The sequence below is a fragment of the Cervus canadensis genome, chromosome 26 (genome assembly GCF_019320065.1).
Source record: "Cervus canadensis isolate Bull #8, Minnesota chromosome 26, ASM1932006v1, whole genome shotgun sequence".
Lineage (NCBI taxonomy): Eukaryota > Metazoa > Chordata > Mammalia > Artiodactyla > Cervidae > Cervus > Cervus canadensis.
In genome coordinates this window covers 2,214,430-2,663,628 of record NC_057411.1, presented here as the reverse complement: position 1 = coordinate 2,663,628, position 449,199 = coordinate 2,214,430, and the positions used below count along the sequence as shown (strand labels likewise).

General features: G+C 41.8%; 3 protein-coding genes and 1 long non-coding RNA gene across 26 annotated transcripts in view; 2 read left to right on the top strand and 2 right to left on the bottom strand.

Moving 5' to 3' along the window:
- Window positions 1-163,187: 163,187 nt before the first annotated feature.
- LNX1 (ligand of numb-protein X 1) lies at window positions 163,188-346,840 on the top strand. Of its 6 annotated transcripts, XM_043447586.1 has the most exons (13): window positions 163,188-163,488; window positions 205,695-205,790; window positions 218,490-218,687; window positions 237,868-238,360; window positions 307,256-307,494; window positions 307,984-308,136; window positions 314,970-315,172; window positions 317,580-317,951; window positions 333,362-333,496; window positions 337,001-337,178; window positions 338,189-338,417; window positions 345,683-345,841; window positions 346,242-346,840. In XM_043447586.1, exons 4-13 carry the CDS (start codon window positions 237,969-237,971, stop codon window positions 346,375-346,377), a joined length of 2,196 nt encoding a protein of 731 aa, XP_043303521.1. In that variant the 5' UTR covers window positions 163,188-163,488; window positions 205,695-205,790; window positions 218,490-218,687; window positions 237,868-237,968; the 3' UTR covers window positions 346,378-346,840. The 6 variants fall into 6 exon arrangements, with proteins under 6 accessions (XP_043303521.1, XP_043303522.1, XP_043303523.1 ...); XM_043447587.1 differs by lacking the exon at window positions 205,695-205,790; XM_043447588.1 differs by lacking the exon at window positions 218,490-218,687.
- LOC122427998 lies at window positions 224,150-239,556 on the bottom strand. The gene is made up of 2 exons (XR_006265626.1): window positions 239,481-239,556; window positions 224,150-224,430 (listed from the first exon to the last, which is right to left on the bottom strand). It is a non-coding gene; the product is annotated as an uncharacterized LOC122427998 (long non-coding RNA).
- Window positions 346,841-347,777: 937 nt separating the features above from the next.
- Window positions 347,778-414,091, bottom strand: FIP1L1 (factor interacting with PAPOLA and CPSF1). 18 transcript variants are annotated; one of them, XM_043447592.1, is made up of 18 exons: window positions 413,790-414,086; window positions 412,603-412,647; window positions 412,460-412,499; window positions 409,075-409,132; window positions 407,943-408,046; window positions 403,235-403,299; window positions 402,600-402,710; window positions 402,038-402,168; window positions 401,683-401,751; window positions 394,090-394,199; window positions 378,722-378,815; window positions 376,818-376,974; window positions 364,509-364,535; window positions 362,442-362,496; window positions 360,712-360,767; window positions 356,982-357,195; window positions 348,866-349,003; window positions 347,778-348,091 (listed from the first exon to the last, which is right to left on the bottom strand). In XM_043447592.1, exons 1-18 carry the CDS (start codon window positions 413,872-413,874, stop codon window positions 347,944-347,946), a joined length of 1,707 nt encoding a protein of 568 aa, XP_043303527.1. In that variant the 5' UTR covers window positions 413,875-414,086; the 3' UTR covers window positions 347,778-347,943. The 18 variants fall into 18 exon arrangements, with proteins under 18 accessions (XP_043303527.1, XP_043303529.1, XP_043303528.1 ...); XM_043447594.1 differs by having other exon boundaries at window positions 394,090-394,193; XM_043447593.1 differs by having other exon boundaries at window positions 402,600-402,707.
- Window positions 414,092-420,216: 6,125 nt separating this feature from the next.
- Window positions 420,217-449,199, top strand: part of SCFD2 (sec1 family domain containing 2) — a 393,415-nt gene continuing 364,432 nt past the window's right edge. Inside the window, exons 1-2 of the mRNA XM_043448486.1 lie at window positions 420,217-421,180; window positions 437,896-438,064. Of these exons, the coding sequence (XP_043304421.1) occupies window positions 420,343-421,180; window positions 437,896-438,064 (1,007 nt within the window). The 5' untranslated portion in view covers window positions 420,217-420,342. The remainder of the gene's footprint in view (window positions 421,181-437,895; window positions 438,065-449,199) is intronic.

Here is a 449,199-nt window from a genome sequence, read left to right as displayed (position 1 = left end):
TTGTGAAACTTCCATACTGTTTTCACAGTGGCTCATTAGTTTACATTCCCACCGACAGTGTATGAAGGTTCCCTTTTCTTCACTCTTTGCCAATGTTTGTTCTTTGAGTTCTTTTTGATGATGGCCATCTGACAGGTGTGAGGTGGTATCTCACTGTGATTTCGATTTGCATCTCCCAGATGATTAGCTATGTTGAGCATCTTTTCACATGCCTGTTGAGACAGCCGCTTTTGTTAAGGAAAGCACTATATGTACAAAGATAACTAGAATATGAGAAAATATGACAAGTTCTTAAGAGTCAATGTAAGATGAGTCTTCAAAGGAGGAAATGCTAGATACCTAGTTGGGGAGCAGTAGCAGAGGTGTGTTAATTAAGCATATTTCAGACATCATATTATTTTACCTTCATAGGAATCCCATTAGATCAGGAAACTAAGGCTTATTGATATGAAGTAACTTAATCAAGGCCACACAGTAAGCAAGCTGTAGGATAGGGATTTGAACTCCGAAAGCCTGGTTCTTAACTGCATGGCCATACTGCAGAAGGAGCAGCAGGGCTGGCCCACGGAAGATGAATGAGGTCATGTTTAGTAGGGTTGGGGGAGGGCATTCTTGCTTTGGAGGACAGGAGGAGAATAATGAAAGACATGTAGTAAGAATATTGTTAAAAGCATCCCTAGGGAGATCCATCTATCCATCCATCTGCCCATCTATTTATCTATCCAATAAATATTTTTTGAGAATCCACAGTGTACCAGGCACTGTGGAGGCTGACGGAAGCTGTAAGGGTACGAACAAAGATCCATGTCCTCATAAAGCTTACATTCTAGAATGAAAAGGCAGATGATAAAAATAAAGTATGTTAGAAGTCATAGAAATAGAAAAAATATGGCCTGGTGAGGGAGGGCTGGGCATTCAGGGTGAGGTGGAGTCAGTAACAGTTTACAAGCAGGTGGTGAGAGGTCGGCCCGCCCCTCTCTGCTCCCTCTGACTCTCCCTCCTCCTCCTTTCATCCTTCTGTTCATCCATCTATCGCACCAGACTCAGAAACCATGACATTCTTGAGGTGGCACCTCAGGACAAATTCTTCCTGCTGCGCTGACAACCCCAAGCTGCTGGAAGAATCTCCAAACCAGCCTGGGAGGCGTTGCAAGCTCAGATGGCTGTGATCCGGGCCCAGGGCTGAGCGTGGTCGCTGATGTTTCCTGCTCTCCAGGCCAAGCAAGGCTTGCTGCCTTCCTGTTTACCACACCCCACTCAGCCTCCTTCCACACCGGAGGGTCAGCTGCTAGGACAGGGTGGGGTGCAAGCCCTCCATGGGTCATGCAGCCAATAGTTTCGCTGCCCAGTGACCCTTCCTCAGAGGAGGCATCAACGGAATGCAGAGTGTGCCTCAGGGAGGGGCGTGCAGAATTCCGCTAGAGAAATACAACCCGTCCGCGGCACCCTGGCCTGGATTCTGCAGTAAACAGACGGGAGCAGCGTGCTGAGGGGATGTGTGCAGAGAGACACTGTCTCAGAGCAGAGACTGCCGCTTAGGGAGCCGCTGGGGAACTCAGAGTGAACCAGAGCAAAGCTGCTGCCGGGAAGGACATGGGGGGAACTCAGAGTGGGGGTCTTTTTAACTAACGACTCGGTAACGAGGGTGTGGAGTCACTTGGTCTCGGTCTAGACAAGCAGCGTGTGAGTGCCCAGAAGGTGAAAGCGAGAGAAGATGACCTCTTCAGTCCTTTGACAACTTGTGTGTCCCCCCCATTGGTGTATCACCCTCCCCGCTCCACCACACCAAACTAAAACACCTCCTTTTCTGACCTCTAACTAAGTAGTGGGTCAAATCACAGACATGTATCAACACAGCATCCTTGCTGGCACAGTTTTTTCCCAGTGGGCCCTGTTGACCCGTCCTCGTGTTTTCCAGCAAGATTTCATTATTTTCTCAGGGAGGGGGTGTAGGAGAGGGGCAGGGATGTCATGGGCTGGTTGAGACAATGTTAAGGTTGAAAACCAAGTGTTGAAAATTCATAGAAAACCCAGAAAGGGCCTTTTGTAATCAGATATTGTTTAATTTCAATGACCCGAAGACCCCTCAAACTGGTTCAAATGAAAAAAAGGGAGAGGGTGAGGTGAGGACATATCTCTCGAAGGGTAAGAAGGCATGTGACACTCCTGGGATAGGGGAGAGCCAGGCTTAGACAGCACCCGATTCAGGAAGCCGCGAGCTGTACACACTCTGAAGGCCTCTCCCTCCCCTCTCTGCAGCCGGCTTCCTTCTTTCCATGTCTGTGCAGACCCAGTTCTAGCATCACGCAGTGCCCGGGTGTCCAGGGCACTGACCAGGGTCTCTGGATTTCATTTCTAAATGCCTGTGGGGCAGAGTTGGCCCGTCTTAGTTCAGTTGTTTAACCTTTCTTTAATTGGATGGAGCCAGGGAGGACTGAAGTTATTTATTACAAAAATGGTCACAGAAATTCCCAGAAAGGAAAGGCAGGGCAGAGGTGGAGGAAGGGGGAAATTTTCTGAGAAAAGGGTTTAGTTGGGCACTTGTTCCAGGAAGTGTCTATTGCAGGAGCTTCACTAGAATGAAGCAAATTCAATACTATCAACTAGATCTCAGGCATGGCTACTGTGATGCTCACCCTGTTTTACAGAAGGTGAGTGTTTATTTAACCTCCCCTAATGATTATAGCAAAGAGTCAGGCATGACTGAGCAACTATCACTCAGTCACTCAATGATTATAGCTGGAGAAAGCAATGGCACCCCACTCCATTACTCTTGCCTGGAAGATCCCATGGATGGAGGAGCCTGGTAGGCTGCAGTCCATGGGGTCGCGAAGAGTCAGACACGACTGAGCGACTTCACTTTCACTTTTCACTTTCACGCATTGGAGAAGGAAATGGCAACCCACTCCAGTGTTCTTGCCTGGAGAATCCCAGGGACGGGGGAGCCTGGTGGGCTGCCGTCTATGGGGTCGCACAGAGTCAGACACGACTGAAGCGACTTAGCAGCAGTAGCAGCAGCAATGATTATAGCAGAAGCAGACCAACGAGGAGAGGGTAACCTCATGGTGTCAGGACCCATGGGCGGCAGCCTCTGAAAACTCTTCCAGGGACTCTCTCCTCCTCATCCTTCATGCCCCTGTGGAAACACTTCCTCTCAAATGTAGGCTGGACTTGGAGACTTCCTTCTATTAATAACAGTGCATGGCAGAGGTGATGGGATGTGGGTTCTGAGAGTGGGGTACAGAAGGAGTGTCTTCCATTTTGTTGGCTCTTTCTGTCTTTCACTCTCGGGGAAGCCGCTGCCATGCTGTGAGCTGCCCCATGGAGAGGCCCACAGGGCGAGGAACTGATGTCCTAGGTTAACTGCCAGCTGGGACCTGATGGCTGCCAACAACCACAGGAGTGAGCTTGGACACGGGTCCCACGTCAGTGAATCTCCGAGAGACAGCAGCCCTGGCCAGCACTGTGTTTGCAGACTTGAGAGAGCCTCGGAGCCAGGAGATCCAGATTTCTGACCCAGAGGGAGACCATAAATGTTTGTTACTTAAGCAACTATATTTTAGAATGGCTTATTCTAGACAAATAATAATCTAATACAGGGTACCAGGCTTCTTCCATCCCATTTCTCTGCCATCCTTCCCATCTACATGGTACAAGATGACTCACCAGCAGGAAGGGGGAAGAAAAACAGCAGGGCTCGCTTTTATTTTTCAGAGCGTAATTCAGAAGTTGCACACATCACTTCCGCTCACACCCCATTGGCCAGAATTTTGTTGCTACCAAGAAGGGTGGGTGGGGTGGCCTTGTGCCCAAGTGAAAATCAAAGATTATATTACAATGAAAGAGCAGGAGAAGGGACACTGGAGGACAATTAGCAGCCTCTGCCACAAACACCCACGCCCATGTTTGTTGGCTTTGTGTGATGAGATTCCAGCTGTATGTTTCTGGTCTACAGAAGCTGGGATACACAGAGCATCAGGAAGGCTGCAAGAAGGTGATAAAGAGAAGCCACCTCCATAGTCCCAGCACAGAGCCTGCAGGGCAGGTGACAAATGCACGTCCATTGGAGAAAGTCTTGCCCCAGAAACCTAGGCTCCATCTGTTGTTTCTTCAAGGTCATGCAACCAGTCAGCAGCAGAGTCATTCCATAAGCCGGGGCTTCTGTCTCCCAGCCCAGCTCTCTCTCTCTGCTCCTAAAGGACAGTTTTAAAGAACTGTTTTTGAGTTAGGACTACACGTGCGGTATGAACTTGAAGAGAGGATGACATGCAGCAGAAGGCTGCCCTTGCAGTCCTGGACGCGACTTTTCCTGCCAGACCAAAACGGCTTGGTTTCCAGCACCTGGTGAACGCTACGCCTGCTCTTCACATCTCCACGAGCTCACCCAGTACTGCGTCACGGCTGGGTGTTCCAAACATTCTAATTCAACTGATGCCAGGTGAGAAGAGAAGGGGGTTCGCCTTCACTGTGCACGCCCACAGAGAAATGAATATATAAGGGATGATCTCTCTGTGCATTTAGTTAAAATAGGTTGGGATTTCCCTTTAAAAAAGGCATCACACTCACAGTCTTTTTTCCTTCTAATTTTATCTCTATGGCAAAATAGAGTATCGGGACACAAGAAGTACCCAATAAAAGTTTGCTAAGTGAGATTACAGACTTAATTTTTTCCTAATAATTACTGAGTCATAGAGGCGACTACTGTCCCCCCAGCACTCCCTGTATCCATTCTCACACTTTTTATTTAGCAACAGAACTCCTGCGTTTCACTGGGCATGTTGGTGACCAGCCACAGACTGTATTCTTCAGCCTCACTTGTGGCCTTGTGACCATTTTGTGGCCTTTTGACCCATTTGGGCCGTGGGAATGTGAAAGCAAGTGACTATATAACATATACTAATGTTAGTATTACACTTAGTGATGTATTCTAATATTGCTAAGTTTGAGACATTCTTTAATCAATATGTTTTCCTTTCTTCTAAGACAGTGTGTGCGCTCAAGCATGTTTAATCTAATGTACAGACTGGTTTAAGAACTGGATGCTAACATTTCTCTAAGTTGATCCCTGAGTGCCAAGGTGAAGATTGGCTAGTCTGCTGCTCCTCCATGGATAATATCATTGATTTTACCACATTACACACATCTGTCTGCCTTGTCAAAATAGAGATTAGGGTTCTATGACTACACCAACTATCTACTCTGTGAAGGATAGGGTCTTTTAAGAGAAGGTGATCTCGTTACATTTTATGAGCCAAGAGTGTAAGAAATTCCATTTAGGTGATGAAAATGCTTATTGTTTAAAAGACCACCGATATGTCCTGATGGTTCCAAGCACATTGTGAGTATTCACAAAATATCCACTAAAAACGATGAACTAATTGGTCTCCTGTTACAGAGATAACTGATCCCCATTACACTTGGCCCTGCATTGACCACACTGAGGTTTCAGCCTGGGTACCTATTCATAGCTACCAGCCTCTTCGCATCATCTTCTGTGTACTTGTCATGTGTTGACTTTTCAATGACAAATTCTTGGCATATAGCCATGCTCTCTCTTCAAGGGTCCAAGATATATCCTTGGCATTTGCTTCACCCTCTGCTGACCTGGATTTTTCCTACAAATCTCCCATCACTCCTTTTATAATACTGTATCATCTTTCAATCACATAGAATCAATCTCTTTTGGACATCCTTATACTTACAAATATATATATATATACACATACATAAAGAGAGATGTGTGTATGTGTTTAATATATGAAGATGTATGGATGAATGAATTAAACATCAAAAATTCTACCTAGAAAGCAACATCTTTCCTTTCTCACCATTTCTCATCAGATACTCTGAAGACTTCAATTATTCTTCACTACCCACTGGTTAAAGTCTCAGGCAATCCTGAGCTTTTCGGGTCAATTTCGAATGTTAAATGTCCAGGCTTATCCATCAAACTCTGTACCCTCATCCAATGGGAATGTCTCCCCCTTTAGCTCTGACGTGCCTCAGGCAAGGAGACTGCAGTGGACGAGGACACAGCAATTTTTTCCCCTCCCTTCCTCACTAGACCTCCTTCTTTTCGAGGTGTTTAGCTCTGAGGGTCAGGATAGCCTGGGGCGGGAGAGGCCGGGTGAAATAGAGAACAAGGGCCAAGTTGTCACTGAGTCTATCATTAGGACCGTCTGTGTGCTGCGTGCCCCAAAGCTTGGGCTTCCCTGGTTTCTTGCATCCTCAGCAATGGAGATTTCACATTTCACACCTGAAATTCCTTTGAAGCAATGTCTGCTTTGACTGGCTGCAGTTGCCTCCTGCTCCCGCCTCTCTGGTTTCTGGTTGGTTCTCTGTTGGGGTCACCTCATCCTGCCACCAGCTCCCTTCCTCAGGTCCACATTTGGCTTGGGAAACATGAACGCATCCTCCTTTTCCCTGTCCCAAACCCGGCAAGCACTGACCTTTCTCAGGCAAGATGCTACTCCACCCCACATCAGCTTTTAGAGTTTTAGAGAATACCAGTCTCTACAAATTTCAAGGAGATTACCAGTGAGAATACCAGTCTCTACAAATTTCAGGGAACATAGGTTGTGGGGTGCTTGAAGGACCCCATCATAGAGTCCCCACCAGCCTTTTCACTTCGTGCTGAACAAGAGGAGGGCTGGGTTCACATGCTATCTCCACGATCCCTGCTGAGAACTGCCCATCTGGTTCATTTCTTACTTGGCACCTCACTGCAGGGGTCCCCATAACCCAGCCAAGTCCTCAAGGGGGACTTCTTGGTCAAGGAGGGCATCAGGGGGAGTGTTGGCAGCAGCCTGTGCCCAGCTGTGTGGTGCCAGGGGCAGAGCCTGCAGGTGTGTAGGAGTGGCCCCCATCTGCTCACTGAACCGGGCCAGCTGTTAGCACAACCCCCAGCAGACAAGCAGCGTGCCAGGCCCCGGGAGCCCTGTGTGGCCGGGCGAGGCTCACCCAGAGCTGTGGCTCCAGCCCCGGGGTGGCACAAACACAGCCCCGTAAGGAGGCCCCACTAAGCCCCCCAGGCTTTTTTCTGGTTTATGGTTCACCAGATTCCCATCAAATTGAACACATGTGCCATTGTTGATTTAGCTACCATTTATTGGTCAAGTTTAGTTTCGTTTTAACGTAAAGCACCTTGATTATTTCATCAATAGCTACTAACACCTCCTCTGGGTTGTGGCTGAGGTCCCACCCAGGTGAAATTCCGTGGCTCTCACTCATATAGTTTTTCATTTTTGTTGTAGTGTAGTTGACATAATGTTGTGTTAGTTTTGGGTGTACGGCAAAGTGAACCTCTGTGCCTCCTTTTAGATCTGGTTTCTGTTGGTGGCCGAGGTCAGGGCTGGGATGGTGGGGGCACTCGAGGCACATTTCTCTCTGTAGCCAAAATCCGTTTCAGGTCTCACTGAAGAGGAGGGGTAGGACTGGGGTTAAGGGCCCAGGCTCTGGAGCCAGACTGCCTGAGTTTGATTTCTGGCTCCATCGGTTACCAGTTGTGTAAGCTGGAACACGCAAGACCAATGCATGCATGCCTGCCAAGTTGTTTCAGTCGTGTCCGGCTCTTTGCCATCCTATGGACTGTAGCCCACCAGGCTCCCCTTTCCATGGATTCTCCAGGCAAGAATACCAGGGTGGGTTGCCATGCCCTCCTCCAGGGGATCTTCTAACCCAGGGATCCAACTCACATCTCTTAGATCTCCTGCATTGGCGGGTGGGTTCTTTACCATTGTGCTGCCTGGGAAGTGCATGAACCGATACAGATTCTCATTTCCTCTTCTGTTTAGTTAGGATAATAATCCATGATGTGTTCAGAACAGGGCCTGCCACAGAGAAGTTCTCAATAAATGTCAGCTGTCGTTATAAGCAGAGAATGCTTGCATACTTTAGTAATGGCCTACTTCCATTGCGTCATGCTGTGTTATAGTTCTGTATCAGCTTGCTTGGTCAACGGTGCCCAAAACTCAGCAAGTGGCTGTGTGGTGCATGTCAGTCTGACACGGATGCTGCCCTCGATCGCATCACATCCCAGCTGTGTCCCGTAAAGGCCTAGCAGCATAATTTCAGCGGTCCGCACTATCCCAGCTCAGACTGCTCTAACGGAACACCAAAACTGTATGGCTCAGAAAGACAATCATCCATGTAAAAGAAGTGAGCACGGTACCTGGCAAATAGGAATGCTGAATAAATTTGGTTATAAGCATTGTGGTCACTCTTAAAATGCTTGTTGTTGAAAGCGAGCGGTACAATGGTTTGCCATTACTGGCTCCTGCCTTCACGGTTTCTGATGTAATAGATCTGGGGTGGTGCCTGGAATTTGCATTTCTAACCAGTTACTGCTGCTGGTGGTCTGGGGACCACACTTTGAGAACCACTGGTTTAACCTCTCTCCACTCGTAACCGCCTCATCCACTTTCTTATTTCTTTCAAGGGAAATCAGGAATACACAGACTGGGCACTTTCACCTTGCCTTTAAGCACTGGGCTGAGCTTTTTAAAGACGGTGATGAGTAGATGAGCCTTTGAGCTCTGCGTGGGGACAGCAGAAGCTCTCACACTGCAGGAAAAGTAGTGCCAACTCCTAAACTTTGGGGGCAGGAGAGAGGGAGCCCGCACTATACCCTTCCTCCACTGACAGCCACATGTTCCCAGGCAGGAACGCTTGCCCAGTTTTGCCTGGACTTCAAAGGAGGGTCTGGTCGCCAAATGTCTGCACGTGCTGAGCAGTTGCTGGGCTGGGGGTCCCTGGAGTGGGCCAGTCCTACCTTGGCAGAGGCTGGCTCCAGCACTTCTAGGCTGTGCTGAGTCCCACGTGTGGTAGCAAAGATGCTGCGTTTCTCTTGTGTGACCTTCACAGCTGTGATCGCTCAAGCCCACGGGCAAGGCAGAGTTGTATTTGAAGCACTTTGGGGGGGCTCACAGACAAATATTTTTGGAATCATTGTGGTAAAAAGCCCAGCTGGGGAGGGTACTGGGATTGCGGAACCGTTCCCAGCTGGGGAGGGTACTGGGCTTGCAGAATGGTTCCCAATCACTGCTGTGGCTGTTTCAGCCCTGGAGCTGGGCTGAACAGGAGGAAGGTGCTGATTTTCTCTGTGGAGCTGGCCCAAACTTGACTTAACCACTCTACCTGATGGCTGGCTTGGAGGTGGTTGAGATGGTGACTGTTGAATGAGTGTCTGGGAGTCGTCTTATGATTTCCCCCAGGACTGGACCCTTGGCTGGTGCTTCCCTTAACACGGGTAGACATCAGCTCCAGGTGTCACCTTCCAGGTGACACAGGGGCGGCTTCCTGCTGGTGTGACACCTACACCGTCACCATGACCCCCGCCTGCCACCTCCACTCAGAAGAGTCCACACCAGGTGCTTGATGTTCTGTGGTCACTGTCTTGAAATTCTGAGTAAATTTTGAAAGGGTCCTGAATATTCATTTTGCACTGAGCCCTGCAAATTATACAGAGGTCCTGGGTGGCAGTGTCAGCCAGAAAGTAAGAACAGAGACATGAGAAGGAAATGGATTTCGATCAGAGCTCCTGCATCAAGTGAGCTTTCAGCTTTGCCCTCCTGAAATCCTGGGAACCACCAATGAGGATGGTCACTCACTCCAAGTCATTCCACTCAGCTCCAGAGGCTTGGAAACATCTGTGTTGAAATCTTGTTGGGAATAAATATTAGGGTGGTGGTTAGAATCAGGGAGAATTTTTCACTTTTCATGCATGCATGCTAAGTCTCTTCAGTCATGCCTGACTCTTTGCAACCCCATGAACCTTAGCCCACCAGGCTCCTCTGTCCATGTGATTTCCCAAGCAAGAATACTGGAGTCAGTAGCCATTTCCTTCTCCAGGCAATATTCCTGACCCAGGGATTGAACCCACATGTCTTAAGTCTCCTGCATTGGCATTGGAAGGCAGGTTCTTTACCATTAGTACCAAGGTCTTATTCTTTAACCAGTGTGCCTTGAAAGAAATCTGGCCAGATTGAGTCGATTCAGATGGAATTCCATCTGACAGATTCCTCCAATGATGGAGCAAGGAGAAGACAGACCACAGTCCAGGCTCACAATCTGTCTGATAATCATCTCTAGTGAAAGGAACTTACCTCTTCTCTAATAATATCAAAGAGAGTCTAGAAATTGAATTGTATTGGTCTAGCTTTATGCGTCACATGCCCACCCTTGAACAAATCACTATAGCTAAAGGGAATGAAAGGCTCTGATTGGCTAGGTCGGACTTCTGTGTCTATACAGGGTCAGAGGGGGGTCTCAGGGCCTCCATCCCAGATTTTGTCCTGCAGGGGAATCACAGCTTTTCTGGAGCACTGACCTGACCTCATACCTCCCACAGTTTCCCCCAGCACTGGGCCTAGGGCAGCTGCCTTTAGTGTTTGTGGCTTCCGATGATGGTCCTGACAATGAACACGGTTTCCCTTCATCTCTTCTGGATTCCCAAGAAGCTAGAGCCCCTTGTCACCCAGAAAGATCCCTCCTACTGAAATTGCCACTTCCTCTCCAAATCGCTTTCCTCAATTCAGGCAGAGTCAACCCAAAACAAATCAAACCAAACCCCCAAAGATATTTACAGACCTTGACTGTATTGGTTACCTCTGTTACTATACAATGCTGTGTAAGAAAACGCCCCAAACTCAGTGACTTAAAACAGCAATCACTTGTTCTCATGGATCTATCACTGAGCTTGGTTGATTAAGTTTGTTGTGTCTGGGAGGCTTTGCTTCAAGCTGTAGGTCCAGCCGGACTTCTCTGGGAAGCTCTGCTCCAAATGTGTTACTTTGGCCCTGGAATGAAAGGCGGCTCACTTCTACTCAGGGGAAATGCCTTTCAGGGATTTGGCAAAAATGGGAGAGGGCAAGTGGAGTTACTGAAGCTCTCCAAAGGCCCAGACTGAGAACTGTGTATGTTACATCTGTCCACATTCCATTGAGCAAGGCAAGATATATGGGCAAAGTCAAAGTTAAGAGGTGGGCAAGTATTCCCTGCCAGTATAAGGTGAAGAATTGGGGCTGATAATTCAATTTACCCCAATCATCCTATTACCTAAAGTATTCCATCTGTACTCTAGCCATAACCTAGGGCCATCTTTTCTCGTGCATGTGGCATCAACAAGATGTCAACTAACCAGGTACTGAGCAGATAGCAAGTGAAATTAAGTGGAAACATACACTCCATGGTCTAAAATCCCCAGAGTTTTACCATGTAAGCCAGTTTATTAAAATTTTCCTAGCGAGTATGTGAAAATGTTGATATCCTATTCCCTGATGGCATGACAAAGAGGTCTGGGCTCCAAGATTCTGCATTTTTATAAGCACCTCAGGTGAAACAAGGCCAATATTTTTCTTTTCTTAAAGTTTTATATATTTTACTTATTTTTGGCTGCTCTGGGTCTTTGTTGGCACACGTGGGCTTTCTCTAGGTGTGGTGGGCAGGGGCTGCTCCCTAGTTGTGGTGTGTGAGCTTCTCTTGTGGAGCACAGGCCGAGGGTGAGCAGGCTCAGTAAGTGTGGGGCATGTGGAATCTTCCTGGACCAGGGATCAAAACCACATCTCTGGCATTAGCAGGTGCATTCTTTACCAGTGGACCACCAGGGAAGTCCAGGGCCCATGTCTGAGATAAATTATCTTAATCCTTAACAATGCCATTAGGCTAATCAACACTAGGATGTTAACAAATTTGAGCAGATCTGCTGAAATTCTTTGTGATGGGTATTTAGTAAGCTTCTACACAAATGAACTCTTTTTTTAATCTCTCCCATCCTCTTAATTTCTTGGTATGTCACTACCTACCAGTTTGACAGGCAGCTTCTGGGTTCTAGATACTCATTCAGCACATCTTTCTTAGTGTCATCTTTGGAATCTGAAAACAAGCTTCTTGAGTTTGTGCATAACTATGAAAGTATCTTAATCAGCAAACTCCAGCCTTTGTGACTTCACTCAGATTTTTTTCTGGTAGTCACACCTCTCCCTGTTTCAATCTATGGGGTCGCATCACTGTTGGCCCACCCCCCCACTGCCCAACAGGCTACCCCTCATTCCAAGGGAAGGCACCCAAAGTCACCATGATTATTGTGAACAGCCGTGTATCCCAGTCTGAACCAAATCTCATTCTGCAATTTTGCTGGTAGGAAAAAAAAAAAAATGTCTGGAGCTGCTAGAGCTCATCTTGACCACCACAAAACTAAAACCTGCTGAAGGCTGAAGTTAGTCTAAAGGAAAGCAGAGCAAAGGGTTTCAGTGACAACTCTGAGCACCCGAATCCAACTGTTCCTGAAGGTGTTCCTCCTGGACCTTTCCATTATATAAGCCAATGCCTAGTCTGTGTTGTTTAAGCTAGTTGAGTTTGGTTTGTTTCACTTGCTACTGAAAGGGTCCTAAATGATATATCATAGTCTGGTACTGAGGCCAATAGGACCAAAGCAAAGGAACTGGCCAGAACTTAGCAAAGCCCAGAATTCACTTAGCTAGTCAGACACAGATACAAGTTTATTCCGATAAATCAGACCAGACTTGGGACCAAACCTTATCAGTAGTTACTGAGGTACTTTAAACCAAAATAGATTGAAAAATGAATACAATTATTAAATATATCTGTGTATTCTTAGCAAGGTCTAATTGCATTTTAAAAAACTACTCCATGGCAGAGGCATAAACTTATTTTATTAGTACTTTGCTTTATTGAGTTTTCACAAACTGTGTGTGTTTAAAACAAATTGAAGATTTGTGGCAACCCTGCGTTAGATGATGGTTAGCATTTTTTTTAGCAATAAAATATCTTTAATAATTTTGTGTACATCATATTTTTAGACATAATGCTATTGCCCACAGTATAGTATAAACACAACTTTTATATGCACTGGGAAATGAAAAAAATCATGTGACATACTTTATCGCAATAGTCTCTTTATTGTGGTGGTCTGGAACCGAACCCTCAATACCTCTGAGGTGTGCCTGTGTTTACAGCTGCTACAAGAGTTACAGTTTCTCTCTCCCAACTCCCCTTAGTGACATCTTCAGTGGCTTCTTCCCAGGTATTGCAAAAAAGGATCTCTCTGAAATCTTTTTTTTTTTTTTTCTGCTTGGCTGTGCTAAAAGGACAGAAGCCTCACTCTGGACAGCAGGAAATAATGCATCACTTTGAACAAGTTGTCTTTTTATTATAAATATGATGATATGGCTAGGTGGGACGGCTTCAAAGAGGCAGGATGTTACCTTAAACATTTACAATGCTGTGGTTAAAACAGTCTCCTTAAATTACCGTTTCAACCCATGGAGCTTGCATAAATATTTGGCTGTTGGTGACAGGCCTAATAAATCTGTTTAGCATGTCGCAGCAATATTTACTTACAAAGTAAAAGCATAAGCCCGCTTTGGCCAATAATTTTAAGAAGAGATGCTACTTTTTAGCACCTTGCGTAAATATTTGCAAGACCTATAAATCCGAGATAACCTTGCCTCTTTTCTAAAGCTATTTACTATTAATACTTCCTATCATGGGCCAGCCAAATGCCACTTTTAAACGTCTTTTGATTCACTTCGCAAAGCTTGACATTTACTTGAAATATATTAGAAAACATCAACTGATTCTTGGGCAATGGAGGAATTTCTAATGGCCTAAAGTTCTTCTTTAAAAAAATTAGTTTAATTGGAGTATAATTGATTTACAAGGTTGTGTTAGTTTCTGGCATACAGCAAAGTGAATCAGATATATATATATATATATATATATATATTTTAGATCTATTTTTTAGATTCTATTCCATATAAGTCACTGGGAGTACTGAATAGAGTTTCTGTGCTATCCAAGGGTTCTCATTATCTATTTTATGTATCGTCATATATATATGTCAATCCCAATCTTCCAATTTATTCCTCCTCCCTTTCCTCCTTGGTAACAATAAGTTTGTTTTCTATATCTGTGGCTCTACTTCTGTTTTATAAATAGATTCATTTGTACTATTTTTTTAGATTCCACACATAAGTGATATTATATGATATTTATTTTTCTCTGTCTGACTTGACTTGGTATGACAATCTCTAGGTCCATTCTTGTCGCAGTAAGTGGCATGATTTTATTCTTTTTTATGGCTGAGTAATATTCCACTGTACATATGTACCACTTCTTTATCCATCCCTCCACTGATGGACATCTAGGTTGCTTCCATGTCCTGGCTATTGTAAATAGTGCTGCAATGAACACTGGGGCACAAATATCTCTTCAAGTTATGGTTTTCTCCAGATATATGCCCAGGAGTGGGGTTTCTGGATCATATGGTAGCTCTAATTTTAGTTTTTAAAGAAATATCCATACTGTTCTCCATAATGGCTGCACCAATTTACATTCCCACCAACAGTGTAGGTGAGTTCCTTTTTTCCCACATCCTCTCCAGCATTTGTTTGCAGATTTCTTGAGGATAGCCATTTCAATTGGTATAAGGTGATGCCTTTTTGTAGTTTTATTTGCTTTTCTCTAATAATTAGTAGTGTTGAGCATCTTTTCATGTGTCTCTCGACCATCTGCATGTCCTCTTTGGAGAGATGTCTGTTTAGGCCCTCTGTGCTCCAACGGCCTAAAGTGCTGCATGATATTTCCAGGCTAGGGGGAGGGCCAAACTTCCTTTGTCTCTAAAGCTTGTGAATCAAAATATGCACATTTAGGGGAAACATCTTATTATGTCTCATCAGAAACTGAAGGACACTCTCTTTATTTGATCTTCCACAGTATAGGGATTGTAGAAAACTTGAAACGAAAGTAGAAAGGATGGTGGCTGGTTGGGCAACTGTTTACTCTGGAAAAACTGAGATGTAACCTCAGTGTTTTGGGCAAGGCTCTTACACAAACTGGAAAGGACTCTGGTCTTTCTCAAATAGAATGAAACACCATCTGAATTCTCTCTTGGTCTTTTCAAGAGTTGAGTTTCTTCCTGATTTTAAGAGATGGCTCCCCAGGGGAAAGACACCAACAGTGGCAAACATCTCTTTATGGAGGTCAAACAACAAAATAAACTCTTGATTGCCCAGCGCATCCCTGTGCTGTTTTTTTTTCCCCCATAGTTGAGTTTTTAAAAAAAACTTTAAGAGGTATTTCCTGTTTACTACATGGTAGAAAAACAGGCTGTGGACAACTCACTCCAAGCCCAGATACCAGAGAATTCCAAAGTGCTTGTCATTTGCGTATTAGTTACATTATCAGATTTGGCTTCCAGTGAGTGTTAACTAAGCAAGTGGTCACCATTTACAAGAAAATAGAATGACTGATTTAGGGAAAAAAAAAAAATTTCCAGGTATCATGTGAAAATTACTTTTTTCCCCAAACTCATAATGAGGCCTCCTGGTCTGAATCTTTCTGAGGAAAGAGAACAAAAGAAGTTTTCTTTGGTATTTACATTATCTAGGGGTGGAAGAAAAGGCTACAACCAAGACTTTGATGTTTCTGAGGAGGATGGGAGATGATTTGATATTTATCCCTTCTTAGTATGTGAATTTATACCAGATGGTCCATTTAAAATAGTTCCCGTTGTAAACCACTTTGCATTAAGCAGGGCCGACCAGAAAGCCCTCATTTCCTCTCTGGCGATAGCTGGTGTGAGACCAGCCTCCTAGGAGTGGCAGGACTGCCGCACTTGCGTCTGCTGCCAGGCTGCAGGAACTTGCCTGCCTTGCCATCCACTGATGCCAGACAGCCCAGAGTAACTCAATAAGAGAAGTCCTAGCCAGTGACCGCTGTCGGGGTCACGGCACTTTCTCCTCTCTCTGGGAGTGGTGGATGTGAACAGTACTTTCTCGATGAGTTTCATTTATTCCTGGGAGGATTGTGGACGGTGTCACAGAAGATTCAAGGAGTAGATGAGTCAGGCTGGGCTAGGTATTATAACAAGCATCGTCAGGATACAGTGCTAGGTTCTGCAGACACAAAGTGAAGAGAACAAAGTCCTTGTTCTCACAGAACTTCCATTTCAGTGCCGCTTTCAGGGTTACACTGAACCTCTAAAGTGAATAATCCTTTCCATCAAAGGTCAGTTCTAGACTCTTTCTACATCAGTGTCACTCTCTGTAAGGAATAGGCCTGGATGAATGGATGTTATTTACATATAGAAACAAAGGGAAAGAGAAGCAGAGAATTCAAGTAATTCTTCCTGCCCACTAGAAGAAATACCTTCCAGTTCCTCTCACTTGAGTCTCCTTCAAACATCTCAGCCTCTCCTGTGGTTTTCAATCCTTGCTGCACATTAAAGTCGCTGTGTGTGTGTTTGTGTGTGTGTGTGTACACTCAGGCAGATCCAACCCTTTGTGACCCCATGAACTGTAGCCCACCAGGCTCCTCTGTCCATGGAATTTTCCAGGCAAGAATACTGGAATGGGTTGCCATGTCTTCCTCCTGGGAATCTTCCAGACCCAGGGATTGAATCTATGTCTCTTGTGTCTGCTGCATTGGCAGGCAGATTCTTTACCCCTGCGCCACCTGGGAAGGCCTATTAAAGTCACTCTTCCTCCTGAAGCACCATCCACCACCGCCTGTCAAAACTTACTTCTCTGGGGACTTCTCTGGTGGGCCTGCACTCCGCTGTGCTAAGCCGCTCAGCCGTGTCTGACTCTTTGCGACCCCATGGACTGCAGCCCACCAGGCTCCTCTGTCCACGGAATTTTCCTGGCAAGAACACTGGAGTGGGTTGCCATTTCCTTCTCCACGGGATCTTCCCAACCCAGGGATTGAACCCGTGTCTCCTATGTCTTCTGCATTGCCAAGTGGATTCTCTACCACTAGTACCGCATGGGAGGCCCTGTGGGAGGTAGGGTATACAGTAACTCCGTATTTTCCACAGAAACTTTTTATGAACCTGAAACTGCTCTGAAAAATAAGGTCTGTGGATTTTCAAAAAGTCAATCATTTTATTTCTTCCCAGAAAAAAATCAGTGATTCATAAATACAAGACTCATCATGGAGACTGCCTCTCAAGCAAGTTTTGCCATCTCCTCTTTTCCCTCTTGAGGATAAAAATCAAGGTTGATATTCAGGCCACTAGATAAATAATATTTCTGGATTAAAGTATGACACTAAGAAATTATTTAACTAGCATTTCTTCTGAAATGTTAGTCCTGGACAACTGAGAATGCTGCCCTTTTGATAGCGCTCATTGGAAAGGAGAGGGTAATTTCACAGCTCATCTTTTAAGGACAGCCCATGGAGGGAACAAAAGTGCCAGGCATGAGAGTTACAAAGAAGGCCGTGTTCCCCTACAGGGCATTTCCCCAAGCAGCTGGGCAGAGTCCTGCAGACTTATTCTATGGTGAAAAACTTAAGTGTTTGGCATCCAAAAGTGAAGTCACACCCACCTAACTTTTGGTAAATGTGGGTTTAGTTAGGTTGGTTGCATTTCAAGATTAAGGGGAAAACTGGAGGATAAAGTTGTTTCCTTCTGATCACACCCTAGTGCGCACAGACAGAAATCAAATAGAAAAACCAGCTGTCATCAAGTAATGAAAGTATTGGGATAAAAAATAGACTGTGAGGCATTACAAAGAAATTCTACAAGGCTGAATTAGCTGCAGTCAGTCACTGGGGGTCTGCTGAATGCCTACGAGCATTTCTCTTCTGCTCTCTTCTGATTATTCCTGCCCTCACTGAGGTTAATTTAGGATCAAAGAATCTTTGAATCCACCCGAATGTTCAAGAACAGCCTGCCCTCGCATGGCCTGAGTAACCCCCATAGCCCCCGCACACTCAGCCACTCGTGTGTACCAACTCAGAGCCACCTTAGATGGAGAATTCTGACAACCACACACACACACACACACACACACACACACACAAACACACACACACACACACACACACACACACACACACACACTATATATATATATATATATATTTCCTCATCTTATTCTTTAAAGTTTGAAGGTTTTAAACTTTTTGGATGTGTTTCAGAGATAGAATCTTCATAATATAGGTACAGGTAGCAAGTAATTTAATAGTAAACCACTTAATAATTTATTAATAAGAAATAATAAATGAATGGGCTTCCCTGGAGGCTCACATGGTGAAGAATTTTCCTGCAATGCACGAGGCCCAAGTTTGATCCCTGTGTTGGGAAGATGCCCTGGAGAAGAGGCATCCTTCTCAAAATTCTCCAAGCCAGGCTTCAACAGTACGTGAACCATGAACTTCCAGATGTTCAAGCTGGATTTAGAAAAGGCAGAGAAACCAGAGATCAAGTTGCCAACATCCACTGGATCATTCAAATAGCAAAAGAGTTCCAGAAAAACATCTACTTCCACTTTATTAATTACACCAAAGCCTTTGACTGTGTCGATCACAACAAACTGGAAAATTCTTCAAGAGATAGAAGTACCAGACCACCTTGCCTGCCTCCAGAGAAATCTGTATGCAGCTCAAGAAGCAACAGTTATAACTGGACATGGAACAACAGACTGGTTCCAAATTGGGAAAGGAACATGTCAAGGCTATATGTTGTCACCCTGCTTATTTAACTTATATGCAGAGTACATCATGTGAAATGCCAGGGTGGATGAAGCACAAGCTGGGATCAAGATTGCTGGAAGAAATATCAATAACCTCAGATATGCAGATGACCCCACCCTTATGGCAGAAAGTGAAGAAGAACTAAAGAGCCTCTTGATGAAAGTGAAAGAGGAGAATGAAAAAGCTGGCTTAAAACTCAACATTCAGAAAAACCTAAGATCATGGCATCTGGTCCCATCACTTCGTGGCAAATAGATGGAGAAACAATGTAAACAGTGACAGACTTTATTTTCTTGGGCTCCAAAATCACTGCAGATGGTGACTGCAGCCATGAAATTAAAAGATGCTTGCTCCTTGGAAGAAAAGCTATGACCAACCTAGACAGCATATTAAAAAGCAGAGACATTACTTTGTCAACAAAGGGCCATCTAGTCAACTGGAAAACTATTGATTTTTCCAGTAGTCATGTATGGATGTGAGAGTTGAACTATAAAGAAAGCTGAGCACTGAAGAATTGATGGTTTTGAACTGTGATGTTGGAGAAGACTCTTGAGAGTCCCTTGGACTGCAAGGAGATCCAACCAGTCCATACTAAAGGAAATCAGTCCTGAATATTCATTGGAAGGACTGATGCTGAAGCTGAAACTCCAATACTTTGGCCACCTGATGTGAAGAACTGACTCATTTGAAAAGACCTTGATGTTGGGAAAGATTGAAGGCAGGATGAGAAGGGGATGACAGAGGATGAGGTGGTTGGATGACATCACCGACTTGATGGGCAAGAGTTTGAACAAGCTCCGGGAGTTGGTGATGGACAGGGAAGCCTGGCGTGCTGCAGTCCATGCAAAGAGCTGGGCATGACTGAGCGACTGAACTAAACTGAACCCACTCCAATATTCTTGCCTGGAGAGTCCCATGGAAAGGAATGAATGAATAACACTGTTCATTTTAGGAAACTGTGTCAGTGCCAGCCATGGTGCTTGGTGTTGGGACAAATCAGAGATAACACAGATGCAGATCAACATGCAGAGACTTGAGACCCAGGCAGGCAAAGGGGTGTATTCCCAAGTAACAATAATTTGAGGCAGACAGTGGTAAATGCCATGAAAGAATCTCAGATGACAAACAGCAGGAGCGCGGGACAGGGGGCCTTACTCCCAGCTGAGGGAATGGAGGAGGTTGTATTAGTGATCTTAGACATTGGTCTCGGAGGCCAGGATTGGGTCTGCAGACAGGGAGCATCCTAGATGCCATTTTATCAAACACCCAGGAGAGGAGAGCCTGCTTTCAAGAGCAGGAGGGGAAGAGGGGCCAGGAGGGGGAGGAAAATCAGGACTACCCAAAGGCATTGTGCCCTGAGTGGGCACTGCAGACAAGGAAATAACAAGGGCACTTCCAGGAGGAGTTGTGGGGAACATAAGAAGGGGATGGGAAGAGGGTGAATAGGTAGTCTCTGGTCAGAAGAAGAATTTTGTTTTTTCCTTTTTTTCCCTTTATTTTCTTTCAAGTTAGAAGTGTTCAGATTTCTGGCCACATGTGCAGGATGAGGCGAAGAAATGGGAAGGGAAGGGATTAGAAACACGAGGAGAGATGGGGAAGGGTGTGAGGAATGATCAAACGCTTGGACAAGAATGCTCGCAGCAGCTGTATGTGAAAGAGCCCCAAACTGGAAACCCTAATGCCCATCTATGGGGGAGTGGTTAGAGAAATTACAGCATATTCATTCATACAATGGAATGCTATCCAGCAAAGGAAAAATAAAATACTGGCATTTTATGAACGACATGGACTAATCTCACAGATATGGTGCTGAATTTGAGAAGCACAAAATTGAAATAGTACAGATGCCAAAGAGTTCCTATTGTGTGACTGCATTTATACGAAGCTCAAAATTAGGCATAACTAGTTTACTGACTATGCCAAAGCCTTTGACTGTGTGGATCACAATGAATTGTGGAAAATTCTTAAAGAGATGGGCATACCAGACCACCTGATCTGCCTCTTGAGAAACCTGTATGCTGGTCAGGAAGCAACAGTTAGAACTGGACATGGAACAGCAGACTGGTTCCAAATAGGAAAAGGAGTACGTCAAGGCTGTATATTGTCACCCTGCTTATTTAACTTATATGCAGAGTACATCATGAGAAACACTGGGCTGGAGGAAGCACAAGCTGGAATCAAAATTGCCGGGAGAAATATCAATAACCTCAGATATGCAGATGACACCACCCTTATGGCAGAAAGTGAAGAAGAACTAAAGAGACTCTTGATGAAAGTGAAAGAGGAGAGTGAAAAAGTTGGCTTAAAGCTCAACATTCAGAAAACTACGGTCATGGCATCTGGTCCCATCCATGGGAAATAGATGGGGAAACAGTGGAAACAGTGTCAGACTTTATTTTTTTGGGCTCCAAAATCATTGCAGATGGTGATTTCAGCCATGAAATTAAAAGACACTTACTCCTTAGAATGAAAGGTATGACCAAGCTAGATAGCATATTAAAAAGCAGTGACATTACTTTGCCAACAAAGGTCTGTCTAGTCAAGGCTATGGTTTTTCCAGTAGTCATGTATGGATGTGAGAGTTGGACAGTGAAGAAAGCTGAGCACCGAAAAATTGACGCTTTTGAACTGTGGTTTTGGAGAAGACTCTTGAGAGTCCCTTGGACTGCAAGGAGATCCAAGCAGTCCATCCTAAAGGAGATCAGTCCTGGGTGTTCATTGGAAGGACTGATGCTGAAGCTGAAACTCCAATACTTTGGCCACCTCATGCGAAGAGTTGACTCATTGGAAAAGTCCCTGATGCTGGGAGGGATTGGGGGAAGGAGGAGAAGGGGACAACAGAGGATGAGATGGTTGGATGGCATCACCGACTCGATGGACATAGGTTTGGGAGGACCCCAGGAGTTGGTGATGGCCGGGGGGAGGGGTCTGGCGTGCTGTGATTCATGGGGTCACAAAGAGTCAGACATGACTGAGTGACTGGACTGAACTGAACTGAGTCTATGGTGGACAGGGGTAGGATGGTGGTTACCCTTGAGGTGGATAATAGCTGGGAGGGGCCACAAAGGAGCCAGTGGGGGTGGGGCTGAAAATGTTTCTTTTCTTGACTGGGTGGGGGTATACACGTGTGTGCCTGTGGACAATTATGGTGAGCTACAAGTAAGACTTGTGCACTTGATGGAGTTTATTCCTCAATAGGAAGAGACAAGAAATTGGGGGCAAAGAGGTGAATGAGATAAAGCTAGGAGGAGACTGGGAGGGTGTAAGGACAGGGATTTTAAGGTAGAGTGAATTCAAATTGCTCTGTTGCCTCTAACTTCTTCATCCATCCGGGTATGAGCAGGTAATGCCTCACCTGGAGTGGTGGGGATGATGGAGATGGGAAGACAGGGACAGCTTCTGCAAGGGTATAGTCTACAAGAAGTGGCAACTGAGTACAGGACTTGGGGGGCATCTGAAGAAGAGGAGGGGGTCTCAGGTGCTCCCAAGGCCTAGAACATAGACGTGTGCCCTATATCATTGTGTCTGGTAGAAAGGCTTTGACCCACCTACCGGGCACTTATCCCACTGATGGGACATGACTGTACATCTAATTCATGGGCTCCATTCTGTCCGGTAGCAACCTTGCTTTAGCTGGTTCTAGCTGAGTTATCAGGAGCCTTCAGAGGATAAACAAACACGTCAGGGAATACTGTTTAGTTCAGCAGCAGCTCTCTTATCCTTTGTAAGACGGAGTGGGGTGGGGCTTGGAGTTGTCCCCCAAATCTGTTAAATGCAGTCACTTGCAATGCAGCTGATGCTGGTGTGAATTAAGGGGGCCTGAGTACGGCTTCACAATGGACGCACCACAGAGAGCCTGCGCCTGCCGATACCGACTGGGGAAGCCAGTTCAGAAGCCCTGGGCAGAAAGCAGAGGGAAGGAGAAGCATCGAACTCACCGTGGGTGCAAAGCTTCCCTTCCGCTGGGCAGCATCAGAAAAACCAGGGAAGCACAGTGTGCTCGGCCCTGCTCCGCCAGTGGTCTCACGTCCTTCCTAAGGCACCCGGAGTTCCACACAGAGGGAGTCCTTTCTTTAGCCAACAATGAGATTCAGAAATCCCATCCACCTGGGCAAGTTCAGGAGACTGGGCCATCAGGGATGCTGAGAACTGGGGCAGGGATGTTGCCCAGCTGGCATCTCCTGGACCCTGACCCTCCCTTCTCCTCCTGGGTGAGGATGTGGTTTCACTGGTGTTAAGTCCAGGTCAGATCCAGGAGAGCTTGATGCTTCTGAGTGCTGAGTGCTCAGTCGCTCTGTTGTGTCCGACACTTTGCATCCCCATGGACTGTAGCCCACCAGCATCCTCTGTCCACGGGACTTCCCAGGCAAGAGTACTGGAGCGGCTTGCCATTTCTTCCTCCAGGCTGATGTCTGTGATCGGCCCCACAAATGCAAGTTCGTTGGTTGTTAGTGTACGTTCTTCCTGGGGAGGGGCGAGCCCGAGGCTAACAGTGGCTGAGCAAGGCTTGGGCCCTTCCCTGGGCTCTGGCAGGGCCCCACCTGCAGTGATGCCGGCAGCTGTGGGCTCTAAGAGAACTCAGGAGCAAAGGAGGGACCTCATCCAGACGGCTGCACCTGCTGCTGCCTGGGGTGACCATCTCCCTGCCCTTTCCCTCTGTATCTTGCCTAAAGAAACAGGATTGTCCCACGAACGTGTGCACGCAACACGCGAGACTGTGTGAGAGCCCCTCAGGGAGCGTGTAACCCGCTGTGACTGCATCACGGGCTGTGGAAAGAGGTGGGCACAAAGGCATGTGGGGGGCCCAGGGAACCTACAAAGCAGGAGATCGCCTCGACCTTCTGAAAATGCATGGCTTAAAATACGTACCGCCTGATGTGGGCCCCAAAGACAACTCCAGGCCAAGGGGATGGTACTGAAAAGGGGCCCAGAGAACTGATGGGGATGCAGAGAGAGGAAGGAACACAGGAGGGGAGGAGACAGGAGAGGAGAGCTGTCAGCAGGGGCAGTCAGAGGAGGACAGCGTGAGAAAAGGACACTGGATCGGGGGTCTTAGAGGAAGCAGCTTAAACTTAGGATGAGAGAGAAAGGAAAGTATTCTCCCCTCAAAAGAGTTGGTAGGTACAAAGGCAGAGGGGTGGGCAAGTGGACAGTGTTCAGGCAGAGAAGGAGCAGAACTTTGTGCGCTGGGAGTCAGCTGTGTCTGGCAGAGTCCACCTGCCACTCCACGTGTTAATCAGGCAGCAATCAGCAGGGTAAGTCAAGTGTTTTATATTCACACACATCTCTCTATATATAATTCACAAGTAATTCTATATATGAATATAAGAGACTGTGGGCTAAGTAGAAGGTGGGAGGATTAAGGAAATATTTTTAAAGCAATAGAAACATATAACACAGCATCAACTCGATGGACATGAGTTTGAGCAAACTCAGGGAGACGGTGAAGGACAGCGAGGGACAGCCTGGTGTGTTGAAGCCCATGGGGTTGCAGAGTTGGACACGACCGAGCAACTGAATAACAATATACAGCAGAGGTGACTGCAAAGTCAGCATTGCACATCTCGTTAATGTAGCAACAGGTAAGACACGGCAGCTCTCAGCAATGCCCCCACAGTCACTGCTACAGGGGTGACCTCAGTCCCCTCCTTCAGCCTCCTCAAGGTCTCAGAGCAGCCCCATTGTCATGGAGGCTGGGCTGTGCGACAGGCATGTCTGGTTCAAGCTTGGCTCTGCCACTCTGAAGCCATGGGGCCACTGGCAAATTACTTGCTCTCCCCGAGCCTCGGTTTCCTCATCTGTAAGTGGGAATACCATAATATAATCAATCTAAGAGGGTGGTTGTAACTTTTATTGAATCTGGAGGAAGCAAGTCCAGTGTCGGAGAGCCCTCCGCAACTTTGAACTAGTTTTATTATCAAACATTACAAGTTAGAGGAGGCAACAGTGTCTCTGCCTCGGCCGCATGAGTGCTAAGATGTGTGGCTTACAAGGCCCCTTGTGGTGGAGAGGCCTAGTTGCCCACCCAAGATCTAGTCGCCCCTTCTTCCTTAGTAATTGACCCTGTATTTTGTTCAACATAGATTAAACACACACACACACACACACACACACACACACACACACCTATTTTGCTTGCTTCCCTTGCACCTGTGGCCCAACCAGTTCTGACCAAAGAGATGTAAGCACTAGGTGTCCCCTCCATGAAGCTCTTCAAATGAGCTGACTGAGAAAACACACACCACTTTGCCCTTCCTAATCTTCCTCCTTCTTCCTGCCTAAAATGTAGATGTGATGGCTGAAGCTTCAGCAGCCTGGTTGAACCATGTGGTGATCCAAGGATGGAAACCTGGAACTAAGGCTGGACAGAGAGACAAGGAGCAGAAGGGTCCCAAAGAGTGGTGTGTGTGTGTGTGTGTGTGTGTGAGAGTCACTCAGTTGTGTCTGACTCTTTGTGACCCCATGTTCTGTAGCTCACCAGACTCCTCTGTCCAAGGGATTCTCCAGGCAAAAATACTGGAGTGGGTTGCCATTTCCTTCTCCCCCAGACAATGATAGAGCAGCATGATAGTTTTAAGCTATCTATCTCTTAACTCTCATTACAAAATAAACAGCCTATCTCTTAACTCTCATTGCATGATAAACATATCTCATACATGATAAACACCTATACTGTTTGAGTAATGTATGTATAATACTCACCACTAGTGACATTTCCCTATGACTAAAAAACAGGATTAGGGGCTGGAGCTGCTGGAAGCTGAGATCCCTGGGCAGGCAACTGGTTTCTTCCATGCCCTCGCCTCTCTCTCTCTCTTGTTGTGGCTGCAGGGGGCTGAATGTCCATGTCCTAATCTCCAGAAACTGTGAATGTTACCTTATTTGGAAAAAGAGGTCTCTGCAGATGTAACTGGGGGCTTCCCTGGTGGCTCAGAGGGTAAAGCGTCTGCCTGCAATGCGGGAGACCTGGATTCAATCCCTGGGTCGGGAAGATCCCCTGGAAAAGAAAATGGCAGCCCACACCAGTACTCTTGCCTGGAAAATTCCATGGACAGAGGAGCCTTGTAGGCTACAGTCCATGGGGTCGCAAAGAGTTGGACAAAGATCTTAAGATGAGGTGATGATCCTGGATTATGTGGATAGGACCTCAGTCCAGTGACAAGTGTCCTTATAAGAGACACACAGAAGAGAAGACAGACGAGGACACAATGTGACCATCAAGACGGAGATTGGAGTGATGCAGCCAGTAGTCAAGGTAAGCTGTCAGCCACCAGAAGCTGGAAGAAGCAAAAAAGGCTGTTTCCTGGAGCCTCCAGAGGGAGTGTGGCCCTGCTGATGCCTTGGTTTGGATCTTCTGTGTTTCTCTTCAGAACCACAAGAGAATACATTTCTGTTGTCTTGACCAATCTGGCTCATGGTAATTGTTATGGCAGCCACAAGAAGCTCATACATACCCACTGGCACGCCGCACACAGGCTTGTATCATGTAGAGTGGGAGCCTCGAGTCCTCCGCGGTTCTTCAATAAATTCTTCTTGAGCTAAATGGGCATTGGAAACATGAAAGCCTGGCTGCTCTCCCCTCCTCAGGGAGGAAGGAGCAGGCCTACAGCTCTGACATTCCCCGCATACTGTCCTGCACAGACTCTGTAAACAACTGTATTCCAATGGCAGCTGCAACCCAATGGTACACAGAAGAGGAAAACGTTTGTACTATCCAGAGGACACAGCCTGATCCTCTTTGCTCTGAAACATCTCTGAGTTTAGAAATCTAAACACATATTCCAGTTTGTCAAGCTTCCTGAAGGACTGGGATCTATTACATGGTTGCATAATATAGTTAAGTGACCACACTGCCCAGGCCTCCCTCCACCCCACGTCGGGACCAAGGTTAGGAGAGGAAGTAGGCTGGAGAAGATGGGCTGGAGGATGGGAACCAGAAGGGCAGGAAGCATGGGCAAGCACACTCAAGATTCTAGAACCTTCCAACGGGCTGTGGAAGGCAAAGCTGTTGCACTACCCGCTACTTTCATCAGAACTGGAAAGCAACATAGGCTGGTGGTGACGTGCACAGTGAAACAAGGTTCTTCCTCTAACCTGCTGTGTATCCTGGACTAATTTGATCTGTAAGATTTGTCTTACCTGTCCATAAACTGGGGCTAGTAACTACATTTTCCTCTTGGAGTTGGTTGTGAGGATTAAGGGAGACAAAATGCATGTAAAGTGCTTTGGGCAGTACTTGGTGCTAGATAAGAATGTGTTAACAGAAACACTGTGTGTTTCAGAATCCATGATAATCAAGGCTTCTCCCAGTCACAGAAGATCATCAGCAAGGCATCCATTTCCTGTGGGTAAGGTGTTCAACCACAATTTTTCGAGGACTTCCCTTTGTATTTTGTTTGTTTGTTTGTTTTTATTTACTTATGTATTTTTATGGCCACACTGCACAGCAAATGGTATCTTAACTCCCTGACCAAGGATTGAATCCTCTCCCCCTGCAGGGGAAGTGCAGAGTCTTAAACTGGACCGCCAGGGAAGTCCCTCTTTTTTTGTTGTTAAACAGTGTTGACCCAAGCCTCATACCATAAAATTCCTCCACCCCTCATTCACGCCTGCAATTCCATTGCTAAAGGCTTTATTCCTATCGAATCCAGAGAGGTCAGCAAACTATTAAAAGCTAGAGAGTAAATATGCTACACTCTGTGGGTTACATGTGGTCTCTGTCACATATTCTTCCTTTTTTATTTTTAACTTGAGAGGACTACAGAGTCTGGATTTGGCCCAAGGGCCATGATTTGCCAAATCCAGCTAGATGAAGATTTAAAGAGCCTCGAAGTTTTCTGATGAGGTTAGTCATCTACATAAAGAGAGAAAGAGGTTTTCTGTCTTCTCTCCCTTTAGCAGGAGAGGAGGAGATGGCAATGCTGGCCCCCAAGGGGAAGGACTCATTGAAGGGATTAACTGACTAAAGGACATAAAGCAGACCTTGAGGACAGAGGCAGATCCTGGCACTGCCTGCTTTTGCCTGAGGCTGGCCTGTTTCAGAGTTTGCAGCCATCAGTGAAGAACAGGTGAGAACCAGCTAACATCTGTGCTTCAATATGGCTCGCATCCCACACTAAAAAGTGCTGTCATTGTCCAGCAATCTAACCTAGTAAAATGCTCAAAGTTAAAATGCCAAAACCTGATTTCATAAGTAATCCACTCCTGTTGATAGGTTCTCCTCATCCTTTCATTCGAAGCAGCAGAAGACAGAGCTACAATTTTAATTCTGACAGCAACAAAGAAGCCCCCCGGATGATAGAATGAGATCATAGATGCAATCTGCAGGGCCAGAAGACTCCCATCTGCACTTGGTGGAAAATTGGCTTGTGAAGATGCTGACCACTGGGCCAGGATCTAATGGATATGACTGCGCAGAAAAGAAAAGAAGCATGCTGAAGATTAAGTAAATTGAGCCTGGAAGGAATGTAGACTACTCTTTGATCAAAGGAGAAACTAGGAAAGATCAAGTTTTTCTTTATCCAAAAATGACCCAAAAAAATTATAAACATGCTCAACAAAGTTTGGAATGACAGTTCTTAATGGTTTCTGCTGAGGTGGATATTTCAAGGGATCTTTGCTCCCTACTGAAAGTTTATTCTTTCCCTGAGTTTCCATATATACCCAATGTATTAGTATGATTCTCTGGGGAAAAAGAACCAATGATACATATTGACCTAACCCTAACCCTAACCTAACCCTAACCCTAATCTTTTATAATATATAAAATAATCTATATATATATACATTAATCTATCTATATACATACATATATATATGAGAGAGATGGGTTGGTTGTAAGGACTTAGCTTACACAATTGTGGGGTCTGGCAAGTCTGAAATCTATAAGGTAGACCACAGGCTGGAAACACCAGGAAGAGTTCATATCATATCTGAAGTTCAAATGCAGTGTACAGGTAGAATTCATCCTTGGGAAACTTTAGCATTTCTCTCTTAAGCCCTTCAGCTGATTGGATGAGGCTCATACACCTTATGGAGGATAATCTACTTTACTGATTTAAATGTTAATCTCATCTAAAAAATACATTCACAGCAACCTCTAGATTGGTGTTTAACCAAATAGCTGGATAGCATGGCCTAACCAAGTTGAAAACATAGAATTAACTGTTATACCCAGAAAAAGTAGCATAGGTTTGCAATTTTCCCCTTTTGTTGGAAAGAAAAGCTTTCTCAGAAACCTCCCGGGAAGTCCTCATTTGCTTCACTGGATAGGGCTCTCATGTGACCACCTCGAGCTGCAAGGGAAGCCGGAAACATTGCTGCTCCAAACAGAACCAGGCTTCTGTTAACAAGAAAAAAGGAGATGAGACTGTCAAGTGGGTAACTTATAGTATCTGCTGCAAGGATAGTGTACAATTACTTTTATCTGGATTTCAAAGGATATTTCTTTTTTTAAATTAATTTTTATTAGAGTATAGTTGATTTACAATTTTGTATTAGATTCTGTTGTACAGCAAAGTGAATCAGTTATACACACACATATATCCTGGGGCTGTCCCAGGTGGTACAGTGGTAACGGATATGCCTGCCAACGTAGGGGATGTAAGAGATGCAGCTTCAATCCCTGGGTCAGGAAGATCCCCTGGAGAAAGGGATGGCTACCCACTTCAGTATTCTTGTCTGAAAAATTCCAGGGACAGACAGGCGTGATGGGCTACAGTCCATGGGGTCACAAAGAGTTAGACGCAACTTGGCATACTCACATACGCACACACTCTCACACACACACATATCTATTCTTCTTTAAGATACTATTTCCATTTAGGTCATTACAGAGTATCGAATAGACTTCCCTGTGCTATACAGAATGTTCTTGCTAGTTATCTATCTTCTATATAGTAGTGTGTATATATCAATCCCAACATACATCTGTGACTCTATTTCTGCCTTGTAAATAGGTTCATTTGTAATTTTTAGATTTCACAAATAAGTGAAATCATATGATATTTCTCTTTGACTTCAGTTAGTATAAGAAGTATTTTTTAGTTTCACGTTTTGTCATTTGTCTAATAAATATTATGTCTTCTACAGGATAAGTCTGTGATACCACATTGAATACCACAGTGTACTTGCTTTTAAGAAAATTAAGTCTATAGTGGTTTCAAACAATAAACCACTATTATGAGAGAGATGTGATAGAGGAGGGTACCCAATTAATTCTTTAGAGAGAAGTGAGTGGGAAACTGGGACAGTTTCAAAGAGGAGGTGACAGTAGAATAAATTCTTAAAGGATGACTAAGAGTTGGCTTTGGGGATGAGGAGGCAAAGCCTTGTGGTGGGAAGGCAGGTTATGTGAATCAGTCAGGGTCTCTGCAGGACAGCAGACACCTCTTCAAGTATTTACAACAGAAGAAATTTAAGGCAAGGGACTGGCTGTATGGTAGAGAGAGATGCTGAGAGCTAAACATGGGATGATGAGCCCATGCAGAAAATGGCATCAGCAAGAAGCCATTATCACCTCAGATGGAAAAGAGTCTGCCTGCAATGCATGAGACCCAGGTCCAATCCCTTGGTCTAGAAGATCCCCTGGAGAAGGGAATGGCAACCCACTCCAGTATTCTTGCCTGGAGAATCCCATGGACAGAGGAACCTGGCGGGCTACAGTCCATAGCATCGCAAAGAGTTGGATACGACTGAGCAACTAACACTAAACTAGAGGGAAAAGGAAGGGACCAGAAGCTGAAACCACACTGGGCCTATTTGGTAAGGGCCAGAACTGCAGAAGAGACATCGTTACTGCTGTGGAAGCCACCAAGGCAGCAAGGAGGGGAATACCCTGGCCTCTCCCCTCTTCCTATCCCCCCTGTTTCACCAGTGCCTCCCTCTGGCCTAACCCAACCAGCTGGCCATCTGAAACAATGTGGCCTGCGAGTGTCAGTCGTGGTGAATAAAAACAGAGCAAGGGGAGGACGGGGCTGGATTCCTGGGTGAAGCGAGGGACCAGAGATGAATCTTTGGGAATCTACGAGTTTCACTAATGTGCAATAGTGATAGTCAACATTTATAAGCATTTACCAAATGCTAGGAAGTGTGCTAAGTGCTTTATATGTATAAACCTATTTACTTGCTATAGGTTAGGTACATAAAGAGGAATGGCAGGAGCTGATGCTGCAATATGGAATTGACAGCAAGGGTCACACCACTAAGGGCTTATATACCATATCAAGATTTTAAAATTTAGTCCTGAAGTCACTGGGGAAATAATGAAGTTTCAAAGCAGGGGAATGATGTGATTTGGTTTGTATTTTTGAAAGATCATTTCATGACCGTGTCTAAGTTCAGACCATCAAAAATTCATCAAAGTAAATAATGGAGATGTGACTAAAGAGACTTGGGACTGTGACCAGCTTCTTTTCCTGCTTTCTCTGTTCATCTCCTTGGAGCAGACAACATCACTTCTGAACACTTGTGTCATCTGTTGACATGCTGGGAACTTCGTTTACTTTAGCTCAGCAAAACTGGAGCAGTAGACCTTTTAAAAGCAAAATATTTATTACTAATCTATACAATAACTATGACAGTTAATGTATTAGTGTATTACTCACTTCATTAACTCACTTCCGGAGGAATCTACCTCCTAGTAATGTTCTAGAGATAGTCTTGCTCTATCTACCAGTCCCTTAAAGTGTATGTGGTACTTATGATTTGGTTTTCAACTTTTAAAATAAATCAGTGTCATTTGTCATTGGGTGTGGAGGTGGCAGTTGGAGACAGAACTTCAGATTAGCTTGAAGTGTTGACACAGTGTTATCACAGAGCCAAGACTTATGGCCCTAGAAGAGACATTTAGAGTTTTTTTCTTCCAACAACCTCTTTTAGATGAGAGAAGTGAGCCCACACAAATAAAGCCACTAGCCCAAGCATTTTAAAGTGGTTAGTGGAGCTAGGGCTACAACCCAAACTCTCAGATCAACTCTTTTCACACTTGGCTTTATTGCTAAGGCATCTAGAGGTAATAAGAAGTTGCCATTTTCAGAAATACTGCTCAGGTGACCAGTTTCATCTCACATGGACTTGAGCAAAAAAAAAATAAATAAATAAAAGAGTTTATTGGCTCAGGAAACAGTTTAGGGGATATTTCAATTTCAGGCATGGGTCAGTCTACAGGCTTCCTCTTGTAGTTAGGACTCAGCCACTTTCTTTTCCTTTTTAAAAAAATTTTTTTTATTTTGTATTGGGGTAGGGCCAATTAACAAGGTTATGATAGTTTCAGGTGAGCTGCGAAGGGGCTCAGCTATAGACATTCATGTATCCGTTCTCCCCCACACTCCCCTCCCATCCAGGCAGCCACCTAACGCTGAGCAGGGTTCCTGGTGCTATACAGTAGGTTCTTGTTGCTTATCTATTTTAAATATAGCAGCATGTACAAGTCCATCCCAAACTCCCTAACTATCCCTTCCCTCATTCTTCCCCCCAGCAACCGTAAGTTTGTTCTCTAAATCTGTGAATCTGTTTCTGTTTTGTAAGTAAATTCATTTGTACCATTTATTTTTAGATTCCACATGTAAGGGATGTCATCTGATATTTCTCCTTCTCTGTCTGACTTCTCTCAGTATGACAGTCTCTAGGTCCATCCATGTTGCTGAAATGGCATTATTTCATTCTTTTTAACGTACCCAGCCACGTTCATCTGAGTAGGTTTCACTCAGACAGGCTCTTCCCATGATGGGGCAAGGAGACCAAAGTCCAGGCTTACAGCCTGTCTGCTCAGTATCCCTACTGAAAAGAACTTGTCTCTTTCCTAATAAAATCAGTGAAAGTCTAGGAACTAAATTTTATTGGTCTAGCTTGGGTCCTGTACCCATCCTTGAGCCAATCACTGTAGCCAAGGGGAATGAAATGCTCTGATTAGCTAGGTCTGACTCCCGTGTCTACATAGTGTCAGGGGGGTGCTCTCAGCACCTCTGTCCTCAAATTGCGGTTTGGAGAACGAGGGTAGTTAAATTCCCTGGAGAAGATTCATCAACCCAAGAAGAGAAAATAGGTGCTAGACAGGCACAAAACTGAGATGGACCCTAGACTCTTATGTCAAACAACAGAGTGGATTTCTAGATATTATTGGTGAAGTTTTTCCGTTGGCTATTACCCCGTTGTGGAAAATAATCCCCTTTAGGTAGAATGAATTTCTCAAGTGAATACACATGTCCTCCATGGAATTCAGGGAGTTGACTGTTTCTGCAGCTCTGAGTCTTTGGAAAGATGGTGATCCTAAATAGAGGACTCTGCCCGCCATCCCGACCCTACCCCATGGATTGATCACTTTTGAGAAACGCTCCGTTAACAAAGAGGCTCTTGCCTTGGGCCTCCTTTAGAGGCAGTCACTCCAACAAATTTAGCAAACTGAGTGTTTAACACAGTAAGGTGCTCAGGGGTGAGAAAGAAACTTGAGGTAAGGTGAGTGTGTCTGCTCAGAACTCCCTCCAAAGAAACAAGGTTCCAAATGAATCTGAGCATTCAGGTGAAGAAGCAGCATGCCTTTGGGCATCATTATCTATTGGGGGACTTTACTGGATTTTTCATGTTCTGTGACAAATTAGCAAAAGCAAACCAACTCTAGTAAGTAAAAATACATAAAACTTTATTCCACTGTAATTTAAGTCTCACTGAGTCTCTTCATTGCCTCTGTTCCTTTTGTCTAAAAAATGCTTAAAACATAGGCATGGAGCTTTGCTGAAGCATTATCTAAAGCCTCCACGTCTCCTCAGAGGGCAAACTGGAGAACTTTGTAAGTATGACTCCAAGACACAAACCTTCTTTTTTCCTAGTTAAAAATTTTTAAGTACATCAGTTCAGTTCAGTCGCTCAGTCGTGTCCGACTCTTTGTGACCCAATGGACTGCAGCACGCCAGGCTTCCCTGTCCATCACCAACTCCCAGAGCTTGCTCAAACTCATGTCCATTGAGTCGGTGATGCCATCCAGCCATCTCATCCTCTGCCGACCCCTTCTCCTCCTGCCTTCAATCTTTCCCAGCATCAGGGTCTTTTCCAATGAGTCAGTTCTTCTCATCAACTAGCCAAAGTATTGGAGCTTCAGCTTCAGCATCAGTCCTTCCAATGAACACCCAGGACTGATTTCCTTTAGGATGGACTGGATGGATCTCCTTGCAGTCCAAGGGACTCTCAAGAGTCTTCTCCAACACCACAGTTCAAAAGCATCAATTCTTCAGTGCTCAGCTTTCTTTATAGTCCAACTCTCACATCCATACACGACCACTGGAAAAACCATATAGCAAAACACTATTAAAAAGTTAAAGGACAAAAGACAAACTTTAAAGAAATATGTAACATATTAAAAGCTGATAAAGAATATCTTTTACATGTAAAGAGTTCTTATGAAGAAAAAGATGAATATTGTACCATGATAGAAAAATAGGTTAAGGGAATGAATAGCTGGTTAATAAAAAAATGGACAATACATATATGAAAAATAATTTGTTTTACTAGTAATTAAAGAAATGCAAATTAAAACAACAATTAGATGCCACTCTTACACAATCAAATTAGCAGAAGAAAAGAGTGATGCTCCGTGGAGTTAGCACAGGGAGATTATATGTGAGTGAAGACTGATGAAACCTGGCATGGAATGTGGGTGTTGGGAAAGTTGCAGTTTAGAATCAACCATTCTAAGAAGCCTTACAATATGCACACTTTTGACTTGACACCTCTAGGAATGTATCCTAAGGAAATGAGGAATTTGCACAAAGATTTAGGTTGTTTATAAGGATAAAATACTGGATATAACCACACTGTCCAACACAGGGGGGTTAATTAAACATATTATGACATGTTCATTTTAACTGGAAGAAATGAGAAAATTATTTTTAAAAAAGTTTAGTGTTATTTTCCATGTGGTTTTCTGTGGAAAGCTTTGGAAGAATATTTAAGAAAATGTTAACAGTGGTTTTCTTCTTTTTGGCCCATTTGTACTTTCTCATATATCTTAAGTAAACAGAAATGAAAATTGTAATATTAAAAAAGAAAGAAAAGACAGGAATGGTAAACTGCCTAGTTGAACAGGCACCTACCCTTAGGCAGCCCCCTCCTTGATGGGAGAGGGACAGATACTTCTGCCTCCTTTCGGGATGTCCTCACAAATCTGAAATACCCTCTGTCCTGCTCAGACAGGCTTCTGATTTCATGGCAGGGTGTCTATGCCCAGCTCCCCTGGGTTTGGGGGATCCCCTGAAGCAAGGATAAGCAAGCCTGGCTGATACCAGAGGCTTCTGATCTTTATGCCTTGACAAGCGATTCTAAGACTTAGTGAAGTCTTGCTCACAACGCAAACCCGAAGGAGAAGGGGCTTTTTACATACGACCGGGACAGTTTTCTTTTTACTTTAGAAATACAATGTTTCTTGGATTCCTGCTGTCACTGCATGCAGATATACATAAGCTGTTCCAAGAGAAAAAGGGAAATGGAAAGAAAGACAAAGAGAATTCAAGTCAGCCCAATTTGTCCCCAGGCCCTATCTTTTGTATGGTTTAAGTCTGCTAGTTCATATCTCTTTCTGGATTCTAAAACCCCTTGATAAGGTTCCCTTTGGGTATCTCTATGCTTTTCAGGGAAACAGATTCCGAGCTAGCCAGACCCTTTCATCTCTAGCTGATAAAGCTGTGTGTTTATTTAAATTCAGTCATATTGAATCCATCTCAACAATTACACATTAAGCCCCCCACCCACTGAACAATAGATGCTCCCTTTGCCCCTCCCATAGGCCTGGACTTCCAAGGAGTTTGGGAGATATGAATCAGAGCTCTGAGAGGGAATAATGGGCTTATTTCTAAGGTCCAGGAGTATATAGAACTGATACGTTTTCCAGTGCTCCCATCCTTCCCAATCCCTCACTTTAACCTCATGTCCTTTGATTTCATTTGGTTTTATTTCACTTTTCAGTTGTAGACTCTTCATGTTCTGATCGTGCCTCATCTGGATGAAATTGTAGGGTTACCCTCTCCCACCTGATGGATAATTTCCTGCACGGCACGTTGCAAGAGAATCTGGTGAACACTCCTTCCTCCAGCCCAGCCAAAACATTTCATAATTCTTTAGCCCTTCACTAGGGGATCCAGAAGCTGCCGTGACTCAGAAGAGAATGAGGGTTTCCATTGGTCTTATCTTTTTTTCCTTTTAGTTTAATTTCTAAATGTATATCTTGAGGTTTATCTGAAACTGTTGGGTCTCGTGGGTTGAAGTTGGCTCCAGAAATCAGGGGACAACATCCTTGTGACCGTCCCCTTCACTGCCATCTTTCTAAGTGACTGCAAAAAGGTCACTGAGAGTCGATATACTTTCTTTCCCATCTGTTTACAATAAGACCTCAGAGAGCCCCATCGGGTTGGATGAGCCTAGTTTATGGAGTGCTTAGAAACCCCTGAAGGACACTTGTGCTCCAAAAGCCTTTTTCATCATTAGCAGACATGCAGCTAGGAAAGAGAGAGTCTCCATAATGGGGTAATTAGTTCCTCTTAAAGTTCTGAAAGTCAACTTTGCAGTGGCGGTGTCACTCCACTCCCAGTTTCTCTGTTGAGCTTCCCTATATGTATTAAAAATCTTTGCTTATAAACAGTGTTTGTCTTTACCTTAGAAAAGTGAGACAAATTTCAGAGGAAGGGGAAAGGAATTCTGGGGGTGACTTTTATCTTATTATTAATTGTAGTAATGATTTCACAGGTGTGTACATATGTCAAATCTTATCGAAGTTGACACTTTAGTGTGCAGTTTATTATGTCAATTAGGCCTCAATAAAGCTGTTAAAACAAGGACAAAACAAAACAAAACACTATAACACTATATAACACTATAACATTCCCCGCTTCCACTGCCAAGAGTCTGCTGCATTGCCTTGCATTGTTACCAATAAATAGATGTTTAAGTGGAAAAAACAAAAAATGCCATAAAGAAATAGTGTTGACCTAGGCAAAACTTTCTTAAGTATTAACATTTTATTCAACTATTATTTTGCCTACTTTCAGAATCTAAGAGAATTTAAAGCAAACTGTTTTTGGGAAAAGAGATTTGAGAGTAACTTGCCATCAGAAAGAAGGCAAAGTGATAAAGTTCCACCAGAAATTATGAAAGACAAAGCCATATCCTGGAGACAGCTGTGAATCCACTCTCAAACAACCTTTAACATTTTCAGCCTTTCTCAGGCATCACCTTAATTGTTATCATATGGCTAACTTCTCTCCAGTTCTCGTGGCCTATGATTTAGGCAGTGATTGTTGGTCATTTTTTAAGGCTAAAATTTCCAACAGGCCTCTATGGATTGGGACAGGAAGCAGGTAAAGGGAAGAGTCAATGATCATTTAAATGGTGAAAAATTGCCTTTTCTCTTTCACTACCAAAAAGCACACTAAATTTGCTCCTCTATTTAGATCAAATGTTAAAACTGCTTGTGGATGGGGAACAATCAAAGGGGTTCTTGCAGTGACTGAATATTCAGGAGTTACATGGGATAACACTCACTGGAAGGGAATCAACAGCAGGGCTTTCTCTCCCACTAGGTCTTTTTCCAGGAATGGGGCTGGAAGTTATGAAGCAAGAACATTTCCCATCTGCTGATGGCCATCTTTGTCTTTCTGCAATATACTGTGGTCTATGTAACTTCCCTGGTGGCTCAGACAATGAAGAATCTGCCTGCAATGCAGGAGATCTTTGTTTGATCCCTGGGTCAGGAAGATCCCTTGGAGAAGGGAACAGCAATCCACTCCAGTATTCTTGCCTGGAGAATTCCATGGACAGAGGAGCCTGGTGGGCTGCAGTCCATGGGTCGCAAAGAGTTGGACACGACTGAGCGACTAACACACATGCTATATATGGGGCTTCCCAGCTGGCACTAGTGGTAAAGAACCCACCCACCAATGCAGGAGACATCAGTGACGTGGGTTCAATCTCCTGGAAGAGGCCATGGCAACCCACTCCCATATTCTTGCCTAGAAAATCTCATAGACAGAGGAGCCTGGCGGGCTACAGCCCATGGGGTTGCAAAGAGTCAGACACAACTGAAGTGACTTAGCACTCACACACGTGCTCTGTATGTGTTGTTTTTACCTAAATCTCACAGCTGTTGTGTTGTTGTTTTTTTAAGGTGGCAAGATTTTTTGATTAGGTTATTCCCTTAAAAATTTCTTCTTTTTTCATTATTTATATTTGACTCTGCTGGATCTTTGTTGCTGAGCGACAAAGTTGTGGAGAGCAAGTTGTGGAGAGCAAGGGCTACTCTCTAGTTGCAGTGTGAATGCTTCTCATTGCGGTGGCTTCCCCTGCCGCTGAGCATGGGCTCTAGGGTGTGTGGGCTTCGGCAGTCACTGCTCCCGGCCTCTAGGGCACAGGCTCAGTAGTTGTGGCACATGGGCTTAGTTGCTCCTCGGCATGTGGTGGCTTCTCGGATCAGGGATGGAACTGTGTCTCCTGCACTGGCAGGCAGACGCTTTACCGTTGAACCACCAGGGAAGCCCTAAAACCTCACACTTTGAAATAGGTGTAGCATTCCCATTTTCCAAAGAGGAATCTGAAGCACAGAAGTATGAATCTACTTGTGCAAGATCACATAACATGAATATTAATACTAATACTAAAAAAAAACACAGCATTTATTAGGAGCCAGGCAGTCTCTATACCAATGGCTTTACATATATTAACATGTTTATATTACTATGAGGTATGGAATACAGTTATTCTCACTAAAGACAAGAAAATATGAAGGGAATAGTAACTCTTCCACTCACACATTTAATAATCAATAGAGTCTGTTCTGCACTGAATAAAAAATTGTATGCCTTTCTAGTCTATTGGAGGTGCCCTGTGGGTGTTTGAGTGTGTGTTTGTATGTGACTTTTTTTGTATATATTATTGGGCAAGTAGGTTATGGAACATAATAAATTATTTTTATAGCCCAAATCCCCTATTTAGCTAAAATGATTAAGGTTACATTGGAGTTGACCTTTACTGCAGTTTCTGCTCTGCCAGGGCCACAGAATTGGCCATATGACACTAGCCACTTTCTATTCACAGCTTTCAGCTGCCCCGGGCACTAGGCCCGCTCCCTCTCCTGTGGGTTCTTCTCCCCGGAGAAGGGTAGTTAATGACAGCACTCGGCCCTTGGCCTCAGAAATGATCATGTACTCTCTACCTGGCCAACCTCAAACCTGTCCGCGGCCACAGCGACTGGCCCAGCAATGAGCATTTGACTAAGTAAGAACCAGTTAAGTATTTTCTCTTGAGTTGTTTATATATGTGCTCAGAGAGAAAACCTCTCTGTTTCTTCTGGGAATTTTCATTAAGAGTAACTATGCTTGAAGCTGTATGAGACCACGTTCCTCCTCATGGCGGAGGTTCAACCGTGATGGGAGGAGCTGAGGCCCAAATACCCGGAAAAGCAGAGACCAGAAGGAGACAGAGATGGAATGAGGGAGCAGATCACATCATTTGAGACTCAAAGGATCCTCAGGCCCTCTTGATTTCTGAATTCCCTAATTACATGAACTCATTTCCTTCATTATTTAAGGTAGCTTTATTTGAGCTTTTTTCATTTGTTAATGAAATGAAAGTGCTTAACAGTACTGTCACATACAGGAAATATTCTTTTTTCTTTTTCTTAAATATTAAAATTATGCCCCCCCAAAGTTACTTTTAATAATAATAAGCATTATACCTACAGCATTATGAAGGAAGGTATTTGCAATTCTTTAAATACTCATAGTGAGAATACTATTTTATTTATTTTTAGGTAAGTCCTACTGTGGAATGTAGTATCATTGTTGTTGTTGTTTAGTCCCTAACTCATGTCTGACTTATTTGCAACCCATAGACAGTAGCCCGTCAAGTTCTTCTCTCCATGGGATTTCCCAGACAAGAATACTGAAGTGGGTTGCCATTTCCTTCTCCAGGGGATCTCCCCACCCCAAGGATCAAACCTGCATTGGCAGATGCAGCCACCAGGAAAGCCCTGTAGTATCACTAGAGAGGAAAATAGGATCAAAGGATCAATATTACCCTCTCTCAAAATCAAAACAGAATCAAAAGAGCAGAGGCATGACTTAGATACAACTAGTGAAATGCATTGGACATGAGAATAAAAATAGACTCTGTGTTGAAATGATTGCTTTGAGCAACATGAAAGATTAACCGGGATCAGTAAAAATTGGGGCCACAGTCTAGAACTTCCCTCTAAACCAGAACGCGTTTGAAAATTTTCCAACAAAATCTATTCCAGTTTCAGAGACTAGGGACTTCAGGGCAGAGAAATTATCATAGAAAGAGACCTTTTTTTAAAATCCCCATATGTATCTGAAAGTCCTCCTTTAGAGGGTCATCCTTTTGATTAGCATTCACTCTTTCTCTAGTTTTTCTTGGAAAAAAACTTCTTTGCAGGGTAATATTATATCACTTTCATTTTAAGACTGTAACGTTATAGTAGTTAAGTGGTTCATTTTAGCCAAACAGCTTGGGGTCCTATCTGGGTTGCGCTGTTTGTTAGCTATGTGACTTTCCTGTTCTCTTTACCACTCCCACACCATACCTTATTTTACTCATCTGTAAAGTGGGGGTAATAATAAGTATACACATATACGCACCTGGAGCTTTATGGTGGGATTAAAGAAGATAACACATGAAAGGCTGTCAGCATGGCGCCCGGCACACAGGGTGTATTTGATAAATGTTAGCTATCCTCCTGAGAGTGAGGCATCCTAGCTGGGTGCAAACGGCACTAAGAAACCACCCAGGAGCACTGATGCTAAGCCTGCATCTCCAAATGCTGCCCAGGTGACTTCGGCCAAGCGTGTCTTGGGTTCTGCTGTCCCCCCCGCCCCCAGTGAGGGGCAATACTAATGCCTCTCAGGCTAGGCTTCCAGTGGTGGCAAACCTGAAAAGTGTTTTGAGGATAAAATGAAGTGACTGAAATGAAAGAGGTTTGGAAAGAGTAAATAGATTTTATAAATAATTGGGCGGGGGGAATGGTTTATTCATTCAGCTAATATTTACCAAGTGTCTACCAGGTGCCAAGGACCAAAAACAGTTTTATTTTCAAGTGAGTGGTAAATCTTACTCTGTGATGAAAGAAAGTCAGACAAGAGCTTAAAAGTCAGACAAAATTAAGGAAAATATAAGAAATGGGAGATGAGTGAAAGACCAATCTTGCCTTCTCCACATTTTTGCAGCAGGTTAACTCTGCAAGGTTTTCCTGAATCTTCCTCAGTGTGGCCAGCCCAGAGTCACCTTAATGTCTTCTGCTCTGCAAGCCAGTCCAGGCAAAGTTAAGTTGGGCCTGGAAGAGAAACTACAGCCACACAGCATGCCTACAGCTCTGAATTAATGCAACCTGCTCTCCAAAGAACAGAGTATATATATACACACAAATATATACATCTATATTACAGATAGAGGTTGTATACATTATATATATAATATAGAAGTATACAAATATATATTTAAGTATATTTGTATAGTATATATAGAAATATTTAATTGTAATAAAATGCACAAAAATTTACCATCTTAATTATTTTTAATGTGCAGCTCAGTGGTATTAAACAGTGGTATTAAATTCATAATGTCCGACCACCACCACCTTTCACCTCCAGAACACTTTTTATTTTGTAAAACTGAAACTCTACCCATTAAGCTACATTCCCCAACTCCTCTGTTTCCCCAGCCCCCCTGGCAACCCACATTCTGCTTTCTGTGTCTATAATTTGACTGTTTTCTGAGCCTCATATAAGAAATGTCTTGCAGTGTTTGTCTTTTTGTGATTGGCTTATTTCACACAAAGCTCTTTTGGAAAAGGTCTGAGATCCCTGTCCCTGGAGGTCTGTGACATGGCCACTTTCCCTTCCTATATTTGCAGGCCCACCAGTTTATGACAAGTTCTCTCGAGAGGTTGCAATGGTACCCCAGGATTCAGTAAGATTGGGGAAGGGGATACTCTGTGTTTCTTACAGTTTTTAATCCAAGCGGCAGTGTCTGATTCCTCAAATTTCACCTTTTTTGGCTTCTCTCCATTTTCCTTCACTTTCCACATAAACAAGGACTTGGGGGACAGGGTGGGTGGTGTATGAGCTGTGGCCCCTTGGACACTTTTGTCCAAGGAGTTTAATGAAGGCTTCTGAAGTCTGTAAAGCACAGTGAGAAAGAACAGCTGCTTGTTCACCCCGAGGCTCCATTAATAATGAGATGTGCCTTTGTCGTAAAGGTAAACACTCTGAAATGGGAATGTTACCAAGAGGCCCTGAGCGAGGCTTATCAGCAGGGGCAGAGGCCAAAGGTACAGGTCACCACCGATGCAGGGCCATCAGGCAGAGGAACGATGTCACTGTTACCTTGGGAACGGGCCCGGCTCCTGAACCTTGGAAAGAACACAGGGTCTGTGTGTCCTCGTCTGCTGCATCTGGGCTCCCAAGACACATTCTCAGCTAATCAGATCCCACCTCCTTGTACAACTGATAAGAAAGCCTGCATTTCAGAATTTACACTCCCAAATGGAGATTGCCCTCTAAAGTAGCCACACCATGGGGATGTCATCTTGCCTACCAGGGCCTCCAGCATTCCACGTGGAATGCTGCTTTGCACAGACCTACAAGCAAAGATGAAGTCCTCTGAGCTTTCTCAATGGTGTCAAGTCAAACTTTGGCTTGGATCTTGAGACAGATGGTGAAATAAGATAGAGGAAGCATATTATCCACACAGTTAAGTTATTTGGGGTGGAAAAACAAGGCATGAGTTCATATAAAACGATAAGTGATGTTTATTGTGACAGGCCAGGTACTGTTCTAAGTGTTCTAGATAGACCATTCTATTTAATTCTTACAATAACCCTGTGGGCTGAATCATGTCATCTCAATCTTACAGAATAGGAAACTGAGATACAGAGAAGAAAGTAATGTGCCCAAGTTTACACAGCCGCTGAGTGGTAGAGTCAGAGCTCAGGTCAGGTTCTTAACCAGCCTCTATGCTGACTCCGTGATTCGCTTGACTGAATTCTTCACTGGAATTGCTGACTTGAGAGGTTACCAAAGGGACTTCTGACTCAATCTCTTCTTCTTCCGCAGGTCCACAAGGCCTGGAGTTTCACTATTAGAGTTACTCCTCAGGCATTTGGTTTTGACAGAGGCTCCTATTAAAATGCACATGATTTGCTTTGGAGAACATTTATTCAGGTGTGTCTAATCAATTAAGAAGAGCAAGGAGACATAAATATGGAAAACAGAACCATGTGTTTTGATGGGACAAGAAGTAGTGAGAGAGCCTAATCCTAGAGTTCCTTGGGATGACAGTGTGGATACCCCGTCCATCCATCCATCCATCCATCCATCCATCCATCCATCCATCCATCCCTTCATCCATTCATTTAACAGATATTTATTGAAGGCCTGTGATTGAAGGAGTCTTTTGGGCCTAGAAAAGAGAACAACAGTCTCAAAGGCCCCTTGCTGAATCATCTAACTTCGGAGAAAACAAAGCATAACTTTAGTTCCATCCTGATGCTCCAGGCCAGCTGCATCTATCTGGGACTTATCACCCCCTGTCCGGAAACCTACCACCCCCTACACCCGCCCAGAAGACTTATCACCCCCTGCCCAACTACAAGTGTCATCTCAACAAAAGAATACTCAAAATATCCCCTGATTGACGTTTCCCTTATCGCTTCCACAAACCTCCCTATAAGTATGAAGCCTCCCTGATCCCTTTCGGCGCTCAGCCTGGTCATTAGGCCGACTGTCGCCCCTCCTTGCCTGAATAAAGGTAACCTACTTCTGTTGAGGTCGTCTTTCCTTTTCTGCCTCGCCGGAACCATGCCTTACATTTTTGGTGCCGAAACCCGGGAGGGGGCGAGGCACTCGTCTCACTCTCTCTCACTCTCCCTCCCTCTCACTGTTTTCCCCCTTTTCCCCGGAGTCTGGGAGCGCAAACATCCTCCGAGCTCACTTCTCTGCCAGGGCTCTTAAGTTCCCCTCGGGGACGCCTAGTGCCTTCGTGAGCGGTGCAAGTCTTGTGCTAAGGCTTTATTGATGATTTGCGTACCCCCAGGCCTCGGCTTTACCCCCTTTTCTCTCTCTCTCTGACGACCTCCAGAATAGGGACCTCTTGCCATTCGACCGCTCTACATGCAACACTCCACTCCAGCCGGCCCCTAGATTAAGGTAAGATCCGATCCGGACGGAGTTCTAGAGGCGCCCTAGAATTCAGTCCTCTCCGGGTCCCAGGGACCCCCGGCCCAGGGCCACTCTGTGGGCGACGGTGGGGGACGCTCCACCTCGACACAGAGCTCTCTTCTCATAACTCCTATTGTGACTGCGGGTGACGACTCGAGTTCCCAATAGGAGCCTCTGCTTGCCTTTCAATTATGGGGTCTGGCCACTCTGTCCCAAAAGATTCCCCTCTGGCCTGTGTTCTCAAAAATCTCAAACCACTCTCACTCACTGAACTCAAAGCTAACCGCTTAAAGCAACTCTGTACACAGATTTGGCCTCAATATCAATTAGACAATCAAGACCGCTGGCCTGAGGTCGGCACATTTGACTTTAACATTCTCCAAAATCTCACTGACTTCCTTAAACGGAATGGCAAGTGGTCGGAGATCCCCTATGCCCAAGCCTTTTGGGCTCTTCGGAGCAGGCCCTCCCTATGCCAGGCCTGCTCCACCCACGAAGTCCTTCTATGCACCTTGCCTCCCAAGCAAAAGGGCTCTTCTTCCTCAATTAACCGCAGACCGCAACTTTCTGCACCCCCAGAGTTCGACCCCGCGGACGAGCCCCCTCCCTACCCGCCACCCCGCCGCCCCTTCTCCTTCCCCTTCATCCAACTCACCTACTGGCACTGAAACCTCTCCTGACTCCCCCTCAGCCCGGCTACCCCATCTCCCCAACTCCCCCTCCCCCTTCCTTCCCCCCCTGCCACACGGTCACGTACCCAGCACATGTTTCCCCTAAGAGAGGTCGCAGGACCAGAGGGCCCCACCCGAGTCCATGTGCCATTTTCATTGTCAGATATGAGCCAGATAGAAGAAAAGTTAGGATCATTTTCTGAAAATCCTACCAGATACAGAAAAGAATTCCTGAGACTCTCCCAGGCCTATAACCTCACATGGAGTGACGTATATTATATCCTAAATGCCACTCTCACCCCAGATGAAAAAGACCGTATCTGGCAAGCGGCAAAAGCCCATGCTGATCATTTACATAACCAAGACCGGGACAGCCCAGTTGCTGATGAGGCGGTGCCTCAGTTAGATCCCCACTGGACTTACCAGCCCGGTGACCCAGGTATCAGGAGACTCAATCATATGATCACCTGCATTCTAGAAGGAATGCAGAAAAATACTCATATCCATGTCAATTATGATAGAGTCAGGGAAGTCACCCAAGGGGCAGACGAAAATCCAGCCTTATTCTTGGCACGCCTCACAGAGGCAGTCCAAAAATATACCAACCTAGATATCACTACCCCTGCTGGGTTACTGTACCTTCATGTTCAGTTCATCAGCCAATCTGCCCCTGACATCAGACGCAAGCTTCGCCAACTAGAAAAGGGCCCTGAGACCCCCCAGAGAGACCTTCTAGAAGTAGCCTTCAAGGTGTTCAATAATAGAGAGGAGGAGGCTAAGAGAGAAAAAGAACGTGAGAGAAAAGCTAAATATGCCCTTTTGGCAGCAGCAATTAAAGAAAAAAAAATCAGCCTGGCCCAAGTCATCCCAGAACGAGTCTTAAGACTCCCCCCGGACCCTGCTTCCGATGCAACCAGTCAGGACACTGGGCAAAGGCATGCCCAAACCCGCGGCCCCCGACAAAAGCATGCCCAACCTGTGGCCAATGGGGACACTGGAAGATGGACTGTCCCCGGGAGTGCCCTGGCACCCCTGGGGAGGTCCCCACCTCCCAGACCTGGAGAGTGGAATGTCCACAGGGACGCCCTGGCGCATCTGAGGAGATCCCCACTTCTCCCCGGAACCCCAGCCCAACTCTACAAGAATTGTTCCAATGATGGGGCCCGGGTTCCAGCCCCCCGGCCCATGTCTTGAACACGGGCTCGGAACTTAGGGTAGACGGGGTAGTGGCCGGAAAAAAGACCTCTTTTATAATAGACACTGGAGCCACTTTCTCTCTCTTAACTTCCTACTCTGGCCCAACTCAAGACTCAGAAATCACAATCAAGGGGGTCTCTGGAGTTCTCCTAAGGCCAAAAATCAGCCCTCCATTACTCTGTCAATTTAGAAAATCAACCCTTATACACTCATTCCTTATAATGCCTCAGTGCCCAATGGCACTTCTAGGGAGAGATGTGTTATCCAAATTGGGGGTCTTTATTACCATACCCCCCTCGATATAGTCTCTATATTCTGCATGCAAATGGCACCTGGACAGTCCCTATCCCTCACCCCTGACCTTCCCTTAGATCTACCTGCCTTAGACCCCCAAGTCTGGGACACTGATCACCCCTCAATAGCCAAACATCATCCCCCAGTCCACATTACCCTAAAAGACCCCTCGACTATAATCACCCAACAACAGTATTCTCTCACCCCAGAGGCCCACAAGGGACTTAAGCCTATCATAGACTGTCTTCTTCAAGCCTCTATCCTAATTCCTACCCATTCACCACACAACACCCCTATTCTGGCAGTAAAAAAGGGACCAAACTCTTGGAGACTGGTCCAGGACCTGAGAAAAATCAATGAGGCTATTATGCCGACATTCCCAGTAGTCCCTAACCCTTACACCCTTCTGTCTACCATATCCCCGACTGCAACCCACTTCACAGTATTAGATCTCAAAGACGCTTTTTTCACTATCCCCCTCCACCCCCTCTCCCAACCTCTTTTCGCCTTCACCTGGCAAGACCCCGAGACTCATGTTTCCCAACAGCTAACATGGACAGTTCTCCCCCAGGGGTTCAGAGACAGTCCTCACTTTTTTGGACAGGCTTTACAAAAGGACCTACAGACTCTCAACCTAGCCCCGAGTCATCTCCTCCAATACGTAGATGACCTCCTCCTTTGTAGCTCAACCCGAAAACTCTGCCTCCAACATACTGCCAAACTCCTTGAGGCCTTGGGATCCTGGGGTTATCGGGTATCCCAATCTAAGGCCCAAATAGTCCAGACAAAAGTCACCTACCTGGGACTTTCCATATCCCATCAACAAAGAACTATTCCCCCAGATAGAATCCAGGCCTTAATTAACTGTCCACTTCCAAAAACAAAAAGGGAACTCCTGTCTATCCTCGGCCTCCTAAATTTTTTCCGTATCTGGATCCCCAACTTCTCCCTCATTGCAAAGCCGCTCTATGAGGCAACTAAAGGATGTCTAGATGAGCCCCTCTTTAATCGTTCCTCGCTGGCCAATCCTCTTCACCAACTCACCCAGAGCCTCCTCCGAGTGCCAACTCTCCACCTGCCAGATCACACCAGACCATTCTTTCTCTTTGCACATTCCAACCAAGGACAGGCCCTGGGGCTTCTATGTCAGCGGGCTGGAGACAGCTGGGCTCCCACAGCCTATCTGTCAAAACAGCTGGACATGGTGACCAAGGGGTGGCCTCCCTGCATACAGGCCATGGCTGCTATCGCAGCCCTCGTACCCGAAGCAAATAAACTCTCTAGACATGCCCCTTTAACAGTCTGTTCTCCACACACCTTCCGAGACTTGCTGTCACATCGGGCTTTCCTCTCCCTTCCCCCTTCCAGGGTACAGGTCCTACATGCCTTTCTCCTCGACCCTCAGCTCTCATTCTCCCCCTGCTCTCCCCTTAACCCCGCCAGCTTATTACCCATGTCCTCTACAACAGACTCCCTCCTACATAGCTGCAGCCTAACAGTAGATCTTACCCAAAACCCCTTCCAACATGTAACAGATCAGCCCATCCTAGACCCAGACACCCCACACTGGTTCGTTGATGGCAGCTCTCAAAAATCCCCACCGTTTGCAGCAGGATATGCCATCATCCAGGGAGACCTTCGTCACAATCATAAAACACAGACAATTGAAGCTTCACCGCTGCCACCTCACACCACCTCCCAACAGGCAGAACTGATAGCTCTCACCAGAGCTTTAACTCTGGCTAAAAATCTAAAGGTTAACATCCACACAGACTCCAAATATGCCTATAACATACTTCACTCAAACATCCTAATATGGAGAGAAAGAGGTTTCCTAACCCAAAAGGGATCCCCTATTATTAATTCAGACCTGATTCACAAACTTCTAGAGGCAGCACTCTTACCAAACAAAGCCGCTGTCCTCCACTATAGGGGACATCAAAAGGGAAGTCTCATATCAGCCTACAACAATGTTGCAGACCAGAAGGCAAAAGAGATAGCACTGTCCCATCCTTCCCTCCAGTCCCCTGTCATCTTAGCTCTGACTCCACCCGACCCTCCCACCACCAGAGAAATCCTCTCTTATCTACACTCACTTTTCCATCCCTCATCCAAAACACTCCAGCAGTTCCTCCGTAACCACTTCCCCATATCCAATGCTGACCAACAATATTTAGATAACCTTACCCGCTCCTGTCAAACATGTCAACGTACTAACCCCAATTCCAACCTTAAACCGACATCCTTTCCAACCCATCAAATGCGAGGCAGCCTCCCAGCACAAGATTGGCAGATAGACTTTACTCATATGCCCCGGGTCCGGAGAGTCAGATACCTACTAGTCCTTATAGACACATTTTCGGGATGGGTAGAAGCATTTCCCACTACAAACAAAAGAGCCCACACCGTGGCCCAAATTCTCCTCACAGAAATTATCCCCAGGTTTGGGCTGCCTTCATCCCTACAGTCTGATAATGGCCCAGAATTTACATCCAAGGTCACCCAACAACTTGTCCAATTCTTACAGATACCCTGAAAATTTCACATTCCATACCGTCCCCAGTCCTCAGGAAAGGTAGAAAGGATGAATAGAATAATCAAAGAAACCCTTACCAAACTAACCCTCGAGGTACACCTAGATTGGACTAAACTTTTACCAATTGTTCTCCTCAGAATACGGGCTTTGCCCAGAAAGCCCCTGGGGCTGAGCCCCTTTGAGGTGATGTATGGACGGCCCATGCTCCCTCCTGGACTCCCCTCTGAACCTCCTCCCATACCAAGCTTCCTACACTCCCCTCTGCTGGCGCAACTCCGCAATGCCCTCTGGAGATACGTCAACCACAATCTGCCTGCCCCTGACCCCCAAGCCTCCCTGCCCCCTATACAAATTGGGGACATGGTCTATCTGTCTGATAATCCCCAGGGTGACCTAACCCCAAAGTGGCAGGGACCATTCAAAGTCATCCTCCTTACCCCAACTGCAGCTAAACTCGAAAAGGTCACCTCCTGGGTACACCTCTCTCGTCTAAAACGGGTCACCTCTAATCCTGCGCTGTCCTCCTTAAATGACACCTATCAGGTCTCCCTCACAGGACCCACCTCCTTAAAATTCACCCGGCGACAACCCCTGTCAACCATCGGAGAAGACACTGAATGACCTGGACTCTCTTCAACCTACAACTGTTCCTGACCCAACTACTACAAGACCTCTGGATCAGCGCCCCGACAGGAACCTCCTTCAAAGACCTGACTACACTGGTGTCTCAACTGTGGCTCCAGGGAACCTTCTACAACCTGACTCCAGACGAAATTGATTTCTTTACTCTCATTCTCTACATCATTCTACATCCTAATGAGCACTGTTCTTCCTCAGATTCAAACAACCACCAACTTGGGGCCTTCTGCCCCTCACCCTGACTGGCCTCTCCCTGTCTCTCTAACCATAACTGCACTCCTAATCTTAATCCTTGCTATAGGCCTAGTAACTGTCTCCCCTCAGGACTGGCCGCCTATCCTTCGTCTTTCCGTGGGTATCGCCTACGTTGCTAGCTGTGTTCTACTCCTAGGGTGCTATTTTCTCTGTACTGCCTAACCAACAGCCCCATGACTCCTCTGCTCCTTATCCTTGCTACACTCCCCAGCCTTCTAGCTACTCCCTGCCCCTGCTCAGACATTTATTCCTACGTACATTCCTCATGTTATAATACAGCTCCAAAACCATGCACCATGAACCTCGGGGGTGGGAAGTCCAAATCCCTACTCACTGTCAAAGTACAAAAGAGAGGGAGTTTCGTGAGTACCTGCCATAAGCCAAATGGAAGAAACATATGTTTCTATCCCATTACTCACTGGGGGTACTCAGACGGAGGTGGGGTACTAGATCAAAATCGAGAAAAGAAACAAGAACAAGTTATAAAGAACATAATTTCCCGGTTACAGGCGACCCCTGAGCCTTACAAACGCCTAGACCTCCTTTCCCAATTACGGCCTCTCCTAAAACCTCCCTCTGGCAACCAACACCTTACCCGCCTTCTCAACTCTTCCTTCCAATTCTTCCAGTACACACAACACACATCCCAGTGTTAGATATGCATGTCATTGTCTCCCTCACCACACATAGCAATTCCCTTACCCTCAACCTGGCTGTCACAGGGCAACTATACCTCCCCTTCCCAACAGAAAACTACACCACTCATTGGGCCAGTCTCTGACAATGTCCTACTCTCAGCCTCTTCAAACCTAACCTGTATTAACTACTCTAGTCCCAACTACACTGGTCTTACAAACTCGGCTCCCTCCTTCTGTTCCACTTGGGTTCTGTGGAACAGCACAAATAATTGCACCAATCCAGGAATCTTCATTCTCTGTGGGACCTATGCATATTCATGCCTCCCCTTAGACCCCCCTGGACCCTGCATCTTGGTCTTCCTGACCCCAGGCCTAACATTCCTCAAAGAGGAAGAGATAGAACAAATAGTTTACCCCCAAGGAAAACTTTCCCACAGAAAAAGACGAGCTGTCATAGCCCCCCTCCTGATTGGGACTGGCATAGCAGCAGCCCTAGGCACCGGGATTGGAGGCATCTCGACCTCTGCCCATTTCTATTACAAGCTGTCCCAAGAACTTAATGAAGACATAGAGCAGGTAGTAGAGTCCTTCGTTTCAATCCAAAAACAAATTAACTCATTAGCTTCTGTGGCCTTACAAAATAGGAGAGCCCTAGACCTTCTCACCGCAGAAAAGGGAGGGACCTGCCTTTTCCTAGGAGAGGACTGCTGCTATTTTGTTAATGAAACAGGCATAGTCCAGGGCCGAGTCAAAGAACTTAGAGACAGAATTGAACGCCGCACGAAAGAGTTACAAAACCTTTACATTCCCCAAAACCTGTTCCAACAGATACTCCCTTGGTTGCTCCCTTTCCTGGGACCATTGGTACTTATCATTCTATTCCTCTTATTTGGACCCTGTCTCTTTAATCTCTTTCAAAGGTTTCTCCAAGAACGGATTCGGGCCATCTCTCGAGATCAGGTCAAGACCATTCTTCTTCTTGAGAGCCTCACCTCAAGCTCAGAAAAAGGAGACTGTGGGCCCTAGGACGATCCTCCATTCCAGACCCAAAACCGTCGCCCCCATCCAGCAGGAAGTAGCCAGAGAGATACGGCGCCCTTTTTCCCTTTTTCTTATGATTTCAGGGTCTGGAATGAAGGAGTCTTTTGGGCCTAGAAAAGAGAACAACAGTCTCAAAGGCCCCTTGCTGAATCATCTAACTTCGGAGAAAACAAAGCATAACTTTAGTTCCATCCTGATGCTCCAGGCTGGTTGCATCTATCTGGGATTTATCACCCCCTGTCCGGAAACCTACCACCCCCTACACCCGCCCAGAAGACTTATCACCCCCTGCCCAACTACAAGTGTCATCTCCACAAAAGAATACTCAAAATATCCCACTTGATTGACATTTCCCTTATCGCTTCCACAAACCTCCCTATAAGTATGAAGCCTCCCTGATCCCTTTCGGCGCTCAGCCTGGTCATTAGGCCGACTGTCGCCCCTCCTTGCCTGAATAAAGGTAACCTACTTCTGTTGAGGTCGTCTTTCCTTTTCTGCCTCGCCGGAACTGTACCTTACAGTGATGTTCTAGGAATCATGCCAAAAGCTGAGACACAATGTTGAGCAAAAACAGACTGAACCCCTCTGAGAGTTTAGAGTCTGAAAAGGGAGAAGTAAAATTTGAATTGTGATAACATCTGGGAAAGAGAAATACAAGGTGCTGTGAGAACAGATAACAGAGGGCTGGAATGGAATGCTCTGAGGGCACTGGGTGTTGGGAGGAGGGAGAAAGAGATGCCAGATAAGAGGCAGGGAGGGGCTCAGCGTGGTTGATGGTGCTGAATGCTCAATACAGTGCATCTAGGTCTCCCAAGGTAACTGCCTAGATGTTTGGTGGTGGAGAGGTAAGTATGTGTGAAAACTGCTTTAACCCTGTGAAGGGAGTTATTGTGCCCATACAGAGTGTTATTTAGAGAGGAAGAAATAATGACTTGGAACACACACTCAGCCTTGACTCTTTACCTCCCTAACTTTACTTCTCCATCACTTCGACATCCTCCACCATAGTTGCCTCGTGGATAAAATGGTAAGGACAGACAGACAGACGCTTCTCTACGCTCCCTAGAGAGTCTGCATGTGGCTGTGACCGGAGCCCAGAGGACACTCTCCACCATCTGTCTATGGTGGTCCTGGGGTCTCTGTGGAGCCTGAGAGACACGGGGGACATCACAAGGCAGTGTGGTGGCCGAGGCATTTGGTGTCAGGGAGTCCGAGATGGGGAGTGGCAGGGAGAGCAGAGACGACTTTCTTCCCTCTGTTCTTGGAGGGAGGTAATCAGACAAAAAAGTTTCAGCACTGTATGTACTATAATCTGAAAGCTGGGCTCATTTAAGTGGGGCCAAACCAATTCATTTTGGAAGCATCCCAAAAGACAGGGTTCGTGAGGCAAATTCATAATGTAAGGAAGAATGCAGTCCAACCTCTTGCTAAGAGTACATGTTTCAAGCAGTCATTTAGTTATTAATAATGTTAATAATAATAATAGATAATGTTCACTGAGCATTTACTATACCCTCACATGGGCTTCTCAGGTGGTGCTAGTGATAAAGAACCTACCTGCCAATGCAGGAGATATAAGAGACGCGGGTTCAGTCCCTGAGTTGGGAAGATCCCCTGGAGGAGCTCATGGCAACCCACTCCAGTATTTTTGCCTGGAGAATCCCATGGACAGAGGAGCCTGGTGGGCTACAGTCCATAGGGTCGCAAAGAGTCAGACACGACTGAGCGACTTAGCAAGCACACACTCATGGCCTCACATTCACTTTCTCATCCCTTTCTCACATTAACTGTAAGAAACAGACTGTTGTTATTTAGTTACTAAGTTGTGTACAACTTTTCACCACCCCATGGACTGTAGCCCGCCAGGCTCCTCTGTTCACGGGGTTTTCCAGGCAAGAATACTGCAGTGGGTTGCCATTTTCTTCTCCAAGGGATCTTCCAAACTCAGGGATCAAATCCACATTTCCTACGTTGGCAGGTTCTTTACCACTGAGCCACCTGGGAAGCCCTAAGAAATAGATACTGTGCTGTTATTACATATTATTATACAATATTATGTATTTATTGTAATATTACCCCCATTTTACAGATGAGGACACAGTGGTCTAGAGATGTCATGTGACTTGCCCAAGGTCTTACTGCTATAAATGGTATACCCAAGGTTAGAATGGAGGTCTGACAGCAAAGTCCAGGCTTTTAAATACTACTCTCCACTGCCTTGTGAAAGATATTGATACCCAGATATTTACTGACCTGCAACTTGTTCATTAAGAAAGGCAGGTCTCTAAAGACTTTGAGGCCAACATTGTTAGATTTTACAGATGCATAAAATTTTTAAAGTATTTGGGAGTCAAAGAGGTGTCAAGTTTTTGCTTTGCTAAATGAACACATTCTTCTTTTATAAAAAAAAGCCTATTTCACCATTTTTCTTGAATAGTTTAAAAATCAAAACATTAAGAATTAAATAAACTTAGAATTTAAAAGTTGGATAAATATAACCCCATGAACAAACCACTGCACGGTTCTTACTTTTCTCCTTTTGCTTCAAAGCAATGAAAACAGAGTCCCAACCCATTGACCGGCACCAGGCTAAGAATTAATACTGGGAGTATCTATCCTTTGGCCACTTATTAGCAACACTTTGATTTTGAATATAGCTTGGAAAAAAATAGGATGGTATTTCTTAGAATCGTTTATAACTCAGACTTTCCACTAACTTCATCTGGTTTCTATCCTCCCCCACCATACAATTAGTCTGAATATTTGAGGTTTTCCTATTGTCTCCAGTAAGGTTCTTGGAGACAAGGTCAAACTAAGGGCAAGTCTCACAGGTCAGAGTATTGTTTTGAACCATATGGATGTGTCTCTATATAATTTTTAAAAACTAAAATCACTGAGTAACTGAAGCTTTTTTTGAGTGTTCAAACCACATAGGTGACTAGGTTTGGGGCCACAACTCAAGACCATATATTTTAAAGATGATCGGTGATTTAAAAATGGTAATTCATCACAGCACAAATCGGCAAACAGAATCCACTCCAGCCACGAGGAAGGCATGGATCTGACCGATGTTTGGGTGAGCCTGATTTGTTTGGGGCCAGTGACCTTCCCAGCTCTGGTATTTTTTCAGACCTTTTTTTTTGACCATTCAGCATCACACAGTTCTTAGTTTATGAGTCACAGGGTATCTCCAGAGCAATGCCTCCTTTTCTGGGGATGTACATGAAATTTCAACCCTGTAAGCTGTGTGCCATCAACTTACTTCATTATTCATTTCTTTGACACTTTGGAAATGATCTGTCAAAAGTGTGCAAAACACCTAAACAATTTTCCTTTAAAATAAAACAAAGCACATGAGGAAATATTACCTGGGTGAAATTTTTTAATATTAGAAATAAAATGCTGCGCTGGATATAAGAGTATCACCAATCTTAAACGCTAGTCTTCATATCTTCAAATCACCCAGATAATTTGGATGGTGCAAACATCATACTTGAGGATTTTAATCTTTCATTTTCCCCTCAGTTTGCAGAGTGATTCAGAGGACAAGTAAAAATAAAGATAAGGGCTCTGAGGTTTTTAGGAAAAATTTTCCATCAGTATAGCCTATGACTCTTGGAAATAGACATGTGGGTTCTACCACTTACTTTTATTTGACCTTGGGCAATATAAGCACTTAAGTTTCAGTTTCCACATTTATAGAAATGGGATGAAGCAAAACCCTATATGTAAAGCTCTTAGCACTATAACTAGTGCATAATGAAAGTTCAAAAATTAACAGAGATCCTCCTCGTTCAGCAAATATTCTAAGCACTCCCCTACATTTCCCAACTTCCCTTGATGTTAGTAGTAACAAAAGGAACTTGAGCATATTTTCACATTGTGTCTAGGCAATTAAAATCTGGTATGTATGCTCCTTTCTTCCCCCTGCCACAGTAATCTTGAAAGCCCATTTAAAAAATTTATTTTTAAAATTAAAGCACAGTTCTTGTACAATATTATATAAGTTACAGGTGTACAATATAGTGATTCACAATTTTTAAAAGTTACATTCCACTAATCAGTTCAGTTCAGTTTCTCAGTCATGTCCAACTCTTTGCAACCCCATGAACCACAGCACGCCAGGCCTCCCTGTCTATCACCAACTCCAGGAGTTTACTCAAACCCATGTCGATGATGTCATCCAACCATCTCATCCTCTATAGTCCCTTTCTCCTCCTGCCCTCAATCTTTCCCAGCATCAGGGTCTTTTCAAATGCGAAGAGTCAGCTCTTTGCATCAGGTGGCCAAAGTATTGGAGTTTCAGCTTCAACATCAGTCCTTCCAATGAACATCCAGGACTGATCTTTAGGATGGACTGGTTGGATCTCCTTGAAGTCCAAGGGACTTTCAAGAGTCTTCTCCAAAACCACAGTTCAAAAGCATCATTTCTTGCGCGTTCAGCTTTCTTTATAGTCCAACTCTCACATCCATACATGACCACTGGAAAAACCATAGTCTTGACTAGACAGACTTTTGTTGGCAAAGTAATGTCTCTGCTTTTTAACATGCTGTCTAGGTTGGTCATAACTTTCCTTTCAAGGAGTAAGCGTCTTAATTTCACGACTGCAATCACTATCTGTAGTGATTTTGGAGCCCAAAAAATTGAAGTTTGACACTGTTTCCACTGTTTCCCCATCTATCTGCCATGAAGTGATGGGACCGGATGCCATGATCTTAGTTTTCTGAATGTTGAGCTTTAAGCCAACTTTTTCACTCTCCTCTTTCACTTTCATCAAGAGTCTCTTTAGTTCCTCTTCACTTTCTGCCATAAGGGTGGTGTCATCTGCATATCTGAGGTTATTGGTATTTTTCCTGGCAATCTTGATTACAGCTTGTGCTTCCTCCAGCCCAGTGTTTCTCAAGATATACTCTGCATATAAGTTAAATAAGCAGGGTGACAATATACAGCCTTGACATACTCCTTTCCCAATTTGGAACCAGTCTGTTGTTCCATGTCCAGTTCTGACTGTTGCTTCCTGACCTGCATACAGGTTTCTCAAGAGGCAGGTCAGGTGGTCTGGTATTCCCATCTCTTTCAGAATTTTCCACAGTTTATTGTGATCCACAGAGTCAAAGGCTTTGGCCTAGTCAAGAAAGCAGAAATAGATGTTTTTCTGGAACTCTCTTGCTTTTTCGATGATCCAGCAGATGTTGGCAATTTGATCTCTGGTTCCTCTGCCTTTTCTAAAACCAGCTTGAACATCTGGAAGTTCACAGTCCACATATTGCTGAAGCCTGGCATGGAGAATTTTGAGCGTTACTTTACTAGCATGTGAGGTGAGTGCATTTGTGCGGTAGTTTGAGCATTCTTTGGCATTGTCTTTCTTTGGGATTGGAATGAACACTGACCTTTTCCAGCCCTGTGGCCACTGCTGAGTTTTCCAAATTTGCTGACATATTGAGTGCAGCACTTTCACAGCATCATCTTCTAGGATTTGAAATAGTTCAACTGGAATTCTATCACCTCCACTAGCTTTGTTCGTAGTGATGCTTCCTAAGGTCCACTTGACTTCACATTCTAGGCTGTCTGGCTCTAGGTGAGTGTGAGTGATCATAGTTATTACAAAATATTGGCTCTATTCCTCATGTTATACAGTATATAATTGCATTATTTTATACTTGATACTTTGTATTAATTCCCTCATTGTTGTATTGCCCCTCTTTGTTCCCTGCCCCACTGGTCACCACTAGTTTGTTGTCTATATCTGCTTCTTTTATGATATATTCACTAGTTTGCTGCCACATAGAAGTGATAACATACAGTATTCGTCTTGAAAGCCTCATGTTACCATGGTAGGATCGCAGGATAGACAGATCCTCCATCCATGAGTCACCACTTGAAGGAGAACTTCTGCTGAGCCATATCAGTTTTTATTGTAAAGACTCATCAAACCTTTTCATATAAAGGCCCTAAGGCTTTGAGGATTGTCTGTGGGTTTCTGTTTAGTTGCTAAGTTGAGTCTGACTTTTTCACGACCCCTTGGACTGTAACCCCCCAAGTACTTCAGTCCATGGGATTTCCCAGTAAGAATATTAGAGTGGGTTGCCATCTCCTTCTTCAGGGCATCTTCCCAAGCCAGGGATTGAACCAGTTGTTTACCATTTAGCCACCAAGGAAGCTCTGTCTGTGGATAGTTTACATTATTTACCTTTATTTACAATATATTTGCATTATATTAATTAACCTAGTGATTGAGATACATATGTCCTTACATTCATATGATCAAACCACATTGCATGTACCAGGACACCATGTGCATAGAGTGACCTCAGCTTCCTGGGATAGGAAACTCAAAGAAGCCTCCAGGTCATGCATAATTGGTCCCCTCCTGACCTGTGAGAGGAGAAGCTCAGTTTAAGAATATGAGTTCCAACCAGTAAGTTACCAAGTTCCTGGGAAGAATCTGCCTACCTGATGGCTATGATTTTGCCAGGATTTCCAAATTCTCTTCTTAAATGATCTCTAAGCATTTGTAACAACTAGCATATGTAACTTTTAAAAAGTTCAGTGTATTATTTTTTAGCCTAAATAGTAAATTTAAGACCTGAATGAAAGTTGAGTGTTTTAGGTTCCATAACAAAGTACCACAAACTTAGTGGCTGCTTAAACAACAGAAATTTGTATTCCGACATTTCTGGAGGCTGGAAGCCTAAGATCAAGGTGTCAGAGGATTGGTTTCTTCTGAGGCCTCTCTCTTCGGCTTGTAGACGGCCATCTTCTCCCTGTGTCTTCACATGGTTTTCCTTCTGTACATGGCTATGTCCAATTTTCCTCTTTTAATAAAAATGTACGGATGTGAGAGTTGGACCATATAGAAGGCTGAGCACTGAAGAATTGACACTTTCAAACTGTGGTATTGGAGAAGACTCTTGAGAGTCCCTTGGACTGCAAGGAGATCAAAAGAGATCACGCTAGTCAATCCTAAAGGAAGTTGACCCTGAATACTCATGAGAAGAGCTGATGCTGAAGCTGAAGCTCCAATACTTTGGCCACCTGATGGGAAGAGCCGACTCATTGGAAAAGACCCTGATGCTGGGGAAGATTGAAGGCAGGAGGAGAAGGGGACAACAGAGAATGAGATGGTTATAACATCACTGATTTTGGATAGCATCACCGACTCAATGGACTTGACTTTGGGCAAACTTGGGGAGATAGTGAAGGACAGGGAAGCCTGGCATGTTACAGTCCATGGGGATGCAAAGGGTTGGACACAACTTAGTGACTAAACAACAACAATAAGGATAACAGTCGTCTTCGATTAGGAACCACCTTAACAACTTCAGTTTAACTTAATTACCTCTTTGAAGACCCTATCTCCAAATCCAGTCACATTCTGAAGTACTGGGGCTTGCTTTGATGCATGAACTTGAGGAGAACATAATTCAACCATCACCCTGGGTAGCCAGGATTTCATTGAGAAATGAAGCCCAAACACAGATGTCTCCTGGGCTTTCAGCCTCCCATGTATGACTCTCAGACAAAGGACTCGTATGAAAAGTCAATGCACATGTTGTGACCCAACAGTGAGATTCTTGGACCCAATTACCAGGCAGCAGCAGCTGGTCAGAACACAATTTTCACTTGTGCTAATTTGGATAATCTCAAGATTGATCAAAGATCTATCTAGAGCCAGTCTTAAAAGTACACACTTCAAAAACTTGTTTAAGATAAAAATAGGAGTTGACTTTTCACTGGTTTCTCTGCCCCAAGTTAGGAAACAATAGCAGAGAATGAAAAAAAGCAAAGGAACAATCCGTTCCCACTTTGCTCTTTGGCTTTGATGATTTTGTTTACTTTGTGTTTATCAGTCAGCTGGAACTGGAAAACTGGACCAGCCTATTGATTGACTTAGTCTGAGTGGCTGGTTAATGTGCCTCCCTCAGGGGCACTTTCAATCCTGCCTAGGAGAGACTGTATTCACATAAATAAAATTTGGTCATAATCTTTTCCAATTTGAGGAAAATATGTCCTTTAAAATGGATTTTGCTCCACTTTTTGAATATGTAAAATGCCAATTTGAGGTTTCATATATGCTTTGGCATTGTATCACTGTTTCAAACTCATGTATGAGTGCAAAGACATAAAAAGGAAGTTAAACTGAGACTCTTGGAGCAGGAAGATGTGATTAATTGCTGGCCTTTTCAAGTCAAGTCACCACACAAAGCGAAGTAGTAAATTAATAATGCCTCAGATCATGAGTTATTAAAGACAGCTTTGCCTGAGAGGCAGATGATGACTTGTAAAGGCCTAGGCAGGCAGAATTTCCCGGACAGCCATTAGGATGTAAGACAATTGGAAAGAACATCCACCGTGACAGCACTCACTTTTACTGTAAGAAATGCAATAAACAAATCTCAGATCCCAGAGCTCATTCAGTTTAGATTGGAAAGAAACTTTTGACCTGTACCAGTTTTGGGCACCAACTCGATAGACACGAGTTTTCGTAGGCTCTGGGAGTTGGTGATGGACAGGGAAGCCTGGCATGCTGCAGTCCATGGGGTCTCAAAGTGTCAGACATGACTGAGCGACTGAACTGAATTGAACCTGGGCAGAGGGTGCCCTGATAGCTCAGCTGGTAAAGAATCTGTCTGCAGTGCAGGAGACCTGGTTCAATTCCTGGGTCAGGAAGATCTGGCCTGGAGAATTCCAAGGACTATATAGTCCATGGGGTCACAAAGAGTCGGACATGACTGAGCGAATTTCACTTCACTTCAACTTTGGTCAGGGATGGGGGACTATTTGGTGGTGGTATCAGAGGGTCTCCAACAGACGCCTTAGTGATCTGGGTCAACATGCCTAGTATTTGTTGATGGCCCAGACGTCTGTAAATGGGCACTGGAAAAAATAAAGGCAACCAGTCCATCAAGCCAGGGGGTGGGTTTGGTGGCAAGGGTCTGTGGCCCAGCCTTCAGCAGAGAGTGGGCTCGGCTGTGGTCTGTGGCACTTTTTGACAGCCACAGTCACCCAGTTCAGCCTCTTACTGGACTTATTTGAGGCAAATAGGTTCAGAGCACTGTGGGAAGAGTGCTATGCTCAGGGTCAGGGGGTCTGGATCCTAGTCCTGACTCTCATAAACGTATCCTGTGAGTGTTAGCTAGTCCCATCGCCTCCTGGGGCCTCTGTTTCTTCATTGGTATAAGAGTTGGAAGGTGGTTTTCAAATTTTTTTTAGCTCTCTTCCATTTTCTTCAACCCAAAGTTTAAGTAGAAGCCTAAGGAACTGAGCCTGTGGTTGCAACAGGAATGTAGGTGTCCTCTCCTTCCTCATGCCCACCCCACCTCAGGGATGTGCTGAAACCATGGCTTAAATCCGAAGTCTAAAGCAGTGCTCCTCAAATTTCAACCTGCGTTATCACCTAGCTCTTGTTCAAACACAAATTCTGACTCATCACTTTGGGGGTGGAGAGGGAGACGTGGGATTGGAGTTGAGATTCTGCATGTCAATCAACCCCCCACCCCTACCCCTGCCAGGGTGAGCTGATACTGCTGGCCCATGGACCCCACTTCGAGAAATGAGATCATCTCTGTTTAATTCTAAAAGTCTATGAAGTCCTCTGACCCCCAAATCAGTGCCCATAACTACCCAGGGTCCCCAACAGTGATGGGAGATACCCAGCACTGGTTCTCCGTCTCTTTCACTCTTAATGGAAATGTGTGGGAGTGCTTCTGGATGCCTTCAAAGGAGAGAACAGCATTTAGTAGTTTCAAGCTCAGGCAAAGCTAGATGCTCTGCAAAGCATAGAACTACTTCAGGTGGCAAAGAGTTATCCCATATCCTGCATAATGTCCCTTTCTTAAACTCGATAGCCACTTCCAAGCTGGCACTAGTGGTAAAGAACCCAAGACACAGATTCAATCTCTGGGTCAGAAAGATCCACTGGAGGAGGGCATGGCAAACCACTCCTGTATTCTTGCCTGAAGAATCTGATGGACAGAGAAGCCTGGTGGGCTACAGTCCATGGGGTCGCAAAGAGTCGGACATGACTGAAGCGACTTAGCATGAATGCATAGCCAGCAAAAAGCTTTCTCCCACATTCAACTTTTTATTTTGGAAAATACAGGTGTCCCTCAGTACCCATGGGGCATTGATTGTAGGAACCCTGTGGATACCAAAATCCATGATTGCTCAAGTCCCTTATATAAAATCCTGTAGTATTTGCATATAATCTACACAATCCTCCAATATACTTTAAATTCTCTATAGTGTAATACCTGATACAATATAAATGCTAGGTAAACAGTCACTAGGGCAATGAAAATTCAAGTTTTACTTTTTTGGAAATTTTTAGGGTTTTTCCCCTAATAATTTTGATCCATGGTTTGTTGAATTCACGGGTGTGGAACCCGTGGGCTGACTATACTCACAGGCTTCCCAGATGGCGCTAGTGGTAAAGAATCTGCCTGCCAGGGCAGGAGATGCAAGAGACGCAGTTTGATCCCTGGGTTGGGAAGTTCCCCTAGAGGAGGAAATGGCAACCCACTCCAGTATTCTTGCCTGGGAAATCCCATGGACAGAGGAGCCTGGTGGGCTACAGCCCAGGGTTGCAAACAGTCGGGCATGATTGAGCAGGCACACACGCACAACTGTATTCACACCTACAGAAAAGGCGCAGGAATAGCTCAAAAAAACCAGCTGGGTGCCTTTCACCTATATTCTACAACTGGTAATATTTTGGCACATTTGCTTTATTATTGTTACTGTATGTATATAAGAAAATCTCTTCCTGTCTCCTTGTCTGAATCATGTGACATTTCATTGCAGATATCCTAATATTGTTGTTCAGTTGCTAGTTGTATCCATTCTTTGTGATCCCATGGACAGCAGCACACCAGGCTTCCCTGACATTCACCATCTCCCAGAGCTTGCTCAAACTCATGTCTTTTGATAGTGACGCCATCCAACAATCTCATCCTCTGTCACCTCCTTGTCCTTTTGCCCTCAATCTTTCCCAGCATTAGGGTCTTTTTCAATGAGTTGGCTCTTCCCATCAGGTGGCCAAGGTATTGGAGCTTCAGCTTCAGTATCAGCCCTTCCAATGAATACTCAGGGTTGATTTCCTTTAGGACTGATTGTTTTTATCTCCTGGCAGTCCGAGGGACTCTCAAGAGTCTTCTCCAACACCACAGTTCAAAGTGCTTAATTCTTCAGTGCTCAGCCTTCTTTATGGTCCAACTCTCACATCTGTACCTGACTACTGGAAAAAAACATAGCTTTGATTAGATGAACCTTTGTAAAATAATGTCTCTGCTTTTCAATATGCTGTCTAGATTTGTTACAGCTTTTCTTCCAAGGAGCAAGCGTCTTTTGATTTCATGGCTGCAGTCACCATCTGCAGTGATTTTGGAGCCCAAGAAAATAAAGTGTGTCACCGTTTCCATTGTTTCCTCATCTATTTGCCATGATGTGATGGGACAGGATGCTATGATCTTAGTTTTTTGAATGTTGAGTTTTAAGCCAGCTTTTTCACTCTTCTTTTTCACATTCATTAACAACAGTCTCTTTAGTTTCTCTTAGCTTTCTGCCATAAGTGTGGTGTCATTTGTATATCTGAGGTTATTGATATTTCTCTCTGAAATCTTGATTCAGCTTGTGCTTCATCCAACCCAACATTTCTCATGATGTACTCTGCATATAAGTTAAATAAGCAGGGTGACAAAATATAGCCTTGACATATTCCTTTTCCAATTTGGAGCCAGTCAGTTGTTTGATGTCCAGTTCTAACTATTGCTTCTTGACCTGCATACAGGTTTCTCAGAAGGCAGATAAGGTGGTCTGGTATTCCCATCTCTTTAAGAATGTTCCAGTTTGTTGTGATCCACAGTCAAAGGCTTTAGCATAGTGAGTAAAGCAGAAGTAGATGCTTTTCTGGAATTTGCTAGCTTTTTCTATGATCAAACGAAGGTTGGCAATTTGATCTCTGGTTCCTCTGCCTTTTTAAAATCCAGCTTGTACATTTGCAAGTTCTTGGTTCACATACTGTTGAAGCCTAGCTTGGACTTTGAGCATGACCTTGCTAGTGTGTCAGATGAGTAAAACTGTGTGGAAGTTTGAACAGTCTTTGGCATTGTCCTCTTTGGGATTAGAATGAAAACTAACCTTTTCCAGTCCTATGGTCACTGCTGAGTTTTCCACATTTGCTGACATATTGAGTGCAGCACTTTCACAGCATCTTATTTTAGGACTTGAAATAGCTTAGCTGGAATTCCATCACCTCCAATAGCTTTGTTCGGAGTGATGCTTCCTAAGGCCCACTTGACTTCGTACTCCAGAATGTCTGACTTCAGGTGAGTGATCACACCATCATGGTTATCTGAGTCATTAAGATCTTTTTTGCATAGTTTTTCTGTGTGTTCTTTTCTGCTCTGTCAGGTCCATACCATTTCTGTCCTTTACTGAGCCCATGTTTGCATGAAATGGTCCCTTGGTATCTCTAATTTTCTTGAAGAGATCTCTAGTCTTTCCCATTCTATTGTTCTCCTCTATTTCTTTGCATTGATCACTGAGGAAGGCTTTCTTATCTCTCCTTGCTGTTCTTTGGAACTGTGCATTCAAATGGGTATGCCTTTCCTTTTCTCCTTTGCTTTTGGCTTCTCTTTTTTCCTCAGCTATTTGTAAGTGTCCTCAGACAACCGTTTTTACCTTTTTGCATTTCTTTCACTTGGGGATGGTTTTCATTACTGCCTCCTGTATAGTGTTATGAACCTCTGTCCATAGTTCTTCAGGCACTCTATCAGATCTAATCCCTTGAATCTATGTTTCACTTCCACTGTATAATTGTAAGGGTTTTGATTTAGGTCACACCTGAATGGCCTAGTGGTTTTCCCTACTTTCTGCAATTTAAGTCTAAATGTTGCTATAAGGAGTTCATGCTCTGAGCCACAGTCAGGGCCCAGTCTTGTTTTTGCTGACTGTATAGAGCTTCTCCATCTTCAGCTGCAAAGAATATAATCAATCTGATTTCAGTATTGACCGTCTTGTGATGTCCATGTGCAGTCATCTCTTGTGTTGTTGGAAGAGGGTGTTTGCTATGACCAGTGCATTCTCTTGGCAAAACACTTAGCCTTTGTCCTGCTTTATTTTGCACTCCAAGGCCAAACTTGCCTGTTATTCCAGGTATCTCTTGACTTCCTACTTTTGCATTCCAGTCCCCTATAATGAAAAGAACATCTTTTTTTTTGGTGTTAGTTCTAGAATGTCTTGTAAGTTTTCATAGAACCTTTCAAATTCAGCTTCTTTGGCATTACTGGTTGGGGCATAGACTTGGATTACTCTGTTACTGAATGTTTTGCCTTGGAAACAAACAAAGATCATTCTGTCAATTTTGAGATTTCACCCCAGTACTGCATTTCAGACTCTTTTATTGACTGTGAGGCCTACTCCATTTCTTCTAAGGGATTCTTGCCCACAGTAGTAGATATAATGGTCATCTGAATTAAATTTGCCCTTTCCCAACCATTTTAGTTCACTGATGCCTGAAATGTCGATGTTCACTCTTGCTGTCTCCTGTTTGACCACATGCAATTTACCTTGGTTCATGGACCTAATATTCCAGGTTCCAATGCAATATTGTTCTTTATAGCATCAGACTTTACTTTGGGACTTCCTAATACTTTCAATTCAGTTCAGTTCATTTCAGTCACTCAGTTGTGTCCGACCCTGTGACCCCATGAACTGCAGCAGACCAGGCCTCCCTATCCATCACCAACTTCCAGAGTCCACCCAAACCCATGTCCATCGAGTCAGTGATGCCATCCAACCATCTCATCTTCTGTCGTCCCCTTCTACTCCTGCCCTCTATCTTTCCCAGCATCAGGGTCTTTTCAAATGAGTCAGTTGTTCACCATCAAGTGGCCAAAGTATTGGAGTTTCAGCTTCAGCATCAGTCCTTCCAATGAACACCCAGGACTGATCTCCTTTAGGGTGGACTGGTTGGATCTCCTTGCAGTCCAAGAGACTCTCAAGAGTCTTCTCCAACACCACAGTTCAAAAGCATCAATTCCTCTGTGCTCAGCTTTCTTTATAGTCCAACTCTCACATCCATACATGACCACTGGAAAAACCATAACCTTGACTAGATGAAACTTTGTTGGCAAAGTAATGTCTCTGCTTTTTAATATGCTGTCTAGGTTGGTCATAACTTTCCTTTCAAGGAGTAAGCGTCTTTTAATTTCATGGCTGCAATCACCATCTGCAGTAATTCTGGAGCCCCCCAAAATAAAGTCAGCCACTGTTTCCACTGTTTCCCCATCTATTTGCCATGAAGTGATGGGACCAGATGCCATGATCTTAGTTTTCTGAATGTTGAGCTTTAAGCCAACTTTTTCACTCTCCTCTTTCACTTTCATCAAGAGGCTCTTTTGTTCTTCTTCACTTTCTGCCATAAGGGTGGTGTCATCTGCATATCTGAGGTTATTGATATTTTTCCCGGAAATCTTGATTCCAGCTTGTGCTTCTTCCAGCCCAGAGTTTCTCATGATGTACTCTGCATATAAGTTAAATAAGCAGGGTGACAATATACAGCCTTGACGTACTCCTTTCCCAATTTGGAACCAGTCTGTTGTTCCATGTCCAGTTCTAACTGCTGCTTCTTGACCTGCATACAGGTTTCTCAAGAGGCAGGTCAGGTGGTCTGGTATTCCCATCTCTTTCAGAATTTTCCACAGTTTATTGTGATCCACAGAGTCAAAGGCTTTGGCCTAGCCAAGAAAGCAGAAATAGATGTTTTTCTGAAACTCTCTTGCTTTTCCAATGATCCAGCGAATGTTGGCAATTTGATCTCTGGTTCCTCTTGTCTAAATAATTCACCTTGTTTTTTCTAATTACAAAGACATTTTCTTACATAACTAAAGATTATATATTCAGGAAATCTAACACTTATACAATTCTATGTCACATTAAAGCTTTATATATAGCCCATATTTATAAATTTCCCAAGTTGTACCAAAAATATTCTCTCTAGATTTTTTTTGAAATCCATAATATAATCAAAATCTTCTCCACAGGGCTTCCTAATACCCACTGGACATTCAGGTATATAAAAAAATAAATCTCTTTGTTTCTGAGCCTAGAATCTAACTTTATAAGTATGCATAAAGAAATTTTCCATAGTTTTAATAAATATTAAATTTTATACAAATGCATTTCCCGGGTAACAAAACAAAGAATATACTTTGTTTTGCCTGAAAGTTTAGGTAAAGTTGTCAACCAGTTTGATAAATCACATCACTGATGGCATGCCACTTGTGGTGTTTGGATTGCCAAAATGATCTGTATTTTGATCTGTATTTATCATAGGAGACCTCATAGGGACTCCACATGCAAGTGTGAGCATTTGACCATTTAATATGGCTTCCAGTTTTTTATGCCCACTTATTTACATACCATTTACATACTGAAATACACATTATTTTATTTGAAATTTTCTATTTCTCTTTCACTTACAGTTAGGGCATTGTGTTGACTTTCTGTAACTATTCATTATGAATAATGTTAATGTCTCAGTAGTGTGACTGTTTGGGACCCCATGGATTGTAAGCCCACCAGTCTCCTCTGTCCATGGGATTTCCCAGGCAAGAATACTGGAGTGGGTAGCCATTCCCTTCTAAAGGGAATCTTCCCGACCCAGGGATTGAACCTGAGTCTCCTGCACTGCAAGCAGATTCTTTACCATCTGAGCCACCAGGGAAGTCCCCAATATGGGTAGGTATAATAACAAATTTTATTTCTGAATAATAGAAGGGGTGTTACAAAGTATTCATTATAGAAAGGAGTTGTTGACTTCTGTGATTCAGAAAGACTGACCATATTGATTGCTGGTGAAGATGTGGATAGTTGGGATTCTCAAACAGCACTAGTAAGAATATAAAATGATACAGCCACTGTGGGAAACAGTATGTCAGTTTCTTTTTTTTTTTTTTGTCAGTTTCTTAAAAAGTTAAACATGTACCTACCATATGATTGGTCATTATCTTCCTAGAAATTTACTCAAAAGGAGTAAAAGCATTTGTTCATAAGAGGACCTCTACACAAATGTTCATAGCAGTTTTACTTGCATAGCCCAAACTAAAAATAATCCAACCAAGTATCCACCAACAAATGAATGGATAAACAAATTTCAGTATATCCACACAATGGAATACTACTAAACAATAAAAGGAATGAACACGATATACACAAAATCATGAGCAAATTTTAAAATAATTTTGCTGATTCGAAGCAACCAGGAAAAAAGAGTACACTTTGTATGATTATTGAAAATTCTAGAAAATAGGAGCTAATGTACGGGGACAGAAAAATCAATTAATGATGCCTAGGGGCAAAGGGTGGGTAGGAAGGGGCCAGAGGGAGAAAACTTGTACTGGTTACGTTCATTATGTTGCTCTTTCAAAATTGCATACATATGTCAAATCATATCAAATTGTTATACTTCAAGTATGTGAAAATGTAAATATGTCAGTTATACCAAAATACAGCTTTTAGAGGAAAACTGGGGTTGTTGTCAACATCTGCCCTATTAAATGCAGTCCGTGCAGCATCCTCCGCAACCTGGGCCTTTATTGCCTTTGTTTAGGTAACGACTCTTGGGTGATGGATCCCTAGTGGTCTAGGTTTATTATGATTATGGTGTTTTATTTGTCCCTCATCAGGATTGAATTAGGTGTGGGGATAAAATAGCCCCTCTGGACAATGAAATACAAGGGACAAGGGAAAGTGTAGGGCAGTAGAAGAGGGTGTCAGAGGATGAGATATCTGGATGGCATCACTGATGCAATGGACATGAACTTGGGCAACCTTCAGAAGATAGTGAGGGCAGGAGGACTGGTGTGCTACAGTCCATGGGGTTACAAAGAGTCGGATGCAACTGGGCAACTGAACAATGAACAACAATGTGTAGGGCAAGGTTCTGTGAAGGATTTACCTCCTTCAGAGACAGACTGAAAGAGGAGGACCCCTCTTTCTTCCTGGCATGGGTATATCCAGATGTAATACCTGGAACTTCTGCAGCCATCTTGTGACCATGAGGGGTCTTGGTGTATGAGGACACAGCTAACATATTGAGGAGGGCAAAAGAGAGACATAGAAAGAATCTGAGTCCTTGACAGTCTCTAGACTCTATATTATGTGGTGTAATGAGTTCCCCTATCACGTGAGACAACTGAGCTTAGCTTTGTTGTTACAAGCAGCCAAAGGCATCATACCTAACATATTCCTCATCTTTAAAGACAACTCAAGCACCACCTCCTCCAGGAAGTCTTCTCTGATACCTGCTCCCTTCTAGGCCTGGGCTGAGTTATATACCCCTACTCTGTGTTCTCAGGATATCCTTTTAATGGTCCTTTAAAAAAAAAAAAATTGCATGTAATTATCTATTTACAATTCTCTCCTGCATTGATTGAACTGGGAGCTCCCCAGGGCAGGACTGGGTTTCCACTTCACCAGAACATAGACGGTAAGTAAAAAATAGTAGGGATATAATAAACGCCAGAACAACTGAATTGAAACTCTCCTTTTCATGCACCAACAAATGAGAATCTCACTGCCCCCTAGTCATTACAACTTAATTAGATTTTTCATATCTGAGAATTCCTTTCTTCTATTCCTCAGGATTTTGTGGTTGCTCTTCTTGAGTATCTTTAGAAACTGGAGTTATTTTTGAGGTCTCCCTGGACTACAAAAGATCATCTTCCAGGTGTGCCCTTGCAGGCTGCAAGGGAGGGAGGAGAAGGGGGTTGCTCTTTCTCCACTTTTGGGGCACTGCCTCTTCAATTTCTCCAACTGTGGTCTTGGCTCTTTGGGGGAGTGTTGGCTTTTCTGTCCCTGAAGAACAGTGGACTGAAAGACTTGTGCCTTCACCTGCCTCTCCCTGCCTCCTCCCCCAGGTCCTAACCAGGATTATTTTGTTACAGCTGTCTTGGCTAAAGTTGGCCAGGATTTCTGAATTCCCTCTGTTAGATCCTTCTGTGTGTCCTGTGGGAGCCTCTCCAATAGCACAACTCCAATGACACTGACAGGTAATGTTTTTTTCTGTTTCCCAGATCATTACCAACGAAAAAGATGTAAACCCAGAGCTGGCCAAACCCTTGCCCCGGGGGTCCTGCTCAACATTTTTCTTCCCTTCCTTCCTTGAAACCTCAGGCTGGATGCAACACTATTCATCATTTCTTTGGCTACAAATTGTGCAAGAAGATGCATTGCATTTTCAAAAAAAAGAAAATGGAATAAACAGAAAATGGCATCTTCTCTCTCCTCTCTCCTCCCCATCCCCCTCCTTTCTTACATCTGTCCCCTCTCATTCACTCCCTCCCATCCCCAGCATTTCTTCCATATCTTCCCCAGATTAGTACTTAAGTGCATAGATTCTGGAATGAGATAACCTGGTTGTGGATCTTTGTTCCATAACTTCATAGCTCTACTGTCATCTGGATAGAGAAACTTAACCCTCTGTACTGTGATGTCCTCATTTAGAAAGTGGTGATAATTATGCTTAATAGGGTCATTTTAAGTATTAAAATGCAGTATGCACAGGGTTTACAAACACACCTAGTAAAAATAAATGCAATATAGGTGTTCGGGATTATTGCTACTACTACCACCATTGATATTACTACTAGGCAGCATTATTGAACATGCACTGTGTATCGTGTGCTTGATGTTTATTATACTAAACTTTAAAAACATGGTCCCTTTTAATCCTCACAACAGCCCTCACAGATGATTCCCCCAAACCCACAGTTTTTTTTTTCTTTTTTTTCAATTCAGCAAACATTTATTGAGACTTTACTTGACACTAGATCCCACGAGGGACAGAAGATGTAAATACCGTATGTGTGTGTGTGTATAGATATCTATATCTATATATCTATAAAGTGGAGAAAGAGAGAGAGAAACCCACAGTTTTTGAATCCTCTGTGACTGACTCTTTGCTAAGCTCTGTACACTTATTTTATCATTTAATTTTCATAACAATCCTATCAAGTAGCTACTGTCAAGGTCCAGCTGACACAGATGGCAAAACTAGGCTTAAATGAAAAGTCTTGCCAATGTCACACTGATTGTAAGTGGAGAAGCCAGGATTTGAATTCAGGTCTGTGTAAACTTGGAATTCTCAAACATTAATACACATCAGATCATCAGTTAGTTAGTCACTCAGTCACGTCCAACTCTGTGCAACCTCATGGTCTGCAGCCCACCAGGATCCTCTGTCCATGGAATTCTCCAGGCAAGAACACTGGAGTTGGTAGTCATTCTCTTCTCCAGGGGATTGTCCTGACCCAGGGAACGAATTCAGGTCTCCTGCATTGCAGGCAGATTCATTATACCACCTGAGCTACTGGGAAACCTCTAGATCCCCTGGGGGCTTATTAAAACACATATTTCTGGGCCCCACACCCAGAGTCTCCGGTTTAATAAGTTTGGGATAGGGCCTAAGACTTTGCATTTCTAAAAAGTTCCCAGGTGATGTTGACACTGATGGATGATCTGGGTCCATATTTTGAGATCAATTTTATTAGTGGTAGGCATTGCTTTATTCTTTGAATAGGCATAACCCTTTGGTTGATATCTTGAGTTTTGCTATAGCATCTTAACTAAGAGATATTTCTCATCATAGGAACAGAGGGGAACATATCATGTTCATCATTCCACTCATGATGTTCCAGAGACCTTCTGACTTCAGTCTTATTTATAAGCTAGTAGTTTTCTGTTAGCAGTGCTATCACCTACAGCTCATGCTCTGGTTTAGATTTATATTCTTTTATTCTTTCTCTTCTACAAAGAGGCCATTTAATCCAGAAGCTTTCCTTGCAAAGGAGCCATGAATCTGAGCATCAGAGATACTGATGTTGTAGATTTCAAATGCCAATATGTGAAGAAAATCAAGCACCAGGTTGAACGGGTGTGATGGTGAATTTTATATGTCATCTTGACTGGGCCACAGTGAGTGCCCTGATTGCACATTATTTCTGGATATGTCTGTGAAGTTGTTTCTGGATGAGTTAGCTTTTGAACAGTTGGACTCAGTGAAATAGATTGCCCTTCCTAATGTGGGTAGGCATCATCCAATCCACTGAGGACCTGCATAGAACAAAAGGTGAAGGAAGAAGGATTTTGTTCCCTTTTCCTATCTTATTGTTTCCCTGGGTCTCCAGCTTATAGACAATCATGGGACTTCTCTGCCCTTATAATCCAATGAGCCAGTTCCTCATAATCAATTTCTCTTTCTCTCTATATACAGGCTTGAGTGCAATGATGAGTTCCTTGCCAATGGGAAATACAGATCCTAATACTTCTTGGCATCTGGTGGCTTCACAATTAATCAAACTAGGGTGGTCATGATGATGTCTGAATGGAAGCAAGGGCTGTGGCATTGGATGGATTCTCCTGAGGGCACTGGATCATCTACAGAAAGCAAATGACAAGCTGAGGTCTTTTAAATCTTAGTTCAAGTAACGATCTGAGAGCAAGAAAGTATCCATGGCAGCTACAAAAGAACCCAGCATTTATTAGAGATATAGGTTCATATAGCTGAAAATCAAATAAAGTGTAATTGGGAGTGTTGCAGAGTTGCAACTTTAGTTGAATTCACAGCCTTACCAAGTTTCTCATGTAAAAGTCAGGGAATTGATTGGAAGAGAATGAGACACTGAATCCAGAAGGCAGTTGTTATGTTGGAACGAATGCTTTAGCACCCCCACGTCACTTTGGGGTTCCCTTGCTAGTGGAAGTAGCTTGTCCTCTTCTATTTAAGGAGATGAGCCTTCCTTGAAAAGCCCTGTGGTGACCTCACTCAGGACAGAAACCTTGCAAGGGTAGTTTCATTCTCCTAAAGACCCACCACAGTTACCCCTTGCTGTCATTAAAACAGTTCAGTTCAGTTAAATTGCTCAGTCATGTCTGACCCTTTGTGACCACATGGACTGCAGCATGCCAGGCTTCCCTGTCCATCACCAACTCCTGGAGTTTACTCAAACTCATGTCCATAGAGTCAGTGATGCCATCAACCATCTCATCCTCTGTCATCCCTTCTCTTCCCACCTTCAATCTTTCCCAGCACTAGGGTCTTTTCAAATGAGTCAGTTGTTCACCATCAAGTGGCCAAAGTATTGGAGTTTCAGCTTCAGCATCAGTCCTTCCAATGAATATTCAGGACTGATCTCCTTTAGGATGGACTGGTTGGATCTCCTTGCAGTCCAAGGGACTCTCAAGAGTCTTCTCCAACACCACAGTTCAAAAGCATCAATTCTTCAGCGCTCAGCTTTCTTCACAGTCCAACTCTCACATCCATACATGACCACTGGAAAAACCATAGCCTTGACTAGATGGACCTTTGTTGGCAAAGTAATGTCTCTGCTTTTTAATATGCTGTCTAGGTTGGTCATAACTTTCCATCCAAGGAGCAAGCATCTTTTAATTCATGGCTGCAGTCACCATCTGCAGTGATTTTGAAGCCCAAAAAAATAAAGTGTGTCACTGTTTCCATTGTTTCCCCATCTATTTGCTATGAAGTGATGGGACCAGATGTCATGCTCTTAGTTTTCTGAATGTTAAGCTTTAAGCCAACTTTTTCACTCTTCTCTTTCATTTTCATCAAGAGGCTCTTTAGTTCTTTGATTTCTGCCATAAAGGTGGTGTCATCTGCATATCTGAGGTTATTAAAACAGTAACTAGGATCAAATTTCAGTATACCCAGGGGTCCAGAACCTAGGAGGAGGAAAGAACATATATACATTAGAAGATTTCACTGATACCTAAAACCTGAAGAATATGTATGGTAGTGGATTTTCTTAAAATATAATGCTATGTCTTTTCTCTGGGACATAATCAAGAGTCTTTTTTTTTTTTTTTTTTAAGAAAAACAAACTTCATTTTATGGAAGAGTTATGGGGACCTTAGTGTTTATAGAATACATTATAAAGCTATAGTGTTTGAAAAAGAATGATACTAGTATATAAATGAACAGAATGATCAGTGAAATAAAACAGAACCCAGTAATTTGGGGGCTAGTGATCTGGGGAGAAAAAGGAAGAGAGAAAAAAGAGAAAGCAAGAAAAGGGGAGAAAGAGGAAGCTGAGGCCTACATTATTGCTTGCATAAAATAAATTCTATTTTGGTCTGTTATTTACAACAGATAGAAAATCCACAAAAGACTTGGAATAGAAATCGAATTTTATCCTCTGGAACAGTGAAAATCTCTCAAAGCATGACATAAGATGCAGGAGGTATAAAGAACAGATTTGTAAAGTTAACCACATAAATGTTTTAAATAGGAAAACGAATACACATAGCCAAGAGGCAAACAACAAATGGGAAAATATAACTACCACCCATATATCAAAGATTCATTTATTTAATTTACAACAAACTGCTAGAATCCAATAAGAAAAGAGTGAAAAACAAATGGAAAAAGGCGGGGGGGCAGAGAAAAACAAGCAGATCACACAAAAATAATTTTAAAAAGCTATTCACGATACAAATGGATGCTCAATTTTACAGAGTCAAGAATATGCATGAAAATAGCGCAAGGAAAACAGCAGAAAGATGTGCTGTGCTTAGTAGTGTCCGATTCTTTGCCACCCCAGGGACTGTAGCCCGCCAGGCCCCTCTGTCCATGGGGGTTCTCCAGCCAAGTATACTGGATTGGGTTGTCACTCCCTTTTCCAGGGGTTCTTCCCAACACGGGGATCGACCCAGATCTCCCACATTGCAGGCAGATTCTTTACTGTCTGAGACATCAGGGAAGTCCAGGTGTAGAAAAACGGGAATTGTCCTATACTCATGATGGAAATGGGGCTTCCCAGGTGGCGATACTGATAAAGAACCAGCCTGCCTATGCTGGAGACATAAGAGGCATGGGTTCGATCCCTGGGTCGGGAAGATCCCCTGGAAGAGGGCATGGCAGCTCACTCCAGGCAGCTTGCCTGGAGAATCCCATGGACAGAGGAGCCTGGTGGCCTACAATTCATAGGATTGCAAAGAAGTGGACATGACTAAAGTGACCTAGCATGCAGCACACTTGATGGATATACAAATTGATTCAGTCTTTGAAAGCATAGTTGGGCAAATCTATCAAAATTCAAAATGAGTATGTTGTTTGATCCAGTTCTAAAATATTTCTGCGAGATTTGCTCACACAGGTGGATGGGGTATTTGAACAAGATGCTCATTGCTGGCTTGTTTGTATTAGTGAGAAAAATGTTGGATGCAAGTAGAATGCCCATTATTAGAGAACTCATTAAGTAAATCACTTTACACCAATAATATGACACTGTAAAGCCACTTAAAACTAGGTGCTCAGTTGCTAAGTTGTGTCCAACCCTTTGCGACCCCATGGACTGTAGCCCACCAGGCTCAGGCTTTGTCCATGGGATTTCCTAGGGAAGAATACTGGAGTGGGTTGCCATTTCCTTCTCCATAAACAATGAGGTAGATCTATTCAATAGAAGCAACAACATGGAATTGAATATATTATTATGTCAAAAAGTAAATTTACTGAATGATATTTGTTTTATAATCTCATCTATGGTCCACCAAAAATATACATGTTAATATACAGAAACACTAGAGAAGGGACTGCAAACCACTTCAGTATTCTTGCCTTGAGAATCCGATGAACAGTATGAAAAAACAAAAAGATAGGACACTAAAAGATGAACTCCCTAGGTTGGTAGGTGCCCAACATGCTGCTGGAGAAGAATGGAGAAATAACTCCAGAAAGAATGAAGAGATGGAGCCAAAGCATAAGCAACGCTCAGCTGTGGATGTGACTGGTGATAGAAGCAAGGTCCGATGCTGTAAAGAACAATATTGCATAGGAACCTGGAATGTTAGGTCAATGAATCAAGGCAAATTGGAAGTGGTCAAACAGGAGATGGCAAGAGTGAACATTGACATTTTAGTAATCAGTGAACTAAAATAGACTGGAATGGGTGAATTTAATTCAGATGACCATTATATCTACTACTGTGAGCAAGAATCCCTTAGAAGAAATGGAGTAGCCATCACAGTCAACAACAGAGTCCAAAATGCAATCTTGGATGTAATCTCAAAGATGACAAAATGATCTCTGTTCGTTTCCAAGGCAAACCATTCTATATCACAGTAATCCAAGTCTAAGCCCCAACCAGTAAGGCTGAAGAAGCTGAAGTTGAATGGTTCTATGAAGACCTACAAGATCTTCTAGAACTAACACCCAAAAAAGATGTCCTTTCCATTATAGGGGACTGGAATGCACAAGTAGGAAGTCAAGAGATACCTGGAGCAACAGGCAAATTTGGCCTTGGAGTACAGAATGAAGCAGAGTACAGAATGAAGCAGGGTACAGGCTTTCAGAGTTTTGCCAAGACAATGCACTGGTCATAGCAAGCATCCTCTTCTAACAACACAAGAGAAGACTCCACACACGGACACCATCAGATGGTCAATACTGAAATCAGATTGATTATATTCTTTGCAGCCAAAGATGGAGAAGCTCTATACAGTCAGCAAAAACAAGACTAAGAGCTGACTGTGGCTCAGATCATGAACTCCTTATTGCCAAATTCAGACTTAAACTGAAGAAAGTACAGAAAACCACTAGACCATTCTGGTATGACCTAAATCAAATCCCTTGTGATTATACAGTGGAAGTGACAAATAGATTCAAGGGATTAGATCTGATAAACAGAGTGCATGATGAACTATGAATGGAGGTTCATGACATTGTACAGGAGGCAGTGATTGATCACTGGTCTTGAGACCATCCCCAAGAAAAAGAAATGCAAAAAGGCAAAATGGTTGTCTGAAGAGCCCTTACAAATAGCTATGAAAAGAAGAGAAGGGAAAAGCAAAGAAGAAAAGGAAAGATATTCCCATTTGAATGCAGAGTTCCAAAGAAGAGCAAGGAGAGATAAGAAAGCCTTCCTCAGTGATCAGTGCAAAGAAATAGAGGAAAACAATAGAATGGGAAAGACTAGAGATCTCTTCAAGAAAATTAGAGATATCAAGGGAAATTTTCATGCAAAGATGGGCTCAATAAAGGACAGAAATGGTATGGACCCAACAGAAGCAGAAGATATTAAGAAGCAATTTCAAGAATACAGAGAACTATACAAAAAAGTTCTTCACAACCCAGATAATTATGATGGTGTGCTCACTCATCTAGAGCCAGACATCCTGGAATGCAAAATCAAGTGGGCCTTAGGAAGCATCACTACGAACAAAGCTAGTGGAGGTGATGGAATTCCAGTTGAGCCATTTCAAATCCTAAAAGATGATGCTGTGAAAGTGCTGCACTCAATGTCAGCAAATTTGGAAAACTCTGCAGTGGCCACAGGACTGGAAAAGGTCAGTGTTCATTCCAATCCCAAAGAAAGGCAATGCCAAAAAATGCTCAAACTACCGCACAGTTGCACTCATCTCACATGTTAGTAAGGGAATGCTCAAAATTCTCCAAGCCAGGCTTCAACAGTATGTCAACCATTAACTTCCAGATGTCAAGCAAGGTAGAGGAACCAGAGATCAAATTGCCAACATCCATTGGATCATCCATAAAGCAAGAGAGTTTCAGAAATACATCTACTTCAGTTTTATTGACTATGCCAAAGCCTTTGACTGTGTGTATCACAATAAACTGTGGAAAATTCTGAAAGAGATGGGAATACCAGATCACCTGATCTGCCTCCTGAGAAATCTGTATGCAGGTCAAGAAGCAACAGTTAGAACTGGACATGAAACAACAGCCTGGTTCCAAATCTGGAAAGAGTACATCAAGGATGTATATTGTCACCCTGCTTATTTAACTTATATGCAGAGTACATCATGAGAAACTCTGGGCTGGAGGAAGCACAAGCTGGAATCAAGATTGCCAGGAGAAACATAATAAACTCAGATAGTCAGATGACACTACACTTATGGCAGAAAGGGAAGAACTAAAGAGCCTCTTGATGAAAGTGAAAGAGGAGAATGAAAAAGTTGGCTTAAAATTCAACATTCAGAAAACTAAGATCATGGCATCAGGTCCCATCACTTCATGGCAAACAGATGGGGAAACAGTAGAAACAATGACAGACTTTATTTTGGGGGGCTCCAAAATCACTGCAGATGGTGACTGCAGCCATGAAATTAAAAGACACTTGCTCCTTCCAAGAAAAGTTATGACCATCCTAGACAGCATATTAAAAAACAGAGACATTACTTTGCCAACAAAGGTCCATCTAGTCAAAACTTTGGTTTTTCCAGTGGTCATGTATGGATGTGAGAGTTGGACTACAAAGAAAGCTGAGCACCGAATAGCTGATGCTTTTGAACTGTGGTGTTGGAGAAGACTCTTGAGAGTCCCTTGGACTGCAAGGAGATCCAAGCAGTCCATCCTAAAGGAAATCAGCCTTGGATATTCCTTGGAAGGACTGATGTTGAAGCTGAAACTCCAATACCTTGGCCACCTGCTTCGAAGAACTGACTCATTTGAAAAGACCCTGATGCTGGGAAAGATCGAAGGTGGGAGGAGAAGGGGTCGACAGAAGATGAGATGGTTGGATGTCATCACTGACTCTATGGACATGAGTTTGACTAAACTGCGGGAGTTGGTGATGGACAGGGAGGGCTGATGTGCTGCCATTCATGGGGTCGCAAGGAGTCAGACACGACTGAGTGACTGAACTAATACATAGAAAAAGTCTGAAAGACACACTAAAACTTAACAGTTTTTACCTCTGCGGAGGGCGGGGGGTGCGGTATGGGGGAGGTTGTACTTGATAAGCAGTGTGGATGTTTACTTTTTGTGTTATACAATTCTCATTTTTGTGAGCATGTATCAGTTTTATATTTTAAAATGCATCCCTTTCTCTTTTTCTCACTCTTTGTTATAAAAAGAACTTTCCTTTCTCTTTCTTCTTTAGTGCTCCCTGCCTCAGAGAGACTTTCCTCTCCTCCACTCTGGATGTTTCCCAGAGGGATCCCTCTCCAGCTCCACCTGGGTAAGAGGACGCCAGGGGATAGAAGAAGACACTGACAGGTTGAGAGGTGGTGTTGCCTCCCTCTAAAGACATGATCTCGCCTACCTTACTCGACCTCTGGGAGCCTCAGTTGGGAAATGTGACCATTGGGAAGGTGTTTCCCAGGGTCTGTGTCATACTGATGGCCCCAGCAATGACCTGCAGGTCAGTGGTTTTCCAGACCCTGCCCTTGGCTCCCGGAGACCATCTCCTGCCTTACATGGGAAGCTTGCAGCATCTTTCACACTGAGGTGCTGCTGACAGTGACGGGTAACAGAGGGCTTTATCCCACCTCAGGTCTGTTCTATTTCGGGGCTGCTATCAGCCATTTCTCATCCCAGACTTGCCTCTGTTATCTAAATGGCCGCTTGGGGAAGGGGAAGCTGATGCTTCAGCCCTCAAGGAGGGCTGCTTCTGTCTAGGTTTGAAGTTGGTTTCTCTGAGTGAGCCTGTCACTCAAATGCCCGGTGGCTCCTGAGTTGCATCTACAGATATTGTTGGTTGAGTCACCTTGTATGTGAAGACTAGTCCCAGGCTTTACTGCCAACTCTCTAAATGTGACATAAACAACTCCATAAACATGACATTGTGTGAATGTGCGTGTGTGTGACTACCTTGTACTAAGCACTCCCTCTGTGCCTGCCAGCCTGCTTGGTGCTTTACATGGGCCCGTAACCTAGGGGCTAAGTGTTACTAAGCCCATTTCACAGATGAGGAAAGCTGAGACTCAGAGAGAGTGAGTTGTAAGTTCATCCATAAGAGATCCTTTAGTTTTAAGAAATTGAGTTAAAGAGTACCCACAAAACTTTATTCACCTTAATCAAGGCTGCCCCTTTCTTTTGTTTTTGGCAAGTACATAACAAGTCATCCAAAACACCCCAGGAACTACTGGAAGAGAATGAAATTCATTGCTGATCTTTTCTCAACTCCTCCCCCGCCCCTCAACCACCACCACCATTTGATTATTTCCATTTTCTTTCTTCACCAGATATTTGTTTAAAGAAATAAAAACCTTATGGTTAGCAGTATCTGCCAAGTTGTGGCGGCTGGGTGGGGGAGAAGAGGGCCAGCCCTGAGCGGTGGGGTACAAAGCGAATGCTTATGTGTCGTTAAAATACGGTCCATGCCTGTGTCAGACATGTGCACAATGCTCTGAATCAATTTTGTTGATTCGGGGACTTCTGGGAGAATAACAACCCTCTCTTGAAATACGGGGCCAAGAAACAGCTTCCCAGAGCTCATTTTCCAGTGACAAGTTCCACCTTATCTCAAGTGGCTCCACTCCTGAAATTATAAGCATATGTCCTACCGCCACTGAAAATAAATTTGTCGAGACAACAAACTGGTATGGAGAGAGGCAGTGTGCAAAACAGGAAACCACGGCAAGTGCCTCCGTACTTCAGGAGACAAATCACTTTGCAATTTTCACTCAGAACAACTTACAGAACTTAGTACTTTATTCCCCAGTCCTGTAAAAGCCTAATTGGTGCCCATATACTAGACTAATATTTTTTCCAGCCCTTTAAACTCGGCCGCAAGATTAGAATGGGGGAAAAAAGAATAATTGAGTTCTCCTTGGAATGAGATGACATCACCTGAAAAATGCCCAGATTTCACCTATAAACTGTTGGGATATTTCCTTGATTCTTTCATGGCTCCTCTCTTAGCCCCTCTCATCTTCACCAGGAAAACTCCATACAGCCTTTGCATATCCCTTCTGTATGATTTAAAAGCCCCAGTTGCTTCTTTGTGGACCTAAAGATTATTCTCTAGCCCCTGGTGTGTTTGGTAATATTCCCAGAAGAAGGTACACATAAGCTTTTTAAGAGGTCACAAGGAATTGCTTCATCATTCTTGAATGCGAGGACCTTTCTGGGAGAGAAGGAATTTTTGTCTGCCTTCTTCAGTCTGCATGCCCATTGCCTAAGACAAGGTCAGGTACATTCTTGGTGTTCAATAAATATTTATTAAAATCAAGGAATAAATTACAGTAGACATCTGCGGTTATTGCCTGCCTGCACTCATTCCTTTCTTCCTGGTAAGAGCACCTGGAGCTTTTCTGGGAAACCCTCATCTTTTCCATTCCCAGTGTGCCTGAGTGTGAACTCTAAAGGTGAATTATCCCCAGCTCCGGGGGTGGGCACTTGTCCCAGGCCTGAACCATGAACTACAGTGATTGGTTCAGAGATGGGCACATGATCTAACCTGAGTCCAATAAGAGTGAGCCTTGAGGATTTTATGGGAACTCTGGGGATAAGAGTTTTTGTTTTGTTTTCCCCCACCATAACTGCCATCTCTAAGGATACTGTGAGCCAGGAGTTTCAGCCTTCACCTCATAGAAAAGTCCTGCCTAGGAATCAATTTAATACAGAGAAATGCAGAGCCAAGAGAGGGAGAAAAGGATTAAGTTCTACAATCATTGTTTAATCCTTGAATCTAACTATATCTGGGCCCCTAAATCCCCTGGAGTTTTTAATCATATGACCCAATAAAGTCCCTCAAACCAGTTTCTAGAAATCTAATATTTTTAAAAATAAAATAAAGAACCAAACAAATTAAGGAAATTTTAAAAAGTGATTTTACCATTCGGTAACTATGGTTTCTATTAGAATGTGTCCACACTTGACTCATTGTAATCAAGAATCAGGCTGCTATTTCTAAGAGACACACCAAGATGCAACAACTTAAACAAGACAGCTTTTTTATTCCCCATGCTGAAATCTGGGAAGCAATCCAAGCAGGAACAGTGGTTTAACTAGAATTCTATTTTGTTACTTTGCCATCCTCAAAATGTAGCTTTCCTTTCATGTTGTCGTGGTCTGAGATGGCTGTTTGAGCTCCTACCATCATGTGTCTTCCCACCAGTGGAAAGAGAAAAAGGAGAAAGTGAAAAACATGTTCATCCCTTGGCACAGTGTGGACTTGGAGGAAGGTATAGGTGGGTGGATCAGAAGTGAAACTGAAAATAATTCCTCCCTCCCTCCTTCCTTCTCTGCTTCTATTTCCTTCCTCTCTCCCCGCTTTCCTTCTTCCTGCTTCTTTCTCTCCTCCTCTCTTCCTTCCTTCCTTTCCTTCTTCCCTCCTTCCACCTTCCCTCCTTCCCCATCTCCCTTCTTCCCTTCCTCTCCTTTCCTCCAAGGATTCACTGAGGACCCACTATGTACCAGCTACTGTGATGGGTACTAGAGAGACAACATTGAATGAGGTAGACTATTAAAAATGCCAGAGGTCCAATTTTAGGAGGTAGCAGCTCTCAGAGTGAGTTCTGGGACTTCCTTTTTACAAGATTGAGAAAACCCTGCCACCCCCAACTTCCAAAAGCCTGGAGATTTCCAATCTATCCTGTGTCTACCAAACCAGGAAAAGATCTCTTACCTCTGTTTGCACTTTGAATAGCATTATTCAAGTGTATATATTACTTTTCTCCATCCCATGTATATTATAAACCTTTGATGTTTGATCATGTTATTAAAGTCTTTCTTTTCCAAGGAATTTCAGGAAATCACAGAAAGGTGAAAAAGATATTTTTCTATAAAATGGAGACAGTAATGTTACCTGCTTCATAGATGTGTTGTGAAAATTAAATGAGATAATACATATAAAGTGCTTAGCATAATAAAGATTTAATAGTTTTCAGAATGATATTTATTATATTTTCTGACCAGAGAATGCTCTTTCTTTTTTCCCCTAATTCTATTTGGGGCACTTGGCAGTGAAAATGTTTAGATTTTTTTTTTTTTGGTAATGAATATATATGATTTTTAAAAACAATTTAATATTCAAGAAGGATGACTATTCTGTGTTTGTAAAAATGAAACATTCTCACTGTGAAGTATTTAAGCAATGGAGAAATGTCCATGCTTTATAATAACCCCAAACGATTATCATTAGGTGAATGATATTTCACATATTTCTAAGCAGATGTATCAACTACAATGTTTCTAGCTCCAAAAAGATGTGTATAAAATCTGATTCAAATGGGTTTAACTCATATGGAAACGTGTTAATTGCCATAATTGATGTTCAGAGACAGCAGTCCGATCCACTTCATTTTTCTGTGGCTCTACGCTCTGTGTGTGGGGGCATTAGCCTCAGGCTTCACTTGTGGTAAAAATGGCTCTAGACACTCTAGGCTCTGCACTCTCCCATACCAAGCCCAGAGGGAGAGAAGGAGCCTCCCGTGGTGAGTGTGACGTGTGTATTGTAAAAGCTAGGATACCTCTTTTCCCAGAAGTCCCCAGCAAACCTTCCCTCAAGCTACGTTGGCCTTACTTAGCTGGGTCGCGAGCCTAGATTCTGAGGCGGGACTATGCCACTTTCTGGTTGGCTTTGCCTGAGTTCCCTGGGATGAGGAGAAATGGGATTGTCCTGGGACGAGCCTCCACACTGCAGAGCTAGAGCTGGTTCAGAGTCCCCTGTGCGGGTTCAGTCCCTGGGTCAGGAAGATACCCCGGAGGAGGAAATGGCAACCAACTCCAGTAGTCTTTCCTGGAGAACTTCATGGACAGATGAACCTGGCAGGCTATACTACATTGGGTCGCAGAGAGTCAGACATGACTGAAGCGACTTAGCACGCATGCATGTAGGGCATACATTATCTGATGGAGATAGCTAAATGAAAATCAGGGCACTGTTTGGAAGGGAGAAGACAGGAGAGAAGAGACAAGATGCTTAAAAGAGACAAGATGACACAGACCTAGAGAGGAAGAAATCTTTCTACAGAAATATGAGAATACTGCACATGCTATTTTTAATAAAATAATAGATTTACTATGACTTGAATTTAACATTGGAAAAGTAAAACTAAATGAAAACTGAAGAAATCGCTGCCCTTCTGTTAAATGTATCTTCACCACAAAGGCTATTATTTCCTTAAAATTCCCTCTTGGGGAAATAAGGTTAAGAAAATAATTATGAAAGATTTTAAGATGTTGGAATCATTACTCTTTAAGAACAGTTTTCAATTTTAGAGAGTATTGAATGACTCAGGATATGAAAGATGAGTAAACCTTTTGTCTTACACTTCCTCCCATCTCCCCACCCCTCACCTCCCTGTGCTGACTCGTTACTGTTTTTTACAGTATCATAGATTGTAACATTCACATTCTGTTGTGGAAACATTACTCCCATAATGGTTTCATATCATCAGTTCGGTATTCAAGTGAATATTAGGTTCATGACCTGACTTTTTGCCCCCACCCTGTCCCTTTCCAGATACTTTGATTTGCCTCATCTCTAAATTGGCTGAGTTTAATCACTGAATAATTTTTTCAAGAAAAATCATAAGTGTGTCTTCTCTGAGTCCCTTCCTATGTCAGAATATTTGTCTGAGATTTTTATGCTAGAAATCATCTTGCGTGAGTAAATAATTCTTGAGTCACACTCTCCCTTAGAAGTTCTAGATGGTGCTTCATTCTATTCTGGCATTGAGTATTGATTATCACAGTTAAGTGCAGGCCTAACTGATTTCCTTCACTTTTAATGTCAGTATGCCAAAGGATTCTTTTTGTTTTTCCTTCAAGTCCTTGATGGTCAGTAAGCTAAAGAGGCTGTGTCTCAGTGTTGAGCATTCGGTTGTTCCTTTCCTGGATCCTGCTGTGCTGTTTCAGTCTTTGCGTCATTTCATCAGGTGTCAGGGTAATTTTCTTATTTTATATCTTTGCATATTTAGTCTGTCCTATTTGTGGGTTCTCTATTTTAAGAATAACAAACAGGTTTAAATTGCTTTGGGCTTTTCATATTTACTGTTTATCTCAAGCATTTTTTTCCGTCTGTAATTTTATTTTGAGCTGTATCTATTCAGCTTTTTGCTATTTTTATTTATTTATTAGTTCCATAATAATATTTTGGTCTTTAATTTCTTTCAACAGACCTTAAATCTCCATATTTTAAAAAGATCATTCTCTTGTTATTTTTCCCTTTGGGCCTCAGTATGTTGAATTCATATTGTTATTAACCTGTTTTATAATCTCATATACTCAGGTAGTTTTCTTCTTCCCAGATGTGGAGCTTTTGATGAAAATGCTCAAGGTTTTTGATAATTCAAGGCTTCTGGGAAGAGCACAGGGCTGGACTCTGCACTCTTCTGAAAGCTCCCCTTTCTCCCCTGTTCTCCTCTTTGAAGGGCTTCACTTCACTTGGCTTCACTTCGCTTCCTGGTTTGTGCCCATTCCCTTCTTTGCTTGCTGCTGCTGATTTCCTTTTCTTACTGGCTTTTATTATTTTTTTTCATATACTAGATATCAAGGGAGGATAACATTTTGTCTTCATTCTGCCTTCTTTCTTCAGAAGTTTGTATTATTTCTATTTACTGACACTTATTATAGAGTCAGAAAGAAGTGATCTCCATTGCTTAAGGATAAGTCAATGATGGGGCTTCCCTGCCAGTCTGGTGGCTGAGATCTCACCTTCCAGGGCAGGGGTGCAGGTTCCATCCCAGCCTGGGAACCAGGAGCCCACACGCCTCTCAGCCAAAACACTGAAACATGAAACAGAAACAGTACTGTACCAAACTCAATAAGGACTTTAAAAAATAAAAATAAAATAATAAAATAAAACTAAATCAATGAGATCATGTGAGGGTTATTAAACACTTTGAAGTCCTATGCAAATATTATTTTTAGAAGATGAGATCATAGAATCTTAAGTTAGAAAAGGCCTAGGATCTTGTGTTTTAATCCCACAGCCAACTCAGAAAGCCTCCTGCAGCATTTCTCATGATGACTTCTCCTGCTCTCTGTGATGGGAATTCACTGTTGGGAAAAGCCAAACAAATTCAGGGAATAGACAGCTCTCAGTGTGAGTAATTACCTCTGTGTATTAAGGCAAAATGTGCTTCCCTGAACTTCAGCCTAGAGACTCTAGCTCTGCTCTGTCAGCAGGTGGCAAAACGGGCATCATTTGAAGTTGTCACAAAGTGGAGACATCAGCAAACTAAAAAGAAAAAAAATAAGAAAGAAAGATTTAATGGGCTTGTATCTGAACAAGACAGATTACAATAATTTGTGTGAACTGTTTTCTACTTGTGCCCCCAAAACACACAGCAGAAAAAAAGGATTTTAACTGTAAAATGATTAACTTTGTAGCAAGTTTTTATCTGAATTTAACCGAATCGTACAAAATTTTGTTAAAGGCTCATAGTTGCTCCTATAAACGTTGGCAACCTTAAAAGAAGAAAGGCTGCTCCTGATATCCCTTATCACCTCTCTCTGTCTCTCAGTCTGCTGAATAAGCACTTGCTGAGTGAGAAACGCATTTCCCAGTGGGTCAAGCCCTTCTCAAGAGGAAGCAGCCTGAGGATCACTTCCTAACATACACACCCCTGCCAGGCAGTGCCAAATGACCCATTTGGAAATATTTTTTGGACAAACAACTGTTCCTGTAGTCAAATGTTTTAAAAATACTTCCAAAAGAATCTTTTCAACAATGCTGATTCTAATCTGTAACAGAAATGCATTTATATTTTACAGTGGTTTTTTTTTTTTTTGCAACAGTTCAAATTTCCCTTGAAAATGCTTAGGAGCTTTGGGCAGTCTTTTGTTCTCCTTTTTAGAGTAAACGTCTCTAAAGAATTTTTATGGCACTTCAGTACTGACACTTAGGCATTAAATGAGAGACTGATGGAGGGCGGTGTAGAGATCCACAGTGATACAGGTTAAGAGTCTCCCGAATCCCCACAGCGCCAGCCCTGCCTGCAGGAAAGTTCATGTGGTTTGTGAATTCTTTCCACAACCTCTCTATACGAGGTTGACACCTCTGAGCTTGAGATCCTTCTGTGGAGTTTCATTTTTATTTTTTAATTTTTTTTTTACTGAAACATAGTTGATTTACAATGTTGTGTTAGTTTCTGGTGTACAGTAAATTAATTCAGTTTACATATATATATGTATGTATGTATATATATCCCTTTTCATATTCTTTTCCATTATGGTTTATTTGAGTAAAGTTTCATGTACACACACCTTTAGGTAATTCTTGGCTAGTTCTACCTTATTCCTGCTTCACACGTTGGGAAATGAAGGTGCAGAGAGGTTCAAAGGCTTGCCCAAGGTTACTCATCTTGGAAGCAGAAGAACCCAAATGTGAAACTCAGTCTGATTCTAGAGCTTGTTCTCAGAACCTTCCCACCCCCGCTACTGTGCTGCTCCCCGACAATGAGGGTATTGAGTACCTACATCCGCAGCCCGGTAACTAGCTCAAATGACCATCCCCAGCGACCCTCTTGTGAGCAGCTCACGAGGTGCTATTATAGGAGATAAATAAAGTGGCAAAGGACGATGTCTGTGGGTGGCACATGATGCTGGCAGATTCTTACACAGGATCTCAGGGGCCTAATGGGCTTTCTATTTCCAGCAATGTGGTGGATTGCAATACACAGAGACCCCTGCTATGAGGACACCTGGAAATGCGATCTAAAATAGAGCTAGCATTCCTTTAAATGTCAAACTGGACTCAAAAGAGAGAAAAGGAAATCCCAGGGACCAAAAAAGAAATGAAAACTAGAAACCAGAGCACAATCTGCAAACTAAAGCTGGAGCTACCTGGAGGGATTTGATGATCTCACAAACCAAGGAGCTTGGGATATAGTGGTTCCTCTGGGACAGAAGGAAAACTCAATATCTCTTGTAAAGCTGTTACCCGTAGTGAAAGGGTAAAGAGAAAAGAAAAGACCCTCAAAAGATCAAAAGAAATGATAGGAAGGCTCACATTCCTTGGAGTGAGCTCTCAGTGGTGGAAAAGTTTGAAACCCTAGACCTGCCCTCTCTAGCCTTGGGGTTCAACAGTGAATTCCCCATGTGGTACCAGACACCCCTGGATGTTAAATTAGCATAGTGGCATTTCTCAGGTGCTCCCTAAGTTCCTGACAAGTGCAGAGGTGAGGCATTACTAGAGAGACATCCCCAAACCCGGAGCCCCAAGGTTCCCATGGATAAAACAGTAGATGAAATGAGTTCACAATCCAAGGTCTTTAAAAAACACACCAAACGTATGAGCCAATGCCAGCAGGCATAGCAATAGAAACATCCATCTTTCCAAAACCAGATATCAGATAGAAACTATAAAGTAAGAACATAGAGAGTGATTAAAGGTAAGAAAGGAGTAATGAGAAAACAGAAATAATCAAAAAACAAACAAACAAAACAAAAGTAAGCAGATTGCTTAGTTCAAACAGAACTCTGAACAAAGGAGCAAGGCTACATACTTAAGAGCAGCTGAAGGAAGAACCAGGGGAGCACTTGATCCAACTCTGTTTGACATCTGAAACAGATGGAAAAATTTCCAGAACACTGCACAGGGGAACAAGTGGTCCCAGGAAGGCAGTCTTGGGCCTTTTACTGGAAATAACAGACCAGAATAGCTCTTTTTGTATTGGACTGCCCTGTCATCAGCAAACCCTTTTTGTAAAGGGCCAGATAACAATTATTTTCAGCTTTGCCATCCATGCGTGTCACATAATTGTTTTCGCGTTTTTCTGCAGCCCTTGAAAATGCAAACATTGTCCTTAGCTCAAGGCCTCAGGTGGGTTTTGACCTGAGGGCTCTCATTTGCAGATCCTGTGCTGAGCCATAGTCTGCAGTTCTCGTGGGCATTTGCTACCATCACGTGCGTGGGGAGAGTCTGCCTGTGAATGAAACTGCTTGAAGGAAGGCCTTGCCGGGAAGAGGACAAAGAGAACACAGATTCCTGATGACAGGGTTTGAGTGTCTGGACCCACCATACACAAAGGTCCAACCAGGAATTCTTAGTTATGTGAATTAATGTTCTTTTTTTGTTTTTAAAGCCACTTTTTCTTGGTTTTATGCCACTTATAAACAAAAGAGCAACATGCACATTTAGCAATGCCCTTCAAGCTCATTTTAAGAGAATCTTGAAATCCTTTGTGTGTGATAGTCTGCTTGCCTTAACATTGTCTAAACAGAAATTGATTTCATTTGGGAATTACAGAAGACAAAATGAATGTGCCATTATTCTACAATCAGCTGCTGTGTGGAGGGAAAAAGAGAAGAGAGGAAAATAGTATTTTTGTATGTGTCCAGCACCATCCTGAGAGTTTTACAGGTTGTCTCATTAAAGCGTTACAATGACTTTTTCAACCCCATATCGCAAATGCCCTAGATCAGGGGTCATCAAAATCTTCCTGTAAAGGGCCAGAGAGTAAACACTTTTGGCTTTGTGGTCTACATACAGTCTACTGAGACAACTTAACCCTGTCGAGCAGAGCAAATGTAGTCACAGACAATATGTAAACAGAACAGGTATGCCTGTGTTCCAATAAAACATTATTTGCAAAAACAGGTGGTGGAAAGCAATCATCAATCAATAAAAATAAATAAACATTAAAAAGCAGGTGGTGGGCAGGATTTGGTCTGCGGGCTGTAGATTGTTGACATTTGTACAAGATGATCACTGCCCTCCTAGCAAATGAGCTTAACTCTATGAAAAGAGCACTTCCCCCAACACCATCCAGGGTACTTCTACTTCCTCCAATGTCACACTAAGAAATTTCTATTAAAATGTCAGCTTGGATAACCTGAATTGTTCTTCTGGAACTTAGCACTCATGACCTCTTAAAAATTAGTGATCTTCATGTTTCTGCTTGTTTGCCCTAACTCAACTGGAAGCTTTTTAAGGATATGGCTGTTTGTTCACTTATTGTCTAAGACAGGGTGAAAGGGAAAATGTTAGTCGCTCAGTCCTGTCTGACTCGCTGTGACCCCATGGGCTATAGTCTGCCAGGCTCCTCTGTCCATGAAATTCTCCAGACAGCAATACTGGAGTGATAGTCATTTCCTTTTCCAGGGGATCTTCCCAACCCCAGGATCGATCCCCTCCATTGCAGACAGATTCTTTAATGTCTGAGCCGCTGGGGAAGCCCCAAACAGGGTAGTCAGTAACTACAATCCTTGGGCTAAATCCTTCCTCTGAGCAAACTCCGGCCTGGGAATCCAGCCTGCCTCCCCCACTGCTTGTCTTTATAAATAAAGTTTTATTGACGCACACTAATTCGCTTTCATATTTGCTATTTTAGTGCTATAATGGCAGAACTGAGTAGCTGTGGCAGAGATCAAAGCCAGAATTACTTGCCATCCGAACTTTGCATAGAAAGTTTCCTGGTTCATCCTCTAGACAGAAGGTGAGGTTATAATTACCTTAATTGCTGGCTGAGTATTTTCTTAAGTAGGGAGTTGTCTTTGCTTGGGAAAATACCTTGGTGAGTGCTGGAGAACACCCAGCACATAGGTATTTGGAAGAACCCAGGCAGAAAGATGTACCATTCTATGTAAGAAAATGAGAAGAATTTTGGGTTTGGCTCCTAAAATAATGGAGGGCAAAAGCAGGGTGGGTGGTGGGAAAAGGATTGGAGAGAGAGGAGCTGGGAAGTTTTTGAGCGGTAGGAACATTACATGAGGGGATAACCAGGCCGATGAAAGATCTAAAACATGATTTTAAGTTGCTTACCCTGTTGTATGCAATGTCATCCTTCCTGTGGTCACTTGGTCTTTAGGAAAATGCCTTGTTTTCATGGTTGCTTTGGGGTGGGGTGGGTCAGAGAAGAAGCTGTATGCTATATAGCAGCTGATGCCAGAGCAGAATGAAGAACTAGCTACAAGATATAGAGCAAAGCAAAGTTTGGTAAAGTCAGGACATGAGAACTAACCATATAACCATGCAACTAACATGAGAACTAACTATAAGTCTATAAGAACTTCTCCTTGAATTTTAAGAACCCTTGGAAGTGCCTCAGGTGTCTTTAATCTATGGGATTGGGTTTGGAGCCATCTTAACTAGAATTTAAGGGCCCGGGTGACCCCAGCTGACAGCTGAGTTAGACCCTTACTCAACAAGTATGAGTAAAGCGTTTTCCTTGCTTCCAGGAGCTCACAGTCTGTGGGAAACAGATTTAGGAACACACGTGTAATAAGATCTCTGTTGGAAAGATGCTGTGAATGCATGAAGGGCAGAATGATCCACTTTGCCTCAGGTGTCAGGGAGGAATTCCTGCAGCAAGTGACCTTTGAGCTGGATCTTGAAGGATGAGAAAGGGTTAGTTGCTCAGAGAAGGAAAGGGAGGATCTCCCAGCCAGAGGGAACCAGGGGTGCCCAAATAGGAGTCAGGAAGTTTCCTGTGAGGGAGACTGTGCAGAGATGGGTCAGGCCCAGGTAATTTTGTTTACTTCTTTTTTTTCTCCATAATGTTTATTATACGAGGAACATGATCAATAAAATGAAAGATAAATTAAATAAAAATAAAAGATGTTCTCTGATGGGTTAGCATCTATTATTTAATTGGTCTATTATTTAATTGATGCTGGAAAATACTGAAGGTAGGAGGAGAAGGGGATGACAGAGGATGAGATGGTTGGATGGCATCACCGACTCATGGATGTGAGTTCGAGCAAGCTCTGGGAGTTAGTGATGGAAGCCTGGTGTGCTGCAGTCTATGGGATCGCAAAGAGTCGGACATGACTGAACAACTGAACTGAAATGATTTAACAGGAACTGGGAATTGATGAGGTGTCTCGGGCTTTCCAGGTGGCACTGGTGGTAAGGAATCCTCCTGACAATGCAGGAGACATAAGAGACCCGGGTTCGATCCCTGGGTCAGGAAGACCCCCTGGAGGAGGAAATGGCAGCACACTCCAGTGTTCTTGCCTGGAGACTCCTGTGGATGGAGGAGCCTGGCCGGGTACCGTCCATAGGCTCACACAGAGTTGGTGGGATAAAACAGACTGACAGCGTGTGTGCACGCGAGGCGTCCCTTTCTCATTGCTCTCTAGACTGTTTAATATTTGGTGGCGTTACAGCTGCTCTCACTGTGAACCTGTGTCTGGAGTGAACATCATGATCTATATCAAGGACTGGGGGATTTTAACTGATTTTTAAAGTTTTTTACTGATGTCCGGTTGATTTATAGTATTGTGTTAATTTCAGGCATACAGCACAGTGGTTCATTCTTCTTTATATTCTTTATATTCATATTCCTTATTTATATATGTTCCTTTTCAGATTCTTTTCCCTTATAGGTTACTATAAAATATTGAGAACAGTTCCCCATGCTATGCATCAGGTCCTTGTTGGTTATCTATTTTTCATACAGTAGTGTGGTCATGTGAAGACTGACCTTCCAGTTTATCCCTCCCACCAACCCCCTTTCCCTTCTGGTAACCTGTTTTCTGTATCTATGAGTCTCTGTTTTTGAAATAAGTTCATTTGTATCATATTTTTAGACTCCATGTATAAGTGATATCTTATGATATTTGTCTTTCTCTGTCTGGCTTACTTTACTTAGTATGATAATACCTAGGTCCAACCATGTTGCTACAAACAGCACTATTTAATTCATTTTATGGCATAGTAGCATTCCATTGTGTGTATGTACCACATCTTTATCCATTCCTCTGTTGATGGACATTTAGGTAGCTTCCATGTCTCGGCTACTGTAAACAGAGCTGCAATGAACACTGGGGTGCGTGTATCTTTCTAAATTATGATTTTCTCCAGACATGTCTAGGAGTGGGATTGCTGAATCATACGGTTGTTGTGGTTTAGTTGCTAAGCCATGGCCCATTCTTTGCAACCCCCTGGACTGCAGTGCAGATCATATGGTAGTTTATTTTTAATTTTTAAAGAAACTTCCATATAGTTCTCTGTAGCAGCTATACTAACTTACCTTCCCACCAACAGTGTAGGAGGACTTCCTTTTCTCCACATCCTCTAGCATTTATTGTTTACAGACTTTTTGATGATGACCATTCTGACTGGTGTGAGGTGATACCTCATTGTAGTTTTGATCTGTATTTCTCTAATAATTAGAGATGCTGAGCATCTTTTCATGTGATTTTTGGCAACCGGTATGTCTTCTTTGGGCTTTCCTAGTGGCTCAGTGGTAGAGAATCCACCTGCCAATGCAGGAGACGCAGGTTCTATCCCTGGGTAGGAAAAACCCCCTGAAGAAGAAAACGGCAACACACCCACTCCAGTATTGTTTCCTGGGAAATCCCATGGACACAGCAGCCTGGCAGGCTACAGTCCATAGGCTCACAGAGGGTCAAACACAATTTAGCAACTAAACAACAATAGACATCTCCTTTGGAGAAATGTGTATTTGTAATTGATTATTTATCTTGTCAAAGGTTATGTGTTTAAAAAAAAAAAAAGCTCAGGCTTGAATTTAAAACCTGACTTTGACCACTTCTTGACTGTAAAGTACAGTTTAGTTAACCTCTCAGTTTCCCTCCCCAAGGAGAGGGGTGATGATATCTGTGTGGCAGGATTATGGGGATGAGCAAATTACGTGACAGAAGTAAAATTGCCAGCCCAGTGGCTACCACATAGTTGCTGCTCCATAAATATGAGTTCCCTGCTTCCAATTAAATCTCTGTACATGATGCTTTGATAGTTATTTACAACATTCATATTTCCCAGTAGAGTAGCCACCAGCCGTCTGTGGCTATTGAGCACTTGGAACATGGCTCATGAGAACTGGATGTGTCATAAATGTAAAATACATACTAAGTTTCAAAGACTCAGTATGAACTTAAGAACAGAAAATACCCCATTAATACATTTGCATATTGATTACAGGTTTAAATGATATTTTGGATATATTAAGATAAAAGATATATTATTTTAAAAAATAATATATGGTACATATACACCATGGAATATTACTCAGCCGTTAAAAAGAATTCATTTGAACCAGTCCTAATGAGATGGATGAAACTGGAGCCCCTTATACAGAGTGAAGTAAGCCAGAAAGATAAAGAACATTACAGCATACTAACACATATATATGGAATTTAGAAAGATGGTAACGATAACCCTATATGCAAAACAGAAAAAGAGACACAGAAGTACAGAACGACTTTACTCTTGTGAGAAGTGAGAGAGTTCCGAAAGAACCACAATATACTATCGATGGAAACAGATCACCACCCATTGGAGCATAGCAATGTCAGCGCGAGTGCACTGGGAGACCCAAGAATCGGTGAGAGGGTAGGAATAGGAGGGAAGAGTGAAATCTATGCTGATTCATATCAATGTATACAAAACCCACTGAAATGTTGTATATAATTAGCTCCAACTAATAAAAAAATTTAAAAAAAAATCTCACCTCTTATTTTTTTAAACTGTATTCATTTATGTATTTATTTTTATTTTTGGCTGCACGTGTCTTTGTTGCTATGGGGCTTTCTCTAGTTGGGGCAAATGGGGGCTGTTCATTGTGATGCTCTGGCTTCTCTTTATGGCGGCTTCTCTAGCTGTGGAACACGGGCTCTAGAGCTCACGAGTTTCAGTAGTTCTGGGGTAGGGTCCTAGTTGTTCTGTGGCATGTGGGATCTTCCCGGACCAGGGATCGAACCCGTGTCCCCTGCATTGACAGGCAGATTCTTAACCACTGGACCACCAGAGACATCTCTCACCTGTCTCCTTTTAATTCTCTAACATAATAGAAAATTTCAAGTTAGATTCATGGTCACCTAATATTGCTGGTGGACAGTTACTCATCCAGAAGAGTGATGGAATTAAATTTCAAGGCTTCTCTAAAGCCCCTAGATGATCAATTAAATATTTCAATTTTTCATCTTTTGCTATAAATATCTATTGCCTTAAATTCAATGGGGTTTTGAAAGTAAAGTACTTAACCATTAGAGAATAGGCTAAATGACTTTGATAGAAAAAAACTCAGTGGTTAAACCTTTTCTGTTTTTGCATTTTTACCACCATCTGTGTCATCTGATGGAGAAGGAAATGGCAACCCACTCCAGTGTTCTTGCCTGGAGAATCCCAGGGATGGGATCGCACAGAGTCGGATTCTCTAATGCAAGGATGAAGGTTCAAGAACTGTCTCTCTGTCTCACTTCTGATGGATGGAATCCCGAGGCCCAGCTGCACGCAGTACTCTCTGTCCCTCCTGGATTGCACAGAGAATTCGTTTTCTTTTTATGTGCGACAGTGCCTTCACTTTTTGAACTCCCCATCTTTCTTAGAAACCACACAGGGATGTCCCTGGACTACGGGGGAGATTCTTTTGAACTCTAAATCAGCCGTAGGCCTTGGGCTTGACATCAAAATCATTTAAACACACAAATGAGGAAACCCAATACATGAGGTATGGTTTATATCTAAAATCCAGTACACTAGCTGTCTTTGGGATACAGAGAAAAGCTGAAGCATTTCTTCACACACTGTATCTCCTCTTTCTTGCTACCATCTGTTGATCCTTTTTGCTGGGGGAGGCAGGGGGTGAATGAGGCTCCCATTAAGCACTTAACGTGGGTGGAGGCAGAGAGACAAAGGAGAGGGGAGTCGTTTCCATCATGCTGCCACTTCGTTTTCAGGCTCCATTTCCTTTCCCATCCTTAATTCCTCCAACCTCTCTTCCAACCCTCATACCCTCCCACAATGGCTACTTCTTCCTCAGGACCCCCATGACCTCTGTGTCGCTGAAACCCACAGACAACCATAAAGGCCACATCACTTATCCACTGCTGGCCTGGGGTACCACATCTGTGGTGTCTCTCCCTATCCTCATCTCCCCACCAACACTCTCAAGTGGACTTTCTTCCGCCCTGCCCAGCAGTCTTCTGAACGGCTCCTTCAGAGGTCACTCATGACACATGTGATGCCACATCAATGGTCTTTCAGTCTGCATCTTTCTTAACCGCTCGTCAGCCTATCACTCCTTCCTCCTTGAGACCCTCTGCTCCTTGGCTCCCAGGACAGCCCTTACCCGTCTGCTCCTGGGTCTCTGGCCACTCCGTCTCTGTGTGCCCTGCAGGCTCGGTTTTTCCTGGGCTGCTGAGTGTCAGCCTCCTGAAACCTGGACATGAGCCCTGTTCCCTACAACAGCCCTTGTCATTCCAACAATCGTAACACTTCAGAGTTTCAACAACTAATGATTCTGATATTTTTCAAATTTACATCCTCAGCCCAGAAAACTTTTCTGAGCTCCAAACCCATATACCTAACCTCTTACTTGACATTTCAGCTTGAATGTCTCAAAGAGCTTCAAAATTAACAATGCCAAAATGAACCTCCAAGGCCTGGTTCTTCCTAACTCCTCTTTCAAGGAATAATAGTACTAATCATTTCTTGTGTGAGCCAGCAATCACTTTGAAAGTCTCTTTTTCCTTGGCCTTTCCTTCCCTTCCATTATATCATCCAATCCCGACACTCCTATATAGCTATAGTCTCTCAGATCCATTCACTTCTTTCCACCCTCCCTGCCAACCCTGGGGCCACAGTTCCCATCATTTCATGCTTGGGTGGCTTGGGTAGCCTCCAGTCTTCTTCCCATTCCTCCCCAAATACAGTAACCAGAGTCGCTCCGCATACTGAGTCTCAGGCCTGTTGAGTCTTCCACAGCCTTTTTCCTTCCTGAGTGTAGAAGTCCTGGGCACTCTGGGATGTGTGACCTGGGAGCTCTGATTTCTAAAAGCCTGAGGGTTTTATAGGAGTTCAGGGGAGGATAAAGTTACTTCTGGCAAGGGGTTGGGGGTCCTCACAGAGGAAGGGCTTGACTATGAAGGATGGTTAAGTCCCAATCATGTGGATATGAGAGAAGGTCAATTTAGAGAGTGGAAACATGCACATAAATAGGGAAGTGGAAAATGTAAGTACTGGCTCATTGATTCATTGAACAATGAATTATTGAGCATTCATCATGAGCATGGCTGGGAAGGGCTGGGAATGGTTTGATGAACAAACAGATATGGCCTCTGGCCTCACAAAACTGTTAAGAGGTGTTGTGTGGGGAGTGTTTGGGGCACAGGCACATGACGGGGGATCATGGAGTGTTAATGTGGAGGAGAGAACAAAGGCAGTGAGTAGGGGAGCCTTAAAGAGCCAACAAGGGTTTTTAGACTTTCAGTCAAGACCCATGACCTCAAGTCCTTACAGGAGATGCTCAGGAAATGGGAAGTGGTCTGGCTGTGAAGCAAGAGGACCAGTAGGTAAGGATTGGGGCAGACTGGAAATCCCAAATTCTATCCAGAGCCATGAGTGGTTACTCACCGCAGCTATTATTGCCATTCAGGGGTGCGGGCCCTGAGTCTCTGCTATCAAAAGAAGGAAACATGGGATTTTAGAGGGATTTTTGGTTTGTTACATTTTGATAAGTAGTTCAATTCACTTATTTTTCAAAATACATGAAGGTCAATCAAACGCTGTTGGCTGGATGCTGTTTGTGAGATGCTAGTTTGTGGGTTCTGCTCAAAGGAGATGGGAGACACTTAACACATTATTGACCAGGGGAGTTTTGCAGAAACTAATGCCTGTGGCCATTACTACATCTCCAGTCAAGAGTGTGTTAATATCCAGGAAGACTATTCATGTGTAAGATGGGGTGAAGGTGGGAACCTTAGGCTGAGAGCCCACGAGAAGTGGCCTAGGAGACAAAGAATGAGAGATTGCATTAGAACTAGGCAGTGAGAAAGAAGATGGGCCTATCCCAGAAAGGTTCAGTCTCAATAACCAAACCCCACGCAGGGTGCCAATGTCCCTTCTAGCTGGGGTGTGTGGCCATGTCAGTCGTTCAGACCGATGGAATGGCAGCATGCTGTTGGGTGGGGGTTCAGGAATAGTATTAAAGGAGTGTGCCTCTTTGTCCCTTCTCCCGCTTACCTTTCATCTTTCTGGGATGTGGGTGTGATAATGGCTGAAACTCTAGCAACTATCCGAAGCCAGAGTGAAAGATGACAGAGAAGAAAAATGGAAGGACCAGGGTCCACAGAGCCATCATCTCAGCCTGGGCCTGCTACCTCAGGATTTCTACTTGGAAGGAAAATAAATTTCCTCCCTTTAACTCCTGATATGTATTTTCTGTTATATACAGTTCAACATAATTGCAAACGAGAAATCACCTAACTAAATGTAGACAGCGGGGAGGGGGAGGCGGGGTGACAGGAGCTGGTTGTGGGTGTGAGATATTGGAACAACAGAAGCGGCAGGAAGCTTGGCACACATTAGGAAGGCTGTAAAGGGCACACTGACTGCTTGCAGTGTTTCAGGCATTGCTTTACACAAGTTAACTCCTTGGAAGTCTAACAACTGCTCTATAAAGATACAGTTCTGTAACCATATTACAGATGGGAAAACCAAGGCACAGAGGAACTAAGTAACTTACCCAAGATATCGCGGGTAGTAAGTGGTAGAACCATGGGTGTCCAAGTGTCAGACTCCAGAACCCACACCTAAAACCTCCCTGCGGTGCCACCTCCACAGGGCAGGTGGTCTATTCCTACCATCACTCCTAGAGCAACATCTTCTCCCTCCCTCTTACAGACTGCTGTCCAGCCACACTGCTTCATCCCTTCCTGCCTCAAATCACAGCTTTGTCCTAGCTGAACTCTCTGCCCACAAGGCCCTTCCCTCTGATCTCTTGATTGGCACTTTCTCCTAATTCTGATCTCAGCTCAAAGATCACCTCCTTAAAGAGCAGGCTTTGTATCAGTAGTTGGAGCACTCTTGCAATGCATGTTTCTTGTGTAGAATTATAAGCTGTGTCCACAGACACAGACATCTATGGTTATGTTTCTGCTTTTAAGCTAAAGACAGTGATCTATTTAAAGAAAAAACAAAAACAGAAACCTGGGACTTGAGTGCCAGACAGTCATCCATGCCCTCAAGAAATTCTCTGCCTAATGGTGAGGCACACAAGAACATCTACATGTCTGGTGCATAATCAGTGCTTAGGGACATGCCGGTGAGATGCAGACCAAGGGCAGAAAGAATGACTTCTGCAAAGGCTCCTGCAAATAATTGAGACAGAAAGTGTGAGAGCTGACTACTTGTCCCCAGTACTTTGCTGGATATATGACCACCCTAAACAGTGACTGCAATCCCCAAATCTGTTTTGCAGCAAACACGGCCATGTGACAATTACATGGAGCCTAAATGAAGATTACTAAGTGACACTTCTTAGAAGGGACCATCAGGGGAGGAGTAAGACTCTCTTTGGCCCCTTTTCCTTCCTGCGGGTTAAAATGTGGGTTCAAGAGCTGGATCTCAAAAAGCCATCTTGGCCAATGACGTGGAAGCCACATGATGAAGAAAATGGAGCAGTGATGAAGAACTTGAGTTTTGGAGACTTGAAAAAACATTCTTGTCATATGGGAAGGAGGGAAAATCAATGTTTAATAGTTTATATCACTATTATTTTTAGTTTTCTATTACTTGTAATCAAATCTAATCTTGAGTAGGGGAGTATTACATAGTAAATGAATCTGGAAAGATAAAGCCAAAACAATGATGTCATTTTAAGGAATATTAAGAAACTTCTACTTTATCCTGAAACAATGAAAAGAGAGTGAATTTTTTTAGTAGTAGGTAAGCAAGATAGGGTTCAGATTTTTCAAAAAGTTAGTTTTGGGAGTGAAAACATCTTTGGGAAGCATGAAAGGGAAGGGGCAAGCCTAGAGTCAGGGAGGGCAGTTAGGAGGCTGTTATAAGTAATGCAATGAAACGATAAACTTCTGAATTGCAGTAACAGACAGAGTGGGAGAAGGTGGACTGCAAGGAAACACGGGGCAGAGCCTCTGACTCTATCTGTCGTTACTCTGGCCAAGGAGAGGGGAGCACCTTTACTAACTTGCAGGTTTCTGACTTGAGCAGCTCCATCACTCATGAGTGGAAGATGTTACAAGGAGCAGCTCACCAGGCTGTAAAAGGGTCTCTAAGGATACAGAATCAAAGGGGCGGCAGAGTCTGGAAACAGCGTATGGTTAACTCAGTTTCAAGATTTCAAATCTGCAGAGTCAAAAGCATGCACCAAATAGGTTGGTTCCAGTTTTGGACAAACCAAGCCTTGTTGCTTGGTGTTAGGCCCATTTATTTAACCTCCCAGATCTTGAGTTCCCTTAACTAAAGGGACAAGATCACAAAGACCTCATTGGGTTCTGTGAAGAAAAAATGAAATTCCCAGTAGATGTCCAGATGTACTAAGTGGTCAGTACATGGTAGTTATTTTTATTTGCTGCTTGCTAATTATTCAGATCATCCATGTAGGAGTATTTTTCCTCCCCCGTGCTGTGGATTGAATGTTCATGTCCCACTCCACCCCCACAAAAGTCATGTGTTGAGAGGTGATTAGGTTTAATGTGGTCACAAGGGTGCAGCCCCTGTGATGGGATTGTGTATGTGTATGCTCATTCAGTCGTGTCCAAATCTTTGTGACCCCATGGACTGCAGCCTGCCAGGCTCCTCTGTCCATGGATTCTCCAGGCAAGAATACTGGAGTGGGTAGCCTTTCCCTTCTCCAGGGGATCTTCCCAATCCAGGGACTGAGCCCACATCTCCTGCATTGGCAGGTGGATTCTTTACCACTGAGCCACCAAAGAAGCCATGATGGGATTAGTGCCCTTAAAAGCAGAGGAAGAGACTTGAGACCTCTGTCTCTCCCTCCCTCCCCTCTCTCTGCCATGTGAGGATACAGCAAGAAGATAATCACCTGCAAACTAAAAAGAGGGCTCTCATCAGGAACATAATTGGCTGGCACCTTGAACTTGGCCTCTCCTGTCTCCAGAAATGAAACAAATAAATTTCTGTTGTTTAAGACACAGATTTTATCATAGCATCTTAGAACTAAGATACCTTACATAGTCTCTTGAAGGTTGTTAGTACACAACACATCATGTAGGACCTTCAGTTCAGTTCAGTTCAGTTCAGTCACTCAGTAGGACCTTCAGTCTCAGCTAACTCTCAGTATACAGCACATTCTCAATAAAAAGATAAGGAATAAAAGAGCCCAGTGTATCCTCATTGGTCGAAGGAGAACCTACTCAGGTTCACTCTCATCTTGATTCTCTTCCTGCCCTGAGATCTCTCTCAGCTTCTCCCAGACTGTACACTCCACCTAGAAGTTCCAGCAAAGCGTTTTTAAAATTAAATATTCCTAATAAAGATTTTGGTACGTTCCTTGATATCTTAGTGTGGTATACAAATGATTCCTTCTCTTTTATAAACCTTTCCCCCCCCCCTTTGGAAGAATCTCAGTTGATATTATTGAACTCCCCCCACCCCCCAAAAAAATCAACTTGGCATATGTAATATTAACCAGCTATGAGTCTGGAAGAAATTCAAAAACCAGACAGAAGTCTTTGATTTTTAAAGCATATTTAATCATGTTTTAAAGCAAAATGAAAGACCACAAATCTATTCAGACATTCCAAACAGTGAAGGAATAATTTTTATCAAAATCTGTAACCTTACTCACGCAGAAAGAAATGGTCCCTAAGCGGTGCTGACAACTCTGTCTGAGACGTGAATCTGAAAACACTGCACATTTTTTCAATTATATTTTGGAAGCATTGAGTGTGCTCAATGAAATTCCAGAATTAATCCACTCTGGTTTTGCAATAGACACTGACTCACCCAAACTCCTCCCCTCTTTCCTTTTGGCAAAGTCTCTCTTCTGCTACCCGCTTTAACACACACACACACACACACACACACACACACACACACACAAAATTAAGTTAGAACCAATGACTATGATACATCAAAATGTTCAGTTAACCCAAAGACTTTCATTTCTGTTTCCTGCCATTGTTTTTCTACCCCAGATGATGGGAAAACACCTCATTCACCACCTGTAATATCTCCTAGATGAGCTGAGATGCAAGGTACCCTCCCGTCTAAGGGCACAGGCTGCCTCTTCCTGCCCATAAATTTCATGGAGTGACAAGAGAGCTACTGATAACTACAAATGCTGAGATTGCAATGGGTTGACAATTACTGGGCAGTCATCAGAGAACAAATGATTCACATAGAAAGAGACACAGCCTTCCAATGAGATGGATCATTCTGATTCCAGTGCTGAAGAGGTAGAGAGTCCATGAAACAAATTAGCTTCAAAATTCATGGTTTTAGCTAATAATAGATAGCTATTTTTTTTAAATTAACTATTTTTGAGAAATAATTTACATATGTAAAATTTATCCTTTTAAAGTGTACAATTCAGTAGGCTTTAGTATATTCACAAATTTATATAACCATCACCATTATCTATCTCCAGAACATTTTTATTATCCCAAAAAGAAATGCCATATCCACTAGCACTCAAGCCCAATTCCTCCAGCCCTGGGCCATCACTCATTTACTTTCTGTCCCTGTGTGTGTGTGTGTGTGTGTGTGTGCACATGTGTGTGTGTGTGTGTGTTGGTTGCTCAGTTGTGTTCAACTCTTTGTGAGGCCACGGACTATAGCCTGCCAGGCTCCTCTTGTCCAGGCAAGGACACTGGAGTGGGTTGCCATAGCCTTCTCCATAGATTTGTCTGTTCTTAACACACATTTTGTAAAAATGGCTACATGTGGCCTTTGTGTCTGGCTTTTTTCACTTAATGTTTTTAAGGCTCTAGATGAGATTTTTTGATGATATGCTGAATTTCTATTCCAACAGTCTTCCAATATTGAATGACTCTCCATGTTGAAGTGCTGTATACGCATTGTCTCACATCATTCTTACAGCATGGGATGAGGCATATACCACTATATCTACTTTACAGACAAGGAATTGGGGTTTAGAGAGAAGTCAAGTAACTTGTCCAGGGCCAGACAGCTAATAAGCAACAGAGCAGGATTTCAATCCAGATCCATCTGACTCCAAAGCTGGTGACCATAACCTCCAGGCTCCAGGATTTTTAGAGATGTGTTCTGATTTGTCTGGCCTTTCCAGTCACTTCTTTTACACAGGAAAATGTAGATTGAGAAGATGCTCAAGAGTGAAGGCAGTTCTCTAGGGCCTGGACTGGGCGCAATGAGTCTGAAATGCAGCATAGCCAGTCAGTGAACTGAGTATCGGTGAATGATGGCTGGAAGTCTAAGGCCACAGGAATCCCAGAAACTTTAAGGAGATTGACTGCAGAGCTTCCAGCATACCAGAGCACCAAACAGCTTGGGGTGTCTGGTTGAAGCTTGGAATGCCATTAACATCCCTGTTTGGGTCTCCAGTCGGTAGGCTCATAAATCAGATTATTCACCAACAGGAATGGTCTTCTTGATGAATCTTGGAGAAACATAAAAGAAGCGTCATCTTGCCCATCACACTGCTATGATCCACAGCAAGGCTCAACTTAAGAATCTTCAGATGAGATTCAACTTATTTTTTTAATATTTATTTTTTAATTGAGATGTAGTTGATTTACAATCAGAGTTTATTTCTGAAGACTCTCCAAACAGTGACAAAATGTCCATGCAGAGATCTATCAAAGGCCATCAATTTTCTTGTTTCTCCCAGAAGAAATGACAAAAATTATAACTGAAACCCACAGCTCAATCTTTAACCTTCTTTCAATTTTTTGTTCCAACTCCTCCTTTGAAATTTCAAGAACCAAATGGCCAGGAATTATCAGCCTCACTTCTCCTTGTTTCCACCTCCTGACTTTGAGAGACCTTGACATCCATAAACTGTGACATGGTTCAGAATGGGCTGCATTTGAGCAAATTAGAGGGTGTGAGTAATTCTTCCTTAAAACACTGGCCCTTGTATGCATTTTGAATGCAGGTGTGGAGGAAACGGTCTTTCAGTGAAGATAGATTATTAGGTCCATTGTTAAAGCAAAGCCAACCACACTCAAATGCTGAACTCTTCCTCTTGGTGCAACTTTAAGTTTGAGTTAAATCTTAAAAAAAAATTTTTTTTAACGTATTTTGTATTGGAGTATAGCCAATTAACAATGTTGTGATAATTTCAGCAAAGGATAGTGATAGTGAACAGCAAAGCGACTCAGCCATATATACATATATCTGTTCTCCCCTCAAACTCCTCTCCCATCCAGGCTGCCGTATGATGAACAGAGTTCCCTGTGCTATACAGTAGGTCCTTGTTGGTTATCCATTTTAAACAACGCAGTGTGCACATTTTTCGTTCTTTTTTTTTTTTATTGTAGTGTAGTGGATTTATAGTATCGTGTTAGTTTCAGGTGTAGACATAGTGATTCCATACTTTTGCAGATTATAACCCCTTGGGTGTATGTTATCATTTTAGTAATGTCTGACTCTTTGTGACCCCGTGGACTGTAGCCCGCCAGGCTCCTCTGTCCATGGGATTCTCCAGGCAAGAATGCTGGAGTGGGTTGCCATGCCCTTCTCCAGGGGATGTTCCTGACCCAGGGATCGAACCCACATCTCTTACATCTCCTGCATTGGCAGGAAGGCTCTTTACCACTGGTGCCCCCTGGGAAGCCCTCATGCTCCCTCACAGGTTATTAAAAAACAACGGCTATAATTCCCTGTTGAATCCTTGTTGCTTATCTATTTTACATATTGTAGTTCGCTAATCCTACACTCCTAACTTCTCACTCGTCCTCCTTTAACGGGAAGTGAGAGGAGTATTCTCCCTCCACTCCAAAGGCGGGGCAACCGGCCGCCTGGGTCCTGCTGTCCTTCCACCGTTTCCAGCAGCGGGAGCCTTTGCCTGAAATGAGTCCTCTGACGTCACACCCGAGAGAGCTTGCTCTAGCTCGGCAGTCAGACAAGAGCACCTCGGCAACCCTACTCTGCAAATCACTTAACCTCTCTAAGCCTGTGTTTCCTCCCTGTGTTAGGCAGATTGAATGAGAACAAAATGCGTGAAGTTCTCAGCAGAGTGTCTGACATGTAGTGAGTCCCAGTAAACACTGGCTATTTTTTTTTAATATCAACTTCTCAGAGCTATTTGGAAGCACGTCCCAAGGAGATGTTACACTGTCCTTATTTTGGCCTGCGGAACACACACATGATTTAGAGAGGCCGGGAGGGAATAAAAATGTGAGCTAACCCTCCTAGATGCTTTCTGATATGAGCACTGAATCTCAAAGGCAAGGCTTAGAAATGGGAGTGTTTCTGTCACTGATCTGCTCCAGGAGGAAGGAATTAATGAGCAAGGAGCCCAAACAATGGAAGATTCTGAGGCAAGAGGTGAAGGCCTCACTTTAGACTGCGGGAGTGAGAAGAGGAGGGCGCAGGCCATGAGGGTAGAGACCGGGAGACAGCTTGGCCACTGCTAGCCATGGGCTCCCGGTTAGGGAGTTAGGGACAGGCACCCCTCCACCCAGGACCCATGATTTGGTGAGGGGAGCACAAGATGGATTCCAGTCCGCCAACCCTTCCTTTCCGTTCAGTCGCTCAGTCGTGTCCGACTCTTTGCGACCCCATGAATCACAGCACGCCAGGCCTCCCTGTCCATCACCAACTCCTGGAGTTTACTCAAACCCATGTCCATCGAGTCGGTGATGCCATCCAGCCATCTCATCCTCTGTCGTCCCCTCCTCCTCCTGCCCCCAATCCCTCCCAGCATCAGGGTCTTTTCCAATGAGTCAACTCTTCGCATGAGGTGGCCAAACTACTGGAGTTTCAGCTTCAGCATCAGTCCTACCAAAGAACACTCAGGACTGATCTCCTTTAGGATGGACTGGTTGGATCTCCTGTCCAACACCACAGTTCAAAAGCATCAGTTCTTTGGTGCTCAGCTGTCTTCACTGTCCCACTCTCACATCCATACATGACCACTGGAAAAACCATAGCCTCGACTAGATGGAACTTTGTTGGCAAAGTAATGTCTCTGCTTTTTAACATGCCGTCTAGGTTGGTCATAACTTTCCTTCCAAGGAGTAAGCGTCTTTTAATTTCATGGCTGCAATCACCATCTGCAATGATTTTGGAGCCCCCCAAAATAAAGTCTGACACTGTTTCCACTGTCTCCCCATCTATTTCCCGTGAAGTGATGGGACTAGATGCCATGATCTTAGTTTTCTGAATGTTGAGCTTTAAGCCAACTTTTTCATTCTCCTCTTTCACTTTCATCAAGAGGCTCTTAGTTCTTCTTCACTTTCTGCCTTAAGGGTGGTGGTGTCTGCATATCTAGGTTATTGATATTTCTCCCGGCAATTTTGATTCCAGCTTGTGCTTCATTCAGCCCAGCATTTCTCATGATGACTATGCATATAAGTTAAATAAGCAGTGTGACAAATTACAACCTTGACGTGCCCCTTTTCCTATTTGGAACTAGTCTGTTGTTCCATGTCCAGTTCTAACTATTGCTTCCTGAACTGCATACAGGTTTCTCAAGAGGCAGATCAGAAAAAAAAAAAAAAAAGAGGCAGATCATGTGGTCTGGTATTCCCATCTCTTTCAGAATTTTCCACAGTTTATTGTGATCCACACAGTCAAAGGCTTTGGCATAGTCAAGAAAGCAGAAATAGATGTTTTTCTGGAACTCTCTTGCTTTTTCGATGATCCAACAAATGTTGGCAATTTGATCTCTGGTTCCTCTGCCTTTTCTAAAACCAGCTTGAACATCTGGAAGTTCATGGTTCACGTATTGTTGAAGCCTGGCTTGGAGAATTTTGAGCATTACTTTACTAGCGTGTGAGATGAGTGCAATTGTGCGGTAGTTTGAGCATTCTTTGGCATTGCCTTTCTTTGGGATTGGAATGAAAACTGACCTTTTCCAGTCCTGTGGCCACTGCTGACTTTTCCAATTTTGCTGACATATTGAGCGCAGCACTTTCACAGCATCATCTTTTATGATTTGAAATAGCTCAACTGGAATTCCATCACCTCCACTAGCTTTGTTCGTAGTGATGCTTCCTAAGGCCCACTTGACTTCACATTCCAGGATGTCTGGCTCTAGGTGAGTGATCACACCATCGTGATTATCTGGGTTGTGAAGATCTTTTTTGTACAGTTCTTCTGTGTATTCTTGCCACCTCTTCTTAACATCTTCTGCTTCTGTTAGGTCCATACCATTTCTGTCCTTTATCAAACCCATCTTTGCATGAAATGTTCCCTTGGTATATCTAATTTTCTTGAAGAGACCTCTAGTCTTTCCCATTCTGTTGCTTTCTTCTATTTCTTTGCATTGATCACTGAGGAAGGCTTTCTTATCTCTTTGCTATTCTTTGGAACTCTGCATTCAAATGGGAATATCTTTCCTTTTCTCCTTTGCTTTTGGTTTCTCTTCTTTTCACAGCTATTTGTAAGGCCTCCTTAGACAGCCTTTTTGTTTTTTTGCATTTCTTTTCCATGGGGATGGTCTTGATCCCTGTCTCCTGTATAATATCATGAACCTCCATTCATAGTTCATCAGGCACTCTGTCTATCAGATCTAGTCCCTTAAATCTATTTCTCACTTCCACTGTATAATCATAAGGGATTTGATTTAAGTCATACCTGATTGGTCTAATGGTTTTCCCTACTTTCTTCAATTTAAGTCTGAATTTGGCAATAAGGAGTTCAGGATCTGAGCCACAGTCAGCTCCTGGTCTTGTTTTCGCTGGCTGTATAGAGCTTCTCCATCTTTGGCTGCAAAGAATATAATCAATCTGATTTCAGTGTTGACCATCTGGTGATGTCCATGTGTAAAGTCTTCTCTTGTGTTGTTGGAAGAGGGTGTTTGCTATGACCAATGTGCTCTCTTGGCAAAACTCCATTGGCCTTTGCCCTGCTTCATTCCGTACTCCAAGGCCAAACTTGCCTGTTACTCCAGGTGTTTCTTGACTTCCTACTTTTGCATTTCAGTCCCCTATAATGAAAAGGACATCTTTTTTGGGTGTTAGTTCTAAAAGGTCTTGTAGGTCTTCATAGAACCATTCAACTTCAGCTTCTTCAGCATTACTGGTCAGGGCATAGACTTGGATTACTGTGATATTAAATGGGTTACCTTGGAAACAAACAGAGATCATTCTGTCATTTTTGAGACTGCATCCAAGTACTGCATTTCAGACTCTTTCATTTCAGACCCTTCCTCTCTTGTCTCCTCAAATAAGTCCTTGACCAGGACCCAGACTTTGCAGCCTCAAGCAGTAGCTTAGGGCTGGGCATGGGTATCTGAGTTTGGATTTGGACCAAGAGTCCAGAACCATGAGGATAAGAGCAAGTAGGCTGCTATCTGTGGAGGGCAGGAGGGGGAGAAGGGAGGGTCTTAGCAAAGTGTTTCTCTATATGTAACAGAGCAGGACCCTATCAGGCCTTTCCCTGGACAGATTCCCACCCCTCCTCCCCACTCCATGTCCTCTGCCTGCATCTTTTTCATAGAAAAACTTTAGCTCCCTAGGCTGTCCCTGAGTTCCAAATAATAAATTTAATACAAGAAATGAGAAAATGCAAAAACAAAGGAAAACAGTCAAGAAGACAAAATAATAATAGTTTAGTCATTAAACAAAGTCAAGGATCTTTAGTTCCTCCTCAATGGCTATAGATAGTATTCTGAGCCATGTCCTTTGAGCTGTTTTGCAGATACTTAAATCCCCACCAGATGGGAGAAGTTAACTACACGCTGATCACGAGCACACACATCCCAGACCAGTTGGAGCCAGGAGGCTAATGATGATGTTGATTCTCGATTACCTCACCACCCCCCCAACCAGAAGAATGTCCACGAGCTGACCACGCACCCCAAAACCCTCTCCTCACCATGTCCTGGAAAACTTTTCCCTGAAAGCCATCAGGGAGTCCAGGTCTCTTAGACACTAGCTGCCTGAACTCCTAGCTTGATGCCCTATAATGAATGCTGCACTTTCCTTCCCCATAACCAGTGTCGGTAGACTGGCTTTACTGTGCTTGGGCAAGCAGACTCACGTTTGGTTGGGTAATGTATACTTTGCCAAATATGTGAATCACCTTACAGGTTGGGTTCTTCAGAAAATGAGGCTGAAATGAAGGTTGGAATTGTTGTGTTGTCTCTAAGTTGTGTCCAACTCTTTTGCCATGGACTGTAGCCTGCCAGGCTCCCCAGTCCATGGGATTTCCCAGGCAAGAATACTGGAGTGGGTTGACATTTTCTTCTCCAGGGGATCTTCCTGACCCAGGGATCGAACGTGTATCTCCTGTGTTGGCAGGTGGATTCTTTACTACTGAGCCACCAGGGAAGTCAAAAGTTGGGATATGAGGTGTTTATTAAAGATAAACATGAAGCACAGGATTGGGCCTAGATGAGCCACCAGCTGAAAGCTGTTGACCACACTCCCTTCAGCTGGGCAACAAGGCCTTCCTAAAAGGGCGGTGTGGTGGCGCCTTTCCAAGTGAACCACAATTACCAATCAACAGTACTGAGTTAGCAAGTAGTGAAATGTTGCTCCTGGGGAAACACAGGGCCTAGGTTCCTGTGAGCCTCTGATCACAACTTTGTCCCCAGCAGATCAGTATGTGACCTGGTTTGATGTGTGTTCCTTTTTTAAGGCAACTTTTAGAATATATATTATTGATTCATAGCTGCTGAAGTCATGGTCAACAAGACTGCAATTCAGGCCTGAGCGAAGCTTATCTAACACACATGTTTTCTGTTTTTCTATGTAAGGCTCATTACAGCGTTCTAGTACTCGGAAACACGAGTCCAGCTTCAGAATTGAGCCTGGGGGCCATTTTAAAACAGCAAAACCACCAATGAGAAGCACAAAAAATAGCACTAAATAGATCTTGAAAAGGACACGTTTGCAGCGTGCGAACTGAAAAAAGAAGTCATCAAGTCACCTCTCCAGTCTCAGCTGAGAACTTGCAGGTCCAGCAATACAATTTTTTGCTCCTCTGCACATCTGCAAATGACCGTGGAAGCATTGTAAGTACTGGCTTTGGGGTCACAGGTACATTTCTGCAAGCAGGCAAATTCACAGATTCAGAATCCATGAATAATGAGGATCAATCGTGCTTAATATTAATTGCCTCCTTAATAATTTAAAATGTTACTCTACTTTCACTCTAGGTAATATTATTTATGAAATCATGGTTTAATTGTGCAGGATATTTTTTTTGAACATACATTAATTTGAATACATTGCTATTAAAATTGTTCATCTTTACGCCTAAGTCATCTCATGCCCCACCCCAGTGGTGCACAGACCTCAGGTGTCCATCGTTCTTTGAAGCGCATTTTTGTGAGCGTCACGGATTTGATACATGGATGATTTGGTCTGACCCACTCTCAGGATATCCTTCACTCCTCAGGTTTTTACTGGAATCATTCATTTTTTCCAGGATCTCTGGACTGAGAAGGAATTCTCTTCCACATTCCACTCAGTATAAGTTATACTTATCTTTTACTTGCTAATAAAACAGCCTGTGTTTAATGTGGATTGATTCAAATAAGAGAATTTAGCGACTTTCCAAACCCACCAACTTCTTCCTGTGTGGTTAAACGTTTCCATATTTGGTGAAAATGGAGAAAGGAAATGACAAAGGATTGGATATTATCCTGAAAGCTATTTGTTTACTTTAAAGGTCTTAATAAAAAGATTTCTCCAATTTATTTTTCATAACTTCGTGGGAGGCAAGAACAGTTTCTGAGAAAGAGCTAGTTTTCAGACAAAAATGTCATTTAATCTCCAAGTATATTGTAAATTACTTTAAAGTGCTACCTGGCATTTGCGATCTAAGATGTCCAGAATTGATAACATTGCAAAGATTCTCTGATAATTATGAGGATGCGGGTTTATTTCCTTCAGTGGAGAGTCGGTTAAAAGCATATCAACTTTTTAACTGGCCTCCAGCCTCTATGCCACATGATCTACCTGTTGTTGTTTTTTTTTTTGATCAAGTGTTTTTCCATAATTTGTAGCATCAGCTGAGGTTTTTTAATAGTTGAAGCTAATATTTGTTCATTGAAAGTGGAAGTGATTTAAACCAAATCAAAGATAGCATGTATACTTTTTTTTTTTTTAACATTGAACCTATGTTGGGACCTTTGTTCTGTTTTCTTCTTCTTTGTGCTTTTCTTGTTTTCGTAAAAAAATTTCAGCTTTAATAAGGTATAATTGACAAAATTATAAGGTATTTAAGTGTACATGTGAAGATTTGATACATGTTATGAAAGAATTCTCCCCATCTAGTTAATTAACACATTTATCACCTTACATATTTATCCTTTTTTTTTTTTTTTAAAGAGAACATTTAAGTACTACACTCAGCAAAATTCGGATATACAATAGAGTGTTGTCAACTATAGTCACCATGTTTGAAGTTAGATCCTCAGACCTTGTTCATCTCACACCTGAAACTTTGTACCCTTTTTATCAGCATCTCCCTATTCCCCAACCCCCTAGCCTCTGGCAACCACTGTTTTACTCTCTGTGTCTAGGAGTTAGTTTTTTTGTTTTTGTTTTTAAGATTCCAGGTATAAGTGATACTTTGGAGTATTTGTCTTTCTCTGTCTGGCTTATTTCACTTAGCATAAGACCTTCAAGATCCATTCACAAATGGCATGATTTCTTTCTTTCTGAGAGCTGGATAATACTTTACATCTTTATCCATTCATCTGTCAGTGGACATTTGGGTTGCCTCCATGTCTTGTCTATTGTAAATAGTGCTGCTGTGAACATGGGGCTGTAATTATCTCATTTGATACCCTGTTCTCATCCCCTTTAAATATATACTCACAGTTGGAATTATGGAATCATATGGTAATTATATTTTTAATTTTTCTGACAAACCTCCCTATTGTTTTCCACAGCGACTGAACCATTTTACTTTCTTACTAGCAGTGCACAAGGGTTCCCTTTTCTCCACAGCCTCGCCAACACTACTATCTCTTGTCTATTTGGTGACAGCCAGCCTCACAGTTGTGAGGAGATAACTTGTTGTGGGTTTGACTTGCATTTCTCTGATTAGTGATGTTGAGCACCATCTCGTGTGTCCATTAGCGTTTGTCTTCTTTAGAAAAGTGTCTGTTCAGTTCCTCTGACCACTTTTAAGTTGGATTGTTCTCCTGCTACTGGGTCTTATGAGTTCTTTTCATAGTTTGGCTACAAATATAACATAACTGATGGTCCAACTTGCTAGTCCTGCTCAACAGGAGGGACTCTCCCATTCTGAATGTGGCTTCCAGATGAGGGCAAAGTCTGTGGTCCCAGCACCCGATCATCCTTAGAGCCTTCAGGACAATTCTTCCCCAGGTTTTTACAGTCCCTGGTTCCCCTCTTGTGGGTTTTAGCCTATGATGGCAGCCGTACGTTTTGATCATCACAGAATACACTCCTGGTGTACATCACCTGCTTCCTTCTCTGGACCACAGCTTCGCCCCCTGAGAGGCAGCTCACAGCTGTGTTGCAAACAGGTTGTCAATACATGCTCCTCCTCAGCCTTCACAGCCGTCACCTGGCCCCCTGGAGGGGTTAGAACCCTGGAACTCTCACCCTGGCCTTGAATAGCCTCATTCGTATCTCACACATGTACTGGGCCGTGACTAGGTTGGGAAGCACCTCTGAAGACTAAGACTCAGCTTGGCTTTGGGAATCTCCAAGCATCCCTCACCACCTCAGTTCTGTGAGCTAGGCACTTTCTCCAGGACCTGGTTGCCAGTCCCCAGAACAACTGGCCCATCTTTAGACTTGAGGCTCACCTGCTTCATTCCCATGGCAGAGGCTGACTGGATGGTCACCCAACCTGCTTCTCTCCTGGGTTTAGACACGAACTGCATTTCCCAGGCCCTTGCATCCAGGCAGGGGTGTGAGACTAGCTCTGGCTGATGGACTGTGAGTGTAAATGATGTATCACTCCTGGGTTAAGACGGGAAGAGCTGTGTGGTCTCTCCACACTTTCCTTCTAACTTCTTCATCCAAAGTGTCCTTTGCATGTGCTGAAGATGGTCACTGTGTCCCTAAATGACTACCCTTTGTCCAGCTGCCCCAGAGCTTCTAACTGAAACAAATTTGGACTTGAATGAAAATAATTCTTTTTATTGTGTTAAGCCCTAAAACTTCAGGATTTATCTGTTATAACAACTAGCATTATCTACAGTAATCAGTACAATTTCTCTGTCATAGACATTCATGGTGTTAGGGGCTGAACTGTGCCACCCTAAAATTCTTGCATGGAAATCCCAACCCCCAGCATCTCTGAATGTCACGATAAGTTCTTTAAAGAGGCAATTCGTTAGAAGGAGGACATTAGAGTGGGTTCTAACCTGACATGATGGTGCCCTTATAGGGAAAGAAATCGACCAGAGGTGGTATTACACAGGTGGACAGCCATGGGAAGAGGCAGCAAGAGGGTGGCCACCTGTGAGCCAAGGAGGGAGGCCTCTGAGGAAACCAAGCCTGCCAGTTCTTTGATCTTAGACTTCCCACCTCCAGAGCTGCAGGCAATAAATTTCCATTTTTTAAAACCACCGCTCTGTGGGATTTTTGTTACAGCAGCTCCAGAAAACTAGTACACATGGTCCAGTCTCCCTGTGTATCACTTTTGTTTCCTTATTTCCCAACAGATGTGTTTATTTAAAATACTAATCAGTCCTCAAAGAGGCTAGTTTTGCCAGCTTTCCTGTCTCTGCCGTTGTTATCTTTCATGACCTGCAATCAATTTTGGTAATTCCTATTCTTACATAAACCCACACACACACACACACATATATTGCTTCTGCATGATATTTTCCAATTTCACAATAGTCTTGCTGTTAGAAGTTTGCTCAATAGAAGTCTTTATTGAGGGCCGCCCTGGGTCTGAACTTAGTCAAGTCCGAGTCCGCACAAGGAGCTAACGGGTTGAGTGAACAGCAACACCAAACATTCGGTGAGATTCTCCTATCCCTGTCTTCCCTTCCCAGCCACTGCCCTCAAAGGTAGTCGCTAGCAAACTCCCTAAGTTGCAGGTTTCTCTGACATAGGATCTATCTTCAGAGACCAAGAACATGAGCAGCCCTGATTGTGTGTGAGTGCAAGGTCAGCGCAATCGCCCATTTGCCTCACTGTACTGGAGCCAGGCCCTGCTCTGGAATCTGTGAGCCTGTCAAATTGTGGCAACTGTCACGTTGAGCCAAAACCAAGTTTTGCTGACGGAAGCAAGCAGCACAATCCAGGGCAGCCCACAAAGCCCAAGATACCACCTTGCAGAAGTTTTGCTCTGGCTCTGAGCTTTTGACTAAGTAAACACCTATTGATAAATGGAGCTTCCATAATACACACAGGTACCACCTATTTGGCTAATTGCAAGTATTTTACATTTGACTTCAGTAAATTGTTTAACACAGCTCCCTCTACTGGGCTGTTAGTGACTCTGAAGCTTTCAGTTTCAAAGCCAGGGAGAAAGGTTTTGAAACCAAAACTTTTCAGCTACCACCAGTTGAGCTGACAGAATCAACAAGGAAATAGCATTGCCTGATGTGAAAATCCTAATGGATATGAGTGGGACCCTTCGGGTTTTTGCCAATGCTTTTTGGGTCTGCCACCTTGCATCTCAGTAACTTGTCATCTGGGAAAAGGGGGTCAGCGATCCTGATCAGCTTCCCAAGAGGTGTATGGGTTAATACACTTACAGCGTTTGTTTCTAGGAACAACTATGATTTCAAGTTTAGCTCCACAGGAAGTCAACAAGCACAAAAAACAACAGGGCAAAGGTGTTCCCCAAAATCAAGCCAAAACACATTCACAAATGGTTACCCTTTCAAAATAAAGGCAGACTGAAAGTAAGGCAGGCTGCTCTCCCGAGTCTGATTTGGGACAATCAGTGGGAGTTCCAGGTTTGAACCAAAGACCATTTGTGACCTTTGTCTGACCATTACAGACTCTTAAAAAGGACAGTCCAGATTTGCTTCTTTCATCCTGAATCAGGAAGCTCTGTAGTAAGGGATGAGGCAAAGAGAGTCCCTGGAGATTTGTCGTCTTTGTCTACAGAGCTCAGGGTGATCCTGGTCTCATTCAGCAAGTGGAGCGAAGATTTCCTTCAGCCCAGCCTAAGTGACACATCCACCCCTCTGCACCTGTCTACATGTCCGCCCAGACCCTAAGTAAGCATCATCTGTGTTGGGGATTGAGGGAATCCAGTAAAGCAAATGGAGATCAAAATGACAGTGCTGACACAAGCTGGCTTGGTGAGTGCGGCTTTAATTATATTAGCCAAGTAGCTTTTTAATCTCTCCCTCTGTACTAAACGTACTTCTCAGGCTCTTGCCGGGAAGGTTACAAGGAGTATGTTCCCAGCAAAAGCCTGGCTCTGTAAAGTTTACGGCACAGGGGAGCAGAAGAAATGATCCCCGCCAAAGAATGACTGACTCATTCTCCCAGTTCCCTCTCCTGGACTCACAGGTCAGATGAGTCATTCCTCTCCCCCTGGGGGAGATGAATAAAGTGGTGGCAAGAGTCCAGGAGCTGTGCTCTGGTGGAGGTGTCCACGTGGAAGGAAGCATCGAGAGACGGAAGTAAGTGTCCCCAGCAGTCTCCTCTTGGAAGCCCACATGCAGCCTCACCCGACCTCCCTGTGTATGGATGCAGGTGGGTGAACACAGACACACATGCACACACCTCCAGCACCTCCTGCAAAGATCAATGAAGACTCCATCTTGTGCTTCATAGCCTGTGATGATGTCTGTGTGTGCGCTAAGCTGCTTCAGTCGTGTCTGACTGTTTGCCACCCTATGGATTGTAGCCCACCAGGCTCCTCTGTTCATGGGATTCTCCAGGCAAGAATACTGGAGAAGGTTGCCATGTTCTCCTCCATGGGATCTTCCTGACCCAAGGATCGAACCTGCGTCTCTTGCCTCTGCATTGGCAGGTGGGTTCTTTACCACTAGCGCCACCTGGGAATCACTCCCCTTAACATTGTGCTCCACCACTCTACCTCTTCCATGAGGACTTGAACTCCGGGAGGGCAAGATTGTATTCCATTACTTTTTGTTCTTCCAATTTTATTGAGAAATAATTGGCATGTATTATTGCATAAGTTTAAGATGCAAACTGTGATGGTTTGATTTCCATATATTGTGAGATAATTGCCATGATAGATATAGATAAATTTTACCATCTCATCAATATACAATTTTAAAAAATTTCTCCTTTAGAGAAGATTTATCTGGACTTTTTCACTAATCATGATTTTAAGATTCTTCTATATTGTTAAATGTATTAATATTTCATTTTTTTTTGCTTGCCGAGTAGTATTCCATTGTATGGACATATCAGACTTTGTTCTTGGGTTCAGTAGTTGATAAGATATTTTGTTCCTTTTCTTTCTTTTTATTCTAGTTTTACTGAGAAATAATTGACATATGGCACTGTATAAGGTTAAGGTATACAGCATAATGATTTGACTTACTTATGTCATGAAATGATTATCACAATAAGTTTAGAGAACATTCATCATCTCACATAGACACACACAAAAAAAGAAAAGAATATCCTTGTGATGAGAACTCTTAGTATTTACTCTCTTAACAACTTTCATGTATAATGTACAGCAGTGTGAATTTTATTGATCATGTTTTATACATTACTTATCTCTGCTTACCCAGTATTAGCTCATAGTAGATGCTCGAGAACTGTTTCTGGGCTGGGTGGATGGATGGACGGATGGACAGGTGAATACCATGAATAAAGAATAAAAGTTTGGAAACCCAGAAAGGTAGGCCTTTTTTCTAGACATAAACTAAGGCTTTGACTCGGTCTAAGGGCTGCCTCAGACCCGGGGTGATCCTAGAGCAACCCTGGTAGTAGCCAGCTGCACAGAGGCCACGAGAGTAGAGAAGATCTGGGGCGTGTGTGTGGAGTCGCTCAGTCGTGTCCGACTCTGCAGCCCCATGGACTGTAGCCTGCCAGGCTTCTCTGTCCACGGAATCCTCCAGGCAAGAATCCTGGAGTGGATTGCCATTCCCTTCTCCAGAGGAGCGTCCCAACCCAGGATTGCACCCTGATCTCCTGCATCACAGGCAGATTCTTTACCATTTGAGATACAGGGAAGTGAGATCTGGATCTGAACTAACGTCCTCTGGATGCCAGGGTTTCCCAGGTCACATCAGTCCCCTGCTGGACCTCCACAGCCTGGCTCTGGCCCCTTGGTCTGAGTGTGGACCTTTCCCAGGTAGGGTTCCTCCTAGCTCCCCACATGCCTCCCTCCCTCTCTCCTGCAGACGGGCACACCTGCTGGTTCCTGGCCAGAGATGTGGTTTGGGGATCTTCAGCCTGAGAAACATAAGACCCTCTCACAACCGAAGTGCGGCTCTCAATAAAATGAGAGCTAAATGTTCACACACGATACATCGTGTAATTTCTTTTTGGCCTGGGTAGACTTAAATAGCATCTTGCCTAGAGAACATAACATGCCCAATAAGTATTGGTTAAGTAAGGAATTGACCAATATAATATGTTTAATTACACAGAACAAGCAGGGGGCTTGGATTTTGACCAAGGAAGACTATGGAAACGAGGTGCTGTAAGCCCCTACTGACTGTTTTCTAGGACGTCTGAGGCAGCGGTTAAGATGTGAAAACTAGCCCTACAGGCTTGGGTGTGTCATCGACACACCCTATAATACTTCTATAAATACAGGAAATTACAGTTCACTCTTCTGGAGTCTTCTGGAGATGACCATCACACCTATCTCATAGGCTTGCTCAGCGAGAAATAAAATGAAACAGCATAAAATGCTTAGTATAGTATCAGGCACATAGTTTTTAACCAATATCTTGTTAAGTTGCTGATACTGTTTTGTTATTTTTTTGAGTCAGGATTCTGGGGCAACGCAGTGGGGAGAGATCATTATCGGGGTTCAGGGGCTGTGTTGAAGTCGTAAAGCCGAGGGTGGCATCACAGCTGTGTCACAGCTCTGAGTCTTCATATGTGCACAGATGGAACAGTTTTCTGCAAAAATAAGTGTGAATGGAGTCAGAGGAGCTTACAGGACCTCAGAGAAAGAGTTCGAAGAGGGTTTGATCACAAAGGCACAGGACGGCTGGAAAGGAGGAGGCACAAGGCTTGAAAGGAAGCCTTGTGGTCTGACCTGGAGCGCTTGGCCGTGGGCTCCCACTCACGCTCCATCCTGTGAAGTGGGTGGGGACAGAGACTGAGAGAGAGAAGCCGGCCCTCTCACACCTGTTGCCAGCCCACCCAGCTATCCCTCAGACCCGGCTTCCTGCCTCTCTGGTGAGGGATGCGTCCCTTGGCTCAGTAGCCATCAAAGGTCTTAGCGCAGAGAGGGACATCCGCCAGGGAAAACAAAGGGACCCCGCCCTCTGCTGCCGGGGAACTCTCTTGAGGATGCTCTAGAGTACTGTCCGCACATGGAGGCAAGCCGCTCATCAGCGCCGGGGACCTTGAGGGATGGTGGAGAGGCTGCCGAGTCAGGGGGGAAAGCCCGCGGGCTATTTTAGGCCAGGCCCAGACTGGAGTCAATGGAGGTTTTGTTTATGTAACATCTGCCGAAGGCCCTTTGGAGAGAATGACCCGGGCTCCGCGCCGGGGTTGTAGTGAGCAGGGGTGGGATGGAAGCTTCCTGTTGTTCTTGGCCGGGCCGCCCAGCTGGTGGTGCAGCTCCGCTCCTGGAGCTCTTGGTTCTGCTCCGCCCGCTCCTTCCAGTCGTCCTCACTTCAGCTTCCTTCCTCCGGCGCAGCGCAGGCAGGGTGTCCCTCAGAGGGGGTGACTCAGGCTCTGGACCCCACAGAGCTGCCCTCTTAACCCCAGGCCTCCCTGCTCACTCTGTGTCTTGGACGTTCCAGGGCATCCTTCCTGCACATTTCCGTGGCTGCGGGTTTGCTTTCAGATGCAGCAGTTAGAAAGAGGCGGGGTCTGAATCCAGCCCCACCATTGGGTCCTTGCTGATCTAGGGCAACTTATAGGATCCACTGAATTTTTATTATATTTGAATATGTATATAAATACATCAGACAAAGCATATATGTCAATTTCCCTCCTATCAGCCTTACTCAAAGGCAGTCAGACTATTTTGGTATATTTTTTAAACACAGATTCTCTTGGCACCAAGTTAGGTATGTTTGTGTCCCTCCAAAATGTGTGTTGAATTCTTGACTCACAAAGTGATGGTATTAGGAAGTGCAGTCTTAGATCATGAGGGTGGAGCCCACATGCATGGAATATTTTAAGGGTGGAGTCCTTATAAAACGGCCTCCAGAGAGATCCGCAGTCCCTTGGCCAGGTGAGGACACCACAGGAGGTCTGCAATCCAAAGGAGAGCCCTCAACATTTATCCTGGCACTCTGATCTCAGATTTCAGCCTCCTGAACTGTGAGAAATCTATTTTTATTGTTTATAAGCCACACAGTCTATAATGTTTTGTGACTGCAGCTGGACCTAAGACCACTGGGATGGATGGTGGTAGGAAGGAGAAGGACTTTTTAATGGTTAAGACATAAAGATGTACAAATCTGAAATGGACAATTGGATGCAGTCTGGTTACCTACATATCCACCCATGTAACCAAGAGTCAGATCAAGATACAGGGTGTTTCCTTCACTCTTATGTGAAAAGTTCCATTGTGTCTCTGTCTAGTCAGTAACTTGCTGACACCCAATCTGCCCTTCTTAACCTGCTTAGGCTGCCATAACAAAATAGCACAGGCTGGACCGTGTAAACAACAGAGACGCATCTCTCCAAGTTCTGGAGGCTGGAAGTCTGAAATCAGGGTTCCAGCTTGGTTGGGTTCTGGTGAGGGCTCTTTTTCTGGCTTGCAGATAGCCCCCTTCTCACTGTGTGTTCCCCGGACCTCTTATCTGTGCACCAAGCTCTTTGATGTCTCTTCTTATGAGCACACTGTTCCTATCAGATCAGTGTGTCTGTGTGTGTGTTCAGTCAGGTCTGACTTCTTGTGACCCCACCGACTGTAGTCTGCCAGGCTCCCCTGTCCATGGAATTTTTTTCAGGCAAGAATACTAAACTGGGTTGCCATGTCCTCCTCCAGGGTATCTTCTTGACCCAGGGATTGAATTCAGGTCTCTTGCATTGGCAGGCAGATTCTCTACTACTGTGCCACCTGGGAAGCCAGACCAGGGCCCTACCCTTACGAACTCATTTAACCTTAATGAGTTCTATAAAGGCTCCATCTCCAAATACCATCACTTTGGAGGCTAGAGCCTTAACACAGGCATTTTGGAGGAACACAGTTCAGACCTCAGCATTAATACCACTCCCTCCTCCTCCAGCCCCTGACTGTAGCCACTGCTTCACTTACAATGCTTCAAATCTGAAAGCAACCCAATTGTCCATCAACACAAAAATGGATAAGAAAACATTGTTCAAGTGAGGTCACACAAAGGAATATTTGCTACTGCAATTAAAAAAAAGAATGTGTACTGGTACATAGGGTCCATTCTGGGTATTCCTCTGATCAAGTTATGAACAAGGCAAAGTAACAGAGGCCTTTGGAACTTACATTCTAATCTCTGCCTCCTCTGCTCCAAAGGCTGGTTCATTCAGACCAAGTTTAATTATCCCTTCACATCTGAAAGCAAAATTTCAAGTCTTTCGGGACCTTGGCTAACCACTGACAATCCTCCCACCCTGGGGTCATGATGGAGACCTCTGCTCCCAGCATGAGTGGTTTTCAGTAGAGCTTTGTTAACATAAAACATAGCTTTCTTGGGGGCAGAAACTGAATTTGAACTTTCTGTTGTTTTTATTAAAAAACAATAGAGTACCCTGTTGGCCTAGGAAAAAGCAGTTGTTTCAAATTAGGTGTAATTTTGAATTAAGACAATATTGGCTTTACAGATTTTACCCAAGATATTTTTCTATACATATACATCTATACATGTTTTTTTTTTTTCCTTAGAAAAATTGTGGTAGATTTCCATGTCCATTGTTGTTTGGCTTTACATTTTATAAAGTATTGAAGTAAGTTAATTTTTAGCAATTGTGCTTTAACAGATTGGGCTAAACTGTTTGAGAAAGGGTTCTTCTGATAATCATCTCTTTTGAGGTGGAGAGTTTTAATTCACTGATATAATTGATTTTAAAGTGAAGGCAGCTAGAACTTGAGATCTGAGATAACAAGCCAGTTCAGTTACTTGCTCAGTAGTGTCCAACTCTGCAACCCCATGGATTGCAGCACGCCAGGCCTCCCTGTCCATCACCAACTCCTGGAGCTTGCTCAAACTCATGTCCATAGAGTCGGTGATGCCATCCAACCATCTCATCCTTTGTTGTCCCCTTCTCCTCCTGTGCTCAATCTTTCCCAGCATCAGGGTCTTTTCCAATGAGTCAGTTCTTCGCATCAGGTGGCCAAAGTGTTGGAGCTTCAGCATCAGTCCTTCCAATGAATATTCAGAACTGATTTCCTTTAGGATTATCAGGTTTGATCTCCTTGAAGTTCAGGGGACTCTCAAGAGTCTTCTCCAACACCACGATTCAAAAGTATCAATTCTTTGGCACTCAGCTTTCTTTGAGGTCCACCTCTCACATCACACATGACTACTGGAAAAACCATAGCTTTGACTATTGCAATTGTGCAAATCACAGCATTTTCCAGGCAGTGGATTGGATATTCTGCTTCTGGATGTTTCATTCTGATTTCTGTGAGTCTGGATTTTTTATCCAGAGGCCTTGCTTGCCTGAGATCCCAATTTACCTTTGGGTTTTTTGCACTACGAAGATATTTAAAAGGCCAGAAGCAGAGAAGCTAGTGAAGTACAGAGGCAGCATCTGTGTGTTCACATCAAAGACCCATGTTTTGGGTCCTATTTATTCCCTCTGCCTGGCTATGTGATCTTACTATCCATTATCCATATCTATCCATATCTACAATCCACAGAATAGGGATGCTGATGCCTCCCTCTGATTTGATAAGAATTTGGAAATAATATCTGTGGCATGCCTGGCACATGGTGGCTTATTCATTCAAAAATATTTATTAAGTGCCTATTACATATCAGATTCTTTAACAGTGGGGACAGAGCAATGAACAAAATGATTTCTACCCAATGGAGCTCACAGTTGTTCAGTAAATAGCCGCTATTCCAGCTGGTACATGAAAAGATGCTCAGCATCACTAACCATCAGGGAAATGTACATCAAATTCATAATGAGATTGTCTCAGCCAACTAGCAGGGCTGTTACATTTCTTTAAGGTTGTGTTGCTAAGAATTTGGAGAAATTTGAACTCTTGTTGGTGGGGATGTAAAATGAAAGAGCCACCGTGAAAGACAGTATAGAAATTCCTCAAAAAATGACAAATAGAACTATCATCTGATCCAGCAGTTTCACTTCCAAGTAGTTATCCAGAAGAATTAAAATCACAACCTTGAAGATACATTTGCATTCTCCCGTTCATGGCAGCATTGTTGACAATAACCAAAATGTGGAAACAAGCTAAATGTCCATTGATGGACGAATGGATAAGGAAACTGTGGCATGTACATGCAATGGAATGCTATTCAGCCTCAAAAAAGAAGGAGATCCTACAACATGCACCAACATGGATGAATCTGCAGGGTATTATGCTAAATGAAATAAGTCAGTCACAGAGCATAATTCCACTCAAGAGAAACAGAGAATAGATTGGTGGTTGCCAGGGGCTGAGGAGAGGTAGAAATGGGAAATAGCTGTTCAATAAGTATGAGGTTTCAGTCCTACAAGGTGAATAGAGATCTCTGGGCAGCAGAGTGCTGGAGGTCACAGGAGTGTGCATCACATATGAAAACTGTTAAGATGGTTGATCTCATGTGAAGTATTCCTACCACAATAAAGAAACATTCTAAATCTGGATTATGGCAATGTTTGCATAACTGTAGATTTACTTAAATTCATTGAATTTTATGGTATGTAAATTATACCTCAATAAAGCTGCTTTTAAAAAAATCAATGGAATATTACTCAGTGCAAAAAAGAAGTGAACAATCAAGCAGTGAAAAGACACATGGCAGCCTTAAACGCGTATTTACGTTTAAGTGAAAGAACCCAATCTGAAAGAGCCCAATCCTTTATGATTCTGCCTATAAGACACTCTGGAAAAGGCAATGTAATGGGGACAGTAAAGAAGATCAGAGGTTGCCAGGGGTGGGATGGAGAAGAGGGATGAAGAGATGGACCACAGAGGATTTTTAGGACAGTGAAACTACTCTGTATAATAATATAATGATAAATACATGCATTATATATTTGTTAAAACCTATAGAATAGAAAACCTACACCACCAGGAGTGACCCCTCTGCAGGGAAAGAATGGAGACACAGATACAGAGAACAGACCTGTGCACTCAGTGTGGGTAGGAGACGGTGGGTCGAGTTGGGAAAGTAACTCTGACATATATTCACTGCCATGTGGAAAATAGCTAGTAGGCAGCCGCTTTATAACACAGGGAGCCCACCCTGGTGCTCTGTGACGACTCAGAGGGGCGGGATAGGACAGAAGCTCAAGAGGGAGGAATATGTAGAGAGTTATAATTGATTCACATTGTTGCATGGCAAAAACCAATACAATATTGTAAAGCAATCATCCTCCAATTTTTAAAAAAAAAGTGAACCCTAAGGTGTAAACAGTGGGCTTTTGGTGATCATGATATATCGATGCTGGTTCATCCCAGGGCAAATGTACCACTCTGACGACTGATATCCATATTGGGGAGGTTACATGAGTATGGGGGCAGGGGGCATATGGCAAATCTCTGTACCTTTCTCTCAGTTTTATTGTAAACCTAAAAGCGTTATAAAAAAAATCAAGTCTTATAAAAATTTAACAGCTCTGTCTCCTTCAAGTCTGTTCAGTTTCACCACTCCTCTTCCTAAACCTTCTTTGCCTGCTCTGCTTTTGTTTCTCATAGTCACCTACTATACTATATAATTTATCTTCTATAGGTAATCAGGGCTCCCCTGGTCTCTCAGACTATAAAGAATCTGTTTGCAATGCAGGAGACCCGAGTTCGATCCCTGGGTTGGGAAGATCCCCTGGAGAAGAGAATGGCTACCCACTCCAGTATTCTTGCCTGGAGAATTCCAAGGACAGAGGAGCCTGGTGGGCTACAGTCCATGGGATTGCAAAGAGTCAGACACAACTAAGTGACTAACACTTTCACATAGGTAATCAATTCTGAGTTGCACAATATTTTACACACTTTGAAGTGAAATGAACTGCTAGTCACTCAGTCATGTCCAGCTCCTTGTGACCCCATTGTCTGTAGCCCACCCTCCAGGATCCTCTGTCCATGGGATTCTCCAGGCAAGAATACTGGAGTGGGTTGCCAATCCCTTCTCCAGGAGATCTTTCCAACCTAGGAATTGAACCCAGGTCTCCTGCATTGAAGGCAGATTTTTTACCATTTGAGCTACCAGGGAAGCTGTGAAATTAGGATTTTTTTAAATAATTGACAGCAATTATTAGCATCAATTTCTTTTTTTCATGGCATACAGAATAATGGTATGTTTATATCATTGCCATCTTAGAGACGGTAAACTATGGTGTTACGTTATTGTTTCTTGGCCCTTTCTGCCTTCTAGAATATCAGTTCCACCAAGGTAGGGGTCTTTAGTTTGTTCCCTGCTATATTCCAAGTCCCTTGAACAATGTCTGGTACACAGTAGGTCCTCAGTAAACACTTGTTGCATGAATGATCGGATGCCATGCCTGCTGTTAGTAAACCGACAATAAAGCAAAGGAACTGAAATCAAAAGATAAGATGAGTTATGAGCAGAACAACCCACTTTCATTATTTCCTCACTGTTCTATCCCCTGGATACTAGGAAAAAAGCCTAGTTAAGAAAAAGCCTAGTTAAGAAGCCTAGTGGCTTCCCCATTTCTGTCTCTCCCATGATGTGCCACTTACCCATCAGGCACAGTCCCTGGGGCCTGCGATGCTTTTAGAGCCCAGAAAAATGTTTTCATTTCTCTTAAAATCAGAAGAAAAAGAAAAGAACTTTCAAAGGTAAAATGTGTTTTTATTTTATCTCACAGGAAAAAAAAGAAAATTTTAGGATTTCTAAGAATCGATGGCATTTTGCCTGAAATAAAAATAAAATCTTGCAGTATTTAAAGCTCTATCAAAAACTTTTAATTTTGATATTATAATGTGGAAGGGGCCCACAAAAGTCACATGGTGGTCCTGCTTGTTATAAAATCAGAAAAGTGATCGTGTCATTTATTGGTGGCCAGGTGAATCAAGAACATTAGGGGCCATGGCAAATAGCGGGTGCATTTAAGGGAGAAGGCAAGGGGGATGAGCATTTCTTGAGTCCCACTCTGTGATCAGCCTGATGCAGGGCATTTTAGGTTCATTATCTCATTGAAGCCTTTCAACTCTGGGAGGCCATTTAACCACCTACTTTTATTATGAATTTAATGAACCACTACCTTGTCTAACTCAATGAAACTATGAGCCATGCCATGTAGGACCACCCAAGATGGACGGGTCATGGTGGAAAGTTCTGGCAAAATGTGGTCCACTGGAGAAGGGAATGGCAAACCACTTCAGTAGTCTTCCCTTGAGAACTCCATGAACAGTATGAAAAGGCAAAAAGATAGGACACTGAAAGATGAACGCCCCAGATCAGTAAGTACCCAATATGCTACTGGAGAAGAGTGGAGAAATAACTTCAGAAAGAATGAAGAGACAGAACCAAAGTAAAAGCAACATCCAGTTGTGGATGTGACTGGTGATGGAAGCAAGGTCTGATGTTGTAAAGAGCAATATTGCATAGGAACCTGGAATGTTAGGTCCATGAATCAAGGCAAATTGGAAGTGGTCAAACAGGAGATGGCAAGAGTGAACATCGACATTCTAGGAATCAGTGAACTAAAATGGACAGGAATGGGTGAATTTAACTCTGATGACCATTAAATCTACTACTGCGAGCAAGAATCCCTTAGAAGAAATGGAGTAGCCATCATAGTCAACAAAAGAGTCCGAAATGCAGTACTTGGATGCAATCCCAAAAACAACAGAATGATCTCTGTTTGTTTCCAACAAACCATTCAGTGCATGGTAATCCAAGTCTATGCCCCAACAGATAAGGCTGAAGAAGCTGAAGTTAAACAGTTCCATGAAGATCTATAAGACCTTTTAGATTTAACACCTCAAAAAGATGTCCTTTCCATTATAGGGACTGGAATGCAAAAGTAGGAAGTCAAGAAACACCTGGAGTAACAGGCAAATTTGGACTTGGAGTACAGAATGAAGCAGGGTAAAGGCTAATAGAGTTTTTCCAAGAGAACACACTGGTCATAGCAAGCATCCTCTTCTAGCAACACAAGAGAAGACTCTACACATGGACATCACCAGATGGTCAATACCAAAATCAGATTGATTACATTCTTTGCAGCCAAAGATGGAGAAGTCAGCAGTCAGCAAAAAACAAGCAAAAACAGTCTATACAGTCAGCAAAAACAAGACCAAGAGCCAACTGTGGCTCAGATCATGAATTCCTTATTGCCAAATTCAGACTTAAATTGAAGAATGTAGGGAAAACCACTAGATTAGGGAAAACCACTAGACCATTCAGGTATGACCTAAATCAAATCCCTGATGATTATACAGTGGAAGTAAGAAATAGATTTAAGGGACTAGATCTGATAGACAAAGTGCCTGATGAACTATGGATGGAAGTTTGTGAAACTGTATAGGAGACAGGGAGCAAGACCATTCCCAAGAAAAAGAAATGCAAGAAAACAAAAAGGCTGTCTGAGGAGGCCTTACAAATAGCTGTGAAGAGAAGAGAAACCAAAAGCAAAGGAGAAAAGGAAAGATATACCCATTTGAATGCAGAGTTCCAAAGAATAGCAAGAAGAGATAAGAAAGCCTTGCTGGGTGATCAGCGCAAAGAAATAGAAGTAAACAACAGAACAGGAAAGGCTAGAGATCTCTTCAAGAAAATTAAAGGACAGAAATGGTATGGACTTAACAGAAGCAGAAGATGTTAAGAAGAGGTGGCAAGAATACACAGAAGAACTGTACAAAAAAGATCTTCACAACCCAGATAATCACGATGGTGTGATCACTCACCTAGAGCCAGACATCCTGGAATGTGAAGTCAAGTGGGCCTTAGGAAGCATCACTACGAACAAAGCTAGTGGAGGTGATGGAATTCCAGTTGAGCTATTTCAAATCCTAAAAGATGATACTGTGAAAGTGCTGCACTCAATATGCCAGCAAATTTGGAAAAGTCAGCACTGGCCACCGGACTGGAAAAGGTCAGTGTTCATTCCAATCCCAAAGAAAGGCAATGCCAAAGAGTGCTCAAACTAGTGCACAATTGCCCTCATCTCACACGCTAGTAAGGTAATGCTCAAAATTCTCCAAGCCAGACTTCAACAATACGTGAACCATGAACTTCCAGATGTTCAAGCTGGTTTTAGAAAAGGCAGAGGAACCAGAGATCAGACTGCCAACATCTGTTGGGTCATCGAAAAAGGAAGAAAGTTCCAGAAAAACATCTACTTTATTGACTGTGCCAAAGCCTTTGACTATGTGGTTCACAATAAACTGTGGAACATTCTGAAACGGATGGAAATACCAGACCACCTGACCTGCCTCTTGAGAAACTTATATGCAGGTCAGGAAGCAATAGTTAGAACTGGACATGGAACAACAGACTGGTTCCAAATCGGGAAAGGAGTACATCAAGGCTGTATATTGTCACCCTGCTTATTTAACTTATATGCAGAGTACATCATGAGAAACACTGGGCTGGATGAAGCACAAGCTGGAATCAAGATTACTGGAAGAAATATCAATAAACTCAGGTATGCAGATGATACCACCCTATGGCAGAAAGTGAAGAAGAACTAAGAGCCTCTTGATGAAAGTGAAAGAGGAGAATGAAAAAGTTGGCTTAAAGCTCAACATTCAGAAAACTAAGATCATGGCATCCAGTCCCATCTATGGTTAATAGATGGGGAAACAGTGGAAACAGTGACAGACTTTATTACTGGGGGGCTCCATAATCACTGCAGATGGTGACTGCAGGCATGACATTAAAAGACGCTTACTCCTTGGAAGAAAAGTTATGACCAACCTAGACAGCATATTAAAAAAAGAGACATTACTTTGCCAACAAAGTTCCATCTAGTCAAGGCTATGGTTTTTTCAGTAGTCATGTATGGATGTGAGAGTTGGACTATAAAGAAAGCTGAGTGCTGAATAATTGATGCTTTTGGACTGTGGTGTTGGAGAAGACTCTTGAGAGTCGCTTGGACTGCAAGGAGATCCAACCAGTCCATCCTGAAGGAAATCAGTCCTGAATATTCATTGGAAGGACTGATGCTGAAGTTGAAACTCCAATACTTTGGCCACCTGATAGGAAGAACTGACTCATTTGAAAAGACCCTAATGCTGGGAAAGATTGAAGGCAGGAGGAGAAGGGGACAACAAAGGATGAGATGGTTGGATGGCATCACCGATTCAATGGGTGTGAGTTTGAGTAAACTCCGGGCGTTGGTGATGGACAGGGAGGCCTGGTGTGCTGCAGTCTGTGGGGTTGCAAGGGGCTGGACAGGACTGAGTGACTGAACTGAAGTGAACTGATGAACTACTTACTACCAAGTCCCTCCAACACTTCCCTGTGTATTTCCCTTCTCTTAGAAAAATGAATTCACAGGTTCATGAATCCTTCTCAATGATCTTATCTAAATATTATTTTGAAATCATTTTTAAAATGCCTTATCCTTTTTGATCCTTAAATTAGAACCAGAAAGATGGGTTTTGATAGTCAGAGGCCTGACTTAAATTCCAAACAAGTTTTGACTGTATTCTAAGATGCTCCTGGGGTCTTGGTTGGGGGGAGCTTGATTACCTAAGGCAGCCTGCCTTAGAGACATGTGTGATTTTTTTTACTGATCTTTTTAAGAAACAGATTTCAAATGTCCAAAGAATTTAGAAAACAATTTCACCATCAGACTTCAGTGGTGTGGCCCCCATGCAAACACCCACACTGTCCTCAAAATGTGGCCCACAGGCCATTCAATTAGGAAAAACCTGCCCACTGGAAACAAAATCCTGCAATATCTTGTCCTAGAAAAACAAACAGTGATGACTCTAGGAGCTCTGGTTTCTTGATTGAACAACTTGAATCAGTGCCTGCTGTTATGTGTTGGGTTCCATGCTGGGGTTTCAAACATAAGTGGGATTTTGTTCCAGCTCTCATGTCAGTCCCAGGCTAATGGGACAGCCTTTCATCTGGATGCTTGCAGAGGCCTCCTAACCGGTCTCCCTGCCTCCACCCTTGCCCTTCATCCTCCAAACATTAGGCAGAGGGATCCTGTGGCAGAGGGATTCAAATGTGTGGCGGCTCATCCCCTCTAACCACTAGTGCTCCTTTCCCGCACTCTGGTCTGGCTGCTGCTTCTCCAACCCTTGCTGACTATGCTCCAAAAATTCTGGCCTTTCCTAAAGCAGGGCAGACCCACTCCCACATTCAGAGTTCTCCACTTGCTATTCCATAGGCTAGGATGCATAGGCCAGCAGAGGTCCAGTAGGCTCACTCTTCAAGTGTGAGCTTCATTCTTCAAGCCGCTATTCAAGTGTCATTTCAAAGATGCCTTCCTTGACTGCCTGTTCAATCCTGCAGTTCCCACCTCAAGCCTCCATATGCCTCCTCCTGAATTATTTTATTCCACCCCACTTATCATCATCTAACCACCCTGGGTGTATTTTGCTTATTTTCTTTCATTGTCTCCCCTTTGCTTCTTGAGAACAAATATTTTTGCTTTTTTATACCTAACCATATCCTCAGTGCCTAGAATAGAGCTTAGAATATAGCATTCACTCAATAAGAACTGATCTTTTGAATAAAGAGGTGACTGAATGAGACATTCATGTAAAACAAAAACATAAAATGCTATGCAGGTATGGTTTTTTCAGAGCACAGAGGGAGAAAAAACCATCTGCTTACAGAAATCAGGAAGGCTGACTTCATGAGAGGTAACTTCATGTTTAATTTCAAAGAATAATTAGCAATTAGCTAGGTGAAGAAAAGGGGAAAAGTACTCAGAAGGAATGGTGTGAAGAATGTGCCTGTTTGGAACCTACAGGTAGTTTGGATATAATAGGAGAAAAAGGATGCATGAAATGAGATGGGAAATGTGGGCCAGTACCAGCTCATGTCCAGCTAAGGAGTTTTGATTTCCTTCTTCAGGTGAAGGGGAGATACTGAAGACTCAAGCAGAAGAGAGACACAATAGGATTGATGTTTTTAGAAGGACTCTCTGGGGGATTCCGCAGTGGTCCAGTGGTTAGGACCCTGTGCTTCCTCTGCTGTCCTTGGGGAAATAAATGTGGGGAAGCTAGGAAGACCAGCCGTAGAGGTTGCTTCCATAGAGCTCTATTGAAAGATGACAAAGCCCTGCGAATGACTGCAGCTGTGACGGAGAGGAGGGTAGCAGCTTCGAAAGGACTTGATGAACCATGGTGGGGGTTGGAGAGGGGACTTACTTGAGCAGAAAAAGACAAGAATGACTCTCTCAAATGTCTTTTGGGTAATTGAGGTAAATATTTAAATTCATCCAACAAATATTTATTGAAAACCTACTATGTAGCAGGCACTGATCTAGGCATTGGGGTTATGGCTTTACACAAAATAGGAAAAGAAAGCCCAAGTAGAAGAGGCTGCAAATAAATGAACAAAGAGATGGTGGAATTTCAGACTGTGATAAGCCTTATGGCAAAAGATACGGCTTGCTAAAAAGTTGGAACATGATGGTTATTTTATGCAGGAGCCAAGGAATGATTCTCCAAGGAGACGATCTGAAAGCACAGAGGAGCCATGTGAAGATCTGGAAGGAAAGATATATGCAGGCGGCAGGAAGAGTGGTGTAAAGAACCTGTGACTGGAACAAGGGGTCTTGTCTGACAAACAGTGAGAAGGTGAGTGTGGCTGAGGCTCAGTAAGCTAAGTCTCAGGATAAAGGAGGGTAGCAAGGGTGGATTCTTACAGCTTTGGCCACCATGACAATGAGTGTGAATTTCATTTAATGTGAAGGGAAGCAATTGGATGGGGTTGGGCAAGGGAGAGACATAACCTGACTTATGTTTTTGCTGTTGGTGTTAAGTTATTCTGGTTGTGGAGTATAGAATGAATTTGAGAGATGCATGAATGAAAACGGTAGTCCAGACAAAAGGAAATGGTGGCGAGACTTGGGTTGTAGCGCTGAGAGTGGAGAAGTAGGGAGCCGTTTTGGTTTCTCGAGGGTAGAAAAATCAGGATTTGCTGACTGATTGAATGTGAGGGAAAACAAAATTAAAAATCACTCATAGGTTCATCACCTGAGATAGTAGGTGAATGTTAGTGCTTTTTACTGAGGTTGGGAAGTGTTGGGAAGGAATAGGTTTTAAGGCAATGGGGGAGGAAACCAAAGATTTTGTTTCAGACATATTTCACTTGGAAAGCCTGTTAACTTACAAGGGGAAATATGGAAAGACAGCTAGACACACAGATCTGGAGCTCTTGGAAAAGGTTTGGGTGGAGATAAAAATCTGAAAGTGTTTGACGTCTTGAGATTGAATGAGGTCACCAGAGAGCTGAACACGGATTGGAAAGAGAAGGTGGTCCAGGACTGCCCCTTGTTCATTCAAGATGATAACAGTTGAGTGGAGAAGAATCAGCCAGTGAAGGAGATTGAGAGGGAGATGCCAGTGAAAGAAATTTGCAAGGATGGTGTCCCAAATACCAATGAGGAAATTTATTTTCAGGAGGAAGGAGGGCATTTCTATGCTGGATGATGCTGAGAGGTCTGGTAAAATGAGACCCGAGGCTTGACTACTGGACATGGCGAGATGGAGATGATTGGCAACCTTGGCAAGAGCTGTTTTGTCAAAGTGGTGAAAACACAAGGATACTGGGAGCTGAGAAAGTGAAGAGAAGGCCTATTGATGATACTTTGAAAATGATTGGCTTTAGAGAGTAGAGAGAGATGGAGTAGAGCTGGATGGAGATGAGAGGTCAAGGCGATTCAGTCTTGTTTTCTTGTCACAGCATCTTTATGTACAGATGGGAATTATCCGGTAGAGAACAGGAAACTAGTGGTGTGGAAGAAAGAGGAGCAAATCATAGGACTAAGCAGGAGGATGGGCAGCAGTGTGTAGTGGAGGGACTGGTCTTGGGAATAGGTTCCACCCCACCTGTGGTATGAGGAAGAATGACAGAATGTAAGCTCACAGGTGCTTGGTCTTACCAGGAGCAGTCCTCTGTGGCTGGCTTTACTTTCTTAGAAAAATATTCAGCTGAGAGTGAGGAAGTATTAATAAAAGGGATGCTGGAATTTTGAGAGGCCAGTGGCGGGTGAGTGAGGGGAGTGTGAGGAGTAGCCGCAATATTGACAGAACAATTTGGGTGGCAGTCGTGTTAGGATTGCCAGGAAGTTGTGAATGCTCACCTAAGCGATATACGGTCTTTAAACGTTTTTCTAGCTGTATTGGAATTTAACTGACATATAGCAGTGTCTAAGTTTAAGGTGTGCAATGTTGATTTTATCCACATATAATCTGAAAAGATTACCACAGCAACCTTAGTTAACACCTTCATCATGGAACATAATTACCATTTCTTTTGGTGGTGAGTACTGTCTTAGCAACCTTCAAGTATACAATACAAAGTTGTTAACCTCAGTCACCAAGCTGATCCCCAGGACTTGTTTACCTTAGAACTGGAAGTTTGTGTCCTTTGACCAACATCTCCCCCTTTTCACCACCCACCAGCCACTGTCAACCACCATTCTACTCTCTCTCTCTTACTTTTCTAAATGAAAGATTTTATGATGTGACTTCAAACTGGGCAGCTCCAAATTACTTTTAAAAACTTTTATTGCCAGCATGGTTGACAAATTAAGTGGATAATGCAACAACTATAAGGACAGAGAGCTTAAAATGGATACATCCTGGTTTCCCTTTTAAAAAAGAAAGAAAAGATTATCACTCCATATTTACATAGCTTTGTGTATCTTCCTTCCCACCCCCCTCCATTTCTGATCACCTTCTGTGTATTGCCAAGAGTGCAAAATTAAGATCCAGGAGATACAAGTTTCAATATTCTTGCTGCCCCTGACTCTTGGGAGCTCGACCCTATTTCTCTGTGTTTGGCTTTTTTAGGTTTCACATATGAGATCATACAGTATTTGTCATTCTCTGACTTGTTTCACTTAGCATAATGCCTGCAGGATCCATCCATGTTCTTGTAAATGACACAATTTCTTTCTCGTGGCTAAATAACACGGTCTCAAGTAAGCTCAGTCAGACTGATTGTGTTTAAGTCCAGTGGGTTTAGCTACATGGGGGTAGGTGTAAAGTAGGAAGAGAAACAAAAGAGATGATGCTTTGGTGGACAGAGATATTATGAGGTAGGAAGACGAAGAACTCATCTTGGAATATGCTGGGTTTAAAATAGCTACAGAGACGCAGGTAAAGCTGTTTGGTAGACAGTTGGGAATGAGTTTATGCTACACACAGAGGTTTGGGAATCACTCGCTGATTCAGCAAACCTTTTACTGAATGTGTCTTGAGTGCCAGACACTGTTCTAAATCATGGGATGTAGCAGCAAACAAGAGACAGGCTCTCTGCCCTCATGTGGAGCTTGCATACTGAAGAGGAAAATCATCATGTGTAGTTCAAAGGTTTCCAAGGAGAGAGATGTGCAGCCCAGGGATGGCCGAGATGGTCTTATGGTATGTGGCTAGAAAATAGTTGAACTTCCGCTTCTACATTTCTTATCTCCTTTAATATCTATCTTTATATGTGTTTTATTTTATAATACATTAATGCAGTAGTACATATATCATTACATAATAAATGTGTGTATGTTGGGGGCTTCCAGGTGGCACTAGGAGTAAAGAAATTGCCTGCCAGTGCAGGAGATATAAGAGACACAGGTTTGATCCCTAGGCCAGCAAAGTCCCCTGGAGGATGGCATGGCAACCCACTCTAGTATTCTTGCCAGGAGAATCCCATGGACAGAGGAGCCTGGTGGGCTATGGTCCATAGGGTCACAGAGTCAGACATGATGAGGTGACCTAGCACACACATACACATGTGTATGTTGGGAGCTGCACACTCAGAAATTACTTACTGAAGGAGGTGCTTCATCAAAATAAACTTGGAAAACACTAGCCATATGCGAGTAGTAAAGGAAGAAGGATTATATCAATATATAAGTTCCTCCCAAATGACACTGTTGAGAATGTATATAAGGAAAAAGATTCACTTTCTATGGGGCACAGCCACTGAATTATCCCATCCTGTGTATGACATTTTTAAGTGATGAGGCTTCCAGAAATGGCACAGGATGAAAACATCAAAAAGAACATTATTATGAGTGTGCTGTTGAAAAACAGGACAAGCTGCCATGTGACACAATGGAGACCCGTCGTAGAGGAAAGAAGATCATTGGTGAGGCTGGCTGTGGACAAGCTTGGTTCTTGCAGGACCCTGTTGATTTGATAGAGAAGATCTGATCACACAGCCTTCAAGTGCCTTGTAACCCTAAGCATCATTGGGGAATTATGATTCCAAAGAGTTGGATAGAGGACGGGTGAATCATAGCCTTAATCTACAAACAGAGGGGCGACACTCTGCCCAGATGGGAGCCCGGGGAGAGCAGGAGAGCATGTCAGCATTTCCAGCTTACATCGTGGGAGAGGGTGCTGAGGAGCAGATGTGAACATTCTGGTTTCTGTGGTTGGTGTTTTCCTGCAGTGGAGGAGAGTGACTCATGGGGTCCCTGTAGCCTGATGATAATCAGCTCGAGAGGCAGTTTGGAATCATGGAAAATTGCTCCAGGTTTACAACTAAGGAGACTGAAGCTCAGAGAGGGTAAATCACTATTCCACAGTCACCCAGCTGATACGTGGTGGAGCTAGAATTCAAAGCTGGGGCTATCCAACTTAAAATCCCATATTTTCCCTGCTATGTGTAAATGGAGGATGTGTCCTAGGGAAAAAACCAGGGGCTGCAGGAGGAAGGCGCAAGAATGCATTCATTTGGATGAGGTAGGCTGCTATAAAGAAGAGGCCCCAAAAGTCATGAAAACCAAACAGTGGTTTAAATAAGATGCAATACATCTCTTTCACACATAATGGTCCAAACACAGGCAGCCCCAGAGTGATATACCAGCTTCACTGGGTTGGAGACCAGGCTCCTTTTATATCCTGGCTCTGCCATCACCATGGCATTGCCTTCAGCTGCTTCGTTGAAGATGACATTGCACCCCACCACATCCACTGGATCTATATTTCATGCCTTATGAGGGAGAGCAGAAGGGGGTCCCTGCATCCTCTTGGCTGTGATCATCACTGCACACTTTGCTTCTGCTCCCAGATCATTGGCCAAAACTAATCACATGGTCACACCAAGTCAGGAGAGAAGCTAGGAAACATTATCCTTCCAGGGATCTGTCTGCCTAGTTAAGCCTCCGAACCTCTTCCTCTAGAAGAAGAAAGGGAATGGATATTGATGGACAACCAGTAGCCTCGGACCCAGGAAATTACATCTGTTAGAAGAACAAGAAGAGGTACACAGAGGAAAGACTGAGACTATTCTAGCTTAAAATGAGGGAGGGCAGTCCAGGCACTAGAAACAGCCTGGGCAAGGGCAGAAGAGACAGGCCTCTTGTAGAGAAGAGCTTGTGGTCAAGTTGGCTGAAGAGTTTAGTGGTGCACACAGGGAACATTCAGAAACAAGGCTAAAAATTTCCATCATGAGCCTTCAGTAGATCAGGGAGGAATTTGTACCACCTCTTGGTCAGCAAGAGATTGCAGGAGTGTAAGCAGAAAAAGTTCTGATTAGGGTTGCACTTGTCAGAGATTTGTCCTCGCAGCTGTTTGCAGAGTGTAGATAGAGCCCGGCAAGATAGGAAGCAGGCAGGGATTGTGGAAAAACACTGGGTGGTGTTCAGAAGGCCTGGCTGCAAAGCCCCTGCCACTAAGCCACTCTTGTGCAGTGGTTACGAGTCTGGCTCTGGGGCCACGTCCATGTGTTCCGTCTCCGCTCCACTGCGTACTAACCATGCAGAGAACCCAGATGCCGATAGAGAATTCTTAGCACATGCCAGCACATTGCAAATGTTAGCTTGGCTGTAACCTTGACTAAACCTCTCTCCTTACTGAAACAAAGACTCCTTAATTAAATCTAAAGGTTCAATGAACTGATTTCTAAAGACACTTTTAGCTTTAATACTCTCTGATTCTAAAACCTAAAATAAAATTCCCTGATTACATGAGTCTAATACAAATGTTTAACACTGGTTGAAGAAATATGAGAATAATACTTTAGAATAGTGTTTTTTCCCTTGAGTAATGTGTTAGTATTGTTAAATTCACCTCTGTGTCTTCCCCCACAACTGAATGCTGGCTCAGCGGTAAAGAATCCGCCTGCAATGCAGGAGACGTGGGTTCAATCCCTGGGTTGGGAAGATCCCCTGGAGAAGGGAATGGCAACCCACTCCACTATTCTTGCCTGGGAAATCCCCTGGACAGAGGAGCCTGGTGGGCTACAGTCCATGGGGTCACAAGAGCTGATTGCGACTTAGTGACTAAACCACCAACACCCAACTGAATTGTAACGATTTGTTGATTAGAGGAAAAGAGAATTATTTTCATATCATATTTTACTCAATACAAAATAATGATGCTCGTCCAGGACATTGAGGAAATAGTGCCACCCAACTTGGCTTCTGTCTCCTGTCTTAGAAGAGGAAGGAGGATTCCATATAGCCCATTAGTTTCCTAAATCAAATCAGGAAGTAGTTTCTTTATCATAGTCTTTAGAGAAAGTTACTAAAGAGATCCCTAGGTCCAAATGCACTTTCTAGACAGATTGTCTACTTCCTGGAGAGTTACTGGGGACTCTTGGATCCCAAGGTTGGGAGAGCACAGTCTGCAAAGGAGCTGCACCTCTGTACCTGAAAGGGTGGATGCATAAACGGGAAGCAGGCAGCCAGTCTGATATCATTTAGTCCTTATTAAGGGTTAGATGGTGTCCCCGCTAAAGTCGTTGCATCCTAACCCAGTGCCTGAGGGGGAGTTAGGGTCTCTACGAGGTAATCAAGGTAAAATAAGCCATTTGGGTGACTCTAATTCAGTATAAGTGGCAGCCTTATAAAAAAGCGGAAATTTGGAGAAGACATGCATGCAAGGAGAATGTCTGAAGATGAAGACAGAGATAAGGGTAAAGTTTACAAGCCAAAAAACACCAAAGATCATCAGAAAACCACCAGAAGCCAGGTGAGAGGCACAGAACAGAATCAAAGAAGGAAGGATCCGAATCTGACAACACCCCAGTCTCAGGCTTCCAGCTCCCTGAACTGTGAGACGGTGTTAATACATTTCTGTCATTTGAGCCACCTAGTCTGTGGTGCTCTGTTCCAGCAGCCCTAATAAATGAATACAGTCCTCATCACAGAGAAGGGAAAATGACCAGCTAGTGGAAAAGTGCCTGCCTGACACATAGTAAGTGTTCAATAAATACTTGTTGGCTGGATAAATAAATTCATGAAGAAACAGCTTTGAACAAACCCATGACCTGCTCTCACTTCAGGAATCTGCCCTCTGTTGTAAATGGCACAACCTGCACCCTTTCTGGAGAACAAGAGAGGGGAACAGAGGTCACGAGAGCAGGAAGAAAATCCATTTTTTAAAAAAAATTTCTCTCCAGGTTGCAGGGCTCCAGCCTTGGCCAGCCATGCTCAGTCCAGGGAACGCACCTAGGACGTTGACAAGCTGCCATTTATTATTATTTATCATTAGAGCTCAGAACACAGTCACCTCTATAAATTCCCTTAGTTATTAAAATCAGCAAAACAGCTTAAAATACGTTTGGAAGGTTTGCAGACCGAGGGTAACCTCTGGTGTGTATTTTCAGAGCAGTTTTCCACTTCATTGTGAAAGACATCTGAGTTTCTGAGAAAATTTAATCCATATGTTTCTGGCCCCTTTATCCTGAAAACCTCGGGAAGACTTGCTCTGTGAGCTCCATGCAAAAGAACTGCTGGAGGCTTTTCAACCCATTCCCTGTGAATGAGTTGTATTTCCTGTCGCCATTTTCACTGGCAAAGTCTTTTGATTCAGTCCTGTTTCCCAGTCTACTCTCAGAGCTCACCCGTGATTTTCTGGTTGTTTCTTCTTCAGAGAACAGACCCATTTCCCAGTGGGTCTGCCTTGAATGAATCTCACACGTAGGTGATACAGCCCCAGACCAAGCTTTGCTCTATTTCTTAAATAGCAGAGATTTGCTTCATTTCTCTAGCCACCTCTCCTCTGCGTATCTCTTTCTGGAAGGTGGTAGATGATTTCTTGTAGACTTTTTTTTATATTAAAAAAAAAAGCAAAGTACTAACAACCCCCCAAAATTGGACAAGATAAGAACTTGCTCAAGTGTTAATGGAAGCAAAATATTTGACCCATGCAGACCAGATTTACGTTTCATAGTAAATTCTTATGTCTCCTGTTCAGATAAATGTGAAGCTCTATTCCAGGAAAACTCCAGATTATATAAACCACATTGGACTGGGCCCTTTCAGTTTAATGCCTCTTATGACAGGCCTCTTTGAGATTTGTTATATTCAGTTATTCATTACTTTGTGTAGGTAGGTAACTTCAGTCAGTTAGTTCAGTCGCTCAGTCATGTCCAACTCTTTATGACCCCATGGACTGCAGCACGCTGGGCCTGCCTGTCCATCACCAACTCCTGGAGTTTACTCAAACTCGTGTCCATTGAGTCGGTGATGCCGTCTAACCATCTCATCCTCCATCGTCCCCTTCTCCTCCTGCCTTCAATCTTTCCCAGCATCAGGGTCTTTTCAAATGCGGAGAGTCAGCTCTTTGCATCAGGTGGCCAAAGTATTGGAGTTTCAGTTTCAACATCAGTCCTTCCAGTGAACACCCAGGACTGATCTCCTTTAGGATGGACTGGTTGAATCTCCTTGCAGACCAAGGGACTCTCAAGAGTCTTCTCCAACACCACAGTTCAACAGCATCAATTCTTCAGTGCTCAGCTTACTTTATAGTTCAACTCTCACATCCATACATGACTATTGGAAAAACCATAGCTTTGACTAGATGGACCTTTGTTGGCAAAATAGTGTCTCTGCATTTTAACATGGTATCTAGTTAGGTCATAACTTTCCTTCCAAGGAATAAGCATCTTTTAATGTCATGGCTGCAGTCATCATCTGCCATGATTATGGAGCCCCCCAAAATAAAGTCTGTCACTGTTTCCTCTGTTTCCCCATCTATTTTCCATGAAGTGATGGGACCAGATGCCATAATCTTAGTTTTCTGAATTTGAGTTTTAAGTTGAGCTTTAAGCCAACTTTTTCACTCCCCTCTTTCGTTTTCATCAAGAGGCTCTTTAGTTCTTCTTTACTTTCTGCCATAAGTGTGGTGTTATTTGCATATCTGAGGCTATTGATATCTTTCCCAGCAATCTTGACTCCAGCTTGTGCTTCATCCAGCCCAGCGTTTCTCATGATGTACTCTGCATATAAGTTAAATAAGCAGGGTGACAATATACAGCCTTGACGTACTCCTTTTCCTATTTGGAACCAGTCTGTTGTTCCTCGTCCAGTTCTGACTGTTGCTTCCTGACCTCCATACAGATTTCTCAAGAGGCGGGTCAGGTGGTCTGGTATTCCCATCTCTTTGAGAATTTTCCACAGTTTGTAGTGATCCACACAGTCAAAGGCTTTGGCATAGTCAATAAAGCAGAAATAGATGTTTTTCTGGAACTTTCTTGTTTTTTTGATGATCCAGCGGAAGTTGGCAGTTTGATCTCTGGTTCCTCTGCCTTTTCTAAAACCAGCTTGAACATCTGGAAGTTCACGGTTCATGTATTGCTGAAGCCTGGCTTGGAGAATTTTGAGCATTTACTAGCGTGTGAGATTAGTGCAATTGTGCAGTAGTTTGAGCATTCTTTGGTATTGCCCTTCTTAGGGATTGGAATGAAAACTGACCTTTTCCAGTCCTGGGGCCACTGCTGTGTTTTCCAAATTTGCTGGCATATTGAGTGCAGCACTTTCACAGCATCATCTTTTAGGGTTTGAAACAGCTGTACCAGAATTCTATTACCTCCACTAGCTTTGTTCATAACTTCAAAACCCTCAAAAACTCCATCATCATTTTTAAGCAGAAAAAAGAAATTTAAATGAGAATTTTGTATTTGAATTGAAAACATTTTACTGGTAGTAGATGTGAGAGAGAGATAAAGTGAATGCTCAGGGCAAAAAACCTGTGGGTCTTGGGACAAGCTACAGGATGTGAGTAAACCAGTTGCAGAGTTGGCTGACTCAGCCGACTGTGCTGTTGGTCCCTTGCAGAGAAGAGGCATCACACTCCTGAGCAAGGCACAAGAGCATCGTGGTCTAAGTCCTCTCAGGCTTAACTCCTGTATCATTTACCCAACATGAACATGCAGTTCCCCACTTGAGGAGTGAAATCACAGGAAACCATCTCTGATCTGATCTGTGAAGGGGAAGAACAATTTGAGTTAGCAAAATCACTGAAGTGCATTGTGCTTTTAATCTCACATGCCTCGTGTGGAATAACTCACATTCCTCATTTCATGATGCATTGTTATAATTTGTCCTTGGAAAGTCCCTTCCATTCTTTTCCTCCTTTCCATTTTGTTTTTTCTTCCTTATTTCTAATCTTTTAACTATTGTCCACATCACCATCCATTCTAACATGTTATATGTGTTTTTCTATGTACGTGTTGTTTGCCAAATGAGAACTATGCTTTGGTGCACATGCGCTTTAGTTTTGAACACTGTATTGTGTTAATAGATCTTATGATATGCAACATCAATACTTAGTCATCCAGTGTCCCAGGGATAGATATGAATGTGGCCTTCAACAAGCCAACCCACAAATAAGCCTGCAATTAATTCATTTATTCAGCAAATACTTGTATAAGCATCTACTGTTTAAAGTGTAATTCTAGGTACTTAGGATGTATCAAAAAACAAAAATTCCTCTACTTGCAGAGTTAACAATCCAGCAGAGAAAAAGAGAAAATAAATAAAAACATAATATATAAGTAATTTACATAGTATGTTAGAAAGTGATAAAGGTGACAAAAGAAAAAAGTTGGTCAGAGGAAGCAGGACTGGTGTTGTGGGGAGGGGGTGGGTAGCAGTCTAAATAGTGTGTCTGGGCAGTCACTGGAGCCTAGACTTTGAAGGAGATGTGGGGACAATCATGCAGAGACCTGCAGGCAGGGAGATTCAGGGAGCAGGCACAGCCATTGCAAAGCCTTCAGAGTGAGAACACGGCTGACCTGTTCAGAGGACAGCAGGCCGGCGAAGTGACCAGAGCAGCATGAACAAGGTGGAGGGCAGGAGGAGATGAGGATAGACCATGGAAGGCCCTGGAGGGCATTTCAAAGGACTTTGATTTTGGATGGGGATTTTTTGGGGACTATTGAGCAAGAAAGCGTCATGATCTGATTTGTGTTTTAACAAGATCAGTCTGGCCGACATGTTGAGAAAAGGCTGCCTGAAAAACAAGGGTAAAAGCAGTGATTCTGGTTAGAGGCTTTTGTAATAATGTGAGCATGAGATAGATGATAGATGAGATCAGAATAGAAGTGGTAAAGGTGGTGAAAGGTGGTCAGGTTTGAGACAGACTTTAAATTTAAAACTGATAAAGTTCTCAAAGTTCCATTTCGACTTAGGATGTAGAAAACCACAAGAATACTAACAATGAGAAAAATCTGGAACATCTATAAAATCATAACTTAAGTCCATCAGAGAGTTGAGGTCTCAAGGCAAACAAAGAAATGGAATTTTAAAAAATGACGAGATTCTCGCAACAGATACATAGACAGTTCCACTTTCAGCAAGACACAGGGAGAAGAGGTGGCTGCCATAGAAGTGAGTCCAAAGAAACCAGCTAAAATTTTAGGAAATTCCCAAAGCCCTAGAGTGACTGGTGTGCCAGTATAACTGGAAGCTATAGATATAAGGGGAGCTTGCACTCCTAAGTTTTTTCTCCATAAGCCTCCAACAGGTATTCACGGGGACTGAGGGCAGGGGACCGTATCTGTCAGTCGACCACGTGTGTAGGAAATGATTAGATGCCACTGATAACAGCATAAAACAACTGCATGTTTCCCCAACGTTTCTGTCATTCCAAGCAAAAGCCTTGTGTTGCTGGGGGACGCACAGGGGAAATATCTCACCTCCAGAGCTCCTTATTGGGAGTGGGAAGTGGTGGAAGGAAACCCCATCTCCCTATGAGGGAAGTGCATGAAAGCCTCCTTCCTGCCCCCCAGAAACCAGGCAGAGACGCACTGCTTCTAGGGGAAGGATAGAAGCCAAATCCATCTTCCCTAGAGAAAGGACAGGAAAATCTCTTGGTACCTGGATCTCATACCAGTACAAAGCAGAGGTCTGCCGCTGCTGGCAAAGCGACGGGAGAGTCTCTCCTGTCCAGAAGTACACACCACTGTGAGACAGGATCCTGCTGCTGTGGGCGTGGGGAGGGAAAGAGCAAGAATGCTGAGAGGCTTCACTCTCAAAGTCAAGTGCACCGCCTTGCCTAAGATCAAGGCTGGACCAGGAGAACAGTCCCCTCCTGTCTCCTGGTCAGGAGCCGAGCACCAAGCCAGAAGCACTAGCAGTGTCCACTGCAAGAGAAGGGTCAGGGACAGGAAAAGAGAACCCTTCTATGGTGACTGCATGAGACTGCTGAAATCTGAGGGTGGAGAAGACACACAGGAGAAGTCACTCTGGTGCCCGAGGCCTCTCACCAAGCAGAAGGTAGGACGGTGTACCCCTGGAGGAATGTGAGGTGATGTACTAGAGAGAATGACAGCAACAGTGAGCCCCAACCCAGCTCAACTACCGAGCAGACAGACTGTTCCTCGATAGAATGGCCTGACGGGAGAGGCATGCCCACTTCTGGAACGGAATGCTACTGGTCCTTACTGTTCTTCAAACGTAGTGCCTGGCGGTCAGTGAGAGATGATGAGATACAAAAAAGCAAGAGGGAAAAAAGACTTTATTTTTTGGTTTCCCTAGTTTTATTGAGATATAATTAAAATATAACATTGTTTAAGTTTAAGGTGATCTGATGGATGTATATATTACAAAACGGTTACCACAATTAATTAACATCCATCACCTCCTATTTTTTCTCCTGTGATGAGAGCTTCTAAGACCTTGCTTAGTAATTTCAAATATATAGTACAGCATTAAAAACTATAATCACCAGGTGGTCCTTACATTACATCCTCATGGCTTATTCATCTTAAAATTGAAAGTTTGAACCTTTTGAATACCTTCCCCAACTTTGTAACTTTGGACCATCTTCTCCTTTCCTCCATTATTCCCTCTGCCTCTGCAACCACTAATCTATTCTCTGTTTCTATAAGACCCATTGTTAAGAGAGAAAGCCATTAATAGAAACAACTCAGAGATGCTGGAATTATCACAAAGTGTCTCTAAGATAACTATGATAGCTATGTTAAAGAAACAAGTAAAAAGTTGAACCATGTGCATGAACAGATAAGAAATTGACCACTTACAAGCAAGAAGGATGATTCTTTGAACAATTACAGATTACTTCTTCTGACTGGTGGATTGGTGTGTACGGGCTTCAATCTATAAGCATAAACAATTCTTCCTGTAAATTAAAAAACACCAAGGCTCTGCTAGCAAAGAAGAATGAAGAAATGATTACAATGGAGGCAACCAGCAGCAACATTGCAAGAATACGTATAGGACATGAAAATCACTACTCTTTACAGGATAATTTTCAAAGACTTAAGGCAAACTCTATGTTCTTATCTTCCACTACCTTCTAGGGTGTGTGTGTGTGTGTGTGTGTGTGTGTGTGTGTGTGTGTGTGTGAAAGTTAAGGTAATATAAGAAGGAATGTCCACAATGACACCAAAGCCACATTGCTATTGTCCCTGGACTGAGTCAGAACTCATCATACCCTAGATGAAGAAGCCTTAATACACTAAAGGAGAAAACAGACTGGAGGAAAAATCTCAAAAAGGAAATGAAATCAAGCAGAAGCACTGGATAGGGAAGTGATCCATATAAACAGAGCTCAGAGGAGAAACAAATGGACTTACAATGCAGTAAAGGGGAAGAAAAGGAGAAAAACCTAGACAGCACAAAATTAAAACCAACTCCAATATCACTGTGAGTTTTACCAGTTAGAATTACATTACTAAAACTAACTGTAAATTTGACTATAGTGGCTTAAACAAGGAGTTATTTGGATTTTTTTCACATAATATGAACTGTGGAAGTTGACAATTGCTAACACAGTTTCAGCAGTTTGGTGATGTTAGGGCTGACCATCTTTACCATTGCAATATGGTTGCCACAGCTCCAGCCATTACATCTGAATTTCAGGAAGGAAGATGACAGAAGAGGTTGGGGTAAGGCCAGCTGTCTCTGTCCTGTTTATCAGGAAAGCAGCCACTGTACCAGAACCAGCCCTCTCCATCAACATACTTCCATTTACATTCATTGGCCAGCTGGTCACATGGTCACCTCTAGCAGCAAGGGAAAGTGGGAAAGAAAGTTCATTTCCTCTGCAAACAAAATCTAGGTTCTGTAAACAAGAAGGAAGGGAGTATATGATATTGGATAGACAATATCAACAGAGTCTGCTCTGTGAGTATTCATTGAGACAGTGTATGCAAAGGAAGCTAACATAATATCTGGCATGTATAGGCACTCAATAACTTATGTTTTTATAAAGCTGAAGAGATGGAACTTATTGGAGATGGGAGGATAGGAGACAGCCTGTACATCAGAGGTCAGGTTCCCACACTGTAAGACTGACAGATTTAAAAGTTTATACTTGATTTTGTGAATCCTTAAAATACTCAGCAAAAATAGAGCCATACACTTGAAGAGCAGTATTAACAGTTGGAGGAGGGTGATTGTCTATATATTCTTAACGGGTGGGATGGTTATTGTAAACCGAGAGAAAGAAACAGGGCCAGATGCAGAGAAATAGCAAATGTCACAGGAAATAAGCAAAGGCAGAGGTAGCCTCAGTTCTGAAGAGGACTTTTGAGAGGTGGAAGACAAATGGCATACAGAGTCTGTAAGTGTATTGTATATACACACATGTGCACTCTATAAATATTTCACAGGCCAAGCCATTCTTCAGAATCGTGATATAGGAGAGGTTTCCACACACCAAAACAAATCATCTCAACATATCCCTTCTATCAACTTTGCAAAGTTATTACAGACTATTAACTTTGTTGCTTTTAAGAAAGTTTAAGGGATAACTTTTAGAGTCTGTGTCTACATAGTCTAAGCAGAAAGAGGAACTGACTTAAAACTCTCAGCTTTTTTTTTTTTTTTTAACAGTGATAACCGAACAGCATAATGAATTTAAGCTCACCACAAAATCTCTTCCATAGTAATAAATTCTTTTTGTGACATTTCTGATAGTAACAGTTATAGAGCATAATTTTCATCTCTACTTAATTTCTTGAGGCTGTGTGAGTCTACAAGTCAGAAGTATCACAGACACCATGGGTACCTAGCCCTTTCCAGGGGGCATTCTGAATCCCCAAGGCCATCTCCTTTTCTATCAAACAGAAAATGGCAGAGCAGGGTAACTATAGAGATGTACCAGACGTCCCTGAAAGAAGAGTGGTTAAGAGAATGCATCTTAGGTTGAGATCATCCTGTTGCAAATAATTGTCTTCAGTCAGTGTCCTGTTAGGGATCTTAATTAGGTCGCAAGACAAAAAAGATTGGTTTGAAAGGATTTCTTCACTATGGATGAATTATTAACTAACATTATCACACAGTTAAGTTAAACATTGTAACTAATTAGAAACCTACCACATAGGAATGTTTCCCTTTGACCACCAACCCTTCCTTACCTAGGATGGTTGCTGTGTTAGCTTGAACACAAGCTTTGATGCTTTAATAAAGACCCCCAAATAACAGTGATTTCATAGAAATTTGTGCTTTCTCATATAGAAAATCAAGAAGGTGATCCAGGGCTAGTATAACAACTTTACAACCACCATTATCCCAGGCTCCTCCTAATCTTGTTGTCCTGTCATCCTCAACACGTGACTTTTATCTCATGGTCTGTATCAGCCTGCTGGGGCTGCTACAACAAAATACCACAGACTGGTGAGCACAAACAAGAGAAATGTATTTCCTCGCAGTTCTGGAGGCTGGAAGTCCAAGATCAAGGTGCCAGCAAGGTTGGTTTCTGGTGAGACCTCTCTTCCTTGCTTGCCAATAGCCACCTTTTTGCTGTGTCTGCACGTGGATTTCTCCGTATGTGTGCGCATCCCGGGGTCTCTGCCTCTTTCTTGGTTGTGTTTTTGATTGGAGTATGACTGCTTGCCAGTGCGCGCTTAGTCTCTGCTGTACAGCGAAGTGGATCGGCCGTCTGTATATAAATCTATCTCCTTCCTCTTGGACCTCCCTCCCACCCGGTCCCTCCAGACCCTCCCCTCTATATTGTCACAGGTCATGGAGCCGAGCTCCCGTGCCATACCACAGGTGCCCGCTAGCTATCTCTCACACACTGGGTGTTCCCTGGTGGTCTAGGGGACAGGATTCTGCCATCTCTTCCTCTTCTTATAAGGGCACCAGCTCTACTGGATTACAGCCTCACCCTTATGACCTCATTTAACTTCAGTTACCTCCTTAAAGGCCCTATCTTCAAATACAATCACATTGGGAATTAGGGCTTCAGCATATACATCTTAGGAGGATACAATTTATCCATAATATGGCCAGCATAGCTGCCCTAGCTCTCACCACAATGTCCACATCCCAGCCAGAAAGCAGAGAAAGAAAAAAGGGAAGGTCACAAGTCCGCTCTCTAAGGGCATCGCAAGAAACAAACCTATCACTTCTACTCAAATCTCATTGAGTTCAGTTCAGTCACTCAGTCACGTCTGACTGTGCGACCCCATGGACTGCAGCACGCCAGGCCTCCCTGTCCATCACCAACTCCCGGAGCTTACTGAAACTCATGTCCATCGAGTTGGTGATGCCATCCAACCATCTCATCCCCTCTCGTCCCCTTCTCCTCCCGACTTCAATCTCTCCCAGCATCAGGATCTTTTCCAATGAGTCAGCTCTTCAAACCAGGTGGCCAAAATATTGGAGTTTCAGCTTCAGCATCAGTCCTTCCAATGAACACCCAGGACTGACCTCCTTTAGGATGGACTGGTTGGATTTCCTTGCAGTCCAAGGGACTCTCAAGAGTCTTCTCCAACACCACAGTTCAAAAGCATCAGTTCTTCAGTGCTCAGCCTTCTTTATAGTCCAACTCTCACATCCCTACATGACTTCTGGGAAAACTATAGCTTTGACTAGATGGGCCTTTGTCGGTAAATAATGTCTCTGCTTTTTATTTTTTTATTTTTTTTCCTTTATTTTTATTAGTTGGAGGCTAATTACTTTACAGTATTGTAGTGGTTTTTGCCATACATTGACATGAATCAGCCATGGATTTACATGTGTTTCCCATCCTGAACCCCCCTCCCATCTCCCTCCCCATCCCATCCCTCTGGGTCATCCCAGTGCACCAGCCCCGAGCACTTGTCTTATGCATCCAACCTGGACTGGCGATCTGCTTCACACTTGATAATATACAAGTTTCGATGCTGTTCTCTCAGATCATCCCACCCTCGCCTTCTCCCACAGAGTCCAAAAGTCTGTTCTGTACATCTGTGTCTCTTTTTCTGTTTTGCATATAGGGTTATCATTACCATCTTTCTAAATTTCATATATATGCGTTAGTATACTGTATTGGTCTTTATCTTTCTGGCTTACTTCACTCTGTATAATGGGCTCCTGTTTCATCCATCTCATTAGAACTGAGTCAAATGTATTCTTTTTAATGGCTGAGTAATATTCCATTGTGTATATGTACCACAGCTTTCTTATCCATTCATCTGCTGATGGGCATCTAGGTTGCTTCCATGTCCTGGCTATTATAAACAGTGCTGCGATGAATATTGGGGTACACGTGTCTCTTTCAGTTCTGGTTTCCTCGGTGTGTATGCCCAGGAGTGGGATTGCTGGGTCATGTGGCAGTTAAACAAATGGGACCTAATTAAACTTAAAAGCTTTTGCACAACAAAGGAAACTATAAGCAAGGTGAAAAGACAGCCTTAAGAATGGGAGAAAATAATAGCAAATGAAGAAACAGACAAAGGATTAATCTTAAAAATATACAAGCAACTCGTGAAGCTCAATTCCAGAAAAATAAATGACCCAATCAAAAAATGGGCCAAAGATCTAAACAGACATTTCTCCAAAGAAGACATACAGATGGCTAACAAACACATGAAAAGATGCTCAACATCACTCATTATCAGAGAAATGCAAATCAAAACCACAATGAGGTACCATTACACACCAGTCAGAATGGCTGCTATCCACACATCTACAAGCAATAAATGCTGGAGAGGGTGTGGAGAAAAGGGAACCCTCTTACACTGTTGGTGGGAATGCAAACTAGTACAGCCGCTATGGAGAACAGTGTGGAGATGTCTCTGCTTTTTAATATGCTGTCTAGGTTGGTCATAACTTTTCTTCCAAGGAGCAAGTGTCTTTTAATTTCATGGCTGCAATCACCATCTGCAGTGATTTTGGAGCCCCCCAAAATAAAGTCTGACACTGTTTCCACAGTTTCCCCATCTATTTGCCATGAAGTGATGGGACCAGATGCCATGATCTTAGTTTTCTGAATGCTTTAAGTCAACTTTTTCACTCTCCTCTTTCACTTTCATCAAGAAGCTCTTTAGTTCTTTGCTTTCTGCCATAAGGGTTGTGTCATCTGCCTATCTGAGGTTATTGATATTTCTCTCAGCAATCTTGATTCCAGCTTGTGCTTCATCCAGTCCAGCATTTCTCATGATGTACTCTGCACACAAATTAAATAAGCAGAGAAACAGATCCTAATCACATGGTCATACTTAACTGCAAGGCTGGGAAATAGATTCTTTAGTGGAACTTCCATGTGCCTGGCTTAAATTTCTATTCGGAAGGGGAGAACAGATGTTATGAGATGACCAGCAGTCTCAGCCACAGTTGGAAAGATTCTGTTGCCTGGTATAATCTTAACATCTCCATTTTGTCCATTCTGTTTTCATTTCTCTTTTGTACCCCTGTGTTTCCCCTCCAGAGTCTTGGTTCCACCCAGTGCAACCTGGGAGAAGCCTGTTGCATACTTAGAACTGAAGGCTTCTTTAAGGCATCCATAGAAGACAAGAAAGTCTTATTATACCAAAAGTTCTCTTTCCCTTCAGGGATGAGGGAGATAAAATATGGGAGGGGATGATGCAACTAGCAATGTAAGAGTAATTAGGGGAGAATGTAGGGTCAAGGAAGAGAAAGGAGATTGGCAACATTAGAGCACTTAGTCTGCTGGCAGGAGTGATAACCCTTTGTCCTATTTTCAAATCTCTGCAACAAGAACAACCTTTTGTTCTGGAGGAAACATTTAGAACCAGTTGATTTTCTTTGCTATTTCACTCTGAGCAACAATGGCCTCTTGCCTCCTGCTTCATGTCTTTTGAAAGTGGAATGTCTCCTTTCATTAGCGTTTTTAATCTGGTTCCTGCCACATTGCGCAATTTCCTGCTATTTCTTCTGCAGTAATCCAGCCAAGTTCTGCTTTGGGGGGACTCTCCCCTGTTGCTTTGAGGTCTCCCCAGAGCCCTCCCTGAGTCTCTTACTCTTCTGTGCCTTTGTGGGAACACTTTGTTCTGGTCCTCATGGAACAGCTGAAAGTGCATCTTGTTGCCTTGGCCCCATTTCAGTCAACAAGTATTTACCGAGAACTGCCTTTACTCCAGTGCTCTTCTAGAGCCTGTCAAATATAGACACGAAAGAGTCTGAGGTCCGGAAATCACCTTAGAGATCGCTGCTCCTTTTCCAAATGAGGAAACTGAGGGCCAAAGAATAAACAACGTGCTCCAGGGTCATGGGGCCATTTGGAAAAAGAACCTGCTTAGTTTTCCTGCTTCCTACTCTCATGTATGATTTATCCTTTAATTGGGAGGATGAAAGAAAGTGTATGGAACATTATGTCACCTTTTCCAAGCCAAACTTCATGTTTTCAGAATGTTATGTAAATTGCATCATCTCCCAAAGAATTTAGTAAGATTATCTACTAACCCCACCCCCCTAAAAATTAAACTATGCACAATAGCTTCTCCTATCCCATGGTCCTATCTAGATGAACTAATAATCCAAATTCTGGACATATAAAGCTAAGGGCCAGATCCTGGATCCTCCAGGTGCTGGTACTTTGCAGGGACTCTTGGAGAGCAGTAAGCCAGACATCTTCGGGTCTACCTTTCTCTTGACCTTGTGTAAGTTGGTAACTGTATCTTGCAAACATCCCTGTGAAGTGAATATCACTATTCCCATTTCATGGACGAAAACATCCCGGCTTAAAGGGGAATTCCTACGCAGGAGACTGGCCTGATTGCCAAAAGAGTGTGAAGGAATTCAAGTTTTATTGATGTCTCTTCTTATCCTTTAGTCACATCCGTCTTTTCTTTGTACAGTTTCCCCCACATGGCATGGTACAAGAGCGTGGGGCAGAAGCACATAGGTGGACAGGGACTTGGCTGTCAGGACGAACTTGGTGGTGAGTGCTCACCCTCACAGCTGATCCCTCTGTGCAGGTCTAAGTCTCATGCCCCCGCCCCCCCTGCCCAGGAAGAAGAGCTCTTTCAGGGTGAGGCACAATAAGACCCTGACCCTGCAGAATGGAACTGAGCCCCCTGGAAACAAGCAGGGGCCAGAAAAGACTGTCAGAGTCAGGGGGATGGGGCGTAGAGGACTATAGACCAGAGAAGATGCTCAGGCCAGGTTCCCACCTGAGATGGCTCTGTTTGGCATGAAATGAGATTCCTGGGGAAAGGCAACACTTTGAACCATCTTCCAGAGTCATATGATTGCTCTCTATATGGAACTGAGTTCTGCCTCCCTAATCTTCTAGATGGTGCAGGCCTAAGAATGGAGTTATATATTTGTGTATACATGCAGGAAAAAAAAATCTGAAATAATATCCATAAAAATATCACTGGTTATGATTAGAGTGGAAGGGTTTGGTGTTTTTTAATTTCTTCTTTCTGCCGAAGGTTTTAAAAATAATAAGCCAAAATTATTTTTTAATCAGAAAAAATGAAAATTTCTTTCATTGTTGTTTGGGAAAGAAGGAAACCACCACATGTACCCACTAGCTTTAATGTGATTGCTGCCTTGGGGATATTTGGAAGTTTCAAAATGACTTTGTGTGTAAAGTGATATTCTCTGGCCACACAAACAATTTCAGAAGAGATAGAAGAAATTTAATCTGAGAGTATGTCTAAGAGCATGTCTGTACTAAACTGGCTTTTAATCTGAGAGCATGTCTGTATTAAACCAATCACACATCCCACCTTTTCTGGTTCCCAAAAGAGGCTGTCTGATATTTCATGTCCCCACACATCATCACCTTCAAACTTTCCAGCTACTTGCTCACTGTGCCTTAGGGCAAAGAGAGCAATTTGCAGCTAATTGTGATTAGCCAGGATCTAGTATAAGAGGCTCACAAAACAAATGGGGAAAATGAGTGAGGTTTTTCCAAATCGGGATCCAAGAAGAAAGATGATGGCCACTCCACAGTGAGGAATGGGAGGTAGACAAGAGTCAAAATAGATAAGAACTCAAATGCCCACTTAGTACTTAAGAGCGAGGCCAGTTATAAGGCTGGGGGTTTTCTTATTTGCAGACCTCTTATCCGTAAACATGTGAACATCCAGTAGGATTTGTTTGTGTGATAGTCTGCATAAAGGCACAGAGATAGACTCCATCAATTTCCCAATGTGTGGTTACAGACAATTCATATTTTACTGTATCTCAAGAAGAAAACAGCAATTGCGGACCTACCCCATTCTCCCTCTCTATCCTGACTTCCAAGGAGTGTGGCATCCTTAAAATTCATCACCTATTCCTAAAGGCTGTCGTTTTCAGAGTCCAAGTTATATGATGCGTCAGGTAGAGGTGAGCAAGGGAACAAGGGTCAGAGTCCCACCATCTTTGAAGAATTGGATCTTTGTTGGAGAAAGAGTGCTTTCTTAGGCCTTGGTTATCCCACATGTAGCCATGTGTGAGTATGTAAATTTATGTTAATTAATTAGGTAAGGGAGTCTTGGAGACACATGGACACAGACAGAAGTTTCCTGAGCTAGGACCTCCTCCTGCTTTCATCTTTCTTAATTGTTTGAGAATTCTAACAAAAAGTATTGATTACCTCCAAAAAACTGGGCAACGAATTTTTGCTTTAAAAGAGTCTACTTTCTTTTCACGTGACAGGAAGTTTAGAGGGAGGCTCAGTTCAGTTCAGTTCAGTCGCTCAGTCGTGTCCGACTCTTTGCGACCCCATGGACTGCAGCACGCCAGGCCTCCCTGTCCATCACCAACTCCTGGAGTTTACTCAAACCCATGTCCATCAAGTTGGTGATGCCATCCAACATCTCATCCTCTGTCGTCCCCTTCTCCTCCTGCCCTCAATCTTTCCCAGCATCAAGGTCTTTTCCAATGAGTCAGCTCTCCGCATCAGGTGGCCGAAGTACTGGAGTTTCAGCTTAAGCATCAGTCCTTCCAATGAACACCCAGGACTGACCTCCTTTAGGATGGACTGGTTGGATCTCCTTGCCGTCCAAGGGACTCTCAAGAGTCTTCTCCAACACCACACTTCAAAAGCATCAATTCTTCTGTGCTCAGCTTTCTTTATAGTCCAACTCTCACATCCTTACATGACCACTGGAAAAACTATAGCCTTGACTAGAGGGAGGCACACCCAATGATTAACTATGGGACTCAGAGTGGGACAGGAAGGCCATGGGTCAGAAAAAGAATGGGGTGGGGGGAGATGCCAAGGGATTTTCACTTGTTCCTGTATCCACCTCTGGGTTGCTGAGATTTTTTTTCTTTGATGAGGATATTTTAGTTTTTAGTGTGAGAAAATTATTACAGAGACTTAAAAATAAATAAGCAAACAAACACATGGATCCAAAATGCTAGCCAATCTCATTTTTCTTCTCTAAGAACAAAGATTGTAAAGAATAATAAACAAACATTTGGGAGGAAATCTTGTTTGTTTCCACCCTCCATATGTTTCGCCTGGTCCAAAGCAGCTGTCATGGCATTGTTTACCCATGATGTGTGCATGACTTGGGTTGGCTTCATGTCCTGGGCTCTGCAATTCTAAAATTAATAGGAGGCTAGCTGGGGAACTTCCCTGTCTTCAGTGCTGTAGGGGCACAGATTTGAGTTCTTGGATTTGCTTGGTAAGTCCGTCCTTCCATTTAAGAGATAGCTCTTAGTCTTATTTAGGGGTCAAATTCACTGAGATGCTGAGCTTGCTCTTTATCAACATGGTCATAGAGATATGTCCTATCTGTCTATCTAAAGGAAATCAGTCCTGGGTGTTCATTGTAAGGACTGATGTCGAAGCTGAAACTCCAGTATTTTGGCCACCTGATGCGAAGAGCTGACTCATTTGAAAAGACCCTGGTGTTGGGAAAGATTGAAGGCAGGAGGAGAAGGGGACGACAGAGGATGAGATGGTTGGATGGTGTCACCAACTCAATGGATGTGGGTTTGGGTGGACTCCACGAGTTGGTGATGGACAGGGAGGCCTGGCGTGGTGCAGTTCATGGGGTTGCAAAGAGTCGGACACGACTGACGACTGAACTGAACTGATCTATCTATCTACCTATCTTCACCTATCCAAGTCTTTTTCCTGTTAAATAAGTTTAAAAGCTTCCCAGCTAGTATATATGGAACATTATAATTCAGTAAAAGCTGAATACAAATGGAAATTGACAAATAGCTGAGAAAACATCAAGCAGGAATCTCATGATTATTTATGAAAGTTATGCTCTGATTCTTCTCTCAAGATTTCTTAGTTCTTTTTAAAATACAGTGTCAAAAAGAGTGGATATATGTATATGTATAACAGGTTCACTTTGCTGTATACCTGCAATTAATACAATATTTTAAATCAACTATACTCCAATAAAATTTTTAAATGCAATTTCAAAATCCCAGGTTATAATAATTCAATTTTCTGGGAGGCAGCATAATTCTGTAATGTTTTAGTCCAGTTGCTCTCAGTCACAAGTAACAGAATACCTCCATTAAAAGTGGTTTTAAACAAAAAGGAATTTAGTAATCTCACAAAACAATAATTTGAGAGGTAGGCGGGCAAGGACAGGGCTGAATCAGCAGATCAGCAGCATCATTAAGGATGGAAGTTCTTTTCCTCTTTCCACTCTGCTATCTTCAAGATTGGCAGCATAGCTGCAAAAAGGCTGCCACTTGCCAGGCAACACATTTATGCCCTACAATATCTGGAAGAGAGAGATTGAAAAGATAGAGACAGGGATTTCTTGCCTGGTGTTTTCTTCTATTAGGAGGGAAAGTCTTCCCCAGAAGCCCCCCAGCTGATGTCTCCTGAGGTCTCATTGGCCGACACTGGGTCACATATTCTAGCTGCAAGGGAGGCAGGAAGAGAATGCCACTCCAGGCCCTTCCAGGAACAAAGGATGGCAGCCAACAGGTCAACCACACAGAGACTGATAGGATCAGAGCCTCTGGTACCAAACTGATGAGAATGCTGTCTCTTTCACTTAATACCACTGCAAACTTGAGCAAGTTACTCAATTACTCGGTGCCTTAGTTTCTTCCTCTGCTGTGTGAAATAAATTCTACCATACATGTAAAGCCCTTTATAGTGTCTGCCATGTGCTCCCTATTAGGCGTCATGGTTATTTGCATATTTAGGATGACAGAGGGTCTCCTGGGGTTTGGAGTTCATCCAGATGCTCCCGCTGAAAATTTGACAGACAAGTCAGATTTAAGTTGCTGTGATGTTAAATTCTTATAGGACCCTAACCACTATGGCTGTCTTCAATTTTTCAGACTTAATGCTTAATATTGTCATATATTTTTAAAAGCTTTTAGCTGGCAGCCTTGTCTATTAAACTTATTTCCAAAAAAGCTCTCAGAGATAGAAAGAGTGTCTTTGGTTGCTATGGGAGGTGCCAGCCTCCTCCAAGATTCCATCTCTTCCTCTCTCACATTGCTTCTATGTCTGACTTCTTGGTCTGTTCTCACTGCAGCTTAAAGAGGCACTAGTTTCACACAGCCCTATACCTCATCTCAGCTCTCTTTCCCAATCCCCCGGCTTCAAATGAGGGCAAATTCGGGATGAGGACAGAAAGTAGCTATTAGGAGTTTCCTTTAAAATTTGATACACTGTTAAATGGGATGGAAATTGGCACAACCTTTCTGAAGTGCAATTTGACACATGAAATATTTAAATACATAATTCCCTTGACCCAGGAATTCCTCTTCTATGCGTGTAAACAAGAAATAAAATTCATAAAGCATTGCTTGCCTTGGCAAAAAAAAAAAAAAAAATTTAACAACCTAGATGTCCATTAATAGTAAATATGTCAAATAACTAGAGCATTACCATAATATGAGATTGCTATATCGGAACATTTTTTAAAACATGAGGAAGATCTTTATGTACTGACATGAAGGGATGTCTACAATATATAACTGAGCTTAAAAACAACAAAATACAGACTGTTGTTTACCATATTGTATCAGTTTTCTATGGTTGCATAGTAAACCATTCCAAAGCTTTAGTGTCTTAAAGCAACAGTATTTATTTATGGCTCTTTGATTTGGCATTTGAGTTGGGCTCAGCAAGAACAGCCTGTCTTTACCATATGTGCTGTTGGCTGGACTCACTCGTGTATCTGAGGCCTCGCCCGGTATGTTGGGGACAAGTCCCTCCCTCTTCCTATTCTCTCATCCTCAAGGAGGCGAGTCCAGGCTGCTCACAAGTCAGCAGCACTCCCAGAGGGTGGGAGCAGCAAAAGGAAACCTGGTCGCTTGGCTCAGGACCCTGACAGCATTATTTCCCCCAGTTTCTATTGGTCAAAGCGAGTTTCAAGGCCAGACCAGAATCAAGGAGTGGAGAAAGAGACTTCACTTCTTCATGGGAGTTGCTGTCTCAAAGCCATCATCCAAAATGCCCTTCAACCATCCCCACTTCCTGAGATCCAGGCCTCTGTGTAGCCCCTCCCTTATTGAACCTGGACTGTCTGTGGGACCACCAGAATGTCTGAGTGTGTCTTGGAGCGTGACGTCAGAGGCTAGATCACACCAGGTCTTGCACCTTCCACCTTGCTCTCTTGGTCCTCTCCCTGTGGGGGACGTCAGATGCCATTTCATGAGGAAATTCAGGCAGCCTGTGGAGAGGCCCGAACATGTAGGAAATGAGGCCTCCTGCCAATAATCGGCACCAATATGTCAGCTGTGGGAGTGAGCGACCACGGAGGCCAATCCTCCAGCCCCAGCCAAAATGTGACTACAGCCTCAGGAGAGCCCCTAAGCTCCCCAGAACCTAGAACTACTGGTCAAGCCACTCTTGTGCATGGAAAAGAGATAGTAAATGATTAGTGTTTTTTTTTAAGCCATTAAATATTAGAATGACTTGTTACACAATGTTCAAGATTGAATGCTGCTGCTGCTGCTAAGTAGCATCAGTCGTGTCCGACTCTGTGCGACCCCATAGACGGCAGCCCACCAGGCTCCCTCGTCCCTGGGATTCTCCAGGCAAGAACACTGGAGTGGGTTGCCATTTCCTTCTCCAATGCATGAAAGTGAAAAGTGAAGGTGAAGTCGCTCAGTCGTGTCCGACTCTCAGCGACCCCATGGACTGCAGCCTACCAGGCTTCTCCATCCATGGGATTTTCCAGGCAAGAGTACCAGAGTGGGTTGCCATTGCGATGCAAATAATTCGTGGCTTCTGTGTGTGTGTGTATATACATAAATATACACAAAGATAAATGTTGCCTATCTATTTAATGATTATCCCTAGAGACAAGGAAAAAGGGTGTGTGTGTGTTGTTGTTGTTGTCTGGCGCTAAGCGGCAGGCAGACATACTTTTTAATTAAGGCCCTTTTTTCTTGACTTGTTTGAGTTTTTTACTAAGAAAGTTTTACTTCTATAATTGTTTAAACAAAAACAATTTCCCTGCTATTTCAAAGCATTTTTAGGTACATATGAATATGAGCAACTGGGCTAGGAAGGAGGTACAGATCCATTGAGAAGTCCTTAGAGAGGCCCCCTTGCACAATTGTTCTGGACACTTCAGTTCTAGTAATGGTGCCACATGCCCCCAGCACACCAGCACAGGCTTGCTCTATGGAGATGGACACTGTCCAATCAAGCATAGCGTCGAGACTGCAGTAACAAGGCAACTCAGCGAGATTTAAGCATCCGTTTTCTTTTTAAATGAGATTTTCCCAAAAGACGACATCCAACCGAGTCACTGAAATGCAATTAGTACATACAGCTGGATCGAGTTTAGAACACTGAGAATCTGTTTGAAAAAACACATGAAATGGGGTCCAGCTGTCTGAACTTTTTAGTTTTGTGAAATCCACATTTAAAGACAAAACCTGCCTATATGTTTTCTGATCATTTTTTCATTGCAATGTGGTTTTAAAAATCAACCAACCCAATCAATTCATCAGTGCAATTGACCAGGGCTCTTAAAAACAAGGAATCTAAAGCCTTTTGTCCCCTGAAAATAGAGTTAAATGTCATAGAATCTTGGGGTTTTTTTTTAAAGTCTGTGGTAACTCCATGCATTTCTGGGTTGTAAGAAATCTGAATGCCCCTCACACTATTATTTCTATTCACAATATTTATTATTTCTATATTTATTTGTTATTTACCAAGAATTGACTGCATCCTCAGAACTGGAAACAAAATTCTAGAGGAGACTATAGTTTTTGCTAATAGATTGCAGTCTGGCCTTCTCTGTGATTGTCCCAGAATGGACAATATTTAGTCTCATGGCATTTCATATAGCCCTGAAAGAGCTAGTTTCCCCTTCAAATGGATATATCTCTAACTTTTAAAAAAGCATGTAGTTAAGAAATATATGTGTAAAGATGACATCTTCCTAACCCCTGGGAATCATAAGCAGATCACTGAAAATTTCTAATATTTGTGACACAGTGGAAGAGTTCAAACCCACTTGGTCTTTCTACGCAGGTTAAGTTTAGAGACATTGCAAAGAAAATTGGATTTTTCTTGATGTAACAACTCATTTTATTTATTTTTATTGCCCAACCTCTGCCCCCTAATCCAATTTAAGACAGTAATCTGGGGCACCTCATGTGTTTAAATATGAAAAAGACAACCTTTCTTCAGAGATTGCAAACAATTTTCCCAGGAACTGTTAGGAGAAATTCAGTGATAAAGAATCTGCCTGCCCATGCAGAAGCTGCAGGAGACGTGGGTTCTATCCCTGGGTCAGGAAGATTCCCCTGGAGGAGAAAATGGCAACTCTCTCCAGTATTCTTGCCTAGAGAATCCCATGGACAAGGGAGCCTGGTAGGTTAGAGTCCATGGGGTCTCCAAGAGTTGGACATGACTGTGACTACACACGCATGCATGCACACACAGCCACTGCCCAGTAATTTGGGATTTCCAGCGCGCAGGTTTGAGAGCTACATATCTGATTCATGTGCCCAGCACCAAGACCTGCCGTGGTTTTGAGCAAGCCCCCTATATCCTTCTAGCCTATTCCCTTCAATGATGTGATACTTATTTGTGAGCAAAGCTTTGTAAAATTCTGATTACACGGGTGACAAAATGTGGAACAGAAATCTTAGGTGTGGAGTTGGGATGCATGGCTGTGTGAATTTGTTTGAGTTGACTCAAGGGCAAAGCTGATTCATATAAAATTCCTCAGGGAGTTTTCCTGGGTTTTGTTGAAAAATCTAGGATGTAGGAAGACTTCATTTTAACCCTGATTTTGGAGGCTTAATAACTGGCAAACACTTGATGTACACACTTTATAACTCAAGTGTTAGTTTTATTTTCACATATATTTTACACACAGATATAGAAAAGCTGTTCACGAGGGGCATCCCTGGTGGTCCAGTCATTAAGCGTCCACCTTGTAATGCAAGGGATGTGGGTTCGATCCCTGGTCTGAGAAGATTCCGCAGGTCATGGGGCAACTCGGCCCGCACGCCTCAGTTACTGAGCCCTCACTCTGGAGCCCGGGAGCCGCAACGAGAGAACCAGGCCCTAAAACCAAGACTCAGTGCGGCCAAATAAATGTGTGATATTTTAATGGACGTGATTTTTTTTTTAAGTTGTTTATGAAAGAAAAAAGTTAAAATACAACACAAATTACTGATTCTGATTGAGGACAGACATGTAGAGCAAGGGTAGATCTTAATACAGCGTCTGCTTTCTGAGTAGGTGGATTGAGAAGGAAGGTTTCCTGCCACCTTCCCTGAACTATGAGACCCACAGGACCCTGACTCCTCCAACCAATGAGAGGGAAGAAAATGGAAGCAAGAAAGCAGAGGCCTGGCATCCCCACACACCCTGCCTCTACCAGGGAGATAGGGAGATTGGGGCTGCATAGTCAACACCTCCCTTCATCCGAGTCTTGCCAGACAAGATCCAAGAGGCGAAGGAAAAGAGGTCTTTGCTTTTCAATGCAGCAGCCAAGTGCCTGGCTTAGGGGGCCCAGCAAGGACCTTCTCACCCTGTCTTTCCAATCAGACTGGCCGTCGCTCCTCCTCTTGGGAGCAACACCGGGAAAGCTGGGGAAGGGGGAGGGTAGCTAGAAGTGCGGTTCTAGATTGCTCCTTCCTGGGGAATGAGTCACAAGTTCCTTCTGAAATATGAACAGGAAAATAAATGTTTCCTGGCTGTGCCTCAACACCAGTAAATAAAACGCCTGTGTGAATAAATTATCTCATGGGCCTCCCCAATACCATCCAACACATGCTCACCAGGACCCGAATTCAATGAGCAGTCAGGGAGGGTGTGGCTGGTGATGAGTCTCCATATTTTAGAAAATTTACTGGAAACACAAAACGCTCCTGCTTAGAGAGAGGTTTGGTTTTTTTATTTGGGTCTTTTTGGGGGTATGTCGGTTGTTAGAGAATTTGGAACACATTTTTCCACATAAACTGATGTTCTAAATCTAAATGGTGTTTGGCTTCTCAAAGCTGGCCCCCCAAAGTTTTTATAGCAGTACAGTCTCTGCCTTATTGTTTTCATGGGAAATTAATTACAAAGTTAGCACAGTCAGAAATGCATTAGTCCTGGGTCCACACCAGTCCACCCCCTTCTTCTCCCCCGCCATCTCCCTGGGCCGTGAGGTAACAGCCAGTGGTCTCTCGGAAGGAAGAACGTGGTTAGATTCTCTGAGACCACAGTTCTTTGCTAATTCTCTACATCTACATCTACAAATTTTATCTGTGTCTGAATAAGAACTAGTAAGTACCTCTCAACAGCTATTTAACCAGCTCTTCCTTAAGTGATCCAAATTGAGAGGAAAAGATTTTTCTCATTCAATTACTCATTCCTTCATTCAACTTAAAAAAAATTTGGAACCTGAACATGTAGTTGTGAACCAAACAGATATAGTTCCTGCTTTCCTAGCTGTAGGTGGAGGGGTGGACGTAGGAGGGTAAACTATATAAGTTCTATATTAAGGAAATAGGCAAATAAATAATATACTTGCAAATCACATCAAGTACTACAAAGAAAATAGGTGTTGGAGGGATATGCCTCTAGGAAATGACATTTGTGCTGAGACCTGAAAGATGAGAAAGAGGCAGGAAGAGAGTGAATTTATGTGCTTTTGGCAGAAGATCTGGGAATGGGGTGTGAAGGTCAGTACAAGCCAGCCCAAGATTAGCAAAGCTCTGAGATGGAGAAAAGTTTGGAGTGTTCAGGAAACTGACAGTAAGCTAGTGTCGCCAAGGCAACATTGGAGAGGTGAGTGGGGATCAAATTATGCCAAGACTAGCTGGCCAGTTCAGAGATTTTATATTTCCTCCTTATTGCACTGGAAAGCCTTGAGGCTTTTAGGTAAGTTAATGGCCTCATCTGACTTACCTTTGAAAAATCTACTCTGGCTGGAATGTGGAGCATAGATTTGGTTGGGGGGGCAACATGGGCAGCAAGAAGACCAGCTAGGAGCCAAGATGAGGGCTAAAGTTGGGTCGGCATTTGTGGTAGTAGAAATTTTGAATAGAAAGTTGCAGTTGATATCAGTTTAGGAGGTGAGATTGACAGAACAGACTCATGGGTTGGTTGTGCGACTGGAGGGAAAGACTGGAGCACTTGGGTGGCTGAAAAGATCATTGACTAAGATGGAAGCAGCTGCTGCTGCTGCTGCTAAGTCGCCTCAGTTGTGTCCGACTCTGTGCGACCCCATGGACAGCCACCCACCAGGCTCCTCCATCCACAGGATTCTCTAGGCAAGAATACTGGAGTGGGTTGCCATTTCCTTCTCCATGGAAGCAGCAAGAGGGGCAAAAAGAGGTGAAGACTTGGCTTTGGCTGGGTGAAGTTGGAGATGGCAGTGAGATTCTGAGAACACAGTTGGAAACTCAGAAGACAATTCAGAGCCAGAGATCCAAATATGGGAGTTGTTGGCACAGAGATGGTGTTTAAAGCCTCAGCGTGGAACTTTGCACTCCTCATTGCCTCTCCCACTTGCAGGCATAGGTGGACAAACTATCAGCGATGTGCATGGAGGAGGAGAAGGAAAGCAATCGGCCCACAATGGTTTAAGGAAACCATTTTCTGCCTCCTATTTTGATAAATCCACGTTCACCCTCGGCCTCTTATAAGCATACAAACGAGCCTAAAAGAAAGCTAGATCAGGTTCTGATTTCTTGATCACAGAATATTGAAATATGGAGGGGAGGGATAAATTAGGAATTTGGGAATAACACATACACACTATCATGTAGAACATAGATAAATAATAAGTACCTACTGTATACCCCAGAAACTATACTCAATATTTGGTTAAAAAACCTATATGAGAAAAGAATCTGAAAAAGAAAAATACATATATATAACTGAATCACTTTGCTGTGAAACTATCACCTGAAACTAATACAGCAATGTAAATCAACTATACTTTGATAAAAAATAAAATAAAAAGAATACTGAAATAGCTCCTCTAGCATTTTACATAATTCAGTTTTAATACTCCTTCTTCAAAATGCACCAAAAATGAGGACATTTTCTCTGCATACAAGTGGACATGTTACTTTTAGGGACACTAAGGATGGCCATGTTTCCTTGCATGGCTAAGTTGTGCTTGCTTTCCCACAATAATTAAAATCCGTGAGGATTCTAATTGCATCTGGATGTCTCTGCTGAGTTGGAACCTGTCACTCATCTAGAGCATCCCACACCAAACGGAAAGGACACGCTAAAGCCATGGCATTTGAGCAGACCCAGGTCCCGCACTGTGAGCTGCCAGGGAGTGAGTAATTCTGGCCTTGGAAAGGGCACATTTGTAAAGCTAAATTAATATGTCCTGTTTTTCATCTGTGACTTCTCTCTGTTTCCAGTTTTAAACAGTCAGCTGCCTTGGTTACATGACCATGCAAAAAAAAAAAAAAAGTGGGGTAGGGGGAGGTTTGTATGTTTATTGTCAACCCCAGAATGGACTCAACTCTTGGAAGCAACTCAATCAGTACTGATCCAGATGCTCAAAGGAGAGGAAGGAGAAATAAAACCCATCTACCTCATTACCTTTCTGAATGGAAACCCCCAAAGCATCTGACAGTCCCCAAGTCTGCTATCTTTATTCCCTGGTGGTGAAAAGCTGTGAAGCAGATGAGGAACATGAAAGCTTTCATTACATCAGCTCCCTTCCAACATTTTGGTTTGCATTTCATACGATAAGGTTGAAAGGCCCATTTGACTGTTATAAATTGCCTTTCCTCATCAAAGAACTCCAAGACCAGAGTCTATAAACATATCTGGACACTGTGTTTAGTTGTAAACCACTGGGAAAGAAAAATGAAATGACATCTAAACTAAAAGCCCGGCCCCTTTCCAATCTTCTTTATTTATTGCTATAAATCCAGTAAATAAGTCTTTAGTTTCTGTTGAGAATGAAAAGCTGACCAAACTCAGATTGAAAGGCAAATGTGGCCCCAAAGCAAAGTACCCCCAAGCTCCACAAAACCAAATGCAAGTGTCCCCTGCGCAAGCAGCAGCCCTGATGTCGGAAGTTCTATATTTAAAAAAACGGACAACTTAGACATCGCTGGGAGGCATCTCCTTGTCTCCTAATTAAAGGTTTTACTTTCCTTTGACCAGCGACCAGTTGCCCTGGGTAACTGCACAGGAGAGCTACATGCTAACAGTTGGAAGTAAAGATGAGCCCCCCTCCCTCAAAATAGTTGCAGTAGAACCTGAGGACTGAAAATACATGTCCTAATTTCTTCTCATCAGGCAGAAGTTTCCAGGCTGGAACTTAAAATTGTTCATCCCCTGGATTATTGATTAGAAGAAGCTTGTAACTGTTAAGCTTCTAGAGTCAAAAGGGAAAATTTGGGTGATCAGGCCGTAACTGAAGCACACACAGAGACTACGAGATTTACAGGGCCCTTCCTTCCGGGGCAGTCAGAGTCACAGTGGAGAGCTGGGGGAAAGCAGCCAACAGCACCCCCTTGGAGAAGAAGAGAGGGTGACAGGCTAGGTGTGTCCTTTGTACAAGTCGCATAAAGGTAGCACCACTTGGTAACTCCTGGAAGAGAGTTAACTAGCCGATGAGCCATGGTTCTGTTTAGAATTCTATTCCCAGACCTAAGAGTTTATTTAAGCAAATCTTTGGCCATCACAGGAGCTGTCAGTCCACCAAAGTGCTTAAGCTGACTGTTGGGAAAAGCAAGACTCAGAAGAGCATCCTTCCAGAAAGGCAATTTCTACATTTTTAACTAGTGGGGTCACTGTGCCAGAGTGACTTAATCTCTCTAATCCTCATTTTCTTCATCTACAAAATGGGAATGAGAGTGATAGAATTATGTTGAGAATTAAATAAAATAACACAGGTTGAGGTCATTAGCACAGCACCTGGCAGACCATAAGCTCTCAATAAATGCTGGCAAAGATGAGGCCACTGATGATGACCGTGACATTGAAGAGTAAGTAGAAGAAAACTTTATTCAAATAATAATCCTCTATCTTTAGAGGATGTCTTTGAAAGTCTTACCTGTGTCTTTAAAAGTCTCGGCTTGTGTCAGCCATAAACTTGCTCATTCTTTTCCTTTGGCTACAAACGTTGGCCAGTGTTTGGTTACAAGAGATGCTGCCTATGGAAAAATCTCTGAAAGATTTGGCAAGGCATTGGAGCGAGTCAGGATTGCTTGATTGGTCCAACATAGATTTCACACTTCTGATAGAAATGCACACTTCTTTGCATGTTTAAAATTTTTTAAATGCCTGGCGCAATTAAACAATGTCTGGGGCCCCTTCAGGCAGCGGCCAGCTCCTGCCTCTTTAGGAAGTGATCCCAGCGTGATGATGTCCCAGCCCGGTGATGACCTGGAGAGGTAATGACCCTGTGTTTATTTCCTTGTTGATTTCCCTTCCCTGGCTCCAAGCTCATTTTCCCATTGCCTGCAGGAAAACAATATCCAGGGGTGCGGTAGGCCTGACTTGGCAGCCCTAAAGGTGAACAAAAGGACCCCGGCTCTGGCAAGAGCAGAAGGAAGTTGCAGGGAGCCTCAGCCCATCCAAACCAGAACAGACACGTCGCTGACGCTCAGTGGGAGCCACTCTCCCTGGAAGCTCCCCAGAGGCTGCTCCAGGCTTATGGCTCAGCTCTGCGCACAGCCTGCGGCAGGGGCAGGGGTGCGCTGATTCAGTCCCAGGTGGAGTGGATCTCATGCGTGTCTGGAAGACGGGGCAAGGAAATTTTCCCGGGCTACTGCTGAGTCAGAAAAACTCAGCTCCCAAATGGACTTCACCCGGAGGCCTCACACGCCTGGAAACCGATCCACAGTGCCGCAAAGGTAAGAGGCCTGCCTCCTCCAGAGGGCTGCGTCTCAGGCAATTGGAGAAAACTCTGTCCCTGACTCCCCTAGCCCAGCCTCCGCCCCACCCCTGCCATACACCACACACACACACACACACACACACACACTCTCTCTCTCTCTCTCTCTCTGTCTCTCTCTCTCTCTCACACACACACATCAACTTGTTCAGGAGAACCTAGGAATATTTTCAGCACTCTAGAAAGGCCTCAGGTCATTTACTTTCTTTATGTTTGATTTTTTCTGCATCCTTCATGGATACCACTTCCTCGGCTTTCAAAAATAAAAACTACTTTTTTATTTCATTTTTCACTGGCCAAGCTGGTCAGTCGAAATGTAAGTAATCCCACTGATGGTGACTGGGTTTCTATAACATTATTCTTCATCAGTATTCAAAACACATTCACGTGTTTTGTCCCATTTCTGTGGTAGAAATAGGCATTTCCATTACCATTTTACCCACAGAGGCACTTAGGTGCAGAGAAATTGTGACCTGCCCAGCAGTGTGTAAGAAAGTGACAGACAGCTCATCCTGTCTCCATTCCTGCCTCTTTTCAGGAGAACGGTGACTCTACTTTCTAAACCAAATGCCAGACTACACTCTCTGTTGCATATTCCAGCAAATGGTCAGATGAGAGGATAGAATTTTAGCAATTGGAACTCTCCGGGATAATCCAGAGATGGAGAGTCAGGGTTCCCAGGACAATACGCCACCGTGTCATGTATCCTTGTCCACCTCCATCCCTGGACACTGAAGCCAGTTCAGTGATAAGAGGTGGCCCCAGTGCCCACACGTCAGTGTGAGGTGCAGACCCCGTGCCCAGCGGGTGCTGAAGCAGGCAGGGTGGGGGCTGGGGGGAGCATGAGTGAGAAAGCTCTCCTGGGAGGGGAGCTTCACACTCGGGCTTAGCATGCTGAAAGAGAGGTTTCAGATCAGCACAGCCCCCGGGTAGGGAGGGAGTGTTCATTTACAGCGCGGGGCAGGAGGTGAAGGGCACAGACTGAAGAATTAGACCATCCAGTGGTGACTCCTGGCTCCACCACCTACTGGCTCTGTTGTTGTTGTTCAATCATTAGGTCGTGCCCGACTCTCTGTGACCCTGTGGACGGCAGCACGCCAGGCTTCCCGGTCCTTCACTATCTCCTGGAGTTTGCTCAGACTCACGTGCATTGAGTCATTGATGCCATCCAACCATCTCATCCTCTGTTGCCCCTTCTCCTCCTGTCTTTAATCTTTCCCAGCATCAGGGTCTTTTCCAATGAGATGGCCCTTTGCATTAGGTGACCAAAGTATTGGAGCTTCAGCTTTATGTCTGGGGTAATTCAGGTAACACCTCTGACCTCAGTTTTTTGACATGTAAAATGGGAACAGTTGGAGATACCTACCTTAAGGAGTTGTTTTAAGGTATAAATGAGATAACACGTATGAAATCTTTGCTGGCACATGAGTGTTCAATACATACTAACTGGCTCCATGGGAGATGCCAGGGATAAAGATAAGAGGAGCCCTACCCTCGATTTGATCACAAGATCATGAGTTCCAATATATGCAGTGCAGTAAGGGCTGTGGGATGGCAGAGGAGGGATCCACTCGGTCTGGGAGATTCTGGGTGGAGGTTCTGGGCAGCCTGTTGGGGGAGGTGGGGAGAAGTTACACAGCAGAGGCCCTGTGTGTAGGAAGATGGCAGAGAACGGAACTGCACTGATTTGATTTTGAACACCAGCTTCATCCTCCCCCAGATGCCCCACCTGTGAGTCTGCTGGGACTGCCGTCACAGCACCACAGCCTGCATGGCTTAAACAACAGAAATGTATTTTATTGTAGCTCTGGAGCCCGAAGTCCAACATCAGGGTGAGGCCATTCACCTTGGCTTGTAAACAGCACCTTTTTGCTGTGTCCTCACGTGGTCATTCCTCTTTAAAGAGAGTGTCTCTCTCTGTATGTCCAAATTTCATCTTCTTAAGAGAGACGGCTGTTAGTTGGATTAGAGTCTACCCTAAAGGTCTCTCTTTAACTCAGTCACCTCTCTCAGGGCCCTATCTCCAAATCCAGCCACATTCTGAGATATGGGACTTCAGCAAATGAATCTGGGGGGGGGGGGGGATACAATTCAACCCATAATGTTGAGGCTGTTACTAAGACTTCCCAAGCCTTACTTCCTCATTTATAAAATGGGGACAATTTACTTAGCAAGGAGAACCATTGTAATGATTATAAAAAGAACCTGTGAAGCATCTGTCCCAGTTTCTGACTCTTAGAAGGTACACAGTAGGCAGTGATGGTTACTATCGGCACTTTAGGCCAAGTCTCAAAAGAACATGGGGTCCCCTGCACGATCCGTGTTCCAGATGGACATTGGAGAACCGGCCTGCAGGTATCCTGCAGACGTTTGGACAGGGCAAGGGGGCATTCAGTGCTTCCACTTCCTTGATTCTGGCAGAAAGCCCATCATCAGATAAGTCAAGTGGCTGGCCTGTGTCCTACAGAAACTATGTTCTCTCTGTCTAGTTACTCAAGTATCTGGATGTCCATTCTTTACTAAATGACTTGGGTGAGAATGTCCATCTCTGCACCTCAGTAGAGAACCAACACTCAGCAGAGAATCAGACACACCCTGATTCTACTCCTGGGGCAGCCACTCCAAGCTCTGTCCTCCCAAGGCAGGCCCTAGGCACCTGTGTCCTGGCAAGGCTGGAAAACAGTATAATTCCAGCCTATATCACTAGATACAGATATAGATATATTATTTTGAAAAATCTCAAACTTACAGAAAAGTTGCGAGTACAATACAGTACAAAAATTTCTATAATGTATTTGTCCTGAACCCTTTGAGAGTAAGCTGCCAAAGAGATGCCTCATCTTCCAGAAATACTTGAGGGTGCATTTCCCATACACAGTATATCTCCCACACAACCACAAAACCAGGAGCTTAATGTTGATACATTACTATTATCCAATCCTCAGACTCTAGGAAATTTCCATTAATTGTCACTGGATCCTCAGACCAGTTCAAGTTCTTGTCACTTGTCCCCAAAATAGTCTTTATAGCAAAAAGAGTACTTTCAAATCATGTGTTGTATTTAGTTGTCACGTCTCCTTAATCAACTTCAATATGGACTCTTTCCTCAGTGTTTCCTTCACTTTCATGTCCTTGACAGGTTTCTTTTTTTTTTTTTTTTTTTGAATACTGGCTGGTTATTCTGTAGAATGTTCCTCACTTTGAATTTGAGTTTTCTCACACTTAGATTCAGGTTCTACAACTTTGGCAAGAATATCACAGAAGTGATGCCGCGCTCTTCTCATTGCATCTATCATATGGCAAAAGATTTTAAATTCTTTTGAGAATTTCACTGAGGCCCCAGTCTCCAAATAGGAGATCATTGAGAGTAGCTGGTTAAAGTGATGTCTTCTAGGGATCTCCACTGGAAAGTTCCTCTTCCTCCTTTTTTAAATTCATAAATGTTCTGTAGAAAAGGACCTTGAAATTGTGTAAAATCTCATACCCATCAAACTGTCAATGTGTCCTTTTGTAGTTCCCATCACTATTTGCGCTTCCTTACCTCCTGTTACAATGAGATGTTCCAGCCTTATAGTCAGGGAGCTCTGGTTCCATTTAGTGGGAAATTATTTAGAATCCAAATTCTCACTGTTAGGCAGGCTCATTGCTGCCTTAGGTATTGCTGTTCCCCGACTCTTTCAGTAGAAGAGCTAGGGTGTGAGAGTGTGTGAGTGTGTGTGTGAGTGTGTGTGTACCTCTTTATTTATTTCTACAGATGATTTGTATGTATTGAAAACCAGAATTTCACTCTCATACTTTCAATTCCAATCCAACCCCGCATGTCTCATTCTAGCTTTCTCCCTTTCTATATTGTAAGTTCCGTCTCTCACATTACAGAGCCTGTTTTCCATTATCCTTACTATACTCGCTTGTTTGATCAATCCGCTGCATGTAACCAGCTGCGATCATGACCTCTGCTGTCGTGACCTTCCCCCCAGGTACCCTCCTCATCCCGCTTGGATTCCGACACTCGAGCCAGGCTGTCCCTCCAGAGGACTCCCTTCCTCTGCCCATCCAGGGTCTGGCCCTTGTGCAGGGCAGCCCTTCTATGCGGTTAATCTCCTTACTCCATCTGGGCCAGCATACCCTCTCCACCCGCCACGGGGGTGATTACCTTACTCAGACCCCGTTAATGGCCTTAAGTATTATACTAAATTAGTTAGGAAGAGAAGAGAAGATGAAGAAGACAGTCATTCAATTTTAACATTTTTTTAAAACTTGGAAGTGGCTCTATGACCCACGGTATGCATTTGTATGTATGTCAGCCTTGTCAGTGTCTTTGATTAGCGGGGAGCAGTCTCTGCCATATGAATTGGGCACATGTTTCCACTAGCATTGAAAGCATGGGGTCCACACCACTGATTCAATTCCATTCAAGACCTCTCCAGTCTACATAGATGTGGGCCTCCCACCCCGCTGTCTGCTCAGGGTACCAACAACATTTCTAGGGTGAGAGCTACCATTTGGACAATCATTACTCCATCTTCTACACCAAGTCCCAGCCTGGGCTCTGCCTCATTTATTTCCTTAAGACCAGGTACCAAGCATTTACTACAAATCAAGTACTTGGCTGGGTTGGGACACAGAGACTTAAAACCTTGTTCTCTGCACTCAGGGAGCTCCCAGTCCACGGTGAGAGACAGACAAGAGTCAGACAGGTACAATTCCAGGTGGCAAGGTGCAATGGGAGCTGTCTGAACAGCCAGCCACAGGAAGACACCTAGCCCACCAGAGAAGGCAGAGCGGGGATACCCAAGGGGAACCCCGAATGGGGGTTAACGAGGTGGGACCACAGGAAGGAGGACCCAGGGAGAGTTGTGCAGAAGGGCCCGAGGTGCGGGGAGAGCTGGAAAGGCAGGTGCAGACTGGTGGAGGCGGGCCCACACGCCGGGTTAATACGCCTGGAGTTTATTTTAGACTTTAGGACAAGAGGCTCTGAAGCCCCATGTTCTGGGTTCAAATCCTGGTTCTGCCACTTACTAGCTGTCTGCTCTTAGGCGAGTGACTGCCCTGTGCCTCAGTTTCCTTGACTGTAAAACCAGAGATTGTAATCATGCTTATCTCATGGAATTGATACAATGATTAAATCAGTTATTTTATATAGTGCACAGAAGAAAACATAGCATATAAACAGAAAGTAATAAATATTAGGTGCTATTATCATTTCCCACTAGATGGCTCAAAAAGAGATTGTGGTAGTTTAATCACTCAGTCGTGTCTAATTCTTGCAACCCCGTGAACTGTAGCCCACCAGGCTCATCTGCCCATGGGATTTCCCAGGCAAGAATACTGGATGGTTGTCATTTCCTTCTCCAGGGGATCTTCCTGACCCAGGAATCGAACCTGGGTCTCCTGCACTGCAGGCAGATTCTTTACTGACTGAGCTACGAGAGACTGGCAAAGCCAAGACAGCAAACATATCATTAGTTAAAAGAAAGAGAAGTTTTTAAAAATAGATATGGGCATTTCAAAAGAAACTCGATGCTGTTATTTTGGAAAAATCAGAACTTTGTTGTCCTTCTCTAAGCACATTTTATGGTTTACTGTTGTTTTTCTTTTGTCATTCTTGGAGGGATGGGAAACCACCATAATCTTTCCATTGTTGCAGCCTCTAAAGGTCCCAGAGAGGTGTGACAGACAGACAAACTGCAGAGGCCTCCTCTCTCGTATTTCACTTAATATGTAGTTTTCTCGGGGTTCATTCATGTTGTGGTAGGTGTCAGAATTTCCTTCCTTTTTAAGTCTGAGTAGTATTCCATTATATGTCTATACCCTATTTTGTTTATTCATTAATCTGTTCATGGATATTTGAGTTTCTTTCATCCCATGGCTATTGTGAATAATGCTTCTAAAAACATGGTGTACAAATATCAGTTTGGGTTCCTGTTTTCAGTTATTTTGGACGTATACTCAGAAACAGAATTGCTGGTTCATATTGTAATTCTATTTTTAAGTCTTTGAGGAGTCACCACACCAATTCCCCACTTTCCTTAAGTGCTCTTGCTCATTCCTGGAAGTGGGGTTGTCAGCAAGCTGGTTCCTTCGATGGGGTGAGGGTGGGAGTGGATATGTGGATAGAGCTGCAGGGTTGGCTTAGGTGGTCTGCCTAACACCTTGGTGGTGCTGTGTGCAAGGATCATGTGTAGTGCCCTGCTTTTGCTCCTGGCACTTCAGAAGTGGAAATTAGGTTTGAGCCTTTCTTTTTTTTAATTTTTATTTTATATTGGAGTACAGTTGACTTGCAGTGTAATGTGAGTTTTAAGTGTACAGCAAGGTATAGTTACACATATACTTTTATCTATTCTTTTTCAGATTCTTTTCCCATATAAGTTATTACAGAGTATTGAGTAGAGTTCCTTGTGTTATAGAGTAAGTCCTTGTTGATTATCTCTTTTATATATAGTAGTATGTATATATTAATCCCAACTTCCTAATTTATCCCTCCCCTCCCAAACTTTCCTCTTTGGTAACCATAGGTTTGTTTTCTAAGTCTGAATCTATTGCTATTCTGTATTATGTTCATTTGTATGATTTTCTTGGGAGAAGGCAATGGCAACCCACTCCAGTACTCTTGCCTGGAAAATCCCATGGACAGAGGAGCCTGGTAGGCTGCAGTCCATGGGGTCACTAAGAGTTGGACATGACTGAGCGACTTCACGTTCACTTTCCACTTTCACGCATTGGAGAAGGAAATGGCAACCCACTCCACTATTCTTGCCTGGAGAAGCCCGGGGATGGCAGAGCCTGGTGGGCTGCCATCTATGGGGTCGCACAGAGTTGGACACGACTGAAGCGACTTAGCAGCAGCAGTATCATTTTCTTAGATTCCATATGTAAGTGATATCATATATGTCTTTCTCTGTCTGACTTACTTCACTTAATACAACAATCTCTAGATCATCCATGTTGCTGCAAATGGCATTATTTCATTCTTTTTTAGGGCGGAGTAATATTCCATTGTATATATGTACCACATCTCCATTATCCATTCATCTACAATGGACATTTAGGTTGCTTCCATGTCTTGGCTGTTGTGAATAGTGCTGCAGTGAACATTGGGGCATCTTTTTGAATTATGGTTTTCTCCTGATATAGGACCAGAATTAGGGTTGCTGGATCATATGGTAGCTCTATTTACAGTTTTTTAGAGGAAACTCAAACTGTTCTCCATAATTTTACCAATTTACATCCCCACCAACAGTGTGCAAGGGTTCCATTTTCTCCACATCCTCTCCAGTGTTTATTGTTTGCAGACTTTTTGATTATAGCCATTCTGACCAGTGTAAGGTGACACCTGATTGTAGTTTTGATTTGCATTTCTCTAGTAATTAACAATGCTGAGAATATTTTCATGTGCTTTCTGAGGTTTGGGCCTTTTTATACCTATTGTTCATAATTTTCCCCAACTGTGCATGCACACAATTATTTTTAGTTCTTTGTACTCTGTTGCTCGAGGAGACATTTGTCCAGTTGCAAGCACTCCCGTAGGGGGTCCCAGGCCCTGTCCTGTTCTCAGCTACAGATGGAAAATATGAGGTAGAACAATGGTCACATGCTAACATGGCCCATTTCTGGCCAGCAGAGTGTTTTTAATTTTTTATACTTGCCACCAATATCTAAAAACCAGGAGATTTCATATAAAAATCCAAATTCCAAACTGTTAAAATGTAGTAAAAACCTAGCCACACTGGTCCCACTGAGTCATTAATTCATTCGACAGATGTGATTAGGTGACAGTTCAGTGCCAGGCATCGCTATGGATTCTGGGGATATAGCAGAGGTGAGAGACGGTAAACAGGTAAGATAATTCAGAAAATGATGAATGCTATGAATAAGCAGGGTTAGGGGCTAGGGACTGACAGTGGGGGGAGGTGATGCTATTTGAGTAGAATGGCCAGGAAAGACCTCTCTTCATTCGCCACAGTCTACACCGTGCTCTGTCACCACCGCTTACTTCAGTCATTTACTGCCACCTCCCTGACAAGTAAAGGCATCTGAGAGTATGAACTCTGCAATAACAATGATTGGAAATATAATCAGGAATTTAAACTGGGAACAAGGGAAATAAAAATAAGATTAGGATGACAAGACCAGAGGAAATAAGAATCAAGTATGAATGCCAAAAGAGCCTTCATCACTGATACAGCTGGGCATTAGTTGAACCCTAAGCTTCCAGACAACTAGAGCAAAAGAGAGATATGTCCAATGACATCATCCTCATTTTCAGAAAGGAGGAAAGAAAGCCATTCTTTTATAGGTACAAAGCTTTCCTCACTTAAACTTGGAGTAGAAATTGACCATATCGGGCTTTTTATAAAGGGAACTGTGAATGATAGTGATCAGTACCCTCACGAACACACACACAGGAGTATGATGCATTCCACTGATCGGTCATTCATTCAAAACCCCTCTGTTGAGACACTAACATAAGCACTACCGATGCAAAAATGCCTGTGGTTTTCTATTCCCTTCGTGTCCATAGGTAAGAGATGAGGGTATCTCTTATGAGAATGTTGTTGTACGAACGGTCAAGATAATGCCATGCAGACCTTTTCTCCTGCTGATTTCAATTCACGGAGTATCAGAAGGATGCACAGAATGCCTGTCACTCAAACTCTTGTCCTTCCATGGATCAATCTGTTCTCAGCTGCTTAGACAGAGGGGGATTAAGAGCAGAACTGGCAGTTCTACGTGACTTTTCTCAGTGACAGCCACTCCTACTACTAAAATGCAATTTTTGTGGCCCTTGAACCTTCTGATTTAAGTAGATAAACCTCTTTCTTTCTCTGGACTAGCCCAGTGGGGGAAATACCTATAGATACACATTCTGACTGCTTAATACTGAGAACAGCCCACACGAGGGAAGGAAATTCCTACATCTATTTATTCACGCCCTGCATGAGAAGTCTCTGCCACACTCCTGGGCTGGTGACCTAATACTGGGAAATCTAATCTGTCTTCTAGAATGCTCCTGGGAGCTCTTTCATGGCTTCAGTGTCCAAAGCTTCTTAAGGGCTAACAGAGCCCAAAGGATTCCTACATTGCATATCCCCTAAGTAGAGTGCATACCCATGTTTTCAAATATGTCTCCTGCCCCACAAGAAAATGCACAGGCAGAAAAAGAGTTAAGCAAATTTTCTACTCTTATTTTTTGGCCTGGGGGTTGCCTAGCTGAGTCCTTATCACTGGGATTATCTCTTGGCTCACTGGCGATTTTGGGGCTCACTCTCCTATGCTTGGCAAGAACAAAGTATTGTCTGAGGTCCAGGGCCAAGCTTTACTTCTCCCTCACTCTTCTGAAAGCTGAGAAGAGCCTTTGGACTGTGCTGGTTGTAATCCCTACCCAGACTTCCTCCACTCCATTACCATACTTCTCTGTTACTCTGACTAAATGTCCCCTTTGAGCCAACCTCACAGAACTGGTTCTCTGGGTTTGCAACAGTGACCTTCCAGAAACACCCTGAGCTCAAACTGGCTTGAATCTCATAGGCTCTGCTTGGCCATCTGGCAAAGAGGCCCTGCTGGTGCCAAAGTATCCGACCCCACCTGAGATCTGATCCAAGTCACCTGACATGGAATCCTGCTCTATCCTGCAACGGGACAGCCCAAGAGTCCCCAAGGATTTGCTGAAAGAGTCCAAGCTAGTGCTGTTTCTGACAAGCTTCACTGTGTAAATTTCTTTCCATAGACCATGAACAAATATATAGGCTTAAATCTATATACATGCATAAATACCTCAATACAGACTATGTTGTTTCAATTTAAATCATTTTTCATTCATTTCTTTTTATCACTAAAGTCAAGTTGAAAACAGTGCATTCAATGCACCCATTGGGCTTTGTTTCTATAGAGAGGGTTAATATTATTACAACTTTTAAAGTAAATGCTTTGAAGACTAATAAAAAAAGTTGTCACCAGTTGGCACTGGGGGGCTAGGAAACACCTAGAAAAGGTGCTTTGAGTTCAGCAGGTGCTTAATTCACAGAATAATGATAGTCACTTCTGAGTTCTTTTCACGTGTCAGACCCTGTCAAACTCTTCACGTGGCTTGGCTTATCTGGTTTAATTCTCATGCTTCTGAAAACTACTAAGGTCATTTCTATGTTTCAGATGGAAAACTGAGGCTTAAAGAGGTTACATCATTTGCCCAAAGTCACTGAGCAGCAGAACTGGGTTTGAAGCCAGGTCAGTTACATGGCAGTTCTTAACAGTGGGGAGAAGGGAAGGCGGTGCGAGGGTCAGAGGTTTTGGGCAGCTCACTGCTCACAACCCCGCAAGCTTCATGATCAACTCTCTCTGTCTCTACTGTGGCGCTCGTCTGCTTAAAGGACATAGAACCAGTTTTTCAGAATCTGCAGTCATATTTTCTGTCCATTCTTGTTGACAGTTGATTGAATCATACAAACAATGATTTCCCAACCTCGCCAACACTAGCATTTAGGGCTGGATAATTCTTGGATGTGGGGAGCTGTCTTGTAGAATATTTTGCAGCATCCTGGCTTCTGCTCACTATATGTCAGTAACCTCTCCCAAGTTTTGACAATCAACAATGTTTCCAGATTTTGCCAAATGTGCCCTCCTGGAGAACCCTGCACTGGATACTATGAGAGGTGAGAGGAATTGAAAATTTCTCAGAGGTGATGGTGAAATTCCCCAGAGGACAGGAGCTTCTGTGAGTGTGGTTGGGAGGCCTCTGGGATTTCTTCACACAAAGCTGCCCCTCTCCTAGTCACCCCACAATCCTGACCTCAAGCTAAGTGGAAAAGGTCAAGGCTCCAATCATCCAAAGAACTTCCCTGTAGCTCAAACAGTAAAGAATCTGCCTGCAAAGCATGAGACCCGGGTTCGATCCCTGGGTCAGGGAGATCCTCTGGAGAAGGGAATGGCAATCCACTCCAGTATTCTTGCCTGGAGAATTCCATGGACAGAGAAGCCTCATGGGCTACAGTTCGTGGGGTCTCAAAGAGTTGGACACAACTGAGCAACTAACACACACCCCAATCACCCAAAGGAAGCCTCAGGCCCCATAGTCGCAGGTGGGTAGAGCAGAGGGTCCCTCCAAAAGGCCCTGATGGCCATGATTGACCTTCCCAGTGTCACCATTCTGCTGGAAAATTTGCATTGATCTGGGAAATGGTCCTTTCGTCCATAGCCATCTCGGTAGCATTCACTTGACCCCAAGTATAAACGGCTATAGAGTGACCATGCCAGATGTGACTTTAGGGTACATGGGGTATGTGAGAAGTATCCAAGCTGGCCCTGGTGTCTCATGACTCATCACAAGGCAGCCAATGGAACACCAGAGTCCTTTGTCTCAGGCCCCACATTGGACTTCAAATTTAAAGTGTTAGCATCCTTTCCAATGTTATATACATGCTGAATTTTTGCATGTGGTCAAAAGCACTCATTTGTTCAACATATACATTTAAAATGTATCACACTTTTCATATGTCTATTTTGGAATTTCTTTTATTTTAAATATCCTAAGAGCCTCAAAAAGTGGGCATGACCCGGGCCTGTCAGGCATGGCCTGCTTGCATCATGATAACACAGCCAGGCACACAGCAAGAGTGCTCTCCAGGCGCCTGAAGGCCCTGGGCCGCCAAGTCATTCCCCACATGCTCTGGTTTGTTATTGCCATTGTTGTGTATTCGCTAAGTCATGTCCAACTCTTTGCAACCCCGTGGACCATAGCACACCAGGCTCCTCTGTCCATCACTATCTCCATGTTTGCTGAAATTCGTGTCCGTTGAGTCAGTGATGATATCTAATCATCTCATCCTCTTCTGTCCCCTTCTCCTTTTGCCTTCAGTCTCAGCCAGTATCAGGGTTTTTTCAAATGAGAGCTCTGATTAGTTCTATCAAAATCATCTATGCAGTGTCTTACATTCCATGATAACCCTTTAAATAAAAATATCTCTGGGAGAATGTATAATGACCTCTCAAAACTCAATCATGAGAAAATAGACAAGCCAATTTAAGAAATGGTTAAAAGATTTACACAGTCACTTTGCCAAAAGATGATTTACAGATAATAAGTAAACACATGGAAAAGATGCACGACATGATCAGTCATTAGGGAGAAGCAAATTAAAACCAGACTGAGACACCATTACATACATATTAGAATAGCTAAATCTTAAAAAGAATGACCATACCAAACGCTGGAAAGTACAGGACCAAATACAGGAACTGCACCTACTAGTGGGAAAAAAAAATGGTACAACTACTTTGGACAACAGTTTGCAGTTTCTTAAAAAGTTGAACATATACCTGTCATACAATCCAGCTATTGCACTGCTCAGAATTTACCAATAAATGAAGGCTTATATCTACATAAAGACTTGGGCACATATATTCACAGCAGCTTTATTTGTAATCACTTCAAACTAGGAACAACCCAAATGCCCATCAACAGTGAATGAATGGACAGACTATGATACATCCCTACAATGGAATACTACTCAACAATAAAAAGAAAGAAACCATTAATACATACAATATGAATGAATCTCAAAAAGTATTATGCTGAGTGAAAAAAGTCAGACAAAAAAGATCATACTGTCTGATTCCACTTATGTAGGGCTCTAGAAAATGCAAATAATCCATAATTAAGAAAGCAGATTGATGGTTGCCTGGGGATGTAGAGTGGAGGAAAGAGTGACAGGAGGAATTATAAAGGAGAATAAGGAAACTTTAGGGGGTGATGGACATGTTCATTATCTCGATTGTGGTGTGAATAGAGTTACCTGTTGTATCAGTAAACAAAGGATGTTGCAACCAGCAAGCTAGCAGCCACTGCAGCAACCCCCCACCCCCACCCCAGGATTCAGGATAGAGGAAATCAGCATCCTGGCCCTAGATATTACTAGTTAAGATGCATATCAAAGGAATGATTTTAGTGAGCCCAGACTCTTGCATCTTCCCATAGATCAAAAGGCACTAAATTCATTAACTTGAGATGTGAAGTTTTCTTTAATAGTAATCTGATTACCTGGTTTTTGTTGCAGAACTTCTATACATCCTGACTCCTCCCTTGCCTCTGTGGAGCAGTCCCCCAGAGCTATCTGAGAGGCTGTCTTTCATGCTTATATCTTCAGTTTTGTCCGCCAAATAAAACATAACCCTTAACTTTTAGGTTATGCATTGTTTTCAGTCCACAGTGGTGATTTCATGACTGTATCTGGATGCCAAAATTGATCATACTGTACACATTCAATATGCGCATTAGGATGGAGATTGGGCACTAGGGTGTTGTGAGGGGAACAGAGGCACGGTCATTAATTAAATCCACCTGGGCAGTTTCTCCATCTCCCTCTCCCTGGGCTAAGCACAGAGGCTGTATCCATCACTCTTGAATGCTGCCTGGATTATATCACTAGTCAAGTGTGAGAAACCCATAAAAAATGCAGCAGCTTCTGCATGGGTGAAAGCCGGGCTGTGACATCCTCTCATACTACCTGAAGGGCACCTCTTGTCTGGGTAAGTTCTCTTGGGGCCAGAAGAGATTAGATCAAAATATACTAGATTTATTAATACTTGCAGGGCTAAAAATCCCTCCTTCAAGAGGAGAGAAAAGAGGGTCCCTCTCCACTAGAGTAGAGAAAGTGGCTGAGCAGCTTGGATCCCCTCCAGACAATTCAGGCTAAAAGAACCATGCAGTGTCCCAGTGTTCATCGAGGAAATCAAATGCACACACACACACACACACACAGCGGCCCCAGAGCCCAGCCGCCTTCCAGGCTGGGGTCTGCAGGTGCAAACTCCAATTAGAGCAGCCGGCCTTCCAATACCTTTTCATCCCAAACAAGGACTGGGTCTCAGCCCCCGCCAGGGATTGAGGAAGGGCCCGGAAGCACTGCCGACCAGACTGGACAAAACAAAGACTGTCCAAATAAAAGTAGTTCATGTGAGTCAAACCTGAAATCCTCCCTTCATTTTTAATACTCTTGGGAGAATTAACCAATGCGCACTTAGTGGAAAATCAGTCACTGGCCACAAGGAAACAAACTGCCTTCCAAGGCGCTCCACTTCCTCCCCTAAGTTGGGGAGATTTCTTTTGCAAACCAGCGAGGCGCAGTATTTCTATAATGGCACAGTCTCCTTGGTTCTCTCCACCGTCAACAACGGTTCACCCTAAGCTGATGTTACTTTCAGGATTACGGATGCAGTGTGGTCCCTTTGTGGCTCTTTAACATCAATTTCCCATCAAGGTTTAAGAGAAACAAGCCTTATGGTTAGCAAATAAGTGTATGTTTGATATGCTTGCCAAGCCTCTATCCTCAGCAGAAAAATATTAAGACCACAGACTCATTTTCTCCACTCCTCCTCTTTTTCCTCCTTATTTTCTTTTACTGACTTTTAAACAGAAGGCTAGAAAGGTCAAGAAACTTAAATGGAGCTCGGTGCTTCCTCTATAGTCAAGCCAGCTTGTCCCACAGCTAAGGAAGCACTCCAGAGGTGGGAAGACATCTCTGCAGGGGAGTCACACTGCCTTCTGAGCTCTTTGGGTGCTTAGCTGCCAAGGCCACCACCCCCCTTCAGCGAGGGCTTCCTCCCCTTCCTGACAAGCTTGCTTGTTTTCTGCTATCTAAATCTCTGAAGGAGTATCAGCAATTAGAAATATAAACAAAAGAATGTTTAAAACGTTCTCGACCTTTTTAGTCTTCTCTTTAAAACTTTAAACATTTGTTTGAGGTCAGAAGGTCTGCCTTTGAGTGGTGCTTCAGTCTCCATTGGCAGCCTGACCTTGAACAAGGCGAACATTTCCTGCTCTGTAAAAGCGGAAGTCCAGAGTTCATCAATTCAAAGGCACTCATTCTTTCACATCTTAACATATCTGAAACTACGTGGTCTTTTTGTTTTGTTTTACAGTTGATGGTGTGTCGTGGTTGCAGCATTCTGTTTTCTTTTGGGGTGGTACATAGAATAAAGGTGAATATTCCACCCGTTGGCCTCTTAGAAGTGGTGAAATACAAGAATAATGATACCTACCTCATGATATCTTGAGGACTGGGAAATGCTGCAGCTTTACAAGGTTGATGTGAAAAAGTAAACAGAGTGTGAAAGGATGTGAACAGTGCAGACGACTTGCAAATTAGGGGATTGTTATCATGACTGGGAGTATTTTCTTGCTCCTGGAATAGATCAATCTTTTTACTTTTGAAGTTACTCAGGAAATTTCATAAAAGCTGCACCCGTGATCCCCTGTGACTATATTTTTCATGCAATGGTTGTTACAAACAAATTAGTTTAGTGGATCATGATATGTTTTTGTCATTGGAAATAGATTCCAAAAAGAATTTGAGAACTACTGCTTTGGGAAAAGCAAAACACAAGTTTCTGGGGGCCAGAGCAGTCCTTCCTCCATGTCTGTGATGTTGCAACTGTGAGGCTGCATGTGACCTGATTATTGGGATTCTATTATTTGCATTGTGAGATTCTTTGCCAGTAGAAATTGGATTTCCTCTCATAAAACTGCTTTCGCATATGTTCTGTCATTTCAGTGGTAAAAGGGATGTGTAACAATTGAGGTAATAATTCAGTCCTAAATTATTAATATACCCCAAGATTCTTTCATGTAGTTCATCCAGATTATCACCTCAATTGCCCTTTTTTGCAGGGGTGGGGGGAGATGGGATGGGGAGGGGGAGGAAGGAAGGTTACCTGGATCCTCTGTACAAGAGAAAGCTTATAACACCTTCACTCCAAACAGATGTCTTAAACTACAGATCTTGGCCGTGTTTCCTTATACATGTTTGTTTGTTCCTTGATATAAAGGAACAGTATAAATCCAAGACATTTCTGTGGAGTCTAAATACAAGTTTAGGGTGGGATCTGTTGATTATGTGTGTAGGACTGAATATCTGCTGAGGGTTTGCTCCCTGAGAGCAAAATACAGCAGTCTGTGGTCCTATTGCTGACTTCCTATCCAAGTAAGCAAATAAATGGAAGGGCTAGAAAACCAGGATTCATCAGGCTCCTTTTAAGCACTATTTTATTAGGTGCTTGTGCTGTTTCAACATACTTAAACATGAGCGTTACTGTTTCCATGTCTCTATGATCAAAACCTGGCACTTGAAGGTAAGATGATCTGTGTTAAGGTCACAAGAGTTTCAGAACAGAATCACCCTAACATCCAAGTCCTGTCTCAAAGCCCAGCTCTTCTATTCTAAGGGGCAAGAAGGGCCAACCAGTGTCCCCAAGATGTCGTAACAATCACCCTGCCATCCGCTTGTCCTACTGCTGATGCTAAGTCGCTTCAGTCGTGTCCGACTCTGTGCGACCCTATAGACGGCAGCCCACCAGGCTCCCCCATCCCTGGGATTCTCCAGGCAAGAACACTGGACTGGATTGCCATTTCCTTCTCCAATGCATGAAAGTGAAAAGTGAAAGTGAAGTCGCTCAGTCGTGTCCGACTCTCAGTGACCCCATGGACTGCAGCCTACCAGGCTTCTCCGTCCATGGGATTTTCCAAGCAAGAGTACTGGAGTGGGTTGCCATTGCCTTCTCCGGCTTGTCCTACCACCTTCTCTAAAGGGAACAGCAAACCTGACTACTTTATTCACATGGTTATTTTCACAGTGATATGCAGAAGCAGATGCTTGCTAATTTTTTTGAGACCGCAAAGTTTCATTTTTCTCTAAGACTGAAAGGATACATCCCTTTCATCCCACCACTTCTCCTCTCTTAAAAAAAAAGAGAAAAGTTAATAGAACAGCGGTCTCAATGAGAGTTCCCTTCGGTTTCCATTCTGAATAGCAGATATTGTCCTCAGGGGTTATTACTTTCAGAGAGCTGGCCAATAGAGATTAGTATCTCCTTTGTTTAAATGCAGTGTGAGAACACAGATTTTAATTGACCCGCTCAAGGTCACACAGGAATTAGCAGTGGAGCCAGAAGCGGGCCCAGTGCTCGAATTCCCCTTCTCTGGCCACACTGCTGTTTTATGTACACTCAGTAAATATTTACAGCCTTAAATATCTTCCCCATTGCAGTTAGGACAAGAAGTACTTTCATATACGTGCATGTGCATGCAAAACAGATGTGAAAAATGTAAACTTGAATTACATGGACACAACGCCCCTGATCGTCAAGTACGGAGTAAAACCCAGAAAACCTAAGATTCAAGACTACAATTTTGTCCTTTCCCACCTCTTGGTGGTTCTTCAATGTTGTGAACAGAGAGTACGCCTTTGACTAAGAGACCTAAAATCTGTGCCCACCTAGAAGAGCACTGATGAAAAAGGACGAGGAAAGCCTTCTCTGCGCTGCAACCTTCCCAAGTTCATGATGCCCTAAAACAGCCTATGCTGGGTAAAGGAGTAAAGCCCATTACAAGATGCCTGAGTTTTGTGTTGGAAAGAATGTTGATCAAATCATTCCCTACTTCCTGAGACATTTTTTATATTAAATCATATATAACTCACACCAAGATAGTGACTCTACTTCTCTTTATATGTGTGTTAGTTGCTCAGTCGTATCCAACTCTTTGCAACCCCATGGACTGTAGCCGACCAGGCTCTTCTGTCCATGCAATTCTCCAGGTAAGAATACTGAAATGTGTAGCCATTTCCTTCTCCAGGGGATTTTCCTGACCTGGGATCAAACCCAGGTCTTCTTCAGGTGAATTCTTCTCCAGGTGGGTTCTTTACCGTCTGAGCCTTGAAATACTATTGACCCTTGAATAATGTGGACATTAGGGCACCGATGGTAACCAAAGTTGAAAACCTGCCTATCACTGATAGTCAGCCCTTGGCATTCACATTTCCTCTGTATACACAATTCACATCCACAGATCCAACCAATGTTCAATTGGATAGCACTGTATTTACTATTGAAAAAAATTGCATATTAGTGGACCCACGCTGTTCAAACCCATATTATGCAAGAGTCAACAGCAATTGCAATATACTAACACTAAATGGACTCATTCTATTCTAATTGCATATATTCTTTAATATACGATACTTGAAGGAGAATATCTATCTGAATGGAAGCTTAGATTTTTTAAATTAGATTTTTAAAATGTTGTAGTAAGTTATATGATATAACCTCAAGTCTGACTAAAGAAAAAGAGAGATTTCATTGGCTCACGTAACCAGGCAGTCCAGAGCGGGGGTTCTGGCTGAAGCAGCGTCAGTATTTCCTTCTCTCTCCACATCTGGCCTCTGTATTTGTAACACTTTGGCTTCTGAGTGTGTTGGTAGCATTCTCTCCACCCCCACCCCCTGTGTCAGGAAAAATGGATGGTGGGCTTCATCCTACCAGCTTGTGTTTAAAAAGATGGAGGATACTACCCTTCTAACTCTTATTCCAAGGTACTGGAGAAGGATTCTGATTCACTTGATGAGCTGGCCACCCCTTGGACCAATGCCTGTGACCAGGGAGAAGAGGACTGTTGTCAATGGAGGCTGGGTCGCACACCCATCCCTCCTGTAGGGGACGGGGTGAGTCAGCCGGGCAACAAGCCACCATGGTCACAGCCCCACTAGGACTCTGGAGAGACAGAGCTCTCCAGAGGAAAAGGAATACCACTGCCAGAAGGAGGAGAATGAAAGGAGCTGGGCAGACACAAAATATTAATTAGCTCCAGCTGTTCCATTAAACGTATGGTAATAATTATTATTAAAATCCACTTGAGCAGCTGGTATTGGGTTAATACCAATTGAACCAAAGCTAACGTGTGACTTGCAGATTTCCCTCCCTCTTCAATGGAGGATGTGATCGTGACCAACATGATATACTCCATGTCCCACAGAGTTGAATTGCAATGGTTTCATAGCATTATTAACAAGAATATTTGTAACAATATACATTGTTCTCAGTTGGTTTCTGCACTGGGTTCCTGTGCTTCCCTCCCAAAACATTTTATGAATTCTAGGAGGTCCCTAGTGAAGTAGCTGGCACATATTCTGCTACAGAGCCTTCCTGGTGATGGAGAAACTAGACTCCAAGGAGGTTATGTAATCTCCCCAGTCCCACAGCTAGTTTGTGGCTGAGCCAGTAAACTCTTGTCTCAGGTCCTGACTGTGGTGATCAGCTCCCTCCTGCTCCACTGTTTGGCCCAGAAGTTGCAGACTGATGTTGATGAGGGTTCTTTATGTCCATCCAGTGCTAGTGTAATTGGTTTATAATGGCCTTATTTTCATCTCACAAGGAAAATAACATATCCTTTCCTGGCTAAACACTATCTCAGAAAGAGCCACAAATCAACCCCCTGAGTCCTGTTTACAGAACTGAACCCAACCTAATTCTGCTGAACTGGCAAAAACCGATAACTTCACTGCTGCTTCCCTGGCCATGGCCCACAGAACAAGGACCTGTGTTTCTGGATGTTACTGTATATCTTTGTTAGTCTATCATGGCTGGAGAAAGTGAAAAGCACTACAAAAAAATGAGGTGAGGAACCCTGGGGAAAGGAGATAGTATGAGGATAATATAGAAGGGAAGAAAGAGAATGGAGAGGCTAAGAAAATCATCGTGCAGGGGCACCAAAGACATCAGTGGAGAACTAAATTTGGAGAGAGGTGGCAGGAAGGTTCTAGGAGGCAACAGAAATTAACATTACTGGGTCTCTACTATGTGCCATGGAATTTCATGTCCATCCTCTTCCTGCATTTAATATCATCACAACATCCTGGCAAGGGATGCACGGCCATTCCACATTTTGTTGATAAGGAAATAGAATATTATAGGTAATTTGATGGATTCATGCAACTAAGAAATGCTGACATTGGGGGTGAATCCAGACATATCTGACTCTGAGGTTCATATGCTTTCTGCCCCACCCTCCCCATCACCCACATACTATCTACTCATTACTTGTCCTACAAATTATCTACAGAAGCGGAGCCTGAGTCAAGGATTTTTATACAAAGGATGTCTTGAGGAAGGGCTCTCAGGAGAAGGGGAATGAGGGAAGCAGGATGGGGCAGGGAACCTGTAAGCAAGAATAGAGCCACAATGAGTCTAGCTTTAGCCTGATCTGACAGAGCACATAGATCATCCTTCAGAATTCATCCCACCTGAGGCAAGAGAGGCACCCCAGCTAGTCTGTCATTGTCTGTGGACGGTCCCCCCTGGCCAGGGTGGAGAGCACTGTGGGGGTGTACCATGTCAGGGGAGCATCCGTTTAGGAGAAGGGGGCCCTGGAAAGAAGAAGCCACCACACTCGTGGTCACTAAAGACCCATGCCAGGTACTGGTGTCAGCTCCAAAGGCCCGACCACTGAACAGCCAAACTGTGGGTAACAAGATTTACACTGGGGCAGTTCCTGTGATGATGCAGCCCTAGGTCTGTCTCCCCGCCCCAAATGCCCTGCTCCCCTCAATGGCCCACCTGCCTCCCCTCCCAGGGGACAGTTCAATGGATTAGAAGAGTCAGAGGACCAGGATCTTTGAGGGTAACCAATGGCTGGCCTCACTTTCACTACATTCATATATCTATCACTTTCAAATATTTTACCGCATTCATATTTATCACCAACTCTTTCCCCACTCTCTATCTTGCTTTTCTCCAGCAGATTTTATTTCAAACATGTGATAACTATCTCACTAAACCAAGGATTCTCAAGGACTTTATAAAATATACACCAATGCCCAGGCTTTCTCTACCTTCAAGGGGGTTTTGAATTGATTCACCTGAGATTTAAGTACCAGAGTGATTCTAATGCAGCCAGGATTGAGAATTACTCTATTAGGCATACTTCAGTCACCTGGGGCCAGTATATTAGAATCACCAGGGCATTGAAAAAATTACCCATGCTTAGGTCCCATCCCCCAGAAATTCTGCTTTGATTGGTCATAAGTGGGGGTCTGACATGAGGGTTTTTGAAAACTGCCCATATGCTTCAAATGTGCAGTGAAGGTGGAAAGTTGGGGGATTTTTGAACTGTGCCACAGGGAAGCCTGTCAGGATAGGAGGTTTGGAACAGTGTTGGTGTCAGACTGCTAACGAAAAGAGGACTCTGGGGACAATTGCAACAGAGGTGAAAGGAGAGACTCCCACTTTTAATTTGACAGCCAATAGCCAGTTTGACTACATTTCCTATCAAATGCAAAGTAAAACCTGGAGAAGGAAATAGCAACCCACTCCAATATTCTTGCCTGGAAAATTCCATGGACAGAGGAGTCTGGCAGGCTCCAGTCCATGGGGTCGCAAAGAGTCAGACACGACTGAGCAACAAGCCCGTGTGCACATGCACACACACACACACAAATAAAGTAAAACCAGATTTTTCAGGAATCTTTATATGTCTTCAGGTCTTGTTGGGGAGCTTTCTGGTCGTAGTTTTCTACTGGAAGTCCACAGCAGGATCCCCCCAAGTGATGCATCTTTGTGCCTGAGATCAGGCCCAGAATCAATTTACCCAATCAAGACGGCTCACGCTCCTGTATTATCCCACCAAACTCTCGATCCTTCAACCATGAAAACCAGCTGGATACTGAAATTCTTTCCAAGAGTCTCCCTCCCTCACACAGCCCTCTGCCCTCCTTCCCCACCCATCTCCCTTTCTCTCCCCCTCTCTTTCACACACACATACACTTCTCCATATTGACCCGATCCATAAGACTATACTTCTAGCCAGTGGATACTTATTGCAAACTTCTCACCTCGTTCCCCTCATTGCCTTACCTGGACTGGCTTTGCATGAACTGGCAAAAATGCACAAAACTGCACAGAAATGTAAAAAACAAAAAAATGTAGCATTAAACAGATCATCAAAAAAACACGTTTATAGTATGAGAGCTGATAAAAGAAGGCAACTGGGTCTGAGCACTTCCACAGATGACTGTGAATGTGTCACAGGCATCGAATCTGGGATTACAAATACATTTTAGTAACTAGGAGAGTCCACAAGTATGGAATCTACAAATAAAAAAGATTGGTTGTGTAAGTATCCTGTTCTGAGTGACAAGATGTTTTAATGCCTTGAGTCATTATTAATTTAAAAGCCTCTGTTCTAAGCAAGAATTCCTGAAATACTACATAGCTCAGGTCAAGAGAAAACTCACACAGTGATATTACATTTCTTTTTTTTTTAACCAAGAAATAATTTTTGTGGAAAAATGCTCATACTTTCAAAGATGATTGAAGGTACCCCCTGCCACCGACCAATGAAGCATAATAGAAAAAATCACAATCAGTACATTGTGTAGATTTTGGCTTTTCACTAGGATAGTGTTTTGTCATAATGAGAAAAACATTTCAGTTTGGTTCAGTTCAGTCGCTCAGTCGTGTCCAACTCTTTGCAACCCCATGAACCGCAGCACGCCAGGCCTCCCTGTCCATCACCAACTCCCGGCATCCACCCAAACCCATGTCCGTTGAGTCGGTGATGCCATCCAGCCACCTCATCCTCTGTCGTCCCCTTCTCCTCCTGTCCTCAATCCCTCCCAGCATCAGGGTCTTTTCCAGTGAGTCAACTCTTCGCATCAGGTGGCCAAACTACTGGAGTTTCAGCTTCAGCATCAGTCCTTCCAATGAACACCTAGGACCGATCTCCTTTAGGATGGACTGGTTGGATCTCCTTGCAGTCCAATGGACTCTCAAGAGTCTTCTCCAAAACCACAGTTCAAAAGTATCAATTCTTCAGCGCTCAGCTTTCTTCACTGTCCAACTCTCACATCCATACATGACCACTGGAAAAACCATAGCCTTGACTAGCGAAAAACATTTATTTATGCTCTTTTGTGGATACATGGAGAGGTTCTTCCCAGCCCCAACTTTGTGCAATATTGTATCATTCATTAAAAAAAAATCAGACCATAGCCTCTGTGTCACATAAAACAAAAGGCTCCCGCCAAGCCAGGGGTGTTGGTCTCAGGGTTGTCCCACTGAGATCTGCTGGAAAGAGGCACAGACTTACCACCACCACCCTGATCACCCCCAAAGACTGAGCAGATTTCAGGAGTGGGTGTGTTGTTTCCACCCCCCAGGTCTGAGCCTGTCCCTGCCCTCTGGTTCAGTTCTGTTACAAACGGCTTTGCCTTTGGTTCAGAGCACCCTTGAACTGGACTGCAGCCTGTGTACAGATGAGCCATTTGGAAGGCACACTCCTTTTTTCCAGGTCCAGGAGTAAAGCCACACTTTGGCATTGCCTTGAAAAAAATTGTTAGTTGCTCAGTCACATCCAACTCTTTATGACCCCCATGGACTGTAGTCCTCCAGGCTCCTCTGTCCATGGGATTTTCCAGTCAAGAGTACTGGAATGGGTAGCCATTACCTTCTCCAGGGGATCTTCCTGACCCAGGGATCGAACCCGACTCTTCTGCATTGCTGGCAGATTCTTTACAGCCTGAGCCACCAGGCATTGCCTTGGCCACATTTGAAAGGATGGGTCAACGCAGGTCAGAAAGAGCTAGAGAGAGTTCTTAGCACTGAAACCCTGCCCCTTTGCTGGATGGTGTGATACTGGTCTGTTTCTTGGTGGCAAGAACTTTGTAGCCATCATTCTGCCCCCCTCCCCCCACCATGTAGGGGCAGCTTCCAGTCTTGTGTTTGTGGATACGCTGAGGAATGGCTGGAGGCGTGGGGATGGGGGATTCCCTGCCCTGCCCATCTCAAGTAGCCCCTCATCAGCCCACAGAAGCACTCAAAACCTGTGCGCCTGCCACATGCACTCAGCTTCAAGAAGTCTCTACCTGCCCCATCCTCACAACCAAATGGCTGCCTCCACACTTTCCCTAATGAAAATCCTGGAGATGATTCTGTTCCCAGTGAATTTAATTTTCACTCCCACTTGAAAATGAGAAAAGGTGCTAAAGAAAAATGCCTTCAGGTTGGAGCGCTGTGAACCAACACCCACGATCTTCTCTTTTAGTTGCTTCCTAAATGCAGTTTCCTTCGGAGACTTGTGAAGTTGGAATTAGGTAAATCCCAGGTCCACTTGATTCAGAGCTGAACACTCCCATTGGGCACCCCCCTGGAATCCTCCCATGGGAAATGCAAAGAGGACTGGCTAATAAGGAAGGTGCGGGCTCCTTAAAACCACGTCTGGATGCTTCAGAGGGCCAGCAACGGCAGTGGAGGCTTTAATAGGCTCGAGGTCAGCTCAGAGTATTACTGTTTTAAAAATAAATTTTAATTTTAAAGTTTTTTAAATTTCTTAAATTTAAAAAGATTATACACTTTTAAAGGTTACTTTCCGTTTGTAAATTGTAAGGTATCGGCTGTATTCCCTTTGTTGTACAATATACCCTTGAGCCTATTACACGCGCAATAGTTTGTACCTCCAACTGCTCTACCATCTACTGCCCTCCAGTCCTCTTGGCAGCTACTAGTTTGTTCTCTGTATCTGTGACTCTGCTTCCTTTTTGTTGTATTCACCAGTTTTGGTTGTAGTTTTTAGATTCCACAAATAAGTGATATCATGCAGTATTTGTGTTTCTCTGGCTTATTTCACTTAGCCTAATGCCCTCCAAGTCCATCCATGTTGCTCAGAGCAGCATACATTTGAGCAGATTATGGTATCTGTCTTCCAGAGGTGTGCTAACTCAAGACCGCTTGACCCTTTACCACATTTAAAAAAGAGCCACCAACTACTTTGTTTCCATATACTCAACAATTATTGGATTTCTTTAATATTTAAATTTTCTTTAGGTTGTGAGACTCTAGTCTGGGATTATTTCATTTTATTGGAGTCAAAGGAAAACCAATTCCAAGTTAAGAAGAAATCGCTATTTTTTGGAATGAGTTGTTCGCAAGTGAGTTCCTTTCAAGATAAAAACTTGCCATCGGTAGGAATTCTCATGGAAGAGATGTGTGTCAACCCAAGTTATTTGGAAACAAATTAAGCTTTCAACAAGATTGCTCAACTCTGTTAGAATCAGTTTAACACACCTTGATTCGGCTTTTCCTTATAAATGTTAATGAGTACTGGGAAGAGCGATGAATACATTCTGAGGACCACATTGTACCTTCAAGGACCGTGATAAGAGAGTTGAGAGGATGGGGCAGCCCATAGGTAATTAATGACTCTAAACCAAGTCCTCTTCACGCCATCTAGGAGAGTCTCATTACACCAGCTAAGTTTTCCTCCTCCCTGAAGACATAACTGGCCTAGGAGACAGAGTCTGGGCACCAGCTTGAACTGCCCTGTGAAACAGCCAGCCCCATTAGGTACCGGGGACAAACGAGGTCGGGGGGACCAGGGGGAGCCATGTTGGAGCAGGGGGCCTCACGGGCCACTCCTGTACAAGCAAGCTGGCCTCGGATCCCCGGCCCTCATCACACGCTGTGGTTTGTCTATAGCATGTGAGGAACGAAGCCCAGTCCTCCGGGTCTCTTGCCGTATTCCCACCTTCACGTCCATTTCAGACTCTCGGCAAAGATGGGCCTATGGCGTGCTTTTTATGAGGTTTCAAAGGTAAAATTAATACTCGAGTCTTCAGTTTTATGATTATAAAGCTCTTTTCTGAACCCCCTGAGAAACCCTGGAGCTTTTTATTTTGGGGGATCACAAAAAGGCTAGAGAAGAGCTTGTTTCCCTTCTTGCTCTGTCTTTTATGGTGAAAAGAGTATCTAGAAGTGACTGTTGACCAGCAGCGGCGTGATGCTCTGTATCAGCTAACTCCCAATGTTTCCAGCTCTGCATGTGGCTCTGGGTGCCCGTCCAGCCTGCTTGCCACGAATCTTTTTCAAAATGCTGCTATGCCTAGCTCCTAACACAGTCCCTTCTTCAAAGAATGTTCCACAAGAATTTGGTAAATGAATGAATGAGAAAATGAACACTAACTTGCAGGTAGCCAATCCCTACTTTTTTCCTTTTAAAAAAGCTTTATTGTGTTATAATTCACATACCACAGAATTCACTCTTTTAAAGTGCACAGTGCATTTACAGGGTTGTGCAACCATCAACACTATCACATTTCAGAACATCTGCATCACCCGGAAATGAAATCTAGACCCCGTCACAGTGCCTCTCCACCCCCTGCTCTGCTCAGTCCCTAGAAACTTCTGATCTATTTTCTATCTCTGCGGACTTGCTTATTCTGGAAGTTTCTTTTCAGTGAATCACATGATATCTGTTCTGAGTCAAGCTTCTGTCACTTACTGTAATGTTTTCAAGATTCATCTGCGCTGTAGCATGTATCAGCGCTTCATCCCTTTTTATTAGTGAATAATATTCTGTTGTATGCATAGCAGGGCTTCCCAGGTGGTGCTAGTGCTAAAGAATCCACCTGCCAATGCAGGAGACATAAGAGACGCAGGTTTGATCCCTGGGTCCGGAAGATATCCTGAAGGAGGAAATGGACCCCATGCCAGTATTCCTGCCAGAAGAATCCCACGGACAGAGAAGCCTGCCAGGCTATCGTCCATGGGGTCGCAAAGACCTGGACATGACTGAGTGAGCACACGTATGGATATACCCTATTCTGTGTACCCATTCACCAGTTGCTGCTATGAACATTTGTGTACATATTTTATATGGATATGTATTTTAAATGTTCTTAGGGATATATATTATATAGAAGTGGAATTGCTGGATAATATGTTATCTCTGTTTAACATTTTGAGGAACTACAGAACTCAAAAGTGGCTGCACTATTTTACAAATTCAGCAGTGTCTGAGGCTTCCAATTTCTCTATATCCCTGCCAATGTTTTTTTTTTTGCTTGGTTGGTTTTGTTTTGTTTTTGCAAGTTTAAGGTGTAGTGTGGCATTAAATACATTCACTTCTTGTATAACAATCTCCACCATCAATCTCCAGAACTTTCTCATCTACACAACCTGAAAATCTGTACCCATTAAACTATAACTTTCCATTCCCCTCTCCTTAAGCCCCTGGCAACCACCATTTTACATTCTGTGTCTATGAATTTGACTACTCTGGGTACCTTATATAAGTAAAATCATACAGTATTTGGCCTTTGTGACTGGCCTGTTGCATGCAGCATTATGTCTTCAAGGTTTATCTATGTCATAGCATAAGTCATTTCTTTCCTTTTTAAGGTTGATTAATATTTCATTGTATGTATATACATTTTCTTTATCCATTCATCCATTGATGGAACTTGAATTGCTTCAACCCTTTTGCTGTTCTGAATAATGCTTCTCTAAACATGGGTGTTGGAGAAGGCAATGGCAACCCACTCCAGTACTCTTGCCTGGAAAATCCCATGGACGGAGGAGCCTGGTAGGCTGCAGTCCATGGGGTCGCTAAGAGTCGGACACGACTGAGCGACTTCACTTTCACTTTTCACTTTCACGCATTGGAGAAGGAAATGGCAACCCACTCCAGTGTTCTTGCCTGGAGAATCCCAGGGACGGGGGAGCCTGGTGGGCTGCCGTCTATGCAGTCGCACAGAGTCGGACACGACTGAAGCGACTTAGCAGCAGCAGTAGCAAACATGAGTGTAGAAATATCTGAGTCCCTGGTTTAAATTCTTTTGGACACATTTCCAAAAGTGGAATTTCTGTATCATGTGGTAGTTCAATGTTTAATTTTTTTTGAGGAACTAACATACTGTTTTCCACAGTAGCTGTACAATTTCACATTCTCATCAATAATGAACAAGTGTTATGATTTCTTCACATACAGGCCAGACTTTTTATTTTCTTTCTTTCTTTTGTTTAAATAATAACCAATCTGATGGAAAGGAAGTGATATCTCCTTGTAGGCCAATATTTGTCCTGTCTTTTTTATTTTAGATACCCTAGGGGTCGCAAAGAGTCGGACATGACTGAGCGACTTCACTTCACTTCACTTCAGTGGGTATGAAGTGTTATCTCATGATTTTGATTTGTATTTCCCCAATAATTTGTGATGTTGAACATCTTTTCATGTACTTATTGACCATTTGTATGGTCAAGACAAATGTCTATTTAAGTCATTTAAGAGAAGTCATTTGCCCACTTTTCAACTGGCCTGCTTGTCTTTTTGTTGTTGAGTTGTAAGGATTCTTTATACATTCTTTTAAAAATTGTTTCTATTTTATTGCTCAAGCACAGAAATTGAGGCAAACCTGGAGAGTTCCTTATATTAATATATTCTGAAGACAAGTTCCTTATCTTATATATGATTTGCAAATATTTTCTCACATTCTATACATTCTTTTTTCATTTTCTTGATGGTGTCCTTTGGAACACAGAAATGTTTAATTTTGATGAAGACCAATTTATTTCTTCTTTTGTTGTTTTTTCTTATGCATTATTTCTAAGAAATCATTACTTAATTCAATCTTCAAATCATAAAGATTGACTTTTATATTTTCTTCTAAGAGTTTTAATTTTCACTCTGGCATTTAAACCAATGATCCTTTTTAAAACTTGAAATGTCACTGACATATAACATTGTATTCATTTTAGATGTATCACATAATGATTTACACATATTACAAAATGACTACCATTAGGTTTAGTTAATATCGATCACCACACATAATTACAAAAATATTTTTCTTGTAATAAGAACTTTTATGATGTGCTCTATTAAGAATTATCAAATATACTGTACAGTATTGTTAACTATAGTCACCATGCTAATAATCCATTTTGTGTTAAATTTTTATATATTACGTACCAATAATTTAAAAAGTATTAACCAAAAACATATAAATCTTTTTTAAAAACAATTGAATTTATTCCTTACCCTATGAAAGAGGGCTGTTGCTGAAATGTTGGGCAGTTTCCTTAACTAGAATCATTTTCTTATGAATTATTTAAAAATATAGAAGGATGTTTATGTATAAAAACATTTTTTTTCTGATCTTTAACCATATGGACATTGTATTTAAGAATTTTTTTTTTATTAGTTGGAGGCTAATTACTTCACAACATTTCAGTGGGTTTTGTCATACATTGATATGAATCAGCCATATACATGTACACCCATGGCAGATTCAAGTAAATGTATGGCAAAACCAATGCAATGTTGTAAAGTAAAATAAATAATTTAAATTAAAAAATAAATTAAAAAAAAGAATTTTTTAAATCTTTGAATATATTTTTAACCAATCATTTAATAAATTTTTGTGTGTCTAATGTGCACAGGCAGGATTCCAGGCAGTGGACGGTCTGTGGGGCCAGATGCTGCAGAAAGGTCAAGGTGAAGGACAGCCAGGGAAGGTCTTCGGGTTCGGTGGCTGAAGATCATGAGTGCCTATGAGGATGCACTTCAGCAGAGCTGGGGGGTGGCTTGTGAGGACCATGAAGTCGAAGCCAAAGAGCTTACTTGTTGAGGAAAGGACAGAACTAGGATAATTATTAAAAGCTACAGAAGAGTCAAGAATTATTCAGCATAAGGGTAACTGGAATATGAGCATGTCGAGAGGGGACAGCCAGTAGAAAGATGAGCCTGAAGGTTCCTCAAGAAAAGGACAATAGGAGAGCCCAGTTCTCAGAGGGAAGGGGAGAGGGCAGCTTTAAGAGCATAGGTTACTCAAGTAACTGGGAAATCAGGAAAATCTATATTCCTTTGATGAGTAACTATCTACAGATAGACCTTTCAATGCAAGACTGTCATTTAAACTATTATGAAAGAAGTTCAAAATGTAGAACTTGTACTCCAGGTGCAAACAGACCTGGGTTTAGATTCTGGCTTTGCTACTCATTAGCTGAGCAACCATGGGAATGTCATAACGCCACAGGGCTTCAGTTCACTTGTCTACAAAATGGGAAAGAAGTAGGCCTACCTCATCGGACTGTGTATGTGAGGACTCTAAGGAGGACCACATATACATCTCTGGACAATTATACATTCTCTATAGCTCTAGCAGAAATGAAACACATCTGTGTTACTTCATTTGAGAATTCAGTGGGTTGAAATGATATTTTATTCATGTTCTGTGGAGTCGGACCTCTTCCCCTTCCATCCTCTGGTGCAATGGAGATGAAGTTAGCGCTATTTAAGTCAAGCATTCACAGTGGCTGACCTGGACATATTCTTGCCATACAATGTATGAAGCATCAGGTGCTCTGTCTAGAATGTGACTCTGCACATCATTTTGAAATCTCTTTCAGCCCCAAGTTTGGATAAGTTATTAAAGCTTTTTAAGACTAAATACCACCATACACCATGTCCCTTAATCTCTGGCTAATGAAAGGACAAGCTCTTTCCATCTTTATTGTACAACCATATTCACTTCTAGCCAAAACTCATGAAAACTCCCCTCCCAAAGAATAATAGTTTACTTCTAAGAGAAATGAAATTGTGAGAGAAAATGCTGCTGATTTCCAGTTAAATTAGATTTTTAAAGTCCTATAACATAGACAAGGGTGAGGAATCTTTCTGGCAACATATGGGACAGCTCTACTCAGCCACTCATTTCTCCAGCAATGCTGTTTTTTTCCCAGCAAATGCAAGAAACTGTGCTGTGCTAGAGGTATTTGGTTTTCTCAGAAATTTTTCATTTATACTTTTAAACCTTTTCCTTCTCATGAGCATCCTTCTCTGTTTTCTTTACTGTATCCTGTTGTAATAAGAGGATTTTGTTTTTATACCGATTTGGAAAACTTCCTTCCTGGCATTCAGGCTCTCTCTTCAGATGTCAGAATGAGAGATAATGGTGCATTGCCAGCCCTGGGGTGGTGGAGCGGTGGAGAAACAAGGGGAGCCCCAGTCTCCCCAGGCCGGCCAGGTTGATGGTCTCCGCGTGTGAGAACAGCCCAGTGTGCGCCAACAGTGCCTCTCTGTTCCCTCCCGCGACACCGGGCCATTAACATGCAAGGCTAGTGTTTTGAAAATTGTCACTATTTTCTAATCAACACACTCGTTGAGGCGTTAGCCGGTTTTTTAAGGAACTTAGTCACTCAGAACAAAGTTGGGTTTATTGCAAATGCCAACTTTCTTGATCAAAATCCACTCTTCCTGGCTTACAATACGCCTAGGTCTTTCTGAAGCAGGTTCCATTCAACAGATTCCTTTTCATGAAAAACTAAAAATACAATAAGCCGTGATTTAAGAAAACGTCTGGGGAAATAGGGAAAGCATATAACTTAGTGTAACTCACCTATGAAAGAGATTTTGAAAACTGATTATCCTCCAGAGGCCTGTTTAAATAAAACCTGAATTTCCCAAAGTCACTTGCATTAGATGGCATTAATATCTCAGAAATATTAAAACTTAAGTGTTTAAAGCAAACTATGGTGGGGTGGGTGAAGACTGAGGGGGTTTCTGAGTCCAACTCCCTCACTTATTAATGAAGGGACAGAGCCAGAGATGAGGAAAGGAAAGGATCACAGTGATTCACCCCAGAGCAGTATTGTATTCAGAACCCAGCTCTTAACCCCGTGTTCGTTTCCTGTCATGTCACGGCCTGTCTTTTGAGGTGGGATCTGGGAAGTCAAAATAGAATGAGAACTCATAATGTGATCTTTTCAAAAGTAGGAATTGGATTAACCCCTGGCCACTCCCCAGTCCCCTGTTGCCCTTTCTGTCCTGCACCCACTATGTCCAATGAGGCCAGTATGGCCTGAATCTCTGCAAATTACAGAGAAAAATAGAAAGCTCCCTGACCTTGAGAAACTCTCAGTCCAGTACTAAAGACAAACAGATAAATAAACAACTGCAGTCTGGTGCTGTCATGGAAGGATGTCCGATTTCTCTGAGGGTCAGAGGAGCCAAAGGACGAAAGGATAGTCCGGACAGAGGGCATTACGCAGGATATAATTGAACAGTTTAGGAGAATGGCTTGGTCCTTCCCTCTAGCTAGAGCTGTACTTTTGAAACTTTATTATACATGCAAATCACCTGAGTTCTTGCTCAAATGCAGATTCTGATTCTGTAGTCAGGAATGAGCTCTGAAACTCTGCATTGCTAAGGAGTTCTCAGGCAATGTCAGTATGCTCTGTGGGCCCCTTTGAGTAGCAGGGGCAATAGGAGAGATGAGGTGGGAACAGACGTAGGAGCTGGTTAGTAAAGTGTTTTAAAAGTCAGGCTATAGAATTTGGGTTCTCTCCTGAAAGTATCAGGAGTAACCAAAATACTTGAATAACCTAAAACTGATGTTGGCTTTCTAAGTTTATTGGAAGCTCAATAAGGCATTTCCTCCAGGAAGCTTTCTCATTCTTCCCCGGGAGGAGCATCATGTGCATACGTTAATTTAGAACCAGCTGCACCATAAGGTAACACTGAGCTACCCTTCTATCAAATTCACTTGATTCTAAACCCTGGAAGGACAGTGATGTCCTTTTCAGTATTGAAGGCTCAGATAGAAATCATCGAACTCCTGCCACTGTATCTGACTCATAGGGGTTTATCTATAAACTGTGATCCTATGACATTCTTGCTCTAGATCAGTGGTTTTCAAATATTCACATGCATCAAAATGACAGAAGGCTTGTTAAGACAGAAATTGCTGGATCCCACCCTCAGAGTTCGTGATGCAGTAATTCTGGACTAGAGCCCAAGAGTTTGTACTTCTAACATACACACACGTGATGCAGACACAGCTGGTCTGGGGACCACATTTTGAGAACCACTGGTCTAGAGGAGATCATGGATTACTTCCTACCAAGTAGTACTAACAAATGAAATAAAGCAAATTACTGCCTTAAAAGCATGGACCCTAAGCCGTGGAATCTTGAGCAGTTAGTTAACATCTTCAGGCTTCAACGTACTCATCCATAAAATGAAGATGGTAATTCTAGCACCTACCCCCTAGGGCCAATGTGCCAATGTGATGATTCATTGAGCTTATATATATATATATATATATACACACACACACACACACTCAGGAATCACAGATAATATTAATTGTCATTGCTAGAAGCAATGACACCAGAGAAGCCTGGTGGGTTACAGTCCATGGGTCACAAAGAGTCGGACATGACTTAGTGACTAACACTCTCAGTTTACAAGTAAACTTGGCAAATGTGAGTTTTACCCCTCTTCTTTGAAATCTGTAGAAATACAATAGCCCCTGTTGCATTTTTGTAAGCACAGTTTTCAAATTTTTAATCTGTAAAACATTAGCTAACCCCACATTTGTTAAATTTCACACTCATCATGATGGCTATAAGAAAAAAAAGTGAAAATATTAGTCTCTCAGTCATGTCTGACTCTTCGCAACCTATGGACTGTGGCTCATGAGGCTCCTCTGTCCATGGAATTCTCCAGGCAAGAATACTGGAGTGTGTAGCCATCCCCTTCTCCAGGGCATCTTCCTGATGCTGGGATCAAACTGGGTCTCCCGCATTGCAGGTAGATTCTTTACTGTCTGAGCTACCCGGGAAGCCCTATAATAAGAAAGTGGATAATACACATTGATGAAATTGGAACCTTCATACACTGCTAGTGGGAATGTAAAATGGTTCAAACACTTTGGAAAACAGTTTGGCTGTTCCTTAAATTGTTTAACACAGTGTTAGGATTTGACCCAGAAATTCCATTCCTAGGTAGAATTGAAAACATATGATCTCACAAAAACTTTTACATGTTCATAATAGTATTGTTCATAGTAGCTAAAATGTGGAAAGAACCCAAAGTCCCATCAATTGATGAATATGTAGTTAAAGAAAATGTGGTATATATCCATACAAAGGAAGAGCATTCAACCTTAAAAAGGAGCGAAGTTCTGATACATGCTACAACATGGATAAAGCTTGATAACATGCTAAGTGAAAGAAGTCTGATACAAGAGGCCACATATACTGTATAAATGGGTCCATTTATATAAAATGTCCAAAAGAGGCAAGTCCATGGAGATAGAATGCTCTGTTGGGGCTGGGAAAAAAGGGGAATGGGGAGTGACTGATAATGGTATGGAATTTCTCTGGGGAATGATGAAAAAGTTCTGGAATTAGAGGTGATAAAGAGTGGTAACAAACAATCTTGTGATAATAATAAAGAGCGTTGGATTGTATGCTTAAAAGGATGAATTTCAGTGTGTGAATTATATCTCAACATAAAAAATTATTTAAGATGCTATAATCCTACTTGGTGAGAAAAACATTTTTATCATAGAGTGGCACTGTCCCATAAGGTAGCCATTGGTTACATGTGGCTCTTGAACTCTTGAAATGTGGCTAGTCCAAAGGGAGCTGTGCCCTAAGTGTGAAATGCACACTGCAAATGAAAGTACATTTTAAAAATTGAAAGGATTCTATTTTACGTACATTTAGTTAAAATATAATGGTAAAATCAACTTACCTGTTTGTTTTTACTTTCTAAAATGTGACCACTAGAAAATCTAAAATTCTGTAGGTGGCTCTCATTTGTGGCTCACAAGAGCCTTCGATTGGCCTGATCTGCCTCCGAGGTCCTCCTCACTGGCTTCGAGGCTTTGTCGAGACACACGAAAGTGTTTGCATCTGGGGTTAGTGTATCTGAAGCTGTTCCTTTTCCTTGACATAAAGGGCTTTGTACCCAGGACTTGATTAGCTCTGTTCCATCGGCATGACTCAACACATGTAAACAGGGCAATTCAATGGATGCTTCCAGTTTTTGTTCTTTGAGTAGAAGGCCACCTGCAAAAACAGAGCCTTGTTATCTCAAAGAGCAAGGTTCTGGACCGTTATTATTTGAGAAAGTACTTTTTGTGTCTCTTGCTAATGAACTACACAGCAAGTCATCTGAAAAAGAAATTTTTAAGGCATAATTTCTTTCCTCTTCACAGTTAATTTTTTTTCAAGGCTCAAGTTCTGTGTCAAAGTTTTCTTAGCCTGGATATAAATTTCTAGATATCAGTGAAAATTGATCATAAGAATTCTTTGGGAAGGGAAAATTGTTTTTAAATAAACTGAAGACAAGGATTTATTTGGTAGGCAAAGTACTTAAGGGCAAATTATTTAAATATTGCAGGACTGTCTATCAGTAAGTTAAGTAGGTTGATTGCTTTTAAAAATTATAATTTTTTATTATAAAAAATGCTCTTATATATGCACTTTTGAAAATAATAATATATGCTTTTTTGAAAAATTTCAAAAACAACAAAAAGCAAAGAGAAGTAAATAGTCAACACTCCTAATCCTACTACCAGAGATATTCATTGTTAATATATACTAATAGATGTTTATCCTCCTGGGAACGGAAAGGTCTAAATTATCCTGTATAGAGAAAACTGGCCCCAGTTCTATTAACTTTTGGTCAAAAAATAGTAAAACAGTGATTTTTCATCCAATAAAAATAATCCTATTGGCACTCTAAATTTTGAGAAGATAAATCCAATTTTTATAAGTTTGGTTATAATATTCCTGTGCTACAATTTACTTGCTGGGCTGAATGTAATCCTTTAGCCTTTACTTCAATAAAACAAGAAAGATATTTACTTTACACACATCAAAGATGTGGGTGGGCATGTCTCTATACATTTTCCTCCTCTCTTCACAAACAAGGTTGTATAAAAATATTTACTGCTTCCCCATAGGTTCATGTGTGTGGTGCAGTGTCCACGTCATGAGGCAGAAGGATGGATTATTCACTGGAGTTTTTACGGACCCAGATTCAAGTATTTCCCCAGCTGTGTTTACAGCTTTGGGTTTCTAAGCCTCTTGAAAAGTAATCAGTTTTGATCATCTTAAATCCCAAAGTAAATTTTCTTTTCTGGAGATTATTCTAGTTGCTAACACAGGTTAGTCTGGCCTATTGAGCCATCTTTCAGTGCTGTAACATCCAAACATGAACTCTGTGGTTTTGCTTCGAGGAAACAGGGAGCTTTGAAATACGGCTCAGATTCTTCCCTGCAAGAGGTGAGGTCTCAGAAATGCTTTGCTCTTTTTAAAATTGTGTCTTGTCTCATTCTCTGGTCATTTCACTTTATAAGTCTGGTCACTTCAAAATAGTGTAAATACCTTTAAAGCCAAGTTCTCATATAATGCTATTTTTTGTATTAGTTTACATGTTTTAAAACTTTCTCTGTACAACTGCAGTAATACTGTCAGTAATACTTGTTCTTGACTAGTGAGAAGTACAGTGATAGTTAAAACTTTGGGGATTGTCATTTATAGGTGATTTCTTGTTAGATAACTTTTATAAATGACTATGTTCAATATTCTTTAGTTTAAACCTTTCTGCTGTAACCATTTTAGCTACAAAAAGCCAGAATGTTTGCTAAAAGCAGGAAAGCTAAGACTTTACCATGTAACTGGGCTAGCCTGAGCAGATAAATTAGTCCATCTGTGCCTCAGCTGCCTTATGGAAATAATAATGAACTAATTAACTCAATTAGCTAATTTATGTAAAGTGATAGTGTGATGACTAATATATTGATAAGTGCCAATAAACTCTAGCTGCTGCTCCTGCCACCAGTAACTATGGTCAGAGTCAGGTCCAAGCCTTTGTGACCCCATGGATCATAGCCCACCAGGCTCCTCTATCCACAGGATTTCCCAGGCAAGAATGCTGGAGTGGGTTGCCATTTCCTTCTGCAAGGGATCTTCCCCAACCAGGGACTGAACCTGGGTCTCCTGCATTGCAGGCAGATTCTTTACCAGCTAAGCTCCCAGGGAAGCCCATAGTCAGAACACTCTTGTCCAAGGACATCAGTTCCCCACCAAGTGGAGACAGGCTCACTTCTTCCCCACTGGCAACTGTGAGAACTTTCTATGTGGAAAAGTGAAGCAGCAAGGGGTCATCTGCAGGGCTGTCCAGGTAAGCCAAGCCAACCACAAGTCACCATTTCTTCAGTGACACATGCAAACACTAAGAAAATGAGATGAAAGCAACAGGTGTCTCACGAGATACTTAATTTGGTCAACATATGCTGACCATCCGTGGGTCACATGGTGCTGTTCTGGGTATGGGATACTGAAGAGCAGACACATAAGATGTACTGCCTGCCTTTAGAATCTTCTGTCTCTAAGGAACTTTTAAATGCATGGTATTTAGGAATTATTTGTACCCATGAAGAGAATGTATTTTCCAAGATTTCTAAGGAAAAATATTTAAAAGGAGCCCCATTATACACAGAACACTAGAAAAGAGAAAGAAAAGATACTCAGTTAAAATATCCAAGCCTCTATCTCCATCATTTTTGCTGTTATGATAAACTGCTTCAAACTCAGTGACTAAACCCACAACCCTTTATTATTTCTCTTAATTCTGGGAGTTGGCTGAGCTCTTCCACTGTGGATTTTGCCTGAGATCACGCACGAGCCTGCCTTCAGCTGCCAGGTCCGAGACGGCCTGACCACATCGGGGAGGTGATGCTGCCATTGGTGAGAGCCTCTGCTCTCTTCCAAAGGCCTCTCGTTCCCCAGGAGACTTGCCTGAGCGTCTTAACAGCATGGCCATCTCAGGGTCCCGGCGGGTAAGGGTGGAAGTTGCCAAGTCTCTCAGGGCCTAGGCTCTGGAACTCCCACAACATTCCGAGGCCCGAGCAGGTTGATTCACGGGGTGGGGACATGGTCCCTAATTCTCACTGGGAGAAGCATATCATATTGCAAAGGGTTGACACAGCATCAGTTAATTACTTCTGCATAACAAACCACCCCAAAAGTTAAAGGCCTAAGACTAATCTCCCACAGCCCATTCACCTCTCTTTAACTTGCGTCATGTTCTCTTTAGTGGCATGTGTAAATTATTCCTCCTGTTTCTGCAGTTCATCCATTTGAAATGTCACGACAAAGTTAGGGTCAATGACTTGAGGGAAAAAGAAAACTACACTTCTTTCTCACTCTCAGAGTTCAAAAGCGGATGAATGCATTGAGGAATAGCTCCAGAAGTCAGCTTGGGATAAGATGAAGAGAGGACATGTTTCATTAAGAAGAGGAGCCAGACTCGGAGGCGGGGCCTGGGGTCCTCCTTGCACCTGGAGCTTCCTTTGAAGTGAAGGAAATTGCTCCACCACGAGGAGGCGGAGGGAGGCAGACAGATGTGAGCACGGAATGTAAAACTAGTAAACACTCTGTACACACCCAGGGGGCAGTCAGCAGCATAGGCTGACTAATAGTAGCTCCAGTTCATTTTCTTGGCTTCTGGTATTTTACCTCACATTTGATGCTGAAGAAGTTCATAATTTAGACAACTTTAAAGTTCTTGGACTTATGATCTAAAGAGCAACTGGGCATTTTCCAGTACCTTCACCTTCTGCTTCTCTGTTGTGGGGAGAGAACCATGGCCTGACACTCCTAGAGAAGGGTCCCCAAATTGTGTCATTTGCTTTAGTTACAAAGGTTAACCTAGAAGTCATTTCACAGAAGGAAGTATAGACAAAAAGCAACAGAGGTAGAGACCCCAAAGGATGCGCGTTTCCAGAAGGATGTTGGAGCCTTTCTGAGTGCTGTTTCTCAGGTGAGACACTATGCCGAGAGGGCGCTGTTAGTCACTCAGTCATGTCTGACTCTGTGACGCTATGGACTGTAGCCCACCAGGCTCCTTTGTCCATGGGATTTTCCAGGCAAGAATACTAGAGTGGGTTGCATTTCTTAAGTCTTTGGATTAAGAATGGAAATCCCAGAAGCAGAAATTCTTTCCTGGGGAATGTGTTGGTGCAGGTGTACAAATGCAACAACCAGTGTTCCTGGGAAGGAAGAAGTTATCAGGGAGACAGAATCCTTCAAACTGGCTGGGTGAGGTCTTTATGTTTGAATAATACACATTCATGTATTTTCACAAATGCTATATGAGATCAGTTTAAACATAGGTGTGTGGCTGTGTGGGTGGTCTTTTTGCTTGTTTTCCTTTTTATAGACTTGGCGCCTCCTCTTCCCTTACACACGTATATATCAATTCCCAACATACCCACCTACACAGATAACTGATATTAATAATCTAATATGTATCTTTCCTATATTTACTGATGACTGTATAGTCACATAAAAATGTATGCCTACACACACATGCACTTTCTGATCATTGTTTGACAAAAACAGAAAAATATTACCCTTCTTTTTCCTGCATTGTGCTTTACTCAGTCAACAATACTTTCTGAAACTTCCTGTCAACTAGCAGAACTCTGTCATTCTTTTTGATAGCCATGTTGTTCGAACACAGGGCTCCCCTATAGTTTATTCAAATACTCTCCTATTGCCAGAAACATTGTAGCTTTCAGAGATAATTTGCAAAAAAGAACTAAAACAATCCTCCCCTTCCAAAAAAACATTTAGGTTCTAGCAACTACATCTATTGGAGTGTTTCCCAGGAAGAAGATTGCTGGCCTGAAAAGTATGTGTATTTTAAATTTTAGTAGGTATTGCGGTACTGCTTCCCCAAGAGGCTATAGCATTTCTCATTCTGACCATGAAAGTGATCCCTTTCCTACAACCCTGCCAGGAAGAAGTGCTTCAGATCTTTTAAATTTTAGAAAATCTGGTAGGTGTAAAATGATATCTCATCTTAATTTGCATTTCCCTCGCTTTGGGTGAACTTGAACATTTTCCATAATTCTTAGCCATTGGATTTGCTTTTCAACGAATTGCCCATTCATATGCTTTGCCCATTTTCCTACTTTTTTGTTCTCTTGGTCTTGTCAAATTACAATAAATATTTGTATATTATAAAAATGAAATATACTATCTACACAATATGTATTTCTGCAAGCCTACTATGGTCAATGATATTTTTACAATAGCTTTGCCTTAAAGTTATAATTTTAGAGTTAAATATGCCTACATTTTCTCTCATAGCATTTGACTTCTCAGTTTTGATCAGGAAAGTTTTCTGCACAATATAGTACATATAATCTAGATTTTTCTTGCAAGAGCTTTGCTTTACCTTTATATTTTTAGTGGTGTATTTTACTCATGTATTTGTACCTTTAGATACACAATAAAATTGGGATCAAATAAGGTACTTATCTGAATACAATGGCTTTCTAGAGAGTTCTAATAACTGGTGAGGAAGTCTCTGCCCCATGTTTAGTTTTCTAAAATTACTTACCTTTTCTTCAGTATTTCATTTTTTTCTAGAAATGATATAATCATCTTATTTAATTGCCAAAGCCTAACAAACCAAAATACCCACCTTGCTGTGAGTTTTAGTGAAATACATACACAATTTGAGGGAATATTTTTATGGCATTGAGTCTTATCCAAAAATATGGCATGTCTGTCCATTTCTCCTTTTACATACATATTTTAGTATGATTTTGTTATTTCCTTTTTTTGTTGTATCTATTTCTAAGTATTCCAGAGGGGTTGATTTTGAATGTTTTTTTCCATTCCTATTTTATTACTAGAATAGAGAAAAGTTAATGATTTTTGTTTTTTGCATATTTTTGGATCCGTCTACTTTACAAAATTCTCTTCTTAAATCTAGGAGATTTTTACCAGATTCCTTTGGGTTTTCTAAGTTTACAATCGTATCATCTGCAAAAATAGATCATTTTTCCTCTTCTTTCCTAGTGTTTTCTCCAGTTTTCAAATTTGTTGCCATTAAGTTTTAAATTATATTCTCTTTTAATACTCTTGGTCATTTTAATATTTGATCTTTCTACTTTCTGATCTTTTATAATTTTGCTTTTTTTCTTTTAAAAAATTAGATTATCAAGTGGATAGAATTTTAATAAGATTTTAAATTTATTTATATACTTTATTACTTTTCTCCTTTCTATTAAGATTTTACCTTTATTAATCATTCTTTATTGTTATTTTTCTAATTTCTTAGAATGTAGACTTATTTTATTTACTTCTCATCTTTATTCTTTCACAAGGAAGGCCTTTTGACTGTAAAATTTCTACAGCTCTGTGAAATTAGAGTAGAAAAATTGTACAGTCAAAAGACCTTCCTAGTGAAAGAAGGTCAGTAATTTCCCTTTTGATTTCTTCAAGTCAATTGTTTTCTAACTATTTCTTCATTTTCAAGAAGACAATTTTTGGTCATCTTTTGATAATTTTTTTCTTACTAGCTGAATTAGGGTCAGATAATGTGACCTATAAAATCTTTATTTTTTGAATTTCTGAAGCTTTTTTGTAGCCAGATATATGATCAGTCTTTATAAATGTTCTATAGACATATAAAAAGTAATAAAAATTATCTATATTTGAAATGTAGGGTATTCTCCAGTTATTATGTGTGGAAGCAGTATGGCACATAGACTAAAAGCAAAGAATATGGGGAATGTCTGCTTTCAATCTCAAACTTACCGTATGACCTTGACTGTGTTTGTAAGATATAAATAATAATGGTATCTACCTCATAGGGTCTTTGAGAGAATTAAATTATTTAATATATTTAAGTACTTAGAATAGAAATTAGCACATACCAAATGCTATATAATTAATTTTGTAAACAAAAAACATTCATATATGTCAGTTCATATATGTCCTTATTTCTTCTTTTCTACGGAATTGCCCAATACAGTCCAAAGAGATATATTGGGTTTATTTAAGCTTTTGCTGTTTCTAAGGATGGCTCTGTATCAAAACATTGTAAGTGAAAGTGAAAGTGACTCAGTCATGTCTGACTCTTTGTCACCCCGTGGACTGTCCATGGAATTCTCCAGGCCAGAATACAGGAGTGGGTAACCTATCCCTTCTCCAAGGGATCTTCCCGACCCAGGAATCAAACCAGGGTCTCCTGCATTGCAGGCAGATTCTTTACCTACTGAGCTATGAGGGAAGGCCTTATAAAAACATCATTCTGGTTCTATTTTAAATTTCAAATTATTAAAGTGATAGATTTTAAAATGCAATCCTTTTTTCTTCTTTAGATTTTCGATGCTCATTTTACTTCCTTGAATTTTTTCTTATCTCTATTACTTATTTTTTACATTTGATGCACAATTTAAAATTTCTTTGCCTTTAATAAACTTAGTCTCAGTCTCATTCTTCCTTAATTAAGTTGCCTTTTCTACCAAATCATACATAAATAACCACTCTCCTTATACTTTATAATGCTGGATTTCCTTCAGAGCAGTTCAGGCAAATTAAGTAGCCTGTATAATCAGATTGGATTACAGGTGTGTTCCCAAAATGACATTAAGTGTACTGAGTTCTGTTGTCAGTTCATTCTTAAAATTTCCAGTGTCCTTCATTTTTTGTGTAAGTCCAAGGTTTTGTCTCATATCATATTCCTTTTGCCTAAAGAAATCCCTTTAAAATTTCTTGTAGTTCATGTCTGTTAGTAATAAATGATCTAGGTCTTTGCTTTTCTGGAAAAAAGTCTCAATTTCCCTTCATATTTGCTATAGAATTTGGGATTGACAATTTTCCCCTTCTAGCATTTTAAAGATATTCCTCTGCAGCCTTAGGCTTTATTCCTTTCTTATGAGAAGTCTGATCTTTCTTATCTTCCTTCCATAGACCTGAACCATGAGGAAGGCTTTCTCCTACCTTCTACTCCACCACTGTCAAATCCAATCATTGAAAACAGCTTACCAACAGGGGCCATTTCCAAAGGTAAGCAGAGGGCCAGGGCAGACTCCGAGCTAGAGACAGTATGTGTTTCAGGGGGTGTATAGTCGTATAGTAGTAGTGCTCAGTCGTGTCCGACTCTTTGCAACCCCATGGACTGTAGCCCGCCAGGCTCTTCTGTCCATGGGGATTCTCCAGGCTAGAACACTGGAGTGGGCTGTCATTCCCTTCTCCAAGGGATCTTCCCAACCCAGGGATCAAACACACATACCTTGCATCTCCTGCGTTGGAAGGCAGATTCTTTACCACTAACTCCACCTGGAAACCCAGGGGGTGGGTGAAGCTATTACCAGCAGGAGAGAAGCAATGATTAGAACTCAGAGAAAGAGAGCTTGTGCCCTATGTCAGAAAATGAAGCATTGCATTACCCTGGAAGGGGAGTTTAAGTGCATGGAAGAAGACGTCACTTCCCTCAGAGTTCTATACCTCCAAAGCATCACCTTCCCAAGTTTCCTGCTCCTGCTTCTCTCTTTTCTTGGAAGAAGTAACCCATGACCTGCTATTTCCCACCCAAGGGGTTCAGGCCCATTCCAGACATGAACACAGATTTTCAGCCTTGGGGAATTAAATGAAAGAAAAATTAGTCTGTCTCTGCCTTTGGACTGATGTTTATAATTCATTTCTGGTGTAAGAAACAACAAATCCAGCTAGCCTAAGTATACCTTGGATATGAAGTATGCTCACATGCCGTTTGGATCTCTAGTTAAACTTGGCCTGAACCCCAGTACCACCTCCCACGAGAGTTCAGAGTCCTTGGTACAATCTCTGAGGGTCCTGGGTTCCTTTGTCTTACATCTCCCTCTCTCCAGCTCCTACATCCACATGGGCTCTGCTAGTTCTGCTTAAGTCTAGACAGTTCATCAGTTTGCCCCCAAACACTCCCATTACTTCAGTATGTGCATATAAAAACTTTAATAACAGGTCACATTTCATTTGGTCTCCATTTATTTTTTCTTCAAACACTCTCCAGTTTAAGGAGGATGTCCTGGGCTTATGATAAGAGAACAAAGAAGTCCACCAGCAGTGGTTGCTAGTATATTTTTAGTGGGAGGGTGAGGGAAAAGTAATATAAATTCTTTCCTAGGGAGAGTAGAGCAAAAATCAGCAGCGCATCAGAAACTTGGAATGGACTTAGCCTCAAGTGATAAATTGCCCTCCACCAAATTCATAGAACAACAAATGGATTTGAGTAGCTCCTCTGACTTCAGCACCACCACCTGTGAGAATTGTTAGTATGTGTGGTGGCCCCATGTTGCAGTGAATGGCCATCAGAAATAAATCACTTTCCATTTGTGAAAACATTGCCAAATATTCTAGGCAAATGTGATCATCCATATAATTGGGATGATTTTCAAAATATTTAATAATCAGTACAGCAGAGGCATCAACCAATCTGGTTAGACCTGACCAATCATTAGAGATGTTAGGAGTAAGGACCCATTACAGCCCCATGGTGGACACCAGCTGAATACCTACCCTGCCTACAACTTAATAACACCTGTGCTAATTCATATCATTTTGTACCCAGATGCTTCCTTTCTCCTTCCCTTTCCAAACTATATTTAATTGGCCAGAAAAGTTTTATGGGAAAAACATTTTGGCCAACCCAATACTTTGTTCATTCATTCATCTATCCGTCTATTCAATAAAGACAAGATTAAGCTCTTCCATGTGCTTTCCCAAACTTTCTCAGCTCCTGTCCCATTACTCCTCATACAGGTGTCTTCCTTAATTAAGTCCTTGCGTGCTTAGCCTCATCCTGGCATCTGTTTCTCACAAGACCCAGACTGACTCCTAATGGTGGTGTCACAATCACAGACAACAGAGTAGTTTGTTATGTCTGAAGCCATCCCGGTATCACTATGGAGGGTAACCTCCTTTCCATTTTGGGGGCATGCTCATTAACAGACCTTGATTACTGTCTCTCACTCTGTTCTTCTTCCCATCACACCAGCAGAATTCTACAGCTTCCCAATGAGGACCTACTTTTGCTTTTTTATGAAATCTCATACGATCGCTTCCAGGGGAGGATAACAGTGTAACAGAAGTCAGCCATTTAAGCAGGAGCGAAGAAAGTAGGTAGCATGCGGATGCTATAGAACGGGGTGATTTTGGAGAGGGACTGGTAGAGCAGGGCAGGGAGAAATAGTAGCAATCAGTTTAGAACATTTGGTTTTGAGAATACCGGTACCTGGAACAGACCTGTTGGTGAACTCTGGCATGTGGTTCCTGGTTCATTTATTCCAGAGAAGACGCTACCTTAAGATGGGTAGAGGATAGACCAAGAGAGTCACAGATCTTCTTCCAACTTCAAGTTGACAGGAGTTAGTGTGGGCAGTGTTCTCTGTGGCAGAGGTGAGGACATGCCCAACATAACTGCTTCCCCCTCTGCCAAAACCCTACAGCAGCATGACATTGAAGAATAAGCATCCTGAGGTCCACCCGGCTTGCCGCCCCACACACTCCAAAATCACAGCTGTGAGTTTATGGAGGGGTAGACAGAATATGATCAGTGTTGATCCAGGTGCGGCCACATCACCGAGAAGGACTGGCCACGCTGGGGAGACACTAATGAGAATCACCCAACACGGAGCTGGGAATACACCTGTGGCAGGACTTGCCAAAGACATGCTTTCAGGCAGCCTCTGGGGCAACTCAGAGAAAGTGGGAGAAAGGACTGGAAGGGCAGCCTCTCCCTTGCCACATGCACCAGGCTGCTTCAGGGGGACAGGCTGAGCTGGAAGGACCAGTCTAGCCATCCTAGGCTGATGGCCAGTACTGATATTGACACAGCTTCAAATTACAACAGGGCAAATGGGGAACTTAGTGTTCCAGGGCCTCTATTACCCAGGCCAGTTATTAACACTGCTTCTAGTTCTTAACTCCATAAATGTTCATGGAACTAAGCCGAATGGATCTGAAAAGTAACTAGAGGCATCTTTCAGACACTCTCACACCCCAGAGAGAATAAGCTCCTGCTGCCTCACCAGTGCTCTGGCCACTTGGCCACAGTTGAGGTCAATATTTCCAGTGCAGGGTTAGATGGGCCACCCAGGGGTGGAGGACTCGAGGACAAGTTCACAGTGATAACAACTCCACATTCTCATAACTGCTGAGGGGGAGTAGGAGGGGACCCTATTCATTACTCTGTGATCATCTAAACTTCGACTGGAAGTGCAGCTTCTACGCTGGCCCTGGGAGGAGCAGCAGCTCCTAGGGCCAGAGGTACCAGGGCTGGCCATGGAGATGCCTTTGTCCACGTCACCCGAGCCTGTCTGTGGCTCCACCTTGTTGTGGCTTTATGGCCACAAGGAAGTGCCCTTACCTACTCCAGACACCTCATCGTGGCTTAGTGGCAGGTGCCCAGGGAAATTCAGCTCTAAGAAGGGCTGAAAAGAGAGACAATCATCCAGGTTCATTGTCCAAGTTGAGAAGGAAAATCTTCACCTGCTTGTGATTTGAGAAAAACCAAATGAATTGCCCCTTGCTGAGATTCTGTTGGAAGATTAACAGCTATCTCTGCATTAATGGTGAGTGGTTTTCAAGATATTCTTTCTTATATTTGACTTTGGAGAACTGAAGGACAGGATTCTTGGCAGTGAACGCCATTTTTGAGGACCTGCCCTCTCTTGGACGGAGGCAAAAGTTCATTGGGAAGGAAAACACTTCTCCATCTAGACAGCTGGCTTCTTCTGTGCTTATAACACCCGAAGGGACCAGCAGCATGCTTTGCCTCTTGTTTATGCCTTTTCCACACCATCTCTCCTTGGGCCATTTTGGGTGTGTATCTGTGACTCACTGTAGGTCACTAGTTATTGTGAATTTTTAACTTTATCAGGAAGAAGTTTTAAGAAGTTGGGCTCTTAGGCCTGGACAGAGCACTCTATTAGACAACATAAAAGACAGCAATTATAAGGAGGTTTTGTGAAGAAAATGATCATTTGGTCTTATTCACTGAGGATTGAATATACAGAAAGTAGAATTAAGTGGGACTTAAATTATGCAACACTGAAAGTCTATGAAGTTTAAGGTGGGGGTCTTTAATAAAGGTTTACTAACATTGTCAATTCCACTTGAAAGGAATTTCAATTCCTCTAAATAGCTACCGATGTTACTGTCACATGAGAGCACAGGTCTTTTTCAAGTTCTTCCCAAGGTACCAGCCAATCCTGACTGTGGGCAAGAAACTCCAAGACCACGTTTGAGGCGCAGTCTTTCTGCCCACTCAAGATAAGACACATCTACATTTGTGAAAATCATTAAGGTATAAGAAGATCCCCTGGAGAAGGAAATGGCAACCCACTCCAGTATTCTTGCCTGGAAAATCCCATGGACAAAGGTGCCTGGCAGGCTACAGCCCATGGGGTCAGAAGAGCAGGACATGACTAAGTGACTAAACCACCACCACCAAGAAGACTCAGGTTCTCTGAAGCAAACCTAGAAGCATGATGGGTCCCAGTTCTCATGGGCCCCCTTTTTGGCAAAGGGCCAGGGCAACGCCATGTGGGCCTGGGAAGGTCACAGGCGCTAAAATGGACCTGCACCCCAGTGTAAACACTGTCATTTACCAGTTGGGTGAACTTGGGCAGAAGTTTTTAACAACTTAAATCTTTTAAGTGAGAAAAAACAAGCCACCCTTCCTCTTTCCTGTAACTGTATGAATACCTGGCAATCTCCACCTTGGGTTTTAATCCTCTGTCTTTAACTCTGCTTCTTCATGGATGAGGAGTTCCTGAAAACTGAGATTCTTCTCATCCTTGACAGTGACTAGAACATCAACAGTTTAATACGTTTTTTGAATATCTGAATGAATGAATCATGAAGGTCTAGGTTGTGGCATTACTGTGAAAATTAAGTGTAATAAAGTCAGTCTCCTTTCTAAAGTCCATAGGCTTAGACTTCTAGGAAAAGGAAGGGATCCTTCCAGGTGTAACCTAACAATGAGAATTCCTTCATTCATCCACTTGTTTTGCAGTCATCTTTAGTTCTTTTGACTAATGTCTGTTGAAGGCACTGGGCTGTGTTCCTTCCAGACACTGGGCCAAGTCCTGCAGGTCTATGAGAATTCATGTTCCCTAGCTGACTGTCTAGAGAGAAGACTATCTTTTAAAAATTACAATCAGGATCACTGCCTGAGTAGGGCATGCAGCGAGCACAGCGCAGGAGTGGATGTCTGCTCGGGAAGGTGAGGAGAGGTTCTATAAAGGAGGTGGCACTTATGCTGAGCCCTGAAGATGGAGTTTCCCAAACTGAGGGAGGAGAAATACCCGAATGTCAGGTCTGCCTGTAACCCACTGGGCCATTTGGACAAGTTACTTTACCTCTAAGAGACTCAGTCTCCTCACCTGTTAAGTAGAGTTTGCTCCTGGGGTTTCTGCCAGGATCCTGTAAGAGAGCATTTAAAAGTGCACGACATCAATGCAGGTGATGCTAGATGGATGAGAACTGTTAGGGTGGTGATGCATGAGTCAGAGCCTAGCAGTGAGAGACCCTGGTTGTTACGGGAACCACATTCAGGTTTTCTTGGGTATCTAAGAGGGACCCCAACAAACAGTGCTTCCGTTTCCCACCTGAGTTTGGAATAATTAGAGAAAAATTTAAGAGTAATTACTGAGGCCAAAATATCACCTTTCAAATGGTAATAGCTAAGTTGGAGAACAAGACCTGGAACAAAGTAAAAAGAGCTTGAAGGCACCCAGCCCAGGCAGATCTGGGCATGATGTCTTCTCAAACAGAAGCCTGCCCTGGGAGGACTCAGCATATGGAGCAGCAGAGGAAAACCCCCACGACAGCCAAGGGAGGAGTGCAGCTGAGCTGGCCCATCGATCTTTCCTAGTTTTCCACTGAAGGACTTGCAGGGGGCAGAGTGAGTGAAGGGCGAAGTATGGCTGGAGTTTTCTTTGGAAACCACTTTCTTGTGGAAATGTTAGGGCAGAGGGGGGCGGGGCAGACCCCTCTAACACAGTGTTACTAGGGCATGGGGGCTGGGGCATGGGCAGTATTCTGTGGGTGGAAAGGATACAGAGATGTTGCTGAGGTATGATAGGCAGGCAGGGCCCAGGGTCATGAAAAGCCTGGTGTGCCAGGCCAGGCAAATGGACTGCAGGTGGGCTGACCACAGAGACGAGACATGGTGGACCAGGACTGCTGAAGAGACCAGCTCGAGAGGCTGGCATTGCAGACATACGGATACAGTGGCTCCAACCCTCATGCCCATAGGAAGAGAGAAGCCTGGAGCCCTGGTTCCGCCAGGCCTTTGGGAAGCTGAGGATGCAGGCGAGGAAGTGGGATCTGGGTCAGACAAGCTCAAAGTGAAAACAGAAGAGAGCGATATTCTTGGGTGAGCTCCAGAAGTCAAGAACCAGGAGTACAATCCATTCAGAGAGGAAAGCAAAATTTGAGTAAGGGAGTGGAAAATCTGAACAGTTAAAAGAACATAGGAGAGTAACATTCTCAGATTTTTTTGAAATGAAAGATTTTTGGATGATAAGAAGGTCCAAGCGGCAGCCCTGAAAATGGGCAGCTCCAGGGGAATAGAGGTAAATGTCCTTAGAGTTGGTGGGGTCAAGGATGTAGAGGGGTCATCCACAAGGACATGGACCCCCTCAGAATGAGGTCAAAGTTCAAAAGGAGAGACAACATTTTACACTTTCAACATATGGTATTGGGTCAATTGGGCTTCCCTCATGGCTCAGAAGATAAAGAATCTATCTGCAGTGTAGGCTACCTGGGTTCGATCCCTGGGTCGGGAAGATCCCCTGGAGGAGGGCATGGCAGCCCACTCCAGTACTCTTGCCTGGAGAATCCCATGGACAGAGGAGCCTGGCGGGCTGCAGTCCATGGGGTCGCAAAGAGCTGAACATGACTGAGCAGCTAACACACAAATGATGGAACCAAGAAAGACAGATACAACAACGTTCACAATATCAACAACCATCAGCAAAAAAATTAAATAACCCACCTGGTTCATGCAACAGTGGAGTCATATAAACACAGATATTTACAGTTGAGGAATATAGGCCTTGTAACATTTATAGAGGGAGCAACAATGAAGTCTTTTTTTTTTTTTTCCCACTAAAGAAGAATGCTGGCTGCAGGCCCATGGAGGAAATCTTCACAAAATATGTGCCACCTCCAATGGCTAATGTACTCCCTCTTACCTCCAAAGCCCACACCCCGGAGCAGTGTCGGCCCCCAAACCGTAAATCCATCCAGTATCCTAGCAACTCATCTGCAAACCAGACAACACATGGGCTGTGCGCTTGTGAGAGAAATGCAATCTCTTCCACATACACAGAACCAGATGGCACTTATCCCATCAGCTGATATTTGTGATTATTACTATTATTTTCCATAATTGCCCTTCTGGGTCCTGTTTACTCATATCATGCTAAGTAATTGTAATTAACCAATGAAATATTTGGAGCTAGGCTAGTTCAAAGAAGAAACTGAGGCCAACATGATGGAACGTGTACAGCAATTCCATCTCATAATGCTATATACTTTCAGCTAAAGTATATAGCATTTTATTAAAATCAGATGGAATTTGTTCACTTTTGTTGTGGCATTCAGTCATCTTAGACAACCCTACAAACATGCTATGAAAAAAAAGGAAGCCAACAGGGGTAAAGTAATTCTGATGAATATTGAGGTACTGTCTTAGCAACAGTTCTTTGCCAGGAATGTCTTACAATAGTTTTCTGCCAGGAAGAATCCTTGAGAATGCCAACCTTCATTGTGGTGATCTAGAAGGAAAGAGCTTTGAAAACAGACCTCCTTTCCCCCATAGATTTCCCTGTCAAGATACATAAAAGAATTCAGACTAATCAAAAAGCCCAAGTGAGCTGGCTGCCTAACTAGGACAGGCCCAACCTTGAGTTCAGAGAGCTTTCTAATGCGTTCCATCCGTCTCTCCAGAAAACAAAGTTTACAGGATATGTTGACTGCAAAGGAGGCTTGCTTCTAACGAGAAAGATAGCTGAAATGGCATATCATGGAAGTTTAACTCAACTCTGAAAATACTGCTGCTCTGAATAAATGACGCATGCCCGAGATGCTGAATTTTTTTTCTCTTTCTTCTTCTCTCTTCCTCCCTCCTCCCTTCCTTCATTCTTTCCCTCCTTTCTTTTCCCTTCTTTCTCTCTTCCTTCTTCCCTTCCGTTCCTTCCTTCCTCCATTGCTTTTTTTCTTTCTGCCTCTTGCTGTTTAATCATCATGAGAGAAGTAGCCAGAAGTCCTGTGAAGACCTGAAGAGTCAGCCTTTGAGGTTCTTTATCATCTGGTCCACCTTTCCCACGCAAGCCGAGCAGAGGATGGCTCCTCTTCACCCCAGCAGGATGAACACTCCATTGTCTTTCCCCTTGTTTCCACTCACACCTTCCTCCCCAGCACTCACAGGCTGTGATCACCCCTGTCTCCACCTGCTGTCTGTGCTGGCTTTGTTTTCTTTGTCTTCATTGCTGCACATGCTTATCTCCAGTTTCAGAGAGAGGGGGGGCACTTTAGCTGTGGTACGTGGGCTTCTCATTGTGGCCACTTCTCTTACTGCAGACATGATCTTAGTTGCTCCAAGGCATGTGGGATCCTCCTGGATCAGGGATCAAACTCATTTCTCCCACATTGGCAGGCAGATTCCTTACACTGAACCACCAGAGAAGGCCCCTGCCTGGATTTTTCTGCCCCTCTCAACTATCTCCCCATATCCTTCAAGGTATAATTCATCTTCCATTCTCCATGAAATCTTGCCTAATGACACCAACCAACACCAATCTTATCCTTTCCTGATTATCCCTCCTGCTTACTCTCAAGTCAAGGATAGAAATTGTCGCTGTGCTTGGACCTCTGTCTTGAAGATTCCTAGGTTACCTCTGAGCTGAAGGCCTTCTAGCAATAACGATGAGAATGATATAGGAGCAGCATGTGTCTAGTACTTGCCAAACCTGGTCTAAACTATCTAACTTGGTAGTGGTTGCATTGGAACTTAATTTTACATCATCTCGTAATATCCAACTGTATATAGTTCTAGGCTCTTATAGCCCTTCTGATAACATTTGCAGCTTTTAAGGGATAGGCCGTTAAAGTTTTAGAGAGAGATAACCATAAATAATGTCATAGAGAGTAACAACTGATCCCTCTGGAGGGGCCCCTCAAGTTGGCTTTCCCTTCTTGGGGTTGGTTTGACAGATCCCAAAATATGATTTTGAGGATGCACTCAGGGGTGATGGATTTCCTGGTGTGTTTTCTGACAAATACATGTATAAACATATCCATCTACATACTCAATATATAAACCAGATTAATAATTCTTCTGTAATTAGAGACAGTCCTTCCCAGAAACTATACTTCCCAGGGCTACTTCTACAAGGCACTTCCTTCTAAATAGAGGATGGGTAAGAACTTTGATTAGTGCCCAGGAAGTTGCCAGGGAACATGAAATCAAAACCTTTCCACATTTCTTCCCCAGCAGATGAAACTGCTCTGGCCCTGTCACTTGTTGGCTGTGCTGGCCTTTGGCATGTACTCAACATCTCTATGCCTTGCTTTTCCAACTGTCTATACAAATAGTACGTAACTCATAGTGTTGTAAAAAGTGCTCACAACAGTGAGTAGCACCAGCTAAGCACTTAGTCAATGGTGGTTTTTTATAATTATTATGTATATCTTTTCACCAGTATTTGAGACACACTTCCATAACAACACAGCAGCCCTAATGGAATAATGAAGCCCACACTGATTTTTTTTTTGAAACTTCAAAGATTATTCTAAATCCAAGAGCACCAAGTCAAACGGCCTGCTTTTCCTTTGTCTTCTGCACACTGCCCCACTTGCTGTTTTATGGATCGTGATCTCCTGCTGGTTCAACTTCTTGTCTCAGTTTTACTCAACGAGCCGCAGGAGCAGAATGCTCTGTGCTGTGAAGCCCTTAGCCTCAGGACTTGTTGTCACTCCCTGAAAATGCTTTTCCCCAGAAATCTTGCTCCTCCTTTTCCTACATCTTCTGTGAAAGTGCTAGCTGCTCAGTTGTGACCTATTCTTTGAGACCCTATGGACTGTGGCCCACCAGGCTCCTCTGTCCATGGGATTGCCATTTCCTTTTCCAGGGGATCTGCCCAGCTCAGGGATTGAACCCGGGTCTCCAGCACTGCAGGCAGATACTTGGCCCTCTGAGCCTCCAGGGGAGCCTCGTGGCTTCCCCCTGCCTAGGTGGGACCTGCCTCCTTCCAAGGCGATTGACACACAAGGAAGGCAGCTGTAGGCAGGCCTGGATGATTCATGAGGCTGGCGGCTGGCCCTGCCCCTCTTCCTGTCTTGGGAGACACTCAAGCCAGCGTAGAAGCCTGTTTTGCAGGTGTTTCTTAGTTGAGTATCAAACCGGTGGACCAGTACTTATTCCTGAAACACCAGCAGGTATATAAAAGGCTTTGCTGCCTTATTCTTATGTAGTTGTTGTTAATAATAAAGGAGTAGCCACATCTACCATAGTTTCTATCAGATGAAAACGTGAATGGGGAATTTTTTTTAAGCTTCCAGCTCTCTATGAAGTGCAGGCAGTTCCCAGGTGGGGACGGTGGTCTAGGCAGCCAGGGACAGCTTGGGAGAGGACCCAGCTCTACTGCAAGAGAAGATGCAGAGCCTGCCCTGCGGGCCTGCGACTAGAATTTTCCCTCCTTCACTCCCTGGTTGTTTTACAAGGTATCGGATGACAGGCGGCGCCCAGTCAATGGGGAGAACTAGAGACTGCAGTCAACACCTTCCTCCCCGCCCCCCTCCTATTGATTCTTCTTCCTCCACCCCTCCCCCTCAGTCAAAACACCAACCCACCAGCCCAATCCAAACACCCCTGAAGAAGTACAGTGTTAGAATGTGTGGAATCAAAGGATTAACAGTGTCAAGAGAAGAGGGGTACAGTAGAAACTAACAACGTTGTAGAGCAACTCTGCTCCAATAAAAGTTAACTTAAAACAGAGAGAGGGAAGAGGGGGACAGAATACGAGGAAAAGTCAGAATTTCAACATTTTTTTTCTCCTTCCAGGGAAAAAATAGAGTATATCTCTCTGGGCAAGTAGGCCGTCCACCTCGGAGGGAGAACCCACGTGTTCCCCAGGTAGTACATTCCAGAGAGTGAATAAATTGCCGAGAGATGCTGGACTGGGGCCATAGAAATACACGACGTTAAAATGCAATGATAGAAGCTGTTAACAATCCTTCGAGAGATGCCAGAGGGTTTAAGAGGCAGCCGCAATACCTCACAGGTGCTGCTGCAGCGCCGGCTGAGTTGTAGGGTTCCTGTCTTTTGCTGCTGGGAAAGCTGAGGCAACACAATGACTTGCCTAGGGTCACACACCACGCTTGGGACAGAAATAACCCTGACTCCTCCGTCCTGGCTCTAACCAGCTGACAACGCCACTTTATTACTGTACTATCATTCCAATCTGAATCACGTAAATTGCTCCTAATTGCAGGTCTGCAATGAACTATAACCTCCGTGTGACTTCTAGCTGCCACACCGGTGAGCTAGGAAGTGACTGAAGTTTCACAAACTCCCAAATATGGGATAAACTAGTGGGGCAGGGGGTGGGGGGGTGTTTGAAAACTTGACTCTGAAACTGCTGAGAAGCATCATATTTGGATTTTTTTTTAATGAATTTGAATCATCACCTCTCACTTATTAAATCTGAACAGAGAAGCACTTGGGATCCAAATGGATGACATTCACAAAAGCATTCAGGAATAAATCTCAGATATTTTCCAAGCATTCAATCTTCACACAGTTCCTTTTCATGCTCATTAAGTGACTGTCTGTTTTTGTATTTAAATATCCTAGGTGGAATCTAAAAGATAAACGAACAGATTCAGAGAGAACAAATCAGTGGGAGATGACCAGTGGGAGAGGGAAAAGCGGAGGGGCAAGATGGGGTAGGGGAAAAGTGAAAGTCACTCAGTCGTGTCCAACCAGTCATGTCTGACTCCTTGCAACCCCATGGACTGTAGTCCACCAGGCTCCTCTGTCCATGGAATTCTCCAGGCAAGAATACTGGAGTAGGTAGCCATTCCCTTCTCCAGGGGACCTTCCCAACCTAGGGATGGAACCCAGGTCTCCTGCATTGCAGGCAGATTCTTTACCGTCTGAGCCACCAGGGAAGCCCTAAGTGTAGGGGACTAAGAGGTAAAAACCAGTATATATAAAATAAATAAGGAAAAAAGATATATTGTACAGCACAGGGAAATATGACTGTGATTTTGTAAGAACTTCAAATGGAATAAAATATAGAGGCTAAAATAACATTGCAAATCAACTATACTTCAATTTTTTGAAAGTTGTTAAAACGATAAAAGTAAATAAACTTTCTTTTTTAACTCTTTTATAGGCAGCTATTGGAAGGGGGTGGGAGGAGGAGCCCAGGAAGCAACCAGGCATAGAAATTCAGATCTGTCCTTGGGGCTGGACACGTGCCATGCTCAGGAAAGAAAGTAAATTCCAGTGGGCAAATTGCTTTAACTGATTCATTTGTCCACCCAGAGACGCCACCTACCTGCTCGCAGGTATTCAGGTGAATGACAGGTGGGCGGGGCCTACTGACTGTTTCGATAACTAAGGTCCCAGCAATGTTTTATCTGTCGAGGCTCCTGTGATGTCACACATTTCCTGGTCTCCACCGACCAATGCCCTCCTCCTTCCTCTAGGCACCTGTAGGACGGCGGTGGAGGCCGGTTACTGCTGGGGCAGCCCAGGGAGTTGTTGGACTCAGCCACAGGCGTGAGAACCGCTGGGGTGCTGCCTCTTTGAGAGCCCCGGGCAGCACTTGGAAGGGTGAGCTGAAACCCTGCTGTTCCTCCCTGGACGTTTAGACCGTGGACCCCTGACGGATCTGAAGGAAGAATGTGAGTGAAAAATAGAAGCTGAATGGTTTAGCCCTGGGTGTTTGTCCCAGAGGGAGAAGTTCTTTTTGAAAGGAAAGAGATGCCTTTGACATTTTGGATGCAGAGGAAAATTCTCCCAGGTCAGATATTTAATCCTTTTGGTTTCTCTTAATCATTAATCCAGCCTCTGCTTGTCTGGGAAGTTGAACTGATTATTATTATTTTTAACCTCTGAGGTGGAGTGGGTACTTTCTTTTGAAACTTCAAGATGCAGACCTGTATAGTGTGTGTTGGGAGGGGGCTGAAATCAGAGTTGACTTATTTTCCCTTGCTTTCGGCGTTCACCAGAGGCAATTTCCGTCTAAACCTGTGAGATGACCTTAATTATTCCCCACCGCCCCCCTCTGAAAATCTGTTCCTCCGGCAGGTAAATTCTATTGCCCTTACTCAGAAGCCTGCACTCCAGTCTTCTTCCCTCTTTCTTCTCTAGAGAAGTCTACTGTTTTCTTTGTCCTTTATTCTTTTTAAAACTGCTTCACAGACTTGGATTAGAATTGTTTACATTCAGACCCTGAGTTGGCTGCCTGCTGACCTTTGGCTAAAGTAAAGATCATTTCCTCAGTGTTTACAAGAATATAAATTCAGGTCTGATACGTAATTTTTTGGAACTCTTCCATTTTTTTTTTTTTCTCTCTACCTTTTCTTTGCAAATATACCAAGGAGACTGTTCTGCCAGGACCTTTCTTTCTTGAGTAATTTTACCTCTAGAATCCATTTTGTTTTCTTAATCCTGACCACACAGACTGTTACCACTTCTGTTCTGGATGGTCCAGGAGCCACACACACTCTCCACCCAATACTGTTGTTAGAGGAAAAGAAACCATCTCCAAACCTGGCTCCCTACTGGGATGAGCTGGAAAATGGGGAGAAAAGTCAACCTGTGAGGGAGGCATTTCATCCTGGATTCCTTCATGGGCTATTTTTCTGAGATTTCAGTTAGCCAGGGAATCATCTGTTAGGAATATTCCTATTCCTATAAATATTCATATTCATCCACCCAGAAATTCAAAGTACATGTCAGTTCTCCTAGAGTATAAATTGACACGAATTGAGAACACTTTAGTCTCAGACGCTTGCTTCTCCCCCTAGACTCTGCCTCGCGCGTGTTGCCAGTCTCTCTCACTCCTCGGAGGCTTGTGTTGCCCCTCAGCTGACCTTTGAGTCTGCCCTTCTCCCCTGAGCCTTCTGTTTGGGTGGTGGCTGCTTGTCCTTCACCAATAGCCTCACTTGATTCAGAGTTTTATCAGCACAAGAGAGAAAAAGATCTCTTAGATCCTAAATCTTCTGGATAAAATTGTGTCCTTAAAGTCACAAACCTCTTCACTATATTTCCTTCCCTCTGTGGGCCGTGGTTCATTAGGTCTCTGCATAGTAGGTAATGTATGATTAAACAAATCATTTTATCACTATATGTCAGGGCTCCTGACTATTAAAGGAACAAAGCTATGGATACTATGCCCCCAGATATAAGAAAGAGTGTGTACATGAGTTTTGCTCACAGGGATGAAAAGATCCACAGTGGTTCCCTTCCTGTAGTAACTCCATCCCTTGGTTAGGTGTAAAATAGCTTGATTGAAAACTGTACAGCCTCTTCCATTTACATCTTCCTCATATTACTTCTCTCAGCCCCCGTTTCTTCATCAGTAAAGCGAGAACTAATAATCCCAACAACATAAGATGGTCCTGAGAAGTACATGAGGTAACATATACAGAGCAGCTAGTGGCCACTGCCTGGTGTCAAGTGGGTGCCAAGCAAAGGCTAGATCCAGTCTTCCTGAGGGTATTTATCTGGATTGCTAGAGTAAATAGTCTGACCTTTCTGAGATAAAAGGTCTAATGTGGTTGCAATTGTCAGGAACCCTGATAGTTCTTGTTATGGTTATTCCTTGTAAGTAGTTCACACCGATGTTCACAGTGCAGAGAAAGGAAGCAGGCAGGAGGGAGGAAGATGCTTAAACTGTGTCTTTAAACGGGCCAGGCAGACTGGTTTCAGCCGTTCTCCCAGGCCAGCTTTAGGAGCTGCTAGCCATGTTATTACTCCTGCCTTTTCGCTCCTCGAGACTCTCATCCCTGTACAACAGCCCCACAAAATGTGGTCCTCCGCAGGCTTTCGGGGGAAACATTCTGTCGGCATTTGTGCAGTCTGACTTGGCAGACAGCCCTCTCTGCTCTCAACTGTGTTATCTCCAGGGCAGACTGTGCTTGGTCTCCTCGACTGCAGCCTGGTGAGCGGCAGGGCTAAGTCCCTGGGAGGAGGAGCCCTCCCTGGACTGAGGAAGGGGAACCGGGAGGTCTTGTGGATACGATCACCCCCTCAGTAGACCGTCATGTGCCCTTTGATGACCTTGAGCCATTGCGTGAGGGCAGGCGTGTTCCCAGTGCCCTGGGAGCTTCTCCAGGTCTCATCTTATCCTGAAAAGATAACGTTCCTTTTCATCATCAAGAGCAAGGTAACCGCCTAGTGGGTTGAGATCAGGGGTTCACAACCTTGAACTGATTACTAGCTTGCTCAGGGGAACCTGGAGATGCACCTCAACCTCCCCATCCATCAGTTTCCATATTTACCTTTTCCCCCAAAAGGGACGTCAATGTGTTATGTTTCACATCCCCAGGCCCCATAACAGAAGCTGGATGGGCGGTGCACCTATGTGAGTAGGTCAGGTTGGCTGCAGGGGAGTGGCCACATGCCTCATTAGGAAATATTAGTCTTATTTATTGAATTCTAGGTGGAATGGTGCTACTGCATTAGAACAGTGGCCTGTTTTTTGCCACCAGTCTCCCTGAGTTCAAAACCCATCTCCACCTCCTACTAGCCTTGTAACCTGGGATGGGTTATTTAACCTTACTTTACCTCAGCTATTAAGAAAATTGTGAAGCTGAAATGAATTGAAATGTTTAAAGTGCTTAGAACAGTCCTTGGCACACTGTCAACTATTATTTTCTTGAAAGGAAGGCATAGTGGCTAGAATCAGTCAGATCTGGGCCAGTTCCATCAGGTTAATTATCAAACTAAATCAGTAATTGAATATCTCTTTGTCTCAGTTTCATCATCTGGAAAACAGAATACTTACCAAACCCACTGCTATTGTGAGGAATAACTGAAATGGTTTCATATAAAGCGCCTGCTATATAGAAAGCACTCAATAAGTGTTAAATTCTGTAGTATTAGAGGAAACAATTATTATATTGGATATAGCTAGACTTCCTGGGTCATGCCACAGTTTGGGTATAATAATGATTGAAAGAGTAGTAAATTGAGAACCAAAGACTCTCTGAGCAAAACAGATTTCCCAAAAGGCCCCCAAAGGCTTAGAAGGAGAATCTGGTAACAAAGATTATTGATATCTTGTTTATCTTGGAGTTCCAAGCTAGAGGTGCTGTCAGCTGAAATGCCTGGTCCTTTGCAGAACTGTGGGTAGTAGGATTCTGCGATGCAAATAAACAGTGGGGTTTCCTGGAGTGGTGATTCCTGGCTTCCTGGCTTCCAGCATCTCCTTTTTAGACTTGAAGTCCTCACTTAAAGTAGAGAAGATAAGGTCTGCTAGGATTCTGACTACTTAAAAGACCATTCTGTACGATGCTGCCGAGAGGGGACTTAAGAGAGATACTCTAAAATGTATCCTCCCCCTTGCCTCAGCATTTGTGGACTCTCTGGTGTACATAACTCGTCCTGATATTTGTGTGCTGGCAACGTATAGACTCACTTTTATGTGGGTGGCAAATTTATTGTTCTCTGACAGGGCCTCTAAATAACATGGGCTTTTCCAAACTCTTTGGAAGGAAGACTACATCACTCTTTCTGGGTTAATAGGATTTAACTATCTATTATCTCCAAAGAATAAAGGTTTACATGAAAGACATGCAAATTGCAAAGCACAGAAACTGCACTGAGCTGAAATAAGAAACAGAAAACGTTGACTCTCCTCTATAAACATCTTCCATTTATCTTTTCCTCTCCTTTGGTTCTAAGATGAGGACAACACAGTGACCTGTTGCTTACCCACAGATATAGTTCAGATCAACATAAGGCAGAACTTTCAAAGAATTAGAGTTGTCTAAAAATCCAGTAGACTGTCTTGTAGGGCAGTGAGTTCCCTGTCTGAAGGTGATTGTTTTATATATTTATAAATATTTATATATTTAGTACCTAGTACAATGGCAACCCACTCCAGTATTCTTGCCTGTAAAATCCCATGGATGGAAGAACCTGGTAGGCTACAGTCCATGGAGTCCCAAAGAGTCAGACATGACTGAGCAACTTCACATGTTTACTGGATGAACGAATGACAAAGAAGATTTGCATCTCTTTAGCAGCACATACTGCTCATCTGTACAATAAGGATTTAATCACTGATCTCATAGGGTCATTCTAAAGATTAACTGAGAAAATACATGAAAAGTGTCCAACATAGTATCTTGCACTTAGTGAACTGCTCATTAACTAATAATAATTATGTTTTATTTTACATTATAAAATATAATCTAAAAAGGAGGGGAGAGAAGGGATTCCTGGGATTCAAGTAGAGGAGAGACAAGATGACCCCCAAATTTGAGATTTGTGGTTTTCTACTCCTGTTCTCTTCACCCTGCCCTGCTGGATCTGTCTTTCCAGAAGAATATCTCGTGCCCTCCCCCACCCTCTCTCGCATTTAGGGAGCCACACTTTGACATGGTGGACTGACGATACGCTTCTGTCAGTGGCTAAGTTCTGCCCCAATTAACCAGAGATTTTTTAAATATATATCATTAATATGTGACTTAGAATGTGTGGACTTCACTTCCACCATTATTTTCCAGTGACTCTTAGTTGCTTCTTATGTTTGATGCATTTGTCACAGGGACAGAAAAGACTTCACCAATAGCAGAGTGGAAACTCTACAAGAATTTTCTTTAATAGCTTCTTGGCATGGAGCGTGGCAATAACACACATATGATGGTGAGGTCTAAATATGTCATTGCTATCTGTTGAGATGATTTACATAACTTGCTTATGACTGCTCTCACAGTCACGTGGCCTTTTTTGAATAGTACACTACATGTTTGGGCTCAAGCATACTCACGTTAACACATGAGTCATCTGGTGTTTTCAGATTCCTCATTAACTATTATCATTATGCTTGTCTTATGCCTTCCACAACACATGCACAAATTCAGCTATTCTACCTGTAGTTCTTTTTTCTCCCTTGGAGCCCTAGAAATTTGGTTTAACAGCCATCTCTGGAGACATCTGTGTTCTTGCTTAGCTATGGATTAAAAGAAAATTAGGTTTTTATACTAGAGCAGAACTGCTCACAATATTGTCCCTGAATCCTGTAGAGAAGCATTGGAAAAGATCATGGGGAATGTGTACCCCCTTCTGGGTATACAGAGCCCTGTGTTCATTTCCTATTACTGCAGAAATGAATTACCACACACTTGGCATCTCAAAACAACATGAGTTTATTTCCTCACAATTCTGGAAGCTAGAGTGTGAAATCAAGACATTGGCAGAGCCCTGCTTCCACTGGAAGCTCCAGAAAAGGATCCTTCTTTGCCTCTTTCAGCTTCCGTGCCTCCTGGTGCCCCAGGCTTGTGGCTGCTTCATTCCAACCTCGGTTTCCACATCACCGTCTCCCCGTGTCTTCTCTGTCTCCACATCACCATCTCCCTCGTGCCTTCTCTGTCTCCACATCACCGTCTCCCCAAGTCTTCTCTTCCTCTGTCTCTAAAGAGACACTTGTCATTGGATTTGGGGTAAATCAGAAAATCCAGGATGATCTCATTTCAAGATCTTTAACTTACTTTTATCATCAAAGACAAGACTGTTTTTCTAATAAGGTCACACTCAGGTACTAGGAGTTAGGATGTGGGCATATCTTTGGGAGGGACATTCCTACACATAGGCCCCTCCCACTTCTTATGATGAAATTCCTTATCTACTTGGAGATTGAAATATTGGGCAAAGTACAGGCAGGGAGAAACAGAACTGGCAACCTTCACCACTACCATTATTTATTCCTGTGTTCAAAGTTCAAAATACAATTGTTAAGTATTTTATATGCTAAAGACCTGCTGAACCTTTTCAGTCACTAGTATGATGAATCTACAAAAACAAATCAGTGACGGTCATCCTAGGTTGCTTTAACAGATAAGATAGGTGGTATTCTGGCTAAGGAAGTGATTCCTCCACTCAACCCTGAGTCCATCATTGGAGATGTTTCGAACAGAAGCCAGTAGGTCATCCCCCAGCATGTCATAAAGAGGATTCTTGCTCTTGGTGAGAATCTAAGATCATCACCCAACTCAAATCCCTGTGACTTCTTAATAAGTTTAAAATCTCAGTCATGTGGGAACACCAGACACCAGAGAGTGGATTCCTTTTCCTTGAAGAATTTGCTCAGTTTCTTCCTTCTGCCTGGATTTCTTCCAACCTGCCCAAATTTCATTTATCTTTCGTGACCCTCCCTGAGGACAATCTGTTCCAAGAACTTTCCTTGACTGTTCTGAGCCACACCACACTGCTTCCTCACTCTATTCCTCCACACTTGTCCCTGGCTCCTATTTTGGAGGACCATGCTTATTGTGTGTTTTCTTACACTGTTTTAAGTTGGTTTGTTTGTTTATATGAAAGCTCCATTTTCTTAATTAGACAAACTCGTTGAGGATGAAATTGAATTGCCTATGGGAACTGCCACAGAAATGCAGACAAGTGTCAGGAATGTAAGAGGTAAATACTGTAGAATTGAAACAGTAGAGAAATGTTGAGCACTTAAATATCTTCCTCCACCTTGTCCTTTCTTCCTTAAATCTTGGTTATATGTTAAAAAAAAAAAAAAAAGCATTTCCTAAGTATGTTTAGGCTACCCACTCCAGTATTCTTGGGCTTCCATGGTGGCTCAGACGGTTAAGAATCCACCTGCAATGCAGGAGACCTGGGTTCAATCCCTAGGTTGGGAAGATCCCCTGGAGGACGGCATGGCAACCCACTCCAGTGTTCTTGCCTAGAGAATCCCCAGGGACAGAGGAGCCTGGCAGGCTGTGGTCCATGGGGTCACAAAGGGTCAGACACGACTGAGCGACTAAGCACAGCGCAGCACAAATATGTTTTTCAGCCGTGAGTGTAAGAAGACCAGTCTGCTTCCTCACCATACTTCTCATCTGACATCAGCCCTGCCCAGGACCCTGCGGGAACTGACTGCAAGGGCCATGAGCCGCTGGTCAATGCAGAATATTCAGCCTAGATTTTGCTGTTGGCAGGGGTCAGTTCCATCTCAGTATGTTGGTAGACCAGGAAGTGGAAGGATGTCTTTTATGGGCCAGAGTTCTTACAAACAAACCCAAGTTTGAAAGATGTGCCTTGACACCGCAGGGGAAAGGCAGTAAAATTTTCTGACAAGATAGACAAAGCTCCTCTCCAAGAGGAGCTGGTGAAAGTCCATCACTGATTTCTAAAACTTGAATTTCTTCTCATTTAACATTCCCCTTGTTTTTCCCACTTTCTGAACATCTTCTCAGTTATTGACTCCAGATATATCACATGTTCTCTTTTTAGTTCAATTTTCCTTTAATTTCCTGACTATATTTCAACCTCTTTAAAGATCATTTGTATTTTTTTTCTGTCTTTTATAGTGTTGGCAACACTATACAGACAGGTGTCATTTATAGACTGTGTTAATGAATTACTCTCTCTTAGAGACTGGTGATTTAGATATTAAGTAGGAGCAGAGCTAACCCTGACCTATGTAGCCCGTACACACCTGCCCTCCCTCTTTCCCCTCTCTTTCCCCTGCAATGCATATGGTACCCCCGTCTCCCCACCTCCACTTCCAACCCAGGCTCTTGGTTTGAAGATAGTTTTTATCTGGTGCATGACTATTTTTATTCAGATCACTAAAGTACCTGGAAACGGAAATGTAAGTCACTTAGTCATGTCTATCTCTTTGCAATCCCATGTACTGTAGCCCGCCAGGCTTCTCTGTCCATGGAATTATCCAAGCAAGAATACTGGGGTGGGTTGCCATGCCCTTCTCCATGGCATCTTTCTGACCCAGGGACTGAGCCCAGATCTCCTGCATTACAGGCACACTTTTTACCACCTGGGTCACCAGTGTGCTAAGTTGCTTCAGTCATGTTTCTGAGCCAGCAGGGAAGCCCATCAAAGACCCTGATTTCTCCCCACTACAAATGTAAGTTAAGGTATAGCCCCCAGAGCATTTGTCTAGCCTCTTATATATCTTAATTCAAAGTTGGTATTTATAAAAAAAAAAATGATGGCACTTTGATACCTGCAAGTCTCACACAATTTATCCATAATTTAACATGTAACTATAAATTTACATTGTTTAATAGAGAAAGAATGAAGCAGGGCAAAGGCCAATGGAGTTTTGCCAAGAGAGCGCACTGGTCATAGCAAACACCCTCTTCCAACAACACAAGAGAAGACTCTACACATGGACATCACCAGATGGTCAATACCGAAATCAGATTGATTATATTCTTTGCAGCCAAAGATGGAGAAACTCTATACAGTCAGCAAAAACAAGACCGGGAGCTGACGGTGGCTCAGATCATGAACTCCTTATTGCCAAATTCAGACTTAAACTGAAGAGAGTAGAGATAACCCCTAGACCATTCAGGTATGACCTAAATCAAATCCCTTATGATTATACAGTGGAAGTGACAAATGGATTCAAGAGATTAGATCTGATAGAGTGCCTGAAGATCTATGGACAGAGGTTCGTGACATTGTACAGGAGGCAGGAGTCAAGACCATCTCTAAGAAAAAGAAATGCAAAAATGCAAAATGGCTGTCTGAGGAGGCCTTACAAATAGCTGTGAAATGAAGAGAAGCAAAAAGCAAAGGAGGAAAGGAAAGATATACCCATTTGAATGCAGAGTTCCAAAGAATAGCAAGGAGAGATAAGAAAGCCTTCCTGGGTGATCAGTGCAAAGAAATAGAGGAAAACAATAGAATGGGAAAGACTAGAGATCTCTTCAAGAAACTTAGAGATACCAAGGGAACATTTCATGCAAAGATGGGCACAATAAAGGACAGAAATGGTATGGGCCTAACCTAACCCTCTTAATACCTAGAAGATATTAAGAAGAGGTGGCAAGAATACACAGAAGAACTAGCCAAAAAAGATCTTCATGACCCAGATAATCAAGATGCTATAATCACTCACCTAGAGCCAGACATCCTGGAATGTGAAGTCAAGTGGGCCTTAGGAAGCATCACTACAAACAAAGCTAGTGGAGGTGATAGAATTCCAGTTGAGCTATTTCAAATCCTAAACGATGATGCCGTGAAAGGGCTACACTCAATACGCTGGCAAATTTGGAAAACTCAGCAGTGGCCACAGGACTGGAAAAGGTCAGTTTTCATTCCAATCCCAAAGAAAGGCAATGCCAAAGAATGCTCAAACCACCACAAAATTGCACTCATCTCACATGCTAGTAAAGTAATGCTCAAAATTCTCCATGCCAGGCTTCAATAATACGTGAACCATGAACTTCCAGATGTTCAAGCTGGTTTTAGAAAAGGTAGAGGAACCAGAGATCAAATTGCCAACAACTGTTGGATCATCGAAAAAGCAAGAGAGTTCCAGAAAAATCGTCTACTTCTTCTTGACTGACTATGCCAAAGACTTTGACTGTGTGGATCACAACAAACTGTGGAAAATTCTTAAAGAGATGGAAACACCAGACCACCTGACCTGCCTCTTGAGAAACCTGTATGCAGGTCAGGAAGCAATAGTTAGAACTGGACATGGAACAACAGACTGGTTCCAAATCGGGAAAGGAGTAGGTCAAGGCTGTATGTTGTCACCCTGCTTATTTAACTTATATGCAGAGTACATCATGAGAAATGCTGGGCTGGATGAAACACAAGCTGGAATCAAGATTGCCAGGAGAAACAGCAATAACCTCAGATATTCAGATGACACAACCCTATGGCAGAAAGTGAAGAACTAAAGAGCCTCTTGATGAAAGTGAAAGAGGAGAGTGAAAAAACTGGCTTAAAACTCAACATTCAGAAAACTAAGATCATGGCATCTGGTCCCATCACTTCATGGCAAATAGATGGAGAAACAATGGAAACAGTGACAGACTTTATTTTGGGGGGCTCCCAAGAATCACTGCAGATGGTGACTGCAGCCATGAAATTAAAAGGCACTGCTCCTTGGAAGAAAAGCTATGACCAACCTAAATAGCATATTAAAAAGCAGAGACATTACTTTGCAAACAAAGTTTCATCTAGCCAAAGTTATGGTTTTTCCAGTAGTCATGTATGGATGTGAGAGTTGGACTATAAAGAAAGCTGAGCACAGAGGAATTGATGCTTTTGAACTGTGGCGTTGGAGAAGACTCTTGAGAGTCCCTTGGACTGCAAGGAGATCCAACCAGTCCATCCTAAAGGAAATCAGTTCTGAATATTCATTGGAAGGACTGATGCTCCAATACTTTGGTCACCTGATGGGAAGAACTGACTCATTTGAAAAGACCCTGATGCTGGGAAAGATTGAAGGCAGGAGGAGAAGCGGACAAGAGAGGATGAGGTGGTTGGATGGCATCACTGACTCAATGAACATAAGTTTGAGTAAACTCCAGGAGCTGGTGATGGACAGGGAGGCCTGGCGTGCTACAGTCCATGCGGTCGCAAAGAGTTGGACATGGCTGAGCGACTGAACTGAACTGAATAGAGAAAGATAGAGTTTGCCCTGACTTTGGCAATTTCTTTCCCCCAATAATCTAATTTAGGTGTTGAAGCCAGAGCCAGGGCAGTGGTTGGACTGATAATCATTGTAGAAAGGGAGGCAAGGCCATTGGTGTTACAGGAATCTATCGGCATTGTCCCACCCTTTTGCTCAGAGGGTGTATATCTGTCTTCACATTTCCAGACTATGTTCCTGACTATGTCTATGATCTGTACTGTCTCTGTACTGAGACATGGCCACAGTGACCAGTTCGAAGCCAGCTCTGCAGCCATTCTGCCCTGCGGAGCTTCATCCAAATTTTAAAGCATCATCAACAGCAGGAAAACCTTAAGCTCAGTTTCGTTTTTTTTTTTAGGCTAATTCTTTTTTTTTTTTTTAATTTTAAAAGTTGAAGTGTAGTTGAATCACAATATCATGTTAGTTTCAGGTATATAACACAGTGATTCAGTTTTATATATATATATGTATATTTTCCTCAGGTTCTTTTACTGTATAGGTTATTAAAAATATTTAGTATAGTTCCTTGTGCTACACAGTAGATCCTTGTTGGTTATCTGTCTTATATATAGTGGTGCATATGTGTTAATCCCAACCTCCTAATTTATCTCTCCCCCAAGTAGGGCCAAGTGTCACATTGTTTGTGTAGCAACAGTTCACACAGTGTCCTTCCTTGAGAGAACTCTTTCTATTACTTGAATGGGCTCTCTTATATACCCACAAAACAAAGCTCTTTCAGGATTCAGTTGTTTTGTCATTGTTTTGGGGACCTGGCCTTAGGTTACATTTTCTTCCTCTCATTTGAAGAAAGTTCTTCCTCCTGCCTCCTGAACCCGTCAGCAGATTGCTCACCTGGTGCCTCTATCAAGCATGTATCAATACAACGATCAGTCAGATCAATTTAGACCTTGGTTAAAAGTTAGTGGTGCACCTGTGACAAGGTTGTAATTCTTCGCTTTTGCCATTGCAGCTGACTGGGAATCAGGGCAGGTACAAGGAAAATATTGAGACCCACAGAGGTGGTTGGAAGCAGAGCTGAGTCCTAACCATGGCCTCAACACACAGCTCTCTCTACCTGAGTCTCTGAAATAACAACAGTGACAGGGCCATGGGTCGGTGAGGCAAGTGCAGCGCTTACCTTTGGGTATTAATTTTAAGGGGACCCCCAAAACCCTGGTAATTGTGATAAGTACTGTTTTAATGCATTATTTTAAAAAACCAAAATTAATGCAAAAACCCATGATGAACAAACGATTAACATTTAAATAAATACAAGGATCAGTAGCTCAAGTTATCTAAAGATTATTTAAGGTTATCACTTAGTCAAAAGAAATTGTCAAACAGCAGTTTCATCACTTGAAAATCAGACAAAAGAATAGGTAGATTTTTGAAAATAGTATTGCTGGGCTTGCTTTCTTTAAAGCCAGGAAAGTGAAACTATGGGGAAAAATTTTTGTTTTTAGTAAAGTAAAATACTTAAAATAATGTTGTACATTTAATATATGTGTTTTTCATGTTTCCCATGTTTTTTCAACTATGTTAATGATCTAGGGGAAATTAACCATTAAAAAATACATATGTATGTCAGGACTCATATCTCCTTTGGCCTTAGGCTGCAACATAGGGACTTCCTCGATGGCTCAGTGGTAAAGAATTCGCTTGCAGTGCAGGAGATATGAGACATGGGTTTGATCTCTGGGTCAGGAAGATCCCTTGGAGGAGGAAACAGCAATCCACTCCAGTATTCTTGCCTGGAAAAATACCCCATGGATAAAGGAGTCTGGCGGGCTACAGACCATGGGGTTGCAAGAGACAGACATGACTGAGTGACTAAGCACACACTACATATTGCAACGTGGGCCATGTAGCTCTGGTGGGATAAGTGTATCTGTTATTTAGGGATGTCTTCAGTGGATTTTTTCCTGTGTTTGTCATAGGCTAAGTAGGAATTTTCTATAAGCAATGCTTTCTGGCAGATAAATGGAAAAGCCTAATGTTCCAAGGTGACTGGCTAGTAAGCCTCCTTAGGTACATTTTCCTTCTCAAGCACTTGTGCATCTTCTTCTTTTTTAAAGCAGCTGGACAGGAAGAGGTACAGAGCATTTGAAGTTGCAGAATTTCTAGTTTATTCCATCACCTGCCCCTTCATCAGCTGCCCTTGGCCCTATTTTCATTTTTTCATTAATAGTGAATTTCAGTGAAAGCTCATCAATGTTTATCCTCTGGATGGGAAAAATGATCTCAGATTTACCATTTTTTTAAAGTGGTTTCCATTGCCCTTGTGTTATGTATGTCAGGATATTGTAAAATACCAAGAGTTGTCAAAATAAAGGAATGTTTACAAACAAATAGGAGAGCACCAAATTCCCCAAATACCATTCATTCTTCAGATCAGATTATATGCTGAGAATTCTAGTACTGGAACTGTTTGGCCATTAAGGACTTTATTTTGTTTATAGAAATCTAGCTAATGCCAGTAAATATCATTGCATTTTCTAAACTGCTCCAAGCCCTTGCTTTTGCCTTTTAAAGCATCTACTTCTCTACTTCATTAGCCTTAATTTTTTTTTCACTTCCGTGGCCAAGAATTACTAATAGCTTCCGTCAGGGCTCAGGGTAACGTCCCCTGCTCAGCTCCGGCAGGACTGCAGTAACAGCCAAGGTGTGTATTGCCACCAAGAAAGCAGACAGAGGCAGTCTCTGGCTATGGGAGCAGTTGGTTACTCCCATTTCACTCTGTCTTGGAGGCTGTCCATACATTGCGGGACGTACACTGATACGTTTAGAGCTTGCTTTAAAAGAGTGTGGTCAGGCTCTTGGAGTCTGGAAACCTAAAGGAACGTCGGACACACCTGAGGCTGCTGAACCTATGGGAAGACTTGGGGGCTATCTTCAAATAACTGAAATGGATTTAAGGAATTAGACATGCTCTAAATGGCACCCATGAAGGGGTTAGGTGAGTTCCAGAGAGAAAAAATTTTGGTCAGTATATAGACTTTCCCTCCCTAATAGGTTGTTGTCATTTAGTCGCTCGGTTGTGTCTGACTCTTTTGTGACCCCATGGACTGTAGCTCACCAGGCTCCTCTGTCCTCAGGATTTCCCAGGCAAGAATCCTGGAGCAGGTTGCCATTTCCTCTTCCAGGGGATCTTCCTGATCTAGGGATTGAACCTGTGTCTCCTGCATTGGCAGGCTGATTCTGTACCACTGAGCCGCCAGGGATGCCCACATCCCCGAGTAGTTATTTATCCTTTAACTGGAAGTTTTTATCTTTTGACTACATTTACCCACTCTAACTCGTCCCCCACTCTGGTAACTACAAATATGATCTCTCTTTTCCCAAGTTTGTTGAAGTATACCACCACGGTAGTTCCTGGTGCAGCACGTAGTGACTCAATATTTCTATACATTACAAAATGATCACCACAATAATCTGGTTACAATATGTTACCACATGAAGATATTATAGCATTATTGAGTATATTATTTTATAAAATATGAAATGCCTTCATTTTGTAGCTGGAAGTCTGCACCTCTTAATCACCCTCCTGAAGGCTGTTCTTAAGGCCACTAAGTTTCCAGTCTATTGAATTTTCCAGTGCAGGTGACAATGTACATACAACCTCTAATGAGCCTCTTGGTTGCAGATGGTGCTGACTCACATTTGCTCTGAAATGTATCTTTGTTGTCAACCAGAGATGTTTAGAATTTCAAAGTTAGGTAGAAGAACTTCTGGACAGATTTCAGGCAAGATGAAGTAGTGGGAAAGGAAGCAGGGATTAAGGACAAACAGAGGTGGACATTGTTATTTTTCCTGGCACTTCCTGGCATGACCCTGGTGGACTGCACATCTCTGTAAACGTCCCCTCAGGCTTCTATTCTTCCCCAACTCAGAGACGAGGAGGAAGGATGGTTCCTCAGTCACAACAGTGCTGTATCAAGGCAGAGTAAGATATCCACCCCACCCCCGTACACATACTCAAGGAAGGAATCTACTTCCTGCTTTTTCTCACTCCAAACTGCAAAAAAGCCACCTTGCATGTGCCTTTCTCCTTACCCCAGCTAGGCCCAGACTGCTGAAAGCTGACATACAGACTAACGTGTATGGACAGACCCTCTTGCTCCCTCTTAGGGGACAAAAGATTTTGCCTTTTAAGCCTTAATGAGTTTCTATAATTTCTTCTCAGTTCATCAGCAAGGCACATATATGTCCAAAAACATGACACATCATACGTATTTATAAGATGTAAACTGGAAATAAGAAACATCAAGTAAATTATATTAATCATACTTTTAAAAGTCTACCTATTTCTTTTTTTGGAATCCAAACTGCTTTTTTAGCCAATTCTCTCATAATCTGTGTCTATTCATATGGGCTTTATTTAGTCTAAAGCAAAGTTGAAAAATATATACAGCAGTGTTTACATTAATATTATATGAAGAATCTGGTTTACTCACAAGAGTAAGTGCCAGGGAATTCAAATTGCTCTCAGATAAAAAAGAATGAAAAGGAAAACAAATTGGTGTTGGAGCTAAAACCTGCCATTTTTGCTTACTCCAATCCACTTATCCTGTCTTAGGCATTTTAGCACTCAGTAAAGTCAAAGAATCTTTTTATTCAGAGATCTTGGAAAACTCCATCTGCAACGGGGCCTACAGGGATTTTTAACCTTATAATTTCCTGGGGCTCTTTTATTTGGTTCAATTCCTGGGTCGGGAAGATCCGCTGGAGAAGGGATAGGCTACCTGCTCCAGTATTCTTGGGCTTCCCTTATATCTCAGATGGTAAAGAATCTGCCTGCAGTGCGGGAGACCTGGGTTCAGTCCCTGGGTTGGGAAGATCCCCTGGAGAAGGGAAAGGCTATCCACTCCAGTACTCCGGCCTAGAGAATTCTATGGGATCTCAAAGAGTTGGACATGACTGAGTGACTTTCACTTTCCTTTTTACTTTTTTTGGATCCTGACTGTTCCTAGACAGATGCTGGAAGAAAAGGAGCAATGTTGTGAAGAGCAGTAAGGAGTTATGAGCCCCTGCTGGTTCGTTCTTTTTCGGTGTAACTGGCAAGTTACTTACCTACTACACCCAGTTTCCTCATCAATTAATTTAAAAACAAAATCCCTGGGGATTTGTAAGGATTAAATAACATAATCATATATATACATGTATATATATAGGCCCCAGAAAAAAAAATTTCCCCAAAGCCAACCACCCTAAAATACTTCAAGAAAACACCTCTATTATATTAGCACGGAACCATAGGACTCTGTTTCTGAAAGGGATTTCATAGTATCTAGTCCGGAGGATTTTTTGGTTTTTGTTTTCCTTAAGCCATGGTCCTTTGAGCAGAATCTTATGAGAAACCTAATGTGTGAGATGAAAGTGGAGCTGGTATATATGTACCACAGCTTCCTTATCCATTCGTCTATGGATGGGCATCTAGAGTTGCTTCCATGTCCTGGCTACTATAAACAGTGCTGCGATGAACATTGGGGTACACGTGTCTCTTTCATATACACCATGGAATATTACTCAGCCGTTAAAAAGAATTCACTTGAATCAGTTCTAATGAGATGAATGAAACTGGAGCCCATTATACAGAATGAAGTAAGCCAGAAAGATAAAGAACATTACAGCATACTAACACATATATATGGAATTTAGAAAGATGGTAATGATAACCATATATGCAAAACAGAAAAAGAGACACAGATGTACAGAACAGACTTTTGGACTCTGTGGGAGAAGGCAAGGGTGGGATGTTTCGAGAGAACAGCATTGAAACGTGTATATTATCTATAGTGAAACAGATCACCAGCCCAGGTGGGATGCTTGAGACAAGTGCTCGGGCCTGGTGCACTGGGAAGACCCAGAGGAATCGGGTGGAGAGGGAGGTGGGAGGGGGGATCCGGATGGGGAATACAGGTAACTCCATGGCTGATTCATGTCACTGTATGACAAAACCCACTGAAATGTTGTGAAGTAATTAGCCTCCAACTAATAAAAATAAATGGAAAAAATAAAATAAAATAAAAATAAATTTAAAAAAAAAAGTGGACCTGGGTTTGGGTGGAGTGGAAAATTGGACACAGCCCACCATCCCCCTTCCCTTCCCTGGAAGAGCCCGAGGCATCTGACACACCTTGCAGAGCACAGTGAGAAGAAAACCAAACATCTGGTCCAATTCCACCTTTTCACCGACGAGGAAACGGCCCAGAAGTGTGACATTGTTGTTACAGTGGTCGGAGCAGAGCTACCACCTGTATTCCTATCACTCTTCCGTTCAGCACAATGAGAAAGAATATGTGGGAGTACTTGACCCAACTCTGAGTGCCGAAGACATAGGGTTTTAGTTCAAAATATGTGACCTTTTTTTTCTATAGCAGATGATAGTCTTTTCGATGGCCCATTTCCATTTTCATGTTTATTTTTGAACTGTTTTTCATGCTACTGAAAGCATTTCCTGTGTGGTTCTAATATCTTCTCTGAGCCTTGAGGACAAATAGCAGCTGTGTAGGTTTCTATGAAATTTGACTATAAACAGCTTCACCCCCTCCTGTATCCTCTACCTTTGTCTCCAGTGATCTCTTCTGATGCTAAATAAAAGTCTGTGATTTCTACACGCTTTCACATTTGGGGCACTTTACTTCTACCTCTTGACCAGAGTGTTCTTCAAGGCTTATTAACACAGTGCAGAAATGTAAGCTGATTCAGTACAAGTTTGAAGTCAATGTATTTTCTTTTTGAGATAAGGCTATCTTTGTACAAACAACCTCAAACTTTACTTGGAAAAGAAAAAACTGTAAGGCAGTTTATGACTGCTGTGCTGTTTCTAAACATGGTCAGTTTCCTGTTAGGAGATTCATCTGTCTTTATGTTTCTGCGGAAACCTTAGTCATTTTAGTTACTTTCGGAAAAGAAGAAAGTTGAGTTGAGGGCTGGGATACTACATGATTCTTCATTGTCATGAGTGTTGACCTCGAGTCCCCTAACGCTGACCTGTCTGCACTGCTTACCAGGGTTTCTCAGTACTGGGTCATGTCCCATCCCCTGGGAAGGTCTGGGGACTCCAAGAGGGTAGGCATGTCCTTTAAAGCTCTCTTGAAGGTCCCCCACACAGCCAATTTGCTACCTAGCTCAAGATTGGTGCTCACAAAATGCTTATTGAAATCAGATGTTTATGATTATCATTGTCACTAATCTCACACTACTGCAGCTCATTAATAAAAAATATTGAAGGCAAAGAAAAAAATGTTTATTGACTGATCAGGAGACTTTCCTAGGTGTTGATCAGGCATGTTGAGATCTCCATTTTAAACTCCTGTACCAAAGGAAAAATAGCTTCCCTGGTGGCTCAGATGGTATAGAATCTGCTTGCAATGTGGGTGACCCAGGTTCAATCCCTGGGTTGGAAAGATCCCCTGGAGAAGGAAATGGCAACCCATTTCAATATTCTTGCCTGAAGAATTCCATGGACAGAGGAACCTGGCATGTTACAGTCCATAAGGTTGCAAAGAGTCAGACACAATTGAGCGACTCTTTCACTTTTCACCAATGGAAAATACATAGTGTGATAATATTCTACTAGTTTGAAAATATATGTATAATTGAATGAAAGAGAACTATGAGAACAAAGCAAAAAGACCCGTGACAGGAACTATACCTTTCAGTTTCCAGGCCAAATGAGCTCAGCTGGAGACAGAATGACTTCAGTAACAAATATATGTAAGAATAGTTAATATTTATTGGGCACTTACTGTATTTCAGGCATAATTCTAAGGAGTTTTATGCCTCATATGTCATTTACTCCTCACAACACCCCTCTGAGATAGGCCATTACAGTATTATCTCCACTTTATAGACATGGAAATAGAGACTTAAATCATTGGTGTGCCGTGGCGGTAGGATTGGCCCAGGCAGCGTGGCTCGGGAAACACCTTTACCGTGAAGTAACTGAATAAATGAAATACACGCAGAAGAAAACAATGCTTTCATCATCATAAAAATACAACTGCCTCAGCAGCTCTTATTTCTTCTCAGATGATTTAGTTGAAGACTATGAGGTGTCCTTTATTTTCTGGGTTTTAGAGAAAAGTAGTGAAGAGAGATAAGAGAAAGCCATGAGCACATTAACTTTTTCCTCTTGTCGTGATCTGACAGAGAACTTCACAAATCACTCGTCTGTTTTGTCAGGGCCTGTTTCTGGACATTCTCAGATTTCTCTCAAATAATTTTCACTGCACTAATATGAGGACGTTAGAGGTAAGTATTATTCCTACTAAGATAGGTAGTTAAGCTGAGGCATAAGGAAGCCAGGCTTCAGGTCACGTCAGTCAGTCACCAAGTGGTCACTCGGCTCAGGCCTTCCTAGTCGAAGCTCAGTTCTGTCCACCGGCAGCACCGCTAAGGTCCATAACCAAGATAGATGAGCAGTTCTTTCTTTCTTTCAGGTTTGTGGATGGCTCCTAGAAGATCCTGACTTACTCTGGAGGAAATACTGTTTTCCTGGGTTGGTTTCCTGTCTTACTGCTCCACCCACCCCCAGTTGACCATGAACCAGCCAGATCCGGCTGAGGACCCGGATCCCAGCCCTGCCCCGCTGTGTGTGGTGTGTGGCCAAGTCCACTCCCCCGAGGAAAACCACTTCTACACCTACACGGAAGACGTGGACGACGACCTCATCTGCCACATCTGTCTGCAAGCTCTTCTGGACCCTCTGGACACTCCATGTGGACACACGTACTGCACCCTCTGCCTCACCAGCTTCCTGGTGGAGAAGGACTTCTGCCCCGTGGATCGCAAGCCCCTGGTTCTGCAGCGCTGCCAGAAGTCCAACATCCTGGTCAACAAGCTCCTCAACAAGCTGCTGGTGACCTGCCCGTTCTCGGACCACTGCACCGAGGTGCTCCCGCGCTGCGACCTGGAGCGCCACTTTCAGACGAGGTAGGGAGGGGCTGCCCTGGCGGCCCAGTGGTCAAGAAGGCGCCCGCAGTGCGGGAGACCTGGGTTCGATCCCTGGGTTGAGAAGATCCCCTGAAGAAGGGGAAGCCTACCCACTCCAGTGTTCTGGCCTGGAGAATGTACAGTCCATGGGGTGGCGAAGAGGCGGACACGACTGAGCGCCTTTCACTTTCACTCTCTAGGGAGGGGCTGCCCCTCGGCCAATCCTGAGAAGCCCCCCGCCCTCACGGCTGCTGCTGCAAGGGCTGGGTGCTCCCGGAAATGCCTGTTTCTTTCCCTTCTGCTTTGCCGCCACTGAAAGGATTCATTCAAAATAAGAGGCGGCTGAGGCGTTCTGGCTGTGGTTCGGTGTGAGGAAACAGCGCGCGGGGTGTGAGTGTGTGTGGGTATGTGTTTATACAGTGGGGAGATTTTCTGATAAAATATAAATAATATAAAATTTGCCATTTTAAAAGCATTTTAAAGTGCGGCTCAGAGACGTTAAGTACGTTTACACTGATGTACAATCACCACCAATAACCATTTCCAGGGTTTTTTTCATCTTCCAGAACTAAAACTTCATATCCATTTAAAAAATTAAAATAAAACCCCCTTATTCCTTCCTCTCCAGCCACGGGCAACCACCATTCTGCTTTCTGTCTCCATGAGTTTGACTGCTCTAAAAACCTCATATAAGAAGCACCATTCAGTATTTGCTCTTTTGTGACTGGTTTATTTCATTTGGGTGCATCTGAAATGTGAAAGATACTGGAGAAGCTAATGAGCAGCTTTCTCATCTTATTTTGTGAGGCTTCAGGTTCCCAAAAAGATTTTCTGGAGGGCATTGCTTGCCTTTTTATGTAAGAAAACAAATCCCTCCCAGTTTGTCCCATGATTTGCTCTGTAGGAGAAATACCAAAGCCCAGCTACCCTTTGAGGAGACACAAGGTATTTTCAATTAAGTTTTTAAGAGGAGAAACTTAGAAAACTTTTGTCCTTCTAGTGATTTGTTCTGCAAGGTTTTCAGCACAGGTGTGCACTGATGCAGAAGTGTGGTGTGACTACTCCCGCCGGTGGTCAACACCTCCCGTTCCACCATCTACCTCTTATTTCACCCACTCACACTGTTGTGTTCCTGAGCGTACTTCTTGTGGACAGCCTCGGGGGTGGTCCTGGGTCTCAGCGCAGGAGTTCCTCTCTTAGAGCCTCTGAGGTGCTTAATAAGACATGAACAGTAATACCAGAGTTATTTTGTAAGAGGAAATTTGGAAACTGGTATTTATCTTGGTTCCTGTTGTGACAGGGGTGAGAGGCAGGTGCGGGTGTTTTTTTTCTAAAGGTCACATTCCTTAAGCCCTGAATCTGAGTCTTTGTCTTTGGGGACGTGCAGAATCTCTAACATGGAAGTTTGCATCCAAAGCACCCGCCTGGGTATAATGCTTCATATATGTTTTCCATAGTAATTACTCCGATGAACATACTTTCCCCCCCTAGATGTTGAGCCAAATGCATCTATGTCAGGTTCGTGAGTTGCCTCTGGCCCTCTGTGATCTCAGGTGTGTAAGCTAGGATGTGCCCAGAAGGAAGCATGGCCAGAGGAGAAGGGGTAAGGGAGTCTGCGTGTGACCTTAGCTGCAAGTTTTGCCTGGGTAGGGGAGGCGTTGCCTGCAGGGCAGTGGGTCTGGGGTCAGAGATGAGGTGGATGCAGACAGATGCTGACACAGGGCCAGGGCCGAGACTGCAGCCACACCAGCTCAAAGAGGTGAGGAGCAAGAGGAGGAGAAAAGGCCCTGGGAGACCGCCCTGCCCTTTCCCATGTTGCCTACTTTGCCGTTTATATAATACATTTGTGTTTGGGAGCTGTATGCGATTCCTGCTTTGCTGTAACAATCACAAACTTAGTGGCTTAAAACAATGCCAAGTGTGTTACCTTCCAGTTCCGAGTATTCGGAGTCCAACACAGGTCTCACTGATGTCAAGGTGTTCGGAGGCTGGTTCCCTTTGGCTCTGGGGAGAGTCTCTTTCCTTGCGGCCTCCAGCTTCCAGAGGCCCCTGCTTTCCTTGGCTTGTGGCCTCTTTCTCCATCTTCAAAGCCAGCAGCCTAGAATCTCTCTCTCTTCTCTCCTTTCCCTCTTTCCCTTCTCTCTCTCTCACTCCTCTCCTTCCATCACCACATCTCTTTCTATGACTCTGATCCGCCTGACTTCCTTATATAAGGACGCCGGTGATGACACTGGGATCCACTCAGTGAATCCACCTGGATAGTTCAGGCTCCTTTCCTCATCTCAGGATTTATTTAGTCGCATCTGTAAGTCCCCTTTGCCGTGTGAGGTGACACATTCACAGGTTCTGAGGATGAGGAGGCAGACTGCTTCGGGGAGGGGCGTGGTCAGTATTCTGCACTACTGGAGTTTTGCAGGGGAGGGACAGAGGACAGAGACGAGGAGAGAAATAGAAGCGCTCTGAAGAGAGAGAGTGAAACAAGCAGCCCTTCCTCCTCCCCTCATCAAACACTGATGTGGGGCCAAGAATATCCCTAAGAACTGGGATAAGATAGCACGGGGAGCTGAGAGCAAGGCTGGAAAGAAGTAGTTCCAGGGGAGGTCTGCAAAGAGGCTGGTGGGGCGGGGGGCTTCTGGGGTCTAGGAGAGAGATGACTCAAGTGCACCTCAGCTGCCCACACCGGCTGCAGGACCCCACACCTCAAGAAGTCAGGGGGAAAGGTCTGCTGAACGCTCAGCGCATAACGAGATGTGCAGAGCTGATGGAATTCACAGGTCTGAGCCGTGGCCTCAGAGCCCTTCACCCTCCCCTTCAGCAGCCCTCGGTGGCGAGGGAACTCTCAGGGCAGGTGTTGGGCCTCCACGCTTGCTGTGACTCCACACTTCAGCTTGCTAAGTAGGTTAAAACCAACATTTCCAAAAATACGTTGAATTTGTTAGTCATCAAATGCTTAATATACACTTCCTTGCCTCCTGCTCCCTAAGCATTTTACTGGCCAGGATTCAGAATCTGGAGCTAATCTGGAACTTGACTCCAGAGCCCTCTTGGGCCCGGGGCTAGTGACCAATTCAGTAGACTATCTCTTCCTCGTCTTAGAAGAGAGGTTAAGATTAAGGCACTACTCCCGCTGGAGTCTCTTAAAGTCGGAAAACTCAGAGGTTACCAGAAAGCCGGCATTTTCCTTACGTTCCGATATGAGGCCTCCAGGCTGGTGGCTGCTTGTATGGAAGTGTTGTCATATGTTTGTACTAGAAGATAAGCTTATAAATTTTGCATTCTTCATTTCCGTATTTAAAATATAATGAGTTAAAAATATTTTCTTTGACTGATGGTACTTTGATAACTATAAAGTAGGCAGGCTAAAAACCTAAAATGGAGAACTTCACTGTAATTCTGGTTGAGAACTATGGGGAGACCGACGTGGATCCACATGTCCTTCCAGGGGGCCCTAGAGAGCTAGCGACCCTGGGCTTCATGGGAAGCTTCCTACATAGGTTTCTCCACCTGTGCAATGGGAATTTATTTCGGTTGACTCCTTAAATACTAAACTCTTGCAGAAATGAATCACATTTAGAATGTTTCCATTGTCCCTTTAGTAAAGAACCTGTGTTCGAGAACTGCTTCCCCAAGGCCTCTGTTCACGGCCTGTCTGGAGGATCGTGCATGCTACGGTTATCGGGGATGCTGCCTGTTTTTCTGCAGAATTTATGTCATTTGTAAACATTGTCTTACTACTTCAGACCCTGGGTTGAATATAAATCCTAAAGTAAAGCATGTAGGGGCAACTGTGGGTGTGCATGACTGGCTGGACCAGCAATGACTTGGGTAACTATTTTTAACTTCAGACTGTAGAGTTCTTCTATGGGAGTAAATCTAAGCATGTGAGCTGATGTTTGGAATCTTCTGGATAATTCTGTTGTCCTCTGCTCTTAGATGCTTGCAGACTCCCATCACATGGGTCTAATATAAAGAATTCCCACGAGAGTGATGGGCTTGTTGAGTGCAATGGCAGACTTCCCCACCAAGGGATATTGGCAGTGGGCAAAGTTGGGGCACAGCAGAGGGCCAGTTCAATGCACCTCTCTTGACCCAGACTGGCAGTGAGAGGGTGTGTGGAGGTGAAGCTTTTACTTCCTTGATCCTGAGTGGGCATTTTCTTAGTCTCAAGACTACATCTTTACTTTGCAGTATCATTCTCTGCGTATATAATATTTATCAACAATCCACAATAGGCCAGGCCCAGAATGAAAGAAAAATCTATATAAGCCACAATTTCTGCCTCTGAGAAAATGACCTCTGAAAGGTAGAAGAGAGAATTTGAAAACACACACATGTTGAGTTCATGGGACAAGCCACTTGCCCTTGAGTTTCTCTCTCGTGGAAGATAATAAAAACGTGAGACAGTAAAGCTGACCCCCTTCAGTATTTACTTAGCACAAACAAAGAGCTCATTGTTCAGTGCTTTGAAAACAGTCCTGAGTGAAAATTTGATGGTATTGGCACGCCTGACTGGAGACTCTGTAGGGTTATTTTCTTGATTAAACCCAACGTCCTGGAAATTTCCTCCCCAAAGACCTACACTGGAGCCTCTCCTGACCTTTTCTTCTATCAGGGGCCCTTCTCTGTCGTTGTTCAGTTGCTCAGTTGTGTCTGACACTTTGTGACCCATGGACTGCAGTGCGCCAGGTTTCCCTGTCCTTCACCATCTCCCAGAGCTTGCTCAAACTCATATCCATTGAGTTGGTGATGCCATCCAACCATCTCATCTTCTGTGGCCCTCTTCTCTTCCTGCCCTCGATCTTTCCCAGCCATCAGGGTCTTTTCCAATGAGTTGGCTTTTTGCATCAGGTGGCCAAAGTATTGGAGCTTTAGCCTTAGCATCGGTCCTTCCAATGAATATTCAGACCCTCCTCTGTACCATGTTCCATAAACACAGACTCAGCTAGCTGCCTACAGAGCAGGGAAGGGTTTGCTGCCAGAGTGAAGGACTAGGGACTATTACCCTTTGGAAAGGTGGGCAAGTAACAAGTCTCGTTGGTCATTTTAGCCTGGCTTAACATCTCCACTCTGACTGTTCTTAATATGCATCCTTCACATGACTTTCCAACTCTGAACCCACTTTCTCCTGGCTCTGCCTAACTGAGAGCTGTTCTTTTAGTTCTCCTGGGCACAGAAGAGATGAGGCAATTTTCTGCCGTTGTTTTTGAGGGAACCATTGAGCATCCATCAGATTATGCTCCAAGCAATTCTTTAGAGAAACCACATTCTCTTAGACACTCATTCCCAGAAATCTTCCTTACATTTTTCCTTGGTTCCTGGGCATTTATTATCCATCCATATACATGCTCAACCCCTGCCATCACTCTCATAAAGTTTGAAGTCTGTTTTTGCTAATTTGCCTGTGATCAAGAAAGACTATTCCAAGAAATGGTCTCTTTAACTGAGTTGAATTCTCTTTCATTCAACAGATATTTATTGAGCATCTACGATGTTCTAGGCACTGTGGTGAGGATACAGTAGAAAACAGGACCAATAGAGCTCCTGCACTCAAGGAGTTCCCTGCTTAGTGACAAGGAAAAAAGACAAGAAAACTGGAGGTGACTGATGATTGGTGATGTCTGAGCTGACATTTAAGGATAAAGAGGACTCAGAGCCTGGAGAAAGGATTAGGGTTAAGACTCTACTGTTTATAGCAGTCCATGACCATGTGAAAGTAGGATATTATTCCCAAAAGATTATATTAGATAGGACTACATCTGAGGATGGGTAAAAAAAAAATTCAAGTTATGTTGATCTAACTATGTAGAAGTTTCCTTTTTCTCATTTAGCACAAAGTTTGGGGCTAGGAAGCCCACAACTAGTATGATGTTGCCATCAGGAATCCAGGCTCCTTCTGCTTTTCAATTAGCATTCATCCTCATGATCATTACCTCATGGCCTCAAAACGGCTACTCAAGCCCCAGCATCACATCCAAGTTCCAGGCAAAAAGAACCAGGCATCAAGGGCAAAATGCAATGTACAAACTAAGACTCCCTCCTTTAAAGAGCTTTCTAGGCTGCGTCACCCAGTAATTTCTTCTTATACCTCATTGGCCAGTGGCGTATTACATGGCTGCCTGTCTGTGGGAGAGGCAAAGTGCATCACCACCATAAACAAAACACAGGTGCTCTTAAAAAGCAGAAGATGAGATTAGATATTGGATAGGAAACCAGCTGTTTTTGCAAGAGTAACAGAAACAATAAAAACAATATCCTCATTTTTATATTGCATTCATATCCATTAAGGCATCTTATCCTTTTGAAATGCAAGAAGTGAAAGTCAGGCATCTTTCTTTTTAACAGAGACTTGGAGAAGCAATCTGACCTGCCCAAGATCATCAGAAATACAATCCAACACACTCTGAAGACTATAGTCTATGTTATATACGATGCTACTTATGAGTTGCGCTCTATACGGTAGGTCCTGGACATTCAAGATGATCATGTCCCAGGACTCTGTGAAACTCTGTATTCAGGAAAAGACTGAGCAGGAAGAAAGAAGGGCCAGGATGAGAACTGCAAAGCCTCTTGGAAATAGATTCTGATCTGCCAGCCAGGCTCATCCACAATTGTTAGTAGCTATTAATAACAACATTTACAACAACAGCTAAACACTCATGCAGTCCTTTATTCTTATAGGCATTATTTCATTCCACCTTCATAACAACACTGTGAGTTAAGCATACTATTGTTGTCTTTACAAAGGAGGATACGGAAGTTCAGAGAGATTAAGCAACATGCCCAGTGTCACACAGCTCATTGATGGCAGAGTTAGGGTTCAGAGTCAAGCCTGTTTGATGACAGCATCTAAATTCCAAACCTAACTTCCTTTTTTATGCTCTTCACAGACTCTGTCTCTCTTGCATACCAGAGAAAGGGAGTGGAATTCAAACTAGGACCTCAAAAGAATGATAGATGCCATGCTTTATCAAGGTTGTGTATCCCGGATCTAAACTGTAGAAGTGAAATCTGTACATCCTCAGGGTCTACTGTAGTTAAAGTCTTTTAGCACTGTCAAAGATGAAGGCAAATCTCTGACGCCTGTTTCCTGCGTGTGTGTGTGTGTGTGTGTGTGTGTGTGTGTGTGTGTGTAAGTCACTTCAGTCATGTCCCACTCTTGTGACCCCATGGACTGTAGACCGCCAGGCTCCTCTGTCCATGGGATTCTCCAGGCAAGAATACTGGAATGGCTTGCTATTTCCTCCTCCAGGGGGTCGTCCTGATCCAGGGAGTGAACCCATGTCTCTTATGTCTCCTGCATTGGCAGACACATTCTTTACCACTAGCACCTGCAGTTGGGGTCATCCTGTAGATTTTCCTTAGTCTTCTTCCTGTGAAGTGGAGTTTGTTGTAATTGCCAGGTTGTGGTTAATGTAACTATCTTTTTGAGCCATTTCTATTAAGATTTGGGTCTTCAGTTAGCGAAATGGACTTTCATCTTCTTAAATATGAACTAGAAGGAGAGGAATCTGAGGCTTCTATGGCATTCCAGAGCTTAGGCATGCAAAGAAGCCCTCTTGTTAAGACAGGTAGTATGGTCTGGAATCAGATCTCAAAGGTGGAAGAGATGCTGTGGTCCAGCCTTCACAGAACTAAGGAAATAAGGCATTATTAGCTTCGTTTCAAAAATGAGATGACTGAGGCTCAGAGCTTCAAAGAAATGCCCAGAATCCTGCAGCTAGTGTCAGAGCCTAATTCAGTTACTCCAGGGAGCAGGAGGAATGGAATAACTTTTCTTCTTACAGATCAGGAGTCTGTATACACTGTTTTTAAAGAACTTCATGTCTGTCTGTTGAGCCTTTTGGTTAGTCTCAGAGAGAATGACACAACCTATTCTATCATAGGGACAGTTTTCAAAATTAACAGGGAAGACATCACTTCCCTTACCTCTGTCTGTGTGGTCAGGACATTGACAGGTGACTTACCTTAAGTACATATTCTAAATATACATGGAGAGGTGGAGCTGGTTCCTATTAACATTCCTGTGCAACAATATCCAAAGACTTGTTTTGAGCTCAGCTCTCTAGCCTCTGTTCCAAAGATGCTGATTTCAACCCGTGTCTTCCTCCAGTCAAGCTGGAGGACAGCTTCTGAGTATCTGCTTGTTCACACAGTGGGCTCTGCGTGTGCCGTGTTCATGCCCTCTTCCAGCACAGATTAGCTTCCAGCCCGACTGCTCCTGGCCAGTGATGTAAATGTACCAGCTGCTTCCTGAGAACCAGTCGGCATTCTGCAGGAGGGGGCAGGTCCCTTTCCCAGGCATTAGCCTGCCTGCTCTCAGCCTAACCCTCTCGCCAGCGTTGGTGGGTCCCTCCATTCTCACATCTCCCCATCTGAGAATCAGAGCACCACACAGTCCTCTTACAAGCCTATGATTTATCAACGCAGCTCCAGCTGAGGGCTCTGAGTATGATTCTCTATGACTGCTGATTGTGGGAACATGGCAAGTGTTGTTTAAAGGGGCAGGCTGGGCTGGGCCCCTGCCACTGACGGACAGAGAGAAGGTGGCTGGTGGGGGGAGAAAGAGCTGCACCCTGATCGGAAAATGAAGGCGCTTCTGTTGCTGATCCTGCCTTGGCTCAGCCCTGCCAACTACGTTGACAATGTGGGCAATCTGCACTTCCTATACTCAGAACTGTGAGTCCCCCTCACTGTGCCTGCCTGTGTCTGGGTGTGGATTGTCGGGGGTGGGACCTGAGTCCGTCCTTGGGCCGGCATGTCAGTTTAGAGGGATAAATTCCACATCCACTAGATGCACTTGGACAAAACATCCTGTCAGTAGTTTGAAGTCGCGTGCTTAGCGGTCTGTGACTTAACAGAGAAACACCATCTTACTGATGCAGTGCTTTCCCAACAAGGCATTTTTTCCCCTGCATCTGTGCCAACACTGCTTTCTTCCTTGCTTTTTTTTTTTTGATACTCTGCTTTTTCTCAATAGATGCTTCTTCACTTCCCTCCATAAATAGAACCAAAGGACTGTTAAGAACAGAAGCTGCGTGTACAGACCTGAAGTCTCTATTGGACATTTCTAGTTATAAACATATCCTTTTTTTGAGACAATCGGTCTCCAATCCTGAAAACACCAAGAGTGTCAGTATGGGGGCGAGATAGCCCTATATGTAAAAAATATGCACCCTTTTTGTTTTTATTTTTGATAATTTTTATGCATCGGAAAGCAGAAGAACCCTGCACTGAATACCTGTATTCCTATCACCTAGATATAATGATTAACATTTTGCCAATTTTGCCTCATTTGTTTTATTTTTTTATGGAAGTGATTTGGAGTAGATTGCAGTCATCATAACATTTTATCTCTAAATATTTCATTATGCATCTCAAAAAAAAAAAAAAAAAAGACATTTTCCTCCATGACCTATGTTCATTTTGTAAGAGGAAATGACTCACATCCCTGATCTTTACAGTGATATTTTTCAGGCTGTTTTTGTTAATAAGCTTTGAAAAAGGATTGCAGACTGATGTGAACAGCTTCTAGCAATCAGATGAAAAGTGCTGCGGTGTGTGTCTCAGTCTTGGGAGTATTTACAAAAATGTAGTTCTCAAAAATGAGTTCTCTGTACTCACAGACAGGTAAAAATAGCAAGAGTTGCTTCTTTATAAATTAGAGTTGGGGTAGGGGGCAAATGAAAAGAGGGACTCTAAATAGAGTCCAGACATCCCAGAATAGAAAAGCTTGACTGGTCAGATTTAAGTAGAGATCCTCGCATGTTTAGATATAACCAGTGCCTCTGTTACAGTTAGGCAGACTGATCAATTTGCCCAGCACAGTAGATGCTCAATAAATGCTCCAGAAGTAGAGAAGAGAATAAATGACCTGGGTCTGTGAAGGACATTCATTTTGAGGACTCTTCGTTTCAGAATTTCCTGGTCCTACCTTATTGGAAGGTAAACCCAGTTCACCTTGGATAAGACGGTTCGTAGAGAAAGTATCTGGCTTAAGCCTGAATCGTAAGCATCTCTGGGGTAATAATGACATTGTGGAAGCTTTTCTGGAAAAACATACGATGGCAGATTTGATTGGGATTATGGAAAAGCCCCTTCCTCTCTCATGATGGATGCTGAAGCCATCTCTAAAATCTAGTGCCAGAAAGCTTTCCTCCCAACCCTTTCCACCTGCATCTCTCCACGCCCCACCCCCATCTGCTATCCTTGTTATTTGCTGTATTAGTTTCCCAGAGCTGCTGCAACTAAGTCTATACAAGACAGCGCATATTTATTCTCTCACAGTTCTGGGGGCTAGGAGCTTGAAATTAAGGTGACAATAGGGCCACACTCTGTGAGGGCTGTGGGGGAGAATCCTTCCACACCTCTCCCAGCTTCTGGGGGCTCCAGGCATTCCTTGGCTTGTGGCTGCATCACTTCAGTCTCTTCCTCCATCTTCACACAGCCTTCTACAGTTTGTGCTCTCCGGTTCTACATCTTCTTCCCCTCTTGCAAGGATACATGTCACTGGATTTAGGACTCATCTGGATAATCCAGATGATCTTGAGAACCTTAGTCTAATTGCATCTGTAAGACTCTTTATCCAAATAGGGTCACATTCACAGGTTCTAGGTGGCATGTTTTTAGAGGCCACCATTCAACCCATGTCGGGTCCTAATGAGGAACCTTTCCATTGAGTTACTTTCCATTTATAGCCTAATTAAAGAAGGCTCTTCTTACTGGCTTACAGTTTTCTTTTCCACAAGTTCATGAATCAGAGGCAACTTTTCTGAGTGAATTCAAGCTAGCCACCTTTTCTGAATGTGAAGCAATCCAGGAGGCATGATATGAGGAAATTATAAATATCACATTCCTGTACTGATTTGATAGAACTTTCTTGGAAGCTCCCAGTTCTGTGCAGCTGTTACCTGATGCTGCTAGTGATGATGAACTAATCAGTGAATTAATGACATGTTTCAGGTACTGGGGCTTCCCTTGTGGCTAAGCTAGTAAAGAATCCACCTGCAATGCGGTTCAGGTACTGTGGCAGGTACTGGAAGGAATATACAGGCAGTAAAAATTAGTCACAGCACCTGCCCGCGAGGAGTTGAGGATTTAATTGAGAAGATAAAACTTATACAGATAAGAAATATAAACAATGATCTAGGACATAAAGGTGTAAGTCTTTAGACAGTAGGTTAGGTAACCAGTTGAGAGGAGGAGGAGATTGTGCATTTTGGTGAAATTGATCAGGAAAAGCTTGGCAAGAAGATGGGGGCCTGAGCGGGAACTTGAAGTAATTAGGGAGGAATTAGGCAGAATCAAAGAGAACGACAGAGAAATGTTTCAGGCAGAATCCGTTGCACAAGAAAGGGTAAGAGGTGGCTGTGGTTGCCAGCAAAGGTTAGAAACGTTTAACCGTGAGCTGTGAGTGGCCCTGGGGGTGGGTCTGCTCAGAGTTCTCGGCCCTGGGGCCGCAGGGTGGTGAGCCTGTCGGCCACGGGGATCTCAGAGGTGGAGTGCATTAACCAGGCTTCTTCAGACACCCTTGTCTGGGCTTTGGCGTCCAGGCCTTGGGTGAAGCTTACCCTGTGTCCTGAGCCTCCAACCACAGAACTTCTGGATTTTCCTTTCTCTCTGACACCAAGACTCCCTCAGCCTGAGTCCTCTTCCCTAGCATCCCAGCTGGAAAACTGGAGGTAATCCAGTAAATGGATTCAAATTTAATGTGGCCCCCAGGGGTCTCAAACTCAAATGCCTAGAGGAACCAGGCAGGAGTTATCTAAACATGTGAATCATTCAGATCTAAGACTACAGGAACACCTGAGGCATCCGATAAACTGCTGAGAAAATAAACATATAAATATATATGCATGTATATATATAAACATATATGAAAAGAAATTGAAAGTGAAGTCACTCAGTCGTGTCCGACTCTTTGCAAACCCATGGACTATAGCCTACCACACTCCTCCGTCCGTGAGATTTTCCAGGCAAGAGTACTGAAGTGGGTTGCCATTTCCTTCTCCAGAGGATCTTCCCGACTCAGGGATCGAACCCGGATCTCCTGCACTGCAGGCAGATGCTTTACGTCTGAATCACCAGGGAAGTCCCATACGCATATACATGTATATATAGTGTCAGGGGAGTGTGTAATTTCCTTGGTTCTGTCTCATCACATCAAAAATTTGAAGCGACGGGGGTCAAAGCCCTCGGACAGGCCGTGTCGCAGCTCAGTTTTATTTAGAAAATAAAAGGAAAATACATCCTCGAGGCACGAGGGCATGCCAACCTAAAAGACATGAAGAGAAGAGAAGAGAGAGCGAGCCCTGGCCCTTTGGCTCCTCTTTTTATATGTTATTCCTCCCCCGGGCCTGCCCCATGTAAACTGGGATAGCCAGGAGTGCTGCTTATTCTACCTGAGGTCCTCACTCGAGTCCTCTGACCTTTCTTTGTTCTATTTTCACTGGCTTTTCCCTTCCCCTTCTTTTAGCCACTGCCATTCTGGACTCCTTTTTCCTATTCTAACTACCTAACATATAATATACATATTATGTATACAGGTTCAACCCCTTGGTTCCAGGTTCCCTGGAGAAGGGAAAGGCTACCCACTCCAGTATTCTGGCCTGGAGAATTCCATGGACTGTATAATACATGGATGGGGTCGCAAAAGAGTCAGACAGGACAGAGCAACTTTCACTTTCATATATATGTAAACATGTATATGTATACATAATAATAACATATCTATTTTGTAAAGCATACATAATATATAAGGTAAACATGTATACATATATACTGGCTTGATACTGTTTTAGTTGCTAAGTCATGTCCTATTCTTTTGTGACCCCAGGGACTGTAGCCCACTAGGCTCCTCTGTCCATGGGATTCTCCAGGCAAGAATACTGGAGTGGGTTGCCATTTCCTCCACCAGGGGATTTTCCCCACCCAGGGATCAAACCCATGTCTCCTGCATTGGCAGGCGGATTCTTTACCACTAAGCCACCAGGGAAGCCCATAGATAATGGCTAAAAGGCATTCAAATTCAACTTAACTCCAAATAAAAACACCTGTGTCCAATCCCACAGACACTTTTGCCTGCCTGGTTTGGCCTTGAGGGCCCAGAGTTTATGACCCCAGGCAGCCCCTTCTTTAAACATTTCCATCAGCACGTGTTGACATGACCCAGAGGAGAGTGAATTCCATAGAAGAAGCCGAAAACCAGGGTGTTTAGTATAAAGGAGTCCCAGTCAGAGAATAGGGGGCAGGGAGCTGAGGATTGCTTTTGGGGTCTACAGAAAGCCTGCCGAAAGGATCAAGGGCAGTGCTTTCTTTCATAAGCCCTCACCCCCAGACTCCCATGAACTCTTTCTGAACTTTCTAGACGCCCAAGCAAATTTAAGAAATAGACTTTGAGTTTCACACACATGAGCATGGGTCCAGCCTTATAGTCTTTCTGGGTCTATTTACAGCTTCATGCATGTCCAGACTTACAGGTGAAGTTCTTGGAGCAGTGAGGGTTCTGAGGACCACCCACATAACAACTGAGGGCTGATTTTTTTTTTTTACTTTAAAATGCAGATGGTCGGGCTCTAAATCAATTCCCTAAAACAAAAGTCTTGGGTGGAGTGCATCCATTTTTATTCTCAAGTTCCCCTTAATTCTTATGAAGCCCATCCTATTTTCATTCTTAACAAACAATTCCCCAAGTGATCCTTTTGGGCATTACAATTGAAGAACCCTTAGTTCCAGCTCAGGTATCAACTCACCCTGACATCCTGTGAAAGTCATCTCCCCGTCCCTCTGCTCTCTTCTGTGGTGTACACAGCGTCCCATCCACTCTGCTCTGCCTGGTGAGTCCTTAGAAGGAGGGCTGGTTGAGAGTTGTCTATGTCTGAACATCCAGCTTCTGCACAGTACAGGCCTAAACTGAACTAAATGAAATGAATTCGCGTCGTGTCTTGGCCAGTTCCATGACAAGTTGTCTGTATCTCAGGCTTTGCAGAAAGCAGCACTGGGCCTGAGTAACTGAAACGGCTGCTGCTGCTCAGGTTAATAAATCTCCTGTAGCTTTTGTAACATTTCTTTCAATATTTTGTTTAGCAAAAATCCCGAGGGGAAACATTAGAGTTGCGGGTGGTGGAATGATGAAATGAATTTTACGATACACTCCCAACTCTCAAAAGCTATTTACAGAAAATTGAAAGTTTTGTCATCTTTCCCCAACCATTCAGATTCTATCTCCTGTAGTGTCTGAAAACAGTTCTCACTTTGTGTCATATTTTGGTGGAAGCTGTGTTTATGCTTGTGTGGTAGAGTCTGAGTGAATTTCCAGCAGCTCAAGCCCTATTCTTCAAAGCAGGTGACTGTCCTTTGTTTGAAAGATGAAAGTATCAGTAAGGCAGCTAGGCATCGTCTGCCAGTGGGGGATAACTGGTCCCTAAAACTGGTGCTATGCTATTGCCATGGGGCTTCTCAGGTTGTCAGGAAATGCTGGCTGTCTTTCTCACTTACAGTCAAATATTCTTGGTTTGGAACTGGCATCACTAGAAACAGAATCCATGCCCATATCTGGAGGGAGAAATCGCACTCTTTCCCGACCCCTGCAGAGAGAGTAGCTCTAAACAGGGACGGTTTATTCCCCCTGGAGTTTTGTGCTCGGGAAATTAAAATGCATGACTCCAGTTTTGCAACCTGAATCATTTAAGGCTATGGAAGGATGTCTCTGGAGAAGCTGCCAAGAACAGCAGGAGTTCTGAGGCGGCCCTGTGTGTGTCCTTCTGGGAAGTGGGGTAGGGCCCGGAAGTCAGAGACGCAGAAGACCGACCACGTGTCTCAGGTCCAAGGATCCCAGCCACCCTCTGCAGAACTTCCTCGGACAAACTTGCAAAACACACCTCTGACAAACAACAGTCTTCATTGGGGTTCACAGACCAATAAGAGCCTTAAATCACACCCCACTGGGCATCCTGGGCTTTCACAGGTTTCGAGATGGTTTGCCCTGGTCCAACTTCTCCATTTCCCTTTCTTTAGGGAAAGGTCATGTGGCAGCACTGGCCTCCTCCCCGCTGGCTTCAGCCAGACTTGGCCATGAGCTACACAGCCCGGGGAAGCATCTTTTCCAAAGGCTTTGTATTAAGCAGAGGTCCACACAAGGCATGTCGAGACTGTTGCTGTTGGACTCTTCTTCGTGTGAATGAGGAGGAAGAGGGTTGAGGGAGAAGAGGGCAGTAGAATGACCTCAGCATCCTTTTCCTCCTCACTTCATTTGCACTGTGTTAACGACTCCCAGCAGTTTCCAAGTTTAAACCAACAGAGTGAACTCCATGGGTTTGCCAGGAGATGCTTTCCAAGTTAAGTCTCAAAGAAATTATTTCTTTTTCATCAAAATTGAAAACAAACAAAAAAAAAAACTGCCGATCTCTGGATTTTTCTCATCCTATGTTTTGAGAATCCAAGATCAAGTTTAGATTAGGATTTAGAAGCTAGGAGGTAGCATTTACAGAGGAAATGGGGTGAGGTGGAGAAATCCTCCTCCAGTAGAGGGGAGCGAGGTCCATTCTGGGGGAGTGGAGCCAGAGTCCATCTGTGTTCGGTGACTCTCAAAGTCTTCCAAAGCATTGCAACTCAGCACATGTCTACTAGGGCATTTCCCCCTTAAACCTACAGCTTGTGTATTTGGAGGGAAATTGAAGCTGCATGTTCCTGATTGATTATACTCAACTCATCAAAATGGTGCTTTGTAATGATGCTTTATCCAAAGAGCATAGTGATCCTGTTTAATGGTCTTATTTGTTTTCTCCTTGAGAATCAGCAAGTTCTTTTTTGCCAGCAGAAAAGCAACATCAGTCCCAAATCATTTACTTCCTGATCTAAAATGCCCAACTCAGGGGCTTCAAGGTACCACTCTGGTGCTCAGTAAATTGTCTGCTTTTCTTGATGTCACTTAACTATATCAGGCAGATGAAAGACAGTGGGTTTTTTTTTTTTAATATCGGGCCTCACTGATTTCTTCATGTTTGGTTGATTTTTGTTTTAAAATTCTTCACTTTTTATAGTGAAAATCTCAGTGTAAAAGTAGAGTATAAGGAATCCCCCATGTACATTAACACCTGTCTCCAATAATTAATAATTCATGGCTATCTTTTTTCATCTATATCATCTTTTGAAGCAAATCTCAAACATCATAGTTCATCTGCAGATGTCTTAGTGTTTATCTCTAAAGAATACAGGTTCTTAAGAAATGTAGCCATAACATTAATACCATACAAACAACCATAATCCCTTAATATCAAAATGCAAGCAGTTTAAGTATGCAATCAGTTCAGCATTTCCCTGTTGCCTTGGCAAACTCCAAATACCAGGTTAGTAGCTAAAAAAATACAGCAATTATTTAATTTACTGTAAAGTTGAGGGAAATGTAAAGAAGACAATTGTTACATCCAAAACGTGCAACAATCTTATGAATTCAACCAAGATGGGTATTTTTGATGACTTTGTCACCCAGAAGCTTTAAGAGGGGGAACTTAAAGAGGATTGGGCAGTATCTTCTCCTTGAAGTGATAATCTCCCAACTTTTTTCATCTCAGTGTTAGTCACTCAGCCATGTCCTACTCTTTGCAACCCCATGGACTGTAGCCCGCTAGGCTCCACTGTCCATGGGATTTCCCAGACAATAATACTGGAGAGGGTTGCCATTCCCTTCTCCAGGGGATCTTCCCAACCCAGGAGTCACACCCGGGTCTCCTGCATTGCTGGCAGATTCTTTACTGTGTAAGCTACCAGGGAAGACCCTTTTTCATCACAGACCTATAGCAATACATTCCAGGCAAGAATACTGGAGTGGGTAGCCATTCCATTCTCCACGGGGTCTTTCCCACCCAGAAGCTGAACCCAGCTCTCCTGTATTGCAGGCAGGTTCTCTACCCTCTGAACTACCAGGGAAGCCCTTACCTATCCTGTGTGGTGTTGTGCTAAGTTGCTTCATTTGTGTCCAACTCTTTGTGACCCTGTAAAATGGGATTCTCCAGGCAAGAATAGTGGAGTAGGTTGCCATTTCCTTCTTCCTGATCCAGGGGTCAAACCCACATCTCTTATATCTTCTGCATATGTATAATGATTTACAAATTGTATACATGTATTAATGTGTTATATCCATTGTAAGACATACAGAAATGCTGTTAAAGGGTCAGAAAATTCTGCATAAGAGTTCTATTATAGTCCCCCACATTCCTCATGGGTATCATCACTTTGGCGACTACCGCGGAGGAACGGCAGGCTCTCAGGACTGGTTGGCATCAGAACACAACCCCTTCATTAAAGTAAACAGGGGAAATTTCCCACTGCCAGTCTGTGGGATTGGCCTTGGAAGGAATAGGGCAGGAAATGGCCCGTTTCTGCAAGCCAACGAAAACTTGCAGACCAAACAACCAGACAACTTTTCTCCTAGTTATTTCCCCATTTTCAATCACCATTACTTCTTCTGCGCGGCCCATGTGGACCCTACTCTCCTCCAGCTGCCTCTGTCCTAAACAACACCTGCTTTCATAAACATTGGGTCTGGTAGCAGTGGGGGGCGGGAGTGGTCCAGGGTTGTTAAACCTGAAGCATTTAGAGGAGTCCTCTTTAAAAAAAAAAACCAGAATCATGAATTCATACTGGCTAGGTCCCTGGTGAGGTCTTGGAAGGACTCATGCATGCCTTGGGCTGGAATCATCAGTCTTGCAGTAACAACTGCCCCCCGCCCCCCTCCCGTGTGTGAGCGCTGAAATACCAGCTGTGTGTCTGTGTCCCCTTCCCCTCCCCATTTCTCACTGTCTTTTAGTTCCCTGTAGAACAAGCTCTGGGAATTCCGGTGCCCCTCGAAGCCCACTCCTCCTGTGTTTTAACCCCCACATATCCAGAGCTAGAACAGTCTTCCTGATGATCTGTGGGCCGAGGGAGAACTTGTGGCCCTTCTCCACTGTCTTCCTTCATAATCGGTTCTACCCAGAAGAGTCAGGGAGAGGCCTGGGCCCCAAGACCTTTGTCACCCTGAGAATCTTAATGAAGTGGCCCACCACTGAAAAGCTGGAGGTAAGATAAGGTGGTGATTAAAGCCACACACTCTGCAGTCAGACTCAGCTTCCTATTCAGTCTCTGCCAGCTGGGCAAACTTAGGCAAGTTACTTAGCCTCTCTGAGCTTTTCTCCTCTATAAACGAGGGTAGTGACACCTATCTCACAGATCACGAATTTTGAATCCAACTATATAAAACATTTAGTACAGTTCCTGGCACCTAGCAAACCCTTAAGTTATGGATTTTATTAGTAGTAATACAGTAGTTATAAGAACTTCTCATCAATTCTAAGATAATCCTTAATGTAAGAGCTGCCCGGGTCTTCTAATGGCACTGTACAGAGATAATGGGTAGTGCTTTTTTTCTATTTCTGTAAAATAATGCTACACCTACAACAGATGAAATCTTTAATGAAATTTGATAATAGCTAAACATCCAGGATGAGCAGGGATGGGCTGAGATCAAGAAAGTGGAGTTACTGAAAGGATACATTCCCTCCTTTCTTCCCTCCCTCTCTGAAGACTTAGCTCAGACAGGGATGACTAGTGTCTCTGGGAAAACCTGGGGAAACACCGAAGCCATTTGTCAGTGGACAAGGACCCTGCCTCCCACACAGCTCTGTGGGTCCTCATCTCTGAACTGACTCCTGTGCTTCCTCCTCCCCAGAGTCATTCTTCCCTACTTAGCTCCTTGTCTTGTAACCTTGACATTGCAGCTCCTACTTCTCCTTTCCTTTTTCCTACTCATCTTCCCCCTTTCCTAATTTGCAGAGGAAGACTGGATCCAGCATGGTTCTTGGCTGGAGGAGTCTGTGGCCCAGAGTCATATTTTTTTTCCTAGCCAAAGGGGGCTGTGGAAATGATCCAGTCTGCCCACTTTGTAGGAATTCACCCAGATAACTCAGTCCTACCAGTAACAAGCTATGTGATCTCAAACATGATGTTTTGGGGGAAACAATGTTAATGCATTCATTATTTTAATTTTTCTTCAAGAAACAGTAAAACTGGAGTTAGTTGTTAAAATTTAACTAACCTTGGCTGATCCATATCAATGTATGACAAAACCCACTGAAAAAATAAATAAATAAATAAAGGAAAAAAAAATAAAAAATAAAATAAAATTCAACATTTTGGTCTTTAAAAAAAAAACTTTAACTAACCTTTTTGGACAAAGCAATGGCATAGATATGATAAAAATGATACATGTGACTATGCACATCACCTTTAAGGAGTGAGTGACTTCTGAGGGTATATGACCACCCAGGCATACTCAGCATCATTGTGGGACTTCCTTGATCAGTTTTGTACAAATGCAACCTGAGGTCCTTAAACAAATATAAAGCTTCACATCAGAATATGGCATTCCAAGGATTTTCATATAATCCCAAGGGTCTCACATACAAGGGATGGCAGCAGAGAGACAGGGTGGAGCCCAATCACGAAGCAGTCACAAGCTTCAGCTTGCAGTGATTAAAACCATAGCTTCAGAAGGTACTCACATCTGAATTCAGGTTCTGACCTGTCACTTACCAGCTGTGTAACCTTGGATAGATTACTAAACCTCAGGTAGGCCCCAAGTTTCTCATCCTTAATCAGAGTTTTTAATGATAAGTACCTAACCCCTGGGTTAAAAATTAAATATATGCATGAAGCACTTAGTAGATGCTTGGAGCATTCCAAGGACACTATAAACATTTGCCATGGTGATGATAACCTAGCTCATTTGAACCTCATAGCAAATGTAATGACTCCGCATCTTATTGATGAGAAAACTAAGCTTCTCTGAGGTTAAGGGGTTCTCCTAGAATACAGGCATTCTGATTCAAGGGCCGAGGCTGCTTTTCTACTGCATCTCCCCTTGTTGCCATGGAGATGGCGTTGCTGAGATGTGTCTGCATCTCCCCTTGTTGCCATGGAGATGGCATTGCTGAGATGCGTCTTGGGTTGCTCCAGACCTTTACAATTCATTACCACCAGGTTGGGGAACTGAGATGGATTCAGAACCCAAAAAGTCAATTGCTTTGTAGATGACACCTTTCTGAGTGAGTTATTTGGGTAGTTTCTCTGGCCAGTTGTGCTGAAGATAGAGCTTTCCAGCACGCAGAACTATTTTTGCCACTGGAGTAGGCATAAGAGGGCAGACTACAAGTGGTCCCAAAGACGTTCTTTAAAGTGGTCAGCCAAAAATGGTTTTTGGCCCCATAAGTTAATTGATGATAGATTAAAGAGGATCAAAGGGATTCTGCTGCAAATGCATCTGGAATAACCCTTCCCTCCAAGATGCTGCTGCAGTTTTTGTAGAAAAACATCTGGGCACCATCAAAAGTAGAAGTCGCCTCCATCCTCACTCCCTCTATGAGACAAACCCTGTGCAGGTCATATAGCATTATGGTCATGAGCGTGGGCTCCAGAAAGCTGGACAGACCCTGGCCCTGTCATTCACTATATGTGGAGGCTTCAGGCAGCTCCCCTAACCTTCAAGATCACTCTTCTGGAGTGAGTGGGGACTACAGCCTCAGCAACGTGCCTGCCACATGAGCATCACAACCAATGTTAGCTGTTACGCTTTGGGCTTTTCTACTCTAAAGGCCAACTTCTTCATTTTATGCACATTTTTCTCTTTTCAAAAGAGGAGTGGTGTTGGTGTCTGATTACCGAAGGCTCCTTGCTGACGAGGTACCCCTCTTTTGGTCTCGTTGGATGCTAGTCAGGACAGCAGCCCAACCCCATCAGGGGATTATATTTCCTTTAACATCATGAAAGAATGACTCAACCCCTAAGAGGTTCTGATTCTCCAAGAAAAGCCCCCAGACACTTATAGTCAGCTTCCGAGAATTAAACGGTCCAAGTGGCAACTAGACAGGAATGGTAACTAGGGCTCAAATACAGGACTGGGGAGGGTAAAGGAGAGGAAGAGAAAGTGTTCTCTTTAACTCAGCATCATTTCCTTACAAAAGAACCAACAACTTAGATTATTCTGTGGAAAAAGAGTCAGTTTGTTTAATCCCTCTTCAGTTTCTTGGCATCTGTAAAGAAAGCATCAGGGCAATGAATTGACTTTCTTCACCTGAATTTTCTCGGTTTCTCTGCACATCCGTCCATCCCCTCCTACCTTCTTGGTGTGGATGACAGAGACCAGTGGTCTGGTTCTCCTTCAGATTCTTTATTTAATATTTAACAAAAGCAGGGAGTTTCTATTAATAACAGTACCTTACAGAAACTGTCTGCTTGGCCCAGTAGACATAAATTAATATTCTGGACAAATCTAACAAGACATTTCCTATTCTTCTGTTCAGCATTTTGTATTATAAGTGTGATTTTTTTCCTAACTAGGCACCTTTAATAGATGAATTAGTGTGCATTTAGGTAATAAAAATAAAGCGTTTGTTCCTGAGAAGTGTATAATTTAGTAACAAATATTTATTGAGTACCTGTAAAGTATCAGACATGTTGGAGACTAGAGATTCTGTAATAAACATATATTCCAGCGAGAGGGCAGAAAGCAAGCCAATATATAGCATATCAAATAAAAATAAGTGGTATGAAATAGAGGAGCATCTCCATACCCTGTTTGGTTGATATAAGAAGGTCTTTCTTACATAAAAAACATAGCACTTGAGCGGAATCAGGAGGTGTAGGTGGGGCAAGGTGTGAGGGTGTCTGATGTTGGGATGAGCATGGGTTTTGGAGCCCAGCTGCGCTGTTTGCAAGCCCCAGATCTGACACTTTCTAGCTCTGCGCCTCCTTATGTGGCCTTAAACTCTTTGTCCTCAGTCGTCTCATCTGTGAAATGGGAGTGGAGAGGCCTGCTGCACAGGATTCTGTGCTGACTACTGACTGACTACTCAGTCAGCAGGACCCACAGAAAAGGAGCTGGCATCTGGGTGGGCTGGGGGAATGTGGCTTCCTGCTGTTCCCGCTTTCACCTCTTCTGGATTATTCCTCAATGAGGGTTGGTGGAGGGCAGTTACCTGGTTAAAGCTTGCTCTGAGTCATATCCTCTGAATATAGTTTTCAATGGAATTTCAAATACCAATGACCTCCCTCTCCACACACATTTTTCTTTTTTAGATTACTTTTTGAAATCACATACATATTTAATTCAGAAACTAATAATGCAGTAATACTCAAATAGAAAGGAAGCATATGTTCAATTACCATGTTCCGTATTTCAGAGAAGAGGCATTAAGGATTTATGCCATAAGTTTATTTACAAACCTATCTAGGATGCTGAAACTAAGTTTTATCCCTTTTTATTTTATTTTATTTTATCCCTTCTTTTAAAAAAAGATTGCACCTCTTAACATACTCCTCTTCATATCTGTCTCATGGATCATTTTTTAAGCAGTTGATGTCTTACTGTAACTGGAGGAGGGCATGGCAACCCACTCCAGGATTCTTGCCTGGAGAATCTCCATGGATAGAGGAGCCTGGTGGGCTACAGTGTATGCAGTCACAAAGAGTCAGACACAACTGGAGCGATGTAGCCGGCAGCAGCAGGCAGGTCTTACTATAAAGAAAGGTGGAGCAGATCCAGACCCAAGGAACAAAGTCTTCATAGCTAGTAACCTCCACTTGTTTTCCACTGCAAATGGTACATTCATCCCTGGACCCTCCTCACAGTGGCTCCTCAGAGGCTGTGAACCTCCGGATGCCCTGTACCAACGTAGCACTGTTGGAAGCTCTGCGAAAGATGCAGACTGAAGGCAGAAGAAACAGTGGCTGCCGACCAAGCACTCCTTTCCTCACCACCTTGTTTCCCCTTTAATTGTTTTTTTTTTTTTTTTTTTTTTTTTACCATTTTTAACTTTTTTGTTTTGTATTGGAATATAGCCAATTAACAATGTTGTGATAGTTTAGGTGGATAGGGAAGGGACTCAACCAACAAATACATGGATCCATTCTCCTGAAAACTCTTCTTCCATCCAGGCTGCCACATAAGAGTTCCCGGTGCTATATGGTAGGACCTTGTTCTCACATCCCCATTCTTAATCAGTATGAATTCATGTTTAATATTCTCATCCCTAAGCTGTGTTGTTTTCTAAATTTCTCCAGCCTGTTTGTATCTGTTTCCAGTGGATTATCTCTTTGCAGATGTGTCTGTGTCTAACCTAGTTTATTTTTTTTCTTGCTCCTCTCTCATATTTTCCATGGCTCTCCCCACCGGAGTATCATCCGTAAATCCTGTGACACCCCCTCCTGGGTCATCCGTCAGGGTACTGGCTGAGACTGATGTGGTGGCAGATTGTTAAGACATCTTCTGAAACATGTCCCTGTGACTGGGCTTAATACCATCTTTGTCTGAGATTTCTGTCCATTTTCAGCCTCCCTTCTGAATCTTCAGACTAATGGTGAAATCTTAACTGAGACTCTGCATGTTCATGTCCCCTTCCTCATCCCTTTGCATTCTTAACTACAAGAATGTGTCAGAGTCGTCAAGATAATCTCAAGTTCATCTACAGTCATCTAAATGCAGATGTTGTTTTATTCATCTCTGCTATTCTGAACCTCCCTAAATTTTACCTCCCTAGTGTTTATTCTGGCCTTCCCAGGCGACTCAGTGGTAGAGAATCTGCCAGCAATGCATGAGACCCAGGTTCAATCCCTGGGTCGGGAAGATCCCCTGGAGAAGGTGATGCCCACCCCCTCCGATGTTCTTGCCTGGGATATCCCAGGGAGAGAGTAGCCTGGAGGGGTACAGTCCATGGGGTCACAGAGAGTCGGACATGACCTAGGGACTAAACAACGGCAACAACGTTTATTCCACAGCTTTTAAAACCAGCAGTTGCATATATCATACATTAATTTTCCACTACCCTTTCCTTCTGTTTTCTTTCTACATCACTGCCACATGTTGTTGGTCTTTTTCCAAGCTTCTGACATCCCCCTGTGTGCAAGGTAATTTTTCAGAAATAATTATTCATCTTTACTGCACCATTGTTCAGTAAGCATATTAGTCAAAGTCTTTTATTCCCCGAGGCTGTATGTCATCTGGAGCAGCTGATGTGTGTGTGTGTGTGTGCACATATGTATGTGTCTGTGTGTATGTATGTGTGTATATGTGTGTGTGCATGTGTGTGTATGTATGTGTATATATGTGTGTACCTGTGTGTGTGTATGTGTATGTGTGTATGTGTGTGTGTGTGCACACCAAATATTCCTTTGCCTAATTTTTTCTTGTCCAAACTTCTCTGCCTAAGCTTAATTCTTCAAATTTTTATTTATATACTTATTTGTACTTATAAAGATATCTTTAAGGAGTTTAGCTTTTCATGTGTTAACATTTTCCTTTCAGTGTTTGCCTCTTTTAAAAACTTAGATCTGTGTTCTTTCAAGCTTCTTGGCCTATTTTTTTATGACTCCGGGTGAGCTTACAGATTTTAAAGCTATTGCTAAGTATTAAATCCTCCTGTTTCAACTCATGTGTATTCTCTGAGTTTAGCAAAGTCCATTGTCTGGGCATTTTACTGTTCTTAAGTATTGAAAACTGTTTAGTGAGTCTAAGAGTTTCTGACATAGGACTGAATAGATGTCCTCTTTTTCCACTTGATATAAATAGTTAGAGACTGGAGTTAAAGAATTATGAACTATGGATTTCTTTCAGAAAATAAAGCAATGGAATATGCTGATCAGCTTCTTAGAACCCACCAAGGCTCATCTTCCCAAAGAGTAGAATTTTCCACTATGTGAATAGTTTGGCACTAATTATTCACTCTTTCCCTCTGAGAAATCATTTTATTCAACCCAGCCTCTTTTTTTAACATGACCTTGCCAAGTCATCATGCTTTTACAGAGCATTTTGCTGAAGTTTATTCTGTGTCCTGACTTGGTTGATACCTCCACCCACCCACTGGAGAATCCTCAAGTCATAGAACACATTCCTGCCAGTTATTTTTAGAGTCTAGTCCAACGCCTTTATTTTACTAAAGACAAATGTTTGACCCCAATAAGCGAGGACACAAATCTGTAAGGACTCTTTGCCAGTGATGACTCCAACAGAAAACTCTGTTTCTGATGCAATAACCCTTCTTAATGAGCTTTGCCAGCTGGTGTGACACTTGACTTGGAGGCTGTGTTGGAGAACATTTAAGTGAGGCTCCATTGTCATTTGAAGCTGTTGGCAATAACAGTGGCTGTGCTGTTTTATTGTATTCAAATGCATTAGATTTGGTATTGATTAGTAGCCTGAACAAAAAAGAATTGGAACAAACCCAAATACTAAATTTCCAGTTTTAACTGTGCAGCCAAATCAAAACCTTTGTCGTGGATGACAATTGCAAGGACTGCAGAAATTATTACTAACTGCTGTTAGTGGTAGAAGAGGAAGCAGCCTGGTCATGGTGGGTCTCCTGCAAGCAGCTGTTGTCACTGTCCTCAGGGAGCAAACTTTTCACCTTAAAATAAGCAGTAAACAATGTCTTTGATAGTATCAATTTTATATAGATAACAGAAGTCCTGATGTTTGGAGACTTATGTATACATACACTCAAAAGGGATCAGAGCAGGGGTTAAAGCAAACAGGTTAGAGCTGAATTACTCTCTGAAAATGAAAGACTTTGTGTGAATCATGTTCCTGCTACGAGAAGAAAAATGTCAGTTCTAAAATATTACTTACCGAACCTCAAACTAACCACCCCCACACCCCAGGGCTGCTTTCACTTGAGACGATCTGCATTCTGCCTATGGAATGTGCATCTCTCTAAATAAACTTGCTTTCACTTTAAAAATTTTTGTTCTTTTAATAAAATATTACCCACCAAAGTCCTAAAATCTTATGCTTAAATGAGTCATTTTAAAAGAAGGAACTAAGGACCATGTGAGCATTTCTCAGCCCAGACATCACTCAGTGGGTGAATATCTGTATATCTCTTATGGACAGGAGGTAGAAGAACGTTCCCTCTTCTTGAGACTCTGATGAGAGCACCAGAAGGGTAGGAAATATTGCTGGGGGCCTTCTGGGAAGGAGATAGTGGACATTCTCCAGCTCAGGTCTAGCCTTGGGCAGCTTCACTTGGCAGAGGGCCCTCGGGGTCCCATTCCTGCCAGAGAGAGCCCTTAACCCATGTGGGCTCCTTTGATGAAGTGGGATATGGCTGATCCAGTTTTAGTGAGGAAATCTACCTTATTTAAAGTAGAAAAAAATGCAACCAGATTAAGCCCTTGGAACTGACCCCATTTTCAGTGGAACCGAGTTGATTTCATGCTCTTTCTGGAGCCCCTTCAGCCAGGCAGCTCTCCAGGAGTCCGTCAAGTAAACGTGCAGAAGTGTCCGTCAGCTGTTTGGCTTACTCCCTCTGATTGCTTCCAGAAGGGGTAGAACACGTTGTCCCTATTGAGGGTCTTCTGTTACCCCCTCTCCCTCCCTCCTTCCCTCTCTCTTCCCCCTTCCCCCAAAAGGGCCCTTGTTCCAATGTGTCTGGCCTTTCCTGACCACACGAAAACCATGAGAGTGGTTGCTAAAGACACCTGCATTCTGACTCTTGTGTCGTGTCCCTAGTGAGCTTTACACCTGTGAATGTGAAGGTTCTTTCAATCACAGCTTTTGGATCACAGATGAATTCAGCAAGAACCAGGCTACACGCAGAAAGCTTTTAACCAAACAAATGCCATGACACTGGGCTTACAACATCTGGTAGAGCAAGCGGATTGACTGACTTTTTCAAAATGTGAGACTTGACTCAGATCAATTGGACCAGAGCTGTAATTTAGTTGTTTTCCAGAGGTAAACCCTAATCCATTCAGAAAAGAAGTGTAGGGGTTCTGCTCTCCTACCGCACCTCCACTGATGCATGTGTCTCTTCCCTGCATTTCACCTGGAGTTATGAGCCCCAAAGGCAGCAAGACTGTAAGGAAAAGCTGTTCTAAATAGCAAACGGTAGTGCTGCCAAAGGTGCTTTTCTGTCACTGCTGATCCTGGCTCTTAGGCTTGAAAATGAGGTCCCACTCAATACAGAGGTTATATGGCCAGGCTAGTAGAAAGAGATGCAGATAAAGCCCAGACACCATAGTATCCCAGCTCCAGGTGCCATCCAGACATCCACACTTAGGACTGTGTGTATGACTCATTGTCCCTTCCTCTGTGTTCTTGGCTTGGGAGTGGATTTTGTGATTGTTTGTGGGTTTTTTTTTTTTAATGAGACGTTCATATTTAGCCAGTGGCTGTTTGAAACCAATTGCCATGCAGTTTATTTTTATTTTTGGGGGGCCGCAAAATCACTGCAGATGGTGACTGCAGCCATGGAATAAAAAGATGCTTGCTCCTTGAAAGAAAAGCTATTACCAACCTAGACAGCATATTAAAAAGCAGAGACAGTACTTTACCAACAAAGGTTCATCTAGTCAAAGCTATGGTCTTTCCAGTAGTCATGTGTGGATGTGAGAGTTGGACTATAAAGAAAGCTGAGTGCCAAAGAATTGATGCTTTTGAACTGTGGTGTTGGAGAAGGCTCTTGAGAGCCCCTTGGACTGGAAGGAGATCAAACCAGTCAATCCTAAAGGAAATCAGTCCTGAATATTCATTGGAAGGACTGATGCTGAAGTTGAAACTCCAATACTTTGGCCACTTGATGAGAAGAACTGACTCATTGGAAAAGACCCTGATGCTGGGAAAGATTGAGGCAGGAGGAGAAGCGGACAACAGGATGAGATGGTTGGATGGCATCACCAACTTGATGGACATGAGTTTGAGTAAGCTCTGGGAGTTGCTGACGGACAGGGAGGCCTGGCGTGCTGCAGTCCTTGGGGTCGCAAAGAGTCAGACACAACTGAGCGACTGAACTGAACTGCCATGCAAATAGAATTCTTTACATACTTTGGGTCCCCTAATATTTCACACTCTGAATGAGAAGCGAGAAGCAGTTGCTGACACTAGTCAAGCCTCATCCAGCTTTAAGATACTGTCTCAGATCAGCCAGCTCACTGACTTCCCTGTATCATGACCTGAAAGGAAGAAGCTGGATGGACCAGATTGTGTATTTTTATGAGGCAGGCGTGCTACTCTCAGAAAGCACTTTCTATTTTCAGTGACAGAGACCTTCTCTTCCTTGGCTCTGTGGTAGAGTGTGGTTTGCTGGGACTCCTATCTGATGGGGAGGCAGTGCAGAGGAAGGTGCCCAGGGCTGCCCACCTTTGTGGAGCTTGGGCATCCCCGAGTCTCATGAGGCTGACAACAGAGCCTGGTGCTGGGTGCAAATCTGAGTTAGAAAGAATGGAGGTGAGAGGATACTCATGGAGCCTGAAGAGTGGCCACATCCCAATCCTTTGTAACTTTTCAGGGTGTGTGCACATGCACACGAGTGCATGCACTCCTATAAGAGGAATAAAACTAATGAATGGTTTCCAAGGAGCCAGCATCTGGCTACCTACTGATAGAAAAATAACAGCCTCTCTTCCTTCTCCACCTAGGAATAGAACTGGACATAGGATTAGAAATTGACCCTCTGTCAAAAGATTCATTCAGTTGAGAAAAGGTAGACCTAAGGCTGTTGAATACATAGGGTTTCAGGGCTGTTGTTTACCATTTCAAAGCATTTATAGGCATGCTCTTAATTCCTTTATGATTTGCTGGATGTTTGCATAAAAGTGCCAGGTGTTCATGCAAGTTGGCTGCCTTTAAATATATCTTTTTCACTTAGTTTAAGGCAAATTACATTTCACAGGAAAATCAGTGTACCTTTTCTGGTACCAGCCTAAAATGCAAAGGGAAGTGACCTAGAGGTGAATCTTTTCACTAGTGGCCTGCTAATGACCAGCTTAGACTAGAAATAAAGCAATAAACAAAAAGGTAAATTTTCCTAAGTAATCAGGAAGTGACTGCTGCTAAAACCATGTTAGTGATACTTAGAATTTACTACCAGCAGAGAAAATAACAGTCCTGGGACTGGAATAGAAATTCCATCCTGATGCTGATATTTGCATCGTAGTGTGATAAACGCTATCTCCCACATCTTTAGTGCCGTTGTTCAGCTGGGTCAATGCATCCTTAGGTGGGGAATCAAGAAGAGGAAAAGAACCAGCTAATTATAGAAAAACAAAAGGGTGATTTCTCAAGAACATTTTGTGCTTCCTCAGTGCAATCAGGGGCTCTTGAGAGGCATTAAGAGCATTCAAGGAAACTGTCGCTTTGGCATCTAAAACTCTGAAGAAGTGACGTGGGAACAGAAACACTAGACTAGGAACATGGTGGCCTGAGGTCTAACCTGGAGTTCGTCCATCAGGACTGCTGAACCAGCTTTGATAAAGCATAATTACAGAACACGCTGAGTTTTAGGGCAAAGGTGGAGGAGAAAGGGGAAATCTTTTTAGGTCAGGAGTTGCCTGTGGTCTAGGCACCATTCCATTCAAGAACATTTCTAGGTACTTTGCTGAGACCTGTCTTCCAAAGTAACAGTTCCTCAGGGGATAACCTCAGTAGCTGTATCTTCTGTGTTAAGATCATCTTTCAAAGAAGGGGTACAGTGAGAATCTCCTCTTCTCTGGGTGATGAGTGTCTGCAGTTGATGGGGAATCCTGCTGGGCATTTCCCAGGAAAGTCTGACTCGAACTTGAGGCTTGTTGTTCAGTCACTTAGTTGTGTTCTGCCCTTTGCGAACCCATGGACCGCAGCACACAGGCAGGCGCCTCTGTCCTTCACTACTTCCCAGGATTTGCTTAAATTCACGTCCACTGAGTCAGTGATGCTATCTAACCGTCGATAGCAGACTAGAGACTATCAGAGGTGTATTCACAGATAGAGGGCTTTGTACTTACATAGCGATGGCCTTGCTTGTATGTTCAGTCCTGTCTGGCTCTTCGCATCCCTATGAACTACAGATCGCCAGACTCCTCTGTCCACAGGGTTCTCCAGGCAAGAATACTGCAGTGGGTTGCCTTGTTCTCCTCCAGGGATCTTCCTGACCCAGGGTATGAACCCACATCTCTTAAGTCTCCTGAGTTGGCAGGTGGGTTTTTTTTTTTTTTTTTTAACCACTAATGTCACCTGAGAAGCCTCAGAGATAGCCTTATTCTCTACCTATTTCCTCATGGTTAAATGAGGAAACCACATTACCATGTTATGTGGAATAACTAACTAAACAATGGTAAGACAGTTACTTACTAGAAGTAGGCTAAAAGACTTCAGGTCAGGGTCAGGTGATTAACCCACAAGGCTTACAATGGTGCAGTCCCTGAAAAGTTCTCAAATGTACTGGCCTTGATTCAAGTCTAATACTCCAATATTTGAGGTTACCCTTCTGCAAAATGGGGGTGATGGTACCTTTGTCAATGGTTATCAGATGCTATATCAAATGTAGGAGTAAAGATAGTCCCAGCCCCATTGCTCAAGAACTGAGCCAACAGATGAATGAAAAATAATAAAGGACATAAGAGAGATGTAACAGGAAGCGGGGACTGACTGTGAAGTACTTGGCGTCCACACGGGGCTGGGGAGCTGAAGCAGGGACGTGAGGCTGATCATTGTGTCAACTCATGTTTCCCTGGCTTTTGTCATTCCTCGTTTCATTCCAGTCTATGTCAAGGGGTTAACATGTTTTGTTTTGTTTTTTTTATAACTGATCATGTTTACCTTTGAGAAGATTAATGTGGTATTTAAAAATATTCACTAATAGAATATAAATATCTATTGATAAAAATAATTTTAATAAAATGTTAATAAAATTAACATTAGTTTATATGGTTTCATTAATGTTCAATTTCATTACAATGTGTTACTAATGAGCCAATCTGTTTTATTGGATTGACTTCTCATGTGACCTTGCAGGTAAACAGAGTAAAATAGTTTGCTCTTCTGGATGGAGGGGAGATATTTCATTTGTGGCCCCATCAAGAGGCAGATTTTGTGTCATGGAAACAACATTTCAGGGGGAAGACAATAACTGCAGTAGAGTTTGCAAAAAGGAGAAAAAGAACCATGCCTTAAGCATCCAAAACAACAAAGCCTGTTCTCTGTTGTTTATGGGGTCTACTGAGCCTAATTAAACAGGCTTAGCTTGTAATGGAAATAGTAAAGTTGGTGGGTCCCATATGATTTTGATTATATTCTTTGTGTTCCTTTAAAAAAAAAGTCTAAACCTTTAAGTAATGATACAAAAAGAAAAATCTGCTTTTATTTCTCTTCTGATTCTTTATAGCCTTAAAAAAATCATAATTATTTGAAGAAAAAGATAAACAGCTTCCCTCAACCCCATGACTTAATAGAAAAACATTTCCAACAGGTTGCCACTACTGGTTTCTTTCCTTTCACCTACAAACACATCACTTCTTTCCATTTAAATTTTTTATTTTTATTTATTTTTTTCATTTATTTTTATTAGTTGGAGGCTCATTTCTTAACAATATTGTAGTGGTTTTTGCCATACATTGACATGAATCAGCCATGGATTTACATGTGTTCCCCATCCCGATCCCCCCTCCCACCTCCCTCCCCATCCCATCCCTCTGGGTCTTCCCAGTGCACCAGCCCTGAGCACTTGTCTCATGCATCCAACCTGGGCTGGTGATCTGTTTCACCCTTGATAGTATACTTGTTTCAATGCTATTCTCTCAGAACATCCCACCCTCACCTTCTCCCACAGAGTCCAAAAGTCTGTTCTGTATATCTGTGTCTCTTTTTCTGTTTTGCATATAGGGCTATGATGACCAACTTTTAAAATTCCATATATATGCATTAATATACTGTATTGGTATTTATCTTTCTGGCTTACTTCACTCTGTGTAATGGGCTCCAGTTTCATCCATCCCATTAGAACTGATTCAAATGAATTCTTTTTCATGGCTGAGTAATATTCCATTATGTATATGTAGAACATAGGCATTTAAATTTTTTAAAAGCACCTTGCTAAGACCTCTCAATGATCCTTTAGCAGTTCAGTGAGTTACGTCAGGCATTACCATGAGCGAGGACACCAGGGCCCCCAGAGACAGCGGCTTGGCCAAAGTGTATGGCTGCTAAGAAAAAAGAGAAAGTAGAGCAGAAATCATTTGACTCTCTATATGCAACTCTTGAACACTAGAAGATAGTGGAGAAGTTTCTCCTTAACTTTTTCACACCTCTCCCCAAAGAAAAGATGTGCCAAAGTACTGTGGCACACCCAGTAACCAAAATATAAGCCCTAGAAATAACTCCCCGTGATCCACTTATGCCACGTAAGGTTGACGATAAGGCCCTACTATGTAGGAGCACAGTGCACTGGCAGAGAAGACTTGCAAACTCTCTTGAGTCCATCAAGCCAGCAAAGTTATAACAACGGGGAAATTGGCAGTGAAGCTGACATTTCAGAGGCACAGCTGCTCAGCATTCCCTTGCTTTTCTGCTTGGGGGTAACTGGACCCTATGGTTACTCACCCCCATGGTCCCATAATAAGTCCTATTAAAGTCTCCCATGGGCCCTGCGTGGAATAAATTTGTAAAGTGTGCTGTGACTTTCCTCAGTGTTACTTATCTGAGTGTATTCCATGTCTGCCTCGACCCACCCTCACTGCCCTGGCAACCTGATGTCATCAGCTGGTTGACAACACGGGTGGAAATTCTCAAACCTCAGAGTGCATTGGAATCACATGCAGAGTTTAGTTAAACACAGAGGTACTTGGCACTGCTCTAGCCCAAAGAGCAAGGTTTCTCAGCCTTGGGATGTTGGCATTTTAGACCAGATGACTCTGCTGTGGGGGCCATCTGTGCATCACAGGATATTCAGCAGTAACCCTGGCCCCAACCCACTGCAGGCCAGTAACCCCTTCCCTAGTCATGACAACGAAAAATGTCTTTAGACCTTGTCTCCTGGGGAGCGTAACAGTCCCTGGCTGAGAACTACTGTCCTGGAATTCTAAGTCCTAGGGAAGAGTAGCCAGGATTCTCTTTTTAACATGCTTCCCTTCTTCCCTTTCAACACCCCATGTCCTTCAGCCCCTGCTTCCAGGGCCACCTAGAGGATGACTGCTATCTTAGGAAAAGTAAAAGGTAAAGCCCAGTTCTCCTCTTCCCAGGCCAGGCCAACTGTGCTGCCCAGAAGGCAATTAACTAAGTAAACAAAATCCTGCTCTGTGCTGTTGAATGGCCCACTCTGCATCCAGGGAGCATATGTGCTTAATACCAGAGCACTTTTGGAGGGAATGTCCCTGCTGTGGTTGTATAAGCCAAGAAAACAATAAATAGGCTCCCCTGATGGGATCTTTGGACCCAAAAGGGAGAAAGCAAAATTGGTAGGGCTGGCTCCCAGAGGGGGAGATATTTAGAGCAGACGATGCTTGGTAGCAACTCCCAGGGCAGCGTGGAGCCTTCCCTGGGGAGGCTGCACCTGAACTCATGGGCAGGTGAGGCAGCCTCAGCAGAGCCCATCAGCCTGCAGCCCAGCCCAAGCTGGGTACCAGCGACGCCGAAGCTGATGCCTTTGTTGTAGTGTGAATGGCTTGGATGCGTTCAGGAATTCCGCTGTTTAGTCTGTCTCCTGTGGCTGGAACTTCCTCTCCAAACAGTCATACTGGGGATGTTATTTTCCAACTGGCACGAGGAGAATTTCCTATGGTAACCCTAAGTGCTGTGTTCTGGCCAAGCTGGTCCATTTGAGGCAAGAAGGCCTTCTGTGGGGATTTTTACTGAAAGCAAACCTCTTGTTCAAAAGAAACCTGGTCGTGCTCTGGGAACAAGGGTTTCTGGTCTGTGGGCTTCCTTGTTTTCAGCTGTTGTAGCTGGTGGCCTTGTGTTAACAGGTGCAACCTCAAAGAGGACACTGAATATATTGTTGGTATTGTGTCCTTGATCCACGTTTTCTGAAGAACTTAAGCCATTGCAAATGTACTTTGAAATAATGTTGTCTTGATAGGTTTCTTACTGGAAGACCAGAATAGATGTTTGGGGGGTCAGCTCATGGCTTGGATATTTCTTAAACTACACCAGAGGTCTTTAGTTCCTTTCCAGAAAAAAAAAAAAAGAGTAACTGAGGCAAAGGGTGATGTCCAGTCTTCAAAGAGGCCACCCTGTGTTTCCTAGGCATCCCTGAAGAGACAGAGATAATTACATCACCGGGATGATGATGTGATGGGACAAGTCCTGAGCGCTTCGCCCTAAGATCCTTCTTAGAACTCCAAGCCTTCGTTATGGTCCCATGTCAAAAAAAATGAAGTGTGAACATCACAGTTTACCAGCAGCTTGGTCTGAACGTATTGCAAACGCGGGACATTTCAGTCTCCTGTTTAATCCTTGTTCACAGTTTACACGGTGATCACAAGTTCATTCACCTCCCTTTATATTCTCCCCAAGCTTATATGTTTACATGATGGGGAAGCATCGAGCAGGCAAAAGCAAGCAGGCAGCTTCACGCTAAGATAATTTATACTAAAAACATTTTGAAACTAAATATTGTCCTAACCACTGTCTTTTTCTATGTGCCTCATCCAGGAAGCTGTGGGTGTACAGTAGGAGACAGACTCCTGTCTGAGCCAGGACAAGCTGTAGGATGTTAGGATTGTTCTGGGCAAGAGAGGTGACCCAATTCAATCCTGTGCTTTACAGATGAACAGACTGAGGCTTTGGAAAATTAAGTGGCTTGCTTCCGAGAACACAGCAAGCTGGTGCAGAGAAGGGACAGTGGCATATCTTAATTTCTGACCCAGTCTTCTGCAAATCACAGAATTGTGTTGCCCCTAAAGTGTCTTTTCCCTGCCTCACATCCACAGCACTTTCTCATTAGATAAAAGTAAAGCTCTCAATCAATGCCAGTTGAACTTAACTTATTAGAACAAAGAGAAGGCTGAAGTTGTATGTATCAATAGCATGTATGAGTTAGCTCAGGCTGCCATAACAAAGTGTCACAGGCTGGGGAGAGGGGGGTGGGCTGAAACAACAGGGGTCTAGCTGCTCACAGTTCTGGGTGTAGGCGTCTGTGACCAGGACATCAGCAGGGTTAGCTTCTTCTGAGGGCCAAGAGGGAAGGGTCACGTTCCAGCCTTTCTCCTTGGCTTGCAGATGGCTGTCTGCTTCAGGTGGCTTCTTGTGTTCCTGACTTTCTACCCTTCTGTGTCCTAATTTTCCCTAAGGACACCGGTCAGATGAGAGCTTACTCCAAAGACCTCATTTATCCTCAATTACCTATTTAAAGACCCGTACCTGCAAATGGTGTCACATTGAGGTACTGGGGGTTAGAGCTTTACCATAAATTCGTAGGGACACAGCTCAGTCCAGGCAGCACACACACATGCGTTCACTGCTGTTGTTTAGTCACTAAGTTAGGTCCAGCTCTTTTGCGACCCCATGGACTACATACAGCCCACCAGGCTCCTCTGTACATGGGATCTTCAGGCAAGAACACTGCAGTGGGGTGCCATGCCCTCCCCCAGGAGGTCTTCCCGACCCAGGGATTGAACCCGTGTCTCTTTCATTGGCAGGTAGATTCTTTACACTGAGCCCTATAGGTGCAAGCGTGTTTTGTGCAAAAGAGAGAAAAGGGAAGACAGTAACAGAAAATAAGAGCAGGAACAAGAGGTCCCTTGGAGGCCTGTCAGGGAGGCATAATCATTTGACGCCAGGACCTTGGCAAGAGACCGAGGGAGAAAGAAGAAATAGGAAAGGAAGGAAAGTGAGGCTTCTACCTGGGCAAGTCCGTGGACCCTCAAAATTCCCTACTGTCCGGCGGGGCCAGGTGCACTTGAACGTGGTGTGTTAGTCTTCCAAGAGAACGGGCTAGAGGTTAGCGCATCATACTTCTGACGATTCTTTTGGTGTGCAAACACATCACCCTAGAGTCCAGTAGGAAGTCAGAGGGGCTTCCAAGGCCTGGCTCTGTACTGTTGTTATGGCAGCCAGAAACCTCACGTGGCTCTTGGTCCTGCAAATGTGGCACTTCCAAGTCCAGATAAGCTGCAAACATAAAACAGTCGATTTCTAAGACTTAGTTTGGAAAAAAAATGTAAATTATTTCATCATTTTTTATTGACATTGAAATAGCAACATTATACACTAGACTAAAGTATATTAAAACTTCACTTGTTTTTTAAAATCTTACTTTATATAATATGGTGATTAGAAAGTTTTAAATTACCTATGTGACTTTCATTAATTTTCCATTGGACAGTTCAATGCTCTAAACTGCATGAAAAAAACATGACTTGAATGAAATTAAGCTTATTTTATATATTTTAAATATATATTCATATAGTTTCTATTCTTTTAAAATATATAGTATATATGATGTATATATAAGCAATTTTCTACTTTGCATTTCTTATTTTATATTGTAATTAATAACATTTAATATTCATAATAATTGAGTCATGTTTCCCTTTTATTTACTATTCTTTACAACTATGAATCTTAAGTTTGTAGGGTTGAGTTTTTCAAACATATGTAAAAGTAGAATAGTTTAAGGAACTCCTATGTGTACATCTCCCAGGCTCAATAGTTATCAACATTTTGCAACTTTATTTCATACCCTGCCCACCAGTTTTTTTGTTTGTTTGTTTGTTTTAAACTGGAATATTTTTAACCAAATTCCAGACATATATGTAATTTTACCCAGAAATACCTCAACAAAATGTTTTTCACTTGCTTCCTAGTATTCTACATTTTAGCATGTCATAATTGAATTTCCCTATGTCTAGAGAATAGACATCTTTAAATTTTCAGATTCTAACTACCCTAAGTAATGTGTGATGAACACCATTTGTGTGTTTGTGTGATTTTTTTAAATTTATTTTTAATTGCAGGATAATTGCTCTACAATGTTGTGCTGGTTTCTGCCATACATCAACATGAATCAGCCCCGGTTCACAGTGTCCCCTCCCCCGGGAACCTCCCTCCCCTGCCATCCCTCCCCTCTAGGCTGTCACAGAGCCCCAGGCTGAGCTCCCTGTATTATCCAGTGGTTTCCCACTAGCTATCTACTTTACATATGGTAATATATATATTTCAATGCCACTCTCTCAAGTCATCCCGCCCTCCTGCCCCTGCTGAGAACATTAGTCTGTTCTCTATGTCCGAGTCTGTGTTCCTGCCCTGCAAATAGGTGTGATGAACATCCTTTAATATAAACCCTTATTTTTTCAGACTGAAGTCTTAGTAGAATTACTTATTCAAAGTAGGAGACTTCAAAAATATGATACATATGCTAGGTTGCTTTCTAAAAATTTAAGTTCCTACTATAAGCATTTATCAAAGTGCTTCACCTTAAACACTTTGACCAGCAGTGGATGTTATCAATGCCAATTTGATAGATGAAATACTATCTCAGTGTTGCTTCTTGAATTATAATGTTGTGCTTCCTTAATCACAATGAGATCAAACAGTTTTTTTTCTTCTGTGTCACTGGCTGTGTACATGTCGCCCCTTCTCCCTTTGACCCTTATTCTCTTGTTTCCTGGGAATCCTAGTCTCCACATGAATGTAGAAATAAGTGAATGTGATTATAGTAGCTTGGTTGCCTGAAAAAATCAGCGCTCACACTATCCTCTTTTTCAGTTGGATTACCCTCTCTCGGTCTCTGGATCAGGGAGGTCTCTTCCATCAGGGAGATGGAAGAAAGCATCTCTTCCTCACCAGCTCTGAGCAGATTCTGTTCTGTTTCACGAGTCAGCGCATCAATCCAGTTCCAGCACCCCATCTCCTAGACTGTGTCAGCTCATCGTCTTCAGTCTTTTCACTCTCTCCCCCCATCCACCTCTCCTGCCTTAATCATGTTGTGTTGACCTGTGTTCTTGTGTGTTGCTCAGGACTGTAGCTGCAGTTGTCAAACAAGCAAACACAGGACGGCTCATACTGAAAACACCAGGCATCACTGGATGTTGGGTCTCCACGCCTCCACCAGTATGATTCTCTCTCACCATCTCATACTCTGTTTTTCTCTCAGATAGCTTCTTTCAGAGACAGCCTCTTCCCACCAACTGAAATGCAGAGTTTCCAATTGGATTCATCTGATGGGGGTCACAGGCCCATCCTGGACCCAATCCCTTTAGCTGTGGATGCTCTGATTGCTAAGATAGACCCCCTGCCTCACCCTTCTCATCTCCAAGGAAGATGGTGCCAGGGGAGATACTCCACTAATTCATAAGGCTGGCTTTGATTCATACTGTTCAATTATTTATACTTGCTGGCTGCTATGTAGGCTGCTCTTGCTTTTTATTTACTTTTTTGAATGAAGATATAGTTGACATACATCATTATATTAGTTTTAGGTATACAGCATTATGATTCGAGGTTCATATATACTGCAAAATGATCGCTACAATAAATCTAGTTAACATCTGACTTCATGCACAATTACAAACTCTTTTTCTTGTGATGAGAAATTTTAAGGTTTATTCTATTGGCTTTCAAATAGTATGATCTATAGTCACCATGCTGTATATTACATCCCCATGATTTATTTAGTTTATAACGGGAAGTTTGTACATTTTGATCCCCCTTCACTCATTTTGCCCACATGTTCTATACCGCCCACCTCACCTCTGCCTCTGGCAACTACCAACCTGTTCTCTGTATCTGTGAGCTTAGCTTTTTACTTAGTCATAGGAGATCGTATGATATGTGTCTTTTACTGTAGTTTGTTTCACTTAGCACAATGCCTGTAAGAGCTATTCGTTTGTCACAAATGGCAAGATTTCCTTCTTTTTCATGGCTGAATAATATTCCATTGTATATATACCACATTTTCTTCATTCATCTATTAATGGACACATGGGTTGTATTCATACCTTCACTCATCATACCTTGGCTATTGTAAATAGTGCTGCAATGAACACACATGTATTCATTGTGCATGTATCTTTTCAACTTAGTATTCATTTCTCTTTCGATAAACACTTAGAACTGTTGGTTGTGTGCTAGTTCTAATTTTAATTCTTTGAGGAACCTCCATACCATTTATCATAGTGATTGCACAAATGTACATTCCTACCAACAATACATAAGGGTTTCCTGTTCTCCACATCCTTGCCAACACTTGTTATCTCTTGTCTTTTTGATAATAGCTATTCTAACAGATGTGAGGTGATATCTCATTGTGGTTTTGATTTGCATTTACCTGACAGAGTGATAGTGAACATTTTTTCGTGTACATACTGGACATCTGTGTGTCTTTGGAAGAGTGTCTATTCAGATCTGCATATTGCTATCTATTGCTCCCTTTAGGTTTGTTAATGTCTACTTTCTATATTGGATGCTCTCATTTTGGGTCATAGATATTTACAAATGTTACATTCTCTTGTTGGGTTGGCTCCTTTATCATTGTGTAGCACCCTTCTTTGTCCCTTTTTACAGTGTTTGTTTTAAAGTATAGTTTCTCTGTTATAAGTATAGCTACACCCAGTTTTCCATTGATTTCCATTTGTGTGGAAACCATGTAGAAGCATGTAGAAGGGTCTTGGTTTTTTTGTCCATTCAACCACAGTTTTTTTTATTGGAGTGTTTAATCTTTACATTTAGAGTAATTATTCATTGTTGTTGTTGTTTAGTTGCTAAATCAGGTCTGATTCTTAGTGATCCCATGGACTGTAGCCCGCCAGGCTCCTCTGTCCATGGGATTTCCCAGGCAAGAATACTGGGGTGAGTTACCTTTTCCTTCTCCAGGGGATCTCCCAACCCAGGGATCAAACCCAGGTCTCCTACATTGGCAGGTGGATTCTTCACCACTGAGCCACCAGGGAAGATCAGTACATACTAATTGCATTTTGTGATTGTTTTCTACTGAACAGTAGAAAACTATTACTAAAAGTAACTAAAAGTAGTTACTCTACTTTCTTCCTTTGTGGTTTAATCTCTTTCTTTAGTGTTATGCTTGGATTTCTTTTTCATTATCTCTTGCATATCTACTATAGGATTTTACTTTGTGGTTACCATGAGACTTACATATGACAACTTCTACTTATTATAAGTTCTTATAATAAATATATTTTATTTTAAGTTGATAACAAGTTTTGAGCACATTCTGGAGCTCTACATTTTAGCTGTCTCGTGCTTTTGCTCTCACATCTTATATCTTTTTGTCTTGTGTACTCTTTAATAATTGTAGTTATTATTTTCACTACTTTTTGTGGTTAACCTTTATGGAGCTCCACAAATGATTAACCTACTATCTATACTAAATATTTACCTTTACCAATGAGATTTATACTTTCATATGTTTCTTCTTACTAATTAGCACATTTTCTTTTCAACTTAAAGAAATCCCTTTAACATCTCCTGCAAGGCCAGTGTAGTGAATTAGCTTTTGCTTGTTCGGAAAGCATCAGTTTTTCAGTTCTGAACTTTGCTGGGTAGAGTGTTCTGGGCATTTTTTTCTTTTAGCACTTTGACTATATTGTGTCCCTCTATTCTGGCTGGCTGAGTTTCTGCTGAAAAATCTCCAGAGAGTCTCATGAGGGTTTCCTTGTATGTAACAAGTTGTTTTTTCTCTTGTTGCTTTTCAGATTCTCTCCTTGTCTTTAAATTTTGACATTTTAATTATAAGAAGCCTTGGTGTGGATCTCTGTGCTTCTTCTCATTTGAACTCTCTGGGCTTCCTGGAACTGAATGTCAGTTTGCCTCCCCAAGTTAGAGAAGCTTTCAGCCATTATGTCTTCAAATGACTTTCTGCTCCTTTCCCTCTCTCTTCTCCTTCTGGTACCCCTGTATATAGAAAGTGTTAGGCTGCTTGATGTTGTCCCATAAGTCAGTATTATTTTATCTTCACCTCTAATTGGCATTTTCTTGTATTTTCTGTCTCTTTGTTGAAATTCTCACTGTGTTCATCTGTTTTTCTCCCAAGTTCAGTGAGCATCTTTATGACCATTACGTTGAACTCCTTTCATTAAACTTTTTTCCAGAGACTTTATCTTATTCTTTCCTTGTAACATATTCCTGTTTCTTATGCTTGACTCTGTGTTGGTTTCTAAGGTTATGTTAAATAGCCACATCTCCCAGTCTTGATGGAATATGCTCATGTAGGAGATGAACCTCATCATTCAATCCTGCCTTAGCTCTTGGCTGTCTCTCAAACCTTTGTGATATCCAAGCAACTGATTTTATTTTTAATAGCTCCCCATAGTTGAGGGTGTGCCAAGGCCTGTCAGTGTCTCAAAGGGAAGGATCTTAGCCCCTAGATTCAGGCTGAGCCAGACCCTCAGGCAGCAACTGTTAAGGTATGCAAATAGACGCAGTCCTGCTGACCGCCACAGCCCAGTGATCCCGAGGCGTCCCTAGGAGCAGCTGTAGAAAGTGAGGCTGCAGATGTGTGTCTAAGCGCCTTTCTGTAAGATATAGAAATATTTTCTTGGGTTCCAAAATCACTGCAGATGGTGACTGCAGCCATGAAATTAAAAGATGCTTGCTCCTTGAAAGAAAAGCTATGACTAACCTAGACAGTGTATTAAAAATCAGAGACATCACTTTACCAAAAAAGGTCTGTCTAGTCAAAGCTATAGTTTTTCCAGTAGTCATGTATGGATGTGAGAGTTGGATTATAAAGAAAGTTGACCGCCGAAGAATTGATGCTTTTGAACTGTGGTGTTGGAGAAAACTCTAGAGTCCTTTGGCCTGCAAGGATATCCAACCAGTCAATCCTAAAGGATATCATTCCTAAATATTCATTGGAAGGACTGATGCTGAAGCTGAAACTCCAATACTTTGGCCACCTGATGGGAAGAAATGACTCATTGGAAAAGACCCTGATACTGGGAAAGATTGAAGGTGGGAGGAGAAGGGGACAACAGAGGATGAGGTGGCTGGATGGCATCACCCACACCATGGACATGAGTTTGAGCAAGCTCTGAGAGTTGGTGATGGACAGGGAAGCCTGGCGTGCTACAGTCCATGGGGTCGCAAAGAGTTGGACACGACTGAGAAACTGAACTGAACAGTGAGGCAGAGGGAGAATGCAAAGAAAGTGTCCCCAGCCTGTTTTCCCTGAGAGTACCTCTGGAGGCTCATAGGTGTGCACCCTGAACCTGAAGCTTGCCCCTCAGGCTGAAGCTCCAGGACTAGCAAATTTTTTTCTTTAACAGAAAGGCCGAGGCTGTCTGTGTGGTGCTCTGGGGGTGGGGTGGTAGCCTGCCAAAAGCTATCTCTGGTTGTTACTGTCCCATGGGTACCAGGACTGCAAGGCCTTCTACCTTATAGAACCAGGTGATCAATGGATATTCCCTGGGGATATCACAAAAATCAAGGCAGCAGATGTAAAAACTGAGGCACTAGACCTGTTAGAAATCCCCTTCAAGTGATATTGGTGCTCTGAAGAGCATGAAGACAGGGCCTGTCCTCCCAGGTTTCAGGAAAGCATTATAGCCAGCCTTTGTTGTTGTTTAGTCACCAAGTCATTTCCCACTCTTTTGCAACCCCATGGGCTATATAGCCCACCAGGCTCCTCTGTCCATGGGATTTCCCAGGCAAGAATACTGGAGTGGGTTGCCATTTCCTTCCCCAGGGGATCTTCCTGACGTGGGGATCTTCCCGATCCAGGGATCTAGCCTACATCTCTTGCATCTCCTGCTTTGGCAGGCAGATTCTTTACCGCTCAGCCAGCGGGGAGGCCCAGGATCAGGCTTAGATGTGTCTAATCAGATGTCTGCTGCTTGGGCTGCAGCCAGGATGATAAGCTGATAGGTTGGGAAAGATGATCTTCCAGGTCTGCTGCTGCTTGCTGCACCCTGAGGGTGGTGGCTGTTTAAGGGCCTTTTCTCCACTGGTTACTGTCCTGTGGGACCTGCAAGCATAAGCCTCTTGGGCCACTAGGCCCAGGAGATATAGAGGTGTCCCCTGGTAGCAGCCACAAAATTCAAAGAGCCCGACCAGGATATAAATGCTTCCCTAGGATATCGACGAGCTGGAGCCAGACAGATGGAGAGCGCAAAGGCTGCATCCCCGTTCTCCATTCCCTGAGTGCACCTGAGTAGCTCCTAGAAATGGGCCAGGCCAGAGGCTGCTCTGAGCCAAAGCTCCTGGGCAAGCAGATAGGCTCCTTTCTCAGGAAAAATGGAGATGTTTTGGTCTGCTCTGTGCAGTGCATTCGGGGGGTGATCTGCCAAGAACTGTCTCTCTGAGTGTTACAATCCCATGGGACGCAGGAAGGCAAGCTGCCCTGGCCTTCAGAGCCAGCCCATCAAGGGACGTCCCCTGGGCAGCGGCTACCAAAACCTGGGCATCATGTGCATTTGCAGAAGCTCCCCTGCAGGTGATATAGGCACTGGAGTGTGGCTAATCGAGAGGGTAAAAATGCCACACACACACCCCCCCCCCAGAAAACAGTGGCACCTGCAGGCTTCAGCAATGTGAGCATGGCGCGCACCAGCCTCCATCCCCGGAGAATATCCCAGCAGGCCCCTGCCCCTCAGGCTGATGCTCTGTTAGCAAATGAACACCTTTCCCATAAAGTCTAGGCACTTCCCAAATGGCTGCTTCTGTGCTGTATCCCAGCGGGTACGAGTCACAGGCTTGGAGCTCTTACAGAGCCATTTCTCAGTCTGGTGCAGTTTTGTGGGTCTCATGCACATGGGCCCTGCTGGTTTTCAAAGCCAGGTGTCTGTGAGGACTCATCTTAGAGTGCAGGTCTTAAAAGAGAGGGTGCTTGGTAGGGCGTTTTCAGGAAGACACTTCAAGTTTTGAGTTCCCTCCTGGTTGAGGGTCACTGTGTCGGGGAAGGCGCTTGTGGTGAACTTGTGTCTCAGCCTCTCCTTCCTGCTTTCGTGTGTTTCCCTCTCACTTGTGCAAGATGCAGAAGTCACTCAGCTAGTTCCTAGTCTTTTTTATTCCATAGAAAGTGTTCCAAATCGTAGCTATAGACTCATTGTGTCTGTGGGAGGAAGTGGGCTTAGGATCTTCCAGAACCTCACACTAGCTTTTTACTTATTTTGGCTATCTTCCCTGGGCAAGCATACACGATTGATTGATTGAAGTACCTTCCAATGGAGGTGACATTCTCAAAGGGGAAACATGGACACAAGGGGAAATAGGCACCAAGGGTTAAACAACAACATTTGTGGTGTTATAAGGCATCAGGGTGGGGCTGGGGTGCTTTCCTGGTTGCTCAGGTGGTAAGGAATCTGCCTGCAATGCAGGAGACCTGGGTTCAGTCCCTGGGTCAGGAAGATCCTCTGGAGAAGGGAATGGCAACCCACTCCAGTATTCTTGCCTGGGAAATCTCATAGACAGAGGAGCCTGGAAAGCTACAGTTCTTTGAGTCTCAAAGACACGACTGAGCGACTAACACTTTGACACTTTAAGGGCATCTTAGAAGATAGATTAGAAAAACAATGGAACACAGGTAGGAAGTTTAGGTAATCTTCAAAAGCATAAAATTTTATTCCCAGGAACTGGCATGTAGTAGGCTCAGCCTTATATTTTGGCAGGGTAAATGAATGAATGGAAGAAAAATAGACTTTCAGACCACAGTCATCATCTGGTTGCTGGAGGCATTTTGCCCATGTAATGGGATTAGAATCCATCTGCTTGCTCTCTGATTATTGGGGAAGATCTGAATCTGTTACACAGAGGGTGGCTTCACAAGGTCTTTGTCTTCAGATCCACTAGCTGTCAGCCCCAGTGCTCCTGTTCCTCGCTGCGTCCCCCTGTTGCACCACCCTCTGTGGTGGATGTGTGGAGATGTGGGCATTACCGATGATCCAGAATTCAGGCTTGGTTGAGTGATGGGGATAGAAGGTAAAGACACAGGAAATGTACAGAGGCTTCAAAGCATTTCCTAGACACAGTGAAGGGTTTGAGAGGGGACTGGGGCATACCTGCAAGATGGAGCCAGGGGATGCCCTGGGATTGAGGACTTTTATAACATCAGAGCCCGCACCAGGCATGTGGAGGCCGATTCTGGGTGTGGGGAGTCATGCAGATCCCTTCCCAAGGATTTTGAAGCCTTCAGAGAGTGAATACCACATCAAATTAGGAAAATATTTAGGTGGATAAATTCCTAAAATGGAAAATTAGCTACAATGGTAACTAATTAGTTACAACCCTTTACTTAAATAGCATATTTGTACTGTGAACCTGGGAATCAGCAAATTCATTGACTATGTAGAAATAGAATTTCAGTAAATGGATATAGTTTTATTTCAGATGCAGTAAAGAAGTTGACCTTGGTACTGAGAATATAGAACTGAGTTTCTTTTTTAAATTATTATTAATGGATATATTAAAGATGTTAAAAAAAATAGCTGGCAATCCATAATTTTGGATTTAAGCTTATGCTTTCAGTTATGTACATAACATTAAATATTGTGTGTAATGTGAAGTATTTTATAAAAATGGGATGACATTGTACAGTCTATATTTAACATGCCTTTCTTTTCACATAGCACTGCACTCTGAGTACCTTCCTATCTCACTGAATATTCTTCTCTACCTTTAGTCTTTTTTTTTTAAACTGAATTTTCTAAATTCCTAGCCATATATTTTAGTTGCAACTACTGTCTATAAACACGAGCTCAGGTGGTTTTTTTGTTTTTGTTTTTCTTGGGGTTTGGGGGGAGTTGGGGTGGGAAGGTTCAGGAGTCTGAAATTTTATTTGACCCAGCATGTCTTTGGTCTCTAAGTCAAGCGTTCCCTACCCCTTGTTTAGGCTTCATTTTATATTATTTGGGGCTTCCCTGATAGCTCAGTTGGTAAAGAATCTGCCTGCAATGCAGGAGACCCTGGTTCGATTCCTGGTTCAGGAAGATCCTCTGGAGAAGGGATAGGCTACCCACTCTCATATTCTTGTGCTTCCCTTGTGGCTCAGCAGGTGAAGAAACTGCCTGCAATCTGTGAGGCCTGGGTTTGATCGCTGGTTGGGAAGATCCCCTGGAGAAGGGAAAGGCTACCTACTCCAGTATTCTGGCCTGGAGAATTCCATGGACTGTATAGTCCATGGGATCAGAAAGAGTCTGCACGACTGAGTGACTTTCACTTCTATTATTTTAAAATGAGTGTATACCTTACAAAGAGGAATTTACTCTGTATTTTGATTCATTCTGTAACCTTGTGAGCCTTCCATGGAGCCAACTACTGAGGTTATAAAGATTTTAATACGCCTCTCTACAATTAAGATAAGGTTTCACTGAAGAGACTGAGGAATTTACAACTAATAATTGCCAAAGGTAACAAAGTTTCAAAAGAATAATCTTACCCTGAGAAGCCTAGGAGAGGTTAAGCAAGCAGAGCCTAGAGCACGTGGAAAGGCACTGAGACGGTGGCCATGTGGCTGCTGGACGGAGAAACCTCAACATCACGACTGAAAGGATGTGCGTTCTGCATCTTTATCGGCTGCCTGGCCAACAGTTTTCCCTGGGCTTTAAGACTTCTTCCCAACGTTGTCATTCTAATAAGAAGTTACACGTGCTGACTTCCCCATCAGGTGCCAAGTTATTCGTCGGTTGACTGGTTGGTAATTCAGACATGAAAATTCTGGATTATGGGAAAAGTCAAGAAGTAGCTGCTATGTTTCACTTACACAGTAACCAGTCCTCGTCATTTTACATCAACGTGTATAAATTCCCCAAACTGAATTTCTGATGAAAACATAGGGATGAACACTTAGGAATGTGGCCAGTGATTAAGTCTTTTTTGTTGTTGTTCATATCATCATTGATTAGAAGAGTTTTCTTGTTGAATGTGACTTAAGTTATCCTGAAATTTTTATTACTTTTCTTTCTTTCTGAAACATTCCAAAACATGCTATGATGCTTTCTTTTAGGCAGCTTCTAAACAAATTGCCAGCATTTTTTTAAATTGAATACCCATAACCAAGTGATTATTTTGATTAAAGAATAATTAGATACTGACAATTTGAAAAGTCCAATTTGCAGATTACCCCTTTGCCCGTTTTTATAACATGACAGGGTGCATGCCAACACCAATCAGGTGGTATTTCCTAAAAATGTGACTGAGCTAACAAAGAACCTCATTATCTTAACTATCAACCCAGCTTGCCAGCACCTTCCCACAGGCATACCCCTTCCTGGCCTTCCAGTGCTCTCCCTGAAAGGGCAGGGCTGCTTTAGCCACTGGATAATAGCATTCGCTACCAGGTTTTTGTTTTTTTTTTTTAATTGAAGTATAGTTGGTTTACAATGTTGTATTAATTTCTGCTGTAGAGCAAAGTTATACATGTATATTCTTTTCATATTCTTTTCATTATAGCTCATCACAGGATATTGAATATAGTTCCTTGTGCTATACCATAGGACCTATTGTTTATCCAATCTATTTAATGTGTGTAATAGTTTGTGTCTGCTAATGCTAAACTCCCAATCCTTCCCTCCCCGCCACCTCCCTTCCCACTTGGCAGCCACAGATCTGTTCACTATGTCTGTGAGTTGGCTTCTGTTTCATAGATATGTTCATTTGTGTTGTATTTTGGATTCCACATATAAATTATATCATATGGTATTTGTCTTTATCTGACTTAACTTCACTTAGTACAATAATCTCTAGGTGTATCCATGTTGCTGCAAATGACATTGCTTCCTTCTTTCTCAAGGCTAAGTCATATTCCATTTTATGTATGTACCACATCTTCTTTATCCATTCCTCTGTCAAGGGACATAGGCTGTTTCCATGTCTTGGCTGTTGTAGCTGGTGCTGTGATGAACACTGGGGTGCATATATCATTCCACAGAATAGCTTTGTCTGGGTATATGCCCAGGAAGGGAATTGCTGTATCGTATGGTAATTCTGGTTTGTTGAGGAACCTCCATGCTGTTTTCCATAATGGCTGCACCAACACTGCTGTGTTTTTGATTCAAGAACCTTCTATTGAAGGTTGACTCCTGCTGAGTCTCTACCCTTTAGAAATCTTAAATACTTGAGCTATTTCCAGTCACCAGGCTGATAGCTTTTTCCTTATGGTAGTGATGGCCAGCCAGCCTTGAAGACTAAAGGATAGGCATATTTCTGAGATTTGCTGAGATCAAAATAGAGTTGGAATTGCAGATTAGAAACCAAGCATCATTATGTGTGGTTAACTAGATAAGCTGGGCAAAGCATAGAGCTGAAAAAAATAGAAGTAAGGAGGTGGGAAAAGACATGTCTTTATCCTCTTGGTTTACCAACTCTCTGACTTTGCACAAATGGCAGACTTTTAATTAGTTTTTCAAATATGTAACAAGGGGTGCTCATGGCCTGCCTCAAGTGGCTCTGGGAGCTTTAAATGAGAGTGAAAGAAGACCATGTGAAGTATGTGAAGGTCCTGTGGCTTCAGAGGCTTCAAAATGAAGCTGACTACAGTCTATGCTGCACATGAGAGCTTTCTGGGAGCTTCCAAATCAATCACAAATTCTCATCTGTACACTCAAAGGTTCCTTCCACACCAGACCATCTTTAGATCATGTGTAAATTAGAATAAAGTAGTCCCTTAGCAAATGGACAGACTTTTTTTAAAAGAAAGGGCCCTTTCCTCCTGGCAGGTGGACTCTCTGCTGGCTCTTGACTTGAAAGACAGAGCACTAGCTGGATGCTGGCCCGCAAACCCTCACTCGGGCACCTTTGTGCAGGACCCAAATTGCCCAACTGTGCTTCCTTCCCCTAAACCTTACTAGTAGTCCCCTCGGAAATGCAACAAACTTCCCAGGAATCGGATTCATTCTAAAGATGACATTTACTGGTAGAAAGATATGGACTTGAAGTCATATAGACCCATTTTTCTTTTCTTGATCTGCTATCTACCAGTTGTTAGTATTGAATGACTTCCAGGAAAATCATCTTGGCCTTCATGTGTGATCTTGAGTGAATGACTTAGTTTTCTCTGACTCTGTTTTCCCATCTGTAAAATGGAGACCCAATAGTATGTAGGACACCCAGTAAATGTGAAAGATACCACGCATGAAAGAGTAGCAGAAGGCTCAACAAACGTCTGCCCAGCAGAATGCCACTCACAACCTGGCTTATGGGTTATTACTGGGACAAGAGACCTCACTCTCTGTCACTAGCTCTTCAAATCACCACAGAATTTCAAGAAGATGATGAATAAAGTGCTGTCAAGGCCCAGTGAAAGCCTTGTTGACTATAATTTTAAAACAGAGGCTGTGGGGGAGAACCCACTTTAGTTTAAACATTGGACTGTTTCTTTCTTTCTTCTTTTTTTTGGCTCTGCTACTTGACATGCAGGACCTTAGTTCCCCAACCAGGGATCAAACCCATGGCCCCTGCAGTGGAAGCACAGAGTCTCAACCACTGCCAGGAAAGTCTTCCTGGATTGTTTCTTACCAAACCATATCTTCCCCCAACACACTGATGCTGTTAACATTAAGAGAGCAGATGTTAGCCAAATCTCCTGGTTTTCTGGGAGAACAAAGACTTATCCAAAATGTCAGTTTTGTGTACTCCAATTGATGGTCAATTTAAGAATAGGCTGACCAGCCAGATGATGATTAATAGAAAAAAGTTGTCTTCTGAAGATCAGTTCTCAGTATTGAACTAACAGAATCCTCTACTGTAATTACCCAAATCCTCTGTCACTGACAGACAAGCGGGGGCGGGGTGGGGCGGGCAGGGACAGTGTAAATGGAGCCCCCAGAGGGTATCTTAGGACAATTGGCAGAGTGTCTGAAACCACCTGAATCCAATGCAATATCCGAGCCTGTCTTCATATGAAGAGGCCAAAATTATACTTTCAAGTCCTCATACAAATCAGAAAATCTGATTTTGCATGAGCTGTGCATATTTATACTTAAACTCATTATACAGCTTGAGGTAATCATTTTCAAAAATCAGAGTATAACATTCTTTCTCTCTAATGATCCTTTACTTCGTCTAGAACAGAAACCCATGCCTAAGTTGATCTTCCCTTCGAAGATTTCTAGAGGGTCCTACTTTTTAATCTAGCTGGAGGTCTGTATAATTTTTATCGTATGATAAACAACTCATAGCAGATGAAAGGCCTACCATCTAAATAAAACTTTAAAATATCTAAGAGTTCAAATCTAAAGGCCGTTGGCATCAAAATTCCATCCTTTAGAGATGTAAGTCCCCCACTATTTATGATAATACTCTTCAGCTTTACTTCCCACTCTCCAGTTCCCAGTGTTGGCAGATGGGTAAAAGCTTGCTCGAACAACTTGGAAGTCCACATTTCCCTGATAAACCTGGGGGCCCTGTTTACTCCCTCTGGAATAACTGGACAGATTAAACGTTTGACCCCCATTGATTTCAGTGCAGTTCTCTGATGATAGATTTTAGCCGTGAACAAGTTGAGTGATAAATTAGATGGTTGGCAAGCAGCCAACATTTGGGCTTCCTTATGTTCTTTTTCTACTCCCTTTGCATGCTACCCCTTCCCTAGGGATTGCTGAATTCCTAGAAAAGAAAAAGGAAACTGAATCAAATGGATTGAAACCAAAAAGGCAACCTCCAAGCTCACAAGTGGTAGAAAGTCGGGGCTAAAGCCATGTTGAGGATTCAGTCAGGGTCGTAGGGGTCAAAACCAAACACTGGGTGTTGAAGGGTCACGGTGCAGACAGCCTTTAACAGGATGCAAACCCTAAACTCTGCTTGTTGAAAGTCATTAAGAACACACGCTGGGTAAGTGCTACCGCAAGACATTCACCCACTTCAAGGATTTTATAAGCTGTGTGTGTGTGTGACAGAGAGAAAGTGAGAAGAGAGAATAGGGGAGAGAGGGCGTGAAAATAGCTTTACTATCAGTGTATCAGTGCATCCCCCCTCCAGTGTTTCTTAACCTTGGATGAACAGTAGGGTCACCTGAGAAGATTGTTTAAAAGAGAGTGTGGAAGTAAATGGGATGATGAGAAAGTTAGGGGTGTTGTTAGTTATTTTGATTTTAAATGAGACTGTCAAACCAGGAATCAGGTGACACTTCTACATAGGTTGTTGGAATCAAGAATCTAATTATTAAAATATGCTTGTATGAACACTTAACACGTGTTCATTGACAGCCTGTCATATATTGAGCACTCAGCCTATCTCCCAATAGGGATTTATTATTCTAAGCTTATAGAAGATAGAGCTAAAAGAGAACCCAATAGGTTCTATTAAAAGGTTTAACCATCTAGGATAATGGGAAAGACCTTCACATAAAAATCTATCACTGTGTTTACTGAGGTGACCTTTCAGTTTACCCTTTGTGATCATAATGGCCATCCTTTGATGTGTTGTTGCCCTGATTATATCTTAACTATACCATGCAAATAAAACTGTAAGAATTCAGCTAATTGCACTTTAGCTTCAACACTGATTTGTGCGGCACGCTGCAGCCCCTCGCCCGCCCACACCCCCACTCGGCCCCGGCCACGCACTGTGGAGGGTCAGGGTGAAGTGACCACTTGCCCGTGGAGGAGGTGACGGTGAGTCATGATCCTTTTCCAAGCCCAGATTTGATAGCAGGGCAAGAAACACTATCCCACCTCCTTCCCTGAGGGAGTTGCACACCTAGTTCTCACCACCCCAGATTATCTCCAGGGATGGTTCCCAGCACAGACTTCAGGGAGGAGTGAGGGAAATAATTCAGCAGTACCCTGGAAGCCAGCACCCCTGGTCGCTCAGAATCAACAGTGAGAAATGCATGGTTTCAAGGATTCACACAGCAGTGATTGGCTGACGAGCAGATCCAGGGGAGAGGCCCGTGGTGGAGTCGTGTTTGTGACGGGGGACAGCTTGCTTGGATTGCAGAAGTCTTGTCGAGGGCACTGTCTGCCACACCGAACACATGGGGCTAAGCCGCAGCCAAAGGGCAGGCCGGCAAGACAGGAGGAGAAAGAAGTGTTCGATTATCTGAGAAAAATAAATAAGAGCTGGCGTTTCCTGCAAGTGCTCCCTCCCCCATTTGCATAACACAATTTGGGGGAATGAAATATGACTTACAGGAATCAGGGAATATAGTGAGAAGGAAGCAGTTCACTCAGCAAACAGAAGCTGGCTGGGAAGATAGGGGTTTTGTTTCATGCGAAAATATTTGGCACGAAAGAGCAAAGTATCTTCACAAAGCATATTCTCAAGCACAGAGCAAGACAGAACCCACTTTCTCAATACCTGAGAGTCCTGTAAAATCCATCCAGGAGGACTCTGGACACGCAGCCCAGAAAGAGCTTGGAAAAACTGGGGCGTTTTGAGTTAGCCCTGAGGGCACTTGGAGGAAAGAAGGAGATGCTTTAAAATAGCATCTGGGAATGATTTCCACTGGAGGGTCCTGCTACCTTCTCCCACCCCTCCCCCATCCCTATGCCAAACTGTCACCTCTGAGCAGCCCCCAGGGTTGTGCAGATTTCACAGAAATTGAGGCTCTCAAAACCTCATCCGAGGCGGCTGGAAGCCTAGGCTGCTTTCAGAGCCCATTGGAAAACCTCACTGGGCAGTCAGTTCCAATATTTAGAAAACCTCACCACCATGAAACCCACCCTTTCCCATTCCCCTAAACACAGTTCCTAGCCAACCCTGAAATAGAAAGCGCCATTGACCCATAGCCCAGTTTCCCAAAAATGAGAAGCTGAACCTTGGGCATTTCTAAGCATTTTAAAAGTAAAGATGACAAGTCTAAATGGAGCCAAGAATTGCAGGGACCTAAATGTTAGCCCCCGAAAAACGACGACCCTCCCCACTACACACAAACATTGTAATCCATGGAAAGTTGACAGAAGACTCCAATCATTTGTGCCTTGGGAACTGTCTGCTCTCCCTTCCCCCAAAACATCCAGGAAAACAACTTCGTGACCCCAAAGATGCCGGAGACTCACAGAATGGATAAACCATTGTAACGTCTCTGTGAGGAATTGACCTGGCATGTGGACTGTGCCTGAGCCCTTAACCATCCCTCATTAAGCACTGTCAACTTCACATCTGGTTTGGGCTTTGGAATTCTTAGACGTCACCCCAGGGAGCAGCCTGGTATTCATCAGGCACTCCTTGCTCTCAGCAAGGGTCTTCCTCACTAACAAGAGAAGTTGATTCTTCCAGTTGTGGGAAAGCCCTGGAATTGCACGTGCTTTGTACCTGCCGGGGATGCTGCGAGGCTGGCCTGAAGCAGCAGTGTGGGGAGGTGGTCTTCTGGAGGCCCTGCCAAGAGGGTGTCATCTGAGCACACACTGGGAGGCACTGAACCATGGAAGCCCCCACCCCAGTCACTTCTGCTTCTGTGAAATCTTGGAGCAAAATATATGAAAAAGGAAAAAATGCCATAGCGTGCCATAGCGTACCATAGTAAAGAGGCTCCCCTGGTGTCTGAGACGGTACAGAATCTGCCCGCAATGCGAGACCCGAGCTTGATCCCTGGGTTGGGAAGATCCCCTGGAGAAGGGAATGGCAACCCACGCCAGTCTTCTTGCCTGTAGAATCCCATGGACGGAGGAGCCTGGCGGGCTACGGTCCAAGGGGTGGCAGAGAGTCGGACACAACTGAGTGACTAGCACACACACCACAGTAAAGAGCGTGTTATTTGGAGTCGTGACTCTGACTTAAACTCTGTTTCTGCCCCTTACGACGTGACCAGCTTGTCCTGGTGTGCCTGGAACTGGCCTGGGTTTGAAACTGAAAATCCTACATCCCAAGAACCCAGTCAGTCCAAAGACAAGCTGGGATGGCCTGTCACCGTAGGTGCTGTTGACCCTAGGCAAGTGAACCTTTGTATTATGTTTCTACATCTGCAACATGGGCATGATAATTGTGTCTACCTTGTTAGGTGGTGGTAAGGATTAAGTGAACAGAGGGGGAACTGCCGCGAAGCAGCTGACCCACACTGAGGACTGATAACTTGACAGTTGCATGCTCATGCTAAGTCACTTCAGTCATGTCCAACTCTGCGACCCTATGGGCTGTAGCCCACCAGGCTCCTCTGTCCATGCGGATTCTCCAGGCAAGAATACTGAAGTGGGTTGCCATGCTCTCCTCCAGGGGATCTTCCCAACCCAGGGATCGAACCTGTGTCTCTTATGCCTCCTGCATCGGCAGGAGGGTTCCTTACCACCAGTGTCGTTTGGGAAGCCCATTACACATTTAAATCAGCAGCACGATCCCAGACAGAGCTATGTTCAAGTCTCAGCTCCTCTGCCTTAGTGCGGCGTCATTTTGGATAAACTACTTAACTTCTCTAAGCCTCACTTTCCCCGTCTGTAAAATGGGCATAATATAAGCCTGCTGGGGCAGTGTTTGCTAGCCTAAGCCCCACGTCTATGCCTGGTGATAAAGACCACGCTTGGAACAAGTGACAGCTCAGTGGTTACTGATATGACTTGTTACTAATGGGGCAGAAGATGATGCACTCCTTACTGGTATGGGATGGCGATGTCTGCCCCTTTTCCCCTAATAAGCTGTTTTCCACCACAACTGTGGTGTATTTGAGTATCTAAATGCCTGGAGTAAAGAGCTCCCTCTAGAGGGAGAATAAATAAATCACAAGTTGCCCACTCACCCAGCCCTGATTGTTTTAAGCCACTGCCTGTTAGGAAGTTTGAGGTGGCACCTGTTCTCAGATAATTACGTTATGTTTGGAGAGGAAGGAGCGCAGGAACACAGGGAGCCTGAGGGTGCATGGGGACCGCTGCAGTTGCCTCACTCTACCAGCAACCCACCGAGTGAGCGCCGCTGCCAGATGGCCCCGCTGACAGGGCAGAAACGAAGGTGCAGGCAGCTCCAAGCTCGCCGCTCATGTCTGTCAACTGCAGGCCTGAAGATGCCAACGTGATCGGAACAGGCCACCCTTCCAGCTCATGCTGTCTGTGTTTCTCATAGCAGCCACACAGTGGCTGGCAGCAGACAGTGGCTGTGGTGGAGTACACTGTTATAAAGGACCTTCTCATGCCTCCTGCCTTTTCCCTGCCTCCTACCTTGCAGTCTCCTCCAAACGTCACCCACCAAAGATCAGGGCATGTTACAGTCACGAGGAGCACACCTCAACGAAAATCCTGCCTGCTCTGGGTTCAGATCCTAGCCCCTCCACTTGCCTACTGTGGGACCTTGGGAAAGTTATTTAACCTCTCTATGCCTTAATTGCTTATTAGCAAAGTGGCTAATTGGGATGATGTGAAAACCAAGGAATTAATATGCGTAAAGCATATAGAATAGTGCTTAGTATGGATATAGCTTATATCCATATAGCTTATAATATAGCTTATATAGTGCTATTCTATATGCTTTGTACTGTAAGTGTTGGCTGTAATTCCAAATTATTATTAATATGTGAGTTGAGATTCGAAGGATAAAAAGATGAAGTCACAGGTTGTCTGACAGACCTAACCCTGCAAACTAACAGATAACATAGAAAAGGAGCCATTGACATTCCATAAGAGAATGTCTGCCTTTCCCTGCCTAAATAAAAATAGACGCCGTGCAGAGAAGGGCCAGCTGTCTCTCGTGACTGCAGAGCACCAGGTCGTCAGATCACAGGAACATATCTTTGGTAAACTGAGTCACGTGTGCCGGCTTCGTTGTCACTGGCCCATTTGTTTGTGGAGCCGATTACACTGTAAGCGCACCCTGCCCCTTTCCCCACCTCACCAGGCCCAGGAAACTGGGGCTCCAGTTGCCCAAAGCTTGGCCCGTGCTTCCAAGTCACTCTCCAGTTTGTTTTAAATTTCCCTTCCTGGGATTCATTAACAAGGCAGGCAAGGGTGGTTGGAATCACTGGGGATGTTCTCCCCTGTGGTTTGGAGGCAGAAGAAAGAAGCTAATGAGAGGAAGAAGTGCGTGGTTCGTGGTGATGTTAAGAAATCCCTTGGTCCTGCGGGGTGAGGGCCTTTCAGGCTCAAGTTCATACCCAGGGTCTAAGCTGACTCCCAGATGGTAGGCTTGTCCAGCTGATGACCTCTTTCACTTATTAACCAATGTTGGCTTTACCCATGAGTATACAATGGTGCTAATGACTTTTCTATGTATGGTTTCTCGTAGCTTCATGAGTCACCCTGTAATTCAATCCCAGGGAACATGCATTTTAACCTAGAGGAAAAAAAGCAATCCAAAGAAAGAAGAATGACTTTACCTAATATCCTTAAACCAGAGATTAGTTAAGAAGCTGCAGGTATAATAAGTGAAATATAGAATTATCCAATCTAACAAAGAAAATGCCCAAAAAAGTTGCAGTGCTTAGGATCTACCTGCCGAAAACTAGAGGAGTCATATTAATAGAAGTTATATTATTGTTACTTGAGTCTTTCCAAGTAAAGTGATCAGGACTTAATTAGCAAGGGCGGGTTCTCTTAGAGGGCGGGCTCATGGAGCCCAAGTGGGCCTGATTTAGAAGATGACTGATGTGTTTATTTTTATCCCAAACATAATAAAGATTTCCACTGTCTTGCATTTTAAAAATTATAAAATATTATCACATATTTTAAAAACACAGCCTGTCTTCCTCCAAAAAGAAGAAGGCAGCCTGCAACAGTAGAAACATATCTGTGTCAGCATGATTAAACGTATAAACAAAAAGCATCTAATAAAAGGAGCATAAAAATATATAGATAGGGTATTATGCTAAGAGAAATAAGGCAGAGTAAGGCATATCCCATGAGCCTATGTGTGGAAACTTAAAAAGCAAAAACAAGACTCAGATACGGAGAACCAATCGGTGGTTGCCAGAGGCAGGGGGTAAAAGCTAGGCAAAATGTGTGAAGGGTGTCAAAAGCTACAATCTTCAGAGTTATAAAATAAGTCATGGGGATGTAGCATACAGCATGGTATATACAATCTGCATTACATATTTGAAAGTTGCTAAGAAAGTATTGGATTGGCCAAAAAGTTCATTTGGATTTTTCTATAAGAATGTGTGGAAAAACTCAAATTCACTTTTTGGCCAACCCAATAGATTTTAGGGGCTTCCAAGGTGGTGCTGGTGGTAAAGAATCTGCCTGCAATGCAGGAGAGCCTGGTTTGATCCCTGGGTCAGGAAGATCCCCTGCAGGAGGAAATGGCAACCCACTCCGGTCTTCTTGCCTGGAGAATCCCAGGGACGGAGGAACTTAGCGGATACAGTCCATAGAGTCTCAAAGAGTCAGACACAACTGAGCACGCACACAATAGATCTTTAAAGTGCTCATCAAAAGAGAAAAATTTAGCCATGAATGTTAGGTAGACTTATTGTGGTGATGATTTTACAATATAAAAATATCAAATCCTTATGTTGTGTACCTGAAACTGACTATAATGTGTCAATTGTACCTCCATAAAATCAATAAAAAATACATCTATGTCAACATAATTAAAAGTGTAAACAGAAAGTATCTAATAAAGGGAGTAAGAAAGAAACATAGCTGTTTCCAGAATCTCTCAGACTGCTCTGACACATGGCTGACCCCAAGTCTCTGAGCACTGTGTGGTGTGCTGAGGATTTAGTGGTGAGCAAGACATGCTGGACTCTTACTTTTGGGGGGAGACAGACAGTGATTTAAAAAGGAAGCAAGTAAACATACAAAATCATTTCCAAAGATGTTCAGTGCTGGGAATTGAAAACGAGTGCTGGGGGAAGAGAAGATCCACTTCAAACAGAGGGTGAGGGAGCCTCTGTGAGGGGGTGACTTTGAGCCTTCCACTGTCACCTTCATCCCTCTCCTGTATTGGCATCAGACTTCTCAATGCCCTAGTCCCCTGCGCCCACAGGCACGGCTTTAGCCCCACTAAACTCCAGAGGTGGCAACAAATGACTGGTCAGGTACCCTGGGCTTTCTCCTCAACACCACTGCCGGCATTTGTCTTCTTCTTTGGCCTCACTTCAGTTCTGTTTTTCTCCATCAATGTCTCAAGGGATAAGATCTGCACCAAACACAGTAATCCTCCCATGCACTTGCATCCTTGGGGTCTTTAAACGTGGCATTCACACCTAGTCTGCCAGAACAATGTCACTCACTTTCCTAGACTCAGCTCAGATATCACCTCTGCTGGGACACCTTCCCTGATTACCCCTTGATAATGAATTACCCGCAGAGAGTAAGTGGCCCCCTTCTCTGAGTTTTTCCAACAGTTGGCTCGTACCCCCATCTCTCTCTCATAACATGGCAGTTTTGTGTTTTCATATCAGTCTCCTCGGAGGCATAAACTGTATAATATGTTTCTTTGCAACCATAGGGCCTAACATTATGCTTGACATACAATAATCATGCTGATTACTGCTTATTGAGTTGCTAGTATATTCCAGGTACTGTTAGGGTCTTGGCATGGATCTGTAAATCTTACTATAAATAAACACTGAGCCCATTTTACATCTGGGAAGGTGAAAAGTGAAAGTGTTAGTTGCTCAGCTGTGTCTGACTTTTTGCGACCCCATGGACTGTAGCCCACCAGGCTCATCTTTCCAAGGAATTCTCCAGGCAAGAATATTCAAACCCAGGTCTCCTGCATTGTAGGCAGATTCTTTACCAACATCTGGGAAAGGCTGAAAGAAGTCACGGAACTTGTCCACAGTCGCAGAGCTGGTGGTGCAGACCTAGGATTCATACCCAGATGTTTTAAACGTGAAAGCCTGAGCTTTTTCCACATCACTCTGCTCTCTTTTTCAGGAGGTCCTCCATAAGTGCTCACTGAATGAAAAAACAAAGTATTAGTATTCAAAATCACTCATCCCATTGTAGCAGCATAATCCACCAAAAGAAGGCATATGGCAATTGTTTATTCCTCCTATGTACAGAATGGTTTTAAAACCCAGATCCAATAGAATCCTATTAGAGTTATCAGGGAAGTATGGGAAAGAGAAAGAAGGTTAAAGATCTCACTTTTTCCCCTTCCTTCTCACTTCTCATCTCGCATCAGAGCGCAGGGGAATCATGAGTTTGCTGAGGGGAAAAGGCGGCCTGGCAGAGGCATCACAACCAACCACAATTACGTGTTAGTAGGACCGTGTGGGTGGATCATCAGCTCCCAGTCGGGTAATTTCAATAGAACACCCAAAGGGAGACTTCAGTCTAATTCAACACATGCTTGCCGACTGCCTGCCTGAGGAAATCTACAGGCCATGAGGACTCTCTGAAAGTCACCAGGTGGGCAAGACTTTGCTCTTCCCTCCATTCCCTTCCAGCTCCTGGAGCAGACATGCCCAAAGCTGACCAGGCAGCTGAGACAGAGCCGGTGTGTCTGGACTGTCAGCCAGGAGGGACACGGGAATCCCTGACCTCACTCTTTCCCAAGAACCGATATGATGAAGCCCTTTTGATCCTACAGGGATAAAGTTTTCAAAGTTTGGTTCAGTAGGTTAACTATGAAATTAAACTCCCTCTCCCCCCACTTTGGAACTTTTACTCCAAAATAAGCAGAGAGGAGAGAAGTAGGGTAGAAAAATAAGAAGGGTTAGAATGTGCCAGGGAAAAAGCTGCTGCTTGAAAAAGGGCTCTCAGGGAAGGTGGGCTTCAATCACAGACCCACCCAAGGGCTGAGGGAGCAGAGCAGGAGGGCATCTGGAGCATGCGTTCCAGACAGACAGCAGGAGTGGAAATGCACGGTCCGGGAGGCAGGCACGTGCCGGGCAAGGGTGAGAGCCAACAGGAGGCCAGCTGATCGGGAGATGGAGAGGAGGACCAAAGTAAGACAGAGAGAATACAGGGCCCAGTGGGCTGTTCTGAGGGCCTTGTGTTTTAGTAACATGGAGAGCTGTTTTACAGGGATGACACTGCTGCCCTGTTGAGAATGAACAGGGGAGGGGAGTGAGTGCAGAAGTAGAAAGACCTCTCAGCAGCCTGTTGTAGTAATCCAGGCTTTGATGATGGCAGCACAGACTAGGGCCGTGCTGGTAGAAGTGATGAAAAGCATTTGGATTCTGGATAAATCTGGCTTCATTATATTTGTAGGACTGGGAAAAAGAAAGGAATCAGTGCTGACTCAGGAGTTTGGGGTCTGAACAATGAGAAGGATGTAAGGTAAAACAGAGAAGAGGCGGGAAGAGCTGGTTTGGCAGGGAGGTTGGGGTGTTTGGATGTGTTAGGTTTCAGATGCCTGTTGAGAGTGAGAATGTGGCATGAGCGGTCAGGAATCTGACTGCACACCAGGAGTCTGGGGTGTAGGATGAGCTCCAGGCTGGAGGCCAGGCCACAGGAGGGGAGAAAGCAAGGACCCCACAACTTGGATACAAGCCCCAGCCTCACTCTGACAGCTAGAAGGGAAGAAGGCTTTATCCAAGTTTTCATATCCTCATCTGCAGAGTGGAGGTGGTTTAACTGACTTGACAGCTGGAGCCACTGGGAGGGTTTAACAAGGTTTTAGCTGAGCCTAAGACCACATTTGTGAAACGTAACGCAGAGTACACGGTAGTCCAGTAGATGTTAGCTCTTCCCAGCCCCTTTCTGGGTTGCCAGACCCTATCATGAGGCCATGATCAACACAGCTCGGAGATCAGCTCAGTTCAGTCACTCAGTCATGTCCGACTCTTTGTGACCCCATGGACTGCAGCACGCCAGGCTTTCCTGTCCATCACCAACTCCTGGAGCTTACTCAAACTCACATCCATCGAATTGGTCATGCCATCCAACCATCTCATCCTCTGTTGTCCCCTTCTCCTCCCGCCTTCAATCTTTCCCAGCATCAGGGTCTTTTCTAATGAGTCAGCTCTTCGCATCAGGTGACCAAAGTATTGGAGTTTCAGCTTCAGCATCAGTCCTTCCAATGAATAATATTCAGGACTGATTTCCTTTAGGATGGACTGGTTGGATCTCCTTGCAGTCCGAGGGACTCTCAAGAGTCTTCTCCAACACCACAGTTCAAAAGCATCAATTCTTCGGCGCTCAGCTTTCTTTATAGTCCAACTCTCACATCCATACATGACCACTGGAAAAATCATAGCCTTGACTAGACAGACCTTTGTTGACAAAGTAATGTCTCTGCTTTTTAATATGCTGTCTAGGTTGGTCATAACTTTTCTTCCAAGGAGTAAGCGTCTTTTAATTTCATGACTGCCGTCACCATCTGCAGATTTTGGAGCCCCCAAATTTAAAGTTTCTCACTGTTTCCATTGTTTCCCCATCTATTTGCCATGAAGTGATGGGACCAGATGCCATGATCTCAGTTTTCTGAATGCTGAGTTTTAAGCCAACTTTTTCACTCTCCTCTTTCATTTTCATCAAGAGGCTCTTTAGTTCTTCACTCTCTGCCATAAGGGTAGTGTCATCTGCATATCTGAGGTTATTGATATTTCTCCCGGCAATCTTGATTCCAGCTTGTGCTTCATCCAGCCCAGTGTTTCTCATGATGTACTCTGCATTTAAGTTAAATAAGCAGGGTGACAATATACAGCCTTGATGTACTCATTTTCTTATTTGGAACCAGTCTGTTGTTCCATGTCCAGTTCTAACTGTTGCTTCCTGACCTGCATACAGATTTCTCAGGAGGCAGGTCAGGTGGTCTGGTATTCCCATCTCTTTAAGAATTTTCCAGTTTATTGTGATCCACACAGTCAAAGACTTTGGCGTAGTCAATAAAGCAGAAGTAGATGTTTTTCTGGAACTCTCTTGCTTTCTCGATGATCCAGTGGATGTTGGCAATTTGATCTCTGGTTCCTCTGCCTTTTCTAAATCCAGGGCCCAGAGATGGCCCTGGGAAAAAAAACTTCAACCTGGGGAGCCAGGACTTGATCCTATAAGCAGTAGGAAATACTTCCATGGGAAATTTTTGAGAAAAGAAATTGTGTTGATGTGGTTGTGTTTAGGATGGATTGGATGATGGGGAGGAGGGGCAAGAATGGGAGCAGGGAGATGGACTGGAATGTGTTGAAAAGCCCTGGAGGTGTCAGGAGGGCCAGGATGGGGGCCCTAGAGATGGAGTTGGGAGCCAGCCACATGACCAAGGCCCATCCTCAGCCTCTGGGTCACCAGCATCCTGACACAGACTCTTTCTGAGCTGGAGCAGTGTGGGTGGATTCCTTGAGGCTGCCAGTGGCCCATCTCCCAGACACCTTGTCCAAGGACACCAAGGAGAGGCTGTGGGTCTCTGATAGCAATCATGTCCTCCTGCAAGGGGCTCCCAACCTGGCCCCAGGGACCCCACTTTGAGTAAAGCTTGAGTTATTCATCCTGTTCAATCGAGCAGCTGAGCCTAAGACCCAGCTGTTAGCAGGGAAACTCGCTTCCCTCCAGAGCCCCCAATCTCGATTCTCTTGGCCTGAAAGAAAGAATTCATCCGTTTGAGTTGAACGTGTCCTTTTGCTTGACGCTGTAACTTCCGGCACATGACGAGCTCTCCCATGAGTGGAAGGCAGTTGGGAGCATGCCCTTCTCTGACTGGGATCAGGAATGGGGCTGGGGCAAATGTTGAAAGGGAAGCCCCATCTGAGGCCATGTTCTCTGTGCCTGCACATGCACACACCCCCACAAAAGTGGGGGGGAGCGAGAGAGCTCAGTGGGGGAGTGAGAGGAAGGTTGAGTTGCTTCCGGAGGACTGAAAGAGAAATGGGTCTGACTTACACACATTGGTAGGTTTTTTTTTTTTTTTTCCTATTCCCAAAGGCTGGAATTTGTCATCCCTTGAGATAGATCTGGCCTACAGATGTGTTTTGTTTGGCCCACAAAATGGTCTGAAAAGTTTTGAATTTGTTGCCAACTTTTAAAAATGAAGAGATTTCACATCAAAAACTGGGATTTAGGCTTCGAAATTGTTTGCTCTAATAACACTGGACCACTCTTACGTTTTTCTTCCAGTTTTATGAAGATACAACTGATATATAGCACTGTTAAGTTTAAGGCATGCAACATAATGATTTGACTCAACATACATCATGAAATGATGACCACAAAGTTTACTGAACATTCATCTTCTCATATAGATATAAAATTAAAGAAATGGAAAAGAAAAATTTCCTGATGAAAATTCTTAGGATTTACTCTCTTAGGACTTTTCATATATAACATACAACAGTGTTAATTGTGTTTACCCTGTTGTACATTACCTCCCAAGTACTTAGTTATAGCAAGAAGTTTGGACATTTTGACCGTCTTCATCGAATTCCCTCCCCTATCTCCCACTCCCTCTGGTTGACTCTGTCAATCACCAATCTGTATGAGCTTACTTTTGTTTTAAGATTCCACACATCAGTTCAGTTCAGTGCAGCTCAGTCGCTCAGTCATGTCCGACTCTTTGCGACCCCATGAATCGCAGCACGCCAGGCCTCCCTGTCCATCACAAACTCCTGGAGTTTACTCAAACTCATGCCCATCGAGTCGGTGATGCCATCCAGCCATCTCATCCTCTGTCATCCCCTTCTCCTCCTGCCTCCAATCCCTCCCAGCATCAGGGTCTTTTCCAATGAGTGAACTCTGCGCATGAGGTGGCCAAAGTATTGGAGTTTCAGCTTCAGCATCCACATATAAGTGAGATCAAACAATACTTGTCTTTCTATCTGATTTATCTCACTTAGCATAATGCCTTTAAGGTCCATCCATGTTTTGCAAATGGCAAGATTTCATTCTTTTTTATGGTTGAATAATATTCCATATATATATATATACACACACACAATTACTGTAGCCCACCAGGCTCCTCTGTCCATGGGGATTCTCTAGGCCAGAATACTGGAGTGGGTAGCATTTCCCTCACCAACCCCAGGATCCAACCCAGGTCTCCCACATTGCAAGTGTATTCTTGACTGTCTGAGCCACTAGGGAAGCCCTGTATATACATATACACACACACAATTATTTATCCTTCAGAGGGCACTTGGGTTGTTCCATGCCTTGACTACTATAGATAATGCTACAATAAATATGGGGGTGCATATATCTTTTCCAGCTAGTATTTTCAGTTTCTTCAAATAAATACCAAGTGGAAATGGTGGATCATGTGGCAGTCTATTTTTAACATTTTGAAGAGCCTCCCTACTGTGCTCCATAGTGGCCGTACCAATTTATGTTCCTGCCAGCAGTGCACACAGGTTCCCTTTTCTCCACATCTTCACCAACACTTGTGATCTCTTGTATCTTGTCTTAACAGGTGTGAGGATATATCATTGTGATTTCAATTTGCATTTCCCTGACAAGAGAGTGATGTTGAGCATCTTTTCATGTACCTATTGGTCACCTGTGTGTCATGTGTGGAAAAATGTCTCTTCAGATCTTCCTGTTTTTTAAGTCATATTGGGTTTTTTTGCTATTGAGCTGTGTAGATTCTTATTATATTTTCAATATTAATTTCTTATGAGACATGATTTGCAAATATTTTTTCTATTTAGTAGTTGTCTTATTTTATTGATAGTTTCCTTTTTTGTGCAAAATCTTTTTAGTTTATCCCTTTATTTTTGCTTTTTTCTGCTTTTAGTGTCAGATTCAAACAATCATCTGCAAGACTAGTATCAAGGAGCTTATCATCTGTTTTCTTTTAGGAGGTTTATGATATCAGTTCATACATTTGTCTGTAACCCATTTGAGTTAACTTTGGTGTGTAGCGTAAGATAGGGGTCCAGTTTCATTCTTTCACATGTGGCCGTACACTTTTCCTAACACCATTTACCAAAGAGACTGTCCCTTCCCCATCATATAGCCTTTACTCCTTTGTCATAATTGGCCATCTGTGTGTGGGTTTATTTCTTGACTCCCTATTCTGTTCCAGCAATTTACATCTGGGTTTTTTGCCAATATCATACTATTTTGACTACTATAGCTTTGTAATATAGATTGATATCAAGGAGCATGATGCCTCCAGCTTTGCTCTTCATTCTTAAGATTGCTTTGTCTATTTGGGGTCTTTTGTGGTTCTCCACAAATTATAAGAATGTTTATTACTGTGAAAAATGCCATTGGAATTTTGATAAGAATTATATTGAATCTGTAGATTGATTTGTGTAGTATGGACATTTTAATGATATTTTCCAATCCATGAGCACACAATATCTTTCCATTTATTTGTGTCATCTTAATTTCTTTTATCAACATCTTACAGTTTTCAGTGTACAGACCTTTTGCTTCCTTGGTCAAATCCCTAGGTATTTTTCATGCAATTGTAAGTGGGATTTTTTTAAAATTTCCCTTTCTGATAGTTCTTTGTTAGTGTATAGAAATGCAACAAATATTTGTGTATTGATTTTGTATAGAAATGCAACAAACGTTTCTGTATTGATTTTATATCCTGCAACTTTGCTGAATTTGTTCAGGAAAATTGTAGTGAGGTTTTTTGGGGTTTTTTTTTGTTTTTCTTTTTGTTTTTTTTTCTAGTCTTTGAGGGTTTCTATATATAATATGGCGTTGCAAACAGTGACAATTTCCCTTTTCCTTTCCAATCTGGCAACTTTCACTTCTTGACTAATTGCTCTTGGGCTGGTGTTCTTGAAGCAACACTCAGGAGGTCTGTAGGGTTGCCCGCCGCACTTTTGAAATGGAATAGCACTGCTCACCACAACCACCCCCGCCCCCCATCCCCACCTGGCCTGATTAGCGTATGAGTTTGCAAGCCCTGGTTTAAAGTAAGAGCAGACTGAGCAATTCATGAACTCAATTTGAGAGCAGATTCAGTGTTTACCGAATTCAGAAGTGAACTGAGAAAGAATGTGAGGGAAGTTGCAGCATCAAAGAGAGGTGATACACTTACCCAGACTGTTACAATGAGTGTACTGAGGCTTGATTTCCCAAGGACCTCTTTTATTCTGTCATCAGAAAGGGGCCTCTCCTGCAAACCCACTTGTGCTGAGCTCTGAGCCCATCGGAATCTGTAAAGTACACCAGAGGTCCAACCTGCTTCCAGTCCACCCCCATGAGCAGTGAGCTCACGGACCCAGGAATTTTTGCAAGAAGGAGGTTCATTTTCTCTTCCTACTTCCGCCTCTCCCTTGCAGAAAAGACAAAAATTCCATGGCACATGCCCCCAGTGTCAGCATTTTTATATTAAGATAGATTTGCCTCCGTTCACTTTGATATAGGAGCTCAGGATCTCAACTCTGTTATTAAGAAAACTGATCTTCAGAGCTGCTTTAAATAGATGGCATATCCAAAGTGGTTGAAAAATGGTTTACCACGTTCCTTGTATTCATCCTTCAAGTTCATGGCTGTCACCCATCACCACCTGAGAGTACTTAATGCTCAGGATAACTAAAGGGAGAATAAATCCTGTTTGCTTTGAACACAACCCAGGGTTCAGCATATGTTCCTGTATTGGCCAAGGCTAATCAGCTCTTTCCCCCTCCTCCCCTGACTTATGCCTGTAAATCAAGAGGCCCCAGGATCAGTCAACACGAAAGAGATAATTAGCAAGTATAAGCTGCTACCTTCATAGATCACCCTGTGCCTCGGATTCAAGCTCATCCAAGAAGCTGAAACAAGCAACATTACGCAAGTGTGAGTCGCTTTAGCAGAGCCTTTTTCATACAAAGCTTATGAGTCTGAAGGTTTAAATCTACCCTCCCTGGCTATTGTAAGAGAAGCTGGGGTATGGGACAGAGGGGAGTGATCTTAGCCATTTTATGATGTTTTCCTTTCCTGGACTGAAATGTGTCTTTGGGACCTCAAGGATCCAAAACAGAAGTGGTTTCTTAATGGCATAGTCTTGGCATTCAGAGATCTTTAAATACCTTACCCCTCCTCACAGATGTGGCAGCAGAACAAGATGCTACTTTTTTCCACTGGGATATGCTCCATCCCCTCAGAAGTCCATGGCTTGTGCCTTTGCCGGTCATTTGTCCAATTGGAAGATTCATTTCCTGCTCTGGCAGGGCACATGGTGAAGAGCATTGCTGCCCCAAGAAAAGAAAGACTGTTTCTAGTCCAACAAAATAGTCTAGGAACTTCCTTCCCATGTGTTGCTAGTCTGAGACTGCTGGCTTACAGAGAAGTGTTCCACTCATGTGTTTATGACTTTGGAGCTGCTCAACTGCATGCTGGCTTTTATTTTTTCCATCACACAATGTTTCTTCCAATTTTTGAGCTTCTCATATCAACCACTTTGCTATTTTTAAGCAGAACAATTCAAAGCCAAAGTGGCTCATCAAAACAGTAAAATCTCACCAGTTCAAGCAAGAAGCTTATACTCTTTCAGGGAGGGGAAAACTAGTATGAGAAGCTAGAGGCCCATTTCATCTTCTGTAAGAAAAAGATGTAGGTTGGGTTGTATAATCAGAGTCGTTTTCTACTAATATTAAAACCACATAAAATCATCATCATTGATTATAAGAAGCATCATGTTTTATGTACCAACAAGAAAATTTTAAAAACTGTCACTGGTTAAATTATTCCAAAACACTTAAAGATAGCCTCGCAATGCATGAGTTGGTCAGATCAGACTTCAAAATCCATTCAGACCTCTCCTGCCCTCTAGTTGTATTGTTTGGCATGAAAGAGGTCCATTCTTTTGGATGATGTGACACCACTTTTCATCTTCTTGGTGGTATCTTTCTTTCTAAGCAAATAAAGCATCTGCTTCTCTCTTCACAAGAAAATTGGAAATTGCTGTCCTTCTAATGACAAATATTTACTTCGCCAATGTCAAATTTACGTAACACTGCTCTGTTTTTGAGAGTTTCTATTTATACAGTTACTTTTCATTTCAATGCTTAATTGCAATGTAATCTTTTCTAAGGCAATGAGCAGCATTTAAACTTGTTGGCCTAGTACCAAGAGTGGATGCAACTCAATGTAAGGGACAAGCTGGACACCTTTGACCACGTTTGCCATGCTCGGACAATGGCATTTGCATCATGACTACAGCTTGGCAACTGAAGTTTTGGGACCCCATCCATCCCCCATGTACCCTAATCTCAAAGAAGTTAATGTGATAAAACAGGCAACTTAGATGGTTCAATTATGGAAGTGGCTACAATCTGTTGAGAATTTTCTCTATATCTGGCAAGATACTAAACTCTTGCCAAGACCTAATATCTAGCAGACTTCACAGCAAACCAAGATGTATCTGCAGATTAGAAAGTTTAACCACGTTAACAAAATTTTCCCAGATGACACAGCTAGGTAAATTTCAGAGCAAAGATTTCCATCCAGACAGAGGCCCTTCTATCCACCCACTCTATGGTTCTCTCAGGCCATATCAAAGGCCTCCCAAAGAGGCTCTCAAAGTGTTATCTAAAATAGCTCAACCATATCCAGTTTTCTGTAATGAGTTGATGAAAATAATTTATAAATTAACATCCATTAAATGCAAATGGCCACTTCTTACAGGGACTCCCCCATTTGATTTCTACCTTCATAACCACTGGGAAGTTGGTGTGGCTGGCTACATCCTCACCACAACAGTGGAAGGGTGAAATCATCAGCATTTTCTGATCGAAGCCTACCGAAGAGCTGAGATGACTTGCCTAGTGACAATGGAAGGGCATTCACAGCAAAAATATGGACTCAGATCAACTCAAACCTTGGTCTCCTGGCTCTTAGGCTTGCTCTTTAATGTGGAGGGTGAATGGATGTAGACCTATTTTTTTAAAGACCGTGAATGTTGTTTTACTCTCCCAAAGTTAGGAGACGGGCACGTTTTTAGTGCATGGGAGCCCCCAATCCCCAGCGCCTCAGAGGCCTGGCCACTCTGAGACCAGCCCCAAGGCAGGGGACGGGAAGCCAGCAAGCCGGCCTCCAGAGAGCCGTGGTGCTGAGCGAACTCCTGTGGCTTTGTAATGCGGGCGATTCTATTTCCATGGACGGTTAAATATGGAATCTGGGAGGAGTTTTGTGTTTATGTTCAGTGGTTTGGGAAACTAAACCCAAAAGAAAGGACTGAGAGGGTGACTAAGAGCTTTCATGGTCAAGATAAGCCCCAGCAAGAAGGAATTACCACGTCCAAATAGTTGAAGATAGCCAGCCTCAAGCCCTAGTCTTTGTGACCCCATGACAATTCTCACAGTTTGCATTTCAGGCACCAGGATAGACAGTGTTTTAATAAAATGCAATAAACAAACTTTAAAAACTGTTCTCTCAAGTTGTTCGATCGTTTGATTGGCGAGTGTATATTGACTTACCTCCATGTGCAAAGAGAGGGGGACCGGAGGGAGCAGACCAATTCCCGAGGGCAGCAAGCCCGCGCACTGGGAGAGGCCCAGTTGAGCAGTGCGAAAAGCCTTCTCTGACCTCCTTCTGGCTTTGTTGCAGCTGCAAAGGTGCCTCCCACTATGGCCTCACTAAAGACAGGAAGAGGCGCTCTCAGGATGGCTGCTCAGATGGCAGCACCAGCCTCACAGCAACAGCACTGTCCCCAGAGATTTCCACAGTTCCCACCGTCTCCTTAATGACAGATGAGCCTGGCCTAGACAACCCTGCCTACGTGTCCACAGCCGAGGACGGTCAGCCAAACAGCCCCCTGGACTCTGGCCGGAGCAACCGAACAAGGGGTGAGTCAAACGGGTGGTTGTCCGGGAATGGGCTCCTCCGCCGTGGGACTGCCCTCTGTGAAACGGTCACTGTGGACAGTCCTAGAAATGTTTTGTTTAAGCGGAAATCGTTCTGGTAGTTTTGGCCACAACCCAACGTCCAGTTCTCCAAAGTGAAATGAAACCACGAGGACTTGAGATCATTAGAAACGTGTGTAATCTGACTTGGTGAAAGGAGTTGAAGTTAGACCTGGTGATTCATCACTCCCGCGGCGTCCATACCTTCCCGCCCAGGCAACTCGAGAAAAGTGCTGTTATATTCCATCCAGCCTAGGAAAAAAAGACAAGCAGATTTTAAATAAACCGTCCATATTTCATTGTGGAAAACTGAGAACATACAGATAAGCAAATTGTATCATCCCACCACCTAGAAGTAATCACCGTTTGCATTCCGTTGTATGTCTTACCAGCTGTGTCCATAAAAGAGACCTTTTTCTCTCTTGTCTTCAGCACGGCCCTTTGAGCGATCCACCATCAGAAGCAGATCCTTTAAAAAAATAAACCGAGCCTTGAGTGTTCTTCGAAGGACAAAGAGTGGAAGTACCGTTGTCAGCCAAGCTGATCAGGGACGAGAGGATTCTGAAAACACCACTATCCCTGATGGTAAGTTACTTCCCCATGAGGCTGGGCGTGGCCTGGGCTTCCAGAATGACTCCAGGGGTGATGACGATGGGACTAGACCTCACTTTCTATGACACCTCTCTTCCCAAGGGCATAAATATTTTTTACCTTGATTACCCTACTTCTTATATAAGTAACCAAAGGCAGAAATTACTCCCCCTCCTTATTCTTCTGGCTACACTGGGTACTTGTTGCGGCTTACGTGCTTCTCTACTTCCGCATGGTCGTAGTTGCTCCACCACACATGCGATCTTAGTTCCTAAACCAGGGGTCATCCCCTGCATTGGAAGGCAGATTCCCAATGACTGGACCATCAGGAAAGTCCCTACTGTTCACTTTTTACATAGACTGAGGGAAAAGATTTTGGAACCCTTACTTTCAGGTCTTAGCTTAGTGTATATAAAGAATAATATGGTTAAGTGAAGAGCATTTAGAACAGAGCCTGGCACATAGTAAATGCTATATGAGTATTTATTCTTATTACCACCTTGTGTGATGTGTAATTCTGAGGGTTTTCTATGTATTAATTCATGTACTCCTCAACAACTCTATGAGGGAGCTACAATTATCATCCCTGTTTTATAGATGAGGAAACTGAGGTACCAGGCAGTTACTTAGTCTGCCCCTTCTGAAGTTGGAATCTGAATAATGTGGCTCTAAAATTCATGCAAAGAAAGTTGCTGGATCTTAGATTCTATATCTTTTTTTCAACATAAATGGAGCTGAGAAAATACTGTCCTGTCCTTTTATTTTCATTTTACATTAGAACTTCACAGCAGTAACAGTAATAACTAAAAGAATTCTTTTGAGCTTTCCTGGGTGCCAGGTAGTGCTCTAAGGTATTTAAAGGTCGCAATGATAAGAGATGGGGATTGTGATTCTCAGTTTACAGAAGAAACCAAGATTTAGAAAGACTGGGTAACTAGCCCGAAGTCACCCACTGGAAAATGGCAGTCCTGGGGTTTTAATTTGTGTTCTCTGGCTCCAGAGCCCACTCATTTACTCACTGGATTAAAGTGCCCTCTGCTCCTACAAGGTTGGGGAGTGAAAGAAAGTGAAAGTATTAGTCGCTCCGTCATGTCCGACTCTTTGAGACTCCATGGACTGTAGCCCACCAGGCTCCTCTGTCCATGGAATTCTCCAGGCAAGAATACTGGAGTGGGTTGCCATTCCCTTCTCCATGGGATCTTCCCAACCCAGGGATCGAACCCGGGTCTCCTGCATTGCAGGCAGATTCTTTTCCCTCTGAGCCACCAGGGAAGCCCCCTCAAGGTTGGGGGGTAAACCCCAAACGTCTGTCTTTATCATGTTCTCGGAGAACTTTGAGCAGTTGTATAAGACCCCCCCTTACCTCTCTTACCCTGAACATATACTCTATGCTGTCACTGTGCTCACTGCCGTCGTGTACACACTGTCTTTCTCTCACTCCCATGTTGTTGCCCAACCTGTCCTCTTCCTTGCCTTCAGCTGGCATCCTAATTTCTCTTTCCAGGCTCAGCATAGGCTTTGCCTCCTCCTGGGGGCCCTCCGTGACTCCCCCAGTGCTCTCTCCTCTGTGCTCTTAAAGCACCTGTATCTCTGTTACAGCAACGTCACATTTCATTGTGACTCTACCAGTGGGGGCAGGGGTTCTTTATCTAAGTCTTTGTGTTCTCAAGGTGCCAAGCACAGTATCTAGTACATAATAGTTTTCACCGAATGTTTCTGCAATGAGTAAAAGGATTATAACTTCCTTTCTGCCAGTCTTCCCCCTTATTAAAGCCTCCTTAATTCCATTCCACATAAAGTTTTCTCTCGCCTGAATAAGACTGACTTGCATGTTTATTGCAGAAACTTTTAAAAATAAGAGATTACTATGTGTAGGACATTGGCCTGAGCTTTGTGCTTTTTTAAAATTGAAGTATCGTTGATTTACAATATTGTATTAGTTTCAGATGTACAACATAGTGATTCATTATTTTTATAGATTATACTCCATTTAAAGTTATTATAAAATATTGACTATATTCACTGTGCTGTAAAATATTTCCTTGTAGCTTGCTTATTTTGCATAAGCAGTTTATACCTTTTTCCCCGTTGTGTGCCTCCCCCTTCCCCTCTCCCCACTGGGTACATACTGGTTTGATCTCTATATATGTGGATCTGTTTTTTCATTTGTTTTCATTTTCCAGATTCCACATGGAAGTGATAACATAAAGTATTTGTATTTTTCTATCTGACTTATTTTACTTAGCATAAAATCCTCAGGTCCATCTACACTGTTGTAAATAGCAGAAGTCCATTCTTTTCATGGCTGAGTAGTATTCCAGTATACATACCACATCTTCTTTTTTCATCTGTTGATGGACACTTAGGTTGCTTCCACCTCTCGGTTTTCTTAGTAAATAGTGCTGCTGTGAACACTGGAGTCCATGTATCTTTTCAGATTAATGTTTCTGTTTTCTTTGGATGTATACCCAGAAATGGAATTGCTGGATCATATCATAGTTGTGTTTTTACTTGTTTGAAAGCCTCCATATTGTTTTCTGTAGTGGCTGCATCAGTTTACATTCCCACCAACAGTGTACCCCACTGTTCCCTTTTCTCTTCATCCTCACCAACATTTGTTATTTGAAGAATTTTTGATGATGGCCATTCTGACAGGTGTGAGGTGATTAACAATGTTGAGCATCTTTCCATATGCCTGTTGGCCAGCTGCATGTCTTCTTTAGGAAAATACCTATTTGTATCTTCTCCCCTTTTTAAATCAGGTTATTTGGTTTTTTTGATAGAATTGCATGAGCTGTTTATATATTTAGGCTCAGTGATTTTATATAAGAAACTGCCTGCCAATGCAGGAGACAGAGGAAATACAGCTTCAATCTCTGAGTCAGGAAGATCCCCTGGAGAAGGAAATGGCAGCCCACTCTGGTGTTGTTGCCTAGGGAATCCCATGGAGAGAGGTGCCTGGCAGGCTACAGTCCACAGGGTCACGAAGAGCCAGACACAACTGAAGCAGCTTAGGACGCACGGAGGACTTTTATACAAAGATTACAAAATCTAGTTCCTGGCTTCAAGGGGTTCACTCAAGACTAACAGAAAATGAAATACCATGAAGAGTGAGATATAAATAAATGAAAATGGGGGCCATCAGAAGAGACACACCACTTCCCAATGGGACAGTGTAGTCCATGTTTAAGGGGCAGTTATGACCTAGACGGGCACTGGGATCTTGACTGTGTGTTGGGAAGTTGGGGAAGATGATGTTAAAGCTGGATTAGAAGAGTCCTGGAGGCCATTTAGGAGTCTTGACTTGGGGCAGCGAACACACCTGAATGCTTTTGCATCGAGTTATAGCAGAATCGAAACTTTATTTCATGAAAATGAAGACTGCAGCTACATTATGTGTGTAGGGGCTTTGCATGGGAGAGAATGAAATTTCCTCTTCTGTTCCAGGACCTACTACTTCACAATGGGGGAGGGACTAAGATTCAGTGAGGTTGGTACAGGATTTGTGAGGTAACAAGAGATTTCAAAAATGACCTTAGGGTCTCATTGCTTCAGTAACCCATGGTTAGTGTGGTGAACTTCCATGGTTTATCCATTATTTTCATATCGGTAAAGAGATTGGCTTTAATATTTATCAGTCATATGACCTGGATGGTTTACTTGACTCCTGTAAGCTTTAGCATCTCATCATCTAAAAAAAACAGGGATAATAATAACCTAGTTCCAATCTTAATCTATTGTGAGGACTAAACAAACAAACAAAAATATCATGCAAATTGCTTAGCTGAATGGTCAGCATATAATAAACACTTGGTAAATGATACTATATTCCTTGGTCCTTAAGTAAGGACACAATATTGGACAACTGTTTCTTTTCAGACCAGCACCGAGTGGGAATTAAAAATTTCATTAACTCTTGAAGGTCTCATTATTGTGGCTGTAATTAACATTTTCAACTATGACTGAGTACATCCTTTCAGACTATCAAACAGCCTTGATTGGTTTAGATTTGGGAGCATGGTTTTTGTAACTCTGTTGGGAGAAGCGTAGAAAGGGAGGGGGAGAAGAGCAAAAATCAGCAGCTTTGATGATTATTTCCAAATCTTTCTTAGCTCAAAATGAGTTTTTAAAAGAACTTCCATCCCCTTGTCACCAGACCTGTTCCAACAAATACTTGTGGATAACGCCTACTTAAGGTAATCAAAGCAGTTTAGACATTAATTGAACTTGATCACTCAAGCACTGTTAGCACCAGGAGCTGACAGATGAAGACTGCTGCCCACAGCCTTACAACAAAGCCCAATTGCTTACATTAAGTCAAATCCCAACGGCAGTCAAGGGCCCACATTTACAATGTCTCTGGCTTCCTCTGGCCACTAAATTTCTTTGTTTATCATGCTCTATAGTATTTAGAAATAATTTTAATTCTTTCTGTATTGTTCCTAGAGAGTTCAGTACTTGTTAATGAACTTGGAGTTTATTAGGGAAAATGGACTAAGGTCATGGGTTTTTGTTTTTTTTTTTTTCATTTATTTTTATTAGTTGATACTAACACATATATATGGGATTTAGAAAGATGGTAATGATAACCCTATATGCAAAACAGAAAAAGAGACACAGATATACAGGTCATGGGTTTTGAAAATAGTCACAAAGATTGTTTTATGTAGAACTAGGCCTACAGTTTTGATCTTTCCCAGTGATATAATTAAGGGAGAATCTTAGGGCAATGGCTGCTGTCAGCAGCTCCAGGAGACAAAAGTAACCCTACCTTCAATGTCCAGACTCCAGCCTCCAGCATCTGGGGAAGCGCTGCGGCTCCTGCCACGCTGGGTGTCCTGTGGCCAGCTGGTGTTGCCTCCGTACCCGTCTATTTCCACCGAGGCGGAGAGCCACGCCAGTCGGCACTGCTGGCTCAATAGAGTGTGTGTCTATAGAGCAAGTCCCCTGTGGGCCTGCTGCCAGCTATGAAGGAGGGAGCCTAACAGAAGCCCCAGGTTCTGATCCGGTTCTGGGGCCACCACTGAACTGCCACCTCCAGCCGGTCATGTCACTTCCGTTCTCCCAGCTCACGCATCCTCACTTGTGAAATAAAGGTTTGACTGTGGCTGACTATTTTCTGGGACTCCAAAATCACTGCAGATGGTGACTGCAGCCATGAAATTAAAAGACGCTTACTCCTTGGAAGGAAAGTTATGACCAACCTAGACAGCATATTAAAAAGCAGAGACATTACTTTGTCAACAAAGGTCCGTCTAGTCAGGGCTATGGTTTTTCCAGTGGTCGTGTATGGATATGAGAGTTGGACTATAAAGAAAGCTGAGCACCGAAGAGTTGACGCTTTTGAACTGTGATCTTGGAGAAGACTCTTGAGTCCCTTGGACTGCAAGGAAATCCAACCAGTCCATCCTAAAGGAGATCAGTCCTGGGTGTTCAGTGGAAGGACTGATGTTGAAGCTGAAACTCCAATACTTTGGTCACCTGATGCGAAGAGCTGACTCATTAGAAAAGACCCTGATGCTGGGAGGGATTGAGGGCAGGAGGAGAAGGGGATGACAGAGGATGAGATGGTTGAATCGCATCACCAGTTCGATGGACATGGGTTTGGGTGAACTCCGGGAGTTGGTGATGGACAGGGAGGCCTGGCGTGCTGCGGTTCATGGGTTCGCAAAGAGTCGGACAGGACTGAGCGACTGAACTGAACTGATGGCTGTCAAACTGCACAGCCTGAAATGGTCTGTGTGTGGGCTCAGGGGATGGGGGCAGGGGAACCTGTGAAAGACTTCCCAGGGGAAGGGTCCTCAGTGAAAAGGTAAGGTTTGGAAACCCCAGCCTAGATCTCTGAATCTCCTTCTGGCTCTGAATTCAGCAATGCAAGCTGATCAGGGATGAACCCCTTGACACCACCAGCTGGGCCTGGGGCCGCTTTTCCTGATTGTGAATTAAGCCGTTTGACTTCCCTTCACTGACAGCACAGGTGGGTAGAGAGCCTGCTTTTCATTGAGACTGAAAGGCAGGGCCTCCCAGGAGGAAACCTTCAAAATGATCAGAAAGAGCAGAACAGGTTTGTTCTGTTTTTTCCCCTTGATAAGTAAGTGAGCAAACAGTGGTCCATTCCATAATGACTGTTCATTCATTCCTCTTTGCTCAATAAACACTGGACAAAGTTTCCTATGTACAGAGATCTGTGCACAGACCTAAGAAACAAGGGTCTTAGAGTCCAATGGTGAGTATAAGAAATGGGCATGACAGGTGGGATGCATGAGACAAGTGCTCGGGCCTGGTGCACTGGGAAGACCCAGAGGAATCAGGTGGAGAGGGAGGTGGGAGGGGGGATCGGGATGGGGAATAAGTGTAAATCTATGGCTGATTCATATCAATGTATGACAAAACCCACTGAAATGTTGTGAAGTAATTAGCCTCCAACTAATAAAAAAAATTTAAAAAAAAATAAAATAAAAAAAAAAAAAGAAATGGGCATGAGTAATAATAATAGTAATAGAAGGCTCAGTGCCCTGAGAAATACAGCTTTGTGGGAAATAGGAAATTGAGAGAGAGCAGGGGAGGAGGGAGGAGGGAGTAGGGCAGAGTTTAATTGGAAGGGATCATTTCATGCAGGCCTTGAAGGAAAAATTGGGTTTAGGCCTAGGATGGAAAACATTCCAGGCAGAGAAACTTATGCTGGCTCAGAGGCAGGAAGATGGAAAACATGTACAAAGAATGATGAATAGTTTAGTTTGGCTGGAACCAAAAGCCTGGCAAGAAGAGAAGTGGTTGGAAATGGCCGTTGGTGGGTGTCTTAAATAAACATTCTTTGTCCATTTTAGTCTTTCCAAGGTTGTATCACCTGATTCCAGATGGTGAAATTACCAGCATCAAGATCAATCGAATGGATCCCAATGAAAACCTCTCCATTAGACTTGTGGGAGGCAGTGAAACCCCGCTGGTCCATATCATTGTCCAGCACATTTATCGTGATGGGGTGATAGCCAGAGATGGCCGGCTCCTGCCAGGAGACATCATCCTAAAGGTAGAGGAGCCATGATAATGGGCTTAATAAGAGTCACTTCTGAGCAAATCCCTGGATGCATGGGTTAGGGTTATGATGGGTGAGTGGTTGGACAGATAAGTAAAACACTAACATAAATGTGGAACAGTCACTTTCCATAGTTATTAGGCTGATATGAGTCTTCATGAAGATTAGTAATTTGCAATAGGTCCCTAACCCTTCTGTCTGTCTTGTTCTGATCTCTTTCTCTCTGTATAAATACTATCTCTATATCATTTTGTCTCTGCTCTCCTCCTTTCTCTCCTCCTGTCTCCCCCTCCCCTTACTTTCTCCACCTCTTCAGTCTTTTCTCTCCCTTCTTCTCCTCCCTCCTCATTCTTCCTCTCCTACCCCTTTCTCCTACTCTAAGTAACAATAACATAAAACAATATAAAACTGCAGCATATATCTTCTTAAGTTGTTTTTAGAGCAGATTACTGGAACATTTTCTATTTTATCTAATCACTAACATTCACACACTCCCCTAAAGTAAATTTCCTATAGCTTAATGACCCTTCACCAAAGGAAAAAAAAAATCCCTAAGCTATTCTGCCAACCCACAGACAGTCCAGGGGAGACAGGTGGTGGAACAGAACGCCTTGGGCATTACTGTCCTCTGAGGCTTGGCTGAGGGTAAGGATGCTCGGGAAGAATTTTCAGACGAAGAGAAAGGACAAAGGAAGAGTTGTTTATCAGACAGAAGTCTAACATGTGCCAAAAGCGATAAGGAAAAATCCCTCCCTTGGTCATATATTTCCTGTCTGACCCTCAGATGACAGTTTCATCCTATCCCTTCTGGGTTGCTGACAGGCCAGCTCCTAACACATTATGTGCTATTTCTCTGGCAAAGGAATTCTTATTTTTTGGAATAAGAGGAGAAAGAATTTGAAGCAGTTATTGTAGAAACATTGATATTCCCACTGGCCTCCGAGATGGAGTACGAGGCAGGGCCCATCAACCTCGGGGGATGGTTGGCCATGCAATTAGCAACATTCTGCATGGCTTTCCTCCAGTTCTATGGAAGCTATGCTGCCTGGGAGGGTTGCATAAGGAAAACATTTTGATTCTTGTGGCCTTCAGCTGGCACTTGCAAGCAAAAAAGCTGCCAGGACTGTTTAGCAGGCGACCCTGACTTTCTCTTGGCCTGGGTGTGATGGGGAAAACTGGACATGGGATAAGATGACAGAGCAGAGCAAGGTCTTTGAGCTTACCTGTGCTTGAACAACGGTTCTGAGCCCTGTCCATGCACGAAGGAGCCTCTGTGCATCCCTGGAGATGCAAGAGGACGTGCAATTGTACGCGGCAGGCAGGCCTTGGAAAATCTCGCTCTGCGACTCTTCTAACAGTTGGCTGCAAGTGCAAGAAATCTTCCCAAACCATAGAAATTCAAGAAGGTTGTTTCTCTTCTGTGGGGCCTCCTTCCTTAAGAACAGAGTGCAGTGCTGCTGTGAAATTATTTTCTTCCCAAGCAGTGACCACCACTGTGGGCCGAAGCCTTGAGGCTGGGTCTGCCTAGAGTAATTAAAACCAGAAAGCCCCACACAGCATCAGTCCCATAGATTACTGGTGAGGCCCACAAATGAGTGGGCCGAGCTGGAGGACATTTAAGCAGTTTAATAAAGTGACCCAGCCTTTCAGTAAAAGAGCCTAGTGCTTCCATTTACTTTCTATTTACTTTCCATTTACTTCCATTTACTTCCATTTATTTCATTTGAAATAGTACAGAGATTTTTTTTCTCTTTTGTTGAGAACATGGGCAAAAGACCTTGTAGGAGACCACCTGGAGACTTCACAGATGTACACACTGTCACACACATTCACACACTTGCCGAAACACAAACACATGTATGTACACACACATTCTCTGTCTGTGTCTCACACACACACACAACCAGTGAAGCCTAGAAATTCCAGTACAGGTGACCTAGGGAGAAAAATTCATTTGGAGGAGATGTTTGGAAAGAAAATGTCAACTAGTTTGATTTAAATAGCACTTTAACATAATCATTAATCAAAAACTTTCTTTTCTTCTTTGGCCTTTTCCCACTTTTTCTTCGTTTTCCTTCCTCCTTCAGCCAAAAAATAAGTTTAGCAAGCAACAGAAACGAGAGTTAGGACTGTATAAATAAACTTGAGGGCCTGCCTAAGGAGATGGCTGAGAAAAGATTCTGTCTGCGGAGAGACAGTTGAAAATGTGTGCAGATGACAGGGGAGGAAAGCTGGGTTACAAGTCCTGTTGGAAGATGGGGGTATCTGGGCATTTGGACAGAGAAGGTGACAGAGCAGAGTGGGCCTTTAGGAAGGGCCCTGGTGGGTCTGTAGGCAGGGCCTTTCAGGCAGGACTGTGGCAGGTGAAGCTGATGGCTCGGTGGCGCTCCCCTTCCTCCAGGTCAACGGGATGGACATCAGCAACGTCCGGCACAACTACGCCCTGCGCCTCCTGCGGCAGCCTTGCCACGTGTTGCGGCTGACCGTGCTGCGGGAGCGGAAGTTCCGGAGCAGGACCAACGAACAGCCCCCGGATGCCTACGGGCCCCGGGATGACAGTTTCCACGTGATCCTCAACAAAAGCAGCCCGGAGGAGCAGCTTGGAATCAAACTGGTGCGCAAGGTGGATGAACCTGGGGTGTTCATTTTCAACGTGCTGGACGGTGGCGTGGCAGACAGACATGGCCAGCTAGAGGAGAATGACCGTGTGTTAGCCATCAATGGGCATGACCTTCGGTACGGTAGCCCAGAGAGCGCAGCTCATCTGATTCAGGTAGGTCACAGACGATGACAAGATCCTGGTCAGAAACTGCCAGCATGAGCAAGAACGCTCATCACCGTGATCCAACTACCCTGTTTCTGCCCCGGGTAACACACAGTGCCTCCTTTTCACAGAGTCAAGAGTGATGGGCCAGGTAAGAACATTGCTCCAGCAAATGATGTGTCTCAGGGTCATGGTCATTCTGTTAGTGTGGCCAGCCATCCAGTCTGACTGCAGGTAGACACATTGGGCTCTGTTGCAGCCTCACCAGGTTCAGATCACTCAGGGTCAGCAGGGTTGCATCATCCTTGTACCCAGAATGGTAGTCACAGACCTTGGGGTCACTCAAATACACTCTGAGGACATCCGGTGTGCTACCCCCGTAGAAGATGTGCCGTGGGCCCTTCAGTGATCCTGTGGACCAGAGACCACGGTAGGATTGGCTAAGGTTGAGCCCCGTCTCCGTGGCTAAGTCCAGCCCCCTTCAAAAGCCCGTGGGACTCAAATATGAGCCTAAGGAAGCCCTCCGTAAGAGAGGCATACAAATTATTATTACTCAGGCAAATGGAGCTCATGACAGCCTGACACTGGTTCAAACTAATTCACTCTCCTGACAGGCATGATGCCACCAAGCCCCAGCCTGCATCTTGTTAACTTCAGCTGGATGACCTTGAGTGTTTGTTGATGGTTTTCCTTTTAAATTGAAGTATAGTAGGTTTACAATGTTGTGTTAGTTTCAGGCATACAGCAAAACGATTCAGTTTTACGTGTATATATATACATGTTCGGTTCAGTCGCTCAACCATGTCCAACTCTGCAACCCCATGGACTGCACGCGTACCTGTATATATATATATACATATATAATTTTATATATGTATAAAATATATTCTTTTTCAGATTCTTTTCCCTTACAGGTTATTGCGAAATATTGAGTATAGTTTCCTGTGCTATACAGTAGGTCCTTGTGATTATGCATTCTACATATAGTGGTGTATATATGTTAATCCCAAACTCTTAATTTATCCCTCCCCTCCCCTTTGGTAACAATAAGTCAGAGGATTTATTTCTGTTTTTTAAATAAGTTCATTAATATAATTTTTTAGATTCTACATATTAGCAGAATCATATGATATTTGTATTTTTCTGTCTGACCTCACTTAGTATGATAATCTCTAGGTCCATCGATATCGCTGCAAATGGCATTTTTTCATTCTTGATTTTATGAAAAAAGTAATATTTTTCATTGAGCTGAGTAATATTTCATTATACATATACCATCTTTATCCATTCTTCTGTCGAATATTAGATTGTGTTCATGCCATGACTGTTATAAATAGTGGTGCTATGAACATAGGGGTGCGTTTTTTTTTTGCATGTATCTTTTTAAATTATAATTTTCTCCAGCTTAGGTGTGGGATTGCAGGATCATATGATAACTCTGTTTAGTTTAAGAAACTTCCACACTGTTCTCCACAGTGGCTGTTACCAATTTGCATTCCCACCAACAGTGTAAGAGGGTTCCCCTTTCTCCACAGCCTCTCCAGCATTTATTTGTAGACTTTTTGATGATGGCCGTTCTGACTGGTGTGAGGTGATACCTCAATTGCAGTTTTAGTTTGTCTTTCTCTAATAATTAGTGATGTTGAACATTTTTTTCGTGTGTCTGTCGGCTATCTGTATATCTTCTTTGGACAAACATCCACTCAGATCTTCTGCCGATTTTTTGATTGGGGTTATTTGTTTTTCACCATGAGTTTTTCTAATATTCACTGACCTTCCAGCTTTATTCCTAGGGACAGGCTTTGTTCTGGACTCTTATATTCTAACCCTTCAGTTTACTTCATTTAGCCAAAATGTATTAAGTTTTTTCTTCTTGCCTAGTTCTGGATCAGGTTGAGAGAACAGGGAGATGATAACCTCTTAGGTTGCTCTCCCAAAGGAGCCCACAGTCTAGTAGAGGAGGTGGGTTTTTTCTAAATGACTGCCTTGTGGTGTGATAGTGTATCATGGAGAGATTAAGCGTGGTACTGGTTCGGACAAAGGAGAGATTTTTTTACTTAGTGGGGTCTAGAAATTCTTCACAGAGAAGGAAAATCTTGAACTGGGGTTTTGAGGTTCTCTAGGTGGTTGAGGCTGGAGAAGGAAATGGCAACCCACTCCCGTGTTCTTGCCTGGAGAATCCCAGGGACGGGGGAGCCTGGTGGGCTGCCGTCTGTGGGGTCGCACAGAGTCGGACACGACTGAAGTGACTTAGCAGCAGCAGGTGGTTGAGGCAGGGAGGGTCATTCTAAGGAGATACAACACAAAAGAATGTCTCCCCAAAGCCAGTTAGGGAAATGGTTAACACCTGGAGTGTGGTATGCAGTTTTAAAAGCAACAATAGATAAGGCAGGAGTGGTAGATAAGGACCAGATCATGTAGAGTTTTATAAGTCATGCTAGGAAGTTCAGACTTGGCCCCTAAGGCCATGAGGTATCACTGGAAGGGTTTAAGAAAGAAAGTGACATGATTTTATAGAAAGATCTTTCTAGAGGCAGTGGAAAGCTGATAGGAGAGGGACAGGAATGGAGGCCTTAAGATGTGTTTGCTATTATCCATACATTATGTCAGCTTCCCCTTGGTGACTTAGCATGAAGAAGTAGTCATTCTTCAAGTATAGATAGAGAGTTAGCAGCAGTGGTTGAGTGGACCTTGTATCAACGTTCCACAGAGGATGACAGTCAGAAGACAGAGCCTTCCCTCAAGGACTTGATCATCTCAGTACAAACACATCTCCCTCCCCTTGGCTTCCGGTCATGGACTTCTTCCAGATGTTGGCAACTCTTCACTATTGTGCATAGAATCTTATCTCTATGTTTTTTGTTTTTTGTTTTTTTTTGAGGAGAACCAAGTAGTGGATGAAATTATTGTCATTTTAGATGTGAAAAGCCTGAAGCAGAGGGTGCCAGGGGACTTCCCCCGTTTCTTCCATCCATCAGGACAGGAAGGATGCATGGTGCTTCGGCCCCTGATCTGGGGCTTTTGATGGTGTCTCAGTTCCAAGGTCATTCTCAATCTGGTGGATGCCCATCTGCCCTAAGTGGCCTGAGGTCATGCCCTGTGGAGCGGATGAAGAACAAACTAGAGTTACAAGAGGCATTTCCTTCTGGAGTTTATGTCACCCATTCCCAAGTTCACATGCCCAGTCCCAACTTTTCTGATCACCACACTTACATGGCCAATTGCCTACTTGGTATCTCCATGTGAGTGTCTGATAGGCATCTCAAATTTAATATTCAAAAGTGAAACCTTGGCCTCTCCACTCTCCACCCCTTGCCGAACCTGCTCTTCCCCTCAATCTTTCCATAACTCTAGAAATGACATCATTTACTCAGTTACTAAGAGCAACAAGTATCTTGACTCTCTTCCACATCCCTTGCCTGTAGTCTATCTCACCACCTCCACAGCTTCCATCAGCCAGGCCGCCATTGCCTTTAGTCTGGGCTGCTGCAAGAACCTCTTAACTGGTCTCCTTGCTTCCATCTCCACCCTCATACAGCATTTAGAATGACCACTTTACCGAGTTAATCCCACCATATCACTTTCCTGCCCTCAGCCATCCAGTGCTTCCCAAGACACTTATTTTCTTTTTTTTTTCATTTATTTTTATCACCAGCCCAGGTTGGATGCATGAGACAAGCGCTCGGGCCTGCTGCACTGGGAAGACCAAGACACTTATTTTCAAATATCAAATCCTTACAGTGGCCAGCAGAGCCATGTAATCTGGTCTTTAGTTGTCTCTCCAACCTCATATCTTAAGCAAATGGGAGGATTTCTGGTATTCTCCCCCCTTGCTTAACCATGCTCTTCTTAACATTGCCTTCTTGCTATTGCTACTCCTCAAGCATTTTAGGAACTTCCTCATCCCAAGGCTGATGATCTTGCTGTCCCTCTGAAAGACTCTTCCAGATATCCGCATACTCCCGCACTTCACTCAATGTTACCTCAGAGACCCCTTCACTGACCATCCTGCTTAAAGTAGCATCCCCCACCCTCAATTCTATATCCTCTAATCTTATGTTCTACTGACAAATTATTTGATTAATACCTGCCAATCTAGCATAATATAGTACAGTATTCTACCTCAAGCAATTAGAGAAATGCCTGGCAGTAAGAGACACTCCATAAATATAAATGTATTTTATAATATAAATTTAATATAATATATAAATATATAAAATAATATAAATATAATATCAATGAAAGAATAAATTTAGCGGATTATGTTGGTGTTCAGTGGCTAAGTCATGTCCAACCCTTTGTAATCCCATGAGCTGCAGCACACTAGACTTCCCTGTCCTTCACTATCTCCTGGAGTTTGCTATATAATTCACACATTAATTTCATCTCATAGGGATATTTTTTGTCAAACCATTTAGTGAAGAAAAAGCACCAAATCCACTTTTACATTATTTTTCCCCAAGGTAGAAGTCTTTTTGTCCCCTTGAATTTGTTCAGTTATTATTAGTTGAGCACCTCCCAAATGTCAAGAGGTGTGTAGGACAACGGTGAACAAGACTGACACAGTCCTGGCCTCGTAGAATTTAGAATACATTCCCATCTATCCCCAAATGCGGTCAAGTCAGCACTGAGCAGGCAGTCTAGCCTGTATGTGCCAATGGGTGAGAACAGGAAATAGACAATGTTTATGAAAATATTAATCCATGGAAAATGAAGAGCCCTGCTTTTTTTCTTTATGAAGAAACTGCACTCTCAGCATGCCTTTTCTCTTTGAAAAGCAGACTCTTGGGTGATCATCAGTTTTTTCCCTGTTACGCCTGTCAACTCCCTCTGCAGGTCAGTCTGTGCAGCTCACAGTCTAGAGATCACCTGCCAACTATCCTTCGCAATAGACAAAAGAAAAACTCCCTTACTCATGTCACTTGGAAAAATCTTGATTACACATGGCATTCTACTTTTGTAGATTAGTAACAGAAAAGGAAAAAATTTTTTCCCTGAGAATGTTAACTTACGAAATAAAATCTTGCTTAACAGTGGGATTTCCTAAAAGATTCTTCTGCTTACCAAACAAAGCCAATGTGCTTTGTAGGCAGGGGAAGAAGAAGGGGGAAAAAAAATTGGGCCAAATGAATTGGAAAAGAAATGGAAAAAGTAGAATGCTGAGCAAACTCAGTTGAGCGACCTCAAGTGTGGATTTTATTTATGAGATACTTGTAACATACACCCGGCTGGGGGGATTAAACCAAATGCTCTTCAAAAGTTGAGAGTCAAATTTCCAACCAATCTTTGGCTGCACTGGCCTGGTGTGTCCACTCCATGAATCATGTTTGTCTTGCAGAGAAATTCCCAGACAACATGCCCTTTTGGTCATGTTTTCGCCCACAGTCCCACACATTCTACCTTTTTCTACATTATTTCAGGGAAGAGTTATTACAGAGAAGCCACAACTGTTTTAAATTTGACCAACTTTACATATGTGGAATCCTAACCATGGCTTACTCAGCAGAAGCCCTAAGTACTAGACCCCAGAGTTAGGTTGAAAGTTGAATGCCTCTCGGAGAGAAACCTGGAGGCTTCGAATATTGGGCACTTGACTTATTTAGAACTTAGTACAACTTTATTTTTATCTGTTGTCAATTTTAGCTTTTTGAGCACCATGACTAGAACTCTGCATGAAAGGGACAACTGTCTGGTGTCATACCTAAAATAATAGAACAAAGAAATATGGCCAGAGATTTCAGACCCTGGGACATCTCAGCACCCCAAACCTGGAAGGTTCCACATATATCTATCCAATATTCAATATGAGAATGATTTCTGCTGAAGGTTATACCTGCTTTGAGATGCTCTCATCTACCTGCAATTCTGAATCCGTGAATACATATCTAGGAGTTCAAATATATATACAGTTAATAAATGAAGAAAGCAATGATGGATTTTAAATTTGAGTATCTCCTTGTGCCCTTTTTTCTTAGCTAACTTACCATACTTGATGCAGAAGCTGAAATAATTCAAAACCATTTGCAGAGGTTGTGATAAGATGTGCTCTCATTCTTACAGGTCTATGTGATTTTCTTTCCCTTTCACATGAATTAATGTTTAAGTGAGAAGTTATTTCACTAAAGAGCAACTGACAGCCAGGTTCTTCAGGTTTTCTAGAAGGATATAATAGGCTTTTAAACAGATTCAGAAATTAAAGAAGAATGGACTACTCACGTTACCTACATTTGTTCTGAATAGGTGGTTCCAGTTCATGTTGCTCAGGGGCAGAACTTTTGTCCCCTGGAGCCAGTAAGAATTGCCAATGAAATAAGAGTTCTGTGTGTGTATGTGTGTTTTATAGATTAGTGCAGCTAATATAATCCCTATTTAAACAAATTTTCTTAATGTGGTATGGTAGTAAATTTAAAGCACATAAGACTAAACAGTACGTAGGTTTTTAAAACATTCTTCTTGAGCTGAATTCTTAGAGTCCAAATGACTTTTAACACAAAGTTCCAGATTCCATGCATTCATGGTTCAAGCATGACTTGAAAAACTGTTCAATTTTTCAACTCAGAATTTTATAAGTGAATCTTCTGCTCAGCTACACTGCAAATATTAGGGGATCTTAAAACTTCTCTACCCTTCCCCAACTCTCACTACCCTTCCCCACCTCTCATGTCTCCACACATGATTTTGTTTTGTTTTTTTTATTATTATGGAACGAAATCTATCAGAGTAACTTCCAGATGTCATAAAAGAAAGGCATTTGAGGACTTAGGTCATTCTGCTGAGGTTCAGGACCTAAATTCTTATTTTGACCTTGTCACTGACATCTATTCGACCCTGTATAAGTCAGACTGTCATTGTTAATTTCTTAGCACTTACAAAATACGCTTCTGGGAACATAAAGATGTACATGGAGCTAAAGTCTAGTGGGAAAAATAGATCAAATTGCTGCTCAAATCTCCTCTTCTACCCTCATCAAACCCTAAGGTCCTATTTGTCACTTTTCCTCAAAGCCTCCTTAATCTTCTTTATTCTTGGCCTGACTCTGGTCACCCTTAGCTCAAGTAGCTGCTGCCTGTCTAAAAGACATTCACAATTCTTTTTAGACTGTGCTATGCTTTCTATGTGCCAGGAGCTAAAGTCTCAATAGTGAACTAGTCAACATACCAGATTTGCCTTCACCAAGCTCATTTTATAGAGACTAGCAATTAACATTGCCCCATTAGCTCAACCCGGGGTTGTAATTCTGGAGCCCCAACCTGCTGCCCAGTGAGAGGGATTTCTTTTAACTTTTTCATTCAAGCATGGTTGATTTGCAATGTAGTTTTAATTTCTGCTATATAGTAAAGTGATTCCAAACTTCCAAACTCCCCCTTGGCAACCACAAGTGTGTTTTCTGTGTCTGCGAGTCTGTTTCTGTTTCCTAGATAAGTTTATTTGTGTCATTTTAGACTCCACATGGAAATGATATCATGTGATATTTGTCTTTCTCTGTCTGACTTCACTTAGTATGATCATCTCTAGTGCATCCATGTTGCTACAAATGGTCTTTTTCGTTTTTTATGGCCAAGTAATATTCCATTGTATATACATAACATCTTCTTTATCCATCATCTTGTCAGTGGACCCTCAGGTTGCTTCCATGTCTTGGCTGTTGTGAATAGTGTGGTTATGAACACAGACAGGCATGTATCTTTTGAATTATAGTTTTGTCTGGATATAAGTCCAGGACTAGGGCTACTGGATCATACGGTAGCTCTACCTTTAGTTTTTTGAGGGACTGCAGTACTGTTTTCCGTAGTGGCTTCACCAATTTACATCCTCAGCAGCAGCGTACCTTGCATGGAGACATGCTTCTGTTTCTCAGCTCCTCTCTTGCTCGCTGGCAGAAGCTTCGGGCAAGGGTTTTGTTTCTGTACCTCACTGTGCAGGGTGTTGCTCTGTCAGCAGGAACAGCTGACAGCTTTGTGACTTTGCTGGAGTATCAGTGGGTGACCCTGTCCGGATGCCTCCTATTGCCTACATGGCCATGTATGGTCCATGTGCCAGGCGGGATCTCAGAGGCAGGCTGCACTGCCATGACGCGTTCACCGCAGCATCTGGGGAACCTCCCTGCCATCCTTCAGTTAAGCAGCAATAACCACGACAGACACCTATGGAGTTCTTGGCCCCATAGAACAGAGATAGTCTTTATGCATATGAGAAGTGACAAAATGGGAACTCCATAAATGAAGTCCTGGGTGCAGCTGGTCCATCCAAAAACACTGTTTATTCTGCTGGTCAGACCAGGATATATCTTCTAGGTCTAATTCTCATATACACACCCAACTCAACTTTGTTAGAATGAGTTCAGAGTTCATGTTTTTGAGGTGACTCGTTAAATATGAAGGAAACTAGGAATCCTTGACCTGGAAAGGAGAAGAGCTAAGGGAGGGCCATGAGAGTTATTTTCAAATAGGCTTGTCACATGGAAATTGATTGGGGTTGCCTGAGAGGACATGGCTAGAAGCAATGGGCAAGCAAGAGAAAGACAAATTTAAACTCAGCCTAAGGGCAAACTTGCTAATTAGCACTGTCTAAAAACGGCCTGCTCCGCCTTGGGACACGGTGACCTCACGGCCCTTGGATGCATTGAAGCGCACACTGGGGGACAAGGAGCTGGAGGGGAACCGAAGCATGGGCTACGGGGGAACTGCTGGATTAGATGGTGCCTGACGTCTCTTCCTGAGCTGGGACTTCCCAACTGTATGCAGCCGATGCTCCACACAGTTCCCCGGGGCTTTGTGAGCATGAGATGGATGAACTGAAAATGATGCTTGAGCTGAAGCTGGAAGGGGAACTCAAGTGGAGCAGCCCCCAAAGGTGCAGGAAGAACCATCTCCACAATTCAAGCTAGACTGTCTCACTCTGGGATTGATAGCTTACGGTGAGCGGTGTCGGATTTGTGATCTCCGAAGAAAAAGATTTAGCTTCAGGACCAGGACCAGGCTTGATCACTCAAGAGCTTTTGTGTAGCAGTGTTTCATTAAAGTATAAAAAGGAACAGAGAAAGCTTCTGACATAGACATCAGAAGGGGAATGGAGAGTGCCCCCCTTGCTAGTCTTTAGCAAAGGAATTCTATATTTTTTAATTAGTTATCACAATAAATCAAAAATGTCTCAAGGTCGTAAAGATCTTACTAGACCCCATAATTTACATTTTAAGATAACAGGATTCACCAGAAGGTTTTCAGGAAGGAGGAACAGTCCCCAGGCAGGATACACTGTTGTTATATAATCCTTAGGACAGAGTTTAAACTGAGTTCTTTGTTGTGTAATTGTAATCATCAGGCTTAAAGAAAAAAAAAAGTTTCATGTGACTAAGACTAAAGAATGTAGAGAAAAAAAAGATATTTGTCCTTTCCTCCTCCTTGAGATTTCCAGACCCTTATCTCCTCCTTAGCAGTGGCCACAGGACTGGAAAAGGTCAGTTTTCATTCCAATCCCAAAGAAAGGCAATGCCAAAAAAATGCTCAAACTACCGCACAATTGCACTCATCTCACACACTGGTAAAGTAATGCTCAAAATTCTCCAAGCCAGGCTTCAGCAATACATGAACCATGAACTTCCAGATGTTCAAGCTGGTTTTAGAAAAGGCAAAGAAACCAGAGATCAAATTGCCAACATCCACTGGATCATCGAGAAAGCAAGAGAGTTCCAGAAAAACATCTATTTCTGCTTTCTTGACTATGCCAAAGCCTTTGACTGTGTGGATCACAATAAACTGTGGAAAATTCTGAAGGAGATGGGAATACTAGACCACCTGACCCACCTCTTGAGAAACCTATATGCAGGTCTGGAAGCAACAGTTAGAACTGGACATGGAACAACAGACTGGTTCCAAATAGGAAAAGGAGTACATCAAGGCTGTATATTGTCACCCTGGTTATTTAACGTATATGCAGAGTACATCATGAGAAACGCTGGGCTGGAAGAGGCACAAACTGGAATCAAGATTTCCGGGAGAAATATCAATAACCTCAGATATGCAGATGACACCACCCTTATGGCAGAAAGTGAAGAGGAACTCAAAAGCCTCTTGATGAAAGTGAAAGAGGAGAGTGAAAAAGTTGGCTTAAAGGTCAACATTCAGAAAACTAAGATCATGGCATCTGGTCCCATCACTTCATGGCAAATAGATGGGGAAACAGTGGAAACAGTGGCTGACTTTATTTTTCTGGGCTCCAAAATCATTGCAGATGGTGATTGCAGCCATGAAATTAAAAGATGCTTACTCCTTAGAATGAAAGGTATGACCAACCTAGATAGCATATTTAAAAGCAGAGACATTACTTTGCCAACAAAGGTCCATCTAGTCAAGGCTATGGTTTTTCCAGTAGTCATGTATGGATGTGAGAGTTGGACTAGAAAGAAAGCTGAGCGCCAAAGAATTGATGCTTTTGAACTGTGGTGTTGGAGAAGACTCTTGAGAGTCCCTCGGACTGCAAGGAGATCCAACCAGTCCATCCTAAAGGAGATCAGTCCTGGGTGTTCATTGGAAGGACTGATGCTGAAGCTGAAATTCCAGTACTTTGGCCACCTGATGCAAAGAGCTGACTCATTTGAAAAGACCCTGATGCTGGGAAAGATTGAAGGCAGGAGAAGAAGGGGATGACAGAGGATGAGATGGTTGGATGGCATCACTGACTCAATGGACGTGGATTTGGGTGGACTCCGGGAGTTGGTGATAGACAGGGAGGCCTGGCGTGCTGCGGTTCATGGGGTTGCAAAGAGTCGGACATGACTGAGTGACTGAACTTAACTGAACTGAACTGTCTCCTCCTTGAGGGCCCCAGACCCTCCTCTCTTCCTTGGAGACCTCAGACTTCCTATGAACCTGCCTAGGAATTAACTCTCTCCGGATCCTTGGAAAAGAAAGCAGTGGAGAATGCAGATGCAGGAGGGATTTTTTAAAGAGATGTTTGCTAGAACCTCTGATGTTAATGGATGGAGCACCAAGTAGAGACAAATCCTGCAAACAGCTTATGTTATTAGAAATCCAACTACAGCTCTTTTCTCTGTAACAAGAGGGCCCCCAGTCAGGCGGACCTGTACCGTGATATAAAGGGGGTGCATGTCTGTCTGCTCTGGGCAGCATGATCTCGATGCCCCTCAGTTGGTTCAGAGTCCCCTGTGTCAGCTGTTTGCATAGACTGATACTCTGCAGCATTGAGGGGGTAGGAGTGTGGTAACTCTTTAACTTGAGATTTCTTGAAGTTAATATGTCAATGCAATGACCAAACTCACACAAATTACAGTTTACCAAATGTTTTATTTAAGCATACATATGCTTAAATACTGGCTTCCCCAGTGCAGCAGTGAAGAATCCACTGCAATGCAGGAGTCACAGGAGATGCAGGTTCGATCCCTGGATCGGGAAGATCCCCTGGAGGAGGGCATGGCCACCCACTCCAGTAGTCTTACCTGGAGAATCCCATGGAGAGAGGAATCTGGCAAGCTACAGTCTATAGGGTCAGAAAGAGTCAAACACGACTGAAGCGACTTAGCATGCATGCACGCACACATGTATGCTTAAATATAACTGTGTGTGTGTGTATATACACACACATATATATAAAGCAGCAAATGCTAGCATGCATTTGGTTTAACTCCAGTCTTTTGGACATGAATAGGTAGAGCTTTTGGCTTGGTCACCACGCTCTGAAGTACAGGTAGTCCATCCACTCTTGCTCTGCCCTAACTAGCCTCCGCACAGACCATGCAGCAATGGGCCAGTACAGAGTCCTACTCTGCTCCAGGGCACAGCTCTGCAGAACATCTCTCCTGGCCCCTGGTGCAGTGGCATCTTTGATCTCCATCTCTCTACTCTGTGAGGTGCATGGTCTTTGTCGCATCCTGACAATCAACTGCAGTGGGTTTTGTAGAGAAAAGAGCCATTTCCAAGCTGAACTCAAAGGAGGATGCTCACCCTGGGAAACATCAGTGTAGCACTCTCAGACTCTTCTTCCTTCCAGCTATGAGGGATGGGATTGTATTATTTTAAAATGGGCTAAATATAAATGTGGCTGCCGGACTATGCTTGCCTTTTGTGACCTCTGCTTACTCTCATCATATAAACATGATTGGCAGCTTTGAGTCAAATCTCAAAAGAGCAGAGAAATCATTAAATGAAACAAAAGCAAGCAAGCTTTTCCATGAGAAATGCTATTCAGTTTTCCTTCTGGTTTTCTCTGAATATGAGATTTGTCCTGTTTTTTTTCAGCTAGGAGTAATTGGTCCCACTTCAGGAGGCTTTTATGTGTATTATTCATGTCTCCTTCTTGGCACCTGCTTCAGACTTTTCCTGAAGTAGGACAACTCCCTGAGGGCAGAAGCCTTGTCCCCAAGGTTCTTAGAGGCTAGTCTAAAGCAGACAGCTGTCAACCATGGGGACAGAATGTTTGTAGAGAGGCCTGCCAGCAAGTGGAGGTCCACAGGGGAGAAGGTGGAGGCCATTAGAACCCCTCCCCCTTAACCAAGGAAGGGAGAAGAGGAAGTTAAGACTTGGGCACTTAGAATAGAAAAAATACGGTATTGCAGTAAGACTATGCAGGTTGTAACCTCTATGTCCAGAATTTGTCTGGATCAAAATTTAGAATGTTTAAGGGAGAGAAGAGAAAGGAGAGGAAAATTACCTCTAGCTTGGTCTGTTACTTGAGTCGCAATTGTTAAACAGTTCTTTTGCCCAAATTACAGCATCCCAAGAGATGCCAGAAAGAAGCGGGGCCCCCTCTTCCTTTGAGAGTTATTTAAACAACAGGTCTGCTGCCCCCCTTCCTCCTGGCACAGACTATGTGGGTATGAAATAAGTGAGTTCTTGCCATTCTCTCCTTCATTCAGTCTTTCTGTGATCCCCACTCCTTCTCACACTCATCCCACATTCACACTACATTCAACCAGTGGAAAGAAAGGCTATCTGGTGCTAAGGGCTGTTTCTCAGCCCTAAATCCAGCTGCTCCTTAGAGTTAAAGCCAGGATAAACACATTAGCCCATTTTCCACCTTCAACTTCAAATACTTGGAAAGAAAGAGCATCAAATAGCATCTCTCTGAGAGCAATTTATAAGGTGGCTGGTAAGAACTGGGGATCCAGCCTTGCAGGGAATTTATTTCCAAGTAAATTGATACCAGGGTTATTTATTGGAGTGTTATTTCTGCCAGAGTCGGCATTTGAAAATCCAGTGAGAAATTCATGCTGGAAAATGTGAATTAAATAGCTCTTACAGGCTACTCCTTGGCATTTGGGATTTTGCCTAGCGAGTTGATTCAATCTGTCTCCGATTTTCTCAATTCTCATTAGGTGCTTAGGCCTGCAGCTGCTGCTAGTCCAAATTGAACACGGCACAGCACGTGGGCCTAGACACAAACCTACCACTGAGATCTTTCAAAACGTTGGAGTTTCCCTGAAGATGAAGAGCACATTTGGGCTCAGCAGCTGGAGTTTTGACTTGAATGTTTGCCACTTCTTATCTTTTAGTGACTTTTGCTTCAAAAAGTTCCCAGAGATAACCTCATTTGGATAAGTGAGGCTTACAGTATAAAGAAAAAGCTATTACAAAATCCTCTTCCAAGAATTGAGTTTAGTTGGCTAGAACCATAGTTCTTCATGTCAGCTTACTTCACTGTTGTTTCCTGGGCTTGTTATTTTTATCCTGTTCTGACACAAGTTTTATATATGATGAGAAACACCAGGGGATTCGAGATAAGCAAATGAGCAAGGGAGACGAGTATGTAAGTGATGACTGGGCAGAGCAACAGAAGTGATGATCAAGGAGAGTGAGTGAAGGACTTAAACTTCCTTTGTAGGGTTTTCTACATGTATGTGAAATGAATCATGCTGCCCACCATCCACCATGATGTTTACAATAGGCACTGTACTTTAGCAGCTGTTTTTAAACATTCATCTAATTTATAACCATCCGGCTGATGACCCCTACATTTCTAAAGAGTCCTGAGATATTAATAGAAGAATGTAAAGTCACGAAGTTTTGGGCTAGGCAACTGTAGGGATCTGATTTCACTGGTGGGGGTTCTCATTGCTTAAGATTTTAAAACAAGGTCCTAGTTCCTGAGAGTGACTTACAGGCCACGAGAAAGAAGAGGCAGAGAGGCAGGAAGCGAACAACTCCACTCCCATTGTCTAAACTCATGGAGAAGAGCATGGACTTTCCGTGGCCTCTTTCACGACCTGCCTTGTCCATGGCCTGAGAGCCGTGCCTGTGGAAGGGCAGGTGGGCCATCACCTGTGCTGTGATGCGATGGTCGGGGAGGGGATGCAGAGGGAAACGCCTAGAATTTAGTCTTCTCTTCTCCATCTTCCGTGTCCCCAAACCTAATCTTTCCTGGTTTCCAATCAAATCTAGCCATGCCTCAGCCACAGTCAGCTTTTATTCAAGTGACAGGGAGGTCAGCAGGCTCCTTCAGCCTGGGCCATCAGGGGGCCTCATTAGGTGTGTTTCACAGGTCCAAGGTTTCATCTATCTGGCCCGCGGATCTGGAACCTCTGTAGTCAGCAGTTGTAGAATAATGACCCCACATGTTCTCAGACACAAGTGAAAGTCCTCAGTGGCAGAGAGCCAGTTGGTAAGTTTATGGTGTGGACTCAACCTTCCTAATAAGCCGTGCAGCTGCTCTTTGTCAGGGTACATAGCAGAGAGGACCGGTCAACGTAATTAGTGACTGTCACATTAAGAAAAAGGATCAGGGCAAAGGCCTTTAATTGGGTTGTGTTAGAGCCTGCTGTCATCCTCAGATTTCTGAAATGCTCATCCTTCCCAATCCTCAAGTGTTTGACACCGTCACTCACAGGGTTCGCGTTCCTGCAGTGGTAGTGTTGCCAGCACCAGCTCCTCTTCTTCTCTTTACTGCTTACCTTTGGTCTTAGGCCTTGGGTCTGGGTTCGAACTAGGCTATAACTTTACAGAGTACACTCCCTTCTGGCTGGAAAGTCCTTCAGTCATGGCTTGTGTGCAATTCATTAAAAATAAGTTCACAATGCCCAACAGTGTCTTTTCAAAGACTGTTGAATGAGTCAAATGTTCCTTAGTTTCTCCCTTTGAAGTGATGTTCATTACCTAAAGTATAGGAATAAAGGAAATAACTCAAGTTCTTGCCAAATTACAAAGTGGGTATAATCATGGAGAAGTGAGAAATCATTTTTTTCCATAAAAAAGGTAAAACCTTGGGGGAGAATGGATACAGGTATACGTATGACCGAGTCTTTGCTGCTCACCTGAAAACTATCACAACACTGTTTATCGGGTATACCCCAACACAAAATAAAAAGTTAAAAAGAAAAGTAAAACCAGACTCACATCTCGGGAAGTCATTGGTGCTGGATGTTTGGGATGGAAGCTCCGAGTGGCTAACGCCTGTGTCTCATCACGCAGGCCAGTGAAAGGCGTGTTCACCTCGTCGTGTCCCGCCAGGTTCGGCGGCAGAGTCCTGACATCTTCCAGGAAGCCAGCTGGAGCAGCAACGGCAGCCAGTCCCCCGGGCCAGGGGACAGGAGCAACACTCCCAAGGTGAGGCCCAGCCGGGATGTGTCCACTGGTCCTGCAGGGAGCTCTTTCTTGGGAAGCCTGCACACTTGAACATTTCTAAGTGTCATCTCTGGACTTCATCACTTAAACACTGTTTGACTTGTCTTGTAAAACAAAAGCCCTAAATCCCATCTTCACGACCTGGTGAGATAACAGGTGTCTCCTGTCCAGGGAGGAGAGGGAAAGGTACAGGAGTGTTTTAAAACTCGATCGTGAAAAGCAGACCTCATATGGGGACCTAAGTTCTAGTCTAAGCCAAATGGATGTCTTATTTTTTCAACTGGCGTTTTGTTTAAGGATGGTTCCCATTCACGTTGAAATGAGGAAGGTGGCTTGGTTTCTGGCTTTTGAAGTACCCAATCTGCCTGAAAATTAACGATTCTCTGCTGTCTTTTTTTTTTTTTTTTGGCTGCACCACAAGCCATGCAGGATTTTAGTTTCCCAACCAGAGATCAAACCCATGTCCTCTGCAGTGGAAGCATGAGTATTAACTCCTGGACCACCAGGGTTGCTTCCTCTTCTATTTTTAGTGTGTTTGTTTTTGCAAGAACCCAGGAAGATAATAAAAACATTCAAGTTCATGTAACATTAGGGAGTAGTGGGGATTGGGACAAATTAGGGAGCGTATGTCCTTATGGTTTTCAATTCCAGAAAAATTTTAAAACACTGTGGATAGAGCAGAATGCATCTCTAGGCAGAATGCCTCCTTCAGATCAGCAATTTGTAGCCTGTCTTTAAGTGAGGTGACTCAGGCCAGTGTGAACTTCTGTCTGTGGCTTTTGTTAGAGGCAGTACTGTAACCTCCCCATTTGGATGGGTGTCTGAGCAACACAAACCTTGCTTAGTCTTGTGCCTTGGCTTGGCACCCTACTGTGACGGCCGTGAGTTTCTAGCTGTCATTTCTCCTGAGACCTGGTTTCACTAAATCACTTGTCACTCAACTCTTATTGGTAGCCCATTCTTCTTGCAACAGATATTAGGAATGCCTACATTCTATATCAGGCTGTGTTTCAGTTTGGAATAACTCACAAGTTTGAGTTTTTGAGCAATGGATACAGATTTTTTATTTTGGAATATCTCTGCTTTGTATACTATTAACTACGTAGCCTGCAAACCTACACCACCTCTCCTTCCTCCAGCCAGCCAGCCATACCCCATAAATCCGTAAATTTTAGGTTTATTTACAATGAGCAATCTAGAAAAACCAAGTGCCTCTTGCTAAAACCTTTTATGGATAACGACTACCTGGTGTCTTTTTGATAATAAATACCATTAGTGTTTAAATTAAACCAATGGTATCTGTTAATGGAAAACTAGCTTATTAGCTCAATTATGTAAAGTTTACTGTTAGTTAACTAGACCATATTATATTCTGGTTCATTAAACCACTAAGAATGCGGCTTCCACCAGCACTGTGGCTTTATAGTCCCTTCCACCTAACCATCATGAATCATGGAAACAGCCAGGGTAATCTGATCAAATTTTTGCTGAAACCTTCTGTTGTGTGTCCTGGAAAACATACATAACAGACTGGTCTAGTGGGAAATTGTAATTATTTTCATTTTAATTTATAGTTCTATCTGCCTTCTGAAATGTCCTCTCTCTCTCTCTCTCTCTCTCTCTCACACACACACATACACACAGCGGTATATTTAAAATTAAAACATATAGACATTTGATGATTTAGTTTTTCATGATCCTACTCAAGTTTTTTTTTTGCTTAGGAAGTAATGTGGCTTTTTTAAAGTAGGCACTTAATAATTCAAAGAAATACCGAAAGAAGGCAAACCAAGATTTGTGAGACAGAGAAGTTTTTAGCCAGTTGAAAAGCTAAAGACGATTGACAGAGTGTGGTTACCGCTGTGGGAGAGAACTAATGCTTACCTACACAGCCAATCTCTACAGGGCACTTCAAAGTTCTAAGGTTTATGTAAACACACCCCTGATGTTAGAAGTACTAATTGCAGCATGTACCTTGCTATAATTATTAATTTCCAATGTATTATTCTATTACTATCAAAGATAAGGTGTGGCAACTTGCAGTTTATCCATCCATTTATTCAACAGATGTGTACTTATTGTCATCAATGTGTTAAATGCAGTGCTCAGTGCTAGGGATACACTCATGTGGCATTCTGTATATAATAAAACCATTACAAAAGACATGGATTATTTAAAACCATAGGAAATCATGAGGTAATAAATGCTCAAAAATCCTAGGTTTATCTTGCTTCATAATGAAGCATTAAAAATTGATTCTGTGCATGCATTAGTTCTGTATTATGAAAACCATCAAATTTACAGAAGTTTAATTATAATCCATTTGGTTTACTGAATACATAATATATCACAGAGTTCAAAAGATGGAAAGCATAGTTTCTCACCTATCCCTGCCCTGCCCAGTACTCACCTCCACCACTTTTTCTTTCAGAGCTCCTTTATGAAAATGCAAAAGCTAATACAAGTTCTTATTTTCCCTCCTTTTTTTTTAACAAACAGAAGCACGCTTACATTTTGTTCTGTGATGGGATTATTTTTGTCAAATTTTTAAATTTTTTCTTTCTTTAGATAGAACTATCAGCTATGTTTTGAACCATAGACCTCCTTGAGGTTTGATCAGGTGTTATAAATATTTATTTGCAGTGCACATGCTCACTTAATCTGCTTGGTCACTGCCCAAGCAGGAAAGAGAATAACTTTTTAGAAAAATACATATTGATATATATTCACTGATATATATTCCTTGACTCACTCTTAATGCTTCAGGATAATGTTGCATATGGCTTCGATGTTTTTAGTCTTGTGCTATTGAATCAAAATCACAATTCTCTTAATTTGTTTTAGAAGTTATTCTATTAATACAATGTGTATTATGCAATGTGTATATTTTATGTAACATTATTAAAGGTTATAACTGCACATTATTTAGAACGCTAAAGTAAGAATAAAGTTGTCAGCTGGGGAAAACCCAGATATTGGTGAGTTTTTAGAGCATAATATCTATGACGTTCATTATTTTTCTTTGCGGATTTCTGTGATTACCTGAATAATATGGTAATACTCTTTTAACTTAGAAAAAATTGCTGATATTCATGAGTGACAAGAGTTTCATGAAATGCTGACTCACTCTATCAGGAATAAATGAGTCACGTGAAACATTTCCGGTGCAGTTCACTTTGTATGCTTAATATTTCTCCAGTGGTCTCCAGCCTGTTCCTTTCCATTTTTTACTTCTCCATTTGAAATGTAAATGTTCTGAGTCAGCCAGTGGCATTTGGGATAATGTAACTGTAGTGAGGACCAAGTGAGTTCTCTGGATCTCTCTCCCCCCAACTCTTTCCCCCTCCCCTGCCTTCCTCTCTGTAAGACCAAGAACCTCCATCACATGTTTATGCAATCTTGGTAGTTTTTGTATGTAAACAGTTCAAACCCACTTGTGAACAAATGTGCTATGTATTTTTTTTTTTTTTTTGTCTGTGCCTTTAGCCCCTCTATCCTGTGGTCACTTGTCATGAGAAAGTGGTAAGTGTCCGAAAAGACCCTGGTGAATCACTTGGCATGACCGTTGCAGGAGGCGCATCACACACAGAGTGGGATTTGCCAATCTATGTCATCAGTGTCGAGCCCGGAGGAGTCATAAGCAGAGATGGAAGAATAAAAACAGGTAAAAAGTAGAGACTTAAGGAACTAGGGCAGCAGTGTTAAAAGGAAGTAGTGTGGCTTCCCGGATTAGGTAACTGTTTCCAGAATTAACAAGAGAATGTGAGGGTGATCTGGCCAGGACATCTCTTACTCATTGACCATGACTGGTTTGAGTGTAGTTGCTGGACTGGGTTTCACCCCTCTTGGTTCATGTGGTTTGATTGTGGGCCACGTTGCTTGCTGGTAAAGTGAGTACCTGCCAAGGATGCCAAGCATTAATAGGCAAGAACTGCAGTTACAAACAAGCTGCTTCTATTAAGTGGAGTAATTTGGTTCTGTTCATCCTAAGTGATCCTTTGTTGGAATGACCAGTGATGAAACTGTTTATGAATTGTATTTATGGGTTGGATAGGAAAAATGATTTGATTCAATGAATATTAAGTGAAAATACCGAGCCAGATACTTTCTCATTGGTGAAAAGTGTTTCACCACTTTAATCTTAATGTGATCCAGGGTACTCTAAGTAAAGGAAAGAGATGCCAATCTCATGGGAAGCTTATTTATTCACTCAATCTGTATTTATTGGGTGCCTACTACATGCCAGGCTCTGTGTACAGCTTTTGCCACGTTGCTCTGCCTTTGTGCTAAAAATAGGGGGTGGGGAGAGGGCAGGGAAGAAAAAAAAAGAAAAAAAGTAGGTTTTCTTTGATTAAATAGTGAATGTGACTATTTTGTCTTCCTCTCATCCTCCCTCTCCCTTCTTTCCTTCTTCCCTCCCTTCCCATTTTAAAGGCAAGAGCCAAATACCAACATGCATGTTTAGACCGACCCGCCCCAACACATATTTTATCAACACCTTGCAACATGCACGCTGCTCACAATTTGCTATGTGAGAACCAACCTCACATCATGAGGATGTCCTTTGCCCTCACCACATTTCTGCATCCCGATCAGCCCTGCCCCTTATCCTTTCTAGCAGAAGTTCCCATTTGCAGCCTCACTAAGAATGGCTTCTGCTTCTCTGGCCCCTAGGTGACATTTTGTTGAATGTGAATGGGATTGAACTAACCGAGGTCAGCAGGAGTGAGGCAGTTGGTTTGTTGAAAAGCACATCCTCCTCGGTGGTACTGAAAGCTTTGGAAGTCAAAGAGTATGAGTCCCAGGAAGATGAGAGCAGCCTGGCAGCCCTGGACTCTGACCACGACACAGCCCCACCCGGCGACTGGTTCCCCTCTTGGGTCATGTGGCTGGAATTACCACGGTGAGTTCCAATGTGACATCCTTGGGGAGGTGTGGGAGGAAACAATTATAGTTCGTAGACCACTGTTTCACTCTCTTGGGCTGCTTCAGGGCACTAACAATCTTAATGAGACCCATGTGTGACTGTGGGTCTACTTGAAATAATTCGTCTTCCCTTTTGTAAGTGAAAACACGGTAATCCTCAGGCAGGAACGAAAGCCTGAATGTGGGCTCTCCTGTTGAGGAGCTTACAGGGCTGCCATGGACAGCGGTGTGGGTCATACATGCAGCAGGAAGCCCCGCTGACAGGGACAGGAGGCTGTGTTCACACACCCTGGAGCCACAGGAAGGTCCCCTTTTCCGAATTGGCGAGCGGCAGCGCTGGGAACCTGCAAGGAGGCAAAACTCTTGCGTGGCTTCCCCTCTCCAGCTTTTGGGTGGCCCTGGCCAGACACAAAGCGACACAGCAGCATGTTTTCCCTTTGCCCAGATGCTGGGGCATGTGCTGGTTGAGGGTCTGGCTCAGATCACCTCTCCTTAGTTCCTACTCTTGTAAAGTTCTTGTGTAAGCCTTCAGGAAGTGGCTGGGTTGTCATTCCGGTGAGATGTAACTAGAGCCTTACAGGGACGCCAGTTAAGTGTTTCAGAAGTTCAGGAAAAGATTTGGGAGCAGACTTACTCAGGGCTGGATACAGAAATCAAATATTTACAGGACAGATAAACTGAGGTTTCCTCACCTGCATCAGAGTGTGACCTCTTGGCCTACGAAGGATTGCCTTAATAATCCCAAATGTGTGATTTCAGTGTTAAACATGGGCGTTGCTGATAACATGCTGGCAGAGGATTAAATGAATGAAAGTAGGATGTTTGGTTTGAGTACATTTGGGGGGTGGGAATAGGTTGGCTTCTCTAATTTTTAAATGAGGTTTTAAAAAACAACCTTACCTTAAATATAAACCGAGATTCCTTTTTGAGCCTTCACTTGATAAAATGTTTTTAAAAATGAGTACATTTTAGGTTGAAAATTGAGCACTGAGTTTAAAAATCTTCAAAAATTTTAAAACTGAGCCTAGGTGGAAGAGAGTATTACTTTAAAATTATGTTTAAAAAATCTTTCTAAGCCTGCATTCTGTTAAAATAGATCATTTTGAAGTATGTTTGTACTTGAAAGCTATTTGTCATAGAATTGAAGTTCCTTGTTCATTCATGTAAAGCAGAACAAATGTGAGTTTTTTTTTAGTCTAAATGCAACCAAGTGAATGGCTTTCTCTCCCTCCACCTTTTGCCCTTGACCTTGGCACAGCACTTCCCTACTGGTTTTCTGTGGCACCACTTGCAGGATCTTAGTTCCCCCACCAGGGATCGAACACATCCCACCTGCAGTGGAACTGCAGAGTTTTGATCACTGGACAACCAGGAAGGTCCCGTCCCTGCTCTTGCCAGAAGTCTAATCTGAATTTTGCTCATTTCCTTTAAGAATAGAAAGCATGAAATGATGCCAGCAAAGACAGCAGTGGTTTGCTGTCACCCTGGCAATTCTTTATTTTCCCTCATCCACTTCTCTCCTTGCAGTCATGTAATAAGCAAAGTGACCCTCTGACAGTGACTCAGCCCTTGCCTTTCAGATCTGCTCAACAGAGGTCACGGTTACCAGTTCCTTGTGTAATATTTCAGGGAGTGTCAATGTCAGAGGTTGGTAAGCTTTTTCTGAAAGGGCCAGAGAGTGTAGGTGTGGAGGGTCTTTCTGTCTCTGTTGCCACTATTTATTTCTGCTGTTGTGCAAAAGCAGCCATAAACAGTAAATACTCAACACTAAATGAATAGGGATGGCTGGTTATTTATAGATTGGGTGTTGGGCAGGGCCGTAGTTTGCTGACCCCTGGTCTAGGTATAGATGTACACACACATACAGTGGTAACATACACAGTGTGCTATACCATACTTTTTTAAATCTAAAAATGATTTAAATCATTAATTAAATTAAATCTAAAAATGATTAAAATCTAAATACATTGGTATCATCTCACACCAGGACACATCAGCCTGCCTCTTCTTTTCCGTGGCTCAGGGTATTCTCTGGTATAGATGTACTACGTTGATTCAGCCAGTCCTATTGGTAGTGGACACAGGTTAACCTGTTTCCCTCTTGGCTTTCACAAGCAATGCTGAGAAAAGAATTCATAAGGTACAGTGATACTCACTGTAGCACTGTCATGCCCACTACTGGTGAGAACTGGTTAAAGAAATTGTGCTGCATCTGTACCGCCCCATGACAGGTTACTTGGTTATGAAACTATCTCATCACCTCTTTTTGGACTTTGTCGGTGATGCATCACTGTTGACTCGCACCGAGGGGTGGTGTGGAGAAATGAGGTCCGTCTCATTTCTTTCCTTCCCCATGTGGCTTGCTTTTTGCATCTAACATTCAAGATAAATGTTGTTGTTCCGGTTCTTCTTTTCAGGGAGCTCAGACATGTATTTGTATCTTTTTGTTTTGTATCTTTTCTCTTGAATCGTTTTCAACTGTTAGCTTTCATTCTGCCTTCTTTGTTTTGATCGCCTCTTCATACTCCTGTGTTTTCAGTCATTCATCTTTACCTTTGTAGGCACTTATATATTTGTGTTTTTTCTCTTCCACTTCTTTCTTCTCAACACTTTTCCTCTCATCTTTTATTTCCCCTTGGAATCTTGCGTCTCTGCCTTGATCTCTTATAGACCCGTTGTTTCAGGAATATTTTAAATTCATAGTAAAAGGGCTGGTGCTATAAATTTCCTTGTCTATAGCAGCAGTTCTTTTCTGTGGCAGCATTTTTCTGGTGAGTTTTTTTTTGTCTGTTACTGTTTTTACTGCTACTTTCCATCTTTTCTTTTATAATGTATCTCTACTGGTTCATTCTTTAACTTCTGAGTTAAATTTTTCCTGGAGTGGCTATTTGCTGGAACTTTATAATCAAAGGAAGGAACCAGTCTTCCAGGTGGTAGAAACATCTCTTTATGACAGAGTTGTGTGTTTTACTTCTCCCAAGCCAATTAAGATCTGCCTTGCAGGGCCACTCACAGTACACATCCTTCCCCCACCCTACCACCAGGACAGGTTGCTACTTCCTGCATTTCCAGGCATGCGTCCTGTATGGGTTATCTGTTTGGGTTTTCGTTGCCTCACTTATGCCCCTCTTTTTGGCCAAACTGGGTCTGGTACTGTCTGCGGAATGGCATTCTGCACATCAGAGGGGCACTCACCATGGGCTCAGGGCTCTGCGGGCTTAGTTTGCAAGCTCCCAGTGTAGGCAGCCTCACTTCCATCTACAATCTGACTTTCACTGGCTTTGGTGGCTCTCCCTCAGTTTTAACATGGAGTTCACATTTGTTTCCATGATCCCCAGTTGGCATTCTAGTAATTTTCAAAAGCAGAAGGGGTAACAGTCTGCACTCTGACATTGAGAGGTGTGGTTCTTTTTTGGAAGTCCTTACAGTTCAGTCATGCTCTTTCAAGTCTTCTCCAGCACAATTAAAAAGCATCAGTTCTTCAGCGCTCAGCCTTCTTCATGCCTTCATATCCATACGTGACTACTGGAGAAGCTACAGCTTTGACTATATGGACCTTTGTCAGAAAAGTGATGTCTCTGCTTTCTAATATGCTGTCTAGGTTTGCTATAGCTTTCCTTCTGAGGAGCAAACGCCTTTTAATTTCATGGCTGCAGTCACTGCAGTGATTTTGGAGCCCAAAATAAAATCTGTCACTGTTTCCATTGTTTCCCCATCTATTTGCCATAAAGTGAAGGGACAGGATGCCATGAATTTCGTTTTTAAATGTTGAGTTTTAAGCCAGCTTTCTCACTCTCCTCTTTCAGACTTAGTTCCTCTTTGCTTTCTGCCATTAGGGTGGTGTCATTTGCATATCTGAGGTTACTGGTATTTCTTTTGGCAATCTTTTTTTAAATTTTAATTGGAGGCTAATTACAATATTGTGGTAGTTATTGTTCTTTTGGTAATCTTGATTTCCACTTGTGCTTCATCTAGCGTGGCATTTCACATGACGTACTCTACATATAAGTTAAATGAGTAGGGTGACAATATACAGCCTTGACGTACTCCTTTCCCAGCTTTGAACCAGTCCGTTGTTTCATGCCTGGTTCTAAGTGTTGCTTCTTGTCCTGCATTTAGGTTTCTTAGGAGGCAGGTAAGGCAGTCTGATATTCCCAACTCTTTAAGAATTTTTCACTTTGTTGTGATCCACGTCTGATCTCTGGTCCCTCTGCCTTTTCTAAATTCAGCTTGTATCTCTGCAAGTTCGTGGTTCACAAGCTGCTGAAGTCTAGCTTGAAAGATTTTGAGCATTACGTTGCTAGCATGTGAAATGAGTGTAATTATACAGTAGTCTGAACATTCTTTGGCACTGTCTTTCTTTGGGATTGGAATGAAAACGGGCCTTTTCAGTCCTGTGGCCACTGCTGAGTTTTCCAAACTTGCTGGCATATTGAGTGTAGCACTTCATCAGCATCATCTTTTAGGATTTTAAATAGCTCAGCTTGAATTCCATCACCTCCATAGCTTTATTCGAAGTAATGCTTCCTAAGGCCTATTTGACTTAACACTCCAGGATGTCTGGCTCTAGGTGAGTGACCATACCGTTGTGGTTATCCAGGTCATTAAGGCCTTTTGTATAGTTCTTCTGTGTATTCTTGCCACCTGTTCTTAATCTCTTCTGCTAGATCCTTGCAGTTTCTGGTCCTTTATTGTGCACATCTTTGCATGAAATGTTCCCTTAGTATCTCCAATTTTCTTGGAGAGATCTCTAGTCTTTCCCATCCTATCGTTTTCCTCTATTTCTCTTCATTTTTCACTTAAGGGTTTTTTCTCTCTTCTTGCTGTTCTCAGGAACTCTGCATTCAGTTGGATATGTATCTTTCTCTTTCACCTTTCACTTCTCTTCTTTTTTCAGGTATTTTCAAGACCTCCTCTGACAACCACTTTGCTTTCTTGTGTTTCTTTTTCTTGGGGGTGGTTTTGATCACCACCTCCTATACAATGTTATGAATCTCTGTCCATAGTTCTTCAGGCATCTGTCACCAGATCTAATTGCTATTCTTTGCACTATGCTAAATCTTCACCAGTGAACCAGTGAAGTAGCTCAGTCATGTCTGAGTCTTTGTGATCCCATGGACTGTAGAGTACCAGGCTCCTCCATCCATGGCATTTTCCAGGCAAGAGTACCGGAGTGGGTTGCCATTTCCTTCTCCACAACTAGGCCTACATTTAGAGAACTGAGAGTAGGAAAAAAGCTCACATTTAAATTTAGATTTTAAATTCACTTAATTTCTCAAGGGTATATCCTCAACATTGATCAAGATAGCTGCCACATTTCCCAGTAGAGAGTGAAGTAATTCAACTTAAGAAAAAAATGCCCTAAAACTTACTCAATCCCAACTGACCAAGATCTGACTCTGAGAATTTAACATAGTGAGTTCTCACTGCTATAATGAAATAAATACTTAAGGAAAGCACTTAATGAAATTAAATTAGTAACACTGAAATTCCCTCAAATAAAGCTACACAAGGCAGGGGTTTTACCTGTTTTGTTCACTGATATATCCCAAGTGCCTAGAGCATGGTATACTCGTATCAAAGCAACAGTCTAAGAAAAAAGACACACTTGTGACTTAATGTTATGTTGAAAATTTTCTGCTGGTACATAGAAATTTTAGATAGTTATTTGTATAGCTTGTCCACGTGGGATTAAATATTCAATAAGAGTGTCAAGGTGATACTTAATGAAAAAAGTCAAAAGGATGAGAAATACTTTTTTGAGTATTGCTCTTTGTACCCGTTCATATATTTTAAAGAATATAGAGATATATTTGGTCACAACCTTGGATAAGAAGCACCCACCTGCTTTCCCCCAAGTATTGGCATAGGTGAGAACATAGTGCTCTGGGGTTTGGGGAACAATTACCTGCTATGAACATGAGCTGTCAGGGTGCCACTGTGTAAAACTCCACAACTCCTGTAAGGTGAGCTTACTAACATCAAGTCTTACTGTGAAATACAGCAGATAAAACATTTTACAGTAAAAATATGGTTATGTTTCATGTAATGAAATTAATATTTTTCAGCTGTCATTTCAGTGAAACCAATGACTGTAAATGCTCTATGATGACAGATACAAAACAAAAAAAACTGAGTTGAATTCTAGTACTACATTTTAAAATTATCCACCATCAAACCCAAATCTTATTTACTTCAAATGGGAGTCGAAATGGCAAGAAAAAGTTGTTACATTGATTAGCAAGGTTGATAACAATAACCAATTTTATCACTTAAAACATTTCACAAGAGATTTTTTTTTTATTGGTTTCTCAAAAATCAGTTAATATTTTAATGTACAGTTTATAAACAAAATCACCATATCTTGATTTTTACCAACATGAAAATGCTAATTTCCTTTCAAAACAGTTCCTGGCCTGGGGGATTCTGGAGTCAAATCTAGCTCCTGACATACCTGTCATACTTGTAACAGTTTTGTACTTAGCTTGCATCTGTGTTAACACTGATCTAATTGCCACTGAATAATAAAGGACCAGCTTCCTCAATCTAATTTTCTATTTTAGCTGAAGGTTCTACCCATTTACAGAAGACCTGTGGTCATTCTCCTATTCGTACTATAAGTTGCTATTCAGTTTACCGCTGGTTTTTCTCCCCTTCGATATGAATCACTCTTATCTTTAAATGTACCTCAATCTTTACTCACTACATTATGTGGCCTGCATGCTTCTCCATAACCTATCAAATATGTAGAACTATGTATAAACTGGTAAGTCAAAATAATACTTCAGACAATGCATTAATTAGGGTTATGTTTAAATTTTTTCAGATTAACCATCTATTCAAAGAATTTCCTTCATTAAAAATTATATCTATAATAAAAATATGGTACTGTAAGCATGCTTGAATGTGGTTCATCAGTAAAGATTTAGGCATAGCTAACTTTTTAATATAAATTGAGGGGTTAAATCTTCAAGTGAAAAATGAATCTTTCCTAGTAGACATATAAACAGAATGCAATAAATAGATGGCCTCATTTTTTAAAGGGTGTTTAGAAAAGATAAGTTCAATTAGAAAAAGCCAGCTTTTTTACCACAAAGGTTACTGGGCTATGACAATTTTGAGTGAGACCCATCCCGTGCTATTAGGCCTAATAATGCCAATAAAGGGAATGGGAGATGAACCACAGTAATTACTATGAGTTTAAATTAACTGTGCATTTACATTGATTTTGTTCTATTTCAGGTACCTGTATAACTGTAAAGATGTTATATTACGAAGAAATACAGCTGGAAGTCTAGGCTTCTGCATCGTAGGAGGTTATGAAGAATACAATGGAAACAAACCTTTTTTTATCAAATCCATTGTTGAAGGAACACCAGCATACAATGATGGAAGAATTAGGTAATAATAATGACTGCTTAACAAAAAACTTATATTCAAAGATGGTGTTTTTTATGTGCAAAAGCTTGGCCCCACTTGAAATAAGGCATATATTATGCCTTTTTTTATTGGTCATAAATTTGAAACATTTATGTAGCATTCTATTCACAAGTAATTCAAAATTAAGAGTTATTCTTGATCCCATACAGCAACTTCTGATACTTTTAGAATTCTTTCTAAAACAAGCTGAATAACAGAATTTGATAGAATTTAAGTGTTAGGTGTGGGGAGAATCTTAATTAGAAGTAATATAGTCAAAACTGACAAGCGTAGCAAAAACTAGGACCACCATAAAAATTGTTAATTTCAGCTATGGCTCAAAATGTTAATCATATACCTTGTTTATTTATTTACTTTATAGATGTGGTGATATTCTTCTGGCTGTCAATGGTAGAAGTACAACAGGAATGATACATGCTTGCTTGGCAAGGACGCTAAAAGAACTTAAAGGAAAAATTACTCTCACCATTGCTTCCTGGCCTGGCACTTTTTTATAGAATGAATGACGGGTTATAGAAAAATAGGAAATCACAAGTAAGCTAAGTTGAAACAATGTATTTATCTTGTCAATTTTTTTTTTTTTTTAATTTGAAGGCTACACTGTAAAAATATTAAACCTTAACATCAGGAAAAGTAGAATCTAATGAAAGTCAATTACACCTCAGAAAATGTAATTCTCAAAACATAAACATTACTAATTTTTATTCAGTGTGGAACATTTCTCATTACTCCACAGCTTTAAGATTAAGTTTTCTATTCACTATAAAGCTCTTCAACAGCTGACATGGTTTGTATGCTCCCACTGAATTCAAATCATAGTTTAATTAAAATTTGGTATGTGCTGAGGTCTGTAAAGCATTCATTATGGGCATTTTAAAAACGATTTCCACACAGAGGATTATAAAAGTGCACTGCTGAAAAGTGTTTATCAAATGAGAAATAAATATTTTTCAAAAACTATATAGCTGTCCTTCAGTATGTGATACTAAGTTCATTTCTATCATCACTATTTAAAAGTTCCTAGTAATTCATTCTTTTAAAACCATGTTGTTACCTTCACTGACAAAACTCCTCCTATGGATTATCCCTAAAAATGCTCACAGAATTTTGTAAACTTGTATTTTCTTATATGTTACAGAAAATGACTAAAGCTCTTGTCATTTATTTTCATTCACAATATAGCTAGTAACTGTAAAAACCCGACATGCTGCTCAACCAATAAGCCTTGAAAAAGCATCAAGAAAAGGCCAAACCACCTTGACCCTGGTTTGGCTCATAGAAGATGGCCATGAGGCAATTCAAATTTTTGTCACAGTGATGAGTATGTGTCCATGTGCCTGCTCTCTAGAAACTACAAGTTATTTTAGAGGCAACCCAAATGCCGTTAGATTTTATTACTGTGGATATAAAAATTCCCCATTTAGTTTCACCATGAACCCAAATTTAGAACACTGAAAACCTGCTATAAAAAAGCTGTGATATCAAAACTGTATATGAGTTCTTTAATATGCAAAACCACAGTGCCACAGCAGTGATGAGAAAAGACTAGTTTTAATCTCAATACGCAGAGGTACCTTTAGATGCCTTTGCAGTGCAACCTCGTAAGAGACTGGTATTTGATTAAGTCAAGAAAACTGGCCAAGACCTCTTCTGCGGGGGCTGGCCCACTCTCTTGCCCCAAAAGTGTACTGTTTGCCCGATAAATCTTGCCTGCTTGAGCTGTTAAAAAAAGAAAGAAAACTGGCCAAGAGGGAACCTTGACTTTTATCAGATACTGTGTATGTACACAGCTAAACATAGCTCTTTAAATTCTCTGCTGAGTAACTCATTCACATTACTTTCTTCCATACAAAGTCATTACTGCCTTTTTATTTTTTAAACATTACAAGACAAAATCTTAACTTAACATGAAAAATTCACTCTTTTATTTTGGAAGAGAAAATTAACTTTTCATACTAACAGAACAAAATGAAAGGCAAGTTTCTTAAACATTATCCAGAAAAATAACAAGATTTACAGTATCTACTTCTGGCACTACTATACACAAAAGGCCATGACCACGCCTATTCTGCAGGTGTAGCTTCGGTGCTCTCCTGTTCAGGGGCAGGCTCACTGCCAGCTTCTTTTCCTTCTTTGCTTCTTTTAGATTTTTTGTGCTTGTGTCTCCTATGACTGTCTCCTTCTTCACTTTCATGGCGACGTCTACTATTGCTGAAGAAAAAAAGAAAGGCGTATTTTTCTTAAAAATGTTTAACTACATGAGTAGTGACAAATCAACCCACTTTACGTAAATTATTGGTATAGCCATGGGTTTTAAATAACCTAGAACTTTTTTCCTCAAATACATTTTGGGGAGTAATCACATTTTATGTGACTTCTATGCTGGGATTATACTTATATTTAATGCTCAGCTTCACTGTTGTTATTCTAGAACACTAAGGCACACATACTTTAGATTATGAGACTCACACAATGCCCACTGTGCCGAGAGGGCCAGTAGGGACCACATACTTGATTCTAAAAGACTAATTACAAATTAGAAACTAAAGAACTAAATCATAACAGGAAATACTTTCTAGAGTTGATTTTAGGCAAACAATACACATTAAAATGTAATGCTTTTTTTGAGACTACAGGGCCCTGAATGTTCTTTGATTAAACTGAACACTGCTTTGTTTAATATTATTTACTATTAAAAATTGATTCATGACAAATTCCCTCCCGCTCAACAAAGTAAGTTTAATTTTCATATATTTTCATTTCATGCTAATTCTGGCTTATGGATATTAAACATAATCTTGTTAGATTTCAAGGTCTTTGCTGAAATCTATGAAAGAACCGACTATTTTAACAGGTCATTCTCGATCTTCTAACTAGAAACACATATATGCTCTCGTGGTTACTGGCAACGTTTGCTTCTACTCCCTGAAGTCACACCAGTTTCTCTGGCTTCACCCTGACTCAGCGTCTCATTAAAGGGCAAACCTGCGCGAGGACTTGTGTCTGGTCTCCTCTTTCTCTCTGTGCCGTCTCTCTCTGTGCCGCTCTTCTTTCTCCCGACTCGCCCTGTGGCGCTCATAGCCCCTTTCTGCATACTCCCTGTATCTGTACCGCTCTTCATCACTGAAACAGAAAGAAACAAGCATTCTTGACAGCTGGACTATTGATTCGGAACGACTTCAAACTATAAAAGAGGTGGCCTGAGTCCAGAAGTCCCCATGTTAGCACCTTAAACAGAACAGGTGCAAAGTACATGTCTGCTGAACTGAGAGGGAAACAATGCTGCTCCCAAATCAGTCCTAGATCTAATACAAAATATACAATAATTACACGTTATATTAAAGGATTGAGTGTGTTCTATGCTTTCAGTTGTTACAGGGAAGAAATTTTATAAAAACAATGATGTTTTTCTTCAAAAATGGGAGCTGAAACTGATTTAAATTTTAATTTGCAGCTTCCCTTGTGGCTCAGCTGGTAAAGAAACTGCCTGCAATGCGGGAGACCTGGGTTTGATCCCTGGGTTGGGAAGATGCCCTGGAGAAGGGTACGGCTACCCACTCTAGTATTCTGGCCTGGAGAACTCCATGGACTATATAGTTTGTGGGGTCGCAAAGAGTCAGACATGACTGAGTGACTTTCACTTTATTTTACTTTTTAGAATTAAAAGCATGTTTGTGTATCTCAGATTTCCAACCAAAATTCTTTTTTTTTTTTTTTAGTAGTATTCTTTTATTTTATAAGATACCATTCACAGAAGTAACTCCATGATCTTAACAAATGACCCTCTCCTAGAGAACACAAGTGAATCCAGAGGGACATTCACATCTCCCCAGGTTTAGTTTCTCCTAAACCAACCAAAATTCTTATATTTATAAAATCTTAGGTACACAGTTAAAATTCTAAAAACATATTAAAAATATTTTGCTTTCAAATACAGATAAGGTTCTTAAGTTTTGAATCACATAAAGAGCATATTCATCTAAAGCAGCAGTATAAACACTAAGAACAGTGTGACGCCAAAGCAACTTCCACATATCCACACAAAACGCAGGCTGGAAACCGCCCGTGTGCACCTGAACTCTGACATCCCGGTAACTCACTACTGCTGTGTGTGTCACGGGGGTGGGATGGAGAGGGGCCATGGGAACAACTTCAAATCCATATTAAGCTGCATCTCCATTTTCTGATCTTGGAGAAATGGACTAGTGAAACTGGGACTGATGGCTAGTGTTACAAGTGTAATCATCTTGACCTCCTGAGACCTCTCTTCAGGTCCTTTTGTGAAAATAGAGATATACTTCTGGTTTTTTCTTAATCTTTCAAGTCTTTTTGTTTAGCATACAAGCCAACATTCTCTATAGCCTAATATCAGTAAACTCTTTTAGAAGAAATAAAAATATCTTTTGGAACACTGTGTGCTAAATAGCTATGGTTTCTAGAAATTTTATGTGTAATGCAATTATTAAATTAGTAATTTGTACACAGCATCAAGATGCTAAGGAATCTTAGAGAGTAACAGGAAAACAGAATCAGGTGGAAGTATAAGCCATATAAAAACCAATCAACCTAACAGTGGTCTCTTAGCAAAAGTGGTAATTCAGGAGTGCTATACCTAATGCCAAGTCATATTGCTGACCAAGTTATTATTGCCTGTGATACATTTTTATTTTTAAAAGTATTCATATATGCAGACATATATACATAAACATGTATACACATGCACACACACATGAAAATTTTTTTCTAATCTTAAATATGTACTTGGTATTGGGAAAGTGGAAGTGTGCCACCAGAAAGGTAATGCACTATGTCCGGCAGTGGGAAGTAGCAAGAACAGTCTGGGCAGAGCAGGCCCAGGGGCATCCTGACTCTGCTATGGTCCAGGGTAAGTAACTTAACCTCTCTACTCAGTGTTCTCACCTGTAAAACTGGCCACAGTCTTTTTCAGGGTTGTTGCAGAACTGACAATAGTATTTATAAAGTGTGTCTGGAACAAGAGGAGGCCCTCAACAAACAGCCACTAACGTGTAGGCTCACCACCTTCATTAAATTTAATGCTAAAGTTTTCAGAAGCAGAATCCTTTTTGTAAAGGTAACTGACTAATAAAGTTTCTAAAAGGAGAATAAACTCACACCTACCATGACAAATATTAGCATTAATGTTATCCTCTTTAAAAATAAGGTTCTTGGGACTTTCTTGATGGTCCAGTGATTAAGAATCCACCTTGCAATGCAAGGTACATGGGTTCAATTCCTGGTCCAGGAAAATCTCACCTGCCACAGGGCAACCAAGCCCCAGCGCTCTAAAGCCTGTGCTCCACACCAAGAGAAGCCACTGCAACAAGAGGCCCACGCGCTGCAACTGCCCGTGCAGCAGAGCAACAAAGAGCCCGGGCACCACGAGGAGCCAGTGCAGCCAAAAAGAAATGCTTTTTAAAAAACAAAGCTCTTTGTAATGATTCCAACTGAATTTACATAAAAATAACTAAGGTCAATTATCTCACAATTTGTCATTTGTAACCTCTTTCCCTCTCACCCTGCCACCAATTTTTATTAGATTTGAGGACTTTAAGATTCTGAAAGCAAGCCATCTGATGGAACCATTCCCACAGATGGTGGAAGATTTGGTCTCATACTCAAAATATAAAGACCCCTTTTCCGATAAGCAGCTGCAGCACAAAGGTTTTTCTGGGCCTGGAAATCATTAGAGCTCATTTCAAACACCCTAGAACGACCAGCCTTCCCTCTGGCCCACAATTAAGCAGACTAAAAAACCTGTTGAAACTAGTCTGTAATTTTCACAATGACTCAGTACTTTGTAACACAACACATACCACATGCCACATTTGCTAAAACGTCAGTCTTGAGGAAAAACAGCCTTTACTTATAGGTCACTTGGATTTTCCAGAGAACACTATTGCTGGGATAATTCAGAACAACACAAAATTCTTCCACCTCTTTTCCACTCTCTGGCCTTCAACTTTTAGTCAGATTTAGGTAAACATTACCCCTGATGCCCTACAGCTAGCAACATGAAAATCAAATGTGGTTTAACGATTAACACTTTTTAGCATCAATAAAAATTGATTAGAATCTGTGCATGGGTGTGCCTGAAATTAAACTCAACGTATTTTATAAACACTGTATTATTCATGCAAAGTAAACTTACGAGCTCTAGCAAAGCAATTCATTTTAGACTTCTTTCCTATTAAGTTTTGCATTACGTTCCTTACCTTGTGAACATGTACATTCAAGAGATAACAGTACTATCTCAAATATATTAATTTTAACTACATTAGAAATGATTCAACTTTCTGGAAAGTAGTGCTCTTGAATTTAACAGAATTCATGCACTTTTTGGACTCAAGTTAACAGCACATTTCCCACCACACAAACTCGAAACATACACCACACACGCACAGATAGAAACATATGTATGGACCATACCTTCACTTATTTAGTCAATAAACTTTTACCAGGTGCCTACAATGTATAAGTCATATTATTAAGAGTTATTAGAGAAAAAAGATTAAAATCTTACTGAGTTTCTTTCTGCGCTTTTTTTTATACAAACTTTTTCCAACCACAGTCCTAGTTAAGGTGACAATATTATATGGTTTAATCTGTAAGGACAGTATATGAGTAATTCTGTATCCTCAGCACACAACTTTGTCCCTGGCACAAAGCAGGGATTCAAAGAATGTCAGTTAATGAATGAAAGAATTAATCTGATTCCCCACTACTTCTAAAAGAAGAAAGAAAAAAAAAAATTGTGTACAGAAAAATAAGGAAAACAAAAGGCAACTGAATTTTTAAACTACCTAATTCCAAGACTAGAAATGATTTTAAGTAATAACCATATTTCCAGTAGATACCATGGCTCTACTGTTGGTTTAATTTCTCTATACTTCCATTCTCTCATCTGACAAGTCAAAATTTAGACTGGATAATCCTCAAGAACCTTTTTGGATTAAGAAGTACATGATTACATGATCACATCTAACAAAACAAATATTGTCTGAATCAGGCATATGCTCACATCCTGAACTGATACATTGCTTCATCTCACCAAGCAAAATCGGAAAACTGTGTACCTGTGTATCTTATGCATAAAAATAGCTGATAAGAAAAAGTTATCTTAGTTAAAGATATTTCACTCTACATTGTGAAGGTACCTCAATGGATATGTTAATTAGAAAGATGTTCATATTAATGCTTTGATAGTGATAAATGGTGATTTTTAACCATTTCAAAACCCATCTAGCTAACACAGTTTCACCAAGAGTTTTCAAGAGTTTTCAAGATCATAGAGACTATTGTATTCAAGATCATAGAGACTATTGTATTCACCCACCTCCCTGATATGTGTATGTCATTTTATTCACCGACATATTCATTATGTGCCAGGCATAAATGGACAAAGGGCTGAGAATAGAGAGATGAAAAATGGTAGTCAATGCCCTGAAAGAGGCTTACTAAGAAAGACATGCTCTAAAGAAAATACATAAAGTGCTTAGGGAGTATGTGAAGGAATAATTAATTCTTTCTTTCAGGTTCAGAAGAGCTCACACAAGACAAATGTGAGCAGAACCTTGAAGAATCAGTAAAAATCTGTGAGGCAGTAAAGGATAGGAATAACATGAAGGAAGGAGGTATTAGAACTTATGAGGATTTCCAGATGTACAACTAGTTCAGTATAGACAAGAACATTCAGTATATGGGCTTGGGAGAGAATTGGGGTTAAAATATAGAAGGGTGCACTGGACTTGTGACTTATGGGTCATAAAAAGAATTTTGAATTCCTTCTTTAGGCTAGCAATAGATGAGTTCTTTCCAATGGCACAACGTTTTAGGGAGTCAATTTCCGTATCCTGAACTTCCATGTTTATTCTTTCCTACGCATGCTCAGTGGCTCAGTCGTGTCCAACTTTGCCACCCCTGCCAGGTTCCTCTCCATGGGATTCTCCAGGCAAGAATACTGGAGTGAGTAGCCAGTGCCATCTCTAATTCCTTCCTAAATATGGAGTGCCTAATGATACACCTGCAGGTAAAACATCACACCACTTCTCTAGTTAATCTTTTCTCCATCATGCTCCTGATCTTTTACAAAAGAAAGGCATTCTTTTCAACAATTTTACTACAGTACATTATTGGCTCAGGGTATAAAAACCATCATGGCATCAATAAGATCTAAGTTAAAATATTAGTGTCAGTAAGACCAATTTTATTCCAGGGACCATAAAGTTTTTACAGGGCTTTAGGCCTTTATCTCGGATATATGCTTCTGTTACAAAGTATGAAGAAATGGAATATTTTGGCTTGTGTCTTGAGACATTCTAACTTCAGATATACTGTAGAGGAGTGTGGTGGGAGCCCAAAGAATTTTCCCTGACTAGCAAAAAAAACTAAACCAAAAATTCCTTCTGAAGGAAAGCCAAACAAAGTGTTGGGGAAGCAGCACCTTATTTTGAGTTCTATGACTATTTTATCTTAGACAAGGGATACAGATTAACTCATTTAACAGGACAAGAAAAATGAAGTCAGACGTTCCCCCCACAGAAATTGGGTGTACTATGGCTGGCTGGCTTGTCAATAGGAGCTGTATTTCATGAATTATTTGGTAGCTATTTTCCATAAATGGAATGGGGGAAGTTTGCAGCTCCAGGTTTGCATGAAAATAAATATAAAAGTACATAAAGGTGTTCCATTAATTTTTAAAGACATTTTGGAAAAGATATACTAAAATTAACAGCATTTCGTTTCCCTAACCCTTTCTGAGCATACTGAGTTGAACAGGGTACCTCTAACATGAAGAGTATTAAATATAATTTGTAGTCTTCTGGCAAGTCTTGGTAAAGTCTTTCTGATATTCCAAGAAACTCAGAAAACTGAAAACTTTGGAAACAGGGTCTTTCTGGATGTAATCATCAAGGCAAGATGAGGTCATACTGGATCTGGCTGTGCCCTAATCCAAAGACTGATACCCTTCTAAGAACAGGGACACTTGTACACAGAGAGAGAGAGGAGAACACTCTGTGAAGACAGAGACACAGACTGGAGCGAGGCATCAAGGGACACCACGGACAGCTAACAACAGCCAGAAGAGACGAGACGGGCAGGGAACACATTCTCTCTCAAGCCTCCAGACCTGTGAGAGGAAACTTCTATTGTTCTAGGCTACCAGTTTGTGGTACTTTTATTGTTACACTGTGTAACAATTGGGTGATTTTTAATTCTTTGCTTTTAAGAAAACTGAGCCATGAGCTTATGGATCCTTAAAAGTAATTTTGGTGATACGTTAATTGTATAATTTTGACGTATCACACTAAATCCTAAAGTGCTCAAATAACAATGACAGAGCCACAACAAAATTCCATGAATTCTTATTTACATATTTTATGTGAACAACATTTTTCAGGGCTTACATCTACACAATTAAGAAAGAAAGAAATATAATAATGGCAAAGCCTTTTTTCCCCTAACAATACTAACATTCATTTATGGATACAAACATTAATTAAGACATGGGCAGAAGCTCTTTCATCACACTAAGGAATGTAGCTCCACTAAATTATTTTCAGAATTTGCATTATATTTATATATAAAAATACCAAAATCAGAAAAAAATTTTAAATACTTAATAGTATGGTCATTACATTTTTTATACATTAACTTACATATGTATGTTGCAGGGTAAATAGGATGGATAATTAAAAATACTTTTTCATAATAAAAATAAAATTCTTTGGGGGACATGGTTCAGAAATAAGAATTCAAGCACAAAAAGAAATGTAGAGTTTCCAACTGTTAAAGAGAGCTTACTTATACATTTTAAAAAAATGGATAACGATGTTTAACAAATCACTGTAGTATCCTTACCACTGGCTATGTTCAAAAGAGTAACGATAACTTTAAAAATTATGATACTTACTAATGATCATTTTTAAAGTTATCATTACTCTTTTGGACATAGCCAGTGGTAAGGATACTACAGTGATTTGTTAAGTAATTAGCCTCCAACTAATGAAAAAAAAGAAAAAAAAGTAACCTCTAAAGATGTAAATATGAAACTGAGCCAGAGAGATTACCAGCCAAAATTTTTGTGGGTCGAAGAGGGAAACAAGAGATAAATAATTAATTAAATGTAACCTATAACCATATTTGCAATGAATATGTCGGTCAAAGCTCACTAGAACAAATATTATTATGACAGTTTCTGCCCAAAGGAAAAAAAATCTAAGTCATAGTTTAGGATCCATCTTTTAAAGTACTATTACAGTGCCAAAAAAGATTTACAGTGCAGCCAATTAATTTTAGCCATTCCAAAGTGTTATATCATCATAGGGTTTCTAGTGAAATAAACACACAGAATTGTAATAGGTATTATTATCATTTTGTCACTGAATGACATGAGAGAAGTTAGCCTAAAACTCAACAAAGAGCATGCAATTCAGAAATACTATTTGATATTATTTCTAATTGACCCTGCTATTGTAGACGTAAAAAGAAGGACAATGTTAGTGGTGATGATAAACATGTTATGTGCTAGAATAAAAATATTCTTCTGTGAAAAAAAAAATTATGATACTTATAATAGACTGGAAATTTTATCTATCTGGCTGGTTGGTTGGTTTAGCTGCTAAGTCGACCCCATGGACTGCAGCCTGCCTGGCTCCCCTGTCCATGGAATTCTCCAGGCAAGAATACTGGGGTGGGTTGTCATTTCCTTCTCCTCGGGACCTTCCCGACTTCAATCAAACCCGGATCTCCTGCATTGCAGGCAGATTCTTCACCAATTAGCCAAATGTTTATACTTAAGATGAAAAATTTTATGTGGCAAGATAAAAATACATGAGGGGGTATGACATTTTCAAAACTGTTTTAAGGAAGAAACGAACAAACAAATTTGAACACTGCTGCTTTAGATAGTGGGCAGTCCTTATGAGTTGAACGACAGCCTTGATGCTTTTAAAACCCGCTATCCTCACTACTCTTCAAACCGCCCTCTCCCAGCTGAGCTGGCCTTTCAGCCCTGGCACTGAACAAGACCCTGACGCGCAGGCACAGCACGCGCGTGCGGGCGCCGGCGCGCTGGACGCACCTGTTGAAGACGCTGGGCGTGGGGCTGTGGTCGCGCTCCCGCTCCCGCTCCCGCGTGCGCTCCCTCTCCCTGTCTCGGTCCCGGTCCCGCTCTCGGTCCCGCTCCCGATCTCTGTCTCGGTCTTTCTCTCTTCTTGAGTAATAGTCCCACTGCTTGCTGGTGTCCACAAGACTAGGCCATGAAGGAGCAGAACCAGGAAGGTGGGGAAAGGCAACTAAAGAGAAAATATAATAATTAAGAGTTATGGTACTTAAAAAACAAGACAGAAAGATGAAAAAAAAAAAAAAAAAGGTAAAAATCCCACAAAAATGCTTCATTAAATTAAAAACAAAATTATTTAGTATGTAGAAAAGAGAAGTAACACATGGTGAATACCCACAGTCTGGGGACATGCCAGAAACAAATCTTAAAGATATAACTCTTCATTTGCAAGGTGGACAGCAAATCAGAATTAAGACACATCACCAACTTCCCAATATAGCAAAAATATAAACCAGAATACATTAGGACATCTTCAGAGTGCTGAGACAAAGTAACGGTGAACCTAGAAATGTGTACTCAAAATTATATTTGAAGAATAAAACAAAAGGCATTCATAAACAAAAAATAAGCAAAAGTTATAAACAGTTTACACACAAAAATAACTTCTACTGGATATATGCATAATACATTTCAAGAGTAACCACTAAAAAAAATAGAGATAAATATATTATTTCAGAACAATGTAGGGAGAAAGAGAATATTTAAAAAATCACCTGAAAATTTCAGTCACTTTGCAACAGAAAGAATGGGCGTCTGGGAGACAAGTCTGAATGGCTCAAAAATCACAGTAATACAAAGAGGATGGAATTAATCACCTAAGTGACAGAAGTTTAAAAAATTCTACCTATATTTTGAACATGAAACATACAAACACAAGATGGTTGAAAGTCAAAGGATGGGAGAAAAAAATGGAAAATGGTAATATCCCCTAATTTCCATATGAGTAACTGTATATTATAAGTGGCAAAGCATACTCATACAAAAAGGATCACCTGAGGAAGAATGACTACGTGAAGATAGAGGATGCAACTCACCAAGAACACAGGACAAATTAAACTTCCAAATATCTAACAACATAGCCTTACTTTCTATGGAATAAAAACTAATAGAAATAACACAGGTAGAAACAGAAAAACCAACCATGATCACTGGAGACTAATGTAATTTTTCAATTATCGAAACTTTAAGCAAACAAAAACATCACTACAGATATATAAGGATGGAGCAAAACATTGTTAATAAAGTTGATTTAATGAACATAACATAGAAATCTGCCAGGCAGGTTAAGAATACTCATTCTCCTCACCCATATGAAACATTTATGAAAATATATTATGTTCTTTCAAAGCATAATAGACATCATGTTTTCTGACCACCACACAATCTAAATTAGAAGTAAAAATTAAAAGTTATGGGAAAATAATCTCCATTTATTTCAAATTTAAAACACATTTCTGATAACTCAAGGGTCAGTCAAAAAAGTCATAGACTTAAAATCATTTAAAAACTGAACACAAAGAAAAGTACAATATGTCAAAAGTCTAGAGATGAAAACTGTTCTGAAGGAAATTAATCTTAAAAAAACCTGCATTACAAAAGATGGAACGTGAATGAATTAAGCTTTCAACTTATGAACTTAGAACAAAGTAGAATAATCTAACAGAAGAGAGATAATAAAGAAATCATGTCAGCAGAAAACTACCATGTAGTAAGCAAAGGCAGAAGTTGGCTTTTAAAGACTAGTTGAATAAAACATGATAATCTTCTGACAAGATTAGGAAAAAGACCTTATAAAAAATATCAGAACCAGTAAGGGACTACAACTACAGATGTTACAGAGATTAAACAATATGGAGACCATTATATATTTTAGAGCAACATATTAAGTAATTCAAAGAAATCTTGACTAGTCCCATAATTATTAAAGATATTAAATCAGCAATTTAAAACCTTCCCACAAGACCAGATGGTTTTTACAGGTGACTTTTACTCATTTATAAGGTACAGACCAGCTGAATAATACAAAAACTTTCAGAGAATGGGAAAAGAGATTATCCCTCTAACTTATCCCATGTGGCTTGTATAACCTTAATACTAAAACCAGTTAAGGACAATACAAATAAAGGAAAATCACAGAACAATATTACATATGAACTTAGATGTCAAAATTGTAAGTAAGTCTGTATTTATTTTAAAAAAGTAATCAGTTGTGACCAAGTTAGGTTTATGTCAGCAAATACACAGTGGCTTAATATCAGAAAAATTGAGAAAACTGCCACATTACAGAGAAGGAAAACAATACGATCAACTGAGAAAGCATCTGATGAAACTCAATATCCATTCACAGTTTAAAAGCCCTTGGAAAACTAGAAGAGATTTTCCTTATTCTGACAGAGGGTTCTATCAAAAATCTGAGAGTAAGAATTTCATAGTATAAGTATAAAAGCATTTCCTTAAAAAAAAAATAATTTAAAAAAGGGTAGGTGGGGTGGTTCCAGACAAGAGCTCCACTTGCAGGACTTCAACATTATACAGAGGCACTAGTCACAACAGTAAGACCAAACAATGAGGGGGCATGAGGTGTGAGGGATAAACACCTGAACAGGAAAGGAGGGCAGATGATACTGCCTGAGGAGAGTTCAGCAGGTAACAGATCAAAGTGTATACTGACATCCCTATTATACATATAAATGAAAGGAAACCCAATTCTATTTCTAAATACAAGCAAATACAAACAGAACACGTAGCTTAAATGAAGTTACCATTTATAAGGACAATGAAAACATTAGGTACCTATGACTAAATCTAACTAAAGCTGTCTAAGAGCATGTAGAGTTACAGCACTCAGTTGGAACACATTAAAGAATATCTCCGTAAATGGACAGAATGCTTGTTCAGACGTTAACTCAATGTTGTAAGGTATGAATTCCTACAAACTGATCTACAGCATCAATCTAATAATAATACAGTACAGTAAGAGAAAGGGCTCTGGAGACAGGCTGCATGGTTTCAAATTCTGACCTGACTCTGCCACTTACTGTGTGACATTGGGCAAGTTACTTAATCTAGCTGCTCTTAAATTCCCTAGTCCAAAAATGATGATCATAACAGTATGCCTCCTTTATAAGGCTGTCAGGATTACATGAATCAATAGTTTGTAATATTGTAAACATAATATGAGTTAGTTATCAATAAAAATCTCAACAGTTTTCAATGAAACTTGAAAAGTTGATTCTAAAATAGAAATATAAAAGCAATGGCCCCAAATCACTTCTGAAACAGAGTAAGATAGATTTTGCTAAAACAGATATCAGATTTACTATAAAACTCAAAATTAAAGAGTTTTATAGTAAGTGTGGCACTATTAGCATAGAGATAATTAAAAACTAACCAAATGAATAGTCTCGAAAGCTAAGAAATAGATACAAGCATGCAGGGAACTTGATACACAAATGGAGATGATGCTATAGATACTTCAGGAAGGAAAGACAATTAGATCTTTACTAAAGAAATGAAAAATATTCTGTTAAGTAACCTGGAATATATGTAAGACTAATTATTTCGATAGTAAATATTTTTTAATTCAAGATAGTACTTTAAACCATGGGAGTATGTTTCTACTATTTTACAGTATTTAAGTACTTTACTGATTTAAATTGAATCCAGGCAATTAAAAAATAACACTTACCATTGCCATATGGAAAAGCACGTGCAGAACGACTATCATAACCAGAGGAATGTCCACTGTCAAAGAAAAATGTATGTTTACGTGTTGCAAGTTCTGAATTTTAGCTTGGTGCAAATAAATGCAAAGCCTAAGGTAGAATTATGACTTGCCGAACCACCATGTAATTTGTTCTGTTTATTTTTGTTTGTTCTGTGTCGCTCAGTCATGTCCGACTCTTTGCGACCCCGTGGACTGTAGCCCACCAGGCTCCTCTGTCCATGTAGTACTAAGTTTAATACTGTTAAATAGCTTGTGTTTTCAGTACTAAAAAATTAAGTTATTACGGAATTACAACCACCATAAAATGGTAGCTGCAATTCCATAATAACTTTCTTTTTTAATCCTGAAAACACAGGCTATTAACAGTATTAAGCCTAATGCTACATGTAAAGAAGATACAGCTTATTAGTATTTTTTAACATAAAGAATCCAGTCAATTCAGCCTGACACAACAGACAACAGAAGCTTTGAGGCTGACAGAGTACTTCAGACACAGTTAAAAGTTAGCCTTAGAAAAGTAATTTTAATGAATAAAAATCAGAAATTCCACCCTACTGACAGACTCAACAAATACTACTTCTTAACATTTTGAGTAAGAAAACATATGTTTAACAAGGACTTAAAATTAAATGCTTATAGTCTCACGAGTCACACTTTGCTGAGTTTTATCATTTCTTCTGAAAATCATATGCAGTTTGATGCTACTGATCTAAAGTTCTCATGATTTTTCTTTAGTTTGAATCACTTTCTCAGAAATACAGAATTTTTTTTTAAGTAGCGCTTTTTGCCACTTAAGAGGAAATAATAATAGCTACTATTTACTGGTTAGTTCTGTCTGTCAAGAATGGTGCTGATGCTTTATACTCACCTGAGTTGTTTGAATCTTCATAACTCTATCAACCCCATTTGGCAAAAGAGGAATCTGAGTCTCAATGAGTTATTATGCACCCTGCCTTGCCACAAAGCGGGGAAATTTTGAAGCCAAATTTGAACCAGGTTTGTGTGATTCCAAAGCATATGCTGTTAAACATGGTATTGCCGTCCATGAGGTAAATGTTCTTTACCACAGCATTCCAAATAACAAACTATAAATACAGGGTATTAAAAATAAGGTAACTGCCAGGCAGAAGGGATCCATTCTTCCTCTATGGAAGCCGAGTTGCACTGGGTAGCAAGGAATAAGGCAGCTTTTCTTTACTGTGGTCCCTGATAATAGCTATCCTTACTTAATCCTAAAACAGACACACATTATTCATAATTTCTATATATCTGTTTGTATATCCCACAAAACTTGACTATAGCCAAGTTTTTACCAATCTACTTGTATCCCACAAAACTGTATATCCCACAAAACCTGACTATAGCCAAGTTTTTACCAATCTGTTTGTATATCCCACAAAACTTGACTATAGCCAAGTTTTTACCAATCTAGTGGTTTCTTTAATAAGAGTACCATAAATCAAAGCAAGATAATTCAAAATACTATCATTTCGTTTTCTTTGTCCTGTTCTGCAATTAGGTATAGGTCCAATATCTTTTCTAAGAGTAAATAACACAGATCTAGACTTCCGAATTAAAAGACAGGTACTACTGTTTGCAAAATCAAATCTCTGAAAATATTACCAAGATACATATGATTCTCCTGTCAAAGCCTATGAATGATAAGAATTCACAGCGTCCACACTGATTACCTTTCTATTGTTGGTATGAGAGAAGGAGGCGGAGCACCTGGCGGAGGAGGAAAACCTGCAACATTCAATCATAAGATACAAAGAAGTTAGAATGTAATACAATGTCGAGTTAAAAGTTGTGTGTCACTAAATTTCTCTGGGACTATAATGTGCTTCTCTATGTTATAATGGACAGGAAAAAAATGGAGCTTACATTTATAAACAGATTTTTGGATCAATATTAACTCTGAATGAACAGTCTGGTCTAATACACAGAGCACAAACTGGGAGTCAGGACACCCGGTCTTATTTTCAGCACCACACACAGCCCATTTTGTGAGTATGAGAAAGTTAATCTCAGTGCCTTACCTTTTCCATATATTAAACAGTAGTAGGATTGCCACCAGATACATTTTAAGTATTTTAGAAGAAAAGCAAATAAAATAACATTTACCTCTTTCAAAAATATTTTGAGAGTTTAGATGTATAGAAATGGCCTTAAAATGCATAATTTTTAAATAAAATCTTACCAGTAAATATATAATGCTTAAGGCTGAGAATATCCATCATAAAATATGTTTTAAATAGCACAACCCTAAAGAATTAATTTACAAAGAAAATCACATAATGAAGTTTTTAAATTAGTTTAGAAAGGAAATAATTTGCAGCTTTATATTATGAGGTCTGCATTCTGAATAATTCACAAAACCTAGATGAAATACCACAGAATACGGCTACCAGGGACCTTAACAGTTAATCTACTCTGCACTTTCAAATTCAGTCAGGCAAAGAAGCATCTCAACAAGGCTTGAAGAGTCTACAACTTACAATACCAATTCTTTATGACATCAATTTCTGCCAACTTTTAACGACCCTATTAGAAAGTACATTAAATTATGTAATTTAAATCTCTCATACTACAATTCACATACTGATCTTAATGAGGACAAGAAGCAATCCAACAAAATACATGTTTGAAAACATTTCCACTAAGCCTCCTGTTTAGTCTTCTATGTAAAAATGAATCTCAGTTTTCCTACCCCTTTTCAAAAGTCCATTTAAATCAATTTTTGGCCTTGTTTCAAGCTGTTTTAAATTCACCATGCTCATCTTCACTGTGTCAAGTTTTAGGTTCTCCTCTTAAATATCTTAGCAGTGTAAAACTTAGCAATTACTACTTAGTCCTAGAGTCCACAATCCTATTTTAGACAACCTTACAATCACATTTTTTTTTAACCTATGAAGACACACCAATGACTCCTTTAAGACTTCTCCTGACAGGTCTTTTTCAGCCACACTCATACACAATCAGTGACTATCTGACAACTAAATATGTATACCATCCTAAGCTATTTAAACTCTATTTACCAAGGTCATTTTGAATTTAGACCCACCCTTCCAAGCACTGTCACCTCTCATCTCTTTACATTTCATGACTTTTAATACTGAACTTCATAAACACACTTGCTATCACAGCTGCATCACACTACAAAAGAAAAAAAAAAAAAAAACCCTGAAAAACTGTAAAAAAAAAAACCAACACTGGGCCGCATGTTACACTCCTGTTGATCCTATTCTTACAAGAGTGAACAATTAAACCACTGCTCTATGAACAATCATCTGAACAGCTGTCAACCTATCAGTGTGGTTCAGAACATATTTTCTCACAATATTGAGTTACGTCAGGAGGGTAAAAACAATCAGAAACCACATGATAAAATCAAGATAAATGGAACTTTCTCTTCTCTTGCAGTCACTTCATCATATAAAAAATTCTTTGGTTTGAAAAAACAATTTTTAATAAAAATTTTCTTTTTAATCCTATACTCTGTTTTCTTCAATAAATTGATATGGTAAGAATTTTCTCAGAATCTCTATTTCTACAGAAATGGGTAAGACAGGTATAAGAAAACTAAATATCTTAATCAAAACTGGAATGAAGCAAAGGCAGAGCTGAAAATAGGACCTTGAAATCCCAATAACCTATTTTATATTCTAACCACATCAACACCGTCCCTCCTGTAACTATAAGAGCTTGAAATTTCATGTTTATTAACAATGATGGAGAAAACATGAAAAAAGTTTTACCTGGAGGTGGTACAGTTATTGGAATACCTAAAAAACAAGTGATGAAATTTAATATAGTAACTGGATTTCAAAACCTGTTATGTACTTATGCCATCACGAAAGAAAACTTTGAAATAAAACCCCTCGCCTCATCGTCCTGGCTTATTCACTCAAAAGCAGCATTCTGTTTTCTTGCAGAGGACCAACAATTCGAGTATAATATCAGACTTCCTGATGAAAACCCAGCCTAACAACTTGATAACAAGATTTCCCCACTAATTGTAACCATGAACAAAGTGAGACGTTAGTTTAAAAAAAGCACCCTTGTGCACACACAAATATCAAACTCCATAAAATTAACACTAAGCTTGATAATCAACATCTGATCTTGTTATTTTAACAGTATAATAGGCAAAGTGGTAATGGGCTTATCTTAAATACTGCAGGTAGTACAAGGTAACTCGGAAGATGATGGATATTCACTTTAGTAAAGCTATGAGGGATGTTCAAGTATGGACATGAATTGTTTTTCTATTGTTGACAGGAGTGTGGAAAGGTTATTATTTCCCTTGACTTGTGGGAGTAGAGACAAGGGATATAGCCAATTCATAAATTTACAACCCTAGGGCACACTAAGATGAATGTGAGTGGTTTACTTCAACAGAAGTCAGTAAATACTAATTTGAGTGACTCTCACTCGCACACGTTATAATCTTTAAAGGAATAAACTAGGTATAAACATTCTCAATTTACACTGGTCAAGAAAGTGAAAGTGTTAGTCGCTCAGTCGTGTCCGACTCTTTGCGACCCCATGGACTATAGCCCACCAAGCTCCTCTGTCCATGGAATTCTCCAGGCGAGAATACTGGAATGGGGCCATTCCCTTTTCCAAGGGTTCTTCCTGACCCAGGGTTAGAACCTGGGTCTCCTGCACTGCAAGCAGATTCTTTATCATCTGAGCCACCAGGGACTCTTCGAATGTGCCCTTAAATCCTAATTTAAAATTTACATGTCATGCAAATTATAATTTTCTTATTTGAAGAAAAACGACTTTCTAAGTATAAAAATTTCAATATGAAAAGCTTTTTCAAGGAAAATGTTAAATCATAAAGAACTTCAACAAAGTCAGAATGGTTTACTAAATCCTTTCTTAAAAAACTGCATCAAAACTATTCCCAAACAGGAAAAAGTAACCTAAATTCATTAACTAAGAACATAGGAAAAAATAATGAAAAAAATTGCTTTCAAATGTTTGCTTGTCAATGGAAACATCTGCTAATAATTTAAAATTTTTCTATGCATGTTTTACCAGATTAAGAGGTTTATTTCAAACAGAACTTAAGGAACTAAGTAGGCCTTAAAATGGAGAATGAAGCACCTTATTTAACCACCCATGTAATAAAAGGATATGGTAAACTCAAACCAACAAGACTGAAAAGATAAATAACGCAGTGGTCATGTTTCAAAAATCATTGGGCATCCACAAGTCTACTAAAATGAGCCACTCCATGGTAATTCCCGTAACTCCTGAGGCACCTCCCTGCTTCCTACATTACTAAACTAGAAGAGTCCAGCAAACAATACAAACTAACAAAAGGTCCAGACACCACACTAAATGGGGAATTAAGGAAGGCAGAGTATATTAAATGCTCTTAATAGCTACTATTACTTGATCTTCATTAGAAGATTATAGATTTTTTAGGGTACTACTGAACTTCACTACATGTCCCAGTTCTAAATACGTGACTATTTAATTCATGACCATTGTCCTAGGTAGGGTAAGGTAACCATGCTGATTTCAGCAACCCACTCTGTAATCCTAATAACTTTACCCAAGTAAATACATCAACAGCATACATCACTTAAGCTAACTACAATGTGAACTCATATAAAATAACTAAGAAAATACTATTCAGCCCTCTCAACATTTAGACCTCAAAAACATTTAAGTTACCAAACTTTCACAAAACATAAAAATAAAAGAATATAACCAAACTATTAAGTGTGCTATGAAGACAGTTAAAATTACAAACATTCTGCTTTTAATTTCTCTTACTACAGTAGTATCATAAGACAGATTCTTTTAAAAAATCAACTGAAAGGAATTAAGAACACAAAAATTATGCTACATAGATAGATACGGATGTCTTTCCAAACAATACCTACACATTAGAAAGTTGGCATGAGAACTAGAGAAGACCCTTTGTGTGAGATGTATATCTCATCTAAGATAATTCAAATCTTAATTTTGATTTAAAGTTCACTGAAACAGAATTTCAAAGTTGATGAAACACTATACGATCCATTCTTTTGACAATTAGCAAGTATATTTTAAAAATGCTACTTAAAAAGTTTAATATGTAATATAATGTTATACCAACACAATTCTCATCTAGAAAATCACTATTTAGTATTTGACTTTTGTTAACAAGAGGGAACAGTAAAATGAAAGATAAAATTCACCTCAAAATTCCCTGTCCTGTTTCTCCCGGCACTCCCAACTTTCCTGGCCAACACACGTGCTGCCCAGCCAACAGATTTGAAATACACAAATCACACATTGTGTTTCTGTATCCTTTATCTTTAAAATGAGCAGCAGAAACAAAATGTTTTCCTGGAAAATTCTGCATACAGCAGTAAAATTAAGGTTTCTATTACTGGCCAAAAGCTTTTGGAAAAGTTATATTCAAGTTCTAAAGGGAATGAATAGATGGGATTTTGAAACTTTAGTGACCATCAGAATTACTTCAAGAATTTGTTAAAATACAGATTGCTGGGCCCATCCCCTGGAACTTCTGATTCAGGAGGTCTGGCGTGAGGCAGAGAATCTGCGTTCCAAACAAGGAGATGATGATGTTGCTGACCAGAGACCATGTTTTGAGAATCACTGGATTTACTGCAGAGCTACTCAAAATGTATAAATTCCACTTCAAATTTTTATTAAACAAAGCATGTGCCACTGTGAAATAAAACAGTACAGCTGTATGACAGCCTATACTGTAAAAGAAAGAGAATAGGACTTAACTTTACCAGTACGTAATATGAACTTTTAAATGTAAAGAAGTGTAAGGGTGAGTGGAGGGACTGTTAGGGGGTTGAAGGAACTGGTACAAAGAAACAGAAAGGCAGCACGCCAGCAAAACATCACATCAAAAGGAATTCAACTACATTTAAAATTCATTATTTTTAAAATTCTCACAAAAGTAATAGCTCTGTATTCAAGTTAAAAAATGGAATAAAAATTATCTATGAATTCATTCTTAATGTATCCCATCATTATTTTACATAACTAAGGCAAAAGAAGAGTTCTGCGATAGGAGACCTCCAACTTGGCTTCCAATGATTCCCGCCTCCTGGTATTCATGTCTTCTTATACCTCTGGTATTTATATCCTCCCCTTGTAGGTGGGCTAGATAATGATTTATTTCCAACAAATGAAATACAGCAAAAATGATGGAATGTTATTTCCATGACTGGGTTACAAAAGAGACAGACTTCTATTTTGCTGGTTTCTTCTATTGTGTTCTCAGCATTCATGCTATGATAAAGCAAACTACCATGGTGGAGAGGAAGTGAATCTTTTTAACAAAGAAGTCAGTGATTCTGAACATGAGTCTTTTCTTAGCAAGTCTTTGAGATGAGCATCTCAAAGTCTGTGAGAGACCTTGAAGCAGAGGACCAGCTAAGTTGTCCCCACATCGCTAATCCACAATCACTGTTCAATAATAAACGTATGTTGTCTTAAACCATTGCACTCTACAAAAGTAATCTGTTGTGGATCAAGAGCTAACTGATACATATAGTAACCAGCTATCAACTACTTATTATTTCTCTATTCAGTTCAAATGAAAGAAAGAAGCACAGCAGAATAATGTGAACTACGCTTTCTATTTCTCACTTGGAAATTATAACCTTCATCAACACTTCAGTTCAGTTCAGTTCAGTTCAGTCTCTCAGTCGTGTCCGACTCTTTGCGACCCCATGAATCCAACGCTGGTATGTTACAAACTCCAAAACCCCTAACCAGTTGCCTCAAGTCTCACAAATTACTACTTTCAAGTCATCAAGCTCATAGGTAAATACTGCACACACAAAAAACTGAGTACACAACATCAAGGTTTTTAAAAACCTTTAAATATGACCTTCCACCACATGCTTTTCTATGTACCAGTGTTTTAAAGATTACACACACATACATATCATCTACAATCTACACTTAAAAAATATATGAGGTAGAATACTTATAAACCTATAAAGTAAAACAATTAATTACAAGGTACAGCAAGGAATGGGAGTAATTTGAAATGAAACATTGTGTTAAAAGGCACTACGGGAAAACAGTGTGGAGATTCCTTAAAAAACTGGAAATAGAACTGCCATATGACCCAGCAATACCACTTCTGGGCATACACACTGAGGAAACCAGATCTGAAAGAGACACATGCACCCCAATGTTCATCGCAGCACTGTTTATAATAGCCAGGACATGGAAGCAACCTAGATGCCCATCAGCAGATGAATGGATAAGGAAGCTGTGGTACATATACACCATGGAATTTTTACTCAGCCGTCAAAAAGAATTCATTTGAACCAGTCCTAATGAGATGGATGAAACTGGAGCCCCTTATACAGAGTGAAGTAAGCCAGAAAGATAAAGAACATTACAGCATACTAACACATATATATGGAATTTAGAAAGATGGTAACGATAACCCTATATGCAAAACAGAAAAAGAGACACAGAAATACAGAACAGACTTTTGAACTCTGTGGGAGAAGGTGAGGGTGGGATGTTTCAAAAGAACAGCATGTATACTATCTATGGTGAAACAGATCACCAGCCCAGGTGGGATGCACGAGACAAGTGCTCCAGCCTGGTGCACTGGGAAGACCCAGAGGAATCGGGTGGAGAGGGAGGTGGGAGGGGGGATCGGGATGGGGAATAAGTGTAAATCTATGGCTGATTCATATCAATGTATGACAAAACCCACTGAAATGTTGTGAAGTAATTAGCCTCCAACTAATAAAAAAATTAAAAAAAAATAAAAAAATAAAAAAAAAAAGGCACTACGAACACTTAAAGCATCAGAAATGGTAATCAGCATACCCTACACCTAAAAAGTAAAAAAGATAATTTTACATTAACTATAAAATTGGTGAATTATTTTATCTTTATTACAATCTCTTACTCTTCCAATTATAAAATAACCTAAAAGCCTACGGAAAACAAAAATTCTATGTTAGACAAAAGCATCTCAGATTAGAAATATCAGTATTTTTACTTGTAAAGGAATTAAACTCTAAAGGCAAAATGACTAGAAGAGTAGCATGAATGAAAGCAAATATTAAATCATAATTAAATTCTACAATATACAGCATCTATGCTGGTGAAGAAGACTCTGAGAGTCCCTTGGACTGCAAGGAGATCAAACCAGTCAATCCTAAAGGAAATCAACCCTGAATATTAAGGACTGCTGCTGAAGCTAAAGCTTCAATACTCTTAGCAACCTGGTGAGAAGAGCTGATTCACGGGAAAAGACTTTGATGCTGAGAAAGACTGAAGACAGGAGAAGGGGATGCAGAGGACAAGATGGTTGGATGGCATCACCAACTCAATGGACATGAGTTTGAGCAAACTCTGGGAGATGGTAAAGGACAGGGAAGCCTGGCGTGCTGCAGTCCATGGGGTTGCAAAGAGTGGGATATGACTGAGCAACTGAACAACAAATGATGTATTGAAAATATAACTATTATAGAGGGAGCATCCACAGGGAGAAAAAGACATTCAAAACACTCAACATCCTAAAGAAGCTTTTACATGCTATTAAACTTAAATTGTGCTCATTACAGACAATTAGCGTTATACCCTATTTTGAGTTTACTGAAAACACTGATAGACTATTGTATTTTTTTAATATAGAAAACTACAACAAAACAGAAAATGAAAACTTCTTCAAAAACCCAAGAAATTATCTCTCAAAAGTTACTTTTGGAAACTACATTTTTAGTGCTTACATTTTTGGCAAATAGAATAGATTAACCTGCAGATTTGCCATGTAAGACCAAAAATCTTGATGAAACTATAAAATCAGCTTAATGTTATACTCACAAAATAACTTCTCAACTAAAGGGACAAAATTATACTTCCTCAAGGGTGCAGATAATATTCACTGAATATAAGTCAACCTTCTGCAAAGTAGCAGTTCTCAAAGTACTAGCTGGAGCTTCCTGGGGGGTCCCTAAGGCCCTTCTAAGAATCTGAAAGGTCAAAACTCCTTTCATAAAAATGCTAGGATGTTATTTGCCATCTTCATGCTCATTCTCTTACAAATGTGCAATGAATTTTTCCAGAGGCTACATGACACGTGGAATCACAACGGATTTAATGCGAAAGCAAACGGGAGAGTCCAGTTTTCTGTATTATGCCACATGAGTAAAGAGATTTACAAAGAGTAAAAGAAGGCCATTCTTGGCACTAAAATTTTTTGTCCTTCTGGAAGAATAATTTTTCACTAAAATGTTATCTTAGTATGTAATTGGATTAGACATACCTTAAAAATAGTAAATAAAATATCTTAATTTCTTCGGCTTAATTTCTAATAAAAAATGAATATATCACACATAAAGAAAAGCTCTTTGAGGTCTGCAGTAATTTTTAAAAGTATAAAGGGATCTGTGACCAAAAAGTTTAACAGCCACTGCACTAGAAACCAGATTGCTAACAGGAAAATAATCAAAAGACAATGAAAACCCTGAGGAAATACAGAAAAACTGTAGAAGTGAACTGCTTTTCTCCCTAGCCCCATGTGTCATCACTAACTCAAATTCAAAATATTTAAGGAACAAACAAGATTTTTAGGTTCATATAATTTGTAGTACTAGATGACTACTAAGATGCTAATTGTCTTACCTACCTAACAAAAGTCTTTTAGGAAAAAAAATACTTTGCTATAAAATGCAGAATTTTATACATTTTGAAATCTAGCTGAAGAGCTAAACCCTATGCATGCATGCATGCTAAGTTGCTTCAGTCATGTCTGACTGTGTGTGACCCTACGGACTACAGCCTGCCAGGATCCTCTCTGTCCATGGAATTCTCCAGGCAAGAATACTGGAGTGGGTTGCCAGTCCCTTCTCCAGGGGATCTTCCCAACCCAGGAAACAAACCTGGGTCTCCCACTCTGCTGGCAGATTCTTTACTGTCTGAGCCTCTAGGGAAGCCCACTAGATTCTATATCCAATTTTAAAAGCAGAGATGACTTATCTATGGTCTGGGCTGCATCTCCGTAAAGCAAAGAGCCTTATTCAACTTAGCAGAATTCTACTCATGTGCTAGATTTCAATTGTTTCCAAGACTTAACAAAACAATACTCATATGAGCCTTAACACTGATTAAGGTAACAAGACAGGAGTTAAACTGACTCTTCCCTTCTCTTGTTCAACAAACTAAATTATATAAAAATGATCATAAAATATGACACTAAAAGTAAATTAACATTTAAAATCTAAATTAAAAATCTATCATAAAATGTAATACAGTTTGACCAAAGTTTAAAAATCAGTCTATTTACAACTGCAAATTAAAATGTTAAAAAATAATAATATAAACCAGACATGAAGGACAAATCCTGTATGATTCCACTTATATGAGGCACCAAGAGTAGGCAAATTCAGAGAGACAGAAAGAAGCCACCAGAAGCTACAGGAGGGAGGAAGGTATTATGTTTAATGAACATACAGGCTTTGTTATGAATGATGGAAAAGTTTTGGTATAGATAAGGGTGATGGTAACACAGCATTGTGAGTGTACGTAACGCCACTAAACTGTACAATTACAAACAGGGAGGATGTAACTGTCAATCTTATGTCATGTTATCACACACACACACACCCACCCACACAAAATCAACTGCTCTATAGTATCAATCCTTCCAATTCTACAATTTGTCTTCAAACATGCAAGTATCTAAAAACTGGTTTAATCAGTAAGCAGACTTCTTAACACAAATCAGGCAAACAATAAAACCTCAATGACTGTTGCTGTTTGGTCACCAGGTTGTGTCCGACTCTTTTTCAACCCCATGGACTATAGCCTGCTAGGCTCACTCTATGGGATTTCTGAGGCAAGAATACTGGAGTGGACTGACATTTCCTTCTCCAGGGATCTTCTTGACCCAGGAATTGAAGCTGAATCTCCTGAATTGGCAGGCAGACTCTTTACCACTGAGCCACCTAGGAAGCCCCAAACCTCAATTAATTGAATTAAAAAAATAATGTCTGATTCTTACTTTTTTAGCTACTTTTTTTTTGTAGCTGAATAAAATAGGCATTCAAGCAAAATTGTCTATGTTCGAATTCTGGTTCTGCTACTTTCTAGCTATTGATTCCAGTTTTCTCATCTGTAAGACCAGAATAGTATCTACTTCAGATGGTGTTGAGAACCAAATTGAGCTAAAACATAAAATGTGTTCAGAACAGTGCTTTCAACAGTAGCATTCAATAAACATTAGCTTTTATTTCTATTATTACTCAGTGAAAGCATGAAAGCACACTAATAATGTGCGTCTGAAAAAACTCATACAATAGAAAGTATTTTCTGGATTACTAAAAATAACAGATTTTCTGAAAATTAAGGAAGATCTTGAATAAATTACAGTGTTTGTTTTCAAGTTACTATCAGTATGGTAGCAAGGAACCACATTACTTTTCCATTCAGAAAAGCTAATCCAGAAGTCACAACATTAATTTAGTACGAAAGTCCCTTACATGCTTATTGTACTCGCCAATACAAAACCTCCTCTACTCTTTAGACAAACCTACTGTGGCCAGAAGTATGACTTTGTCTGTTATAACAAGACTTCACATATGTTGTAGATGTGTGTTTGAGGGGGAGAGGAAACAACATCTCTCTTTTCTGTTAACTATTTTACAGTGAAAGTTTCTTGAATGAAGCAGCTTCCCTGGTACCTCAGTCGGTAAAGAATTTGACTATAATGCAAGAGACCAAGATTCGATCCCTGGATCAGAAAGATCCCTTGGAGAAGAAAATGGCAACCCACTTCAGTATTCTTGCCTAGAAAATCCCGTGGACAAAAGGCTTCAGTCCATGAAAGTAAAAGTGAAGTCACTCAGTCGTGTCCAACTCTTTGGGACCCCATGGACTGTAGCCCACCAGGCTCCTCCGTCCATGGGATTTTCCAGGCAAGAATACTGGAGGGGGTTGCCATTTCCTTCTCCAGGAGATATTCCCAACCCAGGGATTGAACCCGGGTCTCCCGCATTGTAGGCAGATGCTTTACCGTCTGAGCCACCAGGGAAGTCCTGGGGTTGCAAGAATCAGATACAAGTTAGCAACTAAGCCACCACCCTAAGTGTCTATTCATGCAATAAGCCACATCTGTACACCTCCAAGAGTTGATCATAAATGTCACCCTCCACACCAGGGTGCTTCTGAGTGAATAAAAACAATTAAGCTGGGACAATAGGTTTAATAGGACTATTCCAGACAAATCTGGATTAACCCCAAATTAAGGGCATAATACAACATCACTATATTTGTTCCATCATATACAGCTCTACATTCTTAAAAACTTAAGCATTTGAAAGCTGATGTTAACAAAGGCAACATTAGAATGTTTAAATTAATTCTCCAAAGAATTATCCCATTTTTCCTTTCAGTATTTCTCAAGAAGGCAAAAAGAAAACCCAAGGTTTCTGTAAGACAGAGTACTTTTAAAAGTAATACTTACGAAAAGACTGCTTGAGCCACATCTTTCTTTCATTAGCCACTTATGATTCTTAAGGTGATCTAAATTATAGCAAACTCTACAGAACATGCTGTAATCATATGACTCTGTGGCAAATGGTAACTGTAAATGTGGCTTTAATCACTGCCTATGTTCGTTCATCTGGTATATATATTAATGCACCCATACTGTTGTTTAAAGCCAGTGCCCACTCTGACTGATAAGAGCTTGTGTGACTGCACCAACTGTCAATCTGAAAATGTCTTTGGTGTTACGGATACATGAATATGCTGCTAACTCAATTAGCTAACATATGTAGGGAATGTCAGGTATCCACAGGGTCTCTGTGATTGGCACTGCAAGGAAACACAAATGGAAATGCACAGCTTATGCTCTTTCCAACAGCTCACAATCTAGTAAAAATAAGGAGTAATCCAGACAGTCTCAACTTACAAATATTTGGTTTTAACATGAACTGGTATCTTTCCCTCACTATCACCCCTAGCAAATATACCAGTTAGACTATGACCACATGCACTGATCATCTTTTAGTTTCATTATTTCATATTTTCTCTTTCTCATAGGACAAAAGACCCATTATGAATCATTAAGTCCTCATTATTTTCTCTTTTCATTTAGTTAATTCTCACCCCATCAAAGATCCCAACCAATATATACTGCTTAAACCAGCATGAGAATTCATCTGAATTTGTATTCCTTAAATGCTGACAGGATGACACGGAAAGGTAATATAAGGATAAGCATCAAAAGAAATCTGTACAGTTGTTAAAAATATGGAAAGCATGCAACTGAAAATTAACATTAAATAGCTTAAACAACAGAAAAATAATCAGTGGTACTCTACGGTATAATTCCATAGGTAATCTAAACATTTTATTAAAAGATTTGTTATCCTTAAAAACACAGATCATATGGCAAAGAAATGAAATGTATTTTACCATTTTGAAAAAGAACACACATCCAGATAATGCCACTGCCTATCAATCTCCTACAGAGCTTCTAAATATTCTTACACCAGTGAGGTATTTATTCCTTTGTTATTATTTTGTACCACTATTTTCTCACTTACTTTAATAACGTGTTAAAGAATACCTGGGGATATACTATACTAGGCAGTAAAGAAAATTCTTTTAAATCACCTTTAGTAATTAGTAATGTTTAAATAAGATTACAAAGCAATGTAAAGACTATGACCACATGCACTGATCATCTTGTAGTCTCATTATTTCCACATTTTATCTTTCTCATAGGACAAAAGACCCATTCATGAATCACTAAGTCCTCATTACTTTCTCTTATCATTTAGTTAATTCTCACCACCTCAAAGATCTAAGAACCACAGGTTGAATCTTAATTTCTGAATGGTTTCAGCTTCAGAACAACCAATTTATTGTCAGAACAAGAAATTCACTGAACTTGAGAAATAATGCAGTCTGGAGTAAGCAACTCAAACCTATCTAATCTTCTCTTTCTACTATTTTTGAGACAACAGATTCCCTAAAGCCATAGTCATGTTTCATAATTTTCTTATCCTTTTTGGAAAGCAGAGGTAATCTCAGAAGGAAATCAAAGGTGCTGTGGTTGTGGGGCTGATGCAATAGCTGAATTTTAGAGGAAAAGGATGAATATTACAAAGGATTATTCAGATCCCTTAAATGCCTCTGTACTCTAATCAGAACTGCCACCTTTTAAAGACAACTCTCTGGCAAATGCAAACTGAGTGAGTGAATGTGGCTCTCTAGTATAAACTGATTTTATTAATAAAAAGCAAATTTTTACGTATGTGGCACATGTAGTTCTGGTTAGGACCAGCAGCTAATTTTGAGCACTTATTACTGGAGGTCTCCCCAGGAAGAAAATAATTATCTCAATCTGGTTAGTAAACCGGCTAAGGGATATAAATATTAAAAGCCTATTGTGAATAAAATAACAAAGGCTATCAGACAAAAGTTGAAAGTATACAATTAGGGAATTATTTGTGAATTTTTTTCTATTACCATTGATCTAGCTTTTAATAAATCACCAAAAGTGGCTGAGAATATCATAAAAACTGACATTAATTTTCTGTCATGTTTAATAGGCCCCTGGCACCCAGAAACATTCTCTGAACAAGAAACCAGTATACAAAGAACGATGACAACTAGACTTGACATTTTCATTTCATTCTCTTCATAGGATATAATTTTTTTTAACCTATGCAATTCTAAAAGTATCTTTTTTTTTTTTTTCAAAACAAGGTAAAACGACTCACTGTGAGTTTATACATACACAATTAGCAACTTTAATTTAGGGGAATCACTATATTTTTGGAACACAGTTTTAGTCCACTAGTCTCTATTTTAGTACACTGCCTCTTTGCTTTGCTGAAATTGTTAATACACATATACATCTGTTTCAGTGTGAATCTACTGAAGATTGAGCATAAATTTCTTGTTCTATTACTTTTAATGTAATGCAGTGAAGATTCTGTTTTCAAATATATACTTTAATTGTTAAGTTCAAAATTTAAAAACACTCACAGGCTATTTTTCTTTCAGAATCAAATGTCTTATTTACTATTTACCTGGTGGTGGAATCAGAGGTGGAGCAGTGCTGACAGTTGGAGGAGGTGGAAGAAATGGAGGAGGTGGAAGGTGAGTTGGAGGAGCTCCTGGAGGGAAAAATGGAGGTGGTTTGCTAAAATTATTGTCTACTTCAGTAGCAGATCTTTCAGAAAGGACCTAAAATCAAAGCACAGTTAAGTAAAAAGGTGAATAAATATTCTTATCTAAGAGTAAACTCACTAAATGAATCTCATTTAATCTAAGAAATAAGTTTTATTCACATACACATATTTTGGAGAAGCAGGACTAATTTTTCTACGCATGGGGTATGTGTGAACATTACACGTATGTGAGTATACACTCAAACACACTTTTAAAAATGTTCATAGTCAAAGCCTACGGAAAAAATGAATCATTACAAGTAAAATTTTTATGGAATAATTAAGAGATTTAATAACATTGTAAACAAGAGACAAGTATTTCACAAATAAAATGTAATGAGTATTATCTTTGTTACTCAAGCAAAGTTAAAGTATTCAAATTAAGACAATATAATCATTAGTCACAGATATCAGGATTAGGAAACCAAGATGGCAACAGAACCAGATATGCATTATACCAAAGCCTGTCATCATCAGGTTGCAAAGTAAGAGGCTGTAAGGCATGCATCAAATAGGGTAACAGGCAACTGGATATATAAAAAGCTTCTTCATCTGAGCGTTATAACCTTAAGAAGGGTTTAAGAAGGGTTTAAGGGTTTATACTCAAAAAGCAAAAGTATTTACAAAATACCAATCTTTGTGAATAGGAAAGGGACAAGCATCAAAGCTACAGGAGAGTGGCACCTAGAAATACGAATTTTTTACAAGATCCCTGATGGATTCTAATGTGCAAATGGGTTTGGGAAAAACAAAAAAAAGCAGGCAACATAATGTTATATATTTATACTTTTCAAATCCTTGCTGGCTAAAGCATATCATTTAAACATACAATCCTTCCTTTCATTAACTTTTCCTACATTTAAGTACAGTAATTTTTGTAAGGCTTATGTTGAAAAACTATTTTTTAAAGTAGAAAGCAGAGTTATTTTAAGAATAAGCATGGCCTTTTAATGGTGGGAAAAGAGCAGAGGACTGTCTTCCAGTTTAGGAATAATTTACCTTTAAAGGTGCTAGAAAGAACATTCATATGATTAATTTATTAAAGGTAATAAGAATCAAAACACTTTGGATATTTTTTAAAGTACTCAGAGAAAGAAAATTAATAATGAAAAAGTGTGGTCAATTAACAGCTGAAAATCTTAAGTTACTCAAGTTCAAACTTGAGTTATCTAAGCTACTAATAACTCACTCCTTTCATCCTTTTAACTGAAAAGCACGAGATCTATTTCTCTCAGAAATGTCACATTAAATAAATTATGGTACAGCCATAGAATAAATCTATCAAGAGGAGATTTTTAAATCAAATTGTTAAGAATATGGAAAAATGCAAATGATAATTTTAAACGGAAAAAAATGGATACACAAAAATATAATCGTAGTTGTATCTGTCCCAATCTTACTTAGTGACAAGGAAAAGATCTATCAAAATGTTAAGAGTAGTTATCTTTAGATGGCAGAACTATGGATGATTTTATTTTCTTCTTTAAACTTTTCCCATATCTTCCTTTTTTAGTCCAATATATCACACTCATAGCAAGGAAAAAGAAATTTTACTGAAAAATAGCCAAAGGTTATACATTTTAAATAGAACAGTTTTTGTAATAACATAGTGATTATGTTGCAGTGATTGATTCACATTTTAAATCCCCTTTGTATTAAAAGCACCGAAAGTACCTAACACATAGAAGAGTGCTATGACTGAATAAATTAAACTAGAACATAGAATCTTTCATTTAAAAATAATAATTCATAAAATACTAAACCTGTATATTGCTGTTTTCATTTGCTCGTCGCCTTCCTTCTACTCGGCTGATAGTTATAGTCTGACCAATAACATCAATTGCCCCAGGTAATCTCCTGTAACGTAAAAATGGAATCATTTCAGTTTCACCTAACTAGATGTTTGGACAGTAGTATACACATTAGGTGAGAAATAAAGCCCCAAACCCTTTGCAATGTAATTTAAAATAAAACTATCACAACACACTTTGGAAAAAACTTCATTTAGGTAAAAAGTTTTATTAATGAGCTAAGACTAGCACATCCAACAATGATCGTAATGCTAATTTTAAAGTATTTTTGAAGGTTTTCTTTAAAGTTTATTATTTTTTAGTAGTCTCCAACTGAATTTACCTTTGTGGAATTGAAACAGGTAGCAAATACTAAACAAATGGAAATAAAATTTATTGGTCACTATAATTGTAACACATATCACAGTTATATTACAGATTAAAAAATTCTTCAAAAGGGCCTGAAAGTATATAATGCTCATTTTGAGACACAAAGAATATTTTTCTTAGTAATTTATTCTGAGCATTAGAAAAGAATAAAAAGGGAACCAGTTCTGCATAGCCGTTAGAAACAAAGCTTCAAATATTTAAATACCAGACCCACCTCCAACTGTATTTACAACCATTAAAGTTTGTGAGTAGATGGAAAAACAGTCTATCACAAAATAATGCTGCAAATTTAATAGGAAAATCTAACACGTTAAATTAAAAAAATAAAACAACATTAAAAGCCATTTATGCATGTAAGTAAGGACTATATAAAAATACATATGGTTAATAAAATACAAAAGTCACTTGTAGGCATTGGCAATGAAAAATGGACGCAAATTAGATGAATTTCTCTTTATCTGTACTTCAGTTCTGAACAACTGTGCTTTTAAAATTTTAGAACAATCAAAATACCATAAATCCTTCCACAGTCATCAAGTTAGGTTCCTTAAAATGACTAGTAACAGCAGCTACTATTTGTTGAGCAATTACATTCTCTACCTAAACCTCACAATAACCCTTAAAGAAGATTAACATATACCAGTCAGAGATGATAAAGCTAGAGCTAGAGTGATGTCACTGACCTCAGGAATAACTAAACGGCAAAACTAATTTACACATCTGAGTCTTTCTGATTTCAAAGCCTCAGATTCCTTCCCTTGAGCCATGCTGCCTTCCAGCAAGATACAGGAGCCCTTGAAAAATTTAGGACTTTTGGAAAGCAAGAATTGGTGGAAATATGTCTCAAGTAAGCCTTGAAATGACCAATAAATAATTTTATGCTCAGAAAAAGAGAGCCCTATAAAAAGCCAATAATGTCATTTGAAATGTCTTCAACTACTGATCCTGCCCATATAAGATTTATATTAATATATTTTATTAAACGTTCAAGCCTTACTGATTTTATGCCTGGGTCACTGACCTCCCCAAGTTTCCTCATGATCTCAAAGATCAAAAGTGATTTTCCTTCACTGGTATCCTTTAGTATAGCTGGGAAACTATCCTAACATGTATGGATTAGGAAAATTCATATACTTCTGACAGAACAAATACTGCTGTAACTTTTCCCTAAAACTTAAAATACTTATAAAGCTATGACCACTATAATTTCACATGAAATGCACATGTCATCCATTCTCCCATATAAAAACATATCTCAAATTTTAACATCTTAGCAGATAAAGGTATATATCCTGAGGTCTGGACTTCTCTCACCATTTATTGTACCTAGACTTCATTGTAAAAGTCCTTATTTCTACTCTGTTTCTCTTCCATTCTCTTCTGTTCTCAATCACTGGATTCTCCCCACTCCAATCTTTTAAAATTTATTCCTGTCAAGAATAAATTCTCACAAAGTTGTTTGGGTTTGCAACCTGCATTACAAATCCTCCAAATTGTTAAAGTAACAAAAGGGAAAGATTCTATAACTTTGACCATGAACTTCTAAGCATTTGTGCTTTCAAAATTTCAGGGCCACATGGGAGTACTCATTTAACAAAATTTGATCTTCAGTGTAGTTAGAGAAGCCTGATTATCTTTTTCAGCTTTAAATGGGTTACTCTATCACTAAAAGGGCTTCCCCAGTGGCTCAGAGGTAAAGAATCCGCCTGCATGCAATACAGGAGCTGCAGGAGACATGGTCTGACCCTTTGGTGGGCAAGACCCCAGGGAAGAAGGCATGGCAGCCACTCCAGTATTTTTGCCTGGAGAATGCCATGGACAGAGCCTGGTGAGATATGGTCCATATGGTTGCAAAGAGTCAGACATGACTACAGTGACTTAGCTGGCTATCACTGAAGATTCAAAATGGCAAATACTATGTTTCTAAAAACATACAAATGAGAAAGGAGTCTTAACAAACATATATGGCTAGAGGGAGTCTAAAAAATTGCAATTCCTTATATTTCCATAATGGTAACATCTCCTTGCCCAAGCACTTTTACCACACAAATTGATTTAACTTAATCAAAAATTTTGTTAGGAATTAGAAACTGATGAGAAATTTTATTATTTTAGAACAGATACATATGTATCACAGTAACATTTACTTTGATAATATTTAATGTTAACATAATTAAGTATCATTCTGATGCCACATTATGGAGAACGATATTGAACCATATTATTATTAAAGTTTCTGATGCACCACTTTCTATTTCAGTGTATAAAAAGATTTAGTAGAGCTTCACCATGAAGATCTACTATAACTTGGATTTCTACAAAGCACAGATTTAATTGGACTTAAAAACTTGTTCAGTAAGGCAGACAGCAGTTAATGTAGTTATCAAGATTCTCTTCTCTATATTAGACTCAATCACACAGTAAAAAGTGAAAAGACAGTAACTAACCATGGTGGATAGCTACAGTTTCATCAATCTAGTTTAATGCAGGCAGTAAATATTCACAAGAACCTCTACCTCTTCTCCTAACACAGATGAATATGAAAACAACTCTGAAATTTTAATGGAATCAAATTAAAATGCCATATTTTGATAACTCTGATGTTCCAGAAAGGCTCTGAGAGCTGCTTACATAGATACAGCAGAAAATCTAAAGTCATGAACTCGGGACCAAGAGAAGACAGACAAAAGGTTAGTTACTAATCTTTGGCCACAAATTTATCTCTGTTTTTTTTTTAGCAGTCAAAATAAAGGACATTGTTAATAACAAAAGTCTCTAGTGTGCATTTAAGATAAAAACAAAACACTAGCTCTGAAGATTACTTTTCTTGGTAATTATGATAGCTAGCATTTACTGAACATCTACTATGGTGCTAGGAAAGCACTGTTCTAAGCACTTTACATATATTTACATCTCATAACAATCCTATGAGGTAGTACTTTACCTCTCTCATTTTATAGATAGGGGTAAAAAGACAAAAAGTTTCTCCTTTGATTACATCTTAAGTTTTTTTTTTTTAAGTAGTTTTTAAGCTTTTAAACCACAAAACAGTTATTTAGTAAATATATTTTACACAGAAATCCAGCACATACATTATATAAAAAACAGCAGTTTCATAAAACAGTACTAACACACACTATAAAGGAAAATCAAATATGCCTGTATTAATATTTACATATAATACAGGGGGAAAAAACTAAAACCAATTAATATTTGGTGGTTCAGACCACCAAAGTGATCTCATACCCAACTAATGGATGGCAATTTCATGCTTTGAAAAACACTGAAATAGCGACAAAGTTTCCAATATTACTACAGCCAAAATGGAAGTGAATTTCACATCCAGTTTCTCAAGTTTCCTCCATACTGGGTGAAGCATAACAATGTACGAGTCAATAAAAGCAATTTAATCAGGGAGCAAAACAATGTGGTTTGAGAACACTGCCCTCTTGATGGTCAGGCTTACTCTAAGGATTTAACTGTACTTCTGAGCAAGAGTTTTAACTAGCATGCATGGGATACAGAGAAATCAAGAAGTCCCTGAACCTAAATATGTACATAAAAATACATGTATTTTCTAGGCAAAAGTCCACAGTTTGCAGCAAATTTTCAAAGGGCTTACTGCTTCAAAGAAAGTTGAGAACGTCTAGTCTAAAAAACCAAAAGGAATGAAACACATATCCTTGCAGAAATCTATGAATGTAGTTTTCTCACTACAGAGGTTCTAATAAGAACGAAGCAGGAGATATTTCAAGAGTGAAATCTCTAGGAAAACACTATGTGACTATTTCATATTGCCAAATTAAAGACAGATGTACTTGGTGGTATGATTATCTAAGTCAGGTCATACATCTGAATAGATGGCTGTAACAATTCTGCATGAAAACTGATATTACATTTTTTTAAGCTACTTAGGAGAAAGAGCCTTAAAAGACATGTAGAATGGATTTAGCCGTATCAGATGGGAAGGGAGGACGTCTTAGATGAGGGAAGAACAAGAGTGGGGTACATATTATGCGCTGGATTCCAAATACACTATCAACCAATCTATTTGCAACAGGCAAAGCAGGATCCACTTTTGGTAGAGAATACCACATTTTAAGCTCAGCTGCATTTTTTAAATATATCACTGATAGGAAAAGACATGCTTCTACAGGTAATTAAAAAAAATAAAGACCTTCATATGTCCAATCACATAAAATCTTACAAGCCACACAATATAGCAACATGCATTCAGAGTGCTCAAATGCTTTGAAGAACAGGTACATTTTTCTCAGTATACAAATCTCATTTTTTTCAGTATACAAATTAAGACAGAACAGTAAACAGTGCAAGAACAAATGAGGAAGTCAATCTTAGATTTAATGCTCATTTAACATCCACTTCAAAAGTCTTATGTTTGTCTATTATAAGAACCCCAAGTAGGTTTAAATATTTTAGTAATTCTACACTGTAATGGAATTTTTATTATTCCTCTTTCAAGAGTTTGATTTGGTTTAAAAGTATTATGATATTGGAAAAAAGCTTAATAAAACAATGTAGAATTTGCAACTAATAAACTAAAGGGAGCACAGTTTAAAATTTAAAATGGAAACAAAACACAGAAATAAACTGAACACTGTGATAAGACTGTAGAAATCATCTGCAATGCCAATTCTAATTTTCTGTGTTCATTCTACTTCATTCCTCTCACTAACTGGCTTTTACAAGAGTAACAAATCTGAACGAACAAAACAAACTAGACTCAATACTAGACTGTATTATTCTTTACAGTGAGCTTCAAGAGTTAAAACAAAACACAGTACTATATAAATTAACAGTAACATGGTGAGAAAAGTCTGTGTCTCCAAATACAGTAACTTATGAAAAGGATTTCAACCATCGTACAATTGTTCTTATACAGACTTAAGGAATGCTTCAGAACTAACCCCCCATTTCTCAGCTACATTCATTGTAAGAGCTGGAAAAGAGCTGGAATCTCATTCGCTATCTTCCGCTCTAAGAAAGTGTGTGCACTTTCACTTACAGTTTTTACTTCTAATTTTCAAAAGCACAAAATACACACTGAAAATACAGTGCCAAAATTCCTAGTAACTACCCCCTGACATTAATCACAAAGTCAGAATAGGAGTTTTCTAAGTTACCGAAACCATCTTTTTTTGGGGGGGAGAAGGCGAAGCGTGGGGGGAGTTATACAGTCTAAGTACTGAGATGTATCATTTTCAGATTAAAGAACTAGTATCTTCCTTAAAACTGGCCAATTTATTTCAAGAAATAAGCTTACATCAAAAGAAAAACTAAGTTAAAAATTGTAAGTCAAATGATCTATATAAAAGAAACTTCAGATGCTCAAACAGTAGCAGTAAAAGCAACAAAGTTTAAAGTTACATTAAAATAAATGATTTTAAGTATTTCTATGGCTTTGCTTATGAAAGTCAACTTGCCTGACTGGCAACATTTGAAGGCAAAAAAAACAGGGATCCTTGCCCTGGCTCTGCCTCTAACTTAGCCATGAATCTGGGCAAATTCCCTAATTTCTCAAATCTCCTCTTCCATGTAAACCAGGGACTAGCCAGAAAATAAAGAATTTCAGGATTAGAAGGGCTTTTTCAGATAAAATAGTCCAGCCCCATCATTTTACAATCATGGAAACACAGGCCTAGACATTTAAGGAAACTATCCTAAATTAACGTAAGTGCAAACCCAAATATAATATCCAAATCCAATGTCCATGTCATGAAACTGCTGTAAATTTAAGAAAGTAGTCATTCTCTTTCTACAAATACGGCTACTGATTCATTATCAATAGTAGAATGACGAAAACAAACGCTCTATTGTCTGGCCCTTTGGGGATCAGTAAATAGGCTGTTCATGTTGCTGGCCAGGTTAAATATAAATCCAAGTGTTTATTTACACACTATAATAACAAAGTTAGTTATTAATTAGAAATTATATTAGTAACACTGCTATTAAATGTTGAGTTCCACAGAAATATTAAAAGTGAAGACTCAAACACCACTCCACACCAGTCACATCTAACTTTTCTTTATTGAAAACAACTCTTGAAATTTTCTATTTGTTCTTCAAGGAGGATTGCAACTTTAAAAACTAAAATTCCTGGTAGTCCCATGGTTAAGAATCTACCTGCCAATGCAGGGGACACGGGTTCGATCCCTGGTCCAGGAAGATTCTACATGCTCTGGGGCAACTAACCACATGAGCCACAACTACTGAAACCTGCTTGCTTTAGAGCCCATGCTCCACAGGAGACGCCAACACAATGAGAAGCTCGCGCGCTACAACTAGAGATTAACCCCTGCTACCCACAACCAGAGACAAGCCTCACACAGTAACAGATCCAGAGCAGACAAAAATAAAAAATATATTAATTTTAAAACTAAGATCAATGTAACACATCTGCAAAAATATCAATGAGGGTACCTTTAAAATAATAGTCATATATGCAAACTGTCATTCTATAACCTATTAAAATAATATATGCAACGAGACTATTCTAAGACTATAAATAATGTATTTTGCTCTGCATCAATGATCATTTGGATATTTACTGAAAAGTCAGAATATTTTTGACTTTCCGATAAATACTCTTTTGAGAACGAGTAAGTTTATTTTCTCTTAAGAAATTTTATCAAAGCCAAGTTGACCAGAAAATTCATACTCACAGGGAATATATAATGGTGACCCCCAAAGAAAAGAAATTGAAGAAATAAAATTTAGACATGGTTCCTCCCTTTACTTTTCTTTTAGGTGCTGTGACCAAAACATCTGATCATAATTTATATATTTAAGTCTGTAAGTGAAAGTAATTAAAAGCACACTAATATATCATCAAGTTGCCCAGGAAAAAAGCTTTAAATTCTTTAACAATAAAGACACACAAAATACATTTCCATATACTATCACCTTGTTTAAAACTTCAAATGATAAATTAGGAAGGTTCTTAGTTTGCATTACTAGTCAAGCAAGGTATAATTGCTTAGACTGATAAGTGCTGGCAATGTACTTTTATACCCTAACATACTTGCTTCTCATTACATCCTTTAGTCTAGAAATTATTACTCCCGTTTTGCAGACACAAGAGTTTACAATATCCATCCAAGGTTGTACACTTTGTAAATTTAAGATTTTGAACACAAACCAAAATTCTATGAAGAATGGATATGAGAAATAAGCATAGAAACAACAGGGAGATACTATTTCCAAAGACACCTGGTAGACCCACCTAAAAGAAAGGCGGGTTTACACACCATAAGTTGGAAATAAAGATGGAAAAGATTCAGTGGTGTCCAATTTTATACAGGTCCTAAAGACTGAAAAGGTCAATTTTCATTCCAATTCCAAAGAAGGGCAATGCCAAAGAATGTTCAAACAACTGCACTCATTTCATATGCTAGCAAGGTAATGTGCAAAATCCTTCAAGTTAGGCTTCAGCAGTACAAGAACAAAGAACTTCCAGAAGTACAAGCTATGTTTAGAAAAGACAGAGGTACCAGAGGCCAAATTGCCAACAACTGTTGGATCATAAGGAAAGCAAGGGAATTCCAAAAAACATCTACTTCTGCTTCACTAACTACACTACAGCCTTTGACTGGGTGGATCACAACAAACTGTGGAAGATTCTAAAAGAGATGGGAATTCCAGACCACCTTACTTGTCCCCTGAGAAAGCTCTATGCAGGACAAGAAGCAACAGTTAGAACTGGACATGGAAGAACGGACTAGTTCAAAATTGGGAAAGGAGTACATCAAAGTTGTATGTTGTCACCCTGCTCCATGCAGAGCACATCATGTAAAATGCTGGGCTGGATGAATCACCAGCTGGAATCAAGATTGTTGGGAGAAATATCAACAACCTCAGCCATGCAGATACCATAACATACCATCCTAATGGCAGAAAGCAAAGAGGAACTGTAGAGCGTCTTGATGAGGGTAAAAGAGTGAAAGCTGGCTTAAAATGCAACATTCAAAAAACTAAGATCATGGCATCTGGTGTCATTACTTCATGGCAAATAGAAGGGGGAAAAGTGGAAAGAGTGATAGATTTTATTTTCTGGGCTCCAGAATCATTGCAGATGGTGACTGCAGCCATGAAATTAAAAGACACTTGCTCCTTGGAAGGAAAGCTATGACAAACCTAGAAACTGTAATAAAAAGCAGAGATATCATGTTGCCAACACAGCTCTGTACAGTCAAAGCTTTGGTTTTTCCAGTAGTCATGTACAGATGTAAGAGTTAGACTATAAAGAAAGTTAAGTGCCGAAGAATTGATACTTTGAAATTATGGTGCTGGGAAGACTCTTTTGAGAGTTCCCTGGACTGCAAACCAGTCAATCCTAAAGGAAATCAGTCCTGAGAATTCACTGGAAGGACTGATGCTGAAGCTCCAATGCTCTGGCCACCTGATGCAAAGAGCTGACTCATTGGGAAAGACACTGATGCTGGGAAAGATTGAGGGCATGAGGAGAAGGTGATGACAGAGGATGAGATGGCATCACTGACTTGATTTTGAGCAAACGCCAGGAGATAATGAAGGACAGGAAAGTCTGGTGCACTGCAGTCCATGGGGTTCCAAAGTGCCAGACACAACTGAATGGCTGAGCAACAACAAAGACTGACTCAGGTGCGTAAATTTTATTTCAGATAGTGAAACGCACCCAGGGTTTTTGAAAATAATTAAAGTTGTTCAAAGTAAAATTCTAAAGAAAGTTAATTTTATCTTGTGTGTTTAACTACTTCACTCCTGCCAATCCTTTAATACCCTTTTAAAGCAATAGGAAAAATATATATTTATATTTACACATCTGCTTATTTATATTAAAAAACAGGAAGAATAAACAAAAAAACTATATGAAATGAAACTCTTTATTGACAGAAATGAAAAAAACTGGGCAAAGAGTAATTTGAGTTACTTTTAGATAGCCTTGCCTGTGGAACTATGTTAAATGTTCTGAACATGTACAAAAAAATAAGTGTGGAGAAGAAATGCTAATACTGAATAGCAACAAACAATGGATCAAATTACTTTTAAATGATTACTAAGAAGATTCAATACGAAATAAAGAAAGAGGAGTAGAATCTGTGGTTTCAAACTGGAAGTAAATGAAACATGACTGTGTGACTAAAATTTTACAAAAATAATGTACATATGGCAATTTCATATCAAAACTGCTTAATTTTTCCTATCTCTGAGTGCTGAAAAGGACTAGAAGGACTGTATCACCTCAGTAGCAATGAGATAATTAGTGCCAAGAGTGTGGTTTCTAACTACCGCTTCCAACTAAAAAGCATCAGGATCCCTCAAGAAATGGATGCTACTATGGAAGGGGCAGGGAAAGTATAAGACAAGACTAAAACATCTAGGAGTACCAGAAAATAAAGAAGTCATCAAAAAAAGAGATGGTTGGGACATGTCAAAAGGTCATAGGAGCTGGTTTAAAGCTCCCACAGACTGAATTTGAAATAATTTGAGAATCAGTATGAATTACAGTGTGTGTGTGGTATCCACACAAAGTAATAAGCAATATTAATGTCACACATACTCTCTTAAGCATATAAAATAAAAACTGCATCTAATAATAAATAAGTGAGGGAGGTGGGAAAACTCATTTTTAAGGTGGAATGTCAACTAAAATGTAGAGGAATAACAGACAATAACTATTTTGAAGTAATAACTGATTAAATTAAAATCATAACTGAACATTAAAATTCTTGGAAGAGAATATTGATGCACTCTCCTCACAGATTACCTATTTATACAGTAACTTTGTAGAAACCCAAAGGACACCACAACAACTAAGTAATTAAGTTATCATCACTAATAATGAGACAAATTGACATCAAGCACCTACAGGCTAACTCAATGAGAAGAACACAGCATTACTTAGGTAGTATTCCTGTCCAAAAAGCAAAACCTAAACCTAATAATACAGAAATATCAGACAAAACCAGATCGAAGGATGATTTACAACATAACCAGATAGAATTCTTTAAGAGTTAATGTCAACAAACCCAAAGAATGCTCATGCTGTCCTAGATCAAAGATAGAGATAAAAGAATTAATTGTAATGAATAATATTAGACTGAACCCTAAATCCAGGAGGAAAGAAAAGAATTATCATGAAAGATATTATTGAAATATAGTAATCAGCAAAATTTATTGGTTATATACTAAAGTACTGATTCATTATTAGATGTTCTGACTTTGGTAACTGTTCTCTGTAATTATGGAACACAATGTCTTTGTTCTTAGGAATATACATTGAAGCAGTCAAGGAAAAAGGGTATAATGTCTATAATTAGCATTCAAATGGTTCAGGAAAAAATATTTCTGAGAAATTATAAAGCAAATATGGCAAAAAGTTAATAATTAGTGAATCTGAGTGAACTGTGTATAATACTTTTCCTGCACCTCTTCATAAGTCTGAATTTTTTTTCAATACTAAAAAATGAAAACAATAAATGAGGGGGCACAACAGGGGCTTCTGGTAGTAATGGTAATATTCTGTTTCCTGTTCTATATGAAAACTTTTAAAAACTAAGCAAAACTTTCTGATATGTTCAATATTAACATTTTATTTAATTATGTCAATTTGCTGGGCAGTACAGAAAGTCAGAAATCCAACATTTCTACCGATAAAGTACAAAGAACCATTAAAAAATAATTTCTATGTAAACATTCTATCAGTCACCTATATGTTAATAATCTAAGATTTTAAAAAAAGAAATAGTAACTACATCAGTAGTACACCTCATTACTGCTAAATATTTGCTATGCGGTCTCTATTATGACTTAAAAGACATTCACTGTCTTCCCCCTAAAGTCAATAGAAGCTTACTTTCAAAAACATCTAATTTCCATAAGTACAGAGAATAAAACAGATACACTTTGTAAATATATAAGAATAAAAACAAATACTTATTTAGAGAAATACTTCACAGTGGCTGAAAAGTATCCTTTTGATCAAGTAAAGATGAATCCCGAAAACAAGTTCTTCTAATGAGCAATGAATACTGTTCTCTGTATCCAAAAGTGACCGTATTGACATGCTGGGTTTGTTTCTACAAGCTGTGGTGGGAGTATCCATTCTTTTCAGTAGTAGTGATGAGTCAGCTAATTCTTTCAATCCTTTCGTTACATCCTTTTTACTGTGTCATACCCACCAGTGTCCCTTCATCACTCCTTGCATCCATGATTCCTCATTATAATCACGCTTTCAAGTACACCTTCTTGTCCTCTCTATATCCCTTTGTCATACATGTCTGGTAAAACTTCAACTCCTGCTAAATCCAATTCCAGCCACTCTTCATGAACACATGAACACCTGACAATGGACAGAGCAACATACCCAAACAAGTTGACTGGTCTTATTTCAACTTATGGCTATCAACCTCAAGAACAGTTCGGAAGAATGTAGAGTCTCTTTTCCTGTGTCACCAATTTTTCACTCTTCTAACTCATTCCTAACAGCATATAAAAATGCTGTGATTTCTCCCATCTGGGGGGATAAAAAGCCCTCACTTGACCCCACATTTCCCTCCAGGTAACTGCCTAGCAATCCTACTTCTTTTCCCTACTTTATTCATACCCCTCTAAATAACTATTTCATATCATCTCCTCCCCTCTCAAATATTCAATACTCCCTTCCATTATTCTCACTTTTACCAGGTAAGTCTGCATCCTATGCTGCTGGGAAAAATTGAAGCAATCACAGAGAGAACTTTCAGTGGCTCCCATCATTATTAACTACCCACCACCCTCACCAACCCCCACACACCTTCACTGAATCCTGGCCTTCCGCCTATTGCTGTTTAGTCTGTAGGCTGTGTCTGATTCTTTTGTGACCCCATGGACTGTAGCTCACCTGGTTCCCCTGCTCATGGGATTTACCAGACAAGAACACTGGAGTGGGCTGCTGTCTCCTACTCCAGGGATCTTTCCAACCCAGGCATAAAACTTGTGTCTCCTGCACTGGCAGAAGGATTCTTTACCACTGAGCCACCAGGAAAGCGCTCCTTTCTCCTACTACAATAAATGAATTGCCTCCGCTTCTCCTGAAGGTTAAATCCTTCACTTGCACACTACATCTACAAGCTCTGACCTTAAGGACATCGCTTTAACAATGGTACTTTCTCCTTTCTTACATCATTAATTTTCCCTTCTAGTAACTCATTCTCATAAAAATATGTTATAATTCCATTTCGGCAAAAGCAAACAAACAAAAATCTCCTCCCAATCCCACGTTTCCCTCTAGATACTGTCAAAAGTATCCCAAATTTCTCTCTAGATACCCTCAAAAGGAAAACAAAAAACCTCAAAAAAAATTGTTCATTCTAATCACTTGTTCTAGTTGTCTCATTCTAATTCCTTCCTCTTATGTTGTCTCCTGAATCCGTTCCAAAAATTCTTTCTAAAATCTTCATCTTACACCATTTTAAAACGATTCTGGTCAGAATCACCACAACCTTTGCATTCTAAAATCTCAGTCAGCCCCAGTCCTCTATTCCTGGTCAGTCAATATTATTTGATAGTTAAACATTCCTCCAACTTTGTTCCTTTTTAAGATGTACACTGGGTTTTCTTCTTATTTCATCAGTCATTCATCTCTACTAGTCTCCTCTTACTTACTGGTCCATCCTTATTTTTCTGACCTGCATGGAAGTGCCTCAAGGCTCTGTCCACTTATTACTTCTCTATTAATACTTAACTCTTTCATAGTCTAATTCAGTTTCACAGACTCAAACAAATACTATTTAAACACTGATCATTCCCAAATTTGTACCTCTATTCTATACCTTTCCCCTCCACTCCAGATCCATTTATCCATTTCCCATGAAAATTTTATACTTGTAAATCTAGAAGACATCTCAATTTTATCATGTCCTAAACTGAACTTCTGAAATTCTCCCTCCAAAAGTAATTTCTCCTATAGTCTTTTCTACCTCAGATATAAATGATCTTTTTACGTTTGAAATGTATATAGTATCTGACTAGGTCTCACCATCTGCACCACTACCACCTTGGTCCAAGTTACCATTATCTTTGCTAGATAATTGCTGCAGCCTCCTAACTGGCCTCCCAATTACTACCCTTAATCCCTCTGTAATCTGAGCTTAATAAAGCAATTAAATTGAGACTTTAAAAACCCAAATCAGATTACTTCATTCCCTTGCTCAAAATCTGAGGGAGACTCCCCATATATTTCATGTACAGGAAAAGTCAAACCCTTATAATGGCACAATGTCCTACATGATTTGACCCAAATTTTTAAAGCGGGGGTGGGGGGGGGGGCAGTGCGTTAGTTAGAAGTGGGCAAAACACAGAAAAACTGCTATTGATTCAATTAGTTTAATCATGATAATGACATCTAAAAATAATTATTATGTATGCACTGCTATTCTAAACACCTTCAATAAATTAATCCATTTAATATACATTGAGGGTATTATTGTAATATTATTACTGCATTTTGGAGAAGGCAATGGCACCCCACTCCAGTACTCTTGCCTGGAAAATCCCATGAACGGAAGAGCCTGGTAGGCTGCAGTCCATGGGGTCTCAAAGAGTCGGACATGACTGAGTGACTTCCCTTTCACTTTTCACTTTCATGCATTGGAGAAGGAAATGGCAACCCACTCCAGTGTTCTTGCCTGGAAAATCCCAGGGATGGGAGCCTGGTGGGCTTCCATCTATGGGGTCACACAGAGTGGGACATGACTGAAGCAACTTAGCAGCAGCAGCAGAATTACTGCATTTTATAGACTAAGAAGTGAAAGAACAAGAAGACAGGGGATGTACCCAAGAACACACAGCTTGTAAGTAATACAGCCAGAAACTGAACCAAAAGTCTGGCCCTGGAGTCCAAGCTCTTACACCATTTTAGAGTGCAGAACACCACAAACTCAATGAACGAAAGTTGGTCTCATGTAAAATATGAAAAAAACAAATACTATACATTAAAAGAACCAATATTCCTCACTTATCATAACTTATTAGACAAACATTTTATGAGATCGCATTCAGTTTAAAAAACCTTATTTGGAAACATCCACAACTTGTAATTGTTAAGCTGAGAAAAGACAGTCAAAATCTGAGATGGCTTTATGACCTTTAGTTTTGGCCAAAAGTTTTAAAATTTTCTTTTAGAGCTAAACTACATGCTTTCTTCCTACAGTCATACAGTATGAAATATCATAATGACAGTAAACTACATAAAATAAGTAAGTAACACAAAAAGTAAATGATCTGGCTGAGAACTAGTCACAATTGAGTTATTGACTTGTTTCAGGTTATAGAAATAACTGATTTAAGTCATCTTTATCTAACCCAAGATTAACCTGCTGACATCAAACTTCTCTAATTTTGGCTTACCCTTTATCATTTTTCTGGTAACAGGCTAATCACGTGTTACGCTTAAGTTAAAAGGACGTTTGCCAAAATATTTGCCTCCTACAATTGGTACCCTATGGAACTTAAAGTTAGGTACTATCACAACAAACCAAAGAAAGAAAAGAAAATGGCTTTAATTTTGAAAGATTCCTCAGGCTAAAATTTCTATGATGTTTTACTAAAATCAGTAAACATCTTTAGGGCAGTAGCTCTAGACTTAGGATGTTCAATAATTCCTTATGAAAGAACAATAAGCACAGGAAACAGCAAGGCCACTGTTATCACCACCTTTCTGGAATATGAGATTATTGTCTCTTTGTATATACACATATAACTATACTCCATGGTTCATTCCTTGCTTACCTAGATTTTTCAGATCAAATAGCACTCAGCAGAGTTTTTCACAAAGAATTCGTTTTGTACTAAAAACCAAATAGAAGGTTCCAATTTTTTGATGTATCATTCAGAGATTTTATACTTTACATAGCACTTAAGGTGAAGAAACGAATGCCTCCAAAAAACTAAATCATCAGTGTCTTACTAACCTGCTTGGTGGGAGTCCAGTCTTGAACAAAGAAGGAGGAGAAGTAAACTCTGCTTTTGTAGATGGAAGCGCTGTTTCCTTCTCTGCATTTCCAGTTCTTCCCTGCTGTACCTTAAAAAAAAGGGTTATTAGCTTGTTTAATGAAACACTGAAAGATAATACAGTAAAGATGTTGACATAAATTCATAATGTTTTATTTCAAATTAAATATGAAGAAAGTTTTGTTGCCAAATATATAATAAAATTAAACCTATTTTAGAATAGCATTAAGTGAAAGGCACCAAACATAGATCGCGGGATCAAAATGTTTCCAACTACTAAAAAGTTCAAATTAATGTCACTTAAAGTCCAATAAACTGTAACTCTTAAGGACTTTCATAAACTCCCTCAGATCACTATAAATATGTCCAAGATATTTGTTTAATACTCCATGTTTCAGAGTTCAAGAAAGGCCTTGGAGAATTCAGTACACCTAGAAGCTTGAAGTCAGTCATCTGCCTCCTTCATCTTTCTTCTTACTCTTTACATTCGGTTATAAACCAGTTATCTACTTAACTCCATAATTTCTCCCATATTTGCCCATCCGTTGTGCTCCTATCAGATCCTTGAGTATGGTCCAATCATATTCCTTAGATTGGTGAAAATCTTTATGCTCTTTTGCTTTCATACTCATCTTCCTAACTTAAAGTCATCGCTAATTTATTAAATTTAAACAACGTTCAAGCTGACCTATACTTAAAAACATCTCTACTATCTTAGGCCCTATTTAAATTCTACTGCCCCTGTTCAGTCTAAATTCAGCATCACTCTCCTTCCCCATGAGGCAAAGGCCAAGAGAACTCAAGACACCTTGACTCTGCTATATTCAAACCACTGATTCAACTCCAGAAACCATCTATCTCTCAAATAAACATTATGTGGAACTCACTTTCAAATAAAATATTAATGCTAAATCCTAATTATATAAGAGATGATGAGGATCAGCACCTAGACAATGAGGATAGAAAGACAGAAATAGATTTGATAGACATGTGACAGGAAAACTTCAGGGTGTAGTGACAGGGAAAATAAACATGATTTATTCGTTCAACATTTATTGTCTACTATGTACCAGAAACGGGGACCACAGAGAGAAATACAACAAAATCCATACTGTGGGAAAATACAGACACACAAAGCATCAGAGCAATTTAACTGTTATGAAAAAAATAACTGGGATAAAAAGAGCCTATGAGAACACAGAAAAAGAAATGTGCTGATCTTCCTGGGGATGTGAAGGATACTCAAAAATGACAGTAAGGTCTCAAGTGCACTCCCGAGCACCTAGCTTCTTACCATGTCTAACAAGCATCTCAGACTCATATGGACAAAACAAAGCTACTGACTTCCCTCTATCCACCAATCTGATCCTCTCCAAGTCTTCCTCCTATAAGTAAATGGCACCATCATCTACCGAGTTGCTTAGTAAAAACAAACAAAAAAAACAAAACCTTAGCAATTAGCCAATATGTCTGCATATCCGATATCAACTTTACCTTGACAATATATACCAAATTCAACCACTTGTCATTATGTTCACTATTAAAATTCAGGTCAAATCCATCACCACATCTCAACTGTTCTGCTACATTACCTGGACTCTTTCCTTTGACCTTACCTCTCTAAAATCCATCCTCTGTACACAGCCAAAGCAATCTTTGGTATCGGCCCTGCCTACCTCCCCAACTTATTTTAACAACATCCAATCACAATGGCCTTTTTTCTTCTTTTTAACAGGTAAGTTCCTCCTTAAAGTTGCCTTTGCACTAGACGGTCCTTTTGCTTTATAAGATCATCATGACAACCTCCTTGCAATCATTCAAGTACTGTTCAAATATTTCCTTGAAATGGCTAACCCCAGTCTCCATCATGTCATCTCTATCACATTACTATTTCGTATTTTCTTCACAGAATTTCTTACTAGTATCATTATCTAAAGTCCTCTTATTTACGTTTATTGCCTGCCTGCTGCCACTATAACATAGGATCTTGGAAAACACGGATGTCATCCAGCTCAGATCTGTATCCTAATAGCCTAAATACACTGGCACGCAGTCAGTGCTCAAATGTATTTGCTATGTGACTGGCTTTGGGACTTAGCTTAAATGTCACTTCTTTTAACGTCATTCATAAGGGAAGCCCACTTGGAGTTTACAACAACATAATTTTTGCCATGATTTTCTAATTATCTTTCCCATTAAGTCAGATAATCTCTAAGACCACAAAATCTATGTCTAGAAATGCTTATTTCCTCTTTCCATTGGAACCTAAGAAACTTCCTCACATAGTCAATGCTCAATTAAAAATTGGGAAGGAGGAAAAATAAAAACTAGGAAGGAGGAAGGGAGAGGGCTGGAAAGAAGTAGGGGCGGAGGGAGGAGAGTGCAAACTAGAGTGTCTATAACACGGGAAGAGTGAGAGAGGGCGACAGGGGGACACGGTGCAGTGTTTATAACACGGGAAAAGTGAGAGAGGGCGACAGGGGGACACGGTGCAGTGTCTATAACACGGGAAGAGTGAGAGAGGGCGACAGGGGGACACGGTGCAGTGTCTATAACACGGGAAGAGTGAGAGAGGGCGACAGGGGGACACGGTGCAGTGTCTATAACACGGGAAACGTGAGAGAGGGCGACAGGGAGACACGGTGCAGTGTCTATAACACGGGAAGAGTGAGAGAGGGCGACAGGGGGACACGGTGCAGTGTTTATAACACGGGAAAAGTGAGAGAGGCGACAGGGGGACACGGTGCAGTGTCTATAACGCGGGAAACGTGAGAGAGGCGACAGGGGGACACGGTGCAGTGTCTATAACGCGGGAAACGTGAGAGAGGCGACAGGGGGACACGGTGCAGTGTCTATAACGCGGGAAACGTGAGAGAGGCAACAGGGGGACGCGGTGCACTCTCAAACACGTGAAAACTGCTGTTTCCTAACCTAGTTTTCTTTTCTTGTTAATTTCTTCATAATATACTCAAACAATCCTGAAAATCTTCACCATTTTAGCAACCCTCCTAATCAACTTGCAATAGCACTATCACCTTATCTTCAAGTTACACTCAGCATTAATAGACTCAAAACTTGTTCAGTCAGAACATACTGAGATTACTTTTTCCACATGATCTAATGTTTTAATAAAAGACTATAAGAGAAATAACTCTAAGACATTGTGACTGATTTTATAAAACAAACTCAGATTTTATGTATCCAAAGAAAAGTTAACTGAAGTCTATAACCTTAAGAAGCTATTTAACCAAATTATCAAATTATGCCAAAACTTATTTGTAAAATTTCCTTCAACTGCCCTTTATAGCATTATTTACATGCTTAATATTATAAAATAATATCTAAAAATAAATTGTGAAACACCCAAATAAAGGAATATGCAAATATTTATAAAGTGTTATTTATCAAAAAACTTTATTAACCTAGAAAAATACCATATGTTAAGATGAAAAAATAAAAGTAGAAAACCACATAAATTATTACAATTTTATTTCAACTCAGAAGAACAAAAATATTGGGAAGACAACAAAAGTCAGGACTTTGAAAGCAGATGAAAAAAAAGTAACTGAGCAAACCAAAGAATCTGAATCCTAAGTCAGCAATGAGAAAGCAAAGACACATTGATTTTCACAGCAAGACCTGCAAAGATTCAGGAACTGACAACTCTAGCTGCCAAAACACTTCAACCAGTCAAGTATAAACATAAACCCTCAGGTAGGAGACTAACGTCTTCTCTGAAAACTCAGATTTCAAAAACAAAAACCCCCAAAAGCAAAAAGATAAAGATACTAACCATCAGAGACTGAAAAATGCTTAACCCTACAGTCAAGTATACAATCAAGTTCTACCCATATGCACAGACCTCTCAATTGTCTTTTCAGTGGCCCACACGCTCATGAGTTAGTAATGACCAGGGATCAACAAATACTTGAGAAAAGTCAAAGGCGAAAGCCAACAACAACAAACTTAAAAAATCAACTTGGAGAAAACAGACTATGCACAAAAAAGAAAGCCTAACAGAAAATACCATTAAGATATTCTGAGAGACAGAGGGAGAAAAAACACTGCATGCCCGAGTCAGAACAGGATGCTAGGGGTGTCCCTAGTGGTCCAGTGGCTGAGAATCCACCTTGCAATGCAAGGGAAACCGGTTTCATCCCTGGTTTGATCCCTAGTCCAGGAAGATTCCACAGGCCACTGAGCTATTGAGCCGAGAGCCTGTGCTCTATAACAAAAGAAGCCACCGCACCACTAGAAGAGTAGCCCCCACTTGCTGCAACTAGATGTGCAAGAAAGCCCACATCCAACAACAAAGACTCAAGCACAGGTAAAAACTAAAAATAAATATATATATATATATATTTTTTTTTTTACAGAAAAGAATCGATGCTACAGTTAATTACTGAAGAAAAATCTTCTTATATATTCAAAAACATAACAGCAGAAATGAAAAAGTGAACAAAAGCACTCTGAAGCCAAAGAAATCTCTAGATAATGGAAAACAAAGAGAAAGGAAAAGAAAAAGGAATTAGCATGAGACCCAATTTTTGAATAAGAGGTCCAAAAGGCAGATGAAGACAAAGTAAAAAAAATAACATAAGAAAATACCCCGGAAATGAAGGATTTATAGTTCCAGATTAAAAAGGTACAAATAAATGCTTAGTACAATGGATAACAGACCAACACATCTTAAGAAATTCACAACGGTGACAAAGCTCATACATGCTTCCAGAGTAGGGGGTGGGGTGGATGGGAAACCAACCTATGCAGGTGTGCACACACAAACATTAATACTTTAAGAGAAGGCTGTGGTCAATTTTTCTTAAACATATCACCCATTCTTACTAGTCACTTTTTTCTTGCCCTCACTCCCAATTATATAATTATACAATTGTTATACTCAATTGACTTTATACTGAAGTGCACAAAAAGACTTTAAGAATGTGAAAACATTAATAAATCACTTGAGATACTATAATAAATACATGGTGGTTCATTTGTACAGTGAATTGGCAACCCATTCCAGAGAGTCCCAAAGAGTCTGACAGACTTAGTGACCAAACAACAACAGCAAATCTACTTGTTAGAATGTTTGAAAATTTACTCAATAAAAAGTTTAAAAGTTATTTTAAAGATGCTGATTGGCCGTCCCTCAGATAACTAACGATAAAACAAATATTTGTATTAGATATAAAAATAACTTTAAAACCCTATTCTTTTGTCCATTCACCAGTATTAGTCTGAGTCCTTGTTCATTTTGTACCTATACTACTCCAACAGTTTCCTATCTGGACTCTGACTCACATTTCGCCCCTTTATACTCTAAGGGTCACCCTGGTTACCAGTTCTTTTTTCTGAAAACCAGATTTGCTTATGCTATTTTTATACCCAAGAACTTTCAAATGGCTTCCTACTACCTATCCACACGTCTGTAGGCTAGTTGCAGATTAGTCTTTCACATCATTTCTACCATTTCCAGACTTCTCTCCTGTATCTCTTACTGATTCTCAACTCTTCTTTCACACTACCTGGTTTTGTTCACATTGTTCTCTCTGCCTACAATCTTCTCTACTCTCCTCTCTTGTAGTAATGCAAGCTTACTCATTTTTCATCACATCCCATTTGAACTCTTCTAGACTCTGCAATGTAGGATAACCCACTCTTGTCTCTGAACTCCTTACTGTGTTTTGTCAGAACACCAATATAACACTTTCACAACACAATATGGTTATCAGTTTGCATGTATACATCACTCAGACCATGAGCTCCCTGAACACAAAGACTGTTTCACTGTAGCACAGGGCTGGGCACAAGGAAGACATTCGGATATGTCAATAAAGTTGGGCAAGTTTTTTCCTTCTATCTCCTTCTCACCAATCCTAATAATTACAGTTCAAAATGGTAGAGAAGTGGACAAGAGCTTGGACTTTATTCAACTACACCATATACTGCCACCAAAACAGTAGTACTTGTAAGTCACTCTCCTAATCACGAACAGGCAATAATTCCTCCAACTCATCTTCCTGGTTTCTAGGCTTTCTAAAATTACACTACACCCTACAAAGCCATATCTTCTATTCTCCAAACAGAACTAACTCTCTGATCCAATAAGGCTGATTTCTTAAATAATTTGACTACACCTATCAAATCCAAGTCCTTCTTCTCTCAGAAGTAAATAAATCAGAATGGAACAATTATCTCCTCTCACATGATCAAAAGAAACTTCAAAATAATTTTTCAGGAGACTGTATGTATAACTTATTCACAATGGCTACCTTTAGCACCCTAGCAGTTTCTTCTTATTCTTTGCTTTTAGAAGCTTACTGCAAGAAAACACAAAGTATACAAAAACTTAAAGTTTAAAAAGGCATTTCTCATTTCTGTTGGAAGAAAATGAAAAGCACCATTGCAAACAAACTATATCCTCATCAAGATAACTTCTCTATTCATTGCAATTGTAAAAGACAATATATTCAATGTCTAAATAAGTAGGTTATCACCAAAAAGAACTTGATGACCATTTAAAATGAGAGACATCAAACACTTTCAAAATATTTACAGCAGAACAAGAACCAAATACTTACCCAAAGTAGGATGTAAATTAAAATTAAATTCTCTATACAGAACTGTGTCCAGCAGAGCGGCTACATCTGCGGATATAGCACATGCATTGCATAAGGCAGTATTTTGAAGGACAGGGCTATAAGCCCCAAAAGGGACACAGAAAAGTTCCTGCCCATAAAAATTCCCTGAGTGTATAGCTCAAACTAAAAGTCACTACCGGTCTTCATCCCAGTGTGACTCAACACAAGAATCAAGAATTAAGACTTAAAGTAAAGGAAGAAGAGTTTACAATCAGGTTTTGAGAAAAGTTTGTGGGATGCTGTGTATCACACAAGTATGAAAATATATTATTATTCTTTGGAATGATCATATGGAATAGAGAAGCAAAAAGTCAGACCTGATACCCAAGTGGTATCAACCTACAAGTTCCTCACTAACATGCTCCTTTTAAGTATTCATTTAAAAAATCAATGACTTTATCCTAATTCTGTTGAGTCTTTCTTGGCAACTCTCAAAGAATACCTAAGATTCTTGAGATACCTTAAACTGTAAGAGACATCACATCAATGATTTCAGTGTCACACAGATAATACACGGTATGCCATCTACCTTACCATTTTTTAACAGAAAATCAGGAAAAACAAGTCTCCAATTCTGATAAAAATTACAGCAGGATCTACAATGAGTGCTTAGCCTGATGGCATGAACTTTTATATCCTACAAACAAACATACACTCGACTCAAAATAAAATCACAACATATAGCAAGAATAGTTTTACTTTGCATTTGTTAGTATAATAGGCTATAATTCACATGCTTGCAAAAGTGGAGATAAAACAACAATCAGCAAATTTGTAAGTCACCAGGAAGCTGAAGATTTGGAAAAAAGGTAGCTATTTCCATTTTAATCTTGTCCCTCAAGTAGTGGTATGGGAGCAGACTCAAGAACAAAAAATGAGAGCAACCAAGGATAATTTACTAAAATTCACCTTAAAAAGATTGAATCTGCCATCTTGGATCTCTGCACCTGGTGTAACTTCCATAGTACAGTCTTCGGCCTAAGTTAAATAACATATTCCCCATTAAGATACCACATAATTTTTAATTGACAGGCCACATAAAGACAAACTAGCTGTGGCTAGTCTGCAACATGAAACTAAAAACATCAGATAATCATTAATATGAAACTCTGAAAGGGAAGGAAGGGAAAAAAACAAACACGGTAAAATGGAATTTTTAAACTATCATATAGCATTTAACCACCTTTATAGGGAAAAACTGATTTAGGGAATAAAATTGGGACAGCAGAAAAGGCTGGGGTATTTTGGAATATTTACTAATTACCGTAATTTTATTTGTAGTAGAGGTAACTGGTATAACTTCAAGCCCCATTCGTATCCTCTTCTGTTTTTCACAGTAAGCCTTCCAGGTATCTTCATTAAACCCGTAATTAAAATAATCAGAAAGATCAGCACCTAAAGATAAAACACACTTTCAGTGTACAAATGATTTCAATTCTATTTTTATGTAGTACATAAAATATAATAAACTGTAAAAATATATAGAGTTCTATTAAGTCTTATCGCCTCTTATAATTTTACCAATTCTCCCAATACCACAAAGCAACAGAACTATACAAACTTTTGACCAAAGTTATTTCCTCTAGAAATAGCATTATAATAAAAACAATGAGTCTACTTTTATATAATGCTAGGTCACCTGTAAGATTTAATAATATAAGTCATTATTACTTGTGTGCTTAAGACAATAAAAATTACATTTAAAAAATAATAGTCTATGCTGGAAAAATTCTAATGATTGTTCATACTGATGCTGAAAAAAAATTTGCTAATGATTATTTATACTAAAAATTTTTTCAAACTGATATAATCCACAATAATCTTACCAGGTTTACGCCATGGTTTATCTTCAAAAGAATCCAAATCTACCTCCAAGAGTGGAACTCCATTAATGCTTCCAGGTGCATCAAGATCTACTCCTTTGACCTTTGTTCCTACTTTAGAAAATTACAAAACGGTAAAGGAACCATATTAGTGAGAGATACCACAGATAAATAAAAAACAATGACTCCTTTTTACTACTGCTAATGCTAGCACTAATTGTGGCAACGATTTCACACTAAGTAGTAACGTTTCCACAAATAAAAAGTGAGGTCAAAGTTTATGGTGTAGTTATAAGATAAAATAAAGAGATTAGAGACTTCTTATTTATAATAAGGGATTCCTGTACCAAGAAACTTCCCTGTTTAAAATCATTACCTTCATACATTCTGTCAGCTAAGAAAGATTTCTACCTTTTAAAAAAGCTGTAGAACAAACAACAAAAAAACACATGCGACAGGAACCCTACGGGACCCACACAGCCTAAAGTATTCATTAACTAGCCATTTACAGGAAAGTGCCCACGATATATGGTCAATACTGTTCTTTTTAACTGAGCTGTAATAACTAACGTCTATTCATGACTTATTCAGATATATGCCCGATTTTCCTATTGATGCAACTGCGAAAATAAATTTACCAGTAGTTCCATAAACTCTTCCTCCGGTCTTGATATTAAGATTTACAGGTGCTGTACCGTAACTCCTAAAAGCAAAATAATAAAAATTATCCTGAAATGCTGAAATGAAAACAGTAAAATATTCAGTATGTACATATAAATTATATACCCACATATTAACTGGATAAACGGACACTAAACTCAAACATTTTAGAAAATGGTTTAAATTTTAAAAGTCTGTCACTTGCTTAATAAAAGATAAACAGAATTTTTTTTAAAGTATGATTAATTTTCCATCTTAAAAACCTACCTGTAAATAATTCAATATTCCACTGTTAGAAACTAACCAGAAATTTGGCTGGAAAGGAAAGAATAGTTTACATGCCTTGTTTTTACTTCCTCATCTCCTACTCATTCATTTGGACTTGCAAAAACTCACTGCTTCTTGCTTGCCTAATAATGTTCATCTTTTGCCTCCTATGTGTTAATTGTGACACCTAGGTTATTCTGCCTAAAAAAAGTAAGGCTATATTCAATAAAATACTCAAATATTTGTATAAAGCTCCACTGCTATAAATGTAAGAAATCTAAGGTAGCCCAAACAAATCTGTTACTATCAAGGAGGACCATCATTATCAACTTGAAAGGTTTTATCATCTCATTGACTAATTAATTAATCTAATAAATGCTTCCGCCCATGGCTTAGCGGTAAAGAAGCCGCCTGCAATGTAGGAGAGCAGCAGGAGCCATGGGTTCCATTCCTGGGTCGGAAAGATCCCCTGGGGAAAGAAATGGCAACCCACTCCAGTACTCTTGCTTGGGAAATCCCACGGACAGGGAAGCCTGACAGAGTCGTCGATGGGGTCGAAAGAGTCAGACACAACAATAAATGCTTGAGTACCAACAACGTATCACATATAGTTCTAAGCTAAGGAGAGAGGATGAGGAACTGGACAAATATGGTTCCTGCCTCTTAATACTTACATTTCAACAATCAAGTTCAGCACAGCAAAAGCACTCTGAGGTATCTATATAAGATATACAAAAGTCCCAGCTATTTGAAAGTCAAAGTACAAAAAACAAGGACTGTCTCCAAATGGTCCTCTAACAGAGCTGCTAAAGGATAAACCAAAACAGTATTTATGGCTTACCATAGTTCATTACATGAAGTTCTTTACTTCCCATCCAACTACTTTCCCTTCCCCATTGTGCCTTTTAAAATGTTACTTTTCTTTTTTAATGCCACCAAGCCTTTGCATTCACTGTGCGTAAAGAAGCTTCACTGTCTGGAAAACTGTACTCAAGTAAATCTGACACCAGTCAATAGCTGCCCCGCCACCATGAGATCTCAGGCTTCTCTAGGGGCTAGATCTCATGTACCTGGATGTCTAAAGGAGCCTCAAATTAAATGTGCCAAGAAATTTTATTTTAACCTGCTCCTCCCAACGTACCCATATATGGTAATACACTGTTACGTATACAATGAACTCACCTAGAAATCTCCAAGTCATTGAGTCCTTTATCTCCTTTTCCGTCTATAACCACCCATTACCGCGTTATTTCCATTTACTCTTTATTCACACATGTGAAATTATCCCATCCGCCCCTGTGGACTGCTGCTGTTTAGTGCTGATCATCATCCCCCGTGCATGATCACTTCAAACCTACTAATCTGTCTAGCACATCTCAACTACTTCTGCTAGACTTTTATTTCAAATGTGACCTACCTAGTAACCTTCAAAGGTTCCATGATGGCATGGCAAAAATGTACTACCTTCCCTCTTCTGTGGTTTAAAGAAGCAACCTTTCTCATCTATGTTATTCTCCAGCATTCTGATTCCTCTAAGTCATGCTGCTACTACATCTAAGTAGCTTCCTCTGCCAAAGCCATCAGTCCATTTCCTTCTGTCTCAAGAATTGTTGAAACAAACTCAAATACTACCTCCTCTAGAATTTTCTCTTCAACACATGTAGACTTTTAGCAACCGTCCTCTCAAACCTTTTAAATCACTGTACATGTTTCCGGCTAAGTACTTACACAGACTAGCTCGAAAGTGTCTGCTCACATGTCTGTCTTCCTCACTACTTTTGATAAACAAGAACAGTTTATATTCCCATCTTCAATTAAAAGAATGCCAGACAAGCTATCTTTAAAAAGTATTTAATGAATGAGCAGATGAATTTCAAAGACATAGCTGAGAAGCCACTCTTCTATACAAGGTAAATTATTCCTACCCTAAGATTTGCTTTTCTTCCTACCCTCCTTATAGATAGAATAAACTCTGTAACAAAAAGTATGTTACCTACAACAATTCTAGTTTTTACTTTCTAGCAGCTTACAATAAACCAATTTAGCACTGTTCCTTAAAAACAATTTGCTCTTTAAATTTGCTTCTGAAAACACTGCACAAAGTAAATATTCATCAAATTTTATTTTCTCCTTGGCTTTCTTTCAGTTTTCAATGGCTATATCTTGAGATAGCAAGGTTTAAAAAGCTTTATACTCTCCAGAAAGATCTGTAACTTAGTTTGAAATGCATTAAAAAACACAAAAGAAAAGATGGACTGATGAGTGGGTGGAAGCATGGAGGTAGGTAGTACATAGACAGGTGATACAGCAAACACAGCAAAACATAGATTATATAATCCAGCTGATGAGTAAATGGGTGTCCACATCAATTCCCTAAACTTCTTTGAATGTTTGAAAATTTTAATGGTCAAATGTTGAGGGAAGAAAAAAGTTCAAACACAACTGTGTTTTTTAACATGCAGTCTATTTACTAAATAAACATCTACAAAATACCATATGTTGGACAATGTAAGAAATAGGAAAATTCATAAACCATGGTTTCTACTCAAAGATTTCAGAGTCTAACTGTGATAAATATGCAAACATAATTACAATCCATGAAACTGCTATAAGAAATAAAGTTCAGATAAAGTACTATGGGAGTCTATGTGTATTTAATATTTGTATGAAAGTCTTACCCCAAAATTGGTCATATTTATAAAAAATAATCACCATTTCCTTTAATTCTTCTATACTTACAAATACAAATAATTTTAGAGAACAATATTTACTAAAAATGCAATGAATACTATGGTATTATTTTAAAGTGTTCCTTCTGTGTAGTGCAGATAAAAAAGAAAGTCAAAGTGTCAGTCACTCAATTGTGTCTGACTCTTTGTGACCCCATGGACTGCAGCCCGCCAGCAGGGCTGTAGCTCCTCCTGTCCATGGGATTCTCCAGGCAAGAATACTGGAGGCGGTAGACATTCCCTTCTCCAGAGGATGTTTCCAACCCAGAGATTGAACCCAGGTCGTCTCCTGCACGGCAGGTGGATTCTCTACTATCTGAGCCACCAGGGAAGCCCAGATGACAAAGGCCTATTACCATAAAGGCTTACTAACATCACAAGCTCAACACTAATCATTTAAGTGGGAATGAGAACATCAAACATTACCCTAACATGAATCATTTAAATCCTGCCCCCCCAAAAGTTGCTAGGGTCTTAAAATTCCACAAGCAGTCATTATCACAATGCAAAACTAATTATGACAACTGAATAACCTTTAAGCTTCCTGAAACAACTTCAAAAAATTTCTCTACTAGGTAAAATATTCAAAAGTATTTATGTATATATTGTTCCATTTCAGATAAGACTGCCTAATAAACCATAGCGCAATTAATGAAAAGTTTGTTTCCAATGCAATGGTACCACAGTATACACCCAAACTGAAAAGCACAGAAAAAAATGTCAACTCTTACTCTACCACCATAACAAAATCACAATCCATACTTTATTCCTCAGCAGTCCATTCACTTGATTCAGCTTTACAGACTATAGACCCTGAGACAAGATATTGGCATGAACAGCTCTCAGGATTATTAACCACTTGAAAAATACACTATAAAAAGCAAAAAAGTGGACTTTGGGTATTGTTTTTATTGAACAAAAAAATTAAAGAACCTAAACTCAGGTCTGGAAAAGTAATAAAATGTTAAAAACAATATAGATGCAAACAACAATTTAAGGTTTTCTAATTCTAATTAAAGAATCTGTGGCACTCAATTAATTTGTAAAAACACTTCAAGAATAAAAAACTGCTTCTTCCACACAAGTTTACCTAACTTTATATTTAAGGAAAAAAATTTCATTCTGAAATCCCTTTACATCATGAGATGTAACTAGATGCACATATGCGTGCCAAGTCGCTTCAGTTGTATCTTGACTCTTTGTGACCCTATAGACCATAGCCCTCCAGGCTCCTCTGGGATTTTCCAGGCAAGAATACTTGAGTGGGTTGCCATGCCCTCCTCCAGGGGATCTTCCCGACCTAGGGATCAAATCCGTGTCTCTTATGTCTCCTGCATTAGCAGGCGAGTTCTTTACCACTAGTGCCACCTGGGAAGCCCTATAACTGACATATAATACTGTATTAACTTTAGGTTTACAACAGAATGATTTGATATATGTATAAATTGTCACAACGATTACAGTAAGTTTAGTTAACATCCATCACCACAGATAGTTACAAACATTTTTTTTTCCTTGTGACAAGAACTTGTACCTGTCTTAGCAATTTATCAGATGAAATTTTAATAAGAATTCATATCCTGGTCAGATGGAAAAATTGTAAAAACAATGGAATCAATCACTACTTGCCTGATACAGGCACACTGCCTTTGATTTAAGCACATACAACTGTTACTTAATAATAACTCACCCATACTGTGGTGCTCCTGTTTTAATGTCTCCTATAGTGACGTGAACATCGTCCTCATCATCATCACTGTCGCTGTCACTATCATCTTCAGTCTCAGTCACTTTCTACACCAAAAAAACCACCACAAAACGCACTCATTAATCCATTTCAACATTTGAGATGGAAAAGGTAACTGCTTTGCATTTTTTGAGCTCCTTTTAAGGAAAAAGTTATAGTGCTGCTGCCTATTGCAACTCATTTACAACTCTGACGTTTTACATGACAAAAGGATAACGATGTTAAGTAAAAGTTTTTCTCATCATTGTCTTTTTGTAAATAACACCACATGTATTCTTCCTATTAAGAACTGTTGCTCTTAAAAAAAGATCTAAGGCAACATACTAAAATATCTAGAAGACAAACTTAAGAAAATTTGAGGAATTCTTAACAGAAAGAACATGAAGGTAAAAGGAAAATAATTTTTAAGGGTCACAGAGTCATGGTTAAAATCACCACAGTTAAAAAACAGTTCATTTACTCCTGACAATCATTTACACACAGTAGAGGCCCTGCACGCAAATGACTGAGGGAATACTTTGTTTCTATGAGTAAAAGTTGGGCCATACACAAAGGTTTTATTTTGACTCTAAAAGGCTTTTTTGTGCTTAGTCACATAACAGTAAAATTAAAAAGTAGAACTCATAGGCTAAGTTTTTTGTATACAAGTTCGAGCTAGCAGAATACAATTTCTTTTTTATAGGATTAAAGCATGTTAAAATATTCCTAAGACCAATGATTTGTTCACCTGCAAATCATCACTTTTAACAGGCATGAGGTCAGACTGTCATACACACACACATATATATATATAAATAAAATAGATATATCTGCTAAAAACACTTGATAAACTTGGGTTGCAAGACTCAGTGTTTGCTTTGAAAAAACTAGGCTATTAATAATAAACTGCTCTTTATTAAAGCAATAAACATTAAGACTTTGTAAATGCTCCATTTCATCTAGAGTTTCCTCCCACTAATTCTCATGCAAAATACTGCAAGTAATGCTAAATTTGGGGTTTTTTCCTAGGTGAACGGGAAACTACAGATAAAGATTTTGAACAGAGAAGTAACCAGATCTCAAAGCCTTGTGTTACCGGTTTAGGTACGCCATTTTCAGGAGTTTCATCTTCAATTCCAGATGGAGGATTGGCACTACAAGCAACAAAAACAAGCACACGCTTTGTATTACTTTTCTGAAGGATGGAGCACTGTAGTATTTTTAAGCTATGTCTGATAGTTTCTTGAAATTACTGTCTCCGTTGGATAAGAAAAAAGATGGTAAAAATCACTTGTCTTACTCTGCTATTCCTAATGCCTATACACAACATGTACATTCAACACTGTAAGTAAAATGGAATTGCATCCACAGTTTGTTAATGATGCCAAATTTGCAGTTTGATGGTGGGGAACAATTTGAGTTTTTTACATTTTTAAAATATGCATCATACTTAATCTTATTTACCCTAAAACTACCTTGAACATTGAGTTACTGTAGGAACGGCCAAGGTCTATGCAACAGTTTCCTCTTTTCCCTGGTGCCAAAGGAACTCAGATGGGTAGTATGATCATTTTAACCCAGTATTCAGTTAACACACAAGCTTCTTCCTCATTCTATAGTTTCACCTTATTGGATATATGTCCTTTGTCAAATAAAAAACAAATTTTAAGACTAAAAAAAAAAAGTTAATTTTCATTTAAGACTGCCTTCCAGTTTGGCAGTGAAGAGCTCCAGATGTAATTTTCACACATGACAAAAATACTTTTTTAAGGCTAGTTATTAACTTGAATTTGCCCTGTTATAACAAAATTGCTAAACAATAATAAACACTCTTATTTTCACGAGACAGCATATGACCATTATCCATGAAGTCAAAGTCCCAGTAGTGTAATGCAATTGGTTTTTTATATTTTTAACAATTATAATTTTTATAGTAGAAATTAACCATTAACCTCATTTTACAGATAAATAAACTCAGGTACAAGGCAACTCACAATTATTTAGGTAAAGCATTTCTAGGAAAAACGTCCAGATGTTGATACAGTTCAAAGCTCTTTTCACTGAATTCCTGCTAATCTCTTCTAAACTTCACTTTTTGTCAAACAGTTTCTATAGGAATCAATTAAATCTCTGAAGTGTTTTTTTTTTTTCATAATACAATCTCCAAATAAAGCAAAATGAAGGGTAAAACCTGACAATTTATCTGTTAAATTTTCATTATTCTACACTGGCCCAAGGAAAAAAATATGCAACTATAACTATTCAGTACATTTCTCAGAAACCAGCTGGGCTTGTTCTTTTAATGTCACAAAACAGTATATTTAACCGAAACTTGGATCAATGCAACATGTCAGAGATCGCACAATGCAATGGTTAATGACAATTTCAAGGATGGGTTAGTCACTTTTTTAGTCACAAAGAATCTGGGGAAAACTAACAGCAGGAGCTCGCTCATTTAGGGCAATGTAATATGTACCACTCTGAATACCAGAACACAGGTTTGTCAGGTGCTCGTGCCCAACAGACAAGCTTTTATTCTCTATCACCACTAAAATGCTAGATATGTGGTAAAATTATAAGCTTTCTCTAGAAAAATAAAATTTTAAAGATAGATCTTTTACTTTGGATGACATAAACAGCTTTCCAAATAAAGTGCTAATAAGGAACATGTAGATATTTTGACAATGACAAGGGAGGGAGAGGGCTTCCTCTCCAATCAATTTAATCAGGCTGTGTATTGAGGAAGTAAGAAATCAGAAAATAAACTTCAAGAATGGTAGCCAAAAAAAAAAAAAAAGAATGGTAGCCAAGAACTCATATTAACAAAATAAAATAAAAATTAGTTCACAAAATCATGTTATTATCCTTAATTTCTGGACCAACTGAAAAAGAGGATAGGAAGTAATATTACCTTCATCACTGTACACTACACAAATCCTAACTTTGTGATTTATTGAGATCAGGGTTAGGAACTGGTTTGGATATATCCATTTCAAAATTAAATAGCAAGATTTCAGATGATACAGTACTGAGTTAATAAAAAAAAAAAAGATACGTCCAAAATAGGGGTATTTTTAAGCGAAGAATAAGTTCAACACCCCCTAAGCTGTTTCCATTTCTCACTTCTTCCCTTCATTCACTTTTAAAAAAATAACAGCAGAGATACAATTCATATACCATACAATCTACTCATCTGAAGCATACAACCAGAAGATTTTTAAGTATGAAGACAAAATACTGTTATCTAATTACATTTCCATCATCCCAAAAAGAAATCTTACAGATTTGGTTGGTCTCCATTTTTTTTCTACCCCGGTAACTACTAACTACTTTCTGTCTCTTTGTATTTACCTACTGTGTACACTTAATATAATTAGAAACGCAGTACTTAGTCCTCTGTGGCTGGCTTCTTTCACTAAGCATAATGCTTTTAAGGTTCACCTGTATTCTAATACATATCGGTACTTTGTTTTTCTTTATTGGCAAACAGTATTTCAACTTATGAATATACCACTTTTCTAAATCTGTTCATTCATCATTTAATGGACATTTGGGTTACTTTCATATTTGGCTATTATGAATAATGTTGCTATCTATGAACATTCACATAAAACTTTTTGTGATGTGTGTTTTAATTTCTCTAAAGAATGTATCTAGGAGTAGAATTCCTGGATCACGAACATGTGGCAGCTCTACATTTTAACCTTTAGAGGAACTATTAGACAGTTTTCCATAGTAGCTGCACCATTTACAACTCCACCATCAGAGTTACAATTTCTCTGTATTTTCAGGAGCACCTGTTACTACCTGTCTTTTGATTACAGCCATCCTAGTGGGTGTGAAGTGGCATTTTCTCCTCTTTTTAAACCCAAATATTCTTTAAAAGTCCTTTTTGCAATCATGCCTCCCCCATTATAAGACACTAAGGAATCTGGTCAGAGTAATGTCAGCGTGTATCCATGTACTTGTATCCATGAGCTATTTCAAATTGAGGGTAAGTTTCTGGCTCCCTGATATGCTCAATAAATGACACTCAGACTTTTTAATAATGTAACAAATGCTTTCAATCTTATAACAAATTCATTAATTCCACTTTTAATTTTAAATTTGAAATACTTAAGTTGTTAAGTTGTCAAAGTAGTTACCCAAATAATCCTTTATTTTTTAAAAATTTAAACCTTTTTTCCTTAGTAGTGTAATGGTTATCCTGTATATTCCACTACTGAGCTCACTTAAGGTTATGAAGTTACTTAATATGAAAAATATTCAAACCCTTACCTCAAAACCTTTTTGTCCCCTAGGCTATTAAGAAACAGAATTGGTATAAGATACATCCTGAAATAGTAATAAACCATAAAGGACTCAGTGTCTTCCAATCTCATTCAAGCCAATGATTACAATGAAATAATTTTGACAAGTCTGTTGACAGGACCACTGTACCACACAATCTTTGTTAAGTATCAACAAGAAATTTCACTAACCTGGCATTTTCTTCTTCTGGCCTTTCAACTTCATTTTCATCTACCAAAAAAAATACATACATAAATAAATAAGATTAACAAACAAATCACTCTTAAAGAAACCGTTATTATGAAAATCTGAAGGGATCATCACAAGCACTAACCTAGGTCCTTTGCCAAATCACTGTGCACATGCACGTCCCATGGGCCTATAAGCACATCCAGAGTTAGATCACCTTATAACGACTTAACAAGATTATGCTTTTAATGAAAAGTAAATTAAAAAACCAACTTTTAAGGATTAAAGATTTCTAGATCTTTCTAAAAGAAACCCTACACAGTTACATCTCAAAGAGTACTAATACTAAATCTTGCACCAAAGGTAATGTATTTTACAAGTTTACCAAAATCAAAATCTGTCAAAGTCACGTCAAGGAGCGGCAAGGTGCCCAAACATGCACTTTTACTAGACTACTCTGAACACAATCGAGAATATGCCTTTTAGGCACTTCACAAACATTAACTTGCAAACTTAGCGCTGCTAACAGACGAAAAGGGACTGTGACTTCATGGAAGTTAAAAAACAAATGTCAAATAACTCTCAACGGGGAAGTGAAAGATGCAGTAAATTCATTTTGTGGAAAAGATAGATACACGAGATGATACTGAAAACCATAAGCCTAAGGGACATGAGGTACTTCTATGTGGGTTAAAGCGCAGTCTCTTAAAAAAGAAAAATTTCACCTTAATACAGGAGACATTCGGGATTTTCTTTATGGGCCATAATGTATTCCATCTCTTTCTCTCACTCTTTTAATTAATTATTTTTAAAGCACGACTTTCAGACAAGGAGGTACCCTTGCAGGTGCATTCCACACAAACTGACCATCAAGAAACAAGACGTTAGTTTTACAGCATCAACTTTATTCAGCTATTATTACAAAACGACTGTTTGTGGGACAAAAAGGGCATCCTACAGTCAAAGGGCAACAACAAACACGCCAACAAGGCTCAGAATCGATACAAGAAACAAGTGAAAGAGTGCAGAGGCGAGGCGGCCGAGAAGCCCGGGCGCGGAGGAGAGCGAGGCTGGGTTCCGACCCCGCGCCCCCGGCCCAGCCGGGCCCGGCAGTCGCTGGCTCTTTGCGCGTTGGGGGCGTGGGCTGGGCGGGAGGAGGCGGAGGGGGGCGGGGAACGCGCACGCCGCGCTCGGCCTAAGGCAGGCCGGAGAAGCTCCGCACGGAAGGCCGCAGGCGGCGGCGTGAGGGGCCCGGGATGCCGGCAGTTTGCGGGTCGGGAGGGGAAGCCTGAGAGAACCCGGGAGAGAGAGAAGGGACAGGAAGTTCCGTACCGCCATAGAGCCACTCTTCCTCCTCATCCCCTCCGGTCCCGCCGCTCAGCTCCGACACTAGGCGCTCGACCTCGCCGGCCGACATGGCCGCCCCGAGCACAACTTAAGGGCGGTGATCAACAGCCCCCTCCAACCCCTTCCCCTGCCTCGCTGACCAGGGGCTCGAGAGGGGCGCGAACCCGCCGGCGAGCGGACGAAGGAAGCACGAGACTGAAATCCAGGGCAGACAGCCGCGGAGGCGGCAAAGCAGACGACTCCGGCGCCGCTCCGCCCGCGCACGCGCAGCAGCACCCAAGCGGCGCGGCGTCTCTAGGTGGCTTCACTTCCGCGGCGGCGGCCACCTGAGTCTGGGTGCGCATGCGCACCGTGGCTGGCCCCGCCCCCCACGGGATCCCGCCGGCCTTTCAGCGTGGCTTTCTCCAGTGACGCTCTACGTTGGCTCAGATTCCCCTCCCCCAATCTCGGCTCTGGCGACTTGTCTTTCTACCGCTGGAGCGTACAGCCTTGTTACTTTCTGCGTTGTCTTCTCTACCGGTTTTGATTTGTTTTTCTAAATCTTCCGAAAGGCGTTTCATTTTTCATTTGTATAAGAAGTGATATAAAATCGTTATCCTGTCAGTCCCTGTTTCTCATTAGAGAAGAAATCTAATTCATGCGCACTTTCTTGAAAAATAGTTTTAACAGTAAACAAAAGGCAAACCAAAAAATGAAGAATGCGTTCTCCTTGTCAAAAAGACCTCATCCACCACCCTCCTTTCCAGACGTAGGTCTTGTTTTTCTGTTTCATGCGCAGCATTATGAAATTTTATACATAGTTGTTTCAAGTATATTGTTGTGGAAGAACCTGAGATTAATGAGCCTTAAAGTGTGCAGAACTGTACATATTATTGTGTACTTCTTTTGTTTGCCTTTTTTTCCTCAGCAATGTCTTGAAGATCTTTTCCGTGCTCGTGTATATCAAACTGTCCATTTCTTAAGTACTTTATGATATTTTTTCCTTTTTTTTTTTTTAACAGTTATTGAATATATCCTGTTTAAGAACTTGGGAGATAAAAATATGAGTAAAACACAGCCCTCCACCCCCACCGTTAAAGAGCGCTCAGTTTTTTGAGAAAGTCGGAAGGGTGGTGAAAAATTAACTCTCCTACAAGGGAAAACTGGGTCTTAATAGAAGAATAAAATGTTTTTATACCACCAGTGCCACCCCATCTTATGTTATTTAAGTCATGTGGCTTTTATCCTCGTTACCGTTAAATATTGGACCTCTCCGCAGGCTCAGTGGTAAAGAGACACAGGTTCCATTACTGGGTAGGGAATATCTCCTGGAAGAGGGCATGGCAGCCCACTCCAGTATTCTTGCCTAGAGAATCTCATGGACAGATGAAGTTGGCAGGCTACAGGGTAAGGCCGCGAAGAGTTAGACCTCACTGAAGATTTCGCATGGTTGTGTGCACCATTGAATGTTCCTGTATTGCTATTATCAGTCTCCCTTATCTGGAGAGGTTAATCCCTTGCATATTTCTGAAGTCTGTTGAGATACAATCAACTTTTTAAAATCTTTCCTGAACCGCATTTCTTTATCCTATAAATACGGAGGGCCTACCAAGTTCTGAAGACACTTCTAAACTATGTAAATTCAGCTGTGAGTAAAACAAAGTCCTTCCTCTCATGAAGCTTTCATTCTAATGAGAAAGATAATAAACAGATAAATGTACAGTATGTCAAATGGTGATAAGGATGATAGAATAGACAGGAAAGTGGGACCCAGAGAAAACTGATGACGAGGGATGAGACGTCATGTTATATGGTAGGAAAGGCCACTCTAATGAAGCCGTAGAAGAGTAGAGACCTGAAGGAAAAGAAGGAAACTGGTGAATTTCTGGGAGAATCCTTAGCAGATGGAGAGAATAGCGTGTGCAAAGACCATGAGGCAGAAGCATACTTGGGGCATTCAAGGAACCCAGAATATAGCTGGAGTGGGAGGAGGGCTGGAGGATGAGGATATACAGATGAGATCAGAGTTATTCTGGAGTGGATAGTGCAGAGCTAAACACTCCTTTCTGTACACTGTGCCGATTCAGTGGCATGTGTCTGTCACATCGTGTAGTGATTATTTAACTACGTATCTATTTTCCTAAGATTTTTCACCATGTCGTCTCTCTAAAAGGGCATCATCTTATGTGTCATTCTAATTCCTGGTGTTGTGCCTAGCACTAAGGAGATCTTAGCCTCTGCTAATGAAATAAAGATTTTACATTCTGCTTGAGAGTTTCATAAGGCGATCACTCACAGTCCTGTCTATTTATCTATTTTACCATTCAATAAGTCTGTAACAACCTTTGATAGTTTCATGGGAGGCAAACTGCCATTTGCTAAGGAGCCTCTTTATCCTTTCAGCTGCCTGAAATGAGCTTTTCTTTCAAGGCATTAGTTAAACTGAACTGAAGAACTGATAAATAATAATCAATATATCAGAGTCACCTTCATGGTGGAGGTAGCAGTTGAGCTAAGCTTTGAAAATACAAATTTTCACAAGCAGAGAAGCCCATAAATCACTAATAACTACTCTTTAAAATATCACTTCCTTTCTGGCTTGCAAACTGAGTTCTTTGCCTGGATACACTTCCTTGGTTAAAGGTATCTTTGTCTCCTACCAGGGGAGACTTGAAAGATAGGTAGCTTGAAGATGTTATATAAAATTATGCCTTTATCAAAATTATAACATCAAAATTATTCCCTCACTGCCTTCCCTTCTTCTGCAGATCCAGAAATGTTGCTCAGAGATCTGTCCATCACCACAGTTCAAAAGCATCACTTCTTCGGTACTCAGCTTTCTTTATAGTCCAACTGTCACATCCATACGTGACTATTGAAAAGACCATAGCTTTGACTAGATGGACCTTTGTTGGCAAAGTAATGTCTCTGCTTTTTAATATGCAGTCTAGATTGGTCATAGCTTTTCTTCCAAGGAGCAAGCATCTCTTAATTTCATGGTTGCAGTCACCATCTGCAGTGATTTTGGAGCCCAAGAAAATAAAATCTCTCCATCTATTTGTATGTTTGTATATTTGTATGTAGATGTTCCCCCATCTATTTGTATGAACAGTATGAAAAGGCAGGGAGATATTATTCAGCCTTTAAAAAAAAGGAAATTCTGGCACATGGTATAAAATGGAGAAACTTTAAGGATATTACTAACTGAAATAAGTCAGTCACAAAAAGATAAATATTATATAATTGAATTTATATAAGGGACCTAGAATAGTCACTCCTAGAAACAGAAAGTAGAATGGTGGTTGCTTGGGTGGGGGGATTAGAGAATTGTTAATAGAGTTTCAGTTTCAGCAGACAAATACGTTCTGAATATTGGTTGGAAAACTGAAAATACTGAACTGTGCACTTAAAAATGGTTAAGATGGTAAATTTCATATATTTTGCCACAGTTAAAAAAACAGAAACAAAAACATGTCCCAATCAAATTCAGTATATTTATTCTTCAATCTGCTTTTCCACATCTTTGTGACTGCCACTTACTAGTTACCCAAATAGAAAGCTGACCATTAATCTGTGATTTTCCCTCTGCCTCTTCCTTTGTCAATCCAGTCACCTGGATTTTGTCTCTATCTTCTTAACATCTCTTCATAAATCCCAGGCTATCTACTACCTTTATTAGTAGTATTCTTATGTACTGTTTTCCAGAGGTGTTGCTGTTGCTTTTTTCTAGCTGCCCTTCCTGCCCTAAATCTTACTCCATTCAAATTATTTTCCATTTAGAGTATTTTTTCCCTTAAACTGAAGATGTGAATAAATGTTTCTGCTCCTAAAAATACCTTCAGGTCCTCCATATTGGTGGGTTCCACATCCATGGACTTTGGATGGAAAATAATTGAAAAGAAAATCAGAAAGTTTCAAAAAGCAGAACCTATATTTGCCGTATACCAACAACTATTTACTTAGCTTGTATTTACAAACATTTACATAGCACTTACATTGTATTAGACATTTCAAGTAACCTAAACCTGATTTAAAGTGCACAGTACGTAGGTTGTATGCAAATATTACACCATTTTATATAAGAGATGAGCATATGGGATTTTGTTATTTGTAAGATGTCGGGGCGGGGGCTGTACTGGAACCAAACTTCTAGCATAGGGTTACCAAGAGAAGATTGTACTTTAATAGCTCCCCATTGGCTGCTACTATTTAGAATATGGAAATAAGACTCACTCTAATATAGTCCATTCTTTTCTATATCCTAGCTTCTATTTCTTCATGGGCCTCTCTTTAAAGAAGACACTCAAGCCACAGTAAACCATTTGTAGCTCCAAAGAACATACTGTAAGTTTTCCTAATTCTGTAGCTTTGTTTATGCTTCCTTCTTTGCTTGGGCTGCCAGGAATGCCCTTCCTCATCCCGTACACCTGGTTAACACCTGGTTTTCTTTGAAGACAAATAAAAACTTATGTCCTGTATGAAACTTCTTCTGACCACTTCCCTTTTTCCTTTGCTTAGAATTTATTTTTCCCACTTTATAGCTCAAACTTTAAAATAAAAAATGCTTCTGTAATGTTTTATTGCATTTGCTTGCTTTACTTGTGTGTGTTAGGGAAATGAAAAGTCTTGTTCAGGCTTCAGAAAGTAGGACAACAGGCCTCTGACCAGCTTTCGACCTGCCTGCACCCTGCCTGGACTATGAGTCTGCCTGCAAGTACACCAGCTGTTACCAGCAAGTCAAGCAGCAACTTCGATAAGAAAGGGAGTGGGTCTTAGAATTTCTTGAGCCCCTGGGGCTCAAGTAGCGCCTGCAACTGATGATGATATTAGTTTTCAGCCTGGGATTATAAATGGGAGCCCGCCTCCACCCCCCAAACTGCAATCTGAAGTCTCAACCATGGAGTGGACGCACCGCCCAGGACCCTTTCCCCTAATGGGACTCCAGATTGCTGTTACTCAGGACTTCCCAGTGCTGTTCAAGACGGGATGCAGGTTTTGACCCAACTTGGTGATGTTTATGCCATTACTCTCTCTATTGTTTCTATTTCTTTTCTTTTAATGATTCTATATTGAAATTAAGTTAAATATTAACTCTTAAATATTAAAAATTGTTTGTGTTTAATAAGTGGTTTCTTTTGTTAATGAATTCTTTGCACCTAAAACGAAAGTAAAACTTTCGCCAAACCTTTTACTTCAGGTTATTTTGAGTCCTTTTACTTCAGGTTATTTTGAAGGCAAGGCTGTGGATGGCTTCTATCTATATCTTCAGTGCCCAACACAATGTATGGAATATTGTACATATGCATTAAAAGTTGGTTGAATGTACTATTTATTATACTGATATGAATTCAACAAACATTTATTCAACATTTATTTAATACCTGTTATTTTCTAGTGCTGGGGAAGCCAAGCTTCTAGTGCCCCATCTAGTAGAACAGATATGTTAAGGAAAACAAGTATCTTAAAACTTACTCCATGATATGTCAAGTACTTAGCAGAGGTGTATATTTTTCATGGATCATGTAATATATCTTATTAGCTACTGTTTTGGAGCCTAGCTCAGTGATCACAATAAGTGCTTAATAAATAGTGATTGAACAAACTGAACCTATAATGCAATCTGGGCTCAATCTGTTGACTTCATTGTGCAGGCATTTAATGTTCTAAGCTAGGAGTGGCTGGAGAGAAATTGAAAAATTGTGAACGTTTCTGGTGCCATTATAATGCGTTGGCTGGATCTGTAGGCAATTGGGCTAGGAGAGGTTTTAAGCAGAAAAATGGCTGAACAAGCTTAGTTTACTAGGAAGAAAAGTGAATCAAAGGGTGAAGAGCTGGAAAACGGGGAAACGATGGGAGAGGTCACTGCTATTGTCCAGTTGAGTGACGACGGTGGATTAAGGCAGTGAGAACAAAGATGGATGAATGAGGAGAAAGGGCTGGATTCTCGAATTTTGAAGCAGGTCAAGGTTTAGTGCCAATGAGAGGAGGGAAGGAAGGTAGAGAAAGTGAAAGCGAAACTGGTATGTGTATTACAGGTTTGTGACCAATAATGTATGGGATAGTAATCTATAAACAATAAAACCTCACAGTAGTTGGTTGTTTTTAATCTTCTCTGGCCGCTCTTAATTTGGGCAAAGTGGCTGTACGTTTAAAGAGATGTGTTCAGGTCCATGAAAAACATCATATTTCAAATTAGGTTTTATCAGTCCTCAGATTTCTCAAGGAGCAGCGAAGGATAATCTGAACAGAGAGGGAGGGGAGGACAAAATTCCTCAGCTATTTCTTGAGCTCCTTCCCACTTCCACGAACCTACCCTGGCACCCTGGAGGCTCGGAGCCCCGCCCATTTCATCTCAGCCCTAACAATTCTTCCGCGACGGATTTCCTCACTAGCCAATCACGCTCCGTGGCGTCATTACTTTGCGCCACACTGGACAAGTCAGAGGCCGCCCCACGTGTACTGTGTTGACTGTCAATGTCTCTTGGAGCCCAATTCCCGGAAGCTGTGAGTTCTGCGAGAAGTTCTGCACTCGGTGCCCCGAGTCTGCGAATTCCCAACAATGAACACTACCGGCGTGCTGTCCTTTACCCAGCAAGCCTGGGAGCAGGTGCTGGCCAAAGTGAAACGGGCCGTGGTCTACCTGGACGCCGCCTGCGCGGAAAGCCTGCACTGGGGCTGCGGGTCCTCGCGGTTGCTGGAGGCGGTGGGGAGCCCTGCGTGTTACCTGCGCGAGTTCGAGCCCGCCGCAGTTGGTGGCGGAGCCGAGCAGCCCAAGGCAGTGTTTGTGTTGAGCTCCCTGCTGAAAGGCCGGATCGTGGAGACCCTGCGGGACATCATCAGCCGAAGTCACTTCCAGTACTGCGTGGTGGTCACGGCTGTGAACCACGCAGTCCATCTTACGGCTAATCACGTGCCGCCGGCGGCAGCAGCCGAGTTGGAAGGGCAGCAGCCAGTATTCGAGCAACTGGAGGAGAAGCTGTGTGAGTGGATGGGCAACATGAACTACACAGCCGAGGTGCTGCACATACCGTTGTTACTCGCCCCTGTAGCTCCCCACCTGGCCCTGACTCCAGCTTTTGCTTCCCTTTTCCCACTGTTACCCCAGGATGTGCATATCCTCAACAGTGCGCGACCTGACAGAAGGAGGCTGGGAAGCCTGGCTGAGGTGGATGCCGCTGCCCTGACCCCCGAGCTGCTGCTGCAGATTAGGTGCCTGGTGTCAGGGCTCAGTGCCCTGTGTGAGCATTTAGGGGTGCGAGAGGAGTGCTTTGCTGTAGGTTCGCTCAGTCGGATCATCGCTGCAGATCTGGCCAATTTTGCTCCTGCCAAGAACAGGAGGAAGACGGCCTCAGGCAGGGCATCAGTGGTCTTTGTGGACAGAACGCTGGATCTCACAGGTGAGTGGCAGTGGCTGTGGGGACTTCATAACCACCCTCCAAAATGATTCAACCTATAATTAATTTACCTCTTTCATGTGTCAGCCGCTTCCCGGGTGGCTCAGGCGGCCAAGAATCGCCTGCAGCGCTGGAGACACAGGAGATGTGGGTTTGATCCCTGAGTTGGGAAGATCCCCTGGAAAAGGAAATGGCTATCCACCCCAATATTCTTGTCTGGAGAATCCCTGGAGAGGAGCCTGGCAGGCTACAGTCCATGGGGTCCCAAAGAGTTAGACATGACTGAGGGACTGACATTTTGACTATGTGTCAGGTTAAGGAGACAAAGAACTAAATAGACATAGTCCCTGATCTCACGGTTTATGGTCTAGAGGGGGTTAGAGACAAACAAATAGCGATTAAAATCAACTTATTAAATGCTGTAATGGATAAAGGCATCCTTAAGGTGTACTATCCTGTTAAACAAAAACAACTGCATCTAGCCCAAAGATTGAAAAACTGGACTTATGCTGACATGGAGGAGAAGTGTGCACCTGGGAACCTTTAGAAATGTGCAGATGTGAGTATTCACAGCAGTCCTTCATAAGGAGGCTTTAAGTTGTTGAAGAACTATTACCAGATGACCAAGTTGAAGGAAACTGTATAACAAAACCCAAAAGTATTACAGAAAGGTGACTTTCAAATCTCTTTACATGAGTGTTAATGAGGCTGAACTTAAATTTCACCAGAAAATGAGACTAAATAGACTTGTAGAAAATATTTTCAAGTGTTCATTGATTTATTCTTAGTTCTTGTTCTATTGAAGATTGGGTAGTCCCAAATTGTAATAATATTTATACACATAAGTAACAAATGGTACCCTTAATATGTTGTTGTTTAGTTCCCAAGTCATGTCCATCTCTTCTGCGACCCCATGGACTGTAGGCTGCCAGGTTCCTCTGTCCATGGAATTTACCAGGCAAGAATACTGGGGTGGGTTGCCATTTCCTTCTCCAGGGGATCTTCCTGACCCAGGATTTGAACCTGAGTCTCCTGCTTGGCAGGCAGATTATTTACCACTGAGCCACCTGGGAAGCCCACCATTAAAAAGGGGAAGGAAAAACACTTTCTCATACTTGTCATGAGCATTACTTTCTTTTTTAAAATCTTTTTTAAAAAATAATTTTAAATTTATTTTTATTATTTTTGGCTGTCCTGAGTCTTTGTCACTGTGTGGGCCTCTCTCGTTGTGGAGAGTGGGATCTCCTCTCTAGTTGCAGTCCTCGGCCTTCTCATTGTGGTGGCTTCTCTTGTTTCACAGCATGAGCCACAGGACTTGCAGGCCTCAGTGCTTGTGGCACGTGGATTCAGTATTTGGTGGTTCCCTGGCTGTAAAACACAAGCCTGATAGTTGTGGCTTATGGACTTAGTTGCTCTGTGGCATGTGGGATCTTCGCAGATTAGGGATTGAATCCACTGTCTCCTGCATGGGCAGGTGGATTCTTTGCCACCTAGCCACAAGAGAAGCCCTTTGTATTTATTTTCAAAGGTCAATTTTATTGTTCTCTAATTAGGTAAATGTATGGTTGCTGGTAGTACAGGCTGGCCACACCCAAGTTCAGGGACAATGATCAGGTAACTGATTTTGGTAAGCATTCCCTTCAGTAGATTAACAAAAATGTTGAATGAAGTAAAATAAAATTAAAAAAACCCACAATAGGTGCATTTGAGATTTTGATTATAAGATTCATCTTCAGATCATAAAATAGATAGTAGGCTAAATGGTAACAGTGAGATGTAAGCTTAATAATGTGACTTAAAAAGCCAGGTGTCAGCCTGTAGGTGTGATTTAAATAAAAGTAATCATTAAAACTCCCTTGAATTCTTAGAAGATTAAAAACACCTGATGAGTATATGCTTCTTGAGTTTTTGAGTCATGGTGTGTACCGCCTGTGCTTCAATTTCTTTTTGCCCAAAAAGTGACATTTCAAATGTTCAGTTCAGTCGCTATGTTGTGTCTGACTCTTTGCGACCCCATGGACTACAGCACGCCAGGCTTCCCTGTCCGTCACCAATACCCAGAGCTTGCTCACACTCATGTCCACTGAGTCAGTGATGCCATCCAACCATCTCATCTTCTGTTGTCCCCTTCTCCTCCTGCCTTCAATCTTTCCCAGCATCAGGGTCTTTTCCAATGAGTCAGTTCTTCCCAATGGGTGGCCAAGTATTGGAGTTTCAGCTTCAACATCAGTCCTTCCAATGAATATTCAGGACTGATTTCCTTTAGGATTGACTGGTTTGATCTCTTTGCAGTCCAAGGGACTCTCAAGAGTCTTCTCCAACACCACAGTTCAAAAGCATCACTTCTTCAGTGCTCAGCTTTCTTTATAGTCCAACTCCCACATCCATACATGACTACTGGAGAAACCATAGCTTTGACTAGATGGACCTTTGTTGGCAAAGTAATGTCTCTGCTTTTTAATATGCTGTCTAGGTTGGTCATAGCTTTTCTTCCAAGGAGCAGGCATCTTTTAATTTCATGGATGAAATCACCATTTGCAGTGATTTTGGAGCCCAAAAAATAAAGTCTATCACTCTTTCCATTGTTCCCCATCTATTTGCCATGAAGTGATGGGACTGGATGCCATGATCTTAGTTTTCTGAATGTTGAATTTTAAGCCAACTTTTCCACTCTCCTCTTTCACTTTCATCAAGAGACTCTTCAGTTCCTCTTCACTTTCTGCCATAGGTGTGGTGTCATCTGAGATTATTGATATTTCTCCCAGCAATCTTGATTCCAGCTTGTGCTTCATCCAGCCCAACATTTCACATGGGATGTACTCTGCATAGAAGTAAAATAGGTAGGGTGACAGTATATAGCCTTGATGTACTCCTTTCCCAGTTTGGAACCAGTCTGTTGTTCCATGTCCAGTTCTAATTATTGCTTCTTGACCTGCATACAGATTTCTCAGGAGGCAAGTCAGGTGGTCTGGTATTCCCATCTCTTGAAGAGTTTTCCAGTTTGTTATGATCCACACAATGACATACTATTTCATAAATCAAGATTGCTTCTCTCCCTGCCCTGCCCCAAGACTCCAGTTAGGCAAACTTTAATGTCCTGGCCATCTAGCATCATAGCAACTACTTTTTTTTTTTATATAATATACATCTCTTCCTTATATACAACTTCTAAATCCAGAAAAAGACAAGGAGAGCATAGCTTCTGCCCTCTGAAAGCTCCCAAAGCAAAGTTATTAGGAATGATTTAGAAAATATGGGTATGTTGGAAGGCCTAAGTTGCCAAGCCTCCTGATCTCCCCATATTTACCCCTCAAATTTCTTACCTTTATATCACTGAGAAAATATGAGCCATCAGGAAGCTTCTGTATCTTCCCATCACCAAATCTACCAACCTTTCTACATCTACAGCCATGTATTTCTCTCTCCTTCCTTCATATTAAAATAAGATGTATTGTCTCTGCTACTATCTAGTGCCAATTTATCCTCCTTTGCAGACTAGATCTTTTCCTTTCTCACTCCTCTCATAGATTGACTTCTTTCAAATATCCTCCCCCTTTCCTAGATCATAATTTTTAAAAAATGTCTTTTCTACCAGATTTTTCCCATTAGCATGCACACAGAATGGAACATCTCCTTTCTTAACCCCTCTGGCTTCTGCAACTTCAGATTCATTTTTGCTCCATTTTACAGCAAACTTAAAAATTTGTCTATTCTTGCTATCTCTACCGTCCTCTGCTCAGTTTTCCCTTGGCTTCACTTCTTTTAGGCTTTACCTGCCTTAATACTCCTCAGAAATTTCCTCTGTCAGGATCACCAGTGGCCTCCATGTTGCCAAATCCAATGTTCAGTTATCAGGATTCATTTTAGTCAGTCTCAAAGCATCATTTGTCACAGCAGAGTAGAGGATGCAAATAGTTTAAAAAATAATATGAATACAAATATTAAAGAAATGCAGAAGATATACAGATAATGCAGTTTCTTGTGTAATCCCATCAGAACATAAAACTGATGCTTTATTTGCTTGCTCGCAGTCCTTCCATCAAATCTGGTTTCCTTAGCATTTTTTTCAAGAGCATACATGACCTGCCTGTGTGTACTTAGCCCACCTCAACCCTAAATGATCTCCCGTCACACACAGCTTTCTCAGTACACTGGCTGCCTTGCGCTTCCTCAACATGCCAAGTACGTCCCAGCCTCAGGGACTTCTGCAGCTCAGCTCGGAATGTTCTTCCTTCAGGTATCTGCATGGCTTTCTCGCTCACTTCCTTCTCAGACAACCCTTCCCTGACCACTTTCTAGAGACCTTCTCTAAACGTTGGTTGTTTATTGCCTATCTCCTCACATTTGAATGGAAGCTCCTGAGAGGAGGGGCTCCATTTTGTTTAACTATTTATTAACTAGCAGTTGGAAGAGTGCCTTGAAAATAGTAGGTACTCAATAAGTATTTATTGAAAGACTGGATGAATGTACAGGTGAATTAAAGGTTGCTGTTATTTGGATATTCAGTGAGGTGAATGTACTCATTTTTTGTGATAGAAAATACTTCTGAGATCCCTAAGTTGCATCATTAGTCATTCACAAATAAAGTGGAAGTACACCAGGGCATGCATTTTCTGAGTATTCTAAAATTTGACAATTTAGGTCCATGATAGTATTTGAGCCATTTTAGGTCCATAAGATCATGTGAAAGACTGGGAGAGCATGGCTTTAGATCAACTAATTAAATGCTCTAATGGGTAAGTACATTCCTAATGTGCACTGTCCTGTTAAACAAAAGCAACTGCCTCTAGCCAAAGATTGAAAAACTGGACTTACACTGACGTGGAGGAGAACTGTCCACCTGGGAACCTTTTAGAAATGTGCAGACACCAGTATTCACAATAGTCCTTCATAAAAAGGATTTAAGTTGATGGAGAACTGTTAACAGATGACCAAATTAAGGGAGCTGTACAACAAAACACAAAAATAACTGAGATACTACAGACAGTTGACTTTCAAGTTTGAAAGGGGCATTATTCAAAGGGAGCAAATAGAAAAGTTTCTCTGGGTAGATTCAAAACAACAATCAGGTAAAAAGAGAAAGAAAAATCAATCTACTATGTCCAGGACTTATGAGGAACCGTGAAAGTATCGTTTTCAATAGCATGCTGAGAGAAACACAAAGTGATGGCAGAGCAGTGAGTGAACCTCCGGGAAGTTTCCTGAGATCTCTGCCAAGGACATTCAAAATGATCAGGACTCTGTCTCCTCCTGAAGAGTTCATTTGGAAAGCACCAGGTGGGGCTCGGCCAGGTGGCGTCCATGCGTTGAGGACAGCATCCCCGGCCTGGGAGAGGGAGCTCAGGTTGGCTGAGACCTCCTGAGTGGGCGAGGTCACCCGCCTGAGGTAGCAGGTGGCAGCAGCAATACCCTGGCGGGAGCGGGGCTCAGGAGAAGCCAGAATGGGCGGCATGACCCTGTCCCTGGGGCCCAGTATACTTATCTCTCTACTGGGTCGTGGAACCCAGTTTGAAACCTATCGACTTTGGCATAGTGTACCCAAGAAAGTTTCACTGATCTACATCCCACTTTTAAATTATGATAATGCTCTCCTTCAGAAGGGATCAAATTATTGCTGATTGATAGAGGGTAGATTTTGGAGGAGAGATTCTTTTTTTTTTTTTTTTCATTTATTTTTATTAGTTGGAGGCTAATTACTTTACAATATTGAAGTGGGTTTTGTCATACACTGACATGAATCAGCCATGGATTTATATGTATTCTCCATCTCGATCCCCCCTCCCACCTCCCTCTCTATCCGCTCCCTCTGGTTCTTCCCAGTGCACCAGGCCCAAGCACTTGTCTCATGCATCCAACCTGGGCTGGTGATCTGTTTCACCCTAGATAATATACATGTTTCGATGCTGTTCTCTCGAAACATCCCACCCTCGCCTTCTCCCACAGAGTCCAAAAATCTGTTCTGTACATCTGTGTCTCTTTTTCTGTTTTGCATATAGGGTTATCATTACCATCTTTCTAAATTCCATGTATATGTGTTAGTATGCTGTAATGTTCTTTATCTTTCTGGCTTACTTCACTCTGTATAATGGGCTCTGGTTTCATCCATCTCATTAGAACTGATTCAAATGAATTCTTTTTAATGGCCGAGTAATATTCCATTGTGTATATGTACCACAGCTTCCTTATCCATTCGTCTGCTGATGGGCATCTAGGTTGCTTCCATGTCCTGGCTATTATAAACAGTGCTGCGATGAACATTGGGGTGCACGTGTCTCTTTCAGATCTGGTTTCCTCAGTGTGTATGCCTAGGAGTGGGATTGCTGGGTCATATGGCAGTTCTATTTCCAGTTTTTTAAGAAATCTCCACACTGTTCTCCATAGCGGCTGTACTAGTTTGCATTCCCACCGACAGTGTAAGAGGGTTCCCTTTTCTCCACACCCTCTCCAGCATTTATTGCTTGTAGACTTTCTAATTGGAACAAATTTGTTACTCTAGTCCTAATAACGTATAAAGTCTTTTTAATGGATGCGTTTGTGGTAATCATCCAAACTGTCTTCCAAATAATCAGTTCATTGGTTCATTTATGTCAAAGATGTTTCACGGTAGTGTTGCAATTTCATATTGATAATTCTTAGGGCTGATTTCCAGCTGGTATGCAGTTGTGTTGTCAGACTTATTTTTTAAAGACTGAAGTACGTCTGTGCATGTGTGTGCAGTCACTTCAGTCTGTGCAAATCCATAGACTGCAGCCCCCTGGGCCCTTCTGTCCGTAAGATTCTCCAGGCAAGAATACTGGAACGGGTTGCTGTGTCCTTCTCCAGGGAATCTTCTCAGCCCAGAAATTGAACCCGCGTCTCTTGCCTCTCCTGCAGTGGCAGGTGGATTCTTTACCACTGAACCACCTGGGAAACCCCAAAATGTTTGTGCTAGTAAGTAAAGAGAAATTCTCTACTTGGTGAGACCATAACTCACTTAATATTGTTGCTTGGTAGAGGCAAGTGATAGGGCCTAAGAAAGTGGGGGTGCTGAGGGTGCTGAGGCCACAGAAGGAATTCATGATGGTGGTGATGATTGTAGAGAAGCAACACGTGTCCTTTGCTCCACGGTGGCCCCAAACTGGCTGGGGTGGGAAGGTAAGTGGGTAAGTAAGTGGCATTACTTTTGGCCCAGGTGCTTTCCAACCATGATCTAGGCTCTGACATCCAGGAATATACCCGATCACCATGCTTAGTTTTTTTTTAAATTTATCTGTCTGGCTGCAGCAAGCAAAAGGAGCTGGGGAGCTCACAACTTGTTACTAAGAGTTTGTTGTGGACTTCCCTATTTGTCCAGTTGCGGGGATTCTGAGTCCCTAGTGCAGGGTTTGATCTCTGGTCAGGGAAGTGGATCCCACATGCCACCTAGGGCAGCCAAATAAATAAAAAATAAAGATTACAAAGAAAAGAATTTGTTGTGACAAGAATTTTGATGTAGTTTCTTACATCAAATTGCAGCTTAGATTGGGGCATTGTTTAGCTAAGGATAGCTGCAGCATGTAGAAGATTGCACCAACAATTTTTTAAAATCAAAAAGTAACTGGAAATCATCAGAATGATTTGAATCTGATATGGATTTCAATTTAAATTACATATGACAGCGGTTTTCATATAGTGACCAAAAGAAAATCCATTTTCAGTTGTTGGCTTAAATGTTAATTTATATACATAGTGTATTAAAATGTTATTTGTTGTTGAATATTTTGAGTGCTATTCTTGACACTTTGCCATTAGAAGATATATATGCATATGTATATATTCTTCTTAGGTGTAAAATTGATGCTACCCGAAATAACACAAATAACCTCCAATAGTTCATAAATACTCCACAGTGTTAATGTCATGCTTACAAATATAGAGAAGCTTCTCATCTTTTTGTCATCATCTTTGCTGAAAGTAATGTCACTTTGTCTAATAGTTGGTTTATTTTTTTTCCAGTAAACATTTATTGAGTGCCTGCTATGTGCCAGGTGTTATTCAGGCCTAGAGGAATACTGGTGAACAAGATAGACACATTCCTTGCTCCCCTGAAGCAGTCGATAAGCTCTCTGGACTGAAAAATAGAGGAAGTTTGTTGTAATTGTTTGAGAAGTTATTGCAATTGTATTTTTTTCCATTTATTTTTATTAGTTGGAGGCTAATTACTTTACAATATTGTAGTGGTTTTTATCATACATTGACATGAATCAGCCATGGATTTACATGTATTCCTTGTTTGAGAAGGCCCCCAGTGTCTGTTGCTATAATTTTTGTGTACCTTTACCACATCTAGACCACACAGAAGCTTGTCTGCAGTATCTTCAGACATGTTTGCATAGGGGATTTAAAGACAAACTTCTATGGACTGGTCTGGCTTCTGATTTTGAGTCAAGGGACAATTAAAAAGGTAGACGTGATTTATGAATATCAGAGAGATTTGAGTCTTTTTTTTCTAGTATTTTCTGGTTCTTCAGATGGGCTAGAGGGCTTTGTTGATTATTTACAAGTTCAAGATCAAAAGATAAGAGGGAGCAGTAACTCTGGGAATTAAATTTCTTCTTGGTTCAATTCTTTTGAATTTTAGTTTCATATAAACTTTTAAATTAAATCCATCCAGTTAAAGATTAACTCCCAATCCAATGGGTGGTTCTTAATCCTTGGATTAGGGTTTATTGGTTCATTCAAGATGTGGTTATATATTGTTTTATTAAAGTCTTAAAATTTGAGACTATTCATAATTGCTAACCTTTGGGATCATACTACTTTTCTCAGCACTGTACATATATGTTGTTACTCAGTCGCTAAGTTGTGTCCAACTCTTTGGGACCCCATGGACTACAGCATGCCAGGCTTCCCTCTCCTTCCCTATCTCTAGGAGTCTCCTCAGACTCATGTCCATTGAGTCAGTGATGCCATCCAACCATCTCATCCTCTGTTGCCCCCTTCTCCTCTTGCCCTCAATCTTTCCCAGCTTTGGAGTCTTTTCTAGGGAGTCCGTTGTTCCCATCAGGTGGCCAAAGTATTGGAGCTTTAGTTTTAGCATCTGTCTTTCCAGTGAGTACTCAGGATTGATTTCCTTTAGAATTGACTGGTTTGATCGCCTTGCTCTACAAGGGGTAAATTCCTTTAATTTTTATGACAATTCGTCTATAATTATCCCCATTTTACAGATGAGGAAACAGAAACATGGAGGAGTTAAGGAACTCACCCAAGATCACACAGCTAGTAAGTCAAAGAGTTGGGGTTTGAACCTTCGCAGCTTGCTCCAGAGCCTGTGCTCATAACCTCTCTCACAAGAAAGGCTATTCTTGTCCTGGATAGTGGAGATGAGGTTCATGTGGTCTCTAGAAGCTAGCAGCCTCAGAGACTCAGCACAGTTGTTGGACTCTGGTGCTGCTTTAGTGTTCGGAAAAGTTACTTATTCTTTCCCCCCACATCTGGTTTTCCACAAAATGCAAAATAACCAACCAATATCTTTATCTTGGAGAAGGAAATGGCAACCCACTCCAGTATTCTTGCCTGGAGAATACCATGAACAGAGGAGCCTGGCGGGCTACAGTCCATGGAATTGAAAGAGTTGGACACGACTTAGAGACTAAACCACCACCACCATCTTTATTTTAGGGTTCAGAGGAAATTGTCTAAAATCAGCATAGGTAATGAGAGCAATTGAGAAGCCATGTAGGGCTCCGACTAGGTTGCGAGTGTTAGATCTAGACTGGTATAATAAATTCAAGGCTTAGCCTAGTGACTTACCTGCTGTTTGGTTCTCACTGAGCTTTTTGAGGGATTTTTCATTTGTAAGTGGGGGAAATAACGAGTGTAAAGTACTGTTGGAAAAATATAAAATCATCCATCCATTTACTTATTCAATATATAACTAATGCAGTAGATAAGAGATTAAAAAGGGATTGTGTTTCCATTTTAGATAGCATAGCTAGAGAAGACCTCTCTGAGGATGTGACGTTTGATCAGAGAATGACAGGAGAGGGGAAATAGGATGTGAGACAGCCTTGGTATAGAACATATAAGACCCAGGTACAGAACACAGAAGACCCAGCTATCGAATGCGTAACACCCGGGGAATGGCAAGTGCAAAGGACCTGAGGTGGGAAGATACTGGATGTGTTTGAGGAGTCCAGTGTGGCTTCCTTCAGTTTGCCCTGCGAGCAAGGAGGGCAGTGAGAGGAGATGAAGTTGGAGAGATAGGCAGAAGGAAAGCATTGTAGGGCAAACTAAAGACTTAGATTAAAAACCTGAATATGACGGGAAATTTGGAGGGTTTTGAGCTGTGATGTGACAGGCTCACATTTACATTTCACAGGATCACATATGTAAGGAGTGAGGGGATTGAGGCAGACCCTTAATATACAGTAGCTGCTGCCACTCTCCAGGGTGTGTAACAGGCGTGCATGGCAGTCATAGTGGCCTTCGCTCTGCCCTTCCTAGTCAGAAGTCTTTGGGTGAGTTTCAACTTATTGGTCTCAGTTTCTTGATCCGTGAATTGAGAATAACAGGGTAAAATAAGTTAACACGTCCAGCTCCTAGAATAGTGTCTGGTGCATAATGGGAAAAATGTTAGTTATTACCATTATTGATTAATGACATACCTTTAAAGTGATTTAATGTCTTTGAAATGTATGTTTTCCCCTTCAATATGAGGCTAAGACTGTAAGTATAAGAATAATTTGCCATACATATAACCCAGAAGAATTCTACTACCTAACCTATTATCTGCCACTAAAGTAAATGAGTGCTAAAGAATTGATGCTTTCGAATTATGGTGCTGGAGAAGACTCTTAAGAGTTCCTTGGACAGCAAGGCGATCAAATGAGTCAATCCTAAAGGAAATCAACCCTGAATATTCATTGGAAGTACTGATGCTGAAGCTCTAATACCTTGACTACAAGATGTGAAGAGCCAACTTATTGGAAAAGACCAGGATGCTGGGAATGATTGAGGGCAAGAGGAGAAGGGGGCAACAGAGGATGAGATGGTTGGATGGCATCATTAACTCAATGGATGAGTGTGAGCAAGGTCTGGGAGATGGTGAAGGACAGGGAAGCCTGGCGTGCTGCAGTCCATGAGGTTGTAAATGGTCGGACATGACTTAGCAACTGAAAAACAACAGCAAAGTAACTGAGAGTTGGTTACAATTAACCATTCGTCAGGAACTATATTCTATGATATTTTGGGTGTTAGTATATAATATTTTAAGGATGTAAGTAATAGTTTGGTTCTGCAAAAACAGCTATTAGCTACTGAACCTTAAAGAAAATTAAGTGTGTTGACTTCTCATATCGAAGAGTTTCTAGACAAGTTTCTAGATTTGCTGAAAGGTTTTGTTTTAATTTGCTGACAGTGTAATGAATTGAGACTTGCTAAAGTCCCCTGTGCTTGCATAGGCAGGAGAAGTATCAGCTAGACTGTAGGCACTAAAGAAGTTAAGAAAGAAATGCAGAACACATAGACAACTTGTTTGTACCATGTGTCAAAGAATGGCAGATGGCAGATAAGAGTAACTTAGGGGCAAGACTCCGAATTTGGGCACAGAGTTCACAGAAAAGTTATTGTGGTAATGAGGAGAAGTTTTTAAATTATTGAGAAGGTTACTACTGGAAAGCGAATTTCATGATGCTGTGGGGTAATCTAGTATCTCCTTTCCAGCGTTAAAGAGGATTCACTTAGAGACTTTTGACTCTCCTGTGGGTCTCAGGGCCCCTAATAGACACTAGGCATTCATTCAGCAAGTATTTAATAAGTAAGTTATAGTCTGAGTGCTGGGGAGACAAACATAAACCATAGAAAACATAAATAAGATCTGGTTCCTTTCAGCCCTGATAACTAAGTATTTTTCTGGTGGAATAAAAACTCTTTCCTTTAACAGCAGAAGCCCCCTTCAAAGCACTCATACTGGTTCTGTCTTAAGTCACTTGTATGGGCTTGTTTTTTTTTTTTTTTCAATAAAGAGTGTGGTTATCTGCTTCCTGTGTTTGAATTCCTTCTCTGTAATTTACAGCATATATAATTTTGAGCAAGTTACTTAAACTGAATCCTCTGCTGTGTCATTGAGCATAATAATACCTATGTATTAGAGTTGTTTTAAGAATTAAGTGGATAATAAATGTTTAGTATGGAAGTTAATATCTGTACATCATCAGGTCTCAATCAGTCCAGTTCAGTCGCTCAGTCGTGTCCGACTCTTTGCGACCCCATGAACTGCAGCACGCCAGGCCTCCCTATCCATCACCAACTGCCGGAGTCCACCCAAACCCATGTCCATTGAGTCAGTGATGCCATCCAACCATCTCATCCTCTGTCATCCCCTTCTCCTCCTGCCTTCAATCTTTCCCAGCATCAGGGTCTTTTCAAATGAGTCAGCTCTTCACAACAGGTGGCCAAAGTATTGGAGTTTCAGCTTCAACACCAGTTCTCCCAGTGAATACCCAGGACTGATCTCCTTTAGGATGGACTGGTTGGATCACCTTGCAGTCCAAGGGACTCTCAAGAGTCTTCTCCAACACCACAGTTCAAAACCATCAATTCTTCAGTGTTCAGCTTTTGTTATAGTCCAGCTCTCACATCCATACATGACTCCTGGAAAAATTATAGCCTTGACTAGACCTATATTTGTTGACAAAGTAATGTCTCTGCTTTCTAATATGCTGTCTAGGTTGGTCATAACTTTCCTTCCAAGGAGTAAGCATTTTTTAATTTCATGGCTGCAGTCATCACCTGCAGTGATTTTGGAGCCCAGAAAAATAAAGTCAGCCACTGTTTCCACTGTTTCCCCATCTGTTTGCCATGAAGTGATGGGACCAGATGCCATGATCTTAGTTTTCTGAATATTGAGCTTTAAGCCAACTTTTCCACTCTCCTCTTTCACTTTCATCAAGAGGCTTTTGAGTTCTTCTTCACTTTCTGCCATAAGGGTGGTGTCACCTGCCTATCTGAGGTTATTGATATTTCCCGGCAGTCTTGATTCCAGCTTGTGCTTCCTCCAGCCCAGCGTTTCTTATGATGTACTCTGCATATAAGTTCAATAAGCAGGGTGACAATATACAGCCTTGACGTACTCCTTTCCCAGTTTGGAACCAGTCTGTTGTTCCGTGTCCAGTTCTAACTGTTGCTTCCTGACCTACATACAGGTTTCTCAAGAGGCAGGTCAGCTGGTCTGGTATGCCCATCTCTTGAAGAATTTTCCACCGTTTGTTGTGATCCATACAGTCAAAGGGGTTGGCATAGTCAATAAAGCAGAAATAGATGTTTTTCTGGAACTCTCTTGCTTTTTCGATGATCCACCAGATGTTGGCAATTTGATCTCTGGTTCCTCTGCCTTTTCTAAAACCAGCTTGAACATCTGGAATTTCACGGTTCATGTGTTGTTGAAGCCTGGCTTGGAGAATTTTGAGCATTACTTTACTAGCGTGTGAGATGAGTACAATCGTGCGGTAGTTTGAGCATTCTTTGGCATTGCCTTTCTTTGGGATTGGAATGAAAACTGACCTTTTCCAGTCCTGTGGCCACTGCTGAGTTTTCCAAATTTGCTGGCATATTGAGTGCAGCACTTTCATAGCATCATCCTTCAGGATTTAAAATAGCTCAACTGGAATTCCATCACCTCTGCTAGCTTTGTTTGTAGTGATGCTTCCTAAGGCCCACTTGACTTCACATTCCAGGATGTCTGGCTCTAGGTGAGTGTGAGTGATCACACTTATGATTATCTGGGTCATGAAGATCTTTTTTGTACAGTTCTTCTGTGTATTCTTACCACCTCTTCTTAATATCTTCTGCTTCTGTTAGGTCCATACCATTTCTGTCCTTTATCAAACCCATCTTTGCATGAAATGTTCCCTTGGTATCTCTAATTTTCTTTGAGATCTTTAGTCTTTCCCATTCTGTTGTTTTCCTCTATTTCTTTGCACTGATCACTGAGGAAGGCTTTCTTATCTCTCCTTGCTGTTCTTTGGAACTCTGCATTCAAATGGGAATATCTTTCCTTATCTCCTTTGCTTTTCACTTCTCTTTTTTTTCACAGCTATTTGTAAGGCCTCCTCAGATGACCATTTTGCTTTTTTGCATTTCTTTTTCTTTGGGATGGACTTGATTCCTGTCTCCTGTACAGTGTCATGAACCTCCGTCCATAGTTCATCAGGCACTCTGTCTTATCAGATCTAGTCCCTTAAATCTATTTCTCACTTCCACTCTATAGTCATAAGGGATTTGATTTAGGTAATACCTGAATGGTCTAGTGGTTTCCCCACTTTCTTCAACTTAAGTCTGAATTTGGCAATAAGGGGTTCAGGATCTGAGCCACAGTCAGCTCCCGGTCTTGTTTTTGCTGACTGTATAGAGCTTCTCCATCTTTGGCTGCAAAGAATATAGTCAATCTGATTTCGGTGTTGACCATCTGGTGATGTCCATGTGTAGAGTCTTCTCTTGTGTTGTTGGAAGCGGGTGTTTGCTGTGACCAGTGCATTCTCTTGGCAGAACTCTATTAACCTTTGCCCTGCTTCATTCTGTACTCTGAGGCCAAACTTGCCTGTTACTCCAGGTGTTTCTTGACTTCCTGCTTTTGCATTCCAGTCCCCTATAATGAAAAGGACATCTTTTGGGGGTGTTGGTTCTAGAAGGTCTTGTAGGTCTTCATAGAACCGTTCAACTTCAGTTTCTTCAGCGTTACTGTTTGGGGCATAGCCTTGGATTACTGTGATATTGAATGGTTTGCCTTGGAAACGAACAGAGATCATTCTGTCATTTTGGAGGTTGCATCCAGGTACTGTATTTTGGACTCTCTTGTTGACCATGATGGCTACTCCATTTCTTCTAAGGGATTCTTGCCCACAGTAGTAGGCATAATGGTCATCTGAGTTAAATTCACCCATTGCAGTCCATTTTAGTTCACTGATTCCTAGAATGTCAAAGTTCACTCTTGCCATCTCCTGTTTGACCAGGTCTCAATAAATATTAGCTATTCTGATGAAGATGATGAGGGTGATGACCGTGATTCCTTGAATTTCTGGTTTAGTTTTTTCTACCTAGTTTTTCTGCCCAATTAATATGACATGGCAAATACAATAGAGAGATACAGATAGAAAGACATTAGGAAGTCAAATGTTAATTGATTTGAAGTGAGTGAGATCAAAACAAGTTGATTTGGCCAGTCACATCCATTGTTGCCACTCTAATGGCAGAAAGTGAAGAGAAACCAAAGAGCCTCTTGATGAGGGTGAAAGAAGAGAGTGAAAAAGCTTGCTTAAAACTCAACATTCAAAGAAATAAGATCATGGCATCTGGTCTCATCATTTCATGGCAAATAGATCAGAAGATTGGGAAAGATTGGAAGCAGTGGCAAATTTTATGTTCTAAGGATCCAAAATCACTGCAGATGTTGACTGCAGCCATGATGAAATTAAAAGATGCTTGCACCTTGAAAGAAAAGCTATGACACACTTTGCATTTCCAAAAGCAGCAACATCATTTTGCTGACACAGGTCCACATAGTAAAAGCTATGGTTTTTCCAGTAGTCATGTACAGAAGTGAGATTTGGACCATAAAGAAAGCTGATTGCCAAAGAATTGATGCTTTTGAACTGTGGTGCTGGAGAAGACTCTTAAGAGTTCCTTGGGCTGCAAGGAGATCAAAGCAGTCAATCCTAAAGGAAAGCATCCCTGAATACTCATTGGAAGAGCTGATGCTGAAGCTGAAACTCCAATACTTTGGCCACCTGAGGCAAAGAGCCAACTCATTGGAAAAGACCCTGATGCTGGGAAGGGTTGAAGGCAAAAGGAGAAGGAGGCAACAGAGGACAAGATGGTTGGATGGCATTACCGACACAATGGATATGAGTTTGAGCGAACTCCAGGAGATAGTAGAGCACAGGGAAGTGTGTTGTGCTGCAGTCCACGGGGTCAGAAGAGTTGGGCATGACAGCAACTGAACAACAACAACAGCTGGTTGTTGAAATGGAATCTTTCAAGCATTGATGACTTTTGGAAAGATAACTTGGCCTTATGGAAAAGCATTAAGCTGTGTAATTGGTCATGATTTTAATTTGATCTTATTAATTCATTTGTTATTAAAGGAGTTAATATATGTAAAGCACCTAGAGCAGTATCTGGTAAATAGAAAATGCTCTATAAATCCTTCTATCAGTACAAACTTTTTCCATTCATTCATTTGTTCTTTTTTTCATCTAACAAATAATTAGTAAACCTACCAGCTGCCAAGTTGCCTTTATGTATAGAATGGACTAGGTAAACAGCTGCCATTATGAAGATAAGCCTCTCGCAAAGGGGAGATCTGCTATTCTTGGTCCGGTCACTAAGCCCTTCTAAGTCTGAAAGTCTTAAAGTAAAATTAAGAAAATCTTTTTGGCTCGAAAATTTCAGGATAGTGTCATCTTATGTCACCATTTACCTGACCTACTAAATGTTGACTATTTTTATTCACTAAATACCTGTTGATGCCTTCCATGTGTAGGCACTATGCCAAGTGCTGGGAATATAGCAGTAACCAGACAGACATAGCGCCTGCCCTCAGGGACCATTAAGTCCGACACACAAGACATACATTGTCTAGGTAACTGTGAACCTGATTAGTGTTACCAAGGGAAAAATGTCAGCATTGTGTTACTGATTTCTGTAACAGCTTCTTTTTCCTCCCATTTTGTGAGTTCATATTTTCTTGTCTGTTTAAATAGGGGCTGTAGGACATCATGGAGATAACTTGGTGGAGAAGATCCTCGCAGTGCTTCCCCAGCTTCCAGGCCACACCAGTGATGTGATGGTTAACATGGTGGAGCTCACTGCACTCCAGGCTGAGGAGGAGAGTCAGAAAGTGGTTGTACCCGGCTGTCTTGCACAATCCAAGTAAGATGTGTGGGTTTTTTCCCTCTTTTCCTTTCCTTTCCTTTCTAGAGTGTTCCTGTAGAAAGGAAACAATGAAGAGTTAGTCTGGTTGAAAAATTTATAGTGGATAGCATTTAGTAAAAATAATTTTTTCTAAACTTTGAAATAATTGTGTTTGTTAAACAATGTAAGCCGAGAAGTACAGAATTTTGAAAATGTGTTATTTAGATGTAATATAAGCTTATTCCAGGGTCAGCTAAGTGAGTCAATTTATACATCTCCATTTCTCAGACAGTTTCACGTGGAGTTGAGGCTCGGCTTTCTCAGCTTCTCTTTCCCAGCTGACTCTTACACATGATGAAAATCCTGCCCACAAAGCTCTGAAACAGTGCCATCTTTTTATATGTAAATGATATACTCTTGGGCATCAGTGGGAAAAGTTTTTATTTCTGTGTATACTTTTGCACATGGTTAGAGAAATCAGAGAAAGAAGGTGGGGTACTTTGTATTATGCAGAGTTCCAAAAAAAATAATAATAATCACTCCAGAAACATGACAATGAAAAGAAACAGTAATTACCTTTCCTACTTTTTCCTTCATCAACAGTTTTTATGGGAACAAAAGTATATTTCAAGAGAAAAAAGTGTTTGAGTATCTCTTTCCCTCATCTCCCAAGTTTTAAAGTTTTAAACAAAGCAGGACCTTTCAGCTCTATAGTTTTCAATGTTAATAGTAATAGACGTGTTTGGAATTTCCTGTCATCGTTGGGATTGATTTTCAGCTCCTGAAACTTTCAGCTTTGTTGTAGACAGTTAATGACATTTATTGGATGCCCAGTGTGTCTGGGCTGGTGTGTGAAGAAAACAGAAAGTTCTGTCCCTGTCTTTTTGTGCACTCTTACACACGATAAAAACAACAGCCTGTGCTCACTTTGGCAGCGTATATGCTAAAACGTTGACCTAATGGCTTGAAGCTATACAAACTCAAGTAATTATGATTGGAAATATTTTTAACTTCTCAGAGGACAATTTAAAACTTTATTATTAAGGGCTTACTATGAGCCTTACTCTGTAGTAAGTAATATGGAGGACATAAAATAATATGAAATGTCATTCTTGCCTTCAAGGAACACTTTTCTTGTTGGGCAGTCATGATTTACACACAGGTACAATTAAAACGTGTAACTCTATGGCTGATTCATATCAATGTATGACAAAACCCACTGAAATGTTGTGAAGTAATTAGCCTCCAACTAATAAAAAAAAATAAATTAAAAAAAAATAAATAAAATTACATAAAAAAAAATACTAGAGTGATACAGAATTAAGACTCATGTGTCTGCTCTAGATTATGATTCCTGCAAGTGAAGTATCAAGTCACTGTGGGCTTTGTAGATCAGTGCGGGCGTTGTGGAAGTGGTGGTGCTTCATTCAGTTATGTCTTGAAGGATTCAGAAAAGGAGAGAGCATGATGACGGGTACGGAAATAAGAAGTCAGGGCCTAAGGTTGTGAGAAATAAAGACAGTGACAGGACCATCACCAGACCATCACTGCATCAGCTTAATTAACATTTTTCAGAACTTACTATTATACATGCCAGGCATTTGGGAAGTCATTTAAGTTTCACAATGACCCAGTGAGGTAGATGTTTTTATTCTGCATAAGGAAACTAAGACAAAGAGAAGTTAAGTAACTAGTAGGACATAGGATTAGAACTTGAGCCCAGAATGTTTGACTTCTGAGGCACTGTGTTAACTTATGTACTGTGTGTGCAGGGGCCAGAGAAAATCTAGCCTCATGAAACACAAAGCTATTTCATGGTTTAATTTGGGGAAGCCTATGTGTTCAACATAATGGTTACACAAACAACAGGATTTAGTTGTGACTAATTGCAACAAAAAGGGAATTTATTAAAGGGGATTGGAAAGCTAGCAGAATCAAAGGAAGAATGGTTAATCAGATTTTGGAATGGATTAGTACAGTTCCTGAAGCTGAAACTCCAATACTTTGGCCACCTGATGTGAAGAACTGACTCATTGGAACAGACCCTGTTGCTGGGAGGGATTGAAGGCAGGAGGAGAAGAGAACGACAGAGGATGAGATGGTTGGATGGCATCACCGACTCGATGGGCATGAGTTTGAACAAGCTCTGGGAGTTGGTGATGGACAGGGAAGCCTGGCGTGCTACAGTCCATGGGGTTGCAAAGAGTCAGACACGACACGGACTGAACTGAACTGAACTGAACTGAGTACAGTTCCAGGGACCTAGGGGCCAAGAACTCAGGAAAAGCTCTTCCAGTCATTGACACCAGAGAGACTGAATTTCAACTGTTCTCTGTCTTGAGTCATTCTGCCTAAGATTCAGATTCCAGGGGAAAAAGTAAGATTGGCCTAACTTGGGGCCAGTAGGGGTTGGGAGCAGTTCATGCTGACTGATATTTGTGCCAGGATCATGTGGCATGGCAGAGGGATAGTTCTTCAAAGGAAAACTGGAGTGTTAATCAAAAGGAGGGAGAGAGAGCCTGAGCATATGCCTTTTCCACTCCTGGTCTGTGTTTTTAATGGGTGCCTTTTCTTCTCTTTAGACTATGAGTGAGTATTGCATAAAATATCAGTTTTCAGTGCCACTCAAGTATCAGAGTGCGGTCATAGATGTCCAAGGCAGTGGTGAATTCTAGCAAGATCTAAAGAAAACTTTAAGGAGAGCAAGTTTGGTGACATAGTGAGACTAGAAGGCAGGTCACAGATGATAAAGGTAGTAAGAAAATTGTAACCAAATAAAAATATAAAGCAATAATTAGGAGAAAATATGGTATTCTCTTTATAGTTGCTTTGAAGACTGAAGGAATTGTGCTGATTAATTTCTTCGTAAAGAGATATTGAAATCAATTACAGCCAACCTAGTGTCTACTGCACTTCCATCAAAATAATGACAGTCACTGCTATCTCCAATGCCACCCCCAAGAAAGTTCTTAGTGAAATGAGTGTGAGGATTAAAAATTTAGTACTAAAAGGCAAAACAGATGGCTGTTTGGCAATGAATAATGTGACTGCAGTAGAATAATCTTTAAAAACCAAGTCTCTAACCAGGATATAAACCTTAACAGGCAAAATTGATTGCTAAAATACTTTTTATAAAAGGTTGTTTGTAATTACAGCAATTAAAATTATGACCTATGCAGATGAAAAACTGGTAACTTAGATGCATTATAACATGGCTTTCCAGTTCCTGTCCACTGGTCACTGGATTATGTGGAATATATTGTTCAGGAAAGAGGCAGGATCTTTTCTGTTCTCATGTTACCTTTTGTTGCAGTGGGTTTCTGTCCTCTGCCCCAGCTCCACTGTCCTAGCCTGTTACTCTTTCAGTTCCTGAAGAGCGCTCCCTCACGCCCTACCTGCGCTGACCGTGTCTCTGCTGGTGCCCCTGCCCCGGTTCAGCCCCACACCCACGGTGCGGCCGGCTCCACTCTGTCCAGCGCCCACTTTTCCTCCCGCAGCGCCACGCGTGCCTGCCTCGTCTTTCATCCTCTCCTCCTTCCTCGCTTCTTACAGCCACGCTAGCTTTCTTTCTCTTCCTCCAGTAGGGCACTCACTGTCCTGCCACGGGACTTTCCTCTTGATTTTCCTGGATCATTCTGCCTGCAGATATAAACCTGCCCTGATTTCCTGTCTTCCTTCTCAGGCCTTCATATTTCCTTTCTCTCTTTAGCTAGTTTTCCTCCTCAGCCCAGATAACTTTCTAATGTACTTACTGATGTTGTGTGTTTATCTGTCCCTTTCCTAGAGACCCACAGAGTGAACTCCTACTAGAGAGTCCTATGAAAGGAGGGATATTTGTCTGTTTTCTTTGCTGCTAGACCCCCTACCTAGAACAATACTTGGCACTCAAGAGATCGCTTTTGTTTGTTTTTTTGTTTAGTTTGTTGATTGATTTTGGTTTATTTGTTTTTGGCCATGCTGTGCAGCTTGGGAAATCTTAGTTCCCTGACCAGGGAGCAAACCTGAGCCCTCAGGAGTGAAAGCAAGGAGTCCTAACTACTGGACTGCCCGGGAATTCTCATCAGGAGATGTTTGTTTAATGATGATGGTGCTGCTAGGGCAAGATCTGTGAGAGAGTGAAGCTGAAGACTAAGATAGAGAGGTGACGCCAAACCAGAGCATAGGACAGGTTAGTCTGGGGATGTCTAGATTCTGTTTGTTTATTTGGCTGCGTTGAGTCCTAGTTGTGGCACCCGGGATCTTTCACTGTGATATGCAGGCTTCTCTAGTTGTGGTGCGTGGGCATAGCTGCCCCATAGCTTGTGGGGATCTCAGTTCCCTAACCAGGGATCCAGCCCAAATCTTCTGCTTGCAAGGTGGACTAACCACTGGACTGCTAGGGAAGTCCCTAGACTCTAATTGTTGAATATTTAAAACAGTCACATCATGTTAGCTAAATATAGCAAAATTGGCCCAGAAATTCTGCTTTTAAGACCTTATCTCTTAGATGTATTTTGTACACATGTAGAATGATATATTACATTAATTTGTCATAGCAGCATTTTTAAGAACAAGACTGGAAATAATTTTCATGTCTTATCAGTTCAGTAAATTGTGGTATATTCATACTATAAAATAATATATAGCTATTGAAATAGGATGAAGAATGAATAAGCTGTTTATATATTAATAAGCAATGAGCTCAATGACATACTTCAAATGAAATTAAGAAGGTATAGCACACCTGTTTGTTAGAAAGGGGGAGATATGTATTCACATTTGCTTGTGATACATTAAATATACCTGGAAAGTGCACAAGGAACTGATGACATTGGCTGCCTTTGTAGAAGGGTACTAGTTGGCTAGAGCTTGCTGAGAAGTTGGTGAAATGAATGAAGGTGGAGGATGGTAAAAGATGTCTTATTACATATATTATATACTTGTGTGTTTTGTATTTTCAATCATGTGAATGAATCTTCCTGTTAAAAACATAGAAATTACTCAACATCACTCATTATTAGAGAAATGCAAATCAAAAGTACAATGAAGTATCACCTCACACCAGCCAGAGTGGCCATCATCAAAAAAATCTGCAAACAGTAAATGCTAGAGAGAATGTGGAGAAAAGGGAACCCTCTTCCACTATTGATGGGAATGTAAGTTGATACAGCCCCTTATGGAGGTTCCTTTAAAAACTAGGAATAAAACTACCATATGACCCAGCAATTTTACTACTGGGTATAAGTAAGAAAGTGTTATTCGCTCACTCGTGCCCAACTCTTTTTGACCCCATGGGCTGCAGCCCAACAGGCTCCTCTGTCCATGAGATTTTCCAGGCAAGGATACTGGAGTAGGTTGCCATTTCCTTCTCTCAGGGGATGTTCCCAACCCAGGGATCAAGTCTGGGTCTCCTGCACTGCAGGCAGATTCTTTACCGACTGAGCTACTACTGGGTCTATACACTGAGAAAATCATGATTGAAAAAGACACATGTACCCTGTGTTCATTGTAGCACTATTTGCAATAGCCAGGAAATGGAAGCCACCTAGACATCCATTGACAGACGAATGGATAAAGAAGATGTGGTACATATATACAATGGACTATTACTCAGCCATAAAGAGAAACAGATTTGAGTAGTTCTAGTGAGGTGAGTGAACCTAGAACCTGTTATACAGAGTGAAGTAAGTCAGAAAGAGAAAAACAAATATTGTATATTAATGCATATATGTGGAATATAGGGGCTTCCCTGGTAGTTCAGCTGGTTTAGAATTGGCCTGCAACGTGGGAGACCTGGGTTTGATCCCTGGGTTGGGAAGATAACATGGAGGAGGTCATGGCAACCCACTCCAGTATTCATGGAGAACCCCATGGACAGAGAAGCCAGGCAGGCTATAGTCCATGGGGTCATAAAGAGTCAGACAGGACTGGATGACTAAGCATAACATATGGAATCTAGAAAAATGGTACCAATGAACCTTTTTGCAGGGCAGGAATAGAGGTGCAGACACAGAGACATAGGGTATAGACTTGTGGACCAGTGGGAGAAGGAGGGGGGCACGAATTGAGAGAGTGGTGTTGAAACATACATTACCATATGTGAAATAGATAGCTAAAGGGAAGTTGCTCTTTAACACAGGGAGCTCAGCCTGGTGCTCTGTGACAACCTAGAGAGTTGGGCTGGGGCGGGAGATGGGAGGGAGGGCCAAGAGGGAGGGGACACATGTATACTTACGGCTGATTCATGTTCTTATGTGGCAGAAACCAGCACAACGTTGTAAAGCCATTATCCTCCAGTTGAAAATAAATTTAAAAAACAAATTAGATTTAAATAAAAACACTGCTCCCTTATTAAGCTAGCTTCAGGTAGGATTATGTGCTCTGAGGAAGGAAAACCACTGTCTCTCACTTTGGAACCTCTACAACGCTACTTGTCCTCCTTCCCCACTGAACCACACTTTCCTTTTAACACCTGTATCGAAATGCCGAACGTGACACCCCAGTGATTGCTGTGTGTCCACTTCCCCTGTGCTGTGCTCAGGTGCTTTGGTCATGGCCGGCTCTTTGCGCTGTTGACTGCAGCCCTCCAGGCTCCTCTGTCCGTGGGATTCTCCAGGCAAGCATGCTGGAGGGGGTTGCTGTGCCCTCCTCCAGGGGATCTTCCTGACCCAGGAAGCGAAACCATATCTCTGGTGCCTTCTGCATGGCAGGCAGGTTCTTTACCCACTGAGCCACCTGGGAAGCCCCGTCCATTTCCCCTGCTGTACTGTAAATTCCTGGAAGGTAGTAAGTGCACCAGGCACTTCAAAAGTGCTAGTAAATTGCATAAAGAAAGAATGAATAAATTTTATTAGATTTGAGGCCAAGTATAAAAATGATGACGTAAATCCCTGAAGAGTCTTAACTGTTTCATTTTAGCACTTCAGTCATTGTCCAACATTGATATGTTTTAACTTCTTCTGTAAGTTCCTATAGAGTAGGCATTTTCTATGTACTTTTCACCAAATGCAGCTATTGTCTAGGTCAGTGAGAAGGAAGGATGGTAACAATGTGTGCCTAAATTTTTTCAAACGTTGTACTCAATTTTTTAAATGTATTATTTCATTCAATTCTGAAAACAACTGTTGTTGATGTTGTTCAGTCTCTCAGTGGTGTCTGACTCTTTGTGACCCCATGGACTGCAGCACACCAGGCTTCCCTGTCCTTCATCTCCTGGAGCTTGCTCAAACTCACATCCTTTAAATCGGTGATGCCATCCAACTATCTTGTCCTCTGTCACTCCCTTCAGTCTTTGCCAGCATCAGGGTCTTTTCTAATGAATTGGCTCTTGGCATCAGGTGGCCAAAGTATTGGAGCTTCAGTTTCAGCATCAGTTCTTCCAATGAATATTCAGGGTTGATTTCCTTTAGGTTTGATTGATTTGATCTCCTTGAGTCCAAGGGATTCTCAAGAGTCCTCTCCAACACCACAGTTCAAAAGTTAAGAGAAAGACACTGAGTAACTTGCCTTAAGCCAGACTTTCCCTAATTGATTGAATCAGGTCATTGAAAATATCTTTTTGCTGTTTCTTTTTTTGTTGTTGTTGTTTATTTTTATTAGTTGGAGGCTAATTACTTTACAATATTGTAGTGGGTTTTGTCATACATTGACCTGAATCAGCCATGGAGTTACATGCATTCCCCTTCCTGATCCCCCCTCCCACCTCCCTCTCCACCTGATTCTTCTGGGTCTTCCCAGTGCACCAGGCCCAAGCACTTGTCTCATGCATCCCACCTGGGCTGGTGATCTGTTTCACTATAGATAATATACATGCTGTTCTCTCGAAACATCCCACCCTCGCCTTCTCCCACAGAGTCCAAAAGTCAGTTCTGTACATCTGTGTCTCTTTTTCTGTTTTGCATATATGGTTATTGTTACCATCTTTCTAAATTCCATATATATGTGTTAGTATGCTGTAATGTTCTTTATCTTTCTGGCTTACTTCACTCTGTATAATGGGCTCTGGTTTCATCCATCTCATTAGAACTGATTCAAATGAATTCTTTTTAATGGCTGAGTAATATTCCATTGTGTATATGTACCACAACCTCCTTATCCATTCGTCTGCTGATGGGCATCTAGGTTGCTTCCATGTCCTGGCTATTATAAACAGTGCTGCGATGAACATTGGGGTGCACGTGTCTCTTTCAGATCTGGTTTCCTCAGTGTGTATGCCCAGAAGTGGGATTGCTGGGTCATATGGCAGTTCTATTTCCAGTTTTTTAAGGAATCTCCACACTGTTCTCCATAGCGGCTGTACTAGTTTGCATTCCCACCAGCAGTGTAAGAGGGTTCCCTTTCTCCACCCCCTCTCCAGCATCCATTGCTTGTAGACTTTTGGATAGCAGCCATCCTGACTGGCGTGTAATGGTACCTCATTGTGGTTTTGATTTGCATTTCTCTAATAATGAATGATGTTGAGCATCTTTTCATGTGTTTGTTAGCCATCTGTATGTCTTCTTTGGAGAAATGTCTGTTTAGTTCTTTGGCCCATTTTTTGATTGGGTCATTTATTTTTTTGGAATTGAGCTTCAGGAGTTGCTTGTATATTTTTGAGATTAATCCTTTGTCTATTGCTTCGTTTGCTATTATTTTCTCCCATTCTGAGGGCTGTCTTTTCATCTTGCTTATAGTTTCCTTTGTTGTGCAAAAGCTTTTAAGTTTCATTAGGTCCCATTTGTGTATTTTTGCTTTTATTTCCAATATTCTGGGAGGTGGGTCATAGAGGATCCTGCTGTGATTCATGTCAGAGAGTGTTTTGCCTATGTTCTCCTCTAGGAGTTTTATAGTTTCTGTTCTTACATTTAGATCTTTAATCCATTTTGAGTTTATTTTTGTGTATGGTGTTAGAAAGTGTTCTAGTTTCACTCTTTTACAAGTGGTTGACCAGTTTACCCAGCACCACTTGTTAAAGAGGTTGTCTTTTTTCCATTGTATATCTTTGCCTCCTTTGTCGAAGATAAGGTGTCCATAGGTTCGTGGATTTATCTCTGGGCTTTCTATTCTGTTCCATTGATCTATATTTCTGTCTTTGTGCCAGTACCATACTGTCTTGATGACTGTGGCTTTGTAGTATAGTCTGAAGTCAGGCAGGTTGATTCCTCCAGTTCCATTCTTCTTTCTCGAGATTACTTTGGCTATTCGAGGTTTTTTGTATTTCCATACAAATTGTGAAATTATTTGTTCTAGTTCTGTGAAAAATACCGTTGGTATCTTGATAGATCTATAGATTGCTTTGGGTAGTATAGCCATTTTGACAATATTGATTCTTCCAATCCATGAACACGGTATGTTTCTCCATTTGTTTGTGTCCTCTTTGATTACTTTCATCAGCGTTTTATAGTTTTCTATGTATAGGTCTTTTGTTTCTTTAGGTAGATATACTCCTAAGTATTTTATTCTTTTTGTTGCAATGGTGAATGGTATTGTTTCCTTAATTACTCTTTCTGTTTTCTCATTGTTAGTGTATAGGAATGCAAGGGATTTCTGTGTGTTAATTTTATATCCTGCAACTTTACTATATTCGTTGACTAGCTCTAGTAATTTTCTGGTAGACTCTTTAGGGTTTTCTATGTAGAGGATCATGTCATCTGCAAACAGCGAGAGTTTCACTTCTTCTTTTCCTATCTGGATTCCTTTTACTTCTTTTTCTGCTCTGATCACTGTGGCCAAAACTTCCAAAACTATGTTGAATAGTAGTGGTGAGAGTGGGCACCCTTGTCTTGTTCCTGATTTCAGGGGAAATGCTTTCAATTTTTCACCATTGAGGGTAATACTTGCTGTAGGTTTGTCATATATAGCTTTTTATTATGTTGAGGTATGTTCCTTCTATTCCTTGCTTTCTGGAGAGTTTTAATCATAAATGGGTGTTGAATTTTGTCAAAGGCTTTCTCTGCATCTACTGAGATAATCATATGGTTTTTATCTTTCAATTTGTTAATGTGGTGTATTACATTGATTGATTTGCAGATATTAAAGAATCCTTGCATTCCTGGGATAAAGCCCACTTGGTCATGATGCTTGATTTTTTTAATATGTTGTTGGATTCTGTTTGCTAGAATTTTGTTAAGGATTTTTGCGTCTATGTTCATCAGTGATATTGGCCTGTAGTTTTCTTTTTTTGTGGCATCTTTGTCTGGTTTTGGAATTAGGGTGATGGTGGCCTCATAGAATGAGTTTGGAAGTTTACCTTCCTCTGCAATTTTCTGGAAGAGTTTGGAGTAAGATAGGTGTTAGCTCTTCTCTAAATTTTTGCGTTAGACATTCAGCTGTGAAGCCAAGTGGTCCTGGGCTTTTGTTTGCCTGAAGATATCTAGATTACATGTATTCCAATTTCGTTGCCTTATGATGGCTCTATTAATATCTTTTCTATTTCTTCTGGTTCGGTTTGGAAAGTTATACTTTTTCTAAGAATTTGTCCATTTCTTCAGGTTGTCCCATTTTATTTGGCATAGAGCTGCTGGTAGTAGTCTCTATATGATCCTTTGTGTATTCAGTGTTGTCTGTTGTGATCTCTCCATTTTCATTTCTAATTTTGTTAATTTGGTTCTTCTCTCTTTGTTTCTTAATGAGTCTTGCTAATGGTTTGTCAATTTTGTTTATTTTTTCAAAAAAACCAGCTTTTAGCTTTGTTGATTTTTGCTATGGTCTCTTTAGTTTCTTTTGCATTTATTTCTGCCCTGATTTTTAGGATTTCTTTCCTTCTGCTAACACTGGGGTTCTTCATTTCTTCCTTCTCTAATTGCTTTAGGTGTCGAGTTAGGTTATTTATTTTGACTTTTTTCTTGTTTCTTGATGTAAGCCTGTAATGCTATGAACCTTCCCTTTAGCACTGCTTTTACAGTGTCCCATAGGTTTTGGGTTGTTGTGTTTTCATTTTCATTCATTTCTATACATATTTTGATTTCTCTTTTGATTTCTTCTATGATTTGTTGGTTATTCAGAAGCGTGTTATTTAGCCTCCATATGTTTGAAGTTTTAACAATTTTTTTCCTGTAATTGAGATCTAATCTTACTGCACTGTGGTCAGAAAAGATGACTGGAATGATTTCATTTTTTTTGAATTTTCCAAGACCAGATTTATGGCCCAGGATGTGGTCTATTCTGGAGAAGGTTCCGTGTGCACTTGAGAAAAA

Coding starts and splice junctions, on each gene's coding strand:
- LNX1 (XM_043447589.1), top strand. CDS start 237,969: ATGAACCAGCCAGATCCGGCTGAGGACCCGGATCCCAGCCCTGCCCCG. Junction 337,179..338,188: donor AGATGGAAGAATAAAAACAG/GTAAAAAGTAGA, acceptor TCTGGCCCCTAG/GTGACATTTTGTTGAATGTG. Junction 338,418..345,682: donor ATGTGGCTGGAATTACCACG/GTGAGTTCCAAT, acceptor GTTCTATTTCAG/GTACCTGTATAACTGTAAAG.
- FIP1L1 (XM_043447592.1), bottom strand. CDS start 413,874: ATGTCGGCCGGCGAGGTCGAGCGCCTAGTGTCGGAGCTGAGCGGCGGG. Junction 378,816..394,089: donor ACTGGACTCCCACCAAGCAG/GTTAGTAAGACA, acceptor TTTACGTTACAG/GAGATTACCTGGGGCAATTG. Junction 357,196..360,711: donor TGCTTTTCCATATGGCAATG/GTAAGTGTTATT, acceptor TTTTCTCTTTAG/TTGCCTTTCCCCACCTTCCT.